General features: G+C 39.0%; 5 protein-coding genes and 1 long non-coding RNA gene across 20 annotated transcripts; 4 read left to right on the top strand and 2 right to left on the bottom strand.

Moving 5' to 3' along the window:
- Positions 1 to 3,045: 3,045 nt before the first annotated feature.
- Positions 3,046 to 14,086, top strand: dtd2 (D-aminoacyl-tRNA deacylase 2). Its single transcript, XM_069916729.1, has 3 exons — positions 3,046 to 3,160; positions 3,336 to 3,405; positions 8,193 to 14,086. The coding sequence occupies exons 1-3, from the start codon at positions 3,071 to 3,073 to the stop codon at positions 8,516 to 8,518; spliced, it is 486 nt and encodes a 161-aa protein (XP_069772830.1). The 5' UTR covers positions 3,046 to 3,070; the 3' UTR covers positions 8,519 to 14,086.
- A 2,315-nt stretch (positions 14,087 to 16,401) lies between these two features.
- Positions 16,402 to 20,899, bottom strand: LOC138753563 (uncharacterized). Its single transcript, XR_011351258.1, has 3 exons — positions 19,530 to 20,899; positions 16,864 to 16,999; positions 16,402 to 16,528 (listed from the first exon to the last, which is right to left on the bottom strand). It is a non-coding gene; the product is annotated as an uncharacterized lncRNA (long non-coding RNA).
- A 1,719-nt stretch (positions 20,900 to 22,618) lies between these two features.
- On the top strand, positions 22,619 to 179,721 carry heatr5a (HEAT repeat containing 5a). Of its 3 annotated transcripts, none has more exons than XM_069916719.1 (37): positions 22,619 to 22,847; positions 32,186 to 32,396; positions 34,253 to 34,464; positions 52,903 to 53,011; positions 53,274 to 53,423; positions 54,200 to 54,371; positions 56,228 to 56,385; positions 61,343 to 61,592; positions 67,683 to 67,838; positions 74,026 to 74,276; positions 75,572 to 75,683; positions 76,581 to 76,733; positions 77,471 to 77,570; positions 78,221 to 78,330; positions 79,935 to 80,098; positions 83,955 to 84,130; positions 87,210 to 87,315; positions 87,852 to 88,042; positions 100,173 to 100,332; positions 114,792 to 114,981; positions 117,225 to 117,394; positions 119,690 to 119,716; positions 121,618 to 121,759; positions 123,940 to 124,119; positions 125,202 to 125,441; positions 125,599 to 125,780; positions 127,373 to 127,441; positions 128,256 to 128,435; positions 131,490 to 131,724; positions 137,250 to 137,498; positions 140,676 to 140,803; positions 148,598 to 148,745; positions 150,764 to 151,036; positions 154,937 to 155,161; positions 157,770 to 157,921; positions 161,421 to 161,634; positions 177,762 to 179,721. In XM_069916719.1, the coding sequence occupies exons 2-37, from the start codon at positions 32,271 to 32,273 to the stop codon at positions 178,082 to 178,084; spliced, it is 6,183 nt and encodes a 2,060-aa protein (XP_069772820.1). In that variant the 5' UTR covers positions 22,619 to 22,847; positions 32,186 to 32,270; the 3' UTR covers positions 178,085 to 179,721. The 3 variants fall into 3 exon arrangements, with proteins under 3 accessions (XP_069772820.1, XP_069772819.1, XP_069772821.1); XM_069916718.1 differs by having other exon boundaries at positions 22,619 to 23,048; XM_069916720.1 differs by lacking the exon at positions 119,690 to 119,716 and having other exon boundaries at positions 22,620 to 23,048.
- Positions 179,722 to 194,178: 14,457 nt separating this feature from the next.
- hectd1 (HECT domain containing 1) lies at positions 194,179 to 305,708 on the top strand. Of its 7 annotated transcripts, none has more exons than XM_069916703.1 (42): positions 194,180 to 194,358; positions 194,901 to 195,142; positions 226,082 to 226,316; positions 229,339 to 229,566; positions 230,172 to 230,456; positions 230,988 to 231,258; positions 231,344 to 231,420; positions 231,631 to 231,729; positions 237,176 to 237,290; positions 245,413 to 245,587; positions 248,436 to 248,574; positions 250,922 to 251,092; positions 251,707 to 251,929; positions 257,749 to 258,012; positions 258,135 to 258,211; positions 262,366 to 262,500; positions 265,792 to 265,938; positions 266,027 to 266,121; positions 266,200 to 266,305; positions 266,744 to 266,878; positions 266,995 to 267,134; positions 267,506 to 267,829; positions 270,454 to 270,620; positions 270,954 to 271,130; positions 278,832 to 279,533; positions 280,749 to 280,970; positions 283,598 to 283,731; positions 284,133 to 284,289; positions 284,534 to 284,756; positions 286,411 to 286,468; positions 286,702 to 286,884; positions 287,115 to 287,328; positions 287,409 to 287,524; positions 287,781 to 287,908; positions 288,201 to 288,402; positions 294,867 to 295,004; positions 295,147 to 295,760; positions 297,086 to 297,164; positions 297,321 to 297,414; positions 297,693 to 297,843; positions 298,797 to 298,941; positions 304,761 to 305,708. In XM_069916703.1, exons 2-42 carry the CDS (start codon positions 195,003 to 195,005, stop codon positions 304,896 to 304,898), a joined length of 7,623 nt encoding a protein of 2,540 aa, XP_069772804.1. In that variant the 5' UTR covers positions 194,180 to 194,358; positions 194,901 to 195,002; the 3' UTR covers positions 304,899 to 305,708. The 7 variants fall into 7 exon arrangements, with proteins under 7 accessions (XP_069772806.1, XP_069772804.1, XP_069772802.1 ...); XM_069916701.1 differs by having other exon boundaries at positions 278,691 to 279,533; positions 287,439 to 287,524; XM_069916700.1 differs by having other exon boundaries at positions 278,691 to 279,533.
- A 6,597-nt stretch (positions 305,709 to 312,305) lies between these two features.
- On the bottom strand, positions 312,306 to 347,092 carry ap4s1 (adaptor related protein complex 4 subunit sigma 1). The gene is made up of 6 exons (XM_069916717.1): positions 346,774 to 347,092; positions 323,663 to 323,859; positions 322,859 to 322,945; positions 320,073 to 320,141; positions 317,403 to 317,414; positions 312,306 to 315,927 (listed from the first exon to the last, which is right to left on the bottom strand). Exons 2-6 carry the CDS (start codon positions 323,798 to 323,800, stop codon positions 315,799 to 315,801), a joined length of 435 nt encoding a protein of 144 aa, XP_069772818.1. The 5' UTR covers positions 323,801 to 323,859; positions 346,774 to 347,092; the 3' UTR covers positions 312,306 to 315,798.
- On the top strand, positions 346,246 to 545,853 carry strn3 (striatin, calmodulin binding protein 3). 7 transcript variants are annotated; one of them, XM_069916712.1, is made up of 19 exons: positions 373,033 to 373,113; positions 373,215 to 373,323; positions 401,029 to 401,132; positions 409,238 to 409,311; positions 434,312 to 434,393; positions 434,863 to 435,039; positions 444,961 to 445,132; positions 445,620 to 445,755; positions 449,521 to 449,631; positions 461,486 to 461,626; positions 477,842 to 477,975; positions 502,043 to 502,218; positions 536,307 to 536,354; positions 536,626 to 536,747; positions 538,101 to 538,268; positions 539,457 to 539,597; positions 543,729 to 543,836; positions 543,931 to 544,017; positions 544,355 to 545,853. In XM_069916712.1, exons 3-19 carry the CDS (start codon positions 401,104 to 401,106, stop codon positions 544,522 to 544,524), a joined length of 2,076 nt encoding a protein of 691 aa, XP_069772813.1. In that variant the 5' UTR covers positions 373,033 to 373,113; positions 373,215 to 373,323; positions 401,029 to 401,103; the 3' UTR covers positions 544,525 to 545,853. The 7 variants fall into 7 exon arrangements, with proteins under 7 accessions (XP_069772808.1, XP_069772810.1, XP_069772809.1 ...); XM_069916707.1 differs by lacking the exons at positions 373,033 to 373,113; positions 373,215 to 373,323 and adding an exon at positions 346,246 to 346,637; XM_069916711.1 differs by having other exon boundaries at positions 373,060 to 373,323.
- Positions 545,854 to 558,346: the final 12,493 nt, after the last annotated feature.

Raw genomic sequence — 558,346 nt, 5'->3', positions numbered from 1 at the left:
TGCCTTGGCGAGTCTGTTTTTTTATATATATATATATATATATATAAATAATGCGCAAAGTACAAGTTCTTGAGTCTCTGAATTAGACTGTTGTTTTGGAGTTTGATAGTTGAAGGATAGCATCTATTCTTGACCCTGGAGGCAAGTGGCACATGGACCTGATGGCAGCAGCGAGAATATAGCGTGACCTGGGTGGTGTGGATCCTTGATCATTTCTGCTGCTCTCTGATGACAACAACGTTCCATGTTGATGTTCTTGATGGTGGGGAAAGTTTTGTCTGTGATGTACTAGGCTGTGTCCACTAACATTTGCAGGGTTTTTCGCTCAGGTATTAGTGCTCTCATACTAGGCTGTGATGCAGCTGGTCAGCACACTTTCAATTACATTATCTATGGAAGTTTGCCATGGTTTCCGATGTTGTACTGAACCTCCACAGATACCTGGGAAAGTAAAGTGCTGATGTGCTTTGTTCACTGTGGCAGTTGCAGCAGAACCTCCCTGCTCTTAAATTCTATCTCTCTGGCAATGAAGGCCAATAGCTTATTTGCATTCTTAATTAACTGTTGTACCTGCAACCAACCTTTTGTGACTCATGCACAAGCATTCACAAGTCCCTCTGCACAAGAATATACTTCAATCATTCACCATTTAAAATCCACTATTTTTCCTTCCAAAGTGGATAACCTTGCATTTATCAACATCATACTTCATCTTCCAGACTCTTGCCCACCCACTTAATCTATCTCTGCATCCTCTGCCCAATTTGCTTTTCCATTCAATTTTATGTCATCAGCAAATTTAGATATGCTACACTTGATCCCCTGTCCCAAATTGTTAATGTATATCGTCATGAAGAGATGCGGGTCCAGCATCAACCCTTCTAGAAATCCCACATTGGCAACATTCATCTGTTCTCTTTTATCCACTCCATTCATTATATCCTCAAATAACTCAATAAAATTTGTCAAACACGACCAGCCTTTTCTGCCTGATTGAAATCATTTGTATCCAGATGTTTTGTATTTCTTCAATTCCAAATGTTCAGTTCTCTAAATATCAATAAAATGTTTCTTTGTGACTTGAGTTTCTCTACTTCTCTCTGGATATTATTTTATTCTGGCTTGTTCAGTTTCACTGGAAAATGGAAAATATTTAACTGCTAAATGGCCTGATTCCAATTCTCCATAATTAAAATATTGAAGGATTTGCAGAAGATTGAACGGTTAACAAAACCTGCTTGTTTCCTGGCTGAGATAATTAGCCTTACAGTTGTTGAAAAAATACAGTTTGAATGATTGTACATTAGTGTCTCACCAAACTCGCTTGTTCCATCATATATTTAGATTTCCTTTATTTTTGTTTACTATTTTCCCACTGTTTTTGTTATTGTTCAGTTTGCTTAAATACAATTATTCAACTTCAATATATTTTTGCCTCAAAATACAAAATTAACAGATGTGCTTAAAAAAAAGCAATTTTAGTACATTTGTTAAAATTGTCAAACATGTATTCATGTTATGAATATAGAGACGTAATGTGTATGTAAATCATCCATGCGATTGAAAAGACAAGGTTTCAACTCCAACAACAAATCTGGCTTTTCTGATTACTGTATAAAGAGCAACTTTTTTAAAATCAATGATAGTCACAGACGCCATTGAAATCTTGGCAATTTGTTCCTGAGTATCTGTGTTGTCTTTTTTCTCAACAGTCCCTTCTGCTGAAGGTTCTCGCTTGCCTTTTTTCTCTCTCATGAGTTGTATCTTCACACAATAATTTGTTAGTGATCAGTCATTTCTTTGCAGGCCGAGTTGACTTGCTTGTGGAATTTCTATGCAACCAATTTCATATTTTACCATAAATATGTGATAATCGTTTAGGCATTTTCATCCCTTCAGTGTTTAATCTTCATCAATGCTCTGCCAATAACTTGTTTTGTATACTTGTTTCAAGAATTATATCTTGATGATGTATCCTTGAAGATCTAATAAATGATTGCTTCTTGTTCTTCAGGCAGGCCCCATGTAATGGTTTTGTTGATGCAAATATACAGTGTCCAAAAATCAGAAACAAATAAGAGTTTTTTTTTCCCAGTATCGGATTTACCATGGTGCAGCTAAATTAGGCCCCCACCATAAATGAAAAAAAGTTATATTTAACGTAGTTGTGGGGTCTGGCCTGGATGAAAACAGAATTTTTAATCTATTATTTCACATTCAACACTTAATTGAGTCTTAATGTCTTGTCAGTTGGACAACGGAAGGGTCGATGGGGAGCCATTGTGGGGCATCAGTGTAACGAGTGTAAACAAACTTTGCAATACAGAGCGAATAAAAAAATTACTTTGGTCAGTAGTGAGAGCAAGAGGATTCCATGCCAAACTGAAAACCTATCAAGTCAGAGATGTGGGAGGTTGGATTCTCAACAAAATTAATTCGCGTGGTGATAAAAAGAAAATCTTGTAATAAAAGGTGACGCACCTGCAAGAACAAGATTGTACCCACCCACTGCGAACAATGCAGTTATTTTGATGGTGAAATTGCTCGGAAACTAGGGAGAGAAAATGCGCAATGACCAGCTTAACATCTATTGTTCATGGTACTGGAAGAAGAGGATCACTCAATCCCCAGAAAAACCCCAACATTAGATTAACGTCAGGTCATGCCGAGTGATCCTCACTGAGTCATTCACACATTTCCATTAATAGGTCATCGGTACAAACTTGCGAAAGACATGATAAACTTCTGTAAGAGAACATCGGCTCAGCCAGGAACCATGACCGCCGAATTCAGAAAGAAGAGCAGTTTTATTTTTCCCTACAGCGGCATTGTTTTGTTTTTTGGTCACGCAATTATTGGCACTCACGTCCAAAGAGGTAAATCTGGCTGGGCATGTCATTTCAACCTGCCGAGGCTTCACGTCCAGACATTACACAGCGCAGCAAGAGCCCTGTCCACAGCTTGACCCCTCTTCGCATTCCTCACTGGGAGGAGGGTGTGGGGGAACTTCCCAGGCAATGACTTCACTTCCCGTTTCCGGCGGAACTGCTGTCCGTTCTTCTTGGTTTCAATGGCGGCTCGCGTGATGTTGCAGCAGTGTCTTTCGGCTCGGCTGCAGGTGAAGCCGGCCGAAGGGGACAGAGCGGCTGAATACGTTCAGGTTCCGACAGGAGATAGCTTTTCCCTTCATTAAGGCTCTTGGGAACCAGCTCCAAGTTTCGGATGGGTGGAGGAACAGTTTCAAATTGTTTTCCCTCGACCCGGTCGGCTACTCTTGAATTTCATGGGGGTGGGGGATTTTGTTGATATTTTATAGTTATTTTCCTATTTTGCAGATACAAAGAGGGACATTGATCTACGTTTGTTTTTTTAAAGGGGCTACTGTAGACCTCATTCCAAAAATGAGTGAGTATATCAATATTAATGATACATTATTGCAGTCAGTTACCAGAGCAGCCTTCCCGTTCATATGGAAATCCAAGATTCATTTTTTTAATTTTTTTTTATTTTTCACACTATAAACCACATTGATCAAGATACATACATTTTCCTTTTCAAATATATACAGTGTCGTTTTCTTCCCCCCCCCCCCCACTTCCCATCCCACTCTCCCTACCTCCCCTCCCATTCATTTAAAGTTCAGAATCTAAGATACATTAAACCCGTCAAAACAATGTTGTCACTCAATAAAAACAAACAAGAATTTTCACTGAGTCAATCCTTTTCATTCCCTTCTTCTGTCATTTTAGGTGGTAGATGTCCCCGGTAGGTTTTCTCCATTGTGTTTCATGTATGGCTCCCATATTTGTTCAAATATTGTAATATTATTTCTTAAATTATATGTTATTTTTTCTAATGGAATACATTTATTCATTTCTACATACCATTGTTGTATTCTCAAATTATCTTCCAATTTCCAGGTTGACATAATACATTTTTTTTGCTACGGCTAGAGCTATCTTAACAAATCTTTTTTGTGCACCATCCAAATCAAGTCCAAATTCTTTATTTTGTATGTTACTTAGGAGGAAGATCTCTGGGTTTTTTGGTATATTGCTTTTTGTGATTTTATTTAATATCTGGTTTAGATCTTCCCAAAATTTTTTCATTTTCTCACATGTCCAGATTGCATGAATTGTTCCCATTTCCTTTTTGCAGCGAAAACATCTGTCAGATACTGTTGGATCCCATTTATTTAAATTTAGAGGTGTAATGTATAGCCTGTGTATCAAGTTATATTGTATCATACGTAACCTCATATTTATTGTATTTCTCATCGTTCCAGAGCATAACTTCTCCCATGTTTCCTTCTTTATCTTTATATTTAAATCTTGTTCCCATTTTTGTTTAGTTTTACCATTTGTTTCCTCATTCTCCATTTCTTGCAGTTTAATATACATATTGGCAATGCCTGAAATAGGTATTGTATCCTTGGGAAAATGTTCATTTTAATACAGTTTATCCTTCCTATTAGTGTTAGTGGTATGTCTTTCAAATGCTCTAAGTCGTCCTGTAATTTTTTTCATTAGTGGATAATAATTGAGTTTATATAGATGGCCGAGGTTTTTATTTATTTGTATACCTAGGTATCGTATTGTTTGCATTTGCCATCTGAATGGTGATTCTTTCTTAAATTTTGAGAAATCCACATTATTCACTGGCATTGCTTCACTTTTATTTGCGTTAATCTTGTAACCCGACACTTCTCCATATTCCTTCAATTTCTTATGTAATTCTTTTATTGATATTTCTAGTTCTGTTAAGTATACTATAACGTCATCTGCAAATAAACTGATTTTATATTCCTTGTCTTTTATTTTTATCCCTTTTATTTTATTTTCTGTTCTTATCAGTTTTGCTAGTGGTTCTATGGCTAACGCGAACAATAAGGGCGATAGTGGGGATCCCTGCCTTGTTGATCTGCTTAAATTAAATTGTTTTGATATATATCCATTTACTGTCACTTTCGCCAATGGCCCGTTATATAATGCTTTAATCCAATTAATATATTTCTCTGGTAAGCTGAATTTTTGTAGTACTTTGAATAAATAATTCCACTCTACTCTGTCAAAGGCCTTCTCTGCATCTAAAGCCACCGCTACTGTTGGAGCTTTATTTCCTTCTACTGCATGAATTAAGTTAATAAATTTACAAATATTGTCTGTTGTTCGTCTTTTTTTAATAAATCCAGTTTGGTCTAGATTTACTATTTTTGGTACATAGTCGGCTAATCTGTTTGCTAATAGTTTAGCTATTATCTTATAATCTGTGTTAAGTAAAGATATTGGTCTATATGACGCTGGTGCAAGTGGATCTTTCCCTGTCTTTGGTATTACTGTAATTATTGCTGTTTTGCATGAATCTGGTAAGCTTTATGTTTTATCAATCTGGTTGATTACTTCCAGGAGGGGAGGAATTAATAAATCTTTAAATGTTTTATAGAATTCTATTGGGAATCCATCCTCTCCTGGTGTTTTATTATTTGGTAGTTTTTTTATTATCTCTTGTATTTCTACTATTTCAAATGGTTCTGTTAATTTATTTTGTTGCTCTATTTGTGATTTTGTTAGTTCAATTTTAGTTAAAAATTCATCTATTTTGTCTTCTTTCCCTTCGTTTTCAGTTTGGTATAATTGTTCGTAGAATTCTCTGAAGTTTTCATTAATCTCCGTTGGATTATATGTGATTTGTTTGTCTTTTTTCCTTGATGCCAATACCATTCTCTTAGTTTGTTCTGTCTTAAGCTGCCATGATAGAATTTTGGATTCATATTCAATCATATTCAAGTCTTCAGACAATAGGGGCAAACGTGAGATGACCACCTTTGTGTGACTCCATCAGGCTGCGTGGAACCGAAGTACAAGGGCACCATGTGCCAAGGTTCTACCTGTTCCAAGTGTTGCAAAGGATGGGCCTGGCCCCATTTCTGCACATTGTCCTAGTCAGCTGGGCTTTGCCACACCACATCTCCGCTGTGGAATTTTTTTTTTCCAAACACATTTAACCATAATTCCATCGCAAGTTGTCCTCAAGATAACTGAGGTGGAGTGAAGATAGTCACCCACCTCTTTACAGAATGAAGATTCGCTAAGAGTGTGTGGAGAAGGATGCAAAGGTCCTTATCATGGCTCATCCCCAGCAGCAGCTTGGGATGCTCATAGAGACAGACATCCAGAATTGCTGGAAGATCATCAACTTTGTGAAAGATGCCTTTTGGTCTGGCCTTTTGGTTGGTCTTTCAACACGCATTGATGACTGAGAGGGAATACTGCTGACTGGCACATTCCAGGCTACTGGACCCTGTCCTTCCATTACTGGGAATTGAGGGGCTGAGTCCCTCAAACAAGAGAGGGGTGTTACCATAATTGGTCATATTAATGGCAATGATGCTTATGCAGTAAAATAAATATCTCTATAAAGGAATGCATTTACAAACCTGACACCAAAAATGTGAAAAAACTATTTTCATTTTTTTTTAAATTGTGAATAAAGTATATTTTTGAAATTTAAAAAAAAATTAAAACCCTGAATGCAGTAATAATCACAGTTTCAAATACCTGTTGGAAAATAGCCTTTGGCAGTTCACAGGAACTTAATTGACACCGTGAAAGGAGAAGCCCAGGAAGGATGAGTTTTTGAAGCTGAAAGTAGAGATGAAGAGGAATGATCTCAAGATTCATAATGAAATCATAGCACCTAGCATAGATGGTTGAAGACATTACTGTTGAAGTTGGATGGAATGCATGAGAGATAAATAGTCTTTGAGAAATATATGTGGAAGTGAAAATAGGGGGTTAATTAAAAAATCATGCATTTCCAGTTTGCAGGAAAATGTCAAATTGTGAATAATAAAGTATTCAACACGTGTTAAAGTATACATTGGATACCTTAAATAATTTTGATCACATGAAAGGCTTGAATTTGATTTTGTTTGGGAAAGTTTGGAGGGGTTCCATTTTCTATTATTACTGCCAGGCAACATCCTGTTACAGTTTTATAGCATGGAAGCAAGCCCTTTGGCCCAATTTATTCAAGCTGACCAAGTTATCTACTTAAGATAATCCTTTGCTCCAGATTCTTCTGAAGGATTTCTATCTATATACCAATCTAAATGTCTTTTAAATATTGCAATGGCATCTCTCTATCACTTCCTTTTCACTTCATGTTCTACCTTTGAAACTTCCCTTCCTCCCCTCTGTGCCCCCTAGTTTTAGATTCTCATGTCCTGGGATAAGGACTGACTATTTATCTTTGCTGTGCTCCTCATGATTTTACAAATTTCTAAGATCACCCCTCAGCCTCATGTTCTCCATGGGGAAAAATGTTCCCATTCTTATAATTCAAGCCGTGAAACACACCCTTGTGAATCTATTTTGCACCCTCTCCAGCTTGATGATGTTTTTCTTGGTGTAGGTGACCACAATTGCTTGGGTATGGTCTCACCAATGTCTTGTAGAACTGTAATGTGATAGCCTAACTCTTGTATTAAATGCTTTGATCAATGAAACCAAGGACGCCAAATGTGACCTTCACTACCTTGTGTACTTGCATTGCCACTTTCAAGGAACTATGTTCCTGTATCCTCATTCTCTGGGACAACATTCTCTTGAGTCCTTACCATTTGCAGTGCATGTCCTGCCCTGGTTTAACTTGCCAAAACACAATACCTCCTACTTGTCTGAATTAAATTCCGTGTCCCATTCCCTGGCCCATTTTTCCAGTTGATGAATATTCTGATGAAATCAGAATGGATCATCTTCACTGTCCACCTCTTAAACAATTTTGGTGTTATCTACAAACTTAGTAACCAGAATTATGTTGCAGTTAATCAAGTCAAAAATATTGAAGACCAAAAACTTAATCCTTGATTGTGGGTGATGTTTAGTGAAAGGAAGGAGCTCACTTAAAAGTGATATCAATTTCAATTGCCATAAAGTACAACTTAGCTCACTTATTGAAACATACCACCATTTTCCAGGTCATTGCAATCACAGCACTGATCAGTACATCCCACAAACAATTGAAAACCAGTTTTAAAGACAAAAAATGACGAAGTAAATTTGCTTGAAATAAAAAAAGATTGTGTTTTAATTTTATTCAGATAGCTTTCCCAAAATGTATTACAGATAAGCAGTTTGTATGGAATAGGAAAGTGTTTACATTTTACTATCATTTTTTTTTCCTTGCTGCAGTTAAAACATTGTTGAATGTGAAACTCTGTGAGGATAATACAGGCAACCATGTGTCTGTACTGGATGTACCTGCTAATATTCTCATTATACCTCAAGCTACTTTGGGTGGTAAAATCAAAGGACGGGCTATGCAATACCATGACAATATTGGAAAAGAAGATGGAAAAGAGCTTTATGCACTCTTTGTAGCTCAATGTGAAAAAGAGTTGGCATTGAACAGTAAATGTGCTGAAGCTCAAGTTGTGGTCAAGCATGGAACATATGGAAACAGACAAGTGTTGCAAATGGACACCAATGGTCCATATACACATCTGATTGAATTTTGAATCAATTCTGTAAATAACTATTTAATGTGCTTTACTTTTGAAGATATTCTGATTTTAATCTCAACAACAATTGATCATTGTGAGTATTGTGCATTGAATTTTGCATGTTGTGCATTGAATTTTGCATGGAAATGGCAGCCTTGTTTTATGTTTGGACTATTATCGTGTTGAATTTTCCTTTGGCAATTTTTGGAAAATAATTGAAATACTGACTTGCCATTCATTTGGGTATCAAAATAGTAATTAGACTGCCCAATTATGCTCCACTATGGTTTTAAATGTTAGGAAATATTGATCATTCACATTATTTTTGCACTCAATTTCAAGTTGTAAATACAAATAAGGTTTTTTTGTTCTCTTGATTTAAAGAGATTCTTGAAAACAATCTTTGTTCTTTAATTTCTGGAAAGTAATATTTATGATTATATGTCGCTGTTGACAACAACCATTTTACTGGTTTAAATATAATCCTGTTGTCAAATCTTCTGTGAATGTCCATGTAATATGCAAATCTGATCACAAAACTTAAACATTGGGCTACAATTTAAATTGGTAATAAAGAACCATTAATTAATCAGCAGATTAAGGTGACACTAAGGGTGTGGTTCAATTTAAGGGTAAAGATCCATTTGTGTGAAAACCACACTTCCAAATTTCTGATGAAGCATGATTTTAGCTGAAGACTTTTTCATACAGTGCCTCATCTAGTTGTAGTGTCTTTGCTACTGAGTCGTTTTTAGTGCTAATTGGAAATTGAAGTATATGGTCTGGCATGTTTTTGCTGTTCTGCCCACGGTTCAAGAGTCTATCATTCCAATGAGATTTAAAACCCCTGCTGATGGTTTGGGGGTAGATTGGGTATCTTATTTTCTCTCTGCAAAGAAAGTGTGAGCAGAATTAATTGCATATCTGTACTTGGCTCAAACAGAGCAGTTTTTTGTTACTTTTTGTAGGGAAGGGAAGTCGCAATTCATCTCAAGGATGTAGTCAACACATTTACTCTTGATTGTTCAAAGTATGGTATTTTTATCAGCACATTGGCAATGAGCTACAGCATTCCATTAATTTCATTCATTATCACCTCTCTGACATCACAATCCTCAAGTGATCATTATGTGCCTTGAAGATATCTGGTCAATACTGACTGGCTTTAGCTTTTGTTTTTTACATATCTTTAAAAATATTTTGTGTCCTGTAGCCCTGTTATTCCTTGCCACATTCAATCAGATGACCACCTAGTTCATCAGACTTTCATCACTCCTTGAAGAAATGCCTTGAAAATAGGCCTGTGATTCCTTTAATCTTTCCACAGGTGCAATCTTTCTCAGAAAAGTTTGATCAATTCTCCTTTGGAGGCTGTCTGTGCTAATATTTCTTGCTCTGCTACCTTAGCTATCCAAAAGTGTGTCTTCTGAGAAAACTTGACTTTGTCCAAGCGGTTATGAGTATTTCTACAAAGCCTGCCCCATTTTGTGACCTGTGAAGACAAGGTTGACTTCAAGAGAACATTCCACGAGTAGCACAACACTTACTGTGCCAGCGACCTGGGTTTGAATCCTACACTATTAGGAGTTCGAACACTCTCCCTGTGTATGCATGGGTTTCCTCTGGGTGCTTCAGTTTCCTTCCACCCCCTCAAAATATAATGGGATTACAGGTAAATTGGGGTATTTAGCTGGCAAGAGCTTGTTACTGTGCTGTAAATTCCAGTGGGCTGTTCCTTATTTGTAGTGCTGCACTTGTCATCTTAGCTGCACAAACAAATTCTGACTTACACAGAAATAAACTTGCGATTTGCAAATTTTTTTTCTGAAATTGTTGGAAAATACTCAGCATGTAGAGCAGAATCTGTGGAAGGAGAAATGGTTAACATGTCAGATTGATGACTTAAACTATTCTGCTGATTGGCATCAACTTGAAGGTTAACTTTTTCTCTCTGCTGATCTCTGACCAGATATGAATGCCTGACCTGCTGGTGTTTCCAGATTCTGCAGTTTTTCTTGTTGTTTTTAAACTTGCTTTCTCAAACTGACATTTTAAATTAATTCAGTACGAGATATTTTAAAATGAATTCTATGGTAAATTCATGCATTGTATGTTTTGAATAATGCATCAAGATAATGTTTTCTTTAGATTATAGGTTATTATTGCATTCAGATCTACCATAATCTTTAATTATTATGAGATGTTTTCTGCTGAATGTAGTTGTAAGTTCTGGATTTCCAGAGTCAGTCAGTTGAAGTATAATATCGGGAAATTAAATTGTAATGTTCTGGTTTTACTGGTACAAAATGGGTGACAAAATAGCAGTTGGGATTTTATGCCTAAAGTTTGTCATGTTGACCATGGCTTCTCCATTGGTATCTGGTATGGTTTTTAGACTGCAGGCATGTAACGGCACGATCAAGGTATTTTGCCGCTACATGGGCAGTCTGAAAAAGAATGCAGGAATTTTGAGTCAATTCCTGCACAGCAATTTATCCTTCAGGATCCCTACAACTTTTTGGAGGAAGCCTGCAGTGTAAATCTTACTGGAAAAATTCATTGACGGTCATCCACTCAACTGCATGACCAACCCCCAGGACTGTTGCTCTCAGGTTCTTGCAGCCTAAAAAAAAGCACCCAGTGTGAACGACCACACAGGCAGTAGTTATATTAATTTTTTTTCCACGATTTTCCTGACATTGCAGTCTAAAATCATATGGGATTTAGGCCCAGATTAGACATTAGACTGCTTCATTGTGTAACTGGGAGGATTAATGGATATTTGAGATACCATTTACAAAATCATTTTGCACAGGTGTGCATCATGCATATTGGTTTCCACAAGTGCTTGGCAACCAAACCAGAAGGAGCCAAGCTGAGGAGAAAATATATATTATGTTAATTTCCATCATTATGGCGTTTGGAAGATCAACAATTCAGCAAGTGAATTGCTTAGTTGGTTGCCATCATATCTTCTCTTGAATTCTTCTCACAATTTCATGAAGGTGCTTGGTTTCAACATATTTCTGAGCCAACAAGCTGCCTCTTGAGTTGGCATTTGGAATCTTGAGCTCTTGGAGATTACAAAAATGGGTCTTAGACTAATTTGTATGCTGCATGAAGATTTCACTCTGTGCTGGTGTGATTCAATTGTTTTAGCCCCCTTGTCTCCAAACAGCTGAATTAACTTGAGGTTTTGAAGCAACTGGTTGAGAGAAATTTGATTCTTCTCTTGTCAGAAAGGAAAGTAGTTGTTTTCTATTTCAATATTTGACAGGCTACCAATGACATTTGACATTCCAAGGTGAGGCAGGAGGAGTGTCAGGGTAGAGTGAAAATAATAAACCAGAATTATAAATACAAGTATTTACAAGTAATTTTAACCATATATAACCACTTACAGCACAGAACAGGCCAGTTCGGCCCTACTAGTCCATGCCGTAACAAATCCCCACCCTCCTAGTCCCACTGACCAGCACCCCGGTCCATACCCCTCCAGTCCTCTCCTCTCCAGGTAACTATCCAGTCTTTCCTTAAATGTAACCAATGATCCCGCCTCAACCACGTCTGCCGGAAAGCTCATTCCACATCCCCACCACTGCGTAAAGAAATTTCCCCTCATGTTCCCCTTATAATTTTCCCCCTTCAATCTTAAACCATGCCCTTAGTTAGAATCTCCCCCACTCTTAATTGAAAAAGCCTATCCACATTTACTCTGACTGTCCCTTTTAAAATCTTAAACACCTCTATCAAGTCCCCCCTCAATCTCCTACGCTCCAGAGAGAAAAGCCCCAGTCTGCACAACCTTTCCCTGTAACTCAAACCTTGAAATCCTGTCAACATTCTCGTGAACCTTCTCTGCACTCTCTCTATTTTGTTTATATCTTTCCTATAATTTGGTGACCAAAACTGTACACAGTACTCCAAATTTGGCCTCACCAATGCCTTGTACAATTTCATAACCTCCCTACTCTTGAATTCAATACTCCAATTTATGAAGGCCAACATTCCAAATGCCTTCTTCACCACACCATCTACCTGAGTATCAGCCTTGAGGGTACTATTTACCATCACTTGTTGCTCTGCACATCTCAATAGCCTACCATTTAATGCATATAACCTATTTAGATTTGCCTTTCCAAAATGTAACACCTCACACTTATCTGTATTAAATTCCATCAGCCATTTCTCAGCCCACACCTCCAGCCTTCCTAAATCACCTTTTAATCTACGGTAATCTTCCTCATTGTCCACAACACCACCAATCTTTGTATCATCCGCAAACTTGCTTATCCAATTCTCCACCCTTACTTCCAGATCGTTAATATATATAACGAACAATAGTGGACCCAGGACCGATCCCTGAGGAACTCCACTAGTCACCGGCCTCCAATTGGACAAACAATTTTCTACCACTACTCTGACACCTCCCGTCCAACCATTGCTGAATCCATTTCACTACCTCCTTATTTATACCTAATGCCTCCACCTTTTTTCCTAACCTCCTGTGGGGAACTTTGTCAAAAGCTTTTCTAAAGTCTAAATAGACAACATCCACAACCTTTTTTGTAACCCCCTCGAAAAACTCAAATCAGGTTTGTCAAGCATGATCTACCCCTGACAAAACCATGCCGATTACTCCCTATCAATCCCTGTACCTCCAAATATTTGTAAATACCATCCCTCAGAACACTTTCCATCAACTTGCCCACCACAGACGTCAGACTCATGGGCCTATAATTCCTAGGTTTACATTTGGACCCTTTCTTAAACAGCGGAACCACATTCGCCACCCTCCAATCCTTTGGCACTACCCCCGTAGCCAGTGACATCCTAAATATCTCTGTTAATGGCCCCACTATCTGTCCATAAGCCTCCCTGAGTGTCCTTGGGAATATTTTGTCCGGACTCTGAGATTTATCCAGCCTTATCTTTTTCAACACAGCCATCACTTCCTCCTCGGTTATCCTTATATGCTTCATGACCTCCCCACTATTTTTCTTTACTTCAACTGGTTCAATATTTTTTTCCCTAGGCAAAGAAATCATTCAAAATTTCCCCCATTTCCTCTGATTTCTCACTCAGCCTTCCCTCGCTATCTACAATTTGCAAGTATTCTGCCATTGGTTTAGAAAATCAATAAAAAGTCATGGCACTCAAAATTCAGTGGACACTTTATTGGGTAATTGAAAAACCAATAATTAAAAAGATATATAGAACTGATGTCCACAGTTTGAAATACAAATTCAGTTGTGATGTCAATATAATGAAGAAAATAATTATGAAATTTAATAGTTGGATTATGGGAGCAAAGCTTAAATACACTATTTGAAATAAAGTAATATTTGAAATGTACCTTGTACGAGTTGCTCTTTGTGCAGCCAGTAATTTTTATCCTGCAAATTTTGAGATATGTTCTGTCAAAACTGCAGAAATGCCAAGGCAGAATCTGAATAATTGTGTATGTCATTATTGTTTGTACTGTTTTCATAAGTTTTATTTGGTCCTTATTCTTTGTGGTGCTCTTTTTCTGATTTCCACCTCCCAACCCTATCGCAGTATTGTAAATATATTATTTTATGAGGATGAGCTGTTGGTGTGTTGAATATTTAATTTTGTACACTTGCATCGTTACTTGAATCACTATTTTGCAGGTGTCTTCGTGGTGCTAACACACCTCATGAAGTTCGGTATTTCTGAAAAGTATTCTATAATTCTTTTTATCCAAATAGATTTTAAGAATCTGTTCCTGTTGTTTGGTTGCCAACAGTGGTCTCAGTCCCCTCAACATGGGAGGGAAGAAATCAACTTCTAACTGCTGTCAGGTGATGTGATGGAAAGTACACATTTGTTGGCATGACATGGGAACAGAGTGAATTTTCTTCAACAAATTGTTTGCTTACTCATCAAAAATATCTGTTAAGGTGTTATAACATAACATAACAATTACAGCACGGAAACAGGCCATTAGGCCCTTCTAGTCCGCACCGAACCAAACACCCCTTTCTAGTCCCACCTCCCTGCACAATGCCCATAACCCTCCATCTTCTCATCCATATACCTGTCCAACCTTTTCTTAAATAATACAATTGACTCCGCCACCACTATTTCTCCTGGAAGTTCATTCCACACGGCTACCACTCTCTGAGTAAAGAAGTTCCCCCTCATGTTACCTCTGAACCTCTGCCCCTTAATTCTTAACTCATGTCCTCTTGTTTTAATCTTTCCTCCTCTTAACGGAAATAGTCTATCCACATCCACTCTATCTATCCCTTTCATAATCTTAAATACTTCTATCAAATCCCCTCTCAGCCTTCTATGCTCCAAAGAATAAAGACCTAATCTGTCCAATCTCTCCCTATACTCTAGATGCTTAAACCCAGGTAACATTCTGGTAAACCTTCTCTGCACTCTCTCCACTCTGTTTATATCCTTCCTATAATTAGGCGACCAGAACTGCACACAGAACTCCAAATTAGGCTGCACCAACGTCTTATACAATCTCAACATCACCTCCCAACTCCTATATTCCATGCAATGATTGATAAAGGCCAGCATACTAAAAGCCTTCTTCACCACCCTATTCACGTGAGTTTCTACCTTCAGGGAACGATGTACCGTTACCCCTAAATCTTTCTGCTCTTCTGTATTCCTCAATGCTCTCCCATTTACCACGTATGTCCTATTCTGATTCTTCTTACCAAAATGAAGCACCTCACACTTATCAGCATTAAATTCCATCTGCCATTTTTCAGCCCACTTTTCTAAGCAGCCCAAATCCCTCTGCAATCCTTGAAAACCTTCTTCATTATCCACTATTCCACCTATCTTAGTATCGTCTGCATATTTACTAATCCAATTCACCACCCCATCATCTAGATCATTAATGTATATAACGAACAACAATGGGCCCAATACAGATCCTTGAGGCACACCACTGGTCACCGGCCTCCAACCTGACAGACAATTATCCACTACCACTCTCTGGCCTCTCCCTTTAAGCCAATGTTCAATCCATTTGACTATCTCAAAATTTATACCGAAAGACTGCACCTTCCTAACTAACCTTCCATGTGGTACCTTATCGAAGGCCTTACTGAAGTCCATATAGACAACATCCACTGCGCTACCCTCATCCACATTCCTAGTCACCTCTTCAAAAAATTCAATCAGATTGGTCAAACATGACCTTCCTCCCACAAATCCATGTTGAGTGCTCCTGATCAGACCCTGTCTATCCAGATGTTTATAAGTACTATCTCTAAGAATTTTCTCCATTAATTTACCTACCACAGACGTCAAACTTACAGGCCGATAGTTGCCAGGCTTCCTCCTTGAACCCTTTTTAAATAATGGAACCACATGCGCAATGCGCCAATCCTCCGGCACTATCCCCATATCTAATGACATTTGGAAAATTACCGCCAGAGCTTCTGCTATTTCCTCCTTCACTTCTCTCAATGTCCTGGGGAAGATCCCGTCTGGTCCCGGAGACTTATCCACCTTTATATTCTTCAAAAGCCCTAAAACTACACCTTTTGTAATCTCTATATTCCCCATATTTACCCAATTTGCTTTTTTTTATCTCACATCTCCCAATATCCTTCTCCTTAGTGAATACCGAAGAAAAGGTGAAATTAGAACTTTGCCAAGGGAAAATGTATTTAAATAATAGGTGGGAAGAACTGTCAGAACTTTAAAAAAAAGACCAGCCTAAGGTACTTGTTGCAATATAGAATATTTTTGGACTTTCAATAGATTTATGTACCATATTTGATAGCATATAAGACCCCCCATTTTTAGCGTGAAAAATTAGTTTTAATATATTTACAGGTAAAACTTGGACAGAATGTACAATTAGGACATCAGTAAAACTCATTTTAATAATACTGCAGTAATTAACAGAAAACCTTTAATATGAGAACATTAAAACAAGTAATTATATACAAAACACAATAAAACATCAATGTTCTGTAACAACGACTTTAATCATCTTCACTGCCTGAACATTCATCAGCTTTGTCACTGTAAAGTCCAAAAACACAGAATCACTACTGTTGGTATTGCTGTTTTCAAATAATGCATCGTCCTCAGTGTCATCAAGGGCATTACTAATTACAGACTTCTTAAAAGCCTTAACAATAAGGGAGGAGTCACGTGATGGAGTAGTGGCCGGTCAGAGAATTCCAGCCCTCTCCGGAAAAGTTAAAAAAAAATGCACAAAACACAAAGGTACAAGAGTAAAAATTAAAACAAAGTAAAAATAAAGGTGAGAAGAAAATGGCAGCGAATAGAGAAAAGTCAAAAACAACGGGAAGAAAAGAAGAAAGAACGTCGGAAGAAGAAGGTGAAGGGCTTACCTGTCCGAGGAGGCCCGCCGCGGAGAGAGAAGCCCGCTCCCTCAGGTCAGTGAAAGTCCCGAGCTCGGACTACAAAAATGGCTCGAGGAGCCGAGTAAAAGTGCGCAACCACGCATGCGCAAGGAGTCGTATAAAACTGGGGGAAAAAATTAACAGAAAGAACAAAGTAACCAAATTTATAATTAAATAGATGCAAGAAATGCAACTTTTGGATATATGGAGGAAACAACACCCAAAGGAAAAGGAATATTCATATTATTCGGGTAGACATAAAACGTACTCAAGAACAGACCTATTTCTGTTATCAGCTCGTATGCAAGATAGAGTAAGAAAAACAGAATATAAAGCTAGAATATTATCGGACCATTCACCCTTGATATTGACAATAGAGTTAGAGGACATCCCTCCAAGAATGTATAGATGGAGATTAAACCCCATGCTACTTAAAAGGCAGGATTTTAGAGAATTAATTGAAAGACAAATTAAAATGTACTTTGAAATAAATACAGAATCAGTGAAAGATAAGTTTATACTATGGGATGCAATGAAAGCGTTCATTAGAGGGCAAATAATAAGTTAAGTAACCAAGATGAAGAAGGACTACAATCAGGAAACAGCAGTTGGAAAGGGAAATAGTAAATATAGAAAAAGAATTAGCAATGAAGGAAGATACAACTAAAAGAAGAGAATTGGCAGATAAAATAAAATATGAAACACTACAAACATATAAGATGGAGAAGAACATAATGAAGACAAAACAGAAATATTATCAACTAGGGGAAAAAACGCATAAAATTTTAGCATGGCAGCTTAACACAGAACAAGCTAAGAAAATGGTATTGGCATCAAGGGAAAAAAGACAAACAAATCACATATAATCCAACGGAGATTAATGAAAACTTTAGAGAATTCTATGAACAATTATACCAAACTGAAAACGAAGGGAAAGAAGGCAAAATAGATGAATTTTTAACTAAAATTGAACTACCAAAATTACAAATAGAGGAACAAAATAAATTAACAGAACCATTTGAAATAGTAGAAATACAAGAGATAATAAAAAAACTACCAAATAATAAAACACCAGGAGAGGATGGATTCCCAATAGAATTCTATAAAACATTTAAAGATTTATTAATTCCTCCCCTCCTGGAAGTAATCAACCAGATTGACAAAACACAAAGCTTACCAGATTCATGTAAAAAAGCAATAATTACAGTAATACCAAAGCAAGGGAAAGATCCACTCGCACCAGTGTCATATAGACCAATATCTTTACTTAACACAGATTATAAGATAATAGCTAAACTATTAGCAAACAGATTAGCAGATTATGTACCTAAAATAGTAAATCTAGACCAAACTGGATTTATTAAAAAAAGATGAACAACAGACAATATTTGTAAATTTATTAACTTAATTCATGCAGTAGAAGGGAGTAAAGCGCCAACAGTAGCAGTTGCTTTAGACGCAGAGAAGGCCTTTGACAGAGTAGAATGGAATTATTTATTCAAAGTATTGCAAAAATTCAGTTTACCAGAGAAATATATTAATTGGATTAAAGCAATTTAATTTAAGCAGATCAACATTGCAGGGATGCCCACTATCACCCTTATTGTTTGTGTTAGCTATAGAACCACTAGCAGAATTAATCAGAACAGAAAATAATATAAAAGGGATAAAAATAAAAGACAAGGAATATTAAATCAGTTTATTTGCGGACGATGTTATAGTATACTTAACAGAACCAGAACTATCAATAAAAGAATTATATAAGAAATTGAAGGAATATGGAGAAGTGTCGGGTTACAAGATTAACGTAAATAAAAGTGAAGCAATGCCAATGAATAATGCGGATTTCTCAAAATTTAAGAAGGAATCACCATTCAGATGGCAAATGCAAGCAATAAGATACCTAGGTATACAAATAAATAAAACTCTGGGCCATCTATATAAACTCAATTATTATCCACTAATGAAAAAATTACCGGACGATTTAGAGCATTGGAAAGATTTACCATTAACACTAATAGGAAGGATAAACTGTATTAAAATGAACATTTTCCCAAGGATATTATACCTATTTCAGGCAATGCCAATAAACTTGACAGAGAAATTCTTCAAGGAGTTAAAGAAAATAGTAAGGAAATTTTTATGGAAAGGGGGAAACCGAGGATAGCACTAGATAAATTAACAGAATGGTATAAACAAGGAGGCTTACAACTGCCAAACTTTAAAAATTATTATAGAGCCGCACAATTAAGATACCTATCATATTTTTATCAAACAAGGGAAAAGCCAGATTGGACTAGATTAGAATTAGATAAAATAGGGGAGAAGATACCCGAACATATTCCCTGCTCTCAAGATTATCTCTTTGGTTTTGATAGAGCCAGATGTTCAATGCCTGACACATCCAGTCATCCTCGGATCCGAGCTTTGGCCAATATACTGAACTCCCTTTTATCGGACTTTTAACCCATTCCAAACAGCAATACCTGACCATGGTCAGTTTGTCTTTCCCACAGGTTCTCCCCGCATCCCAATTAGATAACGTTAATCCTAACGGACTTTGCTTGGTTATTTGATCTTCCCATCCTTCCTTAGGACTCTCTTCCTTACTACTCACACCTCCCATACAAACAGGTAAGTAAAATTTCTCTTACCGAGATCCAGTAGATAGCTCTAGCGCGCTTTCTTAACGTCCTCTCGTTGTTTGTTCTCAATGCCTCTTCTCAGATATCACTCGCTTCATCCACTGACTAGTCACCCTTCGTCCGTGAGTCCAACTGGGGTGTACCTACCCCCGTCGTCAGTCACTCTGTCAGTGGAGGGAGTGGGATCCCGGACGAACCCCCATTAGTTAGAAACAGAAGTACCTTCACAGAAATTGCTCGAGACAAAAATTGAGAAAAAAGAACATTTATTATACAACAATGCAAGTTGGGTGCTTCCCCTTACCCTGGGAATACACACACACACTGGGGCTCACCCAACTTTTATACAGTTGGTTTCAGTATAGGAATACCCTCCCCCTTACATTCTTCTGCCTCCTGGATGAGTTTGGCATTAGGCAATCCTGTCTGCCTACGTGCTGTTTCTGTGAACTTGGAGGATCATGGGGTAACCTGTCAGTGTCCCATCATGTCATTGTCCTTATTCACACCTTCCTGACTCTCAGGGCTGACTAACCCTTCTTACATGCAGAACTTCCTAATTCTGTCTAAGGCTAGAAGACCCTTATCTTATTCAGACTATCTTCACTTCCTACATTCTAATATCTATTCTTATCCTATTCATACTGGCTTTATTCATTAAACATATCTATACTAGTTTCCTCATCTTCATATTTTTATATCAGTTTTACTCATCTCTCACAATCCTCACTTTTCTTTTAGATCAGTGCTACTCATCCCTCACACTTGTAACACCAACCTTCAGTTCCAGTAAAAATCCTTATGCTTTTGTTCTTCTACTAAGTTCCTGGCCTTGTGCATTATCATCTTGGTAGAAACACATTTCTCTGCTTCTCTTTCATTTAGCTCCCAGTTTTTTTTTAAACTCAAGTTGCGGCCAATGTGGGGCTACCCTTTTTAGCAACCTATTGACGTTTTTCTTGCTTTCTCCATTCACGTACCATTTTTGCTGGAGGCAGTTGTCCAAAAACTAGCTGCTGCTCTATTACCATGCTCCTTAGCACACGTTATGACATAGTTTGCATGCAATAGTGTATCTTGGGCAGTTTCCTCCAGTCGACCTCCTTGTGGATTATATCCTCCACTATAGTGCCCAAAATGGCGGCTCCAAAATGTCACCTTCACGTATAAGACCTGGGCTGGTTTTTAAGGCTATTTTCTGGAAAAAATGGGGGGGGGGGGTGTTTTATGCTGTCAAATACAGAAGTTGAAAATCAGTGAAATTCATCAGAATGTAATTGTTAATTTGTCAATGAAAAAAAAAATTGTAATTGAAGGGTGCATGGGATCCATGGTAAGTTGACAGTTTAAATACAACATTGGAAAATGGTGGTAGAAGGCAAAACACTCCCCCCCCCCCCCATTGAGAACATTGACAGGGAATGCTGCCATTGGAGAGCAGCACAATCATCAAGGATTCACCCCCTCCCCCTCCCCAGCACATGCTCTTTTCGCTACTACCATCAGGAAAGAGGTATAGGTGCCTCAAGATTTGCACCACAACAGCTGCTACCCCTCCACCATCAGACTCAACAACAAACTCAATCAGGGAATAATTTAAGGACTCTATTGATTTTTATTCTCTCTGCATTTCACAGTCTGCTTACATTTCTTTATGTTGTGTAATTTTTTTTGCATTACCAATAAGTGGTAATTGCCTCACCCACAGACTAAATCTGTGATGTCATGTATGCACTCCTAACAATAAATCAGATCTGACCAGTTACAGAAATGACAAATGGAGTTTAATGTAGATAAATACTGTTAAGTGTGAGGTGTTACACTTTGGGAGATGAAATGTAAGGGGAAAGGGGCTCTTAAAAGTATTGTGCGCAGAGGGATGGAGAGGTCCAGATCCATAGCTCGTTGAAAGTGGCCAAGTAGATTGGATGGTAAAGAAAATATATCGAATGCTTGGCCTCATTGGGATTGCATTGAATATAAAATTGAGGAGGTGATCTTGGAGATGTATGAAACTTTGGTGAGGGGGTCATTTGAAAGCTGTGCAATTGTGGTTGCCCCATTACTTGAATGATGTGAAGGTTTTGAATAGACGACATGAGAGGTTTATTGAGATGTTGATTGGTTTTGAGGGTATGAATTCCGGTGAGAGATTGGATTAAGGATGTGGAGGGGTGACTTGATAGAGGTTTATAAAATCATGAGGCATTGATAAGGCATACAATCAGAATCTTTTCCCCCAGGCAAAGCCATCACATGCTGGAGAACATGTATTTAAGGCGAGGGAGAGGAAGTTTAAAGGAAATTGTGTGTGTGTGGTGGTGGGGGGAATGGGAGTTGCAAACATTTTACAGAGAGTGGTTGGTGCTTGGAACAGGCTGGTCAGAGTCGTGGTAGAAGCTAAGTGGAATAAAATTTAAAGCAAAAATTACCAGAACGATCAAAACAGACACCAAATGTTTCTGTGGATAACGGAAAAAAAAAATAGCCAAGGGAAGTGTGCGATTTCTGGAGGATGAAACTGGAGAATTAATACCAGAAAACAACGCAATTTTTTCAAGATGAGAGGCAAAAGTCAGCAAGTCCAGATCAGTTGACTGACTTATTGTGGAAACCTGCCAATAATTTTAGCTTGTTTTTTCAGCTTCATATGTTCAAAATATCAATATTTCATGGAAGGTAAATGAATGTTTGACCAAGTTGCTCGACTTATTGCAAACCGGTAGAGGAGAAGTTAGAGACGTCTTCTGACGAGGGCCGGGCAGAGAGGAAAAGCTCATGAATTGAAGACAGATAGAAATCAAGTTCCCGATTACTTCTTGTTCAGGGTTGGGTGTCTCGAGTGGGGGGCCTCGGGGACCAGTTCTTGGCCCTCGATTACTGATATTAATGAAGCTGAAAGCGGGTGGACTATCAGGTGTCCAATTTTAACTCACGATCCAAACAGTAAGAGAAGTTCAAAATTGCCACTCGTGGTCGGCAACTCGATGGAAATCCACTTAATTTTTTTATTTTGCCCCCCCCCTCCCCCGAAATGAGTAATATTCCCCATTCTCGGCCCCTGATGAAAAAAGGTGATCGTCGAACGGTTGGGAGCGCATCGACCTCGTTCTGCGCAGCGCTGCGGGCTCAGCTCCCGAGCTGTTCGGTTGCTCGGAGTTCGCTGGCCTGGCCTGGCCTGGCCCCTCCGCCTGTCGCTCGCTCACTCGGAGTTGGTCTCGCTGGCCTGGCCTGGTCTCCGGCGCCCCACCGTCCCTTGGTGCCGGCACCTGTAGCCGCGAAGAGGCCGTTGCGAGCCCGGGGCTGGGTGGGGGTTCCGTGCGCGGGGTGAGTGACTGCCGCCCTGGAAGTGGGGTCGGGGCCTGCTGTTCTGAAGACGGCAGGGTGGCTGCAAAGGAGTGCTCAAACCCGCCTGGGTTTTCGGGGCGACCCCTCACCCCGGGGGATCACCCGGCCATCGCCTGAAGTTTCGAGGAAGTCGCTGATTAAACCCTTCGAGAGAGAGAGAGAGAGAGAGACAGGCAAGAGGTGAAAGGTCGAGGGAAGGGTTTCGACGGGGCTGGGCAAGGCAGGCTGAAGTGGATTTGGTCGGGGATCCGGAGACGTCCATCAGTTGTTGTGAGGGAGGTTGCAGGGTGTTGCCTTTTGTGAATTATTGGTCTGAAAAATGTTGAAACTTGCTTATTTTTTAACAGCAATGGAGCAAAAAGCATGAACTCCGGCAGTTTTTCCAGAAAGCGCCGTATGTGTAATTTGCAGTTAATATTTGTGCATGAGTTTTGGATTTTTCGTGAAGAACTGGATCTTGTCGGTTGGGTGTGGGAGTTTGGACGGGGGTCATCCGCCGGCAAGTGGTTTAGTCCAAGCGAGAAGGTTCAGGAAACACCAGTTTGACAATTGAGGATAACTCCTGAGTGTGAATTGGAACCGGGTTTTCAGTGGAAAATATTTAAAGTGGGTATTGGTTCCAAAAACAAAGCTTCTGAATCCACATTTACTTTGTTGCAGGCAGGATGGTTTTGTTTGGAGAGACTTTCCCTCTGCTAGTTTTGCAAGAAATGGACAACAATATCAGTCTCTCTGAGCAGAAACAAGCAAATCATATTTTGGTCAGATCAGTCTCAGGAACCCTTGAAACAACTCGATTCAAATTCATTTGAACTACCGAATTTGTATTTTTAAATGTGTCCATTCATTAAAATAGTTGCATTCATTGAGGAGAGACAGTTTATGATCACTGTTTGGATTTTATTTGTCCATCAAAGTTGAATGACAATTTCCCTTCTAAGTGGCATTTATAGATTTTCTTAAATTAAAAAAGATATCTGCAATAAACTGAACTATACGTTTCAGAGACTGGTTAGTAATTTATTTAAGGTTCATTACAAATTTAGTTGACTGTTGAGGTCCATTTTTCTCAAATGGACTGAGATGCATCATGTCCCCTCTCGACTCTTGCACATTTTCAGTGAGAATTTTACAATTAGGATTTGGTATGTTGAAAGACACACTCTCAAATATTGGAAGAAGGAAAATTTATGTAAAGTTTTCGGTTAGTTTTTGTTTGAAATACCAATACACTTTAAGCTTTCAAAATGTATTGATACAGGAAGACTGGATTGTTCTATGATATTCATGGGCAGCTATTACCTCAGTAATCTAAGGTAATTGACAGAATAATCCATGTTTCGTGTATTTTCTACATGCCTTTGTGTAAGGTATTAATTGTTTATGCATGGTATTGATCAACTATACAAGCATTCATTTTAAACTCGGTGAATTTGCAACCATATTCTTACCACCAGATGTCAGCAGTGCATTTGTGGAAGTAGGATGTGGCTGAGCTATTTTCAAGAGATCTGTTCATTTTGTGCATCACCAAGGTAGTTGGCTGATCCTGGACCCAGTTTTTGTTACCACACGGACATCTCAGTTTATCATAAATAATTTATACATCCAGTTACTTAGTGCTGCAGCTGTGAAATGTGAAGCTGTAAATGAGACACTTTTAAACAAAAATTTGACCTGCAGTTTAGAGGAGACATTGTAAAGTGCAATCGACAGTTTGGTGAAATTCACTTATCAATAAGACACTATTGATTATTTTACACAGCTTATTGTCCACTCACCATTTAAAATATCTTTTTTTTTTAAAAGCTTGGCTTTTAAAAAAAAACAATGATTGCTTTAGTTTCTTTTGTGATAATCTGATTTTCGCTTTGCCTGTGAAATCATGATAATTGACTGATACTTCTGAATGTAGCAATAAAATTTAATATCTGAAGTTGTATGCATTTAAAGATTATTTTTTGATTGTTCAAGTGCCTGACTAGTTTAGGGAAGATTTCTTGTTGTGGCTGAAGAAAAAGAACAGCTTTCCATGGAATTCACATGTCCCTTTTCCCATTGAAATTTCTCACAGGTGCATGCATCAACTTGACAATTGGACTGTTTCTTTTAGTTAATAAACTGATCATTTATTATTGTTCAATAAAGTTTTTTTCTACATTCTGTGCAACACTGAAATTTAACAAAAGAGCATCATGCAGCAATAAACTCAAACATGTTTCAGCAAAATTCCCTCAGATTACATGCACACGAATGCAGAAACATTAAAGCATATATTGTTTAGTGTAGTAAAATTTTGGATTTCTGCACAAATTTAAAATCTAAGACTGAATTACTGATGATATTGTGAAGTTTTTGGAACTGTGTAATTTGCACAAAAATGCTGGAGAAACTATATACCTATGGCTACCTCTTTGATTTGGAGAAGGTGGGATGAATTGAAGAAATGGTTATTGAGGATGAGTACAAGTCTTGCCAGGTGGAGGAAATCTAGTTGTATCTGTTGTGGAGAAAGAAATGAAGGACTTTGAGATTTTCCAGATGGGGGAATAGAGATGTACAGATATTGGATGTCCATATTGAATGAGGTGGTTGAATTCAGGAAATTAGGAGTTGTTGAAATTATGGAGGGCATGCGAGGTATGGCAGATGTAGGTGGGGAGGAACTAGACTGGATGGCAAAAAAATTGTTTTTTTTTAAATTTTTTATTTTTCACACCATAAAACACGTTAGCCATGATATACACTTTTTCATTTTCACACATATACAGTGACTTTTTCTCCCCCCCCCTCCCTCCTCCCAAGCCACCCCCCCACCCCCCCTCCCTCCTCCCAAGCCACCCCCCCACCCCCCCCCCCTCTTATCCATTTTAGGTATACAATCTAGGTTGCATTAAGCCAGTCAGACAATGTTGTCATTCAACAAAAATACACCAGAAATTCTACTGAGTCCATTCTTTTCTTTTCTTCTCCTTCCATCAACTTAGGTAATGTTTGTTCCCGGTAGGTTTTCGCTATTGTATTTAATGTAAGGCTCCCATACTTGTTCGAATATTTCAATATTATTTCTTAAACTATATGTTATTTTTTCTAATGGAATACATTTATTCATTTCTATATACCATTGTTGTATTTTCAAATTATCTTCCAATTGCAAAAAAATGATGTTGAGGTAAGAAGACATTGATTCATGGGGCAGGAGCTTGTGGAAACAGTGGGTCTACCAGAACAACTGTGTTTGTGGATCTTGGGTAGGAGATATAACTGGGCAGCGCAGGGTTGGGAAATAGAGGTTAGAGACTGGCAGAGGGAGATGACCAGAAGTGATAAGGTTAGAGATGGTACATGAATGGCATTTTGATGTCCTTTGAGAACAGTGTTAGTGTAGAATGAGTTCGCTTAACTGAGGGTAAATAATCAATACTTGCTGCTTTTATAAAGTATGATTACAATTTGAGTACCATGCATTTGTTTTAACATGCAAGCTTTTTGTACCAAGTGATGATACAAATAGGATCTTTAAAAAGAAATTCAGTGTGGGTTGAAAATTTTATCCAATATTTTTGTGGTCCTTGCAATGTACTTTTGTACAGAAAATGATTAATGATGTGTTCAAACTCGTGATTTCATAAAAGTAATTACAGTTCTGGCACTAGATAAATCTCTCTTGGCAGTTAACAAACATAAGTTTCACAGTTCAGTCTGCTGAAAAGATTCATTCTGAACAAAACACTTTTTTTAGTTTATAGCTCACTATTGTGAGTGATGTTTAGATTATTTATGGAAAGATTAGGTATTCTTGTAAAAAAATGCCATTTCTTACTGATTTTTTTTTTATTCAGGTAACTTGTTATAAATAGATGACTGAATTTATCTGTAAATTCTGAATTGATGCTTGCAAAAATTCTTTAAATTTTGTGCCCTGAAGATGTATATGGTAAGAACAGTTTCATATTAATAAATTGATGTGCTTGTCAGTACATCGTTATCCTCAAAATTGATAATTTAACTGATGTGAGTTTTTGTCACTGCAATTGAATTTCCTGACAAAATGTAAATCGGTCCTAAGAAGTTTGAAAGGTCCATTCAGGTTTTAACTTAATGCAATTAAATTTTGATCTTGAGAAAATAAACTTTTTGCTTTATGGTTTGTTAGTCTTTAATCCTATACCTTCTTTCTTTGGCTTGGCTTCGCGGACGAAGATTTATGGAGGGGGTAAAAAAGTCCACGTCAGCTGCAGGCTCGTTTGTGGCTGACCAGTCCGATGCGGGACAGGCAGACACGATTGCAGCGGTTGCAAGGGAAAATTGGTTGGTTGGGGTTGGGTGTTGAGTTTTTCCTCCTTTGCCTTTTGTCAGTGAGGTGGGCTCTGCGGTCTTCTTCAAAGGAGGCTGCTGCCCGCCAAACTGTGAGGCGCCAAGATGCACGGTTTGAGGCGTTATCAGCCCACTGGCGGTGGTCAATGTGGCAGGCACCAAGAGATTTCTTTAGGCAGTCCTTGTACCTTTTCTTTGGTGCACCTCTGTCACGGTGGCCAGTGGAGAGCTCGCCATATAATACGATCTTGGGAAGGCGATGGTCCTCCATTCTGGAGACGTGACCCATCCAGCGCAGCTGGATCTTCAGCAGCGTGGACTCGATGCTGTCGACCTCTGCCATCTCGAGTACCTCGACGTTAGGGGTGTGAGCGCTCCAATGGATGTTGAGGATGGAGCGGAGACAACGCTGGTGGAAGCGTTCTAGGAGCTGTAGGTGGTGCCGGTAGAGGACCCATGATTCGGAGCCGAACAGGAGTGTGGGTATGACAACGGCTCTGTATACGCTTATCTTTGTGAGGTTTTTCAGTTGGTTGTTTTTCCAGACTCTTTTGTGTAGTCTTCCAAAGGCGCTATTTGCCTTGGCGAGTCTGTTGTCTATCTCATTGTCGATCCTTGCATCTGATGAAATGGTGCAGCCGAGATAGGTAAACTGGTTGACCGTTTTGAGTTTTGTGTGCCCGATGGAGATGTGGGGGGGCTGGTAGTCATGGTGGGGAGCTGGCTGATGGAGGACCTCAGTTTTCTTCAGGCTGACTTCCAGGCCAAACATTTTGGCAGTTTCCGCAAATAGGACGTCAAGCGCTGAAGAGCTGGCTCTGAATGGGCAACTAAAGCGGCATCATCTGCAAAGAGTAGTTCACGGACAAGTTTCTCTTGTGTCTTGGTGTGAGCTTGCAGGCGCCTCAGATTGAAGAGACTGCCATCCGTGCGGTACCGGATGTAAACAGCGTCTTCATTGTTGGGGTCTTTCATGGCTTGGTTCAGCATCATGCTGAAGAAGATTGAAAAGAGGGTTGGTGCGAGAACACAGCCTTGCTTCACGCCATTGTTAATGGAGAAGGGTTCAGATATGGTTAAATATACACTGCCCTACTTCATGCTTGGGGCAAAGACACTTTTTTTCCTTTATTTGTTCTGGTGCTCCCCAGTTTAATATTTGGAATCAAGCAATTGCCATGTGATTCAAGTGCACGTTCCAGATTTTATTCAAGGTTATTTTGGTTTGACCATGTGTAAATTACAGCACTTTTTATACATAGTCCCTCATTTCCGGTTACCATAATATTTGAGACATAGCTATGATACTAAGGTAGTCATGCTTAGCACTTTGTTGCATATACCTTTCATGCAATGACTGCCTGAAGTCTGTGATTCACAGACATTTCTAGGAGCTGAATATCTTTTCTGATGATTCTCTCCCAGGCCTCTACTGCAGCCATCTTCAGCTCCTGCTTGTTTCTGGACTTGTCCCCATAAGTTTTCTCTGCAGCATATGGAAGGCATGTTCAATTGGATTTAGATCAGGCGACTGACTTAACCATTCAAGAATTTTCCAGTTTTTAAGGTTTGAAAAGTACCTTTGTTAATTTAGCAGTATGTTTGACATCCTTGTTTTGCTGTAGGATGAAGTGCTGGCCAACGAGTTTGGAGGCATTTTCTCGAACTTGAGCAGATGATGTTTCTATGCACCTCAAAATTTATTTTGCTACTGCCATCAACAGTTACATCGTCAATGAAGATGAGTGTGCCAGTACTTGCAGCAGCCATACGTTCCTAGGTCATAACAACCCCACCTCCATGTTTCATAGATGGAACTTTACGCCTCCATACTTTGCTCTTGCCATCACTCTGATACAGGTTCATCTTGGTCTTTTCTGTCCACAAGACCTCTTTACTGAATTCTGCAGGCTTTTTAAAAATACTTCTTTGCAAACTGTAATTGGGCCATCCTGTTTCTATGGCGAACTAGTGTCTTGCATGTTGCAATGTAGCCTCTGTATTTCTGTTCATGAAATCTTCTGCGGACAGTAGTCATTGACACATCCACACCTGCCTCGTGAAGAGTGTTTCTGATCTGTTGGACAGGCGTTTGGGGATTTTTAAAAATTATTATGATGAGAATTCTTCTGTCATCAGTAGTGGAGATCCTCCTTGGCCGAATAGCGCCTTTGTGATTACTGAGCTCACCAGTTCGGGTCGGTCTTAATGTTGTTCCAAAAAGTTGATTTTTGTAATCCTAAGTTTTGGAGAATGTCTGTTATTGTTTTATTCTTGTCTTTCAGCCTCATAATGGCTTTTTTGACATTCATTGGCACAACTCTGATCCTCATTGAAAAATGGCAACGGCAGACTCAAGAGGTGATCAAAAGCTTAGAAGCAAGCCTTGCTCTCTTGTGTCTACATCAATGAAGCAATTAAACATTCCTGAGTACTCACAAACACCTGTGAAGCCAAATGTCCCAAACATTGGTGAACTATGTAGAAAAAGTGCTGTAATTTCTACATGTGCAAACCAAAATATATACAAATAACCTTGAATAAAATCTGGAATGTGCACTTTAACCACATGTGAATTGCTTGATTGGAAATTTAAAACTGAAGCACAGGGGTAAGTAAAGGAAAAAAAGTGCTTTTGTCCCAAACATTGTGAAAAACAGACGATGAATAACTGGAGAACTATGAAGATGACGGAGCTTTTACTGGTATCCTCAAATTACCTTGAATGTTGCTCACCAGTGTTTATTTTTTGCTGTTTTTTTCATGAGTTGGTGATCTTTGCTATAGTGTTGACATAAAACTGCTTCTATCTCTTGAGTGGATCAAACAGCTTGTTTTTAAAGTTGCTTGTTCTTGAACCACAGACTTCACTATGCTTTTAATGTAATTTGACTTGCTCTGTTGTTAAGAAAAATTCTTGCACCCCAGTTGTTCATCTTATTTTTAGCCCAATCTCTCAAAGGTTCCTTTGAACTTGATGCAGAGGTTTCTCTACTTTGTGAAAATGTAACTAGTTTTACAATATTTTAAGCATGGTTGTCAACAATATTTCAGTTGGGAAGCAGGATCAGTCTTGTTATCCACAAAGTATTTGAACTCATGACTTGCAATTTTTCCTCATTTAAACAATGGATTTCTGAGCGAACTTTGTGTACTGTAGTTGTTTCATTTTGTGGGCTTAGATATGACATGACTACCTATAACATAAGGAAGCAGTGCAGCTTGTCGGTCACTTGGCTAGTGGCTTTTGGCACACAGAGTACATGTTTTCAGAGAAGGTAAGAGCAAGGAGGTAATGGTGCAACCATACAAAACATTGTTGAGTCACAACTGGGATACTGCATTCCGTTCTCATTGCCACATGAAAGGAAGGGTATCAATGCACAGGAAAGGACACAGAGAAGATTCACCAGGATGTTGCCTGGGATCAAAACCAGTTGTATGTGAAATTGAAGAGGTGGGTTTTGTTTTCTTTGGAATAAATGAGGTTGAAGGGTGAAACTGATGGAAGTGTATGAAATTTGAAGATATAGTCGTGAGAAGCCTCTTCTGTTCAGTGATGTGTCAATAACCAGAAGGTATAGCTTTAAAATGAGGATTGGTGGTGGAGTGTTTGGGAACGTTTCTTCTCGAAATCTGAAGCAAGATGTTTGAGTGGATAGGTACTGTGACTACATTTAAACATTGAGATGAGCATTTGAAATGTCATTGCATGAAGACTGCAGGGTGAATGCTGGAAAACTATAGATAGTAACTTATTGAATCTAGATTGACAATCCTGCTGTGAGAGTGCTGCATTGTTCTTCAGATAATTCTCTGGCAGTATTTTGACGAAGAGTGTTAACTTCAATTAATTGTATCGTATCTATCCCCTAAATCCCTGACCTTTGGAAATGTGGTCGTGATGCTGTGTCAGTAGCCCTGCACTGGCATGGAACCAGTGAGAGCAGGGAACAAGAGCAAAGTCTTTCAATGTTCCTCTGTGGGGCCCTACTGCTTGGCTGTCCTACTCATTGGCCCCATGCAGGTTTAAATTGCCTGTAGAACAGGGCCAGTGGGAGTTTTTACATCGATGTCATCAGAGGTCTGGGTCCAAAATGGTGGTGCCCACATTTGGTGGTTCAGATTTTGAGGATTGCGGACTCTGAGGATGCAATGGATCAATGTAGGTAGGACACCAGAACAAAAAAACACTCTCTCCTTCCTGCCAATTAAGAGGCTTTGGAGAACCCTACAGAGCAGGAAATGACAGAAGTGGACCAGTTTCCCGCTTTGGGCTATTTTGCCAAAAATAGGTAAAACATTGGGTTGATGGAGACTGATTTCTGGGAGCCAGGAATTTGGATCTGAATTCATGAATATGCTGATGGGAAGGTAGGATTCCCAAAAAGCCTTTTGTGCTGAGAGTTTCCAAATGTGTTGGGAGGCTCAGAACCAAGGATGAAGGATGTGTGACTTGAATGTCTATAGTTTGGGATCACTGTTGGACAGGAGGCCGTGCAATTCTAGATGTTATCTCTGCAATCCGTAGACAATCTCTCTCTGAAGGGACTCTCTTTGGCATCTCTTGTCTTGACAGTGGTATTGTATTGACAGTGCCTTTTTGTGGGCCTTAAAAGGGCAAACAGATTTTGCTGTATTTTTTGTACATGACAATAAATGGAATCTTGAATTAGTTAGTTGATATCTGGCTTGTTTTCTGTGCTGTGTCTAGTAGTATCTGTTTTTAAAAGTTTTGCTTTTGGAGATGTGTTGATAAGTTAATACAAAGAGTAAATAAATTAAAATTTGAATTTGTTTCAAATAACCAATTAGTTCAAGCTGAGAGATCAGTATCAGAGAAGTATCCCTGTGCAATCTAAATCTGTTGGATGATTACATTTTTTATTTCATGATAAATCAAATACTTTTTACCACGTAAAATGTTTTTTCATTGATTTGTTGTTGAATCAGTTGTGTTTGTCACAGACCATGAATGAATACTTCTGCTTGTATTGTAGCAATTGGAAGAATGCCAAGACTTTCAATGTTCCTTCTACCTTTTATGAAGTTTCAATGAGCGTTTGAGAAAAGTCCGGCAGAACTATGGAGCAAGCACATAGTCTGCTATTAAATGAAGAGTTCTATCATAAACTGAGTGAATCAAAGAAACCGGAGTTTATTTTTGAATGGCTTCAATTCCTACAGAAACTTCTGGTTGCTGCAAGTAAGGTAAAGTTTAAATTTTTTAAAAAGTTGTGAAAACACCCTTGTTTATATAATGTCCTTCTATTTGTCCGTGAGTGTGTGTATGTTTCTGTCTGTATTACCATTTGAGTGTGTGAGTAATTCTATTTCTGAAATCTGAGTGTTTTTATTGAAGCTAATGACCAAATAGGTTGATGAGGGTAGAACTGTGAATGCTGTATTGGGAAAGAGATGGCAGGTGGAATGCAGTGTAGGGAAGTAGATGGTAATGTTCTATGGGAGAAGGAATAAAAGGATAGACTATTTCTTAATTGGTGAGAGAATTCAGAGCATGGAAATTCAAAGTAAGTCAGAGTGTAGAATTCCTTAATGGTTAACTTACAGGTTGATTTGGTTGTAAGGAAGGCAAATCCAATGGTAGCATTGATTTCAAACGATTGGAATATAAAAGCATAATGGTTTTTCTTTCCATTTACATAACACCTTAAGTATTCCCCATGCCGTCGGTGCTTAAGGGATTACTTAAGGTGGTATGTGGGTAGAGAGAAAAAAGTTTGAAAACCACTTTTTAATTGTACTTAATTGACTCGTTATGTGCACAGTTTCATAACTCCAAAGGAAATGGGCCAATAACAATTTTTCTCAAGCAAAATATTTCAGTAACAATTAGGTCAAGAGCAGTGGTTCTCAACTTTTCCTTCCCACAAACTTACCATCTTAAGCAATCCCTTACTAATCACAGAGCACCGATAGCAAAGGGATTACGTAAAGTGGCATGGGAGTGGAAAGAAAAAGGTTGAGAACCACTGGCATAATGTAATGCTGAGGCTTTATTCGGCATTGGTCAGACCACGTATGTGAACAGTTCTGGGACCATATCTAAGGAAGGATGTGCTGGTGATGGGAGGATGTTTGTGAGAATGATCCTGGGGATGAGAGGTTTAACATACAAGGAGCGTTTTATGGCTCTGGGCCTGTACTTGCTTGGGTTTAAATGAAGGGGGTCTCATTGAAACCTACTAAGTTTTTTAAAAGCCTGTACAGAAGATGTTTCCAGAAATGGGGGAATCTGGGACCAGGAGGCACAGTCTCAGAAAAAAAGGATGTCTTTCTGGAAAAGAAATAAGAAACCTTTGCAGCTATTGGGCTATGAAACTTTTGTGTCAAAGGTTATGGGGAGAAAGCAAAATAATGAGGTTTTGAGGAAAAATACATCAGCTGTTTTTCAAATGGCAGCGCAAACTTGATGGGCCGAATGGAATTATGTCCTCTGTCTTATTGTCAAATTTCAGTTGGATGTTCATGTAAAACTTTGAGAGAGTCCTGCCAATTTGTTTTATCTTACATCCGAAGGCATCAAACTGGTTTTGATGTAAATAAAACATAAAAGTCTACTGGCACCCTGAGTTGAAGTAAAAACACAATGATGGAGAAACTCATCTAGTCAAACAGTATACTTCATGTAGCGAAGATGAAGATACATAATGTTTCAGGCTTGAGCCCTTCATCAAGGTTACTGGTTTTGATTTGGGTTGTAGTTGAAGAAGTGAGTTGTCTTTTTAAATAATTAATGATTAGAGCATATTGAACCTGCTTTACTTTGGGAATAAAATATTTGAGAGACTATTTCAATTGTGGGGAAAATGTTATGGAAGATACCACGGAGGTACTGAAAATCGGGTAGTCTCTGGGTTCTGGCTGAAAATGCTCTCATTAACATTATTGCGGAATTATAGTTTGGTTTCATTGTCAGGGATTGCTGCATTGAAATAAGTTAATTTTGAGTAAAGTTCAAAAATAAGTTCAAGGGGCATGTCAAAGGGATAATACAAATTATTTTACAGACTAGTTTTTTCACTCTTATAACTTTTTCTTTACAGGCTGATATCAAAGAAAAGCAGAAGACATTGGTAGAACAATTGACAGTCTTGTTGGAGAGTTCACCAGGACCACCTGCCCGTAGACTGATTGCTAAGAATCTGGCCTTATTGTATAGTCTTGGTGATACTTTGACTGTGTACCAAACAATAGACAAATGCAATGAGATAATCAGGTGCAAAGATGACTCACCAAGCTACTTACCTACCAAACTGTAAGTAATATTTGTTATAGGAAATGTGAAGATTATAGCAATTCCACAATTATGAGTAATGTGCGAAAGCAGCAATCATCGAAGACTTTCACCACCTAGCATACGCTCTGTTCTCGCTGCTGCCATCAGGAAAGAGGTGTAGATGCCATTAGACTCACATCACCAGATTCAGGAACAGCTGCTATCCCTCCACCATCAGACTCCTCATCCTCAATGACAAACTCAAACAGAGGCTCATTTAAGAACTCTTACTTGCGCACTTCATTGATTTTCCTTTTTATTCTTTCTGTATTGCAGTTTATTTACTGTGACAGACTATTTATATGTTTTGGGAGGTAAATTGGGGCAGGGTTTTTAGTTTAGGTCACATACAAACACTTTTTTTAAAACTTTATTCGTTCAAAAAACAAATAATATGACATATACAACAATTAACCATAAACATGAATGTTATTTTTTATATATGTAAAAAAAGAGAAAAGAACCCCCCCCTTCAGCCAACTCTCCTAAGGAGAGCCATAAAGAAAAAAAAAATTTTTTAAATTAAATATACATATTAAGATCTAATCAATGTAAATTGAAATGTAAATATTCTGAATATAATGATCACTTATTAATTAAAAAATTATAATTATCACGCGAAACATACATAATTTTTCCATTATTAAACAATATTTCATCTCATTATGCCATCTATTAATATCAATCATATTTGTGTCTTTCCACGTACTAGCAATACATTTTTTCGCTACGGATAAAGCTAAATATACAAAGGCAAGCTGAAACTTACCTAATCCCAAGCCTTTCAAAAGTTGCAAACTACCCAATAAAAATACTGTTGGACCTAAAACTATTTTAATCTTATACAGATATTCTAAAAACGATTGAATTTTCTTCCAAAAAGATTGTATATGTATACATGACCAAACAGCATGAAAAAAAGTTCCAACCGTATCACCACATCTAAAACACAAGTCTGATTCATGAAAACCATACTTTTTAAATTTTTCAGGTGTTAAATATAATTGATGTAAAAAATTATAGTTAATCATTGCATAACGAGCATTTATCAATCTAGTTACACTATCATCACAAATATCTAACCAATCATCTTTGGAAAAAATAAAACCAGTGTCCGCTTCCCATTTACTTTTAGATCTATCCCAACCCTTTTTATCCATACCATCCTGTAATATTTGATACATAGATGAAATATAACCCTTCTCTGGTACCTTCATAAGAAAAGTCTCAAATTTAGTCATTTCAGGTAAAATCATATCTCTACCAAACATACATCTTACCAAAGATCAAATTTGATAATAAAGAAACAAAGAATTTTTATCAATACCAAAACCTTCCCTCATCTGATTAAAAGATAAAAATTTACCCTCTTTAAAACACTCCCAAACTTTTCACACCTTTAAATCTCCAATGCAATAAACTTCGATTATGTATTGAAAAAGGAATAAGTTGATTATTATACAATGGAGTCAAAGCCGATAATTTATCCCTAGAGCCTGTCATTTTATTTTTATTTATCCATAACTTCATAAAATGCTTTAATATAGGCACATTATATTGTTGTAACAAATTTATATTCCATCTAAACAAAAGTAGATGTATTTCAAATTCAGAAATATTTGCCATCTCAATTTTGGCCCAACTAGGAACTAATAAATTTAAGTTGGGCTGCTTCATAATAATTTTGAAAATGTGGTAAACGTAATCCCCCTAACTCATATTTCCAAGTTAATTTATTCAAAGCCACTCTCGAAAATTTACCCCTCCATAAAAACTCGCTAACCATTTTATTCAAATCTCGAAAAAAAATATTACCAAGTAAATACGGAATAAATTGAAACAAATATTGTATACGCGGAAAGATATTTATCTTAATTGTATTTATCCTACCCATTAAATTAATAGCTCTGAATGGGCAACTAAAGCGGCATCATCTGCAAAGAGTAGTTCACGGACAAGTTTCTCTTGTGTCTTGGTGTGAGCTTGCAGGCGCCTCAGATTGAAGAGACTGCCATCCGTGCGGTACCGGATGTAAACAGCGTCTTCATTGTTGGGGTCTTTCATGGCTTGGTTCAGCATCATGCTGAAGAAGATTGAAAAGAGGGTTGGTGCGAGAACACAGCCTTGCTTCACGCCATTGTTAATGGAGAAGGGTTCAGAGAGCTCATTGCTGTATCTGACCCGACCTTGTTGGTTTTCGTGCAGTTGGATAATCATGTTGAGGAACTTTGGGGGACATCCGATGCTAGTATTTTCCCAAGCGCTTGACGTCCTGCTTTGCGGAAACTGCCAAAATGTTTGGCCTGGAAGTCAGCCTGAAGAAAACTGAGGTCCTCCATCAGCCAGCTCCCCACCATGACTACCAGCCCCCCCACATCTCCGTCGGGCACACAAAACTCAAAACGGTCAACCAGTTTACCTATCTCGGCTGCACCATTTCATCAGATGCAAGGATCGACAATGAGATAGACAACAGACTCGCCAAGGCAAATAGCGCCTTTGGAAGACTACACAAAAGAGTCTGGAAAAACAACCAACTGAAAAACCTCACAAAGATAAGCGTATACAGAGCCGTTGTCATACCCACACTCCTGTTCGGCTCCGAATCATGGGTCCTCTACCGGCACCACCTACGGCTCCTAGAACGCTTCCACCAGCGTTGTCTCCGCTCCATCCTCAACATCCATTGGAGCGCTCACACCCCTAACGTCGAGGTACTCGAGATGGCAGAGGTCGACAGCATCGAGTCCACGCTGCTGAAGATCCAGCTGCGCTGGATGGGTCACGTCTCCAGAATGGAGGACCATCGCCTTCCCAAGATCGTATTATATGGCGAGCTCTCCACTGGCCACCGTGACAGAGGTGCACCAAAGAAAAGGTACAAGGACTGCCTAAAGAAATCTCTTGGTGCCTGCCACATTGACCACCGCCAGTGGGCTGATAACGCCTCAAACCGTGCATCTTGGCGCCTCACAGTTTGGCGGGCAGCAGCCTCCTTTGAAGAAGACCGCAGAGCCCACCTCACTGACAAAAGGCAAAGGAGGAAAAACCCAACACCCAACCCCAACCAACCAATTTTCCCTTGCAACCGCTGCAATCGTGTCTGCCTGTCCCGCATCGGACTGGTCAGCCACAAACGAGCCTGCAGCTGACGTGGACTTTTTACCCCCTCCATAAATCTTCGTCCGCGAAGCCAAGCCAAAGAAGAAGAAATTAATAGGTAAATCTTTCCATCTGATCAAATCAGTTTTAATTTTTTTCATTAGCGGAACATAATTTAATTTATATAAAGATTGATAATTAACATTCAAAATTATACCCAAATATTTAATTCAATCAGTCCATTTCAAATTAATAATATTCTTATAAACTGAATAATCTCCTTCACTTACCGGTAACATTTCACTTTTTCCCCAATTAACTTTATATCCAGAAAGACATCCATTTGTATTAAACATTCCTTCAAGTGCAAAAGTGACTGAGCTGGGTTTATTAAATACACCAATACATCATCAGCAAATAAATTAATTTTATACTCCTCGTCTAAAACTTTCATACCTTGTATCTGTGTATTTTGTCTTATCAATTGTGCTAAAGGTTCAATCACTAACGCAAATAAAGCCTGTGATAAAGGACAACCTTGACGAATTGATCGAGATAGCTTAAAGGGTTCCAAAATCAAACCATTTGTCAATACTCTAGCTACCGGTTTACTATATAGCGCCCTAATCCAACCAATAAAAAAAGGACCAAACTTGAATTTCTCCAAAACTTTAAACAAAAAGTTCCATTCAACTCTATCAAATGCCTTTTCTGCATCTAGAGATATCACCATCGGATGATCTGAAGATCGTCGAAATCTATTAATCAAACTAATCACGCGCAAAATGTTATCTGAAGCATATCTATTCTTTATAAAACCTGTTTGATCCATATGAATTAACTTAGGTAAAAATTTAGCCAATCTATTCGCTAATATTATAGCTATTTTATAATCTACATTTAACAACGAAATTGGTCGATATGAAGATACCTTCAAAGAATCTCTTTTTTTGGAATTACTGTAATTAAAGCACTAGAACAAGACTCAGGTAATTCATAATGTTCTCCAACTTGACGTAATACATTGTAGATAAATCATCATAAAAATTTTTATAAAATTCAACCGAAAATCCATCATCACCAGGCGATTTACCGTTCGGCATTTCCAGCATAGCCATTTTAATTTCCGAATCAGTAAATGGTTCTTCTAACTCCTGTATATCTGGATCCTCTAATATCGGTAAATTCAACTGTGATTTTAAAAAAAAAGATCAATCGATCCAGTTTCTTGTTTTCCTTCAGATGTATATAACTTTTTATAAAATGAGTCAAATTCATCATTAATCTCACGAGGTTTATAAGTAATAAGGGAATTCCGTCTAACAGCATTAATAGTCCTCAGAATCTGTTCTTTATTTAATTGTCACGCCAGTATCTTGTGCTTTCTCTCCCCATTCATCATACCTTTGCTTAGTCCTATTACTCACACATTCAAATTGATAAGATTGCAAAGTATTGTATTCCAATTTCAACCTAGATAATTCTATTTTCTGATCTTCTGTAGCATCTTTCTGAAATTCCTTTTCTAACTCATCAATCTGTTTCTCTAATTCAAAACTCTGATTTAATCGATTCTTCTTTATTTTAGAAGTATAACTAATTATTTGTCCTCTCAAATAGGCTTTCATAGCATCCCATAATACAAACTTACTTTGAACAGAATTAGAATTTTCTTTCAAAAAAAATTAATGTTTTTTCAAAAAATCAATAAATTCCATATTTTTTAACAACATTGTATTGAACCTCCAACGATAGGACACTTGGATTTTCTCAGAAGTTGCATGTGTAAAGTATAACAAAGAATGATCTGAAATCACCCTACTTTTATATTCCACTTGTTGTATTTTCCCTTGTAAATGTGCCGATACTAAAAAGAAGTCAATCCTTGAAAATGATTCATGTCTAGATGAATGAAAAGAGAAATCTTTCTCTGTCGGATTAAGACGTCTCCAAATATCTACTAAATTAAGATCTTTCATTAACGCTTGAACCTGAACTGCCATCTTGGATTTCTTAACTTGCTTTGGAGATTTATCTAATGAAGGTTCCAAAACACAATTAAAATCACCACCAACTAAAATATTATCATTAGCCTGACCCAAACATAAAAATGCATCTGAAATAAATATTTCTTAATCTGCATTTGGGGCGGTAAATATTAAGTAAAGTCCAAAATTCACTAAAAATCTTACAATTCAATTTAAGAATACATCCTGCCTTTTCCTCCATTGATTGTAATTCAAAAGATAAATTTTTATGTATCAAAATTGCTACACCTTTAGCCCTGGAATTAAATGAGGAAGAATATACATGCCCAACCCAGTCCCTCTTTAATTTCATACTTTCCTTCACATTGAAATGTGTTTCTTGTAAAAAAGCAACATCAATTTTCATTTTCTTAATATATGCCAAAACTCACGCTTAATCGGACTGTTTAATCTTCGAACATTAAAAGTAGCAAACGTCAACTTTGACATATCTACTATTGTTACTAAATACCAATAATATCTTTATATGAAAACTCAAATCAATGTATATAGGCCCTCAAATAGAAGAAAAAAAATCACAAATTAAAAATGAAAATAAAAAAAAATAAAGAAAAAAAAGAACCCCCCCCCAAAAAAAAACTACCAAAAGGTAGTAATCCCCTAAGCAAAAATTGGGTGTGGATCACCCACCAGTGGCTGATGACTAGTAAAGAACTTGGAGCAAATTCCCTCAGATTACATGCACACGAATGCAAACAATCAATAACATCAAAATATCATAATAACAAAAAAAATAGAAAAAAAAGAAAAAAAAATTCTTCTTTTCATCCAAGAGATTCCAATCTCGAAGATCCCATTTCAGAAGAAGTTGGACTCTTTCCATTCCTGTTTTTCCCATTTCTGCCATTTCTTCCGTTTCCAGAACAACCAGATTTTTCTTTAGGAGACAATGGTGGACTATGTCTTTGTCCTCTTGTATCTGGCAATGAATCAGCAAAAATCATTGCTTCGCGATCATTTTCAAAAAACTGAAATTGATAGTCTCCATAAAACACCTTCAACACTGCAGGGTATTGAAAAGTAGACTTATAACCTTTACGCCACAAAACTTCTTTAACTGGATTAAATCGACGTTGACGTTGAATGACCTCTTGACTCAAATCAGGGTAAAAGAAAACTCTGCTATTCTGAATCAATAACGGAGTTTGTCATTGTCTCGCATTCTGCACTGTAAGTTGAAGTATTGCTTCTCTGTCCAAATAATTCAAACATCGGTGGTTGACCAGCTGAGGGTGTTCTTCTTAGAGCTCTGTGGGCTCTTTCCAGTACCAATCCCCCAGAAAAAAAAATCTTGCCCTAATACTTGCGGGATCCAGTCTTTAAAGAAACGAAGGGGGATCTTGTCCTTCTATACCTTCTGGCAAACCAACAATTTTCACATTATTCCTTCTGCTTTGATTCTCCGAGTAGTCTATTTTCCTCTCCAGCTCCTTCTCGCGTTCTCCTAATTCTATGACTGATTTTTCAACCTTCAGCACTTTTTCTGTGTTAGAAGCCACTTGTTTACAGTCCAAAAAAGCAGTCTGAAATTTTTTTAATTCTTCATAAAATGCATCCACATGTGTCTTAACCATATTTAATTCTGAACTTATACCAGCATTCATTTGAGCCATTTCATTAATTTGCGATGTCAAAGGCTTAATAACAGCTTGAACAACATCATTTAATTGCATACACTGTAGGTCAGAAAAGCTCAGCCCTGCACTCTCTGATGTAGTGACAGAACAAGGTAACTGCAGCTCCTGCTGCAACTCAACAGAAGGCATTTTAACAGAAGGCGGGTCTGGACTTCCAGTGACGGCACTCCGACTTCCTCAGGGAGTCGCCGCTGGTCTCCCCCTGCATCTCGTTGCTTTTTCATGAAATCACGAAGAAAAGCAATTTCTTCAGATTGAAGTGCTTCCTGATGCATTTCCAACAATGGAGTTGTTTTCCTGTGTGCTCGAAAGGCTTTCCAAATCTGGGTCCACTTCTTGGGAACACACACCTTCTTCCAGAGAACGAGTAATTCCAGTGCCATCCTTCACTTGATGAGTAATAGACATTTTTTTTTCAACTCCCACAGGCAGTCTTTGAGGTTTAGACACTGAAGAGATTAAGCCTGAGGCTGTATCAAGTCATCTAGGCCCCAAATCTTCAGCACTTCGAAAATGTAACTTCTTCTGCACTTGAGGTTTAATCTTTATACCATTAGTGGCCATAATAATTCCTTGATACTTTAAACTAAAATTTTAAAAGTTTAAACTTGAAAACAAAGAGTTAAAAAACAGGTACTTAAAAGTCTGGCCAGAGAGGTCGAGATTACACGTCTAGACTCTACGCCATCTTGTCATGCCCCCTCACATACAAACACTTTAAAACAGATCTTATTTAAAATACTGGAGCTCTTCTCATGCTGGACATGTTGGGGCCAATAGTCTTTGCAAAAGCTTTGGATAGTGCTCAAAATACTTAACTAATAGATTGTTGTTTACAAAAGGCATCAGATGAAAGAACTTGTTGGAGCTGCAGATTGTCTGGAGGGGAACTTGATGTTCTAAAAGGGTCATGTGGTTTTGCAAGCAGAGAGAGTAAAACAGGCTTTCTATCAGAGAGAGAGATCAGTTCTACAGTTTTACAGTTAGCAGCAGCAACTGGAACAGGACAAGCTGGCAAGCTTGTTGAAAACCCCTCTTGGAAGATGTGTTGTGAGTGCTTGGTTCAGCCTAGTCGAAGCCCTTGTGGTTCATGCAAGAGAAGACTGGCTGTCTAATGCTTCACTTGGAATAAGAGAAACAAAAAGGTGTTCTGGTGACCTGAAAGAAAGGGGTTATCTGGAGAACACTGAGGGAGCAAGTTTCTTCAGAAAGGCACTGAAGTGGCTGATTTTAAAAAAAGGAATCAGCTGTGGGTATCAGCGTACAACAAATCTCTCTCTGAAAACCAACAAGAACCTTCCTGAGCGGTAACCATTTACCTTTCAAGCACCAAAGCCTGGTGAACTTTATAAATGTTCAATTCTGTGCACAGTATAAGAATTGCCGACAACCAGTGAACTTGGAGGAATGAGAAGCGAGATTGGACTGTGAACCAAAGAACTTTTCTGAACTTACACACACATTACATACACGTGTGCATAGAATTAGAAGGGGATTAAGTTAGATTAGTTGAGTCAATAGTGATAAGTTAGTGTGATTCTGTTTTCATGTTTAAAGATAATTAAAAGCAACTTTTGATTGAGTAACCATTTGTCTTGGTGAATATCTATTGCTGCTGGGTTTTGGAGTCCTCTGGGCTCGTAACATTACATTTGTTATCTGTTTACAGATCGTTTATTTGTTTACATGTTTATGCTTTGTAAGGTTTTTTTTGCCATATCATTTAGTAATAATTCTGCTTAGTCTGCAGATAAATGTAATCTCAGGGTTGTATTTGATGTCATGTATGTACTCTTGACAATAAATCTGAATGTTATGACAATAGATATGAATAGCAACATTACAAGGCTGGATAAGCCTCTAATTCTGTTAATTGAAATGATTTATTTAAATTAGAAAATGTACTGTACTCCAGTCACAGTATTCTGAATGTAATACTGTTTCTGTAATTTCTGAAAATTTTCCCCTCATTTGGAAATATTTGCCCTTTTGAAAGGAGGGTGTCAATTGTTTGTTTAGACTGAAAATCTGCCCTTTGTGCAGAGTAAAGGCTATACACAACTGATCCAGGAAATGTTAGGTCTCTGATCTATTGAGGAAAAATGAATATACATGTTGAATCCCTTGGAATACTGTAAATTTTCAACATTCAATTTATTATCATAGTAATAAAACTGCCATAATTCATAAAATTTCTTTGCTTGCTGCGAGGCAGACAGATTTACCACCGGCAGGAATTGCCTAAGCACCTCTTACATTCAGACTTGCAGTCAGAGAAAGAGAGAGAGAGAGAGAGAAGTAAAATAGGGTCCCCCCCAGAGTCACATAGTGATTATCCATAGATTACCCTCCAGCGCTTCCGCAGCCACACAGAGTTAATTCCAAACCATTGGCAACCCAAGCTCCAGATCGGAACCTCTGACATGGTCAGGAATGCTTCAGTATTCTCAGCACCTCCTCGCGTCCCAGTTCCGATACCTGGTACCCCTCCATCCAGTTCAAGCAAATCTCCAGCAATCTGTAGCTTCTGGAGGTTCATCGCCTCTAGCAGCTCGCCACATACGGTGGTCCCTCAGCCGCAGAGCCCTCTCACTGGTCTGCTGTCGTGGTCACAGTCCACTTCTCCCTCTCAGATGGGAGGTGGTCTTCTCATCGTCTGGTGCCCCGCTCCAGTTCTCCGCTTCCCTGGAATCTGCAGCCCTTGTGGCTGCTGCTGATTAATAGGCGCCGCCATCTTGGGCGCGGAACCGCCGTCGCGGGATTTCAAATTTTAAAACCCCCATTGGCTCCTTCAAAGCCCATTCGGAGCCAAAGACAACATGCATTTCTTTAATTTTTAACACTTTTTCTGACTATCTTGAAGTTTTGCCCTTGTGATTTGCTGTTGCCTTGGCCATTTTAGACTGTTCTCACAACCGCTGACTTATGATGGAACCAATTAATTTAAAATCTCCTTGCCAATCACTTTGAAAAAAGATTACAGGAGATGCTTGTGAAAAAATACTGCAGAATCTGAAATTAGAGAGAAAATGTTAAAAATGTGAAGTCGATTAGGCACCATCTGTAGATAGACCAGCCGATTAACTGTCGGCAGATCACCTTTCATTCTCTTGGATACGAGGCCGTGACTCTCAAATGGTAAATTGAATTTGTTTTCCCACAGTGATTACCTGGCGTGTTTTGTTGGAGGTGTTGAGGTTGTTGAGAAAGTGCAAAGAACAGTTGGAGCAGTGAGGAGATAGAATAAGGCAGGAGAGTGGCATTGACCAAATTTGAATGTGGTGAGGTGAAGGTTTTGATTTTTTTTTAATTTCAAAAGTTACTCAAAATATTGCTGTCTGATAATATTGAGTGGCCCTTCTTGAAAAAGAGAAGGGATGTACTGGAGCTTTTGGAAAGCATTAAGTTGGATAAGACACCAGGACTGGATGGGATGTACCCCAGACTATTGTTGGAGGTGAGGGTCAAGATTGCTGAACCTCTGGTGATGATCTTTGAATCATCAATGGGGAAGGGAGAGGTACTGGAGGAATGGAGGGTTGTGGATGTGGTTCCTTTATTCAAGAAAGGGAGTAGAGATAGCCCAGGAAATTCTAGACCAGTGAGTCTTATTTCAGCGGTTGGTAAAATGATGGAGAAGATCCTGAGAGGCAGGATTTATGAACATTTGGATAGGTATAATATGCTAAGGAATAGTCAAAGTGACTTTGTCAAGGGCAGGTTGTGCCTTACGAACCTGATCGAATTTTTTGAGGATTTGACTGAACACATTGATGAAGTAAGGGAAGTAGATGTAGTGTATATGGATTTCAGCAAGGCATTCAATAAAGTACCCCATGTAAGGAGGCATGGGATCCAAGAAGACTTTGGTTTGTGGATCTGGAACTGGCTTGTCCACAGAAGGCAAAGAGTGGTTGTCGACAGGCCAAATTCTGCTTGGTGACCAGATGTGCTCCTTGGGGATCTGTTCTGGGACTCTTCTCTTCATGATTTTTATAAGTGACCTGGATGAGGGACTGGAGGGATGAATTAGTAAGTTTGCTGATAACACAAAAGTTGGGGTGTTGTGGATGGTGTAGAGGGGTGTCAGAGATTACAACGGAACATTGATAGGATGCAACACTTGGCTGAGAAATGGCAGATGAAGTTCAATCCAGATAAGTGTGAAGTGATTCATTTTGGTAGGTCAAATATGACGGCAGAATATAGTATTAAAGGTAAGACTATTAGCATAGTGGAGGATCAGACGGATCTTGGGGTCCAAGTCCATAGGATGCTCAAAGCAGCTACGCAAGTTGATTCTGTGGTTAAGAAGGCATATGGTGTATTGGCCTTCATTAATCGTGGCATTGAGTTTGGGAGCCGAGAGGTAATGTTGCAGCTATATTGGAGCCTGGGCAGACCCCACTTGCGGAACGATGTGCAGTTCTGGTCACTTTGCTACCAGAAAGATGTGGAAGCCAGAGAAAGGGTGCAGAAGAGATTTGCAAGATGTTGCCTTTTATAAGGGAGCATGCCTTATGAAAATAGGTTATGTGAACCTGGCATTTTCTCCTTGGAGTGGCAGAGAATCAGCAGTGACCTGATAGAGGTGTTTAAGATAATGAGAGAATAACAGTCACTGCAAAATCAGTTGACACTAGCGAATGGGTTCACAGTCCGAAAGGAGAGGAGAGTTGTGGTTGCCCTGCAAGGGACAAGGGGCGACTCAGAGGGGGGGGGGGGGAGTTAAGGGAATTTTAGATGTGGGAGTGGTTGAAATATTTTATGTTTTAGAAGTGTTGTCATACATTGAGTTCAAAAAAGGAAAACTGAGAAATGAAAATGGGGAAAAGGAGAAAGGTGGTGGTGAGGAAATGGAAATGAGATGGCCATGTTGAACTATATGACTATAAATATTAATGGAATACATAACCAAATCAAAAGGAAGAGGCTATTAAATTTATTGAAAAAAGAAAAAAATAGATATAGCATTCGTGCAGGAAACGCATCTAACTGAAGTGGAACATAATAAATTAAGGAGAGACTGGGTAGGGCACGTAACAGCAGCATCATATAATTCAAACGCCAGAGGTATAGCTATATTAATCAATAAAAATGTACCAATCAAAATAGAGGAGGAAATAATAGATCCAGCAGAGAGATATGTAATGATAAAGTGTCAGATATATTCAGAATTCTGGAATTTTGTCAATATATATGCACCTAATGAAGAAGATCAAAAGTTTATACAAGATATTTTTTTGAAGATTGTAGATACGCAGGGGAATATATTGATAGGAGGAGACTTTAACCTTAATTTGGATTCAAAGATGGATAAAACTGGACAAAATACGAGCAAAAAAAAAAACAAAGTAGCCAAATTTATGGTTAAATCAATGCAGGAAATGCAATTTTTGGATATATGGAGGAGACAACACCCAAAGGAGAAGGAATACTCATATTATTTGAGTAAACACAAAACATACTCAAGGATTGACCTGATCCTGTTGTCAATCCATATCAAAAGGAGAGTTAGGAAAACGGAATATAAAGCAGATTGTTATCTGATCACTCACCCCTGTTATTAGCAATAGAACTGGAGGACATCCCACCAAGAACATATAGATGGAGAATAACCTCCATGGTACTTAAAAGACAGGAATTTAGAGAATTTATTGAGAACTAAATTAAAATGTACTTTGGAATATATACGGAATCAGTGAAAGACAAGTTTATCTTATGGGATGCAATGAAAGCCTTCATCAGAGGGCAGATAATAAGTTGTGTAACTAAGATGAAAAAGACTACAATCGGGAAATAGAACAGCTGGAAAGGGAAATAGTAAGTACAGAAAAATAACAAGCAACAAGGGAAGATACAACAAAAAGAAGAGAATTGGCAGTCAAAAAAAATACGAAACACTACAAACGTATAAGGTGGAGAAGAACATAATGAAAATAAAGCAGAAGTATTATGAGCGAGGAGATAAAACGCACAAAATACTACCTTGGCAGCTTAAAACAGAACAAGCTAAAAGAATGGTATTGGCATCAAGGAAAAAGGACAAACAAGTTACATATAACCCAACAGAGATCAATGAAAACTTCAAGGAATTCTATGAGCAATTATACCGAACTGAGAACGAAGGGAAAGAAGACAAAATAGATGAGTTTCTAGCTAAAATTGAACTACCGAAATTACAAGAGGAGCAAAACAAATTGATAAAACCATTCGAAATAGACGAAATACAGGATATATTAAAAAAGCTTCCAAACAATAAAATGCATGGAGAGGACGGACTCCCAATAGAATTCTATAAAACATTTAAAGAGTTATTAATTCGTCCTCTCCTGGAAGTAATGAACCAAATAGAAGAAACACAAAACTTGCCAGATTCATGTAAAACAGCAATAATTACAGTAATACCAAAGACGGGGAAAGATCCACTAACACCAGCATCGTATAGACCATTATCTGTACTTAATTCAGATTATAAGATAATAGCAAAACTATTAACAAACAGATTGGCCGACTGTGTACCAAAAATAGTAAAACTAGATCAAACTGGTTTTATTAAGAAAAGATGAACAACGGACAATGTCTGTAAGTTCATTAACTTAATCCATGCAGTACAAGGAAATAACATGCCAACAATGGCTGTTGCTTTAGACACAGAGAAAGCCTTTGACAGGGTAGAATAGAATTATTTATTCAAAGTATTACAGAGGTTCAACCTACCAGAGAAATATATTAATTGGATTAAAGCATTATAAGAGGGTCCAATGGCGAAGGTGACAGTAAATGGATATATAGCAAACCAATTTAAATTAAGCAGGTCAATTAGGCAGGAATGTCCACTATCTCCCTCACCATTCGCTTTAGCAATAGAACCATTGGCAGAACTGATAAGAACAGAAAATAAAATAAAAGGGATAAAAATAAAAGAGAAGGAATATAAAATCAGTTTATTTGCAGATGACATCATAGTATACTTAACAGAACCAGAAATATCAATTAAAAAAATTACTAAGAAATTGAAGGAATATGGAGAAATATTGGGGTACAAGATCAACGCAAATAAAAGTGAAATGATTCCAATGAATAATGTGGATTACACAGAGTTTAGAAAAGAATCACCATTTAAATGGCAAACACAAGCAATCTGATACCTAGGTATTGGATGAGGTAATAATTTAGGCCATTTATACAAATTAAATTATCAGCCATTAATGAAGAAATTACAAGATGACTTAGAACATTGGAAAGATTTACCACTAACACTGATAGGAAGAGTAAATTGCATTAAAATGAATATCTTCCCAAGGATACAATACCTATTTCAATTGTTACCAATTCCCTAAGCAGAGAAAATTTTCAATGAGCTAAAGAAAATAATAAGGAAATTCTTATGGAAAGGGAGGAAACCAAGGATAGCACTAGATAAATTAACAGAATGGTACAAACAAGGGGCTTACAGCTACCAAACTTTAAGAATTATTATAGAGCAGCACAATTAAGATATCTATCAGATTTTTATCAAACAAGGGAAAAACCAGATTGGACCAGATTAGAGCTAGATAAAATAGGGGAGAAGGTACCCGAACAGTTACTTTATAAGTGAGAATTAAAACTGGTGCAATATAGAAGTTCACCAGTACTGTACCATCTGCTCAACATTTGGAAGAAGATTCACGTAGAAAGGAAAAAAACAAATTACCAACTACCAAAATTATTATTGACCTAAAATCAACTAATCCCTTTCACAAAAGATAACCTATCCTTTAGAGAATGGGAGAGAAAAGGGATCAAAAGAATAGAAAATTGTTTTTTGGGAAATAATTTATTATCATTTGAACAAATGAAGTACAAATATGGGAATAACTCACGGTACAATGTTTGGATACCACCAACTGAAAACCTACTTAAAGGACAAATTGGGAAGCAGGCTGAGATTACCAGAAAAAGCAGCTTTGAATGTGTAATTACAGACACAATGATAATTAAAAGATTTATAATAAATGTACATCAAATTGCAAGAGAAAGAAAATGATGAAATAAGCTATAAACATAGAAACATAGAAGATAGGAGCAGGAGTAGGTCATTCGACCCTTCGAGCCTGCTCCGCCATTCAACGAGATCATGGCTGATCTTAAAGTTCAGTACCCCGTCCCCGCTTTCTCTACGTAACCTTTAATACCCTCATACTGAAGAAATATATCTAATTCCCTCTTAAAAATATTTAATGAACCTGCCTCTACTGCCCTCTGTGGCAATGAATTCCACAGATTCACCACCCTCTGGATAAAGAAATTCCTCCTCATCTCGGTCCTAAATGGTTTGCCTATTATCCTCAAACCATGGCCCCGGGTTCTGGATTTTCCCATCATTGGAAACATCCCATCTGCATCCATTCTGTCCAGTCCTGCCAGAATTTTATATGTCTCTATGAGATCCCCTCTCAATCTTCTAAACTCCAGCGAGTACAATCCCAATTTGCGCAATCTTTCCTCAAAAGTCATTCCTGCCATTCCAGGTATCAGCCTGGTGAATCGCCTCTGCACTCCCTCCATTGCAAGAACATTCTTCCTTAGGTAAGGTGACCAAAACTGCACACAATACTCCAGGTGGGGTCTCACCAAGGCCCTGTACAGCTGCAGTAAGGTATCCTTGTTCCTATACTCAAACCCTCTTGATATGAAGGCCAACATACCATTTTCCTTTTTAACCGCCTGCTGTACCTGCATGCTCGCCTTCAGAGACTGGTGTACAAGTACCCCTAGGTCTCTCTGCACTTCCCCATCTCTTAATCTATTGCCATTCAAATAGTAATCTGCCCTCCAGTTTGTATTACCAAAGTGGATAACCTCACATTTATCCACATTGTAGTGCATTTGCCATGTATCTGCCCAGTCCCTCAATTTATCCAAATCACACTGGAGCTTCCTGACCCCCTCTTCCGTGCACACAACCCCTCCTAGCTTAGTGTCATCTGCAAATTTGGAGATATTACATCCAATCCCCTCATCCAGATCATTAATGTAAATTGTGAACAGCTGGGGTCCCAATACAGATCCCTGTGGCACCCCACTGGTCACCGCCTGCCACTCAGAAAATGAGCCATTTATCCCAACTCTCTGTCTTCTACCTGCCAGCCAGTTCTCAATCCACATCAATAATTTGCCCCCAATCCCATGAGCCTTGATTTTGTAAGCCAGTCGTTTATGCGGGACCTTATCGAAGGCCTTTTGGAAGTCCACCACATCCACTGGCTCTCCCCAATCTATTTTACCTGTTACCATCTCAAAGAATTCCAATAGATTTGTCAAGCACGATTTACCTTTTGTAAATCCATGTTGACTCTGTCTGATCCCTTCTCTGCTAGTCATATGCTCACTATTACATCGTTAATAATGGATTCCATCATTTTGCCCACTACTGATGTAAGGCTCACCGGCCTATAATTCCCCGCTTTTTCTCTACCCCCCTTAAATAGTGTGGTAACATTAGCTACCCTCCAATCCATGGGTACTGATCCTGAGTCTATCAAGTTCTGGAAAATAATTCTTAAAGCATCTGATATCTGAATGGCCACTTCCTTAAGTACCCTATGATGTAGATTATCAGGCCCTTGGGATTTATCTGCCTTCAATCCCTTAAATTTCCCCAAGACCATGTCCTTAGAGATACTGATTTCTTTCAGTTCCTCCCTTGCATTAGTCTCTATGTTTCCCAACATCCTTGGGAGGTTATTTGTATCCTCTCTTGTAAAAACAGAACTAATGTAAGAATTTAATTGGTCTGCCATTTCCTTATTCCCCATTATATATTCCCCTGATTCCTACTGCAAAGGACCTACTCTGAATTTCACCAATCTTTTCCTCTTGACATATTTATAAAAGCTTTTGCAGTTGGTTTTTATATTTGCGGCAAGTTTACTTTCGTAATTTATTTTTGCTCTCTTGATTAATCCCTTAGTCCTCCTTTGGTGCATCTTGAACTGCTCCCAATCTTCGGTTGTGGTACTTTTTTTGGCCAATTGATATGCTCTCTCTTTGGACTTAATGCTGTCTCTAATTTCCCTTGTTATCCACGGTTGAGTCACCTTTTTTGGTTTATTTTTATGCCAAACCGGTATAAACGATTTTTGCAATTTCTCCATTAGATCTGTGAATGCTTTCCATTGTTTATCCACAGTCAACTCCCCCATAAACACCACCCAATCAATCTTACTCAACTCCCATCTCATACCATCATAATTCCCTTTATTTAAATTCAGGACCTTAGTCTCGGTTTTAATTTCATCACTCTCCATGTCGAATGAGAATTCGATCATATTGTGATCGCTCCTACCCAAAGGGCCTCGTACAACAAGATTGTTAAACGCAAACAAAAGTGGGAACAAGATCTAAACATAAAGATAAAAAATTAAAAATGGGAAAAGCTATGCTCCAGAACTATGAGAAATACAATAAACAGGAGGTTACGCATGATACAATATAATTGGTTACACAGGCTATATATCATGCCCCAAAAGTTAAATAAATGGGACCCAACAGTATCAGATAGATGTTTTCGCTGTAAGAAGAAAATGGGAACAACAGTACATTCAATTTGGGCATGTGAGAAAGTGTAAAAGTTTTGGGAAGATCTAAATGAGGTATTAAATAAAATCACAAAAAGCAACATACCAAAAAATCCAGAGATCCTTCTAAGTAATATAAGAAGTAAAGAATTAGGCCTCAAACTGGATGAAGCGCAAAAAAGATTTATTATGATAGCCTTAGCTGTAGCAAAAAAATTTATAATGTCAACCTGGAAATCAGAAGAGAGCCTGAGAGTACAGAAATGGTACATGGAAATTAATAAATGTAAAAAATAACAATGGAAAAAATAACATATAATTTAAAAAATAAAGTCACATTATTCGAACAAATTTGGGAACCGTACATGGAACACATGTACAGCGGACCTCCACCCCCTAAAATGATAGAATGAGAAGAAGAAATGAACTGATCCAGTGTGTAAAAGTAGATGACACAATTTTCTTGTTTATTTTCATTGAGTGATGACATTGTTTAATGGGTTTATTGTATTGTATATGCTGAATGTTTAATGGGTTTGGAGGGGGTTAGGAAGAAGGGAAGGGGAAAAAAGGGGAAAAAATGATACTGTGTATATTCAAGAGGGAAATGTTTGTGTGTATTTTGATTAATATGGTTCATAGTGTGAAAATAATTTAAAAAAAAAAGTAGATTACTGGCCTGTTAGTAGGATAATGTGCATTAGGGGTCTTAATATGTTGGAGTTTCAACTGAATTTAAAAAAGTTTTATTTTGTTTGCATACCCCAACACTCAGCCACAACCTTAATGACATTCTCATGCACACATTAGATAGTTTATTAAAACAATTACAAGTGTACTTGGGCTTTATAATATTCAGTTACCTATTGTAATATTGTGTATAGTAAAGTGTTTTCGTCACTGACCTTTCTTTCTTTCAAGGTTATTTTGCTGATTGAAATTGTCCAGTAAATTTTCTTACCAGATGTGAAAGAGAGTCTTAAAAATTTGTCTCTAAGCATTTTATTAAAATAAACTATTTATGTTAAAGATGATGCAGTTGTTCACTTAGGTTTTGTTTTGCAGGACTGCAATTACTTGTTTGGGAGCTTTGTATGAACAGCTGGGCCGAACTTTGGGAAATACACAAACCAACACTGTGGGAAACTTGTTGAAAGCAGTGAAAAGTGCTGAGGTAGGAGTCTTTGTATCAGAATATCTTTTTCAAAAAGAAAGCTGATAGAATTATTTTAATAGTATTTTTTCTGCATTTGAGAGATTCTATTTGATTTGGTAAATTGACATCTTTGTATATAATTGGGTTTGGACTCTGATTATATTCTGATCAAAAGTTCCAGGAAAGTGCTAAGCCTCCAATGCAAGATGAGAATCTTGATTTTTGTTAGCTTTGACTCGATTATCTTTAACATCTGTCTTTGACACATTTTGTCATCTAGTCCCAAGGGCGCTATGAAATTATGCTGAGCTTGCGCAAGGTGCTTCTGGGGCAAGGAGTTGCTGCTGTACCATGCCACAGAGATATCTACAAAGCTGCTCGCTCATGTTTGACAGACCGATCAATGGCTGTTCGTTGTGCTGCAGCAAAGGTATGCATTTTGCAGATTTATTTATCTTTGTTCACTTTTTGACACATTTGAATGGAGGAAAAAGGCTCTGTACAGTTTACTAACATTGCAAAGCTTGTTCAAAGATTTGTTGTTTATTTCTGGATTTGGTTCCAAGACGCACAAAATTGAGAAATAAGGTTAAGCTATGTTGAAAGCCTCAGGAAACCTGCACTTGAGAGAAGATCTAAAGCAGACTTGTTAGAATGAAGAAATGGAACAGTGAATACTATATTTTCACATCGAATGTAACAGCACATTGTGAACGTAAGAAAAGATTGAACACAGTTCATCTGGGAACTTGTTAACCAGTTGAAGGGAAAAGAATGAGGGGTAACAGATGAATATTTAATTGAAAGTGATTTAGAATAGAGTGTAGGTGAAACCTTATCGAGTTTTGAGGTAATTAAATTTAATTTGGGTTGGAAAATAATGGTTGAAATAGGATATTTGCATTCCATGTTACATAGTCTGAATGGGTGAAGTAAAAGATATTGCAGCAATCTGGAAGCTGCGAATAAATCACATTTTATTAAATCACAAGTTTCACAGGATGATGGGCTTGCAGGCATGACTAGTGATTACGGATACTGTAATAGCATCGTGCTAACTGTTCCACTATGTTTGATTTCAAGTTATTAACATTGAGCTCTGAATCAGAAAGATATATCAGTAGAAGTTGTGCATTTTTAAAAGATTTTTGATTGAATTTTTGTATAGTTGTTCCAATAGATACTGACAGCAATTTTGTATTTCAGTGCCTTTTGGAACTGCAGAAAGAAGCTTTATTTATGTGGACCACAGAACTAGAGAATGTCGTTACACTTTGCTTTAAAGCCTTCGAAGGTTCTAATTATGATGTACGTGTCTCTGTGTCAAATTTGCTGGGAACTATTCTGGCTTCAGCCATGGAGTCGAAGCAAGGCCCAGGTGGGTGCAATCGATTTGAGAACTTAAAACTTTTGGATTCTGAATTACCATTTAAATACAAAACAAACAAGATTAGGTTTTTTTTAATAGGTTGATATAAATATGGTAAAATTGTTTCTTGAACTTTTATCCATTATGGTCATGAATTTCTGTTGGTTTCTTCCAGGACTGGTTGATTTATCAACTTCCACAACTCTCTCCACCTTTACCTTCTCCTCATTCATCTTGCTCCAGCTGCCCCCTTTTTACATTTTTTCCCCTTTTTTGCATCTGCTTTTGAATTCCACCCCTCACTGTCCCCATCTGTATGTCATCCTTCACCTTTTCCTTTTTCACCAATCCCTTTCAAGTCCATGTCTCATCCTTCCCACTTTCTGCACATTCCTGGCTATCTCCCTTCTTCATGATTATTCTTAATTCAAGGTTTTGACCCAAATCATCAACAATTATTTTTCTTGGGACTGCTGATTGAGATCCTCCAGGAGATTTTTTTCAAATTTAAAAAAAGTACAGCTAAAAAATCTTTGTGATTTCATCTCATTTAAATAGTATGTGTAATTTTAAATTAGGCATTCAATGCAGTAATATGCAACAGGTTTTGTATGGGGTTAATCTGTATTAAACTTGTGTAAGCTTCTGAATCTGAACTCGTATTTTTGCATGATACAGTCAAGGTAGTGGGTGGCACAGTGGCTTATTCCAGAAGCCCAAGTTTGGTGATTGCACATTCTGCTAGTGATTGTAATGGGTTTTCTCTGGATACTCCCATTTCCCCACATCCCAAAGACTTGAAAGTTGGTAGAGTGTGATAGATAGAGTGTGATGTGTGATAGAGTTAAGGGGAACATAGGAAAAGAGGTTACGGGGAAATTAGTGGATGAATGGGTTTGTTTGTTGGCAGGAATGAATTCAATGGGCTGACTCACCTTCTTCATTGGAAGAAAATATGTTTTTAACTTCCTCAGGGCTTTTTGCCTCATTAAGTAAATTTAACTTGCCACCTTTCACTTTCATGGGTCTTAATTATGTTGGTTGATTTTGCTGGAAGTCCTTTACGCATTTAAATCTTGTTTTTTTTTCTTATGTACTGGGAACTTTGCTTTTGTTTCTCATTCTAGGATGTATATTGGCTCTTGTCCACTAAAGCCTCACATTTTAAATGATCAGTGCCATCCCTCATGATTCTCCAAATCTTTAGTTTTCTCATTCTTTCAGATCTCTGATAGCTGTTAGGTTCTGTGGGTTTTTTTTCCTCTATTTCATCTGCTGTCTTGTGATTATGATTTTCATAAGGAAGACTGCACTGAAATTGCTTCCCAATAAAACAATCACTTTCTCTTCTCATCATATAACTTCCTTGGTAATTTGTGTGAAAGCCACCTTTGAGAGTAAATGTTGGTCCTCTACAATCTAATGCCTATTACTTTGTCTCAGTCGCTTGAAATTTTTGAGATTTTCTTTAATTATGCACCTTTTAAATGGTATTTAAGTCATCACTTTATCCTGGTCTTTTAGCTACTACTTTATATATTCAAGCAACCCATCATGGATCAGATATTTCTGCATTCACAATTGTTATTTATTTCATACATTCTGAGCCAACCAAACTGAGAATCACTATGGGCCCAAGTCTGACATTCAAAATGAGCCAAGAACCCCAATTTTGCTCTCATTGCATGACATTGACATTTTAATTCCAGATTCATAGAATTACCCTACACTTTGGTCTGCATTGATATCGAGGCTTAATATTATATGAGGTTAGTTGATAATATTTGGAAAATATATCAAGGAAAAATGGATTTTAAGTCACTCTGTGTTTGGTTTATTTATATGTATATTTGCATTTATTCCAGGTACAAGACAGGTGGTTCGTAAAATCTCACTGGAGGAAGCAATGGACTTGCTAGCCTCCGGCTTCCTGAGAGGTGGTAGTGGGTTCTTGCGTACCAGTGGAGAGATGCTGAAAGGATGCAGCTCTGTTAACCGGGATGTTAGGATTGGAGTAACTCAGGTTAGATTTGACTTTTCCCTTTGAGAAAACCTTAGCTGCTTTGATATCTCAGCTACAATTCTAACTTCAGAGATAAGTATAATTTTCTTTACCAAGGAAACAAATGAAAAATCTGAAAATAATTGTGAAATACTTATTTCCCTTGTAATACTCTGTTTTAAGCTTAGTGTATTTGCTGCAGGGCCACAACCATCCTCAAGCACGAGAACCAACGGTCAAAATTGTTTTGTGTTACCTTGTATGAGAATGAAATGCTACACTTAATTAACAATGCAGTTGAAAACCAGTGAAATAATATCCAATTTATGATTCAGATTTGCAGGGGGGTGGGAACCAAAGTTCTAGAGGAGTAGAGGAGGGAAAAAGTGATGTGAAAACAGCATACACCGAGGAAGTCAATGTGTTGTATGTGGTGGAAATTTTCTCAGGTATATCACTTTCAATGCAAGGAATATTGTAGGAAAGGCAGATGAGCTGAGAGTGTGAATTGGCACCTGGAATTATGACATTGTGGACATTAGTGAAACTTTGTTGCAGGAAGGGCAGGACTGGCAGCTCAATGTTCCGGGCTTCAGATGCGATAGAATGGGGGGGTGGGAGGGGAGAATGAAAGGGGGAGGAGTGGTATTGCTGATCAGGGAAAACATCACAGCTGTACTTGGGCAGGACAGACCAGAAGGCTTGTCTACTAAGGTTATATGGGTGGAGCTGAGGAATGGGAAAGGTATGACCACACTCATGGGGTTGTATTATAGATAACCCAGTAGTGAACGAGAATTGGAGGAGCAAATCTGTCGAGAGATAGCAGACAGCTACAGGAAACATAAGGTTGTGATACTTGGAGATTTTATTTTTACACATATTGACTGCGATACCTATACTATAAAAAGGCTGGATGGCTTGGAGTTTGTTAAATGTGTTCAGGAAAGTTTTCCGAATTAATTCATTGGGGTACCAACTAGAGAGAGTGCAATATTGGATCTCATATTCAGGAATGAGACAGGACAGGTGACAGAAATATGTGTCTGGGAACATTTTGGGTCCAGTGAGCATAATTCCATTAATTTCAAGTTAATTGTGGAGAAGGATATGTTTGGGCCTCAGGTTGAGATTCTAAATTGGAGAAAGGCCAGTCTTGAGGAAATGAGAAAAGGTCTGGAATTCTTGGATTGGGATAAGTTGTTTTCAGGCAAGGATGTGCAAGGTAAGTGGAGGACCTTCAAAGGTGAAATTTTCAGAGTACAGAGTAGGCAAGGTTAGCAGGCATAGAGAACTTTGGGTTTTGAGGGATATTGTGGATCTGGTTTGGAAGAAGAGAGAGGTGCATAGCAGATATGGAGCAAATAAGGAACTTGAGGAATATAAAAAGTGCAAGAAAACTCTCAAGAAAGAAATCAGGAAGGCTTAAAGAAGACACGAGGTTGCTTTGGCAGACAATGTGAAAGAAACTCCAAAAAGTTTCTACCTATATAAAGAGCAAAAGGATGGTAAGGGACAAAATTAGTACCCTTGAAGATCAGAGTGGTCAGCTTTGTGTGGAGCTAAAAGAGATAGGGGAGATCTTTAATGTTGGTTTTTTCATCCGTATACACTCAGAAAACTTGCACATAGTAAGGAAAACAAGCAGTGAGATCATAGAACCTCTACAGATTAAAGAAGAGGAAGTGCTTGTTGTCTTAAAGCAAATAAGGGTGAATAAATTCCCAGGGCCTGACAAGATATTCCCTTGGACCTTGAGGGAGGCTAGTGTAGAAATTGCAGGGGCTCTGGCAAAAATATTTAAAATGTCCTTCACCACAGGTGTGGTGCCAGAGGATTGTTGGGTTGTTCACATTGTTCTGTTGTTTAAAAAGACTCCAGAAGTACCCAGGCTGGTGAGCCTGACTTCAGTAGTAGGTAAATTATTGGAGGGCGTTCTAAGATATTAGATATACAGGTATTTGGATAGCCAGAAACTGATTCGGGATAGTCAGCATGGTTTTGTGCATGGTAGGTTATGCTTAACCAATCTTTTCGAATTTTTCGATGAGGATACCAGGAAAGTTGATGAAGGAAAGGCTGTGGATGTTGTCTACGTGGACTTTAATAAGGCCTTTGACAAGGTCCCACATAGGAGATTAGTCAGGAAGGTCAGACTTGAGGTATTCATGATGAAGTAGTAAACTGTATTTGACAATGGCTGGATGGGAGAAACCAGAGAGTAGTGGTGGATGATTCAAACTGGAGGCCTGTGACTAGTGGTGTGCCTCAGGGATCGATACTGGAGCTTTTGTTATTTGTCATCAATAAAAATGATCTGGATGATAATGTGGTAAATTGGATCAGCAAGTTTGCCAATGACACTAAGATTGGAGGCGTTGTGAAGAAGGTTTTCAAAGCTTGCAGAAGGATCTGGACCAGCTGAAAAAATGTGATTGAAAAATGGTAAATGAAATTTAAGGTCGACAAGTCAAAATCGGAATTTATTGTCATGAACAAGTCACAAAATTACATGATTTGTGGCAGCATCATAGAGCAAACATTCAGATAAACCACTTTTACAACAATAAATAAAAAAAACAAAATCGTGCACAAAAAGTAAGGCAGTGTCTTGGGTTCATTGATTAATCAAGAATCTGATGGCAGCAGGAGAAGGAGCTGTTCTTCTGTTGCTGAGTGCTCATCTTTAGGGTACTGTACTTTTTTCCCAATGGTAGCAGAATGAAGAGGGCATGGCCTGGGTGGTAAGGGCCTTTGAGGATCGAGGCTGCTTTATGAAGACACCGCCTCTTATAGATGTCCTCTATAGAGTGAAGGCTAGTGTTTGTGGAGTCCCAGGCTGAGTTAACAACTCTCTGGAGTTTATTCTTATCCTGAGAGTTGGCGCCTCCATACCAAACAGCGATGCAACTAGCCAGAATGGTATCCATTGTACACCTGTAGAAGTTTTTGAGGGTCTTCGATGACCTACTGAATCTCTTCAAGCACCTCACAAGGCTGCTGGCGATCCTTCATGATTGCATCAACATGGATCCTCCAGGAGAAATCCTAGGAGATGCTGACATCCAGGAATTTGAAGTTCTTGACCCTCTGCACTACTGAACCTTCAATGAGGACTGGGTTGTGTTCCCCTGATTTCATTCTGAAGTCCACAATCATCTCCTTGGTTTTGCTGACATTGAGTGCAAGGTTGTTGGCATGACACCACTCAGTGAGCTGATCTATCTCCATCCTATTGGCTTCCTCGTTGCCAATAACTGTGGTGTCCTCTACAAATTTGTAGATAGCATTGGAATTGTCCCTGGCCACGCATTCTTGAGATATGCCTGTGTTGGTAATCAGTGAGGAGGAGACTTTTTTTTCCAATTTTTACTGACTGTGGTCTTCCAATGAGGAAATCATGGATTCAGCTTGCAGATGGAGGTGTAGATGCCCAGAGTTTGTTGCTTCTTGACAGCACTGAGGGAATAATGATGTTGAAGGCTGAGCTGTAGTCAATGAAGAGCAGTTGTTATGTATGAGTTGATGTTTTCAAGATGATCCAGAGCTGAATGGAAAGCCAGCGATATTGCATCTGCTGTGGAGCGATTGTGACGATAGGTGAATTGCAGTGGGTTAAGACCTTTGCTTAGGTACATGTTAATTCTGACCATGATCAACCTTTCAAAGCATTTCCTCACAGTAGATGTTAGTGCTACTGGGCGATAGTCATTGAGACAGCTCACCCTGCTCTTCTTGGGCCCTGGGATGATTGATGCCCTTATGAAGCAGTTGGGAATCTCCGACTGGAACAATGAGAACAATGAGAAGTTGAATATGTCTGTGAATATTCTGGCTAGTAGATTGGCACTGCTTTTCAGTACCCTGCTAGGTACGTCATCAGGGGTTGATGATGCCTTGCGGGGATTCACCCTCTTGAATGATGTTCTGACGTCGTCCTCAGAGACAGATATGTGAGGTGTTGCACTTTGGTAGGACTATCCAAGAAAGGACATACATGGTAAATGGTAGGGCAACGAGGAGTGCAGTAGAACAGAGGGATCTGGGAATACAGTTATGTAATTTCCTGAAAGTGTTGTCACAGGTGGATAGGGTTGTAAAGAGAGCTTTTGGCATATTGGCCTTCATAAATCAAAGTATTGAGTGTAGGAGTTAGGATGTTCTGATAAAGTTGTATAAGACATAGGTGAGGCTAAATTAGTATTGTGTGGAGTTTTGGTCACCTAACTACAGATATCAATAAGATAGAAAGAGTGCAGAGAAAATTTACTTAGATGTTGTCTGGACTTTAGGAACTGAGTTACAGGGAAAGGTTAAATAGGTTAGGGCTTTATTCCCTGGAGCATAGAAGAATGAGGGGAGATTTGATAGAGGTATTTAAAATTATGAGGTGGATAGACAGAATAAATGTAAATGATTGACAGAGTAAATTTTTCCACTGAGGGTAGGTGAGATACAAACCAGAGGACATGGGTTGAGTGAAAGGGGAAAAGTTTAGGGGAACATGGGTGGGTGGGGGGGCGGAAGAGAAACGACTTCACATAGAGAGTGATGGGAGTGTGGAGTGGGCTGCCAGTTGAGGAGGTGAATGCAGACTCAATTTTAACATTTAAGAAGAATTTGGACAGGTACATGGATGGGAGTGGAATGGAGGGCTATGGACTGGGTGCAGGTCAGTGGGATGAGGCAAAAAAAGGTTCAATACAGACTAGAAGGGCCGAAAGGGCCTGTTTCTGAGCTGTAATGTTCGATGGTACTATTGGATCAAAACAAGCCTTGGGACATAAGTTTGACTGAATTCTTGGTGATAAATTCAGCTGCAGTTTACATATTTTAGTGCCCTTAATAATTTTAAGAATGCTTATTAATTCCTGATTTAATGAAGCCATTCAGTGCTTCATTTAATGTTACTTTAAAGTAGTTTTGTTCAGTGTTGGAATTGGAAACTTAAAAAAATTCACAAATCCATCTTTTGTAGGCTTATGTTGCATTTGTTTCTACGCTTGGTGGTGAGTGGTTGGAACTGAACTTTGCTTCTCTACTTGGACATATTTTGGAGTTGGTGTCCCATCCAAAAGCGATCCAGAATCAAATTGATGCCATTTGCTGTCGTCGTTGTGTTTCATTTATCCTTCGGGCCACCATAGGAAGTCTACTTGGAGAGAAAGCTCAGATTGCAGCAGTGAAGGAGATCTGTCAGGCTGTGGGAAAACAGAAGAAAGCAGTCGGTATGAAGCGTGTATTTTTACATTTACCGTATATTTCGGTGTGTAAGACGACACTTGAAGCACCCATGCATGCCAAAAACAGGGGTCATCTTATCAGCCAGATACAAAAACATAATCTGAAAATTCAACTCAAAATACTATGTCCCATTCAAACCCCACGCTACAACAAATTTTTAAGCTACCAGAATATAACCATATAACCATATAACCATTTACGGAGGCCATGTTGGCCTTTTGAGTCCACACCGGTTCCTTTGTATATTTTCTTGCCGGTCATCCTTCTTGTCACTCCTCCTCCTCTTCTCCAGTCCTGCAAACATTCAGCAAATTCTTGGGCTTTCTTTGGCTCCGAGAACAGACTATTCCATTGACTCTATAACGCTCTTTAAGGTCACTCTGCGTCTCCTGCCTGTCCCAGACTCTCCTACTAACTCCAGTCCCAATAACATCCTCATTTCTACACCTCTCGCTGGGTGACTGAATATGAAAAATACATTTTTATTGTTTAAAAAAAAAAGCATCAAAATCCTATATATAACATATAATAAACTGCTGAAAACTGATAACTTTATGATCAAGATCTTTTGGTAGTTTCTGAGCAATGTTTGTTTTTTGTCATATTACCAGATTTTTCCTGTTCATGAAATGCCAACACCAGCCTACTATACCTTTAAAATCTCTACTGTGTTCTGGGATTGACGTTGCCCACTTCAGTGCATGTGCTCTGATTTTATTTCTTGAGACAATGTAGTAATCTTGCCTCTATTCGAGTACCCATTCTGCAACATGATTTTCCAAATCTGGCCAACAAATAATTCCTCTTCTCATCAAACATTGCTTCTTTGGATTTTTCTTAGGACATCTTCATTCTTTCTCCAATCTCTTAACCATCTTTTCAGTAATGTCAAATGTCCTTTTAGCAAAACAGTTGATAGATTCCTTGGCCACATCAATGACTTTTAACTTAAAACTTGCTTCATACTTTCTTTGTTTTGCTGGAGGCTCCATGATAACACCCACCTTCCAGCCATGTCCAATAGCTTTGTCAACGAGACACCAGCTTAGTCAACACATGTATTTTTAGGGGTCGTCTTATACACATGATATATGATAAAACCATGAAATTCAGGCTGAAATTGGGGACCTGTCTTATCTGAAGGTCAACTTGTACACCAAAATATATAGTTCATTTTTTGGCTATTGCTACACGAGCTATACATAATATAGTAATCTCACTAATTTTTTTTTGGTGTTAAATAGAGGCATATCTCTTACTAATTTTACATCTATGGTTCAGTTGATAGTCAGATCCTTCACATTGGCTTCAGAATTCATGAAGTCTTTTGGAATCTGGTTACACATGAGCAGAAAAAACACCGCCTGATAATAATCAGTCATTTTATCTCAGCTGATGCATCAGCATTCCAACATTTGGTAGGCATTTATGCGCTCTGAGTAGGAAATTTATTATCGATCATTATTTGCTCCTGAATATCCACAAGCTGCAGTGAAACAACACAGCAGCAAAAATAACTCTGAACACTGTCTCTGACCTCATGGTCTGGTACGACTATCACTTGACAACTGTTGTAAAGAAATCAGGCACACCAGAAATTTATGAGCCACCTTGGCAAAACTGCAAAAAAGTACCAAAATATATGAGGTTGGGAAAAAAAACTAATGTGGATATCAATTGATGACAACCTAGAAATAGACAGCACAGCATCAAAGGGTTTGACAACCCAAAAACTTTGGATGATAATGGTCCATAGAAGGGCCCCATGTCCATGGCAGGTTGAGGTGTTCAGTCAATGGGTGCCTCACTAGTAATGAATGCCTCTGTTGTAAAATGAATAAATACAAAATTACAGCTTTTTAAAAACAAATGTGCATGCATTTTTTTGACATTCTGTGCCTTTCAATTCTTTTTTTTAAACTTTATTTAAGATTTTATAACATGAATAACATATAGGATTACATTAAAAAAAAATTAAGAATAAAATAATAAAATTACAATACAGTATCAGTAACCCCATAATTATTACACATTAATAACCCAACTCAAATTAGTCCAACCCCCCTTTCTCCCCCAAAATAAAGAGTGAAGAATTAATAAAGTTAATAATATATGTGAGAAAAAAAACCCACTTACAAAAAAAAACAAAAACATAACCGATTAAAATACTAACAAAAAGAAAAGTAATTAATACTAAGATAACATACTTAAAAAACATATTTAAATCAAACTTAAATGCATATATTTAACAAACGGAGTTAAAATGAAACATATTTAACTCAAACTTAATATAAAAAATTAAAGTTAGTAACATTGTCTATCAAAAATTCTTAAACAATAATCAATTCTTAAAAATAATTGTAGCATGAAAAAAAAGATGAAAAAAAACTTTCTCTATAGAGATAAACCTTCACCAAATATCAACTAACTTCACATCTATCATCATATTAGTCACATAAACCTCCATCTTAAAACAAAATTTAAACCTCATTAAGCATTGTACAATTCAATTTTAGTACTCTTCCACCATTTTGCCCTTTTACTCTTGAATAATTATCCAATAAAAGCTCCAATACCACATTTAAATATCCCCAATCATTACGTTAAAATTCAGATATCCAAATAATAAAAACACATCTACAACGAAATCTATATCTTCAACAAATGGAGCATAAACCACAAACAAAATTCAAGCCTCATTAAGAATTGTACAATTCAATTTATAACTTTCACCATTATTCCCTTCGTTCTATAACTAAAATAGCAAAATAATATACACCAGAATTACCACTCCTTTCACCTTAAAGTTAAAGAAAAAATATAAAAAAAAACCTTCCCATTCACATTTAAATTTCAAATATTCCTTATCTACTGAATAAACTTTACAAAAAAAACCACATCAATTTTTAGTTTTTTAAACAATCGAATACTTTCTTATGCTTTTTTTTTAATAAAAAAACCCCCTTCACTCTTTAATCTAATAATACAAAAAAAGGAAAAAAAACAGGTAGGAGGTTAAAAATACCCCCTCCTGTCTAAACCGCGCAATGCGGTAACTCCCAAAAAAAAATGGGTGTGAGATAACTCACACGTAGCAGATGACTTTCAGGAAATAGTGCCTATCCAGTTCTCTCCCCCAACTCTCACTTCATCTTAAACTAACATCATCATTATTTAATATCCCTTTTTTAAAAAAAAAACATTAGAAAAAAAAAGGACAACTCTTCTTTTAATCAGCTTCAACTGCCGAGTCACCATTACAACCATTCCTTCTTGGAGCACGGCTCTCTTCTTCCATCTCTTGTCTCCTTAGAGATCGTGGCGGACTATGTCTCTGTTGAAACTGAGTAATTGGCAGCTCTTGAGCAAATGCTGTAACTTCCTTTGGAGAATCAAAGAACTTTGGTTGGCAACCATCTTGAAAAACCTTCAAAACAGCTGGATATCTAAAGGTTGCCTTGTAACCTTTCTTCCACAACAACTCTTTAGCAGGATTGAATTCCCGTCGTTGGAACATAACTTCTTGACTCAAATCCGCATAGAAGAAAACTCGATTATTTTGAATCATCAAGGGTGATTTTCTCTGTTGTGCATTTCTAATAGCCACTCGTAAAATTATTTCTCTGCCGTAATAATTCAAGTAACGAACCAAAACAGGTCTTGGACTTTGACCTGAAATAGGTCTTCCACGCAAGGCTCTGTGAGCACGTTCCAGTATTATACCTTCTGGGAAATGTTCTTGACCCAGCACCTGCGGAATCCATTCAGTAAAAAATTTTCTTGGGTCTGGTCCCTCCATACCTTCCGGCAAACCAATAATCTTTATATTGTTCCGTCTGGATTGGTTTTCCAAATAATCAATCTTTTTCACCAATTTTTTATTTTGAGTTTGTAAGTCTTCAACCATTTTGGTCACATCAAGAACTTGATCCCGTATTTCGTCTATATCTTCTTCACACGAATTAAATTTATCTCTCACTTCAAGCTTAAAAGCTCCAAACTCAGCCATCTGTTGAGAATGTATTTTCATCAGGGTATTAAACCTAGTACCAAGTTCAGTCATAATCTTGGATAATCCCTGCATTGTATAAGATAATTTAGATTCAAGATTCTCAAGAATCTTTTCAAGAGATTCTGGCTCAACAGATTCCTGCTTCTTCTGCATAACCAAAGGGTCTTCTGTTCCTTCCTTCATTCTTGTTGACTTCCTTGTAGTGTGACTGCGTGTGGAAACCCCAGCCACAGCCTCTCCAGCAGTGACTGGAGGACGCTGGCCGGGGTTTTCCCCAGTCCATAATGTATTAAGTTCTCCCAGTACATCAAGTTGTATAGGTTCTTCTATCTCAAGAGGTGCAGTTTGCAGCGCCACCACTACAGTTGACAGATGCCTTTCCCCAGCCGGTGTTTCAGCTGGTAATACTTCAGCTGATGATACTACAAGCGGTTCATTCATAACATTGCCGTCAGATGCTACTGCGCATGTGTGAACCTGAGTAACTCTTTGTTCTAAAGACTGTTTGGCGCCCTCTTTAGGGGGCTCTACTGATGTAACATAGAGGTCTGCATCCGAACACTGTACCTCTCTCCTGGGATCCATTTCACGCTGAGTCCCGGTGTCTTTCCTGTAGGTAGGCTCCAAAACTTGAACTTTTGGAAAATGTAGTTTTTTGATGATCTGTTGTCGTTTTTTTTTGCTCTTTTCCACCAATTGTACCATCATAAGTTAAATTAACAGCACTGAAATTATCTAAACTTTTAAAGAATTTTAACGGGCATTTCTAGACAAAACAATAAGATAGAGTCAGGAGAGGACTGGAAGGCACGTCTGATCCTTACGCCATCTTGCCACGCCCCCTGCCTTTCAATTCTGAATGCATCTTGGCACAGGACAATGTAGAATCGCTTGGATTTATCTGTACCCTAAGCACAGATACATCTATTTTTATAACTACTCTGAATTAGCTTACTTTAAAAAAAATCCTTGTGTTCATGAATTTGGACTTCCAAGTTTCTTTTGATCTCTTGACATTTAAATTATTTATTTATTTCATGGGTCCCTTCCGATGGCGCTGCGGGAACTGCTGTAATGGCATCACTGTACCCCCTCCCCCCCGCAGGGTTCTACCACCTAGTCTGACTGCTGATGGCTTTAAAGAGCCTGTTAAAAGAGCTGATTGTTTTATTTTAAATCCTGCAAACATGGGATCTCAACCCATGACGGTGGCCCCTGTGTTCAGCAGTAGCCACGAGGGGTTGCAAACTCTGGAGGAGCAGCGGACTCTCGTAAGGCAACGATAAGAGGGAACCCCCTCTTCCCCCACCACCCCCCCAATGAAAAAGAAACAGGTGACATCCCAAAAGACAGTGACCATGGTGAGTGAGGGGCTTTGCAGATGAAGGATACACACAGGCGAAGATCTGTTGGCGACTTGTGGGCAAGGAGCCCATTCAGGCTGACAGCTGCTGGAGACTGGCTCATGAGAACCAGGTATCAGAACCTAGAGAGTGCTAAAGGTAAGAAGGGCTCCTGAAGGGCACTGGACGCTTACTCATCTTGTTAGAGGTTTTGATCTTGGCTCGAGTTCTGATGTTTTGAACTAAACTGGAGTCTTGTATGCTACAGAGGCTGCGGGAGTGCTGAAGACGAATTTATGGATGTTTAGTGACTCTGAGAGGGACACTCTTTTGCTTCTCTTTCTCTGAATGTAGGGGTGCCAGGCAATACTAATGGTGAATCTTTCTTCTGCTATAAGGCAATTTCGAGTAATATTACATTTCTAATTTATTACATGATAATAAATAGTATCTGTATTTTTCTTAGTTAAGAGTTACAAATTGGAACTGGTAATTCTGATGCCCTATTTTGTTGGCATTATGTTATTTCTTAATGTTTGTCAAAAATCAAAGATGAAACATTGAAACATTTGGAATTAATTTATTCCATTATCATTTGCATAAATGTAGGGTTTAGGTGCAAGTGTGGGAATATTGTAATTTTTCAATTCTGAATGCATCCGTTGTGTTTTTTGTTTGATGTTGTATCTGTGACTATTTAAATTCATTTCAATTGCCAGATGCTGCAATGAGTGAAAGTAATGTGGAAATGAAAGTGGGTACAATGGACATAACTGCAAGCCAGCATGTGCTTGTCTGTGCCCTTCAAGAGTTGGGAAGTCTAATAGAAGCCCTTGGTTCTACTGCTGCCCCACTGTTTCTGGATTCCAACACAGGTGAAGTTTGATAAGAAGCTGTATGCTGTTCTTGATAACAAATCTACTTGTTCGGTTTAATAATCGTGGATGTTAGCCACTTGTGTGAGCACTCTTATTGCACAATTGTCTGTGGATACAACACTCAAGTTAAATGCCAGGACTGAATCCAGTGGAACAATCATGTCATTGACAAATGTATCAGATATACAGTCACAACTGAATAGTTAATTTTATTCCCATCTTGTTCTTTGATTTAGTGAACTAAATTGTCTTTTTTTGAGGTAATCAGGATATTGGATCTCAATTGTTATTGAAACCTTCTGGAAATCTTTTCTTGCTTGTCATGTTGGCCAGAGAAAATTAGCAGTAAGGCTCCAATAATACACTAATAATTTGTCTTCAAGTGCCTTGGCTCTTTATCCCAGCCTTCCTTTTAAATTCACTGGAGCCTTTCTCAAGCATTTCTTTCAAACTTGCTTGGTTCCTTTCCATTCCTGCTTTGAAATGTATTGGGATCATTGAAAGATTTGTTTTACTGCTATGCAATATAGAGAACAAAAGTGAATTGAAAATCAGTAAGGTTGTGAATTGGATTATTATCTAGAAAATCTGCCATTCAAGCACCGCCACAATCCTGAAGGTATTATCAGAGTTTTTTGATGGTTCTATTTGTATATAAAGTTGTTAGCACAAAACTAAACAGCAGTTGATGAAACAGTCTTGACCAATTTTAGAGCAAGACTACAATAAGAATTTGCTAACACCTTTATTCTTGGACTAGTGTATGTTCTGGAACCCTTTTAGTCATCTGTTATTTCTTTACCCAAAGTGGTGCATTTATCATCTATTCTTAAGAGAATCAGAAAATATGTGTGCACTTTTATTTTCCAACAATATTTTAACAATCTAATTTGCTTCAGCATTTTTATCAGCATATTGATATTTATGAAATATCCTTTTCTTCAGCATATTTTTATGATCTCGTCAAATTTTATTGTCAATTGATATTGAGGTATTGTGAGAAAGTTTGCTTTGTGATTTTTCACAAAAAATAAAGTACAATATTTGCCATTTGTACAGCTTAGCATGTACTCCAACAAGCTAAAGTATTCACCTGCTTCAAGAAGGCCACTGTCATCGTGGTCCTGAAGAAGAATGTGATGACAGACTTAAATAACTCTTGGCCAGTGGGTCTGACATCCACCATCATGCAGTGCTTCAAGAGGTTGACCATGGCACACACTAACCCAAGCCAACTTCAAATCACTCCAATTTGTGTATTGATGAAACAGGTCCACAGCAGATGCCTTCTCTCTGGTCTTGCATTAATCTCTGGAACACTTGAACAATCAGGACACTGAAATCATCTTACCAATTATTGACCATAGCCTTGCCTTTAACACAATTGGACCAAACAAGCTCATCCCCAAACTGCAATTGGATCCATGATTTTCTAGCCCACAGACTGCAATTTGTGAAGTTTAGTGACAAGTGCTTTCTCTACAATTATCCTCAAAACTTGGGCCTACAAAGCTGTACACTATTATAGTCCCTCTTTATACTGACTGCATGGCCAAATACTGCTCCAACCATAATTTTGTAGATTACACTACCGCTGTGGACAAGATATCCAACAATGACAAGTTAGAATACAGAAGAGAGATCGAGCAACCAGTGGCTTGGTGCCAGAACAACACCCCCTCCCTCAATGTTAACAATGTCAGCTGTTAATGGATTTCCAGAAAAGGGGCAGAATTTGCTGTCCACTCTGCATCATCTGTGCTGAGGTGGAGATGATAGACAGCTTTAAGCTCTTTTTTTAAATTAAAAAAAAAATTATTTAAGAGACCAAGTCTCAATGTATTGAGCAGGTAGCGCTGCAGTTCTACCTGCGGACACCGTCAGTCTCGTTGGCACAGGGCTTTTTTCTGGCTTAAGCCAATTATTCGGCCCTCTTTATACAAGTTGGTGAGACCTGCAGCCGTCACCATATCGATGCCTAACTGAGTGAGGACACCCGCTCAACACAGGCCACAGCAGCCTAGAACTCCTGATCTCAAGCGATCCGACAGCCTCAGCCTCCGAGTAGCCAGATTACAGGTGTGCGCTACTGTGCCTGGCAGCTTTAAGCTCTTTAGTGGAAACCTCTCCAGTGATTTCCAGAAGGCATTGGCTTTATCCTTCGAATCCTGAGGAAGTTTGGCAAGTCACTGACATCTCTCATCTTCTGCAGATGCACCATTGAAATAGTTCTGGAATAGTCCAGAACTATTCCACTGAAGAAAATGCTGAGACTTGCAGTTCTGGCCATCACACATACACCCCATCCCTCCTTTCCATAAACTTAATCTATAATTCCTACTCCCTTGAAAAAAAACATCCAATATATTAAAATATTCATTCCATTTGCCCACTGTTTTCTGCCTTCCATCAGGAAAAAAGATTTATAACTATGAGATTACATTCCACTGGATTCACAAACAGTTCCTTTTCTGCCACTATCAGACTCCTGAATGAACCTCAAAATAGTGAAATTATGCTGTCTCTGATCTCTCTCTGTAACTCTGCACTTCTATACTGTCTTGCTTCTTATACCATATGTGAGATGTCCACTTGCAAAAAAGCCTCTGTTACTCCATCTCAGGACATGTACAATAAACTTTAATTTGAGACTGTATTTGGCCGTGAATTCTATCATTCAGAGTAAGTGCAAATGATACTGCTGATGAAACAATAGAGTCCTAAATATTCAGTGCTTTGAAATATGCATATATTTACTGCAAAAGTTTGTATTTATAAGCACAGGTACTCCTTGAGTTACGATGGAGTTATGTTCCGACAAGCCCATCGTAAGTTGAAAAAGAATACTGCATCTACAAAACAGCCTCGGCACCAAGAACCACAAAAGTCTCTTTTCAGAGCCACCATCCCAGCAGAGGAAAGAGCTATTCCCTCCCATTTGTTGTGCTGTGGGAGCCCGCGACTTTTGCATGGACTGCGGAGCTTCATTTAAAACAGTACAATTGTCACTGATGCTCAGCAGAGTCTGGGTCCAACTCGTGTCCGGTCTGGGGATGATGTATTTAAACCCCAATGTTAATGGAATATGTGGGTGTGTTTAATGAGACCTTCTCTGTTTGTACTTGGTTATGACTAATAAACGAGGTACCACACCGACCATCCCACTGAGTTAATGCAGCAGAATAGGCTCCTCTGTCTTGTCTGATGGGTGTCCTGAGTTATGAGCTTTTCCTCACGTCAGATTGTCCCAGGATCAGACAGTTCTCCCAGGATCAGACAGTTCTCCCACACCCATGTCCGCATCGAGGTGCTTGTTTTCGGCAAGAATTTCACATGTTTGCAGTTCTGGCTGGTTAAATTATTCTGGAGAATGTGGTTTAGTGGAGTAGACATAATCTTGCTTCAGATCTGGACTGGGATTCTATTTTGCACCTGATCAGCCCAAATATTCTCCATTTTGTTTGGACCATAAACTTGCCCATAATGTATTTATTGGGAAATTTTCCTGCAGCTCTGTCCCTGTGCGCTTCCTAGCCTAGTTAGCCCTTCCACAGACAGTGAGTGGGCGGCTCTTTTAAATGTACCAGGTGATATCTTGCGATGTAGTGATGGCAAAATATGTTACTTGCCACACCTTGGGGGTTTGCATAAAAACAATGGTGTTTGACTGTGGAGTAACCTTTCAGGGAGTTTAACTAAATTCTCAGCTCTTACAGGGTCCAGACTTGACCAGTATGTTGATAGGTTCTTTACGGAATCTAGTTAAGTCTCTTGTTGTCATCACTGCAGAAGCAATATTCCACCAGGTGAATGTTCCAAAAGAAGACCATGACTTGTTTCAATTCCTTTGGTGGCCTGATAGAATACAGAACGACAGTGCATCTATTTGGAACAACTTCATCTCCAAGTTGTGCAAACTTAGCCCTTAGGAAGAGTGCTGAGGACAATATGGAACAGTTTAGCTCTCAAGCTATAAGCACCATCATTAATAACTTCTCTGTGGATGATTATCTCCCTTCTGCAGCTTCAGAAAAAGAAGCTATAGTTCTTTATCATGAGTTGCGAACAATCTGTTTCAAAGAAGGCTTTTCTACTTACCAAGTGGATAAGTAGCAGTCATTTTGTGATGGCTGCCATACCTGAAGCAGAGAGAGCAAATGAAATTAAGAATATGGACTTTGAAATTACAACTTTCCTGAGGAGAGTGTGTTAGGTGTACAATGGAGTATTCATTGTGACATTTTTAAGTTCAAATTCATTTTGAAGGAACGACCTCTCAAAAGAAGGGGGATTCTTTCAACAGTCTGTTTAATATATGATCCTATAGGAATACTGGCACCAGTAGTCCTGACTACTGAGAAGATACTGCAAGATTTGTGTAGGAAAAAGATTGGTTGGGATGATGTTATACTAGACCCCATTATACAGGAATGGACGTGTCAGATTCAGGATCTTCGTAAGATGGTATAATTCAAGATTCGCAGATACTTTAAACCCACAAATTTTGGAACTGTGACAATTGCTTAATTGTACAATTTTTCTGATGCATGTGAAGAGGGTTACGGAACTGTTAGTTACCTGTTATTGCATGATAACCAGGATCAGGAACGTTGTGGATTTGCAATGGGAAGGGCCAGAGTGGTTCCACTAAAGCCAGCTGCTATCTCTTGAATGGAGTTGGTGGCTGCTATAATGATGAGCAGAATGGACACAGTGTTAAAAAGAGAATTACAGATGGAACTAACAGACTCCATAATTTGGATTGATAGCACCTCTGTTCTCAAATGCATCAACAATAAAACCACAAGGTTTTGAACTTTCATGGCTAACAGAATCACTGAAATTGATTCTCACATTTGATACAATTGAGGTATGTTAACGCAATTAATAACCCAGCCAACCTGGCTTCCCAAGTTTTGAAAGTCCAGTCTTTTCTGAAGAAAGAAATGTGGGTGTCTGGGCATGTGTTTCTTCTACAGCCTCAGGAAGAGTAACCTTAAAATCATGATAAATTAGAAGATATCTTACCAGAGGGTCTTGAAATAAAGAGTATGACTGCAAATGCTGTTCAGATAATGTCTGAACAAGTGGATCAAGTTACCCCCTTAATTCATTACTTTTCATCCTGGAATCATTTGAAAGAGGCAACAGCATGGATGCTCAAATTAAAAAACTGCTTCTGTATCATTACAGAAAGAGGAAAAAAAAGCGGTGTTCTTGCTCAGCCTCATCCCAATGACATCCGTCAAAGAAATCTACCACAAAAGAAGACAGGAAATCTCGAGACTCAAGAAAACAGAGGTCTCACAGTTAAATAACTGGATAATGCTGAGAAAGAGATAATCTGCTTTTGCCAGAGGAAGAGATTTGCAGATGAAATTTCAAGTCTGAAAAAGGAAATGAATATTAAAAGGACAAACTGTGTTTGTAAATTCAACCCCATTCTGGAGAATGGTATATTAAAAGCTGATGGGCAACTTAGCAGAGCTACAATGCCAGAAGAAATGAAGGATCCTGTCAAACTGGCCAAGGATTTTTACAGCTCTGATTTGATTAAAGATGTGGGCCATGGTGGTTGCAACCATATATTATTCCAACCTATATTAAAAGGGGGACTTGTATGTCAGGTTCTGAACAGACTGATTACAAAAAGCTGCCTTTTACAAGAGGCAGAAAGTTTAGATAAATGACTTTTCTTTTGGATTTATAAATATATATATATATTTATCTATTTATTTATTTATATACACTATTGTGTTTGTTTTTTTTCCTTAATATTAGGGGCCAGTATTGTAGGGGTTAAATGTGTTTCATGCTTGCCACTTGACTGTTCTGTGTTTTTTTTATTTAACATTTTTATGTTGTCTCCCTCCACATCTTTGCTTCAAGGTCATAACTGGTTTTCTTTGCTTGCTTGGGAGATTAGGTTTTTAGTTCCTTTTGTTCTGCACAATAGATAGTAATAGCTTCTTCTGACATTTTCTATTGACCGTTAACAACATTTAATAAACCGGAAAACTCAACGAATTTGTTTGAATGAGTCATAGACAACAAGAAGCTTTTATCATCCAAGTGATGACAATGGAAAGTAGCCCTACAATTTCAGTTGATGTTGAAGAAAGAATGTTTGTAGGTCTCAACTCAACTTTGTATGTTGCCTAACTATGGTCTCCTCTTCTGTTAGGTGTATTGGACAATGTCATTTCAGTGCTGATCCATCCAAGTCTTTCTGCAAAACTAGCTGCAGCTTGGTGCCTGCGTTGTTTTGCAGTGGCATTGCCATTCAATATTTCTCCTTTGCTGGATCATTGCATTGAACGTCTTAATACTCTCCGATCATCCCCTGAAGCAGTATCTGGCTACAGTTTTGCAATAGCAGCGTTGTTGGGAGCAGTGCAACATTGCCCATTGGGCATTCCTCATGGGAAAGGAAAGGTGATAAACTTATGCATCCTTCGACAAATTACAAATGTTTAAATATAAATTTGAAATAATTCCAGTTAAGATTTATTGGATAAGAAAAAGTTGCCTTTTTAACATCAAATCTGCATATTAGTTCTTTATACTTGTTTAATATAAAATAAAAATGAGAATTCTGGGAAAAGTTTAGAGGACAGTAACATCTATGGAGGAAGTTAATGTTTCAGATTGATGACCACTGTTCATATAGATATAAACTGGAAATCAAACATGATATAAGTTGAAGAGAAAGGGGTTGAACATAATGGTAATTTCAATGATATGTCAGTGACCATTTCATCTCAACAATAAATTTGGCTGAGAAAGGATAATATTTACAATAAGATGCTGGTTGAGCCTCTGTGAAAGGAAGAAATGAAAGGCCCTTTTGCCATGATGGAATAGTTTGGAGGTTGTGAGATATTGAACACTCATGATAAGAATGAACTAGTTTTGTTAAAAAAAATTGTAAACTATCAAATTTGGTAGAGGTCATCAGCAATGTCGTCGATGTAGGTAGTAAGAGGCTGTAGGGAATTGTGGGAAGAAAGATAAGAACAACTTAAACAATGGGTTTGCCGAGACACTTGCTGCTGAACCTTTGGCAAAGGTAGAGGCAGGCAATTCATAGTGGCGATTCTGAGATTGGAAGCTATGGAGTGACTATCTCCAGAGAAAATGACAATCGGTGCAATTTCCATACCTCACTGAAGGGCTGAAGGCCAAAAAATAGGTTACGTATTTTTACCGTTGCTATATAAAGGACACTGTTTGGCCTGTTGTTTCTCCAGCATTGTGTTTTTACTTCAACCACGGTATCTACAGATTTTTGTGTTTTACTTGTGACATTGGTCTGATTTTCAAAGATGAGAGTTGTGGTTAAGCTGAGATAAATCGGGGGAACTGCTTCACATGGCAGATGTCTGAGCTGGGGTTAAGCCTCTGGGAGGGAGAGGTCAGTTTGTCAAATATCATCACCATTTTTGATCATGGTTTTGTTGACTGTGCTGGTCTGTAATGAAAGGAATGCTGGAATCTCAACTTTTCGCAACGATGGCTCATTGATCATCTGGTACAGTATAACATTTGAAACCCCGGATCTCTCCATCTTTTCCTTTGCTCGCTAGAGGTTAGTTTTGTTATCCACCACCTCATACTCAGCTAAAAAGGCATTTCCTCATATTTATTTATATTAGTGGCATATTGCATTTACACACTGATTTTATTCCTGCTTATGTCAACTTAAGTTCTGTTTTACATTTGTGTTTTAGTTAATTATGACTCAAGCAGAGGAGATTTTGCGTTCAGCAGTCCAAAATAGTCATCTCTCAGTGCAACGTACACAAGCTAGTTGGCTTTTGATTTCTGCACTAATGACACTAGGTAAGATTTTTCTTCAAATCAATAGGAATAAAAATAAATCTAAATTGGCACTGTTAAAGATATAGGGCTATTGATTTATTCAGGGCTTTCAAAAGGGAATATTATTTTCAGAATATTTTTATTCTGAAAATCAATTTTGTCTTATTTCAATGTTGTGATTGTTGATCTTTTGATTTTGTGAAAATAATAATTATTTTATGAAATCAAGGTAAGCGAGACTAAAATTTGGAAAATTAACATTCTCCCTAATGATGTAAAAAAAAATCGACCTTTTTATTCCCTTGATCAGCCACCCAATCGCTAAGCCTAGATTCACTTTGAAATTTATAGCACAGAAGAATAGTTAAGATTGTTGAGTCATACTTTTGACAAAATTCAAAATTGCTTGAACTTATATTTGTTGCATTGTGTTAACATAATCTAATGACATCAGGTTGAAATGAATGAAATGTGCACTTGTTTCACAATTCCTCTTGAAGGGGCCATTTATAAAAATACTTTTTTCAAGCTTGTACACAAAATTATTTCAGTTTTACAAGTGTTTAAGATGTCCTATACTGTGGGGTTTTAAATACTTTGGGATCGATCCATTTGTAATTGTGCCTCTGTGTTGTGAACATAATCATGGGTTGATGTTTCTCCAAAGTCTTATAAAATGTAAACAACATTTTGGTTTTATTTACAAATGAAATTTGTAAAAAAAAAAATTACTTTTATCTAGAATTTTTTTTTTAATTGTAAATTTCATTGATTTCAACTAGCTGCATGTTATGATGTAAAACAGTGCAACAAATTTTGACCCTGGCATTTTAATTTAAGTTTGTCAGAAGTACGACATTCTCGTGTGCTTGTAAATTTCAAAGCAATAAAGATTTTCAAATCCATATGTGATTTCAGGACCAGCAGTGATTCACCTTCATCTTCCAAGAATTCTTTTGCTGTGGAAAAGTGTGTTCCCACTATCCCCAAAGGATTTGGAAACTGAGATAAATCGGGGGGACTGCTTCACATGGCAGGTGACGTTGGAAGAGCGGGCAGGAGCTCTGTGTGGTAAGACTTGCAACTTATTGCAAGTTTATTTCAACTATTTTATACATGTTTTCAATGTATTTTTCAGAAGGAGAGAAAACTAGATTTAATTCTGGAGAAGATGCCAATTGAACTATTAATTAGAGAATTAAAAATTTAAACCTTTTTTTTTTGCAAGCATTCAGAATTGAAATTGTTGAGGCATTGTTCATACAAGTATAGAAAACCAGCCATGATGCTCATAAAATTCTCCTGAAATGCAATTAATTTTTATTTTAAAGATTTTAGATGTTAGATATGTGGAGTCTTCAATGCATGATGGGATAAAAACTGCAAGTACTGAATCTAATAATTATTTAGTTGTTTTCCATGGATGCTGCCTGAGCCACAGAGGTCCTCCGGTATTTTGTCTGTTTCTCTGTTTTTGCAGGTTCTGCGCGGTCTTTACGTTCATCATGGAGACATGAAATACTGGTACATGAAGCAATAGAAAAGAGGAACTCAGTGGGTCAGGCAGATTCTGTGGAGGGGAAGAAACACTCAATATTTTGGGTCGTAACCCAGTGCCAGGACTTCTAATCTGCACAATAAACATGTATCTTTCAGAATTTTGCTACGAGTGCTCTGCATCGATAGTATTTTGTTTTTTAATTGCTTATCTTTGCAGATTTTATGTTTGGGATTTTAATTTGCATTAATGTTTTTAATTATCTCGTTAAAAACTTTTAAATGAGCTTCTGTTCTCTCTCCCCTGCTAGTAATGAAAAGTTTTGTATTGCATTGTGGAGATCTTCTTTCTAATGATCTAATTGAGAGACTCCTTCCACCACTTAAGTCTGCTGTGGCTTTATCAAGAAAGTAAGTTGTATTTGCTTCTAAACCAGCCATTGACCAAGATATTTATCTTGTTTAAATATTGTTGCATTATTTTAGTTGTAAAACTCAGTGAGTGAAACATTTCTGTTATGTTTATTCATGAAACATGGTCCATTATAATATTTGCATCTTCCACAATCAAGTTCCTTCCTCCCTCTCTATCCACATCAAATACCATGATTGATGTTTGGACATATTGTACATTTTCACAAACACTTCCACCATTGACAGAATTGAGTTTAAAATTATCTGTGACATTTGTTGGAGGAGGGAATATGTTAGTGGGGTTCAAAAAATGATGCTTCCACCATTGAGATAGGAAAAAAATAGGTGAAACTTCAGTCTTTAATATAGAAGATGTTCCTTGAATTTATTTGATGTTCATTAAATCAGTGTGAGAAGTCAGAATGGACATGATATCTAAGTTGACAGCCAGCTTGAAATTCAGGATCCCTTTTTTAAGGCAAAATAGAGGCATTCTGTAAAATCATCACACAATCTTGGTTTTCTCCAGTGCAGATGGAAAGGTTGTAAATGCCAACCATGGTCCACTACACTGAAAGAAATACAAGTAATTTGCTGCTTTATATTAATGGACAAAATTATTTATTTTATCTTTATTTGCTTCTTAGACTACCTTCACTTAATAGATCCTATGGACCTCATTTGAAAACTGCAACAATGGTATTTAGACAACGATTATATGAGATTTTGGCTTTACTGCCACCGAAGACATATGAAGGTAGGTCCAATGGAAATAAATACCATCCTATTTTCATGGAATTAATTTGTAAGTTTTAAATATTTTTGTTGGTTTCATGTTAAGTTGTGCTTTGTTTCTTTTAACTGAATATTATGATTAACATTTGGAAAATGCAGAAAGGTAAAATTGATAGATAATCAAGGGGTTATAGGGAGGGAGGAACAATGCTACCTCAGAAAAATAGGATTCAAACTAATCAAGCTGAAGAATGATTTTGTCTTAAAGGAAGTAGCTGTAGCTATGGCATTAAGAAGGGATTTATTTTCTTTGCAAGACTTCAGAATCCTCCGCTTGCAAGAGCTGCCGAGAATATACTTAAGCTGACCTCGGCATCCATTTAAAATACATGAATGTATGCAGTAATAGTAAAGAGTATGAAAGTGATGTCAAGATTCCATTTTCCTTGAATGGTCGAGTATTTTGAAGGGATGATTGGCCTACTCATTGTCTTGGCTTTTATGTTCTAATAACAAGATGAATGAATGATTAATACCAGTTTGGAAATGGTCAGATATCAAAGGAGTTGACATGTCCCTTCTTGAATGCCACAAAAAAAGTGATGTTCTTTCGACATTCAAAAATAAATGTTGCAATTGAAACTGTTTCTCTATTCTTCTTTGGCTTGGCTTCGCGGACGAAGATTTATGGAGGGGGTAAAAAGTCCACGTCAGCTGCAGGCTCGTTTGTGGCTGACAAGTCCGATGCGGGACAGCCAGACACGATTGCAGCGGTTGCAGGGGAAAATTGGTTGGTTGGGGTTGGGTGTTGGGTTTTTCCTCCTTTGCCTTTTGTCAGTGAGGTGGGCTCTGTGGTCTTCTTCAAAGGAGGTTGCTGCCCGCCAAACTGTGAGGCGCCAAGATGCACGGTTTGAGGCGTTATCAGCCCACTGGCGGTGGTCAATGTGGCAGGCACCAAGAGATTTCTTTAGGCAGTCCTTGTACCTTTTCTTTGGTGCACCTCTGTCACGGTGGCCAGTGGAGAGCTCGCCATATAACACAATCTTGGGAAGGCGATGGTCCTCCATTCTGGAGACGTGACCCATCCAGCGCAGCTGGATCTTCAGCAGCGTGGACTCGATGCTGTCGACCTCTGCCATCTCGAGTACTTCGACGTTAGGGATGTAAGCGCTCCAATGGATGTTGAGGATGGAGCAGAGACAACGCTGGTGGAAGCGTTCTAGGAGCCGTAGGTGGTGCCGGTAGAGGACCCATGATTCGGAGCCGAACAGGAGTTTCTCTATTAAAAGGTAGAAAATAACGTGCTCTTCAAAAAGAGGCCAGCAAAGTTGCTTGACACTTTTTCTTAATTAACACACAGCCTACAATCTGACATGGTTGTGGAGCATCAACAACTCATTAACTTGTCAAGTACAAGTTTTTTTTGTCATGTTTACCAGATGCAGAGTAGTTGTTCAGCTGTAAAGCATTTTTGAACAATCAAAAAGTTATGAAAAATACAACAATGAAATGTTTTAGACCTTGAAGTCAAAATGGTAACTCAATTAATTGGTTATTTTCAAAATATTTGTTTAAAATGAGTGAATTATGTGAACTCAACAGGATTTCTTTCTTTCTGACCATCAGGCAGCTTTAATTTAGTTCTGAAGGAGCTGATTGCTGAACTGACTTTGGCTGATAATCAAATTTTTGCTGCAACTTTCTTGCTTCCATCCCTTTGTCACCATGACGATGCTCTGTTGCTTGGAGCCTGGCTGGAAGAAACTGATCATCGATTCATTGAGGAGCAGGTATTTTGGAAACGTAAACCTTGAAAAATATTTTGGTTATGTTTTGAATTCTTTGATCATTAACATGCACAGAATGTTTAGAAAAAATTCTTCAAATATTTCAGCTTTTGAGGATTGCATTCTGGTAAATTTGGGAATAAAAAGCGAAGAATCAAGCTTTGGTATTCCTCAGTTGAGTAATTCCTTTCAGTCATCTTGCTATTCCAGCTATTAGTTAAGTAAAGCTTTTCTAAACTGCATAATGTTCACAGTACTCTAGATGTGTTCTGATCAATATAACTGAAGCATTATTTTCCTACTTGTAAATCCAGTCCTGTAGTAATCAACAATAATATTATGTTGGTTTTCTTAATTTCCTATAGTTTTTGAATCATACATCTCAGAGCTCTGCAATCTCTCTCCATTTAGACTATATGCTACATTTTTTCTTGCTCAAAAAGGCAAATTTCACTTTTTTCCCAAAATGTGGTCCATTTGGCAAGCTTTTGTCCACTTAAACTATCTATAACCCTCAATAGTCTCATTATGTTCTCATGGAAAATTATTTTCTTACACATGTTTTGTCAAATATATTTAGCAATAATAACTTCAGTAGTTTCCTTCAGGACCCACACATGAACTGAAGAACATTGAGGTCCCAAAGATAATTCCTGTTGGACATTACTCATTACAGCTTGTCAACCAGAAAAATGATTTAATACAGGTACACGATCCTTTATCCGGAACCCTTGGGGGACAGTGTGTTCCAAATTTCGGATTTTTCTAGATTTCAGAAAGCCCACCTGAATTGTGTTGGCATCTCCCCCAACCGCCGGTCCCTCGGCCGCCCGGCCACCTCTCTCCCCACTTACCGGATATAGATGTCCGGATAAAGGATCGTGAACCTGTACTGCCTAATCTGTTTGCATTTAGCCAATTAGTGTTCCAATCCTGCCACAATGTGAAGTCTGACACTATGCTTTTATTTTCTGCATACATCTTTAAGATGGCACCTTATCAAATGTTTTTTGGGAAATCAAACCATCATCCATTGATTTGTTCCACTTTATCCACAGCACATGTTGCTTTAATGAAGAGGTCACATGATAGGTGAACAAGATTTCCATTTCACAAAGCCATGTTGTCTTCGCCTGATTCCTTTGAATTTTCCAAATTGCTCTGTTGAGCAAATAGGCCTGAAGTTCCCTGCTTTCTCTTTGTCATTTTTGACCACCATTGCTAATATTTCCTTGAGTCAATGGTATTTTGGAAAACTAAAGCCATTAATTATTTTCTGTAGCCTGTGGAATTTGCAATTGGACCTGTGATTCCACAGTAAACTGTAAGCAATGTAAACTTAGCAACAGTGCTTCTAGCATTAATTGCTTTGGAATGCTACTTTTCACCTTTCTCATGCCTGAGTTGATGTCTTTCACATTTTATTTTTTTTGGTATTCTGCTTGCTCTCTACATGTTTCTGTCTCATTTGAGACTTGAATGCAGAAAGTTTTGCTTTGTTTCATTCTGCTGTTTCCTTGTTAAATCTGTTTAGATAATCATTTAGAATGATCAGTTGATGCCCCATTGAATGGAAATCCCCTTTAAAAAGTAAAAACAGCATTTTGGACCTGATTTCAGATTAATTGTCAGTACCATTATGACATTACATACAACCCGAAGATTCTTTTTTTCCTGCAGGCATGGCAGAATTGCCACTAATTTGTAGTGGAAAAAAAAATATACACAGCATAAACATGTGAACAAACATAAAACTGCAAACCAATAATGAAAGTAAACAAACTGCAAATCAGAGAGAACAAAAAGAAAATGAATAAATTACACAAGAAAGAGTCATTAAATGAGTCTCTGATTGAGTTTGTGGTTGAGGAGTCTGATGGTGGAGGGGTATTAGCTCTTCCTAAACATGATGGTGGAGGGTTTGTGCCACCTTTACCTCTTTACCGATGGCAGCAGCAAGAACTGAGCATGTGCTGGGTGGTGTCGGTCTTTGATGATTACTGCTGCTCTCCAACGCCAGCGTTCCCTTTGGATGTACTCAATAGTTGGGAAGGTTTTGCTTGTGATGTCCTGGGCTGTGTCCACTACCTTCTAGAACGGGGGTGTCAAACTCAAATTCACAGAGGGCCAAAATTAAAAACTTGGAATAAGTCGTGGGCCAAACTAAATATTTAGTGAAAATTTTCAACAACATCTGCATGTTTTCTCTTCTTTCAACATATGTAATGTTAAACTTTTTCTTATTAAAATAAATGTTTAATAATAGTTTTGGTTAAACTCTTTCCAGAAGAAGCATTAACAAATGAGAAATAAAATATTCAATAAATAATATTTCTCTATAGCCTTTAAGCTCCTTTTAAATGTTTTTTTTTAACAAGCCAACAAGTCAAAAAAATAACAACTTGCTTCAATGATAAACAGGTTTGTCTTTTAAAATGATGAACCTATAGTCTGCCTCCCACCTGTCTTGAAAGGTCCTGTTTTCTGTCTTTCGTTTGGCCATTTTTCGTGAGGGGTTTATTACATGTGAGTTGGGCGACAGGTCGCAGATGCTAATGAAAGTAAAGAGAGGAGGTGGGGGCGATTAGCGGGCTGATGCCAACACATTTGCAAAGCATTCTGGGATTTGTAGTATTAGTTGTGCATGCGCTATACTGGTGCGGCGGCCAGCGGGCCAGCTCTAATACATATTTGATATGATCTTGCGGGCCATATATAATTATATCATGGGCCAAATTTGGCCCGCGGGCCTGAGTTTGACATGTGTGTTCTAGAGGGCTTTGCACTCAGGGGTATTGGTGTCCCCATACCAGACCATGGTGCAGTCAGTATAAATTTGCCATGGTTTCTGGTGTCATACCAAACCTCTGCAAATTCCCAAGGAAGTAGAGGTACTGACATGTTTTCTTCATTGGTGTGTTGCGTCCAGGAAAGATCCTCCAAGATAGTAACTCCCAAGAACTGAAAATTGCTCACCCTCTCTACCTCTGATTTCCCCCAATGATCACTGGATTATTTACCTCTTGTTTTCCTTTCCTGAAGTAACAATCTACTCCTTAGTTTTGGTGACATTTGAGTGCAAGGTTGTTGTTGGTGCACCATTCAGCCAAGTTTTCAATCTCCATCCTGTATGTTGACTCATCCCCTTCCTTTATACAACCCACTATCGTGGTATTGTCGGCAAATTTGTAGATAGTGTTACATAGTTAGGTGTAAAGTGAGTAGAGCAGGGGGCTAAAAATATAGCCCTGTAGTGCTCTGGCACTGATGGAGATTGTGGAGAAGTTCTTACCAATCTTTACTTATTGTGGTCTGGAGGTGAGGAAATCCATGATCCAATTACACAAGTGGGATGTTAACTCCCAGGTCTTGGAGTTTGCTGATCAGTTTTGAGGGGATGATTGTGTTAAATCCTGAATGTATGCATCTTTCCTGTCCAGGTGTTCCAATGTTTACACCTGATGTGTAAAAGTTTGATCCAGTATGCTCAGAGTTGCATTGATTTTAAAATGTTCAATATTTTATTGTTTTTAAAAATAATTTAGAGATACAGCATGATACAGCCTATGAGCCCAAGCTGCTCAAATACCCCAATTAACCTACAAATTCTGTACGTTTTGGGAGGCTTTGAAGAAACCAGAGGACCTGGAGGAAATCCACGCAGTCACGGGGAAAACATACATACTCTTTACAGACGGTGCCAGATTCGACTCTGGAACTGCATTAGCATTGCACAAACTGCTATGCTAATTTTGCTGCCCATTTTTTTTATCAAGTAAAACCAAATCCTTCAGTTAAATATGTATTAAGTTCCATATTTTTCAGATTTAACTAAAATGGTCTATTATCCTTTCAACAGTTAAAGCTAGGTGGTGTCTTGGGAGGTGGAAGCCTTGAACATGATCCTTTCAACATCTATGAAAAATTAGCAGATGGGCAACTTGTACCTGCTCCTCTTCCTCCAGTATTGTCAATGGTCAGAGCTGCAGTAGAACTTTTTGGAGTAATATTCCCATATGTGGATGGTAATCACAGGTAATGATTTCTGGCATTATGGCTTGGCTCTACTTGTTACAGATTTGGGTTTGAATATAATGTTCTTAATATTTACCAGTATCACCACTAATGTAAATTATTTAATTATGTTATTTGTTAAGATTCAAGATTCCTTTATTGTCATGCAATAAAACGTGTAATATTACACAAAATTGGCTTTTGTTTGCTGTAAGACAAAGATTCACCATGAACAGAAATTGCCCGGTGCCCCTTAGAGTCAGAAAAAGAGAAGCAGAAGAGTACACCCCAGAATCACCAAGTGTCCATGAATTTACCTCCAGTGCCTCTGCAGCCACACCGACTTCAATTCAAACTATTGGCAACCCGAGCTCCAGAACCAATCCTCTGAGATCAGAAAGCCTTCAGAGCACTCACCACCCTCTCACATCCTGGTCCTGATACCTGGTATCCCTTCATCCAGTTTTGAGATGATCTGCAGCCTAGTGTCGGTCCTTTGACCATAGTCGCCAGCATCCCACAGCCTGCAGGTCACCAACATACTGCCACCTATGCGTTCTTCAGCTGCAGACCCCCCTCACTGGTCCTCAGCTATGTTCGCCATAGGGTGATCGCCTCTGCTTTTCCCTCTCAAACAGGGCATGTTCTCCCCCTTTTCTGGTGCCCTGCACCAGTTTTCTGCTCCCCTGGCATAAACACTTTGAGGTTGCTGCCGAACACAGGCACCACCATCTTGGGCCCAGACCCTTCAGTCACAAGATTTTAAAATAAACCACCGTTGGCTGTTTTAAAGCCTATATGGAGCTGTCCATAGTTGGACTGGGCAGAAGAACCCTGTGGAGGAGTGCTGTGTCTCCACTCCCCACTCTCCATGGGTCTGCACCAGTCAGAAAATCATTTTGCAAATTATGTGTTCATCCTTTGCCCTTTAACTTTCAGCCTGTTTGACATTTATTGACAAAAGTATAGTGACACCGTGAGCAGGAAAGGGCTTTGGCAAATACTAGAGCGCATCGGATGTCCCCCAAAGTTCCTCAACATGATTATCCAACTGCACGAAAACCAACAAGGTCGGGTCAGATACAGCAATGAGCTCTCTGAACCCTTCTCCATTAACAATGGCGTGAAGCAAGGCTGTGTTCTCGCACCAACCCTCTTTTCAATCTTCTTCAGCATGATGCTGAACCAAGCCATGAAAGACCCCAACAATGAAGACGCTGTTTACATCCGGTACCGCACGGATGGCAGTCTCTTCAATCTGAGGCGCCTGCAAGCTCACACCAAGACACAAGAGAAACTTGTCCGTGAACTACTCTTTGCAGATGATGCCGCTTTAGTTGCCCATTCAGAGCCAGCTCTTCAGCGCTTGACGTCCTGCTTTGCGGAAACTGCCAAAATGTTTGGCCTGGAAGTCAGCCTGAAGAAAACTGAGGTCCTCCATCAGCCAGCTCCCCACCATGACTACCAGCCCCCCCACATCTCCATCGGGCACACAAAACTCAAAACGGTCAACCAGTTTACCTATCTCGGCTGCACCATTTCATCAGATGCAAGGATTGACAATGAGATAGACAACAGACTCGCCAAGGCAAATAGCGCCTTTGGAAGACTACACAAAAGAGTCTGGAAAAACAACCAACTGAAAAACCTCACAAAGATAAGCGTATACAGAGCCGTTGTCATACCCACACTCCTGTTCGGCTCCGAATCATGGGTCCTCTACCGGCACCACCTACGGCTCCTAGAACGCTTCCACCAGCGTTGTCTCCGCTCCATCCTCAACATCCATTGGAGCGCTCACACCCCTAACGTCGAGGTACTCGAGATGGCAGAGGTCGACAGCATCGAGTCCACGCTGCTGAAGATCCAGCTGCGCTGGATGGGTCACGTCTCCAGAATGGAGGACCATCGCCTTCCCAAGATCGTATTATATGGCGAGCTCTCCACTGGCCACCGTGACAGAGGTGCACCAAAGAAAAGGTACAAGGACTGCCTAAAGAAATCTCTTGGTGCCTGCCACATTGACCACCGCCAGTGGGCTGATAACGCCTCAAACCGTGCATCTTGGCGCCTCACAGTTTGGCGGGCAGCAGCCTCCTTTGAAGAAGACCGCAGAGCCCACCTCACTGACAAAAGGCAAAGGAGGAAAAACCCAACACCCAACCCCAACCAACCAATTTTCCCTTGCAACCGCTGCAATCGTGTCTGCCTGTCCCGCATCGGACTGGTCAGCCACAAACGAGCCTGCAGCTGACGTGGACTTTTTACCCCCTCCATAAATCTTCGTACGCGAAGCCAAGCCAAAGAAGAAGAAGAAAGAATAGTGACAAATGTTATATTTTATGCATTTTGGGCATGCAGGATTTTGCTCATGAACAGAGAGTTCATTAATGATTATGTACAGTGCAAATCAGGTTTTAAACTACAGGTTCTCATTTGTGCCTTTGTTATTGAAAAAATTGAATATGTTTGACTCTAGCCCCTTTTCCACTGGCATCTTGTCCCAGGAATTAACAGGGAATTAATGGTTAAGGGCCCAGTGGAAAAGGAAAATGACGTCAAATCATGCCGGGGACTGACGGCCTGTACCCTTGCTCATATCCCTGGCATCACCTGATGTTGTCAAGCTGATTGAACCAGTGGAAAAAGGATAGCTTCCTTCCATTTCATTTGAAGGTAGATTCTTTGATCCCTGTGGATAAGTTGGAAAAGCGGTCAGTGTCCTGGATAAAGATGGCCCAGTGGAAAAAGCACAAACAGTTTCCCATCCCAGGACACTGAGCGGCCAATTAACTTGGATGCCAATAGAAAAAGGGTGTGTGTAGGAGTTTGCATTATGCTTCGTATGCAAGGCATTGTGCAAAATGAGACTATTTAGTTGTTCATCAATTTTAACTGATAATTTAAAATATTTAATAAAGTTTATTTCTCAATCAAACATATCTCTCTGGAGCCATCAGGAATGTAATAACATTAAAAAACATCATTTTATAAGTAAAATTTTTAATGATTTTTGTTTGGATTTTGGCTTGTTTTGTTTGCTATAATCTACAGGTAAAAATTCCATAAATACATAAAACTTTGGTAACTTTTCCCTTAGAACACAGATATTGGAGCAATTTTCAGAGTCCTCAAAGCACAGTAAAGGATCAAAGCAGCAGATAGTACAGATAAATGTTTTTGCTGCATTCTGCTGTGGTTTGAAGGTAAATGGACTTTTTGTTATGTTTGCTAAAAGTAATAAACAATTTAAATTGTTGACTAATGTGCGATGATGAGTTGAATCATATGCAAATAGATATGGGGAAAAAATCTGTGTTTCATAAGGAAAGTTAAATGTGTTTCCACAGATATGTAACTAGCTCAGTGTTGAGCAAGAAACAGTCTGGCTTGTGTGTAATTAAGACAAATCGTTAAGATGATAAATGTTAAGTGCTGCTCTTCTAGTTTGCATTTGCTTAAAACGAGGTACTAAATCTGAGAGAGCAAGCAGCGGTGCTGTGAAAGATGTGTTTCATTCCATATCTCTGTCATTGTGTGACAATGTAAAGTGCAAGAGTACGGAGTTAACATTGAGTTGGCAGGAATGCGTTTTTGACTTTACAAAACAAATCTTATTCTTGTCTTTCAGTTGTAAAACATGCAATTAAAATACCTTTTGTCTCAGATTAAATGTTCATAGCAAAAGAATTTATTTGAACGTGTTGAATAACCTACAATATTTTGTGTTTTCATTTTCCAGAGGTTAGCGTGTATGAAAGGGAGCTTAGGCCCAGAAGAGGTGAGAAGACCTGCTCTGACCCTGGTAATGAATTCTTTGGAAAGTGCTAATGTCCTTTTGAGATGTGCTGCAGCAGAGACTTTGGCCAGACTGGCACAAGTGGCAGCAGATAGTACCTTCACTGCTAGACTATCACAGATGAGCTTTGAAAAGTGAGTGAATTTAAATAAAGTAATCTTTTGATCTCTGACCTGTTCTTGACATAATCATATCTTATGTACTGGTCAAGTTGCCTTCTGGGCGATTTGTGACCCCGAAGAATAGTTTGTGTTCTTCGTGATGATGTCAATGATCAGGATGGAAGATTCCTGATTTTAAAGGATGACCATGATCTAATTTCAGCCCAATTTTTGCCTTAATTTTTTTGTTTCTTTTTGCACTTCCAACTCTCGTCTTGAAATTGAGAGTAACCTGGGAAGCAGGCGAGGTTGGTTATTGACAGTATTATCTTGTGTGCATGACCAGGTCTCTTGACGTTAAACTGTAAAGTCTGCAGTTACTGTGATTGTGGTGCACCTTTGGTCTGTCTGCTGTAATTACAGGGACCTCCCAATGACCAACCATTTTAATTCCACACACAATTCTTACACCAATATGTCTAAGCATGGCCACATCCACTGTCAACCGAGGCTACCTGGCCCCCTCCGTCCTGAGTTGGAATAAGTACAGAATTCCCCTTGTTCTTGCATACCACGTCAATACCCTCCTTACTTAATATATTATCTTCACAATTTCTGTTGCCTCTATCATGATTCCACCATCAAGCACATCTTCTCCTCTCCTCCCCTTTCTGCTTACTGCAGGGACTTATCCCTTCAGAACTCTCTGTTCATAACTTCCCAAGAATCACTTCCTGGTACCTTCCCCTTTGACTACAAAAATTTTGGCCACATCCCCTTCCTCACTACCATTCAGGCCCAAACAGTCCTTCCATGAGAAGCAACACTTCAGTTGTGTACCTTCTGCATCTAGTGCTCTGATTGTGGCCTCCACTTCATCGGACAGACTGCCACAGACTGGGAGATCATTTTGTTGAACCCCATTCTCACACCATATCTCTATCACTGCTCAACCAGGGCTACTTGCAAATTTGAGGAACAACACCTAATGTTGAGCACTCGTCTGAGCATTCTCCAACCAGACATCATTAACATGGACTTTAACAACTGAATTCCTCCAGCATTTCTGTTTTTTTTTAATTAGACCTCTGGTTTTAGTTAAAGCCCTTCCCTGAGTCTCTCCCTATACTTGTTTCCTTTCCTCCAACTCCCAATCTCCTTCTCTTCCTTCTCCATTCAGAGAACTACACCCTCCCCTTCACATTTCTTTTTCTCCTCTGCCCTTCCACAGATATCCACCTATTACCTTTTACCTATCAGCATATACTTTCCCTGCAACTCATCCCTCCACCTTTTTATTCAGGTGCCTATCTAGATTTTGCTCATATCTTAACAAAGAGCAAAACTTTGGTTACCTTTTTCTTACCGGTGCTGCGTGACTTGTTGAATTCCTCTTTGAAAAGTGACATTTAAATTGTTACCCTCATAATTTCTTCAGTGATAGATATAAGTGAATTGGAGTACAAGTTGCATGTTACTGAATAATCCTGGAGAATGAAAAAAAACTTTTATTTATTTAAAAGATCATTAAGAAAAAACAGTATACAATCCAATGAGTATAAATTTGTGTCTATGTATATACATATTCTTATATGTATATATAAGAAAACACTAAAAAAACCACAACAAAAAAGACAAACAAACCCCCCCACCCTCCCACCCCATCAGCCAGCTGTCTTAAGAAGAGCGAAAAATATAAACAAAAAAAACTAAAAGTATTTAATAAATCAAAGTACATCCAAATGCATATATTCCAAATAAGGTAGCCACTTTTTAACTAAAAAAGAATAATTATCATGCAGATTATATGTAATTTTTTCTGTAATAATACAAGCTTTCAATTCATTATCCCAACGCATTATACTAATTGCTATATTATCTTTCCATGTACTAGCTACACATTTTCGTGCCACAGACAACACTAACCGTACAAATGCAATTTGAAACGTATCCAACCCTAATCCCCTTAAAGGAACCATATAACCCATTAGAAAAATAGATGGGTCTAATAGTAACTTAATATTATATAATTTTTCCAAAACTAACCTAATTTCTTCCCAGAATGATTGTACTTTAACACAAGACCAAACAGCATGTAAAAAAAGTTCTAGTACATAAACCACATCTAAAACAAGAATTCGAATTACTAAAACCATATTTTTTCAATTTCTCCAGAGTTAAATATAACTGATGTAAAAAATTATAATTAACCATTCCATATCGTACATTCGTCAATTTAGTTACACTATCATAACACATATCCGCCCAATTATCTTACGAAAAAATAAAGTTTAAATCATTTTCCCATTTAAGCTTAGACTTCTCCCATTTCGGTTTATCCATACTATTTTGTTACACTTGATACATAACTGAAATATAACCCTTTTTTGGTATAGAGGAAATCAAAGATGTAAATTTCATCAATACAGGTAGAATCATCTCTTTACCATAGATATATTTTACCAAAGCTCTAAGTTGGTAATAAACAAAGAATTTTCAGAAATATTAAATCGTTCCCTTAATTGATTAAAAGAAGGAAATTGTCCTTCCTCAAAACAGTCCTGCAATATCTTTATACCCTTAGAATCCCAACTCTTTAAATGATTATTGAACATTGAAAAAGGAATAAGCTGATTATTATATAATGGGATTAAAATTGATAATTTACCTTTTGATCCTAAAACCTTATTTCTTCTAGTTCATACCTTTAACAAATGTTTTAATACCGGCATATTATATTCCCGCAACAAATTCATATTCCATCGAAATATAAATTGATGCACCTCAACTTCAGAAATACAAGCCATCTCCACTTTCGCCCAACTTGGAGGTTCGTCCAAGTCCATCAATCTACTAATAAATTTCAACTGAGCTGCTTCATAATAATTTTGACAATGAGGTAATTGTAGTCCGCCTAACGCATATTTCCATGCAAGTTTATGCAATGCTACCTTTGGTAATTTACTTTTCCATAAGAATTCCCTCACAACTTTATTTAGATCCTGAAAAAAAACCCTTTGAAAGGGAACATGGTATTGATTGAAATAAATATTGGATTCGAGGAAAAATATTCATCTTAATACAATTTACTCGACCAATTAAAGTTAACGGAAGGTCTTTCCATTTAATTAAATCTGCTTTAATTTTTTTAATAAAGAAACTTAACTTGTATAATGATTGATAATCAGCATTTACAGTTATTCCTAAATATTTAATTTTATCAGACAATTTCAATTTTATAATATTTTTATACTCTGAATAATCACCCTCTCCAACTGGCAAAATTTCACTCTTTTCTCAATTAACTTTATATCCAGATAATTTTCCAAATTGTAATAAACATTCCTGCAAATGTAACAATGACTGTTTTGGTCTGTCAAGTATATCAAAACATCATCTGGAAATAGATTAATCTTGTATTCCACATCCATAACTCTCATCCCTCTTATCTTTTCATTCTGTCTTATTGTCTGAGCTAATGGTTCAATAGCCAATGCAAACAAGGCTGGTGACAATTGTCACCCTTGCTGGGTCGAATGTGTCAATTTAAATAGTAAGGAAACTTGACCATTTGTCACCACCCTAGCAATTGGGTTTGTATATAAAGCTTTAACCCAACCAATAATCCTGGATAATGTTGCAAGTTGCACTCTGATGATCTGAGATTCCAGTTATCATGTGACGAGTCTGTTGAAGGTCAGAGGTGCTGACTCCATATGGCTTTCCAGGAACCTTTCATGTTGACAGTGGTAAACTTAGTAGTCATAATACCATGGCTGAGGTTTAAGAACTCATGTTGATGAAAGGCATTTCCTGATATTTGTCTACCATAAATTTTACTTGCCACTTCGTAGTCCATTTTTGAATGTTGCCCTGGTCTTTGTGTCATGTTGGAACAGAGACTCTCTTCATTGAATAATTGTGACAATAATTGAACATTATGCAATCATCAGTAACATGTCTACATCTAATTTAATCATAGAGGTTAATCGCTCAAGATAGGTGGACTAGGACTCTTTTAAGAAACTTGCACCAGTTTCTGGCACTGAGATAACAGACACCCATTAAACATATATTTCTCTTCCAATTTAGAAATTTCCCATGTCGTACTCAAGGATGCTCTCATTTTCATGTACTATTCTTGTTATTATTTTAGTTTTGATGGTAATGTGGTAAGATGGTTATAATGTGTATGTTTCCACTATGATGCTGTCCTAAAACACAGAATTTCATGACAATAAATTCTGATTCTGAATTATGTTGGGATCATTTGGGAGTGGACAATCAATATTGGCTTTCCCAGTGACACCTATGAATAAAATAAACATTCAGATTTTTGAATAGCAGTATAATTTCTTGCTGTTTTAATGATTATTTTTGTTTTTCTTCACAAAGTGAGTTGCATTGTGTTTCCTCTCATTTTATTCCATCTGCCTTTTTTGGCTATTCACTTGTTTTTATCATTTTGAAGACACTGTCCTCTCAACTTAATGCCCAACTATCATTAGATTTCAGCAAACTTGTATACTATACATTTGGTCTTTTTATCCATAAGATATTTGAGCAGAAGCAGGCCATTTTGGCCATCTGTTTCGTTGATCTGTTCTCTCACTCAGCCCCTCTCCCCTCCCCTGCCGCCTTTCCTTAATGCTTGATACCCTGACTATTCAGATATTTCTTCTATTACGAGTCCAGAGGACCCCAAAACCCAGCAGCAATAAAAATTCACCAAGACAAATGGTTACTTTAACAGAAGTTGCTTATAATTGTCTTTAAACATAAAAACAGGATCAAACTTATTACAATTAGTTTAATGTGTATATGTTCAGGCAAGTTCTTTGCTTTAATAGTCCAATCATTCATTTCTCACTCCTCCAAGTTCACTGGTATCAGGCAATTCTTATACTGTGCACAGAATTTAACATTTATGAATTTTCACTAACTCTGTTTCTTAAAGATAATTGATTACCACTCAGAAAAGTTTCGTTGGTTTCAGAGAAATTTGTCACTCGTTGGACACTCATGCCCTCCGATCGGCCACTTCATTGTCTTGCCGAAGAAACTTGCCCCATCATGGGTTTTCCAAATGATAACCTCTTCTTCCAGTTTGACCACAGAGTTCCTTTTGTTTACCTTATTTCAGGTGAAACACTCGAGCCAGCCATTTCCTCTTGTAAGGACTACAAAGTTTTTCAGCAGGCTGAACTCGAGACTCACAGCCCGTCATCCAAATGGGGTTTTCAATTGGCTTCTAGCCTGTTGTGTTACAGCCTCCAAAAACCACTGCAAAACTCTGTTTTCTCTCTCTCTCAGAGAAAGCCTGTTTGGTCTTTTCCTCTCTCTGCTTGCAAAACCACATGACTCATCTAAGAACAGCAAACTGCAAGCAGACAGATTTCCAGCACAGGAATCAGTTTCTGCCTGGCCATTTGTTGCTTTAAAGTCAATAGTCCATTTACTTCACAGCTTCAGTCCAATTAACACCTACTTGTGAAGTCTCCTTAAGCATTCTTCAAAGTTTCTGCAAAGTCACTGTGAACATAAAGTCTCTATTTCAGCAAAGCTTTTGCATTTTAAATGAGGTGTCTTTTATGAAATAATGTTTCTCCCATCCAACCCCCCTCACCCACTAAACATTCAACATATACATTACAATAAACCCATTAAACAATGTCATCACACAATGAAAATAAATAAGAAAATTGTATCATCTACTTTTACACACTGGGTCAGTTCATTTCATCTTCTCATTCTATCATTTTAGGGGGTGGAGGTCTGTGGTAGGCCCCCTCTGTTGTGTTCCATGTACAGTTCCCAAATTTGTTCAAATAATGTGACTTTATTTTTTAAATTATATGTTATTTTTTCCAATGGAATACATTTATTCATTTCTATGTACCATTGCTGTATGCTTAGGCTCTCTTCTGATTTCCAAGTTGACATTATACATTTTTTTGCTACAGCTAAGGCTATCATAATAAATATTTTTTGTGCTTCATCCAGTTTGAGGCCTAATTCTTTACTTTTTGCATTACTTAGAAGAAAGATCTCTGGATTTTTTGGTATGTTGCTTTTTGTGATTTTATTTAATACCTGATTTAGATCTTCCCAAAACTTTTCCACTTTTTCACATGCCCAAATTGCATGTACTGTTGTTCCTGTTTCCTTCTTACAGCGAAAACATCTATCTGATACTGTTGGGTCCCATTTATTTATCTTTTGGGACGTGATATATAGCCTGTGTAACCAATTATATTGTATCATGCATAACCTCGTGTTTATTGTATTTCTCATAGTTCTGGAGCATAGCTTTTCCCATGTTTCATTCTTTATCTTTATGTTTAGATCTTGTTCCCACTTTTGTTTGGGTTCACAGCTTATTTCATCATTCTCTTTCCCTTGCAGTTTGCTGTACATGTTTGTTATAAATCTTTTAATTATCATTGTGTCTGTAATCACATATTCAAAGCTGCTTTTTTCTGGTAATCTCAGCCTGGTTCCCAATTTGTCCTTTCAGTAGGTTTTCAGTTGGTGGTATGCAAACATTGTACCATGAGTTATTCCATATTTGTACTTCATTTGTTCAAATGATAATAAATTATTTCCCAAAAAATAATTTTCTATTCTTTTGATCCCTTTTCGCTCCCATTCTCTAAAGGAAAGGTTATTTATTGTGAAAGGGATTAGTTGATTTTGCATCAATAATAATTTTGGTAGTTGGTAATTTGTTTTTTTTCCTTTCTAGTGAATCTTCTTCCAAATGTTGAGCAGATGGTGCAGTACTGGTGAACTTCTATATTGCACCAGTTTTTCATCCCACTTATAAAGTAACTGTTCTGGTACCTTCTCCCCTATTTTATCTTGCTCTAACCTGGTCCAATCTGGTTTTTCCCTTGTTTGATAAAAATCTGATAGATATCTTAATTGTGCTGCTCGATAATAATTCTTAAAGTTTGGTAGCTGTAAGCCCCCTAGTTTGTACCATTCTGTTAATTTATCTAGTGCTATCCTTGGTTTCCCCCCTTTCCATAAGAATTTCCTTATTATTTTCTTTAGCTCATTGAAAAATTTCTCTGTTTAGGGAATTGGTAATGATTGAAATAAGTATTGTATCCTTGGGAAGATATTCATTTTAATGCAATTTACTCTTCCTATCAGTGTTAGTGGTAAATCTTTCCAATGTTCTAAGTCATCTTGTAATTTCTTCATTAATGTCTGATAATTTAATTTGTATAGATGGCCTAGATTATTAACTAGTCTAATACCTAGGTATCGGATTGCTTGTGTTTGCCATTTAAATGGTGATTCTTTCTTAAACTTTGTGAAATCCGCATTATTCATTGGCATTGTTTCACTTTTATTTGCGTTGATCTTTTACCCCGATATTTCTCCATATTCCTTCAATTTCTTAAGTAATTCTTTCATTGATAATTATGGTTCTGTTAAGTATACTATGATGTCATCTCCAAATAGACTGATTTTATATTCCTTCTCTTTTTTTTAATCCCTTTTATTTTCTGTTCTTATCAGTTTTACCAAGGGTTCTATAGCTAAAGCGAACAGTGAGGGAAATAGTGGACAACCCTGCCTAGTTGACCTGCTTAATTAAAATTGGTTCGATTATATATCCATTTACTGTCACCTTCGCCAATGGTCCCTTATATAATGCTTTAATCCAATTAATATATTTCTCTGGTAGGTTGAACCTCTGTAGTACTTTGAATAAATAATTCCATTCTACCCTGCCAAAGGCTTTCTCTGCGTCTAAAGCAACCGCCACTGTTGGCGTCTGATTTCCTTGTACTGCATGGATTAATTTAATGAGCTTACAGATATTGTCCGTTGTTCGTCTTTTCTTAGAAAATCCAGTTTGATCTAGTTTTACTATTTTTGTTACACAGTTGGCCAATCTGTTTGCTAATAGTTTTGCTATTATCTTATCATCTGAATTAAGTTGAGATATTGGTCTATACGATGCTGGTGTTAGTGGATCTTTCCCCGTCTTTGGTATTACTGTAATTATTGCTGTTTTACATGAATCTGGCATGTTTTGTGTTTCTTCATTCTGGTTCATTACTTCCAGGAGAGGAGGAATTAATAAGTCTTTAAATGTTTTATAGAATTCTATTGGGAGTCCGTCCTCTCCAGGCATTTTATTGTTCGGTAGCTTTTTAAATATATCCCGTATTTTCTCTATTTCAAATGGTTTTATCAATTTGTTTTGCTCCTCTTCTTGTAATTTCAGTAGTTCAATTTTAGCTAGAAACTCATCTATTTTGTCTTCTTTCCCTTCATTCTCAGTTCGGTATAATTGTTCATAGAATTCCTTGAAGTTTTAATTGATCTCTGTTGGGTTATATGTAATTTGTTTGTCCTTTTTCCTTGATGCCAATACAGTTCTTTTAGCTTGTTCTGTTTTAAGTTGCCAATCTAGTATTTTGTGCATTTTTTCTCCTAGCTCATAATAGTTCTGTTTTATCTTCATTATGTTCTTCTCCACCTTATATGTTTGTAGTGTTTCGTATTTTATTTTTTTGTCCTCCAATTCTCTTCTTTTTGTAGTATCTTCCCTTGTTACTAGTTCTTTTTCTATACGTACTATTTCCCTTTCCAGGTGTTCTATTTCCCAATTGTAGTCCTTCTTCATCTTAGTTACATAACTTATTATCTGCCCTCTGATGAAGGCTTTCATTGCATCCCATAAGATAAATTTATCTTTCACTGATTCCGTATTTATTTCAAACTACACTTTAATTTGGCGCTCAATAAATTCTCTAAAATCCTGTCTTTTAAGTAGCATAGAATTTAATCTCCATCTATACATTCTTGGTGGGATGTCCTCCAGCTCTATTGCTAATAACAGGGGTGAGTGATCCGATAATAATCTCGCTTTATATTCCATTTTCCTAACTCTCTATTGGATATGGGCTGACAGCAGGAACAGGTCAATCCTTGAGTATGTTTTGTGTTTACTCAAATAATATGAGTATTCCTTCTTCTTTGGGTGTTGTCTCCTCCATATATCCAAAAATTGCATTTCCTGCAATGATTTAACCATAAATTTGGCTACTTTGTTCTTTCTGCCAGTTTGATCCATCTTTGAATCCAAATTAATGTTAAAGTCCCCTCCTATCAATATATTCCCCTGCGTATCTACAATCTTCAAAAAAAATCTTGCATAAACTTTTGATCCTCTTCATTAGGTGCATAAATATTGACCAAATTCCAGAATTCTGAATATATCTGACATTTTATCATTACGTATCTCCCTGCTGGATCTATTATTTCCTCCTCTATTTTGATTGGTACATTTTTATTGATTAATATAGCTACACCTCTGGCTTTTGAGTTATATGATGCTGCTGTTACGTGCCCTACCCAGTCTCTCCTTAATTTGTTATGTTCCATTTCAGTTAGATGTGTTTCCTGCACGAATGCTATATCTATTTTTTCTTTTATTTTTCAGTAAATTTAATAGCCTCTTCCTTTTGATTTGGTTATGTATTCCGTTAATATTTATAGTCACATAGTTCAACATGGCCATTTCATACTTTGTTTACATCTCATTTCCGCTTCCTCACCACCACTTTTCCCCTTTTCCCCATTTCCATTTCTCAGTTTTCTTTTTTTGAATGCACTGTATGACAACACTTCTAAAACATAAAATATTTGAACCATTCCCACATCTAAAATTCTCTTAACCCCAAGTGTCCCCCCCCCCCCCCCCCCCACCCTCTGAGTCGCCCCTTGTGCCAGGCAACCACAACTCCCCTCTTCATTTGGACTGCGAACCGGTTCGCAAGTGTCAACTGATTTCGCAGTGACTGTTATTCTCTCCCACACAACCCCCTCCATAAAAGACTTTTCACATTACAACAAAGCTCCCCCTCTTTTTCTTAAATATTATTTAATTATTTATTATTAAATTTTTTTAACCCCTCCTCTTCCCTTTCCCTTACTTCCCTTTTTTCCCTCCTTTAGTTGTTACTTACACATTATTTTTACTTCTTTATATGTAGTTTGTCGTCGTTCTTTGTTCTTGTTACATCTCTTCATCTCTATTTTTGTCTTGCAGGCGTTCTGCAAATTCTCATGCTTTCTCTGGATCCGAGAACAGTCTGTTTTGCTGCCCCGGGATAACTATTTTAAGCACCGCTGGATATCTTAACATAAATTTATAGCCTTTCTTCCATAGGATTGATTTTGCTGCGTTAAACTCCTTTCTCTTTTTCAGGAGCTCAAAACTTATGTCTGGGTAGAATTTTTTTTTTTACCTTTGTATTCCAGTAGTATTTTGTCTTCTCTCATTTTATTCATCGCCTTCTCCAATTTATTTTCTCTTGTTGTGTATCTCAGAAATTTTACTAAAACGGATCTTGGCTTTTGTTGTGACTGTGGTTTTGGGGCTAATGTTCTGTGTGTCCTTTCTATTTCCATTCCTTCCTGCATTTCTGGCATTCCCAGGACCTTTGGGATCCATTCTTTTATAAATTCTTTCATATCTTTGCCTTCTTCATCTTCCTTGAGGCCCACTATCTTTATATTGTTTCGTCTACTATAGTTTCCCATTATATCCATCTTCTGAGCTATCAACTCTTGTCCTTTAACTTTTTTGTCACTTCCAATTTTCTTTTTAAGTCGTTCAGTTCCATTTCTACCACCATTACACGTTCTTCCACATTTTCTATTCTTTTCCCTCCATCTGTTTTGACCAGCTCTATTCTACTCACTTTTTCTTCTGTACTTTTCATTTCACTAAATTCAAGTGTCAGCCATTTAATGCTTTCATTTGTTCTTGAATTTTTTTTTTAATTTATGTACTGTCCATTCATTTTACCTTCTATTCCTCTGTGCAGAGTTTGGTGTTCTTCTTCTTCTTCTGTGTCTGCTCTGGGTTTGTGTCTTCTATTTCTCTTCCTTGTATCTGTGTCTCTTCAGACTTTCTTGTTGAGCTGTTTGTCTCATTTTGTTGGGTATTTTTTTTTCCATGGTGTCTTGATGTTGGTCCTCTTCTTCTGGGCTGGTTATCTGTTGTGTCTCTAGTTTCCCTTTTTCTTTCTCACCCCTCCCGTTCCCGTTGCTTTCTTTATCTTCCAGCTGGGAGCCCTCCTGGAGTTTCACTCCACAGCTGGTCCCCCCTCCTGTCGGTGTTGTCGTTGTCATGCGCAGTTGCGCACCCCTGTTTGGCTCCATGAGCCATTTTTGCAGTCATGCGGTTAGTGGGTCGTGATCCTGCAGGGTCTCCACTAACCTCGGGGAATGGGCTCTTTCCACGGCGGGTCCCAACTTTTTTGTGCAGGTAAGGCCTTCACCTTTCTCTTCCGGCGTCTTTCTTTCTTCTTTTCTTCCCGTTGTTTTTCTCTTTTCTTTCTTAGGAGCCATTTTCTCCACACCTTTATTTTTTATTTGTTGTGATTTGTGTGTCTGGGGCTTTGCTTTTTCTTCACTTTTTTCCTTCTTTTCTATTCTCCTACTGGCCACTACTCCAACACGTGACTCCTCCACCAATTGGACTTGTTCAGGATAAATCGTCACACAAACAAGGAACTTCCTTGAGTAATATGTTTTTGACTGATTAAGGAAAGTGGCATTTCTGGGCTTGATTCTAGAAATTGAACCAGGCCATGAGAGCAAACATCAATGGTAGAACGGAACAGCAAATGGTTTTGAAAACCTATGGAACATATTGATAATGTAGAAATGGGTATGGACTCAATTTGCAGAATTGTAACCACTAAGTGATTTTTGTGAAATCTTTATTTATATATTAGTTCATCCTGCTCATTACATCCTCAATAACATTGTTTTATTTGATTTCTTTTTACCATCAAATGCTCAAGGAATATGTTTTTTTTTTAAATCTTCACAGTAATAGAAATTTTCTTATTCATAATTGGTCATACCATGAGACGCTTAATTAATGCAATACTTTGTCTTGAGATAAAGTACCTGCTTAAACTAAGGCATTGAGTAATTGAAATACCGTACATTGATTTGTTACCTATCACTTTGTCATGCAGTCCAATTACAGAAATCAGATTAATAATCAGGATGTAATATCTGCTTTTGTGTACTTGTTTTAGTTGCCTGTTAATTTAAGTAAAACAAAGTTTTTTTGGTGTGTTTTGAAAAAAAATCATAATTTCTCATATTTTAACTTCAGGTTGAAATCTGCAAGAGATGTTGTTTCACGTACTGGACACGCGATGGCTTTAGGTTCTCTTTACAGGTACCTGGGAGGAACTAGTTCATGCCAACATTTAAACGCCTGTGTCAGTATCCTTCATACTTTGTCACAAGATAACACCTCCCCTGAAGTTCAGGTATTTTTAAAAAATCTTTTCAAGATTCAAATTTTAATATTTAACCAGAGCTCCATTTAAAGTTTTAACAAAGATTCATTCAATGATATGAATCTATTCTCAGCTGTCTGCAGCAGTCTTATGAAAAGTTTGCACATTATTTATATACATGGTTTTCATTTAGTCTTTAAATATATTTCAAACTGTTATGCATTCTCTTCTAAGTTGTTGTACTTTGGAATTCTGAAGTAGTGATTATATGCAAATATTTGTTGTAAATATTCAATGTTAAGGTTGAACATTTACTGAATATTTAAATGGTTGCAATAAAACGTTGGAATACATTTATTTCTAACCTATATTTATCACACAACGGTTGAATCTGTGAAATTGTATCCAGGAAGGTTTAATATTTTTGCCTAGTTGGTTTCAGGAAATGGAATTATGGACCAAATTTGTATATCAAGCCAATTACCAAACACATCAAATATAATTGCATTTAGAAAGTAATTTTACTGCAGCCCAAAATCAGATTTTACCCATTTGTGTAATGTGGAGCATTAAATTAAATAATTTAAATAGCTTTGTCTTGATTTTTAACTTGTTATTTTGAACCTTGAAATTTATATTTTTGACTTGAGTGTCAAGGAAAGTTTTGGGTTCCAGCAGTATAAGCTAGCTGAACAGATTTTTCCTTGTACAAATGCCAGAATCTGAGTACCTTGTCTCTAAGCTTCAATCATCGATTCTCCAAGATTTGATTAAGCCTACTTTTGCCTTGAATTGGCAAACTTAATTGAAAATTAGAATTGTAGTGGTTGAAGTCGAGCATAGTTTTTGGCAGTGCTTGAAGTCGAAAATACTCTTTGACAGTGCCGAGCTCTGTGTTTAACGGTATATAAGATCCACAAACATATAAATCCCCTCCCCCATCCCCATTTTAGCAGAGAATATTAAATTTTTTTTAGTGTATTTGCAGGTAAGCATTTAAATTTTTGACAAAACATGCAACTAGGGCAACAGGAAAAATCGTATAAAATAATAAAACTGTGGGGGACGTGGCCATAAAGGTCTTAGAAAAGTACTAAATAGACAGTGAAAACTAGAAAATCGAGATTTTTTTCATCAAAAATGGATAAAACAAGCACGAAGAAACCAAGGCATCCGAGAACAAAGATTGAACAAGCTCCTATTCAACCAGGAATATCGGATGAAAGTCTGAAAGGGAGCGGTAAAAAATGGTGATGGGACCGGCAAAACCAGGTAAAACTGGGGATTTGGGTCAAGAATTGAGTATCATCCTGGGAAAAAAAAGAGAATTTCAGTAACCGAATCATGTGTTTAAATGGTGATGAGTGATGTGAGGGAGAAAATGACCAAAATAAAAGAGGTTGTTGGAGACCTGATGGAGAGAATGGGTCGAGCAGAGATTGAACTGACGAAAGCACATGAAAAACTTGAGGCTTTGGTGGAAAAAAGCCAAAGAATGGGAGTCGGATAAACATAGACAAAATTGACAATATGGAGAACTTTAGTCGACGGAATAATGTCCAAATTATTGGACTGAAGGAAGGAATCAAGGAATTCATTTTTCAAAAATGGATCCCAAAGTGTTGAGAGAAGATAAATTTGGAGAAAAATTGCATGTTGAGAGAGCTCACTGAACATTTGAACCCAGAAGAGCCAGTGATCAGAGACCAAGCCTCGTTCTGGTGAGACTTTTAAGCAACCAAGAACGGGAAATCATTTTGGGAGCATCATATTGATTACTCTAAGCAGAATAATGGCTTGCCCAAGGTTGATCATGAAAAGGTACTATTTTTTGAAGACTTTAGCCTAACCTTGATTAAATAAAGATGTGAAAAGACAACTACATGCTAAAATCTTGAAATACTCAATGACCTTGAGGGTCAAAGTAACGATAGGGAACTGGCGATTTTTTTTTTTTTTTTTTTCAAGACCAAGAACAAGACGGGAGACTTTCTGCGAAGTTTGTAAAACAAAAAATATTAAGGTTTTGCCAAGGGAGAAGTTTGTGAAAATATTTATAATGAAACTAAGTAAAAATAGTTTTTAAAATTTTTGTTAAACCATCTTGTATTTATTGTTTAAAAGTAAAGTGTATAGAAATGCTCGCGCAGGGTGGAGACTCCGGTTTTGGTGGAGAATGGCACCTGAAAAGGAGTATAAAAAAAAAAGATGGCGTTAAAAGGAGGGGTTCTTCTTCATCAAGAGATTCCTTGGGCTTTTAAAGAGTCATAGATTTTTACTGTTTTTTTAAAAAAGTATATTGTTTTAAGTAAGGATATGGATAGAACATGAAAATTTGTTCATTTTAATGTTAATGGAATTAACAGGTTGATGAAGAGAAAACTGGTCTCAACAACTTATCAAATTAGAACACGCAAAATTAAAAAGATGGGTGGGGCAACTAATATCGTCTTCATTTGGATCAAAAACAAAAGGTGTAGCCATATTAATTAATAAAAATATACCAATAATAATAGAAGAGACATTAACTGACCAAACTGAAGATTTGTAATGGCACACTTCAAAATTTATGCAGAATTATGGATGTTTATGAATATTTATGCCCCAAAGTAAGACTATTAGGTCTTCATATATATTTTTAAAAACCGCAGGGGGAAGATTAAATATATTGATTGGAGGAGATTTCAGTTTTTGTTTAGATCCAATATTGGACAAATTAGCAAGAAAATAACAAGGGCAAACGCTGCAAAAATGACATTATCATTTATGAAGGATTTAAATTTAATTGATGTATGTAAGTGGCTCAAACCCTTAGAAATAAACTATTTGTTTTACTCAAGGGTACATGACTCACATACAAGGATCGACCTATTTTTAATGTCTGTCCATTTACAAAATAGAGTGGTAAAAACTGAGTATTTGGCAAGACTTTTATCAGATCACTCACCATTAACATTAACTATCACGCTAAAGAAAAAGCAAGGAAGTATTTGCAGATGGCATCTTAATGCTACATATTTAAAGAGGAAGGTTTTTAGTGAATTTATTAAGAAACAGATAGAAATATTTCGTGAAAATAATCTTCCTTCCACTGACAATAGTTTTCTAATATGGGATACGCTTAAAGTTTATTTGATGGAACAAATTATTTCTAATACTAATAATCTTAAGAGAAAATATGTGAGAGATTTAGAAGGTCTAGAGAAGAATTTTAAAAAATCAGATATCAGGAACACAAGAAAAATATAGAATATTAGAGAACAAAAAGTTACAATATAACACACTACAAACATACAACAGAAAAAATTATATTAAAAACTAAACAAATATATTAAGAACTAGGAGAACAGGCACACAAAGTGTTGTTTTGGCAGGTTACAGTAACGGCATCATCCAGAATAATAAATGCAATAGAAACAGAAGCTGATACTATAACATATAATCAAAAATAAATAAATAATACGTTTTAGACAATACTATATGAAACTATATAAATCAGAATTAGTCAGAGGTGAAAATGAAATGGAAGAATTTTAACAGACGTTGAACTTCCTAAACTAGAAGAAAAAGAAGATGATGATTTAAATGCACTTTTTACAAGGGAAGAAAAAAAAAGAAAGCTTTAAGTACTTTACAAGCTCATAAGTCCCTGGGGGAAGATGGGTTCCTCCTGAGTCCTATAGACAATTTAAAGATTTGTTGATGCCTCTTTTGATGGATGTGTTAGACCAGGAGGTGGAGACCCAAACCCTCCCGGAAACTTTTTCAACTGCTATAATTACAGTCCTACAGAAGAAAGGTAGAGACCCATTAAAAACCTCATCATACAGACCAATATCACTTCTGAATGTAGACTATAAAATTCTAGCAAAGGCACAAGGTAACAGACTGGGTGAGTATTTACCAAAATTAATACATTCAGATCTGGTGGGATTTGTTAAAGGAAGACATTCTTCATGAGTAGTCACATGATGGAGTAGTGATTGGTTATGGCAAACCAGCCCTTCACAGAGAAAGTTGGGAAAAAAAGGTAGAAAAACAAGGCAGAGAAGAAAAGCATAAAAAAAGTCAGAAGATAAAAAGTATAAGAAGAACTTGAAGATGGCTCCAAAGAAGGAAAAAAAAGTATAATGTCAAGTAAAGAAGAGATAAAGAAATTGCTGGAGAAAAAAGAGGGAGGTCTTACCAGTGTCCGGGAGCGGGGAGCTCTCTCCAAGTGGATGGCCCGATTGGTGAATCCGGTGAGTGGGCAGCTGGGCGGAGACGTCTCCTGGGGAGGTCTTGAAAGTTGGCTTGCAGAACCTGAAAATGAAATGCCATTGCGCATGTACGACTCCTCGCACATGCACGACTCCTCGCACATGCACGGTATGCATTGTAGTGAGGACACCAGTGGGAGCGGACGCCAACAGTAAGACGCTGAATCGACAATGGGAGAGGCCGCAGAGAATTCACCGATAGAAACAGGATCAACACGAAGCCAAGAAATGGAGCTAGAGAAAGAAGATCAAGAGGAAGATAAAGACTTTCAAGAAAAAATACAAGGTTAAAATAAACAGAAGCAGATGATTGAAAAAGAAAACTTTGACGGTCAAACGAAGATTCTAATGGAAACAATAATGACTGAGCTCAGTGCTATTTTTAAACAAAAACCATGCAAGAGACTGATGTAGAAATGCAAAAATTGGAGAATGAGACATGAGAAAGCGAAGTGATGAAGTGGAAGATAGAGTGATAGGCATGGAAATGGAGGTGAATGAGTTAGCAGAAAATTGGAAGATAGAGATAAGGAGATAAGGAAGACACAGCATTTATTGGCCCAAAAAATTGACATTTTAGAGAATTTCAGCAGACTAATAAAATGATGGATCCCACAGATCTTGGGAGAGGAAGAACTCCAAGAGGAAATAGAAATTGAAAGAGCCCACAGAACATTGGCACCAAAGCCACAATAGAAACCGTGATCCATACTAATAAAACTAACTATGATATACAACGAGAGAAAATATTGGAACTGGCGATGAAAAGAGTGAAAGAAAATAAAGAACCATTGGAGTACAATGGGAAAAAATATTTTTTATCCCGATATTAGCTTTGAACTTTTAAAGAAGCGAAAGGAGTTTAATTTAGCAAAAACTGTACTCTGCAAAAAAGGGTTATAACTGTGTTACAGCATCCAGCAGTGTTGAAGGTGTTCATCCCTGGTGGGCAAAATAGACTGTTTTCAGATCCAGAAGAAGCTCGTCGCTTTGCAGACCAATTACCAAATAAGCAAGAAGAAGAGTAAAGGAAATACTAAAAGGACTGTTAAGATAATGTATATAAATAAGTTGGAATGTTAATAGTTTGAGTACAGATGCTTAAGGGGGAAAAAAGAGATTTTTAAAAAAGAAAGGCTTTGTTATATTTTTAAGAATAATATATAGTGATTTCTCTGGGGGAGGGCTAGGAAAGGGGAAGATCTGCCCACTGCGAAATCTGTTGACATTTGCAGCACATACCGTAACCCACGTAGAAAAGGGAGTTGTACGTGGTACAATATTTTCATACTATCCATTGAAAACTTAATTTAAAAGATAAGTTGGGAATTGAGAGTAGCTGCTATGAATACTTAATTAGACACTGTGATATTTAAAACAAAACTGCAAACATGTACAGCACATTGCAATACAAGGGAAATGATGAAGCAATATATAGATCGAAACAAGGCTGGGGAAAAGATTTAAATGTACGAATAAAGAATGAAACATGGAAGGAACTTTGCGCAGGGACCATGAGTAATACAATAAATACTCGGTTTCGTATGATACAATGCAATTGGCTACATACATTATATATTACAGCTCAAAAGTTAAAAGATTGGAATCCAACAATATCGGACAGATGCTTCCATTGTAAACAGGAACAACATTAAATGCAATTTGGACATGTACAAAAGTGAAAAATTTTTGTGAGGGTTTAAACCTAATATTAAATAGAATTACAAAAAAAAAATAGGATACCAAAAGATCCAAAAATCTTCATGTTAAATAACATAAAAGACAAAGAATTAGGCTTAAAATTAGACAGGGCTCAAAAGAGATTTATTATTTTTGTTCTTGCAGTAGCAAAAAAGTGCAAAATTATAACTTGGAAAACAGAAGCAACCATTAGAGAATTTAACAATGATACATAGAAATGAACAATTGAATTCCATTAGGAAAAAAATACCTACAATCTATAAGACAATTATACTTGAACAAATTTGTAATATACTCTATGTCAGACCTCCATCTCTTAAAGTGATAAGATACAAGTACAAAAATATTTTAATATGAAATTTTGAATGACACGATTTATTTCTTTTCTTTTGTGTTCTATTGTTTTTTTTCCTCTCTTTTCTTGCTTTATGTTATAGGGGTGAGGAGGGTTGGGAGGAAGGGGGAAAAAAGTCACTGTATATTTTAATGATGAATATTTGTATATATTGTCTTTGATATGGTTTACGGTGAAGTATTAAATAAAAAAATATTTAAAAAAAGAAAGACCTTCTTCAAATAGTCTAGGTAGATTATTCAATATAATACATATGGCAAAATCAAGGTTGAATCCAAACAAAACTATTTTTTCAGATGCAGAAAGGGCATTTGACTGACTAGAATGGTTTTCCTTATCTAAAAGTTGGAAACATTTGGTGTAGATAGAAAATTTATAAATTGTATAAAAACTCTTTATCATAAGCCACAAGCTAAAATTATAACTAATAACCAAATGTCATCTCTTTTTCCCTTGGGCAGATCGAGTAGACAGGGGTGGCCCCTATCACCAGCATTATTCATAATAAGTATTGAACCTGTGGCATAGATTATAAGAAGAGATCCGGATAATAAGGGCTTAAAAGTTGGACAGGAAGAACATAAAATTAGTTTATTTGCTGATGAGCTATTATATATGTCTGATCAAGCTGATTCACTGATAAGATTACAAACAATATGAGAAAAATATGGAAGAATATCAGAATATAAAATAAAATGGATAAAAATGAGATAATGCCATTGCAGAACTTTGATTATTGAAAGATACCAAAAAGGTAGTAGATTTAAATGAAAGAAAGATGGAATTAAATACTTAGGAATAGTGACTGATAATAATTTACAGAATTAATACAAGCTTAATTATTCCCCACTATTAGAAAAAAATAGAAAATGATGTACAGAAATGGAAAGATCTGCTGATTACATGAATAGGAAGGGTAAATTGTATAAAAATGAAGGTAATGCCAAGACTACAGTCTCTCTTTCAATCGTCTAACTAAAATTTTCCTTAAATTATTGCATAAGACAATTCCTATAGAATAACAAAGTACCAAGAATTGCAATAGAAAAGTTAACATGGGACTATAAATTGGGAGGACTTAGACTTCTGGATTTTAAGAAGTACTATCTATCAGCACAAGCAGGTTTTTAATGATCTTTCTTTGAAGAAAACAGTTCCCTTTCGGGAATTTGAATGGGACTATATTTAATAAGAGTAGACAATCAAGGACTTTATTTAAAAGTAGAATGTTGTCAATAACAAAAAAACAGATAATCCTATATTAATACACGATTAGAATATGGCAAGAAATAAATGAATGTATCGTGGCAGGGGGTGGGGGGAAGCAGGTGTATCACTGAGGACACCATTATGTAAAAATATACTACTGCCTATGAATCTGAGTAATAAAATATTGAATTCATGGTAACACAAAAGAGCAAGATATGTTGATGATTATATGGAAGGATCGCTTTTGTCTTTTTAATAATTCAGAAATAAGTGTAGAGCAGCTAATAGGACATTCTTTTGCTTTCTCCAGCTAAGATGGTTCTCAGTGGAAAGATGGGGACCAAACTTGGCCTCACCTGAAATTAGTGAGATGGAACAAACAATTTGGCTGGGAACACATCTAAATTTATATCTAAGATGTACTTTGCTCTTCAAAACTAAAGTGCAAAACCAGGTTTACAGAGATTGAGAGAGAGATGGGAATCAGATTTAGGAGTTGCAATAATGGAAAGATGCTCCTCTGATTGGTGTTTGGATAGCATGACATTAATTATAAATGCAAGATACGCATTAGTACAATATAATTTTCTACACCAATTATACCTCACACCACAGAAACTACATGGATCAAAATCGGAAATATCAGAGATGTGTTTTAGATTTGGAATAGAAATAGGAACATTTGTACAAGTCTGTAGTTGTGTGTGAAGGTGAGACCTTTCTGGCAGGATATTACTGAAATACTAACAAGGATAATGGGTGGCCTTCACTGACTACCCAGAGCTTTATCTTTTGGGCAACTTTATTGAAATATGCACAAAGCTAAATTCCAAATTTAATTTATTAAAATAGCTTTAGCTGTGGCTAAGAAATGTGTTGCGATTATTTGGAAATCTGACTTCCCTCTGCAGATAGCACAATGGAAGACAGAGATGAACAGTTGTATACCCATGGAGGAAAATCACATGCAATCTAAATGGAGAATTTATAAAAATATGGCAATCATATTTAGAATATATAGGGGCCCAAATATAACTTAAAAAAAGGTGCTACTATTATTAAAAATATGTCACTTCCCCCAATTAAGACATTTTTTAAACTCAACTGTAAACCCTGACAATGTATGGATTTATACTGTGAAGGGGGTGGGGATGGAAGGGATTTTGTTTTGTAAGAAAAAGTTTTTATTTATATAAACATATATATATATATACATATGTGTGTGTGTATATATACATATATATGCACACACACACAAAAAATGCTGTCATTTACAAGAGAAAATAAAAGCAGCTTAGCTATAGCAGAATGTAGAAACTCACACAGCTGTGGAATGGAGGGACATTTCACTCTTCCTGTTGGTGTGATGTCATGGTTTGAATCTCCCATCCATTTGTTCCAGTGTTCTTGTATGCTGTTTTTAAATGGCTTGTTTACACACACATCCAAAGGCTTCAATTGGCTGATCAGACCACTAGGAATGACAGCTTCCTGGGTTTTCAGTTCTACTGTCTTCTTTTTAACAGCTTCAGTCTGTGTGCCCCAAACTCATCCCAGAGCAGAAGTGAAGGTTTTCTTAAGAGTCCACCGGGATGCCTTCCCCATATTTTCTTTAACCATGAATTAATTCCAGTTTTGTCCATCCAGCCTTTTGGATAAACATGAACAAATGCATCTTTTGGCTGAGCTAAAAATGGCAGTGGTTTTGTGCCATCAGCACAACAGGGCTAGAAATACTATGTCGTTTCATGACTGGTGGTTTTTAATGTGATGGCTTTAGCTCCTTTAACACTCTTGTTGGATGGTATATGGAATGTTACTCGAACTTTATCCATGTTCCCAATTTGGCCCAATTCAAAACAAGGCCTTTTTTGTGCATTTATTACAAATTCATGAAATTCTAATACTTTGTCTTCATTATCCACTAGCATTTTATGTGCAACAGATGTGTTGGGCTGTCAAGGGATTGGGGTGGTGGGGTTGGTGTCAGGGCTGGTGGTGGGCTTTCAAGAGGGACCGGGCATTGGAATCAGTGTTGGGGCTGGTGGCAGACTGTCAGGAGGGAGCGGCCGATCAAATCGGTGTTGGGGCTGGTGGTGGGTTGCTGGGAGGGAGCGGGCAGTGGAATCGGTGAAGGGCTCTCAGGGGGAAGCAGGGCAGTGTGGTCAGTGTTGAGGCTGGTGGCAGGCTTTTGGGAGGGAGTGGGTGGTGGAATCGTTGTTGGGGCTGGTGGCGGGTTGTTGGGGGTTGCGGGGCTGCGGGACCAGTGCAGTGACCAACAGTGGGCTGCCAGGAGAGTCTCCCAACAGCCCACCATCAGCCCTGACACTGATCCCACTGCCCCGCTCCCCCCAACAGTCTGTCACCAGCCCCGACACAGATTCCACTGCCTGCTTCCCCCCCAACAGCCCACGACCAATCTCACTGATCCCACCTCCTGTCCCCTCCCCTGACAGCCCACCACTAGCCCCTAGCAATAGATGGCGAGCCATGCAGCAACACTGATCACTGTTGGCATTACTCACCATTATCACCCTAATTTCAACTTCGCTTATAAGACTCGGGGATATTTTTGAGCAATTTTTTGCAGGAAAAAGTGGGTCTTCTCTGTCATCAAATACATAATGAAGTGCTGAATGTATGATCTAAAATGTAAAAGTTGGCATGATTTCAGGGGATGTAGTTTCAATATATTGTTCAGTTGGTACTAATAAGCTCAGTTATAACTCCATTACCCCCACTTCAGCCCCTGGCCACCATGAACAAACAGGGAAAAAAAGTAATTTAATTTACCTATTGTTGACAGAAGGGGGTGGCAAAGTGTAGGAATTCCTCGAGTCGATCTCCCTTGCAAATAGATTGCCCTTTCTTGAAGAAAATGTAATCCTTTGAGAGTTTCAACTGCTGAGCTGGGAAGGAAGAAGAGAGAGCAATTGTGATAGAGGATTCAACAATTTTGGGGACAGACTGGCAGTTTCTGTGGTTATAGTCATCTCCAAGATGTCCTGTTTCCTCCCAAGTGCCATGGAATTATTGAACATTACAACACAGAACCAGGTCCTTCAGCCCATCTCATCTTTCTGCCTCCTCCCAATGACCTGCACTCAATCCAATGCCCTCCATGTACCTATCCAATTTTTTAAAAAAATCAAAATTATGCCAGAGTCATGAATGTTACTGAATAGCTGCGGATCATCTTGAAAGTGAAGGGTGATCAGACGTCATTTCAGTTACAACAAAAGATTTAGAAAGCAGGATGAGGTATTACAGACAGTTTTAGGAGGCTTGGAAAGAAGCTAAGAAGCTGCACCTCCAGGATTATTATCTCTACATTGCTAACAGTGCCATGTGTCATTGAGTTCAGAAGTTGCAAGACAAGTGGTTACATGTGTTTCTGAGTAGATGCTATCAGAAGGAGGATTCAGATTCCTGAGAAATTGGGACCACTTCTGGGGAGTTGGAATCTTCATGTGCCAGATGGATTACAGCTTACAGCTTACAGCAACAGGACCAACATCTTTGCAAGGATAGGTTGTTCGTTCTGATGGAGAGGATTGAATTCAATTTGTTAAGTGCATGGAAATCAGAGGGCAAAATCAGATGGGGGAAAGCTAAGCTGGTAATGGAAGATGCTGTTTTGGGTGAAAAGGAGGTTTCAGAAGAAAGAAAAAAAAAGATAATATTGCAGGACAATGGCAGGGGTAAGGGAATCAGTGCATTGAGAAGAGGCAGTGTATGCAAACATAAAGGCAAATTTACAAGTAGTCACAATAAGGAGAAAGGCTAAGAATGCATGCAAAAGTCGATAGTTAATAGCTGAGTTGCTGACACAAATGCAAATAATGGTGGATGTCCTGAGCCTTGAATTTGTCGCAAGGAGACCAAGATTATGAACATAATATTCAGGAGCATTTGATATTCGTATTGACTGGGTGCCAGGCAATGCTCACGGTGACTCTTTGTTTTCCTTACGGCAGGCAGAAATTGAGGTACATCATATATATTACATTTTATTTGTTATGTGACACTTGAAAGGATGGGGGGTAAAGGAAAATGAGAGATCTGTTAAATTGCAAAATAACTGCCATGGTGTGGAATGATGTTGGCTGCAAAGCCCAAATTCTGAATCAGTTATAATGGAGTTTAAAAATAGCAAGTCTCCTCCCAAACAGCTGCTCTATTGTAGGCCTTTTTCTAGTATTGTGCACTAAGGATCAGTTTTTGACTCCATTATTTATGATTTATATATTGATGGCCTGAAGGAGACCTATTGTAGTCACAAATGTATGGGAGGGTCGATGCAGTGAAGACATGAAGTGGATGAAAACTTGGTTAATTGTTCAATAAGAATAAATTTGAGGTTGTTCATTTCAGCAAGAGGAATCTAAATGCAGGGTATACTATAATGGTTTTCTGCAGACATACCTAAATAAGTTAGGATTCTGCATCAAATGGTTAGGAAAGGAAATAGCACATTTTTCTTTGATTGCAAGGGGGTTGGAGTTTAGAAAAAAAAAGTATAAGATTTACCAAGGTACTGGTAAAAGGACAACATGCTGACATTGGAGACAGTCTGAATTTTTTTGTCATATTTCCTGAAGTGTGGGTTGTCTTGTCACAAGTAGCTCAGAAATAAGAAATTACATTGTTTTTTTTTGACATAGAAGAATGAAGGGTCCCTCATGATTGGATAAATATCCCTTTTTTTTTACATTGGAGACAGTCTGAATTTTTTTTGTCATATTTCCTGAAGTGTGGGTTGTCTTGTCACAAGTAGCTCAGAAATAAGAAATTACATTGTTTTTTTGACATAGAAGAATGAAGGGTCCCTCATGACTGGATAAATATCCCTTTTTTTTACCCTTGTGGGGGAATATTGAATAAGGAGGCTTAGTTACAAGGGAAAATTGGTTAAGAATAAGGTGTCTGGGAACCTCTTGAAGAAGGTGGAAAATATCTGGAAGATTCTCCCTTGGATGGTTTTGGATATGATTGTGGGTATGTTAAAGAAGAAGCAGTTGTACCTTTGAAAGAACCTTTGAAAGATCAGGGAATTTAAGACAAAGGAAAGATGGCATGGAAGAGATGAAGCCAGTTGTGGGTAAAGACAAAAATAGACTGAGGGATGAAGACGGGTAATGAGAGTAAAAATGATCACGATTGATATGTATGCAGGTAAAGAGGTATAAGAGTGAATAGAGACAATGAGCATACATGAATGTATCTGTACTTAGAGGAAAATATAGATAGTATAGACAAGAATTAATAAGGGAAGGTAATGGAATAGAGAGAATAAGGAGGGAATTAAAAGAGGGACCTTTGTGACATATGAAAAGTGAAATCTTTTCTGGGGGGGAGGGGTGAGGGGAAATAGCGGTCACTGCAAAATCAGTTGACGCTTGCGAGTGGATTCGCAAATCCAAATGGAGAGGGGAGATGTGGTTGTCCGACAAGGGATAAAGGACAACTCAGGAGGTGAAGGGGAGATTGGGGATAAATAAGATAGAAATAGGAGAATAAGGAAAATGTTAGATGTTGTAGGAATGTTGTCTTATAAAGAGTTGAAAATAAGAAAACAGAAATGGAAAAGGAGGAAAGGTAATGATGGAAAAACGGAAAGAGAAGATAAACAAAATATAAAAGGGCTACGCTGAACTATATGTCTTTAAATATTAATGGAATACATAACCAAATTAAAAGGAAGAAACTACCAAATTTAAATGAATAAATGTATTCCATTAGAAAAAATAACATATTGGTTAAGAAATAATAGTGAAATATTCGAACAAGTATAGGAGCCTTACATTAAATACAATAGCGAAAACCTACCGGGGACAAACATTACCTAAGTTGATGGAAGGAGAAGGAAAGAAAAGAATGGACTCAGTAGAATTTCTGGTGTAATTTTGTTGAATGACAACATTGTCTGACTGGCTTAATGCAACCTAGATTGTATACCTAAAATGGATGAGAGGGGGGGGGTGGGGGGGTGGTTTGGGAGGAAAGGGGGGGGGGGGAGAAAAAGTCACTGTATATGTGTGAAAAGAAATAGTGTATATCATGGCTAATGTGATTTATGGTGTGAAAAATAAAAAAATTTAAAAAAAAAAGAAAAAGAAGAGATGAAGCCAGTGACAGTCAGCCATCATTATATTGAATGACCTCTTCTGCTTCCATTTTCTTGCAGAACTCTCAAACCCTTTTTTTAAAAAAATGTATAAGAAAGATACTACAATAATTATGGTGATATTAATAACCATACAAATTGGACAAATCAGTGATCAAGGGTACCTGAAAGGCTGGGGTTTTTTTCGAGTATATTTGGGATTGATTCTCGAGCAATGATTGGAAAACCAACCAAGTATTAGGACATTTCAGATCTGAGGTTGTGATAGAATTATTTTTCATGATCACATTGTAAATGATCACCAAGGAAGAAGTAATCATGGCAAGATAGAATTTCAGGTTTTCCTTTTGGGTGAGTAATTGGACCTGAAACTAGTCTTAAACTTGAATGAAGACATGTATACCTGTAATAGTACAATGGAAAGAGTTAACTAAGGTGGATAAGCTGAGACAGACATTTAAAGTGAAATTTCATGAATCTTGGCAAACGTTTTTAAGCAACAAAGACTAAAAGATGCACGATCTATAGCTCATTATTGTGGAAGAACTACTGTAAGCATTGGTCCCTTATCCAAAATAATTATGCTCATCTATTATGTAATATCTTTGGATTATGGTAAAAATAAGTATTCCTTGGTATGTCAGAAAAGATTAATTTTGTTTCCCAGTCCAATACAAGAAGCTCCATTCATTCATCATTTCTGTTTACATGTGCCATTTGAATGTAGCTTGTTTGTTAAGTAGTCTATTCAGCAAAATTATTGTTAATAAAATTATGGTAAATAAGAAATATTCAAGGGAACAATGTAGAGAGCTATAATTATTTTCTTCATTTGCAGACCTGGGCATTACACTCCTTGTCGTTGTTGATAGATTCCAGTGGTCCAATGTATAATATCCACGTGGAGTCCAGTTTGTCCCTTGTCTCACTTCTGCTGTTGAGTGTGCCTCCAGCTCATGCTGAAGTTCATCGGAGTTTGGGTCGCTGTTTGAATGCACTTATTACCACAATGGGACCAGAATTGCAAGGTAATGTGTTTCTAAAAATTAAAAATTAAGCCCATCCTTTCATAATATTAATAGTTTAACTCAAAAATATTGGAAAATGACTTCTCATTGGATGGTAATTGCCAAAGATTTGCATTGGTTAAAATATTAATTTTGTATTTTTATTAAATGTTTCATTTTTAGTGGCTATAAAGAAACACATTTTCAATTGTCAGCAGTGCTTGTACAGAATTAAGAAACATTTGTTAATATTCTGCAATTTTCATTGGTTGAGAGGTAGTGTTATTGAAAATCAATTTAGAGAATAGCACACAGTAAATTGACTTGAACAAAAATTAGTCATCATAGTTACTGAGCATTTTGCAGAGATTTGAGATGAGAAATGAGCATGTTTTTTTTTAAATTATTTAAATTTTTTTAAAAATTAGACCTGCAGCCCATGAGCCTGTACTGCCCAATAACACCCAACTGACCTACAACCTCTAGAACATTTTGAATGGTGGGGAGAAACTGAAACCCCTGGAGGAAACCCACACAGACACAGGGTGAACTTACAAACTCCTTACAGACAACAAGGGATTTGAACCCCAGTCCCAATCGCTGGCACAGTAACAGCATTGCCCTGACTGCTATGCTAACTGTGCTATCCTTATGATGTGCAGTATAACTTAATTCCGTCCTTCATCAACTTGACATCAAAGGCCTTCGCCTCAAGTCCTGTAAAAAAAATAGTTGTTGTCTTTGAATGCCAACTCTGAATGCCAACAATGAAACCAACAATGAACTTTGAATGCCAACAATGAAACCAAAATGTTTCATTGTGCGAAATATTACTTGTATTGTTAATGAATAGCTGTTTCAACTGAAAGATCTGATGTTTACTAAACAATATAAATATTGAAGTGTAGCTCGTTGTTTTGTGCTCAACAATAACTTGCATTCACACATCATCTATTGACACTTCTCAAAGTTGGAAGGATCTGCAACCAAGCTGCAGAGACTCATCATGGATCTTTAGCAGTTTGGTCAAAAGGGTAGATGTTAAAATGCATCTCAAAGGAGAGAGGGCTTCAAGCTTTGGAAGAGAAGTTCTGAGGCTAGGCCAAGGCAAGTGAAAACAAATGACTATTAGAGCAATTAATGTTGAGGATATTCAATAGGGTCAGAATTAGAGATTTATGAGTTCAAGAAGGCTTCTAGACATGGAAGACATTGCATCGTAAAGTAAGGAAGGAAATTCTTATTGAGTGCTATGATTTTAAAACTTGGATGTTCTCTCAGCAGGAGCTATTGTTGGTCAGCAAGCGCTGACTGCTTGTGACACTTAAATTTAAGATGAACGTAATGTTATACTGGACAGAACAGAAGTTGAGCAGGACAGAAACCAGAATTAATAAAAGCACAGATGACACTTTCAGCATGGGATGGACTGGTGCAAATGCAGAGTTGGAAGATGTGCAAATTTGTAGTCTGAGTGATGATGCAGAAATGTGGTCATTTATAGTACCAAGGTTGCAAGAAGACCAGTTTAATTTTGGGCAATGAGGTATAGAGTGGTTGGTAAGATGTAACATTTCTGATGGATACACACACTAACAACCATAGTCTACACAGTATGTAAGTGGAGAAAGTGTCTGCTCATCTTAGACAAATAATCTTTGAGAAATACGGTGGTAAATAATGGAGAAATGATGATGAGAAGAAACCAATGTGTGCTAAACTGTGTGCATTTGGGCAATGCTTCATGTAAATGATAAATTGCTAGTTCATGAGAGATTTGAGGAGAACCATCAAAGATGGATTTGCAATGTGGGAAGATTTTATTTTTAGCCACAGAATGGAGCTCTTCTCACTTCAACCATTGCAAATAGTTATTTATTCATCCCTGTCCCTTACTGGGCCATTGATGCTGTAGAATTAATTGTTGCATTTGCCCACAGGGACTGCAGTGCCAGAAAATACTTGTGGATGCAAATTATTTCATTACATTCTAAAATCTCATCAACTTGTGTCTTCCTTTCAAAAGAATTTTTTTACAGAACAATCACATTTATGCAAAACACACTGCTCATAGAATGAACTTCATTTCTTGTACGCTTTATGTTTATAACAGTCGAAGCCAGGTTTTTCATGAGAGTTGATACTGAAAAATAAATATTTACCTTGTAAACTGAGAAATACCATGTTAAATATTCATTATTCTATTATTATTAGTGAAGAAAGCTATTGATTTAAATTAAAATGTATGCATATTTAATTCCTAGGCAATGGAAAATCTGTCCCCTTGTTGAGAGCTTCCTGTCTAGTTGGCTGTGCAGTGATGCAGGATAACCCTGACTGTCTTGTACAGACACAAGCTATCTCCTGCCTCCAGCAGCTACATATGTTTGCACCACGTCATGTCAACCTTTCCATTCTTGTCCCCAGTCTTTGTGTAAGTATTCCATGATGATTTGTTCTTGCATTTGAATTTGTACCTTTTTTCTTTTATGGTTTTAAAATTTAAAAAAAAAGGAAAAAAGAACCCCCCCCCCCCCCCCAGCAGTTAATCTACTTTCTCCATGTAAACAAGGTTAACGTATAAAGATCTGAATCAAGTAACAACCTTCAGATAGCAGACATGAAATCTCCGGAGCATCCAGACTCCTAAATCTTCAAATTGTGATGATAATCCATGAATGCACCCCACATTTTGTCAGATTCAAACTTTCTATCTTTAATGTTATATCTTGATTTTATTTCCCCCAAACTTAAATAAGACACCATGTAACCTTGAATATGAGCAGATGAAGAGTTATCCTTCCATCTCATTAAAATTGCTAGTCTGGCTATCAGTGAAGTAAAAACTAAAATTCTCTTTTGAGTTGAAGTCAAGGATATCTCCTCTTAAAAAAAAAACAAATAAGGCAATTAAGGGCATGGTTCTAATGTAATCTTGAAGATAACGGATTTAGAAAATCTTAGGAAAATGTTTAGAAAATATTTTTTGCAAAATCGTTCTATATCAGTGAAGCTTCAAAGATTTTACACTTACCACATAGAGGATCAACATCAGAATAGAAACAAGATACTTGACTTTTAACATGCACCACCTTAAATTGTAACAAATAATGCTTCTTTTGAACAATTGACAGCAAATTTAAACTTCCTAATAGACATTTTTTAGATATTTACAAATTATGCATTTTGTTCAGTCCAGACTTTCTGATTTTCCTCAAATCCCTGAATCAAATAGACTTGATTTACTTTTTGATCAGATTAATATCAATTATTTACAACAACAATGGATTTAAGAACAGCCTCAATGGCTGGGATTAAGAATGATTGAGATTGTGATTAAAATATATCATTTTCAGATGAAGATTGGTCTGAATTTGATTAATGACTCTTCATTTTATGCTTGACATTATTTGTTAGAATTTGTGTATGTTCAAGCTACAATTTGTATAAAATGTATTAGTTCTAAATCAAAACACTTTTCATTTGCACCCTTTCCTGAGATTTTAGCTTTATCATTTATTTTTAAGGAGTTTGTTACAAATCGTGCACAAAATTCAAACATTTAATATATAGATTAACCAAATGTGGGGCCCCTGATAAAACTCTACACGATGTTCAAAATTATTGGTAATTATTCCAAAAAATATGTTTTGGTCTGTAACAAGTTTAAAAAAAAAAGATTTTAAATGCATTTTACTATTGTGCACGACGGCATTCCAACCACGAAGTACTCACTTCATAATGTGAATGCTTTCTATTACTTTGTGTTGCATGGCCATGATAGGATCAAAGCAGATCGAAGCATCCATGAAGCAGTCTGAACTGTCAGAAGGTGCAGAAGAATTACTTATAAATTAAATCTATAAACTCATGGCCCAGCATATCTGTTGCTTTCAGGCCAGGGAATTGTCCTTGGTTATGTTTACAGTGCAGGGGCCTGAGGGGATTAGCATGAGGAGTACAAAAAACTTAACAGCCAGCAGTCCAACATTCAATTCCTGGCTGTATGAATGCTAACAGAAATTAAAGAGATGTAACAATTCCATACCAGTGGATCAGGACAAAATTTTGCAGTTTTGCCACATGTAAAATGCAGCACATGCAAAATTGAAGAAATGCCAAGGCATCCAGGGAACAGCAACCCGATTGATTGATACTGACGCCACTGCCCAAAGCATTCACTCCCTCTGTTTCAACTGCAATGCGGTTGGCATTTATTTCATCTGCAAAATTCATGACAATTACTTGACCAGGCCAAGATAGACCCTTCATCTTTTATATCAAGAAGGGCTTCAAATACATTGGAACATCATATTATCCTGCCTCGTAACCTGATTTGGAAATATTTTGCTATTCCTTCATTGTCATTGGTTTTCAAAAGAATTCTGGAAGCAGTGTTACCAGCAATTCAAAAAGGTTTATCACCTTCTCTTTCGATAGGTGTTCATTTTATGTCCTGTAAGATTACTTTAAGGCAAACGTTAATTTGTTGAAACTGATTGAATTGCAAAGAGGTGTCAATAAGATGAGACATAAACATTCCTTCAGTTGGCTCTCCATGGGTTTTCTTCATGATAATATACAATCTATAATTCATGAATTGGACCATAGAAGGCTGTGTTCATTTGTTGCTTGAGTTACAATAATTGGTATCACTGTTTCCATATCTTGAAATAATGTGACATAATCAGAGTGTTGTTGTGACAGGTCTGTCATTTCTTTTGTGCAGGAAATCTTATTGGATAATTCTGTTTGGGTATGTTGCTTCCCTCATTACACCCACTTGCCATGTCCCTCCACCATCACTCCCACAAGCAAATATTGGTTTGATGTTTGAATACTTTTTAATATTGGTTTGTTTTTTAGCTCTGCCTTTATTATTTAATCTAACAATAATTTGGCTGGGCATGCAAACCCAATACAAATACACTGTGTGACATAACCTTCCTACTGATTTTAAACCCTTGGCTCTTGCTGTACTTAACTTTTCTAATGTACTTCCTTTGACTAGTGTTATTTGTTCCTGCAGGCTGCGTAAAGATGGCAATAACCACTGCAGATTAATGCTGCAAATGGTTTGGCTTTTTTATTATTTGCTTGATCGAACAAAATCATCCTTAAAGGCTTATTTTGTGATGACAAAAAGAATATACTTTGGTAGCTTTTCATAGGTTTCCTCAGGACATTGTCATAATTGGTTTAGATACTATCATTTTGCAGAATGCGTGCTGCTGGTTTCCAAGGACTAATTTGCAGTGGGTAATTTGCAATGAGTGGCCTCACTGGCCAACAATTGCCCTTTGATAACATTTCCCTGTTTGTTTGTGCATGGTAGTTAACTGTCAGCATCTCATTCTCATTATAGGTAAGTACAGAGCTAAAGTTGTATGCATTAACTTGGTTATCAAATCTTTATTTTAATCTACCTGGTTTAAGAGTTTACAACATTGTATTATTAAATAGTCTTTAAATTATCTTGACTGTTTTTTTTTTAATTAAAGGTTTTTAATTTTTAGCATGTGAATTGGACTAATTGCATGGTATCACCTGTTTACAGTCAGTTGCTGTGTTGAATTCTTTGGATAATTTTTGGAGAAAACAGACTTCCACCCTTAGCTTAACTGTAACGGCTTCAGAATTCAACAGTGTTTTAGAGCAGTTCTTTTGACTAGATGCTGAGGTATAATTTGGAATATAAATTAGTTTATCCAGAGCTTCACAACTATGGAGAAACTAGTATGCCTTGGCTGATTTTCATTTGATTTTCATTTGTTACTAGGATCATACTAAAATTACACAATTTATTTTGCACAAATTCATCTCTGATACCCTATATCTGATGTACATACATGAATATCAACATCCAACCTTTGTTTTTAAAGTAGAAGCATAGTTACAACAATTCATATTTTCAGGAAACATTAGATTTTATAAAGCTCTTCCTGTACTTTAAAAGTGGGCCATACAAGAGGTTGTTGTCCTGAGTTTATGCATGTGGTTAGCCAGCAGTTACATAATGGGCTGAGTGAAAATACATTGTTTACTTCTTAGTGCCTAATTTTAAACACACCCAACTCCATCTAAATTCTGAGGATTATTACTTGTTATATGAAAATCTTGCTCAATATAGTGTTTATATCAAAAAATATTTTCCTGCAGTTGGAGAAAGGTGTTCTTATAGATCTGCCTTGAATTTAACAAGACTTTCAAATTAAGTAATTACAAGTGTAAAAAATGAAAGAACCCTGTACCAAATATCTGAATGACTTTGAATTTTTAATTTCAATGACATTATGAATGATGTCTCATAAAAATCACAGTGGATGAAAGTAGATATATAATAAATCAAATGTAGGGAAAATTAACCCATCTGAGCTGAATAACAGATCATCCATGAAGTTTTCTTAACAAGAGAGCTGATTATTTTCGTGTGAAAGATATATTATCATAGATGTGGGTAGTTATTGTAATGTTATCTGCATGTGAATAGCATGTTGATTTTTTTGTTATATTCGTGGCAACGGTCATGGCAAGTGTGAAGAAAATGTATTGTCCATTGTTGCATTTTGTTTGAGTGAGAGACGAGAACAATTGATTATCTTTGCCCAAGTCTGACAGTTCATATTGCAGAGGATTTTCTTCTTTTTTTTTCTTTAGGTGAATCTTTGTAGTTCCCACTTGTTGTTGAGACGTGCTGTGATTGCTTGCCTTCGCCAGCTTGTGCAGAAGGAAGCTGCTGAGGTGTTGGAACATGCAATGATTTTTGCCAAGGAATCCAATAAAGGAAGTTGTAAGCTTGGTAAGATGTTTGATTAAGATGAATGCAAGTTGTGTTCTTAATATTCAAGTATAAGAATAATTTTAAATTCAATTTTGAATAACTTGTACCATCAAAATCATTAATTTAAAGTACCTTGGAGAATCATAGATAATTGAGCTTTGAAGGTAATATAGCTTGCATTTTGTGACTAAAGTAAAATAAATATTTTAAGTTATTGAGGGAGGGAAAATTGGTAACAAGGCCAAGAATTTGAAACGTAATATATACTTGAGATCATGTCCTTCTAAATCAATTTTGTCCTTTTTTTCTTCCATTTTGTTTGTAATCTGAAGTATTTGCTGAATTCTAGTGCTTTAGATGCATCATTTATTGATTTGGAAATAATGTAGTGCCGACCCATATATTCCTTCAAAAAAGTACTAAACCTATCCTACCTTGTAGCCTGCTATTTTTCTTTCACCTATGTTCCTGTCTAAGCGTCTGTTAAATGCCCCTAATGTTTCAGCCTCCACCATAGTCCCTGGCAAGGCATTCCAGGCACCCACACTCTCTACTTTTTTTAAAAATTACCTCTGATGTCACCCCTAAACTTCCCTTCCTTCATTTTTTACATATATCCCCTGGTGTTTGCTATTCCTGCCCTGGGAAGCAGGTGTTGGCTGTCCACCCTATCCATGCCTCTAATAATCTTGTAGACCGCTATTCAGTCTCCTCTCATCCTTCTTTTCTCCAAAGGGAAAAGTTCCAGGTCTGCTAACCTTGCCTCTAAGACTTGTTTTTCATTCCAGACAACATCCTGGTAAATCTCTGCACCCTCTCCAGAGCTTCCACATCCTTCCTATAATGAAGTGTCCAGAACTGAACACAATACTCTTAAGTGTGATCTTACCAGAGATTTGTAGAGTTGCAACATGACCTCTCTACTCTGAACTCAATCCCCTTATTAATGAAGATAAATATCCCTTGCGTCTTCTTAACCATCCTATAAACTTGTGCGGCGACCTTGAGGGATGTATGGATTTGAACCCCAAGGTAACTCTTAAGTAACTTACCATTAACCCTGTGTTCAGCCTTCTGGTTTGTTCTTCCAAAGTGCATCACCTCACACTTGTCCAGATTGAACTCCATCTGCCACTTTTTTGCCCAACTCTGCATCCTGTCTATAACCTTCGACAACCTTCAGCTCTATCCACAACTCCTTCAACCTTCGTGTCATTGGCAAACTTTCTGACCCTCCTTCCACCTCTTTCTCCAGGTCACCTAAAAATCTAAAGAGCAGGAATCCCAGAACAGATCCTTGTGGCACTCTGCCAGTCACCAACCTCCGGGCAGAATACTTTCCATCCACTACTACTCTCTGCTTTCTTTTTTTTATCCACACAGCCAAGATTCCACTTTCTGAATGTATCTTTCATGGGGGACCTTGTCAAATGCCTTTGTAAAATCCATGTTTACCACATCTACTGCCCAACCTTAATCAATTTCTTTGTTACCTCCTCAAAGAAACCTTCCTTTCACAAAGCCATGCTGATTATTCTTGAATAGGCTGTACTTCTCCAAATGCTCATAGATCCTATCCTTAAGAATCCAATAGTTTGCACACCATTGACATAAGACTCACCAGTCTATAATTCCCAGGATTCTCCTTATTACCTTTTTTAAACAAGGGGACTACATTTGCCACTCTCCAAACCTCTGACAGCTCCCCTGGGGCCAAAGAGGATTCAAAGATCATAGCTATTGCCCCAGCTATCTCTTCTCTCACTTCCCATAGCAACCTCGGGTATGTTGCGTTTGGCCCCGGGGATATAACATTCTTGATGTTTTTAAGAAGATCCAACACTTCCTGTTCCTTAATCTCCACATTGTCCAGCCACAGGCCTGTTCTATTTCGACCTTACCCTGATCAAGGTCCTTTTTTCTTGTGAATACCGAAGCAAAATATTTTCATTTAGGACCTCCCCCATCTCTTCCGCCTCAAGGCCCATGTTGCCTCCTTTATCCTATAGCAGCCAGATTTGATAAATAAAGGGTCATATTTGATGGTTTTGTAATTTGTTGAATTATCACGGAAACAAAATTCCACTTTGCTTAAATGAGAAGACAGGGTGATGTTTTAATGTAGCAAGGGAAATTCAAAAATGAGCTTTTGGGGAAAATACACTTCTTTTAAAATTTAAATTCAGATTTCTTTTCAGATGTTAACTTCAGTGAAACTGGCCTGGAAGGAGCCCTTTTCAGCTTGTTGGACAGGGAATCGGACCAACAACTTCATCAAGATATCCGTGAAACCTTAAACCACATTCTATCATCCATGGCAGTTGAGAAGCTTAGTCATTGGTTGAAGTTATGCAAAGATGTTTTATCTGCCTCAGCTGGTGAGTTTAACTTTTAAGTATGTGGTATTTCTTCCATATCATAAATGAGAAATGTCGTTCAGTGTACTTCGACTTTACAGTTATATTTTATTATGTCTTGTTATTGCATGCATTTGCTTGGATGAGGAGAAATTGGATCATGTCATTGTTTTGGAGCCTGGCTACTAACTTAAGCTTAACAGGGCCCACTTAGTCCTGAAGACATTGCCTGGGATATCTGGCTTCAGGTTGGGAGTTGTCAAGTTGGACAGGTTCAGTACTTGATCCATGTTAGGATGATTAGCTTAATGTTTCCAGTATTTGACAGGTCTGTTTCAAAGTTGTTATAGTTGCACTGATAGTTTTTTTAATAGCTTGAACAAATGTGGCTGTATTTTGATTTTCTTTGAGTTTATACTTGGGTTTTGGTGTAATTTTACATTTAAAATGGACCTCTTTTTCAGATTACATTTGTGGTGAAAGATTCTGATGCACCCGCAAATCGGAGGAACAACACCTTGTATTCCTTCTGGGCATACTCCAACCAGATGGCATTAACATCAAACTCTCTGTTTCCATCCGCCCCCCCCCTCCCCCATCCCGTCTCCCCTATCCTTTTCTTTCTCACTCACTCTCTCCTCTTCCAGCTCTGCCTTCACAAAGCCACCCCATCCTCTGATCAATTCTAATCCTATCTCTCCTATCTTCCTATCCATATCCAATTAGCAACTTTTGTCTGTTGACCTGTGCTCCTCCTCCTGTCCTTTCTTGTCTTCTCCCTCAGCCTTGTAATTCAGGTGCCTGACTGCTTTTTGCTCATACCTTTTTTTTTAACCTCCTGTGGTCACTGCGAGACTGGAGTTCCTCCATCATTTTTGTGTTTTGACTTTTAAATGGTGTATTTTGAATTTGAAAGTAAGGTTTGTGAACAACATCTACTTCTTTGAGAGAACATCACAATTGATGCTCTGAAAACTGCTTACGGTTAAACTGTTAACTTTATATTTTCTTTAATTTCTGCAATGATTTATTTTCATGAGTCAATTAATGTTAATATACCTCTTTAAAAATTTTTTTCTAAATTCCAATAATCTCTATCCCAGATTTCACCGCCACAGCTTCAGTGGACACGACTCAGGAAGAGGAGGATGAAAGGGGAGATGATGAAACAATATTCACCTCAAATAAAGATGAGCAGTTCCGACCAACAATTGCGCCACGCTGGCCAACCAGGGTGTTTGCAGCAGAAGGCATTTGTCGAATTATTACCCAGTGCGAGAAGACCGATGCTGCTCATTTTGATATGACTGTTGCTCAGGAAAGAAAGATGAAGCATCCTTTGAGTAAGTGGAACTGAAAGATTAAGCTTTTGTGATTGGTGGGAAAGAAGGAGTAGCTTATTCTGGGATGTTGTATCTTAGTTTATTTATTATAAAACTGTTTTGGGTTCACCTGGATAGAGTCTTCAGAAGTGAACACAGTTTATACATCTACTTTCAGGTGATTTCTTAGTGGTTCATCTCGCAGATTTAATCCGCATGGCTTTCATGGCTGCCACAGATCACAGTAATGCACTTCGATTGTCTGGTCTTGAAATGTTACTTGTTATCATCAAGAAATTTTCAAATGTCCCTGAACCAGAGTTTCCTGGTCATGTGATCCTTGAGCAATACCAAGCAAATGTGAGTAACAAAGTACTCTTTAAATTGCGGCCTGTCTTTTGTGCCATCTGTTCATCAACTATTCTTTAGAGTATAATCCATTAATTCCAAGTGCAATCACTTCTGTATAAACATTGGAATGAGTTTGACTGTACCAATATCCTACAAGTTATAAATGATAGAACAAGGAATGTGGTTCAAAATATTTTAATACTTTATATTTTAAGAACATAATTTCAGTTGTTTAAAATCACATGACTTGAAAGATAGCTCATCGTGAAAAGTTTATAAGCACTTGCTATTCATTCTTACATTTCAGAATATTCTTCCAAATCAGATCTGATTTATTCCCTCATTGCCCTTTTTTAAACTTCATGGTCTCCTCTTCAATCGCCATTTTTGACTCCAAGTATGACATGGTCTTTACTTTTAATATCATGGAACAAACTGCAATTTTATATTGTTATTGCTGAGATAAAGATAGACAACACTCCTGATTAAGAGTAACTCCTACTGGCACGTCAATGTTTGGCTAATAATGAAGGTAGGATAAAGGTGTTGCAGGTTCTTGCTATTAAATATTGGGCATTTCTTGTAGTATCAGAGAAGCCAAAAGCTTTAACACATGGGGAGGTGGAGGAAAGCAAACAAGAAATGAGGAAAGACAGAACTGAAGACTAAAATACTGCATTGCGATGACAGTCTTCTCTCAATAGTAATCTAGGTAACATCCTGGTAAATCTCCTCTGCAACCTTTCTATAGTGTCCACCTCCTTCCTATAATGAGGTGACCAGAACTGAACACAATACTCTAAGCGTGGTCAATCTCTGAAGAGATTTGTAGAGTTGCAACTGACCTCTCGACACTTGAACTCAATCTCCCTATCAATGAAGCCAAATATCCCTTCAGCCTTAACTTTCCTATCAACTTGCGCAGCGACCTTGAGAGATGCATGGCTTTGGACCCCAAGATCCTCCACACTGTTAAGTATCTGACCATTAACCCTGTACTCATCCTTCTGGTTTGGCCTTCCAAAGTGCACCACCTCACCCTTACCCAGATTGAACTCCATCTGCCATTCTCCACCCAGCTCTGCATCCTGTCTATACCTTTGGTATCCTTCAACACTATCCACAACTCCTTCAACCTTCGTATCATCCAGAAGCTTACTGATCCATCCTCTGTTTTTTTCATCTAGTCATTTATAAAGATCACAAAGACCAGGGATTCCAGAACAGATCCCTGTGGAATTCCATTAATCACTGACCTCCAGGCAGAATACTTTCCTTCCACGACTATTCTCTGCTTTCTACATACAAGAGAACATTTGAAAACTTGGAAAGAAAGCAGAGTTCTACTCCCACATTAGCTTTGTATCAAAGTTTGTTGTGGTATTCCAGAGATGAGGCCAAGTGATGTCACATTGTTGGAATGTTGAGTTAGCCTTGGAATGGTAATTCCACTGTGTATTTTTTTTTAACCCTTGTCTTTCTACTGCTTTGAACAATGGAGCAATATCATGCTTTTCTCCTTTCACATGCATTTGGATTTCAATTCATTGTATTGCTTAATGATAGGAAATACTATTACACCATTCTAATTTGACTTGTAGGTTGGAGCAGCACTGAGGCCTGCTTTCACTCCTGACACACCGCCTGATGTTACTGCTAAAGCATGTCAAGTAGGTGCTTCATTAGTTTATTTTATAATTCTATTTAAGTGATACCTCATTCTCTCCACAGTGACTTGACTGTTTTTATGTTTAAATTTGTAATAGTAGTGCCATATCATCTTTCTACAACCTAAATATAGTACAAGAGATCATTCGATCTTAGTACATCGTGTAGTCGTATCACTGTTGTGTACTGCATTATTTTTCTGCTGTAATGAACATTCAACAGTGCATGAATGGCCAATTCACTTCATTATTTAGCTTTCAGGAAAACTGCAATCTCCCAAGTTCAATGGTAAAATCTGCACATATTTAGACTTGTAGCTTATTGTGTCTTACAGGTATATTTGTGATTTCTGATTTAAAGCAGCTTTTGCATTTGGCCACATGGATTAGAAACTGTCAAGAGATCCTGCTCAATTGCTGGTCATAAATCCTTACAGTCAAATATCTATGAATGTGGATAGGTTCTGCATAGTTCATACAAAAGTGGTGACAAATTAACTGAAGTAATTGTTGAAGCTTATTTGTGCTTAGGCACAGAAGGAATACTCAAAATAAAAGATATTGAACAGAGTTTTATGATCTGAATGGCAATAAACTGGGTCTTGAAAATTGAACGAAGGCTGTGTGATGATCCGCTGATGTTTTTTTTGGGTCTTAATGGGAACTTAGTTTAATTGACTTGCAGGGCCTCACTTCCACAGTACTTTACTGGTATCCTTTTTCATTGTACCTGGAAATATAAGAATACATTCTGAATACATTCAAAAAAAGTCAAACTTCTTGAAAAACTGAAGATTTCTCATAAATTCTCTATCAGGTTTGCAGTGCCTGGATTGGAAGTGGGGTTGTGAGTGACCTAAACGATCTTCGAAGAGTTCATCAGCTGCTGGCAACATCCTTGACCAAAGTACAATCTGGAAAGGAAGCACAGAATCAGCTGTACAATGAAAGTACCTCAACTATGGAGATTATAGCTGTTCTGAAGGCATGGGCAGAAGTATGTATCACTTTGTACAAGTCTAAATAAGTGCTTGAATCTAACTTGATTATGACAAACTATCAGTCACAGGAGTACTAAAGATTGAAGATGAAGGCCTCCATTTTCTTGTCAGGAAGGGGTACTGTGATGTGTTGAACAAGTTTGGAAGGTCCAAGAAGTGACAAGTCTTAACACAGTTCAACCACAAACAAGGATCTTTATTTCGACATGGAGGAAGTCGCAACACATGGGCAAAGAAACTGCATACATTTTATACACATCCGATGCAGCTAAACAATCGATAGTCTCTACTCCCAACAGATTAAAGCTAAGCGTGAGGACAAAACAAACACTCCCCTCCACCCCTTGCTCACTAGCAGACATGGCACCCTGATTAATTACAAAATGTAATTAAACTGATATGAATAAAATACAACTGTCCTCCTTGGACATGCACCACAATAGGCCGCCTCCCTGTCCCGGCACACTCTCCAGCATCGCCCACACCTTGTAACCTGGAGTGGAGCTAGGATTAGTTTCTGGGGGAGAAATAGAAAGAGTTGCTTTATACTCCAGCTGATTGGAGGGGCTGGCTCAGGTATGCCCAAATGAGGCAAGGTGTTTAATTGCAATATGTGCACTCACCTTTGGGTGAACAAACCTTGATTAAAATGGGGAAATGACTTTCAACCTGCCTAGTCAGATGGCCCTCCAGGAACAAGCATATGGAAATTTTGGTCAGTTTCCTGTCTGACCTGTTGGATAATCCTCCAGATAACAGCTACACAATTTTGCTATCCAATGATCTGTGCCCGTCCACATACCCTGATGAGAACTTCCTCCCCAAAGTCACTCCAAACCTTCAAGAGTAAGGTTCTGCTGATGTCAATCCCATCACCTGGCAATAAGCAGGGCAGTGGGGTGAGTAGCTGATGTGCGAAGGTAGAGCAGTGAGGATGGATAGTGTGACATAGAAAGGCAAGGCAGTCAGGAGGGTGGGTAGTGTGGGGATGGATGGTGTGGCAGGAGAAGACAGGACAATGAGATGGGAATGGGTGGGCAACGACCCGTTCATAAAATTGGTATGGAATTGCTTTGTTGTTGACAATCAGATTGAACAAAAACAATATTTTTGAAAGACTCAGAAATTTAGAAGCATTGATAAATGCTTAAAAAAAGAGTCTAAAAACAATGAGCCTACAATGACAAAACATTTCAAAACAACTATTTAATTAAATTGGAAAGATCTGTATAATTTGTATTTAAGTGCAAGCAGTTGATTAATTTTGGATTTAATTGTTTTCTGCAAGATGTGATCAATTATTTAATCACTCAACCACCCTAATATAGTAATTTTCTCTGAAGAAATCCTTTCAGAATATTGAACTTTTGGATTCTAGCCTGAAATAGGTGTTAATTGTCACCCAAGTTCCATTCTGGTTACTCAGGTGCAGCCTGGTTGATGTAAATTTTCATTACTAAAATGGATGAACGTTATTTACATGTGTAAAAGAAAGCAAATACATTTGCAGCAATTAAAGCTTGTGAAATTTTGGAATTTCACATTTATAAAATTTATTGGAAAATTATCTTAAAATTGAGGTAAAAATGCCAGGTATTTGAAAAAATCTTAGATTATATGATTTCTTTGGCATGGTTTTATAAATTTAAAAAGTGGCATATGAGTAATTTAGAAACTTGGCAAATAATGTCAATGGAACAATATTTAGTTTGGAATAAATCATAATTTTTGGGCAACAAGTTGCTATAAAGTAGAAAAGATAGTAAATGGTGTAAATGATGGTAAAATGGTGCTGGAATTGTAAATGGAAGTACTTGGTTTTGGAAATGTTAATTTAATAAATTGGAAGATGAGCATTAATGTCTAGACCAGCCATTCTCAATGGAGCTTACAGCCCTCTGGGGCCCATAGCACATTATGGGTGGCACAGACTGAAATCATAATGTTTTTTTTTGTCAGTAGAAATAAGGAACAAAACAAACCATGTATCTTTACCTTTGCAAAAGGACATAAAGGACACTGTTTGACCTGCTGAACTTCTCCAGCATTTTGTGATTTTACTTCAACCACAGTGTCTACCTAATTTTGTGATTTACTTGCAACTAAACTTGACTGCTTTACGCATAAACTTTGAGCAAAGTCCAAAGAGGCCATAGCCCAAAAAAAAAGGTTAAGACTGGCTGTTTTAGGCAATGAAGAAATGGAGGAGGGTGAGAAACCTTATGACAAGGCAAGTGAGAATTTGGTTTTAATACAGGTACACGATCCTTTATCCAGAACACTTGGGGGGACAGTGTGTTCCAAATTTTGGATTTTTCCGGATTTTGGAAAGCCCATCCGAATTGTACTGCCATATCCACCCCCACCCCCTTCCAGTCGCCCAGCTGCCCCCACCACCCCCCCAGCGCTGGCCACCCCCCCCAAGCACTGGCCGTCTGTACCCTCCCCCAAGCACCGGCCGCCGCTCTCCCCACTTACCGGATTTTAGATGTCCAGGTAAAAGGATCCTGTACCTGTAGGCAAATATATGCCATTAGGTAGCTGAAAGTAATTATCTTTAGAAAACCATTGAACATTGCTGAACTGGTATTGATATGGATGGAGAGGATTTGTGTAATGTCAGATTACACAAAAGCATACTGGGAAGCATTTTCTTCTAAATATAATGCAAAGAAATAGAAGAATTAAATAGAGTAACAATTGGAAGAAAGGGATCCACATGGGGACAAAATGGAAGGATTGTTGGGATCAAATGGACAGAATTATGCAGGGACAGAGATCTAAAGCAAAAGATGAATTTTCCAAATTACATTAGTTAAATCATTGTATGGAAAGTATAGTGGTAACCTGTTAAAACAATGTCATTATTTTTGAAATTTCATTTTGTTAACATTTAATGTCCAGCCTTGCATATTTGTGAACCATGTATTCTGAAAAACATTTATTCTGTCATGGAACATTAAAGGTTCAAGTGATTTTACCTGTCTTCAAGAAGAATATTTCCCATCAAACTTTTAATTGCTTGCTTACATTTATACATTTCATGCCAGGTTTACATTGTAACAGTTGAAAGGCAAAAAATGTGTGCATCAAGACAAAAGCAGTTCTTAAAGCTCGAAACCTCTGCAGCTGAAGTCTCTCAGGATGCAGTTAATGCTGGGGATGGTCTTCTCAGTTTGGTCCAGGCAGAACTTGGAACACTGAGTAAGCTTTGGCTGGCTCTACTGCATGACCATGCCCTTCTCACATTATCTCCAGAATACACGAGTCAGCTTCCAGCTGCAGGTAACAAAGTTGATTTTGATATCTTTTGCTTAAACGAGAACTTGTATATAAATATTGTTGATCTTGTTACTTCCCTTGCATATCTCTACTTGATTGGTTCAACTGGTGTCTCAATAGAAGAATCCTTCTAAATAAGAAATGAATGATACAAATTAAAATTTTTACCAGGATTTCGGTGATTTTTAAAATGAAATATTGCACCCTGTAGTGTTTTTAATTCAAAATTGCCTGACGGTGAGAGTTAAATTGTTTTCCTCCAAATACCTTGTCCATTAAAAGTGAGCAAAGCCTTTGATAATACTATTTTGATGGTGATTACTTGGAAGTGCAAGAGGACTCTTGAAAGGGAGTATTTTCCTCTTTGCTTAAAATTATGAAGAGCAAAATGAGCAGAAAACACAAGTGAATTGCCATCCTTGTCATGTAAAACATCAGAAGCAGAAGACTTTGTGGGCTATTTCTGCAAACCATTTGTATTTTTATATTAACTATAAAATCTTGGCATTTAAAATGTTTACAATAAATTAAGAATTGTTCATTTCTTTATTCTGTCTTATAGCTACAGTGGAGTTGCTCTTAATTCCCTATGCAATTGACAACAAAGAAATATTCTTCTCACCTAAAAGCACTAGCAGTTAACCTTTTGCAAGGCCAGCAATCTTCTGATAGCTATGAAATACTTGTCTTTTTGTAACAAAATACCTCGTTCAGTGAGAAGTTTTCCTATGAACAGGCTAACAGGATATCTGTCATACAACTGTTTAAAGAACACAATTTAGTTTGTAGGATCACAATGAAAAGAAAAATCAATTAGTGCCGATAAGGGCAGCGTGATCATGTTATTTTGTGGTTTATTCTGGAGCTTAATAGTTGCAAGGAAGAAACTGCTTTTAAGCCATTTGAGGCATATTTTCATCTTCTTAAGCCTTTTTTAAAATTTTTAAAAATTTTTCACACTGTGAACCATACTGTCCAAAATACGCATAAACCTTTCCCTCTTGAATATACACAGTCATTTTCTCCCCTTTTTCCCCCTCCCTTCCCTCCCTCCTTCCCACCCCCCATCCCACCCACTCGTTCAACATATATGATACATTAAAGCCATTAAACAATGTCATCACACAATGAAAATAAACAAGAAAATTGTGACATCTACTTTTACACATTGGGTCAGTTCATTTCGTCGTCTTCTCATTCTGTCATTTTAGGGGGTGGAGGTTCGTGGTAGGCCCTCTCTGTTGTGTTCATGTACGGTTCCCAAATTTGTTCGAATACTGTGATGTTATTTCTTAAATTATATGTTATTTTTTCAAATGGAATACATTTATTCATTTGATGGGAGGAGGTAGAAGAGTGTGTCTGAATTGTGAAGGATCTTTCAATATGTTGACTGCATTTCACAGGAGATGTAGATGGAGTCCATGGAGGAGAGGGAAGTTTTTATTATATACTGAGTTGCATTCACTACCTTCTCGAGTTGCTAATTTTATATAACCATGTAACAGTTTGTGGCATGGAAACAGGCCATCTTGGCCCTTCAAGTCCACGCCAGTTCACTCAGACAACTCCACTAGATCCCCCTGCCTTCTCCACCCATAACCCTCCAACCCCCTCCTAATATAACCATAATAACAGTTCACGGCATGGAATCTTGAGCAAAGCAACTCCCATGCCATGCCGTGATGCATCCATCGTGTACACTTTCAATGGTGCACCTACAGCAGTTGTTGAGGAACAGAGGTGGGGACGTACCGAACATCCTTAGTCTTCTGAGAAAATAGAGGTATTCCTGAGCGTTAATTTGCTTATCCCAGGTCAATCCATTGGAAATATTTATTCCTCAGAACTTGAAATTGTCTGCTCTTCTGACTTCAATGTTGTTTATGTGAATAGGGGTGAGGCCCTGTTCTGAAGACCCAATCTCTCCTGAAGTTGATAATGATCTCCTTCATCTTGTGACGTGAAGGGAGATGTTATTACCTTACCATGAAATGTTGTCTCATCATTATTCGATCAGAATCAGATTTCATTGTTATGATCATGTCATGAAATTCATTGTTTGGCTGCAGCATTACAGGTTGCAAAAACTGCTATATATTTAAAATAAATTGGTGCAAAAAAAAAAGAGAAAGTAAGGTAGTGTCTCTGGTTTATGGTTCATTCAGAAATCTGATGGCAGAAGGGAAAATATTATTTCTGTACCATTGGATGTTCATCTTCAGGCTCCAGTACACCACCATGATGGCAGCAGTGAGAAGAGGGCATGGCCTGGGAGGTGCGGGATCTTGAAGATAGAGACTGCTTTCTTGAGACGCCACCTCTCGTAGTCATCCTTGATGAAGTGAACACTGGTGCCAGTCGTGGTGCTGGCCAAGTTCAAAACACCCTGTAGGCTTTTTCTGTCTATGCATTGGCACCTCCGTATCAGACAGTGATGCAACTAGTCAGAATGTTGTCCACAGTACACCTGTAGAAATTTGCAAGTCTTTGGTGACATACCAAATCCCCTTAAATTCCTCACAAAGTCTATAGCTACTAGCAAGTCTACTTCATGATTACATCGACATGGAGCCCTTGGGGCAGATCTTCAGAGATGTTGACACCCAGGAATTTAAAGTTCTTAACCCTTTCCACTACTGATCCCTTGATGAGGACTGGTGGGTTTTGGTGTTCTCCTGATTTCCCCCTCCTGATGTCAACAAACAGTTCCTTAGTTTTGCTAATGTTGAGTGTAAGTTTATTGTAAAACCATATATCATTCTTGTTACACTTCCACATTGCAGTCTGTGACTCTGCCGATGACCGTGGTGTCATTGGCACATTTGTAGATGACACTTGAATTACACCGAGCCACACGGTTATGGGTGTAGAGCAGTTGGCTAAGCACTGATCCTTGAGGTGCGTCTGTGTTGATTGTCAGTGAAGAGCCTCTTTTACACAGCCTCTTCAAGGCAGGAATATTGTGCTTTTATTGTGCCATGCCATACTGTGTAAAAGCTATGAACACGGAATGGGGGGAGGGGGGGTTATTGTAATCCCACCTTTAAGCAGAGGTGGTCACAGTGCCGAATCACACTATGCTGGCATTGTTTCATTTATGCAGTGGCCCAGGTTTTGAAGCCTGAGTGTATGATGGTGTTGAAAGCTGAGCTGTAATTGATGAGAAGTAGCCTTATGTACGTGTTGCTGTTGTCTAGGTGATCCAGGGCTAAGTTAGTGAGATTTCATCTGCTGTGGAGTGATCTTGGCAGTAGACAAATTGCAGTGAGTCTGGATCTTTACTTGGGTACGAGTTGATTCTAGCCACAACTAGCAACTCAAAGCATTACATCACAGTAGATGTGAGTGCAACTGGGTAATGGTCTTTGAGGCAGCCCACAATGCTCTTCTTTGGCACCGGTATGATTGATGCCCTTTAGAAGCAGGTGGGATCCTCTGACTGCAGCCATGAGAGATTGAAAATGATACCTGGCCCACTACTGTGCTGTCATCTGCAAATTTGAAGATGGAGTTGGAATTCAATTCAGCTGTCCAGTTGTGGAAGTAGAGGAAATATCGTCAGGGACAGTGTACTCATCCTTGACGAATGCCATTGTTGAGTTTGACTGGGAAGAAGGTGTAACCTATTTTCACTGGAAAGTAAGTGCATGGTGGAGATACCTCCTTCTCATTTGAAAATCCACAATATAAGCCAGTGGATCATTAGTTAATAAATTGCAAATCATTTTGCTTTTCTTGGTTTGTAGTCATTAAGGTCAACTCATGTTTCTTCCTTTGTCTCCTCTTAAAATATGCTTGTAGTGGTCGGGTATCAATCTTAAAGCCTTTCTACTGCTTTGGATATTGAAACATTTTTCTTTGTGCCAACATAGGAGCAATTTTATATTTATTTTTAAAAATTTTACTCCATTGGACAAATGCAGCAGGAAATATTGTACTTGGCTATAAAATGCAAATCTAATTCTCACTTTTTTAATGAATTTAGTCAATCTGAGTGAACACCCGACTTTGGGTTTGGGTTCAAGCTTCAGTCTTCATTCCTCTTTCTTATTCCTTTACAGAACTCTCCAGAATAGTTGGGTTTTTGTTGAGAATAGGATCCATAAAGCCCCTACCATAAAATAGCAAGTCAACACTGTTTGATATGTTTGCCTCATAAATTATTAAGAGCCCTTTATCCAGTAACTATTGGCCTTTACTTTCTTAATCCTTAACTGAATGCTAAAAATTATAAATAATATTTTAAAAGTTTGATCTGAACTGTAATCAAGTAATTGAGATGCAGTCCTAAAATTGGCACTTAGCCCTTGCTTGAGGAGCAGTAAGCTTGTGGTTGTGGAGTTTTCCAAATGATTCAGGTTTAGCTTTACTGTGATCTTCTCATCAAGCTGAATCTGGATTTATTGTCATGAACAAGTCACAAAATTTGTTATTGTTTTGTGGCAGCGTCACAATATAAACATTTAGATAAACCACCTTGCAACAATAAATAAAAATAGTGCATAAAAAGTCAAAGTGAGGCAGTATCTTTGGCTTGTTGATTATTCAGGAATCTGAGGGCAGCGGGAAAGAAACTGTCTTTGTGCCGCTGAGTGTTCATCTTTAGGCTCCTGTGCCGTTTTCCCGATGGTAGCAGAGTGAAGAGGGCATAGCCTGGGTCGTGGAGGTCCTTGAGGACAGAGGCTGCTTTTTTAAAGACACTGCCTCTTGTAGATGTCCTTGATGGAGTGAAGTCTGGTGCCTGTGGTGTCACAGGCCGAGTTAACAACCCTCTGGAGTTTTTTCTCGTCCTGAGTGTTGGCATCTCTATACCAAACAGTGATGCAATCAGCGAGAATGCTCTGTACCCCTCTAGAAGTTTGAGAGTCTTCAATGGCATAGATGACTAAGATGAAAATTAATCATTTGGTTTTGAATCCAAGTTGTATTGTAAGCTTAACCAGATCAGAAACTTAGAGGATGACAAAACAAATCTGTGATATTTAACTACTTTGTCAAGTGTGTAATCTAATTAGTCATTAATGTTGCATTTCTCATCATGATTGAACGTGGTTTCACAATGAAGTCAGGAATAAGAAGAACAAAGACTGATGATATTAAAATGTATCCACTGAACTGATGATGAGAAACACAGCTAGCTCTCTGTATTTATTTTGTCATTAACTAGGTGCATCAGTGTTGTGTTTTCTGTCTGACTTAAGCAATGTTGTTCAAACCAATAGGTGATCAAGCTTTGTCTCCCCAAACATTCCAGGAAAAACTAAGATCTTAACTTAATCTAGTGACTAGTCCAATTTTTAGTGTTGCCTTGTGTTAATATTGTAATTGAATCATCAAAATTACAAGTTAATAACATTTATTTAAGGATCACTAATCCTGTTCAACTATGAAAATCTTAATCATTTCATCAATCAGAATCTATCCGATTTGATGTAATTTCTATTGGGTTTTTTTCTTTAACGCACTAAAACTGAGAATCTCAAAGTATTAACCAAAAATTAATACATCTCCTCTTTTATGATTAGGTGGCACCTTCTATACTTCAGAAACCATTGAGAGTGCAAGACCTCATTATTGCAATTCTTGGGCTCCTATCCTTCATGCCACAGCATTGTGGTTGAACAGGACAGGTTTCTTGCTGATTGACCCCGATGAGGACTCTTCATCTCTATCCAGGCCTGTAACTCCAACAATGCTGGGTCATGAATCCATTTCAATAAATGCAGTGAAATCTCCAGAAGATGTCAACACTGATAGATTCCATCTTATTTTAGGTTTGTAAAGCATTTTTTCTCTTAAATGGGATTGAAGTCTATATATAAAACATGTTCATATTTAGCAAAATAAAATTGAACTTGTAGAACTAATACTCAGATCTTTTTTAAGGAAATATTTATACTTCAGTTACTTAAATTTTGAATGAAACTGAAGCAAGCAAACTGCCATAATTCATCCATAGATGTATCGAGAAGCTTTTCACAAAATGTTCACAATGGAAAATGTGAAAAACTGTATACATGGAATTTCATGGCTGGATTTAGGGATTTGTATGTTATTATTTGAAAACATTACCATGTGTTTCTATGATGCTTCAGTGCAGGAAATCAAATGATTGTTTTCTTTTCTTCAGATGAAATGGGTGAAGGGAACGAGGAATAATTGGGACAGGTGACTAAGAGACGGATTCTGCGTTTTCAAAGAAAAAATACTCTTAAAGATAAAAGTAAAAGAGAAAAATCAAAATGAGTACTGGAAAATTTGAAAAAAAAAGGGAGGCACAGAGGGATTCACAAATAAGATGCAAAATTTATTTGGGAATAATGGAAATCAAAAACCAATATTGATCAGGGAGATTTTTAGCATGGAGAATAGCAGGCCAGCAAAGTGTGTATTGGAGTAGATGAGTTTTGATGAGTTCAAGGGTGTGTACTCAGGAGTTCATGAAGAATAGAGTTTAGGAGCAGAAGGGAAGGTTTTTTTGAAAATGGGTAAAAGAGAAATTTAGATCCAGAGTTTAAGGCAGAGAGAACAAGCAAGGGATGTGTGGCATTAGGAAAACAAGGATCACATGAGTGGTGTTTTGTATCCTGATGGCAAAGAAATCTGAATTGAAAGTGGTTGGGCTGAGAGAAGAATTCATTGAGAATTGATGTGGTCATTTTAATATTGGGACTGGATTGTCGTGCTAGTAATGTGTCCAGTTACAGTCAAGTTTGAATAGCTGTAACCTAAGCAAAAACAATTATGGATTCTGGGATTAGTTTTTAATTTAAAAACACACTGAATAAATGAGCAGCTGCTGCAAGCATATGGTTGAAAATTTTTAAATATCTGAAAGAGCAGTTGTCAGCACTTTCTTGGTGGTGTTTCTTTCCCCATTGTTGGCTCTGTTCTCACCATAAACAAAAAAACATCCACTTAGGCACCAATAGCATCTATTTGCTTTCAAAAATATTAACTGCCTGAATCCAGCAAAATAATTGCTTTGCGCACTAAAATATATTTATTGGCCACCCAAGAATGTCATCAACAGTCATTATTCATCTGCGGGTTTGCTGGTATAATCAGCAGACTAAGATTTTCATTATGACAGATAATGCTCAATTCTGCATTGAATACTTCATGAGGATGTCCATGCCCATTAATAGAATAATCTGGACACCTAACATTCCTGCCATACAGTGAACATTTCCAATAATACAACATTCAGATTCCTCTTCTTGACAAGCAGGAGCTTTCTCTTTGCAAATACCCTTGTCAATCTGAAGGTCATTAATGGCCAGAAATTTAACTGAACCAATTACATGAAAATTGTAGATACACAAGAGACTGCAGATGCTGGAATCTGAACCTAAATACTTCAAGAAAGTGAAGCCTGAAGCTGTGGGAGGGAAAGAGAAAGAGCCTGAAGGTATAGGATGCGGAGGGAGAACTGTTGGGAGGAGAGGTGAATTGAATCTTACATACCAGATATCCTGAATGTGGAGGTCTGTAAACAGAGTTGGAATCTACTTCAGACAAGATGGTAATGAAAATGAAGACTGAAGGTAGACACGTGGCTGGGTCAGGATATGGTCAGAGAGAAGTATAGGCAACAAAGGGGCACCACCGCGAGAGGGATCCATGGACCTCCAGTTGTAGAGGAAGATAAAGTCGGCAGGTTTGTGGCTGTTTGTCCCACTGAGTCCCATCAGCAGATTGTGTTTACGTGAGGTCATCGGCAGGCACTCAATGAAAAACTCATCACCTCTGACTCTCAGAATCAGGAGTTATTGTCATGAGCAAATCATGAAATTCAGTGTCATGAAACTTTCTGAAGCACTATCACCAAAACATAAGCTCAATAAAGTAATATGCTTAATTGGCACCAAATCCACCACTTAACCACTTTGCTTCTTCCAAAGCATGTTATCATTGCAGTCTGTACCCTGTATACAATGTTTTGCCACATTGACTGTGGTAAACCACTGTTGTTTGTATTTGTCTGGTTGGGCACACCCATTGGCTGTCCTACAGGATCCTGTCTTTGAGTAATTGATAGTGCATCACTCACCAAGATGTTATGGATGGCACCTCCAATTAAACATATGTACCATCTGTGGTACAGGGTAGTTAGTCTCTGCCTACATATGCTACTATAAGGATAATTGCATGTTTATAACTGATCTATCATTGTTAATCACGTTCTGGAATTCCCATTACGAAAGTATCTTAACATCTAGATTCCAACAGCTTACCACTTCAAAGGGGAAAGATGTTAAATGTTTGCTTTGCCAACATCTTTTGTTCAAAAAACTTAAACAAAATTTCCTGTGTCTGGAAGATGATTGTGAATAGATCCTCCATTAGGAACCACCAGATATTTGTTGAGAGCAGAGCAGAGATATTGCTTTTATTTGCTTAACTGATTCTGAGATGCCTGGTGTCATACCTACTTGTGTAAAATTTCTGGCTTGAACAATCTTGTTTCCAATCTTAAAGCAATTGCCCAACACAATATTTACTTGATTTGTTGAGTAAATGTATTCAGTAATTGGGACAGTGGATGCCTTCCAGAAGAGCGAAGTGAAATTGTTGACACATGAACTGTGCCTCCACTGTTGTGGAATCGTATGTCACTTCAAGCTGAATTGCTGTTAATTAATTCTCAGCTTATAGTTGTTTGTGTCCATTTCTGGGGGGGGGGCGGGGGGGAAGAGAAAAAAAACAAGGAAAGGCTTCTACATAATTCCATATTGCTTCAACTGAAAAATGGAGGGAAATGTAGTATTATTGGAGGAATAGTATAATTGTTATCATTTTATTGGTTTTACATTTCTGCTGTTTCAGGAAACATGTATTTGAGTTATCTCATGCCTTGAATACTTTGTGACCAAGTTGGACAAGTCATCAGGTTGGTGGGGCAAAGTTGCAATAAGTATGGGGAAAAAAATCTTCTGTTATCTTTACAGGAATCAGCGTAGAGTTTCTGTGTTCACCACGACCAGATGCTCCAATGGAAAACATCATAGCCTGCTTACGTGCACTCCATTCCCTACTAGATGTGCTCTGGCCACGTTGTAAAATAGGAAGTGATCAGGTATTGCAACATTTCATTAAGTTTTCAGTTAACATCGTAGTAGGAGTTAAGGGTTATGGGGATAAGGCTGGAAAGGGGTACTGATGGTAGTGATCAGCCATGATCTGTAAAATGGCGGTGCTGGCTCGACGGGCCAAAGGGCCTGCTCCAGCTCCTATTGTCTATTGTCATTTTATTATTAGAGCGACTTTTATCGGGAATTTTTTACTTTTGTTTTAGTTTGACAACATAATGTTCATTCACATCTTAACAGTGACTATGAACCAAAGTGATTTAGATTCCATGCTGAATTTCTGGTAAGTGGAAATGAATAGCATTTTAGAATTGGCTTCAACTCTTTAGGCTAGAAAGGTGAATAATTTTTTTGCTTCAAACTGCAATGCCTGTTCAATTATTCTGGTTGAAAGTACAACAGCTTGGATGTTTGAAGAAGATAGGTTTCACACAGATTACAATGGTGTAATCTTTCCAAAGCGTGCAAATGTTATTAAGAGATAATGCCACCACATACGGGAGATATTGGGATAGGAAAGTAAATTGGAAGCGGGTACAATTTAAGCAATGAATAAACGGACAAATGATAATCAACAGAATTGGTTTAAGACCTTGTTCATGTGAGAGCTGGTATGCTATAGCCACCTCATCTTAAAAGAAACCACGCACAGGCATCTTCTTCCCCACAATATGAAATCTGGGAATGATCGTATCCTTCTGGACAACTGTAACAGCAGAATCTCTTCTGAATCTTTTCTAAATACAGTACAGTAAAAAAAAATTGGAATGATCTGACACTGTGGCTCAACACGTTCAATTCACTTTCTTTTGTGTTCCACAGGATGGTAAATTTTCTGATGATTCAGGTATATTGAAAGGGAACATGGGAATCTGGGCCCTAGCAAATGGGAAGAGAGTATTCAAGATTTCTTTATTGACATGTCATAAAGCAGGTGTAATTTTTTTAAATATTTAAGTTTGAAGAAAATACAGAATATAGGACTCAATTAATATCAATAATAATACATTGAACATAAAATCATAGAAAAACATTCATAAGATCGGGGGGGGGAAGTCTCTCTTCTCCCAGCGCCCCCTCCCCAGATTTGAAAGAAAAGAGGACAGATAGTAGGGAGTAGAGGGAGATAAAAAAGAAAATTGAAAAGAAAAAGCAACAGGACCAAGGTTCGACATCTCAGAGTCAAATCATTTTAAAAGTATTTCTAATAAGGAGTATACTAATTGACGAATATCAAAATAAATTCTACAATCTGGACATTTAAGTAATCTAAATAAGGTTCCCAAGTTTCGACAAATGTAAAATATCTTTTCCTAAGTCTATAAGTAATCTTCTCAAGGGGAGTACAATTTTGCATTTTCATGTTCCAACGATCAATATGAAGTAGGGAATTGGATTTTCATGTTAAAATATTCATTTCCTGGCTATTGACAATGCAATTTTAATAAATTTAGATTTACTTCTGGAGAAGTTAACTTAGATAACTTCCAAATTCTTCAGAAGAAACAATTTAGGTCAGCCAATGATTCAACATCAGCAGAAATAGCCTGGCGCTCCTTACAATCAGAAAGAGAGCCAAAAGAGAGCCCCTTCAGAGTCACCAAGTATCCATGGATACACGTCCAGCATGCCTGCAGCCTCTGCGGCCACACAGACTTCAGTCCAAAACATTGGACCAGAGCTCCAAATCCAACATGATCAGGAAGCCTTCAGCATCCTGGTTCCGATACCCTCTCGCATCCTGGTTCCGATACCCTCTCGCATCCTGGTTCCGATACCCTCTCGCATCCTGGTTCCGATACCCTCTCGCATCCTGGTTCCGATACCCTCTCGCATCCTGGTTCCGATACCCTCTCGCATCCTGGTTCCGATACCCTCTCGCATCCTGGTTCCGATACCCTCTCGCATCCTGGTTCCGATACCCTCTCGCATCCTGGTTCCGATACCCTCTCGCATCCTGGTTCCGATACCCTCTCGCATCCTGGTTCCGATACCCTCTCGCATCCTGGTTCCGATACCCTCTCGCATCCTGGTTCCGATACCCTCTCGCATCCTGGTTCCGATACCCTCTCGCATCCTGGTTCCGATACCCTCTCGCATCCTGGTTCCGATACCCTGTAGAACTTCAGCCAATCTCCAGCAGTCCACAGCCTGTGTAGGTTCCTTGCTTTAAGTCACCAACATCCCGCCACCTGTGTATTCTTAGCCATAGAGCCCGTCACTGGTCCGTCGCTGTGGTCAACTCCTCTGCTTCTCTTTAAACAGTGGTGGGGGTGTCTCCCTGTTTTCTGGTGCCCTCCACCAGTCTTTTTACCTTTTTGTTTCTCTAACTTGACTTAAGAACCCATAGATTAAGAATATGAACACAATCTAGGAATGTTTTGGTTATAGTTTTTCTCTTGTCTTTCCTATTGTAACTAATCATCATTTCCAACCCTCTGTTAGATACAGGTTTTAAGGAATGGTATAGATTAGGCTTTAAAAGTTTTAAAGATTTTTTATTTGCGATAATTTTGCTACTTATGAACAACTAACAGCACAATTTCATCTTTCTAATAGATATTACTTTAGATTTTTACGAATTAGGAATTTTGTTCAGTCCACACTTTCTGATTTTCCTCAAATTTCTGAAGTGAATATTCTTTTTTTATTTTTCACACTATGAACCATACTGACCAAAATACACACATTTCACAGTGACAGAGTGTCATTTTCTCCCCTTTTCCCCCTCCCTTCCCTCCCTCCTTCACCCCCCCTCCCCACCCACTCAACGTTCAACATATATGATACATTAAACCCATTAAACAATGTCATCACACAATGAAAATAAACAAGAAATTTGTGTCATCTACTTTTACACACTGGGTCAGTTCATTTCGTTTTCTTCTCCTTCTGTCATTTTAGGTGGTGGAGGTCCACGGTAGGACTTCTCTGTTGTGTTCCATGTAAGGTTCCCAAATTTGTTCGAATACTATGATGTTATTTCTTAAATTATATGTTATTTTTTCCAATGGAATACATTTATTCATTTCTATATACCATTGCTGCATTCTCAGGTTATCTTCTAATTTCCAGATTGACATAATACATTTTTTTGCTACAGCTAAGGCTATCATAATAAGTCTTTTTTTGTGCTCCATCCAAATCGAGTCCAAGTTCTTTACATCTTATATCACTTAGAAGAAAGATCTCTGGATTTTTTGGTATGTTGCTTTTTGTGATTTTATTTAATACCTGATTTAGATCTTCCCAAAACTTTTCCACTTTCTCACATGCCCAAATTGCATGTAGTGTTGTTCCCGTTTCTTTCTTACAGCGCAAACATCTGTCTGATACTGTTGGGTCCCATTTATTTAACTTTTAAATGGGAACAAGATCTAAACATAAAGATAAAGAATGAAACATGGGATAAGCTATGTTCCGGAACTATGAGAAATACAATAAACACGAAGTTACGCATGATGCAATATAATTGGTTACACAGGCTATACACCACGCCCCAGAAGTGAATATTCTTGATGTATTTTTCAATTTGCAATTTTCCCATGGAAAATTAATTCCAAATTTAATGGTTTTAAGAATGGCCTCAATGGCCAGGATTAAGAACAATTGGGAGTATGATTTGAATAGAACATTCTTAGACGAGGATTGGGACACAACTCTTAATTTGATCAATGAGTCTTCATTTTGTGCATGCTGTTGTTTGTTGCAATTTAAGATGGGGCACAAAATAGATATGTCTGAAGTTAAATTGTTATGAGCCCAGAGGACCCCAAAACCCAGCAGCAACATAAATTCACTAAGACAAAAGGTTATTCAACAAAAGTTGCTTTTAATTATCTTTACACATGAAAACAGGATCAAACTCTAACTTATTACTATTAACTTAATTTACCCCCTTCTAATTCTAAGCACATGTGTATGCAATGTGTGTAAGTTTATAAAAGTTATTTGATTCACAGTCCAATTCTCACTTCCAATTCCTCCAAGTTCACTAGTTGCAGCCAATTCTTATACTGTGCCCAAAATTTAACATTTATAAAAATCACCAGGCTTTGGTGCTTTAAAGATAAATGGTTAGCGCTCAGGAAGGTTCTTGTTGGTTTTCAGAGAGAGATTTGTTGTTCGCTGGACACAAACTGATTCCTTCTAATTAGCCACATCAGTGTCTTGCCGAAGAAACTTGCCCCATCAGGGTTTTCTAGATGATAGCCTCTTTCTTTCAGGTCACCACAGAGTTCCTTTTTGTTTCTCTTATTTCAAGTGAAACATTAGACAGCCAGTCGTCTCCTTGTATGAACCATAAGGCCTTTGACCAGATTGAACTAAGCCCTCACAACTTGTCTTCAAAATGGGGTTTTTTCCACAAGATTGCCAGCTTGTCCTGTTCCAGTCCCAGCTGCTGCTGCTTACCTCTTGCACTGTAGAACTGAATCCTATCTCCCTCTCAGAGAAAAGCCCTGTTTGACTCTCTCTGCTTGCAAAACCACATGACCCTCTTAGAACAGCAAACTGCACTCAGGCAGCCTGCGACTCTGAACCTAATCCACCGAGTTCTTTCATCTGTTGTTTTTCAAATCAACAATCCATTCTTCAAAGTTTTTGCAAAGGCACTCAGAGCCGGGCCTGTCTGGCTTGAACAGAGCTCCAGTATTTTAGATGAGATCTGTTCTGAAAGGTTTGTTTGTGACCTATACTAAAAACCTGCCCCGATTTATCTTCTTTAAAACATATCTATTTACAATATAAAATATAACATAATCTGTAACAAAATTATCTCATTTTTATCCTGATATGGATCCTTTATGTGATAAATGAAAATATTTGAGGCTTCATTGATTCATATGTTTTGGGAATGTCCGAATTTAAACCATTTTTTGGAAATATATTATTCAAACTTTATCAACGATTCTTAAGACTAAACTAGAACCATGCCCTTTGATTGCTTTATTTGGTTTTTCTCTAGAAGATATATATCTGTCCTCAATCCAGAAGAGAATCAACGTGTTTTGTTTGGTTGATAGCTGGACGAACAATTTTGATGAAGTGGAAAGATAATGTTTCACCCACTCACGTTCAATGGTTACATGATATTATGTCTTATAATTTAAAAAATTAGATATAATATTAAAGATGTAAAGTCTGAATTTGATAAGATGTGGGGATCATTCATGGATTATTTTCATAATCTGATGATTTAAGTGGTGTGGATTCTCTGGGGATTCCCTCTCTGATGTTTGGGGGCTGTTATTTGATTCATATTTATAGTATATTACAGATAACCTCGTTTAGAGGGAGGGGGTAGTTTAGTAGGGATATTTTTTTCTCTTTTTTCCTTATTATTAAGAAAATAAATGGATCATATCATAGAACAACATAATCACATCAGAGAAATATAAAATATTTATAAGGGAACTTTACATGTATTGTTTGTATAATTTTTATGTGTAATATTTTTGGACATAGTACAATTTATGATTTAATTGTTTAATTATTATAATTATAAAATTTGATGTACTAGAGCGCCTCGGATGCCCCCCCAAGTTCCTCAACATGGTTATCCAACTGCACGAAAACAAACAAGGTCGGGTCAGATACAGCAATGAGCTCTCCGAACCCTTCTCCATTGACAACGGTGTGAAGCAAGGGTGCGTCCTCGCACCAACCCTCTTTACTATCTTCTTCAGCATGATGCTGAAACAAGCCATGAAAGACCTCAACAATGAAGACTTTTTTTACATCCGGTACCACACGGATGGCAGTCTCTTCAATCTAAGGCGCCTGCAAGCTCACACCAAGACACAAGAGCAACTTGTCCGTTAACTACTCTTTGCAGACGATGCCGCTTTAGTTGCCCATTCAGAGCCAGCTCTCCAGCGCATGACGTCCTGTTTTGCGGAAACTGCCAAAATGTTTAGCCTGTATATGGAAGTCAGCCTGAAGAAAACTGAGGTCCTCCATCAGCCAGGTACCCACCATGACCACCAGCCCCCCCCACATCTCCATTGAGCACACAGAACTTAAAACGGTCAACCAGTTTACCTACCTCGGCTGCACCATTTCATCTGATGCAAGGATCGACAAAGAGATAGACAACAGACTCGCCAAGGCAAATAGCGCCTTTGGAAGACGACACAAAAGAGTCTGGAAAAACAACCACATGAAGAAACACACAAAGATCAGCGTGTACAGAGCCGTTGTCATACCCACGCTCCTGTTCGGCTCCGAATCATGGGTCATCTTCCGGCATCACCTACGGCTCCTAGAATGCTTCCATCAGCACTGTCTCCGCTCCATCCTCAACATTCATTGGAATGACTTCATCACCAACATCGAAGTACTCGAGCTGGCAGAGTCCGCAAGCATCGAATCCATGCTGCTGAAGACCCAACTGCGCTGGGTGGGTCATGTCTCCAGAATGGAGGACCATCGCCTTCCCAAGATCATGTTCTATGGCGAGCTCTCCACCGGCCACCGAGACAGAGGTGCACCAAAGAAGAAGTACAAGAACTGCTAAAAGAAATCTCTTGGTGCCTGCCACATTGACCACCGCCAATGGGCTGATATCGCCTCCAACCGTGCATCTTGGCGCCTCACAGTTTGGCGGGCAGCAACCTCCTTTGAAGAAGACTGCAGAACCCACCTCACTGACAAAAGACAAAGGAGGAAAAACCCAACACCCAACCCCAACCCACCAATTTTCCCTTGAAACCACTGCAACCGTGCCTGCCTGTCCCACATCGGACTTGTCAGTCACCAACGAGCCTGCAGCAGACGTGGACATACTCCTCCATAAATCTTCGTCTGCGAAACCAAGCCAAAGAAAGAAAGAATTTGATTTATGTTATCATTAGTCTACCTTGTGTTAAGGATTTTTGTTCAACTCAGTAAAAATATTTTAAAAGAAAGATTAGTTGCAAAAAAGTTTTTTTCTCTCTGCTTTTACTATCTGTGGTATCCTTGAGTGATTGTCTTCATGTATGATAGTAACCATTAAATGTTTGACTTCAGGCTTGACTGGATTGAACTCTGACTCTTCTCTGTTTAAAACCAAGGTAATGATCACTGACAAAAATCTGGAAAGAATTACCTGTATCATCAACCTTGACATCAAGGACATTTGTAGTGCTCTGATTTATTCAGATCATTTAACATACATATGAGATTTCTCAAAACTAGTTAAGAATTGCATAGGATCTGCATTTAAGGAAAAACTATTGCATTTGTTTACTGTTGTGGACAACACGATCCTCTGCTTCCCATCACCAAGCCAATTTTGGATCTTTCTTCATTTCGTGCAGTTTGGATATCCAATTGGAAATTTACTTGCAAGTCTCTGTCATTCAGTAAAGTTTAACTGTGGAAGACAATCTCATTCGTTCAGGGCTTGTCTTATTTCATTTTTTTCTCCTGACTTTTATTTGAAGCTTTCTGAACTTGTTCTTTCTCACTTCTGTGGAAAAATCCAATTAAAGTCAGACGTAAATAGTTAACATTTACTAAATAAGGACTTGAGCACTTTGTCCTCATGTGGGATGAGTCATTGAGTTTCTTTGAAATGAAAATTTCATTCTTAGCTCACATCACTGTTTGGTTATTTGTACAAAATAAGCTCAAACTTGAATAAATAACTGGATTGTGGTTACTTTTACTTCAGAAGATGGTATAAAAAGATTTCTGTTTGAATGCCATTGGCCTTCCTTTTAGTACAGTGATAAATGGACAATTTTCTATTATCTATTTATTAAATTGGGCAAATTTCCCTTTGTGCTTCATTGCAGGAACTTGGAGTCGAATTGTTGAATGTTTTACATCGCTTGATTGTAACACGCGAGTCCCCAGTAATTCAACTGGCTGTTATTGATGTTGTAGAGCAAATTATAAAAGCAGCCCAAGAGCATGTAAAGGAGAAACGAAGAAGTGCAGAAGGTGGGTGTTCATGGAAATGGTGGGGGGGGGGGGAGATAATAAATTAATTCAACTTCTCTCAGGAAAACTTCAGAGCACTCACTCACAAATGGGGTGTATTGTAGAGAGCTGAACTTCAGGCATGTCTTCCAATGAGAACAGATGATGAAAGAAAACATTGCCATAAAGTAAAAGAGGCAAATTAAAAAAAAATGTTGGAAGAACTCACAGTCAAGCATGATTTGCAGAGGCAGAGATGGCTGATATTTCTGATCAAGGCCCTGTATCAGGGCTTGAGTGTGGAGGGATAATAGCCATTGATTTGAAAGAGGCTGATAGGTGATGGTTGGAATATGAGGGAGGAGATTTGATGGGCAGTTGGAGCCAGAAGGGGCTGAGACAGGCTTGTCGTCGATAGATGGAAACAAGCAGTTTTTTTTTAAAGCGGATCCAGTGGTGTTTGTTTGAAGGAGTTACTAAAAATGGCAGTGGGTGAAGGAATGGTTGGACAGAAAAATGTTGGATCGGAGGATGGGGAAGGGTAGAGTCAGAGGCTGATTAGTTTATCACCTATCATCTCCCAGATTCTGTATCAGCATATGTGGTAAGCAAGCATATCAGCTCCTGACTGAGTAGTGACATGAATACATTCCGGTTCGCCTCTCATAGTAACAAGTCTACAGCAGATGCCATCTCACTGGCTTTACACAAAGTCCTAGAACACCTGGACGGCAAAGATACATATATCAGGATGCTCTTTATGAACTACAGATCATCATTTAACACCATCATGTCAGAGTGGAAATGTCGATCATTTCTTTGCCTCCGTAGGTGCTTTTTGACCTGGTGAGTTCTTCCAGGAACTTATTTTTGATCTAGATTCAAGCATCAGTGATCTCTTGTCTCCAAAAGTGGGAAATAATTGTGGGTTGTGATTGGAGACACTTATGTACACATTCCAGTAACCCATTGCTAAGGAGAATCCAGTAAAGCCGGAGGAATAGGGTCATTTTGTTCAGGATCCTTTTTTTCTTCCTTTTTGGATGCTACAGTAAAACCCCTGATAGCCAGCATCAACGGGATTGATAGATGTCAGATGTGAATTTTCTAGTTGCTTGAGGTTGCATGTCGCATGATTGGTGAATTAACAACTAGAGGGCACCAATTTTAAACTTGTGGTTTTTTTTACCTGTTTATTTTCTGTAATTATTTTGCTGGTTGCTTGAATTCCGGAAAGCGGTGATTTTAATGTATTCAAAATAGGGAATGAAAAATTGCTTTCATGTATTTAAGGTGATCAGTTAAGTGATTTCCTAACATTATTTTAAGGCAAATTGTTAAAGAAATGTTACTCATAAATGCAATTTAATTAAGTATTTTACTGTGCTTGGAGAATTACGAATTGGTCAAAATGTATTTCATGTTTGTTAAAAGTATGCTTCCGAAATAAAAAAGTTGGTCCCCTCTATTTTCCACATCCAACCAAGCTTAATTTCCTTTTAAGGTTATGAGTCAAGCTCAGACAAATATTTGCTTTTCATTCATGATTGTGGATCTTGGAGAATGGCAGAGAGCGAGAGAGGAGTGGTGAGCTCAGTCCTATTGCCACGAGTCTACTATTTCAAGCATGAAATGCTTCTCACATTGCAGATATGACACTGCAGCTGCTGGAGTTCTGAAGTAAAATCAGAAAATGCAGGAAACAACATATCAGATATCAGCTGAGGACAGAAAAAAGTTAATATTCAAGTTGACCTTTTGAACTCTGATTAAATTATCAGCCCCACTGTGTTAACTTGCTAACTCTTTCTATTTGTGCTGCTAGATCTCCTGATTATTTCCACTGTCTTCTATTTTTGCTGTCTGTGATGGCTCTAATTCGTATTTGCTGTTCAGCTAGTTTGACGGCAGGCACAGACCCTAAGCATCATAAAGAGGTCTAACCACTTGCTAGTTGAACTACTTGGAGAAAAGTTCAGCTTTTTATTATTTGTCTAATTTCTGGAGGAATTTGGTTAATTTTTCATCTTACTGCACAGTTGATGATGGTGCTGCTGAGAAAGAGACACTACCAGAATTTGGAGAGGGCAGCGACACATGTGGACTGATACCAGGAAAATCTCTCGTCTTTGCAACACTTGAGTTGACCCTCTCCATCCTTGTTCGTCAGCTTCCACAACTGAACCCTAAACTTGTGGATTCTCCTACTGGGAGTTCTGGAAAACCTCAGCTGTTGTCCGAGGATGGAATCAAATTAGTAATAGCTGCCCTGCGAATTCTGTCTGAACTCGTTTCAATTTGCTCGCCTACAGGTAAGTTGAGCAAATTTTGGGAAACAAAGTTAAATTTGCCATTTCCACTTGTGTTTCTTTACTGAAATTGTGTTTTTCTTCAGACTTTGTGCAAAAGAAATTGAGAAGTTATCTTGGACTGCCAGCATCTGTAGAAATTAGCTTTTATGTTGCTATTATGTTAAGTAAAAAGACTTTTTTTAAAAAATCTCCATCAGCTACTTATCACTCTGAACTCTACAGGTATATATTAAAGTAAGGGACCTGTTTTTGTTGAAGTTGTAGTGTCAGCTTGTCCTCTTATCTAATTTAGAAGGTTCTCATTGAAATCCTTCTCCAGAAACTTGAACACTGTGGACTGAAATGCTGAGGCAAATCTCACTACCTTGGATGAATAATTCCGCACTGGTTAGATGGATTAATTTTACTACTGGAGGGGATTAAATAACTTGTGTTGTACGAAGAATATGGTCAAAAATGGGATATTATTTCTCTCCATTATGCAGGGAAACTATAAGATTTTACTATATTGCAAGTCAATTCAGTTCCAGGGAATTTGAAATTATCCATAGTAGCCCATATGTGAATTCCCTGTTCCCATGTTCAAAACATCCAGTGGTGGCTTCTCATCTGAAATTTTAAAGCTTTTTTCATTTGAACTGATTCCAAGCCACCTCAAACAGAGCTAAAGAACATTTAATACAATATTTTGTTTGACCACAGCTGACAAAGTTCTTCAGGAATCCCAAAATTTGGCCTTCATAATGTTGCAGGAATGGTAAATATATTACGTCAAATTTATTAATAACTCTTGAGGTATATTCATTGCAGCCAGTGCTCTTGGCCAGTTAATAATGTAACTGGCCTAGACTGATCTAAATTGGCTGAATACTGATATTTTCATTTAGTTTCTCGACTGTAATATTGCACAATTTGTTAAATAGTGTTACCTGCAGGGGATAAAGACGCAGACTTCCTGTGAACAACAAAAAATGCTTCTGACAAATGCATCAAAGGCCACTAGCAGTGTTGTAGCTGCAGTGGCATTTGGCAGTTGACCCCTCCATTGATATTGTGTCCAAAATGCAAGTTTCAGTTTTTACCTACCAGCTTGTCAATATGATCAGTTTGCTTTTGGTTGATGGCAGGAGAATTTTCTCACCATACACAGCAGTTGGTAGCTACCACTGAAGCAACAAACAGCGATATTGTCAGCATAGCAACTAATGTTATTGATCCTGCCATTGGCCACATTAACTCGTGTTCTTGATGCCCATTGTTCTTAACCTTCATCCATGTCTTGGTGTAACCCACACTCAAGACCTCAACTCTGGCCTCATTACACGCCAAATATCAATGTAGCTGTTACGATAACTATGAAAACACCTAATTGCAGGACTTGAGAAATCACCTACATAGAAATAACATGCATGATAGATGTGAATTTACATTTGAATAAAAAAATATGATAACTAACAAAACAAACACTGGCCTTGGTTCCTGATCCCTTCTCCAGCCTCATACTATTGATATTTTGTTACTTGCCAACAAGATATCTTATGCAATCTATTTTGTAGCAAATAGAATTCACTGGACACCATGAGAGGGCTTTGCAGGAACATGTAATGTTTATCAATAGAGGCTTTTACACAGAAATTCCACAATATTGCCTTGAAGAAGACCCAGTATGAAGCCGGCTTTGGTCGTTTACACTGAACCGAACAAAGCTGGCATAATGCCAGGTCAGTGTGTCATTTTGCACAGCAAGCTGGCATAATGCCAGGTCAGTGTGTCATTTTGCACAGCAAGCTGGCATTCCGGGAGCATGTAACACAGTGGCATCGGCATCTAGAGTCACATATAATGTACTGTATTTGATGGCATGTTAGATTCACTTTTTTCCCCCCAAAAAATGCTTAAAAATATTCCCTGGACTTGTATGCAAAGTTGAAATTTGGGTGATAATGGTGAGTAATGCTGACAATGATCATTGTCGCTGCTTGGCTCGCTAACATCACCTCTATATATCATTGGGGGCTGGTAGTGGGCTGTAGGAAGACTCTCCCGGTGGCCTGCTGTTGTGTGGAGAAAATGTCAGATTTGAGAGAGAGGAGTCTGGACACAAGAATTGCAATCAAATGTTATTTTTATTAACATACAACAATTAATAAAATGCACATAATTTATAAAAGAGCATGGGAAAATGCATATGCAATTTAATAAAACATAGTTTATGAAAGAAGCTTGGGAAAATCATAGTGGGAATAAAACACATACAATTTATAAAAGTGTGGAAAAAATATTCACACTATTTAAAACAATTTGTAAAAACGTGGTAAAATCTACTGTAAGTATTGTTCTATTGCAGTGGTTTTCAAATCTTCTTTCGAGTCACATACCACTTTAAGTAATCCCTATGCCATACGTGTTCTGTGATTAGTCATGGATTACTTAAAGTGGTATGTAAGTGGGGAGGAAAAAGCTTGAGAACCACTGCACTGAACTAGAGACACTTGGGGACAGCTGAGAGTGTAATCAGTATGGGGGCTGGTCTTTTATCACAATGCTGCTCCCTAGCACTATTCTCCTCTCCCTTAATATCTGAAGGTCTGTCAGTGACTGTCTTGAATACATTCAGTAACTGAGCATTCACACCCTCCTTCTGTAGTATCCCAGATTCAGTACCCTTTGATACATACTTTTTATCATATTCATGAATGATCAAGCCTATTTTGAAAGACAAACTGTCCTGACAAAACCATGAATTTGCGTACTTATGAATTAAATCATCTCTCATTCTTCTCTCAGCAACACATCAGTGCTTCACTCACCTAACGAAATGATGAGTCTAGTAGAAGATATATCACTATTTCTCCATCAGCTCATTTCCTCTCCAGCTCTAGACATGTATTTATGGGAACAAGTATAGACTACCAAGATGGGCTAAACCCCAAGTGCCTGATGGTCAGGTATTCCCTAGTGAACTACTTGCTGCCAGCCAGATCAACTCTACTTTTTATTTTTCCTGTATAATTGTAGGCCTCTGGGAGAGACCAGGACAGCAGTATATTATTAAAAAGATTTTTCCTGTTGTCCTACTTGCATATTTTGCCCAAGTTTTAAATGCTTACCTATAAATACACTAAAAAAAATACGGTATATGTAACATCCTTAGCAAGTTGGTCCCGCAATGACGGATTTCCCTTTTACACAGATAGCGTTCTGGGGCTGACACTGCGCCTGATGCTGGAAAAAAGCCCCTCCCCCCTCCATTCTATGTCAGTGCTTTTTACATAGCAGTGGTGGCTTTTTTTTTAAAAGCCACAAATAGCCCGGAACAAAGTGGCTGTGTAAAAGTCTATAATGCTTCTTATAATATACGGTCATCTTTGCAAGTGTGCAGATTTGCAGATAAATAGGTCAGTGGATAAAGACTGTCTTTAACTATTTACATTTTTCTTTATGCAAAGCAAGATGTGTGAATAGTTGTCTGGAAAATGTTTCATCTGCAATATGACAGAAAGCTTGAATGGCAGGATAATTTATATATATAAAAAAAAAAAATTTTCAGTAGCCTTGACATTTTGGAAAGTTGAGTGTGAAAAGAAAAATGGTAATAAGCAGAGTTGAACAAAAGGGACTCAATGAGAAAAAGTTAATGGGTCAATGATGTATCGGAAGACCATTCTATTTTTGACTACAGGGATTTTGTCCATCAAGAGATATGATGATCCTTATGAATTCTAAGTCATTATTGTTTGTCTTGGATATATATTGACAAAAATGTAAGGGGGGTGGACATTGATAAGAAAGTCTTGTTCTCAAAAATGTAAAAGCAGTGTTGTCTTTTTGTAGATTTATTGGTTCATTCTGATTTTTTAGTTACTTAGAAATATTTGATTATCTTTCTTTATTTTCTAGGGAGCATTTCGATTCTTCCTACTGTCCTTTACCTTATCACAGGAGTCCTAAAGGAAACTGCAATTAGGGGACTTGATGGTTGTATATCTTTAACGGTCAATGCAGCACTGCAGGCATTGAAGGCTGTTGTCTCCTCTCCCATGGCTCGAGCAGAGAAGAGTCATGTTGCATGGACCAGCCTTCTCCGCAGTGCTCTTGCAACAATTTTGGAATTTTGGAATCCAGGTAACAGAGGTTCTTGTTCTTCTATGTAATCAAGTTTGTGTTCAATGTTGAGAATGACCAAAGAGACTTATACGAGCATTATTAAGCAAATTTCATCTTGATCGGAGGTTTAAAGTAGGAGCAAAGTGGATTCATACATTTTGAAAAGGAATTCCGGGGCTCAGGAACAAGACAACTAAGGGATGCAAAATCAAAGAGAAAGAATGAAATTCAGGATATTCAGGAATGCACAGAAATGTTTTAATTCTGGAAGAAGTTAATGAAAAATAGGGGAAATTTGTTTGAAAATATGTAAGAATTTAAAAATTGAATCCTTGATCAGCCAAGATGCAGTCTAGGTGAGTGAGGACAGGACTTCTGAGTCAGCAGGACTTGCTGGTACTTGGAATTTGGCAGTAGAGTTTTGGATGAACTCCTTCCTATTTCTGGCAAAGTGTCTTTGATCTGGAATGTTAAGTTGGTTTCTTTTCCCATAGATGTGACCTGACTGGCTGTTTCCAATGTTTTTTTTTTATTTAGAAATTTTTAAACCACAACAGTAAATACATTTCTTTCAATAAAAAAACCTTCAAAAATTATAAATGTGGTATACAAATCTCCCCCACCCACCCCCCAAAAAAAAGAAAATAGGAAAGAGAGAAAAAAATGGGAGAATGTCAAGAAAGTAAACTATATAACATAAAGTTTCTAATAATATGATGCTGGAGGTTACCAAGAGATATGGGCTTCAGAGAGTCTATTAAACATTCACACCCACATTTTGCAAATATGGGTGCCATATTTTCCAAAATACCTGATATTTTGTACATTGTAAATAATCTTCTCAAGTGGAATATAGCTTTTTCGTTTATATTTTATATTTCTAGTGTCTGTGTTTTTTTTATTATCAGAGTATTTTAGTTTGCTGAAAATGTATAGAAACAAAGTGTGAAGCCAAATAATGATTTTAAAAACATGAGAACTCCAAGATGGAGATTTCGAAGGATAATCGGAAAAATTATTTTTGGATTTGGTCAGCAAAGTTCATTATTGTCCATGAATTGAACAAAAGCAAATAAAGCCTGCACAGGATTGAAATACTGTACATCACACATGTCAAACTCTGGCCCGCGGGCCAAATTTGGCCCGCGATATAATTATATTTGGCCCGCAAGATCATTTCAAAAATGTATTAGAGGTGGCCCGCCCTGCAGTGAGAGCCGATGCTGTTTTTTGGTAATGTCACCCCCACCATCCTCCCCCTTCATTGCACATCCTTCCCCATTGTAACACGAGAAATTGTAACACGAGAAGTCTGTCGATGTCATCAGCCGGCAAGCCAGTTGGAAGGCTCCCCGCACAACCAGTCACTTCTCCCACCTGTCGAGCGGTGTGGCGGATTGGCGAGCGCCTGTGATTTCCTATCGGCGCGATGGGCATGGCAGGCTGCGCACGGCCCCCGGGCAGCACGAGCCCCGGGCGACTGGCACCGGACGGCCCTTCCACAGCGCGAGCACACTTCTCCCGGTCGCCACGGCCTTCAGCGCTTGCACCCGCGCGGACCCTAGGGACGGCTGGTTCGACCCTGCACGTGAAGAGAGAGATGGTGGCTGTCCTCAAAGGCTGATCAGCAGCGCACTGGGCCTGAGTGGGTGGGTAAGCAGGGGTGGGCAGAGGGTGTAGGTGAGGAGTAATGGGCAGGGGAAGTTATGGTGGTGCGAGGGGCAGTTAGAGCGAGGGATGAGTAGCAGGAGGGGTGGATAGGGAAGAGGTAAAAGGGGAGGGGCAGGGCGAGTAGGGGAGGGTGATTAGAGGGTGAGAGACGGGTAGAGGGAGGAACAGGTTGAGGGGAGAAGGCAGTAGAGGGGTGTGTATAGGATGGGGTGGGTAGAGGCAGAGCGAGTGGAGTGAGGGGTGAGTAGAGGTTGGGTAAAGGACTGGTCAGGTAGAGGGATGGTGGGTCGAGGGTGAATAGAAGCCTAGAGCCTGAGGAGTGAGCAGGAAATGCTGAGTCCTGATGCAGGCCAAAATGGACACAGCCTCTGAATGCTGACTACGTCTCCACAGGGACCAAATATGTTTCCCTCAGGTCAAGCAAAGGGTGAACTTGAGCTACCTATTCCTGACCTGTAACATTATCCTCCTAAAGTTATATCCTAAAGATTAACATTACATATGTTGAAAGAAGAGAAAACATGCAGATGTTGTTGAAAATTTTCAATAAATATTTAGTTCGGCCCTCGACTTAGTCCAAGTTTTTAATTTTGGCCCTCCGTGAATTTGAGTTTGACACCCCTGCTGTACATTGTCTGAGTTGGCTGAACCATTGTGTAGTTTTCATGGACTTGATCTTAGTGTTTACACTATCCTTGGATTTGAATTTCAGAATTGTTTGCTTATTTCTATTCACTTTGTGAGACAGGATATGTTGGCCCAACTTAGTTTTATGTATGAACAATATATGTAGTGTATGTCTTTGTTGAGCCAACGATTCAAATGCCTTTAATATCTTTGCACTGAAATGACTCATGCCTCCTTTAACATAAACTACATTTTTTAAAAAATAAACTAGAAAAAATAAATGTTTTGGTTGTTGACTGAAATGTTGTGTGTGATATTGTTTTCATAGAGCGTGATCACTCGGAACTAGATGAAGTGAGTATGCTAACTGCCATCAGCATTTTTTTGATGTCAGCAAATCCAGAAGTCATACGTGTACAGTGCCTTGAAGAAAAATGTATCAACCGGTTTAAGATGACCCTTGGTTCTAAAAATCCATTAGTAAGTATTCTGCACTTGAAATACTGTCTGCAATTTTGGCTGCCCCATTACAGGAAAGATATGGAAGATTTTGAAAGAAGAGATATACCAGGATGTTGTCTTGTTTCGAGAAGATGAGTTATGTGCAGAGATTGGACAAACTTGGGTCGCTTTCTCTGCATCTTAGGAACCTGAGTGGACTCTTGATAAAGGTGTATTTAACAATGAAAGGGAAATGTGCAAAGTAAATATTTTAGGCAGAGAATGGTAGTTGCCTGGAACAGACTGCTAGGAATGGTGGGGGAAGCAGTTATAATCGTATTGGTTGAGGCTTCTATATTGACGCATGAATATAAAGGAGATGATGAGATATCTATCAGGTGCAAGCTGCAGACTTTTAGTTTGATTTGGACATGATGTTTGGCACAGACCTATGGCTCAAGGGCCCATTCCTGTTTGGTACTGTTCCGCATCTTTGTGTCCTGCAGATGTAAATGTCAAGTTTTATCTGAATAAAAATTGTCCTGGAATTTCTTGAATATTTTTGGTATGATGCTGTGGGAATTTCTGATCATAAATATTTGTAGACTTGGGTATTCCTGCAAAATATGAAAGTTTCAGGCTAGTTGGCTGAGTGCCATCAGCCATTTCCTGGCAACATTCTCCCACTGAACTCCACATGTCAAATTTACACGTCAGAGTTTCAGAAGCATTGAAATTCTTTGACACCTGGCGGAGCTAAGACGTGTAGCTCTGGAGTTTCCAGGGCTACTTCACTTCATTTGCTCAGTCAAGGCCCAGCGTTTGTTAAAGAATCAAAAAAACTTTCATCCACTCATGCTGAAAAATACGGACAATTCTTTTCAGAACTGCTGGCATGGGGCACAAAAAAAAAATCGAAGCTTACTTCTTGGCAGAAAATCAAACTTCTAATGCTAGAATCTTGAGCAAACAAGGAATCTAGAGGAACTCAATGGGTGAGGTGGCGCACATGGAAACAAATAGTAGGTCATTGTTGGTCAGGTTGATACCCGTTATACTGAGACTGTCTTGATGAAGGATCCTGACCAGAAACATTAAATGATCATTTCTGCCCATGGATGTCACCTGATCCACTGAGTTGCTTCTCTGATGCAGGAGCTACAAGCTGATTGGTTTGATTGTGGGCAGAGAGCTTCATGGAAAAGTAATGCAACACTTTTATAATTGACTTTTGCTCACTTATTTGTCTTGCCTAAAGTATTTGTGACTTTCATTTCAAATGTTATTTCTGTTATTTCATTTAAAATATTTTTTGTTCATTTTAACTTGATTCAGGCAGTCAGTAGCATTGCAAATCTTTGACTGTTTGCAAGACATGACATTACAGTGCAAAGCTGAAGAGTTTTGTGAACAGGACTTGTTTTAATCTGCCCAATTTCATCTATTTCGTCATTCATAGGTTTGATGCTTCTCTCTGGAAATATTTGAACTAGCAGGTTCAGCCTTCCAGATTTGGAAATGAAATTTGAGGATAATGGACAGCTGGTGGTAGGCCTCTCAGTAAAACCTGAGTCATTAATATTAGAAACATGTAAAGGCGTTTTATGCATTTAATAACTCAACCAGAAGATTTTGGTTTTCCAAGTAGTGCTCGTAAATTTTTAAATCTTTTTTAGACGCAATTTCTGTCAATTATCCATTTCATTTTCTCAACAGTGAGTTATTGAAATGAATCCAATAAACTTGTGCAATAGCTCATTTGTCAATGCAGCACAAAATTCATTTAGGCATATTGACAAAGAAGAATAAAGGTTCATTTCTGTTCAAGGCTGAGTTAATTGATTGCTTTGTTTTGTTATAATGCACAAGTTGATCCCTGCTTCTGATATCTAGACCCGAACCCTGCTAAATGCACTGGAGGTCAAGATCTAAAAAAAATTAAGAAACTGCATGTAATGGCAGTAAGTAATAGAAACAGTTAGTCAGGCAGCATTTATGGAAAGGAAGACAAAAGGCCCTTTCATACAGTCAAAAAGCCAGAGTGTAAAGATGGAGATTCTCCACCCTTAAGTTGGGACTTGCCTCCGTGAATGCTCTCGGGCTGGCTCCAAGGCTCTGACTGCAATCCCTCTCGGGGAAGGGTCAGTGGAGGAGCGTTGTGTTCCACCGCCTCTCATGAATGTAATGCCACTGCAAGTGGCTGGTTAGGGGCGGGCTGATGATGTAGCAGTGATGTCATCAGCCAATGACCCATCTCACTCACCCCTCTCCCTCCATAGCCCCCTCAGGGCAGGGGTGGCCGGTGGGGGCTGTCAGGGCAGGGCGGCCAGTCCAGTCTGTGACAGCCCCGCAGACCACTCTGGCTTCTGGCACCTCACTGGGCTGCTTCAGCCTTCAGGGTCGCTCATTGGCACCAGCGACTCAATATGTGACAGAGCAATGGCTGACTTCGTTACTGATAATCCCCCACGCAGCTGGAACAATTTTGGGAAACATAGCGGTTCCAGCTGTGTGAGGGATTATGGGTAACGAAGTTGACCATTGCTTGGTGCTTATGTGTAGTGTCATGACATCAGTAGCCACATCTCTTGAAAGCCACATCAATGCCCGAGCTGCCTCCAGGCTTAAAGGGGACATTGGAGCAGGCTTTTGTGCGCCTGCGTGAAAAGGTAAGAAATACATTTTCATTCGGCTTTTAAGCTGGCCTCCATGCAGAGGCCAACTATGAAAAGCTCGATAGTTAATGAACCTTCATTCAAAACTGGAGAAGTGAGAAAATGTTAGAGAGTGTGAGAAGGTTCGCGAGGATCAAGGAAACATTGAATGTGATTGTGCTGTTTTAGAGTTGCCTGGTTAATAGATTGTTGAAGGCAGAAATAAACAAAAGGGTATGTTGAAGTTGTGAAATGCAGCTGAGATCTGCTGCCTGAACCAGAAAACAAGAAGAATTCTGGAAATGAAAGAGGATGTGTCATTGTGCTTGTCGCTTTCATGGATTTCAGTTTTCAAGCATTGGCAGTTATTTTACAATTTTTGGTTTAATCACCTTTAAATTAGTCCTTACAAATACTATCAACGGGTCAGTAGCAAGCTTTTCTAGAAAAGGAAATCTAATTTTGTATTTCAGCAGCGATCTTTGCTGTCAACTTTCTTAAAGTGTGACCCAAGGTACAGAAACAAATTGGTGAAAGACACAGATAGTTTTTTATTTAGATCCGCAGCATGGTAACAGGCCTTGGAGCCCATGCTGCTCAGGTACACCATTTAACCTACAAACCCCGTATATTTTTGAAATGTGAGAGGAAACTGGAGCACCCAGAGGAAACCTACACAGATATCATACGATTTTCTTTCCAACAGAGCCGAATTCGAACCCACGTGGCTGGCGTTGTAATAGCATTGCACTAACTGCTACACTAACCTTGCCACCCATGATATCCATGCATTTTTGGGTAACTTTTAATGTTGCCAATATTTAAAGTTTTCCATCATTTTCAATTTGAATCCCTAATAAAGTGATCTGTTTTTTCAATCACAGATACGGACACATTGTTACAGATTGCTACAATCAGTATTCCAGCATCCAAATAAAGCAGTGTCTACACCTTATATTCACTCCTTAACCATTTTGGTTGTGGATGGGTTACGTGAGGTGGAAATCGAGAAACCAACCACATGTGTTGAGTTGCAAGCTGTGCTCGAAGGGGTGAAGATTCTGGAGGTTTTGGTCAGCTTGGCTGATGAACAAAATCGTGAGTTTCTCATGCATTTAGCTTTTAGATTGGATTAACAGCTGAAGATTTTTGCTTTAAATGTTGCATAATGATTCCTATGACTGGTTATTTATCTGCTGAAATATGAATGTTTGGGTCACCTGTAATTCATCTGCCTGCTGAGAACCAGGGATGTCGTCTTGATGTGATATTTTTAATTAAACAAGGAAATTTGCAGATGCTATGATTGTAAATATTGGAGAAACTCACCAAGTTGCACAGCATTCTTTATCTAGCAAAGATAAAGATGTATGACCAATATTTTGGGTCTGAGCCCTTCCTCAAGCAGGTGCCTGAATGGGGGAGTCACGTGATGGAGTAGTGGCCGGTAGGGGAACTCCAGCCCTCTCCAGAAAAGTTAAAAAAAGATAGAGAAAAAACAAAGGCACAAACTTAAAAACCAAAACAAAGTGAAAGTAAAAGTGTGAAGAAAATGGCAGCGAAGAAAGAAAAACCAAAAACAACGGGAAGAAAAGAAGAAGGAAGAAGAAGGTGAAGGCCTTACCTGTCCGAAGAGGCCCGCCGCGGAGAGAGAAGCCCGCTCCCTCAGGTCAGTGGAGGTCCCAGGCTCGGGACTACAAAAATGGCTCGCAGAGCCGAGTAAAAGTGTGCAAGCGCGCATGAAAAAAAACACACTGACGGGAGGGGGGAACAGCTGCGGAGTCGATCTCCACAGCTGAGAGAGACACCTGCAGCACAGCAGCAGGTGCAGAACACAGACAATAACGACAACAAGAAAGAAGAGCGTAAAAGGAAAACAAGGAAACAATAGATGGTCAACCCAGAGGAAGAAGAAGAAGAACAGAAAGAAGTGGAAGAAGAGAAAAGCAAGACAATGGATGTATCTTATTTTAAAGAATATAGCCCACCTCACTGACAAAAGGCAAAGGAGGAAAAACCCAACACCCAACCCCAACCAACCAATTTTCCCCTGCAGCCGCTGCAACCGTGTCTGCCTGTCCCACATCGGACTTGTCAGCCACAAACGAGCCTGCAGCTGACGTGGACTTTTACCCCCTCCATAAATCTTCGTCCGCGAAGCCAAGCCAAAGATATGGAATCAGTGAAAGAATGGCAATTACAAGAATTTAATGAGATAAAAAGAAGAATTAAGAATGCAGAAGAAAGAATGAAAAAAATGGAAGTGGCCATATCAGAATTGGCAAAAAGAGTGGAAAATATGGAAAAATGAGAAACATTTGTAGATATGGAAGTAAAAGACTTAAAAAAGAAATTGGAAGAATCTAATAAAAAAGCTAAAGAAGCACAGGAGCTGTTAGCTCAGAAGATAGATATGATAGAAAACTATAATAGAAGAAATAATATAAAGATAGTGGGCCTTAAGGAAGATGAAGAAGGCAAGAATATGAGAGAATTTGTAAAAGATTGGATCCCCAGGGTCCTGGGAAGACCAGAATTACAGGAAGAAATGGAAATAGAGAGGGCACATAGAACTTTAGCCCCGAAACCACAACTGCAGCAAAAACCAAGATCCATTTTAGTAAAATTCTTAAGATATACAACAAGAGAAAATATATTGGAGAAAGCAATGAAAAAAGTAAGAGAGGACAAAAAGCCACTGGAATATAAAGGTCAAAAATTTTTTTTCTATCCAGACATAAGTTTTGAACTCCTGAAGAAGAGGAAGGAGTTCAATACAGCGAAAACGATCTTATGGAAAAAAGGATATAAATTTATGTTAAGGTACCCAGCGGTACTTAAAATGATTATTCCAGGGCAACAAAACAGACTATTCTCGGATACAGAGGAAGCAAGGAAATTTGCAGAACAACTACAAAACAAGCAGAGAGATGAAGACATGTAATGAGAGTAAAAATGACCACGATCTACATGTATGTGTGTAAAGGGGTATATGTGTGTGTATATATATATATAGTGTGCATACATGAATGTATCCGTATTTAGAGGAAAATATATAGAGTATAGACAAGAATTAATAAGGGAGGGAAATGGAATAGAGGGAATAAGGAGGGAATTAAAAGAGTGACCTTTGTTACATATGAAAATTGAAGTCTTTTCTGGGGGGGGCTGGGTGGGGAGGAGTTACGGTCACTGCAAAATCAGCTGACGTTTGCGAGTGATTTCACAAATCCAAATGGAGAGGGGAGATGTGGTTGTCCGACAAGGGATAAAGGGCAACTCAGGAGGGGGAGGGGAGATTGGGGTTAAAGAAGTTTTCAATAGGAGAATAGGGAAAATGTTTGATGTTTTAGAAATGTTGTCTTATAAAGTGTTCAAAACAAGAAAGCAGAAATGGATAAGAAGGAAAGGTAATGATGGAGAAACGGAAAGGGAAGATAAACAAAGTATAAAATGGCTACACTGAACTATATGACTTTAAATATTAACGGAATACATAACCAAATTAAAAGAAAGAAACTGCTAAATTTACTGAAAAAAGAAAAAATTGATATAGCATTTGTGCAAGAAACACATTTAACTGAATTGGAGCACAAGAAATTAAAGAGAGATTGGGTAGGACACGTAACAGCAGCGTCGTATAATTCAAAAGCAAGAGGAGTAGCTATATTAATTAGTAAAAATGTGCCAATTAAAATAGAAGAGGAAATAATAGATCCAGCAGGGAGATATGTAACGATAAAATGTCAGATATATTCGGAGTTTTGGAATAAACTCAATGTATATTCACCTAACGAAGAAGATCAAAAGTTTATGCAAGATATTTTTTTGAAGATAGCAGATACGCAAGGGAACATATTAATAGGAGGGGATTTCAACCTGAATTTGGATTCAAATATGGACAAAACTGGGAAAAAAATTAACAGAAAGAACAAAGTAACCAAATTTATAATTAAATCGATGGAAGAAATGCAACTTTTGGATATATGGAGGAAACAACACGCAAAGGAAAAGGAATATTCATATTACTCGGCGAGACATAAAACATACACAAGAATAGACCTATTTTTGTTATCAGCTCGTATGCAAGATAGAGTAAGAAAAACAGAATATAAAGCTAGAATATTATCGGACCATTCACCCTTAATATTGATAGTAAAGTTAGAGGACATCCCTCCAAGAATGTATAGATGGAAATTAAACTCCATGTTACTCAAAAGGCAGGATTTTAGAGAATTCATTGAAAGACAAATTAAAATGTATTTTGAAATAAACACGGAACCAGTGAAAGATAAGTTTTTTTTTTTTTTTTTTTTTTTTTTTTTTTTTAAATTTTTTATTTTTCACACCATAAATCACAATAGCCATGATATACACTTTTTCTTTTCCACACATTTACAGTGACTTTTTCTCCCTCCCCCCTCCCTCCTCCCAAGCCACCCCCCCATCCCTCCCCCCTCTCATCCATTTTAGTTATACAATCTAGGTTGCATTAATTCAGTTAGACAATGTTGTCATTCAACAAAAATACACCAGAAATTCTACTGAGTCCATTTTTTTCTTCTCTTCTCCTTCCATCAACTTAGGTAATGTTTGTTCCCGGTAGGTTTTCGCTATTGTATTTAATGTAAGGCTCCCATACTTGTTCGAATATTTCGATATTATTTCTTAAACTATATGTTATTTTTTCTAATGGAATACATTTATTCATTTCTATATACCATTGTTGTATTTTCAAATTATCTTCCAATTTCCAGGTTGACATAATACATTTTTTTGCTACAGCTAGGGCTATCTTAACAAATCTTTTTTGTGCATCCTCCAAGTCAATTCCAAATTCTTTATTTTTTATGTTACTTAGGAGAAAGATCTCTGGATTCTTTGGTATATTGTTTTCTGTTATTTTATTTAATATCTGATTGAGATCATCCCAAAATTTTTCTACTCTCTCACATGTCCAGATTGCATGAATTGTTGTTCCCCTTTCTTTTTTACATCGAAAACATCTATCAGATACTGTTGGGTCCCATTTATTTAACTTTTGCGGTGTAATGTATAGTCTGTGTAACCAATTATATTGTATCATACGCAGCCTCGTATTTATTGTATTTCTCATCGTTCCAGAGCATAACTTCTCCCATGTTTCCTTTTTTATCTTTATATTTAAATCTTGTTCCCATTTTTGTTTAGTTTTACCATTTGTTTCCTCATTTTCCTTTTCTTGCAGTTTAATATACATATTTTTTATAAATCTTTTGATTAACATTGTATCTGTAATCACATATTCAAGGTTACTTCCCTCTGGTAAACTCAAGTTGCTTCCTAATTTATCTTTCAAGTAGGATCTCAGTTGGTAATATGCCAGCGCTGTATCTCCCGTTATATTGTACTTATCTCTCATTTGTTCAAAGGATAAGAATCTACTTCCTGAAAAACAATTTTCTATTCTTTTAATCCCTTTTTTTTCCCATTTTCTAAAGGCAAGGTTGTCTATTGTAAAAGGGAGTAGCTTATTTTGCGTCAATATTAGTTTTGGTATTTGGTAATTTATTTTATTTCTTTCTACATGTATCTTCTTCCATATATTGAGGAGATGGTGTAATACTGGAGAAGTTCTATGTTGTACCAATTTTTCGTCCCATTTATATAATATGTGTTCAGGTATCTTTTCCCCTATTTTATCTAATTCTAGTCTCGTCCAGTCTGGTTTTTCCCTTGTTTGATAAAAATCTGATAGGTACCTTAATTGTGCGGCTCTATAATAATTTTTGAAGTTTGGCAATTGTAAGCCTCCTTGTTTATACCATTCTGTTAATTTGTCTAGTGCTATCCTCGGTTTCCCCCCTCTCCATAAAAATCTCCTTATTATTTTCTTTAACTCTTTGAAGAATTTTTCTGTCAGTTGTATTGGCAATGCCTGAAATAAGTATAGTATCCTTGGAAAAATGTTCATTTTAATACAGTTTATCCTTCCTATCAGTGTTAGTGGTAGCTCTTTCCAATGCTCTAAATCGTCCTGTAGTTTTTTCATTAGTGGATTGTAATTGAGTTTATATAATTGGCCTAGATTTTTGTTTATTTGCACACCTAGGTATCTTATTGCCTGCGTTTGCCATCTGAATGGGGATTCCTCCTTAAATTTTGAGAAATCCGCGTTATTCATAGGCATTGCTTCACTTTTATTTACGTTTATCTTGTATCCCGACACTTCTCCATATTCCTTCAATTTCTTATATAGTTCTTTTATTGATAGTTCTGGTTCTGTTAAGTACACTATCACATCATCCGCAAACAGACTGAGTTTATATTCCCTGTCTTTTATTTTTATTCCTTTTATATTATTATCTCTTCTTATCGATTCTGCTAGTGGTTCTATAGCTAGCGCAAACAATAATGGTGATAGTGGGCATCCCTGCCGCGTTGACCTGCTTAAGTTAAATTGCTTTGATACATGTCCATTTACTGTCACTTTCGCTAACGGTCCCTTATATAATGCTTTAATCCAATTAATATACTTCTCCGGTAAACTGAATTTTTGCAATACTTTGAACAAGTAATTCCATTCTACTCTGTCGAAGGCCTTCTCTGCGTCTAAAGCAACTGCTACTGCCGGTGCTTTATTTCCTTCTACTGCATGAATTAAGTTAATAAATTTACAAATATTGTCTGTTGTGCGTCTTTTTTTGATAAATCCAGTTTGGTCTAAATTTACCATTTTCGGTACCTGTTCTGCTAATCTGTTCGCTAATAGTTTAGCTATTATCTTATAATCTGTGTTTAGCAAAGATATTGGTCTATATGACGCTGGTGAGAGTGGATCTTTCCCTTGTTTTAGTATCACTGTAATTATTGCTGTTTTACATGAATCTGGTAAGTTTTGTGTCTCATCAATCTGGTTGATTACATCCAGGAGGGGCGGTATTATTAGGTCTTTAAATGTTTTGTAGAATTCTATTGGGAGTCCATCCTCTCCTGGTGTCTTATTATTTGGTAAATTTTTTATTATCTCTTGTATTTCTACTGTTCCAAATGGTTCTGTTAATTTATTTTGTTCCTCTATTTGTAGTTTTGGTAGTTCAATTTTAGTCAAAAATTCATCTATTTTCCCTTCTTTCCCTTCGTTTTCGGTTCGGTATAATTGTTCATAGAATTCTCTGAAGTTTTCCTTAATTTCTTTTGGATTATATGTAATTTGTTTGTCTTTTTTCCTTGTTGCCAATACCGTTTTCTTAGTTTGCTCTGTCTTAAGCTGCCATGCTAGGATTTTGTGTGTTTTTTCCCCTAGTTCATAATATTTCTGTTTTGTCTTCATTATATTCTTCTCCACCTTATATGTTTGTAATGTTTCATATTTTATTTTTTTATCCGCCAATTCTCTTCTTTTGGTTGTATCTTCCTTTATTGCTAATTTTTTTTCTATGTTTATTATTTCCCTTTCCAACTGCTCTGTTTCCTGATTATAGTCCTTCTTCATCTTGGTTGCATAACTTATTATTTGCCCTCTAATGAATGCTTTCATTGCGTCCCATAGTATAAACTTATCTTCCACTGATTCCGTATTTACTTCAAAGTACATTTTTAATTGTTTTTCAATAAATTCTCTAAAATCCTGTCTTTTAAGTAGCATAGGGTTTAATCTCCATCTATACATTCTTGGAGGGATGTCTTCTAGCTCTATTGCCAATAACAGGGGTGAGTGGTCCGATAATAGTCTAGCTTTATATTCCGTTTTCCTAACTCTCCCTTGTATGTGGGCTGATAACAGGAATAGGTCTATCCTTGAGTATGTTTTATGTCTAGTCGAGTAGTATGAGTATTCCTTTTCTTTTGGGTTTTGTTTCCTCCATATGTCCACAAGTTTCATTTCTTGCATTGATTTAATTATAAATTTGGTTACTTTGTTCTTCCTGTTAATTTTTTTCCCCGTTTTATCCATATTTGGATCCAAATTCAGATTGAAATCCCCTCCTATTAGTATGTTCCCTTGCGTATTAGCTACCTTCAAAAAGATATCTTGCATAAACTTTTGATCTTCTTCGTTAGGTGAATATATATTAAGTAGATTCCAAAGCTCTGAATATATCTGACATTTTATCATAACATATCTCCCTGCTGGATCTATTATTTCCTCTTCTATTTTAAATGGCACATTTTTGCTAATTAATATAGCCACTCCTCTTGCTTTTGAATTATACGATGCTGCTGTTACATGTCCTACCCAATCTCTCTTTAATTTCTTGTGCTCCAATTCAGTTAAATGTGTTTCTTGGACAAATGCTATATCTATTTTTTCCTTTTTCAGTAAATTTAGTAGTTTCTTCCTTTTAATTTGGTTATGTATTCCATTAATATTTAGAGTCATATAGTTCAGCGTAGCCATTTTATATTTTGTTTATCTTCTCTTTCCGTTTTTCCATCATTACCTTTCCTCCTTTTCCATTTCTGTTTTCTTATTTTCAACTCTTTACCAGACAACATTCCTACAACATCCAACATTTTCCTTATTCTCCTATTTCTATCTTCTTTATCCCCAATCTCCCCTTCCCCTCCTGAGTTGCCCTTTATCCCTTGTCGGACAACCACATCTCCCCTCTCCATTTGGATTTGCGAATCCACTCGCAAGCGTCAACTGATTTTGCAGTGACCGCTCTTTTCCCCCCACCCAGCCCCCCCCAGAAAAGATTTCGTTTTTTATATGTCACAAAGGTCACTCTTTTAGTTCCCTCCTTATTCTCTCTATTCCATTACCTTCCCTTATTAATTCTTGTCTATACTTTCTATGTTTTCCTCTAATTACAGATACTTTCACATATGCCCGTTGTCTCTATTCACTCTTATACCTCTTTACCCGCATACATATCAATCGTGGTCATTTTTACCCTCCTTACCCGTCTTCATCCCTCAGTCTATTTTTGTCTTTACCCACATACATATCAATCGTGATAATTTTTGCTCTCATTACCCGTCTTCATCCCTCAGTCTATTTTTGTAATTGTTCTGCAAATTTTCGTGCTTCTTCTGGATCCGAGAATAGTCTGTTTTGTTGTCCTGGAATAAATATTTTCAATACCGCAGGATGCTTCAGTGTAAATTTATATCCTTTCTTCCATAAAATCGCTTTTGCTGCATTGAACTCTTTTCTCTTCTTTAGGAGTTCAAAGCTTATATCTGGATAAATGAAGATTTTTTGCCCTTTGTACTCCAGTGGTTTGTTGCCCTCTCTTACTTTTTCCATTGTCTTCTCCAGCACCTTTTCTCTTGTAGTATATCTTAGGAATTTTACTACAATAGATCTTGGTTTTTGTTGTGGTTGTGGTTTAGGGGCCAATGCTCTATGTGCCCTTTCTATTTCCATTTCTTGCTGTAGTTCTGGACATCCTAGGGCCTTAGGGATCCATTCTTTTATAAACTCCCTCATATTCTTGCCTTCTACATCTTCCTTAAGGCCCACTATCTTTATGTTGTTTCTTCTGTTATAATTTTCCATTATATCTATTTTTTGGGCTAGTAATTCTTGTGTCTCTTTAGTTTTTTTATTAGATTCCTCCAATTTCTTTTTTAAGTCTTCTACCTCCATTTCTGCTGCTATTGCCCGTTCTTCCATCTTGTCCATTTTTTTCCCCATTTCTGTTAAGGTCATATCCATTTTATTTATTTTCTTTTCTGTGTTGTTTATTCTTCTTCTTAAATCATTGAATTCCTGTGTTTGCCATTCTTTAAATGACTCCATGTATCCTCTAACAAGAGCAAGTACCTCCTTTACCTTGCCTATCTTTTCTTCTTCTATTTCCCTGTACTCTTCCTCTTCCTCTTCTTCTTCCTCTAGGTTGACCATCTGTTGTTTCTTTGCTGCCCTTTCCTCCTCTTCTTTCTTGTTTCCATTGTCTTCTGTGGTGTCTTCTTGCTGCAGGTGTTCTGCAGCTGTCGTTGCCGGCTGTGGAGATCGACTCCCCAGCTGGTCCCCCCTCCCGTCGGTGTGTTTTTTTGTATGCGCATCGCGCATGCGCGAGGAGTCGCGCATGCGCGGTTGCGCACTTTTACTCGGCTCTGTGAGCCATTGTTGTAGTTCTCTTTCTACCGACCTGAGGTAGTGGGGTCTTCTCTCCGCAGCGGGCCTCTTCGGACAGGTAAGGCCTTCACCTTTTTCCTCCGTTGTCTTCTCTTCCTCTCTTCTTTCCGTTGATTTTGATTTTTCTCCTTTTGTCTCCATCTTCTTTCCACCTTTATATTCACTTTTCTTTAACTTGTATTTCTGTGCCTTTGTATTTTCTCTCGTTTTTCCCGACTTTTCTGGAGAGGGCTGGAGTTCACCGTCCGGCCACTACTCCATCACGTGACTCCCAGTGAAAGATAAGTTTGTACTATGGGATGCAATGAAAGCGTTCATTAGAGGGCAAATAATAAGTTATGTAACCAAGATGAAGAAGGACTATAATCAGGAAACAGAGCAGTTGGAAAGGGAAATAGTAAATATAGAAAAAGAATTAGCAATGAAGGAAGATACAACTAAAAGAAGAGAATTGGAAGATAAAAAACTAAAATATGAAACACTACAAACATATAAGGTGGAGAAGAATATAATGAAGACAAAACAGAAATATTATGAACTAGGGGAAAAAACGCACAAAATTCTTGCATGGCAGCTTAAGACAGAACAAGCTAAGAAAATGGTATTGGCATCAAGGAAAAAAGACAAACAAATCACATATAATCCAAAGGAGATCAAGGAAAACTTTAGAGAATTCTATGAACAATTATACCAAACTGAAAACGAAGGGAAAGAAGGGAAAATAGATGAATTTCTAACTAAAATTGAACTACCAAAACTACAAATAGAGGAACAAAATAAATTAACAGAACCATTTGGAATAGTAGAAATACAAGAGATAATAAAAAAATTACCAAATAATAAGACACCAGGAGAGGCTGGATTCCCAATAGAATTCTATAAAACATTTAAAGATTTATTAATTCCACCCCTCCTGGAAGTAATCAACCAGATTGATAAAACACAAAGCTTACCAGATTCATGTAAAACAGCAATAATTACAGTAATACTAAAGCAAGGGAAAGATCCACTCGCACCAGCGTCATATAGACCAATATCATTACTTAACACAGATTATAAGATAATAGCTAAACTATTAGCAAACAGATTAGCAGATTATGTACCTAAAATGGTAAATCTAGACCAAACTGGATTTATTAAAAAAAGACGCACAACAGACAATATTTGTAAATTTATTAACTTAATTCATGTAGTAGAAGGGAGTAAAGCGCCAACAGTAGCAGTTGCTTTAGATGCAGAGAAGGCCTTTGACAGAGTAGAATGTAATTATTTATTCAAAGTATTGCAAAAATTCAGTTTACCAGAGAAGTATATTAATTGGATTAAAGCATTATATAAGGGACCATTGGCGAAAGTGACAGTAAATGGATATGTATCAAAGCAATTTAACTTAAGCAGGTCAACACGGCAGGGATGCCCACTATCACCTTTATTGTTCGCGTTAGCTATAGAACCACTAGCAGAATTGATAAGGACAGAAAATAATATAAAAGGGATAAAAATAAAAGACAAGGAATATAAAATCAGTTTATTTGCGGACGATGTTATAGTATACTTAACAGAACCAGAACTATCAATAAAAGAATTATATAAGAAATTGAAGGAATATGGAGAAGTGTCGGGTTACAAGATTAACGAAAATAAAAGTGAAGCAATGCCTATGAATAATGCGGATTTCTCAAAATTTAAGAAGGAATCACCATTCAGATGGCAAATGCAAGCAATAAGATACCTAGGTATACAAATAAATAAAAACCTCGGCCAACTATATAAACTCAATTATTATCCACTAATGAAAAAATTACAGGACGATTTAGAGCATTGGAAAGATTTACCACTAACACTAATAGGAAGGATAAACTGTATTAAAATGAACATTTTTCCAAGGATATTATATCTATTTCAGGCATTGCCAATACACCTGACAGAGAAATTCTTCAAAGAGTTAAAGAAAATAATAAGGAAATTTTTATGGAAAGGGGGGAAACCGAGGATAGCACTAGATAAATTAACAGAATGGTATAAACAAGGAGGCTTACAACTGCCAAACTTTAAAAATTATTATAGAGCCGCACAATTAAGATACCTATCAGATTTTTATCAAACAAGGGAAAAGCCAGATTGGACTAGATTAGAATTAGATAAAATAGGGGAAAAGATACCTGAACACATATTATATAAATGGGATGAAAAATTGGTACTACATGGAAGTTCTCCAGTATTACATCATCTACTCAATATTTGGAAGAAGATTCATGTAGAAAGAAATAAAACAAATTATCAATTACCAAAACTAATATTGACGCAAAACAAGTTACTCCCTTTTACAATAGATAACCTTTCCTTTAGAGAATGGGAGAAAAAAGGGATCAAAAGAATAGAAAATTGTTTTTCAGGAAATAGATTATTATCCTTTGAACAAATGAAAGATAAATACAATATAACTCAAGATACAGTGCTGGCATATTACCAATTGAGATCCTACTTGAAGGACAAATTAGGAAGCAGTCTGAGTTTACCAGAGGGAAGTAACTTTGAATATGTGATTACAGATACAATGATAATCAAAAGATTTATAACAAATATGTATATTAAACTGCAAGAAAAGGAGAATGAGGAAACAAATGGTAAAACTAAACAAAAATGGGAACAAGATTTAAATATAAAGATAAAAAAGGAAACATGGGAGAAGTTATGCTCTGGAACGATGAGAAATACAATAAATACGAGGTTACGTATGATACAATATAACTGGATACACAGGCTATACATTACACCTCAAAAGTTAAATAAATGGGACCCAACAGTATCTGATAGATGTTTTCGATGTAAAAAAGAAATGGGAACAACAATTCATGCAATCTGGACATGTGAGAAAGTAGAAAAATTTTGGGAAGATCTAAACCAAATATTAAATAAAATTACAGAAAACAATATACCAAAGAATCCAGAGATCTTCCTCCTAAGTAACATAAAAAACAAAGAATTTGGAATTGATTTGGAGGATGCACAAAAAAGATTTGTTAAGATAGCTCTAGCCGTAGCAAAAAAATGTATTATGTCAACCTGGAAATCGGAAGATAATTTGAAAATACAACAATGGTATATAGAAATGAATAAATGTATTCCATTAGAAAAAATAACATATAGTTTAAGAAATAATATTGAAATATTTGAACAAATATGGGAGCCTTACATGAAACACAATAGCGAAAACCTACCGGGGACATTCACTACCTAAATTAACGAAAGGAGAAGGAAATGAAAAGAATTGACTCAGTGGAATTTCTTGTTTATTTTTATTGAATGACAACATTGTTTGACTGGTTTAATGTATCCTAGATTTTGTACTTTAAATGGACGGGAGGGGCGAGGTAGGGAGGGTGGGATGGGAGGAGGGAGGGGGTGGGAGAAAATGGCACTGTATATATTTGAAAAGGAAAAAGTATGTATCATGGTTAATGTGGTTTATGGTGTGAAAAATAATTTTTTTTTTTAAAAAAGCAGGTGCCTTAATAATATTAAAGGAGGAGGGGTAGTGGGAGGAGCACAGGATCACAGGCAAGATGTCATAGGTGGATATGGGTGGGAGAGCACAAGATATTAAATAAAATTGATGGGGAGGGGATATCTCATTGAATGAAGAGGGAAGGGAGTGGAGAGCTTGAGGAATTGAGGAGATGGGAGTGGCCAAATGGAAACTAGATTGCTCCAGTTCATGTCCAGATGGAATACAAGGTGTTGCTTCTCCAATTTACGGCTGGTCATGGTTTGGCAGTGCAGAAAGCTATGGACAGACATGTCAGCGCAGGAGTGGGACATGGAATTGAAATTGTTGATCACTGGGAGATCCCACCATTGTTGTGGACAAAGTGAAGGTACTCAGTGAAACAATCTCCCAGTCTGCATCCAGTCTCTCCGATGCCGTTATTTCCCAACCTTGCATTGCCCAGTTTTGCCTCCTATCCAAGATCCACAAACCCAATTATCCCAGTTGACTCAGGTGTGCTTCTGATCCACTGAACTGGTATCATCTTTCTTCAACTCCATTTATCCCCCCCTTTTCCAGTCCCTCCCCACCTACATCTGTCATTCCTCACGTGACCACCATCATTTCAACAACTTTCAATTTCTTTGACCTGAACTGCCTCATTTTCACCATGGATCTCCAATCTGTACACCTCCATCCCTCATACGAAAGCTTTCAAAGCCCTTGGTTTTTTTTCCTCAACAGACCCAACATCTCCCTCTCCACCATCAGCCTCCTCCACCTGGCAGAACTTCTTCTTATCCTCAATAACTATTCCTTTGACTCATCGCATTTTCTCCACATCAAAGGGATAGCCATGGGAACTCACATGGATCCCAGCTATGCCTGCCTTATTGTCGGCGATGTGGAGCAATCAATTCTACAAGCCTACACAAGCAAAGCTCATCAACTCTTCCACCACTACATTGACGACTCATTGGTGCTGCCTCATGCACCCATGATGAGCTCATCAACTTTATCCACTTTGTTGCTAACTTTCACTCTGACCTCAAATTCACTTGGCCCATCTCTGGTGAACTCTCCCCCTTCTGGAACTCTCTGTCTTCATCTCAGGAGACAAACTTTCTACAGACATTTTATACAACCTCACAATTACCTTGACTACATCTCTTCACACACTGTCCCCTGTAAAGATTCTAATCCTTTCTCTCAATTCCTTCATCTCTGTTGCATCTGCTTCCAGGTTGAGATCTTCCATCCTGATCATTTGAGAAAGACTTCTTCAAAATACGCGGCTTCGCCTCTACAACCATCAACCCTTACCAGTATCTCCTCCATTTCCTGCACATTTGCCCTGATCCCCTCTGCCCCTAGAGGAAACAAGGACAGGATTCCCCTTGTCCTCAATGACCGCCCCACCAGATTCCTCATCAAATGCATTATTTTCTGAAATTTATGTCATGTACAACATGATCCCACCACCATATACATCTTCCTCTCTCCTCCTCTTTCTGCCTTCACAGAGGCTGATCCTCCATGACTCCCTCATCCATTCATCCTTTCCCACTAACTGCCCCCGAGACCACAGGAGATACTCTACTTGTACCACACCTCCTCCCTCACCAGCACTCTGGCTCCAAACAGTCCTTCCAAGTGAAGCAGCACTTCACTTGAGATTCTGCAGGGGTCATCTATCACATCCAGAGTTCTGTTGTCGACTTCTCGACAACAGAGAGACTGGACGCAGACTGGGAGATTGCTTTGCTGAGCACATTCGCTCTGTCCTCAACAATGGCTGGGGTCTCCCAGTGGCCAGCCATTTCAGTTCCACTTCCCACACGTGCCAAAATATCTATCCATGGCCTCATGCTCTGCCAAACCAAAGCCATTCAAAAATTGGAGCAACACCTAATATTTTGTCTGAGCACTCTCCAATTAGATGGCATTAATAAGGAGTTCTCTGGTTTCCATTTGGCCACTCCCCTGTTTCCCTCTCTTCCCCATCCTCCTGTCAACTTTCTTCCAGCTCACCACCCCCTTCCCTCTCCATTCAGAGAGCAATTTCCCTTCCCATCACTTCTCAGCTTTTTTTCTCTTGTGCCCTCCCACCCATATGTACCCATGACCTCTTGCCCATCCTCCCACTATTTTATTCCAGACACCTGCCTGCTTTTTTTCTCAGACCTTGATGAAGGCCTCAGGCCTGAAACGTTGGTTATGTATCTTTATCTTTGCTACATTAGGAATGCTGCATGACTTGCTGAGTTTCTCCAGCATTTTTGTGTAAGTGACATTTTTAAAGTAGTTTTCCACTTTTGTTGTAACGGAGTACAAATAGCAATGAAGGGTGGGAAGGAATCTTTGTATTGATAGTACAAATTGTTTTTTGTTCTCTGCCAAGATTTAGATGATTTAAAATAGTTGAGGAATTTTTCTGGCTTTCCCGGTTCTTTCAAAAGAACCATTTATCTGAGGTCTGAATTGACTGTTGGGTAATTAATCAGAACTGATGCAAACCTGACCCATCACCAGACCTTCCATGCTTTATGGCAGGGTTTCCCAACCAGGGGTGCGAGATAACATCTCATTTTTTTTTAATAAATCCATACTCCTTCAATTTGGATAATATGTCGGATGATGAAGAGCTTATTGAACTGCGCACAAATCGTGTTCTTGAAATGAAGTTTGAAAGCAAAACTTTGGTGCAATATTGGTGTTCGGCAATGGACATGTTTCCAAGACTTTGTGAAAAAGCACTAACTGTGCTCGTCCCATTTGCGACGACATACTTATGCGAGTCTGGATTTAGTGCCCTTTTGTCAATCAAGACAAAATCTAGAAATCGCTTGGGTGGTGGACTGCTATCAGAACAAAGTGCCACATTTTGAAAAACTCTTAAGCAATAAACAGGAACAAAAGAGTCATTAAATTTAAATTGGCTTATGAACATTTGAACATTATTTCTATAATTTTGTAAAGAAATTTCATGCATGGATGAAAATTTAATTTTTTTGTAGGGTTTATGCAACTTTTAATTTGTTTTGGTCACCTTCACCTTTATTCTTAAATAAATTATTACTTTAAGGGGTGCGGGGCATAAAAAAGGTTGGGAACCACTGCTTTATGGAATCTGAGGAAATGTTAATTGATTATTTTCCATTTGCTCAAGAGGCCCAAGGCTAACACAAAGGCCTCTCCTCAGTATCAACTATCCAAAGGATAGAAGGGTGGCGTGGTTGGTGAGGCGGTTAGCGCAATGCCTTTACAGTGCCAGCGATTGGGACTGGACCAGGGTTTAAATCCCGCGCTGTCTGTAAGGAGTTTGTACAATTACCCCATGTCTGAATGGATTTTCTCTGGGGGCTCTGGTTTCTAGGTTAATGGGGTGAAATTGGGGGGCACAGACTCATTGGCCAAAATGGCCTGTTACTGTGCTGTATGTCTAAAAACAAATTAAATAATAATTGAGCTTATTGACATAATTCACTTGATTTCAGAAATATTTGTTTCCCTTCCAGCTATAAAGTCAATTGTTTATTAAATGCCTTGCTGAATTTTCTCTCATCGTATTTTTAATAAATGCTTAGACAGTTTAATTGTTCTTGAAAATATTGATATGGATTTAATTTCACTGTTAATTTGTTTTGATTATTTCTTGTGTTTCAGGTATCTATTTGATAGCCTTGCTGCTTCCAATTTTGATATCCTTCCTTTTGGATGAAAATGCTTTAGTATCTGGACCAAATCCAGCAAAGAGCTTAAATGAGTTCGCCCTCCAGAATTTGATGCGTATAGGTTCACAGTATCCAGCTGTTTTTCAGAAGTTGATGGGTACATCACCAGCTATGAAAGCCAGGCTTGAAGGAGCTGTTAAAGGTAATCAAGAAAGCATGAAAGCAAAGAAAGCAGCTGGACAGTCAAAATGTTCTGGAAAAAATCCTCCAAGCATTCAACTCAAAACTGATTTTTCTAATTTCCAAGAACTGTGAAATAGCTTGTGAAATACTCATCATAACAGGCCAATCAAATTAAACAGTACAGGGAATTTAATAGATTTAATTTGGCATAATTTAACTATTTGTTCTGTTTAGGTTTGAAGATCAATATTGTGCAGCAGCTTGTGCATAGCTTAACATTTTAAAACTTGAACATCCCATTTTTAGAAATTAGCATTCATTATTTTAGAAAGCATCAATACTGCTGTCATTTTAATTGTGCAATTAAGTCGTAAAACCACTGCTGTGCACTTAATGAACTTAGAATTTGATATAACCTGCTAACAAGGATTGATAGGATAGGAGGGGACTAGAGGGGTATGGACCAGGTGCTGGTCAGTGGGACTAGGAGGGTGGGGATTTGCTACGGCATGGACTAGTAGGGCCGAACTGGCCTGTTCTGTGCTGTAAGTGGTTATATGGTTATATGGAATTCCTTGATTTTATATCTATCCAGAGATGTAATGTTGAAGAGAATTTTCTGCAAGTATCTTGGTTATTAAAAGGCTGCTCTCCTTTTGCTGGAAATGATATATTCCTGATATAGGACTATTATTTGTCTGATTCATAACATGCAATTTAATAACCAGTTAACTTATATGAACTATAATTGCACTACAGTGATATTACTGAATTTTAAACAAGATTAAATTGCCCAGTGCTTAACTTTCTCAACTATATTTAAAAACAAATTCTGCTTTAATAAATCTCTAACCATGTTGTTTACTGAGGATGGCCTGTTGATGCCTCTCGTTATTTTGCCAATTATAATATTTCACTGTAAAATGTAGAGTATTTCTAATGTCACAACCTTTATACCAAATGATAAATTTCACAAGCTATTCTTACAAAAAAAATCAATTGCTAGCTAATTTTTTGCTTTAGCTGAACTAAGCTTTGAAATACTGTACAGGTTGAGCACACCTTATCTGAAATCCGAAGTACTTCAAAATCCAAAACTTTTTGACATGTTGACATGACGCCATAAGTGGAAAATTCCAACCTGACCTCACTTGCCCATGTAGGGCTCTGATGCTCTGTTGGCGCCAGTTCGTTACGAACCCTCGTCACCGCCAGACCTTTGTGCGTTGCTCACAGTGATCACTTGGAGGAACCATTTTTAAAAAAGCCATCCAGCAGAATTTCTAGTATTTTTTTCTGCATTTATCTTCTTTTGTCAGCAGTGATCAAGTTTTTCTGGTGAATACAAAACATTCTTTTCATGTAAAATCTGAAATTCATCTCCACCTAAAATGCTAAGTTTGAGTGTAACATGACTTGCAACATTATTGTGTTGAAAGAAAAGTAAAATACAGTGTACTGTAACCTTTTGATCAAAACACAGCATCGTAGGTGGAGTATGAGAGCCCGCTGTTGTTGTTTGTTGTCATTGTTTAACAGCTGATACAGGTTTTCTGCTGATGCTACCATGCTGCTTCATTACCCTAAATACATTAGTCCAAAATCCAAAACACCTTCTGATCCCACGCATTTCGAATAAGGGGTAGTCGACTTCTATTAATAAATCACTTGCAGGTTATGTATATAACACCTCTGTAAATTATATAGTATGACTGCATATGCATTATCACCTCTTTTGTATTTTTACTTAAATAAAGCTAATTTCTGCACTTTGTCTGTCATTGTTCACAACTTTTCCTCTCACCCAGGTCGCTTTCCTTAACCATTGCATATTCCCAATTTAAAATTTGGTTTTTTGGTTCCTTGGACATTTCTTGCATTTGATCCTTCTGCTGGAGACATTAACATATACAATTTCATGGGCCATGGTGGCACTCATTCTGTGTCAAGTAATTTATTTTAAAATTTAGATATGCAGCATGGTACCAGGCCATTTCGGCCCACGTGTCTGTTCTGCCCAATTTACACCCCGTTAACCTACACCCTTGGTACTTTTTGAATCATGGGAGGAAACCAGAGCCCCCAGAGTAAACCCACGGAGACACAGGGAGTATGTTCAACCTCCTGATAGTCAGCGCGGGACACAAACCCTGGTTCAGTCCTGATCGCTGCCACTGTAAAAGCACATTGCGCTAACGGCTACACCAAATTCAGCAGGATCCTCAAGGGACTGTAAGACTGTAAACAGATTTGACCAAATTATAATTAAATATAGGGCCATTTAGTTTCCTTCTTCCATGTATATCTCCAATGTTGTCCCAGGTTTGACAGCAGATAGTACAGGCTAGAGTAATCAGGACTTTAACTCATCCTCTGCACTGTTATTTTTGCAACAAGCCACTTCACAGTCTGAATGTTGTCACTGGAATCTTTTTTGTTGGTGATGTGCGATTTCGTTTCCTGGCCTTTTCAGCAATATCCATTTTGTGTTGAATACCTCTCATTGTGGTTAATTAATTAGGCAAATAATTCAAAGACCTGTGCTGATAATGTGGAGTTAAGCTCCCTGATCCCTTCACTGCAGTTGAAGAATTAAAGTTCAGTTGACTAAATAATTGGAAATTAAACTAGTTGCATTGAAGGTTCATGAGAGAATGAAATCTGTCAGACAAGGATTTTGAACTCCAGTGTAATTAGCAAGTTGAATATCTATTGCATATACTTAATTCCTATTGGTGTTGCTAAGGTGTCAACTTGTCCTGATACAATCCTTCTGTTGCAGATAAAGTGCAGTTGAGGAGCAAGTTTGAGCATTCAGATGAACTGATGATGACTTTTTACTTGAAAACTAACTTGCATGTGGTAACATTCTCACTGAATTGCTGAGTTTGTCCTTTCAGATGGTGATAGAAATAATCGATTAGATTGATGTTGGCAAGTATCTATGCTCTGCATTTTCAAGATGTAAAGTGCACCATTGAAGAGAATGAATATGGTGGATGGCAAACCAAGTAGAGGTTCCATTATTATCATGTAATACTACATTTATAATGTAACGTTAATGAAATTCTTATTTAACTTTTGTCTACCATAAAGCAAACAGAGAGTCGCCACTTTGTCCAGTGCCCCTCACAGAAACCTATAGCACCTGATATTCATAGGCAGTCTCCCCTCTAAGTACTAACCAGGCCTGAGCCTGCTTAACTTTCGAGATCAGTCAATCTCAGGCATATTCAGGCTATTAGTAACTGGTAATTTCCTTGAAATGGTCAACCTTAATTGTTATTGGAGCAACACTCATTTGGGCAGCTGGAGTGGATTCTCAATCTGTTAATGATGGAATGGCAGGAAGCAGATGAAAAGGATACTCGCTTGAGGTATGCTCTTGCAATCTGCATACTTGTGTGGCTAGACCAGTTAAGTTTTGAGTTGATGGTCATTATCAACATTCAGGAAGTTGATAGTGTGGTATTTAGCAATGCAAATACCACTGAATGTGGGGTGGATGGGTCGATTGTGTCTTGAGATTATTATTGATTAGTACTTGTGAGATTGGAACATTCTTCTGCACACTGGTTGTCTCTGCTTTATTTTGAGTAGTTGTGAGTAGAATTGAACATTGTGCAATCATTCGAGATGACATTTCTAATTTTGGGAATAGAAGGAATGAAACAACTGAAGATGGTTAGAATGAGGAACTTCTGCATGATGCTGATTGATTTCGAACCTCAGACACCTTCCTTTTTGGACATGACATCAATTTGGGTAGATTCTTTTTCTTTTCTGTCTTACTGTGGATCCTATATCACCCACCATTGGTTTACATGTTATTTTGATGTCAAGAATGAAAAATTTGCCCTTGACTCTACAATACCTATTTTGTTCAAAGGGTTCTAATGTGATTTGATGCCACACTGCTAGTGAAACCCTTACTAAATCAATGTGATGAGGTTGTATTGCAAGACACTATTTTAAGGAATCATGTTTTGTAATTCTATTACTGGCATATTGCCAATGGATGAGCACAAAATAAATCTTTTCACAGAGCTCCATGTGTTAAACTTAAATTGTCAGTGTTTTTAACTCAATACTTTGAACTGCATAGTTATTATTGGTAGCGAGGGTGAATGAAGACTACCTCGGATAGCTTAAGGTGCCTTTTGTGCAAATTTTATGGAGCAGTATTGTTTACTGAGATCAAGTTGAATTTCATTCATGTCTTGTTAGCTGTTTCATGCCATGGTCACCAGGATGTCTGCAATTAAACTCAGATTATTTAAATAGTTTGAAATCTAAATTGAAATAATATAAATGCATGAACACTATTGCTGTATCGAATAACGCAAAAGAGAAATTTTATTCTCAAGAGTTACAGGTTTTTTAAAAAATTTGCAGGCTCCTTGCAAACATTTGAAGTGTGAATTAAATGGGTTGAAAAACATGAGCACCCCAGATCTACCCCAACAGCTAATCAGTGATGAAGTTGTAATCAAAATTCTCATGAACCTTCTGGGCACAAATGATTTGAGACTTTGCTGAATGTTGCAAGTCTAGTGCAAATGAGATGTTGCATCATGCAATGCAAGATGTGTGTACTCAAAGGAGACAGCTGAGTAAGGAGGAAAATATTTTTCATGCTGGTGTTCAACAATCTCCTGATGTCAATTGAGGAAGCAGTCAATCAAGCACAGAATTTTCTATGGAACCCAGCAGGGTCAGTGTACTAACAACTTGCAATCTGGATCCATGGGATCATCAGGGAAGGGGATAGAAATGACCTGAGGTGAGGACTTAATTACTGTGGGTGCAGGCCATATAGACTGATCTGTTTAAAATATTTATGTTATCAAAGATTGTTATGGATAGCTTGCTTGAATGTACCTCAAGGACACAGCAAACTCTGGAAACTAAGCATTAAGAAACATTATTTTCTGTTAACAAAGCACATAATACACTTGAACTATGTGAAAGAATTGCCAAGTCAGAATTCATTTGAACCTTTTGTGAATGAAAAATAGTCTCCATGGAAATTGACATTAATAAGTATTGGTGATTTGTGAACAGGACTGTCAGCGACCTTGGAACAATGAACAGAGAACAGTACGGGCCCTTCGGCTCACAATGATGTGCCAACCTTTAGACCCTGCCTCCCACATAACCCTCCACTTTAAATTCCTCCATATGCTTGTCTCATAGTCTCTTGAATTTCACCAATGTACTGCCTCCATCACTGACACAGGTAGTGCCTTCCACGCACCAACCACTCTCTGGGTATAAAACTTTCCTTTAATATCTCCCTTGAATTTCCCACCCATCACCTTAAAGCCATGCCCTCTTGTACTGAGCAGTAGTTCCCTGGGAAGGAGGTGCAGCCACTATCTTCGTCTTAATATCTTGTACACCTCTATCATGTCTCCTCTCATCCTCCTCCTCTCCAAAGAGTAAAGCCCAAGCTCTCTTAATCTCTGTTCATAATGCATACTTTCTAAACCAGGTAGCATCCTGATAAATCAGGACCCTTTATAACACTTTAATGTTTTTCCTATAATAAGGTGACCAGAACTGGACACATTACTCCAAGTGTGGTCTAACCAGAGTTTTGTAGAGCTGCATCATTACCTCGCAGCTCTTAAATTCAATCCCTCAATTTATGAAAGCTAACACCCCAAAAGCTTTCTTAACTACCCTCTGAGGCAACTTTCAGGGAAATGTGGACATGGACCCCCAGATCCCTCTGCTCTTCCACAATACCAAGAATCCTGCCATTAATTTTGTACTCTTGAAGTTTGTCCTTCCAATGTGTACCACCTCACACTTCTTAGGATTGAACTCAGCCCAGCTCTGCATCTTATCAATGTTCCTTTGCAATCTACAATCCTCTACATGATCCACAACACCACCAATATTCATGTCATCTACAATCTTGCTAACCCATCCTTCTATCCCCTCATCCAAGTTATTAATAAAAACCATGAAAAGAAAAGATCCCAGAACTGATCCTTGTGGGACAACACTAATCACACCCTTTCAATCCAAATGTACTCCATCACAACTCTCTACTTTCTATAGGCAAGCCAATAGGCAGCCTTCTGACTTTCTGAATAAGCCTACCAATGTAAAACCTTTTCAAAAACCTTACTAAAATCCATGTAGACCACATACACTCCACTACCCTCATCAATATGACTGGTCATCTCCTCAAGAACTTTTATCAGGCTTGTGAGATATGATCTGACTTTCATAAAGCCATGCTGACTGTCTCTGTTCAGACCGTGATTCTCTAAATGCTCTTAGATCCTATCTCTAGGAATCCTTCCTAACAGTTTTCCCACCACAGACGTAAGGCTCACTGGTCTATAATTACCTGACTTTTGCTACTACCTTTTTTGAACAAGGGGACACCCTCCAATCCTCTGGAACCATTCCTGTGGATAATAAGGACACAAAGTTCCTAGCCAGAGGCTCAGCAATCTCCCTAGTCTCTGAAGCAGCCTGGGGACTTATCCATCCTAAAATATTTTAATTGCTCCATCTCTCCATATCAACATGCTCTAGAAAATTAACCCCATCCATATTGTCCTCATCATCAAGGTTCATCTCCTTGGTGAGGACCTCACCCACCCATAGCCTCCAGGCACATCTTCCTTCCTTTATCTTTGATCAGCTCTACCTTCACTCCTATCATCATTCTTTTCACTTAAGTGAAGAATGCCTTGGGGTTTTCTTAACCCTACTCGCTAAGGCCATCTCATGTCCCCTTGCTCTCCTTGGCCCATTCTTAAGCTCCTTTCTTGCTACCCGATATTCCTCAAGAGACCTATCTGAGGCTTGCTGCCTAAACCTCATGTATGCATCCTTCTTCCACCTAACTAGATTTTCCACCTCTCTTGTCAACCATGGTTCCTTCACCCTTCCATTCTTTCTCTGCCTCAAATTTATCCATAACTACCTGCAAGAGATCTTTAAACATCAACCACATCTCCATAGTACATTCTCTGCAAAAATGTCATCCCAATTCACACCCACAAGTTCTAGCCTTATATCTCATATTTTACCCTTCCCCTCCCTCCTGTACTCTAGTCAAAAGAGAAAAAAAATATACAATTTAAATAAATACAAAGAACAAAACATTGTTAAAGTCAAAAATCTTTAAGGGAACTTAAGAACCCAAAGAAACCTAAAATAAAAGGATAAGGAACAAAATTTAAGTACGTTGCCTATGTCATGACCCACATCATTGATCTGAAGCATTCCAATCCTGACACGGTTGTTGTATTCACTTTATCTAAAAGAGGTATACCATAAATATTCGTGTATAATGCAAAATATTTTCCCATCAAAAATAGGGGGGGGGGGTCGCATTATACATGAGAGTAAAATTTAAAAAATTATTTTCTGTAGTTGGTAGCGTGACTCAGGAGACCGGGCGAATGGTAGTCAGCAGCGTGACTTGGAAGGGCGGGCGGAGAGACGCGAGTGCGACTCAGGAGGCCGGGCAGGCGAGTGGAGAGACACCAGTGCAACTCAGGCGGGTGAGGGGAGGGGAGTCATATACACAGGGGTAAAGTTTTTCTCCTCAAAAATGGGGGGGGGGCTCGCATTATACACGAATATTTATGGTAATTACATCAGCGCACCAAGGTACAGCTGATAGGGTGGCTACACCTTAACAGATGTGCCATATTTCTTCCTCAAATTGGACATAATTTTCTCCAGGGAAATACAACTCTGCATTTCCATTTTCCTTCGTGTAATATTTAGTTGGGGGTCAGAATTCCATGTGACTGCTATGCGTTTCCTGGCTACCAACAAGGTGACCTTCACTAACTAAATTTCATAGCTGATGAGTATTGTTGGACACTGACAATAGAATTATAAAATGCTGAGTACAAATAAAAATCAGAAGCATAACATTTTTTAGGTCATTGAACTAACGCAATGTGTCAGGATTGTTATGCGATTAAACATGCTAGTGACGTTCTCCCATTTTGAAGTTCATTTTATTGTGTGGGATTGTCACTTTAAGAGAACCGATTTAACAACCTGCCTGCAGGATTTGAAGTGACTGTGAAACTAGCAGCAAGTTTTGAAGACATCATGTTCCTAAATGGATACATTTGAAGAGAAGCAAGGCAGTGTCTCTAAAACCCAGGTGCAGAGACCGTGTGACCAACAATTAAAGACTGAAAACAAAGTTTTGCTTGGAGGCCATTTTAAGAAAGTAGCACAAGAGTCAACAGCTCTTTGACCTCCTTTGTGGGAATGAAAAACCCACATGCCTCAACCATCTTAAGCTGACATGCTGCATCAATCTCAAGGCCATATGTCATCACAGAAAGCATGAAGTTTGAAGTGGCTGACCAGAATTGAGTCTTGAGCTGTAGTGGCTTTGGGACGCACACACACATACACACACGATCATTGTATATTAATTTAGTTAACTTTAGATAACTTAGTTACATTAGGTTAGGTGTTGTATCATTGTTTATATTTTATTTTAAATATAACACCATCTAGTCTAATCTTTGTTGCTGCTGTCATGTATGTAACAATGCTACATTCATTAAAAAGTTTGTTTCTCCAACGTTCTGCATTGATGCAACAAATCTGAAATTATGTTTTTGCTCAGATTGAAGTGATCCTCAATTATTTTTCAGGAAGAAAACCTTTTTTTGAGTGGGGGGGGGAGTTGTTGTCTACAGGAAGTTCCAAGGGATATTCCACATCTCTGAAGGAGGCAGAACAACACTGACTCAATGGAAGTTCAACTGCCAAACTTACCCAAGTAACAGAAGCAAGTTGTAACCATGTTGTTTGACTTTCTCAGTAGACCTTCAGCTCAGCTGGATCTTGAGATATAAATTGGAACAGAACTTCTGAAGTAGTTCAGTTAAGAAGGAATGAGCTCTGTATTTACTCTGGAGGGTGTTCTGCTCATTTGTGCCAAGGATCACGCTAAAGAAATTGGGAAATGTAGCATAGATCAGATGGGGGAAAGTGTTTGGTCTCATTTTAACTGTTCGCCTACCCTGTTGTTGACTGGATTGTCTCTGGCGTGACGACAATTCATGTTCAGGACAACCTGGTAAATATTGGAATATACACACACAACCATATACATTTCAAGACGAGTCCTTTATATTCCACAAGTTGCCTCAGAGATTCAAAGCACCGAATATTTCACGTTAAAATTAAGTCCTTTAGCTATTCCCTCAGGTAACTGTTGAATGTAAATGTGCAAAGCATCACCAATTTATTGAGTTGACAAACTTGCTATGGATGAAAAGATTTATAAATTATTTTTATGTTCTGTGACAGAATTGAAGTATCCCAGAGCCAAGATAAATGTTCAGAGAAAGTGGTTTCATTTTGACAAATTACTGGTTTCTTGCTGGTGTCAGTTGTGGCTCAATGTGGAAAATTCAGTTGAATCTGAGTTCAGATCATGGTGTCGATCAACTATTCTGAATGGGGGCCCTATAGGCCCATCTTGAAGGCCACAGCACATTGTAGCAGAACTCTTGTTTTCTTTCCACCTCACGCAAGATAAATATTTGTGCTTTTTTTATGTAGTTGGTGGGAGAGAAGAAACCAAAACCTGACTGCTTCACAGTAAAGGGGGCAGAGTCCTAGGGAGGCCAGAGCAGAACCAATTGTGAGATTGGCTGCATTAGATAACTGAGAACCAAAATCTAGGCTGGTGCACCAATAAAAACCTCACATTCATTGTCACCAAAACCAAGGAGCTGATTGTTGACTTCAGGAAGGGAAACCAGAGGTGTACAATCCAGTGATCATTGGAGAGGGTGAGCAAATTTAAGCACTTGGGAGCCACTATCATGGAGAATCTTTCCTTGACCCAACATACTAACAGCATTTTGAAGAAAGCTCATCAGCAACTCCTTCAGAAGCTTGGTGGAGGTTTGGTATGACATCAGAAACCTTGGCAAATTTCTACAGATGTGTGGTGGAAAGTGTGCTGTCTGACTGCATCAGGGTCTGATATGGGAACACTAATACCTCCGAGCATAAAGTTTGCAAAAGGTAGTGGATACAGTGCAGGACATCACAGGCAAAACCACCCCACCATTGAGAACGTCTAACATCAAAGAGCAGCAGCAATCATCAGTGATCCACACCACCCAGGATATGCTCTGCTGCCATCGGGAAAGAGGTACAGGTGCCACAAGACTCACACCACCAGGTTCAGGAACAGCTGCTATCCCTCCACCATCAGAATCCTCAACAATAAACTCAATCAGGGGCTCATATAAGGACTCGTACTTTTGCAATTATTGATTTTTTTTCTCCTCTGTGTTGCAGTTTGTTTACATTTCTTTATTTGTTTACATGTGTAATTGTGTACAATTTTTTTGCATTCTCAATAAGTGGTAATTCTGCCTCGCCCGCAGGAAAGAAAGTCTTAGGGTGTATGTGATGTCATGTAGGTACTCTGACAATAAATCTGGGATTCAGGGCAGCACAGTGGGTGTGCTGCAGTGTCAGAGGTACCATCATTTGGATGAGACACTAAACTAAGGGCCCATCTGCACTTGTAAAAATCTTTCAGCAAAATGAACTTGTGTGGACTAATCAATTAGGATGAAACCCATGCACCAAAGATTTCTTCTTTCAAATTATATTTCTGTAAACTACTTGAAAGGAAACTTTGTTAAGCATGATCTTCAGTATAAAAGTATATGCTGGTTTATTCAAAACATAGAAAAGATTTTCTTTAGAGTGCAAATTTAATCTCCACATATTTTTTGCCTGATTACTAGATTTTGGAACATTGTGCTTCATACGTTTACTGATGAAATTTGTTATGCATGAATATTCAATTTTGTGATGTTATCTTTCACATTTTCATTGTAAATTTTAGTCAGGAATTGATGAGTGAATACGATTCTCTCTCTCTCTCTCTCAATGCCACCCCTGTCTTGAAAAAGATCATTTTTGCACCTTTCCAAAATCTGCCTCCCAATGTGCTCCACGGTATCCCTGCTGCTACCAGGGGGCCTATAGAATACTCCGAATAGAACAACTGCTCCCTTCCAGTTCCGAACCTCCACCCATACTGACTCAATAGAGAATCCTGATCCATTACCCAACCTTTCTGCAGCTGCAATAGTATCGCTGACCAGTACCCCTTCTCCCCCCTCTCTATCCTTTTTAAAACACTGAAATCCAGGAATATTCTGAATCCATTCTACCCCTGGTGTCAGCCAATTCTCTGTAATGGCCCAGTATATCATAGTTCCATGTATGTATCCAAGTTCTCTGTTCATCACCCTTATTCCTGATGCTTCTTGTATTCAAGTACATGCACTTTAGCCCTTCTACCTTACTACTTTTATACCCTTTATTCTGTTCCTCCTTCCTCAAAGTCTCTCTAAATAATAGATCTAGCTTTACTCCATGCATTTCTTCCACTGACCTTTCACTCTGAGTTCCATCTCCCTTGCAAACTAGTTTAAATTCTCCAGAACCACACAAACAAACCTGCCCACAAGGATATTGCTCCCCCTCAAATTCAGGTGTTAGCCATCAAAACTGTACAGGTTCCACCTTCCCCAGAAGAGATTCCAGTGATAAAACCCTGACTCATGCACCAACTCATCTGCCATCTCCTCCAATCCTAAGAGAGCTACCCTTGAGGTTCTGTTCTTCAGTCTTCTGTCTAGCTCTCTAAACTCACTTTTCAGGACCTCGTCCCTTTTCCTACCTATGCCGTTGGTTCCAACCTGTACGATGACTTGTGGCTGCTTTCTCTCTCTCACCAGAATGTCATGGACCCGATCAGAAACATCCTAGCACCCAGGAGGCAACATACCATGCAGGTGTTTTTCTCACGTCCACAAAATCTGCTGTCTGCCCCCCTAACTGTAGAGTCCCTTATGAGTACAGCTCTCCTCTTCTCCATTCCACCCTTTTGTACCACAGGGCCAGGCTCAGTACCAAAAGCACTGCCACTGTGGCTCCCTCGTAGGTCAGAATCTAGGACGATATACTTATTATTCAGGGGAATAGCCACAAGGGTAATCTGCACTGCCTGCCTGCTCACCTTCACCCCATCTCTGACTGTCACCCATCTACCTGCTTCTGGCAGCCTTGATGTGACTACCTCCCTGTAGCTCTGATCTATGACTTAATTCTCCCTTATGAGCCAAAGGTCTTCCAGCTGCTACTTAAGATTCCAAACACAGTCATCCAGTTTGTCCATCTGCATGCACTTCTAGCAAATGTAGCTCTCTGGAAGAGGGGAGTTCCCCCAGGACTGCCACATCTCACATGAGAAGCGTATCACTGTCTCCGGAGTCATTTTAAACAGTCCCACTTAGGAAAGAAAAAATGCACAGATACTCACCTCAGACTCTGCTCTCCTAAGCCTCTTGACGCAAAGTCGCAACTCCCCACTCCTCTTTCCCACTCAAACAATGGCCATTCTCATGTTGGCCACTCTGCTTATACCACCCACTAATTTAAAGCAGCTGTGTCTTGCAGTCTCTCGCTCAAATCCTGAACATTAAAAAAAAAACTTGCTCAGCACTTTACTCACCAATTTAAAGCAGCCGAGTCTTGAATCATCATACCCCATCCTTTAGAACTGCATTGGGGAAAGAATGATGTGTGAAGTTAGTGAGAAGTGAAGTGCAGTGAACTGGAATTCACGGTCTGTGTGTTGTTCAGATGGCTGGTTTCTCCCTTGGCTCCATCCTCACCTACCCCAATATAAACCCTGGTTTTCCCGCCTTACCTCAAATTCACCTGAGGACTATTGTATCTACCAGCCATTGATTTTAAGCTATTAGAAGTGTGTTTGTGTTCCTCACAAGTCTGAATGCAATCAGTCATGTTACATGAAGCATGGCTCCTTTTTGTGAATGTTCCAGGACATGTCAAATTTGAAAGTGTGGAACTGGTTGAAAAAATTGAAATAGAGTGAACTGTTTCCATCTATTTGCATATAGCTTTTAGTATGGTTAAAGAACACTAAAAAAATTAAAGATTTATACAAATTTAATTTTCTTCCTTTGATTGATTATGTGAAATAAACACTTTCTAGATGGTCTCCATTGACCATAACTGTAAAAGTTCATATAAATGCTATTAAGATGATAATTTTACCTGTTTTTTGTATATATTTCAAGCAGTTCCACTTTTCAATTTCTAAATCAGTTTTTGACAATATTAACTCAAATTTCTTCTTATATATGGAATAATAAAAATGCTAGGTTGAGTAAATTTCATTTGCAGAAATTAAAGAAAGATGATGATATGGCTTTACCTAAAGTTAGATTTTTATTATTGAACAGTTAATATTCGATATATTATTTTCTTGGTATATTATTTTGACAAACCTGAACACCCTCATTGGACAGATTTGGAATTGAAATCTGTACAGAGCTGTTCATTAGCTTCCTTCCTTGAAAGCTCTTCGTTTTACACTTTAACACAATACTTAAACATACATTACAATTTGGTTTCAATTTTGCAAATTTTTTGATATAAATTTTTTAAGTTTTCCTTGTACTATTTATCTCAACTTTGTTTTGCATCATTTATATTAGATCAAGCAAGGAATTGTCTATATTTCAGATCTGTTTGTAGATGGATTTTTAATGTCTTTTGATATAATATCTAACAAATATATACCTAAGTCACATTTTTTAGATATTTCTAAGTTGGAAGTTTTTTGACTAAGATATTACCAATTTTCCTATATCATATTGCAATATGAATGATAGTATTTGGAGACTTGTGAGGAGTACAAACAAGCTGTTATTAGCTTACAACTAACAGCCAGTATCTATCATGGTCTTCAGGTAAATCTGAGGTAAGGTGGGAAACCGGGTTTACATCAGTACTGACAGGGGCAGAGCCAAGAGGAGGCACTGGCCCTCTAATCTATACATAGACAATGAATTACAGTTCACTGCACATTTCAACCTGATTTGGGTTGATACTCTTTGTCATTTGAATCCTTCCCAAAAGGTAATATTTATAATAATTTATTAAAATTGCAATTGATCTGTAATGATAAAATTAGAAGAGCTTGGGAATTAGAACTTCAGTTACTTCTCCCAGAGGAACTTTGGGAAAAAGATTTTTGGAATGGTTAATTCCTCTTCATTATGTGCTCGACACATATTGATTCAGTTTAAAGTGATACATCAGGTTGATATGTTGAAAGATAAATCTGTATTGGAGAAGTATTGGACAGATATTTTCAAGACTTTGTCAATTCTACTGGGTATTAGATTGCATTAATCCATTGACTGCTATTTTTGGAATTATAGTTCCAAAGGTGGGTCGAGTTCCCACTTCTGCACATCAGGTTGTAGCCTTTACTACACTGTTGGCCAGAAGAGCCATTTTATTTAAATGGAAAGATCTTTATTCTCTCAAGTTATGTAATGTTTAAGTTTAGAGAAAATTAGAAGTTGCACTTTTGATACCTCTGTTTGGTTTGAAGAGACTTGTCATCCTTTTACAAACTATTTTCATATCAATTAATTTGTATTTTGACTTGACCTTCCAAACTGTTTTGGATTTCTATTGTTTTATTTTATCGGCAAAGACCAGAAAAAGAGTTTGTATTGATCCGTTATAGTGAACTCAGTTTAGGCTACCCAAACTTTTTTTTTGCTAATTTTGGTAGGTAAGTTGGTGTTTAACAATAATTTTTTTCTCTTTTTTGAATATTCCAAATTGAGGAGAAAGATATAATTTGTTCAATATGTTATACATTGTATTATGTATTGCAAAATGTTTCTGTTTTTACTATTTGCTACTGTATTCTATTCTCCTCATGTATTGTTTACTTGCATGTTTAATAAAAAGATAAAAAGAGTTCTGTGGAAAACAAGTGAGCTCCAAATGAAATGTACAAGGTTTAGGAATATATTGCCTGGAAGAAATGTTTGGCTCATTTACAGCAGTAAAATGGGTAATATTCAACATGAAGAAGCTATTGAAGAGATTTGCTTTGATGGAAGAGAAGAACAGAACACGGAGAAGAGAAAAATGAGAAAGTCTGAAGGTACCATGATTGCAGTAAAAACACAAAAAAATGCTAGAGGAACTCAGTGGGGCATGCAGTGTCCATCAGAGGTAAAGATATATTACCAACATTTCAGGCCTGAGCTCTTCAAAGCACGAGTTAATTTCTTCTGAGATGGAGACTGAGGCAACACCAATGCTGTCAATGAAGTGGAAGAAGAATTGAAGAGCCTTGCCTGTGGATTGCACCACATTGCCAACAAAAAAGCAGGCATAGTTGAGGCTCATATTGGAACTCCTGGTTACATGTTTGACTTGGAGAAAGTGGGATGAGTCAAACGAGAAGTTGAGGGTGAGGACACATTCTGCCAGGTGGAGGAGGATGGTGGTGGTGGTGAAGGGGGACTGGTTGGGTCTGCTGTTAAAGTAGAAATGAAGAGCTTTGAGGCCTTCAGTAAGGTAGATGGAGGTGTATTGTGATTGGATGTCAATGGTGAAGAAGAGGCAACTGGAAGTTGTTGAGATGATGGAGGGCATGTGGATTATCAGGTGTGTGCGTGTATGGGGGTGGGGTTAGAGATAAAACTGATCAATGTCAAAGGAAACCAAATCAGAAAAGGGAGAGATGGTTTCTAAGGGTCAACATGAAATCTTAACTGTAGTTCTATCTCTTTTGCTCCTGCGAGAGAACTGCATCCCTTCAGTATTTTGCTTGTTTTCTTAAAAACAGATGCAGTTTTTGTTTTATGGCAGGGGTGGGATGAATGTTTTACAATAGAAATATTGCAAATTTGTTGAATGTGGAAGCTGAGCAGGTAGAAGGAGAAATCCCCAATTATTCTGAGTGGTGTCAGAAATGGGGGAGATGCTGTGAAATGCTCACTTACTGAAAGTGGAGTTGAGAGGAGACGCGAATCAAGTCAGGGTGAGAGTATGAGGGATGAAGTCGGAGAAGCCCGTTCTTGTGGGAATAGCGGTGAGAGGAGATCCAGTCAAGCAACTCGAGGTCATCACTGGGATTGTACTTGAGGCTCTCGCTGTTAAGCTTCCCCTAAAATGGGGATGGAGAGGTCGAGAAAACGGGAAGAATGAGAGAGATTCATCAAATACAAGTGGCAGCCGGGCGACGATCGGCAGCCAAATTCTTTCGTACTTTCTGTTGTGGTTGGACAGTCCGATGATATTTGACGCTTGAGGGCGACGGTGGCATTTTGGCGACGCTCCCTGGCCGACCAGGCAGGAGTCGACGCTGCGCTTTCGCGGCAGCCGCATTACGTGCCCGAGAGACCGGGGCCGGCCGTGGGATCGGCTGCTCTTGCGATTGATCGGGCCCCGTGAAGGAGACCGACGAGAACGTGGTGGCAAAGCGTGGAGCCGAGGAACAGGCCGGCCTCCGAAAGCCGGTGAGTGAAATGGAAGGAAAAAATGTGGCAGCTTGGAAAGGGGAAGGAGCCCGAAGCGTGAACTCGCGGCGGGGCCGTGGCTCGGGCTCGGGCCCGGTCCGGGCCAGCAGGTTGCACTTGCTGACGAAGCCACGTCTCCGGGGCCCGCCGTCCAACACCCTCTCTCTCCGCCACCGGGCTGCGAACCCAACCGATCGATGTGCGGCCGCGGCGGACTCGGTCGGACCCGAGGCCTTTTGTGTCCGGGACGTCCGCCGACACGGTCACGACCTTCGGCCGGGCTCGGGCTCGGGTCGGGGGGGGGGGGGGAGGTGAGCGTTCGGGAAGGTTGGGCCTCGGCCTGCGCGGTTCTTCCAGTGTCACCTCGCGGCCCGGTTCGCCGATGGAAGCGATTCGAATTCACTCCGGACTTGGTTTTTAAATGGCGGCTGGGGCCTGGGAGGGAAGGGGATGCACGAATTCCACGTGAACCTTTAATTTTCCCCCCCCCCCAATAAGGACCCATCCATGATGCTAACATTTAGTTTGCTTTTTTTAATCAGGTTTGTTGGAGCTAAGGCGTGAATTGACGGCCACTTTCTTCTGCACCCGACCTTTTACCCCGAGAAGAAGAGTGGGACATTGGACATTGAGGCGGCCTCGGTATGGCCGATGTGGATCCCGATACGTTGCTGGAATGGCTGCAGATGGGCCAGGGCGACGAAAGGGACATGCAGCTGATCGCTTTGGAACAGCTGTGTATGCTCCTTCTCATGTCTGATAACGTGGATCGTTGTTTTGAAACGTAAGTCAAACTAATCTTGTGTCCCCAAACTTCAAAATTCCTTTCTTTGTTCACTGGTTGTCAAGTACGTCCACTTGAAGATGCTTCTGATCTGCAGCTCGGCGCCAAAGGAAATAATCCCAATGTTTTGAATTAAAAACAACAGTTGAACCTTTTCATTGTGCATGGTTTGATGGGACTCTAAGGAGCATTTGAGACAACATTGCCTGGAATTAAAAATATACCTGGGCTTTATTTAAAAAGTTGGAAGGATTTTGTGTAGGAACATTAAAACCACAGGCTGGCATTGTTTTGATTAAGTCTTCCTTGATATATTAGAATGTTACCCAATATAGACGTTTTTAAAGAAAATGCAGCTCTCAGTGATCTTGCTGTTGAACTGTGCTCATGCCACCTCAGTTTTCTTTGCGGTTGAACTGTGCTCATGCCACCTCAGTTTTCTTTGCGGTTGAACTGTGCTCATGCCACCTCAGTTTTCTTTGCGGTTGAACTGTGCTCATGCCACCTCAGTTTTCTTTGCGGTTGAACTGTGCTCATGCCACCTCAGTTTTCTTTGCGGTTGAACTGTGCTCATGCCACCTCAGTTTTCTTTGCTGATAACATGGATCGTTGTTTTGAAACGTAAGTCAAACTAATCTTGTGCTGTAGTTGTGTGTCCCCAAAGTTTATGCTTTCATAAACTGCATCCATCAGTCATCAGATTGAAAAGTTCTGTAAATGATTAACTTTGCCATTGCTTTCATTATTGCTGCCACTTCCTTTAGCCCATTGAGCAAAAGGACTTCTGAAAAGCATGAGCTCAGATCTGGCACAAAATGTGTGGTTTATCAAGGAACACTGATCCACTCCTTGATCTGCATACTTCAGGGCCTTGAGAGATTGGGAATATATCACCTATGTTGTTAAACAAGAAAGTCTGTAGATGCTAGGGTTGAGTGCAGTTTGCTAATGTGATACCTAACAAAAAAGGGCCCAGGCCCAAAAAGTTGAATACTCTTTACTTCTGGTGGATGGCGTGTGATCTTCTGAGTTTCTCCAGCACATTTGTTTATCACCTGTGAGGTTATAGCAAAATCATCTCATCTGCTGGAAGATTAGCAAACCAAATCAATATCCTCTTCCAGACCAACATCTTCAGCACTGTGATCCAAATTCCTTAGATTTAGATTCAATTTGTTGTCATGTAATAAAAAGTGTCATATGACATTAAATTGCTTTTGTCTGCTATAAAACAGATTTGTCATAGGCAGAAATTGCCTGAAGTGCCCTCTTACTGTCAGGGAAATAGAAGTAAAAGAGAGTTCACCCCTCCCCCTCCCAGAGTCACCGAGCGGCCGTGGATTCATCTCCAGTTCTCCTGCGCCACTGCAGCCACACAGAGTCCAGTCCAAACCATCAGCAACCCAAGCTCCAGTTTCGAACCTCTGATACCATTGGGAACTCTTCAATGCCCTTGGTTCAGATACCTGGTACCCCTTCACCCAAATTAGAGCCAGTCTCAAGCAGTCCACAGCTTGTTGTGAAGCCCTTGACTGCAGTATTCAGCCTAAGGGGTCCTTCAGCAGCAGAACCTGCCACTGGCCCGTTGCCATGGTCACCATCCCATTGGTCGTTTCCTCTGCTTCTCCTCAGATGTGGGGGGTGGTCTTCCCAGTTTCTGGTTCCCTGTACCAGTCCTCTGCTTCCCTGGAGCCTGCAACCCCTTGTGGCTTCTGCTGATCCTAGGCGCTGCTATCTGGGGTCCAGACACCCCTCCTCCCCCCCGTTGCAGGATTTTAAATAAAACTACTGTCTGCTCCTTTAATGGGCCGTTCAAAGGCTGTATGGAGCTGGTGGCAATCAAACTGGGCGGTTGGACCCCATGGAACTTGTCAGAAATAAAACTTCTCACACATGAGTCTCTTTAAAACTGATGACACGACAAGCTTTATTTACAAGTCTGCAGAGTTGGACTCAACTGGTTTCTCACCAGTTAAGCCCCGATACATACAGTGCATTGATTTTTATACCCTTATTGTTTGCCCTTCCCCTTCTTATTAATACTGTTTTAATTGGTTAGTATTGCAAAAGCATTCTAAGTATAACTGCATTTTTAATTATCACGTTCGTTACGTACGCTGTGAACTCTACATACACTAAATTCTGTTTCTCACCCTTCTTATCAATCTTTTGTCTCCTGCATGTCTCTCACTATGACCATGAAAAGATAGGTTTTAAAAAAACATATTCAGCAGACCCTTTTGTCCTTGGCTGCTAGTAAGCTCCCTGTCTGTTCTGGCTTCCCTGTTTATGATTAATCATCACATTTTAACTTAAGTCATTTTAACCTAAATTCTCTATATAACAATCCATCCCTTTCTCTCTTTAAAATGTGTTGAATATATATATAGATATGAATGTGGATTTTAACCTGGGGAAGAGAAACGTTTTATGATACATTAATCTCATGCTGAAGTAAAAGTCTTACAGGGTCTCCCAGTCCCCCTGGTTGCATAGCCTGTTGGACCATGGAAATCACCAGGCTGCATAGACAGGGAATAATACAGGGCAAAATAAGTAGGAGGAATAAAATACCTCCGATGACCCATAAGAAGGTACGCCACCAGGTTCCCCCAAACCATTTGTCCATCCAATTTAATTGTGCAAAAGGATGCCAGGTTTGAACCGGTACATGGGACAAAGTACGAATATTATCAGCGATTTTTCGAATGGCTTGGCCATTATCATCAATCTGTAAGCAGCAGTTAGTCAAATTAAGCTTTCCACATACACCTCCTTCCGTGGCTAGGAGATAGTCTAGGGCCAGACGGTTTTGATATATAGCAGAGCGCATTTGACCTTGCTGGGATGAAAGTAATTGCAGGGCTAGAGCTGTTTGATTTGTAACAATTAAAAGTTCCTGCAATTCTAGTTGCAAGATCAACAAAAAGGTTATCTCCCCCAACTGCGTGACCGAAACTTTCATGGTTATTTTGGATGGACTCGAACTAAGTCCGGCTGTCTTAAAGGGGCAGGCACTTTTGAGTGTGGAGTGGAATTTCTTATTGGAACAGTACGCTGGTGTATGCAAAACCAGAGTCCATCAGGGCATGGTGGGCCTGAGTCACCCTTCCAACTGTTAGGAGGGAAAGGAGTGGTATTAGGAATCTGTATATAATGACCCATATTATTTCCTTCTTTTTCCACACAAGGGGTATATGGATGTTGGGTGTTATTTTCTGCCCAGCATTTCTCAGGAACTGAGGTATGGGAAATAAAATTACCCTCCTTTCTTCCCCAAATGCGGTCCTGAAACAGGACCACTGTGTCTCTGCATTTCTTACATTTCACACCTGATAAAGACATAGGCAAACTAAGAAAAATCAAAGAACATAACAATAACATTGTGAATCAAGTCTTTCTGCGAAATCGCAAGGTAAGAGGTTTTTCTCCAGGAACACAAGTCCAATCTGAGTTCGTATCAGGGTCCTGAGGCGCCTCTACAGGTCCCTTAAATCTGGATGCGTGTGTCCACCCCTTCTCTCTTGTTCGTGCTGCTGCCTCTGTAGTTAAGAGAACTTGGTATGAACCTTCCCACTGGGGCTGGAGTTTTTCAGTTTTCCAGGTCTTGATGAGAATCCAGTCTCCTGGTTCCACCTTGTGTAAAGAAAAGTCTAGAGGCGGTGTTTGTGCCAATAGTCCTCTCTTTCGTAAATCTGTAAGAGAGTGTGATAGTGCCTGTAAATAGTTCCTAACAAATATATCCCCTTCCCCCAAGGTGGGACACCCCTCAACTGTACTCCAGAAGGGAAGCCCAAACATCATTTCATAAGGGGACAACCCTACATCTTTTCGTGGGGCAGTACGAATTCTCAATAAAGCCAGGGACAGACACTTTATCCAAGGCATTTTAGTTTCCACCATTAATTTTGTCAATTGCATTTTTAGGGTTCCATTCATACGTTCAACCCTCCCTGAGCTTTGTGGATGCCAAGGGGTATGCAATTTCCAAGAGACCTGTAGTGCATTACAAATCAATTGCTGGATTTTTGAACAAAAATGTGGACCCCTGTCTGAGTCTATAGAATCCATTATACCATATCTGGGGATTATCTGCTCTAGGAGGAGGCGAGCTACTGTAGAGGCTGTAGCATTTACTGTTGGGAAGGCTTCCACCCATCGGGTAAAGTGATCTATTACCACCAACAGATACTTCCATCTTTGGACTTGAGGTAACTCTGTGAAGTCGATCTGGATACTTTGAAAAGGGCGTATGGCTAATGGTTGACCTCCCATGGTCCCTGTACTCATTATCTTCTTATTAATTTTTGTGCATAGGTGACAGTTCTGCACCTCCTGTTGGGCCAAGGTGTAGATTCCCTTACACACATATTCTCGAAGCACTGTGTCACATAAGGCTTGGGTGCCCCAGTGGCTCTGATGATGCAGGTGTTTTAAAATATTGTGAGTTATTTCTTTATTTAGAACCATTCTTCCATCTGGTGTCTTCCATGTTCCATCAGGCAACTGGCTTGCGCCCAGCTGAGCCATGTCCTTTTCTTCCTTAGTAGTGAAAATGGGAGCCTTTTTTATGCCTTGCCTTATTGGGATTAAGGTCAGCAAACGGACTTCTTGTTGCATGGCTGCCCTTTTGGCTTCTTCATCAGCCAGTCTGTTTCCAATTGCTGTCGGGGTATCTCCCCTCTGATGGCTTGGTATGTAGACCACTGCTATTTCCTGGGGTAATGTCAAGGCTTCTAAAGTCAGAGTAATCATCTGTTCGTGTGCCAATTCCTTTCCTCTTGATGTAATTAGACCACGCTCCTTCCAGATCTTACCAAAGGTATGCACTACCCCGTATGCGTATTTGGAATCTGTGTAAATCGTTCCAATTTTCTTTGCCAGTATTCTGAGGGCTCTCTGCAAGGCATATAGTTCACAGGATTGTGCTGACCAGCTTCCGGGTAGTCTCGTGGATTCTACTACTTTCCAAGTATTTCCTTCTATTATAGCATATCCACTTCTTCTCATTCCGTCAACACATCTGGCGGAGCCGTCAATGTAGAATTCATATCCTTCTCCCAGCGGAGTATCGCAAAGGTCTTCTCGGGTCTTGGTCTGAAGATCTGTCAACTCGACACAGTCGTGCTCCACCTCTCTCTCTGTTTCACTGCCGTATAAAAACTGAGCTGGGTTGCAGCTATTAATCTTTGCAAACTGTAGATCTTCTCCGACCATTAAAATGGTTTCATACTTTAATATGCGAGAATCAGTCAGCCATCGATGGGCAGTTTGTGTTAATAAAACACTCACAGAATGGGTGGTGTACACAGTCATCTTTCCTCCAAAAGTAAGTTTACGTTCTTCCTCTACCAACAGAGCAGCAGCCGTTACTCCCTGGATACACGTCGGCCATCTGCGAGACACTGGGTCCATCATTTTGGAAAGGAAAGCCACTGGGTGTCGCTGACCGCCTTTTTCCTGTGTTAAAACTCCCACAGCTGTTCCTTGGTTATGAGTGACAAATAGCTGGAAGGGCTGTTTTAAAGAGCACCGGGGCTCGTGTCAGGCGATGCTTTAAGTCCTCAAACCATCCCTCCTCCTCCTGGGTCCATTTCAATGGATATTCATTTTCATTTGTCAGCTTTTCATACATAAACTTCACCAACGCTGAGTAGTCCTCTATCCATAACCTACAGTAACCTAAGAGTCCCAGGAATTGTCTTATTTCCTTCTTATTACGGGGTAACGGCATTCTAGTGATTCCCGCAATCCGTTCAGGGGTAATCCGTTTCTGTCCTTTACTTATCTGGTGTCCCAGATATACCACAGTTCTCTCAACGAACTGTAACTTGTTCCTGGACACCCGTAGACCCTTTTTCCCCAGATAATTCAAGAGTCTAATTGTATCTCCCCTCATTTCTTGTTCCTTGGGTCTTGATAATAGTAAATCGTCCACATACTGCATTAGTTGGGAATCATCAGATTGTGGATAGTCCACCAGGATTTGTTCTAGCATTTGTCCAAACAGGTTTGGAGATTCAGTGAACCCTTGGGGCAATACAGTCCACCGAAACTGTCTCCGTCTACCTGTCCATGGATTTTCCCATTCAAACGCAAACATATCTCTACTTTCCTCTTCTAATGGACACGTCCAGAAGGCATCCTTCAAGTCGATAACACTAAACCACTCATGGTCTGGGGGAATCCGACTCATAATAGTATAGGGATTAGGCACCACTGGGTGGCGGGTCTGAACAATAGCATTCAAACTTCTTAGATCCTGAACTAGGCGATAGGATCCATCTGACTTTTTCACTGGGAGTATAGGGGTGTTATAAGGTGACATGCATTCTTCTAATAGTCCGTCTCGTATTAGAGTCTCAATTACCGGCTGTCGCCCTTTTCTCCCTTCCAAAGAAATAGGATACTGACGTTTCCTTACCGGCTGATGACCTGGTATTAATGTGACATGTAAAGGTGGGATGTCCAGACCTCCTCGATTTCCCTCCTTATACCAGACTCTCTCGTCAATCTGCCGTTCATCCTCTTCCTTTAAAGCGCAGAGGTGGACTCGCACTTCTCCGTCCACAGGGAGAGCACCCAAACCTAGGAGAGCCTGTAAGTCCCTTCCTAGGAGGTTAAATCCAGCCGACGGTAATAACAAGAGGTCTTGTACCCCTTCTCTTTCTTCCAGTTTCACTGTTACTTGGGGAATTATTGATACCATTCTGGGAGCCCCTTCTATCCCAGAAATTGTCAAATTACTTTTTACAGGCTCAGTTCCGATTGGCACAGTTATTACACTACTTCGTTCCGCTCCTGTGTCCACCATAAATACCACCTCTTCTCCCTTGGGACCAATTTTTAGTTTTACCAGGGGTTCCCTCTTATATTTGGTCCCTAACATTTGGAACCCCTGACACCCCTAATCTTCTTCCATAAGTTCGAGGGCACGCAATTCCCTCTTGTATCGGGGGCATTCCCTCTTAAAGTGTTCTTCCTCATTGCGGTAATAGCACTTAACGAACCTCCGGGGTCTTCCCTCTCTTGGATATCTTGGATTGTTTAGAGGAAGGTTTTGTTTTCTTTCCCCTCTGGATTCGTCATTCATCTGTCGGATAGTCTGTACCATAACCTTTGTCGCCCTCTTTTGATCTTCTTCTTCTCTCTGCACATATACTTTTTGCGCCTTTTTTAACAGGTCACTTAGGGGTTTTTCGCTCCAGTCCTCCTCCTTTTCTAGTTTCTTTCTAATGTCCTGCCATGATTTGGAAACAAATTCAATTCGAATAAGCTGTTCACCCATTGGTGTACTAGGGTCCACGCCCGCATACTGTTGGACATTCTTTCTCACCCTCTCCAAGAAATCAGTAGGGGACTCGTCTTTCCCCTGGTGGTTCCCAAATGCCTTGGTGAAATTGTGACCCTTTGGCACAGCCTCCCGTATCCCTTTAATTGTCCACTCTCTATATTGTCTCATACTTGCCAATCCCTCGGGTGTTCGTTTGTCCCACCTGGGTTCATTTAAGGGATATTTTTGTTCATGGGGTCTGGGGTCCCCAGGTTGTTCATATTCCCACATGAGGAGGGCAGCCCGTCGAATCATCTGCCTCTCCTGGGGTGAGAATAATGTTCCCGTTATTGCCTGCATCTCTTCCCACGTATATGTGTTTGGTCCCAGGAATTGGTCGAGCTGTTCGGCCCCTCCCATAGGAACTTCCCTCAGGGGATTTAGGCTTACTGAAAACTTTGATGGTCCTGGACCAGTCTGGGATCTTGTCCAGGGTCGGTTTACCGGTGGAAGTTTAGGGTCCGACTCCCTTAATTCATTCTTTTTTTTCCCGGCCCCTTTCGGGGCAATCAGATTCATCACCTTTCCCCTCCGGTAATGAGATTTCCTCGGGCGCAGTAGGCACCGGGGGAATATAAGGAGGGGGAAGGTTGTCCAGAGGTTCCCACTTCTTTTCTCCCGCTACCCTCAATTTAAAACATTTTGTTAAGGATCTTGGCCAGGGAACCCAACAAAATGCATACGCTGACTCTTCTTGATTCACCTTTGGTCTCGAATTTACATATATGTTTAATGCTTGTCTAACCCAATCCTCATCAGATCCAAATTTCGGCCACCAGACCGAGGAACCTTTAATAGGTTGTTTCGACCAAAGGAGACAATATTGGACCATCTTTTTCTTGTTTTTGTCTCGATATCTTTTACTATCCCAATTTTCAAACATTCTCCCCAAAGGGCTGTCAAGGGGAACTCCCAGGAATTGTCCTGAATTTTCAGATGAGCCCTTAGATTTTGATCCTCCCATTTTCCCACCTAGATCTGTTTATCGTTGCTGAGGACCCTCTCGTTCTGGACCCTACTCCCTTCTTCTCAGACGCCTCGTCGGAGGTACTGTCCCTCCTTCGGTTACCGCTGAGGTTTCCCTGGGGTTGACCCCTCTCTTCTCGGCACTTCGTCGGAGGTGCTGTCCCTCCTTCGGTTACCGCCGAGGTTTCCCTGGGGTCTATCCTAGAGTCCCACGACAGGGTCCTCACGCCACGACAAAAGATCTATACCTGATCTATTACGTTAGGTTTTTTTTATCCAAACAGGTGTATCCCATTACACCTGTTACCCAATCCCCACACCACAATCGTAAGTCGTCACTTACCGGTGTCTTCTCGGGGATTGAACCGTCACCCTTCTCCTCTCCGTCTTGTCGTGTCACCTTGTCCGGATACCACTCGCTCAAGCCGCCCGAAGCGACGAGCAAGGGACTAGGAGCCGCTGAACTCAGCGGGGTGCACCACCTCTGATGTCCCTCTTCTCGCCTCCCCTCACGGCCGGAGTGTAGATCCCGGACGAGCCCCCATTTGTCAGAAATAAAACTTCTCACACATGAGTCTCTTTAAAACTGATGACACGACAAGCTTTATTTACAAGTCTGCAGAGTTGGACTCAACTGGTTTCTCACCAGTTAAGCCCCGATACATACAGTGCATTGATTTTTATACCCTTATTGTTTGCCCTTCCCCTTCTTATTAATACTGTTTTAATTGGTTAGTATTGCAAAAGCATTCTAAGTATAACTGCATTTTTAATTATCACGTTCGTTACGTACGCTGTGAACTCTACATACACTAAATTCTGTTTCTCACCCTTCTTATCAATCTTTTGTCTCCTGCATGTCTCTCACTATGACCATGAAAAGATAGGTTTTAAAAAAACATATTCAGCAGACCCTTTTGTCCTTGGCTGCTAGTAAGCTCCCTGTCTGTTCTGGCTTCCCTGTTTATGATTAATCATCACATTTTAACTTAAGTCATTTTAACCTAAATTCTCTATATAACAGGACTAATGTTTCTCTTCTCCCCTCTCTATGTGGGTCCACACCAGTGGTAGAGCTGCTTTTTTTAAACCGAGTTATTCCCTGTTAGCTCCATTGACAGGCAAGTTCTGTGGAAAGCGAGATGATTCATGTATCAGGACCAAATCCTTGTGTGAAAACTATTCATGATGTTGGAGGTCTTGTACTAAGAGATTAGGTTGATGAAACCTTTACTCACTTGAGTTTAGAAGGAAGATAGCTCATTCTTACAGAATTTGTTTTAAATTGGAGAACCTGCACGTCTGAAATGGCAATAGAAGATACTGGAAACACTCAGCAGATCAGGCACTATCTGTGGAGTGAGAAACAGAGTTATGGTCCAAGTCCCTTCTTCAAAACTGATAATTATATTGGTTCCTCTTTTGTCCTCCCAATGGATTTCAAGTACTTTGAGGTACCTTGGACCTAAAATAGCAACACTTTTTTTTCTCTATCCACAGATGCTGCCTGACCTTGGCAGTCTTTAACCAGACAGCATCGATACTGACTTCTCCAATTTCTGTTAACCCTCTTCTGCAATCTCTCTTTCTCTCATCCTTTCTCTTTCTGCTCCTATCAGAGACCTGTCTGTCTTAGCCCTCTGCCCTCTTCCCCCATCACTTCTCAGCCTCTTTCTCTTATGCTCTCCCACCTGTAATCTCCCCCCTTCCTTCTTATCTTTTTATTTAGGGGCCTGCCTGATTTTTGGCACTCCTGAAGAAAGGTTCTGGCCTGAAACATCAATTGCCTTTTACTTTCTATGGAAGCTGCATAAACTGCTTAAGTTCTCCAGTGCTTTGGTGTACTGTATGAGATCTCAATATCTGCAGATTTTCTTGTTTAGGTGCCTGACATATAGCATGTTCAAGTAATTTTTTTTCATTTCAAAATGTTGAAGGTGTTTGACAGGCAGGATGTAGGATGGTGGGGCTGGGAGTGGTGGTGGAGTTTTCAATAACTAGGGGAGACTGATTTAAGATATTGGGTAAGAAATAAAGGGTTGAAATGAGGATGGTGAACCAATGTAATGTCTTCCTGTGAAGGATAAATTGCTGGATGTATTTTAGCCGACAGACAGCAAGACAAATGATATCAAGGGGTACGGAGAAGAAGTGAGAATATTATACTAAGATGGAGAATCAGCCATGATTTTAATGGTGTAGCTCTAAGGTCTAATTGGCCAATCCTTTTTTTAATGTTCTTACCAGACTCCTGAAACAAGCATTCTTTTTATTTGGTGTTCATTCAGATTTTTATTAGATGTCTGGTTCAGGTGTACAATGCTAACAAATTAAAAGCTATTATTTCAGAAATTCAAATGGACCAGATATCAAATAAGCTTAAAGAAATATTTGAAGTTAAAAGGAAAATAGACCATCTGCAAAAATCTGTTTAGGTCAGTTCCAGAAAGCTGTTTCAGGAAAGGTTAAGAAACAATGGTACATAGCGTTACTGATATCTGGTCAACTATGCAGATCTTTATTGCAGTCAAAAGTTCACTATTATTACTGCTGGAATTTGATTTGATGACAAAATTAGTTGATGGTAGAAATGCTGGGCTGGTGTTTTCTCAGCATTGCCCTGCCAGGTCTTTGGTGCAGAGGTGTTCTCAGCTGGTGTTTTGCATGCCTTGTTCTCCTTGCCATCTTTTGGTTTAGGGTTCTGTGATCAATGGCATCTGTAATTGTAGTTTTGATGAAATTGTCTGGCATGAGCCTGCTGATCTTGTTGACCATCCCCTTGATTTTCTTTATGTTCTTCACAACTTCTCACCCATGGTGGACATTGGCGAGGAGGTACTCTGCAGTCGCCTGGATGGTAGCCCATAAAATTATTTTTGTCCTCTGTTATGTTTACCTTCTTCCCCAGCAACCTAGTTTTCATTTATTTCACTGCTCTTGGTAATTTCTCCCTGAGGTTGGTTGCTACATTATGGGCAGTGACCATACCGATAACTAGTAAGGTGGGCAAAATTATCTTCTGTAGGGAGGGCGATGTTGTTGATTTTGATATTTTTGGTTTTCCCCATCTCTTGCTGTTTCTGCCGTCCCCTTTCTCTCCACCTTCACAAACACCTTTTTCTGAACTCTTTCGAGGGAAAAGATTACCAGGAAGTCACAGGAGATGTTTGAAGAACATGCATGAAGTTGACTGAAAAGATTTGCTATCACCACAGATTTCTGGGAATTTCTGACTTTTCACAGCTCAGAGTAGAGAATGAATCTTAAATCCTTGCATTGGATGCAAATGGAAGCCTATCAAAATGAGTTCAACTACCTCCATGGAAGGCTCTGCATTTCCCATATTGACCTCATCAGTCAACATAAAACTGGAGTGGATCTAAGTTATCTCCATTACAAGGGACTGATGAGAAGAGAAGAATGTATACAGAATGCAATATCAATGACATCTAACACCAGAGGGTATAGCTTTAAGATAAGGAGTAAGAGGTTAGAAGAATCTGAGGACAAACTTTCTCACCCATCGGTGGTTGGATTCTGGAATGTAGTGCCTGAGTAGATGGTGGAACAGGGTACTCTTGCAACATTTGAAGTAGTAACTCGACAAACACTTGATTCACCAAGACCTAGTACTGGTAAATGGGATGAAGGGAGACTGTACTATATCTCAGCTTTGTGAAATTGGGTGCAAATACGTTGACTTCATGAATACAGAAAGGCGTTATTTCGACGGTTGAGTTTTGTCTTGTGATGCACTTTTTCAAGCACATGATATGACAGGAGACACATCTTTGTCAAAAACTGGTGATAAAGGAGAGCTGGGAATGAACGAGCACAAAGTGGCTGACACGACGATTGTTGGGGTGTTCTTCTCGATGTCCTTCTGCAGATGAGTAATAAAACTCTTTTGTACTTGTGGGTAGATATAAAAGGTACAAAGGAATAATGCTGACCATGTTCTTCATGCATGAGAGTACTATTTCTGATTATCCAAAAATCAGTTAACTGAAAATATCAGTGTCCAAACCTTTTTTTTATGGCAATGTGACATCACAAGTTGAAGAAAATTTCCCTGATGTGCTCGTGGGGCTCTGTTGTGTTGTTAGCACCAGTTTGGTCACCACAGAGCTCAGAACCAGCTGGGATACTGAACGGCTGGATGCCGGCTCAGGGAAGCAGGCTGGAATTGTGAGCCATCAATGAGCAACTGGAGGAAGTCGACGGATCAGGCAGCGCATGGGAAAATTGTCCTCGTTTCAGGTAACCCTCTCCCCTCTCTCTCCATTTCTTCTCTGCTGTCCCAGCGTCATCAAGGAGCCTCGGGCGACGGCAGTGGGGAGGTGTTGGGGATTGGTGACAGCAGCAGGAGTGGAGACCTTGGTCTCCCGGGCAAGATCGGCGACGATGGTGGGGAGGTGTCAGGCAATGGCCAGTACAAGTATTTTACTGATGCTACTGGGCTGCTTAAAGCTAGTATTTTCACCAAAAAACGTCCAGACCCAAGCATTTTGGATAATTGGAAACCTACTGTATACATTCCCGAAACGAATACCATGAAAACATACTTGGTCAGTTCTTCCATTTTTCTTGGATTTTGTTATGAAGTGGCTGCTTTGAGCTTTAAAGTGAGTTCATTTCCTTGGACATGTTCTGATGATGTGAAAGCTCTTGTACAAGCAGGAATTTGTTCTTTTAAAAAAATTCATATGGAGTAACTGGATGCTGAGGAAATAGGCTACTAATATTTTCATTTTAGACCATAGATAATGCAGATTATTAATTAATAAAACAAACATTCTTGTACTACTTTTTTGCAACTGCATTTGGATATTTCCATGGTTTTTTCAGAGCTCTCCTCCCCCCCCACCCCGCACATCCAATCCTACTTTTCTCTTTTTAAGGCTCTATTTTTCAAAGTTTTTGTTATTTCTTTCCTGGGTGTGTACCTCTGATGTGCATTGGGCATTGTTCCACATTTGAGTATTCTTTTAAATAGTCTTTGTGGTTGAGCCAATAGTTTTATTTATTCTTCTGTGACTTGCTTCATTCATTTGGATCTCTAAGTAATCAATTATGTTAAATAATGTTTTTTTCTCTCAGCATTTCAACCAATGGCTTCACAAAATGTTAATAATATTGAGTGTTGACTTTAAAATCCTTAGATTGAGTTTGTAATAATGCTAATAATTTAGTGTTGTTAATCATTTCAAAACCATTTTCTAACTTTTACCATTAAAAGAACAAATGGAGAGCATTGCATGGTTCAATTGGTGCTGTGGAAGAGTTGCATTTTTTTCTCTTTAGAATTTGTCTCCCTATATGACCTCTTCAAAAGTACTTATTTCCTGAGAAACGTAGTGAAGTTTCTTGATTTGATAGGAATGTAGCAAGTTGTGCATGATAATTTAGTCCATTGCAAAATATTTTTAAGTTTAAACTAGATTAGCACTACGTAAAAAAGACTTTGGTATGAGGGGCATCTGGATGTAAATGGAATTTAAAATTCCAAGGGCATTTGTATTTCAATGATAGAACATTTCCTTGGGCAAGTTGACCATTTTGACAACTGGATTTATATTTCCAAACAAAATGCTGTGGGATTTGCAAATCTGGAACAAAAACTGAAAATACTGTAAAGCAATGAACACAAAATGTGTGTGTGTGTAAAAATGAAAGAGATGAACAAATTTAAATCAAGTACAAAGTGGTGAAATAATGAGGTCAGTTAAAAATTAAGTAGCTCAAATATTTGTTCCAGATATTAAAAAAAGTAGGAAAACACCAAAAGAAGTGGTATAACAGAATTGAGATGCAGGCTCGAAAGAGTGTTATTCAATTGCAAAACCTAATGATGGGTGATGCTGGAATCTTGAGGACACTTTTAAATTTAAAAAATTTATACATACAGGATGATAACAGGCCCTTTCGGCCCATGAACCAATGCCACCCAAATTACCCATGTTGGAGGAAGCTCATGCAGTCATGGGGAGCATGTACAAACTCCTTATAGACAGAGCAGGATTCGATCCCCAGATCCAATCATTGGTGCTGTAACAGTGTTGCGCAAACCGTGCCACCCCTGAGCTTTTGGAGGAACTCGGCAGGTTTGGCATCATCCATGGGCAGAAATGGTTCGTGTTTTGGGTCCAGATGCTTGATCAAGATTAGGTGAAAAGAGGGTGATGTGTACATGAAGGGTGAAAGGAGCTGGGGAAGAGGTGGTAGGTTATTTGACAGAGGAGGGAGAGGTGGAGAGGCTCTTGGGAAGGAATAGGTTTCATTCTTTACTGACTGGCACTTCTCTCTCTAATTTCCCCTCTATCTCAATTGACTGACCATTTCTCCCCACGGATGCTGCCTGATCCAATAGAAGTTCCTCAAGCAGCTCATTGTTAGCCGATTATTCAGTTGCAGTGCTTCCCATTTTATTAAAGAATTTAGCTATGAGCAAAATGTTGAAGGCAACCATTGTAATTACCATATTTGACAGCATATAGGACCCACTGACGTGTAAGGTTAGGAAAATTTTTTTTAGTGTATTTACGGATACCCAGTAAGTTGTCGAATGGGTTCCTCCTGCAAGGCCCCTTGTAGATAACGTGTGTGTGCCTTCACTCACTTCAATGAAAACCCTCCAGCCTTGCATGCCAAGATGCCGAAGCCTTCTTGCACACGAGCAAAAGCAGCAACATGTCCTCCTGCATGCTGAGGCTCAGACTGCTTCTTCCCCCTCCCCCCACCCGCATTGTGCAAAAGTCAATTGATTGATAGGTGCACTGGGACCCATGGAAGCATTAGGGTGAGAGGGAGAGAAGCCAGTCACCAATCAGCAGGGCCACCATTACGGGGAGCAGACGATCGATTGCTTGCTTTGAAAGGAGTGTTGGGCCTCTGTGATCATGCTCCACGCTGAGCCTTTGTTCAATGAGCACGCCCCCACCCCCCCCCCCCCCCGAGCAAATTGATGGGGTGGGGGATGGCAGTGACTGAGCAGCCACCTCTGCACCTCATCAATTTGCTCGGGGGACTATGCTCGTTGAACAAAGGCTCGGCATGGAGTCTGATCATAGAGGCCCAGTGCTTCCCTCAAAGCAAGTGATTGATCGTACCATTGGTGTGTACTACAAACATGGCTGTTACGCTGTTGGCAGGGGCCACCGTAGTCAGCATTCCCACGGGGAAAGTGAGGGGTGGCGGCTCTGGAAAGCTCAGGCCACCCGAGGGAAGGTGGTCAGCAAAGCTACAGGCCCACTTCCTGGATAGCTGCAGCTCCTCCGTGGGCTTCTTGAAGCTGGGTAAGTTGTTTGAGAGCTTTGTGTTTTGGAACCCAAAATGGCAACACCAAAATGTCACCTTCGCTTATCGGACTCAGGGTGATTTTTGAAGCAATTTATTTGGGAATAAAAGAGGGTGGTCCCATAATCTATCAAATAAGGTAACTGTTTCTGTTAATGTTCTTTTTCAGTTTTGTTGGATGCTTGGTAATGTAAACTATTCATGCAGATGTCACAATTCCAAATTTGAGTGTTCCAGTTGGTAAATTTTTATATTGGGCAGATTCACGTTTGTGTAGAACCTTTTAACAACCTGGCATATGTTATTAGTGCTTTCTAACCAATTAAATACTCTTACTGTTATAACCAGTAAAGTGCAACATACGTTTCCTGAGAGAAACAATATGGTGCTCATCAGTGTTTTAAAAAATTATATTTGTTAAGGGACAACAGGTTAAGATCACCTATTCCCTGTGGGATTTTGTAGAAATTCCTGTGAGATTTTTGACATTCTCCTGAGAATGCAGATGCAACCTTGGTTTAAAATCTGATTTGAAAATGCTCCCTTCTCATTAAAAAGCCAAATGTCCTGAACTTGTTTATTGTGTTTATATGTGTGCAGAGTAATACAGAATTACATCATGATTTAAAAAGAAGTGTGGAAGTCAGAAAGATGCTTTATTGCCATGTGCTGTAGCTGGTTGATCCTGTTTATTAGAAATAATATGTGTATTTAGATTATGAACATAGAAACATTGTGCAAACAAGTTGCAATAGGTTAACTGGATAAAAAGTTGGGAGTATTAAGGACCACGTCGGAGAAGCAGCAGATGAATAGAAAGTTATAGCTAAGGAGGAAATCATGGATAGGATAACAATTGAAACTTAGTGCCAACAATATTAATATTAGAAATAGTTGACAAGTCAGGTTGTCCAAATGGAATACAAAGTTGCTTAAAAAATGTGAAATCCAAATCTGGTTTTTTGTCAAGTCAAAAACTTGTTTTGTGGCAGTAGTATTGTGAAGAACAAGGTGCAAAATTATTCTAATTTACAATTTGTATATTCAAAATTAAAAAAAATTAGGATGAAAAAGAGAAAAAGTAAGGTAGTGTCCATAGGTTCATTGTCTTTTCAGAAATCTGATGGAGATGGGGAAGAAGCTGTTTTTGTAATGTTGAGTGTGTGACTTCAGGCTCCTGTATCTCTTTCCTTATGGTAGCTGTGAGATTAGGGCATGGCTTGGGTGGTGAAGGTCCTTGATAGAATCTGCTTTCTTGAGGCACCACATCTTAAAGATTTCCTTAATGGAGTGAAGACTAATGCCCATGATGGTGCTAGCTGAGTTTACAACCCTTTGTAGCCAGGATAGATTTTCAGACATGTTGACACCCAAGAATTTGAAGTATCTTATCTTCTTTACTGCTGACCTCTCGATGAGGACTGGTTTGTGTTTTCCTGGTTTCCCCTTCCTTAAGTCCACAATCAATTCCTTAATTTTGCTGACATTGAGTGCAAGGTTGTTGTTGTGACACCACTCAGCTAGCTGATTTATCTCACTCCTGTATGCTTTCTAATTGTTATCTGTGACATTGGTGTCATCTGCATATTTGTAGAAGGAATTTGAATTGTGCCTAGCCATACAGTTGTGGTTATAGAGAGAGTAAAGCAGTGGGCTAGACACGCATCCTTGAGGTGCGCCTGTGTTGCAATCTGCACTGACTCTGATCTTCTGATGAGGAAGGATCCAGTTGAGGAGGTATAGATTTGGAAATGGCGGGGTCATTTCTCTCAATCTTTCAATTTTCAATGGATGCATGAGAACAGGAAAGTGGTAAAAATTGTTTTTTTAACAATCAGGGATGAAAGTTGTACTTGATTATTTTATTATTCTAATATTGAGGCTCTGATTGCATTTACCTAAAAAAAAATTATTTAGTATTTTCATGTTCGCAAAATATGACCCAGAGTTCACTACAAGAGCAACTTTATTGGGAAAAAAAATTAATAATTTGTATTGTGACCTTTACTACCAAACTGTTTACTATCTTATCCATTTTATTCCAATAGCATATATTTCATTTGTAAGTCTTATTTCATAATTTATTCATCACACCAAGGGCAGATAAAGCAACTAGATTCTTATAGTAATTAAAAAATGGTGTAGTTCATCAATTTTTTTTGAATATTTTATTTTTGTTTTTTTTAAAATGTACAATATATTAAACTTTTCTCACAAACACAACAAAAAAAGTCTCTCCCTCTTTCTCTCTCTCCCCCCCCCCCCCCCTTCCTTCCATCCATACAGATCCGTTCACTGTCAGAGCTTACATATATTTTAAGTGTATACGATTGGGGAAACTACATTTTTGTCTATATAATAGATATTTTTATACTCTTTTTGTTCCTTTTTATTATTGTCTCTGGGCCAGGCATAGTTGCCAGACCTTTACAAGAGTGTCATATTTATTCTTTAAGTTGTATGTAATTTTTTTCTATAGATATACAGCTGTTCATTTCCATAGTGCATCGAGCTACAAGTAGAGGGGAGTCGGACTTCCAAGTGATTGTGATATATTTTCTCGCTACCACCAGTGCTATTTTTATAAATGAGATTTGATATTTGGTCAATTTGTTGCTCATTTCCTTGAAATTACCTAAATGATATAGCTCCAGGTTGCCTGTGAGCTTAGTTCATCAATTATGTAATGAATAACCCTTGATGATTGAACAACTTTGTGCTAGAATAGAAATGGATCTTTTGGAGGCCTAAATTGTTTTAATACCTACATTAACACCAATAGCTTAAAGGATAACTAACACCTGTGACATGGCCTAAATTTCATAATTTGTTTCAAAACCAAATCTGGTGCAATAGGAGCTTCACTTTGAGATTAGCTCAATGCCTTCTATGCTGATTTGACTAGCAAAGCAAGGAAAAACCACCCTGCACCCCCCCCCCCCATATTTCTGATGATCCTCTACCATCAATATTCAAAAGTGGTATGAAGGATGCCTGCAAGAGAATGAATCCAAGGAAAAAATCTGGTCCAGACAGGACCTGACTGAATACTGAAAACCTGTGCTGACCAACTGGCCAACGTATTCATGGATATCTTCCAACCTCTCACTATGATGGGGCTTTGTACCCACCTGTTTAAAACAGGCCTCAGTCATAGAAGAGTGTGGTGTCTACCAACCAGTGGCACTCACATAAATAGTGATGAAACATATCAGCTCCTGTCTGAATGCTGACATGGAGCAGTTTCAATTGGCCTTCCACAGCAACAGATCTACGGGAGATGCAGATGCTATCTCACTGGTTTTACACAAAACCCTGGAACACCTGAACAGCAAAGATGCATGTATCAGATGTTCCTTATTGACTACAGTTTGGCATTCAACGCCATCATCCTGCGTCTCAGTACTCAACTGTGTAATTAGATTCAAGATTTCCTTACCTCTAAATCCCAATCAATACAGATTGGTAAGAGCATCTCAACTGGAGCTCCAGAGGGCTGCTTACTTACTCACTGCTCTCCTTGCTTTATGCCCATAATTGTAGCGACTACTCTGGTAGAGCTACTAAATGATTACACATTCACAGGTTTAGTCAGCAAAGACTTTGTTCGAGTTTGCTTCCTCCTTTTGTATCCTTCCTGGACCAGGCTCCACGAGACTGGGAATGACATCACTATGTGCTTGCCACTAATCTGCGGGGCTTGCGTGTTTCAAGTAAACACGATGAGAGCCCTGCACCCTTTAGAAAGAGGCACAGCGGTCCAGTGTGCTGCTACTTGGCTCACAGCCCCGCGTGCATACGGTTCCTTGCCAAGGTGAGTGAGCAACGACCTGGCCTGCAGCTCTACGCATCTGCTCGGCGAGCCGCCCCGGCGACAGATCACAATACTGCACTACATGGCTGCTCAGCCTGCTACACTAGTATGTATTATGGTTTCTTTGCAGCATATGCGATTTTCCTTAATGGTATTTTTGTTTTGTTTCCAATTGTTTGAAATTGCAGCTTATAACATACTTTGTCTGGGCGAGGCGGGGGCGGGGGTAAAGTGAAGAACAATTAGTGGTCGGTTTCCTGTTCTGATGCACATCCCATTCAGCAGATTCCCACACTTGAGTACGGCACTGGTTGCAGGGGAATCTTTCGTTCAGAGAGTACAGGAATACGTGAACATATCCAACAACTAGATACATTCTGTCTCTGAACATGCACATAGGAAATATACAAAGAGATATTCAACTTTGAGTAAAACATGAAAGTCTGCAGACACTGTAATTTTTAAATAAAAATTTTATTTTTCACACTATAAACCATATTGACCAAGATACATACAGACACTTGTTAAATATATAGTGTCGTTTTCTCCCCCCTTTTCCCCCCTCCCTTCCCTCCCTCCCTCACCCCCTTCCCCATTTATTTGAAGTTCAATCTATAAGATACATTAAACCCGTTAAACAATGTTGTCACTTAATAAAAATAAACAAGAAATTTTACTGAGTCAGTTCTTTTCGTTATCTTCTCCTTCTGTCATTTTAGGTGGTGGAAGTCCATGGTAGGATTTCTCTATTGTGTTTCATGTATGGCTCCCATATTTGTTCGAATATTATAATGTTATTTTTCAAATTATATGTTATTTTTTCTAATGGAATACATTTATTCATTTCTATATACCATTGTTGTATTCTCAAGTTGTCTTCTAATTTCCAGGTTGACATAATACATTTTTTTGCTACAGCTAGGGCTATCATAACAAATCTTTTTTGTGCTCCATCCAAATCGAGTCCAAATTCTTTGTTTCTTGTATTACTTAGGAAGATCTCTGGGTTTTTTGATATATTGCTTTTTGTGATTTTATTTAATATCTGGTTTAGATCTTCCCAAAATTTTTCCACTTTCTCACATGTCCAAATTGCATGAATTGTTGTTCCCGTTTCCTTTTTACAGTGAAAACATCTGTCTGATACTGTTGGGTTCCATTTATTTAACTTTTGAGGTGTGATGTATAGCCTGTGTATCCAGTTATATTGTATCATGCGTAACCTCGTGTTTCTTGTACTTCTCATAGTTCCGGAGCATAGCTTCTCCCATGTTTCATTCTTTATCTTTATATTTAGATCTTGTTCACATTTTTTGTTTAGGTTTACCGTTTGTTTCCTCGTTCTCCTTTTCTTGCAGTTTGATGTACATGTTTGTTACAAATTTTTAAATTATTGTGTCTGTAATCACATATTCAAAATTGCTTCCTTCTGGTAACCTCAGATTGTTTCCCAATTTGTCCTTCAAGTAGGTTTTCAGTTGGTAGTATGCAAACATTGTATCGTGAGTTATATTTATCCTTCATTTGTTCAAAGGATAATAATTTATTTCCCGAAAAACAATTTTCTATTCTTTTGATCCCTTTTCTCTCCCATTCTCTAAATGAAAGGTTATCTATTGTGAAAGGGATTAGCTGATTTTGCGTCAATATTAGTTTTGGTAGTTGGTAATTTGTTTTATTCCTTTCTACATGAATCTTCTTCCAAATGTTGAGCAGATGATGCAATACCGGTGAATTCCTACGTTGCACCAATTTTTCATCCCACTTATATAGTATATGTTCAGGTATCTTCTCCCCTATTTTATCTAGTTCTAATCAGGTCCAATCTGGTTTTTCCCTTGTTTGATAAAAATCTGATAGGTATCTTAATTGTGCGGCTCTATAATAATTCTTAAAGTTTTGTAGTTGTAAGCCTCCTTGTTTGTACCATTCTGTTAATTTATCTAGTGCTATCCTCGGTTTCCCCCCTTTCCATAAGAATTTCCTTATTATTTTCTTTAACTCCTTGAAGAATTTCTCTATTAGGTGTATTGGTAATGACTGAAATAGGTATTGTATCCTTGGGAAAATATTCATTTTAATACAGTTTATCCTTCCTATCAGTGTTGGTGGAAAGTTTTTCCAATGCTCTAAGTCGTCTTGTAATTTTTTCATTAATGGATGGTAATTGAGTTTATATAGATGGCCGAGGTTTTTATTTATTTGTATACCTAGGTATCGCATTGCTTGTGTTTGCCATCTAAATGGCGATTCTTTCTTAAACTTTGTGAAATCCGCATTATTCATTGGCATTGCTTCACTTTTATTTGCGTTGATCTTGTACCCCGATACTTCTCCATATTCCTTCAATTTCCTATGTAATTCTTTTATTGATATTTCTGGTTCTGTTAAGTATATTATAACGTCATCTGCAAATAGACTGATTTTATATTCCTTCCCTTTTATTTTTATCCCTCTTATTTTATTTTCTGTTCTTATCAGTTCTGCTAGTGGTTCTATAGCTAACACGAGCAGTGAGGGAGATAGTGGACATCCCTGCCTTGTTGATCTGCTTAAGTTAAATTGTTTTGATATATATCCATTTACTGTCACTTTCGCCAATGGCCCCTTATATAATGCTTTAATCCAATTAATATATTTCTCTCGTAGGCTGAATTTTTGTAGTACTTTGAATAAATAATTCCATTCTACTCTGTCAAAGGCCTTCTCTGCATCTAAAGCAACCACTACTGTTGGAGTTTTATTTCCTTCTACTGCTTGAATTAAGTTGAACAACACACAATCTCTGTAAATTTATTGTTTTTTTTTAATAAATCCAGTTTGGTCTATATTTACTATTTTTGGTACATACTCGGCCAATCTGTTTGCTAATAGTTTAGCTATTATCTTATAATCTGTGTTAAGTAGAGATATTGGTCTATATGACGCGGGTGCAAGTGGATCTTTCCCTGTCTTTGGTATTATTGTAATTATTGCTGTTTTGCATGAATCTGGTATGCTTTGTGTTTTATCAATCTGGTTGATTACTTCCAGGAGGGGAGAAATTAATAAGTCTTTAAATGTTTTATAGAATTCTATTGGGAATCCATCCTCGCCTGGTGTTTTATTGTTCGGTAGTTTTTTAAATATCTCCTGTAATTCTTCTATTTCAAATGGTTTTATTAATTTTTTTTGCTCCTCTGTTTGTAATTTTGGTAGTTCAATTTTAGTTAGAAATTCAGCTATTTTGTCTTCTTTCCCTTCGTTTTCAGTTTGATATAGTTGCTCGTAGAATTCCCTGAAGTTTTCATTGATCTCGTTGGATTATATGTAATTTGTTTGGTATTGGCATAAAGGAAAAAGGACATTCTTTTAGTTTGTTCTGTCTTAAGCTGCCACGCTAGAATTTTGTGCGTTTTTTCTCCAAGCTCATAATATTTCTGTTTTGTCTTCATTATGTTCTTCTCCACCTTATATGTTTGTAGTGTTTCATATTTTATTTTTTTATCTGCCAATTCTCTTCTTTTAGTTGTATCTTCCTTTATTGCTAATTCTTTTTCTATACTTGTTATTTCCCTTTCCAACTGTTCTGTTTCCCGATTGTAGTCCTTCTTCATCTTAATTACATAACTTATTATTTGCCCTCTGATGAACGCTTTCATTGCGTCCCAGAGTATAAACTTATCTTTCACTGATTCCGTATTTATTTCAAAGTACATTTTAATTTGTCGTTCAATGAATTCTCTAAAATCCTGTCTTTTAAGTACCATGGAGTTTAATCTTCATCTATACATTCTTGGTGGGATGTTCTCTAGCTCTATTGCCAATAACAGGGGTGAGTGGTCCGATAATAGTCTAGCTTTATATTCCGTTTTCCTAACTCTCCCTTGAATGTGGGCTGATAACAGGAATAGGTCTATCCTTGAGTATGTTTTATGTCTACCCGAATAATATAAATATTCCTTTTCCTTTGGGTGTTGTTTCCTCCATATATCCAAAAGTTGCATTTCTTGCATTGATTTAATTATAAATTTGGTTACTTTGTTCTTTTTGTTAGTTTTTTTTCCAGTTTTATCCATGTTTGAGTCCAAATTAAGGTTAAAATCCCCTCCTATTAGTATGTTCCCTTGCGTATCTGCTATCTTCTAAAAGATATCTTGCATAAATTTTTGATCTTCTTCATTAGGTGAATATACATTGAGTAAATTCCAAAATTCTGAATATATCTGACATTTTATCATTACATATCTCCCTGCTGGATCTATTATTTCCTCTTCTATTTTGATCGGTACATTTTTATTGATTAATATAGCTGCTCCTCTGGCTTTTGAATTATATGATGCTGTTGTTACATGTCCTATCCAATCTCTCTTTAATTTCTTGTGTTCCACTTCAGTTAGATATGTTTCTTGTACAAATGCTATATCAACTTTTTCTTTTTTCAGTAAATTTAACAGTTTCTTCCTTTTGATTCGGTTATGTATTCCATTAATATTTAAAGTCTCATAGTTCAACATAGTCATTTCATACTTTGTTTATCTTTCCTTTCCGTTTCTTCATCACCACCTTCCCTTCTTATCCATTTCTGCTTTCTTTTTTTGAACACATTATAAGACAACATTTCTAAAACATAAAATATTTCCACTATTCTCATATCTAAAATTCTTTTAACCCCAATAGTCCCTCCCCTTCAGACACTGTAATTGAAGTAAAAATGCAATGTTGTTGAAATTCAGCAGGTCAAACAGTATACATTAAATAGAAAAGATAATGATACAAAACCAACTTTTAGGGTTTGAACCCTTCATCAAGGTCTGAGCAAAATGTAGGCAGGCACCCAAATGGAATGGTGAGGAGAGGGGCACGGGGAGGAGCACTGTCCCATAGGCAGGAGGAAATAGATGGATAAGAGAAGGAGGGCACACCAGCAAACGGGGTGGGGGGTGAGGGTGGGAGAATGGAATGGAGAGGGATGGGGTGGAGAGTGGACAGTTTCCTCCTTTTACTTTTTCCTCTCTCCTGTCCATCCATTCACTCTCCACTCAGTCTCCCAACTCTTTAGCATTCCACCAACACTGCATAATGCTATCCATCTCTGATATGCGTTATCCTCCAACTAGGCAACATAGACTGTCCTTCCTCTGTTGAGCTATCGATTTGCACTGTGTAAATAAATGTCGCCATTTATGGCCATTACCTCCACACTGCTTGATCGTAGCCCTCTATATCCCATATATCCCCTGGCCTACCAAACTTCTTCTAATCTCTAAGTCAATTTTGCTGATAATTGTTGCAATTATTTCTGAAATTCCGGATACTCATTGCACATCATATTTACTGGTGAGCCTATTCCTGATTTGTTGATAGTCTGCCCCTGATTTTTGTTCAGAGATTTAGATTAAATTTTGCTTAAATATGCAACCCAACCCATGGGATTCTAACCCACGATACTTGCACTGGGATTCTAACCCACTCTCAAATCCTTCAGGACTTTTGCTAGTCTCATCAAGGACCTCTGAGGCACACATCCAAGGGACGGTGTTGGGAAGGGGAACAACAGAGAGACCAAGGTAATCTCACATTATGGGCCCATCCATCTCTAAATTCTGTTCTAACACATGTCACTTATTCAGCCTGCTGTTGTCTTCCAACTCCTGTCTCGAGACCCTGCTTGCAGCGCCAAATGTAATAGTCCAATAAATTTTCAATACCATGGTAAGTAAGGTACCTTTATTGCTTTGCAAAGCTTGAGTACCCTGTTGCAGCAAGAGGCACTGCAAAGCAGCTAGTCCTGCTCCAAGGGATCTCTCTCTCTCTCTCTCTCTCTCTCTCTCTCTCTCTCTCTCTCTCTCCTGCCTTCAAAGTTCAGCAATTTTTGTAAATACAGAGCATGAGATGAACAGTATTTTTTTAGTTCTTGCAGTTACATTGTTATACAATTCCTATTACAAGATAGCCCATTGTAATTAACCGAACACAAAATACTTTTTGTCTTTAATCAAACAATTACAGTAGTAACCTTCAACCGTAATACTGGCAGGACCCTAGAACATCTGCTGGTCACCTTAAAACTTGTTTTTCAATATTTCAAGATTTCTTTGTCATGTGGTTACAATGTTAACCCTTTTTGTGTCACTACACTTCATCTATTTCTTGCATTGTATGTCCAATTTTTCCAGAGATTTATTTTGTTTTATTATGAATATTTTTCTGGCTATGTTCTTTGGTATTATTGTAATCTGTTCTTGTGCTGGTTATTGAAGCAGGGTGGTTAGAATCATATTGTTGATTGTTGTGAATCCAGATGAACTTGTAGTTAATTTTGGTTAAATTGTCTATTGTGTTAACCATTGTAATGATCTTGTGACTATGTTGATTTCTTGCCTGACATTGTATTGCTAATTCCAAACTTTTTATTTGATTAGGTACAAGTTGTAATTCACATCAGAAAGAAAATGCCATCAAGCCACCCAATTGTTGGATCATAATGTAGATAAATATCAAAATGTATGAGGAAACTGTGTAGCAATTTAGAGATATGATTGTGAACATTAGAGAAATAACAATTTTGGAAGGATATTCACTGTTAATAAAGAATGGAGAAGGACCTTTACAGGACAGCTTGTATTTTATTTGGCTATGTCAGGCCCTTCCTAAATTTTAATTGTACTTGACACAATGCATAACCTAGAAATAATTCAGCTCTGTCAAGAATTTCTGCCTGGGTCAAAGGGTGGTTCCTTGTTATCATCCACATAATAGAAAACTGATTTCCTTAGCTGACTACCGTTTAGAAAGATTCCCAATTATTTCATGATCAAGAAACAGAAAAGTATGTGTTTTAAATAAAACCAACATTTCTCGGGTAACTGTCAAGATGTGGAAATATTGATTCATCTCCAGGAGCTTTTTTTTTTGCTCTTTTGGTCATTTGTTTATTTTTACCTGTTATACTCACCATAGTGTGCAAAAGGGATGAATTGTTTTTATAGCTGTATATGTGTAGTATGTTGCTTGTTTGCTTGTATTCCTTCATGCATCTGAGGGAGATGGGGCCTAAATTGTGTACTGACAATACAGTTTGCTGGCTTAAAACTATCACAGTAAATAGAAGTAAAATACAAGTTGTGTCTGGCTCAAATATTATCTGTGGCACTGTCCAAAATCGTGTGTTTTTCTCATGACTGTTTTGGCTCAGCCGTGGAGAACTGTGGCCCCACTATCGGGGAACTCTGCCAGGATGAGGGCAATTCATTGTCCGAGAGCGTTATGAAGTCCAGGTGAGGGGGTGGGTAGCTTGGCTTCTCCCAGAGGCAGTCTGAAAGGTTTTGGCATGCACCAAGCGCCATCCTTTGAGGTCGACAAGCAAGCAGTGGGCTTGAAGGAAGTCAGCCTCCAGCAATGGTTGCACCACTGCCGCGAGGGTGAAGGTCCATGTAAAGCGGTGTTGCAGAAATGAAGGGGGATGTTGAGGTCCCAAAAGTTCGAATGGAGGAGCTGTTGGCTGCCCTTACTGCTGGGCTCTGCTTGTCGTTGCTGGTGTTGAGGCCTGCAGGGGATAGAACGTTTATCTCTGCATCCGTGTCGACGGGAAATACCTGCCTGACAATGATAAGAGGCTATCACGTGGGGCAACCACTGCAGAAATCAACGATGGTTGGCTACGGCATTTCCCGAAAACCTGCAGGGTGTACGGCATCAACGGGCCTCCGCACCCCGTTGCTGATGGTAGTAGCATAGCTGTCCTGGGGTGTTCACTTGCCTCTCTGCTGGCCTTGATCTTGCCAGGGGTTGTTTGTGGGGCTTGCTGATGTGGTCTCCTTCACTCTCCAGAGCATGTCCGCCCAGGCTGTGACCCTCCGAGGGTTGCTGAAGTCGTCATCTGTGAGCAAGAGTCGTATATCCTCAGACATCTGCTCCAGAAAGATTTGCTCAAAGAGCAAGCAAGGCTTCTGGCCCTCAGAGCGAGCATCTCGTTTATTAGAGCAGACAGGGCCCTGTTCCCCAATCTGTCCATATGCAGCAATCAGGTGGTATGCTCGTGCTGGGAAAGCCCAAAGGTGTGGGTTAGTGGCTCTTTGAGGGCTCTACATTTGCCGTAGGAAATCTACGACCCTTGCCACTTGGTCCTGATTGAGGATACTCACGACATAGAAATAGCGGGTGTTGTCGGCAGAAATGTGGCAAAACTGGAATTGAGCCTCTGCCCTCTCGAACAATACGTTTGGCTGCGACACACAGAACGTTTGAAGCATGAGGGACTGCATGGATGGTCGATGGCTCCACTTAATCTGTCATTTTCGGGTCTTAAGTGCCAGTTGGACCAATGCTACACGAGTGTGGAGAAGAACGAGAGACACACCAAAGCCTTGGAAAATGACACTGATTTATTGCTCTGGCCATTGCGCTTATTGGGGCCCAGTGTCATCTGATTGGCTGGCGTTCCTGCCAGAGTTCCCCATCTTCCCACAGCTGGTGTCACTCCTAGTCCACGTGGTTGCTGCGTTCATCAGCCATTTTGAGGGCCGCTACAGCATTGTAATTTATGCCAAGTTATATGGCAATCTTACTTGTTTTAACAGACATTAGTACTTTTAATTAAGTACATATAGTGTTTTTGTAGAGTCGACAATCAATTGTTTATGCAATATCAAGTCACCTTGTCTGCTTAATTACTTGGGAAGTTGTGTGCAATAGAGACGATTTTCACTTTACTTTTTGTATCATTTTGTGTATTGATTGTGGATCATGGGTGTTTTAGCATTTTGTATATTTGAGATCATTCCACTTTTTTGAGACATCTGCATATCCTTCAGCTTTTTCTTTGTTTTCATTTGGGAGTAGGAAGTCTTTGTTTCAGTGATGCTTTTGGGTAGAACTTCCAAAAGTGAGAAACCCTAACCCAAGAAATGACTGACAAAATTTACTGAACTTAAAATGATAAAAAAACAGAGCCCCATATTGAAGGGACACCTGTCAGAGATAAGCCCAGGACTGATCCCCCTTCCTGGCAAGTATTAAGAAAGATTAAATTTGCATAATGTACACAAGTGGGAACTAGAAGATCTTTCTTAAAGTTGGGATAGATATTCCAGGGAACAGGCATTACATTGAAGATCAGGGTAAGCAGCTGTAGAAGAGACAACACTGATAAATGAGACGCCACTTGGCCGCAACACATTAACATATAGAAAACCCTAACCCCGGCTCCACACCTAACCCAAACCAGTTTAACCAGCTGCAACACTACTGAGAACTTTTCCTCCTGCAATCACCCTGCCCATTGCCTTGAAGGTTTGTGTCCAGTGTGCACCTGATAATAAGTTTGTTGCCATTCGCATAAGTACAATATATATATGTGTGTGTTGTGTGTGTGTGTGTACCCGCATAGGGAAGGAGACCATGAACATTACAAATAAGTGTTTACAATACAGTTCGTGCAAGAAGACCATGAACATTACAAATAAGTGTTTACAATACAGTTCGTGCAAGAAGAGTCACATTTCAGTAGTGCAGTTTTTTTTGTGTGGTCAATGAATATGATTTGGGTTGAAAGGAGAGGTTCAAGTGCCTGATGACCATTGGGTAAACAGTTCTTGAACCTGGAGGTACTGAGTTCATGCTTTTATACATTCTTCCCAAAGGTAGCAGTGAGAAGGATTTATGATGAGGGTGGTGGAGGTTCTCATGATATTGGCTGCCTTCTTGAGGCAGGACCTCACATGGATGTCTTCAATGGATGGGAGGTCAGAACCAAATATGGATTTGGCTCTGTTTGGTACTCTGCACCATTTTGTGTTCTGGACACTTGAATTTCCAAACTTAGAATATTGTGTTCAGCTTGGTTACCTCATTATAAGAAAGATGTGCCTGGTACAGAGAGGATCAGAGGAGATTTACAGGGATGTTGCCTGGATTGGAGAGCATGCCTTAATGAAGATCAGTTGAGTGAAATTTGTCTTTTCTCCTTGTAGTGACGGAGGATGAGGGGTGCCCTGATACAGGTGTACAAGATGATAAGAGGCATTGATCGAGTGGATGGCCAGAGGCTTTTTCCCAGGGCTGAAGTGGCTATCACCAGGGGGCATAATTTTAAGGTGCTTGGGAGCAAGTACAGTGGATGTAAGAGGCAAATTGTTCACACGGAGAGGTGGTGGGTGCATGGAATGTCCTTCCAGCAATGGTAGTGGAGGCAGGTACAATGGGATTGTTTCAGACATACATCGAACAGAGAAAAATGGAGGGTTATGCTGTAGGAAATTCTAGGCAGTTGGTACAATAGGCTATTATGTTGGCCCAATACCATGGGCTGAAAGGCCTGTACTCTGCAGTAGATTTCAAGGTTCAAACCTAGCCATAATGCAACCTTTGCCCACTTTGGCAGCCTTGATCTATGAAAAATTGTTTATTAAGCAATTCAGAGGGATAATTTGTAGTTCCTGACCTTCAACACTCACAGACACACAATCCATTGCTAATTTTGAACTGAGGGTAAAAGTACTGATCAAAAAATTTTGTTTCTCACGATTGGGGACAATTGCCGGCCAGCCAGCTATGGGGAGATATTCTTAAATTTTATGTCATAAACTTGAGGAATAACATCATGGAACAACCATAGTTTTGAGTGCTCTGGTCCATAATGGACAGATGTCGTATTATAGATAGATTTGGAGAAATTATTAGGGAAATCTGCAAAAGAAAATTGTCTTAATTGACCTTTTACACATGTTTCTGTGTTTAACTTTTATTTCCAAGTTTATTTATTTGAACTAATTATTACATTTTCCTTAAATATTAAACACTTTCAAAGCTAAGTAGGTGTATGCTGTTGTCTTGAAATGTTTCAAGTATCAAAAAAATGCTTGGATAAAAGTTATAACCATTCTTAATGGGTGGCATGATTAATGTTGAGGTTATCACAATGCGGCACTGTCTGTGAGGAGTTCGTACATTCTCCCTGTGTCTGTATGGGTTTTCTCCCACATTCCAAAGATGGTTGCTCCATGGTTAATTGGACATATGGGTGTATTTGGGTAGCACTGGCTTAGGCCAAACAGGGCTGTAACATGCTGTATCTCTAAATTAAAAAATAATGTAATGTTCAATATACTGTTAAAATTAGAAGTGCAATTGTACCTTTAGCTGCAATTCCCAGTAATCTCCCTGATGTTGAATTTTCTTTTTTACATTTTCTTGACTTTAATAACATGTGGAATAATTTACATGAATAATGTGCCAGAATGGAAATTTAATGATTGAGTTGAAATTTGCCTTTAATCTTTGCGTGTGCTGTTGTATTCTTTAATGATCTTTTAAAAAGATGCCTTGTAAGGTTTTGCTTTTTACAGTGGGTGAGTGCTGAGTATTGTTAACCTGTTAACTTTCAAGTTGAAGTGCAAAAAAATTTAATTGTTCTTTTATACAGGTTGGTGTGATATTTTCTTCTTGAATCTTGAATTTTCCCATTAAATAAAATACAAAATGATTACATTTGTGACAGCATTTATCTGTAAATGATCTTTTAATTGTATTTTTTGATTGCTTTTTATAGGTGCCCTCCTCGTACTTTTTTACCAGCTCTCTGCAAAATTTTTCTGGATGAAAGTGCTCCTGATAATGTATTGGAAGTGACGGCTCGTGCCATTACATATTACTTGGATGTGTCTGCTGAGTGTACACGAAGGATTGTTGGAGTTGATGGAGCAATTAAAGCACTTTGTAATCGTTTGGTTGTTGTTGAGCTCAATAATAGGACGAGTAGAGATCTAGCTGAACAATGTGTGAAGGTAATGACCATGTTTTCTGTAATGAGTTGGATTTAAAATTTTGATTCTCTTTGATATTTCTGAGAATTGTTGGGAGATGATTGATTTTCCATTTCTGAATCCAAATGTCCAGTGCAGCCCACACCAAACTTGCTGACAAATCAAATTTCACAGATGCCTTCAGGTTTTGAAATTTTAATTATTGTTTAGCTAACTTCCAAGTTTCCACTTTTTTTTTCATGAGAATTAAAGGCTGGCTTCTTGGTGTTTTTACATATTTTCTGTTCTGGTTAATTCATGCTCGTCATGTGATACTGATTGCATCATCTGCAGATTTTTTTTGGAAAACTACACTCGCCAAAAGGTGTGGTTTTACTGTATTAAAAAAGATCAACATTGGATTCTGTATGCAAGTTGAAATATCAAGTCAACTTGGCTTAGGTTTTTCTAAAGAAATATAATTTCTTGTCAAATTTCTCACATTTTATTTTGAATGATTAGTCATTACCTTATACTCTGCCAAAATGCAATGAAGTCAAGCATTTTAATGAAGATTTTGCAGCCAAAATAGTTGTTAAGCCCTGCAGATTGTTATTGAGGTGAAAATTGAACTTCCCAAATTGTACGCTAAGTAGCATTGAGTTGCCTTTCTTCACTTTTAATCTTAAAATGTCTTGCTCGTAATGTTGTGCTGAGACAGTGAATATTAATTTTTGAGATTTGTTCCTTGATACTCAAACACATATAGTGATTGAAATTATAATACTTTCAACAGCATGAATAGTTTCTTGGGAGTTGTAGAGTTAAGAGAAGTATTTGGACAGTTGAGCAAAAAATGTTTAATCAAAGTATCTGCTCAGGTAATGGCTGATTGCCTCAGCAAATTGAGCCTTATTTATGAACATTAAATCATTGATGAATCAGAATAATCAGCCATTGGATATTGTGCTGTCACTTAGTAAGACCACACTGATGCATTCTTCGCCGAAACATCAGTTTCCTGCTGTCAATTGCACCCTTGACTGACTTGCAATTCATATATTTAAGGATTATACTTTCACAGTTCTGTGGGAATTAAAATTCCAAAAGGTACTCCCCCTCTGAGAAGAAATTCCTCCTTATCTCCATTTTAAAAGTAGCCCCTCATTTAGAAATTTTGCTCCCAGTTCTGGATACCACATTGAGGTGAACTATGCACTTAGTTGCCCTCTGTTAATCTTCGCCGAGTTTAAATAAGATCACCTCTCATCTTTAAATGAAATGACCATGGACCTAATCTACTCAATGATCCTTCATTCGACCTATTATCTCAATCACTTCATCTCAGATATCAGCCTAGTCAAGCTGATGTGCATAGCCTCCAGTCCTTGGTTAAAGATGAAGTCCAAAATTGTGTGCAGTACTCATTGTATGGTCACAATATTGGTCTTTTAAATTGTGACATAACTTCCCTATTTTGGTATTACATACTCCTTGCATACTAACTTTTTATGTTTTATGTTTGAATACCACCAGAATTTGTCTCCTTCCATTTTAACTCGTTTGAATTTTCCTTCTATCCAAAGTAGGTTATCTCATATTTTTGTGCATTATAAAAATAATTTTCTTCTTGCCAACTTCACGAAAATCATTTTATAAAGATGAGGTCCCAGCACTGATCCATTATAACTGATAATCAATTTGAAAAGGATCTAGCGAGGCACACGCTATGCAGGACACCATTCAGCTATCTATTTCATTGTAAATGCCACACTGTGTGTTAAATTAATGAGATATCTCTCTGCAGTCATATATAGTTGTTTTAGAAAGCAAAGATTGATTTTTTTTTTTAAAAAAAGTATTCCATGGCATGTGAAGATATTGACTAAGACAATCACATATGGTGTTTGGATTTGAAATCCAGGTGGTTGAACTGTTGAATTTTAAATGGAAAAGTGCTCTATGGTCCTTCATTGAAGTTGCTCAGTTTGTGAAACAATGGCTTGCATTTCTTTTTCCAGATGTTGATTAAATGGAGTTGTTGCACCATTCCAACATTTTTCATATAATTTTAATTCAAACCTTTATAGATTTCTTAGTTGAATTGAAAAATAGGTTTTTTAATCAAAAACTTAAAAAAAACAGTCATCCCCTCTATTCAGCACTATCTTTCATTTAAATCATGGTCATCTAAATAATCTATGACATAAATGTTGCATTTGAATTAATTTAACTAGATAATGCAAGCATTATGCAGTGGGGAATGATGGTTGCGTTTCTAGAAAATGGTCCACATTGTGTTTACATAACATAAAAAGTCACTTACACATCAAAAAAAAGTTGAAAAAATGTTTACTTAGTTTTTTTTTCCTCTCACAAATTTCCTAAGATTAAATTTTAATTCCATATCCCAGATTTTTTTGAGTAATGATTTATAAATTCCATAGAGTGAATTTCTGTTGCCAAAATTTCCTCTAATGTGGGAGTTGCCCGAAGTCTATCATCTCTGGTAGGAGCTTTTGTCAGTCATTAAGGAAAGTCATTATTGGCATGAGCAGGTTTTATTGCCTTTTGTAAAGATGGTAGTTGACTGGAATTAAATCATTAAGTACTTCCTTTGGAAATCTTGCAATGGCAGGAAGAAGATGGTTGGGCCTAGAAAACCTCATTGTGGAATTCTTGGCACTGAGATGATAGATCTCCAAAGACTATAGGAGTGACACGGTTAGCGTAACAGTTAGCGCAACACATTTACAGTGCCAGCGATCGGGACCAGGGTTCGATTCTTACGCTGTATCTAAGGAGTTTGTACATTCTTCCCGTGTCTCCGTAGGTTTTCCCTGTGGGCTCTGGTTTCATCCCACTCCTTGAAATGTACCAGGTGTGTTAATTGGGCAGCACGAACTTGTGGCCTGTTACCATGCTGTATGTCTAAATTTAAAATAACTTGGGAATGATCTACTTCTGATTATTGCTTAGGAATTGTTTATTTGATTTTATTGTTTTATTTCCCATTGATCTTACAAAATTCATAATTGACATTGAACATTGTCTAATTTTGCAGGTACTTGAACTTATCTGTACTCGGGAATCAGGAGCGGTATTTGAAGCAGGAGGCTTAAATTGTGTGCTAACCTTTATACGGGATAGTGGTCATCTTGTGCATAAAGACACATTACATTCTGCAATGGCAGTAGTTTCCAGACTTTGTGGAAAAATGGAACCTCAGGATTCATCACTTGAAACTTGTGTTGAGTCTTTGTCCAGTTTATTGAAACATGAAGATCCACAAGTAAGTAGAACCAGGAATCAACCATGAGAATCTTGGTGATAATCTTTTCTTATCAAGATTAATTTAATAACTTTAGTTATTTTGTTATTTTCTCTTTCAAAATATGCTTTGCTGGGTGTGGTAAACCACTGTATATATGTTTTGGTGGGCTAGTAGTAATTATAGTTCGTCTGGACACATCCATTGCTGACCATGCCTGTGGCTCCTCCCACAGACCCCTGAATAAAGGCGACTGTGCCACAGCTACAGGACAGCAGACCAGCATGGACGTGCGTCCATTCAATTGTTAAGAAAAGCCTATCAGTTTCTATATAATTTCTAGTTTTTTTGGAGTAATTGGTGGTGCATCACTGGATCAAAGTTCCTTTCATATCTTCAAAACTTCATTTCAACACTAATTTCCCTAAATGGTTTGATTTTATTATTGGGAGGAAGAAGGATCAATTATAAATTAACATTGCTCAGCGCTCTTTAAGCCTTAAATTCACTTTAACTTTAGTTATTTCAGAAAAAGAGCAGAATTTTCTTCCGACTGCTATCTTTTGTTTAATTTCTAAGTGATATAGATTTAATCCAAATAGTACACGAGTCTTTTCTTATTTCAGGTATCAGATGGAGCTCTGCGTTGTTTTGCTTCCTTGGCTGATCGATTCACTCGTCGTGGAGTTGATCCAGCTCCTTTGGCAAAACATGGATTGACTGAAGAACTGCTTTTTCGTATGGCAGCAGCTGGTGGTTCAGTGGCAGGAGGGTCTTCATCTGCTTGCAAACCTGGCCGTACTTCCACAGGAGCAACACCCAATGCAGCTGATTCTAAACTTAGTAATCAAGTATCAACGATTGTTAGTCTACTTTCCACTCTTTGCAGAGGTTCTCCTGTTGTCACACATGTAAGAATTCAGCTCTTTTAACTCTCCACTCAGGCATGATTCTACAGTAATAAAAGAGCTTTGCATTACTTTGTTTTTTGGGAAAGATGTCATAAGCTATTATTAATTGCATTTTAATTAAACGATGTTGCACACATCTAATATAAGTCGTACTTAATTTCTTAACAAATTTTCATGTTGTAATATAGTATTACTGTACTTTAAAATATTTAGGATTTTATTTTTGTATGTAAATTGTGGATTATCTCTATAGTCCCTGGAGAGCACAATTCATATTCAACTTGAATTCATTAATTTGTAAATTTACTTAAACCAGATTTCAAGCACTATGTTAGAGTGCTGAATTGGAGATCTGCAATCAAAACTCTTATTAAATTGATCTGTTTTTCCATGAAAAATCTTTGTCATTTAAATTCAACCAGTTACCTATATTCATCACCATAGTTAATGATATTCTAATGCTCTTTGTCATGTTCTAACTTTTGTCGTTTGATTTCTTCATTGTATTGTTAATAGATGTTTTCCCCTTAGGATTTATTAAGATCTGCGCTGCCTGATTCGATTGAAAGTGCCCTGCAGGGTGATGAAAGGTGTGTGCTTGACACGATGCGATTGGTGGATCTACTTCTGGTATTACTTTTTGAAGGACGTAAAGCTTTGCCAAAGTCTAGTGCTGGTTCCACGGGCAGGATCCCTGGCCTCAGGAGGCTGGACAGTTCTGGAGAACGTTCTCATCGTCAGCTTATTGATTGCATTCGTAGTAAAGACACCGATGCACTGATAGATGCCATTGATACTGGAGGTACATCAGTGTTTGCAGAGGGAAAATTTACATTTATTATTTTCAAGTGTGTTTTTCCTCAATCTTGTTCTTTTTTTTGCATTAGCTTTTGAAGTGAACTTTATGGATGATGTGGGTCAAACTCTTTTGAATTGGGCTTCAGCATTTGGAACTCAGGAAATGGTAAGAAAATATTTCCACTTTCTCAATTGGTATAAATTCTGAGGTTCCAATGTAATAACTAGTGATATGAACAGTAATATCTCCCAAGACAACAAAAGTGACCAGTTATCATTTAAGTTGGATGTCAAATTTGGTACATGCTGAGAAAAAATATATAATGTTTCAAAAAATATTGAAAAGCAAGAATATCTCATCAAATTATCTTTTCAGGTGGAATTTCTGTGTGAAAGAGGTGCTGATGTCAACAGGGGCCAGAGATCCTCATCTTTGCATTATGCAGCTTGTTTTGGAAGGCCACAAGTTGCAAAGGTTTGATTGATTCTTCTCAGTTACATGTTGTAGAAAATGTTTTATTAATTGATAAAGGGCAATGCAATACAACATTATTGTAGCCAATTTGGATGTATTTCCTGATTTGTGCATTTATATGTTTGAAAGAATAATTTACAATTTTTAAACATGTTTTTTAATATTATTATATTTCAAAATTTAACACTCATTCTGTAACATTTCTCTAATGAAAGGAGGTATTGTGTACCAACTTGTTGGTAGACTTCTTGATGGAGATAAAATTAGCTCTGAGAAATGGAAGGGTAATCAAATATGCCCGGCATCTTTGTTTAAGGCACTCTATTTTCAAATGTTGACTGAATGGGTTGATGAAAAGATAAATTTTTAACTAAATATTTAATTTTCTGTTTTTTGATTAAAATCTGTGGCAAAGTATGCCTTAAATTATGCATATGAGTAAAAAATGGATTGGATAGAAAGTTGAGGGATGATGAACTTCCCGAAGATTACAATTGGGTGTAATTTGGATTGGAAATGTATGTAACATGATGTAATCTACATTCTCTGCTGAATCTTTCTTATTGATTTGGGTAACTACAATTTACACTAAAGCAGCAAGCTTGCCAAGCAGGTGAAGGTGCAATTTGATGTGGTATTGCTAGAAAGCATCCTGAAATAACTGGAAAATCAAATCAGTGCTCAGTGGAATGTTGGTGAACAAAGAACTGTAAATGCAGGACTGATACATAAAAATGAAGAGCTTTTTTACTTTTTAAGTGTAGCTTTTTATATTGAAGGAACACAAATCACATTTGGAAAGAAAAATTTTTTAGCCTATCATAACCATTTATGCTGCACAGTTAGGATACATTATAGTGAGGTTGCTACGGCTACAGCTAGGTTATAGCTCTCTGTTATGGCTAAGGCTGCAGCTTGAATCCGCAGAAGAAGAAAGACACAAGCCTCTTTCACACTTGGATCCCACTAAATTGGCCATTCAATGTCCCGGGATAGGAATGGAGGTTTGGCTTTTCACACTTCAGTGTCCCACTCCTAACTGTGACACTGAATATGTTCACACCAGCTAGAAGCCATCCCTGGGGTTAGGACTGTTCTACCTTCTACAGGTGCAATTACTTGTTTCACACTTGCCTGATTGCAACGCTGGCGTCTGCAGTCACTGGGGACTGTACTAGGGGTAGAGGCAGTCAGTCAATCCCTGGCATGAGATGACGTCATCTGACGCCAGCATTGAGTTGATTTTCCTTTAACACTTGGCACTTTAAAGACCAATTGACATTTGATTTCTGGGATCACTTGCAAGTGTGAAAGCGGCAAGAGTGTATTCGACGCTGAGTTTATTCAGTGGCAGCTCTACCTTTTTATAGTCAGCTCGGCTGCACCACCACCTGGGCATGGCTTGACCAGGTCAGCTGCTGATTGGTTACCTTCGATGCCCGGGCCCTGATTGGATCCCCTGCGATCCGCTGGTGGTGATTGGCTAGTTTCACTGCTCTGCCAACAGCCTATGGAAACTGGCATTTCAGCCTGCACAATGCTTTTCCAGTTGCCATGTTCAACAGCAATTTCCTGTGTTGGCCTGAGGTGCGGGCTGCTACAACATCAGGATGTTTAAGATCGGAAACAGTAAATGAAAAGAGATGCATTATTTGGATTTTTTAATGACCAAATGAAGGGTCATTTAATATAAAATTAAAAAATAAAATTTGTTTTAATTGTGCAACCCAGTGGTGTGGACAATTTTTACTTCATTTATCTCAACCATGCTTCCCATTTTTAATGTTATTTATGCATTAAATTAATTTTCCCCATCCTGCCTTTCTGCACCCATTGTTTATTGCAAAGTTGAAAACAAATTTGGATTAAAAAAAAGTTAAAAACGTGTCATAGATCTGGAAAGCTGCATCCAGGTCAACCGTTTGATTTGAAAGTGCTTGTTTGGTATCAATATTTTCATTTCTCTACATCTATGTAAAAGATCAAGTGTTGTGTGTTTATATACTGATCTAAACAATTGGTACTATTTTTTTTCTGAATATTTAAAATTGATTATTAATGGATAATCTTTTAAACTTGAATATTCATTCAAGTGTATCAGACCAAATTTTGTTCATTTAGCATTATTAATAGAGTAAAATCCCTGATATCCAGCACCTATGGGGATTGGTAGATACCAAATAAGTGAGTTTTCAGGTTGCTTGAGTCTCACTCTTACAATGCCTAACTAATACACCTGAATTAAGAATAAACAGTTTAAAAGACAAAAGTACTATACTGTATTTAAATTGAACAAACTTCTATTGTCCGAATATATAAGCATTAAAGCATTTTATTATTTTCAATCACATTCTTTGAAAACATTTAACCATGACTGCATCTGCAGGTTCCTCCTGATCAATGGAGCTGCCCGAAAGATGAACCATCACATCATAATTACCCCCCACCCCCCCCCCCCCCCCCCCAGTTTCCTGATAAAGTCTTACTCATGTACTTATCATATATTTTGGCATATAAGACGACCTTCAGATAAGACGGGTCCCCAATTTCAGCCTGAATTTCATGGTTTTATCATACAACGTGTGTATAAGATGACCCCCAAAAATACACGTGTTGATTAGCTGTTGGATGTGGCTGGAAGGTGGGTATTATCATAGAGCCTCCAGCAAAACGAAGAAAATATGAAGTAAGTTATAAGTTAATAGTCATTGATGCCGCCAAGGAATCTACCAACTGTGCTGCCTCAAGGACATTTGACATTACTGAGAAGATGGTAAGAGTGGAGGAGTGGAGAAAGAATGAAAAATACCAAAGAACCAATGTTCAATGAGAAGAGGAATTATTCATTGGCCAGAGTTGGAAAATCACGTTTCAGAATGGGTAGTCGAAAAGAGGCAAGATTGCTACATAGTCACAAGAAATAAAATCAGAGCATTTGCACTGAAGTGAGCAAGGTCAAACCCAGAACACAGCTCTTCAGCGCTTGACGTCCTGTTTTGCGGAAACTGCCAAAATGTTTGGCCTGGAAGTCAGCCTGAAGAAAACTGAGGTCCTCCATCAGCCAGCTCCCCACCATGACTACCAGCCCCCCCCACATCTCCATCGGGCTCACAAAACTCAAAACGGTCAACCAGTTTACCTATCTCAGCTGCACCATTTCATCAGATGCAAGGATCGACAACGAGATAGACAACAGACTCGCCAAAGCAAATAGCGCCTTTGGAAGACTACACAAAAGAGTCTGGAAAAACAACCAACTGAAAAACCTCACAAAGATAAGCGTATACAGAGCCGTTGTTCGGCTCCGAATCATGGGTCCTCTACCGGCATCACCTACGGCTCCTAGAACGCTTCCACCAGCATTGTCTCCACTCCATCCTCAACTTTCATTGGAGCGACTTCATCCCTAACATCGAAGTACTCGAGATGGCAGAGGCCGACAGCATCGAATCCACTCTGTTGAAGATCCAGCTGCGCTGGGTAGGTCACGTCTCCAGAATGGAGGACCATCGCCTTCCCAAGATAGTGTTATATGGCGAGCTCTCCACTGGCCATTGTGTCAGAGGTGCACCAAAGAAGAGGTACAAGGACTGCCTAAAGAAATCTCTTGGTGCCTGCCACATTGACCACCGCCAGTGGGCTGATATCGCCTCAAACCGTGCATCTTGGCGCCTCACAGTTCGGCGGGCAGCAACCTCCTTTGAAGAAGACCGCAGAGCCCACCTCACTGACAAAAGACAAAGGAGGAAAAACCCAACACCCAATCCCAACCAACAAATTTTCCGCTCCAACCGTGTCTGCCTGACCCGCATCGGACTTGTCAGCCACAAACGAACCTCCAGCTGACGTGGACATTTACTCCTCCATAAATCTTCGCAAAGCCAAGCCAAAGAAGGTGTTTCATAGAACCATAGAATGTTACAGCTTAGAAAATAGGCCATTCAACCCTTCCGGTCTGTGCTAATCAATATAACGAGCAAGATCCACTGACCTACTTTCATTCCATAACCATCCAGACCACTCCTATCCATGTATTTATCCAATTTATTTTTAAAACTCAAGATTGAATCTACATTCACTGCATCAAATGGCAGCTCATTACACACTCCAATCACCCTCTGAGTGGAAAAACTTTCTCTTAATGTTCCCCTTATACCTCTCCGCTTTCAGCCTAAAGCTATGACCTTTCATATTTATCTCCCCCAATCAAAGTGGAACCATCCTTCTCCCATCTACTCTGTCTATACCACTCATAATCTTATAATCTTTATCAATTTTTCATTCCAAGGAGTATAATCCTAATCTGCTTAATCTTTCCTGGAGACTCAACTCCGGAAACATCTTAGTAAATCTTCTCTGCACTCTTTCAGTCTTAATGATCTTCACTGCTGCTGGGCAACCAGAACTACGCACAATATTTTAAGTGTGGCCTCACCAATGACTTGAATAACTTCAGCATAACATCCCAACTCTATACTTTAATTTATAAAGGCTAAAATGCCAAAAGCTTTCTTTACAACTCTGTCCACATGTGACGCCACCTTCAGGGAACAATGTATATGTATTCCCAGATCTTTTTGCTCCTCTGCACTCCTTAATGGCCTACCATTTACTGTGTACATTCCAAAGTGCAACACCTCACACTTATCGGCATTCAATTCCATCAGCCATTTTTTGGCCCAATTTCCCAGCTAGTCCAGATCTCTCTGCAAGCTTTGAAAATCTTCCTCACAGTCCACTATGCCTCCTATCTTTGTGTCATCAGCAACTTGCTGATCCAATTCACCATGTTATCATCTAGGTCATTTATATAGATAACAAACAATAATGGTCCCAACACAGATCCCAGAAGTACATCACTCAGCACAGCCCTCCAGTCTAAGAAGCAACCATCCACCACTGCTCTGCTTGTTATAGGGTGGGGTCTTTGTGGGTTATGGAACCAATCGAGTGGTATTTAGAGTAAAAATTTAAGCTCACGTTTTTGTATCTGGCTTATAAGACTTTTTGGCGTGGTTTTTTTTTGGGTATTTCAAGGCTCGTCTTATATGTTGAAATACATACTAATTAAGGTAAAAGTGTCATCCGAACAGCTTCATCCGACTCATCATCATGGGTGACGCCATTTTATTCAAACACAACTTTATTCAAACAGCTGCGATGAGCAAAGCATGACCAAGGCACTCTACTGGCTTAGGTTTATGTGTTACTTCAGAGAACATTTACTTTCACAATTTTCAACTTTTATTCAATTTTAAAGTATGCTTATTTATCAATTCACTTATTTTCCTACATTTTTTGTCAGTTGCTTGAACTGGGTGGTTGCTTGAATTCTGGATAACAGATACTTTACTGTACTTAAAGATATTATTTGCATCTATTTTAATAGCAAGAGATTTTAACACAGTCTTTAAGTTTAAAAAGTTGCACTGCTTTTGTTTGTTAGACTCTCTTGAGGCATGGAGCAAATCCAGATCTCCGTGATGAAGATGGTAAAACTCCTTTGGATAAAGCACGAGAGAGAGGTCACAGTGAGGTTGTGGCCATATTACAGTCTCCAGGTTTGTATTTTTGTTCAGCAGATCAAAATGGTTATTGATGATTTGAATATACAATGAAGTGTTTTTGATTTCATTGAACAGTTATGCCTAAATTCTTAGCCAAATGGTGGCTGAAAATTTATCGAATTAGCTACATTTGTCATGAAAGAATAGTGATGTGTTAAATTTGTTTTTAATGTCTGCATGAGATGGATTGATGTTTGAATGTCATGGGCAATTTCAGTTTATTGCAAGCAAGGTGTGTCAAAGATCCAATTTATAGGTGTTCAAAATTTTAACTTGAATCAGACCTCACTATTTCTTTAGATTACAGGAAAAAGGAAATAGTCATGCAGTTTCCTAGTCATGCCTCCCATTATCTTTGACCTTTTAGCAACGTCATGGCTAATTTTTACCTCCATATGCTTTCTTTCATTTAACTCATATCCCTCCATTTCTCTAGCCCAAAATTCTCAAATGTGCTCATTGTGTATCAAAGGGCTTCTGGGGAAGGGAATTATTAAGATTTACAGTCCCCATGAATTTGCCCGAAGTAGCCAACTACTTAATGTTTTTAAAATGTCCTCTTGTCCTCTGCTCATCAGCCAACAGAAGCAGACCAGCAGAATCCACCCAACTCTGTGTTTCAATGGGTTCACTTGTCATACAATAAATCTATTCAACTACTTTATTTAAATAACTATTTATATTTGTTCAGCAACATAAGATCATATCACTTGCTAGAATGTTTCACAGGAATATCATTGAACAAAATTTGACACTGAGCAACATCAGAAAGTGTATTGAGAAATTTTGGGAGAATTCTCTTGAGCTTTGGGCTATGAATACAAAATATTATTTGCATTTGAGTCTGGAATCATTATTATCATTGCGTGTTGTAAGTTAGACAAGATTAGAAAGATGAACAGGGTAAGGTAATGCGAATTGCCAGTATTTAATTGACTTTTCAGCAAACGATGCTATCATCCATTAGATGAACTTTAAAGCTAAACAGTAATGCAAGAATAATCCAGCCTGTCGAGTAGTATCTGTGGAAAGAGAAATCTGTTAACTTTTCAGACTGAAGGCCTTTCATCAGAATGCTAAAACTGACCCACTGCATTTTGTGAAGGGCATGAATATTTTGCATTACCTTGTTTCTTTGGAGGCTGACCAGAATTGCTGTGGAATTGGTATATAGATGGCTGTGAAATAACAAAAACACTGATGACTCCTTCAGAGCTTATGAACTGACACTGGTTTAGTTCGATAATAATTTGGTTGAAAGCAATTTATTCTTATCTGGTACAAGATGTCGGGCAAGTAGTGTGATGGATAAAATGAAGGGATCTGAAATGTGATGGTGACATAGAATTGCATGTCAGAAACAAGGGTGTAAATGTTGAGAAGTTGGGAAGACCAATGATAGAGAAACCCAATGCAAGTACTTCTCTGAAGACTAGATGATCTGAATGCAACAGGTAGTAATGTTGGTACTGTGGGGGTGTATATTGCCCGAGAGTTGGGCGTGCAAATAGGAATCTGTAGGAAAATGTTTGGGATGGTGATCTTGACAAGGAAATGCCTTTGTCGTCTCCATTGCTGGTTTCAACTTGACCTTTTTTTCATCCACATTCTTGGGATGGTAACACCCTGTTGCTTTGCCAATTGATCTTCTCTGCATGATTCTGCTGTTAAAGTATTCACACATTCTCTGGAGATTTAAATGCTTTTCTTTTATGAGTCACTGATCTAATCTTCAATCCATTCTTTAAAATTACCTTCAACAACTGATGTCCCTTTTATAATCTTGCGCAGTAACCTTTAATGTGACACCTTATTGATTGCCTGTGGAAATAAATGTATGTGCCGCTTAACGTCCATGATGTGTTCTGTGAAATTGAACGTGATGCAATGTGGACGTTCTGTGAACACCATGTTATATACTCAGCAAAGCTATATGTGATACTGTCGTGTATCTATGAACTTTTTATTTTTAAGTAGGGATCATGGGGCTGTGGGGAGAGAGCATGGCAGTGGGATCAATGAAAGGATGGACATGGGGCTGTGGGGCAAGTCTGGGGACCAACACGAAGCTGTGGAGCAGGGCAATGAATCTGTGGGGACTGATTTAGGGCTGTGGGGAGAGAGTAGAGCAGTTGTATCAGTTTGGGTATACAGTATACAATTTCCTATAGCTAGTGATTGCTTTTTCTTTCTTGCTGAGGATTTGCTCACAGTAACTGAGTAATTATGGGACCACTGTCATATATGCGGTCGTATGTTGCCCAAATGGATGTTGAGTGGCGCATCCACTGGTTCCCTATTATCCATTATTGCAACCATCTCCCTTTATAATTGCTCGGATAGCATACAAACAGTGTTGTTTTAACTCATTAAATGAGAAATCCATTCTAAAGTAATGTTAAATTTTTCACTGATGATTTGAACTTTTAAAACAATTAAGACTATACTTAAAACAATTAATAAAACAGATAATAAAATGTTAATACATTTAAAGGAATGTTCAAAATGAATTATCCGGACCATCTTCATTTTTCTCTGGTCCTTCCCTGTACAAAAGTGAATTCAAAACAAAATTGTTTATCTCAAAATGCAGAAAAAAAACCTTGGCATAAAGGCTGTTAGTTTGGAGACCTACTCATGGAATTCATAAACAATAGTCTAGCTGCTAGTTTCTTCAAAAATATGTTTGCAAGTCATTTTAACCATGACAGTACTGGCCCCTAATTATTATTTCTAAAATTAATAGTTACCATTTCAAAGAAAAAAATCAAGCATAGTAATCACATCAGATAAATATTCAAAAGAAAGTAAAAATCGATCAATAAAGCTTTCTACTTGTAAAAGACAGATTTTGGTAATTGATCTGTTCAGAAAGCCATTTTTAGTCTTAATCCACTTGCAAGCTTGCTCTGGCCCTAACGAGTGCTTGAACATAGTACTTAATTTCCAAGGTATTCACTTTCTTACGGGAACAAGGAAAGCCTTTTTTCTCTTCTGGGTTGGTTATAGAAAAGGTAGGACTCAAACAACATTGGTATCTCAAACTCATCAACAGTCATTCTAGCTTCTGTTGTCTTTTCCTGTAATTCTGGATTCAATTTTGCAACTTCCAATTCATTTGTTCATTTTCCATATGCTACTTTTCCTTGAAGATGTAATATCTCCGGATGTGTCCTTGCTGATGTGTCCTTTACACAGACAGCCAAAACATACTCCATTTTCCTTCAAAAAAGTGATTTTCCTCACTGTCTTCCATCTGTGCACACTTTTCCAAATTGAGATTATTACTTAACAAACATTTCTTCTCAACAGGCAAACTTTCTTTGTCCTTAATTTCTTTATCTATCCCTGTCAGAAGGGTGGCAACAGTTCTTTTCTTCAATTTTGGTTGCAGATACGATTTGAACTTCTCAACTTGACTCACTGTCTGAATGCCTGTAATTCCATTCACTGGATCTGTGACAACATCCACTTGTCCTTCAATGAATTCCACTAAATCCTTTTTTTTTAATTTTTTTTTCACACCATAAACCACATTAACCATGATACATACTTTTTCCTTTTCAAATATATACAGTGCCATTTTCTCCCCCCCCCCTCCCTCCTCCCATCCCACCCTACCTACCACCCCCCCTCCCGTCCATTTAAAGTACAAAATCTAGGATACATTAAACCAGTCAAACAATGTTGTCATTCAATAAAAATAAACAAGAAATTCCACTGAGTCAATTCTTTTCATTTCCTTCTCCTTTCATTAATTTAGGTAGTGAATGTCCCCGGTAGGTTTTCGCTATTGTGTTTCATGTAAGGCTCCCATATTTGTTCAAATATTTCAATATTATTTCTTAAACTATATGTTATTTTTTCTAATGGAATACATTTATTCATTTCTATATACCATTGTTGTATTTTCAAATTATCTTCCGATTTCCAGGTTGACATAATACATTTTTTTGCTACGGCTAGAGCTATCTTAACAAATCTTTTTTGTGCATCCTCCAAATCAATTCCAAATTCTTTGTTTTTTATTTTACTTAGGAGGAAGATCTCTGGATTCTTTGGTATATTGTTTTCTGTAATTTTATTTAATATTTGGTTTAGATCTTCCCAAAATTTTTCTACTTTCTCACATGTCCAGATTGCATGAATTGTTGTTCCCATTTCTTTTTTACATCGAAAACATCTATCAGATACTGTTGGGTCCCATTTATTTAACTTTTGAGGTGTAATGTATAGCCTGTGTATCCAGTTATATTGTATCATACGTAACCTCGTATTTATTGTATTTCTCATCGTTCCAGAGCATAACTTCTCCCATGTTTCCTTTTTTATCTTTATAGTTAAATCTTGTTCCCATTTTTGTTTAGTTTTACCATTTGTTTCCTCATTCTCCTTTTCTTGCAGCTTAATATACATATTTGTTATAAATCTTTTGATTATCATTGTATCTGTAATCACATATTCAAAGTTACTTCCCTCTGGTAAACTCAGACTGCTTCCTAATTTGTCCTTCAAGTAGGATCTCAATTGGTAATATGCCAACACTGTATCTTGAGTTATATTGTATTTATCTTTCATTTGTTCAAAGGATAATAATCTATTTCCTGAAAAACAATTTTCTATTCTTTTGATCCTTTTTTTCTCCCATTCTCTAAAGGAAAGGTTATCTATTGTAAAAGGGAGTAACTTGTTTTGCGTCAATATTAGTTTTGGTAATTGATAATTTGTTTTATTTCTTTCTACATGAATCTTCTTCCAAATATTGAGTAGATGATGTAATACTGGAGAACTTCTATATTGTACCAATTTTTCATCCCATTTATATAATATGTGTTCAGGTATCTTTTCCCCTATTTTATCTAATTCTAATCTAGTCCAATCTGGCTTTTCTCTTGTTTGATAAAAATCTGATAGGTATATTAATTGTGCGGCTCTATAATAATTTTTAAAGTTTGGCAGTTGTAAGCCTCCTTGTTTATACCATTCTGTTAATTTAGTGCTATCCTCAGTTTCCCCCCTTTCCATAAAAATTTCCTTGTTATTTTCTTTAACTCCTTGAAGAATTTCTCTGTCAGGTGTATTGGCAATGCCTGAAATAGGTATAATATCCTTGGAAAAATGTTCATTTTAATACAGTTTATCTTTCCTATTAGTGTTAGTGGTAAATCTTTCCAATGCTCCACATCGTCCTGTAATTTTTTCATTAGTGGATAATAATTGAGTTTATATAGTTGGCCGAGGTTTTTATTTATTTGTATACCTAGGTATCTTATTGCTTGCACTTGCCATCTGAACACTAAATCCTTAAAGGTAGCTGTTACGTGGTTTCTTTTCAGATATTCAACAACTTGACTGCTCCATAATTTTCTCTTCCAGATGGGTAATTTACTTACAATAGTTACCATATTATGAAGTATGTCAAGTTCTTGAAGAAGGCCAATCTCTGTCATGACGTTGTAGCATCCTCTCAGAAAGAGGGCGTAAGCTTGTAAACCATTTGTGTCCTCTGGTTTTATTAATGACCATGAAAGAGCCTTCTGTATACAAGGTCTAGAAATTCTATACTTGTTACCAAAATGCTTCTCTCGAAGCCACTTAATCTGTTTGAATCCTCCTCTTCCCTCTGTCGCAGCACCAGTACCTTCTGTAGATCCTTTTCTTGTCGATGCTGCACCCATGTCATTCTTATCTGCTCCTCCTTATCTTCTAAGTCAAATTTCAACCGAAGCATTGCCTTTTCCACCTTTAGAGCTGCTGCATCTGCTTGAATCTTTAAACTTACAGTTTCAGTACTTGGAACTCTGGAGCCTGCTCAAGAGCTTCCCTTACTACTTTGACTAGAAGAATTTGACACACTATTGCTTGGTTCCATTAGGCCCTGAACATCAGGTGATGCTTTAATCTCTGACCATGTCTCTATTTTGGATTGTTCATCCTCCCACCACCATCTTGTGGTATAGCTTCAGACACTGTTGAGAGGTCATTCTCAAATACTATTAATGGTTTTTGCAGTAATTTTGTGGGATATGTATCCCTAACAACTGTAATCTTTTTTCTTCTCTATATCTTCCTTAAGTCTTGCTTGAAGAGCCACTTTGTTTCCCTTTGCATCTAATTGCCAACTTTGCAATTCTTCAATAAATTGTTTTCTTCATCTTCTCGACATTTAGCTCCTTAGCAGCTATAGGTGCTGTTTCCTTCATTGTGTCATTGTTACACTCAGTATCAAACATGCACAACATTCTCCAAAACCAAAACAGTACTCATAGGACAAGTGGCAATTGCACCAAACTCTGCTCTCATTTGTAATAAACACACAGAAGGAACTTCCCAAGGCTTACCACTTCTTCACTGGTTTTGGTTGTTGAATGTTTGTGCATCCTTATCAATCTGCTCAAAACAGAGCCCAATCAATCCAGTCTTCTCTTCCAAATCCAATTTCCAACTTCTATTGTCTTCAATTCTACCTTCTATTGACTAATGAATCAATGGTCCATTTTATTGACTAATGAGTCAATAATCCAAATTTCTTTTTGACCAAATATTACAACCATCTCCCTTTATAATCGTTCAGACGGCCTACAGATGGTGTTTTGACTTGTTAAATGAGGTCTGTTCTAAAGTAGCTTTGAGTTTTTCCTACTGTTTATTCAAAACCTTAAAATTATTAATAAAATGTTAATACATTCAAAAGAATTATCAAAAAGAATTGTCTGGACCATCTTCATTTTGCTCTGGCCCTACTCTGTACAAAAGCAAATTCAAAACTTAATTGTTTATCTTAAACATGTAGAAATAGTCCTTGGCGTAACGGCTGTTACTGTGAAGACATACTCGTGGAATTCATTAACAATATTCTAACTGCTGGTGTCTTCCAAAAATATGTTTGCAAGTCATTTTAACCCACACATCCATCTTTCAAGTTCATGTATTATAGAATCACTCAAGTCATACCATTCCCTTTCATAAGTCCTGTTTACTGTGATTAATTGTGTGATTATTTTCTCAGTGTCTTGTACTCCTGACTATTTCTCTTGACTGTAGCTAGTTCCTTAATTAAGGATTACTACATTTTTTTCAATGACAAATACTTTTCTCAGTTGCCTGAGTACCTTGCTTTTTCTGTGCTTAACTTCTTGAACAGTGGAACTACATTTTCAGCTTTTTAGTCTACTAACATTTTTCTAGCTTCTTGGAAACCTTGATCAGTCACAAGTGCTGCATCGACAATCTTGACATCCATTTCTTTTAGGGAATGTGCCACCTGCTCCAAGGTACTTGTCAGCCGTTAGCCCTATTGGTCTTCCCAATGCTTCCTCTCAAAAAACTGATTGCTTTATCACAATTTAAAAAAAAAGTCAGCTTTTAATATCTTCCACATTAAAGACCTACAAGATATACGAAAACAAAAAGAAAGGTTGGAGTCGAGGAGAGAGCCACAGAAATGGGCTCTTGTGTCCATTGATTCCACGCTCACCATCAGCCACTCATTTACACAAATTTTGTACTAGTCTCAAAATTTGCTCCTTATACTCAAGTTTTTCCAATGTACTTATTTGGTAGTTAAAGATCTTTTCTGTTGGTTTGCAGGCTGTGGATGTTGCTGGTAATGCTAGCAGTCTATTGTCCATTCCGAATTGTCCCAAGGCTGAGGAGATAGTTAGTCATATTGTGAGAATGGAGTCGTGCATGACTCTAATGACAAATTTCCTCCTCTGGGCATTTAAAAAACTAGATGAATATTTATTTTAGACCTATCAGGTAGTCCCTTAAAGTACCAAATTTATATAACTATTTGCACTCCACAGCTGTAGTAGAGGGATTTGAACTTGTGTATTTGAATCAATGGCCAAGATGTTGATGATAATTTGATAATGTAAGACTTTAGAGTCATCTGAATTTGGAGGAAGAATGATTGATGCAATAGAGACTGCCATGATGTTGAAAGGGATTGACAAGATAAATGCTGTTACAGTTCCCATAACAAATTGTGTTTGATATTTGAACTACTTGCATGCCATTCTCTTACTGGGCTTCACTGTTTCTCCACATAAAAAAATATGCAAACTTTCCCATTAGGAAGAAATATGCATAAAATGTCTTTAATTCATTTTAGGAGATTGGATGTGTCCTGTAAATAAAGGAGAAGATAAGAAAAAGAAAGATGCCAACAGAGAAGATGAGGATGGAAATGAACCAAAAGGAGATCCTGAAATGGCCCCACTGTACTTGAAGAGATTGTTGCCAGTTTTTGCACAGACATTTCAGCAAACGATGCTACCATCCATCAGGTGTATAATCTTCAAATATGATATTGTTTTTCTTGAAAAATTTGGAAAGATATGAAAGCAGCAATAATTGAAAGTAGTTTTAATACACAACTTAATAATGTTCATAATTTGAAAGTAATCAATAATGAGAGAATTAAATGTCCTTGCTGAAGTTGAGTGCAAACTCAGCAGCTGATCCTGGTTTTCTCGTGTCTAAAGGATGTGTAAACTGTTTATTTTGAATGTAAATTGCTTTGTTCATCCTTCAATTACAGATGTATGATCAACCTAGGATGGATCTTTGATCATTTAAAATGTAACGTTGCAACCCGATCTCAAGTGAATGTAGTATAAATTGGTGTCCTTATATTTTTAAATGTCATTTGTCCTTTCGTAGTCTTAGTAATATGGTATATTTGATTAGTTCTGAAGGTTTGTTCCTCTGCTTTCTCATGTGTTCACAAAATATTTGAATTCTCTTTATCCTACTCTTCTTTGTGGGTCATGTGGGTAGATTGTTGAAGATGTGGAAACAAGGCCAAATTTAGCACCTGCAGACTTGCATTGAAATTCACTATTTTTACATGAAAATCATACAAAGGGTACTTTAAGTTGGGAGAGAGGTTCTAGATGCAAGAGTTAGAATCCACCAAGGCAGGTGGGGAATTTAAATTCTGTAATTAATCTGCAATTTTAAAAAAATTAGACTTCCTCATAATGACAACAAGAATGACAAGATTTTGATTTTAAAAAAAAAAAATGCATCTGGTTCAATAATGTCTTCTGGGGAGGAAATCTTTCACATTCACTTGGTCAAGCCAAGAAGTGATTCCAAAATCAGAGCAATGTGAATTGACTCTTAAAATATCTCTAAATTAACCAAGCAAGCTATTCAAGTTTATGAAATGATTCATTACCTTTACCAGAAGGATATTTAGGAAAATGACTCATCACTACCAGGAGTAAATTATGTTTGGTATAAATTCCTTTAAAACATATTCAGATTTCCAAACAAACCATATGAAGAATAATAATAATGAGAACTGGATCACAGGGTGTTTTGGACTTCAAAATTGTCATGCAGGTTCTCTCACTAAGCTAGGAAATAACATGAAATACAGGAATACTTAAACTAGGAATTACCAGTTAAAAAGAAATAAACAACACATTGATCTTTTGTTTTGAGGGAATCTTTTTGGATCAACAAATAGATGCTGAAAGAAGTCAGCAGGTCAGGCATTATCCATGGTAAAAAATGGTTTAGTGAACATTTTAGGACAGGAACCTTGAATGAAACAAAAGTAGGAAGGAATTATATCAAAGGTAAAGAAAATGGAGAGGGGAAAAGAAGCAGGAGGGGGTACTGAGAGGTAATAGTATTGGACAGAAGTGAGGAGAGGTGGTGAGCCCGCTGAGAGGTTGGGGGGGAAGTTAGAAAAAAAAGTTAAAATAGGAGTCAGTAAATGAGAGATGGAAACAGTGGAAAAAGATAGAGATGGGTTGGGGGGGGTGGGGGTGGTACCTAAAATTAGGTTAACTGATGTTGAAGGCATTAGGTTTAATGCTTTCCAGGGAAGTATTATGTGTTGTTCCTCACGTTTATGTTTGGCCTTAATAATGAGGAGGGGAAGATGAGAAATGTGTGGGAATGCTGAGGGAGTATTGAAATGGTTGGCTTCAGGCTTCAGGTGTTTGTCGAAGTGGTCATCTGATCTGTATTTTGGCCTCCGTGATGTGGCCTCAGGAAGTCACATTAAGTTCATTAAATGCAGTAGATTAGGTTAGGCAATGTGCATGTAAAGCTCTGCCTTACCTGGAAGATGTTGGAGATACTGGGACAAGTTTTCTAATTTCTGCGATTACAGTGGGAAGCATCAAATCAAGGGAAAGAGTGAGTTGGGAGGGAAGAACAGACCAAAAAAAGTGGATGCAGTAGGGAGGGGAAGATGTGGCTGATGGTTGGATTGCGCTGATGAACAAGTAGGTGTTAGAGGTGAATGTGACAGATGCGCAGACTGGTGGCATGGAAAATGAAGACCTGAGGGACTCTTGCTCTTGTTCTGCCTGGGGTGAAATGGAAGCATGAGAAATGGAGGAGATACAGGTGCATGTTTATCATTGACATTATCAATAAAAGAAAGAATGTGTTTGTCATGTTCTGAAGTGAAAGGCATTATTCTGGGAACAGATGCAGCAGAGGAAGTAACAAGGTGATTGCTTTTAAATGGAATAAAATGATAAAAAAAATTGTGCTTTTGTGTACCTAGTTTTCTGGGCTTCCTGGGCCATTGGTTTACATTTTTAATGAAATCTATGGTTGCTAACAAGGCAAAATTAGCTTCAGTAAAATTTCTGGAGTATATTGATTTAAATAAACCATTCTTAAAACCTGCTTTTTAAAAAAAAAAATCACCATAATTTTTGTTTGTCTCAAATATTTTCAATACGATTTCTATCCTCCTTTATTTTGAAACTTGGCACTATATTTTAAAAAAGATTACATTCTCCAGCTCATTGAAATTACATAACAAACACCTATTTAGGGCTGATGCAAAGTTAGCATATGTGTATACAGAGATGTATAGATAGATTTATAAATAGAGATTTAAAAAAACAACACGTCTTTTTAAAAAGCATTCATTGTTAGCTGGTTTTCGTGCTGTTGGCATGTAAAGCAACAGTAATGCATGTTTTGTGTGTGTATATATGAGCAATTTCATTAAAATGAGCGTTCCGCTTTCTAAGAAATGATTATCAGTACTGGGAAATATAATTTTACTTGAGATTTAACAAATAGTCCTATTTTTATAGCTATTCAAATTGTCTCCATATGTCAGCAGTTAATGTTTAATTCTCCTTGTATTCTTAGGAAAGCAAGTCTTGCTCTTGTTCGAAAGATGGTACATTATTGTTCTGAGGCTCTTCTGAAAGAAGTGTGTGATTCAGACGCTGGCCACAACTTACCGACAGTGTTGGTGGAAATTACAGCCACAGTGCTGGATCAAGAGGTTAGACTATGTTCTTTTTAAAAAAAAAAGTTAATATTATTTTCAGGTGTTTAAAAACTTCAGTTTTTTGTTGTTTGACATGGGAGGGGGAAGGGTTGATAATATGAGATTATCAGATGCCATCTTCTAAAATGTTGGAGATAATGCAGCATCTCTTGGAAGTGAAAGGTAACCAATGTTTTGGCCTGAGCGCTTCATCAAGGAGTCAACAAAAAGCAGGCAGATGTCTGAATAGAAAGGTGGGGAGAGGAGGAAAGAAGGAGGTCATTGGTAGATTTTTGTGAGAAGGTAAAGAGGGAAAACCTGAGAAGTGATAGGGTCAGGAGGTGGCTCCGAATGGAGAGGGAAGGGGCAGGGAGCTGGAGGAAAGCGAGATAGCGATTCAGAAAGATAGAGACTTTGGGGCGGGGGAATGTATTTAACAGAAACTGGAGAAGTTGATGTTAATGCTATATGGTTAAAGAAGGCCAATCAATCTTCTTCATTTTCTTCTTCTCCATTCAACTTCTATAGTTTCTGATAAACCCCTCCACTGAGTCTCTCTATCCTATCTCCTTCCCCAAGCTTTGCACCCCCTTTCTCTCCCTCTCCATCCAGAGAGACATCACCTCAGCTTTTTTTCTCCACCCCCACCTATATTCACCTCTTACCTGTATCTTGTATTCTTTTCCCCTGATCGTTCCTCCCATCTCTCTTCTCCCACTTTCTTATTCACGTGCTTGCCTGGCTTTTTACTCATACCTTGAAAAAGAGCTCAGATCTGAAATGTTGGTTATCCTTTCCTTCCTTTTGATGCTTTATTACCTGCTGACTTTTTCCAGCACTTTTGTGTATTGCACCACAATCGCAGCATCTGCAGACTTTACTGTTTAACTGAGGTTACCAGATGTCTTTTGGAATCCATTTCAAAATGTTAAATGTAGACTCAATATTGGAATTGAATTATCATTGAGAAATGTTAAAATTGGTCATGTGGAATAATTACATTTATTGCAGTAAAATCTTCCTGGCCCATTATAGGTATGTTTATCGAGCTCGGTAATCTTCATGAAATCATGCAAGCTTGTACTCTGAATTCTCATTATCTGTGAGGGATAGAGATATTGGCTTCACATAGATAACTACAAATGCAGATACCACTGAGACCAGTTTCTTTGTACCCAATATGCCCCTCATGTAAGAATAAATATGCCTGATAGTATTTCAGGACTAAAGGCATGTTAACAAATACATTAAAATGTTTAAATAAAAGAAGGAAATGATATCTGACAATTTAATCCCTTGAAATTTACAAGAAAAATTTGTTCTGAAATCTCAAGGTGGAGTGTGAGTGAAGAAGACTTTCAGATAGCACACAGTAGGGAATCACTTGACACAAGTTGTCCAGAAATGTGCATATATACACATTGAGGAACCAATTATTGCAAATATGTACATTAGAAAAGAAAATCCAGGTGGATCTGAGGATGAACTTGCAAGTATATCGCTCCACAAATGGCAAATCAGTAGATAATGAGATCATAGTGTTGTTCCAGAGCTGTCAAAGGTAAGCTGTTGAAATACTGGATATTTTGAGAGCTGTAGTTTTGAATAGATGTCAATATTTTGCAAGGAATCCCATTAATTCTACTAAACAGGTTAATTATTAAATTCCTTGTGTCATGTTTGATTTCTTTTTCATTATCATTTCATCATTAAATATAAACATTAAATATAGACTTAAAAAGGATCCAACGAAGAGATCTGTGCATATGTGCAGAACATTTCATATTGTGGCTTGGTACCTCCAGTGAAGCAACTTGAGAAATTTACTGTATTTGCAATGTTATATTAATTCAGATTGGAATTAAAAATTGTGTAGCTGAGGAAGATCACATTTTTATTGCCATTGAGAATTTGAACTCTGAAGTGCTCATGAGCAGAATACAGAATTGCATTTGTATTGTGATACTCTTGTCTGATTTTAAGTTTGGGTGTTGAAGTTGAGTATTTATTTGAGCTCACCAGCTGAAAAATTAGTGAATTTATTGTTCGGAAAATGTAGTTTTTTGATAATCTGTTGTCGTTTTTTTGCTCTTTTCCACCAATTGTACCATCATAAGTTAAATTAACAGCACTGAAGTTATCTAAACTTTTAAAGAATTTTAACGGGCATTTCTAGACAAAACAATAAGATAGAGTCAGGAGAGGACTGTAAGGCACGTCTGATCCTTACGCCATCTTGCCACGCCCCCGTGAATATATTGTTCTATGTCTTGCAGTGAAAAATTGAACATAAAAATAACAATTGAGCTGTTGATGAACAAGACTTAATTTGTGGTGCAGCAGTGTTATGTTTTTGTTATAGGATGATGACGACGGCCATTTACTAGCTTTGCAGATCATTAGAGATCTTGTAGACAAAGGAGGTGACCTTTTTCTGGATCAACTGGCGAGGCTTGGGGTTATCAATAAAGTGTCCACCTTGGCAGGACCATCTTCAGATGATGAAAATGAAGAGGAGTGCAAACCTGATAAGGTGATCATCTTTATTCTATGTATTAGAATTTAATGCAGATTATCAACAGTTTCACAATTCCTGACAAACAGTTGGAATGTTCTTTAATGCCTCTTCTGATCTTGGAATCTAGCAGCAGTAATGCCTGTTGCAGGCTGATGTTCAAGGGATGGGTGTTGTGTGATTGTCAGTAGGATGAAGTTCAGGAAGACCTATCTGTGCTTTCGAACTCCTTATTAAGAGTCCACTGATTCAGTATTAAGTTCTGCAGATTTCCCAAATGAGAGCTTATGCTAATTTTAATTAATGTCAATTCAAGTCAGAAATGAGAAGTCAGCTGCTGTTGAATCGTGACTAAATTTGGCTTTAATTGTGCATGTGTGTGTGAAAGCTTTTTTTAAAAAAAAAGAATCCCAAGAGATTTTAAATATTTAAATGTCAAAGATTTATCAGACTTTCAGTAATTCTGACGGGTGATGAGCCTGCCTCACGAGCTGTTAGCCATTTTATCAGTGTGGTCGGTCCCTTGAGCTTAGAAGCAGAAAGTACTGCATTATGTTGTGCTGGCTTCCACTGGAAGTTTGGGTCTGGTATGTTCATAGAATTGGTATCTGATCTGACTGTTTTTTGTTCAGGATGATGAGCCTCAAGAAGATGCGAAAGAAAGTCAGCAGGGTAGGCCATACCATTGGAGGGATTGGTCTATCATCCGAGGAAGAGATTGCTTATACATTTGGAGTGATGCAGCTGCCTTAGAGTTGTCAAATGGAAGTAATGGATGGTTTCGATTCATCTTGGATGGTAAATTGGCTACCATGTATTCTAGTGGAAGTCCAGAAGGTGGTTCTGACAGCTCAGGTAAAGCATGTTTGTCCATGAAATTTTGAAATATAGAGATATGCTGGTGGTTCAATTTGCAGACATATGGTAAGAGATGATCCATGTTGGTGAAGAAAGTCATAAATCATATCTTGTTTCTGATGTTGATTTTTGGCAGTGGATTAGTTTATTCGACCAAATTATTTGCAGGATTGAGGAAGAAAGAAAACTGCAGGTGTCTGTGCTTGAACCTCTTCCATGAAATTGTTCTTATTTGAGAAGTGGAATGTTAATGCTTAAGTGTGGGGGAAAAAAATGAATGAGGGGAATATCATTGTCAGTTGAAGAGCATTCTAGAAATTTGTTGACATTCAAAGAAGTATTCAGTGTGTGTTTGTATGCACAGTCCGAAAGCCTTCACCCTTTCATTATATACAGTACAACTCCGATTATCCAAAATGGTGGAACAGGCTTATGTTGGATAAACGTTTTTTCGGATAACTGGTCATTTTTTTAAAACAGCCCAGTTCAAAAGCAAATCACGTATCAATGTTTAAACAACAACAAACAACAAGGGAAGGCTTCTTAAGCATTAAAATAATGTTTAATTCTCACCAAAAAATGCTGGCTGCCTCCAATTACCAAGATCTCCCATCCACCACTGTCTATTTCCACACCCCACCCCCCCCCCCCCCCAAAGTCCCTGCCACTGATCCCCAGCGAAGCTTCCTGGGCTGGTGGAACACTCACTGACGAGTACCCGGTGGGCTCCTGTCTCCTTGGTAACAGGAGTTCCCGATGCCAGAGTTCCGACTCTGAATCCCCCCTGAGGGAGTCCAGTGTGTGGTAGTAGGTTAAGTGGGTGGGGGGGGGGGGGGGTGGGTTCAGAATCGACATTTGGTGTGGCAGGGAGGGAATTCTACTGAGCCTGAGGTCCTGCTCCTGCTCAGGAGGCCACTCTCCTGGACAAGGGATTATTCTGAATGCTTGTGGCTGGGAGATAGTGGTAAACAGTTTGAGAGGGAGATGGAGAGAAAAGTCAACAGGAGAAGGTAAAGAAGAAATGGAAAGAGAGGGGATGGAGTTACCTGAAACTAGGACAATCGTTCTAATTTCATGTTGAGTGAATTTTTTTTTCAACTTGTGAGTTCAATTAGGCTCTGAAAATTTTTTTGGATAAATGAGGATTTCTGATTTGTTTTGGATGTCCTCATTTATGTAAAATTTTTAAAAAATTTTGATAAACGAGGATTTTGGAGAATCTGATTTCATATAATAGGATTTGTACTATAAATAAAGTAACATTAATTTTGCTTGCCCTTTATGTGGAAAAGTGTCTGGGTGATGTCCTGAATTATACTTTGCAAATGAGTGGGACTATGAGAGTGTAACTCAATATCTCTCCTTTCCAGGGAACTGTGTTTTAAGAACCTTGAGCAAATTATTAGTATTTTAAATTTATAAAGAATTTGTGTTAGATAAAGCAGTATAATGTTTTAATTGCTGTATAAAAAAAATTATTCGTTGTGTAATACTGCAAAATGGATAGCTCGAATCTACTGCCATTAAAAAATATAGATATACATTGGGTTACCTTGCTGGAAATATATTATAGTGTAGCGTCCCGCAAACCAAGTTGCGACCAGGCTCACAAAATGGCTGGCACATGGCAGAGAATAGCAGGAAACGGCGGGAATTCCGGCCAGTTGGAGGCTGCCGCTGCAGTGACGTAACTCCTGTCGTCAGAGGCAGGTAGTGAATATAAACAGCTGGCAGAACAATAAATCAATCTTTGACCGCAACTTGACTGTGTGTATCTTGTTCTTACTCTACACTTTACATAACATGCGCACAACATTGGTTACCCGGACAGGTCCAACCGGCAGTTGGACCCAAAGATGACAGACCAAGCAGCTCTCCACACGGTATTGCTCAAGCTGCCAATGTTCTGGGCGTTGCAGCTACATGTGTGGTTCAAACAAGTCAAGACCCAGTTCCACCTTCAACAGATCGCTGCTGCCAACGCCCGCTACTACTACATAGTGAGCTCACTCGCCCAGGACATGGCTGCAAGGAAAATAAGGTGCCCTGAAAGAGCTACTAACCTTCACTTTCAGGCTATCCCAGCAATGAACTTGATGCCTGTATGCAGCACTTGGATAGTTTGGGGGACAAGGCCCCATCCTCCCTCAGGAGCGAGATGCTTGTACTTGCCATGGGACACAAGACTTGCCTGCTCTTTGAGCAAATTTTCCCGGAGTATCTCTTGCTTGCTAATGAGGACTTCAGCGACCCGAGGAAAGTCGCAGCCCAGGCAGACGTGCTCTGGAGAGATGGAACAGATTGCCAAGCCCGACCCCAGCCTGCAACAACGTCACAGCAGATGGGGAGGTAGGTGAACCCCCTACCCAGCCATATTGTTGTTACCATCAACGATTGGGTGTGGAAGCCTGTTGATGCCGCCCATCCTGCATGCTTCAGGGAAACGCCACAGCCAACAATCATTAATGGCGGCGGCAGTTGGCCAACATGACACCCTCCACCACATGTGGGACCCTCTATTGGAAAGGCAGTTCCTCATGGACACCAGTGCTGAAATGTGTCCTTACTCTCTTCCCCCCCACCCCCCCCCCCCCCAAGGCCTATGACACTAGGAATGCCAAGCTGGGCCCTGCGCAGAGGGCAGCGAACAGCTCCTCTATAGGAACTTATGGCACCCACACTATCTCCCTACGTTTTGCTGGCCACCAGTTTAAGTGGACTTTTACTGTCGTGGCAATGCTGCAATCACTCCTGGGAGCCTATTTCCTGTGCACCCACTGCCTCCTGGTAGACTTGAAAGGGTGGAATTTGGTGCATACCACAACATCTCAAACAATGTCCTTGGGAGAAGCCAAACTACCAGCCCCCCCACCTCGACTCTATCATGCTGTTTGACGACGCCTATGCATGCAACTGGCGGAGTTCCCTGCAATTGTGGTGCCACAATTCTCTGCAGAACCAAAGCATGGGTTAGGCACCACATCCCCACTGGGTGGGGGGGGGGGGGCCTGCTTCACACCAGGATGTGCTGCTCCCCCCCCACCCCCGAAAAACTTGCCCATGCCAAAGAGGAATTTAAGAAAATAGAGGAGTTGGGGATAGTGCGGCAGTCAGACAGCCCTGGGCCTTCCCCGTTAACATGGTCCCGAAGGCAGTAGGAGGGTGGAGGCTGTGTGGTGGCCACCACACTGGACAGATACTCATGCCCCATATCCAGGACTTTACTGCCAACTTATGAGGGGCATGGGTGTTTTCAAAGGTTGATTTAATCAGGGATTATCAGCAAATCCCACTGCACCCCAAGGATATACCCAAAGCCACCATAATCACCCCCTTCGGCCTGTTCAAATTCATGAGGATGCCCTTCAAGCTTAAGAACACTGTTCAGACTTTTCAGCAGCTGATGGATGCAGTGGACCAGAACCTCCCATTCACGTTCATCTACCGAGATGATATCCTTATTGCCAGCCACAACCATTCAGAGCACCATCTCAGACTATTCACCCCCCCCCCCCCCCTTCAGGGGTTTGGGCTGACCATCAACCCTGCCAAGTGTCAGTTCGGATGGGACACAATTGACTTATTGGGGCATTGGATTGACAGGTTTCGGGTGAAACTACTGCCTGAGAAGGTAGAGGCCGTACAGTGGTTCATGAAACCTTGCACTGTGAAGGGGCTACAGGAATTCGCTGGTATGATTAACTTCTACCTTCAATTCATGCCAGTAGCAGCTTAGGTCATGCACCCCACTTTTTGCGCTCATGGCAATGAAAAATAAAGATGTTGCCTGGGTCGGAGAGGGGTAATCCAGAAGGTGAAGGATGCCCAAGCCAATGCCCCCTTCTGGTTCCCCCAGGCTGAGACGCCGACTGCCCACATGATGTACGTCTCCAGCTCAGCGGTCGGCTGGGTCTTCGAACAGTTGATCGGCAGTCCCTAGCCTTTTTAAGCAGGCACCTCCTGTCACCTGAACTTAAATACAGCGCCTTTGACCGGGAGTTATTGGTGCTGCACCTGGCGGTCAGGCACTTCTGATACTTTCTGGAAGGAAGACAATTCAAGGTCTTCACTGACCACAAACCACTGACCTTTGCCTTCCACGAAGTGTCTTGACTCATGGCTGGCCAGGCAGCAGAGGCACCTTTCCTACGTGTCCAAATTCACCACAGACAACCAGCACATCGCCAACAAGAGCAATGTGGTGGCCGATGCACTCTCTAGTCCTGCCAGGGCATAGACTCTTCAGCCCAGGGCACAACACGACGACCCTGAGAACCCAGTGTACAGGATGGCTCTTTCTGAGCTGTGGCTGGAGGATGTCGTCATCGCTCTTGGCAACCAGACACTCCTCTGCGATGTCTCCACTAGCAAACCCCGTCCCATCGTGCCGGCAGCATGGAGATGGCAAGTCTTCGACGTGGTGCACAACTTGGCACATCTGGCCATCAGAACCACGGTAAAGATGGTGGCCAACAGGTTCGTCTGGCACTGGCTCCGCAAGCAGGTCAGTCATTGGGGCAAGACTTGCATGCTCTGCCAGGTGTCTAAAATGCCAACTTATACTAAAGCACCTCTCAGACTTTTGAGTCATCGCAGCATAGGTTCAGCCACGTCTATGTCGGCATCGTTGGGCCGCGACTGGTTTCCCATGGGGTGAGGTACCTCCTCACTACGGTTGACTGCTCCTCGAGATGGCTGGAGGAAGTCTTAATGTGTGACACGACCACTGAGTAATCAACAAATTCGGAGTCCCAGAACATCTCATCTCAGCCGGGGGAACACAGTTTACCTTGGGGCTCTGGGCGGTGCTAGCCAAACTGTTGGGTACCCAACTCCACCATACCACGGCATATCACCTGCAGGCCAACGGGTTGGTGGAGTTATTCTACAGACACTTAAAAGCAGCCTTGATGACCCAGCTCAAGGGGCCCAACTGGGTGGATGAACTGCCTTGGGTCTTGGGGATACGAACCATGCTGAAAGAGGACTTTAATGCCGCCACAAGATAAATGGTCTACGACGCACCTTTGTAATCCCGGGGGAGTTCTTGGCCACTGCAAGGACCTGAAAACTCCCACAGTGGCACTGGAACAGCTGAGGGAAAGACTGGGTATCCTAGCCCCTCCACAGGCCCTGCCACATGGCCAGCCTAAATCTTTCGCCTTCAAAGACTTGCACACCTGAGAATATGCTTTTGTGCAAAGGGGAGCACACTGGGCACCTCCCCAGCAGCTATATGAGGGGTTATGCAGAGTCATCAGGCACAATGGATCGATGCGTGTTTCGGACATTGCTGACCAAGATTAAACATTCACCTGAAACCAGCCCAAGTGGACATTAGCCAGCCAGTTGAAACTCAACCACCGCGATGCAGAGATAAGCCGCCCAAAGCAGGCAACAGACACTCTGATCCCTGGTTCTGGGATTGGGGGGTCATTTAGCGGCCTACAAACCAAGTGTTGACCTGGCTCACAAAAGGGCTGTCGTCCCATGTGACATCCTGCACGCGGAAGGAACGCCGGGCAGTCAGAGGCCGGCACTGTGATGAGATCACTTGTCATCAGAGGCAGGGAGTGAATATAAACAGCTGGCAGAGCAATCAATCAGTCTTCGACTTTTGATTCCATGCTTCGCATAGTGCACACGCTACAATAGAATGTACCATAGTTTTATCTTTGTCAGTCAATTTTTGAATCTGTAAAGGTACTTATTTAACTTTTGAGAACTGTTTAAACCATTAATAATACTGTCTTTTTGTTGCAACTGAAATATATTTCGATAGATTACGTGAGCTAAATTTTTTTGTATATCAACAGAAAGCAGAAGTGAGTTTTTGGAAAAATTGCAGCGAGCTCGAAGTCAAGTAAAACCAGCTACCATTAGCCAACCTATTCTCACGACACCAGGGCCAACAAAACTTACAGTGGGCAACTGGTCTCTTACTTGTTTGAAAGAAGGAGAAATTGCAATACACAATTCTGACGGTCAACAAGCCACCATTTTGAAGGAGGATTTGCCTGGATTTGTGTTTGAGTCAAATCGGGGGACAAAACATTCATTTACTGCAGAGACATCTCTTGGTAAGGGTGCAAATAAATTCATTGTCACATTTATTGCAGTACTATTTTTGATCATTCCATTAACAAGATCGTTTTTTCTGGAGCAAAAATGCTTTAGTTTGAATTAGTTTTTTACTTTGCAGGATCGGAATTTGTTGCTGGTTGGACTGGCAAAAGAGGTAGAAAGTTGAAATCAAAGCTTGAGAAAACAAAACAAAAGGTGAGTTTATTCTTGAGGATTTAAATTTAAAGTTAAATGGATACACAATAACATTAAAGGGACAAATAGTTTATAATCGATCTTTAGCTTTATCAACTTTTGTATCTTCTTCTTTGGCTTGGCTTCGCGGACGAAGATTTATGGAGGGAGTAAAAAGTCCACGTCAGCTGCAGGCTCGTTTGTGGCTGACAAGTCCGATGCAGGACAGGCAGACACGGTTGCAGCGGCTGCAGGGGAAAATTGGTTGGTTGGGGTTGGGTGTTGGGTTTTTCCTCCTTTGCCTTTTGTCAGTGAGGTGGGCTCTGCGGTCTTCTTCAAAGGAGGTTGCTGCCCGCCAATCTGTGAGGCGCCAAGATGCACGGTTTGAGGCGATATCAGCCCACTGGCAGTGGTCAATGTGGCAGGCACCAAGAGATTTCTTTAGGCAGTCCTTGTACCTTTTCTTTGGTGCACCTCTGTCACGGTGGCCAGTGGAGAGCTCGCCATATAACACGATCTTGGGAAGGTGATGGTCCTCCATTCTGGAGACGTGACCCACCCAGCGCAGCTGGATCTTCAGCAGCGTGGACTCTATGCTGTTGACCTCTGCCATCTCGAGTACTTCGACGTTAGGGATGAAAGCGCTCCAATGGATGTTGAGGATGGAGCGGAGACAACGCTGGTGGAAGCGTTCTAGGAGCCGTAGGTGATGCCAGTAGAGGACCCATGATTCGGAGCCGAACAGGAGTGTTGGTATGACAACGGCTCTGTATACGCTTATCTTTGTGAGGTTTTTCAGTTGGTTGTTTTTCCAGACTCTTTTGTGTAGTCTTCCAAAGGCGCTATTTGCCTTGGCGAGTCTGTTGTCTATCTCATTGTCGATCCTTGCATCTGATGAAATGGTGCAGCCGAGATGGGTAAACTGGTTGACCGTTTTGAGTTTTGTGTGCCTGATGGAGATGTGGGGGGGCTGGTAGTCATGGTGGGGAGCTGGCTGATGGAGGACCTCAGTTTTCTTCAGGCTGACTTCCAGGCCAAACATTTTGGCAGTATCCGCAAAGCAGGATGTCAAGCGCTGAAGAGCTGGCTCTGAATGGGCAACTAAAGCGGCATCGTCTGCAAAGAGTAGTTCACGGACAAGTTTCTCTTGTGTCTTGGTGTGAGCTTGCAGGCGCCTCAGATTGAAGAGACTGCCATCTGTGCGGTACCGGATGTAAACAGGGTCTTCATTGTTGAGGTCTTTCATGGCTTGTTTCAGCATCATGCTGAAGAAGATTGAAAAGAGGGTTGGTGCGAGAACACAGCCTTGCTTCACGCCATTGTTAATGGAGAAGGGTTCAGAGAGCTCATTGCTGTATCTGACCCGACCTTGTTGGTTTTCGTGCAGTTGGATAATCATGTTGAGGAACTTTGGGGGACATCCGATGCGCTCTAGTATTTGCCAAAGCCCTTTCCTGCTCACGGTGTCAAAGGCTTTGGTGAGGTCAACAAAGGTGATGTAGAGTCCTTTGTTTTGTTCTCTGCACTTTTCTTGGAGCTGTCTGAGGGCAAAGACCATGTCAGTAGTTCCTCTGTTTGCGCGAAAGCCGCACTGTGATTCTGGGAGAATATTCTCGGCGACACTAGGTATTATTCTATTTAGTAGAATCCTAGCGAAGATTTTGCCTGCAATGCAGAGCAGCGTGATTCCCCTGTAGTTTGAGCAGTCTGATTTCTCGCCTTTGTTTTTGTACAGGGTGATGATGGTGGCATCACGAAGGTCCTGAGGCAGTTTTCCTTGGTCCCAACAAAGCTTGAAAAACTCATGTAGTTTGGCATGCAGAGTTTTGCCGCCAGCCTTCCAGACCTCTGGGGGGATTCCATCCATACCTGCTGCTTTGCCACTTTTCAGTTGTTCGATTGCCTTATATGTCTCATCCTGGGTGAGGACCTCATCCAGCTCTAGCCTTAGGGGCTGTTGAGGGAGCTGGAGCAGGGCGGAATCTTGGACTGAGCGGTTGGCACTGAAAAGAGATTGGAAGTGTTCTGACCATCGGTTGAGGATGGAGATCTTGTCGCTGAGGAGGACTTTGCCGTCTGAGCTGCGCAGCGGGCTTTGGACTTGGGGTGATGGGCCGTACACAGCCTTTAGAGCCTCGTAGAAACCCCTGAAGTCGCCAATGTCCGCGCTGAGCTGGGTTCGTTTGGCGAGGCTAGTCCACCACTCATTTTGGATATCCCGGAGTTTGCGCTGAAGATGGCTGCATGCGCGACGGAAGGCTTGTTTCTTCTCTGGACAGGACAGGACACCAGGGTCATGCCCAGTGCGGAATGCCACACTGACCACCGGCTGGTTCGCTGCAAGCTCAACCTTCACTTCAAGCCAAAGCCCAGGAACAGTAAAGGCCCCAGAAAGAGGTTCAATGTTGGAAACCTGCAGTCAGACGAAGCGAGAGGAAACTTCCAGGCAAACCTCAAAGCAAAGCTCGACGAAGAAACCCGCCTCACGGACCCGTCCCCTGAAACCCTCTGGGATCAGTTGAAGACTACCATACTGCAATCCACTGAAGAGGTACTGGGCTTCTCCTCCAGGAAAAACAAGGACTGGTTTGACGAAAACAGCCAGGAAATCCAGGAGCTGCTGACAAAGAAGCGAGCTGCCCACCAGGCTCACCTTATAAAAACTTTTGTATACTGAAGAAAGATTATGCAGAAAAAAATCCAGATTGTTGATCAGTTAAGATGTAGGCATTTTATACATAATGTTAACTTGCGCTACTCTGCTTGAAGTCAAGGAATTGAAAGCCACCATGTGTATTTAGTAATTGGACATAATCTGAGACTTGGTCTAAACTTGGTCACTGTTCATTTATTATTATAAAGGCAGATTGAGTAGGTTTTGGGCAGAGGCCTGCTTCAAATTGGAGATGTTCAGGAATTCCCTTAAATAGCATGGTGCTTGAATCCTGATTAAATGACTCAGATTATGTGTTGGATTAGTCTCTTTACTGACCATATTTCTTTGAGAAGATGAGGAAAAGTCAAAAGTAAGTCATTGAGGGAAATGGAGCTATTGGTATACATTTTCAAATCACTGTAATTGTAGAATTAAATAAGTTTTGCTCATTGTTTTATAGCAGCATTTATGGATTTAAAATTAGGGAGAATGTTTTAGTTCTCTATGTCAAATGAGAAAAATGGTAAGACCGTGCATCTTGGCGCCTCACAGTTTGGCGGGCAGCAACCTCCTTTGAAGAAGACCGCAGAGCCCACCTCACTGACAAAAGGCAAAGGAGGAAAAACCCAACACCCAACCCCAACCAACCAATTTTCCCCTGCAACCGCTGCAATCGTGTCTGCCTGTCCCGCATCGGACTTGTCAGCCACAAACGAGCCTGCAGCTGACGTGGACTTTTACCCCCTCCATAAATCTTCGTCCGCGAAGCCAAGCCAAAGAGAATGTAGGTGTTGGAGAGCCATTTGTTTTTGCATTATTCTTTGAGCCAATTTCCTTCATTTGCTTGACAAATAGTCAGGTTGTTTGTTTATGTTGGCAGTCTTACCTGAGCCTGATGTTAAAGGGCATTGTCAATAAGAGTTGCAAGAGTGTGAAATCTCTATTTCTTTTTTTTTCTTCACTTGGGACTAATTGAAATGCTTTCAGTGAGATTTTTTTCCCCAACACGCAATTTATAGTGCGTGAAGTTACTGAACTCTCACAACGTTTAATGTGACTCAATTTTTCAGAAGTCCATGGCAGCATATATTTTCAATACTAACTGCCCTGGTTTTCCTCCTTTCAAAAACAGTGGCACAACTAAAAGGAAAAAAAAGATTCTGCAGCATGCTTCCTGACATTTGAAAGCATTGCATTGGATAGATAAATGCTTTACTCACAGGGTTCTATTTTTTGGTACCATTTCTGATTTTTTTTCTCTCTCTCCTGATCCCTATAATTTGACTTGGGAGGCAGGTCAGATTTCCATAAAGATAGTGAAGGGCAGAATACAGACATGGTGCAGAACAAAAATTCTACTTTATTTCAATGGGTGACTATGGAACAGATTGAACACAAATGAGTATTCAAAATCCAGTTGGCTAAATAAATGTTGCAGTTACTGTCCAATTGAGGTCAAGAAATTCAGAGCAGAGAACAACCTGTACCTTCATTGAAAACAGAACAATTTTACTTGCAGGTGCGAACCATGGCCAGAGACTTATACGATGATCATTTTAAGGCTGTGGAAAGTATGCCTCGAGGAGTGGTGGTCACGCTGCGAAACATTGCTACACAACTTGAATCTGCTTGGGAACTTCATGCAAATAGACAGGTGGGTAAATTCAACACTTATTTATCTATGAAGTGGAAAGTTGATGAGCTCAGTTCACTATCCCTTGGAAATGGCGGTGTAATGGGAGATTTTTAGCACTGTTGAAGCAATAGGACAGGGAGCCTGGATTCGATGACTTTTCCAGCTCCAATCTGCACTGTTGCCTTCTTTCTCTGAAGCACTGTAACATTGTAATGAATGTGAGAATTACTGCTGATTGCATGTGATATATAGTAAAAGCTGAATGAGTTATTGTGTGAGAGTTAAAATAAAGCAATGGTTGTATGGGTGTTTATGAAGTTATATTTGAAGAATGGCTTCTGGTGTCCAATGTCCAAAATTTGTGGCACAAATAAATGCTGCATCATAGTAGAGTTACTGTGATAACTGTCTTTGGAAGGTGCAGCAGTGCCATGTTATCAGACTTGGCATAGCACCTGTTAAACAAAAAAAATCCTGGAAATACTCAGTAAGGCAGTCTACATCTGTCAGAAGGCCAAATTTTCAGGTTGGAGACCATTCACCAGAGCTAGGAAAGAGGGGGCACAAGACATGACACAGATGGAAATTCTGTTGGAGAGCAGAGTCGAACTTCAGGTTGAAGGTTCCTGGAAGAGGAATGGCAGGGAATCAAATATGTAAGTTGTGGTCAGTGTGTTGTGCAGCGAGCGAAAGAAAAACCATATGGAAGCTGTGAGTGAGCTGAACCAACCAACTGACTTTACTGGAACTCTCCCAAGAGCTTATCAGTACGACCCCCCATCATCCTTTGCGCCCCCCTCCCCTGCCCCGGGACTATTGTGACGTCAGCCCAGTGCGAGCCTGTACCTCCATTACCCGATTTGCTTATAGATCAGTGCAGCCCGCTACAAAGTAAAAACTGTTTAAAAGCTGCATATGCTTGTAATCTCAGACAAAACTCTTGAAATATCCAGCAGCCCAAACCACATTATTATTTTTCTTTATTGCAGTTTCATATTTCTTTCTTTGTTTACATGTCTCTCTTTTGTTTACTTATCTTTGCTTGAGTAAAACCAGTAAGTAGAAATTCTGCCTGGCTCACAAGAAAAAGAATCTCAGGGTTGTATGTGATGTCACACATGTACTCTGACAATAAATCTGAACTTTAAGATGCAACACCTCCCAAGTTCCTCATTGCAGCAGCTACGTTGAGTCTGCTCAGATCCCAGGTGTAGAATTTGGAGGAGAGAATACTGATACCAAAGTACTGATTTTAACAGTGTGATTCATTGTTACATTAAATGGTGAGTTAAACTAATAGTTTTAAACTAAACCACAAGAACCAACTATTGGGAGAGAACATAAATTAATGGCCGATGCTTTTGAGCATCAACAAGGATAAACTTGCACATTCTAATATCCATTCTTTTCACAATACAGATCATTGGGCAACAGTTTGATTTTCCTCATCTAACCTTCAGATATCTAGGCCAAATGTAATGTGCTTAATAGAACCTCAGGATCTTGCCATCCTGCTCCCTCACTGTCATTACAATTCCAGATTAAATCAGAACACTCCTGAGGCAGTGAAACCTAATTTAGCAATACAACAGATGAAAGTAGATTCACCAAAAGACATGGGTAAATAGAATTGCATCTGGAACATCTTCTGGAAAGGGGACAGCCCAAACCACATTGATGGGAAGAAAAAGAGTCAGAATTTGTCGTCATGAACAAATCATGAAATTTGATGTTTTGTGGCAGCATCACAGTGCAAACATTCATATTTCACCATCTTAAAACGTTACCATAAAAATAACAGTGCACGTAAAGTAAGGCAGTTCCTTTGGTTCATTGATTATTCAGGAATCTGATGGCAGTGGGGAAGCAGCTTCCTTATGCTGTTGAGTACTCATCTTTAGGCTCCAGTACCTTTTTCCTGATGGTAGGAGAGTGAAGATGGCATGGCCTGGGTTGTGAGGGTCTTTGAGGATAGAAGCTGCTTTTTTTCCAGACACCGTCTCTTGTAGATGTCCTCAATGGAGTGAAGTCTGCTGCTTGTGATGTTGCAGGCTGAGTTAACAACCCTCTGGAGTTTATTATTGTCCTGAGAGTTGGCGCCTCCATACCAAGCAATGATGCAACCAGCCAGAATGCTCTCCACAGTATACCTATAGAGGTTTATGAGTCTTCAGTGACGTACCAGATCTCAGAAAGTATTGCTGCTGGAGTGGCTTCTTTGTGATTGCATCAACATGGAGGCTCCAAGACAGATCTTTGGAGATGTTGACACCAGGAATTTGAAGTTCTCGACCCTCTCCACAACTGAGCCCTCGATGAGGACTGGGTTGTGTTCCCCTGACTTCCTTCTGAAGTCCACAATCATTTCCTTAGTTTTGCTAACATTGAGCGCCAAGTTGTTGGTGTGCTATCACTCAATGAGCTGATCTACTTCCCTCCTGTACGCTTCCTCATTGCCATTTGCGATTCTGCCGACAACTGTCTTGTTATCAGCAAATTTGTAGACAGCATTGGAATTGTGCCTAGCCACACAGTCATGGGTGTAGGAGTAGAGTAGTGTGCTAAGCACACTATGTGGATAATCAGTGAGGAGGAGACGTTGTTTCCAATTCATACTGACTGTGGTCTTCCTATAGAAAGTCAAGGATCCAGTTGCAGAGGAGGAGAAAGAGGCCTAGAGTTAGTAGCTGCTTCACCAGCAATGAGGGAATAATAGTATTAAAGGCTGAGCTGTAGTTGATGAAGAGCAGCTGTATGTATGAATTGCTGTTTTCGAGGTGATCCAGTGCTGAGAGGAGAGTGTCAATGTTTTAGGTCAGAAACCCTATACACCAGAACTTGGCTAAAATTCAACTGCCTGGTAACTGTTGAGTTGGCAGTTGCTGTTAAGTGCATGCTGTGTCTCCTGACCAATTTAATTGATGAGCCTGTGGGTATTGGGTCCAATGTGCTGTTTTCAGTGAATAAATTTACAGAGAAGCTGCAAACATGGTGACCTAAGCTGACACAATGTTCAATTGCTGCAGCAGCATGCAGATTTTTACCCTCCCCTCACATGTGAATGCAGATGGAGGGAGTATACGCATGTGCATAAACCAATCAATAACCATTGTTACAAACCTCAAATGCTTCTACCTATGTTTACCATCAGAATTATGCTCTGTGAAGTTTGACAAAGTGAAAAATCTGAACTCTCAATGCCATTGATGCTTGAAATATTTACTAAATGCTAATCTTTCAACAAAAATGACTAAATTGTAAGTTTAATTTGTTTACTGCTTTTTAAAAATGTACTGCTTTGTGTTGCAGGGTGTGGATGGCGAGGCAACTTGGAGAGATTTGATGAAAACGGCTCTGGAGAACTTGATTGTATTACTAAAAGACGAAAACACAATTTCACCTTATGAGATGTGCAGCAGTGGTCTGGTGCAAGCACTTCTTACTGTCCTCAATAACGTTAGTACGATGTTATAAAAAAAATAACTTGTTTATTTTTGACCTGTTGTTTGGAACATTTTATAACTCCTTCTCTTTCACCGTATAGAATGTGGACTTGGATGTGAAACAAGATTGTAGTCAACTAATTGAACGAATAAATGTCTTCAAAACCGCATTCAGTGAAAATGAAGATGCAGAAAGGTGTGTGGTGTTTTCTTGCACTTCCAATTCTAGTTTAATGGTTTCATTTTTTTAAACAAAAATTGTATTCCTTTGTAGTCGGCCAGCTGTTGCCCTTGTTCGAAAGTTGATAGCAGTTTTGGAATCAATTGAGAGACTTCCTCTTCATCTGTATGATACCCCTGGCTCTTCATATAACTTGCAGGTATGAAGGCTAATGTTTGATACATAAAGCTGGATTTTCTTTTCCTGCATTTACAAGTTAATTTTAGTTGTGTGGTAGATGAAATATTTTATTTTTATTAATTAATATGTATATTTTTGTTTTTAATGCTATTGTTCAGTGTGACATAATAGTAATTATTTTGATGGATTTTTTTTCTGAGCAAGCCTGTAAATCTGTTGTAAGACATGGTCTTTAATATAAAGTTGCTTCGAAAAATTGTGAAGTCAAAACAGTCTGTGACTATTTAATAAATGATTACCTCAATCATACTTACCAGCACTTTCAGTTGTCTTTCACTTCACACTCTGTTGAAACATATCTTGCACTTTAAAATTTAAAATGTCATGTTGTAATGTACTATGAAATTCAGATGGAATTTTACCAATCTATTTACAGAGTGTTTTTCCTCCTTTCAAGATACTTACAAGAAGGCTGAGGTTTAGGTTAGAACGAGCTCCTGGAGAGACATCTTTGATAGACAGAACTGGAAGAATGTTAAAAATGGAACCTTTGGCTACAGTTGAATCCTTAGAGCAGTATCTTCTTAAAATGGTAAACAATGTTCATTTTTGGAAATGTTACATCACATTTTAAAGTTCATAAATATATTGAATCGTGAGTAATATTTCAGCATGTGACAAACTTCAGCTTTAAATTTTTTGGTTTAGGTGGCAAAACAATGGTATGACTTTGACAGATCAACTTTTGTATTTGTGCGTAAATTGCGTGAAGGACAAACATTCATCTTTCGACATCAGCATAATTTTGATGAAAATGGGATAATATACTGGATCGGGACAAATGCAAAGTAAGGTTGAAAATTACTATTTTAGAATTTGGATGATGAGTTGTACATAGGTTTTGGGAACACTTGGTGGTTCATCATGAGAGTTGTACCAAAGTTCAACTTGGAGCTCTTTTGAACTATTGTACCAAATTTGCACTAGGGAATAACATTGCTATTATAGTTTAGGAATTTCTTTAAATCTGTGATTGTAGCTGAACCATTGATGCTGTTGCCTTGAATGTTTTGAAGTTGCAGTAACTGCTCTGTTATGAATGTAATTATTTATCTTCTGAGTATGGCTTCTCAGTAAAATTATTATTCTATCAGTCATGCAGCAATTTTATTGGTATAATTGTCATTAAGCAACCATTATGCTTAATACTTCATTGCAGAACAGCATACGAGTGGGTGAATCCTGCAGCTTATGGCTTGGTAGTTGTGACATCTTCAGAAGGTAGGAACTTGCCATATGGAAGGTTGGAAGACATTTTGAGTCGTGACAGCTCAGCCCTTAATTGCCACACAAATGATGATAAGAATGCTTGGTTTGCCATTGACCTTGGGCTTTGGGTGATCCCTTCAGCCTACACTTTGCGGCATGCACGTGGTTATGGTCGGTCTGCTCTGAGGAATTGGGTTTTTCAAGTTTCCAAAGATGGACAGAACTGGACAACACTGTACACCCATGTGGATGACTGCAGCTTAAATGAGCCAGGGTGAGTTATCTATATTATTATCTAAATAATGTGCAATGGACAAATTGCACTTAATATGTTTTAACAAATGACATTAAAATTAAAACACAGAAAAAAGATTAATTTGTTCAACATTGCTGTTTGTCCTACAAGCTGACGACAGTCATGACATCTTTTATTTCCCTTTTAACTAAAATAACTATTCTTGAATCTTGACTTCGCTCAGTCATTCATTTTGTTGGTGCACTCCACAATTTCTCCACCCTTCTGATATTTATATTTTTAAAAATTATTTAATTTTCTTGCATTCAGTCTTTTGTTTTTGAGCCACAATTGCGGAACAGCCCAACTGATGACTTTCAAGTTGTCTTTTTAATTTCTTTTCATCATATCACTGTAGTAGAGAATGTGCAATTTCTACATTTTTTTCTTAATATTTTTAAACTGAGCTCTCAGCTGAAAAAATTTTTGTAAATTTATTATTGCCTTTTGACATTATTGTGAAAGATGTACAATTCAGGCACTTGCAAATATTACTTTTTGTTTCATGTGAATCTTAGATTTCTTGGTACTTTTGCAGACAGGTAATCCCCGCATTATGGATATGTATGGGGAGAGGGGCGGTGAAAGAGTCGTGGTTGATTGCAATCTCAGAAAGTAGTTCATATTGTGAATTTTTTTCCCCCCATCATGCAAATTTGTGTTGTCTGCCCATGCATCAAGAAATGCGAGGGGAGATGCACAAAAAAAGATTTGTTAAGATAGCCCTAGCCGTAGCAAAAAAATGTATTATGTCAACCTGGAAATTGGAAGATAATTTGAAAATACAACAATGGTATATAGAAATGAATAAATGTATTCCATTAGAAAAAATAACATATAGTTTAAGAAATAATATTGAAATATTCGAACAAATATGGGAGCCTTACATTAAATACAATAGCGAAAACCTACCGGGGACAAACATTACCTAAGTTGATGGAAGGAGAAGGAAAGAAAAGAATGGACTCAGTAGAATTTCTGGTGTATTTTTGTTGAATGACAACATTGTCTGACTGGTTTAATGCAACCTAGATTGTATACCTAAAATGGATGAGGGGGGGGGGGGTGGCTTGGGAGGAGGGAGGGGGGGTGGGGAGAAAAAGTCACTGTATATGTGTGAAAAAGAAAAAGTGTATATCATGACTAATGTGATTTATGGTGTGGAAAAAAAAAAGAAAGAAATGCGAGGGGAAAAAATGCTTTCATTTACTCTTCACATAAATTGAGAGAGCACATTTTATTTTGTATTTCAAGATATGTGTTCCATTTGTGAATTCTGTAAGGCCAGTCCAAAACATTGTAATGTGGAAGTTACCTGCAACCTGGTATTTCCTCATTAAACGAAAAATTACTGCATTTTTATTATACCAATGTATTCCCTTCATTGAAGTAACACAAAAATTGTAGATGCAGAAATCATGAGAAACTATTTCACCTCATTGCAATTTCCTTTGATCTGAATTATTTATTGAGCCTCATGGTGCTTGCATATTTGTTCACCATGCTCTCCAGCCGTGGAGCAAACACATAAATGAACATGTTTAACAGAAAGATTTGATTTTACAATGCAAAATAGTTGTGTACTTGTTTATGTCAACTTGTTTGTCCCTAAGCCAGATATCTTACTCCTATCTATTTTATCAGAAAGGCTATTTCTACTTCTTTGCCCTTTGTGGCCTCAACTCAACAGTTACTCACTTTCTCATCCATGCTATTGTTACTTCAAGTTTCTTTACTATGCTGGCTAACTTCCAATTCTAAACTCATCAAATTTCTGGTGTTCTAACTTGCTCAGTTTATCTGTTCCTCATGTCCTTGTTAACCTATGTTTTTGAATGCAAATCTTATAGCACAATTAATCTAACATTTCTTGGTTTGAATCCTTATATACTTTTGTGTTTCCTTATCATTGAAACTCCCTTCATTGCTCCCAAAACAGCAGTATATTTTACGTACATTTCTTCAACTCACAACTGGAAGTTGTGCTTGCACACTTTGGGATTTTTATCCTAAATGCTCATTTATCTTCCATGCTAGTCAAACTTCAGCAACTATCATTTTTAAAACTCAAATCTGAACACTAGTCACTTCGATAAAACTACATAATAGTAAACCACTAAAGTCTGTCTCCTTTGCCTTGTACATTTGTGTTTTTTTTTAGCATGAAACTTTTGAAAGGTTTTGCACATATAGCACTAGTTGTTTGTGATTTTATCAAAGCAGGAGAATGAATGTTAAAGGGCGCTGACCTGCAAGTTGAACTGACAGGTTCTACCCAGGGATGCTGCATGACCTGCTGAATTCTTCCAGCTATCATTGTTTGCTCAGGATTCCAGCATGTGCATTTTGTGTGTTTCACTTTTTTTTCTAATTAATGTATCACCATTGAGTTCCAACATGAAAATGTGTCTGTTTTCCAGGTTTTGCATTATAATTTAAAAGTTTTTTGTGTAATTCCTTTAATTTGAGAATTGCTTTACATTTTTGACACTTTGCTAAATGACTTGAAAATATGCCATAATTATTTGGATTGAAAGACTCAGCAGGCTGAATAAACATCAAGAACATTTTTAATTGAATGCATGCCACAAATTTTTTTTTAGATCCACAGCAACATGGCCTCTGGATCTTCCAAAGGATGATAAACAGGGTTGGAGACATATTCGGATTAAGCAGATGGGCAAAAATGCCAGCGGGCAGACTCACTACCTTTCCCTATCTGGATTTGAATTATATGGAACAGTGTCTGGTGTGTGTGAAGACCAACTAGGTAAAAAAAAAAGTTAAGCACTAATATTTTTTAAAAATGTTTAAGATACTGGATTAGTTTTATTAAAGTAGCACTGATATACTGAAATTAATTTTATCCCCAAATTTACTCAAAGCTGGTAATGAACCAAATCATTGGTTAAGTTTGGACCTAAAATTTAGAGACATTTATTTGTAAATAATAATTCAATTTTTATTATCTTAAATGATTATAATCCAAATATTGTTCATAATTCCATGAAAATTGTTGTGTATTGTTAATTACATGCTTGTTTCTGTCTCTCTGAGTCACAAAAAGAGGAGTACTGTAATTTTAATGTTGTTTTCTAAATAGGTAAAGCTGCTAAAGAAGCAGAGGCTAATCTAAGGAGGCAGAGACGCTTAGTACGCTCTCAGGTTTTGAAGTATATGGTCCCAGGTGCACGTGTAGTTAGAGGCATTGATTGGAAATGGCGAGATCAGGATGGCAATCCACCAGGAGAGGGCACTATCACAGGAGAACTACATAATGGTAAACCCCTAAAATTTGTTTTTATCTTTGCAGCAATGAATGTTGTGTTTAAAAAAAGGAGTGCCAAGTGCAAGTTCATAATTTTTGAAATTATTGTAGTTGAAACAAGAACTTGTTTTTTTTATATTTTATTTAAAATAAAACCACTTAGCAAACATATTACAATATTTCAAACTTACTCCAAATATATGTGGTATTTTATAAAAAGGAAAAAGAGTAAAGAAATACAAATACAAATTATTCCCCCTGCGCCCCCCCCCCCCCCCCCCAACATGCCCTCCAAAGAAAAAGAGAAGAAAACGAAGAGGGACAAGAAAATCACAGCAGGAGTACTTCACTTTCTGATACTCTTAAATATAAATATTTACAGAGGCCTATAAGAGAAAGGGTATGTTTGAGATTCATTTAAATTTTAATACCAACAGTTTGTAAATCTGGGCTCCATATTTCACAAAATGAATGATATTTATCTCTTAAGTTATGTACTTTTCTCAAGTGGAATACAACTCTGAACTTCTGCTTGCCATCTATCCATTTCCAAATCAATGTCCAACTTCCAAGTTATAGCAATATATTTTCTAGCTATTGCAGATGTTACTTGATGCATAATTCAGTTTTAATTTAGGTTTAATCCCTCTAATATCTCCCAGTAAAAATAATATTGGATCCAGTGGGTATCTTACTCCAATTATTTGTTCTAATAAATTACCCAAATCAAGTCAAAAAAGTTTAATTGTGGAACACTGAAGTTGAATGCAAAAAAAAATACCAACTTCTAGTCCACATCAAAAATATAAATTTGAATAAGTATATTTCATATTATGTAACTTATGTGGTGTTAAATATGCTACGAGCCCAAAGGACCCCAAAACCCAGTAGCAATAGATATTCACGAAGACAAATGGTTACTTAAACAAAAGTTGCTTTTAATTATCTTTAAATATGAAAATAGAATCAAACTTTAACTTACCACTATTGACTTACTTAACCTAACTTAACCCCCTTCTAATTCTAAACGCAAGTGTATGTAATGTGTGTGTAAGTTCAGAAAAGTTCTTCAATTCACAGTCCTATCTCACTTCTCATTCCTCCAAATTCACTGGTTGCAGGCAATTCTTATACTGTGCACAGAATGTAACATTTATAAAGTTCACCAGGCTTTGGTGCTTGAAAGGTAAATGGTTAGTGCTCAGGAAGGTTCTTGTCAGTTTTCAGAGAGAGATTTGTTGTTCCAGAACATCCACAACTGGATGATAACCTCTTTCTTTCAGGTCACTACAGAGTGCCTTTTTGTTTCTCTTATTCCAAGTGACACATTAAATAGCCAGTTCTCTCCTCTTACATGAACCACAAGGGCTTTGACCAGGCTGAACAGAGCACTTTCAAACCCATCTTCCAAATGAGGGCTTTCACAAGCTTGCCAGCTTGTCCTGTTCCAGTTCCAGCTGCTGTTACTGGCTGTAACACTATAGAAGTGATCTCTGTGTTTCTTTCTTTCTCTCTCTCTCTCTCTCTCTCTCTCTCTCTTTCTCTCTGAGAGAAAGCCTGTTTGAAGCTCTCTGCTTGCAAAACCACATGACCCTCCTAGAACAGCAAGTTCAACTGCAAGACTGCAGCTCCCACAAGCTCTTTCATCTGTTACCTTTTTATAAACAACAATCCATTATTGAAGTCTCTTGGGCACTCTCCAAAGCTCTTGAAAATACTGTTGGCCCCGACATGTCTAGCATGGGGCAGAGCTTCAATATTTTAAGTGATATGTTTTAAAGTGTTTGTATGTGACCTACACTAACAAACCTTTCCCAATTGATCTCCCAAAGACATATCTGTACACTCTGTCACAAATGTAACTGATGAATAAAATTATATCGAACTAATCGATATCTCATATCTATTGTACTTTTCATACTCTCTCTACATATCTGAATCCATCTACATTCATCTATTTGCTTATTTAAATCTACCTCCCATTTATGTCTTGATTTATGAACTCCTTTTCAAGCCGCCTTTTGTAATAATTTATACATCTCTGAAATGAATTTCTTTACATCCGTAGTACTTAATAATAATTCTAATTCTGTCTCCACTGGTAATACTAAATCTTTACCAAAAATTTTACCAAAAAAATCTTTGATAATTCCAAAATTTTGTATTTTCCAATATCTCGAGCTTTTTCTTCATTCGATTAAAAAATAATAAATTTCCTGGCTTCAAAACAATCTTCAATTTTTTTAATATCAAATTTTAAAATTTTTATTTTCCACAAGAACTTGTTTCCATGTTAATCTATATTCGTGGTGTGAATTGTATCCACTCTAACAATAGATTTCATGACCCTGCTCTTTTGTAATCGAAGAGATATTACTTGTAGTATTCATTCCCTCCTGAATGATTAATAGCTTTATTAATATGCAATGGTAGAATCTTCTTTCCCGCTGCCATCAGATTCCTGAATAATCAATGAACCAAAGACATTTCCATACTTTTTGTGCACTATTTTAATTTTTTTAATAATAATGTTGGAAGATCGTTATAATATGTATGTTTGCACTTCGATGCTGCTACAAACACCAAATTTCTTGACTTGTTCATGACAATAAATTCTGATTCTGAAATGTACTTGAAATTGACTGAAATGTATAGAAGAGGAATTGAGCTACATTTTTGCTTTTGGTTTCTAAATACAAGCCATTAAGGTTTGGATGCTCTTAATTAATATTCGCCTCAAATAATAATAACAAACCAGCTGAGAACAAATTCCCTGAATGGGAAATCACTAAAATTAAGTAATTAAAAGACAGAAACTGGTTTTATTCAGCAGATTATACAGCATTTCAGTTGAGGAAAACCCATCCAATGTTTCGAGTTGATGGCCTTTCCATTTTGATCTGAGAAGTGATTGACTTGAAATATTCACTTGGTTTCCTAATTTGTAGAACATTTTCAGCATTTTAAGTTTTGTTTCTGTTTTATTTAAATGTCTGCATTTTATTGCTTTCAGCTTTGTGGCTTTGTTATTTTTTACTCTTCTTTATACAGGTCATCTTGGCTAGTATGTTGAATAGCAAGTATTTGAAATAAACTTTTTGCCCATTTGGCCTTGTTTATCTTTTTTCAAAAATGTTATTTTTGATTTTATAGACTTGTGCTTTATGAACAGTATAGAAGATCAATATTTCCCTTTTACAGAGCACTTTGTATTATCTTCCATCCCCCACTCCTCATCAACCTTCCCCCCCTCCCCCATTAATAAAAATAGACATTCATTAATTCCTGAGAATAATAATACAAATACATTAAAACGAAACAAAAAAGAGACAGAGAAAAGATTGGTGGGGGGAAGATGCCTAGACTCAATGTTATTTCCTCAATCTTGGCATTCCAAGGCTGGTGTGAGCCTACTATCCACTGTTCCTTTTAAAGAAAGGTATTAGGAAGGTTAATTACACTCGCGTTCCAATGTACCACAAGTATGGTTGCCACTCTTCAATGAACGTGCGGTACTTTCTCCTCAGATTATAGGTGATTTTTCTCCAGGGGAATATAGCTCTGCATCTCAGTGTTCCATTGTACGGTGCTCAACTGGGAGTCAGATTTCCAGGTAATCGCTATACATTACCTGGCCACTGCCAAGGCAACTTTTACAAATTGAATTTGGTATTTGGACAGTCTTGGACTCGCGTCCATAATATTCCCCAACAGGAACAACGCTGGGTTCTATGGATATTCCACCCCTGTAATTTTCTCCAGAATGTCCCCAGTTCTACCCAAAAGTGTCTCACCTTTGTGCAGAGCCAGGATGAATGTATAAAGGTTCCTGTCTTTACACCACATCTGAAGCACAATTCTGATATCATTGACTTTACCTTATGCAATTTTTGTGGCATGAATACAGCTGGTGCAGGAAATTAAATTGCACCAGCCTATATCTAGCATTAATGGCTGCTGTCATTCTGTCCTCACACATGTTGGACCAGCACTGCTCCTGGATTATTGTTCCTAAATCTGACTCCCATCTTTGCCTGATTTATGGATGCCCGATTTCAGGCGGAACAGAAGATACATAGCAGAAATGAATCTACGTGTGATCCCCTTTTGAATTAGAGCCTCCATGTCACTACACATCGGCAGGACCATAGATGGGCCTGAACTGCCCTTCAAAAAAGATCCTCATTGAAGATAGCAAAAGAAGGCCCTATTTGACAGATCAAATTAATTTTTTTAATTGTTCAAATGACATGAACTGCCCCTCTCATAATGGTCTTCAATGCACCTGATCCCTTTCTGGCACCAGGTGTCCAAGATCTTGTAACCCATGGTTATAGGTGTCAACTTATTCTGGGTTAGGGGTGTTTTGGGGGTACAATCCCACTTTTAACCCAATAATCTGGTTTATCTTTTGCCATGTTTGAATTGTATGTTTTAATATGGGGCTGTCCGTTTTTCCTGTCATTAATTTAGTATCCCATTTATATAAAATCTCTCCTATCTTTTTCCCCTACTGAGTGTAGTCCAATTTGTGCCCAAGATGGTATACTGTCCTCCTCAAAGAGTGAGGCAATAAACTTCAATTGGGCCGCACAATAATTTTTGAAGTTTGGGGGTCTCATTCTTCTATAATCCCAAATAATTTTCTCCATGGGAGTCTAATCACCTCATTCCTCCAAAGAAATTGTCTAATATGTCCATTGAGTATCTTCAAGAAACTCTAGGGCAATGGCATGGGCAAAGATTGAAAAAGATATTAGAGCCTTGGCGCCATGCTCATTTTAAAGGTTAACTCTGCACATTAATGTTGTAGGCAGATTTATCCATATATGTAAGTCTTCCTCGATCTTTCCAAGCAGAGAGATCATTCAATTTATATAGATTTTGTAGGTTTTTGTCCACCCAAATCCCCAGATACTTTATCTCCTTTTTTGGCCATCTGAATTTACTCTCCTGCTGATGCTCTTCATGATCCCCTTTTGTAAGTGGCATTATTTCACTCATGTCATTATTGATTTTTGTATCTTGAGATTTTAACGTTATCTGTAGCCTTGCCAATGGCCCTGCTGCTTCTGTCAAATATTTCAACACATCATCCGCAAATGAATTGATTTTGTGTTCTTCTTGGCCCACTCTAAATCCTTTAATACCTGGATTCCAGCAAATGGTTTCTGCCAGCAGTTCAATGGTTAATATGAATAGAACCGGGAACAGTGGGCAACCCTGTCTGCTAGATCTGATCAGTGGGAAGACTGGAGACATTTGCCTGTTTGTTACAACTTTGGCCCTGGGTTTATGGTATAATGCCATGACCCGATTTATGAATGATGGTCCCAACCCAAATTTTTCCAACACTTTACCAAGAAATCCTAGTCCAGTTTATCAAAGGCTTTTTCTGCACCCAGGGCCATAGCTAATGTTTGGATCTGCCCTTGACAGTGTGAGATGTTATATTAAATAGTCCACCTGTCTCTTTGAATCACATTAATTGTCCTTGCGGTTTCCTACACCCTCAACTGCCAAGACTGTATCTCATGGGCTCGTTCCACCAGCTCATAATACCTTTGCTTAGATCTTAATGTTACTTTTTCCATCTTGTATGTTTGCATAGTTTTGTACGTGAGCTTTTTATTTGCTAATGTTCTATATTTTTCCTCAGACCTCATTTTTGGTAGTCCTTTTCTAATTGAGTTATCTCTTGCTCCAATTCATTAATCTCCCTCATTCTTTCTTAATGCCTTTAGTATATCCAGTTATCTGACCTTTCAAGTAGCCTTTTAATGCATCCCATATCAGAAATTTGTCAGTAGTAGATGTACAATTTGCTTCACAAAATTTTTCTGTTTGAGCTCTAATGTAACTACAAAATTCTATTTTCACTATAGCAGCGGGTTAAGGTGCCACCTGTTTGCTATAGCTTGTTTGTCTGGCATGACAATAGTTAAAGGCGAATAATCTGATAATAGCCTTGCCATGATAATATCCTTGTTGACTAAACTTATTGATGTTGGTTTAGCAACAAATTTTCCAATATCAAACAGCTCTTTTTTTCAGCTTTGTGAATTTAAAAAAAAATTAATATACTTAGAGAAAATATTGAAGGTAATTAAGATTTCCATTTTGTTGAATAAGGTGAAGATAAATTGTGAAAACAGCAGATATATGAGTGAACCATAACTAGATGCTTAAAAATAGAAAGAATAAGAGCATGTTTTAAGAAGTTTTGGATTACAGAGACAATAATTATTATTTTCATAAAAATGTCAGGAAATTGGTATGTCATCTGTTATATAAATGGGTTATTGCTGTGTTCATGAAAAGGCTTAGTCAGAAATTTGTTGTCAGGTAGGTAAGAGGGATTCTGATATTTGGTGTTACTTTGTAAATATTAAAATTGTGAAGCTCATGTTCTATTTATGTCAGTCAGAATAAACCTTATGGGGCAGATTATAATTGGTCAACTTCATTAATTATTTTTGACTATATCATAAGGGTGTATGATATAGTAAGACCTAAAATGAGATTATTCCAAAGGATTGTTTGGAAAATCCAGGATCGCACAATCATGATATCATGATACAGCAAGAGAAGTGAGGGAGGTAATTAATTTTGCCTCTGCTTCAATTTTTTTCATTAATGAATGTAACAGATTTTGATACCAGAGAGCAAAACTTATTCAGTTGCATGTCTTTAATGTGTCGGCATGAAACTGAGGAATAGCACTTAGATACAGAATGAAGTTGTCTCAGCTCACTATCCTTCAGCCCCAGGTTCAGAAGGACAAAGCAGCCATTCTATTTAAAAATGTTGCTAAATTCTACTGAAGTGGTGACAGGTCTGTGTTGTAGGCTGATGTCCAATAGGAATGGAATAAATGTTGCTTAAACATGATTCATAGCCAGCAGGGAATAGGGTTAATGGACTCTTGTGGAGTTTAATTGTGCGTTATCAGTTACAATGTTACAGTTGAGATGTGCGTTCCATTATTGACTTTGAACGTGAATCCTTTAAAGGTTATTTTATTTTCAACTAAATAGCAATTTCATAGTTTTACCATACTAATTGTATCCATAAAAGTTATTTTTTTTCTGCCAGGTCTTGATCTTTTCTACGTGGCTTTTGGCTTGGCATTTGCAAAACATTTCTTTATCTCTCTGTTCCTTGATTTTCTTCCTCACATTACATCACTGGGACCAGACTGCAGTTTTTAAAATAAATTCTAAGATGCATATTGAACAGCAGTGACTTTTACAGTAATTGGTTAAATTATCAGTCAAATGCACAAAACAGATTTAAGTTCCTTTGTGCTGCATGAAGCTTCTTATTCTGAATATAATAATATGCTCTTGATAAAAAAAAATTCATATAACTTTATTCTGCATTATGCAATGGCAAGTAAGTGTTGTTCACTCTTAAAAGTGTAATTCTTTTGAAACTGATGTGGCTACTTCAAATAAAATACGATTGAGCTGCTCTATTTGTGCACTAGTCTGGTCCCACCAGGTGAAGCTGCTGTCCAAATTGCTGCTGTCTGCTTTCTGCTGGGTCTGATAAACTCCTGTCCCTTTCCAGGCTGGATTGATGTCACCTGGGATGCTGGTGGCTCTAACTCTTACCGTATGGGCGCAGAAGGAAAGTTTGACCTCAAGCTTGCACCAGGGTACGACCCTGATTCAGCGCCATCACCCAAACCTGTTTCATCCACTGTTTCAGGCACAGCGCAGGCATGGAGCAGCTTGGTGAAAAACAACTGCCCAGACAAGATGGCGGCCACTGCGCCGGGCTCCTCCAGTCGAAAAGGAAGCAGCAGTTCTGTGTGTAGCGTGGCTAGTAGCAGCGATATAAGCTTGAGTTCATCTAAAGTGGATCGCAGGTCCGAAAGTGTGTTGGAACAGGCTACTACTGCTGGCACAGACAGTCATGAACCCATTGTTGTAATTTCTGCTTCTGATATTTTGCCCCAGGGTGGAGCAGGTTCATCATCTAGTGCCAGTACCAGCACTTTAACTGCAGACACAGCAAGTGAAAATGCAGACAGGAAGTCTGGTCCGGAAGCTTCAATGCGTAATTCTGGAGAATCAGGGGCAATATCCATGGGTATTGTTAGTGTGAGCTCTCCTGATGTAAGTTCAGTTGCTGAGTCATCAAACAAGGAAGCAGCATCACAACGACCTCTGAGCTCTTCAGCAAGTAACAGACTTTCAGTCAGCTCATTGTTGGCTGCTGGTGCACCCATGAGCTCAAGCGCGAGTGTACCCAATCTATCTTCAAGAGAAGCCTCCAGTCTGATGGAATCCTTTGTACGACGAGTTGCAAACATTGCACGGACCAATGCCACCAACAATATGAATTTAAGCCGCAGTAGCAGTGATAACAACACTAATACCTTGGGCCGAAATGTAATGAGCACTGCAAGTAAGTTATTTGTTTTTTTTTAAATTTGAGTTGATGTACAACTAAATGAGTTTTTAAGTGTTCTGCAAAAAATGAAATTGAGAGACTTTGCTACTTTTTCATTGTTTTCTATCAAAGGGAATCCTCAAAGGAGATTTTGTTTCATTGATCTATGATTTGATGCCAAAATATTCCAAATTTCTGCTGGCATCAGTAGTTCAGGTTTAAGTCTGTGTTTTCCGAATCGTGCCTTTGGAAATTGGGCCACTTCCTTGATGGAGTCCGTGTGTGCAATTTGTCGAGTTGTTGCCTCATTGCTCTAGTGATAGATATTCATTCCAGACCTGACATTATATCCATATGGAGTTTGCATATTCTCCTTGTGACTGTGTGGATTTCCCCTGAGGTCTCTTTTATCCCATCCGAAAGAAGTGTGGGTTGGTTGTTTTGTTGATTATATCAAATGATCCCTGGTATAAAGGTCAATGATAGAATCTTAAGGAGTTTGGAGATGGGGGGAACCTGAAAAGAATGTGGAGAGAATGATATGAAGCTTAGTGGTAGATGTCGACTTGGAGGACCGCATGGTCTGTTTCTGTGATATTTGAATTATTTTTGTCCTTTTATCCTCCTGTTTAAAGGTTTCTTATGAAACAAAGTGTGAATAACCAGAAAGCTATGGAGTTCATGATATCTTTTGCATTTACAGTACCACTATTTTTTGTTTGTTTTTTCATGTCCAGGAACAGTATGAAGCATATTGAATAACATTGTAAATAGTTAGGAAAAAGGCATTAAATACTCTCATTTTTTGTTTATTCCATACAATGCAATGTTTGATTTGCTAGAAGGGATGGAACTTAAGCATTTACTTTTTTTAAAGAAAAGATTTAGACATATAGCACGGTAACTGGCCATTTCGGCCCACGAGTCTGTGCTTCCCAATTTCCATCCAATTAACCTACACCCTGGCATGTTTGGAATGGCGGGACGAAACTGGAGCCACGCAGACATGGGGAGAACATACAAACTTGTAGACAGCACAGAATTTGAACCCCAGTCCCCATCATTGGTGCTGTAAAGGTGTTGCTCTAACTTAGTTTTGATCGTCATCGCATTATAAATGTATATTCGATGTTTCTCGATATTGATTTTATTTTGTTAAAGTTTATTTTCATGGATAGGATATTTTGTATTGTGACAATAATCCAGCATTTCACTTCCTAAATATTACAGCGTCTCCTCTCATGGGTGCGCAGAGTTTCCCAAATCTTACAACTACTGGTACCACATCGACTGTCACCATGTCTACTTCCAGTGTCACAAGCAGCAACAATGTAGCCACAGCAACCACTGGTTTGTCTGTTGGTCAGTCACTCAGTAATACCTTGACGACCAGCCTGACATCTACTTCCAGTGAAAGTGATACCGGTCAAGAAGCAGAATTTTCTTTATATGGTAAGTTGCTGTCCATGATTGAGAAATTTTACTGTCTTATTTCAGTGATAGTTTTGTTGAACATGATTTGTAAATAATTTTTTTTTCAATCTTTTCATTTGTGATGGTGTTATCTTTTTAAAACAGTTTAAAATTAAATGTATTCAATGATATGATTGTTCCATAAATACCTATATAGCAACAGATGAGACATAATTCTGGTGTCTTAGCACACCACCTTTCCAAGGACACAGCCACTATCTCAGGAATCTGCTTGTCACAAAATCCTTAGCAAAATATCAGCATCAACGATGAATCTCAATAAAGAAAAGAGCTGGAAAATCTCAGGAATTGGTCGAAAAATAACAACACGAGACTCCTCATGGACAGGACAATGGAGATGATTGTGGACTTCAGGAGGACTGGAGATGACCACCCTCCCACCACATATTAATAGCAAGGTAGTAGAGAGCACCAAGTTCCTTGGAGTCCATTTAAGAAGTGACCTATCCTAGATGCACAATATCTCCTTATTTGTCAGGAAGGTGCAGTAGTGACACCACTTTCTTAGAAGGCTGAGGTGGGAAGGCTACCTTCCACCATTTTTTCAACTTTCTACAGGATCTTTATCAAGACTTCCTGGCTGGCTGCATCGCAATGTGGTACGGTTGCTGTGGAGCATCGGATTGGAGCACTATAAAAGTGGCAGAGAGGATCACTGGGATTGCCTCTGGTCACACAGGATGGTCAATAAATGAGATTTACCAGGATCGTTGTCTAAAGAGGGCTTGGAAGATCAGGGAGAGCCCCTATCATCCTGCATGCAGCATCTTCAAGCCACTCCCTTCAGGAAAAAGATAGAAGTATCAGAGCCAGAACCAAGAGGCTGAGGAACAACTTCTTTCCATGGCCAGTAAGACTGCTGAATGACTGCTAAAAACAATCTCCATGGCTACCATTTATTAAGAGTACATATAAAAATCTCGCGCGCCCACCCACCCATACACACACATATATGTGGTGCATAAATTGTTTGCTTCTGTGTGTTCTGTCTGTGTGTTTTGTGCTGCTCTGCACCATGGACTGGAGAATGCTGTTTCATTGGATTGTACTGGTACAATGGGATGACAGATAAACTTGAACTTTCACCGGAGAGGGCATACTTTTAAGTAAAAGCCCCATTGGCCATTAATGGTCATAACTCTAGCTTCTCCTTTTATCAGATACTGCAGTTTCCCACCCCCACCTTCTACTCCTTACTAAGAAATTAGTTTTTCATGTTGGGTTCCATTCAGACATGCACAAAAAATACTGGGAACTATATTTTCAGGTAATAAAGTTGACCCATCTGGAATTTAAAGAACCTAGGTTAATTTACTTGCTCTTTGTAATCCATGCTGTGATGTCACATTTATCTAATTGTATTACACAGATGAGAAGAGTTTTCTGGCAAACTAATTTAACTACGTTTAAAGGCTTGGTGAAAACATGAGGATGTAATGCAGTCTGTTTAAATATGCATATTTCTCCTTTTTATGTTCTTTTTCATTTATCAGGCAAAAGATGGTCGTTTTTTTTCTTGTGAAGTTCTTTCATTTCAGCACTTCACAAAAAGAAAAAGTAAAACCAATTTATGAAACGAGATCAAAATGCCCGATTGTTGATCAGTATCTCTCAACGGTGCTTCTGAGTTTGATGAAATTAGCCAGTGCTACTCCATGTTTGATCTTAATTAGCTCTTTTAGCATATGGTATTTCTCATCTGTGGAACTTTTTGGAAAGCTAGAGCAGAAAGAGAATTTGAAATCTTTGATTAATCTTGAATATTCTTCAGTATCCCTTTACACTGGAATTTTGTAATTTTGATTTATAAAGTAAAAGTTTGTACAAATAAGCTTTTATTTTGGAACACAGTTGAGTTGACGAACAGCTGGAATATTATGAAATTGCAATGCATCTTGGCAACACTTCAATCAGCCATGCCTTCTAATGGTGAGGACATGACAACAATGCCACAATTGTCTTTGGGACAAAATTCTGAAATCCCCTACCTATCAGCAATTTCACCATCTAAGTTGCAGTGGTTCGGCAAACTATTTAGGATAGAATGCAGACCTTGACAGCTACGTTTCCATCCTTAAGTAATTGATTTTTTTTAAAAAAATTGAATCTAAATGATATAATCAGATTGTATACTGTATTTCAACGAACATTTAAAACATGGTGAATTATCTGTTTTATCTGCATGAAAGTAAACTGTAGTTCCTATCTGAAGTTGAATTCCCATGTCTTATTTGTGATTAGATAGCATTTTGAATGTGGTTTTCATGAGTGTTATTCCCTTTCACTCACCCAGCGTCATGTTTTACTGTCAATTTTCACAGTGCAGAACAGAGGATTGAGTTTTTGTATCTCAATAATTAATGATTTATAAAGATGTACCAGGTTGAGTAATTTTGCATACTTCGTCATAAAGATTTGTAACAAATAAACTATAAAAAAAGAATTGTAGCTAAATATTCACCAATTGTTACATAGATGTTTTCATATTCATTATGAAGATTGAAATTATATTTTCCACATTACTGTATTAATTTTGAACAAAATGTAGGCATTTCCAAACTAATGATCCTCATTAAATGGTTCAGATTTTCTGGACAGCTGTCGTGCTAGTACTTTATTGGCAGAACTTGAAGATGATGAAGATTTACCTGAACCCGATGAGGAAGATGATGAAAATGAAGATGACAATCAAGAAGATCAGGAATATGAGGAAGTAATGGTATGTTATTCACCTGAAATTTAAAATGAGTGTCTTTTATTTTTTTTGCAGTGTCTTCATATGAAGGGCAGAAATATATTTTTATATTGAAATTATTAACAGGTTATTGCCATAGCTTTGGGTCTTGTTTTATGAAAGGACCTCTCAAAAATGATTCTTCTGCACTGTTTAACTATGTTCTACACTCTGTTCTGGAAACGCCATTTGCTCCACATTTTGACTGTTGTAACACTATGGCACGCACTGCTGTTTTATTATTGTACTTCCTGCTGTACTTGTCTATGGATTGAATTATCTGGATAACATGCAAAACAAAGCTTTTAACTGTATCTTGGAACATGGGACAATAAGCAATTCAAATTAAAGAATAAATTTCCTTCAATTTTAACATTGAAACACAGGAAGAAGAGGAATACGAAACAAAAGGAGGGCGCCGTAGAACATGGGATGATGATTTTGTTCTAAAAAGGCAGTTCTCTGCCCTTGTACCTGCTTTTGATCCCCGCCCAGGTCGCACAAATGTACAGCAAACTACTGATCTGGAGATTCCGCCCCCAGGTACACTTAGACAACAAAGAAAAGGGTTCTAGTAGAATTGAAGATCATATTACATTATTTGTGTAGCCTTTTGTGCACATCAGTATTAAGATGCTTGAAATTTTATGATAAAGATCACAATTTGGTTTTACTTGCAATATTTTCCTAAAGCAAAGAGTGCATTGATTTTTGTATGTTCATTCTGGTTGTAGTTTGAATGAAAAGCCAGGACTTTTTAAATTTGGAAACTAAAACATTTTTACAGGAACACCTCGATCAGAACTGTTGGAGGAAGTAGAGTGTGCTCCTTCACCACGATTGGCATTGATTCTTAAGGTAGCCGGCTTGGGAACATCTCGTGAAGTGGAATTGCCTCTCTCAAACTATAGAGCGACAATTTTCTACTATGTGCAGAAACTCTTGCAGTTATCCTGCAATGGAAATATCAAATCCGATAAACTTAGGGGCATTTGGGAGCCAACATATACGTAAGTGAACATTTCAGGATATTGTTTGTGGATTCTTGAATTTATTTAATTGAACATTTTTAAATGTATAATTTACTTTTGAATTTATATTCAACATATTACTGTTTTCTAATTGTTTTAGGACTAAGTAATAAATCTTCCCTTTTTTAAAAAAAAGTTTGATGGCAGTATATTCAATGCATGCAAAGCCTCTGATTAGTAAATATGAATATGGGGTATTTGGGATTCTCTTTGAAGCACCATGTTTAAGAAGTTAAAAGCACTTGTGGTATTTATGTTCTTGAGTAAAATGTGTTTTTCAAGATTAGGACTGGTGTGTTGATTTTCCTAAACTTCTCAGTTGGACATTAACACATTGTTGTAGTTTATTATTAAATGTCTATTATAAAAAAAATACTTTATTTAAAAAAAGCTCATTACTGGAATAGAATAAAAATTACACTTGTCATTTTTTTTCCTAGTTTCAGGACATCACATTAAAATCTTGAGATAAGCAGCTTCATCCTTTAACAGATGTGAACAATTGGGCATAATTGCTGTGAATTGAGATCCTTGGTCAAATTGTATCAAAGTTCACTTGGAATAGAATCTCTTCATTAAAGTGGAATATTTACAAGGAATGGAAGTGTTATTTCCATTAATGTTTCCATACACTGTGTGGATGCCAGAAGTTCGACAGTGTAAAGAGGAATAAAATTAGATTGATCGAATGGGGTTCTTCTCCGAGCCTAAAATCAAAGTATTGAGTTGATGAACTTTAACTTGTTACCTCGATATCTGATACTGATGATCAGTGTTTTTAATGAAAAATTGAAGATGATACGCTAGAACAGTAGACAATGCTAATTGGCCACCACATTAGAGGAATATGTGATTGTGTTGACAAGGGTTCAGAGGAAATAGTCAATGATGTTGCCGGAAATTAGACCTATAGAGAAAGATTGGATGGACTGGTTTTATTTCATTTGCAATAGAAGAGGCTGAGGAGTTATGAAAGACATTGATGGTGTACGGATTATCCTGGGTCACAAACACTCAACCTATGGACACCAGAACATACAAACAAGCTCCCATAATCTTGCATTAAAAAATCTGATTTACATGCATGCATTTGGTCCTATTTTCGGCAGACCTTGTTTCCTCTCTCCACATTTAGTAATTTCTTTATCACAAGTGTAATGTGCCTTTGATACCGTTCATTGCTGTACTGTGGAGGAATGGGTACCAAAACAAAGGATTTTTGTGTACTTTCCAACAAAAAGATAAAATTGATTTATGGGCACTTGGAAAACAGGACCACATTCGTTACCTGAACTTGGCAATGATCTTTTTCCTTCAGCAACTGGTCAAAAACCAGGCTATGTGTCTTTAATTAATACAAGGAAAAGAAACGAGTGAATTTTTAACCCAGGTCTGTAGGGATCTAGAGCTCACAATGTGAAAAGACGACTGAGCTGAAACACTTGTGTTTTTTAAAAAAGTACCTCAGTTTGTATTTGAACATTTGTAATATGCAGGGCTATTAACTTCAACCCAGAGGTGGGATTTCCGAGTAAGCCCTTTTGTGAATGGCACAGACATAGTAGCCAAAAAATTTCTTTTCTGTGTTGTACAGTTTGTGATTCAATAATGAATGCTTGTGTGATTATTCCAGGATTATGTACAGAGAGATGAAAGATTCTGATAAAGAGAGAGGAGAAAATGGGAAGATGGTAAGTAGTGTTTCTCTTCCTGTTGAAGTATTGTCAGTAGATTTTGATTTGCTGCTAAAAATAACAGATTAAACTACTACTTATGTTTAATATTTTAAAATTGATGAACTAACATAATTTTGACTATTTTTAAAAACTTGAGATGCATGAATTCAAAGTTCATATTTAATGCATGTACAACCTGTAAGACTTTACAATCAGGAAAGACCAACTTTTGGTTCTTCCTGTTGTAGGGCTGCTGGTCTGTAGAGCATGTGGAACAATATCTTGGCACTGATGAATTACCAAAGAATGACTTGATAACCTACCTGCAGAAGAATGCAGATTCAGCTTTCCTGCGGCACTGGAAATTAACCGGCACTAATAAAAGTATTAGGAAAAACAGAAATTGTTCTCAGCTCATAGCTGCATACAAGGTACATCACTGCAATCATTTTTTTCTTTGAGATAATGTATGACTGCATTTGTATAAGCATAAACAATGCTTGCATCATAGTAAATGCTTGAATTAGCTGACTAAATTTGCACCTAAATGCATTCATGTCGCAGATTAAAAGTATTCAGACACCTTCATATTGATGATATATTTTGTGCTGGTTATGATGGGTGTTTTTTTTCTGTTTTTGGAAAAAAAAACTTCCTGCAGGAGTTTTGTGAGCATGGAACCAAATTGTCAGGACTAAGCCATGGGTCCATATCATATTTGCACAGTTGTGAGATTCTTAGTGGAACACGAGAACAGCCACAAGCAAAGGCTGGGAGTGGACAGAGTGCTTGTGGTGTGGAAGATGTTCTACAATTACTTCGAATTCTATATATTGTTGCTAGTGATCCATACTCTTCATGGAGAAGTCAGGAAGGTTGGAGAAATTTATCACATTAAAAACAAAAGATGAACGAATAAAATATCTCTTAATATATGGATTATTCCCCCCCCAAGTTTACTGTGGTCAATGTTTGTTCCTGATAGATGATGATGGTCAACTTGAGTTCAATGTTTCACCAGAGGAATTCACAAGCAAAAAAGTCACTACAAAAATCTTGCAGCAAATTGAGGTAATTTTAAATTGATATAAATGTAAATTGTGGAACATTTATTTCCAATTTCATTTAAAACGAAGCATTAAAATGATACACATTTCCAAATATTTGAGAAAATGATTGCATTTTTTTAAAAATTGCCTGAGTAATTTTTTTGACTTCAGTGATACTTACATTATAACAAAGTTGAGGTTTGATTGTTTTTGGAAACACAAGTTTTTACATTTAAGTTGCTTCTCATTTGTATTATTTATGCTGTTTTTTGGTACAGGAACCCTTGGCTTTGGCTAGTAGTGCTTTGCCAGACTGGTGTGAGCAGTTGACCAGCAAATGCCCATTCTTAATCCCTTTTGAAACTAGACAACTGTACTTTACCTGCACAGCATTTGGTGCGTCAAGGTAAAAAAAAAAAATCTGGGTGATATGGCTTTGCATGCATAATTTATTTGCATTACATTCTGTTTCCATGTTTGCAGTTACTAGGAATCTTGCCTTTGTATTTGTTTTATCCTCCTGAAGGAATGATAAATGTTCAGTTGAAAACTTGATGTTGCATCAAAAATGACATAGATACCATAGCCTAATTGGTTTTTTTAATTTTTATATCCACTCTCAGCACGACTTTGAAAATAGTTATTTGAAATCTTTTCTCCCATGTGATATTTACTTTCATGTTCATCTATGTTTTTAGAGCAATTGTCTGGCTACAGAATAGGCGTGAAGCTACCGTGGAAAGAACCCGAGCAACCGCAGCGGTGAGGCGTGACGATCCAGGAGAATTTAGAGTTGGAAGATTAAAACATGAACGGGTTAAAGTTCCTCGAGGTGATATGTTAATGGAATGGGCAGAGAATGTCATGCAGATTCATGCTGACAGGAAATCTGTTCTCGAGGTAAGCAATTTTTTAAAAAAAAATGTAATTTCAATTGGAATAATTATGGCTCTAGGTGATTAATGGTGGAAAAGAGACTTGAGATTTAACAGGTTTTCCTGCTCCTGAAATTCCCAAAGATGAACCACTCAGATCAGCCATTCTCTTTGTTTTGGATTCAGCTCAAAGTTTTATGGGGCCTTCTTCCTTGTGAAACAGGTCAAGTTTAGCTGGTTTATTCCGTACTTGCCTCCTGACGACTACATTAAAAAATATCTATTACGTGATGAAAAGAAAGAAAGGATTTTACTCTGAGCGTAGCCAACTAGGAAATAATTATTTTTGAACATTTATGAAAGAAAAAAAAAGGAACATGTCATATTTTAAAAAAAAAGAATTTTAGAGTGCAATGGTTTGGACATAATGAGTTCTTAGGGCACCTTGAAGCATAAACTCGAGGATGTGAAACCTTAATAAAAAGAACTTTAAGCATAATTTTTATAAAATGAACATTTTAGTGAGGTTCTTCAACTTGATGTTCCTGTGCAAATTTTTCGGTGTCAGGCTCCAAATTGAATAGAGATAGTTGAAGGTCATCTCTTGTGCTATCAAGTCTGGTCCTGGATTTTGTCAAGGAAACTATCTTGCTGAATCCACATTCAACTCAAGATGTTGAGGGAAAGGCAATGAAAAATATTTCAGCCTTTTCCTATAATTTTGGAAATCTCTTCAGCAGATCATCCTTAATCCAAAAAAAATTTTTTAAAAATTGATTGAACTTGCAGCAGGCATTTACGTCACTCTAAAGGTCAACCACTCTTGAATTTCTGGGTTTTTCCTCAGATGGATCTAATACACAATATAGATAACAACATAACATAACAATTACAGCACGGAACCAGGCCATTAGGCCCTTCTAGTCCGCACCGAACCAAACACCCCTTTCTAGTCCCACCTCCCTGCACAATGCCCATAACCCTCCATCTTCTTCTCATCCATATACCTGTCCAACCTTTTCTTAAATAATACAATTGACTCCGCCGCCACTATTTCTCCCGGAAGATCATTCCACACGGCTACCACTCTCTGAGTAAAGAAGTTCCCCCTCATGTTACCTCTAAACCTCTGCCCCTTAATTCTTAACTCATGTCCTCTTGTTTTAATCTTTCCTCCTCTTAACGGAAATAGTCTATCCACATCCACTCTGTCTATCCCTTTCATAATCTTAAATACTTCTATCAAATCCCCTCTCAACCTTCTACGCTCCAAAGAATAAAGATCTAATCTTATCCAATCTCTCCCTATACTCTAGATGCTTAAACCCAGGTAACATTCAGGTAACATTCTGGTTAATATTTTCTGCAGATCTGTGTGAATTTGCTTGAGGTGTTTCACAAAGTGTAATGTCTTCATCCTTCAGTGCGTTTGTGTTCAAATTTGGAAATTGTAAAAACATGCATAGTCAAATTGTAAAAATTCCATGTCTGATATTGCTGTAATTGACTTTGAACTTTTGAAGAAGGCCCTGTAAGGTCTTGTTCAATAAATTGAGTTTGTCACAGATATCTGTCAGATAAAATATGTCTACCTCTGCATCAGAGTTTTTCTCTATGCTTGTGAGAAAGGAAACAATTATGGCCCAGAGTGCAACTAAACAACAATGACAGCATCATCGGGAAATATTCTTCATTTTCTTCAGACAGATGCCAGAATAGATGGTCTTGAAGGAGATGTGATTTTATAAAGTTTACAGTCTTTATGATAATTAAAGCAAAGCATTTAAACATCTTCCTTTGAGCTATTAAATGCTCCCAGTGAATTATGCAATGATCAGTAAAGACTTGAAGGTACAACATTTTTCAGGCGTGTGATGAACCCTCTGTGTTGCCCAACCTTGGAATTGGCACCATTAGTTCAGCTATGTTCTCGAATAGAATACTGTTCTTGTTTATGTAATGCTTAACATATTTGAAAATAGTCAGTCCCATCTTTTGGAAAACAGCATCTCTTCCATCAGATCGTTTCCATTCCAGAATCTGGTATGAAGCTTGGGAAGAGGATTGCTCTCTTGCAGAGTGGGTTTGTCTAATTGTAAAGAGAATTTCTTGGTTTGCAATGAAATGACTGATTGTTTTTCATTGTTCCTTGCCATCTTATCAATTCTTCTAGAAACAATGGAATTATGCAAAGGAATTGCCTGAATAGCGTTGTGGGTGTTTTAAATTCATGATGTCAAATATTATGGACAGTGAAGGCAAAATAAGTGACTCAATGACGTTATGATCATTTCCACTTTTTGCAATCGATTACGAGCCCAGAGGACCACAAAACCCAACAGCAATAGATATTCACCAAGACAAATCGTTACTTAAACAAAAGTTGCTTTTAATTATCTTTAAACATGAAAATAGAATCAAACTTTAACTTATCGCTATTGACTTAACTAACCTAACTTAACCCCCTTATTCTAAGAGCACGCGTATGTAATGAGTGTGTAAGTTCAGAAAAGTTCATTGGTTCACAGTCCAATCTCACTTCTCATTCCTCCAAGTTCACTGGTTGCAGGCAGTTCTTATACTGTGCACAGAATTTAACATTTATAAAGGCTTTGGTGCTTGAAAGGTAAATGGTTACCACTCAGGAATGTTCTTGTCAGTTTTGAGAGATTTATTGCACGCTGGACACCCAGCCACTTCAGTGTCTTGCCAAAGAAACTTGCCCCTTCAGGGTTCTCCTCTTTCTTTCAGGTCACCACAGAGTGCCTCATATTCCAAGTGAAACATTAGACAGCCAGTCCTCTCCTCTTGCATGAGGCAGAAGAGCTTTCACCAGGCAAAAATAAGAATCTCTCTCTCTCATCTGTTGCCTTTTTGTAAGCAACAATCCATTAGTGAAGTCTCTTGGACACTCTCCAATGCTTTTGCAAAGGCTCTGAGGCCCCAACATGTCCAACATTAGCAGAGCTTCAGTATTTTAAATAAGATCTGTTTTAAAGTCTTTGTATGTGACCAACACTAACAATACCTGGCCCAATTTAGCTCCCAAAAACATATCTATATTCTGTCACAACTTACATGAATCAAGAAGATTTTTTCTCATTTCTGTGACGTTTCAGTTATCATCTGTTTGAGCATTGGCCTTTTTTTTTAAAAAAATGTATTTAATTGTTTGCATCATTACAGGAAAAAATGAATAAAACATTTAATCAAATATCCACAGCCAATGAAACAAAAAAGTACTTTTATATATTTTCTCCCCATTTCCCCCCCCACACCCAAAAGTAAGAAAAGAAACACCTACCATTTAATATACAATAATATTAACATAGACCATCATTAATTGTTATTAAAGATTACTAATTAAGAGGAGTGGATAGGATAAAAGCAAGTCTTTTGAAATTATCTTGAAGGCTTTTAAAGTAATCTAAGAATTTATCTTTCTCTTTGTGTGACCTCCAAATGTTTTTTCAGCTTGCTTGGCCTCATGGTTTCATTTGAAAATGCATTCAAACAAATCAAGCACATGGGCAGAGAACAGTTTAACAGAGATATAAGAAAAGATGGGAGACAAAGTTAAATATATTTTTTTTAATATTTTATTATTCTATACATGCTCTCTTTCTCTTTGGCTTGGCTTCACGGATGAAGATTTATGGAGGGGTTATGTCCACATCTGCTGCAGGCTAGTTGGTGACTGACAAGTCCGATGCGGGACAGGCAGGCATGGTTGCAGCGGTTGCAAGGGAAAATTGGTTGGTTGGGGTTGGGTGTTGCGTTTTTCCTCCTTTGTCTTTTGTCAGTGAGGTGGGCTCTGCGGTCTTCCACCTCACTGACAAAAGGAAAGATGGGAGACAGTTAAATATTTTTTTAATATTTTATTATTCTATACATGCAGTAACTACATTTATTATAATAATACAAATTTCAAAAAAGCAAATTGCTTACATATATGATGGTTTCCTCCCCCCTCCAAAAACAATATACAAATTGAAAAAAGTTAAAAAAAATATATAGGTATAAAAAAGAAAAAGAGAGTTCAAAAAAAAAGAATCTGATTTCAGAGAGAGATATTGTGCAGTACAATTCATCAGTTCTAAAATGAACAAACAGGCGAATTCCACAGGGCTAGATGGATAAAATGAATATCACTACAAATTTAATCCCTTTATTTGAGTGTGTGGGCGTCATATTTGTAAAAACAGAATATTTATTTCTTAAATTATAACTAATTTTTTCCAAAGGAATTCAACTTTGAATTTCATCTTGCCACTCTGGCATAGTTAAAATGTATCTGTTTTCCCAAGTAATTGCAATACATTTTCTCGCTACTGCTAATGCTAATTTAATAATTTCAATTTAGGACATACTTCAATATAAAAATAAATCAAAATTTAACAAAAAAACAACTCCTGTAACTTGTCCCAAAAAGTTACCTAGAAAGGTCTCACATTGGGACAAGACCATGTAGAATGTATAAAAGATCCTACATTTTCTCCACACCTAAAACATTTGATCTGATAATCTGACTTCAGTTTCTGTGACTTAAGATATAATTGATGTAGAAAATTATATTGAACTAATCTATATATTACATTGATAGTATTAATCATCCAGTCCCTGCATACATTTTCCCACATTTGTTGTTCTATTGTAATATTCAAATCTGTTTCCCATCTCTGCTTAGATCTTTATAATCCTAATTTAGGAGTTCCTGCTTGTAATAATGAATGTATCAAAAAATATTTATTTTTCTAACAACCCTCTCCTAATAAGAAGTTTTACCTCATTCCAGCTAAACAAAAACATTGTTGGTCCCAACTTCTCTCTCAAATATGCTCTTAGCTGAAAGTAACAGAAAAGAGTATTACGTGGTACAGCATATTTGTTTCTCAATTGCTCAAATGACATTAATTGACTTTCATAACAATCTTCAACATTAGTAATCTGTTTACGGTAACATATTTAAAAATTCATCTCTTGAAAAGGCTAAAAGAGGAATAATCAATGGCATTTTAGGTGATAAAGACCCTCCTCCAATATACTGATTTATTTTATTCCAAACATTAAGTAAATGCTTCAAGTTTGGATCTCTTTATCGGCAACCAACAGTTTTGATTCCCATTTGTATATCAATTCTTCTACTTTCTTTTCTATTTTATTCAATTCTATATTGATCCATGCTGGTTTTCTATTTTCAAAAAAATAAGCCAAGAATCTTATCTGATCTGCTCGATAATAGTTCCTAAAATTGGGAAGATGTAATCTTTCTAATTTGTATTTCCATGTTAACTTTTCGATAGAGACTTCCCATCTTACCTTTCCAAAGAAATTTCTTTATTTGTTTATTTAAATCTTGAAAAAAGTTTTTGGGGTATTAATATCAATAATGTCTGAAAGAAATTGTTTCCTGGGAAATTTACCCTTCCAACTAAAATGTTCAAGAATTTCATGTATTTTACGTGACAATAATGGAACCTTTACCATATGATAAGAATTCCACCGAATACTGCCAACATTTTTTTGCTGAGGAACTCATGGGCAAAATTATTTCTAAAAGTAACAAAAATTAACTATTACAAAATAAAAGCACTTCTGCAAGGATTTGCTCAAAAGTCATTTTAAATCTCATGGAAAATAAAGAGCAATATATTCCATCTTCAATAAAAGCTAGCAGAAGGAAACACACATTTACCACCTATCACAAAACAAAGTGGGGGTGCTCGCAGACACGAGATATATGGAGTAAAACTTCTCAGGCTTCATGCTTATTTCCTGGAATTGAAGGCGATGGAACAAAAGAGGAAAACCACGTGGAAGGAAATTCATAGCCAAAGCTGGTTCCATGTCAGTCAAACAATTATGTAGAGGCAAGGAACGTTCTGAAAACATGGGTAATTTTCTGCATTTATCAAGGTCCTTCTCTGTGGTCTTTAAATGTCTCTAACTTTGTCAAGCAACAAGAGATCTTTTCAGCTATTCAGCAAAGCCTAGCAGGAAAGTCCTTCTCCAAAAATGATTAATTTGTTCAGTTTGCATACCCCATATACTTTGGGCTTCCCTTGTAAGGACTTCATTTTGTGGCCCTTCTCTTCCCCCCCCACCTTTTCATTAAGAAGGGCTGACAGAGACTGTTGAACCTCAGTTATGGTAGTAAAATGTTGAGCCATTTAGTCTCCAAAATAATCACTGATTATTCATGGTTTTTGTCACATTCCAAATTTGCATACCTCAGTCACTGTTGACCTCACTGCAGATGTGCTGTCCTCCTTTCGTAGGTGGAGGTGAGGGTAGGGTTAGGGAATGGGCCTTTTTGGAGGTGAGTGAGCGGAGAGAAGATTTGGTAGATACTCATTGTATTTAAATGTTTTGGTTATATATCTTGATCCTATGTATTTCAGTATATTCACTTCTTGTGACTAGTATAAATATATGGCACTAGATCATTGCTCAAAGATCAAATTGACAATGTGTTGCTGGTGTTTTTAGGTTGAATTTTTAGGTGAAGAAGGGACTGGACTTGGCCCCACTTTAGAATTTTATGCACTCATTGCTGCTGAGTTTCAAAAGAAAGAACTTGGAATTTGGCTGTGCGATGATGATTTTCCTGATGATGAGTCCAGACAGGTAATTAATTCGAAATAAAAAAATTATTTTGCCATGCAGTAATAATTATGCTTATCATTAAGTTGTAATTGTTTTTATGAAATTAGTTTCAAGTAAAAGTTATCCAAAATTGTTGTATGTTTTGCTTCTCTGATTAAAATAGGTCGACTTAGGAGGTGGACTGAAGCCTCCAGGATATTATGTGCAACGATCTTGTGGACTTTTTTCTGCAGCATTCCCACAGGATAGTGAAGAAATGGACAGAATTACCAAACTTTTCCATTTCCTTGGAATTTTCTTAGCCAAATGTGTTCAGGACAACAGATTAGTGGACATTCCAATTTCCAAGCCTTTCTTTAAACTCATGTGTATGGGAGACATCAAAAGCAATATGAGTAAATTATTACATGAATATGGGACACATGTAGATGGTGACTTGCATTATACTGAAAGCCAATCTGAAGCTTCAACTGAGGAAGGTCAGGATTCTATATCTGTTGGAAGCTTTGATGAGGACTCCAAATCAGAATTTATTCTTGATCCTCCTAAACCCAAGCCCCCTGGTTGGTTCCATGGAATTTTGACTTGGGAGGATTTTCAATTAGTAAATCCACACAGAGCTAGGTTTTTGAAAGAAATAAAAGAACTTTCTGTGAAAAGACGGCAAATACTAAGCAACCGGGCTTTTTCAGAAGATGAAAAAAACACTCAGCTCCAGGAGCTCACTTTGAAGAATCGATCAGGATCAGGACCACCACTTGGCATTGAGGATTTGGGGTATGAATTTTCTTATTTGCATTATGATCATAAGATTATATCTACATATTTTCTCCTTATTTTGTAGAGGCTGCTCAGGTCAAGTAATAAAAATATAGATTTGTAAATGTGGAAAGTGTCAAAATTGTCTCTTCTGATTTGGCACAAAAGGCATCTGTAAGATGAATGCATGTCAGTAAAATAACTAAATTGGCATCCACATTAAATAGCTTGTGTGGAGAGTTTTAGTCTGGAAAGAGGAACATTGTGTTTTACTGCAAGAACTCCTTGTCTCAAGTACTCCTGATACTGACTTTGTTGAGTGGCAGTGTTAAGTTCTTTTTGAAGTTCTTTTATACATCTTGTGATGTATAAAGTTAAATAAAAAAAGCTTAGCTTTCAGATGGTGTTCATGGGGCAGTTGAGAATTGTCTTGATTTTTGAGTTGTATACTGGTTAGTTAAGTGGCTAGTGTTAATTATCTATTTGCATTGGTGTTTGATAGGAGAATCAATGGGAGTTGATGGACATGTAAGAAATGGTTACATGAAAATAAGTGGGATGGAAGGGACTGGTGGGAAAACTGTCTGCCTCTTTGTCATAAAGAATGAAACTTGTATAAATCCATGTCTCAAATTGCTGGAGTCCACAGGTGGAGGGCAAAGTGCGGCAATTGCCAGTTGTCTGTGCACATTACATACACTTTCACAAAGAGCTCTAGAGCCCCAAAAGTACCACTTGAGGTTCAACCACATGCACAGAAGGCATGATTACTTTGTATGTATGGTGTTCTGCTGAACTTGTAACTGATCTCAGTGTGGTTCAGAAAACAATATGATGTGGCTTTCAATTTCTTTCAAATGAACTTCAGACTCCGAAGTGAAATAATTATTACCACACAGTCCTTCATTTGACTTGTTTTTCATTTTTTTTATATAAAGCACTTTCTTTCATTGAAATTTCATAGAATAAATTGACACAAGCAAAGTAGCTAATTCAATGGGACATATATTATGCAGGTGATGTTTCTTTTAGGTATCATTGGTCATATCTGTTGGGAATATGGTCATTCTTGGGTATGTGTTCACTCTTCTGAAATTTCGGTCTTGGTCTGTTTATCGATACCAATATAAATTCCAGATAGTTGAATTTTTCTGGAAAATTGTACTGATTGTCTGAGGTTGAATCTATTCAGTGACTTATCATGTGTGCACAAAGCAAAGGTTTGAGTCAAATTCTAAAGATGTTTGTGATTCTGTAAATTTTCCAGTCCTAACAAGGAAAAACAAGCAAATTGACAGTTTATTTTAAATTGTTGCCTTAACTACTTCGTTTAAATCTTGCAGGCTGAACTTTCAGTTTTCTCCTTCATCTAAAGTACATGGATTTACAGCTGTTGATCTAAGGCCTAATGGAGATGATGAGGTCAGTGGTAAGATTATCAGAAGTAATTGAGATCAAATGTTATTTTGCCTCTGTATGGTCTTCACCTTTAAACTCCTACCCCCCCCCCCTCCTTTTTAGAGCTTGCTTTTGATTCAATTTCATGTTATACTTCAATCAAATGTATTTTTGTTTTAGATGGTAACAATCGATAATGCCGAAGAGTATGTTGAATTGATGTTTGACTTCTGTATGCATACTGGAATACAAAAGCAGATGGATGCTTTCAGAGGTACTTGTTTTCTTTGTAAAATTTAATGGGCCTGGTTTTGCTGTGGGTCAGGGTATTTGTTATGTTTAACATTCAAAATATGTTCGGGCCATAGTCTCCTAAATGTAAGTTAATAGTTGAGTCATAAAGACAATGTGAGATAGTCGCATGTGGAAAACAAATTTCACAATTGTATGAATTGATCTAAATTTTGGACATTTGTAGCATCTCTCTTAATCTCCGGATTTGCAGGCGGATTTCCATGTTTTGATGATTAAGAATTATTTTGTCCTATCCAGATGGGTTCAACCGTGTCTTTCCTATGGAAAAACTAAGTTCTTTCAGTCACGAAGAGGTGCAAATGATCCTTTGTGGAAACCAGTCACCATCTTGGATTGCAGAGGACATCATTAACTATACTGAACCCAAATTGGGTTACACCCGTGATAGGTATTAATGAATAATTCTGCATGCAAATAATGATCAATAATGAGTGACTGTTTCATTTTTACCATCACTTATTTTTTATTGTTGAGTCATGATATTCTCTTTATACTTAGCAGGAGATCAAGAATGAATTCAGACTAGCTGTTTTATAAGGGCAATCTTGAGCGATTTAGATACTTGTATCTTTTTGGAAATGATGACCCAATCTTTGAGTAGCACTACCTTAAGATCAATTGTCTTTTTGAGCCTCTATTGATTTGGAAGAAGCTGAAGTTGAACAAATTTATAAAGGGAAATGGAAAACTCCATTTACTTTTTATTTCCAGTAACAAATGTAACTTAATTGTGTGCTGGGAATTTTGAGCTCCCTTTTGACATTGTAGATGCTGGAAAAATCGATGATAGTTTCCTGTGGAATATACCTTCAGGGGTTGTAGCTAAATAATCAAGATTGAAATAAATTTCAGGTAGATGTTAAAATTGTTTAAAAAAATGTGATCTGAAGTGCAAATTCAAATGTTTCCTGTTCTTCCCTTCAACTGTGCGTGGTAGGTGACAAATGATGAAAAAATGGGAAGTAATACTGGGACATTTGAGGCTTTCTTTCACTGCAATTTATGATGCATGAGGAGGTTGAGACTTCTTTGCAAAATAATTAATAAATGCTTCCTCCTTTTGAAAAATCCTACAGTATCTCCAATGGGTAGCATGTGTTTGAATAGTCACATATCTTAGTGATTGACATGCTCATTATAATAAAATGCAGACTCTGAAGCTAGCTTTGCAGTGTTTCATTGTTTAATTTATTAATAAACATTTACACACAATTTCCCCTTCAAAGTTGCAACAACTAATATTTTTTTAAAATATTAGCTTCTATTTTGCATTTCAGTAATGTTATAAAAATGAACTACAGTCTGTCCCACTCATTGCCTTTATCACTTTCATTCCCTCAGTCCGGGATTTATCCGATTTGTGAGAGTGCTTTGTGGCATGTCATCTGATGAAAGGAAAGCATTTTTGCAGTTTACCACTGGATGTTCCACTCTTCCACCAGGTGGACTTGCCAACCTTCACCCACGACTCACTATTGTACGCAAGGTATGTAACATAGCCTTAGAATGATCACCTAACTGAATTGTGTAGGAAAATCTGTCAACTTTTGAGTGAATTTTTGCATAATCTGTTCCAGAATGGGAAGAATTAAGATTGTTTCATTCCTTGAAAATTCATTTTAACTGGTTTCAGATCTGAATATTTGTAAATTATTTACCTCCTCAAATGCCTATGGCTTGCAATGAAGGATCTTTTTAGATCTGTTGAACTCTACCTAAAAATCTGTCATCCACCTTTTATTAAAAATACTAATGATAGCCAAGCTATTTGTGTACTAGTGGGACCCCAGCTATTTACAATATTTATTTGGGATCGAGATGAAAGAATTGTATGTAATATATCCAAATTTGCAGATGACACCAAGCTGGATGGCAGTGGGTGCTGTGAGGAAGATTTCTGGAGACTGCAGAGTGACTTGGACAGATGAGGAGAGTGGGCAGAAATGCATATCAGATGCACTAAATTGTAGATAAATATGAGGTTATCTTTGGTGACATTAACAGGATTATTATCTGAATGATGACAAATTAATAAAAGGGATGGTACAATGAGACTTGGGCATCAAGTTGGCAATCCAGGTACAACAGACAATGAAGGTAAAGTCGTTGGTCTTCATAATGAGAGGTTTTGAATATAAAAGCAGGGAGGTCCAACTGCAGTTGTTTTGGCTCTTGCTGAGGCGACAGCTTGATTATTGTCTGCAGTTATGGACACCTAATCTGAAGAAGGACATTCTTGCGATTGAAAGGGAGTAGCGAAGGTTCACCAGACTGATTCCTAGGATGGCAGGCCTGATGTAAGAACGTCAGGATAATCTAAAGTTGTATTTATTAGAATTTAGAAGAGTGAGTGGGAATTTCATTGCAGTCTTTAAATTCTGGACTGGACTTGACAAATTAGATATAGGAAGAATAATTCTTTTGTTGGGAAAGTCCAAAACAAGGGTCACCATTTGAGGATAAGGATTTGGAACAAAGATGAGGAGAAATCTTTTCTATCACAGAAAATTGTTAGAAGCCAGTTTATTATGTATATTCAAAATGAAGTTGGATGTGACCCTACTGGCGAAAGGGATCAAGGAGAGAAAGCAGTAATAGGGTACTGAGGTAATATGTTTATTAGTTTAACATCAGTAGCTGTCTGTAAGGAGTTGGTATGTTCTTCCCATAACTGCATGGGTATTCTCTGGGGGCTCCGGTTTCCTCCCACCATTCAAAAAATATACCGGGGGTGTAAATTAATGGGATATAAATTGGGCAGCACGGACTCGTGGGTCGAAATGAACTGTATGTTTAAATTTTAAAAATTTTAATTTCAGAATGGAGTACAGAAAAGTTGAATGCAAAAAACCTAAATATTTCCAGATTTTAAAAAGCAAGTGTAAGGGTACATTATCTGAATGCCTGTAGTATTTGAAACAAGATCATTGAACTTGTGGCACAAGACACTGCAAAGGTGTATGATTTAGTGGCCATGCTTGAAATTTAATTGCAGGATGGAGATGATTGGCAATTAAATATTTAAGGATATCAGGTGTTACAGGATTAAAGTAAAAACGCAAAGTTGGAGAAACTGAGCAGGTCACACAGCATACTTTATACAGCAAGGATAAAGGTACCTAACCAACATTTCGGGGCTGAGTCTTTCATGAAACTATTAGCAAAATGTGGTCAGGGACCTGAATAAAATGGGTGGGGGGGGAGGGTTATGGGGGGAAGCACAGGCTCATAGGCAAGAGGTAATAGATGCATAAGGGAGGGAAAGCACAAGACAAAACAGGGAGGGGGGGAATAGTTTTGAATGGAGAAGGGTGGAGAGCTGGAGGAAACGTGACAGAGGGAAAGGGGAGAACGAGGAGTGGTCTAGCAGAAACCAGAAAGTCGAAGTTAATGCCATCCAGTTGGAAATGCCCAGAGGAATACTCCTCCAATTTACAGGTGGCCCTGGTTTGGCAGTACACAAGGCTGTGGACAGACATGCTGGCACGGAATTGAAATGGTTGGCCACTGGGAGTCCCCGTCATTGCTGTGGAGAGAGTGAAGATGCTCAGCCAAGTGACCTCCCAGTCTGCAACCAGTCTTTCCAATACAGAGGAGGCCACAACAGGAACCTTGGATGCATTAAATTAACTCTGTAGATTTAAAAGTGAAGGACTATTTGGGGCCCCAATTCATGATGAGGAAGGAGGTGTGGGCACGTGTAGCATTTCTTGCAATCAAAGGGGTAGGTAGCAAGGAGGTGATTGGTGGGAAGGGAGAAACAGACAAGGGAGTCACGGAGGGACCAGTCCCTGCAGAAGGTGAAGAGGGAAGGATATAGGAAGACCTCAGCTTGGAAGCAAAAGTGACGGACATGGAGGAATTGAGAGAAAGGAATAGAATCCTTCCAGGGAATTGTGTTTGAAGAAATGTAGTTGAAATTGTGGGAATAGGTAGCTTGTAGAAAGTGTCTCTGGCACTGTAAAGGCTTTGCACTAACTACTACGCCAACCATGCCACCCAGAAGCTTACTGGTGTTCTTTTTGGATATAATGAGCACAGTGGATGGAGGAGGACAAGTGGATATTGTGCTCTTTGATCCCAGAAGGTGTTTGATACAGTGCTGCATAAAAGACTCATCCAGTAGAGAAGGGTGGATGGAGTTAGGGCAATGTATTTTCATGGATAGAGGATTGGTGAACAGACAGAAGGCAGAGAGTTGGTGCAAATGGATATTTCTTATGTTGGTGATCGGTGGTGAGTGGGATGCCACAGAGGTCAGTGCTGAGCCTGTCTGCAAATATTCATGATTTACATCGACAATTTGTTATATATCAAAGTTTGTTGATGACCTAAATTCAGTGAACATGAAGAGTCTGCAGAGAAGTATAGATAGGTTAAGTGAGTGGGCAAATAGTTCAATATTGGTAAATCTGTTTTGGAAGTAAAGATAGAAGATCAAATTATTACTTAAATGCTGAAGGATTGCAGTCTTACCATATAACCACTTACAGCACAGAACAGGCCAGTTCGGCACCACTAGTCCATGTCGTAACAAATCCCCACCCTCCTAGTCCCAGTGACCAGCACCCGGTCCATACCCCTCCAGTCCTCTCCTATCCATGTAACTATCCAGTCTTTCCTTAAATGTAACCAATGATCCCGCCTCGACCACATCTGTCGGTAGCTCATTCCACATCCCTACCACCCTTTGCGTAAAGAAATTTCCCCTCATGTTCCCCTTATAATTTTCCCCCTTCAATCTTAAACCATGCCCTCTAGTTTGAATCTCCCCCACTCTTAATTGAAAAAGCCTATCCACGTTTACTCTGTCTGTCCCTTTTAAAATCTTAAACACTTCTATCAAGTCCCCTCTCAATCTTCTATGCTCCAGAGAAAAAAGCCCCAGTCTGCACAACCTTTCCCTGTAACTCAAACCTTGAAATCCTGTCAACATTCTCGTGAACCTTCTCTGCACTCTCTCTATTTTGTTTATATCTTTCCTATAATTTGGTGATCAAAACTGTACACAATACTCCAAATTTGGCTTCACCAATGCCTTGTACAATTTCATCATAACCTCCCTACTCTTGAATTCAATACTCCGATTTATGAAGGCCAACATTCCAAATGCCTTCTTCACCACACCATCTACCTGAGTATCAGCCTTGAGGGTACTATTTACCACAACTCCTAAATCCCTTTGTTGCTCTGCACATCTCAATAGCCTACCATTTAATGCATATGACCTATTTAGATTTGCCTTTTGAAAATGTAACAGCTCACACTTATCTGTATTAAATTCCATCAGCCATTTCTCAGCCCACACCTCCAGCCTTCCTAAATCACCTTTTAATCTACGGTAATCTTCCTAACTGTCCACAACACCACCAATCTTTGTATCATCCGCAAACTTGCTTATCCAATTCTCCACCCCTATTTCCAGATCATTAATATATATAACAAACAATAGTGGACCGAGGACCGATCCCTGAGGAACTCCACTGGTCACCGGCCTCCAATTGGACAAACAATTTTCTACCACTACTCTCTGACACCTCCCATCCAACCATTGCTGAATCCATTTCACTACCTCCTCATTTATACCTAATGCCTCCACCTTTTTTTCTAACCTCCTATGGGGAACTTTGTCAAAAGCTTTACTAAAGTCTAAATAGACAACATCCACAGCCTTCCTTTATCAACCTTTTTTGTAACCCCCTCGAAAAACTCAATCAGGTTTGTCAAGCATGATCTACCCCTGACAAAACCATGCTGATTACTCCCTAGCAATCCCTGTACCTCCAAATATTTGTAAATACCACCCCTCAGAACACTTTCCATCAACTTGCCCACCATAGACGTCAGACTCACGGGCCTATAATTCCCAGGTTTACATTTAGACCCTTTCTTAAACAGCGGAACTACATGCGCCACCCTCCAATCCTTTGGCACTACCCCCGTGGCCAGTGACATCCTAAATATCTCTGTTAATGGCCCCACTATCTGTCCACAAGCCTCCCTGAGTGTCCTTGGGAATATTTTGTCTGGTCCCAGAGATTTATCCACCTTTATCTTTTTCAACACAGCCATCACTACCTCCTCAGTTATCCTTATATGCTTCATTACCTCCCCACTATTTTTCTTTACCTCAACTGGTTCAATTTTTTTCCCTAGTGAATACCGAGGCAAAGAAATCATTCAAAATTTCCCCCATTTCCTCAGACTTCTCACTCAGCCTACCCTCGCTATCTACAAGGGGTCCAATTTTATCTCTCACTAATCTTTTACTTTTAATGTACTTATAGAAACCCTTTGGATTTATTTTTACTCTGTCTGCCAAAGCCTCTTCGTGCCTTTTTTTGGCCTTTCTAATTTCTTTCTTAAGATTCCTTCTACACTCCTTGTAGTCCTCCTTCAAATTGTCAGCTCCCTGTTCTTTATACCTTTTGTACACCTCCTTTTTTCTCCTAACCAAATTTCATATTTGGGAGCAGAATATATGCATGAGTCACAAAAGGTTGGTTTGCGGGTGCAACAGGTAATCCAGAAGGCAAATTGCTGGAGGGATTGAATTTAAGAGCAGGCCAGTTCTGCTTGTACCCTCTAACTGTAGAGGGTACTTTTTAGAATAATTTATGATTTTGCAAACTCAAACTGTTATCAACATTATCATTGTCAATGTTAACAGTATCAGTACAATTATCAATGTTGTACAGTTTTCTGCTGAGTTCAAGCTCTTTTCATCCCCCTGCCTCCCCACCCCTCATATTTAACATTTACACAATTAACCAACTGTGCGGGGTACCTGTGAGATCACGCATCGAGTATTGTACGTAGTTCTGGTCTCCTTATTTGAGAAAAAATGCACTGGTTTTGGAGGCAGTGCAGAATAGATTCTGGAGGTTGATTCTGGAAATGAGGGGAGATCAGGTGTGTACTTGTTGATATTCATAATGAGAGGGGAAGTTATGGATACATAAAAATATTATGACAGATAAAGTAGAGACTGGAAAGTTGTTTTTCTGGTAGGTGAGATTTATTTGGGGACACACCCTCAAGATTTGAGGGACTAGATTCAGGATGGAGATGAGGAGAAATTACTTTTTCCATGGAATGGTGAAACTGTGGAGCTCTCTGCCAAGGGTAGCAGTGGCTAAAACACAGATGGATACATTTTATTAAAGTAGGAAATTGACGGTTATTGGGGAAAAGACTGCTGATATCCAGGTCAGCTATGAAGTTATTAAATAGTGGAGCACTCCAGCACCTGTTATCTCTGAAAAATAACCCAATAATTTATTTTAATGTATCTTTTCCTATTAGGTTGATGCAACAGATGCAAGTTATCCATCAGTGAATACATGTGTGCACTACCTTAAATTGCCCGAATATTCCTCTGAGGAAATCATGAGAGAACGTTTGCTCGCTGCTACAATGGAAAAAGGATTTCATCTTAATTGAGCAGATCATTGGTGGATAGTGAACAGACACTAATCTGAACTAAAGCCTCTTGTGTTTGTGTGAAAAAATATTAACTTCCAGCTGTGCTCTGTTACAGCTTGCCTTTTTGAGGCTTTAGAGAAAAATGATGAGTTATTGTTAGCTGCTAATGTTATGGCAGGAACAAAATTATCCTGTTAATAATTACAAAGCCAGTAAATAAAATGGCAGAGAGCACTGTGTGCTGCTTCAAGGGCTTAAGAGGCTGAAAGTGGACCAGTCTCTCTATGTTCCCAAGGGCAGTTTTTTTGTTGTTTTCAGAGTTTAATTTTTGACAATGCATTGTGTCATATTTGGTTTCAGTACCCACAGCAATTGTCACCTGGGTTCACTAAGAATGCCACTTTTTGATCTTTTTTTCTAGCCTAATGCTATTGGTCAAGAATATGCTTGAGTAGAATTGTAATGTAGAGAGTGAATGGGCACTTCTCCCAACATTTCCTGTTTACTAGTGCCTGCACTGTTTATTGGAGTATTTACTTGCTCTCCGTAGTTTTGTAATACAATCATGAATAAGCTTTTCTTAACTTTTTCTTGGTGTATGTTTTCATTCTTGAATGCCCTGCTGTGAAGATCAAATCCTTGAATGCATTTGTGAAATTTTACAGTAAAACTAGAAACACTGGTTCTAGGTGCAAGGCACACTTTAAAGCAAGCTGAGCTTTTCTCTGTATATTATAAACATTTATTTAACTCGAGTTGCAGTTTCAAGTCATACAAACTATTTTCAAATGTGTATGCTCAAATAATCATTAAAATGTTTGCAAAGTATTTAAATGAATTTTTTTTGCAACAAACTTGAAGGTGAATAAATAGCTTGGATAAAGAAAATCTGTATTAAATATGCCAAAAGTAAATTTCAATTGCTTATGTAGCTTTTCCTTTTTTTGGACTTATCAACTTTGATGACCTGATGGGTAGATGAACACCACCATCTGCAGGTTCTTCTCCATTTCATGTACTGGTGTCCTGTCAACTTGAAGTCTGCACTGGTTCACAAAACAGGTTCATCACCATATTCTCAAAGGCAAGTGGTGGTTGTAATAGCAATGCTAACTTCCTGACAAATGAATAACTTTTTTTTTTAAAAATGTTGACTTTTCAATATTTGGGCATTGGCAATTCACAATCTATTTCAAGCATACAGACTGAAACCAAAGACTTGAACAACATCTGGAGATCAGCGTGTGTTTGTTTGATTTCTACTCTGTGATCTGTCTGTCATTGCTGCTTAAAATGTCAGGTTTCATTTACAAAGGTTGCCTTTCACCTGCTGCTTCAGTAACTTTATAATTAATTTCCAGACAGGGTCAGTCCCTTGTGGAAAGTTTCCTACAACTCATCAACCTTGCAGCTGTTAATCAAATTAAATACTTGAAGAGCCCTGCAGTTCCACACCAAGATTAAATCCGTAAAGTTATTGATAGCCTATTCTCAATAATGTGCAAATACTAAACTTTGAAGTGTGAAAGACTTTAGCTTAAATGTGTGAAATAACTTTTCATGTAGGGCCTTTCTTTGCCAGCACTTTAATCTGAATACTTTTCGCTAATAGATTGTCACTGAGCTTGTTCGGCTGAAAGGCAGTTGAAGGGAAGGAGCTGTTCTCACCGAGAGTTTGTTTAAAAAGTGATTTGAGTCCACTCTTGAGTAGCTCCTGCTGAAGATAACACGAGTGCCTGGCTCAGTTCACAATATTGAAAAAACTTTTGAGTAAAGCAGTGAATAACTCAGGGGGGGGGGGGCATTTACTTCTCATGTTTGATTTCCTGTAAGTGTATTATAAGAATGGAAAGAGGATCTGCAGGTAACATCCAGACAGACAATTTTTACCATGCATCCCTTCTCACCTTTTAAATGCTGCTGCCTCATGTGGTTCCTTCTCCCCTTGCAAAATATGCAGTTGCTCTCTTGTGTACTGACAATGGATTGTCCAACACTTACACTTGACTGTGTCCTGCAACTGTCAAATAACTTGTGTAAATTATACTTTTGCAAAGCCAGTGTCTCAGCTGGTTTTTAGTCACAATACACTCCATGAGCCAATGTCCAGTTCCTCATCTAATACCTCCGCAGGACACTGCTGCTCCATCTGTTCTCAGGCATTTGGGGTTGAAGGGTCCACGAAAAGGACACAACATGTGAACATGGTTCCTTCATGATAAGTAAAGCAACACACACTTTGGAGAGAGTTTAACTCTGCAAGGGAGAGAAAGGTATTCAGTAAGTATAAAATAATTGTATGTGGGTGAGATTCTGAGACTGCAAATGCTGGCATCTAGAGCAAAAAAAAAGCCTAAATGCTGGAAGAACTCAGATGGTCAAGCAGCACCCATGGAGGAAAATCGGTTGAGGTTTTGGGTCGAAACTCTCCTTCAGGACTTGGGAAGAAGAAGGGTAATGTGTGGTATTAAAGCGAGGAGAAGGAGTTAGTGCTTGATTGGTAGACCAAAGAGGGGTGACAAACAATGGACAGATGGAGCAAGGTGGGTGGAATTGCAAAAAAAAATTGGGTAGATGGAACAGGGGAAGGTGAAGGTAGAGACATTTGCTAAAAGAAGTTTGATCATGTAAGGAAGGGATAGTGTTCTGATGGGAACAGTGGGGAAGGGAATATGGTAAAGTGAGAGTTAGTTTTGGGTGGGTAGGGAAGGTGAAAAGAACTGGATTACAGGAGAATGGAGATTTAAGCTGGTGTGTGTTGTGCTGGCTGAATATTGTCAGTTAAGTGAAATCACAATACAGCTTTAAAATAATAGAACGTGCCTATAATCCATCAAACACTCAGGTAATATATGCACCTTTGTTGTAAAAGAGGAAGGATTGTGAGTAGATGGGATGGGGAGTTGAAAATGTGCATGTCACAGCATAAGCATCGAAGGGCAGTATTAACGGTGCAAGGTCACTTGACACATTGAGAAATGTCACAATATATTCATTGTATGCTTCATCATTTGTGGGTTGACCTCCCAGCATGTACCCTGTTCACCAGCAGCACATCATTCTCTTTAATCAAGAGAACCTTCATGCTCTCTGCCACAGCACTTTTCAAGCTCATTGGCCCACCATATTCACAGGCACTCGCTCCCATGGTGTGGATATCGTGTTTTGAGGACTGATTGCTGCAAAGTGGTGATAGGTGTGATAAATTTGGGGTGCACCTGCTTGGACTTGCATAGTTCAGGGTTTAATGGAGATTTGCAGCTTTTTTGTTTCATGATCCTTTTGTAGAATGCAATTTGCAGCTTGTACTTCTTGCAACAATACTTTAAAGTACCCCAAAAAATGGTAAAATCCACATTCTAGGCAATGGTGGGAAAGTTTGAAAGCTCCTTAATATGTAACAAATGGGGTCAAGGTTCATTGCTGGACATGGGCTGCAGCCACTGAATAAATGATGGAGATTTTTGTGAACTATTGCTACCCAATTTATGTGAGGGAATGTCATTGTTGGTAAGATATGTTCTTTTAGGATCACAAAGAAGTGGGATTCTGAGGCCCTATAAGTGAATTCACATAATTTGACTATTAACAGCAAGCTCTGCATTGCAACAACAGCTGGGAATTCTGGCTATTATTTATTATAGAAATATTATTTTGTAATGTACAAGATTTCATGTGACTGTTGCAATACTCATTAACTATATAAAAACTAACTTTTTCTTTCCAAAAACAAACAAAACAACCCCTCCCTTTCACAATACAAATCCTCACACCATCAGGGCTCACATTTATGTTGACCTTCAGAAAATTCTCTATGGGGAAGTCGCTTGCATTTATACTAAAGCAGCATTTATTATTATCCTTATTATTATTATTACAATTGGATCCCTATGTGATCCAAATGTGGCTGCCATAATCATTATAAATGTCACATTTGTTTTTTAAGTTGTACATAATTTTTTCCAGGGGTACAAAATTATTAATCTCAGCAGTCCATCATGCTATATGCAGAGAGGAGTCAGATTTCCAAGTAATTGCAATACAATTCTTAGCCATTGCTAAGGCTATTTTAACAAATGAAATTCAAAAAAGTTGCCCAAAAGATAAAGCTCTAGGTTGCCTTGTTAATATTTCAGTAATATCCTGCCTGAAAAGTCTCACCTTCATATACAACAACGTAGCTGTAAAAAAAAAGTCCTATTTCTCTCCCATACCTAAAACTCATCTGATATTTCAGATTTTGATTTATGCAACTTCTGTGGTGTGAGATATAATTGGTGTAGAAAATTATATGGCACTACTCCATATTTTGCATATATAATTGATGTCATGCTATCCAAACACAAGTCAGACCAACATCTTTCCATTATTGCAACACCTAGATCTGACTCCAATCTCTCTCTTGATCTCTGTAAACCTGGTTTCGTACTTTAATTCTGGAGAGCATAGTACATCTTAGTTATACATTTAGGTGTTTTCCCCAGCCAAATCATTTGTTCCATTTCACTTATTTCAAGTGGGACAAAACTTGGCCCCCATCCTTCTCTGAGGAATGATGTTAGCTGGAGAAAACAAAAGAAAGTCCCATTAGGCACTCTGTATTTATTTCTTAATTGTTCAAAAAACATTAGAGATCCCTCCATGTAACAATCATTAATATATGTTCCTTATCATACCATGAATTCAATATTGTGTTACCAGATTCATAGGGAGTACAGGTACACAATCCTTTATCCAGAACCCTTGGGAGACAGTGTTCCGAATTTCAGAAAGCCAGATTTAAATTCTGCCATATCCACCCCCACCCCCTTCCAATTGAGCTGCCGTCTCTCCCCTCTCCCCCCTCCCCACCAGCCTGACTCCTGCTGCCGGTCTCCCCCCATCCGCCCAACTCGTGCTGCCGTCTCTCCCCAGTTGCCGGATTTTGGAGCTTTCTAGATTTTAGATGTCTGGATAAGGGATCATGTACCTGTAGTAGTTTTACCTAATGGTGTTCTTAATGCCTTGCCTTTGGCTTGGCTTCGCGGACGAAGATTTATGGAGGGGGTAAAAAGTCCACGTCAGCTGCAGGCTCGTTTGTGGCTGACCAGTCCGATGCGGGACAGGCAGACACGATTGCAGCGGTTGCAAGGGAAAATTGGTTGGTTGGGGTTGGGTGTTGGGTTTTTCCTCCTTTGCCTTTTGTCAGTGAGGTGGGCTCTGCGGTCTTCTTCAAAGGAGGCTGCTGCCCGCCAAACTGTGAGGCGCCAAGATGCACGGTTTGAGGCGTTATCAGCCCACTGGCGGTGGTCAATGTGGCAGGCACCAAGAGATTTCTTTAGGCAGTCCTTGTACCTTTTCTTTGGTGCACCTCTGTCACGGTGGCCAGTGGAGAGCTCGCCATATAATACGATCTTGGGAAGGCGATGGTCCTCCATTCTGGAGACGTGACCCATCCAGCGCAGCTGGATCTTCAGCAGCGTGGACTCGATGCTGTCGACCTCTGCCATCTCGAGTACCTCGACGTTAGGGGTGTGAGCGCTCCAATGGATGTTGAGGATGGAGCGGAGACAACGCTGGTGGAAGCGTTCTAGGAGCCGTAGGTGGTGCCGGTAGAGGACCCATGATTCGGAGCCGAACAGGAGTGTGGGTATGACAACGGCTCTGTATACGCTTATCTTTGTGAGGTTTTTCAGTTGGTTGTTTTTCCAGACTCTTTTGTGTAGTCTTCCAAAGGCGCTATTTGCCTTGGCGAGTCTGTTGTCTATCTCATTGTCGATCCTTGCATCTGATGAAATGGTGCAGCCGAGATAGGTAAACTGGTTGACCGTTTTGAGTTTTGTGTGCCCGATGGAGATGTGGGGGGGCTGGTAGTCATGGTGGGGAGCTGGCTGATGGAGGACCTCAGTTTTCTTCAGGCTGACTTCCAGGCCAAACATTTTGGCAGTTTCCGCAAAGCAGGACGTCAAGCGCTGAAGAGCTGGCTCTGAATGGGCAACTAAAGCGGCATCAGTGCAGAAAGCGGCATCAGTGCATAAAGTGCAGAGAACAAAACAAAGGACTCTACATCACCTTTGTTGACCTCACCAAAGCCTTCGACACCGTGAGCAGGAAAGGGCTTTGGCAAATACTAGAGCGCATCGGATGTCCCCCAAAGTTCCTCAACATGATTATCCAACTGCACGAAAACCAACAAGGTCGGGTCAGATACAGCAATGAGCTCTCTGAACCCTTCTCCATTAACAATGGCGTGAAGCAAGGCTGTGTTCTCGCACCAACCCTCTTTTCAATCTTCTTCAGCATGATGCTGAACCAAGCCATGAAAGACCCCAACAATGAAGACGCTGTTTACATCCGGTACCGCACGGATGGCAGTCTCTTCAATCTGAGGCGCCTGCAAGCTCACACCAAGACACAAGAGAAACTTGTCCGTGAACTACTCTTTGCAGATGATGCCGCTTTAGTTGCCCATTCAGAGTTCTTAATGATAAACCTGCTTTTTACCCCTCAATACACTATCATTTATTTCTCGCCATATTCTAATCATATGTATCAATATAGGGTTATTCGTGTTTATTAACTTAACATTCCACTTAGAAATAAAGTCCTTCACTGTTCTTTTATTCAATTCAATTCCATTCAGGACCAAGTAGGGGGACTGTCTTCTTCTTCAAAAAAAAGAATGATAAAAATCTTGCTTGTGCTGATAAATAATTTCTTAAATTTTGGAAGTCTTCCCAATTTATTGTCCCATGTTAGTTAGATTTGGCACTTTTGTTATTCCCTGATATAATTCAATAATTTCAAGAAAATTTTAGGTAGTGTAATAGGCAATGATTGAAAAAAGATATTGTAATCTTGGCATAACTTTCATTTTAATACAATTTACTCTTCTAACTAGAGTAATCGGCAGGTCTCTCCATTTCTGTAAATCTTTTTTCTAAGTTGTGTAAATTATGTCATTATTCCTAAATATTTGATTCCATCTATCTTCCATTTAAATCTACTACCTCTTTGATATCTTTCATTATCAAAAATTTTCAATAGCAATATCTCACTCTTCTCTATATTTATTTTATAACCTGATATTCTTCCATATTTTTCTAATGTTGTTTGTAATTCTATCAAAGATTCAGCTGGGTCAGACTCATATAATAGCATCATGAGGAAATAAACTTAATTTTATCTTCCTGCCCAACTCTGAAGCTCTTAAGGTCTGGATCTCTTTAATATCCACCAGTGGTTCAATTGCTAAGATTTTTTAAAAAATGGTGGAGACAGAGGACACCCCTCTCTTGATCCTCTCAAGGGAAAAGTTACTTACATCTGAGTTACAGTTTTGGCTTGTGATTTATGATTGAGTTCTTATCCAGTTTATAAATTTTCTGCCTATACCAAATTTTTCCAATGTTTTAAATAATAAATACCATTCTAATCAAGCAAATGTTGAAAGTGCAATATTATTGAAAATTTATTTTAACAATCAAATGTGCATTAGACAAGAAATGTATTTCATGTTATTGGAAAAAAACTAGGAATATTTTCATAAGAATAGTGTTTTTTTGCCACTGAATACAAAAATGTTCAATTCAAGCAGGAACTGGCTGTTAGTAGTAATCCAGCTGGCATCATTTCTCCTGCCGAGTTGTAAGATTTAAGTATCACACCAATTCTACAGAAGAGAGAACAAAAATCCATGCATATATCCTGCCTTGGGATTAAGGGAGTACTTCTGAATTTTGGATGAGATGTTTTAATTTACTCTCTCTGTTTGTAAAAAAAGAACCCATGGCACCATTTTTTTGTGGAAGAGCATAAGAGTTATCCTTGGTGTTCTACCATCCAGTATTTGTGTAGATTATTGATGCAGCAGCCATTATGGTCTTTGTGGAAATTTCCTATATTCACAATTGACTTCTGTAGTTTGTGCAACAATTGCATGCAAAATATACACAGTAGTTTGGAACGTTTCATGCATGAAGTATCGTGTGAATCAACTTCATTTGATGGATTATATTCATAACATTTTTTATCTCTTTAGATGTCCTAATGCAAGTTCCCAAACCACCATTCTCTATTTTGACTGCAATTGGGTGACTTAAAAAATTTTTTTTATTAAAGATACTGCACTGTAACACATTGCCCGTGTAGCCAATTAACCTACCAACTCAATGTGTCCAATAAACAAATCTCCTTTGGTGTAATCTTACCACAAGGGGGTTTGTGAGGCCAAAGTATACTGATCTTCCTGTCTGCATCTTGATCAACACAACTGTACATTGCAAGGTTAAGAAACAGATGAACATCATTTTCATTAACTATCATTAATAATTTGAACTGGTGTTTTCAAGATCAAAAGCTAGAAGCTAAGGGAAATGTATAACAGCATCTCCCATTTTCCAGCTTAAGTTTCTGTCCTGAAGGAGAATATAACCTGAGAACAATTCCATCATAACAATTCTTTAATAGCATACAAGGTGGAGCTCATTAAATGTCTTCCAGGCATCTTTCTTGGAATGACAGCAGATTTACAGATGACACTGATCCTGGATGCAGAGACACAGTTGTAAAACTTAAGTAGGGATCTTTAAAATATTTTGGAATATCTAAAAACCATCTGTTTTAATTTTTTTATTGTTTCACTGGAAAAATGCAAAGAAACCGTGAACAAAGAAATCAAGTGTGCTTTGGTCTTTTTGCTGGTTCAAAGTTGTGGGAAGACATCAACCTTACTTAGTATGCTCATTCACAATTCAGAATTACCTCTTAGATCATCCTTCAGACCCTTTTCATTCAATTAGAAGCTGTGAGAAGGACTACAATGTTTTAGTCTGAACTGATCTGCCATTTACTGCCTTGAAACAGTATTGAATCCAAGTCAATTTTCTCTTTTTGGTGAAGCTTTCTGGAGGAGTTGCCAGTTGTTGATAAATAAGCCTCTATAATATCAAGCTCATTTATAGTGATATGTTCTTTGAGATTTATAAAGCCACTGGTGGAAGGCATTGATCAGATTATAGGCCAATATTGTGGAATTTTCTCGTGTGCTTGTCAATCTAGTAGGTTATTCTTGTTAGTAGGGCTCTGAGATCCTTCACTTTGGACATGAAATGACATAAAAAGCAAAGTCCACAGAGGATCTGGTCACAGACTAATCATTTCTTCTGGCTCAAGAAAATAAAGTCTTCCCTGATGAGAAGAAAATTGCACATTTCAAATCAAGAAAAGTGAAACATTGATTTAGTCACTTGAACACAAAGTTTCTCCTTGTCTCAGACACGAGCCCAATCAAATTTGTTGTTCTGTTAATTTCAGCCTTTACTGGCCATGTCCATGTCTGGAACTTCCCAGTAAGAAATATCAGAAATGAACTAGCCTTGTTATTCAATGATCCAGTTCCCTTTTGTAATTATACAAGATGGATACGTTCAGAGGTGCACATTGTATCATTACATGTAACCTGGTCCTAACCTGATATCCAGTCACCTTTTGGAAAGATTTTTTTCCTGGCACAGGCAGTGGGGGCAGTTTATTCACATTTAAACTGAGTTCAGTTAAATCAGACCAGTATAAGAATCAAACTTTTTGCTTTGATTAAAAGACTAGGATTTTACAACATCAGTTTGCCCTAAAGCCTTCCACATCTAATTGAAATACTTAAATTCCAGTCACTGTTCTTGTATGGAAATGAGGCAATGAATCTACACATTTGCCTCACTGACAGCAAGGATTCAGTGACTTTGGTTGAGGCATTTTTTTCTCAATCTGTGGGATCTTTTCCTGGGCAGTTGGGACTAAGTTTCATGACTCAACCTGAAACACACTGACAAACGTAACAAGAGTCGACCCCTGAATTAAAGGGTGGCGTGGTTGGTGTAGCTTACAACACCAACAATCAGGACGGGTTCAAATCCCACGCTGTCTGTAAGGAGTTTTTACGTTCTCCCCATGTCTCCGTGGGTTTTCCCCAGGGGCTGTGGTTTCCTCCCACCATTTGAAACATATCTGTGGTGTAGGTTAATTGGGTGGCATGAGATTGTGGGCCAAATGGCCTGTTACCCTGCTGTCTGTCTAAATTTAAAAAAAAATTGTACTTAAGACTGCAATAGTATTTCTGACTCAGCCCTGTTACCACTGAATCAAGGTGGAGCATGAATATTTTCTGAACGGTAAACTAATGTAGCTATTGAAAATCTTATGTACTGGACATAATGGCTTAAGTAACATTGAAAAGATATCTTAAGACCTGTGCAGTTTTTTTAAATAAACAAATGGATCTGAAATTAACTTTTCAGGTAATTTAATTCATAGCGGTCATGATGAAATTGATTGCTTAAAGGATTTTATTTTCAGAGTGAAATTCTCTTCCAGTTTCTGGCACTTTGCCAAATGTAATGGAAACTGTCTGAAGAATTCCAGGTTTTTCACAACTTTAAATTTGCTGTAATTTCATGATATAGCAAGTCACAGAAGCCTTACATATAACTAAGCACTGAAAAAGCAGCTCACTAAAAAGTAGTGATGAAATATGCCAGCTCTTCAATGTCTTCTTGCCTAAAACTTGAAAACAAGCAGAAATGACAATACAATCAGTTGCAATTGTATTTGCCTTGGACAAGTTAATCTGCTTGACAGGCATTCAGTTTTTCCTCCAAATATATATTATCTTAATTGCTTGTGCTACTCCACTACCTTCTCAAGAGTAATTAGTCATAGGCAAAAACTGGCAACCCAATCTATGATTTTTGAATCTTGTAAATGAATTAAAAATACTTGATCAATATTCCAAAATTAATGCATTTTTTTGAAGCCAGTTTTCACATTTAGTTAAGAAAGCATGCTCAATAAATATCAGAACCTCCACAGCAATATATCAAGTAGCATTAGTCAAAGGTATCAAAGACCAATTGGATGGTGCAGGCTTTGTCCAATTTGCATTTTAATTTTCACTCATTTTGTCTAATGCAAGAAGTGGGGCGAGAATCCTACTTTTGTTGGTCTCTGCAACACGACCGTTCAAGATCATTTCATCCAAGATTACATGGACTTTATCTAAATTAAACATGATCTGAATAATGTAAGTGTTAAAGAAAATGATAACCTGTTCAAGGAGGAAAAAAAATCAATTTTTTTGATCCAATTTTCAAATATCATGTTGATGTAAAACAGTAACCAAAATATTGAACAGCACAGTTGGTTAAGTGGTTAGCGTAATGCTTTTATAGCGCCAGGAATTGGGATCAGACTGGGGTTCAAATTCCGCACTGTCTTTAAAGAGTTTGTACGTTCTCCCTGTGTATGCATGGGTTTTTTTTTAATGGGGGCTCCAGTTTCTCTCCATCGTTCAAAATGTAATGGGGGTTGTAGGTCAACTGGGTGTAAATTGGGTGCCACGGACTCGTGGGCCAAAATGGCCTGTTATTATGCTGTATGTCTAAATTTTATTAAAAATTTAAAGCATTATTCTGAAGTAGATAGTTTAAAAAATTTTAATTGATACATACAGCATAGTAACTGGCCATTTCGGCCCACAAATCCGTGCTGCCTAATTTACATCCAATTGACCTACATTTTGAATGGTGGGAGGAAACTGGAGCCCCCAGGGAAAACCCACACAGATGTGGGGAGAATGTACAAACTCCTTACAGACAGCGTGGGATTTGAACCCTGGTTCCAATCGCTGGCACTGTAAAGACGTTGCTCTAACCACTAAGTCAACCGTGTCACCTTGTTTTTGGAGTCACACTATCTGAAACTTGGATTGAACTGTATTTTAAATATTGAACCCGCTTGGGCCACAATGTCTGAAATAATGATTACGGAAAATATTTAATCATCTACTTTCTTCCTTTTGATATCAATAAAAAAAAGCTTCTTGCATTACCCTTGCTATAATATAGGATAGATATAAAATCTTATATGGTAAAATGAGAGTGTTGGTTATTGGGTGTTTAATTTCCCTTTCTGGAGTTGCCCCTATAAAGGTGAGCATATTGTTGCTGGAAGAATATTATCTCTTGATCAAAAGGAGCCACATGCACTCAGACTTTATTTACATTTAGCCTGATATATCATGTTGAATACTCTTATTGTCACAAGGTGAGGGTTAGCTGTCAGAATTCAAAACCTCAGTCAGGAAAGTGATATGTAACCATTCTGTTCAGTCCTTTTCGATCGGTATTGGCCTGCTACTTTGGTACGCAGTTCCAATGGCTGCACATCACTCCAGACAACTGAATTATGAGAGGATTAAATTCGAGAAAACAGTCTGTCTTGAAATTTTCTGTAATGCAAAGTTGGGTCATCTGCACATTAAGAACCACGAGTTAAAATTATTTTCTCTCCCACATAAATTTGAAATTTTAATCTGAAATCAGTTTTAGGTAACAATTTGTAAATTGTGCAAAGATGATTTCAGCAACCTGAACAACCCTAATGTGTTCGGGGGGAGGGGGAGGGGGGGGGGAAGGTTTCACCTAGATTAGCTCAGCATAAAACACAATCTTAGAGGGAGTCAACTATCATCATTTTAGCAAAGGATACATCCAACTCGCACTGGAAAAGAAAGCACAGAAGTAGGATTAGAAAATAAAATATATCTCTCTCCTTCTATTTCAACAAACATACTGTTAATAGAATTGAAAGTCCTTAGAGTAGAAAGAACCTGCATTATGAAAAGCTGACTGGGCCATCATCATTTCAGCAAAATACTCAAACTAACTTCATTAAAAGTTCAACATCCTGTCAAGAGCAACTTCCATTTTGAGGACATTTGTTGTAGCAGAGTCAAATATTTCATAGCAGCAGATATGAAGTAGTTCCAGAATCAATATCAGATCTGAGGAAATATTGAAATAAACCCTAAATTTTGAGGCTGTTTTTAAAGGCAGAGTAAAATATACATACAGGTTTAAGAAGGGAATTCCAAAAAAAATGTAGCACATGTGACCTGCAGCCAACAGTAAAATGAAGGAAGTGGCTGCACAAAAATCAGAGAGTTTGGGCTGTGGGGCTGAAAGGAGTGTTGGGATATATTTGAAAGACAAGGGTCAGCTGTTCAGTATAATGATCTATTTAGGACTGAGATGAGAAAATAGTTCTTTATTTAGAAGGTGAACGTTTTTGGGCTCCTCCAGAGAGATGTTGAAATTCAAAAGTAAATCCATAGATTTTTGCACACCAAAGGAATCCTGGGATGAATGTAACAGACAGGCAAGTGGATGAGGTACAGGGTCTGATTGACTGATGGAGAGTTTTAGGGGACTCTGCCACATATGGAACAGGAAAACGGGTGGTGTGCTTTAATGCATGTGCCTCATAAATTAACTCAAGGATCAAGTATCAGCCCACTATGCTCCTCAACGAGTGTCATTGGCCAAGGGATTCCAGAGTCATAGAGGATGTGGTTTCATGAGGTTCTTGAGAATTTGGCTGAATCTCTCCTTCAACAGATCACAACTGGGAGTCTGTTTTGGGTCTCTGGTGTCCACAATGCAAAAAGCATGACCTCCCAACAAAGCCATTGTCACTGGAGTCTCGTAGCCTAAGAAGTTAGCACTGATGTTTTCTGTGTATCCTTTCAGTGGAATTAGAGAATTTTGTGGAGGTAGGTTGAATGCATCTTCCCAGTAGCTTGAGATGTCTGCTTTAGGTACAGGCAGTTCCTCTTCCTGTTTGAGCTTAGTTATGTTGTTGGATACTCTCGCGTGATGTTGCTGTCACCTAGCAGGGAGCAAGTGGAGGGGGGTTGGTGGTGTGTGGTGGGAGCGAGCTAGGGGAGGGAGGGAGGGACTGTAGGAGCTGGGATTGGAAGGATCAAAGATACGGGGGGGGGGGGGGGGCGGTGTGCTGCCATTGCCGCCCGGCATTGTGAGAAAGTAGCTATTTCTCTATCATCTTCTCCTGTAAGTGTTAACTTTTAATCATGATCTTATGACTGTATGAAGTTGCCTTCATTATTATGAACTGCATTATTATGTACTGTATTATTATCTTTAAGACACTTTAGTGTATTGGGAAGTGTTTTATAAGCATATAAAAGTAAAATATATTCTAAGATAAACATTTGACTGATGCTAAATAAGGACCCTATGTACCTGTTTCGACTTGCATACAAATCTGAATTAAAGACAGACCTAGATAATGGAACTTGTTTTTAACTCGGGGACTGCCTGTAATCCAAGTCTATTACTATAGTTTTGATTGGGGTAGGGCATTGTCTGAAATTTAATGAGGGAAGCAAATCTCTGGATAAGATGAAGTTCACAAACATACATGGCATTCTCTGGTTTCAAAGACTTTCAAAGTAACTATGTTTTTGTAAACGGAGCTGCCTCTGAAGTTAATGAAGCTTTGAATTAGCAGGAGAACATTTTTTGACATGGACATACAACAGAGATAACTAATACTGTTAGGGGGACATTGCCATGGGAAGCTCATGGGATCTTAGGATTGAATTTTATCCAAAAGGCATGCTCGTACCTTGTCCCCTTTCAGAATACATATACATAGTTACGTCAAATGGTGTTTATCTTAAAACAAAAGTCTGAATCTCTTCAAAATATTTGTATTGAAACTGTACACAAGACATAGGCATACTTGATCATAATGAAACTTTGTTTCTGACTATTAGTGACTAACACTAATCACTAAGTTAGTTCCTAAAGTAACATGAATGTCAATAACAGAATCAGAACAGGTACATGAGTGAAAATGAACACTAAATTAATTAACTAGTATTTCAACACTAAATGCACTCAGTTAGTTTTCCCACTAAACGCCTGTTCAATTTCTTAAGATTATTTATATTATTGATTTATTGGCGTTCTATTGGGCAGCATGGTCAGTGCAACACTAACACGACGCCAATGACCCAGGTTCAATTCTGGAATCTTGTACAAGGAGTTGGTACGTTCTGCCTGTGACTGCAGTGTTTCCTTCTGATACTCCAGTTTCCTCCCATCCTTCAAAAAAAAATGTACTAGGATTGTAGGTTTATTGGTCTATTTGGCCTCATGGGCCAGAAGGGCCTGTTACTGTGCTGAATGTCTAAAAAAATACACATGACTCAATTCATTGCTATGGCTGGATTTGTCTCTTCTTGTGCCTTCCATGGCTTGATGAGTTGTGCCATTACACCATCATGGAACAACTGTCCAAACTGTACTTCTCTCCCACTGAATCAGTTCTTATTAATTATTTTAATAAACTCACCGCTCTCCTGAAATATTTGTCCAAAACTTCAACAAAATTATGTATAAGTTCATACACTGCCAGTTCATTCTGAAAATTAAAAAGCAGAATAGGTCACTTTATTACTGGTTTTCAGTTTGGGCAGCTGCAGTTAATGTGAGTACATCTGAAGAAGTTAAAATGAAAAGCATAAACTTATGAATAAAGATTGAAAAATGAAAACAAATGCCATTAATGGAAATGTGAAATAAAACAAGAGCTGGAAATAGTCATGAGCTCAAGCTGCATCGGTGGAGAAACGGAGTCAAATTTTCAGATCGATGACTTCTTGTTTAGAAATTTGAATCATTCTTGTGGAAGGTTCTCAATCTGAAGGTTTTGAATCTGAAACATTAAATCTGTTTCACTTTATATTTTGTGAGCACAACACTGTGGGCTGAAAGATCTGTACTATGCCGTAGATTTACATGTGCTATATTCTCTTTCTCTCTCGAGTACCCCCAGTATTTTCTGTTTTTAATTCCAAACTAGAGGACAGTCAAATGTATAAAAAGCTAACAAGTGTAGTGAAGGAATGTTCCTTGCATGGATGAAACATGATTAATAATGGCAACTTAACCTACCAACTTCATGGTGTTCAGGTGTGACAGGAAACCAGACGAAACCCACAATGGTCACGGGAAGACGTGCATAGACCACACAGACCACAGCTGTGGTAAGGATTGAATGTAGGTCTCCAGTGTTGTGAGGCAGCAGTTCTACTAGCTACACTGTGCCATCAGTGGTGGTATTGGGAAAGGTTTTGTTATTGTTCTAAAACAATTTTTGGTGACAACAGACTGGATCCTGAACCAAACAGCTCACCAAGTTGTGCCAACAAGCAAGTGGTGCAAACTGGCCTGGACCACTCAGATCAAGTTGGCAGACAGCTCAAAGGCATGAAATATTATGGGTCACGTCTCCAGAATGGAGGACCATCGCCTTCCCAAGATCGTGTTCTATGGCAAGCTCTCCACTGGCCACCGAGACAGAGGTACACCAAAGAAAAGGTACAACGACTGCCTAAAGAAATCTCTTGGTGCCTGCCACATTGACCACCGCCAGTGGGCTGATATTGCCTCAAACCGTGCATCTTGGCGCCTCACAGTTTGGCGGGCAGCAACCTCCTTCGAAGAAGACCGCAGAGCCCACCTCACTGACAAAAGGCAAAGGAGGAAAAACCCAACACCCAACCCCAACCAACCAATTTTCCCCTGCAGCCGCTGCAACCGTGTCTGCCTGTCCCGCATCGGACTTGTCAGCCACAAACGAGCCTGCAGCTGACGTGGACTTTTACCCCCTCCATAAATCTTCGTCCGCGAAGCCAAGCCAAAGAAAAAAAAGAAAAGAAGAATGACTGGAAATAATGGAAAATAAAACCATCTCTTTTACTCTGAAAATTAACAAGTCAAGATCAAAGACGTGCCACTGAAAGAACAGCCTGAATGGCAAATATCAAGAGTCTGGGTGTATCTTCACTGAAATTTGGGACATGAGATACTCATGTTACAATACACCCAAGTCTCCACTATCTCCAGTTAAGCCTATCAAACCAACCATCCAATCAAATTTTTATCCAGAACACTGGCATCCTAACTTCCTCCAATAACCTTTGACTGAAGATTCCTCAACAAACTTTGATTTTCAACCAACACTGGAAAAGGGTAATTTATATTGCAGTTTTTGATCATTTAAAAATAAAATGCTCTCTAACACCTTGAATTTTTGTTTCTTCTCATACAAAATTATGACAACTCAAGTTAAAAATTGAAGAGAAAAAAATTGCTGGAAAAACTCTTGAGTCAAGCAGCATATGTAGAAGGAAAGGAATGAGAGTGGAGATGGAAGATAGCATAAAGAGAAGAGGTGGGGGATGCGACAGGGGCTGGTAAATGATTAGTGATCCGAGGAGTGGGGAGGAATGATAAGCAGGGGAAGGGTGGAGTTGATAGTCAGAGGAAGGCAGATGTGCTTGAATCGGATAAGGAAGGAGGAGGTGAAATGTTCAAAGGTAGATGGAACCAGGAGGTGGAGGGATTGAAAATGGGTGAAGGGGTATATTAAAAATTGAAAGGATTTTCCAACTGCAGTTGCTGTGTTTGATGTGAATAAATGATGCATTTTCTGAGGTTTAAGTTTGAAGGGACACAGACCTGGTGATGTCAGCTTTTCCTCGAGCACCAATCAATTACCCTGATGTATGCCAATTTTAACTTCGAGTCAGGTTAAGACAACTCTTGGATATGTTATAATGGCAAAATGAAGGGGGAAAAACACCAGGTCAACGTACATTTGCTATCAATTCACATAAACTCAATTTAAAGATTGCGAATGTTTGTCAAAATCCTGTCTGTGTTGCTAATGAACGAAAAGGATTGAGTATATTTCTTGGCATAGCATAATAATGGGCAGACCTGCCTGAGTACAATAAATAGGCACCAACTTCAGTCATAACTGCAATAAGTGAACTGTTGAGGGGAAAATGGTTCATCACCGTCAGAATAAAAAGTGAACAAGAACAGTTAGTCACTGGGAAGATACACAGTTAGTGCAATCACCAAATAAATACTCAGAAATGGGAAGGAGAGAGTAAAGCAGTACAATGTTGTAGAAGTTTAGACCCTCTTTTGTGCCACAAAAGTGTGTTGCAGTTGTGCGAGCTTCATAAAAAATTAGATACATCTTCCAAGCTGATGTGGAATGTAGAAAATTAAATAAAAGCAGATTATGATCACTGAGGTTCACTGTGAACAGTAAACGCCTTTTACCTCTGCATCATCAATCCCAATTACAACGAAGAGTGCGGCGTATTGACGGTAAACTAGTTTAAAATCCTTGTATTCAACAAAGGAACACTGGAAGAAAGACAAAAAAGCATTTTCAGAAGTTTCGTGACTTTTTTTGCATTATACTGCAAGAACAAATAATTTTCTAAATTTAAATACACTTACAAGTTATGCTGTTTATGTATTTTCTTTTCCTCTTTAATTAGTCACACATTACTGCCCAACTTCAACTGCAACAAAGTGAAATGGTCCATCCCAGTAGGCTGGTAGGAAACTGCAGGCTGATCCAGTCTTTCAAATCTCTTTCACTCTTGAGAATCACCATCTGATGATTCTTATTTAATTAAGTAAGATTTGATTCTTCTACCCCTAAATTTTCCTACCATCCCAGTCATTTAATGCTCCTTACCCTCACCATGCAAACCTGAGATGGTGCATATATTTGTTAAAACCTGATTCAAGGGAAGATAAAAGGAAGAAAATGATGGGGAAGGGGAAGCAGATGTTTCCTTCATTTCCAGTAGAGTAGCATTGCAATGGAGTTTCAATGCAAAGCTACCTCACAATTGAATCAATAGGTGCTGAACTTCAGCCCCACATCATACTTGTGCAACCGTACTGCAGTGGCACAGAACCATTGGCACACTCAAGTGCAGTCACCGTACTGTAGCTGAAGGAAGCAACATATGTCAACTCGGTGCTGAAATAAGTAATTACATTTTACAAAAAATTTATACATGAATCGCAGAAGGATTCCACAACTTATCAGAAGTTTTAAACTTTTACCTGGCCCTTTGTACGTGACAGGCATTTTTTAATGACATCGGATTCCAACAATGTCCTTTTCAGGATTTCCATAGATTCATAATACCTACTGAGTCTTATTTGTCCTTGTTTGTTCATCAAAAGGAAAAACTTAATCATTTTGCAAATCTCAGAAGAAAAACAAATAGTGCTCCTATTGTTTTTCTTTTATAATATTTCTGAAAATAAAAACAACAAAATAAATCATTAAATAACTGGTGAATAAATCTGATATTCTTTTATACTTTAAACAGGCATGTTTAAATACAATTACTATAATTTTAAAGTTTACTTATAAAACTATGTATCATCATTCACAATAACTTTCACTCTGGAACTCCTACTAATATGCATCGTAAGTATGGAAATCTGATTCATTTACTTATCGGGGACCAGCGGAAAACTAGACATGTCTATCGGATGGAAATTTTGTTCTCTGCTTTTAGTTGCAGTTCCTCAACAATAAAGATATCCTTCATCTTTAATTGCAGTATCTACTCTCGTGCTGTCCAGTTCAAGAATGATGAAGTATCAATGACAGCAGCACAGAGTTACAAAGTTCAGATTCAATGCAACCCTCTTGCAGTTTTTCTGAGCTGGAGTCAGCCAATTCACCACAAGAGGTCAGAAATGGGAAGCCATTTGCACCTGCCTCCTGCCTTACTTTCTGTGCACTATTCTGATGATCATTTTTTTTTAATAGTAATGTCTTAAGGTGGCTATAATATGTACGTTTGCACTATGACGCTGTCGCAAAACACCCAATTTCATGACTTGTTCATGACAATAAATCCTATCTCTTATTATAAAGCCAAGTGTGGAAGTCATGGCCAGGAAACATAATATTCATCTGTTTTCTTGATACTGGAATCCAATAGCCAGACGATCAGCAAGGACAGGTAATACCATTGGAGGAAAGTGGAAACATGCTCCTGCTGTGTAACATGTCCTTTGAAATGAGAAATACGATCTGACAAACATTTAAGTTACTGGAACCTCGACTGCAGAGGATTCTGATTACTTTGCGAGAACAAAAGAATGAAGAATAGCAGTTCTGAATACAACTTTTCAGCGTAACAGTGCAGCATTGTAGAAACGAATTGGCTGCTCGTAGGTTGTCTGTTACCTAAGTATCACAAATAATTTCAATAACTGTATTTCAACAGTCAAAAGTTCAAAATAGCTTATAAAAAATAACTGTGTTCCATAATCCTGTGTTGTGCCTCGTGGGAGGTCTAACTGGGTCCAAAGCATGGTGTGGTATGCTTGCCCACTTGTGTGCTAGTGGTTCAGGAAGTTGGTTACTGAAGTTTGGAAGATCATAGAGTTTGTGAAGTCAGCTAATGGGACCTCAAATCAAAGGATTGGCAGTAATTGGGGCCAATGTGCTTTTTATATTTTATTTAAAACTTTCTCCATACATGTAGTAGTCAAAGATTAATAAAATACAAATTGCGAAAAATCAATTCTTTTCTTCGGTATTCACTAAGGAGAAGGATATTGGGAGATGTGAGATAAAAAAAGCAAATTGGGTAAATATGGGGAATATAGAGATTACAAAAGGTGTAGTTTTAAGGCTTTTGAAGAATATAAAGGTGGATAAGTCTCCGGGACCAGAAGGGATCTTCCCCAGGACACTGAGAGAAGTGAGGGAGGAAATAGCAGAGGCTCTGGTGGTAATTTTCCAAATGTCATTAGATATGCGGATAGTGCCGGAGGATTGGCGCATTTCGCATGTGGTTCCGTTATTTAAAAAGGGTTCAAGGAGGAAGCCTGGCAACTATCGGCCTGTAAGTTTGACGTCTGTGGTAGGTAAATTAATGGAGAAAATTCTTGGAGATAGTACTTATAAACATCTGGATAGACAGGGTCTGATCAGGAGCACTCAACATGGATTTGTGGGAGGAAGGTCATGTTTGACCAATCTGATTGAATTTTTTGAAGAGGTGACTAGGAATGTGGATGAGGGTAGCGCAGTGGATGTTGTCTATATGGACTTCAGTAAGGCCTTCGATAAGGTACCACATGGAGGAGTCACGTGATGGAGTAGTGGCCGGACGGTGAACTCCAGCCCTCTCCAGAAAAGTCGGGAAAAACAAGAGAAAACACAAAGGCACAGAAATAAAAGTTACAGAAAAGTGAGTATAAAGGTGGAAAGAAGATGGCGACAAAAAAAGAAAAGTCGAAAGCAACGGTAAGAAGAGAGGAAGAGAAGACAAAGGAGGAAAAAGGTGAAGGCCTTACCTGTCCGAAGAGGCCCGCTGCGGAGAGAGAAACCCGCTCCCTCAGGTCGGTAAATAATGGACTACAAAAATGGCTCGCAGAGCCGAACAAAAGTGCGCAAACGCGCATGCGCGAAGTTTCGCGCATGCGCGATGCGAATGAAAAAAAACACACCGACGGGAGGGGGGACCAGCTGGGGAGTCGATCTCCACAGCCGGCAACGACAGCTGCAGAACACCTGCAGCAAGAAGAGACCACAGAAGACAATAGAAACAAGATAGAAGAGGAGGAAAGGGCAACAAAGAAACAACAGATGGTCAACTCAGAGGAAGAAGAAGAGGAAGAGTATGGTGAAATAGAAGAAGAAAAGAGAGGCAAGGTAAAGGATATACTTGCTCTTATTAGAGGATACATGGAATCATTTAAAGAATGGCAAACACAGGAATTTAAGGATTTAAGAAAAAGAATAAACAACACAGAGGAGAAAATAATTAAAATGGAGATGACCTTAACAGAAATGGGAAAAAAAATGGACAAGATGGAAGAGCGGGCAGTAGCAGCAGAAATGGAGGTAGAAGACTTAAAAAAGAAATTGGAGAAATCTAATAAAAAAACTAAAGAGACACAAGAACTACTAGCTCAAAAAATAGATACAATGGAAAACCATAACAGAAGAAATAACATAAAGATAGTGGGCCTTAAGGAAGATGAAGAAGGCAAGAATATGAGGGAGTTTATAAAAGAGTGGATCCCTAAGACCCTAGGATGTCCAGAACTACAGCATGAAATGGAAATAGAAAGGGCACATAGAGTATTGGCCTCTAAACCACAACCACAACAAAAACCAAGATCTATTGTAGTAAAATTCCTAAGATATACTACAAGAGAAAAGGTACTGGAGAAGACAATGGAAAAAGTAAGAGAGGGCAACAAACCACTGGAGTATAAAGGGCAAAAAATCTTCATTTATCCAGATATAAGTTTTGAACTCCTAAAGAAGAGAAAAGAGTTCAATACAGCAAAGGCGATTTTATGGAAGAAAGGGTATAAATTTATACTAAAGCATCCAGCGGTATTGAAAATATTTATTCCAGAACAGCAAAACAGACTATTCTCGGATCCAGAAGAAGCACGAAAATTTGCAGAACAATTACAAAAATAGACTGAGGGAGGAAGACGGGTAATGAGAGTTAAAATGATCACGACTGATATGTATGTGGGTAAAGACAAAAATAGACTGAGGGAAGAAGACGGGTAATGAGAGTAAAAATGATCACGATTGATATGTATGCAGGTAAAGAGGTATAAGAGTGAATAGAGACAATGAGCATACATGAATGTATCTGTACTTAGAGGAAAATATAGATAGTATAGACAAGAATTAATAAGGGAAGGTAATGGAATAGAGAGAATAAGGAGGGAATTAAAAGAGGGACCTTTGTGACATATGAAAAGTGAAATCTTTTCTGGGGGAGGCGGGGTGGGGGGAAATAGCGGTCACTGCACAATCAGTTGACGCTTGCGAGTGGATTCGCAAATCCAAATGGAGAGGGGAGATGTGGTTGTCCGACAAGGGATAAAGGACAACTCAGGAGGTGAAGGGGAGATTGGGGATAAATAAGATAGAAATAGGAGAATAAGGAAAATGTTAGATGTTGTAGGAATGTTGTCTTATGAAGAGTTGAAAATAAGAAAACAGAAATGGAAAAGGAGGAAAGGTAATGATGGAAAAACGGAAAGAGAAGATAAACAAAATATAAAAGGGCTACGCTGAACTATATGTCTTTAAATATTAATGGAATACATAACCAAATTAAAAGGAAGAAACTACCAAATTTAAATGAATAAATGTATTCCATTAGAAAAAAAAATAACATATTGGTTAAGAAATAATATTGAAATATTCGAACAAGTATAGGAGCCTTACATTAAATACAATAGCGAAAACCTACCGGGGACAAACATTACCTAAGTTGATAGAAGGAGAAGGAAAGAAAAGAATGGACTCAGTAGAATTTCTGGTGTAATTTTGTTGAATGACAACATTGTCTGACTGGATTAATGCAACCTAGATTGTATACCTAAAATGGATGAGAGGGGGGGGTGGGGGGGTGGTTTGGGAGGAAAGGGGGGGGGGGGAGAAAAAGTCACTGTATATGTGTGAAAAGAAATAGTGTATATCATGGCTAATGTGATTTATGGTGTGAAAAATAAAAAAATTAAAAAAAAAAAAAAAAAAAAAAAAAAAGATAAGGTACCACATGGAAGGTTAGTTAGGAAGGTGCAGTCTTTAGGTATGAATTTTAAGATAGTCAAATGGATTGAACATTGGCTGAAAGGAAGAGGCCAGAGAGTGGTAGTGGATAATTGTCTGTCAGGTTGGAGGCCGGTGACCAGTGGTGTGCATCAAGGATCTGTATTGGGCCCATTGTTGTTCGTTATATACATTAATGATCTAGATGATGGGGTGGTGAATTGGATTAGTAAATATGCAGACGATACTAAGATAGGTGGAATAGTGGATAATGAAGAAGGTTTTCAAGGATTGCAGAGGGATTTGGGCTGCTTAGAAAAGTGGGCTGAAAAATGGCAGATGGAATTTAATGCTGATAAGTGTGAGGTGCTTCATTTTGGTAAGAAGAATCAGAATAGGACATATGTGGTAAATGGGAGAGCATTGAGGAATACAGAAGAGCAGAAAGATTTAGGAGTAACGGTACATCGTTCCCTGAAGGTAGAAACTCACGTGAATAGGGTGGTGAAGAAGGCTTTTAGTATGCTGGCCTTTATCAATCATTGCATGGAATATAGGAGTTGGGAGGTGATGTTGAGATTGTATAAGACGTTGGTGCGGCCTAATTTGGAGTTCTGTGTGCAGTTCTGGTCGCCTAATTATAGGAAGGATATAAACAGAGTGGAGAGAGTGCAGAGAAGGTTTTGCAGAATGTTACCTGGGTTTAAGCATCTAGAGTATAGGGAGAGATTGGACAGATTAGGTCTTTATTCTTTGGAGCATAGAAGGCTGAGAGGGGATTTGATAGAAGTATTTAAGATTATGAAAGGGATAGACAGAGTGGATGTGGATAGACTATTTCCGTTAAGAGGAGGAAAGATTAAAACAAGAGGACATGAGTTAAGAATTAAGGGGCAGAGGTTTAGAGGTAACATGAGGGGGAACTTCTTTACTCAGAGAGTGGTAGCCGTGTGGAATGATCTTCTGGGAGAAATAGTGGCGGCGGAGTCAATTGTATTATTTAAGAAAAGGTTGGACAGGTATATGGATGAGAAGAAGATGAAGGGTTATGGGCATTGTGCAGGGAGGTGGGACTAGAAATGGGTGTTTGGTTCGGTGCGGACTAGAAGGGCCTAATGGCCTGTTTCCGTGCTGTAATTGTTATGTATTATGTTATGTTATATTCCCTCCAGGACCCCACCCTCAAAATATTTAATATAAAAGATACAATATAGTTATGTAAAATAAAAGAAAAAAAGAAACTTTCAGGATTGCACAGAGATTTAAAAAGAGATCTTAAATACAATTCAGAGGAGATTTTCGCAAGTCCAGATGCACAGGAAGCACAATATTACAAATTTAAACCTAATGTTTGAGTATACGGGTGCCAAAATGTAAAATCGTAGAATATTTATTTCTCAAATTACATGCAATTTTTTCCAAAGGAACACAACATTGAATTTCTGCCATACCCAAATACGTAACTGAATTCTTTTTTTTTAATTTTTATTTTTCACACCATAAACCACACTGACCAAGATACATACATTTTCCTTTTCAAATATATAGTGTCATTTTCTCCCCCCCTCCCTCCTCCCCCCCATTCATTTAAAGTACAAAATCTAAGACACATTAAACCAGTCAAACAATTTTGTCATTTAATAAAAATAAACAAGAAATTCCACTGGGTCAATTCTTTTCATTTCCTTCTCCTTTCATTAATTTAGGTGGTAGATGTCCCCGGTAGGTTTTCTCTATTGTGTTTCATGTATGGCTCCCATATTTCTTCAAATATTTCAATATTATTTCTTAAATTATATGTTATTTTTTCTAATGGAATACATTTATTCATTTCTATATACCACTGTTGTATTCTCAAATTATCTTCCAATTTTCAGGTTGACATAATACATTTTTTTGCTACGGCGAGAGCTATCTTAACAAATCTTTTTTGTGCACCATCCAAATCAAGTCCAAATTCTTTATTTTTTATGTTACTTAGGAGGAAGATCTCTGGTTTTTTTGGTATATTGTTTTCTGTAATTTTATTTAATATCTGGTTTAGATCTTCCCAAAATTTTTCTACATTCTCACATGTCCAGATTGCATGAATTGTTGTTCCCATTTCTTTTTTACAACGAAAACATCTGTCGGATACTGTTATTTATTTAACTTTTGAGGTGTAATGTATAGCCTGTGTATCCAGTTATATTGTATCATACGTAACCTCGTATTTATTGTATTTCTCATCGTTCCAGAGCATAACTTCTCCCATGTTTCCTTCTTTATATTTAAATCTTGTTCCCATTTTTGTTTAGTTTTACCATTTGTTTCCTCATTCTCCTTTTCTTGCAGTTTAATATACATATTTGTTATAAATCTTTTGATTGTCATTGTGTCTGTAATCACATATTCAAAGTTACTTCCCTCTGGTAACCTCAGACTGCTTCCTAATTTGTCCTTCAAGTAGGATCTCAGTTGGTAATATGCCAACACTGTATCTTGAGTTACATTATATTTATCCTTCATTTGTTCAAAGGATAATAATCTATTTCCTGAAAAACAATTTTCTATTCTTTTGATCCCTTTTTTCTCCCATTCTCTAAAGGAAAGGTTATCTATTGTAAAAGGGAGTAACTGATTTTGCGTCATTATTAGTTTTGGTAATTGGTAATTTGTTTTATTCCTTTCTACATGAATCTTCTTCCAAATATTGAGCAGATGATGTAATACTGGAGAACTCCTACGTTGTACCAATTTTTCATCCCATTTATATATCTGTTCAGGTATCTTTTCCCCTATTTTATCTAGTTCTAATCTAGTCCAATCTGGCTTTTCCCTTGTTTGATAAAAATCTGATAGGTATCTTAATTGTGCGGCTCTATAATAATTTTTAAAGTTTGGCAGTTGTAAGCCTCCTTGTTTATACCATTCTGTTAATTTATCTAGTGCTATCCTCGGTTTCCCCCCTTTCCATAAAAATTTTCTTATTATTTTCTTTAACTCCTTGAAGAATTTCTCTGTCAAGTGTATTGGCAATGACTGAAATAGGTATAATATCCTTGGGAAAATGTTCATTTTAATACAGTTTATCCTTCCTATTAGTGTTAGTGGTAAATCTTTCCAATGCTCTAAATCGCCCTGTAATTTTTTCATTAATGGATAATAATTCAGTTTATATAGATGGCCGAGATTTTTATTTATTTGTATACCTAGGTATCTTATTGCTTGCATTTGCCATCTGAATGGTGATTCCTTCTTAAATTTTGAGAAATCCGCATTATTCATTGGCATTGCTTCACTTTTATTTACGTTAATCTTGTAACCCAACACTTCTCCATATTCCTTCAATTTCTTATATAATTCTTTTATTGATAGTTCTGGTTCTGTTAAGTATACTATAACATCGTCCGCAAATAAACTGATTTTATATTCCTTGTCTTTTATTTTTATCCCTTTTATATTATTTTCTGTTCTTATCAATTTTGCTAGTGGTTCTATAGCTAACGCGAACAATAAGGGTGATAGTGGGCATCCCTGCCTTGTTGATCTGCTTAAATTAAATTGCTTTAATATATATCCATTTACTGTCACTTTCGCCAATGGCCCCTTATATAATGCTTTAATCCAATTAATATACTTCTCTGGTAAACTGAATTTTTGCAATACTTTGAATAAATAATTCCATTCAACTCTTTCAAAGGCCTTTTTTTTTTTTTAAATTTTTTTATTTTTCACACCATAAATCACATTAGCCATGATATACACTATTTCTTTTCACACATATACAGTGACTTTTTCTCCAACCCCCCCTTTCCTCCCAAACCACCCCCCCACCCCCCCCTCTCATCCATTTTAGGTATACAATCTAGGTTGCATTAAGCCAGTCAGACAATGTTGTCATTCAACAAAATTACACCAGAAATTCTACTGAGTCCATTCTTTTCTTTCCTTCTCCTTCCATCAACTTAGGTAATGTTTGTCCCCGGTAGGTTTTCGCTATTGTATTTAATGTAAGGCTCCTATACTTGTTCGAATATTTCAATATTATTTCTTAACCAATATGTTATTTTTTCTAATGGAATACATTTATTCATTTAAATTTGGTAGTTTCTTCCTTTTAATTTGGTTATGTATTCCATTAATATTTAAAGACATATAGTTCAGCGTAGCCCTTTTATATTTTGTTTATCTTCTCTTTCCGTTTTTCCATCATTACCTTTCCTCCTTTTCCATTTCTGTTTTCTTATTTTCAACTCTTTATAAGACAACATTCCTACAACATCTAACATTTTCCTTATTCTCCTATTTCTATCTTATTTATCCCCAATCTCCCCTTCACCTCCTGAGTTGTCCTTTATCCCTTGTCGGACAACCACATCTCCCCTCTCCATTTGGATTTGCGAATCCACTCGCAAGCGTCAACTGATTTTGCAGTGACCGCTATTTCCCCCCACCCCGCCTCCCCCAGAAAAGATTTCACTTTTCATATGTCACAAAGGTCCCTCTTTTAATTCCCTCCTTATTCTCTCTATTCCATTACCTTCCCTTATTAATTCTTGTCTATACTATCTATATTTTCCTCTAAGTACAGATACATTCATGTATGCTCATTGTCTCTATTCACTCTTATACCTCTTTACCTGCATACATATCAATCGTGATCATTTTTACTCTCATTACCCGTCTTCATCCCTCAGTCTATTTTTGTCTTTACCCACATACATATCAGTCGTGATCATTTTAACTCTCATTACCCGTCTTCCTCCCTCAGTCTATTTTTGTAATTGTTCTGCAAATTTTCGTGCTTCTTCTGGATCCGAGAATAGTCTGTTTTGTTGTCCTGGAATAAATATTTTCAATACCGCTGGATGCTTTAGTATAAATTTATACCCTTTCTTCCATAAAATCGCCTTTGCTGTATTGAACTCTTTTCTCTTCTTTAGGAGTTCAAAACTTATATCTGGATAAATGAAGATTTTTTGCCCTTTATACTCCAGTGGTTTGTTGCCCTCTCTTACTTTTTCCATTGTCTTCTCCAGTACCTTTTCTCTTGTAGTATATCTTAGGAATTTTACTACAATAGATCTTGGTTTTTGTTGTGGTTGTGGTTTAGAGGCCAATACTCTATGTGCCCTTTCTATTTCCATTTCATGCTGTAGTTCTGGACATCCTAGGGTCTTAGGGATCCACTCTTTTATAAACTCCCTCATATTCTTGCCTTCTTCATCTTCCTTAAGGCCCACTATCTTTATGTTATTTCTTCTGTTATGGTTTTCCATTGTATCTATTTTTTGAGCTAGTAGTTCTTGTGTCTCTTTAGTTTTTTTATTAGATTTCTCCAATTTCTTTTTTAAGTCTTCTACCTCCATTTCTGCTGCTACTGCCCGCTCTTCCATCTTGTCCATTTTTTTTCCCATTTCTGTTAAGGTCATCTCCATTTTAATTATTTTCTCTTCTGTGTTGTTTATTCTTTTTCTTAAATCCTTAAATTCCTGTGTTTGCCATTCTTTAAATGACTCCATGTATCCTTTAATAAGAGCAAGTATATCCTTTACCTTGCCTATCTTTTCTTCTTCTATTTCACCATACTCTTCCTCTTCTTCTTCCTCTGGGTTGACCATCTGTTGTTTCTTTGTTGCCCTTTCCTCCTCTTCTTTCTTGTTTCTATTGTCTTCTGTGGTCTCTTCTTGCTGCAGGTGTTCTGCAGCTGTCGTTGCCGGCTGTGGAGATCGACTCCCCAGCTGGTCCCCCCTCCCGTCGGTGTGTTTTTTTTCATTCGCATCGCGCATGCGCGAAACTTCGCGCATGCGCGGTTGCGCACTTTTGCTCGGCTCTGCGAGCCATTTTTGTAGTCCATTATTTACCGACCTGAGGGAGCGGGTTTCTCTCTCCGCAGCGGGCCTCTTCGGACAGGTAAGGCCTTCACCTTTTTCCTCTTTTGTCTTCTCTTCCTCTCTTCTTACCGTTGCTTTCGACTTTTCTTTTTTTGTCGCCATCTTCTTTCCACCTTTATAATCACTTTTCTGTAACTTTTATTTCTGTGCCTTTGTGTTTTCTCTTGTTTTTCCCGACTTTTCTGGAGAGGGCTGGAGTTCACCGTCCGGCCACTACTCCATCGCGTGACTCCTCCGCTTTCAAAGGCCTTCTCTGCGTCTAAAGCAACTGCTACTGTTGGTGCTTTACTCCCTTCTACTGCATGAATTAAGTTAATAAATTTACAAATATTGTCTGTTGTCCGTCTTTTTTTAATAAATCCAGTTTGGTCTAGATTTACCATTTTAGGTACATAATCTGCTAATCTGTTTGCTAATAGTTTAGCTATTATCTTATAATCTGTGTTAAGTAAAGATATTGGTCTATATGACGCTGGTGCGAGTGGATCTTTCCCTGTCTTTGGTATTACTGTAATTATTGCTGTTTTGCATGAATCTGGTAAGCTTTGTGTTTTATCAATCTGGTTGATTACTTCCAGGAGGGGAAGAATTAATAAATCTTTAAATGTTTTATAGAATTCTATTGGGAATCCATCCTCTCCTGGTGTTTTATTATTTGGTAGTTTTTTTTATTATCTCTTGTATTTCTACTATTTCAAATGGTTCTGTTAATTTATTTTGTTCCTCTATTTGTAATTTTGGTAGTTCAATTTTAGTTAAAAATTCATCTATTTTGCCTTCTTTCCCTTCGTTTTCAGTTTGGTATAATTGTTCATTAAATTCCCTAAAGTTTTCATTAATCTCCGTTGGATTATATGTGATTTGTTTGTCTTTTTTCCTTGATGCCAATAGCATTTTCTTAGCTTGTTCTATCTTAAGCTGCCATGCTAGAATTTTATGCGTTTTTTTTTCTCCCCTAGTTCATAATATTTCTGTTTTGTCTTCATTATGTTCTTCTCCACCTTATATGTTTGTAGTGTTTCATATTTTATTTTTTTTATCTGCCAATTCTCTTCTTTTAGTTGTATCTTCCTTCATTGTTAATTCTTTTTCTATATTTACTATTTCCCTTTCCAACTGCTCTGTTTCCTGATTGTAGTCCTTCTTCATCTTGGTTACATAACTTATTATTTGCCCTCTAATGAATGCTTTCATTGCATCCCATAGTATAAACTTATCTTTCACTGATTCTGTATTTATTTCAAAGTACATTTTAATTTGTCTTTCAATTAATTCTCTAAAATCCTGCCTTTTAAGTAGCATGGAGTTTAATCTCCATCTATACATTCTTGGAGGGATGTCCTCTAACTCTATCGTCAATATCAAGGGTGAATGGTCCGATAATATTCTAGCTTTATATTCTGTTTTTCTTACTCTATCTTGCATACGAGCTGATAACAGAAATATGTCTATTCTTGAGTATCTTTTGTGTCTACCCGAATAATATGAATATTCCTTTTCCTTTGGGTGTTGTTTCCTCCATATATCCAAAAGTTGCATTTCTTGCATCGATTTAATTATAAATTTGGTTACTTTGTTCTTTCTGTTAATTTTTTTTCCCAGTTTTATCCATATTTGAATCCAAATTAAGGTTGAAATCCCCTCCTATTAATATGTTCCCTTGCGTATCTGCTATCTTCAAAAAAATATCTTGCATAAACTTTTGATCTTCTTCGTTAGGTGAATATACATTGAGTAGATTCCTGAACTCCGAATATATCTTACATTTTATCATTACATATCTCCCTGCTGGATCTATTATTTCCTCTTCTATTTTAATTGGTATATTTTTACTGATTAATATAGCTACTCCTCTTGCTTTTGAATTATACGACGCTGCTGTTACATGTCCTAACCAATCTCTCTTTAATTTCTTGTGCTCCAATTCAGTTAAATGTGTTTCTTGCACAAATGCTATATCAATATTTTCTTTTTTCAGTAAATTTAGCAGTTTCTTCCTTTTGATTTGGTTATGTATTCTGTTAATATTTAAAGTCATATAGTTCAACGTAGCCATTTCATACTTTGTTTATCTTCCCTTTCAGTTTCTCCATCATCACCTTTCCTTCTTATCCATTTCTGCTTTCTTGTTTTGAACACTTTATAAGACAACATTTCTAAAACATCAAACATTTTCCTTATTCTCCTATTTAAAACGTCTTTAATCCCATTCTCCCCTCCCCCTCCTGAGTTGCCCTTTATCCCTTGCCGGGCAACCATATCTCACCTCTCCATTTGGATTTGCGAATTCACTCGCAAGCGTCAACTGATTTTGCAGTGACCGTAACTCCTCCCCACCCAGCACCCCCCGGAAAAGATTTCAATTTTCATATATAACAAAAGTCACTCTTTTAATTCCCTCCTTATTCCCTCTATTCCCTTTCTCTCCCTTATTAATTCTTATCTATACTCTATATATTTTCCTCTAAATACGGATACACTCATGTATACACATATATACATGCACATCTATATATATATACCCATATACACACATACATATAGTTCGTGGTCATTTTTACTCTCATTACATGTCTTCATCTCTCTGCTTGTTTTGTAGTTGTTCTGCAAATTTTCGTGCTTCCTTTGGATCCGAGAATAGTCTGTTTTGTTGCCCTGGAATAACTATTTTAAGTACCGCTGGGTACTTTAACATAAATTTATATCCTTTTTTCCATAAGATCGTTTTTGCTGTATTGAACTCCTTCCTCTTCTTCAGGAGTTCAAAACTTATATCTGGATAGAAAAAAATTTTTTGACCTTTGTATTCCAGTGGCTTTTTGTCTTCTCTTATTTTCTTCATTGCTTTCTCCAATATATTTTCTCTTCTTGTATATCTTAAAAATTTTACTAAAATGTATCTTGGTTTTTGCTGCGGTTGTGGTTTTGGGGCTAATGTTCTATGTGCCCTCTCTATTTCCATTTCTTCCTGTAATTCTGGTCTTCCTAGGACCCTGGGGATCCAATCTTTTATAAATTCTCTCATATTCTTGCCTTCTTTATCTTCCTTAAGGCCCACTATCTTTATATTATTTCTTCTATTATATCTCTTCAATCTGAGGCGCCTGCAAGCTCACACCAAGGCACAAGAGAAACTTGTCCGTGAACTACTCTTTGCAGACGATGCTGCTTTAGTTGCCCATTCAGAGCCAGCTCTTCAGCGCTTGACGTCCTGTTTTGCGGAAACTGCCAAAATGTTTGGCCTGGAAGTCAGCCTGAAGAAAACTGAGGTCCTCCATCAGCCAGCTCCCCACCATGACTACCAGCCCCCCCACATCTCCATTGGGCACACAAGACTCAAAACGGTCAACCAGTTTACCTATCTCGGCTGCACCATTTCATCAGATGCAAGGATTGACAACGAGATAGACAACAGACTCACCAAGGCAAATAGCGCCTTTGGAAGACTACACAAAAGAGTCTGGAAAAACAACCAACTGAAAAACCTCACAAAGATAAGCGTATACAGAGCCGTTGTCATACCCACACTCCTGTTCGGCTCCGAATCATGGGTCCTCTACCGGCATCACCTACGGCTCCTAGAACGCTTCCACCAGCGTTGTCTCCGCTCCATCCTCAACATTCATTGGAGCACTTTCATCCCTAACGTCGAAGTACTCGAGATGGCAGAGGTCGACAGCATCAAGTCCACGCTGCTGAAGATCCAGCTGCGCTGGGTGGGTCACGTCTCCAGAATGGAGGACCATCGCCTTCCCAAGATCGTGTTATATGGCAAGCTCTCCACTGGCCACCGTGACAGAGGTGCACCAAAGAAAAGGTACAAGGACTGCCTAAAGAAATCTCTTGGTGCCTGCCACATTGACCACCGTCAGTGGGCTGATATCGCCTCAAACCGTGCATCTTGGCGCCTCACAGTTCGGCGGGCAGCAACCTCCTTTGAAGAAGACCGCAGAGCCCACCTCACTGACAAAAGGCAAAGGAGGAAAAACCCAACACCCAACCCCAACCAACCAATTTTCTCCTGCAACCTCTGTAACCGTGTCTGCCTGTCCCGCATCGGACTTGTCAGCCACAAACGAGCCTGCAGCTGACGTGGACATTTTAACCCCTCCATAAATCTTCGCCCACGAAGCCAAGCCTAAGATATCTATCTTCTGAGCTAACAGCTCATGTGCCTCTAACTTTTTTATTAGATTCTTCTAATTTCTCTTTTAAGTCCTCTACTTCCATTTCTACGATTATTTCTCGTTTTTCCACATTATCCACTCTTTTTCCTATCTCTGATATGACCATTTCTATTTTATCCATTTTTTCTTCTGCATTCTTAATTTTTATCTCATTAAATTCTTGTAAATGCCATTCTTTCACTGATTCCATATATTCTTTAAAAAAAAGATATATCCATTGTCTTGCCTTTCTCTTCTTCTTCCATTTCTTTCTGTTCTTCTTCTTCTTCCTCTGGGTTGACCATCTGTTGTTTCCTTGTTTTCTTTTTACCCTCTTCTTTCTTGTTGTCGTTATTTTCTGTGTTCTGCACCTGCTGTTGTGTTGCAGGCGACTCTCTCAGCTGTGGAGATCGATTCCGCAGCTGTTCCCCCCTCCCGTCAGTGTGTTTTTTTAATGCGCTTCGCGCATGCGCGGTTGCGCACTTTTACTCGGCTCTGCGAGCCATTTTTGTAGTCCCGAGCCCGGGACTTCCACTGACCTGAGGGAGCGGGCTTCTCTCTCCGCGGCGGGCCTCCTCGGACAGGTAAGGCCTTCACCTTCTTCCGACGTTCTTTCATCTTCTCTTCTTCCCATTGTTTTCGACTTTTCTCTCTTCGCTGCCGTTTTCTTCTCACCTTTATTTTTACTTTGTTTTCATTTTTACTCTTGTACCTTTGTGTTTTGTGCGTTTTTTTTTCAAATTTTCTGGAGAGGGCTGGAATTCCCTGACCGGCCACTACTCCATCACGTGACTCCATCAATACATATCTGATTTCCAAGTAACTGCAATACATGTCTTTGCCACTGCTAATGCAACTTTAACAAATTCTAATTGATGTATTGACAATTTTAGTTGAGGTCTTGTTCCTTCAATATTTTCCATAAAAATAAATCAGGATTTTTTTTTGAAATACAACACCTATAACTTGTTCCAAAATGTTCCCTAAATCCACCCAAAAAAAGTCTTAACTTGGGACATGACCAAGTTGAATGTAAAAAAGTTCCTACACCCTCATCACACCTAAAACATTGATCTGATAAGATTGATTTCAATCTATTCAATTTTTGTGGTAAGATATAACTGATGTAGAAAATTATACTGAACTAATTTATACCTTAAATTAATAGTGTTAGTCATACAATCTCTGCAAAGATCTGTCCATCTTTGCTCGTCGATTGCAATATTCAAATCTAGTTCCCACCTCTGTCTAGATTTCTGAACACCACGTTTAGGAGTATTGGGGCCAGTGTTGAAATCAGTGAGTGGTTGGGTACCATGGAGAAGAGAAAGGCCTAGCATGGAAGTAATGGCCAGGAAACATAATGTTCATTTATTTTCTTGATACTGGAATCCAATAGCCAGTATAGGGTTATGATCATCATTGGAATAATATAATTTAGTGACTATCAAACACAACTCATGCTAGGAAATGCCCAGTTACATTTATGGAGAAAGATAAAAATGGTGATCATTTCAATTCACTTTGGGAATGCAGAGTGCTGAAATGCAGCAATGCAATTGAAATTCTAGGCCAACATGTCGACAGAAAATTGAGAAAAAATATATTTGTTCTTTATTAAAAGATGTGTGCTATGGGTAATTCTGAGTGGTTACAATGCAGAACTCTTTTCACACTGGGTGAACTTCTGGCCGAACTGGCCTGTTCTGTGCTGTAAGTGGTTATATGGTTATATAAACTGGATACTACCCATCACCAACAAAAAATGTAGCTTAGAGTGACTTCCAGACCAGTAATTGCTCAGGTGCATTCCATCTTATTATGCAGATACTATAAATACCTGGTTATCACTGACAGGAAATCCTATTCACAATTCAAAGTAAAAATAAATCTCCCTCAAACAAAACAGATAAATCAAAACAGATATTAGGTTGTTATTTTGAAGCAAGGGTACAATAATTTTAAAAAAACATTGCTTCTCACCACTCAGCCTTCACGCCACCAGTACTCAACTGGTTGCTGAAGTGTGCTCTATAGAGCTAGATAGATTTTGGGGAAGTTTTCAGCTGGTCTCGATACCCCTGGATTAGCAATAATATCATTATTCATTGTCTACTCTAGCCTGCATTACTTGAGTGGCAGGCAAGATCCAAGAGATAAATTCCTGCACTTATGTAGCACAACGCACAAACCATTTCTTTGCACAAAATCCTAAAACAAGACCCACAAATTATAAAAAATGTTTATTTATTTTTGATGATTTTGAGGGAAAAATGTCAGCAGGAACCCTGTTTTTCTTCATTCATTAAAAAGACTCATTTATATTGTACCTTCCATGACTGAAGAGTATTCCAAAGCATTTTGCAGCAAATAAAATAGTCAAGCAAAGTTGCCTGTGTGATGTAGGGAACATTGTTATTTCAGGTCTTACCCAACAAAATTGCACCTAAAACAACATTTCCTCAGGATTGTGAGGAGCCAAGCACATCCATGTTCTTGTGAAGCAAAGCTTCAGACTTGAGCCTTCTGAGAATGTGGCCAGTGGGGCATTGACTGCTTTCAAACAGCAGTTACTTCGTTAGAAAAAAAGGTAGGCATCTAAGTTAAGTTTTGAGAGAACTTGCTTTGACTGCATGTGTAACCTAGCTGCAGCCACTGTCTTCAGCATTTGACAAAAGATAAAGGAAGAGGGTTGGGGTGCAGTATAAAGAGGTTTGTCAGTTTAGAGTCAGGGACGTCAGCAAAGATAAGGTAAGTGAGATGTGTTGTGGGACAGAACTTTTAATGAATTGAATTTAGGGCAGCTAGAAAAGAACACAGGCATCAGAGGTTTTGACAAGTGTTTCATTGATATGTGTTAAGACAATAATCAAGATCGGCATTATCATAGAATCAAAGTCTAATTTGATCTGGGCATCAAGACTGCAAATAGTCTCATATAGCCTGCGGCAGTGAAGGAGAAGTGGTACAATGGAATCAGTAGAGCATGTGTCAGGATCTGAAGACAAGAACTTCAGTTTGCTCAATGTTTAACAGGAGGAAATAACAACTCCTAAAGTTGAGAGTGTAATAAGAGGCAGAGTTGTGTTGTGTCAAGCACATGTGAAAATTGACTTCCTGTCTGCAGACAACATCATCAAGCAATAGCATTGATGTGAGCAAGCCAGGGTTGGTTGCTCGGAAGAATCTCAGGATTATAACACAAGAAATAGGAGCAACAATAGAGCATTTGACCTGTCGAGCTTGCTCCGCCATTCAATGTGATCATGATTGATCTGATGAAAGGCTCATCTCCACCTATATGCCTTTCCCCCATATTCCTTAATTCCCTTACTATGTAAAAATCTATCCAACCTTGTCTTAAATATATTTACTAAGCTCACTTCCACTTCTTCAATGGCCATCAAGTTCCAGGATAACAATGTTAAAAACAATCTTAAAATGGTAGTGGAAGCCACTGCCGAAGATATCTGCTATAAATTGAATAGATAAAAGTGAACCAAGTAGGAACAATCTTCTCAAACTGAACAACAAAAAAGCAGATATTGGAAGTAGATCAGTGGTTTTCAACCTTTTTCTTTCCAGTCACATATCATTTTAAGTATTCCCTTTGCCATCAGTGCTCTGTGATTAATAAGGGATTGCCTAAGATGGTCTGTGGGTGGAAAGAAAAAGGTTGAAAACCACTGTTTTTATCATACCTAATTGACTCATTATGTCATAACTCCAAATGAAATGAGCCAATGACAATTTTTCTCAAGCAAAATATTTCAGTAACAATTGAGTCTAGAGCAGTGAGCTTCAACCTTCCCTTTCCACTCACATACCACCTTAAGTAATCCCTTACTAATCGCAGAGCACTGATGGCATAGGGATTACTTAGTGGTATGTGAGTGGAAAGAAAAAAGTTGAAAACCACTGAGGTAGATCATGAAATTGGTGGAGTTAAACCTTTCAGAGGGGTCAAAGATGCATTGTCAAGGAAATCAGTCTCCACTTTCCAATGCTGTCATCTTGCCCATCCTTTCAGCATTCCAGCAAATTTCCTGATTCTCCCTTGCATCATCTCGAATACTTTCTCGTTTAAGGCACTTCTCCACGAAACCACAGAAGATGCAATATTTGCCCTTTTACCTCATCCCTTTCAAATGTGGCAGGACAAATTGTTTAGCTGATGATGCAGTGACTTACATGAACTCGTTCTAATTTAGTACATTGCATGTGGTTTCTTCTGCATTGGAGAAACCAAATGCAGATTGGGTGGCTGCTTTATGGAACATCTCCATTCTGTCTCCAAGTGTGATCTGGAGCTCCCCGTTACCTGTCACTTTAATTATTTCTTGCATTCCCACTCTGCCATTTCCATCATGGACATTCTAGACCAGTGGTTTTCTCAACCGTTTTCTACTAATCCCTCTGTGATTAGTAAAGGATTGCTTAAGGTGGTATGTGAGTTTAGAGGGGCAGTTTGAAAACCACTGCTGTAGACCCAATTGTTATTGAAATATTTTGTTTGAGAAAAATTGTTTTTGGCCATTTTCCATTGGAATTATGAAACTGCACATAACGAGTCAATTAGGTACGATTTAAACAGCGGTTTTCAAACTTTTTCTTTCCACTCACATACCATCAAAAGGAATCCCTTACTAATCACAGAACACTAATGGCATAGGAATTGCTTAAAGTGGAATGTGAGTTTAGGCACAGGCAGATTGAAAACCACTGTCTTTTTTCAATGAAGGCTAACACAAGCTTGAAAAACAGGATCTTATCTTCCCTCATTAGGACTCAAGATTGAAGTCAACAATTTCAAATGTCCTTTTCCAGTTTGTGCCAGAATTGCCCAGTTCTAATGCGAGGTCATCATCTTTGAATATTAATCCAGTTTTCTTTCTCCAAAGTTGCTACCTGACCAGCCACACATTTCCAACAACTTACTGTTCTTGCAATATTTATTGTTCTCTCATCTTTCCTCAATCATCTTCCTCCAGACAAAGCAGCTATAATTAATGTCTTCACCTCTCTCTCTCTAAAATTGTCATCTGAACTTTCTTGGACTCCACCCTAATCACAGCCATTCCCTTTGTTCTCTCCACCCTTGCTTCTTTAATGAAATATTTAACAGCAAGTCTATCAGCATGCTGTTGTCTGCTCCAAAACATCTCTTTAACCCATTTTCTTCTTGCCTCTATCCCAATATTCACTAAGTACAAGGAATTGTTCATTCATTACCTTATCTCCATTTAAGAACATCCTCCAACATATTTACCCCCCCCCCACCCCCCGACCCCGACCGTCATAATGATTCTGAACTCCTTTTGGTAGTTTCTCCTCTCTACTCTGCAAACTCACTTTTCCTGTGTCATGTCATTTTTGTAAGTGGGAGGGCATAATAAAGCACTTGGGAAATGTGATTTACAACTAAATTTCTTGTAATTATCTGCGGCTTTCGCGCAAACAGAGGAACCACTGACATGGTCTTTGCCCTCAGACAGCTCCAAGAAAAGTGCAGAGAACAAAACAAAGGACTCTACATCACCTTTGTTGACCTCACCAAAGCCTTCGACACCGTGAGCAGGAAAGGGCTTTGGCAAATACTAGAGCGCATCGGATGTCCCCCAAAGTTCCTCAACATGATTATCCAACTGCACGAAAACCAACAAGGTTGGGTCAGATACAGCAATGAGCTCTCTGAACCCTTCTCCATTAACAATGGCGTGAAGCAAGGCTGTGTTCTCGCACCAACCCTCTTTTCAATCTTCTTCAGCATGATGCTGAACCAAGCCATGAAAGACCCCAACAATGAAGACGCTGTTTACATCCGGTACCGCACGGATGGCAGTCTCTTCAATCTGAGGCGCCTGCAAGCTCACACCAAGACACAAGAGAAACTTGTCCGTGAACTACTCTTTGCAGATGATGCCGCTTTAGTTGCCCATTCAGAGCCAGCTCTTCAGCGCTTGACGTCCTGCTTTGCGGAAACTGCCAAAATGTTTGGCCTGGAAGTCAGCCTGAAGAAAACTGAGGTCCTCCATCAGCCAGCTCCCCACCATGACTACCAGCCCCCCCACATCTCCATCGGGCACACAAAACTCAAAACGGTCAACCAGTTTACCTATCTCGGCTGCACCATTTCATCAGATGCAAGGATCGACAATGAGATAGACAACAGACTCGCCAAGGCAAATAGCGCCTTTGGAAGACTACACAAAAGAGTCTGGAAAAACAACCAACTGAAAAACCTCACAAAGATAAGCGTATACAGAGCTGTTGTCATACCCACACTCCTGTTCGGCTCCGAATCATGGGTCCTCTACCGGCACCACCTACGGCTCCTAGAACGCTTCCACCAGCGTTGTCTCCGCTCCATCCTCAACATCCATTGGAGCGCTCACACCCCTAACGTCGAGGTACTCGAGATGGCAGAGGTCGACAGCATCGAGTCCACGCTGCTGAAGATCCAGCTGCGCTGGATGGGTCACGTCTCCAGAATGGAGGACCATCGCCTTCCCAAGATCGTATTATATGGCGAGCTCTCCACTGGCCACCGTGACAGAGGTGCACCAAAGAAAAGGTACAAGGACTGCCTAAAGAAATCTCTTGGTGCCTGCCACATTGACCACCGCCAGTGGGCTGATAACGCCTCAAACCGTGCATCTTGGCGCCTCACAGTTTGGCGGGCAGCAGCCTCCTTTGAAGAAGACCGCAGAGCCCACCTCACTGACAAAAGGCAAAGGAGGAAAAACCCAACACCCAACCCCAACCAACCAATTTTCCCTTGCAACCGCTGCAATCGTGTCTGCCTGTCCCGCATCGGACTGGTCAGCCACAAACGAGCCTGCAGCTGACGTGGACTTTTTACCCCCTCCATAAATCTTCGTCCGCGAAGCCAAGCCAAAGACTCTTGTAATTATGCCATGTTTACTGCCATGCGCAACAATACATTAATGCATCTGTGCACATCCACCACTCATGGGAGTAATATGGCCATTACAGTATTCATACTCTTAGCAACAAAAGAGTCGCGGGTATCCTGAGCATACCACACTATGAAAGTAATATTGTCAATAAAACCTTCTCAATTGATTCTTTATCCTTGCTTTAAAGCCAGCTATCACATTCCTTCCTCTAAATAGCAATAATGATCAAAAGACGATGGTTACTCCCAGTCCTCTCTTCTGCACTAACATTTAGATTACACACTCTCGTTAATGGCCCTATTAAACATACCCGATAAACAACTTCTGCATTTGATGAACCAAATACAACAAAGCACAATACTGCTATTTTGGATACTTGAGTGTTTAAAACTAAATATTATTAGAAATTTCTCTCAAATCCTTTCTGATCACAGGCAATCTCCGGAAATCAGTGGTTTTCGAACTGCCCCCAAGACTCACATTCCACTTCAAGCAATCCCTATGCCATAAGTGCTCCGTGATTAGTAAGGGATTGCTTAAGGTGGTATGTGAGTGGGAAGGTTGAGAACCACTGCTCTCGACCGAATTGTTACTGAAATATTTTGCTTGAGAAAAATTGTCATTGGCCCATTTCCTTTGGAGTTATGAAACCGTGCACATAACGAGTCAATTAGGGACAACTAAAATAATGATTTTCAAACCATTTTCTTTCCACTCACACACCATCTTAAGCAATTCCTTTTATAGTCACAGAGTATAGGGATTGCTTCAGGTGGAATGAGTTTGGGAGAGGGGGGCAGTTTGAAAACCACTACCTTAAATAAAGTAGCATGAAATCCTTAAAGGCGCCTTAAAATGCTGCATGAAAAGCATGTGACTGGTTAAGCGCCAAAGTTCGGATGACTTCAAGTTCAGTCCGACATCATGAACGGGTCTGGGGCGAGGGCTGCATTTGATACGAGCCCTTCGCCTTTCCTGCCTGTCTTGTTGGAAATCGCAGGTCGTGGACGCGCGCCCATGCGCGCCGGTAGCCGGCACCTGGCGGAGGCGTGCGCGCCCACGCTGGAGACCCTGCGCTTGGCGAGGCGGAACGCGGCGCCGGTGGCCGCCCCCTCGCCCACAATGCAGTGCGCCGCCATATTCTGCAGAAAGAATGTCCATGACGGCTGGCTGGCGCCGCTGAGGCTCGTTGGGCTTTTCTCCTCCACTAATATACAAAAATAACAATAATCTTATTCAATAATAATAAACATGGATGAACATTCTGTGGGAATATCCTCGCATACTGGTGCCGGTGCTCCTTTGTTGAGCCCAGGGAACAACGGCACTAACAACAACAACGGCGGCGGAGTCCGGCAGCAGCAGCAGCAGCCGCCGCCGCCGCCGCCGCCGGGTCAGCAAGAGGAGCTGCAGCGGCCCCAGTACACCATCCCCGGCATCCTCCATTACATCCAGCACGAGTGGGCCCGCTTCGAGATGGAACGAGCGCACTGGGAGGTCGAGAGAGCGGAACTCCAGGTAGAGTGACAAGGCAGGCACTCGGCCCCCCGGGAACGGGAAGGAGGGGGGGGGGGGGCGGCGGCGGCAGAGGGAGTTGTGGGCGCCTGGCTGATCGGCGGCGGAGAGAAGAGTCGGAGCGGCAGCTGGTATTTACCCAAATGTGGAAGCCTCCTCGCCGCCGCCATTTTGGTTTCAATATGGCGTCAGCCTGCTGGCTCGAGCGCTGCTCACATTTTGGGTGCGCGCTCCAGGCCCTCCGGCTCCAGGCGTATCCTCCCTTCATGGATCGGATTGAATTATTCCATTCTCGTTCGCTGACGAGAACTGAACTGTAGCGATCGAGTATTTTTTCTGCCTGCCAAGGGGTGCGGAGCCGCGTATCCGATAATGTGTGTCGGTCAGAGACGTTTCACGTTCTATCCTTTGCCCAAAACGAGCTAAAAATGTTTTCCTTCAAGCCCCGTTGGGGCCGACATGACTGTGTCCTGTCGCCTGGACAACGGCCTGTTTCGTTGTGTTGATCTGTCACCTCATTTGGAACCTGCACTTGTTCTGGGGATCGGAACGGAGTCATGGCCAAAAAAAAGTTTCCTTTCGCTGTTCTGCAACGAACCACTTGATGCCAATTCTGTTTAATTACAACATCTTTGCCCAATCACACCTGAAGAAACTATTGCCTTCAGTCACACCTTTACCGGCTCCATGGCTCGTTGAGGACCGGAGAAGTTAACATTCGTACTTTTCAAGCTTGAGACGAGATGAGTTTGAAGTTTACTCCTCACTCACATTTTGTTCTGCTGTTTAATGCAGTTACCCTAAAGGGTGTATAAATTTGACAGCATGTTGTCCACAATCTAGATATTCCACTTATCCACAGAACACTTGTTACATTGGCAAGAAATGTTCTATAATATTTAATTTCTTAAGACTGAACTCGTAGTCTGGAGCTAATTTTAGTGTCCATTAAAGCTCCACTGATTTGTGGTGAAAGGAGTTGATTTTCTGTTATGCATTCTTTCAGCATTTTGTATTGCATTACATTCTACTTTCTGGAAATGGGATTACTTTTTAAAATCATATTCCCATAGTTTTCAGTTTCCTTTAAAATGTTAACATGTATCTTCGAGGCTGGGTGGTGTGATAGTACAGATCTATCACCAATGTACATAGTGTATATAGTTACTGTATCTAGACTGTGCTTACAGCGATTGGCTGAGAGCTAAGCCACACCTATTGTTTGGGCCTTAAAGGGTTGTGTCCCTAGCCAGGTCGGATCATTCCGGACTGGTCGGCCACCTGTGAAGAGCTCCGGTCTTTTGCTAATAAAAGCCTTGGTTTGGATCAACAAGTCTTTGGTTCTTTCGACGAGCTCTACAATTTTATTACTCCAAGAACGACCCCTTGGTCGACCGAGTGACTCTACTCCACGCGAACCCACATTACGCATACGTGGAGTTCCCAGACGGGTGGGAGGACACTGTTTCGGTGCGGGACCTAGCTCAGGACGCGGTAGACCCAGCAAACCCCCCAACTCCTTATGCTCCAGGCCCCGTGCCGCAACAGAAGGACCAACAGCACCCCAATGACTCGGGCCACCCTGCCGACAAAACGACTGGGGAATTGAGCGACGGAGCAGTCGCACCCGATGAGCCCGCTGGCGACACCACTCCAGCGACCCCAATCCCGGCACCACGGCGGTCACGCCGGATGGTCAGACCCCCTGACCGCTACAGTCCTTGACCTACCCCTTCCTTTTCATTCTCTCCCTCGTTTTTGTTTTTTTTTTCCCAGGGTCATTTCTCCAAGAAGGGGTGAATGTGATAGTACAGATCTATCACCAATGTACATAGTGTATATAGTTACTGTATCTAGACTGTGCTTACAGCGATTGGCTGAGAGCTAAGCCACACCTATTGTTTGGGCCTTAAAGGGTTGTGTCCCTAGCCAGGTCGGATCATTCCGGACTGGTCGGCCACCTGTGAAGAGCTCCGGTCTTTTGCTAATAAAAGCCTTGGTTTGGATCAACAAGTCTTTGGTTCTTTCGACGAGCTCTACAGGTGGCAGCTTTACCTTCGCGTTAGATTGACGTGGAATGAGTTTCAAGCCCAGGGTTTGATCATCAATGTTTACACTTAATTTTAGTGCAATTTGTATCGTTAGAGGTATTTCATGGATGAACTATCTGTTCCATCACGGATCTGTACTTCATGGGTCACTGTTCAAAATACCTATCCAGAAATGAAGGCAGATTCCTCAAAGCCTGATGAAAGAGAAGCTTTGAGAAACATTATCGAGGGTGAAGCGAAAGTAAGACGTTTAATTAAGGAATTTAAAAACTCGATTAATGGGAGAACAAACCATGTTTGAGCAGTGCAAGTATCTGGGATGATTCAAGGGCTGCGGGAACCGTGAGAAAGAAGAAAGTTGGAATGGTGGAGGGGACAATGGGTGAGGCTGTGAAGGTATTTGAAATCAATGATTTGAATTCTGAAATTTTGCAAAACTGGCTGTGTAATGATTTGAAGCAGAGATGTTCAGAATTTAGCATAGCAGATTTTTAGATGACCTCCTTAATGCACATAAACAGGGCATGCAGAAATACTGGAATTTAGAGATGAAAAATGAAGGTTTTGGAAATAGCCAAACTTGGGAACAATTTTATGGTGGTGGAAATGTAGTCTCATTTGCCTACATTTGGACCATATCCTCCTAAACCTTTCCTGGTCATGTACCTTGTCTAAATACTTATAAACATTGTTAGTGATAGAAGTGGGTAAAACAACAACAGTTTTGCTCTTCCTGGAGTTCCATTGGGAAAAAGTTTGACTGAATCTGTACTGGAATTCAAACAAGCAACTTGACAAAAGTAATACAATGCACCAAAGTCCTGGAGAAAATCAGCAGGTCATGTAGCATCTATAGCAAACAAACAGTAACCAATGTTTTGAGCCATAGCCCTTTGTCAAGGTATGAACAAAAAGCAGGCAGGTGTCTGAAGAAAAAAAGTGGAAAGAAGGGGCAGGAGAAAGAGCACAGGCTAATAGCCATGAGGTGGATATGGGTGGGAGAGCAGAAGAGAAAAAAAGCTGAGGTGATGGTGGGTGAGGACAGTTCTCTAGCAAGGGAAGGGGGTGAGGAGCTGGAGGAAAGGAGACGGAGGGATAAAGAAAGAGATGGGAGAGGTCAATGGAAACTGGAGAAGTCGATGTGAATGCCATTTGGTTGGAGGGTGCCTAGACAGAATATTAGGTGTGGTTCCTCCTATTTGTGGGTAGCCTCAGTTTGGCAATGCATGTTGGTGTGGAATCAAAATGGTGGCCACTGGGAAGTCCCCATTACCTCAACACACCGAGCGAATGTGCTCAACAAAAAGATCTTTGAATTTGCGTTCAGTCTCTCTGATGGACAACACAGGATGCAGTAGACAAAGTAAATCTGGATGTTATCAGCCACATGGAATAACTGATAATGCCATCAGTTATTTATCCTTTGACAATTTCAGTGGCAGTGAGAATGCTGAACGACCAGAGGAAATGCTTGCTCACATTAACCATCTGAGATTCTCATATCCACAAAACAATATTCATTTCTCCTGCATATGTATTGATTGTGTGTGTTATGTCTGGTTGTGTGTCTGTGTGTTTTGCACTGAGGATCAGTGAATGCTGTTTTGACAGGTTGTACTTGTGCAATCAAATGACAAAAAACTTGACTCCACAAGTAAATTATTTTGTCATGTTGGACTTTTGTTGTGTATTTTCTATTTTGTGTCTTAAGTATTTATACACATCTTCATTTAGCAAAAATGTGTGCCTCTCTTACTTTTTTCCAAAGAGGTAGTAACAATTTTAAAATTTCTTGGTAGCCAGATAAGATGAGGATATTTAGGATTTGGTATTTGACCTGTTCAGAGTTTCCAGCAATTTCTATTTTGTTTCACAGTTCCGGCATCTGTAAAAATGAACTGTTTTAAGAACAAGGTTAGAAAATGACAAAGCTTTTTACATGCATTCTTTACAATGCCTTAGTTGTACATTTTCATCTATTTCTTATGAAAAGAGAATACATTTGCAATCCCCACTTAATCTGAGGGTGGGCAATTGATTTGTCTGATTAAATTCTTTAATATTACAAATATTTAATGGTGCAAATTCTAAACATGAAGTTGATCCAACGAAGTTAAACATGCTCGATTGATTTCCATGAATTTGTGAAATGCTTTCGTATTATACTTAGTTGAAGATTTCAAATATTTATTCCTTGATCCATTGACTGCTTCTGGAATATTATTCTTTTTGATTTGAAAAATACAATATTTAATGCACATGATATAATGTCCACTACTCTGGAACATAAGTTCAAGGATAGATTATTCAATGTCACAAACCTATTTTGCTCATCAACCTATTAATTTCATTCATTTGTCTTAGCACCACAACTTCCATTTAACAAAATTCCATTGACCATGAGCTTTGACTTTACTTTGCTGATTTTTATGAGAGTGTAGTTTGAGTAGAGAATATGATTCTGTTCGTAATTTATTTTCCTGTGGACTCTCGGCAGGGTTTACTGCATAGTGACCAGGAATCACCGACTTATCTCATTTCTTTAATCTTAATTTAATGGCCTCTCCTTGATATTAGCTAATCCTGTTGAGGTTGGGCAGAGAGTTGTGGTGTTAACCTTAAGACGTAAGAAGTTAAATCACCTTTATTTATTGTTCATATCATGCTTGCATGGTAAAGACGAAATAATGTTTATCCAGGACCACAAACCTTAAAAATTCAGAAATATTCACTTTAACTTTAAACTAATGTGAGCAGTATATTGGCAGTTTAATTTTCCAGTGAAATGTTTTGATTTTCATTAGACTTTTGTTTCAGTGTTAATGTTAACAAACTATGAGTGGACTTGGAGAACATTTATTTTCATATTTACAAGTCCAATTTTGCTTTTGTTACAAAATTGAGGAAAGTACTAAAAATGCAGTTGCACTTTCAAGAATAGTATTTACTTATTTGTGATGGACTTAATGAGTTAAGGATGCTAATTGAAATTTGGGGATCATTAATAATGTACATCTTTCTGACGAACAAGACTTTTATCAATCTTGGAAATTGTGCCACAGCTCAAAGATAAAAGCATTATTTTAGATCTATGTTTGTGGAGGTTTGGTATAACACTGGAAGCCCTGGCAAATTTCTACAGAATTGTGCTGGATCACGGTCTGGTACTCCTGAGTGTAATGCCCGCCAAAAGGTAATGGACTCAGCCCAGGACATCACAGACAAAACCCGCCCCACTACTGAGAATGTCTACTGGGAACGCTGCCGTTTGGAGAGCAGCAGCCATTGTCAAGGATCCACATCACCCAGCAAACACTCTGTTCTCGCTATTGCCATCAGGAAAGAGGTATAGCTGCCACAAGACTCACACCACCAGGTTCAGGAACAGTTGCTATCCCTCCACCATCAGACTTCTCAACAAGAAACTCAATCAGGGACTCATTTAAGAACTCTAACTTGTGCACTTCATTGATTTTTTAAATTCTCTCTGTAGTGCACAGTCGGTTTATTTATATCGTTATCTGTTTATAGTTTTATTGTTTACTTGTGTATGTTGTGTGGTTTTTTTTTTGCACTACCAATAAGTGGTAATTCTTCCTCGCCTGCAATTAAAAGGAATCTCAGTGTTTTATGTGATGTCATGAATGTACTCTGACAATAAATCTGAATATGTGGTATTGATGTGTTGTAATTACCCAAAGAAATGTTTCATATACCGGTAATTTTTTTGTATTGCCAAATCAATTCTAGATTACTTTTTCTTGCCTGGTTTGAAAATAAGTTGAACTTTTAACTGATTTTTGACATGGAGAATACATTTCTTTCTTGCATTTTTTTTAGAATTGAACAAAACAGAATAATATTGGTAACCTATGGAATAGGTGAACTGAGTCACACAGATCAGAAAATTCTTGAGTTTAAATTTCATTTCATGTGAGATGGACAATTTAATACAAATAATCAGGAAACCACCTTTTTTTAAGTTTAAAAAAAAGCATACATACAGTTTAGGTAGTTGAAATTTGATAAAGCCCTTTAAGGAGGAAAGATCTTGAACAGAGAATCAGGAGAGCTAAAAGGGACATGAAATATTCTTGGCAAGTTAGGGTAAGGAAAATCCCAAAGCATTAAAAAAAAATCAAGTGGATGGCAATGATACTCAAGGAGAAAGGAGGGAATTTATGCATGGAACTGGAGGAAGTGGACATGGTTCTAAATTATTAGTTTGTGTCTGGAGTTGCCAAGAAGGAGGACGTGGATGAGATTTAGATTGGAGGACAGTATATTCTAGGATATGCTGCTATGAAGAAGGAGGAGGTGTTTTGGGTCCCTTGAAGAAGACTCAGATGGCTAAGTACCCAGATGCTGATGAGATGCCCTAGGATACTGAGGGAGGCAAGGAAGAAGAATGCTTGGCCATTGTCAAAGATCTTTGAATCCAGGAATATTCAGCATGGATAAGGTTTTTTTTTACACAAAGGATAGTAGGTGATTGGAGCACATAGCTGGAGAAAGTGGCCACATTTGAGCAGCATTTAGACAGACATGAACAGCCAGGGAGAGGAGAGATATGTATTTTGTGCTGGCAGGAGGCATGATTCAGGTTGGCAACATGGTGGGCACAAAACTCAGTGGGCTGTGCTTTTTTTTAATGCTCATTTATGGAATGAGGAATGGTTTATTTCTCTTTCCAATTGAAATGAAGAGAAAATATGATTAAATTGCAGCCTCCCACCTGCTAATTACTATTATTGGAATACCTGTTCATCTGTATTCACTACATTTGGTGATGAATACTTAGCTGGTGACAGATGAAAAAATATTGTTGTAAATAAAGAGTTAATTTGAGATGACTTAACTTCAGAGAGGAGCAGTAATAGCAAATTAATGATCATTGGTGTTTGAAAAATGATTTAAAATTAATGAAATGAAAATTTATGGCATTAATTGTGTTACATTTTTAAAAATTGTAGGCAACTTTAGCATATTTGTGTTAGCATTTGACTCTGGACAAGCTTACAAGCTCACTTTTTTCCTTAAAAAATTTTTACTTGAGCTTTTTATTTAACTTTTGCTATCCCTTTGTTTCTCTGTTATCTTAAGGCCTTTTCACATTGGCAAACCACTAAATTTGCACGTGAGCAACCTATTTTGGAATACTCATAGGGCCGTTCGCACTGCACCAAGAAAAACCGGTTCCGTGCACCGAACCAACCCGGTATTGTGGAGCTAAGGGAAGCCCAACCTCCATCAGTGACATTACGTACTTGCAGGTAGTGAATGCTTTGTTCTCTAAGGAGATTACCCACACCTCATTCCAGCCCCTCACTCTCCAGGTTGGAGGAGGAGGTGGGGGGATTATGGAGAGATGGATGTGTTGGGGGGAGGGGATGTGTGGGTGGGTGTTATGGGTGAGAAAACAGACTCAATGGGTCTCAAAAGCAAGGGTTCTGAATGCATTATGTAGTAAATGATTTTATTAACAAGAGATGGGCGTGGAAAAATGGTAACGAGAATAAAACATATCAGTGTGGGAAAGTCGAACTCTAACCATAGATTTGACACTAGATCTGCCAGATTGTAAGGGCAATCACAAAGCACAAAGATTTGACACTAGGTCCAATAGATTGTGAGCAATCTGGTCTGTGGACAATCTACCAAAACAGTTTCTTGTCTGCCACCAATGTCTAACAAATGTGGAGCTGTCATTCCTTGAAAAGACTTTCATATAGCTGTTGCAATGGTGTCTTGTGGCATCTCTGTGCAGGAATACATAAAGGCGGTCCTTGAGTTCAGGCAGAATGTATGCCGGGTGACCAGAATAGGTGCCAGTGTACTCACTGGAAATCCCCTGGGACTGTTAGGGGGAGCTCTGTAAATCAATTCTGTGGAGGACGTAGCTAGATCTTCCTGTGGTGCGGTACAGATACCCAAAAGTACCCAAGATAGTTAATCTATCCAGTCCGGTTCCTAAAGATGTGCCATGAGAGCCATTTTCATATGATGGTGAAAATGTTCCGCTAAGTCATTGGACTGGGGATGAAAGGCCATCGACTGATGCAGTTGTGTGCCCAGCAAGTGCGATTGTGGACGTAAACTGTCAGAGGAGATATGCATGGGTAGTCCAAAATGCGCTATCCAATTGGCAATGAGGGCTCTCAGATAAGCTGAGCTGTAAGTGTTGGAGAGCGGAACAACCTCTGCCCATCTCGTGAACCTGTCTACTATTGTGAAGAGGTGAGTAGTACCCTTGGTTGGGGCCAATGGGTCAACGATATCCATATGGATGTGATCAAATTTGCGCTGGGGCTTTGGTGTGGCGCTGAACTTTTGAGGTCTGGCACTGGATGCATGCGCAGGCTGTTAATGGTAGAGGGTCTTGGAAATTTGCAAATAGCCTCAACCTCCATGCTGACTGATGCAGAGGCCAAGGAAATCGATGATGTGAAGCCAAACTGGCATTTGGCTAGTTGATTGCTAACCCATGGTCATTTAGCCGCTGACTTAGTTGATGCTGCCGGTGCTGCTGCCGTGAGTGGCTGGTGATAAGGATGTCATCCAAATAAATGAATACGAAATCCAGGCCCGGGTAACTGTGGCTATTAGGCATTGAAATGTCTTGACTGTTTTTAAACGGAGGAATTCAAATAGCCCAAACGGGGTAATCAAGGCTGTCTTAAGAATGTTGTCTGCATGAAGTGGGAGCTGATAGTACCCGTGCACCAGGTTGATTTTGAGAATGTTAAGAATGTTGTCTGCGTGAACTGGGAGCTGATGGTACCCATACACCAGGTTGATTTTGGAGAAAATCTTAGCACCGTGAAGGATTGCAGAGGAATCCTGTATATGGGGAACTGGGTAGCGATCTGCCACAGTGATGCCGTTCAGACACTGATAATCCCCACGAGGTCTCCACTCTCCAGATGCCTTGGGTACCATATGTACTGGTGATGTCCAAGGGCAGTTGGAATGGCGAACATTTCCTATTTCCTCCATGTATTGAAATTTGCTTTTAGCCAATCACAATTTATCTGGAGGTAGTCTGTGCGCTCGAGTATGCAGGGGACATATATGAGTCGGAATGTGGAGCTACACTCCATGTTTTGGTTGGGCCGTCGAGAACTGTGAAGCAGTAATGCTGGAGAATTCTGCTAGGATTCTGGCATACTCATTGCCCGAGAGTTTCAGCGAGTCAAGGTGAGTTTCAGGAAATCCCGCGGGGTGTAAGGTGAGGTACATGAAAGTCTTCAAATTAACTAGGCGGCAAGCGACCTTTGAGATCTAGAAGGGAGTGTGCTCGCAAAACATCAGCTCTTAGGAGTGGCTGTGATACATCAGCAATGCTGAAGGAACAGCTGAACTGCAATGAGCCAAAATTGAGTGGAGTTGTCTGTGCATCATTAGATACTGTAGATTTCAAGAGGATATTGAGATAAACAATAGAAAAGATTGTTGTTTGAGCATGTGAAATATTGTTGACATTGAGAGCTGAAACAACTGGTTTAATTAATTTACAATGAATGAACCATTGTAATGCCATCTATTTGGAATTGTGATTAACTGTTATGTTTTTATTGAAATAAAAAGTTCTGGCTGGCAGAAGTTACTTATTCTGACAGTCATGGAGCCAAATTATCAGTAATTGGGACACTTTAACTGATACCAAATATTGCTTTGAGAAAAGGTAAGGTAATGACACAGGCTATTATTCAGCTTTAGGCAAGGGACCAATCTGGAATTAGATGTAAAAATCCAAAAGTTGTTATCCAAATTGAGTTCTCAGCAAAGAGATTTGCTCACTGGCCTTGTTATTGATATGCATTGAATGTCATGAAGAGTTAAAATAAGGCAGTAAATATAGTAGATATTGACCCCTCTTTTTAAAAAAACACTTAATATCAATTTATTCTAATAAACCTCAGTACTTAAAGTACATTATTATACTTATGAAGGCTTATTTTGGATTTTGAAAATTTCAGGCAGACCTATTTCCCTTTTGTCTTTTTCATATTCTTCCATCCATTTAAGCTTACCCAGTAATGAATTATTTTCCTGTATCCAATTTGACAAAGATTTCTGTATTCTTTATTCCTTAAAATCTCATTGGTCCAGGAGATTTACTGTTCATCCTGCTGTTAATTGTGATCCTAAATGTTAGTTTCATTTATTGTCATCATTGATGATCTTTTCCAAGTGTGTGCACTAAAATTCCAGGAGTCAAAGTATGCAGGGGTGTGGTTAGCGTAGTGGTTAGTGTAACGCTATTACAGCGTCAGTAACCCAGATTCAAATCCAGCGCTATCTGTAAACCATTTGTATGTTCTCCCCATATATGTGTGGGTTTTCCTTGATGCTCCGGTTTCCTCCTATTGTCCAGAAAAAAACTTGTTGGTTAATTTGGGTGTAATTGGGCGGCATGGGTTTAAATGGCCAGAATTGGTTTCTCCTGTGCTGTCAATAAAAGTTAAATTTTAAATTAAAAAAATTAAATTATATTTTAAAAAAATATTGTTCATTGATCAACCACAGTGTATGGTGGATCAATTGATTAGGTCCATTCTCATTTCTTTTGCCTTTTCTATTTGTAATTTCAACCGATCAAACATGTTCAAATAAGTGAGCTGGATCAAAATTAAATGACAGACAAACCAGTGACATGGGTTGGGTACTACTTCAGAACAAAATACAGTACAACTGTGATTATCCAAAATGGTCGAGACCGGGCCTATGTTGGATAAGCTTTTTTTTTTCGGAAAACTGGTCCTTTTTCAAAAATGGCTCAGTAGGAACAGCAAATCACTTGTATCAATGTTTAAACAACAAGGTAAGGCTTTTAAAACATTAAAATAGCGATTAATTCTCTCCAAAAAAATGCTGGCTGCTGCTAATGACCGAGACAAACCGATCACTGAGACCTTCCAACCGCCATCGCTGATTCCCCCGATACGTCACCACCACTGTCGCTGATTCCCGGGAGGTTTCCTGGGCCAGTGGAACACTCTGGTGTGTCATCGGGCTGCTGTCTCCCTGGTTACCAGAGCTTCTGACGCCAGAGTCCTGACTTCAAATCCTCCCCAAGCCTACTGCACACACACACACACACACACACACACACACACACACACACACACACACACACGCACTGGAAGTAGGACGAGGGGATTGTTTGGAGTCGGTGTTGAATTCTGGGTGTGCTGTGGAGGGGGGGAGAGGGGGGGGGGCGCCACTGAGGCCGAGGTCTTGCTCCTGCCTGGGAGGCCGTTCTCCTTGATGATGATGGGACAAAGCATTCTTCAGATCGCTTGGGACTGGGAGATAGCAGCATGCAGTTTGAGAGGGAGAATTGGAGAGAAAAGTCAATGGGGAAGGAAAAGGAATGGAAAGAGAGGGGAGGGAGTTACCTGAAATGAGGACAATTATTCTAATTTCATGTCGACTGAATTTTTTTTCAACCTGTGAGGTTAGTTCAGGTCCGAAAAGATTTCGGATAAATGAGAATTTCTGATTTGTTTTGGATATTGTCATTTATCCAAAATCAGAGTTGCATATTCTTTCACTTGAGTGTTAAGAATTTTTTTCTTTATTATTCCATTAGTGGTTAGTTGTGTGATAAATTGAGGCTGAACTGTTGTTGCATACGGTTGCTGTTCAACTTCAGTACTCCTATATTCCATGATTCCTGATTTATTTATATGTTCTTGAGCATCTTAGTTTTTGATTTTAGTGATTTTTGACAATTTTTCATTGTTTATCAATATCAGTGACATTTAGAAGTAATCAGTGTTGTGAAAGTTTTTCATGGGTGGGGTTTCATCTGGTTCATGGGATATTTAAAATTTTACAAAGGGTCAAAATTGATCTGACTAGAGTGAACAAGTTGATTTCAGTAGATCCTTAAGTACGGCCTTCGCACATTGGTCAAAGAATTTGCTGGGGGCAGCTGAGAGCAATTTTTTGCTTGATATTTACAAAGGCAGTGAATCATGGTAATATTTCTGTAAATTCACAAGGAAGTAATACTCCATCATAAATAGCATTGCATGTCAAGAAAATATTCCAGTATCACAAACTAAGTACTTTTGAAAAGTGGTTCCTGATGAGTAACAGTGATATAATGTACTCAGATTAAATTTGGTGACTCATTTGTACTTATTTAGAAAAGGTGGCAAACTAGATATGTATTTTGAGCCACTCTTGGAATAATGAGTTTCAAATTCCTGTTATAAAACATGGAAATCCAAAGTGAGCCATATTTTACAATCTTTAATTTCTCTTCAGGGTAGTGAGTAAGGAACTGAAAAGCAACTTTGTTTAAAGATGATTGGTTAAATAGGTACCTAGGGTCTGATCTCTGTGGGTTAAGATCAGTTCTTTAATTTTCTGTTTGGTTTGAAGATGAGGCTCTTGAGGCTTTATACTTGATGGTGTCCCTTTTCATTTTATTACGAGCTTCCATGTTGGTCAAATGGAATTTTCACTGTAAGGGATAGTATAGATAAGAGGAATTGAATGGTCACAGTTAACATGTAGCATTTCACAAATGCACAACACGTCACAGCCCAGCGACAATTTGATACATTGATACGAGAACTGAGGGAAAGCTTGTCAGTCTGCTCCAGAATTCAATACATTTGCAAAAACATTGTTAATTTTGCGAGAGAACCATTCTGACTGCAAAAGAGAAAACAGCTTTTTGAAGCAGCTCTTGGTGGAATTCAGAGCAAAGCATGCTCTGTGAATGACTGGGCCTTTTCAGTGGATTGACATGTGCCAGGGGGTCTTTTAGGAAGCAAAGTACTTCATTTTGATTGTAATTAACAGTGAGGGTTACTTGGAGAGACTACTTTATTTTAGGTGTGATGAACAGTGAAGTTACTTGGACAGACTGGTGCCAGGGTTTTGGAAGGTTTGTGGAGGCCGTCCAATTCAACTCTTGCCCATAAGAGGACCAGGAGTGTTATGACCACGATTTGTGTGGATGGACATTTCTTCAAAGGCAATGCAAGAAGAATTTGTGAGCCTGTAGCAGCCACAACTCCAGTCTTCCCATCAGTTCAACATTAAATCTGGGCATCACATTTCAAAGGCCTATGCTTCAACACTGAGTTTAAAAGACTGAACTTTGAAGTAACTTTCCAGATTTTGACCTGGACTGTAATGGTTTGGGTATATATCTCACACACACCCATACACTAGAATACCTGCGCATAGTTGGAGATAGATTTAGCGATAAGGATAGTTTAAAATTTAAGACTATAGTTTAAGAGTTAGAAATAAAATTTGTGTTTTAAAATTGCTTGATGCTGCTCATTACGTTCGTAACAACTTGCAAAATATTTTTAGTTTGGTTATTAAGGGTCAGACTTTCCAGTTATTTTTAACAGGTATAATATAATTTTGGAATAACTGTTAAATTTATTACATATTGCATTTCTTTGATCATAGACTACAAATAAATGAATGTGTAAAGCAGAATTCCTGAAAATTATTTTTTATCTTCATGTTTATTAACTCCAAGGAAAAGTACTCGATAAATCATCTTCAGTGGGATTGAGGGTTAGAAGCTCATGCAAAAGGGTGGGACCTGTGGGAAAATAGGGAGATCTTGAATGGTGAATTGTGAAATATTGTGTTAATGTAGAATGAATTGAAGTTGAATAAGATAGACCTTTTTCGTGTCTCTTCAGTTTGAATGATTGTATAGACTTTTTTTAGTAATTCAGTAAATCTTTGAAGTAAGTTATCCACTGGGAGATTTGTTAGGGGTATACAAAATTGAGAGTTCCAAATGCGGTAAATGCAAACAGGCTTTTTCCACTGATGTTGGGTGAGACTGGAACTAGAGGATATTGTATTAAGGGTGAAAACTGAAATTTTGAAGAGGAACATGGTGGTGGGGGGTATCAGAGATAGATGTCATGTTTAAAAGCTGCTAAGTCTGTGAGTTGTTGAGGCTGATGTTTTGAATGAAGGATGAAGTTTTAATAGCTGCACCCTTGATGGATGCAAAATGGAAATTTGTTTTCAATGTACCAAAGCCACCTTTTACCGGAAGTACATTGTTAATCAACACTGAGAACTTTGATACTGGACTGGTGATTTTCTAGACTATTCACTGTTATTTCAATTAATACTCTAACGCAATTAACTATTTTTTTAAAATTGCCCTATCGTATAACAAGTTTTCTATCCAACCTGGTGAGTTTTAAGGAAGCACAGACATTAGTCATAATGTATTCAAGGGAATGTGGGAACTGAGGTGCTGGTGGGTTCAAATGTGCATTGAGTCAGATGTCGAGCCATCAATATTGGTGAACAATTGGATAGCAAATAATTGGAGTTTTACTATTTTGGTGATTCCCATGTTTTATGGCCATTTAGGTAAAGGAAATTCACCCTTACAGAATTCACAAATCACTACTCAAAAATTTGAGATATAGATTTAAATTTCATTCTTACAAAATTTGCGACAAAAAAAGCCAATACTGTAAATATATTCAACATTTTTTGAAACTTGCTCCATGTTATGGAAAATTGCAATATGGACCACTTTTCTAAGAAAGCAAATCCTTCTCTCCCTGCTACACAGGGATTATCTGTACTTGGTTGACAGATTTATTATAGCTTAGAAAATAGAATAGAGACCCTGCTGGTGTATTCTGAAGTAAAGCCTTAAGCAGTACTTTGCCCATTTTTTTGTGAATCTGTTTAAAATTAAAAAAAGCTTTAATCATTCGTAACCCCGCACCTTCCGTGTTGCTGGTGCAGTAACGCCGCAGTCTTCTCCTGGCCAGTGGTTCATTCAGAGCAGGCAGCGGAGTGAGAGTGTAGCTTTGGCTCAACGGGCTTAGGTGGTAACAAGGCAAGATTGGTTTACCTGCCATAATTGCGGACAGGATGTCTGTGTGTGAGGCTGGTATTCTGTGCTCAATGTCCAATGTGGGAGGTCCTGAACTCTCCCTGCCTCCCAGATGGCCATGTCTGCACTCAGTGTGTTGACCTGCAGTTCCTAATGGACCACGTTAAGGAACTGGAGTTGCAGCTTGATGGCCTTCATCCGGTCAGGAGATCGAGGAGGTGATAGAAAGAAGTCTTAGACAGGGCCAGGGGAGACAGACAAATGGGACATAGTCCTGAGGGGAAAGGGGAAGAATCAGGTACTAGAGAGTACCTCCATGGCTGTGCCCCTTGACAATAAGTACTCCTATTTGAGTACTGTTGGAGGGGGACATGCCTCTGGTTACAGAGTTTGGCCCCGTGGCTCAGAGGGGTAGGGAAAGGAAGAGGAAACTAGTAGTGAGGGGACTCTTATGGTTAGGAGGTCAGACAGGTGAATCTGTGGATGCAGGAAAGAAACTCAGTAGTTTGCCTCCAGGTGCCTGGGCCTGTGATGTTTCAGATCACGTCCAAGATACCCTGCAGTAAGAGGTAGAATAACCAGAGGTCGTAATACATTTTGACAGAGGTGGGAAAAGGGAAGGGGTCCTGTAAAAAGACTACAGGGAGTTAGGAAGGAAGTCGAAAAGTAGGCCCACAAAGGAAATAATCTTGGGATTACTGCCTGTGCCAAGTGACAGTGAGTATAGGAATTGGATGAAGTGGAGGATAAATGTATGGCTGAGGGATTGGAGCAGGGGCCAGGGATTCAGATTTCAGGACTATTGGAACCTCTTTTGGGGCAGGTGTGACCTGTATAAAAAGGACAAGTTGCACTCGAATCCCAGGGAGACCAATATCCTGACAGGGAGGTTTGCTAAGGCTACTGGGGAGAGTTTAGAGTAGAACTGTTGAAGGGTGGGAACTGAACTGAAAATACTGGGGAGGAGGCAGTTGGCTCACAAATAGAGAAAACTTGGAGATGGTGTGTGGAGGGGGTGGGGGGAATAGGCTGGTGTTAGAGAAGGGACACACTCAGACGGACGGTTTGAGATGCGTCTATTTTAATGTGAGGAGTGTTGTGAACAAAGCAGATTATCTTAGTTCATGGATTAGTACTTGGAGCTATGAGGTGGTGAACATTTCAGAGACTTTGATGGCTCAGGGACAGGAATGGTTACTTCAAGTTACTTCAGAATGGACCGGGAGGGAGGCAAAAGAGGTGTGTGTGTGGCACTTTTGATCAGAGATAGTGTCACGGGTGCAGAAAAGTGGACATCATGGAGAGATTGTCTACAGAGTCTCTGGGTGGAGATTCAGAACAGGAAAGGGTCCATAACTTGGTGTTTTTTTTTATAGGCTGCCTAATAGGAACAGGGATATTGAGGAACAGATCGGGAAACGGATCCTGTAAAGGTGTAATAATAAAAGTTGTGATGGGAGATTTTAATTTCCCAAATATCAATTGGCATCTCCCTAGAGCAAGGGCTTTAGATGGGGCGGAGTTTGTTAGTGTGTTTTGGAAGGTTTCTTGACACATTATGTAGATAAGCCTGCAAGAGGAGAGACTGTACTTGATTTGGTATTAGGAAATTAACCTGGTCAGGTGCCAGAATGTTCAGTGGGAGAGCATATTGGAGATAGTAAGGGGAATTATAAGGCAAGAAGGCAGGAAAAATAGAAACTTAAACTGGGAACAGATGTTCTCAGGGAAAAGTACAGAAGAATTGTGGCAAATGGTCAGGATATATTTGTGTGGAGTTTTGCATAGGTACATTCCAATGAGACGGGGAAGTTATGTTAGGGGAAAGGAACAGAGGTGTACACAGGCTGAAATAAATCTTGTCAAGAAGAAAAGAAAAGTTTACAAATGGTTCAGAGAGCTAGATAATATTAGAGATCTAGAAGGTTATAAGGCTAACGGGAAAGATCTTAAAAATGAAATTAGGAGAGCCACAAGGGGCCATGAGAAGGCCTTGGTGGGCAGGATTAAGGAAAACCGTGGCATTCTACAAGTATCTGAAGAGCAAGAGGATAAGACATGAAAGAATAGGACCTATCATGTGTGACAGTGGGAAAATGTGTATGTAACCGGAGGGAATAGCAGAGGTACTTAATGAATGCTTGGTAATTATAGTGATGACTTGCAACAGACTGAAAAGTTTGAGCATGTAGATATTAAGAGAAAGGATGTGCTGGAACTTTTGGAAAGCATCAAGTTGGATAAGTTGTTGGGACCGGATGAGATGTACCCCAGGCTTTTGTGGGAGGTGAGGGAGGAGATTGCTAAACCTCTGGCTATGATCTTTGAATCATCAATAGGGATGGGAGAGGTTCTGGAGGATTGGAGGGTTACGGATGTTGTTCCTTTATTCAAGGGAGTAGAGATAGCCCAGGAAATTATAGACCAGTGAGTCTTACTTCAATGGTTGGTAAGTTGATGGAGAAGATCCTGAAAGGCAGGATTTGGAGAGGTATAATAGGAATCAAAATCAGAATTTATCGTCATGAACAAGTCACAAAATTCAGTGTTTTGCAACAGCATCATAGTGCAAACATTCATATAAACCACCTTACAAAAATAAATTAAAAAAAAATATTGCACGAAAATAAGGCAGTGTCTTTGATTCATTGATTATTTAGGAATCAGATGGCAGCGGGGAAGCTGTCTTTGTGCCTCTGAATGCTTGTATGTAGGCCCCTGTACCTTTTTCCTAATTGTAGCAGAGTGAAGAGTGCATGACATTCATTCTTGAATGAACATCATTCAAGAGGGAGAACCCTTGCAAGGTACCAGGCCCTGAAAATGTACCTGGCAGGGTGCTGAAAATCTGTGCCAACCAACTAGCTGGAGTGTTCACGTATATTTTGAACCTCTCATTGCTCCAGTCAAAGGTTTCCACCTGCTTCAAAAGGGCATCAATCATCCCAGTGCCCAAGAAAATGCAGTGTGAGCTGCCTCAGTGAATATTGCCCAGTAGCACTAACATCTACTGTGATGAAATGCTTTGAAAGGCTGGTCATGGCCTGAAATAACACGTACCTAAACAAAGATCTGGACCCATTGCAATTCGCCCATCATCACAATCGCTCGACAGCAGATGCAATATGACTGGCTCTCTTCTCATCTCTGGATCACCTCGAAAACTGCTCTTCATTGACTACGACTCAACCTTCAACACCATTATTCCCTCATTGCTGTCAAGCAGCTACTAACTCTAGGCCTCTTTACGCTCCTCTGCAACTGGATCCTTGACTTTTCTATAGGAAGACCACAGTCAGTATAATTGGAAACAACGTCTCCTCCTCACTGATTATCAACACAGGCGCACTCCAAGGATGTGTGGTTAGCCCACTACTCTACTCATACACCCATCACCCATGACTGTGTGGCCAGACACAATTCCAATGCTATCTACAAATTTGCTGATGACAAGACAGTTGTCAGCATAATCACAAATGGCAATGAGGAAGCATACAGGAGGGAGGTAGATCAGCTCGTTGAGTGATAGCACACCAACAACTTGGCACTCAATGTTAGCAAAACTAAGGATATGATTGTGGACTTCAGAAGGAAGTCAGGGGAACACAACCCAGTCCTCATCGAGGGCTCAGAAGTGGAGAGGGTCAAGAACTTAAAACTCTTGGGTGTCATCATCTCCGAGGATCTATCCTGGAGCCTCCAGGTTGTTGCAATCATGAAGAAGGCTTGCCAGCAGCTATACTTTGTGAGGTGTTTGAGGTATAATATGATTACGAATATTCAACATGGCTTTGTTAAGGGCAGGTTGTACCTTATGAGCTTGAATGAATTTTTTGAGGATATAACTAAACACATTGATGAAGGAAGAACAATAGATATAGTATATATGGATTTCTACAAAGCATTTAATAAGCTACCCCATGCAAGGCATATTGAAGAAGTAAGGAGGCATTGGATCCAAGTGGATATTGCTTTGTGGATCCATGGATGGAGGGATGGGTGATGACACAAAGGTTGGGGGTGTTGTGGATGGTGTAGAGGGCTGTCAGAGATTATAGTAGGACATTAATAGGATGCAAAACTGGGCTGAGAAGTGGCAGATGGAGTTCAACTCAGATAAGTATGAAATGGTTCATTTTGGTATTTCAAATATGATGGCATAATATTGTATTAATGGTGAGACTATTGCAGTGGTTCTCAACCTTTTTCTTCCACTCACATACCACTTTAAGTAATCCCTTTGCAATTGGTGCTCTGTGATTAGTAAGGGATTGCTTAAGGTGGTATGTAAGTAGGAAGGGAAGGTTGAGAATCACTGCTCTAGACCCAAGTGTTACTGAAATATTTTTATTGAGAACAATTGTCATTGGCCCATTTTCTTTGGAGTTATGAAACTGTGCACATAATGAGTCAATTAGATACAATTAAAACAGTGGTTTTCAAACTTTTTCTTTCCACCACATATCATCTTAAGCAATCCCTTACTAATCACAGGGCACCTATGGCATAGGGAATACTTAAAGTGGTATGTGAGTGGAAATAAAAAGGTTGAGAATCACTGGACTATTGGCAGTGTGGAGGATCAGAGGGATCTTGGGGTCCGAGTCCATAGGACCGTCGAAGCATCTATGCAGGTTGATTCTTTGGTTAAGAAGGCATTCAATAATCATAGAATTGAATTTTAGGAGCTGAGAGGTAATGTTGCAGTCAGACCCCACTTGGAGTACTGTTCTTAGTTCTGGTTGCCTCATTACTGGAAGATTATGGAAGCCATAGAAAGGGTGCAGAGGAGATTTACAAGGATGTTGCCTGGATTAGGGAGCATACCTTATGAAAACAGGTTGAGTGAACTCGGCCTTTTCTCCTTGGAGCAGTGGAGGATGAGAAATGACCTGTGTGTAAGATGAAGAGAGGCATTGATCGTATGGATAGTTGGAGGCTTTTTCCCCAGGGCTGAAATGGGTGCCAGAAGCGGACATGAGTTTATGGTGCTGGGGAGTAAATACAGAGGAGATGTCAAGGATACGTTTTTAATGCCGAGGGAGGTGGGTGCATGGAATGGCCTGCTGGCAATGGTGATGGAGGCAGATTTGATAGGATCTTTTAAAAGACTTTTGGATAGATACATGGAACTTAGAAAAGCCGAGTAATTTCTAAGGCCGGGACATGTTCAGCACAACTTTGTGGGCTGAAAAGGGCTTCCATTGTGCTGTAGGTTTTCTATGTTTCTATTTCTGTGTATTTTTTTCATCATGGTCACTGAATGTGTCTTAATTAGGAAAATTGATTTAGAACTGAGAAATTGAAAACAGCAATTCAATCTAAATTTGTTTTGATAGTAGTTAATTTTGCTTAATGTTGATAACTGCTTGACTGTAACAAGCTAGCAACACCAAACTGTATTTCTTTAGTGTTTGTTGATAGAACAGTATAATTGGTGTAATAGGAATTATGGCAGGATTCACTGTAAACAATGTATTTTACCCAACATTCTGTTTAAATAGCACACAGCAGGGATTGGCCTGTTTTTTTCTTATTCCTCACGAAGGGCTCAGGCCCAAAATTTTGGTTACCCTTTGTGGGATACTGCGCGAACTGCTGAGTTTCTCCAGCACATTGTGTATTACTCTTGACCTCAGCATCTGCAGAATTTCTTGTTTAATTAGCGTCTTTCTTGTTTAACTAGACAGAGATGGGAATCCGACTTGAATGTAAGTACTGATGAGCAAAACTGGTCTGATTTATGTTAGGACAGTATGACAAATACATTAAATGTAAGGTATAGATTAGTACAATATATTTTGTATAAGTTATATCTCACCACAAAAATTAAATAAGTTAAAGTCAGATAAATGTTTTAGATGTGGCGAGGAAATGGGAACTTTCTTACATTAGACTTGGTCATGTTCCATAGTGAGACCTTTTTGGGTGGATTTAGGAATTTTGTTAGAGCAGATTTTTGGAATTCCATTTCCACAAAACCCAGAATTATTTTTACTGGGTAATCTAATGGGGATAAGACCAAAATTGAAATTAAATTGCAATTATCTAAATATCAAGTTGAATTTGTTAAATTTGCATTGACAGTGGCCAGAAAGTGTATTGCAGTAACTTGGACATCTGACTCCCATTTAGGTATGCAGAAATGCATAGTTGTGTTCCCCTTGAGAAAATTACTTACATCCTAACAAATAAGTACAGGTATGACATATTTCTGCAAATATGGAGACCATATTCACAGATCTCAGGTCAGGTATGACATATTTCTGCAAATATGGAGACCATATTCATAGATCTCAGGTCAGGTATGACATATTTCTGCAAATATGGAGACCATATTTACAGATCTCAGGTGTAAATCTTTAGTTGAATTTCTTCTGGTCCTTGAGTTCATGTTAACCTTCTTCAAAGAAGAAGACAAGTTAAATAATGAATTGAAATCCATGGAGTGAACGGTGCTTTCCAGCAACCTTTCTTATTTTCTACTCTCTTTTTTATTCTATTCTCATACTTTTTTTGTGTTTTTTGGGTGGGGGTTGTTGGAGGGTTTGGTTTATAATCATAATGCAGCATAAATTTGTCTACTTACGTCTGGTCTAAAAATTTTTAAATAATGTATTTTAAATAAACCATGGAAACTCCATGAATGCAAGATATTTTCTCCACTGAAGTACAAAAAATATAACTGCTAATACTGTACATACTATTTCCCTGTGTGAGAGGAGGCTTGTTGGATGCAAGTTATAGAAGTAAAATAGATCTTAGTTAATCACAGATGTCATCACTAAATCTCAATAAAATAAGTTATTCAGCTTATTAAACATTATTGCATCGTTAATTTGCTGGAAAATAACTTGCTTTATGAAACCAAGATGGATTTCTGATGAATTTATTTACTATTATGATAGAATTGGGATTTAATTTATGTAAACTGATTTCCAAAGTATAATTGAAGAAACTTAGAGGTGAATAATATTTGGTAATGACTTTAGCAATCAAGCTTGATTGTTGTTAATGCTATTCAATTTGGATTGACTCTGGAGGATTGAGGCTTCAAGTCAAATCAGATAACGAAAGTAAATATTACATCATAAATTTTGAAGCTGGTGATGTTGCTTCTGACTTGATGTTTGTACTGGCATTAATAGCACACTCAATGTTCATTTCAAAACCTATCTTAATTATTGGCTCATCTGTCAAAAATCAAAGGAACAGTTGATAGTTCAATTTTTAAGTAATTGTTCCAAATTTTCAATTAAATCGTGCTTATATTGGTCTGAATATGTTTGCAATCATTTCAAGGGTATTTGCTTGGGAAAGAATAAGATTGGGTAAACTTGACTACGGAAGATTGTGGAAGATTGTATTTACTGCTAGTATCTTCTACTTGTACTATTCAAAATTTTAAATGTGTGAGAAAGAAGCAAACTTTTGGTTAAGCTGGTTATGGATTTTCAGTTTAACAAAACTTAACATAAGGTGTGGCGCTTGCGAGAGCTGAAGGAAATCACTGCTGCCACACTGAAGGTCGTTAAAGCTCAGTCACCTGTTGCATTGTAAAGTCATAATCGCTGCCCAGGGTACGCGCTGGAAGGTATGCTGGAGTCAGAGAGAAACCTCTGACAACGCCATTTCCCCATGGCTGCCCTGCCACGTGGCGATACAAGTGGGGCTGGTTCACCATGAGGATGTGTACCGCCACACAACCCTCCCCAGAATCGGCTATGCTTCCTGTTGCTTTGGCGGCTGGCCCTGGCGCTTGGGCACGGCCGTCTACATCGGCTGTGATAAGACCAATGGGCAGCCTTTAAGCGGTCCACAGTAAACAGTTCTTCCCTGCCCACCACATCTAAAATAAAAGTCCCACCTAACTGCTGGAGAACCTTATACGGCCCTTTGTATGGGTGCTGCAGCGGGGCCCTCTGTGTTCCTCTCCGGATGAACACAAATTGCGCCACATCCAGATCTTTTGGTTGGGTGCTGTGGTGTGATGGGGGCGGCAGGATTAGGTTGCCCAGTCGTTTACGGAGGTCCGCGTCCCACTCACCTTCGTTGTGCATTGACTTGGCCTCCACGCCGAAGAATTCGCCTGGCAGGGAGAATGGTGTGCCGTAAACTATTTCTGCTGACGAGGCTTGCAGGTCCTCCTTGGGCACCGACCTAATCCCAAGGGGAACCCAGGGCAAGTCGTCCACTCAGTCGGGGCCGGAAAGTCCTGCCATCAGAGCGAACTTTAGGTGGCGGTGGAATCTCTCTACCAACCCGTTAGACTGTGGGTGGTAGGCCGTGGTGTGGTGCAGTGTTACCCCGAAAAGCCTTGCCAGCTGCGACCATAGTGCGGAGGTAAATCAGACGCCTCTGTCGCTCGTGTTGTGCGCCAGCATGCCGAAATGAGCGATCCACTGGCAGACCAGGGTTCTAGCACAAGTCTCCACTGATGCCTCACGGACCGGAATGACTTCTGGCCACCTGATTGCTCTGTCCACTATGGTAAACAGGTACCTCGACTCCCTGGACACTGCCAAGGGGCCCACGACATCCACGTGGATATGCTGGAACCTCTGAGTTGCCGTGTTGAACAAGGGCTTGCGTGTGCCTGTGGACTTTAGGCATCTGGCACCTGATGCAGTTGCAGGTTAGCGGTGCCATCTCCTTCTTGAGGCCATGCCAGATGAATCACTGCGCCACCATACGCACGGTAGTTTTTACTGAGGGGTGGGTGAGATCGTGGATAGAGCTGACGACCCTTGCCCTCCACTCCTCTGGGACTACTGGGCGCAGTGAGCTGGTGGAGGTGTCGCAGAGCAGCGGCTGGGCAGAGTCAGGAAGCTGGATATCCTCGAGGTGGATTCCTGAGATGGCGGTCCGGAGAGCTTGAGTTTGGCATTGTGCTGCTGGGCCTGCACTAGTTGCTCACAGTTGAGGCTGGGAGCTAGTGTGCTGATGGCCGGGCGGGAGAGCGCATCTGTGACCACATTGTCCTTGCCCGCCCTGTGCCAGATGTCTGTCGTGAAGTCGGACGTGTAGATCAGGTGGCGCTCTTGCTTGACCGACCACGGTCAAGCCCCTCACCCAAGCCAGTGCTTGGGTGAGGGACTTGTGATCGATGAAAACAGTGAAAGTATCGGAAGTGGCAGATGGCCAGGTACAGGGCCAGGAGCGCCCGGTCAAACGCACTGTATTTAAGCTCCGGCGGCCACATCTGCTTACTGAAAAAGGCCAACGGGCACCACTGCCTGTCCAGCCACTGTTCCAGTAGTCCCCTGACCGCCATGGAGGAAGTGTCGACTGAAAGTGCCTTGTGCACTTCTGGGAGCGGGTGCAATAACAAAGTCACCTCTGCAAGGGCCTGTTTCATTGCAGTGAAGGCCTCGTCTTCCTCCTCTGACCAGGCCAGGGTCTTCTCTTTCATCACGATCAGCGTGAAAAGAGGGCGCATGATGGGAGAGGATTTGGGAAAATGCTGCCACTTTCTCTGCCGGAGCTGCTCCAGATGCTGAGATGGTGTGCTCCAGGAACTGCAATGTCTGTTTCTCAAACTGGCATTTGACCTTGTTGACCATGAGGCCGAATTCTGCCAGCTAGGCGAACAGGGTACGGAGATGGGCCTTGTGCTCTTTATGGCTGCAGCTGGTTACCAAGATGTCATCTAAGTAGATAAAGACAAAGTCCAAATCCCTAACCATTGCGTCCATGAGGCGCTGGAACGTCTGGGCTGCTTTCTTCAACCCAAACGGCATCCGAAGGAATTTGAACAAGCCGAAAGGAGTGACAATGGCGGTCTTTCCAACGTCATAGGGTGTACCGGGTATCCGCGCACCAGATCGACTTTTGAAAAGAACCATGCGCCGTGGAGGTTGGCTGCGAAATCCTGGATATGGGGGACTGGGTACCTGTCTGGAGTCGGAGCGTGGTTCAGCCATCTGTAGTCTCCGCAGGGCCTCCAACCCTCTGATGACTTCAGGACCATGTGCAGTGGCGCCGCCCAAGCACTGTCCGACTGCCAAATGATGCCCAGGTCCTGGAGCCTGGAGAATTCCTCCTTTGCCTGTTTTAGCTTCTCTGGTGGTAGCCGCCTAGCTCTGGCCTGCAGCAGGGGGCCTTACATGGAGATGTGATGGAAAACTTCATGGCTGGGGAGGCGACGTCGAAGCAAGGCTCCAGGATGGCAGGGAACTCATTGAGGATCTCGGCGAATTCGTCTGTGACAGTGGCTAACGTGGCGATTTTGGGTCAGTCGTCGTCCACCGTGTCCAGGCGCACCGAGTGAAAGGTGCGGGCGTTGAGCAGCCTCCTGCCCCTCACGTCCACCAGCAGATTGTGAGCCTTTAGGAAGTCAGCCCCTAACAGCGCGGTGCCCACTGAGGCCAGGATGAATCTCCAAGTGAAATTTTCATTCTTGATCTGTATCTGTACCCTACGGGTGCCTTAGGTCTTGATTGCGGAACCATTAGCAGCCTGCAGGGTTAGACCGGGGGTCCAGGTGCGAGTTTCCAGTGCTGTAGGAGGGCTCAGCTCGGTCCCTGTGGCCACCAGGAATCAACAGCTTGTGGACTTGTCAGTGATGTAAAGGAGGCTGTTCACGTGGCTAACCGTCGCAGCCATCAATGGCAGTTAGCCTGGCCGTTTCCCCTGAAGTCGCAGAGCTGACGGCACTTGCAGGCTTTCACTCCCCAGCGCTGGGAATAAAAGCACCATGTTGACTGGGTTTTCTACAGCTGTGCTTGGGGGGAGACTTGGCTGAGGACTGCCTCGTTCTCCTGTTTTGCACCCCAGAGGGCATCTGCCCAGGCTGCGGACTTTCAGGGGTTGGAAAAGTCCTCTTTGGACAGATGGATCCCGATATCGTCCGGCATCTGTTCAAGAAGTATCTGGCGGAAGAGGAAACACGGTTCATGATCCTCCGACAGGGCCAGCATTTCGTCCATGAGGGCTGAGGGACTGTAAACTCCCAACCCATACAGGTGTAAGAGCCTGGAAGCACGCTGTTGGGGAGTGAGGCCAAACTTCCCCAGGAGTAGATTTTTGAGGGAGATATATTTGCCCACTGCTGGTGGCCGGTGAATGATGTTGTCCACCCTCGCTGCCGTGTCCTGGTCCAGCACCCCCACAACGTGGTAAAATTTTGTGGCGTCGGCTGAGATGTTGCGGAGGTGGAATTGTGCCTCCACCTGCCTAAACCACATCCGTGGGCAATGGGGCCAGAAGTGGGGAAGTTTGAGGGCTACTGCATTCACCTTGTCTGCGTCATTCGTTTGCTGGGTCCAGGTAGCCGTCTGGGCCCATCGGGGTCACCACAGTGGTGCTTGCAGGAGCTGAAGGAAATCACTGATGCCATACCGAAGGCTGTTAACGACAATTTTTATTCAAATTCAGCGCACCCCTTTAAGGGCAGCATGAGCTCAGTCACCTGGTGCATTTTGACATAATAATCGTTACCCAGGGTGTGCGCTGGAAGGGATGCTAGAGTCAGAGAGAAACCTCTGATGACACCATTTCCCCATGGCTGCCCTGCCACATGGCGATACAAGTGGGGCCGGTTCACCATGAGGATGTGTGCCGCCACAAGGTTTTTATTTTGTTTGAAAACCATATTCTCCAAATTGTAACTTCATTTGTCAGCATTTGTAATTTGTCCTTGAATGTAATTCTGATATTCTTATCTGCAAGATAATATCCTAACCCAGCGTATGATCTATGCTAAGAGTTATGTTGGATAGTTCATTGCAGAACACTGATGTCAATTGAAGCCATTTCATCTGAGTAGCATCTGTGCCAGGTAACTTAATAACCAAACCAAATAAAATGATATTGCAAACCAGAACTAAGATTGCAAAAAGTAAATTAACAGAATAGCAGCTGCAGAGGTGTTTTTCTGAATATTCCTAAATATGCTGTCTGGTAGCATTCATGTAAGCATTTTAATGCCTATTGTGGACAATGATATAAAGAGGTAGATAGATCTTTTGTGTTTTTGAGGGATTTGACATTGACTATACAGTATGTGTCTTCAGGTGAAGAGAAAGAGGGCTTGGGTTGATACTGCTGTTGAAGTTTGATTATTTGTGTAGTTGCACTAGATATTATGATGTGAAAATAACGAAAATCAAATAAATGAAAATTTTCAGGCTGGATGAGAAATTCCTGGAGGAAGATTTGGGGGAAAGCTATGTGTCAAGTCTTATAAAATCTCATCATTGATGAGAATGGAATTCTAGTATTATGCATTAAATTTTAAAGGAATAAACATTAAGAATGTTTATCATGAGGAAACAGGAAACACTTCCTATGATAACAAAAAGTCTTGCATACCTGCCACTGGTAATAAAACAAAAGCTGCAATGTCATTTAGTAGTTACGCTGACATGGATATTACAGCCTCTATATAGGCAATATGTAAACAAATTTACTTTGCTTTTAATTTTCTGCGGTCATACCAATGCCAGACAAAAGGAGAGAGAGGCAAGAAAAACAAAGGGATCAGTTGGGAGAAGGTGAATCATGCAAGGTAGAGTGGCCGATGAGAAGACAAAGAAGATGACAATGGTGGTATAAAGGAAGACCAGGGAATTGAAGAGCAGAGGAGAGAGCAGATGCATTCATTGGGGGTGGAGAGGGATGAGAATGGGTGGGCTTGTGGTGGTAGGAAGAGTGAATGAGTGGGTGGTACAGAAGAAGAGTAGAGTGGAATCATTACCTGAAATTAGAAAATTCTGTGTTCAAACTATTGGACTGCAGATGCTCAGGCAGAATATGAGGTGTTGTTCCTCTGGACCGTGGCGGTTGAAGAACACACCAGGCTGTGGCCTGCTGGAGTCTGGCTCATGGAAACCAGGTATCTGGGTCGGGAATCAGGAGGGTGCTGAGGGCAAGAAAGGTACATGAAGGAGGCCTTGGTTAATGAAAAATTCCTGATTATATCAGAGGTATTGATCTGGGGACTCAGGTTTACCAATGGATCAAACGGGAGCTGTGTGGCTGCAGGGGTTGCGGGAGCATTGGAGACAAATCCACAAACACTGTGTTTCTGAAGGGACTCTCTTTTGCTTCTCTTTCTCTTATTGTTGGGGTTGGTGCTGGGCAATGCTAATGGCGCCTTTTTGTGTGGCTTTACAGCAAGCAAAAATTGACATTTGGTGTATTAGCACATGACAATAAAGAAATCTTGAAACTTGAGTGTGTCACTAAGAAATCTGAGGTTTGTAGTAACAGATTCTAGCAATATCATAGTTAGGAACTACAATCACCAGCAATTAAAAAGAATAGGGTGATAAAATAGAGGTGCAGCACCAACCTAGTTAGAGATTCAGCCTGATAGTATTTTATCATAAATATGACATTTAAAAAGTTCTAAATTTTCATAGTTCAGAGGCAAGGTCACTGATCTGAAATGTGAACTGTCTTTTTATTCCCATGCTATCTGAACTGAGTATTTCCCAGCATTTCTGTTTTTATTACAATCTGTGCAGTCTATTCTGGGTGCTCTGGCTGGTTGGAACACATGGTACACATACCTCAAGATAATCTGTTGAAGGCTAAGGTCAGTGGCACAGAGGAAGGCTAAAGCTAATTTGGAGAGGACAAACAAAATCTCAAGAAATTCCACATCCCACAACTGTACCTGTTGGAGATGATAAGACAGTTTTTTTTTAAAAAAAGAAGATTCTCAGGGAATGAGAATCAGGGCTAAAGTAAATGGTGAATAGATTCTTAAAGGCATCTTTAACATCAATGTCGTGCATTGTTGGCAACATCACCTTTCAACAATCAATGTATGAAATATTCTTTATATTTGTGTCCGAATGATACTGGAGGGAAAAGGGTTGAATTAGGATGAAACGTTGCTTTGAATAGAATTGAATATAGAAGATCAGGTTGAACATTAATTAAGTATTCAAGATTATTAAAATGTTTGATTAGATGAATATAATTTCATCAAACAGGCTTTCAGGCTGATGTCAGAAGCATATGCAAATGAAATAGAAATCTAAAATTCCCCTTCTACAGAACTGTTTAAGCAATATTAACTTGAAGATATCAAAATCTGAGATGAATGTTTCTGTTCAGCAAGTCTATTAAGGATTTCAGGTCAGGTAACTGAAGTCAAGTTACAAATCTAATTAAAAGATGAGGTGAAATAAAGAGTTTAATGGCCTGCTCCGACTTTTGTTATTGTATGTGTGGTTTGGTGTTCTTTTATAAAATGCATTTTTAAAAATTGTTTGTAACATTTGTTTGGAGACTTGCTTTGTCGAATGATCTGTCATTACATAGCTTGATAATTTTAAGTGTCAGTGAAGATACAAGGTCTGATGAATCATGGCATGCATTCTATAATGTAAGATGATAGTGACATTTAAGATCATTAGAAGAGTTACAGAAATGCAGGTCATGTTTACTTTCTATTTTAGAAGGGTTTTGCATTCTTACCATGATTTATAGCCACCTTTTTAATTGTGTATTTTTTGGCAAGTACCCTAACCTTTTGAATATTTTTCTTATCTTGTCAATAGTCCTTTTTGTTGTAATATCTATAGTTTTTTTTTTAACCTCTGCACTGACAATAATCAAATTTGAGTGGATTCTTGAGGAACATATCAGAAGTTTTGCTAAGAAGTAATGAAGCTTTATATTAGAAAGGGTTCGAGATATATACAACTTTTCAACAATTTCATTTTTTTTCTGTAATCCTGCCATGTAATCATTTTGAAAATACCCCATTTTCAAAGAATTTCTGCTGAAGATGTTTCTTTTCCAATGTGGCATAATGTTAACATGCTAAATATGATAATTTCCAATTTGGAGTTTCCAAATTTAACCCCCTCCCCACCCCCTGCATTGTTTAGAAGCATGGTGAAGGAAATATGTTCTCATTTAGCTAATGAAGTAAATGTGGAGAGTGATTTCAGTCCATACAACAGAGATAGAATTTGGAAAGCAGTTCCATTAAGACAGCTGTTGCTTTTCATCTTTCACTTGTGACAGTTTAGTTTCCATTGGAATGAATTAAAGTGCTGACTTTCTTTGCTCACTAATTATAGGCCCACTTAAAAATCAGTACCAATTGCATATAGAACCACAGAAAAGTGCAGAAACAGGCCCTTCAGCCCATCTAGTTTGTGCCAAACTATTATTCTGTCTCATTCTAATTACCTGTATCCAGACCATAGGACTCAATACGCCTCTCATCTATGAACCTATTCAAATTTTTCTTGCATTTCAAAATTGAGACCACATTTACAATTTCAGCTGGCAGCTCTTTCCACGCTCTCACCATTTTCTGCGTGAAGTTCGCCTCAATGTTTCCTTTAAACATTTCTCCTTTCACCCTTAATCCATGTCTTCTAGCTCTTGTATTACCGAACATCCATGCAAAAAGCCAGCTTGTCATTACTCTATCTGTACCCCTCATAATTTTGTATACTATCAAATCTCCCCCCATTTTCCAACACTCCTGAGAATAAAGACGTAATTTATTTAATCTTTTCCTGTAACTCACTTGATCAAAACCTCAAAACCTAGCAATATCCTTGTAAATCTCTGCGCTATTTTAATCTTATTGATATTTTTCCATTAGTTACATGACCTAAACTGCATGCAATACTCCAAAATTAGCCTCTCTGATATTTTATACAGCTTCACCATAACATCCCAATTCCTATGGAGTGAAAGTTAATTTATAAGTGGGACACTAAATAGATATCAAGGAAAACAGATAACCCCATATTAAAACATGTAATTCAGATGTGGCAAAAAAATAAATCAATGCATTATCTCCTAAACTGCCATTGTCCCAGAACAAATGAATACCTATGACTCTGGATAATAAGATCCTGGATACCTGGTGCCAGAAAGGGATCAGGTGTATCGAGGATTATTATGAACAAGGGTGGTTCATGTCATTCGAACAGCTGAGGAATAAGTAAAATTTGCCAAATAAAACTTTCTTCTATCTTCAGCTAAGATCTTTCTTAAGGGATAATTTGTGGCCGTTTATGGCCTTGCCCATATGAAGTGACATGGAGACTCTAATTCGAAGGGGGAAATACATGTAATTTTATCTCTATAATATAGCTCCTCTATCAAAGAGAAGACTCAAAGCTGGGCTTATATAAGGCAAGGGAAAGGTGGGAGTTAGACTTGGGCACAACAATCCACGAGCGGTGCTGGTCAGACCTGTGTTGGGACAGGATGACAGTAGTCATTAATGCCAGGTACAATATAATTTCCTGCAACAACTGTAACTCAAACCACAAAAATTACATAAATCTCTGAAATCTATTCTAGGTGTAGTGTGAAGACTCGAACCTTTATGCATTCAACCTGGCTGCATACAAAGGCAAGATCCTTCTGGGAGGAGCTGGGGGACATTCTGAAAAAAAATTACAAAGGTGGATTTTCCACAGGATCCAGAATTGTACCTTCTGGGAAACATAGTTGTGTATTTTAAACTATCCAAATACCAAATTCATTTTATAAAGGTCACCTTAATGATAGGCAGGAAATGTAGAACAGTCACGTGGAAGTCTGACTCCCAACTAAATATTATACAATGGTATACGGAAATGCAGAGTTGTATTCCCCTGGAGAAAATCACATACAATTTAAGGAGAAACTATGACATTTGTTAGGGTTTGACAACCCTATCTGCACACAATGGTGTACACATAAAATTATACCCATTCTGAATAAAAGAAAAGCAATAATTTGTGCCAGTAGAGGAATGATTGAGATAAATGAAGTGGGTCATGGTGGAGATTATGTGCTCTTGTATTTTGTTCTTTATCTTTTTGGTTTACTTTGGGTTTTTCTTAAGTTCCTTTAAGAGTCTGTGTCTTTATCTGATAATTGTTTTTTTTTGAGTTTGTTTAATTTATATGATTTTTTTTCTTGTGGTATGAGGGAGGGGAGAGGGGCAGATGGTATAAAACAGACTCTGAATGTTGTATACTATTGCTGAGAGAGATTGTGTTGTTTATTTGGATTTGTGTTGAGTATTTGAAAATCAAAATAAAATATTTTAAAAAAAACCCACTGCCTTTCCTTCAGCAACTTTCCAGGTAACTTCCTTGAAAAACTGTAAGATTGTTTTTTGTGACCTACCAAGCACAAACCCCTAATCAGTCTTCGCCTATCCAAATACTTGTATATCTGATCTCTTAGAATAACCTCCAATAACCTATCCACAACTGATGTCAGACTCACTGCCTATTACTTCCTGCATTATTCTTGGAGCCTTTTTTTAAACACTGGAAGAGCATTAGCTATGCTCCAATCCTCTGGCACCTCACCTATGGCTAAGGGCATAAATCATAGAACATTACAGCACAGTAGAGGCCCTTCAGCCCACAATGTTGTTTCAACCTATATATAACCACCCAAAAGAAACTAAACCCTCCCTACCTCATAACCCTTTATTTTTCTTTAATCCATGTTTGTCTAAGAGTCTCTTAAATGCTCATTGATCCAGCCCTAGCAAGGTATTCCTGTGTATTTAAAAAAAAACCCATTCCTGATATCTCCCCTTAACTTCCTGGCTACTATATAAATCTCATGAGCTTTTCATGTTTTTTTTTAACTACCTAAATCTAATACATGTTTTGTTCTTCTTAATCAACTGCCTCACCTGTTTTGTCAATCACGGTTTCCTTTTCTTTTCATCTTTTCCCTGTTTTTGTGGGACAAGCCTATGCAGAGCCCTATGCAACTGTTCCCTAAATATCCTCCACATTACTTGTGTGCTTAAACCTGCGGAAATCTGTTCTCAATTTAATCTCCTGCCTCATCCCATCGCAATTAGCCCTTCCCCATTTAAACACTATATAATTTTGTATGCTTTTATCCATGTTTCTTTCTTTGGCTTGGCTTCGTGGACGAAGATTTATGGAGGGGGTAAAAAGTCCACGTCAGCTGCAGGCTCGTTTGTGGCTGACAAGTCCGATGCAGGACAGGCAGACACGGTTGCAGCGGTTGCAGGGGAAAATTGGTTGGTTGGGGTTGGGTGTTGGGTTTTTCCTCCTTTGCCTTTTGTCAGTGAGGTGGGCTCTGCGGTCTTCTTCAAAGGAGGTTGCTGCCCGCCAAACTGTGAGGCGCCAAGATGCACGGTTTGAGGCGCTATCAGCCCACTGGCGGTGGTCAATGTGGCAGGCACCAAGAGATTTCTTTAGGCAGTCCTTGTACCTTTTCTTTGGTGCACCTCTGTCACGGTGGCCAGTGGAGAGCTCGCCATATAACACGATCTTGGGAAGGCGATGGTCCTCCATTCTGGAGACGTGACCCATCCAGCGCAGCTGGATCTTCAGCAGCGTGGACTCGATGCTGTCGACCTCTGCCATCTCGGGCACCTCGACGCTAGGGATGAAAGCGCTCCAATGGATGTTGAGGATGGAGCGGAGACAACGCTGGTGGAAGCGTTCTAGGAGCCGTAGGTGGTGCCGGTAGAGGACCCATGATTCGGAGCCGAACAGGAGTGTGGGTATGACAACGGCTCTGTATACGCTTATGTTTTTGAGGTTTTTCAGTTGGTTGTTTTTCCAGACTCTTTTGTGTAGTCTTCCAAAGGCGCTATTTGCCTTGGCGAGTCTGTTGTCTATCTCATTGTCGATCCTTGCATCTGATGAAATGGTGCAGCCGAGATAGGTAAACTGGTTGACCGTTTTGAGTTTTGTGTGCCCGATGGAGATGTGGGGGGGCTGGTAGTCATGGTGGGGAGCTGGCTGATGGAGGACCTCAGTTTTCTTCAGGCTGACTTCCAGGCCAAACATTTTGGCAGTTTCCGCAAAGCAGGACGTCAAGCGCTGAAGAGCTGGCTCTGAATGGGCAACTAAAGCGGCATCGTCTTTTATCCATGTTTACAGCTAAACTAAAGCTCAGGGAGTTGAGGTCACTCTCATTGAAATGCCTCCCCACACAGAGGTCTGTCATTTGACCAGGTTGTCCCTCCTCTAGTTGGCTGGTCCACAAACTATGTCAAGAATCCTTCTTGGACCCACCTGACAAATTCTGCCCCATCTATCCATCTTACAGTAATGAGGTGCCAGTCAATATTTGGGAAGTTGAAGTCTCCCCTAACAACAACCCTGCAATTTCTGCACCATTCCAAAATCTGCCTACTTATCTGTTTTTTGGTGTCCTGAGGGCTTTTTGTGGTGGGGGTGGTGGGGGGAGGGTGGGGTGTGCTCTAGATTACTTCCAATACAGTGATTGCTCCCTTCCTATTTCAGACTTCCACCCTCACTGACTCAGTAGACACGCCCTCCACAACATCCTCCCTTTCTGCAGGTGAGATACTATCCCTGACCTGTATTGTTACTCTGCCCCATCCCCTCTTTACCTCCTATCCTCTCCCTTTTAAAACATCTAGGTTTTAAAAGGGAAGGTAAAGTCTCTACATGGCCATGTCGTAATTCCATGATCCATGCTCTAAATTCATCTTTATTCCTTGCATTAAAATCCCCAGCTGGTAACATTTATGTTATCTGTCTTGCCTGTCCTTCCTCACAAACTCACAACACATAGCATCATTTTTTTCCACCTTCTGTTCTGTTCTCTGTCCTCACATTCTGGTTCCCATCTCCCCCCCCCCCCCCCCCTCCCCAAACTAGTTTAAACTCTCCAACAGCTCTTGTAAACCTGCCCACCAGGATATAGGTCCCTCTCCAGTTCAGGTGAAGTCTGTCTTTTTTATTCATGACATAAGAGATCCAAATGAACCCTGCCTCCTGCACCAACATTTCAGCCATGCATTCATCTGCCTCACTTTCCGATTTCTACCCTCACTGGAGTGTGGCACAGGCAGCAGTCCTGAGATTACCACCTTTGAGGTCCTGTTTTGCAGCTTCCTTCCTAACTCCCAATAATCCCTTTTATATGTATCTAGTCAGGATCCCTGCAATTTCTACTCTAGACTTCTTCAAGGTCTAAGCGACTATCTTGTCAGGCGATTTATGTGCCCTTATTTGCCTCAAGACAGCGAGCAACTCCTCTTTAATCTGTAGAGGTTCCACTATCTCACTACATTAATACCTATTGTATCAGGCACCTATGGGAATTGTCAATGTCGGATAAGCGAATTCCTGATTACTTAAGACTCACTCTCAAAATTGTTACAAACCACGCGTAATGAGAAGCAATAGACAATGAAACAGACAGTGTTTAATTTTAAAACACTAATTTTATTTCTTACTATTAAACTATAGACATAACCTTTAAACTATCCTTAACACTAAGTCTATCCCAACTGTAGGTGAATGTGTGCATGGGCGTGTGTGTGTGAAAAACCCAAACCATTACAGTCCAGGCCAAATCTAGAAAGTTACCTCAAAAGTTCAGCCTTTCAAATTCAGTGTTGAAGTGTAGGCCTTTGAAATTTGATGCCCAGAATTAATGTTGAACTGATGGGAAGACTGGAGTTGTGCCTGCTACAGACTCATGCATTCTCCTTGTGTTGTTTTTGAAACTGTCAATCCACACAAGCTGTGGTCATAACACTCCTGGTCCTTTTGTAGGCGAGACTCAAACTGGGTGATCTCCATGAAGCTTCTAAGATCCTGGAAACAGTTTCTCCAAGTGACCTTCAGTGTTAGTCACATAAAATGAAACACTTTGCTTCTGAAAAGACCCTCCTGGCACAGATCAATCCACTGAAAAGGCCCAGTTATACACAGAGCAGACTTAGCTCTGAATTCCAGAAAATGGCTGACCACAAGAGCTGCTTCAAAAAGCTGTTTTCTCTTCAGCAATCAGAATGTTTCTCCTTTTGCAAAATCACAATGTCTTGGCAAATGTATTGAATCTGGAACAGACTGAAAAGCCTTCCCTCAGTTCTTCCAATGTATCGAGTGTCGCTGAGCTGTGACTTGTGATGTTACTTGTGTGAAATGTTAAATGTTAACTGTCTACATTATCCTTACAATGATAATCCTATTTTACTAAAACGGGAGCTCATAATACAAAGCCGAACTCAGTGGTTCTCAACCTTTTTATTTCCTTTCACATACCACTTTAAGTAATACCTATGCCATCAGTGCTCTATGATTAGTAAGGGATTGCTTAAGGTGGTATGTGAGTGGGAAGGGAAGGTTGAAGATCACTGCTCTAGACCCAATTGTTACTGAAATATTTTGCTTGAGAAAAATTGTCATTGGAGTTATGAAACCGTGCACATAATGAGTCAGATAGGTACAATTAAAACAGTGGTTTTCAAGCTTTTTCTTTCCACCCACATACCACCTTAAGCAATCCCTTACTAATCACAGTGGTATGTGAGTTGAAATAAAAAGGTTGAGAACCACCTGCATTAAGAATAAACAATTTAAGAGGCAAAAATACTGTACTATACTATACTACTACACTGAACAAACTTCACTTGCATTAATATATAAATCTTAAAGAATTTTACTTTATTTCAATCACAATCTTTGAAAACATTTAACCATCATTGCATCTCCACTGAACCATCCGAAAGATGATAATTATACATAACCCACACTCTCTCAAGTTTAGTGATAAAGCCTTACTAATATAATTATTTACTAATAAAAATAAAGTCTCTTACAAAGCAGGGAGATAGCCTCTTACAAAGCCGACAAAGCCAAAAGCAAGTGGCATCAACCATCTCTTCATCTGGGTGATGCCATTTTATTCAAACACAACTTTATTCAAACAGTTGCTACAAGCAAAGCATGATCTAGGTACGTACTCCCCTGGCTTAATATTTTCTCCCATCTTCACCAAAGGTTTACATGTTACTTCATTTTAATCTTTAAATTAAATTTTACTTTTCATATTTATTTCAATTTATTTATTTATTCTTTTGATTTTTGTTTTGTTTTGCCAGTTGCTTGAGGTTGCCAAATAAAGGGGATTTTATTGTACTTGTTTGCCTTACTTCTATAGATTCTGTGTCAGTCTCCTAAGTAAATACAGTTGGGAAAAATAACTTTTAAGATCTCCACAGTATCTTTTGGCTCCATACATAACTGACCACTCTGATTTTCAAGAGGACATATTTTATCTCATGATACTTTTGCTCTTAATACATCTGTAAGAAGCTGCTTAGATTTTCCTTCACCATGACTGCCAAAACACCCTTATGTCTTAGCCTTCCTGACTTCCTTTGGAGTTTTTTTTCTTGCATTTTTTAAATAATCCTCAAGTACTTCATTTGCACCTTTTTGCTCATACTTGCTATGCGTCCCTTTCTTCTGAACCAAAGTTCTCTATGTCTTAATTTTGCCTGTAATCCTATCAGGAACATACAAATTCCAGTAATAAGAGCCTTATAACAAAAAAGAAAGCAGTACCCCGTTAGTCCGCAAACCTGCCATAAGTAGTTGAAGTCCCTGGGCCCAAAAGAATTATCAAGTTTTGCACAAGATGATATTTATTACCTGGTTCATACCTTTGAACTGTTTTGATTGGAGGTGCTACAGAAGGCAGGTCACTATAGCAGAGAGTGTGTTGAGATAGATAATGTTTTGAGGCCAGAAACTTGGTATGAGGGCCAGGATCCAAACCAGACTGAGACCTCCCCGACTGTATAACTGGTCATTAGAAAATAAATTTGATGACCTCAGGACAATGCTGCTTTTCAAAGACAGGTAAGACAAATCTGAATTTTTTTACTGGACTGAGTCCTGCAAAGAGAGTGCTGTGATCTGACCAGAGGGTTTCACCATTCGTGGACTGGATCGGAACTCTGATTCTGGCAAGGGGGCGGGGGGGTGCTTTTTAGTTGGCACTTGCAGATCTGAACTATGAAGTCAGTCAACAAGAGACAGCACTCCCCAATGCACTACAAATCATAGTTGGTGACTTTAACCAGCCCTGTCTCAAGAAAAACCTGCCCAATTACCAGCAACAAGTAACTAACTGTAGCAGAAGTCCCAGCACACTTGATCAATGCTACCGTTCTTTCCCAAGACCACATTTTCACAAGTCATATCATCTGGTTGTGCTCTTTCTGCCTTCACACAACTGGAGCTGAAAAAGAGAGGCTCCAGAGATCAGAATAGCCAGAAGGTGGTTGCAGGAGGCTGAAGAATGGTCATGGGACTGCCTTGAGTCAATGAATTGGACGATGTTCAAGAACTAATCTGAGGATCTGAATGATTACATCAGAGTCATAACACTACATCAAAACAGCTGTGGACTAGTGTGTCTCCACCAAATCATTCAGGGTTTTCCCCAACAAGAAGCCTTGGATGAACAATGGAACCTGCTGAAAGCCTGATCACAGAGATCCAGAATAGTACACAAGGAGCAGGTACCACCTACAAAAAGCCATCTCTCGGTGAAGTGGAGATTCTGGATGAGAATGGAAACAATGAAGGATACCTGACAGCTATGGCAGGGCCAAAGTGACAGAACCTGCAACAAAACCCAATCCGGTGCAGCAAAGCTTCACTCCCAAATGAATTCAATGCCTAATTTGACCACCAGAACAAAGAAGAGCCATTATACACCCCCATGTCCCCTGATTATCCTCTACTGTCAGTATCCAAGGATGACATAGGGGCTGCCTTCGGAGTGTAAATCCAAGGAAAACATCCGGTCCGAACAGAGTGCCTGGCCAAGTAATGAAAACCTGTGCTGACCAACTTGCCAATGTATTCAAGGATATAGTCAACATCTCACTCCAGCAGATGGTGGTACCCACCTGTTTCAACTATGCCTCAAACATCCTTGTGTCCAAGAAAAGTGTAGTAATCTGCCTAAATGAGTACTGACTAGTGGCACTCACAGTGATGAAGTGTTTTGAGAGGCTGGTGTTGAAGCATGTCAGTTGTTGTCTGAGAGGCGACATGGATCCATTCAAATTAGCCCACCACAGCAGCAGGTCTATGGCAGATGCCATCTAACTGGCTCTACTCACAGCTCTGGAACACCTGGACAGCAAAGATGCATACATCAGGATGCTGTTCATCGACTACAGTTTGGCATTCATCACCATCCTCCTCTCAATCCTGATCAGCAAATTCCAAGATCTGGGCCTCCATACCCCACTGTGTCATTAGATCCTGGATTTCCTCACTTCCAGTCCACAATCATTGAGGAATGGTTAGAATATCTCCACAATATCCATCCATACCGGAGCACCACAGCGCTGTGTTCTTAGCTCCCTGCTTTGTACCTATAACTGTGGATCGGTGCGATAATAACACAATCTACAAATTCGCTGACATGGTAGGGGTTGTATAAAAGGGGGCAATAAGAGGGAGATTGAAAGCTTGTCTGAATGGTGTACTAACAACAACCTTGCACTCGATGTCACGAAAGCCATAGAACTGATTGTGGATTTTAGGAAGGGAAAAAACAGAGGTGTATGATTCACTGATCATTGGCGGATCAAATGTGGAAAGTTTGAGCAAATTTAAATTTGTGGAAGTCACTATCGTTGAGGATCTTTCCTGAAACCAACACAAATGTAATTGCAAAGAAAGCATGTCAGCGCCTCTACTTCTCAATAGTTTGCGGAGGTTTGGAATGGCATTGAAACAGATGTGTAGTGGTTAATATGCTGACTGGCTGCATAACGGCTTGCTTTTGGGCATCCATACTTTTGAGTGGAAAGCCCTGTAAAAGGTAGTGGCAAAACCTTCCACACCATCGAGAAAATCTACATGGAATGCTGCTCTCGGAGAACAGCGGCAATTGTCAAGGATCCACACCACGCAGGACATGCTTTGTTCTCGCTACAGCCATTAGAAAAGAGGTATAGGTGCCACAAAACTCGTATTGTCATGTTCAGGAACAATTGCTATTCGTCCATCATAAGACTTCTAAACCACAAACTCAATCAGAGACTCATTTAAGGACTGTCATTATGCATATTATATATTTATTTTTGGTATTGCATTTAAAGTTTATTTACATTTCTTTCTTTGTTTATATTTCTCTCTTGTATATTTCTCTTTTCTTGAGTACAGTTTTTTGTGTGTTACTGATAAGTAGAAATTCTGCCTGGCCAGCAGGAAAAAGATTTTCATGCATGTTCACTGACAATAAATCTGAACTTTGAACTTTACATAATTAATGCCATATTTTCATATTGACCTCCTCCTGTATCTTTGCAGTGAGGTCGTCATCATTATATTTTTTGGGGTTTGTTTTGATCATGGGAACAGTAAAATTCTTTCAATGTCTATAAAGAGTGGTTACTCAGAGATCCAAAGTTTGTGAAATGTTTGTATAAATGCAAATGTTCTTTGAATAATTATATGAACGCTTTCTTTGTGTTGCATTTGATAACTAATCACATCATTTAATAATTGTCTTTACCACAATAATAATTACATTTTCAGCTCCTTCATGAGTGAAGTCCTTTGAGAATATTTGAGAATGTCTCTCCACACTAATCCACTTTCGCACTTTTTTTAAAAAGAGCCTCCTTTAAATCTGTTTTGGACCATATATTTTGAGTTATCTTTTTGTTGGTTACTGGCTGATTTTTTTTCTCCTTTGTATAAATGTTAATCATCAACAGTAAAATACATCTCAGAGCACAGTGGATAGTACCAAGTATTGGGAGTCTCAATTCAAAATGGGCATCCAACAAGTATCATTAAATTCTCTTTTTTGGTCAAATATTTTGATTGCTTCATTCTGAATAATTGTTTCAAGACAAAGACTGGGAAAAAAACCAGTGCAATCCTTTTATTCCATATTTCAGCATCTGTGTGTTGGTGATATGCATGCATCTATTGAGAAGTTGTTGATGAGAGGGTACTTAGAAGTCAATGACATGGAGTGAATTTGTAGTTGCATATAGGCTGACCTCTTGAAGGATTTTTGGGAACCAAATGAATACTGACAAAATTGCTGTGATGTTTGTCGAGACAAGTTCAATGCCATCTGAACGCACATACAACCTGACAAAACAGCACATCTCCAGAATGTAGTAGACACACCAGACACATTGTACAACTGACATATTTCTTTCTCTTCTTCTTTCTTTGGCTTGGCTTCGCGGATGAAGATTTATGGAGGGGTATGTCCACGTCTGCTGCAGGCTCGTTGGTGACTGACAAGTCCGATGCGGGACAGGCAGGCAGGTTTGCAGCGGTTGCAAGGAAAAATTGGTGGGTTGGGTGTTGGGTTTTTCCTCCTTTGTCTTTTGTCAGTGAGGTGGGCTCTGCGGTCTTCTTCAAAGGAGGTTGCTGCCCACCGAACTGTGAGGCGCCAAGATGCACAGTTGGAGGCGAGATCAGCCCACTGGCGGTGGTCAATGCGGCAGGCACCAAGAGATTTCTTTAAGCAGTCCTTGTACCTCTTCTTTGGTGCACCTCTGTCTCGGTGGCCAGTGGAGAGCTCGCCATAGAACACGATCTTGGGAAAGCGATGGTCTCCATTCTGGAGACGTGACCCACCCAGCGCAGTTGGGTCTTCAGCAGCATGGATTTGATGCTTGCGGACTCTGCCAGCTCGAGTACTTCGATGTTGGTGATGAAGTCATTCCAGTGAATGTTGAGGATGGAACAGAGAGAGCGCTGATGGAAGCGTTCTAGGAACCGTAGGTGATGCCGGTAGAGGACCCATGATTCGGAGCCGAACAGGAGCGTGGGTATGACAACGGCTCTGTACACGCTGATCTTTGTGTGTTTCTTCAGGTGGTTGTTTTTCCAGACTCTTTTGTGTAGTCTTCCAAAGGCGCTATTTGCCTTGGCGAGTCTGTTGTCTATCTCGTTGTCGATCCTTGCATCCGATGAAATGATGCAGCCGTTTTGAGTTCTGTGTGCCCGATGGAGATGTCAGGGGCTGGTAGTCATGGTGGGGAGCTGGCTGATGGAGGATCTCGGTTTTCTTCAGGCTGACTTCCAGGCCAAACATTTTGGCAGTTTCCGCAAAACAGGACGTCATGCGCTGGAGAGCTGGCTCTGAATGGGCAACTAAAGCGGCATCGTCTGCAAAGAGTAGTTCGTGGACAAGTTGCTCTTGTGTCTTGGTGTGAGCTTGCAGGCGCCTCAGATTGAAGAGACTGCCATCCGTGCGGTACTGGATGTAAACAGCGTCTTCATTGTTGAGGTCTTTCATTGCTTGTTTCAGCATCATGCTGAAGAAGATAGTAAAGAGGGTTGGTGCGAGGACGCAGCCTTGCTTCACGCCGTTGTCATTTGAGAAGTGTTCAGAGAGCTCATTGCTGTATCTGACCCGACCTTGTTGGTCATATCTTCTTCTTCTTCTTTGGCTTGGCTTCGCGGACGAAGATTTATGGAGGGGGTAAAAGTCCACGTCAGCTGCAGGCTCGTTTGTGGCTGACAAGTCCGATGCGGGACAGGCAGACACGGTTGCAGCGGCTGCAGGGGAAAATTGGTTGGTTGGGGTTGGGTGTTGGGTTTTTCCTCCTTTGCCTTTTGTCAGTGAGGTGGGCTCTGCGCTCTTTTTCAAAGGAGGTTGCTGCCAGCCAAACTGTGAGGCGCCAAGATGCACGGTTTGAGGTGATATCAGCCCACTGGCGGTGGTCAATGTGGCAGGCACCAAGAGATTTCTTTAGGCAGTCCTTGTACCTTTTCTTTGGTGCACCTCTGTCACGGTGGCCAGTGGAGAGCTCGCCATATAACACGATCTTGGGAAGGCGATGGTCCTCCATTCTGGAGACGTGACCCACCCAGCGCGGCTGGACCTTCAGCAGCGTGGACTCGATGCTGTCGACCTCTGCCATCTCGAGTATAAATAACATAGAAATATAACAATCTGTGGCGGTACACCATTAGGCAGGCGAACCGGCCCCACTTGTCACGTTAGTGGCAGGGCAGCTGGCCAAAATAGCGCCATCAGGGGTTTCCTCCCGACCTCGGCACCAGGCTCAAGCCCGCGCTGGGGGACCCATGTGACACCCCAGTGACGTCGGGGCCCCCCCAGCGCTGTTCTCAGCCAGGTCCGGGCTGGGAGTATAAGACCAACCAAGCAGCCTGAAATAAATCGGATTTTGCTCACTGAACTCAACCCATCTGGTTGTGCGATCTTTCAGTTAGCAGTGTAGCCACTTCTACATTTGGTGACCCCGACAGGTTCAAATGTCTTTGAACCCAACATGAACGACCCTTCGATCAACGCTATAGCCATCGATTGAGGAGTCACGTGATGGAGTAGTGGCCGGACGGTGAACTCCAGCCCTCTCCAGAAAAGTCGGGAAAAACAAGAGAAAATACAAAGGCACAGAAATAAAAGTTAAAGAAAAGTGAGTATAAAGGTGGAAAGAAGATGGCGACAAAAAAAGAAAAATCAAAATCAACGGTAAGAAGAGAGGAAGAGAAGACAACGGAGGAAGAAGGAGAAGGCCTTACCTGTCCGAAGAGGCCCGCTGTGGAGAGAGAAGCCCGCTTCCTCAGGTCGGTAGAAATAGGACTACAAAAATGGCTCGCAGAGCCGAGTAAAAGTGCGCGGTGCGCATGAAAAAAAACACACCGACGGGAGGGGGGACCAGCTGGGGAGTTGATCTCCACAGCCGGCAACGACAGCTACAGAACACCTGCAGCAAGAAGAGACCACAGAAGACAATGAAAACAAGAAAGAAGAGAAGAAAAGGGCAACAAAGAAACAACAGATGGCCAACCCAGAGGAAGAAGAAGAGGAAGAGTACAGTGAAATAGAAGAAGGGAAAGGTAAGGTAAAGGATATACTTTCTCTTGTTAGAGGATACATGGAGTCATTTAAAGAATGGCAAACACAGGAATTTAATGATTTAAGAAGAAGAATAAACAACACAGAAGAGAAAATGAATAAAATAGATATGACCTTAACAGAAATGGGAAAGAAAATGGACAAGATGGAAGAGCGGGCAGTAGCAGCAGAAATGGAGGTAGAAGACTTAAAAAAGAAATTGGAGGAATCAAATAAAAAAACTAAAGAGACACAAGAACTACTAGCTCAAAAAATAGATATAATGTAAAATTATAACAGAAGAAATAACATAAAGATAGTGGGCCTTAAGGAAGATGAAGAAGGCAAGAATATGAGGGAGTTTATAAAAGATTGGATCCCTAAGACCCTAGGATGTCCAGAACTACAGCAAGAAATGGAAATAGAAAGGACACATAGAGCATTGGCCTCTAAACCACAACCACAACAAAAACCAAGATCTATTTTAGTAAAATTCCTAAGATATACTACAAGAGAAAAGGTACTGGAGAAGACAATGGAAAAAGTAAGAGAGGGCAACAAACCACTGGAGTATAAAGGGCAAAAAATCTTCATTTATCCAGATATAAGTTTTGAACTCCTAAAGAAGAGAAAAGAGTTCAATACAGCAAAGGCGATTTTATGGAAGAAAGGGTATAAATTTATACTAAAGCATCCAGCGGTATTGAAAATATTTATTCCAGGACAACAAAACAGACTATTCTCGGATTCAGAAGAAGCACGAAAATTTGCAGAACAATTACAAAAATAGACTGAGGGATGAAGACGGGTAATGAGAGTAAAAATGATCACGATTGATATGTATGTGGGAAAAGACAAAAATAGACTGAGGGATGAAGACGGGTAATGAGAGTAAAAATGATCACGATTGATATGTATGCGGGTAAAGAGGTATAAGAGTGAATAGAGACAATGTGCATACGTGAATGTATCTGTACTTAGAGGAAAATATAGATAGTATAGACAAGAATTAATAAGGGAAGGTAATGGAATAGAGAGAATAAGGAGGGAATTAAAAGAGTGACCTTTGTGACATATGAAAAGTGAAATCTTTTCTGGGGGGGGGCTGGGTGGGGGGAAATAGCGGTCACTGCAAAATCAGTTGACGCTTGCGAGTGGATTCGCAAACCCAAATGGAGAGGGGAGATGTGGTTGTCCGACAAGGGATAAAGGACAACTCAGGAATGTTGTCTTGTAAAGAGTTGAAAATAAGAAAACAGAAATGGAAAAGGAGGAAAGGTAATGATGGAAAAACGGAAAGAGAAGATAAACAAAATATAAAATGGCTACGCTGAACTATATGACTTTAAATATTAATGGAATACATAACCAAATTAAAAGGAAGAAACTACTAAATTTACTGAAAAAGGAAAAAATTGATATAGCATTTGTCCAAGAAACACACTTAACTGAATTGGAGCACAAGAAATTAAAGAGAGATTGGGTAGGACATGTAACAGCAGCATCGTATAATTCAAAAGCAAGAGGAGTGGCTATATTAATTAGTAAAAATGTGCCATTTAAAATAGAAGAGGAAATAATAGATCCAGCAGGGAGATATGTTATGATAAAATGTCAGATATATTCGGAGTTTTGGAATCTACTTAATGTATATTCACCTAACGAAGAAGATCAAAAGTTTATGCAAGATATCTTTTTGAAGGTAGCTAATACGCAAGGGAACATACTAATAGGAGGGGATTTCAACCTGAATTTGGATCCAAATATGGATAAAACGGGGAAAAAAATTAACAGGAAGAACAAAGTAACCAAATTTATAATTAAATCAATGCAAGAAATGAAAATTTTAGATATATGGAGGAAACAAAACCCAAAAGAAAAGGAATACTCATACTACTCGGCTAGACATAAAACATACTCAAGAATAGACCTATTTTTGTTATCAGCTAGTATGCAGGATAGGGTAAGAAAAACAGAATATAAAGCGAGAATGCTATCGGACCATTCACCCTTAATATTGACAGTAAAGCTAGAGGACATCCCTCCAAGAATGTATAGATGGAGATTAAACCCCATGCTACTTAAAAGACAGGATTTTAGAGAATTTATTGAAAAACAATTAAAAATGTATTTTGAAGTAAATACAGAATCAGTGAAAGATAAGTTTATACTATGGGACGCAATGAAAGCATTCATTAGAGGGCAAATAATAAGTTATGTAACCAAGATGAAGAAGGACTATAATCAGGAAGCAGAGCAGTTGGAAAGGGAAATAGTAAACATAGAAAAAAAATTAGCAATGAAGGAAGATAAAACTAAAAGAAGAGAATTGGCGGATAAAAAAATAAAATATGAAATATTACAAACATATAAGGTAGAGAAGAATATAATGAAGACAAAACAGAAATATTATGAACTAGGTGAAAAAACGCACAAAATCCTAGCATGGCAGCTTAAGACAGAGCAAGCTAAGAAAATGGTATTGGCATCAAGGAAAAAAGACAAACAAATTACATATAATCCAAAAGAAATTAAGGAAAACTTTAGAGAATTCTATGAACAATTATACCGAACTGAAAACGAAGGGAAAGAAGGGAAAATAGATGAATTTTTGACTAAAATTGAACTACCAAAACTACAAATAGAGGAACAAAATAAATTAACAGAACCATTTGGAACAGTAGAAATACAAGAGATAATAAAAAAATTACCAAATAATAAGACACCAGGAGAGGATGGATTTCCAATAGAATTCTACAAAACATTTAAAGACTTATTAATACCGCTCCTCCTGGATGTAATCAACCAGATTGATGAGACACAAAACTTACCAGATTCATGTAAAACAGCAATAATTACAGTAATACTAAAACAAGGGAAAGATCCACTCTCACCAGCGTCATATAGACCAATATCTTTGCTAAACACAGATTATAAGATAATAGCTAAACTATTAGCAAACAGATTAGCAGAACAGGTACCAAAAATGGTAAATTTAGACCAAACTGGATTTATCAAAAAAAGACGCACAACAGACAATATTTGTAAATTTATTAACTTAATTCATGCAGTAGAAGGAAATAAAGCACCTGCAGTAGCAGTTGCTTTAGACGCAGAGAAGGCCTTCGACAGAGTAGAATGGAATTATTTGTTCAAAGTATTGCAAAAATTCAGTTTACCGGAGAAGTATATTAATTGGATTAAAGCATTATATAAGGGACCGTTAGCGAAAGTGACAGTAAATGGACATGTATCAAAGCAATTTAACTTAAGCAGGTCAACGCGGCAGGGATGCCCACTATCACCTTTATTGTTTGCGCTAGCTATAGAACCACTAGCAGAATTGATAAGAATAGATAATAATATAAAAGGAATAAAAATAAAAGACAGGGAATATAAAATCAGTTTATTTGCGGATGATGTTATAGTGTACTTAACAGAACCAGAACTATCAATAAAAGAATTATATAAGAAATTGAACGAATATGGAGAAGTGTCGGGTTACAAGATAAACGTAAATAAAAGTGAAGCAATGCCTATGAATAATGCAGATTTCTCAAAATTTAAGAAGGAATCTCCATTCAGATGGCAAATGCAGGCAATAAGATACCTAGGTGTACAAATAAACAAAAATCTAGGCCAATTATAAAAACTCAATTACAATCCACTAATGAAAAAATTACAGGACGATTTAGAGCATTGGAAAGATCTACCACTAACACTGATAGGAAGGATAAACTGTATTAAAATGAACATTTTTCCAAGGATATTATACTTATTTCAGGCATTGCCAATACAACTGACAGAAAAAATTTTCAAAGAGTTAAAGAAAATAATAAGGAAATTTTTATGGAGAGGGGGGAAACCGAGGATAGCACTAGATAAATTAACAGAATGGTATAAACAAGGAGGCTTACAATTGCCAAACTTCAAAAATTATTATAGAGCCGCACAATTAAGATACCTATCAGATTTTTATCAAACAAAGGAAAAACCAGACTGGACGAGATTAGAATTAGATAAAATAGGGGAAAAGATACCTGAACACATATATAAATGGGACGAAAAATTGGTACAACATAGAACTTCTCCAGTATTACATCATCTCCTCAATATTTGGAAGAAGATTCATGTAGAAAGAAATAAAACAAATTATCAATTACCAAAACTAATATTGACGCAAAATAAGCTACTCCCTTTTACAATAGATAACCTTTCCTTTAGAGAATGTGAAAAAAAAGGGATTAAAAGAATAGAAAATTGTTTTTCAGGAAGTAGATTCTTATCCTTTGAACAAATGAGAGATAAGTACAATATAACTGGAGATACAGCGCTGGCATATTACCAACTGAGATCCTACTTGAAAGATAAATTAGGAAGCAATCTGAGTTTACCAGAGGGAAGTAACCTTGAATATGTGATTACAGATACAATGTTAATCAAAAGATTTATAACAAATATGTATATTAAACTGCAAGAAAAGGAGAATGAGGAAACAAATGGTAAAACTAAACAAAAATGGGAACCAGATTTAAATATAAAGATAAAAAAGGAAACATGGGAGAAATTATGTTCTGGAACGATGAGAAATACAATAAATACGAGGCTACGTATGATACAATATAATTGGTTACACAGACTATACATTACACCGCAAAAGTTAAATAAATGGGACCCAACAGTATCTGATAGATGTTTTCAATGTAAAAAAGAAATGGGAACAACAATTCATGCAATCTGGACATGTGAGAGAGTAGAAAAATTTTGGGATGATCTCAATCAGATATTAAATAAAATAACAGAAAACAATATACCAAAGAATCCAAAGATCTTTCTCCTAAGTAACATAAAAAAGAAAGAATTTGGAATTGATTTGGAGGATGCACAAAAAAGATTTGTTAAGATAGCCCTAGCCGTAGCAAAAAAATGTATTATGTCAACCTGGAAATTGGAAGATAATTTGAAAATACAACAATGGTATATAGAAATGAATAAATGTATTCCATTAGAAAAAATAACATATAGTTTAAGAAATAATATTGAAATATTCGAACAAGTATGGAATCCTTACATTAAATACAATAGCGAAAACCTACCGGGGACAAACATTACCTAAGTTGATGGAAGGAGAAGGAAAGAAAAGAATGGACTCAGTAGAATTTCTGGTGTATTTTTGTTGAATGACAACATTGTCTGACGGGTTTAATGCAACCTAGATTGTATACCTAAAATGGATGGGAGGGGTGGGGTGGGGGGGTGGCTTGGGAGGAGGGAGGGGGGGGAGAAAAAGTCACTGTATATGTGTGAAAAAGAAAAAGTGTACATCATGGCTAATGTGATTTATGGTGTGAAAAATTAAAAAATTTAAAAAAAAAACAAAAAACAAAAAAAAAACGCTATAGCCATCAAGCTTCCTGACTTCTGGGTTCAGGAGCTGGAGACCTGGTCAGCCAATCAGAGGCTCAGTTTCACCTCCGCCAGATTTCATCAGATTCGACCAAGTTTCACCATGTGGTCGCCACCCTGGACTAGGCTACCGCAAATGAGTGCTGCACCTCGTTCAGCACCCACCCGTGGAAGATAAGTATGGGACCATCAAGCGGGTGCTCACCAATTCCCTCGGCCTCTCCAGGTGCCAGCGTGCTGCTCGGATGCTGCACCTCGACGCTTTGGGGGACAGAACTCCGATCGAGTTAATGGACGAGATGCTCGTGCTCATGGGCGATCACATCAACTGCCCACTCTTCGAGTACATCTTCCTTGACCATCTGCCTGAAGACATCTGGCTGTTACTGTCCCAGGAGAGCTTTGTCGACCCTAAGAAGGTCGCTCAAAAGGCTCAGGAGCTGTGGCTCAAACGATTCCTGGAGGGCTCAGCAGTCCAGTAGGTTATGATTCACGGGCATGGCCATGCCAAGCCTTCCTCTAGCTCTGCGGTGGAACACCCAGCCCCTGTAGGGGCTTCAAAGAGCATAGCCAGAAGCAAGTCATCCACTTCAGGCCTCTGCTTCTTCCAAGGCTTGGGAGCCAAGGCTTGGAAGTGCTGTCAGCCCTACTCATTCCAAGGAAACGAGCAGGCCGGCTGATGTCGATGGCTGTGGTGGCTGGCCAAGAACACAGCCTTCTCTACCTGCGGGATTTAGTCAGCGGCTGACATTTTCTTGTCGACACCAGGGCCCAGATCAGCGTCATCCTAGCCACAGCCGTCGAGTCCCGGAACCAGCCTCGAGGACCTCCCCTCCGTGCAGCCAATTCGACGGAGATCCGAACGTATGGAGACAAGGTCATCCATTTCCAGATTGGCAGCGGATGTTCTCGTGAAGGTTCACCGTTTCGTACCTTCCAACTGCCATCCTGGGTGTTGACTTTCTCCTCGCCCACTGACTCCTGGTTGAAATTCAAGGTAGGAGACTAGCAGATGCCCGTACCTTCCAATCCGTTTGACTCACTGCCTCCCGCACAGAGCAGTCGCAGATGGCCACGGTCAGCACTCCCAAGGACTAGTTTCAGCGTATTCTGGATGAGTTCTCGTCCCTCCTCAAGCCACAGTTATCTACTGCCTCACCATGCTATGGGGTATTTCATTACATCCCCACCCAAGGCCCGCCGGTCCACGCCAAGGCACGCCGGCTCCCGCCGGATAAGTTCCAGATAGCGAAGGAAGAGTTCTCGCATCTGCAGGAGCTGGGGATCATTCAACGCTCCGACAGTCCTTGGGCCTCACCACTCCAACTGGTCTTAAAAGCCTCCGGCGCCGGGCGCCCCTGCGGAGATTATCGACGGCTTAACGACGCGACAATATCTGACCGTTACCCGATCCCTCACATCCAGGACTTTATACCCAACCTGCATGGCACGAGGGTATTCTCCAAGGTCGACCTGGACCTTGAAGGTGCGCGGGTATCACCAAATCTCGGTGCACCCCGAGGACGTACCCAAAACGGCCATCATCTCCCCCTTCAGCTTTTTTGAGTTCTTACACATGCTGTTCGGGCTCAAGAACGCCGCCCAGACCTTCCAGCGCCTTATGGACACAGTGGGTAGGGATTTGAATTTCGTATTCATTTACCTGGACGACATCCTTTTCGCCAGCAGAGACCGGGCACAACACAAGTCTCACCTGCGCACCCTCTTCTCTCGACTGGCCGACTTCGGCCTAACGATCAATCCGGCTAAGTGCCAGTTTGGGAAAGAGTCCATGCAGTTCCTGGGCCATACCATCATGGCCGAAGGAGCCACACCTGCTGCTATGAAGGTCGCTGCAATCAGGGAGTTCCCACGCACGGACAACCTCAAGGGGCTACAGGAGTTTGCGGGTATGGTCAATTTCTATTACCACTTCATTCCAGGCGCTGTGCGCATCATGCAGCCGCTCTTCGCCCTCATCACAGCCAAACACAAGACACTCGCCTGGACTCCAGAGGCCCGTAGGGCATTCGAAGCCACGAAAAATGCCCTCGCGAAGGCAACCCTGCTCGTCCACCCATGCACTCATCTGTATATGGCGCTCTCCGTTGATGCCTCTGCCACAGTCGTCAGCGCCGTCCTGGAGCAGCAAGAGAATGGACAGTGGAAACCACTGGCATTCTTTAGCCGACTTCTTTGCCCGCCAGAGCGCAAGAATAGCGCTTTCGATCGTGAGTTGCTGGACATGGACTTGGCGGTGCGTCATTTCCGCTATTTCTTGGAGGGGAGGCCTTTCACCATTTTTACAGACCACAAACCCCTCACTCAGGTGCTCGCTATGGCAAGAGATCCCTGGATGGCCCGTCAACTGTATCATATCTCCTTCGTGTCGGAGTTCACCACTGACATTCGGCACAAGGTGGGGAAAGACAATGTGGTCGCCAACACACTCTCACGACTGGCCATTTGCGCGCTGACACCCAGCTTCGACTTTGAGCAGCTCACCCAGGACCAGAAGTCCGACGAGGAGACACGGGCCTTCAGGACTGCCATCACAGACCTGCGGTTCCAGGACCTCACGGTGAGGGCACTGTCCTGTGCGATGTCTCCATGAGCACCCTGCGACCAGTGGTTCCCTAGCAGTGGCGCAGGCAAGTTTTCCACCATATCCATGACCTTTCCCACCCTTCCATCAGGTCCACGGTCCATATGGTGGCGGAACGTTTCGTCTGGCACGGGCTTCGGAAGCAGATTGCGGAATGGGCCAGAACCTGCACCCATTGGCAGCTTTCCAAGGTACACAGACACACCAGAGCACCCATACAAGATTTCAAACACATCCAGGAACGGTTCAGCCACACACATGTGGACATTGTTGGACCCTTGCGTGTTTCTCGAGGTAATTGTTATCTTTTCACAGTGGTAGTCCACACCACTCGTTGGCCTGAGGTGATTCCGATGCCAGATGCCTCTACGGACTCCTGAACCCGAGTGCTTTTGAACAGTTGGGTTGCCCAGTTTGGCGTCCTGAACCATCTCACCAGTGATCAGGGTGCCCAGTTCACCTCTGCGCTTTGGGCACAGCTCGTCAACAGGCTGGGGATCGAGCTACATCACACCACGACCTATCACCCACAGGCCAATGGGCTAGTCGAGCGATTGCACCGCCACCTTAAGTCAGCACTTATGGCCCGCCTCACCGGCCCCAACTGGGTGGACAAGCTGCCTTGGGTGCTCCTGGGCACCAGCTCGACAACCAAAGAAGACCTCCAGGCGTCATCAGCCGAGCTGGTCTATGGTGCACCGCTAGCCCTACCCGATGAATTCATCAACGCACCTCACAACCCCCAGCAGTCACCGCATGGTCTACTTCCCCGCCTCCGGGCCCAGTTGGACTCCTTCACACCCCCACCGCCACCCAGACACGGCACACAGGCCTCTTATGTTCCCAACAAGCTGTACTCTGCAGAGTAAGTATTTATCAGACAGGGCCCATCCACAGCACCTCTACAAAGACCATACGAAGGGCCATACAAAGTTGTCCAGCATTCAGGATTCACTTTCACACTGGACATCGGTGGTAAGAGGGAACTGTTTATGGTGGACAGGTTAAAGCCAGCCCATCTCGACCCCACTGAACCCAACCCAAGAAGCGAGGCCGCCCGGCAAAAAAGGACATGGGGGGGGCGGCTTTGTGGAGGTACACCATTAGGTAGGTGAACTGGCCCCACTTGTCACACACGCGGCGGGTCAGCCGGCCAAAATGGCGCTGTCGGGGATTTCCTCCCAACCTCAGCACCGGGCTCAGAAGCCCGCGCTTAGGGACCAACGTGATGCCCCGGTGACGTCGGGGCCCCTAGCATGGTTCTCAGCCAGTTCCAGGCTGGGAATATAAGACCAGCCAGGCAGCCTACAATAAATCAGTTTTTGCTCACTGAACTCGACTCATCTGGTTGAGTGATCCTTCAGTTAGCAGTGTTGCCGCCGCTACAAATCCAAAATAAATACAGTAAAATTCCCATTATCTGGAATTCAAAATAAAATTGCCAAAAACAATAAGAAAACGGAAACACTTACAATTGGTGCTCCCTAGAGGTTTTTTGCCAATCCATGCAACATACAATCTGAAGCAACCCGAAAATTCACTTATCCAATATCTATCAATCCCCATAGGTGCCAGATACCAGGGGTTTTACTGTATATATAAAAATAATTTCCAGGTTTCTAGAATTGTTCAACATTCTCACAGCTTGCGGGGAGAAGCTATTTCCCAGCCTGGCAGTTCTGGTTTTTAAGCTCCTATACATCTTCCTTGAAGGAAGTGTCTCAAAGATGCTGTAGGCTGCATGGTAAAGATCTTTGATGATTCTGTGACTCCTATTTAAGCACCTATTCCTCTAGATATCATTAGGGAAGTGATCTCAGCAGATTTAATCACCCTTAATGCTTTGCAGCTACCATAACACACTATGATGCAGCCAGGCAGAATACTCCATTCTACTACTGTAGAATGCAGATAGGGTAGTGGCTGGTAGCCTTGCCCTTTTCATTCTCCTTAGGAAGTATAGGTGCTGCTGAGCCATCCTGACTAATGCGGTGGTGTTGTGGATGCATCCTTTAAATCGATGCCAAGGAAAGTTGTGCTCCCCATCCTCTCTATGACAGAGCCATTGATAGAGGCATACTGTTGCTTTTCTAAATTTTTTATTCCACAGCTATCATGGTGCGATTTGGAATGTTGTCCAGATCTCAATTACAAACTAATATGGTAATTTAACTACTCTTGAGGCTTCAAACCAAACCAGGTAGCTCTTGTTTGTTTGGAATCCTTGAGGGTTGCTTGGCCAACTCATTTGCATCCGTCTGTGAATGTATGGATAGGAAAGGTTTGGATGGAAGATAGGAAAATATTGAAGGGGTGGTGGGCAGGTCAGGTTGGGAGGGGCGCTGGGCGGGACAGGTAGAGAGGGGCGGTGGGCGGGACAGTTTGAGAGGGGCAGTGAACGGGACAGGTTGGGAGGGGCGAGGGGGTCGGACAGGTTCCGAAGGGCAGTGGGTCAAGCAGGAATATGGGCTAAATACAGGCAATTGGGACTAGGGTGGATGGACAACTTGGTCGGCATGGACCAGTTGGGTGGATGGGCCTGTATCATGCTGTAAAACTTCATTACTTTTATCTATTAACAAAAACAAATTGACAAGATTTTTCCATTCCAGAATTTGGTGCCTTGATTTCTCGGATTTGAAGTACTTGTTTTGTAGTTGCTGAGTCTTTCACCTCACTGGAACAATTGCTGAAATTAATTTCAAGGAAAAGAGTTTATTTTAGTTCTATGGTACAGGATATTTAAAATGAGAGCCGAAGTTTTGTTCCACACTTATCTTCCTCGTTTTAGAAAATTTAGAAATCTTTGTAGAATTTAAAAAATGTTTTTTTTTTCAGTTTTTGAGTTTTTTCTTTTCATTTATTTTACAGGCTCGAATAGCATTTTTACAAGGAGAAAGGAAAGGACAAGAAAACTTGAAGAAGGACCTAGTAAGAAGGATAAAAATGTTAGAATATGCTTTAAAACAAGAAAGGTAATTGTTTTAAAAGTACAATCTACACTGAATATTTTCAACATTTCACCCTTTTTATAAAAGGGTGAATTTAACTTAAATTCATGTTTTCAGCAGAATGTATTAGTTTTCATTAGAATTACACAAAAGTCCTTCCTCATTTGAACAGTTGTATCAATATAGATGCTCATAGTTCAGTGTGAATATTTGTTATCTGTTGTGAGTGATTATTTCTTTACTGTTTATAATCCTGCTTTATTGGGTGTTCATTTTGGTTGTAAAAGTCAGGAAAGTAATACAGTCTGTGACATTTTAACAAATCCTCTTAACATTAAAAACTCCTACAATTGAAACCATAATGGAAACCCTTTGCTTCCATGCACATTTGTGATTATATTCAGGATGAGAAGCATTTTAGGTTCAAATTTGATGCGATTCTGAAGTAATATGGTGACAGTTTTCCATTTAAATTCATGTGAAAATTAGTTGCTTGAGTCTAATGTGAGATATTAGCTCCTATGATATCTCAATGGTATGGGAGGAAGGAGTAAGGGAATCAGCACATTTACCTTCATGCTTCTTTCTGAAAATTAAAATTACTTAAGTTGCAAGGTGGAGAACAAAATGCTGTGCTTATACCTGCATTTATGCCAAAAAGCAAGCAAAAAAAATATAGAAATGCAATATATTTGAAATAAAATCAAAAATAGTTGAGAATGCTCAGCAGATCAGCAGCATCTGTGGTGAGAAACAGTTAATGTTTTTAATTAATTACTTTTTCATCAGAACCACTTATGCTGATTGAACATCAGCTGGAAAGATTAGCCCTGTTTCTCTATGCACAGATGCTGCCCGGCGTGCTGATATTTTCTTGAATTTTTTTTGCTCTTATTTAGCCATAGAAGGGCTGAATATCTTCTGAGCAATGTGCTTAAAGGTAAGTAAAATTGTGGGTTACATTATTGTCAAATAAAGTAACTTAGCTGTATATGGTACTATTAAATTTGTTGCTAATTTGTACACATTTAAAAAGTATGCTGCCAAGACTTGTAAAAATATGTGCAGATTATGTTCATTTTGAAAAATCTAGCATTAGTATCTTTCTCTTATCTGTCTCTCCAGCTGTTAATTTAATGTAAATTTCATGCAGTCACAGTAATGCAATTAAAAAATCCATTGCAAGGTTGAATTGGAGTGAGAAGCAAGAGCTTTTGGCTCTAAACTCAGGATAAATGATGGAATGAAATCCATCAAGTACTAAACTAATACCATATATTTTGGTGTATAAGTCGACCTTCAGATAGGTCAGATCCCTATTTTCAGCCTCATTTTCAGATATCGGGCATATAAGTTGACCCCCTCCCAATTTTCTGCAAGAAACATACTGGAACTGGTGTCCGGTCCTCCTAGCAACAACCCAAATTTTGTTACCACACCCCCAATTGCCAAGTAACAAATATGTAAATTAAGCAAACAAATTTAAAAAAAAACCTTTGCTTTTGGCTGGCAAGATTCCAAACGGTTCTGGGTCCAAGACTTCAGAATCGGCTGCAGCCAGAGTCGGCGACGGTGTCTCCATTCTCTACATTGGGGACGGTGCTGTCTGCATCACAGAAGTTGCCTTGCTGCTTAAGTGTGCTTGGTGCAGGAACCACATCTACCAGTTGACTCCCAGGCAGGAACGGGGTCCTCGGGCTTCCGGGCAGGGCTCTACAATTGTAAAATGTCTGGGTGGGTTATGGCAGCGCCGGTGGTGGAAGGTGTTGGGGAGTGGCGGTGCTGGTGGTGGGGAGGTGCTTCTGGGTCGTCTTGTACATCAAATCTACGTTGAGTGCTTTTTTTGTGTTGAATTTAAGGACTCATTTTTGTATCTGGCATATAAGTTGACCCCTGATTTTTGAGTGCATTTTGAAGGTTTCAAGACTTGACTTGTATACTGAAATATATGGTATGAATGTCTTGTATGAGATTGAAACTAGTGAGGCTGTGCTGTGAATCCCAGCAATGAGATTTGAATGTACGCAAATAGAAAAGGTTTGGTGGGATGTGGGCTGAACTTAAGAGCATTGAAACATCAAACCGAATAGCCTGCTTCCGTGCTACAGAACTCTAATGGGGCTTAGGATGAGCTAAAAGAAAGAGAGGCCAACTGCAGGAAGTTTAGTCAGTAGTCAGAGGAAGTGGAGGCTGATTTGCTGGTCCATATTATGAACATTTGCTTTGATGATTGAGATTATTTACAGACAACAATTATTTTGTATACTTGGATACTGTTTGAATTTTAAAGTAACTCTTTTGGGAACTTAGAATGTGAATGAATGCGCATTGTGACCACCAATAATTTCTGCAAAAGTTATGAAGTATGCAAATAGATTACATTGGATCAGATGAAAAGCATGCTTTGGTAACCTTGAACAGGCTAACCAGGTAATTAAATTATGATAGTCTGGGATATGAACGATTCAGTACATAACTTTTATCTTTGAGTTTTCTGAAATAAGGTCAAAGCTGAAAATGGTTGGTCTCTTGTCTTTTTTGAATGGTTCTTAATGGTTAAGGAATGAGAGGTCATGTATTTATATGAGATCCTTTTATAGCCTCATTATTGGATTCAATAAAGGACTCTCAGCCTTATACAGTTGTAATATGAAAATGTGATGGTTCATTCCACTTTTGGAAGATTTTATAAGAACAGTGAAGTAACATTGATTGTTGGCTGAATATGAGCTCGGACATTGGGTGAGCTTCTGTAGATTTGTTATCAAATCATGACATGGGATCTATAGTGATCTATAATGCTCACATGAGAGGACAGATGAAGTCTTCAATTAATGGAAGATGACACCTCTGATAGTCAGTATTGTACTAGAATGCCAGACTGAATTAACAGTCCATTTATCTGAAGCAAAACTTGGAGCAGAAGTGAGGTGCTAATATTGAACCATTGTAATTCTTGTGCAGTTCATTTTAACGTCGACTGACTGGTTGAGATTCAATTTAAGCAAATGTGTACAAGTTTATGGGAAGTTTTGACAGAACAAACTCAGAAATATAATCCAGTTAAACAAGAAAACCTGCAGAAGCTAGGGTGAAGTTCAATGCACAAAAGTGCTGGAGAAACTCAGCAGGTCATGCAGCATTCATGAGTAAAAGGTAACTAACATTTCAGGTCTGAGCCCTTTGTCAGATTCCTGATCATGCCCAAAATGTTGGTTACTTTTTGGTTTATATGAATGCTGTGCGACCTGCTGAGTTTCTTCAGCACTTTTGCAGAAATTCAATCTCTTGCAATAAAATTGAGATTCTTTACAGTACTAATATTTTCTGATGGAGGATTTTATTTTAAAATTTTTAAAATGCTTGAAGAATGTCTTTAATTTAAGTTTTGATGGATAAATGATCTTTGAATGAATATTAGTAAATAATTAATGAAATTTTAATGTCTGCCATAGTATTGTTATTAAATCAGCCTTGTTATGCATTTTTGTCCTTGTTTATGAGGCTTGGCAGTTTGCATCCCTCTTGTTTAACTGGGATATCCTACCTTTTTGAACCTGTCATTGAAATGGTCGTTTTATAAATTGCTATACATGTTTTGGCACAAAATGTTGTCTCAGCATACTCAGTTTTTCTGTTATATCGATCTATATAAAGCAGTGGTTCTCAACCTTATTCTTTCCACTTGCATACCACTTTAAGTATCCCCTATGCCATTGGTGCTCTATGATTAGTAAGGGATTGCTTAAGGTGGGATGTGGGAGGAAAAAAAGGTTGAAAACCACTGTTTTAATCATACCTAATTGACTCGTTATGTGCACGATTTCATAACTCCAAAGGAAAAGGGCCAATGACAATTTTTCTCAAACAAAATATTTCAGTAACAATTGGGTCTAGAGCAGTGGTTCTCAAACTTTCCTTCCCACTCACATACCACCTTAAGCATTCCCTTACTAATCACAGAACACCAATGGCATACGGATTACTGAAAGTGGTATGTGAGTGGAAAGAAAAAGGTTGAAAACTACTGATATAAAGCATATTGTAAGGAGTGCAATGGAATACTCTTCAATTGACTGGATGAATGCAGCTTTAAGAGATTTTAAGAAGCTTAAGACCAACCAGAATAGAACTGCCTGCTTGATCAGCACTAATACTGTTGAACATTCACCCTCTCCACTATCACTAGCTCATTGTGGTTGCAGCATAACCCTTCTCTATGCAACATAGTGCAAGGCTGTTTTGATAGCAGTTCCCACACCTATGACCTTGATCACCTGGAAGGTCTGATTCTCCCTCTTGAGTAGTTCCTTCGATTGAAGATAATTTCTGTGGGTTCTGAGGTGGCTAATGAGACTAGACTCTTCCTCAGGAATGAGCTGTATGGATTTAGCACCCACTGTAGATTTCCCTTAAAGTTATATTGCATTCTAACCTGAACATGATTTTTTTTTTGTTTCTTATCATTGGTTGGCCGAGAACATGGAATTCATTATCCAGTGGCAATGCAAGAATATCTTTATCACCATGGTGATTCAAGACAGTGGCTCATCACCACTGCCATCTCAAGCAAATTAAAAATGGCCAGAATTGATGACATGTCTGACATTGCCAGCATCTCCTAATTGAATAAAGTACGTTGGTCAATTAAATACAGTATGGCTGATTTTTTTTTTTCTCTCTAATTGCTTTCAATTGGGACTTTAGATTAAATTGAAAGTGTGTTTTTTTTCCTTTCAAATTTATATTATCCATATTCTTTTAAATAATTTAAATTATCACTATCCTGTCTTATTTAAATATTAGAAATAAATTTGATCCAAAATTGACTTCGGAAGAAGTAAAGGGTAATGGTTGACAGGTGATTTTATGACTAGAGCGCTGTCGTCCAGGAATTCGTTCTTGGTACCTTTACTTGTGTAGCATATGTTTGTTGTTTAGGCATAAATATTTGTAGCACGATAAGAATGTAAAATGTGTTTCCAGAAGGTGTAGTTGCGGCAAACAATGTAGAAACATTTAAGAATAAGTGGCCTGTTTATTGATTGTACTATCTGTTACTTTTCAATAATAAATCGATGCAACTGTGTCAGGTGAAGATGTTGTGAACCCCAATCATGCAACAGTTGTATGATCTCTAAAATTAAATGGCCTTTAATTGTTTGTGAGCCCTTATTTGAATGTTGGATGCCAAGGTACTTTAATTACAATGGTAATACCATTTCAAAAGTTACCATAAAAACACACACATTGGGCATGGCCTACAGTTATGGAAGGTGCTATACAAATATACTCTTATTTGTAATGATTAAAAGTAGTGATTGGTTTAAAGTTCAATGGAATTGCAGTTTAATTGGCAACATGGTTGGCTCAGACATTATTGTCTAAATAATCTGTTCCTGTGCTGGACTGTTCTTTGTTAATTGGTTAAAAATGGAACCATAGAACAATTACAGCACAGAAACAGGCCACTTCAGCCCCTCTATGCCGAACCACTTTTTCTTGACTAGCCCCACAGACCTGCACTCAGTCCATAGCTCTCCATATCTCTCCCATCCATATACCTGTCCAAATTTCCCTTCAATGTTCAAATCGAACCTGGATCTATCACTTCAGCTGGAAACTCATTCTACACTCCCTCCACTCTCTGTGAAGAAGTTCCCCCTAAACCTTTCCCCATAACTCATGTACTTTTGTTTGAATCTCACTTGCCCTCAATGGAAAAAGCCTATCTACATTTACTCCATCACCCACATAAATTTAAACATCTGTCAAATCACCTTTCATTCTTCTGCGCTCCAAGGAATAAAGTCCTAACCTGTAGCTCAATCCCTGAAGTCTGGGCATCATCCTAGTGAACCATCTCTCCACTCTATCTTATTGGTCTCCTTCCTGTAGTTAGGTGATCAAAACTGCACACAATGGTCAAAAATTGGCCTCACTAATGTCTTATACAACTTTAACATAACATCCCAACTCCTGTACTCAATACTTTGATTTATGAAGGCCCATATATGCCAACCCTATCCACATATGATGCCATTTTTAGGGAATTATGTATCTATATTCCCAGATTTCCTCTGTTCTACCTCACTCCTCAGTGACTTGCCATTTGCTGAGTACCTGTATGACCTTTCTTGGTTTGACCTTCCAAAATGCAACAGCTCACACTTAAACTCCATCTGCTATTTTTCAGCCCACTTTACCCTCTGGTCCAGATCCCTCTGCAAGCTTTGAAAACCTTCTTCACTGTCCACCACACTCCAATCTTAGTATCATCTGTAAATTTACTAATCCAATTTACCATATTATTCTCCAGATCATTGATATAGATGAGAAACAACAATGGTACCAGCACTGATCCCTGAGGCTCACCACTAGTCACAGGCCTTCAATCTGATAAGCAATCATCCACCTCTACTCTCTGACATCTCCTGTCCAGCCATTGTCGAATCCACTTCACTACTTTACCATGAATACCTAGTGTTTGAACCTTTCTGACTAACCTCCCATGCGTGACCTTGTCAAAGGCCTTACTAAAGTCCATGTAGTCAACATTCCTTCGTCAACTTTCCAGGAAACCTTGAAATCTATAAAATTGGTTCAATATGATCTACCACGCATAAAGCCATGTTTTCTATCCCTAAGCAGTCCCTGGCTATCCAAATATTTGTAAATCCGATCCTAGCCTATAATTTCCAGAGTTACTTTTGGAATCTTTTTTTAAACAATGCAATAATGTGAGCTACTCTCCAAACCTCTGGAACCACACCTGCGGCTAAGGAAATTTTAAATATTTTTGCGTGACCCTGTAATTTCAACACTAGCCTCCCTCAAGGTTCAAGAGAACATCTTGTCACGCCCTGGAGATTTATCTGCTCTTATTCACTTCAAGACAGCAAGCACTTCCTCCTCTGTAATCTGTATAGGTTCCATGACCTCACTGATTTTTTTCCTTACTTCCCTTGACTCTATGCCCATTTCTTGACTGAGTACTGAGGGGAAAAAAAAACCTATAAGATGTCCCCTCATCTCTTTTGGCTCCATACAAAGCTAACTGCTCTGATCTTCAAGGGAACCAATTTTGTCAAAAAGGTTAAGAATTTTCTTTATATTAGCCACAAATATATTTTTAGAGAAGCCTTTTGTACAAATACAGCTTCTTTCAGTTGCAGTCAATTACATTGTAAACTTAGTTCATATAAATCCCTTCTGTGGCAATCCCTCCAAACCATTCGAGAGATCTCATTTTGTGAATTTGCCACATTTGTTCAGAAACGGTCAGAAATTTATTTTATTTCTACCTCTGCAAGACTAACATTGAAGAAATTTGAGTAATTTTGTATATTTTTATGCAGATGTCCAAAATATGTAAGAATGCAGTAATATGTATGAGGTATTTCATATTTACCACACCATCAGAGTTATTCAATCAATTGGGTCCATACAAGCTTTCAGAGCAGATGTCAGTCCCATGCTCCTACCTATTCCCTATTAACATGTTATCTCACCTGCCCATCACTGACCTCATTCTCTGCCACATACACAGGCAATTTGCAGTTATCATTTAACCTAACAGTCAGCAAATCTTTGGGATGTGGGAGAAAATGGAGTATTTACGAGAAACTCACACAATTGTGAGGAAATTGTGCAGCTCCCAAGGGCAGGATTAAACATGGGTCCCTGGAATAATGAGGCAGTAATCCTATTTATGTGCCTTTATATTTAATGATTCTTCAAACTTTTTGGGAAAATTATAGTGTCAGGTTATTCTCTTGTCTGTGTTAGACTTGGTGATTGTCAGCAATTCGTCCTTAATTTAAACAATCTCTGCACTGAGCATTGCTTTGAATTTTGAAGTTAAAAAATTGATTTTATTGCATTTTGCTTTCAAAACATTGAAAATTAAGCTTCTCAATGTCTTCTATATAATTTTAGAAGACAATGGTTAACCATCAAGCGAGATACATCATGCCGTTTTGCCCTACATTTAACTGATTGAACACTGAAGGACTGGGAGCAATGAATAATTTTTCACATTCTCATTTAGGGCATCACTTTTGCACTCTCACTCAATAAGATTTTTTTAGAACAATGACATATGCTAACAATTTTATTTCTTTCTAAAGGGCAAAATATCATAAATTAAAATACGGCACAGAATTGAATCAAGGTGACTTAAGGATGCCAACATTTGAATCAGGTAATAAAAGCAGATTAAATATTTTTACAAAGCATGTTTTAACAAAACATTTAAAATTTACAATAGTTTCTCATTTGTGTTCAACAGTTAATTTGAAATTAGTTGGATGATATTTTATATATTTATGTCACTGTATGCCAAATTATTTAGGGCAAGATTTAAACTATTTTGAAAAGCATTTTTTTTAGGACATAACAAAACAAAAAGAGTTGGTTTTGCCAAGGTTAAATTATTATATAAATTTGCAATGAATTGAAACCAGGCTTTGCCAAAGGAATGTCTTGTAATTATGGATGACTTGTAAATGGACAGTTAGTTAACATCACAAGGAAGAGAAACTATAGTCAAAGTTACTATATTTATGTTAAAATTAATTGTTGTGCTGTTATTTAACCACTGAAATGGCATCTTGCATGCCCTCCACAGGATTTGCATGATATTGCTGTGTCTGTGGTCAGTTGACCATCACATCACAAAGTTATCATCTTAAATGTACTTTTAACAGCCTGATGATTGCCAATCATCATTCATCATCTCCTGATCTTTCCATAAGGTAGTACTCATGGAATCCAAAATCTTAGGAGAGTTAAATTTGCCGAATTATTTTTATTACTTTGCTGTCTATTTTCCTTATTCAGCCAATCTGCTTTTGTGTCTATTGTCTAAACTGGATTTGGCACTGACACCCCAATTTTTCATCATTTCTTAACTTTCTTTGTTTAGATAAGCTTTGTTGATCTTATATTATTCGCTACTGCCCAGTTGGCCATGCCACACCATTATTGGTTCAGAAACTTCTGCCAGAGGGAGGTGTCTTCTCCCTACGCCATCACACCATGCCCTCCTCCAACTTGAAAGAGAAATCATATTAAAGTCCAAATGTGCTATTTTAAGTTTGACTCCTGGAGCACATCTGAAATAAGCATTTCCAAAATATGTACTATTTGGCCCAGTTACTCAGTTACAGAATCATTTTCTAATTGGTTAATTTTCCAGTGCTCATTTTAAGCGTACAGAGAATATTTGGATCATATTAGCTTGCATATATTCAAATGAATAATTTTCTATTGAATTTCCACATAATTTTAAATCTTAATTTCATCTAACTTTTGATGAACAATGATGAAGAAATCTATGCTTCCAAGTCAAATTGTTGTGTGACCATTTGTTAGTTTGCTCTCTACCCATCATAGATAGATCCAGTTGCCAGTCATGTCCTTTGTGGCTTAGGCAGTCTGTTCTGTGGTGGTAATGCTACTGAGCCACTCTTGGTGATAACAATGAAATCAAGGTGATGTATGTTAAGGTTATTATCTGTAAATTAAATTAGTCTCTGCCCTTGTTACTTCCAGTGCATCTTAAGTGCCGTTCAACTTGGAGTACAGATTCATTAGTAGAGGGAAAAAAGTAGGTGGTGATCACAAGTAGTTCTCTTTCCCATGTTTGACTGGATGCCATTGAACTTCTTAGATCTTTGTTTTTAAGGACTCTTAGCTCTATTCATTCCTGATTGTATTCCTTGGTACTGCCATCTTTGATAATATCCTATATGAGAAAACTAAATAAATATTTAAGGCAGGAAAAATCACTAGACCAGAGACAGAGTCATAGAGTTATACAGCAAACAGATCCTGAGCTGGTCCCATTTGCCTGTATTTACCCTCTATCTCTCTAAAACCTTTATTTGTTATTTGTCTAAATAGTTTTCAAATGTTGCAACTATACCTGTTCCTACCTCTTCTCTGGCAGTTTGTTACATATACCCACTTTGTGTAGAAAAAGAATGGCTCTCAGGCCCCTTGTAAATCTTTCTCTTATCTTAAATGCCTCCAGTTTTAGACTCCCTTTTCCTCGGGAAAAATTCTGTTCAATCGTCTTTACTCTGCCTGTCATGATTTTATTAACTTCTATAAACCTCCCTTCAACTGCCTTTACTCTCGGGATGTACTGGCCACATATTTAAGTTTTCTCTGCATCCTCGCTAGCTTAATCACATCCTTTCAATTTTATGGCAAATAAATCTGCAGGCAATGTTCCAGGAATGTCTTGGACAGCTGTAACTTGATGTCCACTGAATGCCCCATCCTATTGAAGACAAATATGCCATATGCTTTCTTCATCTGCCAGTGTTGCCATTTTCAGGAAGCTATGTACTTATACTTCATGGTTTCTCTGTTCCAAAACATTTCCAGGGCTCTGCCATTCGATATGTCTGTCCTGCCAAGTTTAAACTCTAAAAAAGCAAGACTTTGCACTTGTCTGACTTAAATTCCATTGGACTTTGGAGGTTAGGTGAGAGTTATGGGGAATTGTAGCAGAGAAACTGCAAAGTGTGATTCTGAGTGCCTTTCTGTTGCTGTTGGTTTTAGGTGGGACAACCCCTCCAATTTAGACACCAATCTATGCATTCCTTTAAGGGGGACTTTACAAGTTCATCTGGACTGGTTGAGATTTTGCCACATCCAGATTTGATGCTTCTATTAACAGTAGGTGGTCTGTTTAATGTTGAAAAACAGTGGTAATACAGGTACACGATCCTTTATCCAGAACCCTTTGGGGACAGTGTGTTCCAAATTTCGGATTTTTCCGGATTTCAGAAAGCCCACCTGAATTGTGCTGCCATATCCACCCCTACCCCCTTCCAGTCGCCCAGCCGCTTCCCCCAACCGCTGGTCCCTCAGCCACCCGGCCGCCTCCCACAACCGCTGGACCCTCCACTGCCCGGACATCTCCCCCAACCACCAGTCCCTTGGCCGCCCGGATGCCTCCCACGACTTCCGGTTCCTTGGCCGCCTCCCCTGACCGCGGTTCCCTTGGCCGCCTCCCCTGACCGCGGTCCCTCGGCCGCTTCCCCCGTCCGCCGGTCCCTCAGCCGCCTGGCAGTCTCCCCCTGCTACCTCCCCCGACTGCCCGGCAGTCTTCCCCAGCTGCCTCCCCCGACTGCCTGGCAGTCGTCCCTCGGCTGTTGGTCCCTCGGCCGCCTCCCCTGACCACAGTCCCTCGGCCAGCTCACCTGACCGCCGGTCCCCACTTACCGAATTTTGGAGCTTTCCGAATTTTAGATGTCCAGCTAAAGGATTGTGTACCTGTAATACAACTGATCAGCCATTACAAATAGCAATTAATAGTTAAAGTTAACCATATTACTGCCTGGGCCTATATACAGTAAAAATCCACATTAACTAGCACCTACAAGGATCACAAATGCTGGAAATGAGCATTTTCTGGTTGACTGAGACTCACTCTTATAATGCCTAACTAATACACCTGCATTAAGAATACAGATGGTTGGACATGGCGCAGATGACATGTTTTTTTTTGTCCCTTACCCTTTTTTATTTAAGTCGTTGGGATTTTTTTCAGTTTTTCGCAAGTGTTGTTGACCTCAATGGTATTTGTATTTTATTTTGTATTTGTATAATTTATCTAACTTTATTCTCGGTTGTATTGGGGCATGGTGGGGAGGGGGAAATCAGACTCTGTATGTTATACATAAGTGTTGAAAGTGTATTGTTGTCTGAATCTATATGAGTCTTTGAAAATCAAAAATAAAATATTCAAAAAAAGAATACAGATGGTCCTGGACATACGTCCAAGTTCCGTTCTGACCAACGGGTTGGATTTTGAAATGGACACGTCGGACGTATATTACTCCAGGCTGACATGTTTCCCCCCCCATTCCTTTATTTATTTATTTTCCATAAATATACTTATCGAAATTTTCCATATTCAAAATATATAAATATATGTATAATATTTTTTTAACAAAACACAACAGCCACCCCATTCCTAGTACACACCATCATGGCTTACAATTGGGTTTAAAAAATAAAATCTTCATTGGGGAGGTCACATATTTTTATAATAGTAGCATCTTTTTTATTTTTGGGCCCCTATATAATCCAAATATGATTGCCGTATTTTTATAAATATGTCATATGTTTTTTTTAGATGGTATGTGATTTTTTTCCTCCCCATAGGAATACAATTATTCATCTCTGTCTTCCATCACGCTATCTGTAGAGGGGAGTCTGACTTCCAAGTAATCACATCACATCTTTTTTGCTAAAGCTATTTTAACAAATGAAATTTGAAATCTAGTTATTTTATTATTTATTTCAATAAATTGCCCAAAAGATAAAGCTCTGGGACGTCTGCGAAGGCCATTTCTGTTATCCTTCTTAGTATTTCAGTAATATCCTGCCAGAAAGGTCTCCCCTTCATACATGACCACGTAGCATGCACAAATGTTCCTATTTCTATTCCAAATCTAAAACACTTCTCTGATATTTCCAATTTTGATTATGTAATTTCTGTGGTGTGAAGTGTAAGTGGTGTAGAAAATTATATTGCACTAATTGTATCTTCCATTTATCATTGATGTCAAGGACCAATCAGACCAGCATCTTTCCATTATTGTGACTCCTAAATCTGTCTCCCAACTCTCTCTTGATCTCTGTAAACCTGGCTTTGCACTTACATTTTGGAGAGCAAAGAACATCATATATATAAATTTAGGTGTATTCCCCAGCCAAATCGTTCATCCCATCTCACAAACTTCAGGTTGGGCCAAGTTTGGTCCCCATCTTTCTCTTAAGAACGATCTTAACTGGAGAAAGCAGAAGAATGTTCCATTAGCTACTCCATACTTATTTCTTAGTTGTTCAGAAGACATGAGATCCTTCCATATAACAATCATCAACATATCTTATTCCTTTGTCATACCATCCAGGTTCATCGGCAGTAGTACATTTTAACAGTGATATACATGCATTTCCCCCCCCCCCGATCCATTCATTTATTTCTTGCCATATTCTAATAATGTACTAATGTGTGTTTTAAAAAAAATTACTTAAATTTTTTCAAACCTGTATGATCAAGTTCAACATATTAATACAAAATAGAAACAAATAGTAATTTAAAACATGTGATTATATATACCCCCATCCAAAAATGCTCCTCCCCAAAATCTCCCCCCTCCCCCCAAACCTTCAGAACAATCAATGTCGCAGCCCTCTCAGGGTGCCTCACAAAATGAAGGACAGACGTGATGATACAGCAGGCTGAACAAAGCCCACAGCACTGCCCTCCAATTGAACACAACTAAAGGAACCCAACTGGCCTATCAAAGAAAGCAGATCGCAAATGCACCAATCAGCGCTGAGGGTGCTTTGACCACGCCCCTCATCTTGAGAATAAAAGCAGGGCTGTGAGCCCAATAAAGCTCAGTGTTAACTACATTCAATTGGTATCCATGTCATTCTTTCTGGGAACAGGGCGTTCTTTCTGAGTTAGCCTGCGCTATAGGCTCTGCAGAGCCATAGCTTGTAGCAGCTAGCTACAATTATATAAAAAGAAAGAAAAAGGAAGGACCTTCAGGATTGCACAGAAGAATATCTTCCAACCCATCTACTTTATCAAAATCTTTTAATACATTCGAGAGTCGATTTCTCATGGGTTCAAAGGTATAGAAAGTCCAACATTATAAATTTAAACCTAATAATTGGGTATACAGGTGCCAGATTTATAGAAACACAGCATATTTATTTCTTGAATTATATGTAATTTTTTCTAAAAGGATACAACTTCGAATTTCTGCATTCCATCGTGGCATACCCAAATGCATATCAGATTTCCAAGTAAGGGCAATGCATTTTCTTGCCACTGCTAATGCAATTATAACAAACTCTATTGATAATTTTAATTTAGGTCTTCTTTCAACATTTCCAAATAAAACTGGATTTTGTGGAAATACAGCACCTTTAACTTGTTCCAAAAAGTTTGCTAATTCCAACCAAAAAGATTTTACCTTGGAACAGGACCAAGTTGAATGTAAAAAAAAAGTACCTATTCCTTCACCACATCTAAAAAATTGATCTGATAAATCTAATTTCAACCTATTCAGTTTTTGTGGTGTTAGGTATAACTGATGTAGGAAATTATACTGAACTAACCTATATCTTACATTATAAGTGTTAGTCATACAATCTCTACAAAGATCTGCCCATCCTTGCCCATCAAATGTAACATTTAAATCCATATCCCAGTCTGTTTAAACTTGTGGATTCTACATTTTAGGAGTTCCTGATTTAGTAAAGAATATATTGCAGATGTAAATTTCTTAACAATTCCTCTTCTAATAAAAAAGTTCTATTTCATGACAGGTAGGCAGCAACATGGTTGGTTCTAAATTATCTCTTAAATATGCTTTCAACTGAATGTAACAAAAGAGAGTATTTTGAGGTATTCCATTTTTACTTTTCATTTGTTCAAATGTTATTAATTGACCTCTTTCATAAAAGTCTTCAACATTTATAATTCCTTTGCGAAGCCAAATATCTAAAAATTGATTGTCTTTTGAAAAAAAGATGTAGGGAATTTTGAGTCAAAGGCATCTTTGGTGATAAATACTCTCGCACCAATTTCATCATTTATTCCACATATTAATCAGATGTTTCAACAATGGTGTGTATTTTTCTTCAACCATCAATCTTCACTTATATATAAATTCTTCTGATTTTCTCTCTCCAATTTTCACCCATGCCAATTTTTCTTCTCTTTGAAAAACGATGTAAGAAATTTCATTTGCGCCACACGATAATTTTTAAAATTAGGAAGTTGTAAGCCTCCTAATTCATATGTCCGTGTTAACGTCGCTATAGAGACTCATAACATTTTACCTTTCCAGAGGAATTTACTTATATTTATTCAGTTCTTGAAAACAAAATGGAGGTATTAAAATAGGTAATGTTTGAAAAAGATACTATATTCTTGGGAATATATTCATCTTTATACAATTAACTCTTCCTACTAAAGTTATAGGGGAATTAATCCATTTTCTAAAATTTTCAACTTTTTAAAGTAATTATAAAAATCATTCAATTTATATGGATTCTTCAAATTATTATCCACACAAATCCCTAAATATTTAATACCATCTTTTGACCATTTAAACTGAGTGTCACTTTGGCATTGAGTATAATCTCCTTTCGTTAATGGCATAATTTCACTTTTATCTCAATTTATTTTATTATACTGCAATTTTCCCATATCCTCCTAATTTAATATATAATTTTTGTAAACAAATTTCAGGTTCAGTTAAATAGATCAAAATGTCATGAGACGGATGCTCTCCTTAACCATTTCTAAATTCCTTGATTTCTAAATGACTTCTGCAAGTGGTTCAATTGCTAAAATAAGCAATGCTGTAGATATGGGACATCCTTGTTTACTTGACCTTGCTAAGTGGAATGATACAGATACTTGCCCATTGGTTACTACTTTAACTTTATGATTTTAATACAATGCCTTAATTCAATTTTAAAATGTCAATCCAAATCCAAATTTACCCAACTCCTGAAACAAAAAGTTTATATGGATTCAGTCTATCAAATGCTTTTTCTGCCTCTAGAGTCACTTAAATTTTCCCTTTTTTTTGCTAGATGAATTATACTAAGTAATCTAGCCACATTCTCAGCCGACTGTCTCTTTTTCACAAAACTTATCTGATTTATTAATTTATTAATTTAGGTAACAAGTTAGTCATTCTGTTTGCGAACATTTTTGCAACAAATTTATAATGTACATTTAATAATGAAATAGCTCTATAAGATGACGGCTTTAAAGAGTCTCTTTTTTTTGTATCACTGTCATTATTGCCAGTGAAAAAGTTTCTGGGAGAGAATGTGTTTCCAAAACCTGTTCTAATACTCCTATACAAATAGGGATTAATAAATCTTTAAATTCTTTATAAAATTCAGGTGGAAACCCATCCTCTCCTACAGATTTATTATTTTGTATTGAACTCCAGGTTTCATTTACTTCTGAGTAAAAGGAGCATCCAAGTCATCGTTTTCTCTCTCTCCTGTTAGGAAGTTCAACATTTGTTTAAAAATTCTTCATTTTCATATCCTACTAATTCTGATTTATATAATTTCATATAGTATTGTACTTTTATAGTATTGTCATATAGTTTTTTTAATTGTATGTTATAGTATCAAGTTCTGTTTCTCTTGCAATAATCATTCTGGATGACTCCTCTGCTTTTACCTCCCAAGATAACACTTTGTGCGCTCATTCTCCTCACTCAGAATATTTTTTGTTTAGTTTTCCTTACCATTTTTTCCATTCTATTTGTCTGTAGTGTATTGTAATTTTTTGTTCTCTAATATTCAATACTTTTTTTGTGTTCCTGATATCTCATGCTCCTTTTCCAATTTTGTTATATCCTTCTCTAAACCTTCTAATTCTCTAGCATATTCTCTCAAGATTTTTAGTATAAGAAATAATGTCCCCCCAAGTAAGTTTTAACTGTATGAGAAAACTATTGTCAGTTGAAGGGAGATTCACAAAATATTTCTATCTGTCTCTTAATAAATTCACAAAAATCCTTCTTCTTTAGTAATGTAGCCTAAGATGCCATTTATACATTCTTTCTTGCTTTTCCATTATCATAATAGTTAATATTAATGGTGAGTGTTCTAATAAAATACTCTGTTTTTACCACTTTATTTTGTAACTTAGCAGATATTAAAAATAGATAAATCCTTGGATGTGAATCATTTACCCTTGAACAGAACAAATAGATGCTTTCTAAGGGGTTGAGCCACCTCCATTTATCAATTAAATTTAAATTCTTCATAAATAATAATGTTGTGTTTGCAGCTTTCACCCTTCTTGTTTTTCTCACTGATTTGTCCAATATTGGATGTAAACAAAAATTGAAATTTCTTCCAATCAATATATTTTGTCTTCCCCCTGTGGCTTTTAAAAATATATCCTTCATAAAGACTTTATCATAGTTTGGGGTATAAATATTCAGAAACGTCCATGATTCTGCATAAATTTTGCAATGTGCCATTACAAATTTTCCAGCTGTTAATGTCTCTTATATTATTATTGGTTTATTTTTATTAAGATTGCTATACCTCTTACTTTTGATCCAAATGAAGATGATATTTTGTACCCCACCCATCCTCTTTTTAATTTTGTATGTTCCAATTTGGTGAGATGTGTTTCCCGTAAAAAGACTATATCTGGCTTAATTTTTTTTAGACATGCCAAGACCACTTTTCTCTTCACCAACTGTTAATTCCATTAACATTAAAACTAACACATTTCAATGTTCTATTCATTATTCTTCTTTAAAATAATATTTTTAACAATATAATTTATTTGACTCTTTAAATAGTAAAGTGATCCTTAACCTTTAAGAAAAATACACAATCTCCCTGCTCCGACAGTGCCGTGAGAAAAAGCCTACAGAATCTCTTGAGGAAGAAGAACCCTCCCTTTAGCGCCTTTTTTTTGTTACTCCTTTCCAGGTGCCATTCTCCCTCAGAGTCTCCACCCTGTTACTCCTTTTCCCAGATTATTTTTTCCTTTTACTAAGCTCTCCTTGAACACTTGTGTATATATTTTCTTTCTTTGGCTTGGCTTCGCGGACGAAGATTTATGGAGGGGGTAAAAAGTCCATGTCAGCTGCAGGCTCGTTTGTGGCTGACAAGTCCGATGCGGGACAGGCAGACACGATTGCAGCGGTTGCAGGGGAAAATTGGTTGGTTGGGGTTGGGTGTTGGGTTTTTCCTCCTTTGCCATTTTTTACTTTTAAACAATAAATACAAGATGGTTCAGCAAAAATAAAAAGACTAATTTCACTACTTTACTTAGTTCCATTATAAATATTTTCACAATATTCTCCCTTGACAACCTCAATTTAAGAAAAAAAAAACAATTTAAGAAAAAAAAACACAGGAAATCTTCCACCTCGTTCTTGGCCTTAAAAACTGCCGGTTCCCTTCTGCTACTTGGACCCTCAAAGGCGTGGGGTATATCATTGAATGTTTAAATCTTTTAGCACGTAGTTGTCTTTTCACATCTTCATATTCTTTTCTTTGTTTAATTAAGGTCGGGCTAAAGACTTGAAAAAAGAGAACATTCTCATGATCAACCTCGAATGGGCTATTATTTTGTTTTGAGTAGTCATATGCTGCTCCCAGAATTATTTCCTGTTCTCGGTGACTTAAAAGTTTCATCAGAACTGGCCTTGGTCTTTGGATACCAGCTCTTCTGGTTATGCAGTTTTTCTCCAAATTTATCTACTCCCAACACTTGTGGGATCCATTTAAAAAAAAAATTCACCAGGTCTCTTCCCTTGATTCCTTCCTTTAGTCTAATATTTCGGACATTGTTCTGACAACCAAAGTTCTCGATATGATCAATTTTGTCAAACTGTCCTTGTTTATCCAACTCCCATTCTTTGGCTTTTTTGTTTCCAAAGCCTCAAGTTTTTCATGTGTTTTCGTCATTTCAACATCTGCTTGACCCATCCTCTCCATCAGATCTTCAATTATCTCTTTTATTTTGGTCATTTTTTCCATCATATCTCATCACCATTTCAACACTTATGAATCGTTAATCAAATTCTCCATTTTTTTTCTCAGGATAATGCTCAGCTCTTGACCTGACTCCCCAATTTTACCTGGTTCTGCCAGTCCCATCACCATTTTTGCACCGCTCCCTTTCAGACTTTCACCCAAAGTTCTCAGTTGAATAGGAACTTCTTTAGTCTTTGTTCTCAGTCTTGGCTTCTTTGTGCTAGCTTTATTCATTTTTGATGGAACAAAATCTTGGTTTTTAAAGTTTTAACAGTCTACTTAGGATTTCACTGAGAGCTCAACCAAAACATGTCTGTCTAGATCCTTCACGTGGCCACATCCCCAATGACCCGTTTTTTAAACTGGAGCCACGGCACTTCATCCATGGCCCAGCCCATCCGGCACTGGAAAGACCCATTGTCCATCACCACTGGGACCTGGCCTGCGCTCACCTAGAAAAACTGATCCGCCATCACCTTCATGTTCCAAAAATTGAACACATTCGGCGGCAGCAGATACTCGGCACTCATAGTCGCTGCCATGTTGGTCCATCAAAATAAACAGCTTGTAGTGCTGGACACAGCCAAGAAAGACTCAGCCACCACATTGAAAGTCATTAATGACTGTTTTTTATTCAAATTCAGCACATGCCCCTTTAAGGGCAGCATGAGCTCTGTCACCTCGTGCATTGTGATGTCATAATCGCTGCCCCAGGCGTGCGCTGGGTAGGAGACTTGAGGCGGGGAAAAATCCTGACAGCTCCATCTTCCCATGGCTGCCCCGCCATGTGGCATTACACGCAGGGCTGGTTCGCCATGAGAGACTGCGCCGCCACAAGCTTCTTCTTTCCCTGGACCTGACACGTAATTTTGATATTTACATTTTTTTTATTTTAAAAAATTTATACGGTATTTTTTTCGGTCGCATGTGCAGATGGTTTTAAGTCGCATAGGTCGTAAGTAGATGACCACTTGTACACCTTTTTAAAAGCAAAAGACAGTGCAAAATGTAAAGTAATTTGGGAAATAAAAATCACTATTGTCTTTAATTATGTGAAGTTCACTTTAATCAAGTAATTTCTGCAACTTAAAAAAAATTTAAATTTAAATTCAAACCCTGCTTGCTGGCACTGTAATGGTCTTGTGCTAGCTGCTGTGCTAACCATGCTGCCATCATAATTAAGCCCCCATCCTCTAAGTCTACAAATAAAGCCTTCCTAGTATAACTAATACAGGTTTGTGCCACTTAATGTCCATGATACATTCTGTGAAATTGGGCATTATGCGACATGGACATTGTGCGAACACCATATTATATACTTAGCAAAGTTATATGGAATACCGTAGAGTATCTGTTGGGAGTTTTGGTGAATCAGATGGGTTTTTTACAACAACCTCATAGTTTTATGGTTATTACTATTGACACTAGATACTGACACCATTTGAACTTGTGTCTCTGGGTTATTTTTCCTGACCTCTACATTACTCACCTAGTAATTGCACCACCACTGTACCTTGTTCTGTCTGTGTATCTGATCCTATCACAGTATTTTGGTATCTTTGCCAAATGTACAGCCACTACACAAGGAAGAATTTTACTGTAATTTTTGCATAATTTGATAGCGATGTGTACAAATATTACATATCTGTGAACATTTCATTATTGGCTGGTCCTCCATTTTGTTGTCAAGAATGATTATGATATCCTGTATGTAATAGTGAAGTAGTTAGTTCTGCTCCCTTTTTCTTTTCAGCAACTTAGTTAATTTTAACATTGTTCCTTCCTTTGTAGAGTTTTCCCTATCAGTACATTGGTTTCTCTTGGGTACTGTGCTTTTAGGTTAATTGATTGCTATAATTTGCCCCTAGTGTGGTTAATCAGCAAAAGAATCAAAGGGTCATGGTCATTTTAGTAGCAGTTATAATGTAATAAATTGAGATTTAGCGCTTGTAAGATTGCTCTTCTGAGAATTGGCATAGATTCATTGCCCCAAATGGCCTCCTCCTATGTAGTAAGTATGAAAGCAAGCTAGCAATTTATTTATTGATAGATTGTAGAAAGTTTAATCGGGCAAGAAAAAACACTGATATTTTTGAAAGTGAGTAATGTTATAACATAGAACCACCTCTTTAATTGAATAATGCAGCAGTAAGATTAAAGTTGTTCAGTCCACTGTGCCAGAGAAGCTTGTATTTGCATTTCACTAATTAATCTGGCTCAGTTTTCTCCAACCTTCCTTTTCTGTGTTTTCTGATTTGTGTCTTATCAGCTACGTTTGAAACTCTCCCAGTCTTTCGTCATAACCTTTTAAAAAAAAAAGAATTAAAAAATATATTAGTTCTTTTTGGTCACCATCATTGGAAACAATTTGATTTTATATTCTACATTAAAATCTTCAATGATTCTGAACATTTTATCCTATAATTGTAAAGTTTGGTGCCAAGATAGGAGCAGTATTTTGCATTTTGGGTCCAACCATTTAGGTTTTCCTTAACAGTAATAAAACTTACTTCAGCACTCTGAGTTCTTGTAAAATATTGTATCATTCTTATGTTTTGTATAATTTATTAAAAGTAAAATTGTGACGCATGCACTCATGTTCAAGTCTTTAGACCAACAAAGGTTATAATGTTAGAACTGAATTTTTGGGAATTTACAGGATATTTTTCTCTGGGGGGAAATTTTTTAAGCATTATTCTGGATCAATTTTCTCCAAGGTCAATTTTGTAGCCCTGTGCTCTAAATCAACTATAGTTAATTCCCTTTTTGTTAATGCCTATTGTGTGATACTTTATCAATTGACTTTTGATTGGCTCTGCTAAAGAACAATCAAATTAGCTACTTTGAGTTAAACAAGAAAGCCTGCAGATGCTGTGATTGCAGTTCAATACAAAAAAAATGCTGGAGAAACTCAGTGTTCCTTGTGTACCATATATGTATATGTAATGGATGTTTCGGTCCTGAACCCTTTGACCAAAAAGTAGGTTGGTGCCAGAATAAAATGGTGGGGGGTGGGGGAGCACAGGGCCACAGACAAGAGGTGGATATAGATAGGAGGGCAGGAGAAAATGTTGAAGACTGTTAAGAGGAGGGGGTAGCTCTCTGAATGATAAGGGAAGGGGGTGGGGAACTGGATGAAAGGAGACTCATGGATAGAGAAAGTGACAGAGATGGGAGGGCCCTTACGGAAACTGGAGAAGTTGTTTAAATGTCATCTGGATGGAGACTGCCCAGGCAAAATGTAAGGTGTTGTTTCTCCAATTTTTAGGTGACCACAGTTTGTCAGAGCATGAGGCCATGGGCAGACATGTCGGCGTGGGAGTGAGGTGCGGAAATGAAATAGTTGGCCTGTTCATTAATTAATGTCTCTCCAAATATAACTACCCCTGTTCCCCCCACAAAAAGTTGAGTGCATTCCAGATTATAAACACTCAATGAGTTTAAAAAAACCTTGTCACTTTGGTTCTTTGGACAATCACCTTCATTTGATATTGCCCATTCTTGACTTATCTACCAATGGGAATAGTTTTTCTTTCTGTCTATATTCCTATACCATCTCCTTGCAGCATCTTGTGTTCCAAGACAAAATCACAGAATGGTGAAAGCATACAAGGATTGCAATAGGAGAAACAAAAATAGCAATGGACTTCCTCTTTGAAATACCTGCACCGTTAACAGCTATAATTTATAAACTTTTACTGGTGTATCTGCTTTGAAACTGCTGTGTTTAAATAATAAAATGTTGCTGGTCTCAAAAAGTAGCATTCTCGATAATGAAATATTTTGCAAATTCTTAAGCTTAACACAACTAAATTCTATTTTAGGAAAAATAAAACAAGTTAAAGGCATTTCATTTTTTTTGTTTTGCATGAAAATTATAAGGTGAGTAAAATTATTAATTTTAAAAGTAAACACTTGACCATTTAAAAACTTTTTTGATCCTGTTCATTTCTGCATTTATTGGACATTTAGTGTCTAAATTTATTGATAGAATATTTTCTATAAATTAAGTCATTCTGTGTAATATTTAAAAGTTTTGGCAAAATCTGTGGAGTGGGCTATTTAACTTTTTGGGTCGATGCATAACCACCACGAGGAATTCCCACATTGACAGCAAATTTTAGCATCTATATTTTGTTTTTTGAGTAGTATTTCACTTTCAGTTATGGAAAAATAAATTCTAATTTTGTACAAGGTAGCCCAAATCAAAATTTTAATCTTCTGTCTGAATAAGAAACTTGTGCAGCAGTAATCTCTTGAAGGTAATTTGAACATGCATTATGTTAGTATACTGGCAATGGCCCCACAGCCTCATAATTCTACAACGCCTTATCAAAGGGGTACATTTAAAAATAGTTTCAATGCCATTCAGGTGCTTCAAGACATTCAGACATTGTGGAAGCTACTGTGAATATGCATATATGCAGAGCTTAATGGTTGTGTGATATCAGTATCAAACCCTGTGGTTCTAAAATTGAGCCATGGGTTCATGGGTATAAAGGAATTTAAGTTGTCTGCAGTAAAAATGAACAGAATTAATTGCTGTAAAACCCATGTAATTGGTGGTGGAATGGAATCTGCAATCCTTAAACAACCTCATCACTGAACTCACAGTGATGTGCCTGAACATTGTTTTTATTTCTAACGAGAGAATGAATTTTTTGGTTTTAATAGAGAAATAAAATAAAACCCCACCCCTATCCCCAGTGGCTATTGTGCATATAGCCTATTGAATTTGTGTATTAGTGTCAAATCCAGATTGTATTTTGGAATTGCTAATTAATGGCATGAGGAGCAATAACGAGCAGGTGGAATTGTGATGATTAAAAAAGGGAAAGTGGACACAGTTTTCATTTAAATTTTGGCAAAGTTGTTCAATCTGAAAGATTTTACTCTCGAAACTCACCGAGGTTTTGTGAATGTCTGTAAAATTTTGCTAATGATATTGGGAAGAGAAAAAAACCCAGCAAACCATGACATGATTACTTTTGATGTGCAAACCCACTTTGTGATCGATTGCAATTTTGCTCGTTTTAACTCCTGTGCACTTTTAAATAAAGTACCGTCATAAACACAAAATCTCTGAAAAAGCAGCATTTAAATGAGCTTTTATAATCCGTGTCTAACAAACGGTGAGGACCTGCACGTAATCACTTTAAATCTGTTCCAAATCATGGAATAGATTTGTCATGTATGATGCAGAATCAATGTACGCATTCATGTTGGAGCAGCCCATAAGTTCTTCAAATTTTGATTTAGTTATGCTTTCAGGGACTAAAAGATACCAGATATTGGTGCATTTTGCTGATTTTTAAAAAAAATATGTACAATGACAAATTAACTGATTTCACTGAACACTAATAAAGAAAAACACTTCCAAACTGAACCAAAAGTAACACTGAAACATTCAAGCCTTATTTATAATGTATTCTTCAACTTAATTAAGGTTCTAAAATTGAAAAGCAGCTATCATGGATATACTAAATATATAATAGATGTTTAATAATAATTGATTGTATTTTTAAACTACTGAAAGAATTCATGCTGATTTGCTTGAGATTTCACGCATTTCCTTTGATCCATTATAAACCCAGCAAATTCAAGGCAAGTTTCAAATCTTTTGCTCAGTCCCTCCTTGTGATAGGCTTTTACTTGAATATAGTTATTAAAATACAGCTAAGAAGATTTTATATTTTCCTTCTGAAAGACCAGGAAGCTATTTGGCCCATCATTATGCTGGCTTTTAGAGCAATCTCCTCAATGCTATTCCCTGAATAGGCACTTTCAGATGGCCAATTGCCGCATATTTTGGCAAAATGTGGCTGTGGGAAGGCTACGTTAATGTGCTGGAGGCGCCTGCAAGGCGAGCTTGATAACCCTCCTCCGAGAGGGATAATCCCCGCAGCATACTGGCCTCCCCAGCCATCTGAATGACAGTCAGCTGGCCAGCGCCTGACAGCTCCTCTCTCAGTCCCCACACCGTAGTGCGGCCAGCGCGGGCTGTCAGCGCGGGGACGTCCCCATACTGATCCTGCTACTCCGCTCTCTCCCCACTCCCGAAATCAGTCCCCACGCCGGCCGCCCGACTGCGTGGGGACTGATTTCGGGAGTGGGGAGAAGGGGTCTGGAGCGGCTGGCGGGGAGAAGGAGGCTGGAGTGGCTGGTGGGGGAGAAGGGGATGGGCGAAACAATGCCGGTACCTGACTCGAGCGCCTCCTTCTCCCCCGCCAGCTGCTCCAGCCTCCTCCCCCACCAGCTGCTTCAGCCTCCTTCTCCCCGCCAGCCACTCCAGCCTCCTTCTCCCCGCCAGCCACTCCAGCCTCCTTCTCCCCGCCAGCCGCTCCAGCCTCCTTCTCCCCCGCCAGCTGCTCCAGCCTCCTCCCCCAGCAGCCGCTCCAGCCTCCTTCTCCCCGCCAGCCGCTCTAGCCCCCTTCTCCCCGCCAGCCACACCAGCCTCCTTCTCCCCACCAGCCGCTCCAGCCTCCTTCTCCCCTGCCAGTGCTCCAGTCCCCGTACTCACCTGCCGGCCGCTCCAGCCCCCGTACTCGCCCACCGGTGCTCCAGCCTCTTCCCCCGCCAGTGCTCCAGCCTCCTTCCTCCACTGGTGCTCCAGCCTCCTCCCCCGCCAGTACTCCTGCCCTCGTACTCACCCGCTGGTGCTCCAGCCTCCTCCCCAGCTGGTGCTCCAGCCTCCTTCCCCCACCGGTGCTCCAGCCTCCTCCCCCCATTGGTGCCCCAGCCTCCTCCCTCGCAGATGCTCCAGGCTCCTCCCCCACTGGCCGGTCCAGCCCCCTCCCCTGCCGGCCGCTCCAGCCCCCGTAATCACCCGCCGGCCACTCCAGCCCCCGTACTCCCCCGCCGGCCGCTCCAGGCTCCTCCCCCGCCGGCCGCTCCAGCCCCCTCCCCCTGCCAGCCACTCCAGCCCCTGTACTCACCCGCCGGCTGCTCCAGCCCCCGTACTCACCTATCAGCCGCTCTAGCCCCCGTAACCCCCCACCCCCCACCGGCCACTCCAGCTTCCTTCCCCACCTGCCGCTCCAGTGGGGAGAGACCGGGGCAGTGGGACCAGTGTGGGGACGTCCTACGTTGGTTGTCCCAGCTGACAGCCAGCCATCCTGACTTGACAGCCCAAGGGACAGGAGCCGAAATGCGCTCAGATGCGTATCGCCACGCAGCTGTCCTTTCAGGTGGCCAGCACTGCGCTTTCAACGCTGCCACCTGAATGGCAATTTAAAGGGCCACTTCTGCTTCTTCAGGCGCATTCTTAGCAGAGAATGCACCTGAAGAAGCCTTTTCTTGCAGATTTTCTGTCTCATTTGCCTTTTAACTCCACCTTTCTCTTGTTGCCCCCCCCCCCCCATCAATTCTCTCAACTGCGTTAGAGTTAGTTTACAGCAACCAGTTAATATAACAAGTTTGCCTGATATGTGGAGGACATAGGAATACCCAGAAGAAACCCAACTGCTGTCATGGTACCTGAGGTTAGGATTGAAAAAGGTTGGTGGGACTGCAAGTCCACAGTGCTACTTGCTAAGCCACAGTGCCACCTGCTAAGCCATAGTGCCATTCACAGTTAATTGCTTATGAACAGTTATAATAATTCCTGTTTTTCTTCATTTTCCTTTAATTATCATTTGGTTGGAGTCATGTCTAATTGTTCTACATATTAGATCCTTAATTCTGGAAAAGACTTTGGTTCACACCATTCAGTCATGTTAGTCCATAAACTTTTCAAAATCTCGTTAACAGTTGACGTTGATTTTAAACTCCTTTGATTAATAGATGAATACTAAAGGCTAACATTACAACATGATAAAAATAAATCAATTGGTATAATATTGATAGAACAATCTGATAACAGCTTGACAGAAATATGATCTCCAGCAGAATATGCTCATTCCTAAACTTGTAAAGGCAAAAACAGTTTTGCTTTGTGTAGATTTATCCAAGCTGCATACAAGTGCTTTTGTGCTCATTTATTGACGTACCGCACGGATGGCAGTCTCTTCAATGTGAAGCGCCTGCAAGCTCACACCAAGACACAAGAGAAATTTGTCCGTGAACTACTCTTTGCAGACGATGCCGCTTTAGTTGCCCATTCAGAGCCAGCTCTTCAGCGCTTGACGTCCTGTTTTGCGGAAGCTGCCAAAATGTTTGGCCTGGAAGTCAGTCTGAAGAAAACTGAGGTCCTCCATCAGCCAGCTCCCCACCATGACTACCAGCCCCCCCCACATCTCCATCGGGCACACAAAACTCAAAACGGTCAACCAGTTTACCTATCTCGGCTGCACCATTTCATCAGATGCAAGGATCGACAACGAGATAGACAACAGACTCGCCAAGGTAAATAGCACCTTTGGAAGACTACACAAAAGAGTCTGGAAAAACAACCAACTGAAAAACCTCACAAAGATAAGCGTATACAGAGCCGTTGTCATACCCACACTCCTGTTCGGCTCCGAATCATGGGTCCTCTACCGGCATCACCTACGGCTCCTAGAACGCTTCCACCAGCGTTGTCTCCGCTCCATCCTGAACATCCATTGGAGCGCTTTCATCCCTAACGTCGAAGTACTCGAGATGGCAGAGGTCGACAGCATCGAGTCCATGCTGCTGAAGATCCAGCTGCGCTGGGTGGGTCACGTCTCCAGAATGGAGGACCATCGCCTTCCCAAGATCGTGTTATATGGCGAGCTCTCCACTGGCCACCGTGACAGAGGTGCACCAAAGAAGAGGTACAAGGACTGCATAAAGAAATCTCTTGGTGCCTGTCACATTGACCACCGCCAGTGGGCTGATCTCGCCTCAAACCGTGCATCTTGGCGCCTCACAGTTTGGCGGGCAGCAACCTCCTTTGAAGAAGACCGCAGAGCCCACCTCACTGACAAAAGGCAAAGGAGGAAAAACCCAACACCCAACCCCAACCAACCAACTTTCCCCTGCAACCGCTGCAACCGTGTCTGCCTGTCCCGCATCGGACTTGTCAGCCACAAACGAGCCTGCAGCTGACGTGGACATTTTACCCCCTCCATAAATCTTCGTCCGCGAAGCCAAGCCAAAGATAGAAGAAGAAAGAAAAAAAAATTGACGTGCAGTCATTTTAGAATTTCAAGTACTTTTTAAGTACTATCAACTGTTTATGTGTGGGTCCATAACAGAAATGTGAAGCTGGAGAATATGAATCGCCTTAGGAAAGAACTTGCCAGAGTTGATAGTCTCTATAGATTAAAAATGTTCTGGGTAACAAATATTTATACACTGACATATATTTGAAAGAGTTGTTTTCACCTTGATTTCTTCATAAGCAATGAATTGTTAGCTTTGCAGGAGAGCATTTTGATAAAATTAATAGCTTTGCAGGTGAATATTTTGGAAATAACTTTTCACAAAGTTGCATTGGAGATTCACAGGAGACTAGATGCTGGAATTTGAAGCTGAACACAATCCAATGGAGGCATTCACCCCAGTGACAGTGGCAATTAAAGAGTGGTCTAAGTTTCAAGATGAAGAAAGTGGTTAAATACATTGAAGAGAACAAGGTGGGAGATGTGGAACAGAGTCCCTATTTGGGATTGATGATCCAGAAAGAGGTGAAACATAATGGACAGAGCAGAGGATTAGTTGACTCCAGATCAGGGAAGGAGATGAGTTAAGCAGGGTGGAGTAGGTGATTATTGCCAGTGTGAGATTGGCCATCCTGAGATTCTGTTGCATGCTATTACCACACCCTTCCTATTCCTACACTGTGTCAGGGTGAGGCTCACCATAAACTCGAATAACAACTCCCCAAATTCTGCCTGGGTAATCTGCAACCCAATGGTATGAATGTAAAATTTTCTAATTCAGATAACCAGTCCCCTTTCTCTCTTGTACCCTTGCTGCTCTTGCCCTCCCCACTTATTTTTGTCTGCTTTCCCACCCACCCCATCTTGACCCCACTGATTCTCAACCTTTGAATCCATTCCCATCCACTTGGTTCAATACCATATGGGGTTCTTGTCCCACTCTACTACGTTGTCATCCTTGTATTGGTTTATTGCATTTAACCGGTATCAATAAAGGGACTTAGCCTGAAATGTTAACCTTTTTTCGCCCACTGATACTGCTTGACTTAGTAAATTCTTTCAGCAGATTTGGAGATTTATTTAGTGAAGCTTTTTAGAAGCTTAGAAATTTTATTTTAATTTGTTCTCCAAAACTAACTAGATATTGGATTTATTATTAAGGATCTTAGCTATCTATGTTTGTGCTCTACTTCTTAAATAGTTACAACTGTGTAACCAATTTCATCTTCAGTACAATACATTATATAAATTAGCTGACAATGATACATTTGTCTGACCAGGAGTCAGAATACAGAATGGAGATCGAGAAACTTCTTGTTTGTTGCAAGAACAGCAATCTTGCTCTCAATTTCAACAAGACCAAGGAGTTGATTGTGGACTTTAGAAATGAAAAGCTGAAGGCTTTGTCAACAAGACAGTGGCAGAGAGTGATTAGTATCTCGAAGTTCCTGATGTCCACCGATCAGAGAACCTCCCTTGCATCCAGCACATCAAGGCAGCCACAGTTTCCCGGTTAAAAACACGATGAAATGTTGGAGGAACTCAGCTGGTCTTTCAACGTCCATAGGAGACAAAAGTATATTGCTGACATTTCGGGCCTGAGCCCTTCTTCAAGGAATAAGCAGAATGAGCCAGAAACAGGAAATCTCAATGCCGGCTGGGGGAGGAACCCAGACCAACAAAAGGGACATGTTGCATGACCATTCACACTGGGAACGTTGTTTTCAGGGGGGACTGTACTGTCACCTCAGTAGGCCAGGCTCTCCTGGGAGCATATTTTCTCGGGGTGAACGAATTCAAGGTCTACCTCAACCGATGCCAGCTGGTTAATGCCACTACCTTCCAGGTTTTACCCCTCACACTGCGCCAATGTACTTTCCGACCTTTGGAAGTCCACTCTCTTGAACAAAGCAAGTACACCGCATAGCTCACCGACTTCCCCGCTCTACTGGCCCCCAACTTCACAATGCAGAATCAGCACATTGTGTGCAACACCACATTGAGACCACCGGACCACCCATGTACGCACGGGCACAGTGACTGTTCCAAGATAAGCTCCTCCAAGCCAAGGCCGAGTTTGCCATGATGGAGGAATTGGGAATCATCTGCTGATCAAACAGCCCATGGACTTCACCGCTACATGGTCCCAAAGAACTCTGGTGGCTGGCATCCCTGCTGAGACTACCACAGACTCAATGACGCAACGGTACCAGACAGATACCTCATCCCGCACATACAGGACTTTGCCGCACGACTCCAGGGTGCCCAAATTTTTTCCAAAGTCGATTTGGTGAAGGGCTACCATCAGATCCCAGTGCACCAGGACAACATCCAGAAGACGGCCATAATCACCTCGTTTGTCCTATTCGAGTTCCTGAGAATGCCATTTGGGCTGAATAACATGGCCCAAACATTCTAGTGCCTCATGGACATAGTTCAAGAGACCTGGACAGGATTTTCATGTACCTGGATGACATCCTCGATGCCAGCCAGACACCAGGTCCCAAAAAGAACATTTAAAACGCCTGTTTGCCCGACTGAAGACCAGTCTGGCAATAATATTGGGCACCACATCTCCAGTGAAGGAGCAACACCTTTGGCTGACAAGGTCAAGGCCACTTGGAACTTTCCCAATCCCAAAACCGTGCAGGAATTCCTTGGGATGGTGAATTTCTATCATTGCTTCCTCCCAGGAGTAGCAGCTACCATGCGGCCTCTCTTCAACCTCATTAAGGCAGGTAACAAGGAGCCCAGCTGATCTGCAGAGACCAAAACAGCACTTTCCAAAGCCACGTTCCTGGCACACCTGGATCCAGACTTACCCCTGTTGTTAATGACAGATGCCTCATACCAGGCAGTGGGCACAGTGCTGCAACAGTGAGTGGATCACCAGTTGCGGCCACTCGCTTTCTTCAAGAAACACCTCCGACCACCTAAGCTGAATTACAGCGCTTTTGATCATGTACTGTTGGCAATGTACCTGGCTATACGCCATTTCCGGTTTCTCCTCGAAGACCAAGTGTATTCGGCCTACACGGACCACAGGCATTGGGCAAAGTCTCAGACCCCCGGTCAGCGAGGCAATAACGGCACCTTTCGTACATCTCCGAATATACATTGGGCACAGCGCACCGCCATCACCAGTGTACAAATTGAGGAGTTCGCTCAGGACCCAGGAGGCCCAATCCTCCTGTGCGATGTGTCTACAGACCACCCTAGGCCCAGTGCAATGTTTCCTCCCCGCAGCAGACAGGTTTGACCATGTGATTTGGTCAAAATTGGTGTCAGGTGTGCAAACATTGGCAGAATGTTAAATGTAATTTGTATTCAGCACAATTTGAGTTTTTACAAGTTTTAAAACCAAGAGTAAATAAATTGATATGGGAGTTCTGGCATCAGACTACCTTCTGCCAACATCAGTGCGAATCAGAGAGCTGGAGGCCAGATTATCTGGAGCACATGATTGGGTGATTAAATTATACAGAAAAGCAGAAGAAACAGAAGAAATACAATTTAAGACATTGTAGCCACTGTGTCGCAGTACGAAAATGAAGAACGAGAAAATGATCAAACGTAGTTGAGTCGAAGTTCAATAAAAGTCATTTACTCAAATAGTCACACAGCTTTTTAAAACCCCTCGCGTTTCAGATGACGTCATCGCATTGTGGCATCATGAAGTCACTCGGAACCTCCTGAGCCGCTACAACATAAATAGAATGGATTTTCCCATCCAGTTCTTCCTAGCATTTAATCCTGCTCCTAAAATTCCAAATATTATCAAATAAATAAATTCATTAATGTGATCTGGTGATCCATTTTCTCTCGTGCATTTGTTCAGTCTCTATCTGAATATTATTTATGGTGTACAACGATTTCCAATGACATTGAGTTCTAAATTCATTTTATTTTGGGGAAAGACTTTTCTTTTGAATTCCTTTTGGATTTTCTTGGATATCATCTTGTATTGGTGCTCTGCAGTTATGTTCTTCATTTTAAATGGAAATATCTCTCATTCTCCATTCTATCAAAACTTTTCATCACCTTTCAGATGTTTTTAATCAAAAGAAAAATGACCCAGTCTGTTCACTGTTTTATGACGTATTTGTAGCATTGTAATTCCGGTTTTACACTGTTAACTTTCTCTGTGCCATCATTGTTTTATAATAAAGTGACCAAAACTGAATGTAGTATTATATAAAGGTGATATAATGGATATATTGGTTTCCTGTAACATTATTTAGTTCTGTCCCTATGAGAGATTGGTTCGGGTTGATGTTATTTATGGCATTACACACGGTGGCACAACTTCTACTCCAGGATCTTTTTTGTCAACTCCACTTGGACTTGCTCTTGCCAAGTGAAAAGTAATCTCTCTTTTGATTCATATCAAAACATATTCACTTTCAACCATGCTAAATATAACTTGTCAATTTTTGCCCATTCTGGTATTTATTATTGTTGCCTTGGAATATTCTGAGAAGAGTCCACTGCAACGTGATGATTTGATTTGTATTAAAAACATTGAAGCTTCTGGTGGTAAGCAAAGCAAAGTTGTTCCATATGCAACATAAGAGGATTTATTTAGTGCCTTCATTTTGATTTTGTCAGTCATACTGTAGAGCAGGGGACTCAAGCTTGCGGCCCGCGGGCCAACTGTGGCCCTCGGGACGATAGTTTGTGGCCCCGCCTTAATATGAAAGTTTAATGTTAGTGCGGCCCGCGAGTTTGATACGATTAGCACTTTTCAGTGTTGTGTGCGGAGCTGAACGAACCTACCAATCACGGTGGGGTATATTGCTCTCGGGGGCGGGACATCGGCTGGGCTTATTGCAAATATAAGCATATTTGTGTGCATTTTCTATTTATATGCACGCGGCACATGCGCAATTTCCGTGGCCGCTCCACTTCACGCGCTTCGGCGTCCAGTCTGAACCCGGAAGTTGTGGCTCGGCTCTGCGAGAGGAAGCGCTGCCAGATCTCTAGCAGTAAGAAGTAGGCAGAAGAAGACATGTTCATAACAGTTTATGTTCAATGTTCCATTCATGTTCAGAAAGTTCAAGGTTAAAGAACTGTTAATACAGACATTTGAATCTGAATAATAATAATTACATTTCTCCAGTCAGCAACTATATGTGGTTTCTTCAGTCTTCTATATCTGCTGTATTATTATTATTTTCATTTTATTTATTTATTACTGAGATTTTTTTTCTTATGAATTGTTAATTTATTTATTTTTTCATCTTATTTTGTGTTTAAAAAATAAAAATAAAGACATTTGATAGCATTGGAATGTTTGTGATGCGGCCCAGCTTCACCCAGACTCTACTTCCAGTGGCCCCTGGGTAAATTGAGTTTGAGACCCCTGCTGTAGAGTTTGAGGCTCTTACCAAAGTACAGATCCATAAATGAGTCCACAATGTAGCCTTGAGAGATCCGATGCAGGGCAATTGTGCCTGGAGGCAGGATGTTTGCAACATTGTCTTCTCTGAATCACCTATTGTTTTCTTTGATGGGGTTTTACTTTTTCAGTTTTCCAATAATGTATGTTTTCTTTTCTAGATGAAACCAAAGACACAGAGGTCCCATCTGTACCTCAAAACAGTCAATTGACTTGGAAGCAGGGCAGACAGTTGCTCAGACAGTATGTAACCCATTTTTAAAAAACTACAGTATTTTATGAGCAAGGTTTTGGAAAAATATTGAATATAATTTTTGTTTCATTCTCTCAGAATTTGCTTTTTAAAAAAAATCAATTGTTCAGTCTTAGTTTGTTTTGAATTCAATAATTAAGAGTTGCATTTTAATAAAGTAACTCTTAGAAAAGTGGTTTAGTGAAAGGACATACTTCATGGTTGTAATTATGCTGATAACATGTTAATGGTGAATCTTTTGTGAAATTTCCTTCATGTTAGCATTGAAAACTGAATCTGGTATTCTTTTGTCAATTTTTATGCAGATACTATTCTATAATTCTCAGCAATATTCATTAGTAGCAATTTCAATGTTCACTCAAAATATAAAATGTTTTAATAAAAAATCTGAAATTATTGCCTTACAAAACACATGATTTGGAATCAGAAACTTGAAAATTTTTATTTCAAATTTCACAGGTATTTACAGGAAGTTGGTTATACAGACACAATTCTAGATGTACGGTCACAAAGAGTGCGCTCATTATTGGGCCTTACAGGTTCTGAGCAGAATGGATCAGTTGAGTCAAAAAATTTGGACCAAATTCTTAATGGGGGAGACTCACCAACTAAACAAAAAGCGCAAGAAATGAAAAGGTGAGAAACTAAAATAGTCATGATTTTCTCATTACTAATATTCAGATAGCATAAATGGGTAAGTACCACTTCTTACCACTGGGTAAGTACCAGTGTTTTTTCAGGATGTTCTGAATGAAGGAAACATGCTTCACTTGAAAATGTGGAAAAATACTGTAGGTGTCATTGTCTCAATTCTAATTAAAGCATCTGATAATGGGCCCTGCCTCAAAAAAAAAGTGACTATTTCTATTCATGGATGCTGTCTAACCTGCTGAGTCCCTCCAGCTTATATTTGCTCCCTCAAGATTCCACTGTCTGCAGTTTCTATGGCAGGTGATTTATCTACTTTAAGAGCAGCTAGCTTCTCTCATGGCCACTCTTTATCAATTTTTGGTCCATTTGGAATCTGAACTACAATATCCTTCACTGAGACTCCAGCAGCATCATCGTTGATGAAAAGAAATATGAAGTACTCATTTAATACAAATGCCTTTCACCTTCATGAGTGGATTTCCCTTTTCATCTGACTGGGCACTTCCTCTCTAAAGCAATCTCTTGCAATCATGGACAACTAGCTTCCACACCAGTTATGAGGTGGCAGATAATGCCAACTCCCATTGGTGGGCAGTAGGTACTTGAAGGTCTGTTTGTGAGGAGGTCTTCTCGTTTAATATTTATGCTTGTTTTTGCTCCTGACACATGGACTTGATTTTAGTTCATCCCAAAGCTTTTTGTGTGGTTGTGGGCCAAGGATTCCCAGGTGTCAGTCAGGATATTGCAGTTTTTTCTAGAGGGGCTGAGAACATTCTTGATTTTTTTTCCATCCCATACTATGATTTGTCCCTCCATCTCCTGATTACATGCCTATAGAATGCTTTTGGATTCTTTTTTATATTTGGTGCTGTGGCTAAGAAGGGGGAAAAAGAGGCGAGCTGTAGTGATAGGGGATTCCATAGTTATGAATACAGATGAGACGTTCTGTGAAGGAGATTGTGAATCCTGGATATCTCAGATCAAGTTCACAACATTCTTAGGTGGGCGGCGATCAGCCAGATGTTGTGGTCTATGTAGGTACCAATGACGTAGGTAGGAAGGGTGAGGAGGTCCTGCAAGGAATGTTCAGGGAGTTAGGCACTAGGTTGAAGAAGAGGACCTCCAGGCTTCCCATGCCACGTACAGGATAAGTTAGAAATAAGAGGATAAGGCAGCTTAACACGTGGTTGGAGACATGGTGTAGAGGGGAGGACTTGAGGTTTCTAGATCAATGGGCTCTGTTCCAGGGAAGGTGGGATCTATACCAAAGGGATGGATTGCATCTGAACTGGAAGGGGATTAATATCCTTGTAGGTAGGTTTGTTAGTCTTGTCCCAAAGGGTTTAACTAGATTCGCAGGGGAAGGGGAATCAGTATGTTAGAGCAGAGAGGAGGAAGATAAAGGTCATGTGCAGACTGCATGTATTGACAGAAATCAAAGGTTTGTACATAATAGAAATTTTCTTTGGTGTATTTATTTCAATGCAAGGAGTATTGTTAGAAAGGCTGACAAGCTTATGGGAGAGATTGACACATGGGATTACGACATTATTGTTATTAGTGAGACTTAGTTGCAGGAGGGGTAGCACTGGCATCTTAATGTTCTGGGGTTCCGCTGCTTCAAATATGATCGAGGGGGAGGAGTGGCATTGCTAGTCAGGGGAAATATCTCAGCTCTGGAAGTCAGGACAGCCAGGAGGGTTTGTCTACAGAGGCCATATGGGTGGAGTTGAGGAATGGGAAAGGTTAATTGGGTCCAAAATTTATATAAAAACCCTTCTGCTAAGGTTGTATCTAATGGGGAAATTTCTTCAGCTTTTCCATTGACTAGAATGAACCTTTAGCAGAATTAATAAGACAAGATACTAATATTAAGGGAATAAAATTTAGTAGAGAGGAACACAAGATTAATTTATTTGCTGATGATGTCTTGGTTTATATAACAGATCCTATAAATTCTTTGTTCTTTTTATGTATGAGATTGAAAGAATTTGGTGAAATATCAGGTTGTAGCGGCCCGCGCCTCAGGCCAACACTGGAAATGGCCGAACGTGGTGACCAGCAAGACCTCGCATGGGGTGAGATGCCCATTTCCATAGGCCATCAGTGGAATGGTGAAACTGGCCAACCATCGCCAGCAGATCTTGGGGCCCAATCGTTGGGCGGCCCGCTCAAGCCACGCCTCTGTGGTGACATGGCCGTGCTCACAATAAAAGGCAGAGCTGCCCATGAATAAACTCAGTGTTGAATACAGTCTACCAGCGTGCGTGTCTTCTTTCCTCTGCAAGTTTTGAGCTACAGTCCAGGAGCTATAACCATGAGCCCACTACATTGGTGACCCTGACTGGTCTAAACAGCGTTTTTGACCCAGCGATGGAGCAACAACCCAAGATCAATGCTGTAGTGCTGAAACTGCCCTGCTTCTGGACCGTCCAACCACGGGTATGGTTCCAGCAAGCTGAGGAGCAGTTCGCCATTCGAAGGATCTCCGAGGACGGCACGTGCTACTACTACGTGGTCAGTGCCTTCAACCGGGACACAGCAGCCTGGATTATTGATTTCCTTCAGCATCCCCTGGAACAAGGAAGGTATGTTGCCATCAAAGAGCTACTATCCTGCACTTTCAGGCTCTCAAAGCGCGAGCACACTGCCTGTCTGCTGCATATCGATGGTTTGGGGGACAGGGCCCCATCGGCCTCATGAGTGACATGCTTGCTCTCTGTGATGGCCACACCTGCCTGCGGTTCCAGCAAATATTCCTGGAGAGGTTGCCCGAGGACATCCTGCTGCTCATCGTGGAGGAGGATTTCGAGGACCCCAGGAAGGTGGCCGCCCAAGCAGATGTGCTATGGGCGTTGAAGAGGAACGCCTGTCCTTCGATCGACTAGGTGATGATACTACATCAACAGCGCCCGGCCAGGAGAAACGCGCGGCAAGGAGGAACACCTGGCCATCCGACCAACCAACCAAACAAGATGCCCCATCGGTGAGCTGTACCGTTATTATCATCAACGGTGGGGCTCCCCCTGCATGTTCCAAGGAAACATCCAGGTTGGCCGTCATTAATGGCTGGGACGACCGGCCAACTGCATAGCCGCCTATGTATCCAGGACTCGCTGTCGGGCCAATGCTTCTTAGTGGATACTGGAGCACAATACAGCGTCATCCCCCCATAAGCCTCGAGGCTCGTTGTGGAAAAATTGGCCGAAAACTCCAAGCAGCAAACGGCTCCAGTATGCGAACGTTTGGCACTTGTTCCAGGTCCCTCTGCTTCAGGCACCGCCAGTTCATCGTGGCAGCCGTGCAGCAACCCTTTTAGGTGTTGACTTTCTGAAGGACCACTCCCTCTGGTGGACATCAAGGGGCATCGACTGGTACACACTCAAACATTCCAATCACTCTCCCTCAACGGCACCAAGCTCACCAACCCCCACCTGCACTCAGTGAGTACTGCCACCAATGAGTTCATCAATCCTGACGGATTTCCCCTCCATCATCATGTCTTATTTCAATTCAGCAAAACCAAAGCATGGAGTGAGACACCAGATCATGACTGAGGGGCCTCCCCTCCACGCCAGGGTGTGCTGCCTCTCTCCCCCCGCCCCCTCCCCCCATCCAGGAATTTATTTATAAATGGAATTCAAAACTGTTAATAGGATCTAAAGATTCACCTATTTTGAAACATTTAATTGAAAAATGAATAAAATAGACTATGAGGTACGTGGAAAAGGTTTAATTTCTCGGAAAAGTCTATTGACTTCTTCCTTTTACTCTGAGTAATTAATTTTTGAAGATTTGAAGACAAATGGAGACATAAAAAATAGAAGATTGTTTTGAAGCTGGTAAATTTATTTCTTTTCAATGAATGAAGGAAAAAATTTATGTCCCAAATACTATATTTTGTTATTATCCAGTTAAAGCCTTCTTGACTGATAAATTAGGTCATCCTAGACAGGATGAATTCGACTTATTGATTACTAAAGGTAATATGAATAAATTTATTTCAAGAAATGTATAAATTACTTCAAAGTTCCTTAGATAGGTATTCATAAATCAAGATTAAGATGGGAGGTTGATTTAGATAGATAGATAGGTGAGAACAATTGGAGCTGATATGCAAAAATAGTCTGATGAAACTTATTAATGTAAGATATAGACTGGTTCAATATAATTTTTTTACATCAACTATATTTAACTCCCCAAAATTTAATAATCCAACATTGTCAGATTTATGTTTTATATGTGGTCAAGAAGTAGGTTCATTTTTTCACTCTACTTGGCTGTTCCCCAAAGTAAAACTCTTTCGGATATGGGTGAAAGTATTTTTGGAAAAAGTAAAGGTGAAACTCCCGCTTGATCTGATCTTATTTTTGTTGTGTTATATTAAAATGATTAGTCTTAAATTCAGATTAACTATGTATCAAATTGAATTCTTACTATTAGCTTTAGCAATTTCTAGAAATCAGATATAAATTTAGGAATGCAGAGATGGCATGCCGAATTATATTGTTGTATTCCACTTGAGAAAAATAACTTGTAATCTATGTAATAAATATAATTTCTTTTTGAAATTATCAGCCCACATTTACAAAATGTTGGTTTGAAAGTTTGAGTGCTCTCAACAGCTCAGCTCTATCGCTACTTGAATTGAGGTTATATTTGTGTTTTTGACATTTTTTTTAATCTTGGGGTTTAAGGGTGGTTGGGTGGGGAGGGAGGGGTAAGGGGATATATTATTTTTTCAATTTATTCTTTTAATAATTGTAGATGTTTTTTTAAAACTTTTCAATAAAATATTTTTAAAAAGGAAACAAAAAGGCAGTATTATAGACCACATATAGAGAGAATTGGAGGAGCAAATCTGTAGAGAGATAGCAGACCGATGTAAGAACCAGAACATTGTGATAGTAGGAGATTTTAATATTCCAAATATAGACTGGGGCTCCCATACTGTAAAAGGGCTGGATGTCTTGAAGTTTGTGAAATGTGCCTAGGAAAGTTTTCTAAATCAATAAATAGAGGTACCAACGAGAGAGGATGCAGTACAGGTACTCCCTGACTTGTGACCCATGCAACTTGCATCCATCTCAACATATGACCAATTTAAAAAAAAAATTTAAATAAAAATATAAAATTTACACAGATTGTGTTGTATTTGACAAACTTTGTTTTGCAGGGACAGGGTACTGATGGTGGAAGATCAGCCATAATCTAAATGAATGGCGGTGCTGGCTTGATGAGCTGAATGGCCTGCTCCAGCACCTATTGTGTAATACAGGAATGCTGAGTATAAGAGGCAAAATGTACATACTTATCTTGTTAGTCAGCGCCCCAGGGTCCGTAGGCTGGGTGCAAACATCTTGATTCCTGTGCGCATGCATGAGTCTTCAGTAGGCGCATGCGCAGTGGGTTCGCTTATTGGAATTTGGTTAGCGCATGTGTGAGAGTTAAGGGCAGAAATTCAATATTGTTAGGGCATTTAACTCTCGCACATGCAGCATCCGAACTCCAATACATGAACCCACTGTGCATGCGCCAACCAAAGACTCGTGCATGCACAGAGGAATCAAGTTGGCTGCATCTAACCTATGGACCCTGGGACCCTACAACGCTGACTAACAATGCAGAAAGATTCACCAAGGTTGATTGACAAATTCAATAAGCTCAAGTTGTTACTGTCAAATCTACGAGGTAAAAAAAAGGTTTGATTAAAAAGTTTGCTTTTTACTCCATGCGTGCAGGCAAAATTCCGACTTGCGTCCATTTCAACGTACTACTGATCTTTCGGTCCCAATTACGGTCTTAAGTCGTGGAATACCTGTACTCGATCTCCTATCAGGGAACAAGACAGGTCAGGTGACAGATGTATGTATAGGTGAACATTTTGGGTCCTGTAACCATAATGTCATTAGCTTCAAGTTAATTATGGAAAAGGGTCTGGTCCTTGTGTGGAGATTTTAAATTAGAGGAAGGCCAATTTTGTGGAAATGAGAAAGGATCGAGGAAGAGTGGATTGGCATATGTTGTTTTCTGGCAAGGGTGCATTAAGTAAGTGAATGATCAAAAGCAAAATTTTGAGAGTGCACAGTTTGCATGTTCCTGTTAGGGATATTGGTAATCTGGTTAAGAAGAAGAGGGACATGTATAGCAAGTGTAGTCACCGAGGAGTTAATGAGGTAGTTGAAGAGTACAGAAAATGCAAGAAAATACTCAAGAAGGAAATCAGGAAGGCAAAAAAGACGAGGTTGCTCTGGCAGATAATATGAAGGTAAATCCAAAGGGTTTCTATAAGTATATTAAGAGTAAAAGGATAGTAAGGGACAAAAATGGTCCCCAAGAGGATCAAAGTGGTCAACTATGTGTGGAACCTCACATAATGAGGGAGATCTTAAAACAGATTTTTTTGCATCAGTATTTACTCAGGAAACTTGCATAATGCATTAGGAAGGAAAGGAAACAAACAGAAGGGTCATAGAACATATGGCGATTAAGCAGGAAGAGGTGCTTGCTGCCTTACAGCAAATAAAGGTAGATAAATCACCTGGGTGGGATATGATATTCCCTCAGATCTTGAGGGAGAGTAGTGTAGAAATTCCAGGGTCCCTGGCTGATATATTCAAAATGTCCTTAGCCACAGGTGACGTGCCAGAGGATTGGAGGGTGTTCCTGTTTTCCCATTGTTTAAAAAAAAAGGCTCCAAAAATAAACCAGGCTGGTGAGCCTGACGGCAGTAGTAGGTAAATTATTGGAAGGAGTTTTGAGAGATAGGCTATATAAGTATTTGGACAGCCATGACTTTGTGCATGGTAGGTCGTGTTTAACAAATCTTGTAGAGTTTTTCGAGGTTACCAAGAAGGTAGATGAAGGAAAGGCTGTGATGTTGTCTACATGAACTTTAGTAAAGCCTTTGACAAGGTCCCACATGGGACATTGGTTCAGACATTAGGTATCCATGGAGAGGTTGTAGACTGGATTCGTAATTGACTGTGCAGGAGAAAACAGAGAGGTAGTGGATGGTTGCTTCTCAGACTGGAAGACCTGTGACTAGTGGTGTTCCTCTGGGGTCAGTGTTGGGACCATTGTTGTTTGTTGTTTATATCAATAATAATGTGGTAAATTGGATCGGCAAGTTTGGTGATGACACAAAGAGAGGAGGTGTTGTGGACAGCAAGGAAGATTTTCAAAGCTTGCAGAGGGATCTGGACTAACTGGGAGAACGGGCCAAAAAAAAATCACAGATTGAGTTTAATGCAGACAAGAGTGAGGTGATGCATTTTGGAAGAGCAAACCAAGGGTGGAACATACACAGTAAATAGATTGGCACTGAGGAGTATGGAGGAGCAGAGAGATCTGGGAATACAGATATATTGTTCCCTGAAGTTAGCGTTTCAGGTGGACAGGGTTGTAAAGAAAGCTTTTGGCATCTTAGCCTTTATAAATCAAAGTGTTGAGTATAGGAGTTGGGATGTTACGTTGAAGTTGCTTAAGACATTAGTGAGGCCAAATTTGGAATATTGTGTGCAGTTTTGGTCACCTAACTATAGGAAGGATATCAATAGGATTGAAAGAGTGTAGAGAAGATTTACTAGGATGTTGCCAGATCTTCAGGAGTTGAGTTACAGAGATACATTAACAGGTTAGGAATTTATTCCTTGGAGTGAAGAAGAATGAAGGGAAATTTGATAGAGATTTACAAAATTTGAGAGGTATAGACCGAGTGGATGCAAGTAGGCTCTTTCCACTTAGATTGGGGGGAGATTAATATAAGAGATCACAGTTTTAAGCTGAAAGGGGGAACATGAGGGGAACATTTCTCACTCAGTGACTGGTGGGAGTGTGGAATGAGTTGCCATCTGGTGCGGTAAATGTGGGCTCGACCTTTAGTTTTAAGAATAAATTTGATAGATACATGGATGGGAGAATCTTGAAAGTTATGGAATGGGAGCAGATTAATGGGACTAGTGAGATGGTGGTCAGTCCTGTTTTCTGTGCTGTAGTGTTCTATGGTTCTATGCTTCCAGTCTTTTTTCATTCACTCTCTTTGCTTATATTCTTGTAATAGTTTGGGGAATAGATGGAAAATGAAGAATTACAAAAAAATGAAGGAGTGTAGCAAAGTGAAATCCTCAAAGAAGAATGCATCAAATAAGCTACTCCCTTTTACAATAGACAACCTTACCTTTAGAAAATGGGAAAAAAAAGGGATTAAAAGAATAGAAAATTGTTTTTCAGGAAGTAGATTCTTATCCTTTGAACAAATGAGAGATAAATACAATATAACTGGAGATACAGCGCTGGCATATTACCAACTGAGATCCTACTTGAAAGATAAATTAGGAAGCAACTTGAGTTTACCAGAGGGAAGTAACCTTGAATATGTGATTACAGATACAATGTTAATCAAAAGATTTATAACAAATATGTATATTAAACTGCAAGAAAAGGAGAATGAGGAAAAAAATGGTAAAACTAAACAAAAATGGGAACAAGATTTAAATATAAAGATAAAAAAGGAAACATGGGAGAAGTTATGCTCTGGAACGATGAGAAATACAATAAATACGAGGCTGCGTATGATACAATATAATTGGTTACACAGACTATACATTACACCGCAAAAGTTAAATAAATGGGACCCAACAGTATCTGATAGATGTTTTCGATGTAAAAAAGAAAGGGGAACAACAATTCATGCAATCTGGACATGTGAGAGAGTAGAAAAATTTTGGGATGATCTCAATCAGATATTAAATAAAATAACAGAAAACAATATACCAAAGAATCCAGAGATCTTTCTCCTAAGTAACATAAAAAATAAAGAATTTGGAATTGACTTGGAAGATGCACAAAAAAGATTTGTCAAGATAGCCCTAGCCGTAGCAAAAAAGTGTATTATGTCAACCTGGAAATTGGAAGATAATTTGAAAATACAACAATGGTATATAGAAATGAATAAATGTATTCCATTAGAAAAAATAACATATAGTTTAAGAAATAATATTGAAATATTCGAACAAGTATGGGAGCCTTACATTAAATACAATAGCGAAAACCTACCGGGAACAAACATTACCTAAGTTGATGGAAGGAGAAGAAAAGAAAAGAATGGACTCAGTAGAATTTCTGGTGTATTTTTGTTGAATGACAACACTGTCTAACTGAATTAATGCAACCTAGATTGTATACCTAAAATGGATGAGAGGGGGGGGGGGGTGGGGGGATGGCTTGGGAGGAGGGAGGGGGGGAGGGAGAAAAAGTCACTGTAAATGTGTGGAAAAGAAAAAGTGTATATCATGGCTATTGTGATTTATGGTGTGAAAAATAAAAAATTTAAAAAAAAAAGAAGAATGCATCAATTCTGAAACCCGTATTGGTTTAAATGCCTCTATGATATTATCTTTTCCAGCCAAACAAATCTTTGAAATGCTGCTCCTTTAGTTCTGACTATATAATTGCACTTTGTTAATGCAAAATTAGATTGCAAACACATTTTCACTTGGATTAAATTTTATTAAACATTCTAAATATCATCTCAAGTAGTTGCAATGAAAATCTCAAACTCAAAAGGCTTAATGTCAGATCTGGCTAATTTAAATTCCAATCTCATTTGTTTCACCTGTCTACCACAAGGAAGACACGATCACGAGGAGGTCTTGTTCCGCATTTTGTATATTTGTGTTTTGAAAGGGTGAATATAGAAGTGGGAAAAGAAGCAGCAGAAAATCCAACTTTAAAAAAAAAAATTCTGCAGGATTAAGAAGTTCAAACTGATGGAAGGAAGTTTAAAAATATGTTGATTATGAGAATAAAGGTCAAAGGATGAAATAAATGTTTCATACCTTAGACATGTTAATGTCAGAGTGATTTCTGAATACTGATAATGTTTTCCGTATTTTTAATATATAGGAATGGAGGAGATAAACCAAGAGGTGGCTTAGCTGAGGCTGTTCTTGAAACATTTAATTTCCTAGAAAATACAGATGATGACAGTGACGAGGACGAGGACGAGGATGGTGATGAAATGATAGAAGATATCACAGACAGCAAAGAAAAGCACAGAATAAACAAGAAACATAAAGTAAATATTCAATTATATTGTGTCAACACCTTCGAGGCACTTTACACAATTTCCTGAAGAAAGATCAATCAGTAATGAAGAGTGCTTTAGTTTTGTAACTGCATTTAATTTCATTTTAAATTTTGTATTGAAATGTAACACTATTAAGTCGAAATATTTCTTAACGATCTAACAAAAGTTATGTTTTGTTATAGTTAATTGAGAAGCTATAACAAAAAAAAAATATAATACTTTGTAATGCTTTTTGAACATTATCTTGGTCACTTTTTGAGAATTTTGGTCCTTGGATACTCCAATATTTATGAACATTTTTGTGATGTTTCTTTGTTTGAGATCGAGCAAGATGTTTTGAAAACTACGTTTTGCATTAAGAGAACTTCACCAACTCGTGTAAAACCCTTGAGTGATATCAGCTAACCATTTTAAATTGAGGAGCATATGACTGGGTAACAATAATCTTAAAATGATTAATATTTGGAACTTCTAGATTGGTAACGAGGGGCTAGCTACTGACTTGCCTGATGACACTGAAGAGGCTTTGAAAGAATTTGATTTCTTAGTAACAGCCGAAGATGGTGAAGGAGCTGGGGAAGCTAGAAGCTCTGGGGATGGAACAGAATGGGGTAAGAAAACACAAGTTCTGACAAATTGCATTTGCCATGCCATTCTATTGTATATGATAGGGTTTTTGTTGGTGTTTATCTGAGTCTTCTGACAATGTTACCAATATTTTTTGTAAAAATAGAGCTTCAGTATTAATTTAGTGCAACCTGATGTGATTGAATTGATCAGCTGTGTTACAGATAGATGAACAGTTCCAGAGTTTTACTTCACTTCTTCAACTTAGTTAAGTAGGAGAATGATTGTTATTGAAACAGCCAAAGGGCTAAGCGTTAGCACTCCAACATTCATCTTCTTTATTTGTAGTTTCAAGCACTCGTACATCACATTAGTTTTCTCCAAAAGTTTAGTACTGTAGGTTCAGCTTCAATTCAAATTCTTCAGGTAATGACTCGATCTCTACCATTTGCATTGACAATCTTGGCAAAGTTGTGGCTTGGATTGATAGGTGGAATGTGTTGACCATCTCTTGATGGAGTCTAACTTTCTCCCATGCCATTCAATATAATAAGATTCCCAATATTTTTGCAGGGTAGGATTCACTATTAGATAGGATCACCCACATAACTATTATTACTAACTAAAGCAGATTAAAGGTTAGGACAATAGGTTCACTTTCTAATCCTCCAAAGCATTTCCAAAAGTTATATCAGGGTTCTCTTTATTGTCATGTAATAAAGCAGAAAATGTAATATAACACAAAACTTCCTTTAGTCTGTTGTAAGACAGACAGTCATCATCAGCATTGCCCAGCGTCCCTTAGAGTAAGAGAAAAAGAATCAAAACATAGTCCCTTCAGTGTCATTGAGTGTCCCAGTATTCCCCTCCAGTGCTCCCGCAGCCTCTGCACCCACACTGACTCCTGTTCGATCCATTTGGCAAACTTAGCTTCGGATCATATTACCACCATCAGGAGTATGATGGCATACCCTCTGTAGGCTGAATATATGATGCTTCAAAAATCTTAATATTATGCATGTCAAACCAGTCTGTTTTATTGGCCCTTAATCACTACTGAATGCAGCTACTCCATACATCTTGGGTTCATGATGGCTACAGGATGTAGCACTTTCAGAATGCAATTTACCTATCCACCGAGGCAGCTTCTGCATCTCTTTCTAAAACTGGAACTTCTACCACATAGGAGGACAAATATAGCAGATACATGGGAACAAAATCATACCCAAATCCTCTTCCAAGTCTGCATCTGCATTGTCAGCCTTTCATAAATATTTGGTCCATATCCTAAAATGTAATAAATTCAATCATGAGACTGCTTTGAATGTGTGGCTCTCAACAGTTCAGAATAAATTCTGGAGGTCTCCCATCAGCTTGAGGGTAAGCCAGAAAATATGAATCCTATGTCGTAATATTAAGATTAGTTTGTCTGATTAATTGATCAATCTAAAATAATATGCTATATGTGCTGGTACAAGCAATCTTAAGAATAATAAATTGTTGAAGTTGGTACTGCAACTATGTCTGAGGCATGTGTTAATGCTGTGCCTTGATCTTGGAAGTCGATTTTGTGTCTTTTCCCTTGTGGTTGTGGATGGCAGATAATACATTACTTTTTTTAGAAGAACTCTGCTTCTTATCCTTTTGTTTAAATTCACCTCTTGTACAAATTCCCTTGAAACAAAATAATAAGCATGGTTTTGAAAATGAAGTGTTAGCAATTGGTTTTCAGTTGGAATTTTGAATAATTCGGTTGCTTTAGATAAATAAATTAAAATCATACTATAATTTGTAAGAAAAGCTCCAGATTATTTTTCAGAGTACTTTGTTCTAAAGATCTGTAATTTATTTGATTAATAGTCAATCAATCTAGTATGATTCTGAAACTCGCTCCCTAAGTGTATGTCTGCAAATGTGTGAGTGACAGACAGTGATGAATTGGTACTTCATCTTCATAACATTGTTAACTTCCAGACTTGGTTTTTTTTTAGATATTTTGATTTTTGTTGTTTATCAGAAAACAAGTTTCTTTGGTTGAAACTGATGTATGAGATGGATGTAAGAAAATCTTATACTCTTAATCTAAAAATGTCTCTGGTAAATTTTCCTAATTTTATAACAGTTATTCCTGTGCTAATTTTTTCCCCCTTAATTAATATTTGAATAATCTTAGCTGTTTAGATTTGGGACTTATTTGAATTGTGGAATCTGCCTAAAGGACCATAGAAGGATGAGAACTTAAAATTATGAGCAGGAGTTATACAGACTGTTGAACCAACAGTGCCATTCAGTGAAATTGTGGTTGATGTGTACATGAACTCTTATTCTCCACAGTCTTTTATTTGACCTTGAACCACCAAAAACTACATTAAACACTATTTTCTTTGCATAAGTTGCAAGAGAGGCCTTGAATAGGCCCAGAAAAGGAGCACGTATTGAACACTTCAGAGTACTTGGAACTCTGAAGCCTTTCTGTTCTGTTGTTAATCCTCCATTTTTGTTTTGTCTCTAGTTACTAATCTATTCTTGTTATCTGGGTTGTGAGCATTTTGAGATTGGCCCCTTGTAGATGATGGGATTATCAATGGCAAGGACAGGCTTTGACCCTAAAGCAATTTTTATGCCATCAATAAGAAACCTAGTAAAAGGACAAACATTTTTTAAAAACATGCAATTCATGGAACTTGCCATAAAATGATAAATTAACAATGGTGAAGCTAATTTGTGAACTATAGAACACTTCAGCATAGAAACTGGCCAGTTGATGAATCGTCTTTTGTCCATTGATCTGCATCCGACTATAGCCCTCCCATTCGTGTACCTATCTAAATTTCCTTAATTGTCGAAATCGAGCCTGCATTCCCCACTTCAGCTGGCAGTGCATTCCAAACTCTCAGCACTCCAAACTCTCAGCACTGTCCTGTGAAGAAATTTCCCCCAATGTTATCTTTAAGCATTGTATCTTTCACCCTTAACCCATGTCCTTTAGTTCTTGTCTCAACTAACCTCAGTGAGAAAAGCCTGCTTGTATTTACTCTGTTATACCTCTCATCAGTCTATACTTCCAACAAATCTCCATTTACTCTCCAATGCTCTACGGAATAAACTTTCCCTTTATTTCAGAGCTTCTTAAGTCCCTGGAAGATCCTAGTAAATCTTGGTTGCACTCTTTCAATCTTACTGATAACTTTCCTATAATTAGGTGACCAAAACTGCACACCATTCTTCACATTTGGCCTTGCCAATGTCTTATACAACTTCACCATAACATCTCAACTCCTATTCTCAATACTTTGATTTATGAAAGCCAATGTTCTAAAAGCTCTCTTTGTGACCCTATCTCCCTGTGACACCACTTTCATGGAATTATGTATCTGTATTCCCAGATCTCAATTGTGGTCAATAATACTATAAACATGTTATCCCAAGAGTAATCAAAGAATGCAATTACTGATCTTGGCATATGTTGATGCATGTCCTTGAACAAAGCAAGGTAAAGGGATATTTGCCATCCAAGTTATTTCTTGCAAATAATCTGATTGTAAATGTGCTGGCTATGTGGGTGCTGTGCAGTAATGGATATAATGGTGTGGAATTATTATAACTAAATACGTGCTGCCCTTTAAGAGGAGAGTTTATAACAAAATAATAATGTGCTTGCTAATGTTTTGTTATGAACTAAAATTGTTTTAAAAAAATTGTGTAATTGTTCTTTGGTCATTTGTAAATCTCTATACCTCATGAAGTAGCAGCAGTGATCGCTTACATTCCAATTGGCTGATCTTTTTTTAATGATGTGCTGCATGTAGACAAAGATGACTTCTCCCCATCTTCGGAGGTTTGGGCTATAGACAAGGGACTAATAAGTAAACTGAAGGAGCAGTACATGAAGGAGCGGAAGGGCAAGAAGGGGGTCAAGAGTAAGTGCAGATGATTCTTAATCGTATAGAACAATTTTCTTATTGACATAACTTTGTTTTATTTTTTATCATTATTCCAAAGCCTTTTGTTTTTCATTATCTTTTCTATTTGTTCAAAATTTTACTTCAATCTAAAACTATAGATTTAGGGGTGCAACAAACATTGATTAGTGGGGTTAGAATTTGCTAATGGAAGTCATATAGGCCAAATTGTTTAAATTATAATTATATCTGCAGTTCAAACCTACAAAAAAATAATGCTTTTTATTTTTTTTATCCTCTTAACATTGTATAGTTTGTAAACTGACATTCTTGTTGTGTTAGGCAAAATCTTTTGTGAAATTGCTCTATTTTAATAAAAAATGTACAGTAATTTAATTGTGGATTTGATTCCAAAGTGATACATTTGTACTTTAATGAGCAAACATTTCAAATTGCATGTATGCCATCTAAACCAAATAGAAATGATTGCACACATGTTTATTCTTGCAGTTTTCCCCATTGGATGAATGTGTATGATGATACTTGTTCTATCAAAGTAATTATAGTTAGCTTTCTTAGAATTTGTCGATGATTATCAGATAAATTTCCATAAAAACAAAAAAAGTGCAAGGAGTGAAAGATGTAAGATTTACTGAAGGAGTCTCAAGCTGTTTTACTTTTGTTGATTTTGATATTAGAAAAGATCCCACATTATTTGCACTAGTGTTGACTGAAAATAAGATTATTTCTTTTACCCCATATATCACTGGTTGATGGGTTTGGATGATTGGATGAGGTGGGGAAGATGATTCAAACTTGTATGGTTAAAAACAATTTCATTTCAGGAGTGGAAGTTGAAAGGCTTAACAACTTTTAACAAATGGATAATATTATTGAGACATAATTTTCTCTCTGTCATTGTCGCTGTTCAGCAATGAGGAAAATATTTAAATTCTGTTATTTTTATAAAGCCCTCATTATTCTTTAATTCTACCTCTATGTTTCACATATAACAAAAATGTGGGGAGAACATTATAAGCATAAAATTAAAAGACTGGAAATGCTGTGTCAGTATCAGGACATGCAAAGTAAATCATGAAAAGTTATCTCATTCCAGTTCTGGCAAATTTAAACTCCTGAATGAGCCCTGGCATGCATCCCATGTGCTCAAATACTAGGAATCATATACAAGCAATTTATTTTGAGATCACAATAGAAATGGATGAACATGAATTACTGCACTGACAAGCAAAAAATTGAATACATTTCCAATGAAGGTGAGCCCAGGGAACAATGTGCTAATTGTGGTGAAAGATAAGATTTTCAGTGACTCAAAACATGATCCTTTCTGTTTTACAAGACAATCTTAGATAATAGTCAGTATTTAAGTGCTTACTCTGGATTGATGTAAAATTAGGATTAAATTGCACTAACTTCATTAGTACTTTTTTTTTATTTCCAACAGTGTGCATCTGTCTTTTTTTAGTCATGGCTTGCACAGTCAATGTACTATAAGCACCCATGATCTCTTTTTTCAACCTTCTGCCATTCATGCTCTTGAATCTGAGCAGAATGGATAGCAACAGATTTCTTTCTAATTGTTGAATTTCTGGCACATTTCAAGGCTATGCTATATCGTGAAATTAATACTGCAAGTAAGCAGAGATATCAAACGCATTCGGCCAGAATTCAAAGAGAGCACAGTGTGAATTCTGTGCTGTATCATTGGTGGAATGAAGCATGACAAATCCAACTTCAACAATTGCCTTTTCCATAATTTACACTCAAGCGCTTTAAGAGATGGAATGGGATTTTGATCGTGCTATCAAGCAATACTTTTCATTGTTTATCTGCCCATTATTTAGTTTGATTTTTGCTAAGATCACTTGCTATGGTGGTCATAGATAAAAGAGCTAAATTCCAGAAGTGAGGTAAAAAAATGACCATCCTTTTTTATTAAGGTAGCATTTCACCAAAGGAGGCATCAAAGAGTCCTTTTAGAACTGATGTTAATAGGAATTGAGGCGTGTTGCATATAAGCCTGCCCTCTGCTGGACATCCTATGTGTTTCAGAAGCCATGTTGGTCTAATAGAAGTAAAGGATGCGAAAGCTTCGTATCTTCGAGTCTTACCTGTGAGAGTGCTTACACAACAGTAGTGACAAGGAACAAAACAAGCCAGAGGGAAAGTTCGGGGAATTCAATGAAGTAGAAGAGAGTTGGGATAACTACGTAGAATTGTTTAACCACTACTGTGTAGCCCACAATATTGTGTAAGGTTCAGTTTAATGGGCAGCAAAACATTCAACCTCCTTGCTGGCCCCGCAGGATCCAGGGTCGAAGATATTCAACAAATTATGCACAGCTCTAAGGAACCATTTAAGCCCCAAACCACCAGTTATAGCAGAAAGGCAACGACCCTAATAAAGAAGTTACACTAGCTGTAGATGCCTCACCTGTGGGACAAGGAGCGTACTATCGCAAATCACAGAAAAGGGTGAGCAACCAGTAGCGTATGGTTCATGAACATTAATCACAAATGAACGCAATTACGCCCAACTAGAAAAAGGAGGATTGACAATAATTTTTGGTGTACAAAAAATTCCACCAATATCTTTACAGAAGAAAATTCACCCTGATCACAGACAACAAGCCTCTTAAGTTTAATCCTGGGGCCACACAAAGGTATGCAGGTACATGATCCTTTATCCGGACATCTAAAATCCGGAAAGCTCCAAAATCCGGCGTGGGGACCGGCGGTCAGGAGAGGCAGCCGAAGGACTGCGGTCGGGGTAGACGACCTGGCGGCCGAGAGACTGCGATCGGGGTAGACGGCCAAGGGATCGCGGTCGGGGGAGACATCCAGGCGGCAGAGGGACTGGCGGTTGGGGGAGGCGGCCAAGGCACCATGGTATGGGGAGACGGCCAGGCGACTGGAAGGGGGTGGGGGTGGATACAGCAGCACAATTCGGGTGGGCTTTCCAAAATCCGGAACACACTGTCTCCCAAGGGTTCCGGATAAAGGATCGTGTACCTGTACCAGTATTAGCTTCGGCCAGAATTCAAAGATGGGCCATGCTACTAGTATGTTAAAAAACATAAACCAGGAACACTCAAAATCCATACAGATATCTTATTACACATGCCGCTACCCGAGACAGAACAAGAAAAAATTATTAAATGGACAGCAGAGGCCATCAACCAAAAACAACTTCAACAACTGCCCATTACTGCCCATATGATCGTAAAGGAAACCCGAAAAGAGGCAACATTAAGCAAGATCCCATACTTCACCCTTAATGGGTGGCCCGAATCTGAATTCATTCCAGAAGATCTAAAACCTTACCATACATGCCACCATGAACTATCAGTCGAAGAAGGATGGGGCACCCGTACAATTATTCCACCCAAATGGCAAACTACCATGTTAACAGAACTGCACCACAACCATCAGGGAATAATAGTACGAATGAAAGCACTGGCCCGGATGCATGTTTCTGGTCCTCCATGGACAGAGACATTGAAACAACAGTAAGTGAATGCAAAGTCAATGCAGCTAAAAATGCCATAATCCGAAGCTAATCGATGGAAATGGTCATCCAAACCCTGGCATCGGATTCATGTAGACTTCACTGGACCATTCATGGGTGAGACTTTCCTAATAGATGTGGATGCACACTCCAAATGGCCAGTAGTTTCACAGCTGAAAAAAAAATTCAAAAAAAATCAATGAAAACTATGAATCTTCTAAATGCCTCCTGGATACACAAAATCGCAGATTTCCTATTGGGGTACAGAAACACGCCACATTCTGCAACAAAACGCACCCTATCAGAACTAATGTTTGGCCGCAACCTGCGGACCAGGCTGTCCACAGTTCATCCAGGTCTGGGTCTCCGATTGCAAAAGGCAGCATCGCAACAAGCGTCACCTAGAATGTTGGAAGTGGGCAAGAGATTTTTGTTACAAGATTATAGACAATATAAAGACCCATGGGTGGTAGGGATAACCTTACAAAAATTGAGCCTCTGCTCATACTCTCTTCTAGTGGGGGACATATTGTGGAAGCCACACATAGATTAATTACAAACATTGACTGACACTAAGGTACATGAACTGCCTCATGAACTGGAGGAGGTGGAACCAGACCTGCCGTGGCCTGCCCTGACCATCCCACCCCTCAGGCCAGGTGGGGAGGGACAGAGATGATTGCGAAGCCGAGGAGTCCAGTAACTGAGATTCAGCCAGGAGGGCAGTGAAGACTGGCAGTCGCTGCTGACTTGACCGCTGACCTGACTATCTACGAGTCCTGAGCAAGGACTGGCGCAGCAAACCATGCAAGGTGGTCCAAAAGAGAAAGAAGACCACCTGAACACTTTAAGGACTACGTACCCTGATTATTATTAAATATTTTCCCTTTTATAGTTATAATTATTTATGAGATGTACTCTAATTCTCACTTGTAGTCCTGGGCTCGCCGTAATCTTATTAGTTTGAAAGGGCCCAGTCAGCATTTACTGCACGGGGTGGGGGGAGGGGACGGAAGTGTTGGGTGTAAGTCTGGACACCATGACGCCCACATCATGATGTCACCCTTCTATATATATATATATAAACCCTGTGTTGCAGTAGCCATGTTAGTCTAATAGAAGTAAAGGATGAGAAAGCATCACAAATCCGAGTCTTAACTGTGTGAGTGCATACACAAAATGAAAGCTCCTTGATGATTGGAAATATGTTTCACACAGAGTAACATCATGTGGTTGTTCACAATCACTCTTCACAGTCCCAGGTTATCACTGCAGGCATTACAGTTATTTAAAACAACTTTTAGTTGGTTCATTAATAACCTTCCATCATTAGGTTAAAAGTGGGCATGTTTGTTGATTGTGGAATATATAACTGAGAAACTTCTCAGAGAATGAAGCAATGTATGATTGCATCCATCAGGACTTCAACAAAATACAAGTGTGGCATGGTAAGTGGCAAGTAAAATTTGCCATATTGAAATGCAAGGCAAAGGATCCATCTCTAGCAAGTCATTCTGGTTGTCAACATTGACCAAAAATTTTATACTGATCAAAGTATTGTGGCAACAAAATTAAATAGGGTTGGATACATGGCAGTGAGTGACTTCCCTGATTTTACAATCCATTCCACTGTCTACAAGGCACTAGATGAGTATGATGGAATATTCTCTACTTGTCAGAAAAAGTACAGCTTCAGGAACATCCAAGGCAAAGCATCCCACCTGTTTGGCACTCAATCCACTATTCACAACATTCATCGTCTCCACTACAGGAACTCTGGCTGCAGTGTGGACTGACTTTGAAATGTAATGGAGTTGTTAGTCAAAACCTCTTTACCACCTTCTATATCTACAGTTTTTACCAACAAGAAGGAAAAGGGCACCAGAGTTATGGAATGCCATTATATAATGGTTCTTTTCAAAGTTATGCACTTTCTTGGAAAAAAAATTACTATTCCTCATTACCATATAACCATTTACGGAGCGGAAACAAGCCATGTTGGCCTTTCGAGTCCGCACCGGTTCACTGATTTTGTGCGCCCTCTTCAGGCATTGGTCCCGGTAGATCTTCATTCAATAACGATGGGCGAATTCAATGCAGGTGGAATCAGATAATAGTAAAACTATGAGCAAACAGATTGGCTGTCTGTGTACCAAAAATAGTAAAACTTGACGAAACTGTAGAGATTAATTCTTCAAACTCCCAATCCAATAATAGGCTGCGATGAGCAATAAGGGCTGGCCTTGTCAATTCTCTCCCCATCCTGGAAATGAATTTTGAGAAGTATTTTTTTGATGATTGTAATATTTACAAGTGCTGTACATTGAAATTTAATAGGAAAGAATTTTGAATTAGCAGAGAATATCCAAAACTAATCTTAAGAAATTCAGTCAGGAAGATATGATGCTGTAATTCTTATTGATGCATAGCAACAAAGAAGTTAGAAACTCAATTCAGTATTAATGGAGAAAATGGTATATTGGCATAAATAGACATAATGGTTAAGAATTAAATTTGTTTAATGGATGCAGAGATATAATGGATAGAGCTTTAAATAAAAGTAGATGAAGAAAATGCTGAAAGTTCTATGTTGACTTCTAATAATTGCTAAATCATAAAATGTTCAAATGCAAAATCAGACAAACATGCAATATATAATTTTAATGGGTTATTTTAACTTGAATATTGATGTAGATTTTAGCAGACTTGGTTGAAAATTTTGTGAATTTGTGCTGTGCTCAAGATTTCTTTGGCAGCAGCAACATCATGTCCTGGAAACCATGGGGAAAGCTTTACTAAACAGTGAGTGAGAAGAGTTAATTGTATGTGTTGAGAAGAGGGAAGTGCTTGGCTGCATGGGGAATGAATTCAAAGTATACAAGTCGTTTGGATGGACAAGTGAAGTTTTTCATCTTATGTAATTTAAATGGTGTTTTCTGGTTATGTTAGACTTTTATATGAACCATGATTGTGTGCATTAAGGTGTGACATTTGCTTTTCCTCACTTTTCAATTGAGGTTAAATCTTTCAAACCTGACGAACATGTTATGAAGTATTTATAAAAGTAACAATTTTAGTTTTTACCCCTAATGTATAGTTTTGACCTGATACAAATATACTGTACTGATCCAATAGTGCAATATATAGTTCTCAAGTTAAGATTCATTACACTATCTTTGAGGCATTAACACAAAAATCCTTTTTTTTTTAAGAATTTGTCATGCGTTGGCCCTCAATTACAGTTCTTTTGTAATAGTATGACATTTGTCTTTGATCAAACCTATCAGATATAAATGATTTGAAGTGGTGGCTATTGAAACTAAATCTTTTGTACTATTATGATTTCAAGTTAAGACATTTTCAAGGCCATACTGATTACTGGGCCACCTTTTATTGTAACAAGTTGCAATTTTTGCTTATTCCTTTGTTTTTTGTTCATTTATTACATATTTAAAATTCTGGGGGTGCATTTATAATCCTTTAGAAGGAATCAGTACATATGTAATAAGTTCATCATTCACAAGCATCATTTGTGGATCTAGCTCTGAAGAGACCCTACACTGCAGTGTGTTACCAGATTGTGCTTGAAGACTGGCATTCCTGCCCTCTTCAGCATCTGTGGGTGATGACCTCTGATAATGATTGTATTAGTGAAACAAAAAAGGCTGTAGACATGATTGCAGTTAAACACAAAAGGGCTGGAGAAAGCAGGACCCACAGCATCCATCGGAGGCAAATATATAAAACCAATGTTTTTGAGCCCTTCATCAAGATATGAACATATAGTAGAAAGCATGTGATTAAAAAGGCAGGAAGAAAGGACAGGGGGGGTAGTTCAGGCCAACTGGACTACAGGGGGGGGTGGTGCCTCAAGGAAACTGGAGCAGGTACTCCCGATGGCCAAAATGGGCAAAGTGGAAATTCTGGACGAGAATAGAAAACTTGAAGGATACCCAACATGACAGAACTTGCTTCAAAGCCAAATCAGGTGTAATAGGAGGCAGCAAAGCTTAACTCCCAGATGAACTCAATGTAATCATCAGAACAAGGAAGATCACTGCACACCTCCACGTCCCCTAATGATCCTCTACCATCAGTATCCAAAGATGAAATGCAGGCTTCCTTCAAGAGAGTGAATCCAAGGAAAGCCTGTAACCAGGCCAAGTACTGAAACCTGTGCTGACCAACTAGCCAACGTTTTCACAGATATTTTCAATATTTCACTTTGACGTGATGTGGTACCCACCTGTTTCACATAGGCTCAAGAAGAGTGTGGTAAACAGCCAAAATTACTGCTGACTAGGGACTGTCACATTCACAGTGATGAAGTGGCTGATGTTGAAGCATTTCAGCTTCGGTTTCACCGATGATATCGATCCCATTGTAATTTACCTAATGCAGCAACAAATCTATGGCAGATGGCATCTCACTGGCTCTTCACAAAACTCTGGAATACCTGGACAGCCAACATGTATGCATCATGATGCATTTTATTGACAACTGTTCAGAATTCAACACCATCATCCCCTCAAAACTAATGAGCAAACACCAAGACCTGGGCCTCAAAGCCCCATAATGTAATTGGATCCTGACTTATTCATTTCCAGACCCCAATCAGTGCGGATTGGCAAGAACATCTCTTCCACATTCTCTATCAGCACGGGAGCACCACGGAGCTGTGTTCTTAGCCCCCTGTTTACACCTATGATGGTCTGGCTTTGTATGACACCAACACCATCTACAAATCTGATGATACCATGGAAGTGAGCTATATGAAAAGAGGTGATGGACGGCATACCAGAGGAAGATTGAAAATTTGGCACAATGGTTAACTAACAAACATCATACACTCAATGTCACCTAAGAGAAAAGCAGAGGTATATGATGCAGTGAACAATTGGGGAGGGGAGGGGGGAGAGTCAGAGGTGGAGAAAGTAAGCAATGTAAATTCCTGGGAGTCATCATCTCGGAGGATCTTTCCTGGACACACATACCAATGTTATCATAAATAAAGCATTTCACCACCTCCATTTCCTCAGGAACTTGTAGAGGTTCAGTATAACATCAAAAATATTGACAAACTTCTACAGATGTGTAATGGAAAGTGTGCTGACTGGCTGCATCACAGCCTAGTATGGGGGCACCAATACCTCTGAGTGGAAAGTCCTGCACAGGTAGTGGACACATACACGATTGTTGGAGAAAAAAATTGTTTATTTGTATTTGTCCGAGTCTTTGAAAATCAAAAATAAAATATTTTTAAAAAAAACAGGTAGTGGTCACAGCCCAGTATATCACAGGCAAAACTCTCCCCGCCATCGAGAAAATCTACATGGAAAGTTGCCGTCAGAGAGCAGCACCAATTATCAAGCATCCACACCACCCAGGACGTGCCCTGTTTTAACTGCTGCCATCAGGAAAGAGGTATAGAAGACTCATATCTCCAGATTTAGGAACAGTTGCTACTCTTTCCACCATCAGACTCCTAAACAACAAACTCAGAGATTTATTTAAGGCCTCTTACTTTGCAAATTTATTGCAGAATTTTTTTTCTGAATTGCACAGTCAGTTTGTTTACATTTTTTTTTCATTTGTAAAAATTTATTTTTCTTAAGTATAGTTTGCACAACTGACAAGTGAAAATTCTGCCTGGCACCCAGGAAAAAGAATTTCAGGGTTATGTGATGTCACTTTATGTTCTCTAACAATAAAGTGAAAATTTGAAAAAAATTGACTTTGGTCTTTGAGAAGTCAACATTAATATCATCTGGTTGGTGGGTGCCTAATGCCTACTTTTATATTTTTTAATCCATCAAAAATATACATTGAATTTCGAATGAATACTCCGATTGCTACATTTGAAATTGCTGAATTAGAAGCAATTTATTTTTAAGACAGTATCACTTACCAGTTTGCCATAACTGTTTAACCTCTGTGTTTAGATTAGACTACATATGATAGTTTGGAAAAGCAACATAATGATCAAAGTTAACAATTAAAAATAAATAGCTATCCAAAGATCCCCTCCCCAAAAACCTTCACTCATCTTAAAATTGAATAATTTTTCTGGGATGAATAATGACTGCTGTGTAAGAAACAGATTTTATAACAATTTTTATGCTGTGATCATCTAAGTGAATTTCAAAGCTGTATGTTGGAATTGCATATCATCTCTATGTAAACCAACATTCTTGTGTTTTGAAATTTTTGAGAACATTACGTTTTGTTTTAAATCTACGTGGATGCTGGCAGTTGCTAAAATAAGCATTACTTTTGTGTGAGTTGTAGTGAATGTCAATAGACTGTTCGATTCAAGAGAGACATGTGCATCCTGTTTATACCTGACACACACTTGTTTAAATTGGAAGGGGAGTTGCAGGATAATTATTTGGAGCTGGAGCATAAGCTAATTTTCCACTTTTCTTCTCACCGAGAATTTGAGTAGCCTATTGACTTGGATGGCATTAGGAACCTTTTAACTACTGGCCAGCTGAGATCACTTTATTGGAACAAACCTATTGGTTGAATGTGGAAAATTCCTAATATTTCTATCTTAAAGAAAGATGTAGTCGGTTAAATTAGAAGAGCATTAGCAACAATTAGTTTTATATTCACTTGCAATCATTCTGTGAAAAGTGTTGTTTTGTAAGCCACTTTGCTTAGCTTTCTGTACCTTTAGTGTCAGAGCAAAGCAGTGAAGCCTCAAATCTCAGTGATGCTATTCATTAGGTGATAGAAACATGGATAGTGTTCTAGTGCGTTTCCCTCTTAGAATGAAATATTGCTTCTTATGGTATATGAACTGGAAATTTGCCACTTGTCAGATTAGTCTAAATTGCAAGTTGATGGCATTGACCCTGTGGGCTGAAGAACATGTTTCTATGGTTGTGTGCCTTTACTAAAATCAATATGCACTTTGTTTGGAAGCAAAGTGTGCTGGAATTAAAGACTGCTTGAGTTCCTCTTTGAAAGAAAAAAAGGAAATTTTCAGAAGTTTTAGTTGTTAGTATGAGATGCTATATTTTTTTAAGAGCTGTGTTCCAGCTCAACATTTGATACAACTCCACAGGGTGGCACAAATGCTATAATTTAACTGACAGTGCAATTAAATTGCCATTTGTTCATCTTTTCTGGAATATCTTCCCATAAACCCTGTTCATGGGTGTTTGTTTCTTGATACTTCTGGCAATGACTTCTTTATCAACTGCCAATTTGTTTCACACTAAGGTGAGGCTAGAAGCACCAATACTGAATGTGGATGAACTGTTGCTTGCTATGCATTTATGCATAATTATTTATTCTGTTATCTTTGGACTTCCTGCTGACTATTTTTAAAAGAGAAGTCCATTCCTCTGTTTTTCATGCTTGAACTCCTATCGTCTATGTTTGGATCATCATTTTCATATTCCTTAACTGGCAGTGCTCTGTTGGTGTGAGAACTCCACTGGATATGTCAGATGGTCACAGGAAGAATTTGAAAAAGAGTGCTTCCATATATTTTATTCACAAAGTTCTTTGCACAAATTTCTCGGGCATTTTTTGAAGATTCATATGCTGGCAGCTCATTCCATAAATAGACTGTAAAACATTACAATTAACCTCTTTATCATGTATGATACAAAGCTAACAACATGGAAGACTTGCCACAGAGGATTGGAATTACTCTGGTGAGTAATTGTTATCTAAGAAACAATTTACTGCTCGTAGCTGATCTTTCTTTAAAAGAAAGGTATCTTAAGTTTGCTTTGGTTAAATATTTAGGTTGGACATAGGAAGTGGAGGAATGAACAATTGCTTCTGTTATTTGAAACCAAAGGTATACTTCGTTGTGTGTCTGAACAAATCAGAACATAACTCAGAAATTATCATGATAGAAGCTGTTAATTTCACAAATCTTGTGATCCAGAATTGAAGTCCTCTGAGTTGGTTGCACCCCTAGAGTAAAGTCTACATCTTTGAATCTTTATTTTGTTCTCCATTCTCCACAGTTCAAATGAATTGTTCCTTGTTTTTTTTTTCTTCTTTTCCAAACATAATCAATGGATTCTTATTTATATAACTGAAGAATAACACAATGGCTTTTGTTTTTTAATTTATTGTAAGTTGTGCACTTTGAATTTCTGTGATGTGATGTACAGATTATTGTGACAATTGCTTTATGATGCCTGAGTATAGATTCATGTATGAAACATTATTTAAACTAGATAGCTTCTGCAAATTTTAGAGTGAATCTATATTTAATTTAGCCCCCAGAACAAAAAGAGATGTAGTCATAATACCTTTTTTTTCCCAAACATAATGTAAATATGTGACTGAACAATTTGTGATGGCTTTCATTTACAGGGGTAAACAGGTCAAAACTTCAGGATATGATTGCAGATCTTAGAGATGATGAGCTGCCTCACATGCCATCTGGAACCATGATTCAGTCTAGGCCAATCCCTTCCAGACTGGCTGATCATGACAGCTCAAGAGCAGAAGAAGGTATAATTAAAATTGTTACTGTATCTCCCTGATCAGCTGTCAGTATTTTATGTTGGTATCTTCTTTTCATTCCAACATACTTGTGTTGGAAACATCATTCATCTGATATGAAATAAATATTTTTTCTTGTGAGATTATGTATCATCCACATTAGTTCCATTAAACTATTTATTGCATTGACAGACATTGCTGTTTCCAGCTAAATCATCAAACTTTCAACAATGCAACATTAAGATTTTTTGAAATAGAAACCTAATTTATCCATTTCATACTGTTCAAAGTTGGAGTGGAATCAATTTGTCTCCCTTTATGATGCAGGATCTCATTGATAAGATTTTTGAAGCAATAGCTTTCATTGTTGGAAAGGAATTTCCGTTGTCTGGATTTTTGTTAGATTTTGTCGATCAATGTTTTCAAAGTCTTTATAAATTGATATGATTATACATTTTGGGTTTTATAACATGAATTTTGCATCTTAAATCATTGTTTCAGATAAACTGTGTTGGAATCTACCCAAAGTGAGTGTTGGTGTCTCCTTTAATGAATAATTTACATGAAGAATTGTCAATTCATTAAAATGCTGAAAGATAGTAGTCACTTGTAAACTACTGCACTCTCCTCAAATGAAGGAAGGAAGTGAAATGGGGGTGAATTGTTGCCTTTTCTCGCCTCTTGTCTGTCCCTTTAATCAAAGCAAATGATTCTTGTGGATTTAGATAATCTGAATGAGGAAAAAATGAAATTTGTCTTTTCACCAGGTCAAATCACAATTAACTTTCTTTTTTCTTGGGAAAAGAAGTCAAATGTACAACTTAATTATCAATGAGTTTAAATCATTGTTTTGTAGGCAGACCAAGAAGTTGTAAAGTAGCAGACCAAGTAGCAGTAAAATGAACAATCAGTTATTCTGACAGGCCGGCTGATTTCTTCCAGCAGCTTGTTTTTTGGCTGTAGGTTCTGCCTAGCCCATTGATTTCCTCCAGCAGCTTGTTTTTTTGGGTGCAGGTTCTGCCTAGCCCATTGATTTCCTCCAGCAGCTTGTTTGTGGACCAACTGGTTGATTTTTGAGGGTGTTGATCATGATAGAAGTCCATCCCAATATGGAATATTCACAGCAAAGAGTTTTATTTCATGTAATTTGTCACTTAACAAAGCTTTTAATTGTCACAGTAAAGAAGGAATTTGGATGTTGTGTTTCATACATAGATGTAAGAAAGCCAGTAGCATTCAATAGCCTTTATGTTTGGATTAATCAGAAGGAATTTTGGAAATAAATTAGCTGCCATGTATTTAAAATAATATTTAACTCCCAAGCACCTGTATCACTCTGTCAGACAGCAGTGCCATTGGATGACTGATTTTCAAGTTTTGGCTTGTATATTAAGCTTATGAAAGCAAGCATCATTTGCTTTTGATGCACTGCTTTCTTAATGGGAGGAGATTGACTACTATCTACAGCAATTTGGCATTCGCAGCAAACATTTACTTTACAACCTGCTATATTAATTTTTGCACAATAAAAGATTTTTTAAAAACTTCTGTTGGGAGAGACCTGTACAAAAGTAACTCCTCTTTCCCCCACCCCATGCAAACTATGGAATCTTTTGGATTCATTTGAGAGAGCAGTCATTTTCAAACAAAAACACACATCCAAAACATATTTGACCTTGTATTCACTTTTGTAAATGTTTCCAGTCAGCCTGTCATAAATCCATTAGTATTGCTGATAGCACCTTGTGGAAATCATGTCATGGAGAGAACCAATAATCAGGAGTACCTTGATGCTAAATAGGATAATACAGAACATGTCTAGACGCTCAAGTCAACAAGACCTTTTGAGGCATTAATATTGAATTCAGCCACAATTTGAAAAGGATGCTGTGGCTCATAGCTCGTGTTTTCTATCATTGATCATCGCCATCAAGCTGTAATCAAGGATTTGTCCTGTTTCATTTCCAAATGGAAAGAGACATGTCAGGAGCTGCATGTGCCATATTGAAGCTGAGCAATGAAAAACAGCATGTTGTAATCGAGGCTAAATATTCCTGGAAGCATTGGATCTGGTTCAAATGATGTTATTTTATATGACATATCCAGTCATGAATGTGGTGGATAATTAAATAATGTTGACAGGAGCTTGCACTTTGAAAATACCCATCCCCAAAGATTAAGGTGTACAGCACGATAGTGCAAAAGACATATCTGAAGACTGCAGCTTTTTCAGACAAAAGGTATTTAAGGATAATCCACCCTGTTTTCCTCTTGATGCGTCCATCATTTAAAAAAGACTGTTGTGGTTCAAGAAAGTGGTTCAGTATCACTTTCACAGGTGTAATGATAAAGAAAGCTTGTATTCCTTAAATTAATTGAAGATAATTCTGTAGGAGGACACAAGTTATTAATTTTCAACTCTTAATACAAGAGTTGTGTTGTCATGACTTGTTTTAAATAGATTGATAAAATGTTTTCAATTTTTTTTACTGCAGAAATCTTAATGTTGCTTCATTGCTTATCTTTTGGAGTAACAATGCATCTTCAATAAATTATAATTATAGACAGAAAATTATTAATCCATGGACAAATATTCCAGGACTTTTGAACATCTGAATTGGTATTTAAATATGCTTACATATATTATTCAGAATGTGCAAATCTGGTCTTACGAGACTTTTAATTTTTAGGAGTATTGTTCTTTTGGCAAAGAAATTACAATATTAATTTTCCAGAGATGTCTTTTTATTTAGATTTCCTCCATATGCTTTGCTGCTTGCATTTCTAGAAACACTGTTTATAACTCATTTATGTGCATGTTAAGATAATTCTGTTATTTCAAGAAATTTCATTACAAAACTTTAAGAGAACCAAGTAAATGTTTCATAGGACAATTCTCAAGCGTCACAGCCTAAGGTTTAGTAAGCTGAATGGAGGAAAGCAGATTCCATTGTAAACAGAATTTCAATTTGTGGTGTATTTGAATAAAGTTTACTGATGCTGTGAAAATTGTAACTCTAGCATTTGATGTAAATATCATAATATAAAACGGACTTGCATGGAAATCAATAAAAATAAAATACTTGAAATAAGAAGTGCCACTTTTACATTGGATATCACATCTCAAAACAGTTAATGCCCTTGCTTCAAAACTTGGTTATTATTGCTATGTAGACAAATCAGAAACCAGATTCTTCCATAAATTAGGATCTCCCTGTCAATGCTGCATGTTTGAGTAACTTGAAGTTTGTGATCCACATTACAGTCATTTTGAAATTTAAAGGGTGATATTCAAAATGGCTAGACTATTCCGAGCGTCAAAAGCAAGGTCTTTTGTTCATTTGTCAGTCTGTGTTTGTTTGTGTCTCTCTGTCAGTACTTTATTCAACTTGAAATTCAGTTACATATTTATAATTTAAATATTTTTGAAAATGTTACCAATACATGCAAATTCTCATGTTAAGTAATATGATCATGTTTAGATTTCTGGAAAATCGATTAACACTAGCCTCATTTAATTTTAATTTTAAAATTTTTCCACTCTTTTCATTTAAAATTTTCTTTTTCACTTTTCATTTTCTTGATTTTTAGCAAAATACCAAGAATCTGACCCAAGTGGTCCTTGTGGTTGTAATAAATCTTGGCTGCATTTCAGAAACTGGGTGTGCATAATTGGTTGCTCCCTTCAATACACCTTGCATCATTTTGGATTAAGACTTCTCATCTAGTCATTCAAGTGTGTTGCACAGGAAGCATAACAACAAAGCACCTCGCATTCATTGAATATAGTAATCTTGTTTATAAACTTGTTTATGTACTTGTTTATGTAGGTTCTAGAAGATTAACTGAAACTCCAGTAAATTGAAGGTAATTGAAAACCATGAAGCTAATGCATTTTGTATTGAAATGCATGGTCATTATTCCCAGTAAAAAAGGAGAGATAAAAATGGAAACTTAGCCCCTCCTATCATCTGACATTTATTGGAAATTTTGATTTGTAGAGCCATTTGTGTTTTTTAAAAGGGAATTTTTTTTTCACCCAAGATTTCTATTCTTGTTCCCGTTTGATAGAAACCGAAATTGGCATAGAACTGAGGATGCATTTGTTGAATTTTATTATCAACTTTTCTGGCATGTGCTGTATGTGTGAACTCAAGCCAATATTATATACATGTAATATATTAAACAATTCAACTTACTCATTTAAGTACCTTTATTTGCTGCGACAAGATGCAAGAGCAAAGGATTTGGCTGATATCTGTATAAATTACTGGTTAGCATTCTCCTCACCATGTAATGGGAGGATTGATTACATTGGAGAAAGAGAGCAGAAATATTTTGAAATGTTGAAAAATGTATTTTTGCTGCATAGAATGATAAAATAGGTTAGTGTTGTTTTATTTGAAATAGAAGAGGCTGAGGAGATATTTAATTATCTGTGAAATTACAGTCCCCTCCATAATGTTTGGGAAAAATATTCTTTTTTCCTTTATTTGCCCCTGTGCGCCACAGTTTTAAATTTGTAATCAAATAATTCACATTCGGTTGAAGTGTACAGTCCAGATTTTATTCAAGGTTACTTGTATACATTTTGGTTTGACCATGTAGAAATTACAGCACTTTTGACATAGTCCCTACATTTTAGGACACTGTAATGTTTGGGACATTTGGCTTCACAGGTGTTTGTGAGTTCTCAGGTGTGTTTAATTCCTTCATTGGTGCAGGTAGAGAGAACTGGGCTTGCTTCTAAGCTTTGACCACATTTGGAGTCAGTAGTTGTCATTTTTCAACAAGAGGATCAGAGTTGTGCCAATGAAAGACAAAGAAGCCATTATGAGGCTGAAAACCAAGAATAAAACAGTAAGAGACATTGTCCAAACCTTAGGATTAACAAAATCAACAGTTTTGAACATCATTAAGAAGAAAGAGTGTACTGGTGAACTCAGTAATCACAAAGGGTCTGGGAGGCCAAGGAACACCTCCACTGCTTGATGACAAGAATTCTCATCATAATGAAGAAAAAAATCCCAAATGCTTGTTCAACAGATCAGTAACACTGTTCAGGAGGCAGGCGTGAATGTGTCAATGACTACTACCACAGAAGATTTCGTGAACAGAAATACAGAGGCTACACAGCAAGATGCAAACCATGAGCTAGCCACAGAAGCAGGATGCCAGATTACAGTTTGCCATGAAGTATTTAAAAGAGTCTGCATAATTCTTGAAAAAGATCTTGTGGACAAATAAGACCAAGATTAACCTGCATCAGAATGATGGCAAGAGCAAAGTGTGGAGGAGTAAAGGAACTGCCCAATATCCGCCTCATCTGTGAAATCTGGTGGGGATTTTATGGCCTAAGCATCTTCGGCTGCCACAGGTACTGGCTCACTTATCTTCATTGATTGTGTTTCTGATTTTGGCAATAGTAAAATTAATTCTGAGGTATAGAAACATCTTATCTGTTCAAGATTGATCAAATTGCCTCAAAACTCATTGGCCAGCACTTTATCCCAAATGTACTGCTAAAGCAACAAGAGTTTTTCAAGCCTAAAAACTGGAAAATTCTTGAATGGCCAAGTCAGTTACCTGATCTGGATCCAATTGAGCATGACTTTCATGAGCTGTAGAGAAAACTTAAGGAGACAAGCCCCCAAAACAAGTAGGAGCTGAAGATGGCTGCAATAGAGGCCTGGCAGAGCATCACCAGAGAAGATACTCAGCACCTGATGATGTCTATTAATCACAAACTTCAAGCAATCACTGCATGCAAGGGATATGCAACAATGTGTTAAACATGATTATACATCCCATTGCTATGGCCCAAGTATTATGGAGCCCTGAAATGAGAGGATTAGGTACAAAAAGTGATGTCATTTCTACATGTCAGACCAAAATGCATACAAATAACCTTGAATAAAATCAGGAATGTGTACATTAATCACATAAATGTTATGGTTTCATTGCATCTCTGCAAAAGCCTTCTCTGTTCATTTGATTTATTTTAATGCATTTTCAAATGAAAGCATGAGGCCGAGCAAACTGAAACAACATTCAGAAAATGTACATAAAGAGAAGAAAGACAAACCCTTGGATTTCTTCAAAACCCTTCGAGATAATTTCGAGAAAAAGCCAATACTCATACAAATGATAATTGATAATGTCACAGAAATTAGAAAAGGGTCTTCTTGCATCGTACAAGATAAGTGAATTGATTGCTAAAGGTGAAATGTACATAACATCACTGAATCACTCATTTTGCCTCAGTGCCCATAATAATATCTGACGGCATGATCTTGAATGCCAAAGAAACCATTCAGGCAATTCCTTCGAGTAATTTCACTGGTTCTAGAAGAATGGATGAAATGGCAAGGGGTGTTTCCATCAGATCAGTATGGCATGGATGACCCACGGTGACTTTCTGTGGGAAGCAGAACACCTGTCTACCTTTACTGTTAAATTTACTGTTAAATACTCACTTTCTTAGCTCCTCTCACTGATATCAGTAGCATGCAGTCATATCAACAACGAACTGCTGAATCACATTAATGATCTATAAATCTCTTGAGTTGAACAGGCTGGATGGAATGCAGAGGCCTGAAAAGGCCAGACCACCACCAAGGTCAAAGCTTGAAAATGTGGCGTGAGGGCCTGGATCCAAACCAAATTGAAGCACAGGACTGTAACCTCCTCTTTTCTTTTCTTTGGCTTGGCTTCGCGGACGAAGATTTATGGAGGGGGTAAATGTCCACGTCAGCTGCAGGCTCGTTTGTGGCTGACAAGTCCGATGCGGGACAGGCAGACACGGTTGCAACGGTTGCAGCGGTTGCAGGGGAAAATTGGTTGGTTGGGGTTGGGTGTTGGGTTTTTCCTCCTTTGCCTTTTGTCAGTGAGGTGGGCTCTGCGGTCTTCTTCAAAGGAGGTTGCTGCCCGCCGAACTGTGAGGCGCCAAGATGCACGGTTTGAGGCGATATCAGCCCACTGGCGGTGGTCAATGTGGCAGGCACCAAGAGATTTCTTTAGGCAGTCCTTGTACCTTTTCTTTGGTGCACCTCTGTCACGGTGGCCAGTGGAGAGCTCGCCATATAACACGATCTTGGGAAGGCGATGGTCCTCCATTCTGGAGACGTGACCCACCCAGCGCAGCTGGATCTACAGTACATAAAACTGGCAAATGTCCAATCACTAGAGAATAAAATTGACAACCTGAGGGCAGGGCCGCCTTATCAGAGACAGGTGAGAAAAATCTCAGTTGTGTGCTGGCTATCCAACTAGAGGATTTCACCATTCAGAGACCGGATCAGAACTTGGATTCTGGCAAAGAGAGAGGGGTCTGTGTGTGTTTTGTCATTAATACTGCCTGGTGCACAGACATAGGGTCTGGACATTTGGGCTATGTTGATCTCTTGCTCTACTGCCTTAGAGAAAATCACAATGAAATGCAACCCTTCTATCGATCCAGAGAGTTCTTAACAATGATTCTCACCAGAGCTTATGTTCCTCCCAATGCTTATTACAAGCAGGCACTTGCGGATCTGCATGATATGGTCAATAAACAAGAGACACAGCACACCTGACACACTACAAATCTTAGTCAGAGACTAACCAGGTCTGTGTCAAGAAAATCCCTGCCCAACTTCCACCAATAGGTAACCTGCTGTACCAGAGGTCCCAGCATACTCGATCACTGCTACACAAAGATAAGTAAGGTCTACCGTTCTTTCCCAAGTCCACATTTTGGAAAGTCTGATCATCTGGCTGTGCTCCTTTTGTCTTCATACAGACATACCTAAAAAGAGAGGCTCCTGAGATCAGGACAGCTAGAAGGTGGTTGCAGGAGACCAAAGAATGATTACAAGACTTTTTCAAGTTAGTGAATTGGGCAATGTTCAAGGATTCGACTGAACAGCCCCAGGGCTGTCACTGACCTCAAAACAGCTGTGGACGATGTATTCCCACCAAGTCATTCAGGGGTTTTCCCCCAACCAGAAGCATTAGATAAACAATGAAGTCCAGAACCTACTGAGAGCCAGATTGCAGGCATTTAGGTCCAAAGATCTAGATCACTACAGAAGGGGCAGGTATGACCTGTGGAAAGCCATCACCTGGGCAAAGTATTTTTTCTGGATGAAAATATAAAACAAGAAGGATACCCAACAGCTGTAGCAAAGCTTAAATGTCATAACCTGCTACAAATCCAAATTCAGTGCAGTAGAAACAGCAAAGCTTCATTCCCAAATGAACGCAATGATTTTTACGCTCGATTCAACCACAAGAACAAAAAAATTTCCACTGTGCACCACCATGTTCCCTGATGATCCTCTCATGTCCCTATCTAAGATTGACGTGAGAACTGTCTTCAGGAGAGTGAATCCAAGGAAAGTATCTGGTGTAGGCCGAGCACCCGGCCAAATATTAAAAATCTGTGCTGACCAATTTACCAGCGTACTCAGGAATATCCTCAACATCTCATTTTAGTAGGGCGTGTTACCAACTTGTATCAAACAGACATCAATCATACTGGTACCCAAGAAGAATATGGTGACCTGCCTAAATGACCAGCACCACTTGACTTCATCAGTAGTGATGAAGTGTTCTGAAAGTCTGGTATGGAAGCATATCAGCTCCTGTCTGAGCAGCAACATGGATCTGTTCCAATTCACCTAGCAATGGCGGATGCCATCTCACTGGCTCTACAAAAAGCTCTTGAACATCTGGACAGCAAAGTTGCATACAGCAGGATGCTCTTTATTGACCACAGTTTGACATTTAACACCATCATCCCCTCAAAACTGATCAGGAAATTCCAAGACCTGGGACTCAACTCCCCACTATGTATTTGGATCATTGATATCCTCCCCTTCAGACCACAATCAGTGAGGATTGGTAAGAACATCTCCACAATCTCTCAGTACTGGAGCACCACAGGACTGTGTTCTTATCACTCTGCTCTATTCATTTTACACTTTGACTGTGTGGCTCAGTACAACAACACCATCTTTCTTTCTTTGGCTTGGCTTTGCGGACGAAGATTTATGGAGGGGGTAAAAAGTCCACGTCAGCTGCAGGCTCGTTTGTGGCTGACCAGTCCGATGCGGGACAGGCAGACACGATTGCAGCGGTTGCAAGGGAAAATTGGTTGGTTGGGGTTGGGTGTTGGGTTTTTCCTCCTTTGCCTTTTGTCAGTGAGGTGGGCTCTGCGGTCTTCTTCAAAGGAGGCTGCTGCCCGCCAAACTGTGAGGCGCCAAGATGCACGGTTTGAGGCGTTATCAGCCCACTGGCGGTGGTCAATGTGGCAGGCACCAAGAGATTTCTTTAGGCAGTCCTTGTACCTTTTCTTTGGTGCACCTCTGTCACGGTGGCCAGTGGAGAGCTCGCCATATAATACGATCTTGGGAAGGCGATGGTCCTCCATTCTGGAGACGTGACCCATCCAGCGCAGCTGGATCTTCAGCAGCGTGGACTCGATGCTGTCGACCTCTGCCATCTCGAGTACCTCGACGTTAGGGGTGTGAGCGCTCCAATGGATGTTGAGGATGGAGCGGAGACAACGCTGGTGGAAGCGTTCTAGGAGCCGTAGGTGGTGCCGGTAGAGGACCCATGATTCGGAGCCGAACAGGAGTGTGGGTATGACAACGGCTCTGTATACGCTTATCTTTGTGAGGTTTTTCAGTTGGTTGTTTTTCCAGACTCTTTTGTGTAGTCTTCCAAAGGCGCTATTTGCCTTGGCGAGTCTGTTGTCTATCTCATTGTCGATCCTTGCATCTGATGAAATGGTGCAGCATCTACAAATTTGTTAATGATACCACAGTAGTGGTTTCTATAAAAAGCGACAATGAGTCAGCATACAGGAGGGAGATTGAAAACATGGCTGAAACACCAACAACAAGAAGCTGATTGTTGATTTCAGGAAGGGAAAACTAGAAGTGTACTATCCAGTGATTTTTGGGGGATCATAGGTGGAGAGGGTGAGCAAAGTAAGTTCTTGGGAGTCTCTATCTTAGTAGATCTTTCCTGGACCCAACACACTTTTGGAATCATGAAGAAACATGTCAGCAACTCTGCTTCCTCAGGAGTTAGAGGAAGTTTTGTATGACATTGGGAACCCTTGCAAATTTCTACAGATGTCAGGTGGAAATGTACTGACCAGATGCATCACAGTATGATATGGGGACACAAACACCCCTGAGTGTAAAACCATGCCAAAGGTAGTGGACACAGCCTAGGACATCACAGGCAAACCCCTCCCTACCATTGAGAATATCTACAGGGAATGCTACTGTCGGAGAGTAGTAGCAATCAACAAGAATCCACAGCATCAGCATATGCTCTGTTCTCGCTGCTACCATCAGGGAAGGGTGTAGGTGCCACAAGACTCGCACAAGTTCTACCCCTCCACCATCAGACTTCTTAACAATAAACTCAATCAGAGACTCATTTAAAGATTCTTACCTTTGTATTGATTTTTTTCCTCTTTTTATTGCAGTTAGCTTGTTTACATTCTTTATCTATTTACATGTGTACACTCTGTACAATTTTTTTTGTACTACTAGTAAGTGGGAATTCTCCCTTGCCTACAGAAAAAAAGAATTTCAGGGTTGTATGTGATATCATGTACATACTCTGAAAATAAATCTGAAATATGATTCACTGATCCATTGCAGCCTTCAAAACGAGGGCGAACACGATGGATGGCTGTGATGCTTCATTACCTGATGGGCTGAACACCTATGCCCGCTTTGAGTAGAAGAACCAAATAGTGCCTACTGGAATCCCTGAAAAGGCTGAGGACCCTGTGATATCTGTCTCTGAGGGTGATATCAGAACATCATTCAAGAGAGTGAACCCTCGCAAGGCATCAGACCCTGACGTACTTGGCAGGGTACTTAAAATCTGCACCAACCAACTAGCTGGAGTGTTCATGGACATTTTCAACCTCTCATTGCTGCAGTCAGAGGTTCCCACCTACTTCAAAATGGCATAAGTCATCCAAGAAGAGTAGTGTGAGCTGCCTCAATGATTTCTACTAGCTTCTCACTTCTACTGTGATGAAATGTTTTGAGAGGCTGGTCATGGCCAGAATTAACAAGTACCTAAGCAAAGATCTGGATCCACTGCAATTCACCCATCGCCACAATCACTCCACAGTAAATCCAACATAGCCGGCTCTCCGCTGAGCTCTGGATCATCTCAAACAGCAATTCATACATACAGCTGCTCGGCCTTCAATACCATTATTCCTTCAGTGCCGGTTAAGAAGCTGAAAACTCTAGGCCACTTTACCCCCGTCTGCAACTGGATCCTTGACTTTCTCATCCAAAGACCACAGTCAGTACGAATTGGAAACAACGTTTCCTCCTTACTGATTATCAACATAGTGCACCCCAAGGATGCGTGCTTAGCCCACTGGTCTGCCCAATATACACCCATGACTGTGTGGCCAGGCACAATTCCAGTGCTATTTATAAGTTTGCCTATGACAGCACAGTTGTCAGAAGAATCACAAACAGCAATGAGGAAGCGTACAGGAGGGAGAGAGATCAGCTTGTTGAATGGTGCAATGACAACAACCTTGCACTCAACGTTAGCATAACCAAGAAGATGATTGTGGACGAGAAGGAAATCAGGGGAACTTGACCCAGTCCTCATTGAGGGTCAAAAACTTCAAATTCTTTGGTGTCTCCGTCTCTGAGGATCTGTCCTGGAGCCTCCACGTTGATACAGTTGCAAAGAAGGCTCATCAGCGGCTATACTTTGTGAGATGTCTGAGGAGATTTAATATGTCACTGAAGACTCTCGAAAACTTCTACAGGTGTACTGTGGAGAGCATTCTGACTGGTTGCATCTCTGCTTAGTATGGAGGCACTGACTCTCAGGACAAGAATAAACTCCTGAGGGTTGTTAACTTGGCCTGCGACATCACAGGCACCAGACTTCACTCCGTCGAGGACATCTATATGAGGCGGTGTCTTATCCTCAATGGCCTGCACCACCCAGGCCATGAGCTCTTCACTCTGCTGTCATCGGGGGAAAAGATACAGAAGCCTAAAGGCGAGCACTCAGTGGCATAAGGACAGCTTTTTCCCCGCTGCCATCAGATTCCTGAATAATCAATGAACTAAAGGCACTGACTTGCTTTTTGTGCACTACTATTTTTTTAAATTTATAGTAATGTTGGTAAGATGGTTATAAAATGAATGTTTGCACTGTGATGCTGCAAAACACTGAATTCATGATTTGTTCATGACAATAAATTCTGATTGATTGAAAGACAATTATATCATTACAGTCCAAGAAATTCTCTTCACAAGAGAGCAAAGCTCTTCTCATGGTTCATGCCAAAATCTGGCATGGAAATGAGCCAATGGAAGAGACCTTGTTTGCCAGAAGGATTAAAACAGATACTAAGAGACTGCCTGTAAAGAAGTTAGAATGACCTGAATGAGAACAATATTATATTCAAGTACATAGTTGCCTGGGCAACCGATGGTGCCACTTCAATGATTGGATGATACAGATGGTCCTGAAAACTGTTATACCTTCAGTCTTTGCTATTCATTGCATCACTCATAGGGAGCATTTAGTGGCAAAAAACTTGCTTTGCTTTCAATTGTCATAAAGCCTGTAAATTTATAAAATCACATTCCCCTTCAAGGGGAATTCCAGCAGCTGAGTGAAGAAAATTACAAGCATTTCCAGACATTGCTGCGGCATACCAAAGTGAACTGGCTGACAAAAGGAAATTGTCTTCATCGTTTTGTTCCACTTTGGGACACGATTGTTTCCTTTCTTTCTAATAGCCAGCATGTAGAAAAATGTGTTGGTGCAAAGGTGGACATATTTTATCTGGTAGATATTTTTTACAAACTCATTTTACTGAACAAGACCCTACAGGGGAAACATAATAACCTCACTAATAGTAAGGAAGCCATTGTTTCTTTCCTTAAAAAGCTCAGTCTATTGGACCAATGTCAGACGTCAGAAATTTTTAAATCTGAGGCACTGAAGGACAACGACGTGATAGTTTATGTGAATCACCTAAAGTAAATATACATAGACCTGCAGGAAATATTTAAATGCCTGTTAAACCTGAATATGTGTATTGCATATTAGATCCATTGGAGGAATAACCGGCTGATGTTGACACAGAAATTCAGTTGTTGTTGATTGATCTTCAGAGCGAAATAATTACACATCACAAATCAATTAAAAAAAATGATTTTTGGGGTTAAGAGTGATCTGTGAAAAGATTTTCAAAACTATGAGAGAAAGCTGAAATATTTTTCATTGCCTTTCCCTCAACATACTTTGTTGAATGTGAATTAATCAAGGTAATTTCCTCGACAAAATCCAGGAACAGATTTGATATCACAACAAGGGGTGACCTTCTGCTATTTAGAGCCTGACATCAAAAAACTTGCATAGGAACATCAAGCATAAGGATATTACTAAAATTTTCATTTTTAAAGAGTTATTTTTTTAAAAGTTCACATCCTCGAGTTTATGCTTAAGGTTCTCTAAATACTCATTGTGTACAAGCTATTGCCCTCTAAGAATCTTTATTACATTTTTTTGGAATATGCATGTCCATGTTTTTTTAAAAATTTCCTGCACATTCAATAAGAATGATTTCCTATTTGGACATTTGTTTTGGAATCACAAGCCACAGTTGTTATGCTCAGAGTAAAAGTCACAGGAAAAGGGGTCCAGAAACTTAGAGCAGAGTTCTAAGGGACCATAGACAAAACAAAGGTTGAGAATGAAGAAACTCAAACTTCAGGGAAAAGTAAATAAATCTTGTTAGATAATTTTTTGGAATTGTCCCCCAAACCCACCCATAATTTGAATTTAACAAGTAGGTTTTGTCCAATGTGCTACCATGATACTTGTAGTGGAGGTCAGAAGTTAATGAACATTAAGTACATCTTGGTATTTATATTCTCTCTATCCATGCATATAATATTAACCTCACACACTTGCTATTATTAACAGTATAAAGTAATACTTTTTATTAGTTTAAACCTTTTTGGTTAGCTATTATGTAAAATATATGGAGATAACACAAAATGTTTAAATTTTCTAGTCTGGTTTCTACTTACAATATGTAGCCTTGAAGTTGTAGTTAAAGGTATATTGTTTTGATAAGGTTTGCTCATGTGAATAGGAAAATATTTTCTGCAAATTTTCAGTGAGGATTCAGAAATGCTTCAAAGACAATGAAATTCAATCGCTTTAAAACTGGAAAAGATGAGTTGTCTTCCTTAGAACAAAGAAACTTGAGAAGAGCTTTGAAAGAGGTGTATAATATCATGATGGGCTTGGATAGGTTAGGTTGAGAAAGGCTGTTGCAATTGGTGTAGATTTGGACCAGTGAATAAAATTAGGGGAGCATGATGATGTTTGATGTGGAGAGTAGTTATTTTCTGGAGCTTGCTGCCTTAGGGTACTGGAAACAGGCAATCAAAGGGAATTGGACTAGTATTTGAAAGGGGAGGAATGGAACTGATTAAATTTATCATGAAGAGTTGACACAAACTCAAAGAAATGAATGGCCACTTCCTTGACTGTGATTCTGTAATTACTTTGATTCTGTTTATCAGATAGTAAAATCAGACTTATTGGAACATTTTTTAATTATCTGAACCAGATTATTTTAGATTGTAACATTGTTGAAACATATATTTACTGAAGCATCTTTTTGATAATTAAACCTCTATATTCTGGGTAGAATTTCAAAAATAAGTAGAATAACACTTACATTTTGATTTTTTTTGGTGGGGGGGGGGTGGGAGAAGAAGAGATTTGAGCAAGAATTAATATAGAGCAACAGAAGATTTCAAACATTTTCCATGCATTATTTATTTATATATTTTCATTTAAAATAAAACTTTCAAAGAAGGTAAGTTAAGAATGTTCACATTACTCATTCAAGCTAATTTCAGTTAGGATATTTTTGAATCTCCTATATTTCTGACTGGCAACTTGATAACTGGTATTTGAAATAGGCATGAAAATTATCTTGGTTTACTTTAGATTTATTTTACTTTTTTCCTCCTGTTAGATGGAGAGTGTATTTTCTGTTAAGAACCTCCATTGTGCGTATCAACTTTAGTTCACAGGCTGCATAGTGAAATTCAGTCATTCATGATGGTAGATACTGCAGGGTCATAGCTATTTCATGTAACTGATTATATGCAAAACTGCGGAGCACGGTGGCACACTATGTTTATTCCATTGTGTCAAATATAGACGATTACCTGCCAATACATGAGAAAGCAAAGACATTTCTGATGATTGGACTCTGAGAATATTCTTTCACAGTGGATTACCAGCATTGCTTGCACAAATTTGACCTAAGTGTTGCCCAAACTCATAGGGAATGTTGAATACTTGTTTCTTCAGAGTAAATGTTTTCTGTATGCAAGATCTGCTTGAATATTACTGTTTCAATGAAATTTTATCATATTTTGCTATTTCATATTTTTATTCATTTGACTTTTTCTTTCAGTGGTAGTTTAGTTTTGATTTTTTTTGTTTTCTTACTTCATCTTATTTCTCCTAGATTTTCTTTTTCATTTCTGACTATTGGTTTCATTGTTTGAGTTAAGTAAAAAATCAATTAAGAAATTACTTCAGGAATAATAGTCGTAAGGAGAGGAGCAAAATCCTTGGAACCAAAGACATCCTCGAGTGTCATAAATATGTCCTTGGAGAAAGAGAATCCTCAAGTCCAGACAACCTGTTTAACAAATCAAAGTGAAAAATACTTTATATGAATATGCCTTTTCTACTTTCCCATCTTGTATACAATAATATGTATGTTGGATACTTGTGTTATATTTGCTGCACAGGTTGGTTGCTTCTACTTTTTGGAGCGTTTTTGATGTAACTTTCTTTTGTGGGATTTCCCCTTTTTCCTTCTCTTGTTTCCACTCTTCAAGATAAGAATAGGAAATCCATCTTGAAGACTTAACTATACTTCTATAAACCAGGTTCTGGTATGTGTATTGGATTGGTAATTGTGTCTTTCATTGAATCTTATGAAGTGCCTTGACTTGCATGGCAAAATTAAAATTAATGATAATTTGAGAGTTGAGAAATTAGAGTGGATGAATGAATAAAATATATTATAAGGGAAGCATCAAACATTTTCATGCATGCTCTGTGACATATTTACCTTACTAATTTACTTATTTGACATAAAAAAAATTTTCCACCCCAAAACAGCTGAGCCTCTAACGTTTCCATCGGGAACTGGGAAATCATTTATCATGGGTCCAGACGATGTACTGGAAAGTGTTTTGGGCCTTGGTGACCTTGCAGACTTGACAGTAGCGAATGATGCAGACTTCAGTTATGATGTAAGTATATTAGCTAACATTATTCTAAAATTGATTTTCTTTTGCATTTGAACAGAAGTAATTATTTTGTAGCATTAAGGTGAAGGGCGGTCCATATCCAAATGGATTGAAAAAGCATTATTATGCATAATATTCATGGACTGGATTTGGCAGTCAGTGGTAACGCTCCTCAGAAGATCTGTTGGATGTGACGTGGACTTCTGTTTTAAATTTTGTCCATTGTCATTGAAAAGGGATTCCTGAAATTTGGCGGCAGTGAGGTTACTAAACTCTGATCACCAGGCATACAGAAAATCTCTCACTGAATAAATAAAAAAAAATCAAAATTGTTTTATTTAAACACTTTATATAGTGTCAAATTAAGGTTGAAACTACATGCAAACTATTAAAATATTAGAAGTTTTTCAATTTATTTTCCAATCCACTGTACCTTGAAATATTTTTGGGATCATGTTAAGTTGCTGCGCTGTAATTACAGTACTTTGAATTTTTTTTTAAAATTGCTCAACTCAACGAACATTTTTGGTGACATTAGTTGGTGAGGATTTTGTTAGACATTTTGATTTAGCTGGAGAATACTTCAAAGGAACACATGTGGTGAAAGAGAAGAGAGTCAGTTATTTCAGCATTTGATCACTACATGGCCTGCTGCCTCCTGCTCGTCAGCTTTATCCACTTTGCTGCCAACTTCCATCCTGACCTCAAATTCACTTTGACTATCTCCGATAAGTCTTTCCCCTTGATTTCAGGAGACAAACTATATCCAGACATCTTTTCTAAAAACACTAACTCCCACGGTTACATCGACGACACCTTTTCCAACCCTGTCACCTGTTTCAACCCTGTCACCTGTAAGAATTCTATTATTTTCTCTCAATCCCTCCATCTCCACTGAATCTGCTCCCAGGATGAAGCTTTTAATTGGATCCTCCTTAGAAAATGTGACTTCCTATCTTTTGCCATTAACTCGGCCCTTAACCCACATCATTTCTACTTTCTGCACCTCTGCCATGGCTCGACCCTCTCCCCCGCCCCCCCCCCCCCCCACCCGCCCATATCCCACCACTATTCAGGGTCCCAACAAACCTTCCAGGTGAAGCAACACTTTTCATGAGTATATAGGGATCATTTACTGTATCTGGTGCTCCTGATGTGGCCTACTATACATTGATGAGACTAGACGCACCTTCGCTCTGTCCGCTGCAATAGCAAGGACCTTGCAGTGGCCAACTACTTTAATTCCAGGTACCATTGCCACACTGACGTGTCTGTCTATGGCCTTGTACTGCTAAATTGAGGCCACCTGCAAATTGGAGGAAAAACACCTTGTATTTTGTCTCAGCAGTCTCCAACCAGTCAGCATCAATATCTCCATTTTCCATTAACCCCCTTCCCTCTGGTCTCTCTCATTCCCTCACCCCTCTCTCCCTCATCCTCTAGGTTCTCACCCCCTTCCATTCCTTCTCCTGTCAGAGCTATCCTTCACCCTTTGCCCTCTCCTCTTATCACTTCTCAGCTTTTTCTTCCTTCCCACAGTATCCACCTCTTACCAGTTAGTCTTTGCTCCTCCACCTTCATGTTTATTTCCTAATCTCTTGCATGATTTGTATTTTGGTTTCAGTATTGTGTGTAAAAAATCATGTCTTGGTCCCTTTACATGGCTTAATATCTCACAATTTAACAAACACATTGCTTTCCATTATTTATATCAGTGTGGATGACCTTAAAGTTATCCTGCCACTTCTAATCCTCACACCTCCTCCCTTTTGAAGTCTCTTTCTATCTTTCTCCCTATTCACAATTCAAGCAGGTTTAGATTTGTGCACAATCTTGGAAATGTAAGTGACCGCCATATCACATATCACAGAGGAAGACAATCTACAGTGCCCTCCATAATGTTTGGGACAAAGGCACTTTTTTCCTTTATTTGCCCCTGTTCTCCACAATTTTAATAATCATACAATTCACATATAATTAAAGTGCACATTCCATATTTTATTCAAGGTTATTTGTACAGTATGCATTTTATTTTAACCATGTAGAAATTACAGTACTTTTTATACACAGCCCCCTCATTTCAGGACCACATGATGTCTGAGACATATGGCTTCACAGGTATTTGTGACTGCCCAGGTATATTTAATTACTTCATTGGTGCAGGTGTAAGAGAATTTGGCTTACTTTGAAGCTTTTGATCACCTTTGGAATCTGTTGTTGCCATTTTTTAACATGAAGACCAGAATTGTGCCATTGAAGGTCAAAGAAGCCATTATGAGGCTGAAAAACAAGGTTAAAACAGTAAGCGACATCGCCTAAACTGTAGGATTATCAAAATCAACAGTTTTGAACATCATTAAGGAAAAAAAAGCATACTGGTGAGCTCAGTAATCACAAAGGCTCTGTATTTCTATTCATGAAGTCTTCTGCAGACGATAGTCATTGATACATCTACACCCGCCTCCTGTAGAATTTTTCTGATCTGTCAGACAGGTGTTTTGGGATTTTTCTTCATTATAATCAGAATTCTTCTGTCATCAGCAATGGAGCCTTCCTTGGAATACTGAGTGTGAAACCATATCATCTGAGCATTCATCAAGAAATACGAGTTTTAATAAAAGCTTTATGTCATTTATTTGCTTTTTTTAATCTCTTAAATTTGGTAAGTTTCAATTCATGTCTTACATATTTGGGTATTCAGTAAATGTTTTTTCTTTACTTGAATGTGAGAATTGTCTGTGCAGTATTTGGTTCCCTCAGCCAAATTGTTGACATTCATTGTGAATCACTGGAGCCCAAGAACTGAACCCTGCATTATGCAGTAGGTCACAGCCTACCAATCTGAGAAGATTTGTTTATTCTCTCTTTGTCTTCTGTCCAAAACAACAGCAAAGTTAAAATGTTGATGAAATTGGTGAAGTTATGCACCGCTGTTGTCCTTCTCAAGGTAAGGTTTGTGGATTTAGCAGGAGTTAATGGATGAGCAGCAAATTAATGTTGAAGATGATTGGTTACTGGGTTTGATAGTACAGATTCTATCACCAATGTGTGTGTGTGTGTGTGTGTGTATATATATATATATATATATATATATATATAGTGTAGGATGATTGTGATTGGCTGAGAGCATAGCCACGCCTACTGGCAGGTCTTAAAGGGTTGCTCCTACCCAGACCAGGTCATTCTGGACTGGTCAACCTACATGTGATACACTCCAGTCTTCTAGTTAATAAAAGTCTTGGTTTGGATCAACAGGCCTTTGATTCTTTTGACATGCTCTATACTGGTATAGTTCTTTTTTGGTTTTGTTATAGAACTATTTTAATACTGTGGAAGTTGGACTTAATTGTCAAATGGAGACTTTTCCAATACATCCTTGACTTGTGTATTGTGGGTAATGAAAATGTTTGCAGAGATAAGGGATGAGTCACAGTCTATAGAAAAAAGTATACTCAACATCCATTCTTCTCTGTCACTAACCCAAATGTAATTTCAAGTCTGAAGATTTGAGACTTTTGAAAAATGCATTTTTAACCCTTGTTTTTTTTTTCCATTTTAACAATTAAATAATGAAAATATGTTTTTTGTTTAAGTGTTAGACTTTGAGAGGGCCACATGGAAAAGACTATTTTTGTGGCTGGTAGGTAGAAATTACACTGAACTTGTGGTGTTATTTTATAAAGTCCCATACTCTCTTAATTTAATTATTTAGACAAGAAATTATTATGTTTGTTCAAGTCTACTGATGGACAAGTTGGACTACGCTTCCCACTGGTGTAAATTGATACTGTTTAACATGACTCATTGACACATGCTAAATTCAAGACAGGTGCTTCCCCATGGTAAAAATAAATAATGAAGCTTGAGATGTCAGACAATAGAAATGGAGCATTTTGTGCTATTCTAGCTTGGTCAGCTACACTGCTTCCTGGCAATATTGTAACACAGTGCCACATGAGATTAAAAGGACAAGAGATAGATTTCAAAATAAAATTGTATCACGCTGTAATTCTTTCCATAAGCTATTCTCATTGAAAGCTGGTTGAATTTTTTCCCCCGAAGCACGATTTTTAAATTTCTTTGAAACAATCGTAGAAGGTGAACTATGACAATGAATTTATAGAATAGAGTGTATAGTGCAGGAACAAACCATTTGCCCAAATGTTTCTGCTGAACATGATGTTCAAATCAAACTAAAAAATTTAATATCCCTCCATCCCCTTAATAGTTTGGTGGCTGATGGATTAATAACTATAAATATTTAAAATGAAATGAATTTATTTTCATGAAGATCTTAGGAAATGCATTGGCATAAGTAATGCTTTTCATATGATCCTTTTTAATGGTGTTTTGCTTTGTGTTCAGTAACGTTATCATTGAATATTAAAATAAAACCTTGAATGAACTGCTGTTTTGTGAAGTCTATAAATGTACTTTTAGTAAAGTTCTTTGGATGATTGAAGCTGAATCACAGATCATTTTAAAAAATTTGTGTTGAATTGCAAGTATGTTAAAGATCACTCACAAAATGTGGCATATCAAAGATATATAGCCATATAACCACTTACAGCATAGAACAGGCCAGTGCCAGTTCGGCCCTACTAATCCATGCCGTAACAAATTCCCACCCTCCTAGTCCCACTGACCAGCACCCGGTCCATACCCCTCTAGTCCCCTCCTCTCCATGTAACGATCCAGTCTATCCTTAAATGTAACCAATGATCCCGCCTCAACCACGTCTGCCGGAAGCTCATTCCACATCCCCACCACCCTCTGCGTAAAGAAATTTCCCCTCATGTTCCCCTTATAATTTTCCCCCTTCAATCTTAAACCATGCCCTCTAGTTTGAATCTCCCCCACTCTTAATTGAAAAAGCCTATCCACATTTACTCTGTCTGTCCCTTTTAAAATCTTAAACACCTCTATCAAGTCCCTCCTCAATCTTCTGCGCTCCAGAGAAAAAAGCCCCAGTCTGCACAACCTTTCCCTGTAACTCAGACCCTGAAATCCTGTCAACATTCTTGTGAACCTTCTCTGCACTCTCTCTATTTTGTTTATATCTTTCCTATAATTTGGTGACCAAAACTGTACACAGTACTCCAAATTTGGCCTCACCAATGCCTTGTACAATTTCATCATAACCTCCCTACTCTTGAATTCAATACTCCGATTTATGAAGGCCAACATTCCAAATGCCTTCTTCATCACACCATCTACCTGAGTATCAGCCTTGAGGGTACTATTTACCATCATTCCTAAATCCCTTTGTTGCTCTGCACATCTCAATAGCCTACCATTTAATGCATATGACCTATTTAAATATCTGATAATATTTTATGAATGAGGAATAAGTTTTACAGGCCAAGAAATTTTGTTTTAGTTTGTTTCATTAATGTGTCCATTGAAATGATAATCAATACAAATCAATGAAATAAATTAATTGTCCATGCTACAGATTTTATTTTAATTTAGTTCAGTTCAGAAAAATAGTATTTTTATAAAAGACTCTCATAAGCAGGAATTTTCACAAATTGGTGTGGATTTTCTCCTTTTAGAAGAGATTGTACAAGACATTGGTCAGAATATGTGCACAGTTCTCATTGCATTCAGAAAAGAGGGTGAGCAAATTTAAATTCCTAGGACTTACTATCTCGGAAGACCTTTACTGGACTGTGGCAAACTTCTACAGTTGTATAGTGGAAAGTGTGCTGACGACTGCATTACAGCCTGGTGTGGTGGCACTAATACCTCTGAGTGAAAAGCCCTGCAAAAGGTTGTGGCAGTGAGAACAGAACACGTCCTGGATGACATGGATTCTTGATTACTGCTGCTGCTCTCTGACAGCAGTGTTTCCTGAAGATATTTTCAATGATGGGGAGAGTTTTGCCTTTAATGTACTGGGCTGTGTCTACCATCTTTTGCAGGGCTTTCCATTCAGAGGTGTTTGTGCTTCTTTCAGTCAGCACACTCCTGCGAAAGTAGAGGTGCTGATGTGCTTTCTTCATGATGACATTGGTATGATGGGGTCAGGAGATATTCCTCTGAGATATTAACTCCCTCTGATTCCCCAATGATTACTGCATTGTATGCCTTTGGTTTTTTTTTCTTAAAGTCTGCAATTAGCTCCTTGGTCTTGGTAATATTGAGTGGAGAGGTTGTTGTTAGAACATCATTCAGCCAAGTTTTCAATCTCCCTCCTGTATGCTGGCTGACTCATCGCATTTTTTAATATAGCCCATTACAATGGTATCTTCAGCAATTTTGTGAATAGCTTTGTTGTTATACAGAGCCATGCAATCGGAGGTATAAAGTGAGTAGAGTAGGGAGCTAATTATGCCACTGTGTGATGCTCCGGTGCTAATGGAGATTGTGGAGGAGATGTTCTTGCCAATCCACACTGATTGGCGTTTGGAGGTGTGGAAATCCAGCATCCATTTACATTGAGCCCCAGGTCTTGGAGTTTGCTGATTAGTTTTGAACAGATGATGGTATTGAATGCTGAACTGTAGTCAAAGACCATCCTGAGGTATGCTTCTTTGCAGTCCAGGTGTTCCACGATTTTGTGTAGAGCCAGTGAAATCAGCCATAGATCCTTTGCTGCAGTGGGCAAATTAGAATGGTTTCATGTTGCTGCTCGGTTAGAAGCTGATGTGCTTCCACATCAGCCACTCAAATATATGTCATCACTGTGGATGTTTGTGCCACTGGTCAGTAGTCATATAGAACATAAGAAAAGAGCAGGAGTAGGCCACTCTACCTATCGAACATGAGCTGACATACCATGAGATCATGGCTGATCTGATGATTGACTGATCTCCAGCTACCTGCCTTTTCCCATATCCCTTAATTTCCTCCACTATGCAAAAATCAATTCAATTTTGTCTTAAATATGTTTATTGAAGAACCCTCCACTGCTTCCATGGGCAGAAAATTACATAGATTCATCACTTTCTGGCAAAAGCAATTCCTCCTCATCTCTATCCTAAATCTGCAACTCTGATTCTTGAGGCTGTGCCCCTAGTTCTCGTCTCAACATACCAATGGAAAAAAAATTACCTACCTCTATCTTTTCTATTCCTTTCATAATTTTTAAAAATGTTTACAAGATCCCTCTCATTCTTCTGAATTCCATCGAGTAAAGTCTCAAATGGTTCAATCTCTCCTCGGAGGTTCACCCTCTCATCTCTGGAATCAATCTAGTGAACCTCCTTTGCACTGCCTCCAATGCCAGTATATCCTTCCTAAAGTAAGGAGACAAGAACTGTAGACATACTCCAAATGTGCCCTAATTAATACCCGTACAGTCAAAGCATTACCTTCCTGCTCCTAAATTCAATCCCTCTAGCAATAAAAGCCAACATTCCATTTGACTTCTTGATAGCCTACTGCACCTGCAAACTAACCTTTTGCAATTCATGCACCAGCGCTCCCAAGTCCATCTGCACAGCAGCATGTTGCAATTACTTTCCATTTAAATAATCATCTGATCTTCCATTCATCCTTCCAAAGTGAATAACTTCACATTTACCAACATTGTACTCCATCTGCCAGACCCTTGGCCACTCACTTAACCTATCTATATCTCTCTGCAGACTCTTTGCATCCTCTGCATAATTTGCTTCTCCACTTAATTTAATGTCATCAGAAAGCTTAAGCCGCTTTCAGGTGGCCACAAAGCCCGCCTGTAAAGCCGCACAGAATACTCCTGTGTAGCTGTCAGGTGGCCATCTGAAATGGGAAAAGCCAGCCAGGAGGGTTACTTACCTAACCCTTCTCCGAGAGGTATAACTATCTTGCTCGGTGTATCGATTGTGGCAGCTGAAAGCGGCGGGCTTATGACGTCACCACGACATCATCAGCCATCGACTCCTGAGACAAGGAAGCCAGACTAAAGTAGACTTCTTCAAATTTTATTTTGCTCCCTCTCCCAGTCTCCCCTCCTCCCCACCCTCGCCTCCCAGACTCCCGCTGCTGCTGTCGATCTCCCGCCCCCACCCTCAGCAGTCACCCGACTGCCGCTGCTGTTCTTCCCACCCGACTCCCGCTGCTGCTGCCAGTTCCCACTCTCACCCGTCCAACTCCCACTGCCAATCTCCCCACCCTCGCCCGCCCGACTGCCGCTGCCGGTTCTCCCCCCCACCCTCTCCCGCCCGACTCCCGCTGCCACTTTGGAGTCAGGCTATGGGAGTCAGGTGGGCAAGGGTGCGGGGAGGAACCGGCAGCGGGAGTCGGGCGGGTGAGGGTAGGGGGGGGGGAACCGGCAGTGGCAACTGGAGTCGGGCAGGTGAGGGTGCGGGGGGATAACCGGCAGCGGCAACGTGAGTTGGGCGGGTGAGGGTGGTCGGGGGAACCAGCAGTGGGCAAGGGTGGGGAGGAAGACCGGCAGCGGGAGTCGGACTGGCGAGTGTAGAGGATGGGGAACTGGCAGCGGCAACGGGAGTTGGGTGGGCAAGGGTGGGAGGGGGAAGCCGCCAGCAGGAGGGGGGAGACTGGCAGCAGGAGTCGGGAGAGTGGTTGGGGGAACCGGCAGCGGGAGACGAGCAGGCAAGGGTGGGGGGGGGAGACCGGCAGTGAGAGTCGGACGGGCAAGGGTGGAGGGTGGGGAACTGGCAGCGGCAACGGGAGTTGGATGGGCGAGGGTTGGAGGGGGAAACCGGCAGCAGGAGTCTGGAGGGTGGGGGAGGCGGGAGATCGGCAGCAGGAGTCGGGCGGGCGAGGGAGGGGGGAGGAACAGGCAGTGACAACGGGAGTCGGGTGGGCGAGGGTGGGGGGGGTGGGGGGGGGAGACCGGCAGCGGGAGTCAAGTCATGCCTGAGTTGTTTGTCAGGCATGCCTTGCCGCGTTGCTGTGACGTGAGATCAGCATGAGTGGGACTAGGCACCTGTCTGGAGTAGCTGGCTTTCACTGCTAGACGGCTAGCAGTCAGCTGGCACATTTAGGTGCCAGAAAGCCGTCCATTCCATGGCCACCTAAACGTGCTAGCTGAACTCCTCTAGCTACACTTTCAGGCGCCTAATCTTCTATCAGAACACCTGAAAGCGGCTTTAGATACATTATACTCTGTCCCCTCTTCCAGATCATCAATGTATATTGTGTGCACACCGCTCACCACTGACTGCCAACTAGAAAAACACTCATGTAAGACAGGATCATTTGCTGTGCAATAGAAATGCAGCAAAATCTATAACGTATGCTGGTCTAAGTGCACTGTACTTAAATGCATGGAGCATTAGGAATAAATTAGATGACCTTGTTGTACAGCTACAGATTAAAAGATATGACGTTGTGGCCATCACCAAGCCGTGGCATGTGATTTGGAGCTGAATGTCGAAGGGTATATCCATGCCTATACCTCTATGTATCCTTCTATACGTCTTTTATGTGACACCTTATCAAACGTCTTCTGGAAATCTAAGTAAATAGTGTCCACCTGTTCTCCTCTATCTACTGCACTCAATATATTCTCAAATCATTCCAGTAAGTTTGTTAAACAAGATCTACTTCTGCTGAATCCATTCTGCATCTGCCTGATGGTCCAATTAATTCCAGATGCCTCCCTATTTCTTCTTTAATGATGCCTTCAAGTATTTTCCCAACCTCAGATGTTGAACTAATTACCTGCCTTTTTCCAACATCCTTTTCTGAACAGTGGTGTGACATTTGTTGTCTTCCAATCTGTCGGGACCTGCCCAGAGTGCAGAGAACTTCGTAAATTATCACCAAAGCATCAACGATAACTTGCCTATTTTTAATTAAAAATTTTTTTTTACACTAACAGCATGGTAACAAACCCTTCCATCCCACGAGGCCATGCCACCCAATTACACCCAATTAACCTACAACCCCCAGTATGCTTTGAAGGGTGGAAGGAAACCGGAGCCCCTGGGAAATCCCATGCAGTCACAGGCGGAAGTACAAGCTCCTTATAGACCAGCGTGGGATTTGAACCCCATTCACTGGCACTGTAACAACGTTGCACTAACTGCTATGCTAACTGTGCCATCCTAAGTACCCTGGGATGCATTCCATCTGGACCAGGGGGCATATCTATCTCCAGGCCCACAAGTTTGCTCAGCACCCCTTCTTTAGTGATCATGATTTTATCCAGGTCCTCACTTCCCATCACATGCATAACCTCTGCATTTGGCATTGTAGACATGTCCTCCATTGTGAAGGCCAACACAAAATAGTCATTTAAAGCTTCTGCCATTTCCTCATTACCAAATGCCAATTCCCCTTTCTCGTCTTCCAAGGGACCTTTGTTTACTTTAGCCACCTTTTTTCCATTTTATATAATCATAAAAGCTTTTACTGTCTATTTTTATATTTTGTGCCAATCTTTTTATTGTTTGCTTTGTGGTTCTTTGTTGCTTTTAAAGTTTCCCCAATCTTCTAGTTTCCCACTGCTCTTGGTGACTTTGTATGCACAAGGGCTTTTAGTTTGCTTTTATTTAGTAATCAAAATGTGCCTGTCCCTCCCTTATTGTCCTTGCTTTTAACTGAAATGTACTTTTGTTAAGCACCATGAAAATTATTTTTGAAAGTCTTCCACTGTTCCTCAATCATCTCGTCATATAGTCTCCGTTCCCAATCTACACTGACCATCTCCTCCTTCATCCCCTTGTAATTTCCCTTGTTTAAGTATAAAACCAAACTATTGCACCTTTCATTTATATGTGGAACTCAATTATACTGTGATTACTCTTTCCAAGAGGATCCCTGACTACAAGATCACTAATTTTACCTATCCCATTTGGATTTGGACATTGTAATCGATCCACAATGCTGGTCAGATCTGTCTTGATAGTATGACTACCTTAATTAAATCTATTTATAGGCTGATTCGTTCTAATTTTCTGCACCAATTGTATCTCACACCTCAAAATATGCATATAAAAAAAAACTGGTTTATTTTTAGGTGTGGTATAGATGTTGGTCCCTTTTCACTTTCCACCTGGTTATGCATGAAATTAAGACCCTTTTGGATAGAATTGGTGGAAGTGTCAAAAATTGTGGGGGTGAACTTTCCCTTGAGACCCGGAAGTGTTTGTTCTGGGGAATTTGACAGTTATTAAAGTTAACTTATCCAGAAATAAATCTAAATTTATTAAAATTGTGTTGTCAATAGCCAGGAAAAATATAGTGGTAACATGGAAATCTGATTCCCTACTTCACATTGATTGTTGGAACATGGAAGTACAAAGTTATATTCCCCTTGAGAAGATTACTTATAGACTTAGGAATAGATACAGTATGTTTGTTGAAATTTGGCAACCTTATTTAGATTACTTAAATGTCCAGATTGTAGAATTTATTTTGATATTTGTCAATTTGTATACTCCTTATTAGAAATTTAATACTTTTAAAATGATGTGACTCTGAGATGTCAAACCTTATCCTGTTGCTTTTTCTTTTCAATTTTCTTTCTTTTTATCTCCCCTTTTTCTTTGAATCTGGGGAGGGGGCACTGGGAGAAGAGGGACTCTCCTTTTTATTTTTTTCCCCAGCCCTTATGAATGTTTTTTCCATGATTTTATATTCAATTTATTATTATTATTATTATTATTATATTAATTGAGTCCTATATTCAGTAATTTCTTAAAACTTAAATAAAATTTTTTTACCTATCCCATTGTACAAGATTGTACAAGATTGGCCCGATCCACCAGATTCACCCAGCCTATGTACATGTTAAAGCCCACCATGATAATTGCTCTTCTGTTCTTGCGTGCATTCGATATTTTTTATTTTATTGCCTGTAATGTTATTATGACCTATAGACCACTCTGACCAGAGATTTTTTCCATTTACTATCCCTAATCTCTACCCTGACGGATTCAACATTTTGCTCTTTATATCTTGTATTATCTTTCATTCCATATTACTTATATTCTTATCTCATCCTTTCTTCCATATTACTTATGTTCTGAGATATTCTCAGTCCTCTCCAACCTGCAACCACATTTCTGTAATGGCCCTTTGTATTGGTTTGTGCCACTAGTTCATTGATCTTGTTTTGAATACTTTTCGGCATTCAGATAAATTGCCCTCATATTCATTAAGTTTTTAAAATCTCATAATCTTTCCTTCTTTTGCACATTTATCCACTTTTGCTTTGACTTCTACTTTATTCATCCTTTTCCAATCTGTTGACCCCCCCCCCACCCCCACCCCAAACTATTTAGTTTAAAGCCCTATCTACAGTCCTAGTTATATGATTTGCCAGGATCCCGATCCCATCATGGTTCAGATGGAGCCTGTCCCCCTTGAACAGCTCCTTTCTTCCCCAATACTGGTGCTAATTTCCCTTGAACTGGAACCCACTTCTCCCACACCGATCTTTGAGCCACGCATTGCTATCTGATTGTACAATTACAACCTGAAGAAACAGGCACTGACCTCCTCCATTATGAAAATATGCAGACATACAACCAGTCATAGCACACATACAGACAAATAATATGCAGAACAAGCATATGAATAAATAAATATTGTTTCTTAAGTATGATAGTCTCGGATGGTTAGTGTGAGCATTTCCTTTAGTTGTTGAACAATCTCACTATCCATGGGGAAAGGATGTTCCTCAACCTGGTGGTGCTGGCTCTGATACTCCTATATCTCTTTCCTGATGGGAGCAGCTGGAAGGACCAGGACATGCTCGTTGACATCCTCAATGCACTTGCTGATATCGCCAGTCACTTGAGCATGTGTACTTCTCTTATGCTTACATTACAGTTGAGGGTGGAAGGGATTCTCAATGATTTTGCGCGCCCTCTTCAGACAACAATTCCGATCGAGGAGAGGGAGACTCCAGTGATCCTATCTGCCACTCGAATGGTTCTGTGGATTGACCTCTGATCCATTTCTCTGCAGCAACCATACCATGTAGTGATGCAGCTGGCCAGAATGCTCTTGATAGAGCTAATATAGAAGGTTGACATAATGATGGCCAATATACTTGCCTGCTTCAATCACTGTTGCGCCTTTCTGACAAGTGATGAGATGTTGAGTATCCATGAGAGGTTACTAGTTAAGTGAAGTCCAAGAAACTTGGTTCTCTCCACTCTCTCTCTCCTTCAGAGTTGTTGATGTGTAGTGGAGGGTGATCATTCCTGGTCCTCCTGAAGTCCACAATCATCTCCTTTGTCTTTGTCTTGAGACTCAGTTTGTTACAGTCACACATTTCACGAGATTTTCCACCTCTTTGTAATGTGACTCATCATTGTTGCTGATGAGGCCAACTATTGTTGTGTCATCTGCAAACATGGTGACACTATTAGAGCTGGATCTGGCAATGCAAGCATGGGTCAATAGAGTGATCAAGAGTGGGCTGAGCACACAGCCCTGAGATGCGCCAATGCTCATTGTCATGGTGCTTAACGTTCTACTATTGACCCAGAGATACTGTGTTCTTTCCTTAGGAAGTCCAGAATCCAGTTACAACTGGGGTGTTGAGCCCCAGCGAGGACACCTTCTCCACCAGCCTCTGCATAATGATCATATTAAACACTGAGCTGAACTCAACGAACAGCAACCTGATGAATGAAGTGTCATACTCTAGGTTGGTTAGGATGGAGTGAGGGGCCATGGCTATAGCTTCATCTGTGGAATGGTTTCTTCTTTCGGCGAATTGAAATGGGTCCAGCATCTCTGGGAGTTGTGCTCTGATGCCTTCGATCACCAGATGCTCAAAGCATTTCATACTGGTGGAAGTCAGTGCCACAGGGTGGCCTGTTATTGTTATCCTCTGGGGTACAGGGATGATGGTGGCTGTCCTTAACCACAGGAACCCAATGAACTGCTGCAGTGAGGTGTTGAAGAATCCTGTGAAGACCTCTGTCAAGTGATCTGTGCAGTCTTTCAGTACCTGACCAGGTATGTTACCTGCTCCCGCCGCCTTGCGTGGGTTCACCTTGATAAGCTTTTCCTCACCTTGGCCACGGCTATGCAGGGACCCGTTCTTCAAGGGGACATGGAACTTTCTTCATCGTCATCCTGTTCTTCTCATCAAGCTATGTACAGATGATGTTCAGTGTGTCTCGAAGGGAGATGTCACTGTACTTAACTTGCAAGGTTGGCTTGTGATTTGTTATTGTCGAGATCCCTTGCCATGTGCACTTCGTGTCACTGGTGTCACACAGTTTTCTGTGGATCTTCTGTGCATACCTCTGCTTTGCCTTTTAGATTGCATGGGAGAGTTCAGGCCTGACTGATCCTAATGCCATCCTTTCCCCTGTCTAGCTCTGAGAAGGGCCCAGATCTCTGCATCCAACCATGATTTTTAGTTTAAATGCTCCACAACCAGGACATGCTCGTTGACATCCTCAATGCACTTGCTGATATCACCAGTCATTTGAGCATGTGTACTTCTCTTATGCTTACATGATAGTTGTAGGTGTCCATCTGCCTGAAACAGCTCCAGTCCGTGGTCTCAAAGCACACTTGCAATCTCAATCTTTCAGGAATTATATCCCATAATTCCTGCCACCTTTGGTGTATAGAAACAGCTGGAAAATCTTTCCCTCCTCTCCCTTTTACAATATTACACTGGTATGATTTGATAGTCTTTACCACCAACACCATTATCAGTTCTGCTTCTCACAGTACCCTCTGATACCACAGAAAATCTGCACTTTTGTCTCCTTCTTCCTCTTATTCAGGGGTGAAATAGCAATTTACTTGTACATCCAATTTAGTAAACTGCATTTGGTGCTTAAAATATTTCCTCAATATCAGGGAAAGGTAACCCATAATTTGCATTGCTTTGCAGAGTACCTCCATTTAGTCCAGAGATGGCCCTGAACCTCTAGTTTTTCTTCTCCATTCCTCTGCTGACCTCTGTTTTTCACACAGTGAAAGCTCCAAAGTAGAGCACATCCTCTTCCAATTTGGTACTTTCAGGACTTGCATAAAATTAGCAGTTTCCAAAAATTATCTGCTTCAGATATAAATACCACAATTTTTCCACTCCTGATATTTTTTTAATTTTGTTGGTTGTCTCTTTTTGCCTGGAAATGCTTTTACCATCCACTTCCAGTTTGCATCACCACAACTTGGTTTATTCAATCTCACCTCATTTTAAATAAAGACAGAGAGCAAAAAGGAGACTGAGCAGGACAGGAATGTGGCTAGTTCTGAAGCACTAACTGGTGCTTTACAGTTCTGAAGTATATCTGTAGCTTTACTTGGTTCTGTAGCCTTTATTATATTCTGTGCAGTCAGCTGGGGTAAATCATTCCACTGGGCATTTGTACTTTTTTCATCTTGTGTGATTGTTGGATTTTTATTTCTGTTCTGCAAATCTTCTTTTACAAACCCAAAAATCACTTGAGATATATTAATCTTGCTATATTCTCCCAGATTTGTTTACTATCTATTGAATTCCTTCTCTTTGCTCATAATCCTCTCTCTGTGTCAATCTTAGGTTATTTCCCTTTTTTTCTCTGCTACGTTGCTAGAAGTATGATTAAAGCCCCACCTGGTGGCACTGTTGGAATGTTTTAAGAAATATTTCAAGTTGCACATTGATTGAAACTACAATGTCATTCCTAAACATGTCATTCATTCAGAGCAGAAATGAATTTCTTTTGTAACGGTCATGAATCTTTTAAATTATCCCTCCTGGTTTGTAGACTTTAATCAAAGCAAATCTGCGTAGATATTTTTGATAGGAGGGAAAATTAAGTAGGAAATTGCATCTGAGTGCAAGACTGATCAGATGTGATCTTATTGAATGATGGAGTAGGCTTGAAGGGCTAGATGGGCGATTGCTGATCCTGTTCCTCAAATTTCTTTCCTGCTTCTAACATCTATTGTTTCCTCCAAGTTGCAGATAGCCAATCAATACAAACAAAATATTCTCTTGTGTCCCCTGTATTCAGATGTCTTCCTTTGCTCCTTCAATATATCCCTGTAGTCCTCTTATTCATTAACATCCTCTCTCTAGTAATATTAACTATGCCATATTCAATCCATCAACCTAAAAGTATCTTTTTTTTTCTTTCTCCATACCATACCAGCTGTCCATTTTTCTGAGGGCTTACAACATTTTCTGTTTATATTAGAAATTTCTAGGATCTGCAATGTTTTGCTCATTGACTTCAAATTATTCTTCCCTTTCTATATTTCTCTCCAATCTTCCCCTCCACCGTTGCTTTTACTTAATGACAATTTACCCATTTACCGATTTTATTTTTTAATGTGCTCTCCAGTGAACTACTGTTCTGTTATCTTTTTATGTATAATAAATTTAATTTTTGTAATAATTTCCTTAATGTAGTGCTCCTGATTTAAAAAAAAATGTACCCTTCCTCACTCCTTTGCATTTCCTTCTCATTCATTCTCCTTTTATCTTTGATATATAATGCTTTCCCTTGTGCATATGGTTCTGAAAAGTGGAACCCTTGGGGTTGAGAACTCCAAATTGCTGATCCAAAAATGGGTCAAGTGACTATGAATAGCTAACATACTGTGCAAGACTAGACACTTGGAACAAGATAGATATCCAAAACTGTGTAATGGTACCAGAGGTATCCTTCTATAGCATATATTTTGTTCCTCAAAGCTAACTGTGCACCTTCAAAACGGAGCATCAAAATCTCAGCTGATAAATATTGTGTAATGGAAGTTCAAGACACCTCTGGTGAGGTAGTGTGTCTCTGTTTGAAGAAGGCAATTTGTACTCAGATAATTGGAGTTTTGTGATGAAAATAGAATGATAGTTGGGAGTTTGAAATAACCATATTGCCATTCCTTTCGGAAATTACTTAAGGCCATTCAAAAGTCTGCAGAATTTTGCTTGAACATTTACCAATGATCATTTCATCTTGTAAGGTATACTTTTCTGCGAGGTTATTGCTTTTAATTTTGAAGATAAATATTAGAAGAACTAGTCAGAAAGCACTAATTTAGTGCTCTTGCTATTCCAGATGCATCATCTTTGTATACAAAATTCAATATTTTAAAAAAAGTTATCTTTTGTACTAGTAGAATTGCTGTAGTACTTGGCATGGTCAGTACATTAAGATTGAAATATTATGCTGTGTAATTCATGAAGGTGTGTAAACATTGGCTTTACCTTGCTTTGGTGGAGTAGGTTGCATTTAACGACTTGGCATTATCTCTTTCAAAATCTAAAACTCAAAGGGGTGATAGAAGGAAAAGACAAGGTACAGGAATCCAGTTGGAGGCCTCAAAGGCTGATGAGAAGCCAAATCAGATTGTGGGTTGCATAGTCACGTCCAAACCAATTGATCTGAGATAGTGTTAATGCCATTCTTAAGCTCCCTTTGTCAGTGCTGAATGAATACAGCACTCTTGGAGGGAAGTCCAATAAAGTGTGGGCAACAGGATGGATGAAGGGATGATTTTCAGACAAAACTCTTGTAGCTAAACAGCTAACTCCTATTATTTATTATGATGATGAACTTGAGTTTAAAGTTGCAATGAGATGTTAGTTTGGAATTTTTCAGCTGAATTTCTGTTAATTAAGTGATTTTATAGTTACTTTTCTTTATACATTTATTTATTCTACTCTTCCCTCTGAAAATCTAGTCAACTCTTTCTGCTTTCTAAAAACAGAGAATTAGCGATTATTTTTCTCCTTGAATTTCACCATAATATCATATTATCTGCCGCTTTGTTGGTTTCTCTTATTATTTGTCAGGTCACTCATCTGAGTGCTACTGGTACCATGTAACCCAGTACTACCTGTTGCACGATCGGGAGGTTGGCAACTAAACCAGACTTGCCTGGTGTGGAGGGTGGCGAGACACTCTTCAGGATGAAAAGCAAGATCTGTTAAAGGGCAGATGAACCTTATTGTAGGGTCAGTGGCCATCTAGCAAACACGTGCTGTGAAGCGCAGAAAGGGCATCCCTTGCATCAAAGCTTGGTCTGGCCATTCACTGGAACAGAACTTCCCCCAGCCATCTTGGACCTCACCATGCCACTGGATCCGGGAGGGGATCTTGAGAGGGTGGGTATGGACCTGTGCAACCCCCTACTCACCTAAAATCTATTCTCGCACGTACTGTTCATTCTGAGGAGTGGAGTATCCATCATGTATGTACCAAACCCCACAAACTGACTGAAATCATTATCCTACAGAATGGATAGCCAGAAGAAGAAGACATCTTGAAACCTGCTTTCTCATTTATTATTAATATAATATTCTATCATTTTACTCCAGAGGATTTGGGCTATCTTAACCATTCTTGTGTCATACTTCCTGTGCCCAATTTTAAAAAAAATGCTGGATCTAATGCTTGTCTTACATTGTATAAAACTTTGTCACTTCATAATTTTTGCTCCACAAACTATTTGTGGGAAAAACTGAGCATGTACAAATCACAGACACTTGTTTGCTGATTTCAAACAGCCTCAGAGTGATTTGTTAGCATCATTGTTGACTAGATAATTTCTAGTATGCTTGTTCCTGGATAAAGTATTATGGATAAAGTTCCTGGATAAAGTATTTACCAGCAGCCAAATATTGGATATGTGAAAAATCAAAAGCCAACAGAAAGCTGAATTGTGTTCTACCACAGGTAGATAGATGATTGATCACCAGGAGAGGCAGGCAGATAGTACAGGAGTTCCTTGTAGCTATCCTCCTCTATAAGAATACTGTCTTGGATATTGTTGGAAGGGAATAGCCTCTCAGTGGCTCTGCTGTAAAGCAGGGTAGGTCTAGGGCAAGCACAGTAACAGTGATTGGGGACTCTTTAGTCAGGGGCGCAGAGAGGCATTTACTGCCATATTCAAAACTCCAGGATGGTGTGTTGCTCAAGGTCGTATAACTCTGTGGTATCAGGACATTCTGAAATGGGAGTCGGCAGAGATCATGGTCCATATTCATATCAATGACATAGTCAGGAAGTGAAAGGAGATCCTGCAAAAAGAATTTAAAGAACTAGGTAGCAAGTTAAAAGACGTTGTAATTTTAGGATTATTGGATCTCAGGAATAATATCAAAACTGCAATTCCCTGGCTCCTTCAAAAATCAGAATCAGGTTTATTGTCATGAACATGTGAGCAGTAAGGTGCAAAAATTACAATGCAATCAGTCCCCAGATTACGGAAATCTGGGTTATGAGCAAGTTGTACTTACGAATGGTTATTCCCCAACTCGCACATACGCATAAGTGTGCATTGTGTCCCCAAATGGCACCTGCACATTATGCCCCAATTCATGCATAATGTTACCTCATGAATGTTAAATAAGAACAGTAAGTCCCTGTTCCGCCTTGCATACAAATTCAGCTTGTGGACAGACCCAGGTAACAAAACTCATTCGTAGCCTGGAGACTGCCTATAAATAACAATTTCATGAATACAAGATCTTTAAAAATTAATGAATAGTGCAAAAAGAAAGAAAAGGTGAGGAGTGCCCATAGGTTCATTGCCTCTTTGGAAATCTGATGGCAGAGGGGATGAGGCTGTTTTTGTATTGTTGACTGTGTGTCTTCAGGCACCTTTAGTTCTCTCTGATGGTAGCAATAAGAAAAAGGTATGAACTAGGTGATAAATTGATAGGAGGGGGTTTTAATTTGGATCCAATGTTGGATAAAACTGGACAAAAGACTAGCAAAAAGAATAAAGTGGACAAATTTATGGTTAAATCAATACAGAAAATAAAACTTATGGATATATGAAGGAGGCAGCACCCAAGAGAGAAGGAATACTCATATTATTCGAGTAGGCATAAAACATACTCAAGGATTGATATGTTTTTGTTGTCAGCCCATATTCAAGGGAGAGTTAGGAAAACTGAATATAAAGCTAGATTGTTTTCTGATCACTCACCCCTGTTATTAGCAATAGAACTGGAGGACATCCCACCAAGAACATATACATGGAGGTTAAACTCCATGCTACTTAAAAGGCAGGAATTTAGAGAGTTTATTGAACGCCAAATTAAAGCGTACTTTGAAATAAATATGGAATCAGTGAAAGACAAATTTATATTATGGGATGCAATGAAAGCTTTCATGAGAGGGCAGATAATAAGTTATGTAACTAAGATGAAAAAGGACTACAATCGGGAAGTAGAACAGTTGGAAAGGGAGATAGTCAGTATAGAAAAGGAACTAGCAACAAGGGATGATATAACAAAAAGAAGAGAATTGGCAGACAAAAAAATAAAATACGAAACATTACAAACATATAAGGTGGGGAAGAACAATGAAAATAAAGCAAAAGTATTATGAACTAGGAGAAAAAACACACAAAATATTAGCCTGGCAACTTAAAACAGAACAAGCTAAAAGAACTGTATTGGCATCAAGGAAAATTGACAAACAAATTACATATAATCCAATGGAGATTAATGAGAACTTTAAGGAATTTTATGAACAATTATACCAGACTGAGAACAAGGGGAAAGATGATAAAATAGAAGAGTTCTTAGCTAAAATTGAACTGCCGAAATTGCAAAGAGGAACAAAACAAACTGTTAAAACCATTTGAAATAGAGGAAGTACAGGATATATTAAAAAAGCTGCCGAACAATAAAACGCCTGGAGAGGATGGATTCCCAATAGAACTCTATAAAACATTTTAAGAGTTATTAATTCCTCCTCTCCTGGAAGTAATGAACCAGATAGAAGAAACACAAAACTTGGCAGATTCATGTAAGACAGCAATAATTACAGTAATACCAAAGATTGGGAAGGATCCACTAACACCAGCATCATATAGACCATTATCTCAACTTAATTCAGATGATAAGATAATAGCAAAATTATTAGCAAACAAATTGGCCGACTGTGTACCAAAAATAGTAAAACAAGATCAAACTGGATTTATTAAGAAAAGTCAAACAGCGGATAATATCTGTAAATTTATTAATTTAATTCATGCAGTTTAAGGAAATAAGATGCCAACAGTGGCTGTTGCTTTAGACACAGAAAAAACCTTTGACAGGATAGAATGAAATTATTTATTCAAAGTATTACAGAGGTTCAATCTACCAGAAAAATATATTAATTGGATTAAAGCATTATATGATGGACCATTGGCGAAGGTAACAGAAAATGGATATGTATCAAACCAATTTAAATTGTAGGTCAACTAGGCAGGGATGGCCATTATCTCCCTCACTGTTCACTTTATTAATAGAACCATTGGCAGAACTGATAAGAACAGAAAATAAAATAAAAGGGATAAAAATAAAGGAGGAGTATAAAATCAGTTTATTTGCAGATGACATCATAGTATACTTAACAGAACCAGAATTATTAATAAAAGAAATTGAAGGAATATGGAGAAATATCAGGGTACAAGATCAACGCAAATAAAAGTGAAGCGATGCCAATGAGTAACGCGGATTAAACAGAATTTTAAAAAGAATCATCATTTAAATGGCAAACACAAGCAATCCGATACCTAGGTATTAGGTTAGATAATAATTTAAGCCACTTGTACAAATTAAATTGCAAGAAGACTTAGAACATTGGAAAGAATTACTGCTAACTTTGATAGGGAGGGTAAATTGCATTAAAATGAATGTCTTCCCAAGGATGCAATACTTATTTCAATCGTTACCAATTCCCTTAACAGAGAAATTCTTTAATGAACTAAAGAGAATAATAAGGAAATTTTTATGGAAAGGGGGGAAACCGAGGATAGCGTTAGATAAATTAACAGAGTACAACCAAGGTGGTTTCTAGTTACCAAACTTTAAAAATTATTATAGAGCAGCACAATTAAGGTATTTATCAGATTTTTATCAGACAAGGGAAAAACCAGATTGGACTAAGATAGAGCTAGATAAAATAGGGGAGAAGGTACCGGAACATATACTTTATAAGTGGGATGAAAAGCTGGTATGATATAAAAGCTTACCAGTATTGCATCATTTACTCAATATATGGAAGAAGATTCACTTAGAAAAAAAAACAAATTACCAACTACCAAAATTATTATTGGCGCAAAATCAGCTAATCCCTTTTATAATAGATAACCTTTCCTTTTGAGAATGGAAAAGGAATTAAAAGAATAGAAAATTGTTTTTTGGGAAATAATTTATTAACATTTGAACAATTGAAGCACAAATGTGGAATAACTCATGGTACAATGTTTGCATACTGAAAGCTTACTTAAAGGATAAATTGGGAAACAGACTGAGATTACCAGAAGGAAGCAGCTTTGAATATGTGATGACAGACGCAATGATAATTAAAAGATTTATAACGAACGTGTACATCAAGCTGCAAGATAAGGAAAATGATGAAATAAGCTATAAACCCAAACAAAAGTGGGAAAAGGATTTAAACATAAAGATAAAAAATGAAACATGGGAAAAGTTATGTTCTGGAACTCTGAAGAATATAATAAACACAAGGTTACGCATGAATCAGTATAATTGGTTACACAGGTTATATATCACGCCCCCAAAGTTACAAAAAATGAGATCCAACATTATCAAATAGATGCTTTCGCTGTAAGAAGGAAATGGGAACAACAGTACATGCAATTTGGGCATGTGAGAAAGTGAAAAAGTTTTGGGAAGATCTAAATCAGATATTAAATAAAATCACAAAAAACAACATACCAAAAAATCCAGAGATCTTTCTTCTAAATAATATAAGAAGTAAGGAATTAGGCCTCAAACTGGATGAAGTGCAAAAAAGATTTATTATGATAGCCTTAGCAGTAGCAAAAAAATGTATAATGTCAACTTGGAAATCAGAAGAGAGCCTAAGCGTACAGCAATGGTACATGGAAATGAATAAATGTATTCCATGTAACATATAATTTAAAAAACAAAGTCACATTATTTGAACAAATTTGGGACCGTACATGGAACATAACAGAGAGGACTTGCCTCAGACCTTCACCCCCTAAAATGATAAGAAGACAAAATGACTTGATCCAGTGAGTAAAAGGAGATGACACATTTTTGTTTATTTTTCATTGTGTGATGACATTGTTTAATGGTTTTATTATATTGTATATGTTGACTGTTTAATGGTTTTGGAGGGTGGAGGGAAGTGAGGAGGGGAAAAGAGGGGAGAAAATGCCACTGTGTATATTTAAGAGGGAAATGTTTGTATGTATTTTGGTTGATATGATTCACAGTGTGAAAAATAAAAAATTATAAAAAAGAAATGGGTGATGAAGATCCTTAATATAAGATGCTGCTTTCTTGAAGCACTGCCTCTTAAGGATGTCATTAATGGAGAGAAGACTAATGCCTCTAGAGCTGCTCGAGTTTACAATCCTCTGCAGCATATTCCTGTCCTGTACATTGGAATCTCTGTAGCAGACAGTAAATGTTTTCCATAGTAAACCTGTACAAATTTGCATGAGTCTTTGGTGACATACCAAATCTCTTTAAGCTCCTAACAAAATATAGCCACTGGCATTCCTTCTTCATAAGCGCATTGACATGATGGTCCCAGGATAAGTCTTTAGAGATATTGACATCCAAGAATCTGAATTTTCTTATCCTCTCCACTGCTGACCACTCCATGAGAACTTTGTTCTTTTCATTTTCTTTTTTACAGAGGTGCTGCCTAACACTTCTAACTTTTTGTGGATAAGACAGATCTGTTGAAGTTCTATTTATTTCCATGATTATTTTTTATTTTGTCTAGAAATTGTAAATTGGGATTCTGTAAAGTTTTTTTAACAGTTTAGACTTGAATACCCTTGGCACACAGCACCAGCACTTCATGTTTAACTATGGGTATTGAACAGAGGCAATTTTAACATTGTTGTGTCTTCTGCATTTTCTGGATGTATTTTAAGTTCCTTAAAACTCTCATTACTCACCATATCTTTAACGTACTTGAAGCATTAACGTTTTTCCTGTCAATGGATCGAGTTAAATTTCTGCCAGTGCCTGAAGAATGGTCATTCAAATTTCCACTGAAAGCCGTGCATATCAGAAAAATTAATTTATAATTAAAATTAGGCCCATTTGATTGTCAATACTTATAATTTGTTCATTTGACAGTTTTGGTGATAACTTGTGGAGATTACTTACTCCTTTCCCTTTGACATATTTATTCTGGGTATTTAATTCAGCAACATAATAACATTTTAATCCAATGTTCATTTTCAGTTACCGGCTAATAAGGATGCATTCAGGAAGACATGGAACCCCAAGTATACACTAAGAAGTCATTTTGATGGAGTGCGTGCATTGGCTTTCCATCCTGTAGAGCCTGTGCTGGTTACAGCCTCTGAAGACCACACCCTTAAGCTCTGGAATCTACAGAAAACTGTCCCTGCCAAGAAGTATGTTTTTTCGTTGATTTTGAACCATTGCATATTTTTTCATCAGATGGAGGTAATATATGTTGTGTATTAAGCACTTGCACATTTTCTGGGTTCAACCAGACATGGCAAAGTACAATTTTCTGTTGAAGAAACACCAATCATAAAATCTGGTGGCCACTCAAAGCAAACATTGAAGAATATTATGTTTGAGAAAATTTATGACTGGATGTAAAACCTTAGAGGGCATCAGCCAGTGCTTTTTTTTATCTATATAAAAAAAGAAAATGTTGTTTAAAAAAACTTATTAGATAAGGCACATTTGGGGAAGAGAAAAATAAGTTAATTTTTCAGGTCAGTGACTTGTTGAAACATTTTTTAAATAATTATTTATTTAATACTTCACCGTGAACCATGTCAATAACAATAAATACAAATATTCATCATTAAAATATACACTAACATTTTCATTCCCCCCACTTCCCCCCACCCTCCCCACTCCCTATAATGTAAAGAAAGAAGAAAATTAAATAAACAATAAAAAAACACAAAAGAAAATAAAAAGGTTATATATTAAATTGAAAAGAATATGGGGAGATATCAGGATAAAAGGTTAATATTAATAAAAGTGAAGTGATGCCAATGAACAATGTCGATTGTACAAAATGTTAAAAGGAATCCCCTTTTAATGGTAATAAGAGGCTAGACATTGACTTGGTATCAGGATAGATAATAATTTAAATCATTTGTATAAATTAAACTACCAACCGTTAATTAAAAAAAAATACAGGAAGATTTAGAGAAATAGAAAGATTTACCATTAACTTTAATAGGGAGAGTAAACTGCATCAAGATGAATATATTTCCACGGACACAATATTTGCTCCAAACACTACCGATTCCCTTGACGGGAATTTTTTAATGAAACTATATTAATAAGAAAGTTTTTATGGAAGGGTAAAAATTCAAGAGTGGCTTTGGAAAAATTAACATGGATGTATAAACAAGGAGGATTGAAGTTACCAAATTTCAAAAATTATTACAGGACAGCACAGAATTATATCAGACAGGAGAAATACCGGATTGGCTCAAGATAAAATTATACAAATTAGGAGGAAAGGTCCCAGAACATTTACTCTATAAGTGGGATGAGAAACTGGTGCAACACAACAATTTACCAATACTACATCATATATAGTTGGGATCACAGAGACATGGCTTCAGGGGGACTGTGACTGGAAGCTCAACATTCAGGGTTACTCGACATTCAGGAGGGATAGACAGAATGGAAAAGGAGGTGGAATAGCACTGTTGGTTAGGGAAGAGGTGAATCCAATAGAAAGGAAGGACATTAGCTTGGAAGATATGGAATCGATGTGGGTAGAGCTGCAAAACACGAAGGGGCAGAAGACGCTAGTGGGTGTTGTGTACAGGCCACCTAACAGTAGCAGTGAGGTTAGGGATGGCATTAGGAAGGAAATTGGTAATGTGTGCAAGAAAGGGACTGCAGTTATAATGGGTGACTTTAATTTACACGCAGATTGGGTGAACCAAATTGGCAAGGGTAAGGATGAAGAGGATTTCTTAGAATGCATGCGGGATTGTTTTCTAAATCAGCATGTTGAGGCATCGACGAGGGAACAAACTATTCTAGACTGGGTACTGAGTAATGGAGAAGGGTTAATTAACAGTCTTGAAGTGAAGAACCCCTTGGGCAAGAGTGACCACAATACGGTGGAATTCTTCATTAGAATGGAATGTGACAGAGTTGATTCAGATACAAAGGTTCTGAATTTGAAGAGGGGTAACTTTGATGGTATGAGATTTGAATTGGCTAAAATGGATTGGCAAATGGTACTTAAAAAACTAACAATCGTTTAAGGATAGATTGGAACAGATGTACATCCCAGTTTGTAAAAAGGATAAATCAAGGAGGGTCGTGCATCTGTGGCCAACAAGGGAAATCAGAGAGAGTATCAAATCCAAATAAGCAGCATATAAATTAGCATATATATCAACGATTTAGATGTGGGAATAGATAGCAATATCAAGATTTGCAGACGACACGAAATTGAGTAGCGGGGTTGGCTGTGTTGAGAACGCTAGGCGGGTGCAGAGTGATTCGGACAAGTTAGGCGAGTGGGCCAAGATGTGGCAGATGCAGTATAATGTGGTTATCCACTTTGGAGGTAAGAACAGGAAAGAGGACTATTATATATAAATAGTATCTGTTTAGAAAAAGGGGAGATGTAGAGAGTCTTGTGTGTTGCTGTGGATCAGTCATTGAAAGTGGGCATGCAGGTGCAGCAGGCAGTGAGGAAGGCAAATGCCAGTAAATGCTCTTTTCCAGTCAAAGCTGCTACTGCTTGTTGTTACATTTGTTGCCTTTTGCAAAAGCTCCTGCAAAAATTCTGTTTGTGTGTGACCTGCTCTAACAAACCTTTCCCATTTTATCTTGCAAACACTTCTATATACTCTGTCACAATATTAAATTGAATTACAAAAAATAAGATACCAAAAGATCCAGAAATCTTCCTGTTAAACAACATAAAAGACAAAGAATTAGGCCTAAAATTAGACAGGATTCAAAAAAGATTTATTATGATTGCGCTTGCAGCAGCAAAAAAGTGCATAATGATAACTTGGAAAACAGAGGCAACCTTAAAAATACAACAATGGTACATTGAAATGAACAAGTGTATTCCATTAGAAAAAATTACCTACAATCTAAAAGGCAAACATAGTTTAACCATATATAACCATATAACCACTTACAGCACAGAACAGGGCAGTTCGGCCCTACTAGTCCATGCCGTAGCAAATCCCCACCCTCCTAGTCCCACTGACCAGCACCCGGTCCATACCCCTCGAGTCCCCTCCTATCCATGTAACGATCCAGTCTTTCCTTAAATGTAACCAATGATCCCGCCTCGACCATGTCTGCCGGAAACTCATTCCACATCCCCACCACCCTCTGCATAAAGAAATTTCCCCTCATGTTCCCCTTATAATTTTCCTCCTTCAATCTTAAACCATGTCCTCTAGTTTGAATCTCCCCCACTCTTAATTGAAAAAGCCTATCCACATTTACTCTGTCTGTCCCTTTTAAAATCTTAAACACCTCTATCAAGTCCCCTCTCAATCTTCTACGCTCCAGAGAAAAAAGCCCCAGTCTGCACAACCTTTCCCTGTAACTCAGACCCTGAAATCCTGTCAACATTCTCGTGAACCTTCTCTGCACTCTCTCTATTTTGTTTATATCTTTCCTATAATTTGGTGACCAAAACTGTACACAGTACTCCAAATTTGGCCTCACCAATGCCTTGTACAATTTCATCATAACCTCCCTACTCTTGAATTCAATACTCCGATTTATGAAGGCCAACATTCCAAATGCCTTCTTCACCACACCATCTACCTGAGTATCAGCCTTGAGGGTACTATTTACCATAACTCCTAAATCTCTTTGTTGCTCTGCACTCTTCAATTGTCTACCATTCAATGTATATGACCTATTTAAATTTGCCTTTCCAAAATGTAGCACCTCACATTTATCTGTATTAAATTCCATCAGCCATTTCTCAGCCCACACCTCCAGCCTTCCTAAATCACTTTTTAATCTACGGTAATCTATCTCACTGTCCACAACACCACCAATCTTTGTGTCATCCGCAAACTTGCTTATCCAATTCTCCACCCCTACATCCAGATCGTTAATATATATAACAAATAATAGTGGACCCAGGACCGAACCCCGAGGAACTCCACTAGTCACCGGCCTCCAATTGGACAAACAATTTTCTACCACTACTCTCTGACACCTCCCATCCAACCACTGCTGAATCCATTTCACTACCTCCTTATTTATACCTAATGCCTCCACCTTTTTTCCTAACCTCCTGTGGGGAACTTTGTCAAAAGCTTTACTAAAGTCTAAATAGACAACATCCACAGCTTTCCCTTCATCAACCTTTTTTGTAACCCCCTTGAAGAACTCAATCAGGTTTGTCAAGCATGATCTACCCCTGAGAAAACCATGCTGATTACTCCCTATCAATCCCTGTACCTCCAAAAATTTGTAAATAGCATCCCTCAGAACACTTTCCATCAACTTGCCCACCACAGACGTCAGACTTACAGGCCTATAATTCCCAGGTTTGCATTTGAACCCTTTCTTAAACAGAGGAACCACATGTGCCACCCTCCAATCCTTTGGTACCACCCCCCGTGGCCAGTGACATCCTAAATATCTCTGTTAATGGCCCCACTAACTGTCCACTAGCCTCCCTGAGTGTCCTTGGGAATATTTTGTCCGGTTCGGGAGATTTATCCACCTTTATCTTTTTTAACACAGCCATCACTACCTCCTCGGTTATCCTTGTATGCTTCATGACCCCCCCACTATTTTTCTTTACTTCAACTGGTTCAACATTTTTTTCCCTAGTGAATACCGAGGCAAAGAAATCATTCAAAATTTCCCCCATTTCCTCAGACTTCTCACTCAGCCTACCCTCGCTATCTACAAGGGGTCCAATTTTATCTCTCACTAATCTTTTACTTTTAATGTACTTATAGAAACACTTTGGATTTATTTTTACTCTCTCAGCCAAAGCCTCTTCATGCCTTTTTTTGGCCTTTCTAATTTCTTTCTTAAGATTCCTTCTACACTCCTTGTAGTCCTCCTTCAACTTCTCAGCTCCCTACTCTTTATTCCTCTTGTACACCTCCCTTTTTCTCCTAACCAAATTGCCAATATTCCTCGAAAACCAAATTTGAGAACCATACATAGAGTATATTAGAAACTGCCGATTTCAAACCTCCATCTCTTAAAGTGATAAGATACAAGTATGAAAATACTTAAATATGGAATTTTGTTGAAACATTATTGAACTGAAATGTTAGCTGTGCTTCTCTCTCCACCAATGGTGACAGATCTGATTGCATGCAATATTTTTTAAAATTTCCTATTTCCATTAGCTCTGGGGGAAGGTTTTGCCGCATCCACTTAATTTCTCCTTGTAAACTGTCTTCATTCTGTCCCTGCGTGGTTGAAGGAATAGAAATTCAAGGGGTGCTTTTATGCCTGCTGTTTGATTATTTCAGCAATTATTTGGGTGAAACGCTTTAATGGAATGAATTGTGCAGGCAAGAAGTGAAAGGATTTGCTTATCTTCATTAACTGGATATAGGAATACAGTACATTTCCGATTAACCTAAAACTGATCAACCGAAATTCCAAATGTCCAAAAGTTTTTTGACATCATAATTTGAAAAAAAAAAGTTGAAAAAATTTTACTCACCATGCCCAAGTGGGGCTACAAGGTATCAGTTTTACAAAGGAGACACTTATCCACAGGTTACACATTGAAGAAAAGGATAGCACTGATTATTTATTTATAAATTGTCTTTTTTTTTTGCCAAGAGTTACTGCAACTTTGTGATTAATTGCATTGTGGCATTCCAAAAATTAGAATTGAATACCGTGCTTACCCACCCGAGCTGCACTCTTGCCAGCCTGAGGCGTGCTCTCTCCCCGCTTACCTGAGCAGCTCCCTTTGTCAAAAATTTCGCTGAAATTCTGCTGGAGGACAAGCCCTGTGAGGTGAGACCTTGGGCTCCCAGGCAGGAGTGGGGTCCTTGGGCTTCCGAGTAGGATTGGCGATGGTGGTGGGGAGGTGTCTGGGATCAACAACTGCATGGGGAGGTAAAGGGGATCGGCAACAGCCGATACAAGTATTCTGATGCTACTGGGCTGCTTTAGAGAAAATGCTCAAGTATCTGAAAAATCAGCTTAACTGAGATAGGTCTGGTCCCAAGCATTTTGGATAATCGGAAGCATACTGTACTACGAAGTTTGTCATTGAGGCTTATAAATAAAGTCAAGCAATAGCAAGGAAGGTGCCAACCATCTGCAAAGGTTTCAGGGGGCAAGTAACAATGATATGTTGGTATTCTGAAGCAAAGCATACGACTTAACATAGGAACCAGTTCTTTATGAAAATTGATGTGAGAGTACACCCAACTTTGACTGTAGCGATAGGGGCACTGTGATTTCTGTCCCTCTAGCTTCTCTGGTTCACTTCTGATGATTCTTGCCAATCTAATCAACTTGTTCTGCAACTTGTTAAGCAAATCGCTGAAGAACCTGTTGCACATATCAATAACCTACTGCTTTTTCTCATGGAAGTTGCTGCTGCCAGAAGTTGTTCATCCTTCATTAGTTGTCTTGTGATTCTGAGTAGGATCATTCCAGAGGAGGCGATGTGATTCACGGACACACAATGTTTCTGAAAGAACTCATTTGCTTCCATTTCTCTTCTTGGTAGGGGTGCTGGGCTTGTGCTACCTCTATATGTGCCTTGATGTGCAAACAAATGAAAACAAATTGTGTGTGTTTATGTACAATGCAAAGGAATCTTGAAGTGCAATACACAAAAGAGCTGGAGAAACTAAGCAGATCATGCAGCATCTACTGCATTCAAAGTGTAACTCATGTTTTGGGTCTGACCCCTTCATCAAGGTCTGGCCAAAAAGTAGGCAGGCACCTGAATAAAAAGTGGGGGGAGAAGAGGAGAAAAGAAAAGGCAGAGGAAGGAGCACGGGCCAACAGGCAAGAGGTTATAAGTGGGAGTGCAGGAGAAAAAAGCTGAGAAGTGATAGGGCGAGGGAATAACTCTGAATAGAGAAGGAAGGGGTTGGGGTACTGGAGGAAAGGAGGCAGGATTAGGTAAGAGAGAGAGAGAGAACAAGGAATAGGACTAACAGAAAATGGATGTTGATTTTAATGCCATCTCGTTAGAGAAGGCCCAGATGAAATATTAGGTGTTGTTCCTTCAGTTTCTGGGTAGCCTTGGATTGGCATTGCTCAAGGCCATGGACAGACATTTTGGTGTGGGAATGATGTGAGGAATTAAAATGGTTGGCTACTGGGAGGTCCCTTTTACTGCAACGGATGGGGAGAAGGTGCTTCACAAAAACTATCTCCCTATCTGCATCCTGTCTTAATACAATGGACCTCTTGTGTGAACAGCAAAGACAAGATCTTTCAGTACGGAGCCAGGTAACTCAAAGTTTCTATTCCAGTGCTGCAGAATGTAACCAATGTTTCAGGCTTGAGCCCTTCAGGAATTTGAAAAAACAGGCCGACGCCTGAATAAAAAGGTTAGGGGAGAAGGAGATAAGGGAGGAAAGTGAAGGAGGAGAAGCACAGGCTAATGGGTAAGAGGTGATCAAATTTGAATTTAGGAATATGGCACAGTAACAGGCCATGCGCCCAATTTACACCCCTTTAACCTACATCCCCAATACGTTTCAAATGTGGGAGGAAACCGGAGCCCCAGGGGAAAACCCACACTGATACGAGGAGAACATACAAATTTCTTACTGACAGCATAGATGACTTTACTGCAGGGTAGAAGAGAAAGAAACTGAGAAGTGACAGAACCATCAAACACTGCAACAGAGAAACATCTTGTTTGTGCAGTACTATTATTCTGCCTTATCCCAAAAGCCTACACCTGGATATAGCCATCCATAGCCCTCCCATCCATGTATCAATCCAGATTCTTCTTGAATGTGAAACTGGAGTGCGCATTTACCACTTCATCCGGGAACTTGTTCCACACTCACCACTCTCTTCATGAAGTTTTCCCAAATGTTCTTGTCTCACCTAACCTCAGTCAAAAAAAGCCTGCTTGCATTTACTTGATCTATACCCCTCTTGGGGGAAAAGGCAGAGGGCTAAGAAGAATAGTTGACACCTCTGACATGGGTTTCCACACATGCCTCAGTCACACACAGATGCCTCTACGTCTAACCTGGGCACCCACAGGCATGAGTTTCTGGCACCTCTGCAGCTAACCTTGGTCCTTGCCAGACACATGCTGGAATTGCTGTCGATTCTGGGAGTGATCTGGACATTTCTGTTGATGCAGGTACTTATCCCTGTCCTAACCACCCCCGTTCAGGCATCCACACCAATTCTATCGCTAGTTCCCACACCAATGACACCTTGGATTCCTCCACTGCTGGATTCCACTGCCTCACCCCTTTCTGTCCCTTGCACCTTTTTCGACACCCCCACCTATTCCTTTGAGCTCCCCCTTTTTTCCCACCCCCATCCTCAGACCCTCTTCTCTGAACTCCCTCTGACCCCCTACCCTCCAGTTCCCCCTTGACTTCTCCTACTTGCCACCTCCACCCTCTGACCTCCCCAATCCTTCATTCCCCCCCAAATCTCTCCACCAAATCCATTCAGAGAGCTCTCTCCTTCTCCATCACTTCTATTTTTTCTCTCTTGTACCCTCCCACCCCTATCTACCTATGACCTCTGGCCCTGGTCTGCCCCCCCACTCCTACCCCTCTCCATTTTATTCAGGCACTTGCCTGCTTTTCACTCATACTTTGATGAAGGGCTCAGCCCCAAAACGTTGGTTATGTATCTTTATATTTTCTACATAAGACAGCTGCATGTCGCTGAGTTTCTCCTGCATTTTTGTATAGGCTAAAAAGGGTGATTCTGTGATGGGAGAAGGAAGGAAAGGATGTGGGGGCTGGAGGAAAGGGGAGTTGAAGAGAAAGACCAGGGAAAGGGATGAATGGAAATTACAGGTCGATATTAATGCCTCTGATTGGAGATAGCCAAGTCAGAATACATGGTGTTGTTCCATCATTTTATAGGTGGCCTTGATTTGACCTGAGGCAATGGACAGGCGTGACAGTATGGCAATGGTATGTGGAATTAAAATGGGTGGCCACTGGAGGTCCTTGCATTTGCAGCAAACAATGTGAAGGTGCTCAACAAAATAATTTCCTAGACGACATCCAGTCTCCCAATGTAGAGGAGAAATTTCCCATTCTAAATATTCATAGTGAAGTACGACAATTTTTTTTAGTGTGTTCAGTGTCACCCTTTCTAATTTCAACTTTAGGTGAATTTTTTTTCAAAGAAATTATTCAGTTAAATCTTGCAACTAATTTCATCCTTAAAACATGTTCCAAAAAGCCCTGTTGTTAGACATAGCTTTTCTACTTGTCCAATAACATAAAAAATTTCTCTTCCATGCATTTCAACCTGACTCTACATTGAGCCAGGAGCCTTGATGTGTCTGTAGTTCTGCACATGTATAGGATTTTGGAAAATATTCACTTTTTCAACCACGAATTGACTTTCTTCAAGAAAAGTATTTAAACTTGGCTCCTTGAAGTACCTTGGAGTCGGGAACTTTGGAGTCAGCAGTTTTCCTGCAAAGAAGAGCAATTTTTGAGTGGTGAATGGTCTCTGAACTTTCAAAATCAGTTGAAATGGTGATAACTAATTATTTAAAAACAAATAATTATTTTAAATATTAAGTTATATAATTTAATTAAAAATATGAATATTAATTGAGATTTTAAAAAAAGAAAAAATACCCTTTATCGTTGTATCTTTTCGACTTCAAATTTATTGTCAGAGTACATACATGACATACAACCCTGAGATTCTTTTCCTGGAGGCTGGGCAGAGTTATTACTTAACAGTAGTGTAAATTATACTCAAGAAAAGATATGTAAACATAAGAGAGACATATAAAGAAATAAATGTAAACAAACTGCTGAATGTGCAAATGGAGAAAACAAGTAAATAATGTGAAAAAGAAGAGTTCTCAAATACATCTCTGATTGAGTGTTGTTTAGGAGACTGATGGTGTAGGGGTGGCAAAAGTTCCTGAACCTACAGTGCCCCTCCATAATGTTTGGGACAAAGACACTTTTTTCCTTTATTTGCCCCTGTGCTCCACAGTTTTAAATTTGTAATTAAACAATTTGACATGTAATTAAAGTGCACATTCTCAATTTTATATAAATATATTTTGGTCGGACCATTAGAAATTACAGCACTTTTTCATATAGACCCCTTATTTCAGAGTACCATCATGTTTGGGACATTTGACTTCACAGGTGTTTGTGATTACTCAGGCATGTTTAATTGCTTTAATGGTGCAGGTATAAGAGAGCTAGGTTTGCTTTGAAGCTTTTGATCACCTTTGGAGTCTGTAGTTGCTATTTTTCATCATGAGTTGTGCCAATGAAAGGCATAGAAGCCAGTATGAGGATGTAAAATAAGAATAAAACCTTAGGATTACCAAACTCAACTGTTTGGAACAACATTAAGGAGAAAGAGCATTACCATCTGCAGAAGACTTAATGAAAAAAAATACAGAGGCTTCATTTCAAGATTCAAACCACTGTTTAGCCACAGATTGAAGTTTGCCAAGAAATATTTAAAAGAACCTGAAGAATTTTGGAAAAATGTTCTTGAAGACAGATGAGACCAAGATTAACCTGTATTGTAATACTGGCAAGAGCAAAGTGCGGAGTCGTAAAGAAACTGTTCAAGGCATACCACCTTTGTCATGGTTGGCATCATGCAGTGTAGCCTATGTATTTCATTTCATGAAGTTTTCTGCGATAGTAGATTGAGGTCCTCCATCAGCCAGCTCCCCACCATGACTACCAGCCCCCCCACATCTCCATCGGGCACACAAAACTCAAAACGGTCAACCAGTTTACCTATCTCGGCTGCACCATTTCATCAGATGCAAGGATCGACAACGAGATAGACAACAGACTCGCCAAGGCAAATAGCGCCTTTGGAAGACTACACAAAAGAGTCTGGAAAAACAACCAACTGAAAAACCTCACAAAGATAAGCGTATACAGAGCCGTTGTCATACCCACACTCCTGTTCGGCTCCAAATCATGGGTCCTCTACCGGCATCACCTACGGCTCCTAGAACGCTTCCACCAGCGTTGTCTCCGCTCCATCCTCAACATTCATTGGAGTGCTTTCATCCCTAACGTCAAAGTACTCGAGATGGCAGAGGTCGACAGCATCGAGTCCACGCTGCTGAAGATTCAGCTGCGCTGGGTGGATCACGTCTCCAGAATGGAGGACCATCGCCTTCCCAAGATCGTGTTATATGGCGAGCTCTCCACTGGCCACCGTAACAGAGGTGCACCAAAGAAAAGGTACAAGGACTGCCTAAAGAAATCTCTTGGTGCCTGCCACATTGACCACCACCAGTGGACTGATATCGCCTCACACCATGCATCTTGGCGCCTCACAGTTTGGCGGGCAGCAACCTCCTTTGAAGAAGACCGCAGAGCCCACCTCACTGACAAAAGGCAAAGGAGGAAAAACCCAACACCCAACCCCAACCAACCAATTTTCCCCTGCAACCGCTGCAACCGTGTCTGCCTGTCCCGCATCGGACTTGTCAGCCACAAACGAGCCTGCAGCTGACGTGGACATTTACTCCCTCCATAAATCTTCGTCCGCGAAGCCAAGCCAAAGAAGAAGAGTCATTGAATATCCACACCTGCTATCTGAAGAGTTTTTCTAATCTGTTAGATATACATTTGGGGATTTTTTTTCATTATGATGAGAACTCTTTGGTTATCACCAGTGGAGGTCTTTAATGGAATGCCAGTCCCTTTGCGATTACTGAGCTCACCACCAGTGCACTCTTTCTAAGGTTTGGGTGATATCTTATTTTATTCCTGTATTTTATCCTCATAATTTGGTGTACAATAGAAATGCAGCAAAATCGGTAACAGATATTGGTCTACATGTACTGTATTGTGCTTAAATGCACGGAGCATTAGGAATAAATTAGATGATCTTGTTGTACAGCTACAGATTAAAAGATATGACATTGTGGCCATCACCGAGACATGGCTTAATGATGGACGTGATTAGGAGGTGAATTTCCAAGTATATAGTGTATACAGTGTATAGGCTAGAGAGGTAAGAGGGGGTGGCATGGCCCTGATGGTAAGCAATAATATTAAATCACTAGAAAGAAGGGGCATAGGGTCAGAAGAGGTAGAATCCTTATAGGTTAGTTAAGAAATGGCAAACCTAAAAAGACCTAATAGTAGTTATATACAGGCCCCCAAACAGCAGCCAGAAAGTAGAGTATGAGTTACAGCTGGAAATAGAAAAAGCATGTCAGAAGAAAAATGTAAAAATAATTATGGGAGATATTAACATGAAAGGGGATTGGGAAAGTCAGGAAGGTGCTCTATCTCAGGAGAGAGAGTTTGTGGAATTCTTACAGGATGGCTTTTTAGAGCAGCTTGTCGTTAAACCCACCAGGGGATCGGCGGTTTTGGATTAGGTGATGTGTAATGAACCAGAGATGATTAGGGAATTAAAGGTAATGGAACCCTTAGGAAGTAGATATTATAATATGATTGAGTTCAGTTTCAAAATTAAAAACTTACAGAAAGAAACCAAGAAAGTCATTAGGAAAGAAAAGATGAATTATGAAAGGAAGTTGGCAAATAACATATAAGAGGATACTAAGAGTTTTTTTAAATATATGAAGAGCAAAAGAGAGGCATGGGTAGATATAGGAGCATTTGAAAATGATGCTGGAGAAATAATGGGTAACAAAGAGATGGCAGAGGAACTAAATGAGTATTTTGCATCAGTCTTCACTGAGGAAGACAATAGCAATATACCTGACAGTCAGAGGTCTCAGGGAAATAATTAGGTATAATCAAGATTATTAGAGAGAGAGTGCTTAGTAAGCTAAATGGTCAAAAGATGGATGTCTCCTGGACAGGATGAGGTGCACCCATGGGTTATGAAGGAGGTGGTTCTGGAGATTGTGGAGGCATTGGAAATTATTTTACAGAAATCAGTAGACTCTGGCATTGTTTTGGAGGACTGGAACGTCGCAAATGTAGTTCTGCTGTATAAGAAAGAAGGGAGGCATAAAAAAGGAAATGGTAGGCCTATTAGTCTGACGTTAGTGGTTTAAAAATTATTGGAGTTGAATCTCAAGGATGAGGTTATGAAATGCCTCGAGGTGCATGAAGTGATAGGTCCAAGGCAGCATGGTTTCATGAAGGGAAGATCCTGCCTGACCAATCTATTGGAATTTTTTGAACTAATCTCAAGTAGGATGGACAAGGGAGAGGTTGTAGATGTTGTGTATTTGGATTTTCAAAAGATCTTCAATAAGGTGGTGCATAAGAGACTGCTTAATAAAATGAGAGCCCATGGAATTGCAGGAAGGATAATAGATTTGGTGGAGCATTGGCTGATAGGCCAAAGGCAAAGGGTGGGAATAAAGGGATCCTGTTCTGGTTGGTTGCCGGTTACTAGTGGTGTTCCACAGGGGATGGTGTTGGGGGCCGCTTCTTTTTATAGTGCATATTGATGATTTAGATTATGGAATGAATGGTTTTGTGGCGAAGTTTGCATATGACACCAAGATAGGTGGTGGAGTAGAAAGTGTTGAAGAAACGAAAGGTTGCAGAGAAACTTTGACAGCTTAGGAGAGTGGGCAGAGAGGAGGAGAAATTTCTTTACCCAGAGGGTTATGGTTTTGTTGAATTCATTGCCACATACATCTGTACAGGCTCGATCTTTGGGGGGCTTAAGGAGGAGATTGATATGTATCTAAATAGTCAGGGTATCAAGGCTGGAAATGCAAAATAGATGTAGGAATGGTTTAGCTCAGGGTGGAGTTGCGGAGCAGACTCTATGGGCCGAATGGCCAACTCCTGTTCCTTTTTCTTGTGTAATGGCTTCTTTAGCTTTCATTGGCACACTCTGGTCCTCGTGTTAAAAAATAGTAATTATAGACTCCAAAGGTGATCAAAAGCTTAGAACCAAGCCAAGCAATCTTATACCTGCACCAATGAATCAATTAAATTTACCTGAGTACTCACAAATACCTGTGAAGCCAAATATCCCTAACATAATGGTGCCATGAAAAGTGCTGTAATTTCTACATGGTCAAACCAAAATGTATACAAATAACCTTGAATAAAATCTGGAATGTGCACTTCTACTATATGTGAATTGTTTCATTATAAATGTTAAACTATGGAGCTCAGGGACAAATAAAGTAAAAGAAGTGCCTTTGTCCCAAACATTATGGAGGGCACTGTATAGATGCTAGTCTTGAAACACCTAAACCTCTTTTCTGTTGGCAGATGCGAGAACAAAGCTTGTCCAAAGTGGTGTGGATCCTTTTTGTTGAATATTTTTATTTTTGATTTTTACAAACTCAACAAACCATAAACAAATCAACTTGATGTACTATATATTTTGGCATATAAGTTGAGTCATAAAACCCTCAAAAAATCATTTGAAAAAATGGGGGTCAACTTGTATGCCAAATATACTTTTGACATCTTAAATCAGGGGTGTCAAACTCAAATTCACGGAGGGCCAAAATTAAAAACTTGGACTAAGTCGAGGGCCGAACTAAATATTTATTGAAAATTTTCAACAACATCTGCATGTTTTCTCTTCTTTCAGCATATGTAATGTTAAACTTTTTCTTATTAAAATAAATGTTTAATAATAGTTTTGGATAAACTCTTTCCAGAAGCATTAACAAATGAGAAATAAAATATTCAATAAATAATATTTCTCTATAGAGGATTTGTCAAATGTTGCTAGTGTGCTGTCGAATTGTAAAATCTGAGGGCTATTGAGAATGTGGGAGAATAACATGATTCCTGAAACAATCAAATGGGTGACTGATTGTGGGCATGAACTCTAGCAGGGTTATTTGCCATGCCCTTTTTCCATTGGTACAGATATCCTTTGATTGACACACTTTTCAAGTTTTATGCCTAATAAGCTTGTATCCAGGTGCAGGACCATTTTTAACCAGGAATATATTTATCACTGTGACATGAAACTATTGGAAGATCATTTTATCCTGAGATTAAAGTTCATAATCCTTACTCAGGCCTGTGTGCGGGAGGGCGGGGTTTGCGGGCGATCGGGTTGGACAACGACAGTGCGGGGGTATCGGCTCTTGCTGCAGGGCGGCATCTCGGCGGATCAGCGGCCCCGTCACTGTGAGTCACGGGTCGGCCTGCGGCAGGGAGGGGGAGTGGGCAACGGTCCTGGCGAGGTCAGGCCTGAGGCCTCCGGTTCCGGGCGCTGGGAAGCGGCCTTGGCTTCCCCTGACACCGGCCAGGCCCCAAAACCAGAGTCCACGGTGAGACCCTGCAACGTAAACAGAGGAGGTAGGGGCGATTAGCAGGCTGATGCCAATGCATTCTGGGATTTGTTGTATTACTATGCATGCGCTATACTGGCGCGGCGGCCAGCGGGCCACCTCTAATACATTTTTGAAATGATCTTGCAGGCCAAATATAATTATATCGGGCCAGAGTTTGACATGTGTGCCTTAAATTCAGTTCAAAAACTGTTTGACACTGATTTGGTATATAAGTCGACCCTGGAAGCACCTCCCCATCCCCGGCACCGCTTTTCTCTGACACCTCCCCACCACCAGTTGCCGCCATAACCCACCCAGACATTCTACAATTATAGAGCCTGAGGTCCCCGCTTCTACCCAGGAGCCTGTGGTTGCCGCTCCTGCCCGGTAAGCCAAGATTGCTGCTTCTGCCACATAGGCCGAGGTCATCGCTCCTGCTCAGGAGAACAAGGTCATCGGAGCAGGAGCTGCAACTTCATTCTCCTGGCAGGAGGTTCCCACTCCTGCAGGAGGTTTCCGGTCCTGCCGGGAGAACGAGGTCATTACTCCTGCCATGTAGATCCAAAGTTCCTGCTCCCACCAGGAGGATGATGTCGCCATTCCTACTCAGGAGAACGAGGTCGCTGCTCCTGCCCAGTATGCCAAGGGATTTTTTAACTTTTAAAAATTTGTTTAATTTCATCTTTTTTACTTGGCATTTGGGATGTTTTAAAAAAATTTGGGTTGTTGCTAGGAGGCTTGGGCAACCTGAAAATGTGAGTCTACTTTTCCACCAGATATACAATAAAACCATTTCTTTGGCTTGGCTTCGCGGACGGAGATTTATGGAGGGGGTAAAACAATAAAACCATTAAAATTAGGCTAAATAAGGGGGTTGACCTATATGCCGGTCAACTTATACACCAAAATATATGAGATACATATGCACACACACACACATGCAGAGTATGTGTTAATCCCATCCCCTTACTTCCCTCCCTCATACAATCGATGAAGCAATCAATTGACTTATATTAATACAAAATCAATTAACTACCCTTCCCTGTTTTTTAAAAAAACACACACACACAATGACTGTGCCATCTTCTTGGTAAGATAGGGGAATTAATCAAACTGGGTGCCAATATAATTTAAATAAGGTTTCTGTATTTTAACAAATGTGTCATAATTCTTTCTTATATTTTAAGTGATCTTCTCAAGGGGAATGCAACTCTGCATTTTCATATTATATTGTGAGATGGTTAACTGAGAGTTGAACTTCCATGAAACAGCTTCCAGGCTACAGTTAAAGTGACCATCACACAATAAATTTGGTGTTTTGATAATTTAAAACTCATGTTGCCAATGTCTCCCTAAAGATACACTTCCAGATCTTGTGGAAAATCCACTTTTGTAATTTTCTTAAGAATGTCCCCCAAATTCACCCAAAAAGGCCTTACTTTTGTATGTAGCCAGGTAGAGTGGATGAAAGTTCCAACCACTACACCACATCTAGAGCACATTCCCAAAAAATCCGAATTTGATTTATGCAATTTTTGTGGTGTGAGGTATAATTGATGTAAGAAATTATTTTGCACCAATTTATATCTGGTATTAATGATTCCAGTCATACATAGATCTTACCACCACTCTTTGTTAATTTTTGTATCCAAGTCCGACTCTCATCTCTTCCTAGATCTATGTAAATTCGGTTTTAAATTTATATACATTCCCCTTGAAGATTTTAGTTGCTGATAGCATAAGAATGTTCTAGTAAACAAATCATATTTATTTCTTATTTGTTCAAATGTAATAAACTGCCTTTGTATATAACAATCCTCAATATATCTGATCCCTTTCTGGTATCAGATGTCCAAGATCTTATTACCCATAGTCAAAGGTATTAAATTATTTTAGATCAAAGGTGTTTTCGGAGATATCCCAATTTTTAATCCAAAACATTGATTTTTTTTTCAAATTTGCAGTTTATGCTTTAGTATAGAGTTATTTGATTTCTTTGAAATTAATTTAGTATTCCACTTATAAATAAATTTTCCTGCTATCTTTTCATCTATCAAATATGGCCCAATTTGTGCCCAGGATGGATACTCTCCATCAAAAAATGCTGCAATAAACTTTGCCTGGGCTGCCCAATAATATTTTTTAAAATCGGGTAATTTTAAACCCTCTAAGTTATATATCTGCTGCCTTGCAGGTTTTGCCTCTTCAGGCAAAGGCTAAGAGAAGGCAACTCTGACTTTAAATTCCCGGGCTCAGCTCACCCAGCCATCAGTACCTGGAAAGGGCCCCAGCTATGGGCAAATAACACATGTCAGTCTAGCAGCAGGGGCTAGCAGCTGTGGCAGAGCGCGCGCGGGAAACAGTTTCCGTAGCAGCCTGCAGCAGCAAACTCGGTGGTCCAAGGATCCGTAAGGACAATGAACAGCAAGCGTGGTCTTGAAACAGACCACTGCGGGGTAATCCCACGTCACTCTGGCTGTTGTGCCTTGCACTCCACCAGGCTCAGTGGCGTGGGACCCAGAAGGAGGCGTTTGTGCTGGACAAGCTCTCACCTCCAAGTCCTTGCCCTGGCACATGGCGCCTAAAGCTGAAAAGCTACAAAGCACCATGTTCATCTTCGCTTGCGAAGGATGGGCCAAGGGATGATGAGTTATAATCCCATCTTAATTTCTCCATGGAGATCTAACCACCTTACCATTCCATGGGAATTTCCTGACACCTTTACTAAGTACCTTTAAAAAGCTCTGGGGTAATTAAATGGGCAATGATTGAAAAAGATACTGGTCTTGGCATCACCTTCATTTTGATACAGTTAACCTGTCTATCAATGTTATAGGCAGAGCTCTCCATCCAGCTAGGTCCTCCCCAATCTTCTGGAGCAAGGGGAGGTAATTAAGTTTGTACAAATTGCATACATTTTTATCTACTTTTATTCCTAAATATTTTATGCCTCCTTCTGGCCACCTGAACTGACTTCCTTGTTGATGTTGTCAAAAATCCCCATTTGTTAAAGGCATAATTTCACTCTTCCCTAAATTCACCTTGTTACGAGCCCAAAGGACCCCAAAACCCAGCAGCAATAGACATTCACCAAGCCAAGTAGTTAATTAAACAAAAGTTGTTTTTAATTAACTTTAAACATGAAAACAGAATGAAACTTTAACTTATCTCTTTACTTAACTAACCCAAATTAACCCGCTTCTAATTCTAAGCCCACGTGTATGTAATGTGTGTGTAAATTTAAGAAAAATTCTTTGGTTCCCAGTTCAATCTCACTATTCCTTCTTCCAAGTTCTCTGGATGCAGGCAATTCTTGTACTCTGCACAGAATTTAATATGTATAAAGTTCTCCAGGCTTTGGTGCTCAATAGGTAAATGTTTACCGCTCAGGAAAGGTTTGCAGAGAGAAATTTGTTGTTCCAAGATTTGCACAACTGAGGTACCACCATTAGTCACCTCAAGGTCTCGCTGATGAAACTTGCCCCATCAGGGTTTTCCAGATGGTAACCTCTTTCTTCAGGCTACCACAGAGTTCCTTTCTGTTCCACTTAATCCAAGAGAAACATCAGATAGATAGCACTTCCAGCCATCCATTGCACTGGAACTTTGTTTCCAACCAGCTCTTCCTGGCTTGCACTGTTCAGCTCCTTTATTGTCACATACACTAGTTGAGAGAGCTCATTAACTTGTCTCTCTCTCTTTCTCTCTCTCTCTCTCTCTCTCTCTCTCTCCAACTGAGACTCCCAGAAAGCCCATGTGACTTTCTCACTTGCAAAACCTTCAGCAAACAACAGGAGTTCTTCTCCTTGGTCTTAGATAAATAAAACCCAGGAGTGAGCACACTATACGATTTTTTAACAGCCAGTTTGTCTCCTCCAAACAATGGTCATTCATTTCATGATGTCATTTCAATTAGCACCTACTTGTGAAATGTGCATAAAGGACTCCAAAGATCCTGCAATGTTATTAAATATGAATTCCTCAGTATTTCAAATAAGATTTGTTTTAAAAAGTGTGTATGTATGTAACCTATTCTAAATCTTACTAAAATCCCCCTAATATTTATTCATTACAGCCTTATAACCAGAAACTTTCCCATTATTTTCCAGCGTAGTACTTAATATAGTCAGTGATTTCCCTGGGTCTGTCAAATATATTAATACATCATCAGCAACAAGATTGATTTTTTTTTTGATCAATCTGGCCCACCTCTATGTCAGGATCCAGTCGAATGGTTTCAACCGGTGGTTTTATTGCCAGTATGATCAGCGCTGAGGATAATGGGCACCCTTGTCTACTGGACCTATTCAGTGGTAAAATTGGAGACATCTGTCCATTTGTAACAATTTTAGCTTGGGTTTTATGGTAAAGTGTCTTCACCCAATTAATAAATTTTTAACCCAATCCAAATTTGCAGGGTGTGCATTGGGACAATTTGTTTTTTTTATGGGCAGGATGTAGTAGAGAGATGGAAGTCTTTTAAAGATCAGATTTTGAGAGTGCAAAAGCTTTATGTTTCTGTTAGGTTAAAAGGAGGGGCAAAAGGTTTGAGAGAGCCGTGGTTTTCAAGGAATATTGGAAACTTGGTTCGAAGAAAAAGGGAGGCGTACATTAGATATAAGAAGCATGGAGTTAAGGAGATGTTTGAAAGATACATTGAATGTAAGAGGAATCTTAAGAGAGGAATTAGGAAAGCTAAAAGAAGGTACGAGAAAACTATGGCAAGCAGGGTGAAAGCTAATCCAAAAGAGTTCTACAAATATGTTAATGGTAAGAGGAAAGCTAGAGACAAAATTGGTCCCTTAGAAAATCAGAGTGGAAAACTGTGTGTGGAACCTAGAGAAATGGGGGAGATATTGAACAGTTTCTTTTCTTCGGTATTCACTAAGGAGAAGGATATTGGGAGATGTGGGATAAAAAAAGCAAATTGGGTAAATATGGGGAATATAGAGATTACAAAAGGTGTAGTTTTAAGGCTTTTGAAGAATATAAAGATGGATAAGTCTCCGGGACCAGACGGGATCTTCCCCAGGACATTGAGAGAAGTGAAGGAGGAAATAGCAGAGGCTCTGGCGGTAATTTTTCAAATGTCATTAGATATGGGGATAGTGCCGGAGGATTGGCGCATTGCGCATGTGGTTCCGTTATTTAAAAAGGGTTCAAGGAGGAAGCCTGGCAACTATCGGCCTGTAAGTTTGACGTCTGTGGTAGGTAAATTAATGGAGAAAATTCTTAGAGATAGTACTTATAAACATCTGGATAGACAGGGTCTGATCAGGAGCACTCAACATGGATTTGTGGGAGGAAGGTCATGTTTGACCAATCTGATTGAATTTTTTGAAGAGGTGACTAGGAATGTGGATGAGGGTAGCGCAGTGGATGTTGTCTATATGGACTTCAGTAAGGCCTTCGATAAGGTACCACATGGAAGGTTAGTTAGGAAGGTGTAGTCTTTAGGTATAAATTTTGAGATAGTCAAATGGATTGAACATTGGCTGAAAGGGAGAGGCCAGAGAGTGGTAGTGGATAATTGTCTGTCAGGTTGGAGGCCGGTGACCAGTGGTGTGCCTCAAGGATCTGTATTGGGCCCATTGTTGTTCATTATATACATTAATGATCTAGATGATGGGGTGGTGAATTGGATTAGTAAATATGCGGACGATACTAAGATAGGTGGAATAGTAGATAATGAAGAAGGTTTTCAAGGATTGCAGAGGGATTTGGGCTGCTTAGAAAAGTGGGCTGAAAAATGGCAGATGGAATTTAATGCTGATAAGTGTGAGGTGCTTCATTTTGGTAAGAAGAATCAGAATAGGACATATGTGGTAAATGGGAGAGCATTGAGGAATACAGAAGAGCAGAAAGATTTAGGAGTAACGGTACATCGTTCCCTGAAGGTAGAAACTCACGTGAATAGGGTGGTGAAGAAGGCTTTTAGTATGCTGGCCTTTATCAATCATTGCATGGAATATAGGAGTTGGGAGGTGATGTTGAGATTGTATAAGACGTTGGTGCGGCCTAATTTGGAGTTCTGTGTGCAGTTCTGGTCGCCTAATTATAGGAAGGATATAAACAGAGTGGAGAGAGTGCAGAGAAGGTTTACCAGAATGTTGCCTGGGTTTAAGCATCTGGAGTATGGGGAGAGATTGGACAGATTGGGTCTTTATTCTTTGGAGCGTAGAAGGTTGAGAGGGGATTTGATAGAAGTATTTAAGATTATGAAAGGGATAGACAGAGTGGATGTGGATAGACTATTTCCGTTAAGAGGAGGAAAGATTAAAACAAGAGGACATGAGTTAAGAATTAAGGGGCAGAGGTTTAGAGGTAACATGAGGGGGAACTTCTTTACTCAGAGAGTGGTAGCTGTGTGGAATGATCTTCCGGGAGAAATAGTGGCGGCGGAGTCAATTGTATTATTTAAGAAAAGGTTGGACAGGTATATGGATGAGAAGAAGATGGAGGGTTATGGGCATTGTGCAGGGAGGTGGGATTAGAAAGGGGTGTTTGGTTCGGTGCGGACTAGAAGGGCCTAATGGCCTGTTTCCGTGCTGTAATTGTTATGTTATGTTATGTTAAATTTCTTTAGTACCTTAAAAAGGAAGTCCCATTCCAATCTGTCAAGGGCCTTCTCCTCATCTGGAGCCACAGCCACTCCCAGATCTGGTCCCGACTATGCTAAATGCATTATAGAAAATACTCTAGTTATGTGGTTTGAGTTTGATGATTGCTGCTGCTCTCCAATGGCAGCGTTCCATGTAGATTTTCACTGGTGGGAAGAGTTTTGCCTATGATATCTGGGTTGTGTCCACTACCTTTTGCAAGGCTTTCTGTTCAGAGGTATTGGTACTCCCATTTCACATCATGATGCAGCCAGTCAGCACACATCTGTAGAAGTTTGTTAAAGTTTCTGATGTCTTACCGATTTCCACAAACTCCTGACAAAGTAGAGCCGCAGTCGTGCTTTCGTGTCTAGGAAAAATCCTCTGAGTTAGTGACTCACAAGACTTTAAATTTGCTTACCCTTTCCACCTCGGATCCTCCAGTGATCCCTGGATCATACATTTCTGGTTTTCTCTTCCTAAAGTCTATAACCAGCTCCTTGGTCTTGGTGACATTGAGTGAGAGGTTGTTGTTAGTACACCATTCAGCCAATTTTTCAATCTCACTCCTTTTTATAGAGCCCACAACTGTGGTATTATCAGAAAATTTGTTAATCGTGTTATTGTCATACCGAGCTATGCAGTCATAGCAGGGGGCTAACTACGAAGCCCGATGGTGCTCTGGTGCTGATGGAGATTACAGAGATGTTCTTGCCAGTTTCACTCAATCAAGAGCATCAATCCATCGATGCAAATATAAGGAGTAAAGGAACATACAGCAAATGTGCCAGATCCTCAGTTCAGCATTGAATCCATCTTTGGAACTGGAGGTCAGATGCAGCACTAGCTATTTCCAGCATGCACAGTAGTGTGATCCGTAGGCTTGGAACTCGAAAATGTTCTGCTCGAGTCAATTCGTCCAGTGCTTTCATTTCTGTCCAGAATTAGTGGTCAAAGAGGAGTGCATTTTGGGCCTTTCCAACATTTGCTGCAGGAGACCTTGTTTTTATGTAACTCAGAATGTTTTCATGAATATCATTGATATTCAGCATTATTCCACAAAGATGAAATATTGTATATGGGTAGATGTGTTTTCCACCCTTTAGCTTTAACTTAGATTTCCTCCAGATTCTTTAGTTTCCTCCCCATTTATTCACTATATGTAAACTTCACCTCAGGTAACTTGTATATTGATGAAATACAATTTAAGGGGTAGGATAGCACAGCATTTAGGAATTTGGGTTTAAACCTGAGCTTGAATGTGCTATGTTGAATTTGTATATTCTTTCAGTGAACGTGTATATTTTCCTTCTGCAGAACTCGTGTCAGGCCTTGTCTGTTGGGAAACAAGTTATCATTTCCCACTAGCTTAGATCCAGGATGCTTTTACCAGTTACTTACCATGTATAGACATAACTCTAACTATATATTGATGTTGCACAACTTGAAGGGTGGCACAGTGGCACAGCAGTTAGTCAGGGAACCCAATTTTGACTTTGGGTTTTGTCTTTCTATATAATAAATATGCTCTCCAGGTGACTGTATGGCTTTCCTCTAGATCAGTGGTTCTCAACCTTTTTCTTTCCACTCACGTACCAAAGTATTCCTTATGCCATTGGTGCTCTGTGATTAGTAAAGGATAGCTTAAGGTTGTATGTGGGTGGAAAGAAAAAGTTTGAAAACCACTGTTTTAATCGTACCTAATTGACTCATTATGTGCATGGTTTCATAACTCCAAAGGAAATGGGCCAATGACATATTTTTCCTCAAGCAAAATATTTCAGTAACAATTGGGTCTCGAGCAATGATTCTCATCCTTTCCTTCCTACTCACATACCACCTTAAGCAGTCCCTTATTAATCTCAGACCACCGATGGCATAGGGATTACTGAAAGTGGTATTTGAGTGGAAAGAAAAAAAAGTTGAGAATCACTGCCCTAGATGCCCTAGTTTCATCCAGTGTCCTGAAGAGATGATAGTTGGTATGTTAATGGAGTGCTATGAATCATTGCTAGGTCAAGTGGATTTCAGGAATTGGTAAATACTGCAGTTTTTAATTTGGTGGTTACAAACAAAAATACCTGTTGAATTTTGAAGCACATTTTAATTAGAATTTAAATATCTAATCTCAGAGTCTGGTGCTGCACAGTAAGTTAATTAAAATGAAAAGACCACATCACTCATGAATTTGGTAACGTTATGGTACCTTGAATCAATAGATATACCCCTTTGATGAGCTGCCTTGCAAAAGATTTCCTTGTCAGGGGAACTTGACGATCTGAAACAGTTTACAGTAAATATTTTCCTGAGATTACGGAAAATTATTTTGGAGCATTACCAGTACGGATATTCTAAAAATAAATGCCATTGATGAAAACCCCAAGCTAAATAGCAGTCTATGATTGAAGTGCAAATGGGAGGAATAATAATAGCTGAACATGGAAATTATGTACCAGTGGAATTCCCATTTTTTAAAGTCTTGAGCATACAGTGCCCTCTGTAATGTTTAGGACAAAGACACTTTTTTCTTTTATTTGCTCCTGTGCTTCACAGTTTAAAATCAAACAGTTCACATATAATTAAAAAAATACATTCCAGGTTTTATTCAAGGTTATTTGTATACTTTTTGGTTTCATCCTGTAGAAATTACAGCACTTTTTATACATAGTCCCCCTAATTTCAGGGCACCATAATGTTTGAGACATTTGGCTTCACAGGTGTTTGTGACTGCTCAGGTATGTTTAATTGCTTCATTGGTGCAGGTATAAGAGAGCTAGGCTTGATTCTAAGCTTTTGATCACCTTTGGAGTCTGCAGTTGCCATTTTTCAACTTGAGGACCAGAGTTGTGCCAACAAAAGTTAAAGAAGCCCTTATGCAGCTGAAAAACGAGAATAAAACAGTAAGAGACATCACACAAACTTTTGGATTACCAAAACCAATAGTTTGGTACATCATTAAAAAGAAAGAGTGTACTGGTGATCTCTGTGATCACAAAGGACTTGTAAAAACACATCAAAATGCTGGAGGGACCTAGCTAGTCTTCTCAGCGTCCATGGGAGACAAAGATATATTGCTGATATTTCAGGCCTGAGCTCTTCAAGGAATAAACAGAATTACCCTGAAACAGAAAATCTCAGAATTCAGACAATGCTGGCAGGGGGAGGAATCCAGACCAACAGAAGCTGTTAATTGGATAGGGACAAGGTAAGAATTTATCATGTTTGTGCGAAAGGAGATTGAACAGACCTAGGGGAAGGTGATGGGGGAAGAAGTGAAGGGGTGGGGGTGAGAGGGTTTAACGTAAGTCAGACAAGTCGAAATTAATGCCAGAGGTAAATCACGAAAATCTGTAGACACCGTGGTTGAAGTAAAAACACAAAATGTAGCAAAGGTGAAGATACATAACTGACATTTCATCAAGGTTTGAGAGAATGCCGGCAGGCATCTGAACAAAAGGGGGGGGAGGCTGTCAAAAGCAGAAGATGATAGGCGGAGAAAGGAGGGAGGAGACAGCCGCAATGAGAGGGAGGAATGATGGCTGTGTGGGTAAGAGGGAAGGGAGAGGAGAACAGAAAAGACAGGAAATGAGGAGGTGGAAAGAAAAGATGAGCAAGTTTAACAGAAAGCCGAGAAGTCAATGTTAATGCTCTCTGGCTGGAGAGTGCCCAGACGGAAAATAAGGTGTGGTTTCTCCAACCTGCAGGTGGTCTGGGTGGGATTGTACGCAAGGCCATGGACAGATAAGAGTCTGGGAGTGTGACTCAGAATTGAAATGATTGGCTACTGGGAGGTTGCTGTTGTTGCAGACAGAGAAGAGGTGCTCAGCTAAGCGATCTCCCAATCTGTGACCAGTCTTTCCGATGTAGAGAACACCACAAAGGGAGCACCGGATGTAGTAAATAAGTCCTGTGGATATACAAGTTAAGTGTTGCTTCATTTGAAAGGCCTGTCTGGGGCCCTATGCCGTGGGGAGGAGGTGTGACAATAGACAATAGGAGCTGGAGTAGGCCCTTCGGCCCGTCGAGCCAGCACCGCCATTTTACAGATCATGGCTGATCACTACCATCAGTACCCCTTTCCAGCCTTATCCCCATAACCCTTAACTCGTTTGCCCACTAGTGTTGCACCTCCTGCAGCCATGGGGCGATAGGTGGGGAGGATTGAGTGCACGAGAGAATCATGGAGGGAACGGGCCCTGTGAAAGGCCAAGAAGGGAGGAGAAGGGAAAATGTGTCTGGTGGTGGGATCCTGTAGTGAGTGCTGGAAATTCCAGCCAGTAATGTGTTGAATGCGAAGGCTAGTAGAGTGGTAGGTGAGGATGAGGGGAATTCTATGTTTGTTGCATCTGGGGGCAGATGAGCAGGAAATGGAGGAGATTAAGGTGAGGGCTGGGTTGATAATAGTGGAGGGAAAAGCATGTTTGTGGAATAAGGCAGACATTTCAAAAGATCTGGACTGGAAGACCTCATCTTGGGAACAGATGTGGTAGAGACAGAGAAATTGAGAGAAGGGAATGGAATCCTTGCAGGGGACAGGGTGTAAGGAAGTGTAGTCAAGGTAGTTATGGGAGTTAGAGGATTTCTAGTATATATTGGTGGAATGCTTGTCACCTGAGATGGTGACACAGAGATCCAGGAAGGGAGGAGTGTTATCAGAGATGGACAAGGTGAATTTGAGATCAGGTGGGAAATGGCCATGAAGTGAATGAAGTTGACAAGTTTATCATGGGTGCATAAGGCAGCCCGATGTAGTCGTCGATATACCGGAGGAAGAGTTGAGGGGTCTTGCTTGTGTAGGCTTGTAGCATGGATTGCCATCTAGTTGGAGGGTGCCCAGTCAGAAGATGAGGTGTTGTTCCTCCAATTTGCAGGTGGTCTCAGCCTGGTAGTACATGAAACCATGGACAGGCATGTTAATAATGGAAAGGAACGGAAAATTGCAATGGGTGGCCACAGGTAGATCCATGCTATTGCGATGGTCAGAGCTGAAGTGCTCAACAAAGCAATCTCCCAGTCTGTGTCCAATCTCTCGAATGTAGAGGAGACCACGATGGGAGCACCAGATGTAGTAGATGATCCCTGCAGCTTGGAGGAAATACATCTCATCTTCCGACTGGGCACCCTCCAACCAGATGGCATTAATATCGACTTCTCTGGCTTTCGTTAAACCCTCTCCCCCACCTTCTTCACCCATCGCTTTATGCTAGCTCTGTCTCTCCATTCCATCTCCTTTTACACAAACATGATAAATTCTTGCATCATCCCCTACCTTATCCAATTAACACCTTCTTTTTGGTCTGGATTCCTCCCCCAGCCAGCATTGTCTGAATTCTGAGACCTGAGATTTTCTGCTTCTGGCTTATTCTGCTTATTACTTGAAGAAGGGCTCAGGCTTGAAACATTGACAATATATCTTTGTCTCCTATGAACGCTCAAAAGACCAGTCGAGTTCCTCCAGCTTTTTTGTATGTTTTTGCTACAATCACTGTGTTTGCAGACTTTTGTGTTTCATGCAAAGAGACTGGTGTTCCAAGGAAAACCCACTGCTGATGTCAGAAGAATTCTCATCGTAATGAACAAAAATGTATGTCTGACAAATCAGAAATGTTCTTCAAGAGGCATATGTAGATATATCAATGATGAATGCCTATAGAAGACCTCATGAACAGAAATACAGAGGCTTCACTACAAGATGTAAACTATTAGTTAGCCACAGGAAGGATGGTCAGATTGTACTTTGCCAAGAAGTATTTAAAAGACCCTACAGAATTCTGGTAAAAGGTTTTGTGGACATATGAGACCAAGATTAACTTGTATCAGAGTGATGGCAAGAGCAAAGTGTGGAGGCGTAAAGGAACCACCCAAAATCCAAAGCATACCGCCTTTGCCATGCCACAGTTCAGCTTCTGTATTTCTGTTCATGAAGTTTTCTGCAAGACGGTTGTCATTGACATTTCCACATATGCCTCCTGATGCATTTTTGATCTGTCGGCCATATGTTTGGGGATTTTTCTTCATTATGATGAGAATTCTTCTGTCATCAGTAGTGGAGGTCTAGAATTAACAATTATTGTATGTTCTAGTTATTCCCGGGGTTGCCAATGGTTCCACATTTTTGATTTTTCTTTTTATTAAGTAAAAAGGTAACCTCAATTAGAGGGAGGGATTACTGGTAGATTAGAGTTAGCATTAGTTGTTTTTTTCCTTTATTTTATACAAGTTATTTCAATAAAAGGGTTTAACATGGTTGCATGGATTCAATTCAATTCAATTTTTTTGAGGTATTACAAGCAATTATTGATGTAGTTTTATCTACTTTTCTCATTGGCATTTTTTGTGCGTGCTTACTTGTATCCAAATGAATTATGTAATTGTCAGTTTTGTATTTATGCTTAATAAGAATATTTTAAAAAGAAAACTAGTGGATGTCTTCCTTGGAATACCAATCCCTTTGCGATTACTGAGCTCACCAGCACACTCTTTCTTAATGATGATCTCAACTGTTGGTTTTGATAATCCTAAGGTTTGGGCGATGTTTCTTACTGTTTTATTCTTGTTTTTCAGCCTCATACTGGCTTGTTTGACTTTCATTGGGCACAACTCATGTTGAAAAATGGCAACTACAGACTCCAAAGGTGATCAAAAGCTTCAAAGCAAACCTAGCTCTCTTATACCTGCACCAATGAATCATTTAAACATGCTTCACAAACACGTGAAGCCAAATGTTCCAAACATTATGGTGCCTTGAAATGAGGGGACTATGTATTAAAAGTGCTGTAATTTCTACATGGTCAAACTAAATTTTATACAAATAACCTTAAATAAAATATGAAATGTGCACTTTAGTTACATGGGAATTGTTTAATTACAAACTTAAAACTGTGGAGCATGGGAAAATAAAGGGGAAAAGTTGTCTTTGTCCTAAACATTATGGAGGGCACTGAATGTAGCACTGATTCTGCAAGTTACTTGGTGAAGCTCTTCAGTGATTTTAGAGCAATCCATGTGCAGGCAGTGCTGCTGCTAGTGTGGACCCGGGAAGAGCGGGGAGCAAAGACACAGCACTCTGTCACAGGTTTCTCCCACCAAATCCTACTCTGACGCCTCTGTACAGGGTTTAAACAGGGTTAAAGGAACCAACGATGTTTTATTTAAAATCCTACAACTGTGGGGTCCTGGCCCAAGAATGCGACACCTGTTTTCGGCAGTGGCTTGAGGGGTTGCAGACTCTGGGGGAGTGGCAGACTGGTGGAGGGCACCAATAATGAGGAGAAGCAGAGGAGACAACCTTATGGATGGTGATCACAGGTGGCGGTTGAGCGAAGGGCTCTGCAGCAGAAGGACATATACAGGGGGCAAGCATGGTGTCTTGTGGCGAGCCACCCACAATCATGAGCTGGAGATTGGCTCGTGAGAACCATTCGAGTGGATGCTGAGGTCAAGAAGGGCTGCAAGAGGGCCCTGGGCACTGAAGGCTTCCTCATTGTGAAAGTAATTTGAATGTGGGCTTGGGGGTATCTGGAGTCTTGTGAAGCTGCAGGAGTGCTGGCAGCGAATCCACTGACACTTGGTGACTCGAGAGGGGAGATTTTGCTTGTCCTTCTCTGACTGTAATGGGCACTGAGCAATGCAAATGCTTGTGGTAAATTCCTCATCGTGAAAGTAATTTGAATGTGGGCTTGGGGGTATCTGGAGTCTTGTGAAGCTGCAGGAGTGCTGGCGGCGAATCCACTGACACTTGGTGACTCGAGAGGGGAGATTTTGCTTGTCCTTCTCTGACTGTAATGGGCACTGAGCAATGCAAATGCTTGTGGTAAATGTTTGTCTGACTTCAAGGCAATTTTGTGTAATGTAACATTTATTGTAACATTAAATGTTTTATTACATGACAATAAATAGTATCTGATCTGAGGATTCTTCCTTTGTTAGACAGACAAAGGCAGGGCTTAGCTCTGCTTCTTTTAAGGAGAGAGTGGATTTGTCATTCATGCTGGTGCTTTATTCAAACAGAAAATAAACAAAGGGAAATTATCAAGTGAGAAAACAATTCAGTCACAATGCCTTGTTTCTCTTGCCACATCTGATAAATTCTTGATTGAATACTGGAGACTATTTGCAAAATTACAGTTAGGTTATGAAGCCTCAGGAACAAAGCTCCTCAGATTGATAATTTCATCTGTTCTAAAGAAAAAGAAAGATTTTTTATTTTACACACTTAAACTGATATTGGAGAACAATCATCCCTCTGATTGTTTCAATCAAACCCATGGAAAGTAAAGCCACCAATGTTCACCGGGGTCATAGCAAAATATGAACTGAGAAATAAAACCACGCTTGAACAAAAATCTGAAGAAAACTTTCCTGATTAGGATCTTCTGAACTCCAAACCATTCCAAGGTATATAAACATTGTAGCTTTTCCATATTTACTAATTGGCAAGTGACAATTAAGTATTAAGATGAGGTACTCCAATTTTGGTATTGAAGATTCGAGACAAGGAGTTTTTTTTTTCAAACTTTTAAATATTACAGTTTAATCTTTATTTGTTTAACAGAGGGGCATGATTAAGCAGGACTGGAAGTTCAGAACAATGCTCACTCCAGCTCCTACAAATCCCAATGTTCATGCAGTTTTATTTTGGAAAGGACAGAGTGCACAACAGGCCATTTCGGCCCACGAGTCTGTGCTGCCCAGTTTACACCCAATTAACTTACACCCCTGGTGCATTTTAAACAGTGGGAGGAAACCCGACCCCCTAGGGGAAGCCCACGCAAACACGGGAGAACATACAAACTCCTTACAGAGAGTACAGGATTTGAACCCGTCCCGAACGCTGGCACTGTAAAGGCATTGTGCTAACTGCTACGCCAACCATGCTGGCCATAAGATGATATTGGCATCTGCAAATTCATTAAATCATAACACACTATTTTGCACTATAAATTTTGTGATCTTAATCATAAATATTGACACCTGGTCTTCCATTTTTTAATATCTTATTGCCATTTATATATTTTGCATATTTCTATTATTTGCAGCATTTGAATACTGCTCTAAAAATGTTTTTAGAGCAACCAATTGATTAAATTACTTGAAATAAATTTATTCAGCTTTCAATGGGCATTTGTTGTTAATTTAGTATAGTTGTGCTTCGTTGAAAAATGATTGATATTAATGCATCTCTTGACTAAAATTTTTCATAACAAAACAGTTTTGAAAGAATTAAAAAATAGTTTTAAAAAATTTAAACACATTTAATTGTCAGAAAAGCAACTGAAGAATTGTGGTGAGGCTAAGAAGGTGGTGGAGACACATGGAAATTTAAAAGTGCCAGAAGAAACATGAGAAAGAGACAAGGCCGTGGGCAGAATAATTTTCTTTGGAGATAGCATGTCAAAGGAAAATTAAAATAATGAAATAGATTAGCCATGATCTTAAGGAATAGTGCAGCTGACTTAAAGGACGAGATGGTATAACCCTACTCTTGACTTGTAGGTTGTGAATGCAACGGTTTTAGTTGAGTGGGCAAGGATATGTTGCATCATGATGGACAACAGAGGTGTGCTGAACTGTGTCAAATGCTGGAGAAGATTGAGGAATAATGTGCCCAAGTCTCAGTCACAATCAAATGAGAGCCTAACTGGAGAGAATGAAATCAGGAGATAGATAGATAGATTTGGAAGGTGATGCCACTTTGAGGGATCTTTGTTAAGGAGAGATAAATAGTGATAATTTGGGAGGAGACGGGAAACTCCTGAAGTGAGAGTATAACTTACAACAAGGATCTCATGATTGTCTGGAGAATAATTTTGTTTAGTTAGATGGAGATGGAATAGAAAGTTGGGTTAAAAATTAGAGAAACAATAGTGTGGCTAATAGAGCTGCTGCCTCACAGCTACAGTGATCCATATTCAATTGAATATGTGTTGTCTGTTTTGAATTTGTAACATATTATTGCATGAATATCCTCCAAATGCTCCTTCCACGCCCCAAAAACATATGGGTTAAATTGGGTGATTGGCTGAGTAGTGGAATTTGGGGATTATTGATGGGAACATGGGGAGAATAAAATGGGGTTATCACATTGTGAATTAGTCCTTTCAGCTCAATGCTAACTCAGTGGATTAAAGGGACAAATTCCTTGCTGCATGATTCTTGACAAGCTGTTGGTTAAAGGCTGGAGAGGATGGGGACGGAAAGGGGGTGAAAATCCTTTACAGAAGAACCTACAAGTCAAGGGGAGGGTTATACCATCTTGTCCTTTAAGCCAGCTGCACTATTCCTTAAGATCATGGCTAATCTATTTCATTATTTTAATTTTCCTTTTCTATCTCCATATTTCATAATTTCTATTGGCCTCCATTTTGAATGAACAACTGCTGAGTTTCCACAGCTTTTGGCAATTGTGAAAATGTATCACGCTGTGATAATTCACAGCACATTGCCACATTTAGTAATAATGGTGTCTTCAGGAGTAAGGGAACTGGAGTTTGTCATTGTGTACCAGGAGCATTTTTAGAATATTGTATGATCTTGGTGGAGAAGAATGATGTGGTTCACATATTCCTGCTAGTTGTGAGCTACAAATATTAAAATATTTGCCCTTTATTCTTGTGGAAGCAATATTGAAGACTAAATAAAGGAAAAGAGGCAAGTATGAATACTTTGTTGTAGACTGCTACATCAAAGTTTGTGGATTTAGTTTAATTTGATATGGAGATTTGAGGAAGAGTTTCCCCAGGAACAAATGTAGAAAGAAGATATATTTTTAAATGTACTGGGGGTGTCAGTTAATTGAATATAAATTGGGTGGGCTCAGACTCACGGGCCAAAATGGCCTATTACTGTGTGCTGCATGTCTTTTTAAAAAAAGTAGACCAATATTGGAAAAGTAAAATTATGGTCGTATTGGTGATCAAACTGTGACAATCAGGGGCCACATTTTTGGTGAATTCTGAAGTCCAGGCCAGATTTTGAATTGACTCATGAATTACCAGCTAGCATGACTCACAGAAGTTCAGTGAGAATAGAGGAACTGGAATTTGCATTGGTAGAAATAGTGGGAGCGGGAAGGAGCTTGTTTGGATTTGCTTGGTAATGTGTCAGCCATGGAGGGCTGTTACTCCCATCATTTTCAAAGGCAGAGAAAAGTTATAATTTGCACCCTGGAAAATGGATTGTATTTGACACCTTACTAACCACCTCAAAGCACCTTTAATTTAGTCATGTGCTAAAATACCTCTAATGAATTAAGATATTCTTGGTTATTTTGAAAGGAGATGCGATCAGTTTTTTAATGAAGAGTTGTGTTTATTGAGGTGAATCTCAGAGAGTTATTTATGGCCATGATCAATCTGGTGTACTGGAAGATACCATGCTGTTTTCTGTGTGTCACAACTTCAAATAGAGGCAGATGGTCATGTGTCATTGAACATAACTTTTTAAAAATGTAGCCACATGCACCATTAGAAAAAATTCCTTATAAGGAATCAAATCAGAAAAATTTTATATGATCTGGATATATGGATTTCATTGATAAAAGTCCATCCATATTGTCTTTAACACCCACTCCTTCCAATTAATAGGTTTAAGATAGAATTAATGTGTTAGAAAATATAAATAGTGAATAATATATAATCAGCTGTGCTTTCTTTCTTTTTCTTTTCTCTTTTTGGGGGAGGGGGAGGGATGGGAAATAAAAACAAATTATGTATCATTTTGCATCGCTTTTATAATAATTATTCAAGACAAATAATTATATGTTTGTGTTTGATGCAAATCGAAAATAAAATTTTCAAAAAAATATAGCTACAGAAAACAGCAAGGTGGAAGATGGTTGTTCATACTTGAAGGCAGTGAATTCAAATGAGATCAATAGGAGCAGAGAAGAAAATCAAAATCACTAAGAATTTTTTTCAATGTGCTCTGTTGAAGGTAGAAAAGTTCCATTTTGGGTGAACGGATTGAGAAAAGTTGGCAGATTTTAACAAAGTGGTGAAGTGGAGAATTACCTCAGACAAAATAGGTTTATAAATAACCAATTTGTTTTTTATTTAAAGCCAATTGCTCTAATGCTCATCTACCAGAAAAAAAAAATGAAATGAAGATTAGAATCACATTGCCCGTTTTCTTCAGGATCATTGGTTTCATTGTTCATTGCTACATGGCTTGTTCAGTGTGTGATATGCAGCTTTGGCATTGATCAGTTTTGCACATGGTACTCAGAAGCTTTCCCCTTATGAAGTCACTTCAAATTATCAACTCTTTTAAACTGTTTTGTACTTTAAGAAATGTGAAAGTTTTGAAATATGGTGCATGCTTTTATATTAATGCATTTTAATTGTAATATTAAAAATTATATTTTCTGTTTTTGTTGAATACATTGTTTCTATGTATCAATAATGGCCATGAAATAGTCTGGAAAATAATTTTAGCTGGCTTTAGCTGTCCCCACGAGAAAATTATATTGAGCTGTACATTTCATTTCTTTCAGGAGTACCTCATTAGATGTGGAGCCAATATATACATTTAGAGCCCATATGTAAGTTACACCATTTATGTAATTTGTATCATTTATATTATTGATTTGTATATTCAGCAATGTACAATGATGTACACTTCTGCTTTTACCAAAAAAAGTGATGCATTCTTTTGATTCTAATTCGCTGTTAATTTTGGATAAAACTCAACCGTTGTCATTTCAATTATAATTAGAACACAAATGAAATATATTTATACTTATACTATGTGGTATTGTTCAGTTATTGGAGTGGTTGTTGTTAATTCTCTACAAATATTTTTTTTGTGTCCAGTGGACCTGTGCTTTCTTTGGCTGTCAGTTCTAATGGTGAACAGTGTTTCAGTGGTGGAATTGATTCAACAATCCGATGCTGGAACATGCCAAGTCCCAATGTTGATCCATATGACACATATGGTATGCATGAATCAAAAATATATTTTCAAAATTCTATCTTCCATTTCATTTAAAATTACATGGTTGAATGAATTTGTCCAGTTTTGTATTTCATGAAGTTGATTTCTTGTTAACATATAATGTAACTGCTTTAAAATCTAAATGTATATTTGAGCATGTAATTTCATAAGTGTGCAATTCAACCATTGCAATATTTAAAATCAGCATGCCTTTGGAGTGAAATTAAAGATTTGTCAACTTTTGGAGATCTGCCCAGAATGTGTGATATTTAAATGGCATTATCATTTACTAAATAAACAACTTTTTGTCATTGTATGGAACTGGGACCCTGCTTAGTGCTGATTCAGTATTGGAAGGGGGAAAATACAGTTTTACTTAAAAATTAGAAAACAGAAATTTTAAATCATATCATTAAACTTGCCAATTTACAAGCTTGCTGAATGATAGGTGGATAATTGCAGTCATCTTATCTATGCTTGCCCCACCATTGAGAGTATATGACTAAATTGGGGCTTGGCCAATGAGAGAACTGTACATAGTCACTCCATTTACAACTGATTCAGTTCATACTTTCACTCCTGAGTGCTAAGTCAGGTTCCAGAATAGCATAGGTTTATGATTTTCACTCATAATTTTGTGAACATGGCTTGGGCAATGGAAGTTGTTTCTTCAGTTAAAAGAACAAAAAGAACGTTGGAAGATGTGAGTTGGAGAATGGGCTCCCAGTTAATTTTGGTTTTATTTTTTTTCTGTGATTTGAAAATTGATAGTTATTTTCTTTACATAAAATCTAATAAGTTTCAAATTGGTACATAGAAAATTTGCTTCTCTGATTCAGCCAAATTCCAAAATGGTGTGTATGGAATCATAGTACGTCATCACATTAATTTGGTTGATTTGAGTGGCTATCAAATCACCCAGATGAATCAAAACGTATTGCCAGCTACCTCACTGTTACAATAAAGTATACTAAAGTATACAATATAGTATACTAAAACAAATAAATCTATTTTTGTTTCTTTTATGTCAAATAAGTAAATACCTTAGCAGGTTAGTGAACCACATGAATTTTGTTTAGTGAGATGATTATTTTCTATTCTGTTTTGTAATTCTACTGGAGAGGGTACCGGTACATAAGGTCTTAAAGGCTTCCAACGGGAAACCAGCAATTTTCTTTTCCTCACTGATGCTGCTTGACTCACAGAGTTCCTCCAGCGAATTATTTTGGATCAAATTCCAACTTCAGCTGTTTCTCATGTGTCTTCAGGGTACCTGTGTAGTGGGAAAAAGATCTTCAAAGATATGAAAGGACTGTAACTATTTTCAACTGTTTTGTTTCATGTTGGTCTGTAGATCCAAGTGTCATATTAAGTACACTGGCCGCCCACACTGATGCAATATGGGGTCTTTCGTTTAGTGGTATAAAGAATCGGTTGCTGTCTTGTTCAGCAGATGGCACCATTCGGTTATGGAATCCTACTGAGAAATCTCCTTGCCTCAGTACTTATAATGTAGAAAGGGGTAAGTAATATTTTTCATATACAAAATCTGAAGTGTATTCTTCCTACATTATAACATAGTTGTAGCATTAATATATACATCTGCTTGAATTGTACAAGGCAAAGAGTTTGCTAAAAAAGAAAAAATATATTTGACTGCAGTACCTATTTAATGTAAAAAGCAAAGGTTTGTTGTTGAAGAATATGAAGAAGCCAAATAGAGTTACAAGTTTGCATTCAAAACAAACAAACTGTGAAGTGCAATTAGTGTTCACTGTAAGCAAAATTTTCAAATTAAATTCACTTAGGATTGAGTTAATATAGAGAAATATTTCAGTCACTGTTTATGGTATTTGGAGCAGTTTTAATTTTGGTGTTTTAAGCTTGCTGCGAGAAAAGTCCATCTCAAAGATAACTTCTGCTTTATTAAAGATGTATATCATATTTGCTTAGACAAGCATTCTTTCTTTCTTGCCATCCCTAATCTTTTGGAGTGAAGGCTAGTTTACTTATGGGATGAATTATTAGCAATAATTTATATGTATTTCAGCTAGATTTTCATTTTCCTTTGTTGTTAATTGTAAGTGGAATATGTAACAATTTAATTTAGACATACAGCATGATAAAAGGCCATTTCAACCTCAAGCCTGTGCCACCCAATTAACCTACAACCCCCGGTACAATTCAAATGGTGGGAGGAAACCAGAGCTCCAAGGGAAAAACCATGCAGACACGGGGAGAACATACAAACTCCTTACAGACAGCACGGAATTAGTTCCTCGGTCCCGATTACTGGTGCTGTTACAGCATTGCACTAATCACTATGTTAACTGTGCAGCCATGTAATGTAGTGTTCATAGCAAGCACTTTCAAAAAAAGTTAAAATATGGTCGGATGCAAAGTAAAAGTTTTTCTACTGCTATTAATGTGATCTAGAGTCCTTGAAGTTACCAATGCAGTAATTTTCAAAAGCAAGATTATTAGTTTTCTATTTAGTATCAATCTGGGCAGTTTTGCACATTGTACCCATGCCCCACAGAAATTGGATTGAAATCATTTCATATAAAACCTCTGCAATAAGCAGGCATGCATTATTGGATTTTAGTCTCCATATATTAAGTCTATGGCCAACATAATCCACCATTCAATCCTCCCTTTAATAATTCTTTATGAAGTTATTAGAGTAACTTGTTGTAAACTTTCTTTTCAGAAAATGGAATCCCGACTTCAGTTGACTTTGTAGGTGCTGATCCTGCACATATTGTGAGTTCCTTTAATAGTGGCAACACAGTCATTTATGATATGGAAACTTCTCAATCTTTGGTGATGCTGGCATCACAGGTGGATGCTGGTGAGTTCCATAATGATAAGTTATCAAAAACCTTTTGGTTATGCAATAAACAAGATTACCACAAATTCTTTATAAAATAATTCATTCTTCTGCTTACAGCCTGCTATTCCCAGAGGAAAATAATTAAGTTGGCTCATTTTATACCCTTTTTCACCATTCCTCCTATCCTCTTGTATTACATTAAAAATAATTTATTCTGCATTCAGTTTCTTTGAGTTCTAATTTTTGGTGATTTTATTGGAAAATATAAGATTCTGAGTAAACTTTCTTGTTTGGAGGAATCAAACCTGGGGCTTAATTTCAGAATAAAGGATTGTCTGTTTAAAACAGGAGAAGACCATTTTCCTGTCAGAAGTTTATGAATCTTTGGAATTAACTACCCTGAAGTGCTGTGAAGCTGTATCATTCAATATATTCAAGATCATGATTGACAAATAGTTGAACTATGAAGGCATTGGCAGTTGGAAAAGAGCAGGACAGTGGAGCTGAGACAAAGAGTAATCAACCACAATCTTAATGAATGATGAAGAAGGCTTGAAGACCTAAGCGACCTATTTCTGATATTTCTTTAGTTCTAATTCCAGAGGTTTGCTTTTGTGATCAGCAAAAGTCCAAATACCTAACACTCAGAGCAGATTTCCGACTTAAAATCATGTTGTTTTAAAAGGTTTCTTTGTTCTGCACGATGCTGAGTTCTTGCACTGCACTCACCCTAGCAAATAGTTTCCTGGCTTTGCCTTGTAGCTGGTGAAAGTCTTATGGAGTCGAATGTTGAATGTAGTCTCTGACCTGCTCCTAGCCATAGTCTTTATATGGTTGGTCTTGTGAGTTTCTACTCAAAGGCACTCTAGCTCAATTATTACATAATACCTATTGCACCATATTTGAATGTTGTTGAGCTCTTGTTTTCTGCAAATATAGACTTCCTCATTTGTTGAGAAATTGGGAATGGAATTTAACATTGTGCAACTGAATGCAAGCATCCTTGTTTCTGATCTTACGAAGGAAAGAAAGTAATTGAAACACATGAAGACAGTTTAGGTTTACTAGGTTGATCCCTGGAATGAAGGGGTTGACTTATGATGAAAGATTAAATCATCTAGGATTGTATTCGCTCGAGTTCAGAAGAATGAGAGGAGATCTTACAGAAACATAGGATTATGAAGGGTATGGATAGGATAGATGTAGGAAGGTTTTTTTGAGCTGGCCGTGGAAACTAAAACGAGAGGACACCGTCTCAAGATTCAGGGGAGTAGATTTAGGACAGAGATGAGGAAAAATAGTTTTTCCCAGAGAGTAGTGAATGTTTGGAATTCTCTAACCAGGGAAGTGGCTGAGGCTGCCTCATTAAACATATTTAAAATTCAGTTAGATAAATTTTTACATTATAGAGAAATTAGGGGATTATGGGGAGAAGGCAGGTAGGTGGATGTTAGGTCATAAATTAGATCAGCCATGATTGTATTGAATGGCGGAGCAGGCTCGATGGGCCATTTTTGGCCTACTCCTGTTCCTACTTCCTATGTTCCTAACCTCTGCAACAATGTCCTGGTGTTAAAATGAGCACATCTGATAGCCAAAGACTTTGCATGAGGTTTGATTTTCAGCCACTTGGAGTGTTTTTGTTTGGATGCCTTTAACTTCGATGCTGCACTCTCACCTCTGGGATTCTGCCCTTTAGTCCAGGTTAGGACCAAGGTTGTGATAAGGTCTGCAACTGAGTGGTCCTGACAAAACCCAAATTGAGTGTTGGTGAATGGATTATTGCTAAGGAAGTACAACTTGATAGCACTGTCTATGAAAGCTTCCATCACCTTGTGAATGATTTAGAGTAGATGAATTGAGTGATGTTTAGCCAGAATTAATTTATTCTTTTTCTAGGCAAATTACCAATGGAACAGATAGGTTTGAGGCCCAGTTTGTCCCAGAACATAGGTCCTCAGTACCGCAGCTGGATTTATCCTGATTCCATGCCCTGTGTTCTCAGATGCTTCTTGATATTACATTCAGCTGGAGTCTAGCTTCTGTAATGCTGCTTGTCTCAGAGGAAACTGAGGAAGGTCATGTATTTTGAACTTCTGGGTGAACAAAATTGCGTTTCTTTAATACTCACATGCATGGCCTCACCATTGTTAAGGATGAGGATGTTTTCAAAATTCTTCTGCTGGTAACTTTAATTATTCACCATCTTTGATAGCTAAATGTGGTAGAATTGCAAAGCGTTGTTCTAATCTATTGCTTGTGAGATTAATTTGCACTTTACTATTCCTTTACATGCTGTTTAGCACATTTGTTTCCTGTATTTGAGCTTCACGGGTGGTGTCTCATTTTATTCAGATGTGCCTGATTTTGGTGTTGATCTATTCTCTTTGAACCAAACTTGATAGTAATGGTTCAGTGAGGAAAATACTAGGGTATCAAATTACTTATTGCCACAGAATACATTTTTACCACTATTGATGGACCACAGTATCTCATGTTTTGAGCTGCTAGATCTGTTCTGAGTTCATTCCATTTAGCATGTTTGTAGATCCATAAAAGACAGAGGTGGATGTTCTGGGTGTAAAAATGGACTGTTTTTATGGTGTTCTGATGTTCTTTTGTCAATAGATTTTGACATGGTTAAGTAGATTTGTTCCTTGTGTTAGTCCAATCACTATCTGCCTCGGTTTCTATTTGGCAGTCATGTCCTTTAGGAATGACCAGCCATGGACTGTGGTGGTGCTATCAAGCCATTCTTGCTAATGGATGTGGACATATCCCACCCAGAGTACATATGAGCTACTGTCATTTCTTTCAACATGGAGGAGCACTGATTCGTCAACTAAGGAAGGACAATAGATGGTAATCTGAAGAGGTTTTCATGGGTCTTCATGTCAATGGTGAGGACACCAAGGGCTATGTTCTCCCTTCCTGTGCTACCACACCAGATTGGGCCTGTCTGGTGGAGGGACAGGATATCCTTGGAATTGCTCTGGAAGAATTTGGCACATTGCAGAAGGATGATTCTGAGTATTACTTTGTAGGCATTGTTTAACATCTGTAGAAGAGCTCTTCAAATATTGACATCAGCCCCCAGAAGTTTGGCGGACTTGGCAAGGTTGGCTGACTAGATGCAGATTTGCTGTGTCCAAATTAATGCTGAATAGACCTACTATCATTACGATGATGTAACTAAGTGGCTTGTCTGGCCACTTGAGGGTGTATTTAAGGGTCAGCCACACAGATTAGATCTGAAATGCCAAATGCTCCTCATGTATGTCTTTTGAATAATTCATTTTTTGTATCTCTCTTACTGCACAAACAAAGCAACCAAACTACTGATGACCTGCAGACGATATCAGTAAAAGTAAAATAAAATGTTATGCATACAATGTCCAAATCAGAACTGTTTTTCAGAAATGGGGAAATGTAATTATCAGTTCACACAAGTAGCAAAAATAATTTGTGTTTCTGGTTCCAGCATCTTAAGATTCCTTGCAAGACCATTAATAAAGAAAATGTGACATCAAGCAACATTATAATGTTATGACCATATTTTCTCTTAAGGAATCAGTTTTGCGGAACTTCTTGGAGTGGTGCTGGTGGGTGGGGAGCAATCTGTAATACAAGAGGAAGAGAAGTTTGGAAATTGGGTGCCATGAGACTGTGCTTAATTTTAGAACTGCTACTTTATGATTAGATCACACCTTTCCCATATTAGTACAATATCCTCCTTAATGTTTGCTGTGCTCCACAGTTTTACATTTGGAATCAAAGAATTCATATATAATTAAAGTGCACATTCCAGATTTTATTTAAGGTATCATAATGTTTGGGACATTTAGCTTCATAACTGTTAGTGAGTATTTGGGTATGTTTAATTGCTTCATTGGTGCAGGTATAAGAGCTTGGCTTGCTTTTAAGCTTTTGATCACCTTTGGAGTCTGTAGCAATTAAACATACCTGAGTATTCAAACATCTGTCCCAAACATTATAGTGCCCTGAAATGAGGGGACTGCGTATAAAAAGTGGTGTAATTTCTACATGGACAAACCAAAAGGTGGATATGGCACAACAATAAATACATATGATTATAATTTTGATTTGAATGATTTTTATATCAATTTTTACCTTGCTTTCTGTTCACAGTGTCTCCTCTAGCCAATCAAATAAATAGAGTTGTCAGTCATCCCACATTGCCCATTACCATCACGGCTCATGAAGATAGGCATATTAAGTTTTTTGATAATAAAACAGGTGAGTATAGGTGGTGCAGATAAGTAATAAGAATTATGACACAATTAAAAATTCATATAGATTATCACTAAAAGTGCTTTGCTTGTTTATTTAGGTAAACTGATCCATGCTATGGTCGCTCACCTGGATGCTGTTACTAGTCTAGCAGTGGATCCTAATGGAATCTACTTGATGTCAGGAAGTATGTAGCTCCTCTTAGTAATAAACTTGTTTTTGAATGTCGAGCTATTTTAATTTCATCTACTTGTCTTTTTGGAACTTTATAAATCAAAAATAAACTGAAAAAAAATAAACCATACATAAGAATGCCACATAATTATGTAATTTTAAGTCTTTTGGTGTTTGTAAGATGTATTCTGCTATAAGATATTTTTTTGTGTATTCATTCATGGAAGATTCTTAATTTGGCTTTTAGTTGCAATTGGGTCATAGTTTTGTAAAGCTGTTTTTTTTAAAAAGGAATTGTTAATATTTTCAGTGATTGACAATGAACACTTTCTATGCTTAATTTGTACTAGGTCATGATTGTTCTATTCGCTTATGGAACTTGGATAGCAAGACATGTGTTCAAGAAATTACTGCTCATCGAAAGAAATGTGACGAATCTATTTATGATGTAGCCTTCCATCCTTCAAAGGCCTATATTGCTAGTGCAGGAGCTGATGCCCTTGCTAAGGTGTTTGTGTAACAATGCTAGAACATATTTGCCCCAAAATAGCAGGTGAGCTGGAAACAAACAAGAATTGCTTCACTGCCATTGGTTACCTGGTTATCATACAACACTAAGTACTTGTCTGTTCTCCCTGGGCAATGGTTTCCTGGTACTCTGTTTAGGGCAGGTGCTTACAGTCAAGTATCACCAGACCCTTGAATATTGTCAAGCTGACTAATTTTAATTATTGTTCTTAAAAAAGAAACAAACCAGTATTTGTAGCCTTGACTGGATTTAAAATTTACTGTTATGTAGGTGTATTCAAAGTCCTGAGGAATTTATTCTTACAACAGTAAATACTTTGGGCTTTTGTCCTGCCTTACGGTTTGGATTATGGTATAGTGGTGGGCAGCAAGCATTCTTGAACCATAGAATGCCATCTTTCAATTTCTTTATCAATTTTCCACCACTGTAAAAACTTTTAATCAACTTTCAGCATTATAAAGAAAATAGAAATTAAATATATTTTAACCTTAGTTTTACAGTATTGTTGACAGGATGTCTAGTTTTTATATGTCTTTTGTATAATTTTCCTGTCAGAATAATGCTCTAAACAGGGTTAATACTATGTTGCATTGGGGTAAAACTCCATCAAATCTTCACTGATCCATGATTATGTAACTGCATCGTTCCCTTACCCAGCTGAATGAAACAAAATTCTCAATGAATCCTTCCAGGTGGATGCTACTTTAACATCACTATAAAAGCTGTTAAGTGTAATCAATTGTAAACTGTAAAATGTGTTGGAATTAAACACAGAGTTTAACACCCAAAATTAACTCTTTTAAATAAAATTGCAGCATCCTATCACTATGTGATATTTTGTACATCTTATTGTATCTACAAGTTTATTTATCAAGGGTTAACCATCTTAATGCTATTGGCCTTCTGTTATTTATTTCACCTTTCTGTTGGTCTTTATATCCTTCATGTATTGTGTGTTAACGGGCCTTGTATATCTTTGTCTAACATGGGACTCTTACAGAAGACTAGCAAGCTCTAAATATAGGTTTAAAGTGGAACACTGTTTATATCACAGGCCAGGATTACCTGTCAGAATACTTGCTTTCGGGGCTTACCCCAATTCCATGAAACTGAAGAAATTGTGTGAAATCCGGAGTGAAAAAGTTTTATTTTAGATTAAATATAGAAAACTGAAATGGCCAAATCAAGATTCAGAAAGCTGCTGTATTTGATCTAGCTATCCCAGATTTTCAAAGTGCTTCAGTTAATGGTGTAACTAAAGATTTTGTTTGTGTAATGCATGACTAATACAATAAAGTATTTTTTCTAGTCTTCCACAAAGATTTCTGATGGGTTTGCAAGTTCTGATGAGTTTTGTAAGTTTTTTGTTTTACAATACATGATTAAGTAAATTTGTAAGATTGTACCACATAGCTAAATACAGTTGTTTAAAAGTAATGTATATAAAATGCATATAATAAATATTAAATGGTGTACCTGTAAATTAGTGTTTGTTATTACATTACTTCAGTTGTATAGCTTCAAAAATGCCGCCTTAGTATTTTGTGGAATTCAGAGTATCCTTAATTGTCCTAATGATGTAAAATAAGATTATGTTGAAATTATGTCCCTTCTTTTATCATTTATCAATTTAGAAAAGGGATTTGGAAATAAAAAATATATATCTTCTGGGTGCAATTGCATTTTCTTTTACCTTCTTTGACCAAGTATTGCATTTTTCTACCTAAATTGTTGGAGGTAAAGTATAGATTTCATTAAATATTAATATTTTATAGTTATCAACTAAAGCACATAAATCTCAAATTTTCTAAAACATTTGAGATTTTCTCTATCTGTATAATTATTACATTTCTTACAGCATATAAAAATGAGGTGAATGTTTGGAGTTTGCTTCACTGTGAAGAGGTCAATGAATAAGTTCAGAGAGTTCTGATGATGTAATTTTTGTCAAAGATGCTGGAGGAACTCAGCCAGTCTTACAGCATCTACAGGAGAGTTCCCCCAGCATCTCTGTGTTTGACTATGAATAACTTCAGGACAGCACAGACTGGGTAGTATATTTTGAAAAGTGCAGAATATGCAATTATGAGTTACGGAATGAAGAATAAAGAGATGTTTATATTAAATGATGAAACATTGTAAAACATATATAGAAATTTAAAGGTTCAAACATGCCATCTTTAAAATCTGAAATTGATCAACTGTTTACCAAATTACAGAACTTTATATTTTATAACCAGGATTTTAAGAGAGAGAAAATTAAATCATTGTTTAGATTGCAAATAAAATATTGATTTCCTTTTGGTGGCTTAACTTTGGAAAGGATATTAAGATCTGTAAAGTGGAGAAAAGATGTAGATTGATCACTGTGGGAAGAGAAGATAGATACGGGGAGTGTTCCTTTTGTTAGCAGTAAGATTATGAAATTGCTCATCCTTTAATAGGATTGTGACAAGATAAAAAAAAAAGGAAGGCTCAGAATATACAGGAACAGAAGGTCAGAAGCAGCAAAACAAGCTCTTGGTCTACAAATGTAAACATCAATGATGAGGCAGCTGAAAATGTCTGTGTCTAAAACATTGTCCTGAGTTTGACTGATCACCAACAATCACAGTTAAGTTTATTTATATTCTGTATAACTTAATCTGAGTAATGTTTTATCCTTCCCTCTGACTTCATTTTTTCTGGAGTTTTGGATGCTTCCCTCAATCAAATTATGTCAAGTTAAATTACTCTGATATCATCTATAGAATTCAGTATTTTTATCCTTGATTGGATCAAGTCAGGCATAGATTTGGAGCTAAAACACAAAAATCTTACAGCGCTGTGATTGTTGTAAAAACACAGAAATGCTGGAGGAACTCAGCAGGTGTCACAATGTCCACAGGACAAAGTTATATTACTGATGTTTTGTGCCTGAGCTCTTCCTCAAAGTGTGAGCATAAAGCAGGCAAGGAGCTACATTAAAAAGCTGGTAAAAAAGGAAGAATGGAAGTGGGAAGAGTATAGACCAACAAACAAAAGGTGTTAATTGGATGTGATAGGAGGACAAGAGAGAAGAAAGGTAAGAATTGACAGGGAGGGTAGTTTTTAACTCTGAAAGGAGACAGAGAAAGGGGAAGAGAGACAGAACTAGATAAAAGGAGACGAGGGAAAGATTGGGAATGTGGGGCTAACAGAAACCGGAGAAGTCGATCCAATTGGAGTGTGGCCAGACAGAATATGAGGTGTTGTTCTTTCAATTTGCAAGTTGTCTCAGTTTGGGAGTGCATGAGACTGTGACAAGGGAATGGGGCGGGGATTTGAAATGGGTTGCCACTGGGAGATCCACGCTATTGCGGCAGACAGAGGCCAAGGTGCTGAACAAAGTGATCTCCCAGTCTGCATCCAGTTTCTCCGATGTAGAGGAGACCACCACGGGACTGTTTGGGACCCCAAATGGTGGTGAGGGTGGAGGTGTGGGCAGAAGTGGAGCACCTCCTCTGGTCACAGGGGAAGTTGTCAAGGGGGCGATTGGTGGGAAGGGAGGAATGGTCCCTATGAAGGGCAGAAAGAGAAGTGAAGATGTGTGTGGTAGTGAGATCACATAAGAGGTAACAGAAATGGCCTATGATATGTTGGATATGGAAACTGGTGGGTTATAGGTAAGGACAAAGGGAATCCTGTCCTTGTTGCATGTGGGAGCAGAGTGGACTGGGCAGAAGTGTGGGGAACAGAGAATATGTGGGTGATGATCGAGTGGTAGAGGGGAAGCCACATTGAAGAAAGAGGACATCTCTGATGATGGCATGGAAGACCTTGTACTGGGAGCAGATGCAATGGAAATGGGGGAATTGAAGGAAAGGATTAGAATCCTTACACGGGACAGGGTGTGAAGAGATGTAGTTAACAGGTGCAGTCAGACAGGTGTACAGTAAATTGCTATCCAATGAAAAGATAGTAACGGCTTTTCTTAATGCATTTGGTGCTCTTGTCAACAAATTTAGATTGTGATTTGACTTACCATTACCATAATGTGTATACAATAGATCCTAATTATCTGAACTTGACGTAGCTGTGGGAGTTGAGTTTCCAGAAGATGTCTGCGACAGAGATAGAGGAATTGAGAGGAAGCTAAGTGATCTAAGTATAATCTGAAGGGGATTTCAAGGATCACATATTGGTTGGTGATTAAACTGCAATGTCATTAAAACATCTTTGTCACCTTCCTTACACATTGAGAATTTGATAGACCTGTGATAAATTGAATTGGATTTGTTATTCCTTTTGTGAATAGTGCAATATCATACTTTGTCGGTGAAATAGCTGGAACATCTTGATTTAAAGGTTTCCAAATTCTGGACAACGTTCAGCATTATAGCCAAAATGTTGATTGCACTTGCAGCTTTTGTTGTGTCCAATTCCCATAGAAATTTTCCTAATATCACTGAAGTGAACTGAATTAGCTGTTCTCACATGGGTCCTCAAATGGATCCAATATAAATGAGACTGAAAATAATTGTGATTTACACAAAAATGCAGGAGAAACTCAGCAAGTCACATAGCGTTCTTTGTGTAGCAAAGATAAATTTGCATAACCAACGTTTCAGGCCTGAGCCCTTCAAGAAATGAGCAAAAAAGAGGCAGGCATCTGAATAAAAGGTGGGGGGAGGGGCAGTGAGAGGAGCGCAGGCCAACAGATAGGTCATAGCAGATATAGGTGGGAGAGCAGAAAAGAAAAATAAAGGTGTGATAGAGGTAGGGGATAGCTCTCTGAGTGGAGAGTAAAGGGGATGGAGAACTGGAGGAGAAACAGGGATGGGGAAAAGAGGGAGACAGGGGAGTGGCTTAACAGAAACTGGAGAACTCCATGTTAATGCCATTTGGTTGGAGACTTCCCAGGTGGAATATTGTGTTGCTCCTCCTAATTATGGGTGGCCTTGGTTTGGCAGTGCATGAAGCCATGGTCAAATATGTCAGCATGGGAGTGGGCACAGAATTGAAATGGTTGTCCACAGGGAGATCTTTACCATTGCTGTGGACAGAGCGAAGGTGCTCAACGAAATGATTTCCTTGTCTGCATCCAGTCTCTCCAATGTAGAGAAAGCCACAACTGAAATGTTGTTTCACTTGGAATGACTGTTTGGGGCCCCTGAATGGTAGTGTGGGCACAAGTGGATACAGGTTAGGTACCAAGAGGGCAATGAGTGGGAACGGATGAGAGAATGAGGAAGTCATGGAGGGAGTGGTCCCAGCAGAAAGCGGAGAGGTGTTCCTCCAATTTGTGCGTGGCTTCACTTTGGCAGTGCATGAGGCCATGGACAGACATGATGCAGAAATAGTCACTTTTTTGACTTGCATCAAGAAAGCAATGACTGGTAATCCTGTTGTTGTTTCTGTGTACCATGCCTTAAAGATAATATACTATATTGACTGGAGAAGTAATTGGTAAACAGGTTAATTTATGAGTACACACAGTGAATAGATGAGTCAAATAATCAACGTTCAAATTTATTGTCAGAGTACATGGCATCACCTCCAACCCTGAGATTCTTTTTCTTGAAGGCCAGACAGAATTTCTACTTATCAGTAGGTAATAGTAAACTGTACTCAAGAAAAATAAGATTTGTATACAAAAGAGAGAAATGTAAAGAAAGAAAGAAATGTAAACAAACAGCAATACAGAAAAAAAATCAATAATTAATAACATGCAGTCATTTGAATGCTAAAGGTTATCAGATGACTGAGGTGATTCGAAGATTTTGTGAATTAGATAGATAATCCATGGAAACACTTTACAAAAAAATTCGTGGACATCTGGAATACTTTCTCCACCAATAGGTTTGTGTTCAGAAAAAATTGTTTTTTTTTTAACTTTGGTTGTCTCTAAGCACTTTACTGCAAAGTATTTTGAAATACTTGTGTATACAACACTGCTGTAGGAATTTGAATATGGAGAATTCTCAGACAGCAGTTCTACCACTAATAAAGCAAAGAATAATTCAAGCATTGAGGGAAGAGGTTTGTTAGATTTTTGGTAAATTTTACTTGTGACAACTTAGAATTAGGTAATCCTTGCATTAACACGGGTTTCTTAACTTATGATAAAAAAAATAATTAATCTTTCAGTAGTCTCTTTTCGCATGTTTTTGGAGTCTAGCTTTTAGTTAAATTGGGTTGGTATACAATTTTAATTTATAATTTTACTCAGTTATAGGTTATGACCCATAATCAATTTCTATGTCAACAACTCAGTTTCAAAACATTTCTAAGAACCCAAAGTATATTCTGTGTTTTCCTTAGTGTATGTCCTTTAATTATATTGTGCATTGTGAACATTTCTAATTTTCCATTTTTAAACAAGAATAAAAGATACCTTCTTATTTTTATCCACTATAGAATTGCCATGATGGCATAATCTGACTACCTAAAACTTAAATGTAAAACATGAATATGGAAAGTTAATTTACATGAAAATGTTGGAAAAAAATCAACAAGTCGTTCAGCATCTGAAAGAGAAATTGATTTAGGTATGCACCTAAACATTCAGTGTTCTACAGTCTGTAGTGGATAACATATACGAGGTGCATTTCAAGTTTTTTAATGCACTTCCCAAAACTATGCTTTCTTCCACCCTGAAAGACTAATGATAATCTCAAGATCCTCTCCAAGCAGGGCAGCGTCCTGTTTGGGAAGTACTTTATCATTACTAGATCAAAATTCTGGAACTTATCAAATTGCATTGTAAGTGCTTTCTATAGCTGTTCAAGAATGCAGTGTAACACAATTTCTTTCCACAATTTCCTATCTAATCAACAAGCAAGTAATAACACCCAATCCATTAGAAACTCAATGTTCACGTGGCTCCTTTTACATGTTGATTGGCCTGATTTATTTAGAAATAATAAGAATACGTCCATCTTTGGAACATCCTGTTTTACAAACTATAAACATTGAAAGTTCAAATACTCTTTTAATTATGCCATAAAATGCATTTCTCATGTATAATTTGATTTTTCTACCTTTACTTATTCATTCTATCTCTTAAGAAATTTTAATGCAAAATTAAATAAATGGTAACCTGGATATTTCATGGTTTGAGTACTGCTGGTAAATGTTTGATGTTTTGACTAAGCAAGACTAAGATTTGCGTGGATTTATCACCCTGGACTTAAAGAGTTGAAATGCATAATCTACTTTTTGGGACCTCTGCGGCATCCCATGAGACCTTAGCTTAGATGTGGAGCAGGATCAAGAACCCAAAGATTTCAGTGGGAAGTGTTGGGCTCCAAATTAAAGAAGGTAAGTTCCCTTTTCAAAATTATTTTGAAATAATCTTTTCAATTGCAAATGTTTTTAACTTTAAAAAAAATTATTATTTACATGTAATGTCCTCTAAATGATCCTTGCATTTTGAGATATGTGAAAAGTTGTGTTTCCGACTTTTGATAGCTGGCTAAACTGGGGGAAGGATGTTCATCCCTGCCAGTCTTCCAGGTATACTGAGGAAAAACTTTCCTAGGTTAGTCAATGGAGGCCCTGACACCAATGGGACTGCAGGGACTGCAGGGACTGCTCCTTTCATGACACTCTCATCCACTCCTCCCTCCCCACCAATCATCCCTTTGAGATCTACCCCTGTGACTAGGAGATTCTCCACATATGCCCACATCTCCTCCCTCACCACCATTTGGGGCCTCAAACAGTCCTTCCAAGTTAAGAAACACTTCACTTGTGAATCATCTGAGATCATCTACTGCATCCGGTGCTCCTATTATGATCTCCTCTACATTGGAGAGACTTGTCACAGACTGGGAGATTGCTTCATTGAGCACTTGGCCCATTTCCTTGCTGACATGTCTGTCCTTTGTCTCATGCACTGTCAAATTGAGACCACCTGCAAAATGGAGAAACAACGCCTCATCTTCTTTCATCTTCTGGGCACCCTCCAACTGGATGGCATTAATACTGACTTCTCCGGTATACGTTAGAACCCCCACCCCTTCCTCCAAATCTTCTTCCATCTGTATCCTTTGGCTCTCTCAATCTCCCCTTTTCATCTCGTTTCACAAAGCCAAAATCAATTCTCACCTTTCCTCTTGTCATATCCAATTAATACCTTTTTTCTGTTGGTCTATATTCTTCCTATCTCCCCCCCCCCCCCCATCCCATTCTTTTCCTTTTCTTTCTCCAGTCTTTAATTCAGACACTTGTCCTTTTGCACTCATACATTGAGGAAAGTCTCAGACCAGACACATCAATAATATATTTTTTTTTACCTCCTCTGGATTTTGCGAGACTGACTCCGTTCCTCCAGCATTTCTGTGCTTTGACTGTAATCACACTGTTTGCAGACTTTACTATTTCACACCAATTAGTCTATGTCTGAGGCATTTTATACTCCATCTATACTGCCTACTTTCTCAGAAAAGTTGCCATAAATGTTACCACTTTACAGACATTGCACTAAGCCAGGACTTTCCAAATATGTTTTTTTGAATTTTCTGCAAAGAATGTGAGAATTTACCATAAATCAAAAATATAAAAGATATGGCAAAATTATTTCGGCTCTCTCTCTCTCTAGATCAGTGGCTCTCAACCTTTTTCTTTCCACCCACATAGCACCTTAAGCATTCCCTTTCTAATCAGAAGAAAGTAGAGGGTAATGGTGGAAGGTCGTTTTTCAGTGACTAATGGTATGACTCAGGGTTTGGTGCTGGGCCCATTGCTGTTTGTCATCTATATGGGTAGGACCAACACAGTGAATGATAGGGATTCTGGGGAGGATTGTAGAGCAGAGGTATCTAGGAGTACAGGTACATGGTATCTTGAAAATGGAGTCACAAGTATTTTCTTTGGCTTGGCTTTGCGGACGAAGATTTATGGAGGGGGTAAAAAGTCCACGTCAGCTGCAGGCTCGTTTGTGGCTGACAAGTCCGATGCAGGACAGGCAGACACGGTTGCAGCGGTTGCAGGGGAAAATTGGTTGGTTAGGGTTGGGTGTTGGGTTTTTCCTCCTTTGCCTTTTGTCAGTGAGGTGGGCTCTGCGGTCTTCTCCAAAGGAGGTTGCTGCCCGCCAAACTGTGAGGCACCAAGATGCACGGTTTGAGGCGTTATCAGCCCACTGGCGGTGGTCAATGTGGCAGGCACCAAGAGATTTCTTTAGGCAGTCCTTGTACCTTTTCTTTGGTGCACCTCTGTCACGGTGGCCAGTGGAGAGCTCGCCATATAACACGATCTTGGGAAGGCGATGGTCCTCCATTCTGGAGACGTGACCCATCCAGCGCAGCTGGATCTTCAGTCACAAGTATACTGGGTGATCAAAAGGATTTTCAGCACATTGGCCTTCGTCAGTCAGAGTGTTGAGTATGGAAATTGGGATGTCATGTTGTAGTTGTACAAGATATTTGGAAGTATTGGGTTCAGTTTTGGTCAATGTGCTACTGAAAATATGTCAAACTGGAGAAGGTACAGAGAAGATTTATGATGTTGCCAGGACTCGGTGTGGTAGGGAGGGGTGTGGTGGAGATGCTGAGCTATGGAGAGAGGTTTAGTTTTCTACATCTATCCAATCACTGCTTATGCATATCCATTTCACCTTTATGCTCATTTGCCAAAATCTCTGAAAGGTTTGAAAGTGTTGGCCTGGAAAATGGATCTTGAGTTACCATAATTTTGGGGCACTTCATAACCCAGTTTCAATAAAACAAAATGAAACCTTTTGAAAATCAGGGACTTCATGGCAGTTTTATGAAGTCCATGAATTTTCTTGTGTTTGTCTGATCCAATAATTCACCGAGGACACAGAATACACTAAGAGGTGTCCAACAGCATGCAGAGTCCTATGTGGCATTTGAATTTTATGTGACTGAGTGAGCTGGCTCTCCCAAGCAGAGAAAGTGCTACTCATCCCTCTGGGCTGAAACCAAAATGGGGAGATCTTAAATTGATTTTTTCATCTATTTACTCAGGAGATGGATACAGAGTCTTTCAAGGTGAGGAAAAACAACAATCAGGTCATGGACTCTATACAGATTGCAAAGGAGGAAGCGAATGAGGGTGGACAAATCCTCAGGGCATGACAAGATATTCCTTGAGGAAGACTAGTGCAGATATTGCAGGGCCCTGAACAGAGGTATTTTAAGATATCCTTAGTTATGGATGAAGTGATGAAGGATTAGAGGATAGCTAATGTTCTATTGTTTAAGAAAGACTCTTAAGAATGATCTGCAAAATTATGTTGGTGAGCTTGACATTAGTAGTGGGTAGGTTTCCGGAAGATATCTTAAGGTGTATGTTCTCGGAAAGGCAGGGAATGATTAGGGATAGTCAACGTGGTTTTGTGTGCAGTAGGTGATGTCTAATCTTATAGAGTTTTTACAAGGACAATTGATGATGAAAAAGCAGTGGATGTTGTCTACATATTAGTAAAGCTTTTGACTAGGTCCCGCATGGAAGGTTCAGTCACTCAGTATTCATGATGAGGTAGTTAATTTGATTTGACTTTGGCTTTGCGGGAGAAGCCAAAGAGTGTTAGTAGATGATTGCCACTCTGACTAGAGGCATGTGATGCCTCAGAGTCCCTAGTTGTTGATGATTGCTTCTCAAATTGGAACGCAATGGAATGGAGGGATCTGGGAATACATATCTTGCAATTTATCTGTCTCTGCTGCATTTGTTCCCAAGATGAGGTCTTCCAGTCCAGATCATCTGAAAAGTTCACCTTCCACAAACGTGGCTTCCCTTCTATCACCATTAACTCAGCCCTCACCCGCATCTCCACCATTTTCCCACTCGTCTACTCTGGGCCCCTCTACCCCTAGATGCAGCAAACACAGGATTCCCCTTGTCTTATCTACCACCCCACCAGCCTCTGCATCCAACTGGAATTTATGGCATTTACCACAGGATCCCACTTCCAGACACATCTTCCCCTCTCTGCCTTCCGTAGAGACCATTCCCTCCGTGACTCCCTTGTGCACTCATTCCTCCCAACCTATTGCCTCCCCAGCTCCTTCAATTGTGGCTGCAGGAGGTGCCACACTTGTACCCACACCTCCTCCCTCACCACAGTCCGGGGCACCAAACAGGCCTTTCAAGTGAAGCAAAGCTTCACTTGTGTATCCACAGGATTGATTTACTGCATCTGGTTCTCCCTTTGTGGCCTTCTCTATAGCGGAGACTCGGAGCAGACTGGGAGGTCTTTTCGCTGATTATCGCTTTGTCCACACCAGTGGCAGAGACTTTCCCGTGGTCAACCATTTCAGTTCTGTGTCCCACTACCATACTCGCGTATTTGCCATTGCCTCGTGTATTATCTCACCAAGACCACCCGTAAATTGTTGGAACACCACCTGACTTTCCATCTGGGCGCTTTCCAGCTGGATGGTATGTATTAACATTGATTTCTCCGGTTTCTGCTAACCTACTCTCTCCCTGTCTTCTTTCCCTCAGCTCTCCATCCCCTGCTTGCTGCTGTGCCCTCCTTCCTCCACCTATTACATCCTGCCCCTCAGGCCTTACCTTTTTGTTCTGACGCCTAACAATATTTTCCATACCTTGATGAAGGGCTTCAGCCCAAAACGTTAGTTTTGTATTTTTGCTCTTTCATGTACACTGACCTGCTGAGTTTCTCCAGCAATTTGTCTTTACCTCAACCACAGTGTCTGCAAATTTTTGTGCTTTACTACAGATACATAATTATTTGAAAGTGGCGTCACAGGTAGATAGGGTCATAAAGAGAACTTGATGCATATTGGGCTTCATATATTTAGTACAGGAGTTGGGATGTTATAGTAAAGTTGCATAAGACACTGGTGATGCCAAATATAAAGTATTGTGTGTAGTTTTGGTCACCTACCTCCAGGAAAGCTGTTGATAAGATTGAAAAAGTACAGATAAATTTTTCAAAGATGTTGATAGCACCTGAGAAGCTGAGTTATAGGGAAAGGTTGAATAGGTTAAGATTTTATTCCTTGGAGTGCTGGAGAATGAGGGGCGGCACGATTGGTGTTGTAGTTAGTGCAATGCCTTTACAGTGCCAGTGATCAGGACCGGGCTTCAAATCCCACCCTGTCTGTAAGGTGTTTGTACATACTCACAGTGGGCTCGTTTCCTCCCAATATTCGAAACATAATGAGGGTGTAGGTTAATTGGGGGAAAATTGGGTGGCACGGACCTGTAGGCCGAAATGGCCTGTAACCATGCCGTATGTCTAAATTTAAAATTTGATAGAAGTATACAAAAATTATGAAAATGAGCACATTTTTCTCCCTCCACACTCATCTGTATCCCCCTGATCACTTGACAGAAAAATAACATTTGAAATTGAAGAGAGATTGGGTTGGACATGTTTTGGCATCTTTTAATTCTAAGGCCAGGCGAGTGGTGATTTCGGTGCATAAAAGGGTACCTTTTATTTTGGAATCTGTTTTTGAAAATGCTGGAAGAATTTTGAAGGTGAATTGTAAATTGTTTTCGGAAATTTGGACTTTATTTAATTTGTATGCACCAAATGAAGATGTTGTACAATTTGTAACTGATGCTTTCTTAAATTTGAATCAATCAAATGAGAACATAATGGTAGGAGGGGATTTTAATTGCTGTTTGGATCCACTGTTGGATAAATCTCAAAAAATTGTTAAGAAAACTAAGATGGCTAAAAGGGTGATAGAATTGATGAAAGAATTAAATTTGGTTGAAATATTCATCCGACCGAGAAGGATTATTCGTTTTATTCTGCTTGTCATGATTCACTTTCTAGAATAATCTTTTTCTGGTTTCAGCTCATTTACAGGGAAAGGTTGATTATGAGGAATACAAGAGTAGAATATTGTCAGTCAGCGAGCTCTTGACCCCAATCCCCCTCTACATTCCACATTCATCTTCTGCATGATCCAAAAACTTTGCACATTCTGCCCCAAACTCCTTGTGGCCTATTTTACAAACTGATGGCCATCAAATGAGATCTTGTTCATTTGCCACAAACAAATTGAGCATGGCATTCTTTTTAAAGTTCCAGCAATGCTGTGTCTTTGGTTTAGTGGCTGCTTTTATTCTGAATTTCAGATAAAATAAAACAAAAATATTAATCTTGTACAAGACTTTTCTGTTTCTTCCTGAGTGCAAGTTGGTTTGACTGAGGTCTTTTGGGCAGATAACAAATTTCAGAAAATGTATTTCTCACAGCATTAATGGTGCTTTTAATTAGGGTTGGTCATTTTCAAGTTCAATTGGTTTTCTTTGTTTCTACAGTGGCATTAAGTGAATTGCTGAATTCTGACAGTTCCTGTCCAATGTACCAGGAAGAAACTGACCTGGATTTGATTGCCAGTACCTGTACTGGTTTGTGAAAAAATGTAACATATAATTCAATCTTAAATATTTTTTGAATCTTTTTACGAAGCTGCTTTCACAACACCCATGCTGAATATACCAAGTCCAGGGTGCTGATGGAATTTATTCTGGAGTTTTCAAAGCAGTGAATAGTTGACATATTGGTTTTAATTTTCTAGAATTCTATACATGGTGCGGGGGGGTGGGGGGGGGGTTGACAAATAACTGAAGTAATTTATTAATTTCAAAAAGAGAGTCACTGTAAGAAACTACAAGCCAATTAACTTAACGTCTGAAATTAGGAAAATATTTAAAGTCATTATTAAAGATGTTACAGAGGGGCAGTTGGAATAATTGAAAGTAATCAAGGAACATGTCTTTTGTTAAAGTCTTGAACATTTTATTATTTCCTTGAGGAATAATCATGCGCTGTAGAGAAAAGGGAAAACAGTGCATATACTATGCACTAAAGGTTGTGGCAAAAAATACTATGTGCAGT

The sequence above is a fragment of the Narcine bancroftii genome, chromosome 2 (assembly GCF_036971445.1).
Source record: "Narcine bancroftii isolate sNarBan1 chromosome 2, sNarBan1.hap1, whole genome shotgun sequence".
Taxonomy (NCBI): domain Eukaryota; kingdom Metazoa; phylum Chordata; class Chondrichthyes; order Torpediniformes; family Narcinidae; genus Narcine; species Narcine bancroftii.
This window is presented reverse-complemented; position numbering and strand designations above follow the sequence as displayed.

Excerpts from the sequence above, each read along its gene's own strand:
- dtd2 (XM_069916729.1), top strand. The coding sequence starts at position 3,071 with ATGGCGGCTCGCGTGATGTTGCAGCAGTGTCTTTCGGCTCGGCTGCAG. Across the intron at positions 3,161-3,335 it reads GAGCGGCTGAATACGTTCAG|ATACAAAGAGGGACATTGAT; the intron begins GTTCCGACAGGA and ends CCTATTTTGCAG. Across the intron at positions 3,406-8,192 it reads AGACCTCATTCCAAAAATGA|TTAAAACATTGTTGAATGTG; the intron begins GTGAGTATATCA and ends TCCTTGCTGCAG.
- heatr5a (XM_069916719.1), top strand. The coding sequence starts at position 32,271 with ATGGAGCAAGCACATAGTCTGCTATTAAATGAAGAGTTCTATCATAAA. Across the intron at positions 53,012-53,273 it reads AAGCAGTGAAAAGTGCTGAG|TCCCAAGGGCGCTATGAAAT; the intron begins GTAGGAGTCTTT and ends TTTGTCATCTAG. Across the intron at positions 77,571-78,220 it reads GCTGTGGCTTTATCAAGAAA|ACTACCTTCACTTAATAGAT; the intron begins GTAAGTTGTATT and ends TTTGCTTCTTAG.
- hectd1 (XM_069916700.1), top strand. The coding sequence starts at position 195,003 with ATGGCCGATGTGGATCCCGATACGTTGCTGGAATGGCTGCAGATGGGC. Across the intron at positions 226,317-229,338 it reads TAGCTGAACAATGTGTGAAG|GTACTTGAACTTATCTGTAC; the intron begins GTAATGACCATG and ends CTAATTTTGCAG. Across the intron at positions 248,575-250,921 it reads CCACAGTGCTGGATCAAGAG|GATGATGACGACGGCCATTT; the intron begins GTTAGACTATGT and ends TTTTTGTTATAG.
- ap4s1 (XM_069916717.1), bottom strand. The coding sequence starts at position 323,800 with ATGATTAAGTTTTTCCTTTTGATGAACAAACAAGGACAAATAAGACTC. Across the intron at positions 322,946-323,662 it reads TGTCACGTACAAAGGGCCAG|TGTTCCTTTGTTGAATACAA; the intron begins GTAAAAGTTTAA and ends TCTTTCTTCCAG. Across the intron at positions 320,142-322,858 it reads TTGGGATTGATGATGCAGAG|AATGAACTGGCAGTGTATGA; the intron begins GTAAAAGGCGTT and ends TTTAATTTTCAG.
- strn3 (XM_069916707.1), top strand. The coding sequence starts at position 346,371 with ATGGATGAACATTCTGTGGGAATATCCTCGCATACTGGTGCCGGTGCT. Across the intron at positions 434,394-434,862 it reads GGCAGACAGTTGCTCAGACA|GTATTTACAGGAAGTTGGTT; the intron begins GTATGTAACCCA and ends CAAATTTCACAG. Across the intron at positions 445,756-449,520 it reads TGGGGATGGAACAGAATGGG|ACAAAGATGACTTCTCCCCA; the intron begins GTAAGAAAACAC and ends TGCTGCATGTAG.